Below are 415,017 nucleotides of genomic sequence, written 5' to 3' on the forward strand. Positions count from 1 at the left end.
CAGGAAGTAGAGAACAAAATTTATATTGATTTGTTTTGTCAGGGAATCATTTTTTGAAACTTCTACTGTATGTCTTAAATCACTCCTTTCTGTTACATTTAAAACCCAGCAAGGTTACAATGGCCCCGTAAGCTTTACTAATTTGACATTCAGAAATGTGAAGCCCTGTCGCTACAGCTGTTTCACTATATTTCAATTTCCAGTTGCACTACAGCTGACTATTCTTAAATTCTTAGATGAAATTTGTTAAAGTATTTTTTGAAACTTGTGTCTGTACTAATTAATTTCTGTGATTTTTCTTTACCAAGCTCACTTTTGGCATACATCATTTCAGGAAAAGAAAAAAGCCCTGCTCCTCTGATTTTGGAAAAGGAAACATACATCCATTGCACAGCAAAAGCGTAGATACTTTTGAACAAAATTTAATTGCATACAATATTACACACTTCAGAAACCTGTATGGTTACCCCCTTAGAAACTTTTATGGGACTTCTGTAACATAAATACATGCAAAATACAAGGATATAGAACTTCCCATTCCATTTTCCTACCAGGAAAACTGTGCATGTATGGCAACCAGCTAAAGGAACTCTCCTTCTTGTAAGCCATTTCTGTGTCAGAATCAGTGTTTCAAGTATCCTTGATATGATTCTTAAGATAACTGCTAGCCAAATTCTGCGTGTTGCTCTGTTGCTATACAAGCAGCTGCCAGATGGTAATACAGAGAAAATGCATTTAATGTCACTTGCCTAACTGGAAACCAGATGGCATAGCAGAAGTTGAAACAAGATGTTTGCCAGCTCGTTCTAGCTTCCAGCTGTGGTCCCATGCTGCACCATGGCCACGTGGACAATGGCCTTTTCACTGTCACCATGATGTCCATATCATATTTCAGGCAAAACTGTGTGCTCATTCAGAAAGGTGAGTTGACAGCTTTCTCTGGTCCCTTCTCCCCAAAAGATGCACTGAAGAGAATGAGGAACGTGTGTGCAAAAGTCAGTGGGTCAGCAAATTCTTTGCTGTCTGCTATAATGAAGCGCGTGAACTGGACACCTGGAGATCTTCTTGCAAGGGCCTGAAAGTCATTGAAAGCAGCTTGGATGGATGTTCTGGTTTTGTAACTCAACTTCTCAGAATTGTTGTTGGTTTGCCTGGTGGATTCAGTAGGATATTTTGCTCTGAACAAGACAGTGTCTCATGCTTCTTCAGCCAGTGGAAGAGTATCTGGCTTTTCAGGCTTGGGAGTAGTAGCAACACTTTCTGGAGCATTCCAGGTTACCCACAAACCATCTTTTCAAATAATAAAACTTTCCTGGCTGAGATACAGCTAAGGTGTGTAGTCTTTGCTGTGTGAGAAAAGTAAACAGTCTGTCTAATGAAATGCTCAAGCTACAGCAGATGCTGCTTCCATGTCTTCCTCATGAGAAGTTACGGGATAGAGTAACAACACTGGTTATTCTATTTGGGAGAAGATAATCATTTATAACTCAGACTGCTACAGGGCTATAAAGCAGGGTGAATCAGGTGTCCCAATGCAGAACAACTACAAATAACTCTATCATTAATAAAAGCCTCTGAGAAGTTTTCATTATACTTGGAAATCAGTCAAATGTTATTTATTCTCGCCATCAAAGATTCGCTCTTTGTTATTCACTGTAATTTATATTGATTCCATTCTTGATGGTTGGTTATGCCTATATCTTTGCTCATTCTTTCTTATCAAGTTTGTTCCCCATGTACTTTGATCACATTTAACCATTCCTGTAATGAACAAGAGGACTGAGATCCTTTAGTCCTTCCCATTAATTGTTCCTTCTTGATCCCTCTTGAAGTAATTCTCCAAGCCCTTTTAAAGCTTGCAGCAGTTGTGTTCAATTGGGGATACATGTTTTAGTGAGGTGGTCAAGACTAAGGAAAAATTTATAGGGACTGCAGAGGGAGATGAGACTGAAGTAGAGAAGGGAACTGCTTAGCACTTTGCTATGTGATGCTTCCTTCCCAACTGATTTCCATGGAAAACGCATGGTTGTGCTCCTCGATAAACATAATGCAGAAGCATATTGCCTACAGGCAGCCCTGCCGCGGTGACAGAACTCCTATGAAGAAGGAATTCGCCCCTGAGGAGACCGAAGCAGGCTTTTCTCCCATTGAAGGAAACAGGGCACTTCCCAGTCAGAAAGTTCCCAGCAATAAGCCGGTAGGAGGCACCAGAGAAACCGAGGTGACTCCCGCCCCGCAGCGGTGCTCCTGAGCCGCCCAAAGAAGCACGGCGCGAGCAGCCCCGCCTCGCGCTCAGCCCGCGCGCCCCGCCGGGGAACGAGGGCGGGAAACCGAAGGGGCAGCGAACGCCACCTCGAGTCACGCCGCCTCCTCTCGCGAGAGCCGCGCCGCCCTGGCAACGGCGGGCCGCTGCGGCCATGGAGGAGGAAGAGGAGGCGGCGGCGGCGGGTTCTGAGGCGTCGGTCTACCTGCAGAGTATCCTTCCGCCCCGCCGCGGGGTGCTCCCCACGCCTGAGGCGGGCGGGCTGCGGGGTTCTCCGTCCCCTCGGTCCCCCTGTGCCCTCAGCTGAGGACCCGGGGCGGGAGCTTACCTCGTGGAGCTGGGAGGAAGGAACGAAGAAAAATGTTACAGGATAGCGCTGGAAAGGGTGAACGTGCGGTCGTTGCTGTGTTGAGGCACCCTGACCGAGCCTCGGGGTAACGTTACCCCCCCCGTAGGGCTAAAAAGTTCAAATTCTTTACTGGAAGCCTCTTGTTGCCTTCTATGTGTTAGTATTGGTGGTGAAACACTACAGAGCTGCCGGTTCCACACAGTGCTGGGGGTCAGATAATCCTTATTTCGTCAGGCACTGCCAGTACCTTACTAGAGTTAGGGTGTAAGCCCATTAAAAAAGAAAAGAAAGTGGAAGATTGGCTTTCGAGCTTGTGGTTATCTTGTTGAAAACAGCACACCTGTCCCCAAGCGGTGCGGTGAGCTGAACAGTGTTGTGTCAGTGTGTGTTTATACCAATCCAACAGCAACACAGTGTTTGTTGGAGGAACATTATAGTTTTAAAGCTGTTAAAACGGTGTTCTGTGGTGTAATTGTATGCCTGGCTATCAGTATTTTTCATTTAAAGGTTTAGTCTGCGCACTGTTGTTTGCATTGATGCAAGGAAACAGCTTCTCCTTGTTTTCTTCTGAAAATGTTTTACTTGTGAAGGTGTGCTGCAGGTAGAGCTGCATTGAAAGATCTGATAATTGTGGAAAGAAGCAGTCAAAGGTGGGAGTTTGAGCTGAAGAACCACCTGCAGCCCATGCAAAAGATAGCCTTAGAGAAAATAGTCTAAAAAGACTAGTAAACATGGTGTGGATAAGTTGAGATGTCAGAAATGTGGTTTAAGTGTCCTTTATTGAAACTAATGTTGATAAATACTGTACTATGAAGTGATGAAGGAAGGGGCTTGGGAATTCCAAAGAAGTGTTCAGATGTTTAGTTTTTAACACATCTGCATATTCATGTATATGGAAATAATCACAGAGTTCATTCAGAAATGTACTCAGGTGGTCACACTATGTGATGTGACCATTCTGTAAAGTGAGTATGTCTGGTTAGTGATGGAGTATCTTAATAAAAAAGGGAAGTCTTAGAATATTACCCTAACATGCCAGTATTGATGTGTCTTTGTCTCAGATTCCCATCTGTTGCTGTCCCTGTTTTTTAGAACAATAACGGAAAGCTGTTCCTTGCTTTTGCTGTGCATTTGTGCCTTGCTGTCATTCTCATTTTCTTATGTAATTAGCAGTTCAGATGGGTATTTCTCTCTGCGTTGAATTGTACAGAGTGCAGGAATTGGGATTTGTTTCACTGCCATGTGGTCAGACCCTGCTCCTTAGTGTTCCCGTTGTTCTGGGGAGCTGGCAGACAGCTGCAGTCCACCCTTATGCCCCAGTCCCTGGCTGTTATCCTGAAATGCAGCTCCTGAAAGTCTTGCCGAAAAATAAACTATTACCATCTCAGTTCTCTTACATCATCCTGGTGGGTGCACACGTATCCTGGAACACTGTGCTGAGAAAAAGTGCATTAATTGAACTGTATGCTTTATTTGATCTGCCATTGAAGTCAAAATTCATAATCCAGATTACTTGTGTAATGGAGAACAGATGTAGACCTGCTGAAGCTAATCACTGGAGGGTGGGGCTCCTGTTATTTTTATTTGCTTTTTTTTTTTTTATGAGATTGCATAGTTCAGGTGCTAGAATTTAAATTTGAGAATCGTTCAAGTTAGAGAATGAAGTTTTTACAGAGGAAGAAACCTGAGGTGCAGAGAGGCTGTGACTTGCATTTGAGTCCTGTGTTCCACATCTGCGGTAATTAGAGAAGGAAATATGAGGGCAAGTTAAACAGGTGTTTGCCTTTACATACCTAAGCCTAGTTAGGAAGTTTTGAAGAAGCATTCATGCCAGCTTCCTATTTATGTATACAGTTTTTGTAGAAAGCATGTGGTGAAATTGTGCAGTTTTAGATACACAGATGTGCTTTGACTTGATTACTGAAAGTTAGACCTTTATTCATGCAGAGATTTCACTTTTGTTTGTTTGTTTGTTCAGAAAGGAAAATGATGCCTTTCTAACTGTTGGGCTTGGGAAGATTCATAAGACTCACATCTTTACAAACCAAAGGTGGTTATTCTTTCAGGGATAAGGCATGTGAGTCTTCTGGATGGTTACAGTTCAGCTGATAGCTTGCATGCTGTGATGCTGGGATCTTGAATCCAGATGGTAGTTTTGTATATGTTGTACTGCACAAACTGTAGCAAAAAGCTGTATTGTTCTCTTTTTTTTGTTTGTTTTGTTTGTTTTAGTTGAAGACTTCAGATTAGGGAAGTGATACTAAGCTAGAAAATCATGGCTTTTTTCCCCATTTTTATTTTCTTTTGTAAAAAGAAGTTACCACTTAAAATGATTGTGTGTGAAGCAGTGAATTGCTAACTGTTCTTTAGAAGTTAATTTCTAGTTTATTTACGTGGGTCATTTCTAGGCTAACTGATTTCCTAGGGAAACAGCAGTGCATCTTACAGAAAACATTTTGGTTATACTTCCCAGAGCTGCCAGGCTGGTGGATGAGCTGTTTATTTTAGTTTTGTTTCACGCCATTTGTTATTTTAATGAAAAGTCTGACTCTGAAGCATTTGGGGGAACTGTAAATAACTTGCAGTGGATTTTTACCATTTCAGAGTTCACTTCTCTTTGTACTGTGGATGTGCTGTGGTTATTATTTAAGGCGCTTGCATTGGCTTTGGTGAAGTGTTCAGTGCTTGATCTCAGATGTTCAATTTTGAGCTCATCTCCATTTGGTGTGGTTAAGAGCAGGGGTGAAGATGCTCATCACAGCTGGTTGTCCTTTCGTGTGCTTGCATCAAACGTTTCAGCCTTAACAAAACCTGCAGAAATTACTATCACAGACTACGCTAAGGACGATTATCAGTACGAAGAGGTAACTTGCTAAATTGATTATCTTACATGATATCTGTAGCATTCGTGTTTGATTCCTTTGTTTCGCTTCAACATAAAAGTAGCTTGGGAGGAGTAGTGAACCTTCTTTTCTGAAGTGTGATGATTAGTGGTCAAGAGAAGATTTGGTATGAGCTTTTGTTACGTCTTTTTTTTCAAAATTAAGTATTTAAAAAAAAAACAAAAAAAACCGGGTATATCCATTTCAGCTTATTGTTAATGAACGGAATCATAGACTCATATAATTGTTTGAACTAGAGGGAACCCTTAAAGGCAATCTAGTCCAACTGCCCTGCAGTGAACAGGGAAACTTACAGCTAGGTCAGGATGCTCAGAGCCCATTTCAGCCTGACCTTCAATGACTCCAAGGATAGAAAACAAAATGTGAACATGCAAAATATTTTTAATGGGAATGAGATTGTTTTCAGTAGTGGTTAGGGAGGTAGAAACAGTTGGGCTTGGGAAGATTCATAAAACATTGATACTGGTGCTCTAAATCCTTTCATTTAGGTGTCAGCAGATGATGAATTTAGTCTTCAGGAAGGTGACGAAGATCTGTCTGAGGCTCTGCAGGCTGTTCAAAAGCAAGCTGAAGATGCTCACATCTTAGTAAGAACTTGATGACAAATCAGTAAGACTGTGTTTTAGCTGGTTTTACTGGGTTAACAAGTACACATCATCACTTCATTGAATTATGAGATATTTTGTGGAGAAGATTACACTTTTTAGAAGTTACTAGGACTAAATGTGTCACGATGGAAAAAAATAACTTGAGTTACCTGCGTGCCATCTTCCTTTAACTTTCATTCATTTTATAGCTGTAAACAAAGTCATCCTTCAAATACATAATTTGTTTCAAAACATTAGTAAAATCAATGAGGTTTGGTTTTATTATGTGAGTAGAATGAATGAGAATGTGATCCCCCATGGAGGGGAGCAACTGCTTGTACTTAACACCCACAGAAATGTGTACCTGAACGCTTTGCTGAAGAAGGTTGTTTCTATATTAAAAATAAAGAAGATACTGCCATGTTGTGTTAAATTAGAAAATTATCGTAGAATCATAGAATGGCTTGGGTAGAAAAGGACCACAATGCTCATCTAGTTTCAACCTCCTGTTATGTGCAGGGTCACCAACCAACAGACCAGGCAGCCCAGAGCCTCATCCAGCCTGGCCTTGAATCCTTGAATGCCTTTCGCGTACAGCATTAGTTTTGAGTGCCTCTTATGTTTACAGTTGGATTTCAAAACAGTCATGTGATAGTTTGGAGTTGCACACTGGGATCATTAAATTGCATTTTCCTAACAACAGTCTGCCTGAATTTATTGAGTTATTGCAATCTAATGGAGAAGTGCTTTTCCCTGTCTTATAGCCTCCTCATCAGTAAGCTATTATCTTACTAATATTTTGCCTTTGCAAAACAAACTAAGTTCAAATTCTGAATGATTCTTACTATCAGAATGGAGGAAAAATCTGTATTTTCTTTTGCCTCAGTCAGTTCTGCGTTTGAGATGAAACTTTGAGTAAAACCTAGCAATATCAAAGTCTTGATGTGTTTTGAAGTTGGGTATGACTGACAGTTAAGGGAAGGACTTCAGAAGCTTTTAAAACTGATAGTTAACCCAACACCAGATAATGCTCTTCAGGGATAACTGCAGCTGTACCTATTTCAATGTGAGAACTGGTATTCAAATAAAAAGAGAAACCAGGAGTAATATCTTCTTATTTGACTGTGGAATAAGGAACTAATATTTTACCTCTCTTGATTGAATTTTAAGAGAATGAAACAGTATCTGTCCCATTTACTCCAACTGAAGATACTGTGAGCTTTACTTGAATCAAAAGAAAATGTGGTTAAATTCAAATTCTTCTTGATTTTATACTTAAACTAGCAGGTGTCTGCCTTGGATCATTTTTTGAAGGATTCAATTTTTCCATTATTTTGGAATTGAAATCATTATTTCCACCTCTAGACAGACAGACATGGAAGCAAGAATGAATATACTTGTTAGTGCCTGGATGGTTTTCAAAGGAATGTGCATCCTCAGAGAGCTTCACTGCAGTAGTTGTACGTGATTCTTGCGTACAGTTGCTGTCTATAGTAACCTGTATGCCTAATTCCTTATTAAAGGTTGCAGTTCAGTGCTTCGTGCAAATGTTTTCTTAAAAGAGAAATTTTACAGAGAAAGCATGGATCAAGTGAGCATCCAGAAATATTCTAGCAGTTTGCCAAATGCAGGCACTCAACTTAGAAACTGTGGGTATTTGTAGTTACTGCAGATACTTTTACACTCTGTAAGAAAAAGGTCAAGCGTAACCAGGAAAGCCTAATTCTTATTTTCAGACTTCCTTCTGAAGTAATTAGCACTAATTACTAAATGAAGGAGAGCAAACATAAGCAAATGAGATGATGCATTTAACCATTTTTTCAAAACTTTAAAATATTGGTATGTATGTATTAAAGCTATGTCTCTGTAGGGGATATTGAGGTGGTTTGATTTTTTTTTTTCCCCCTCTCCTGAGTTTGTGCCTGGGTGCAGTGGAGCTGTTAGCCTTTGGAGGAGTTTGGGGCTCCCTTGCCTGGAAATTGCCATTTGCAACACATCTTCGTGTTTGGATCCTCAGAGAGAAATGAGGCAGATGGAGCCCTCATCATCTCTGAATGCTGTTTCCCCCCCAGTCGGAGGCAGCTGATAGAAAACAGAGTCGTGCAGGCCAAGACATGATTTGCATAGTAGTGATTGTACTTACTGTTTCTGTTCCATTTGTCCTTTTCTGTCACAACTCAAGATTCATTTTTTTTTTCTGTTCTCCTTGCTTTAAGACATTATAAAGTTATATCAAGTGTTTTGAAAAATGAGTATCAGAATATTTTGCATATTAAAGGATGTTTTCAGCTGGTAGAGACCCTAAGAAAAGGTTACGGAACTTCTAGAAAATCACACAGATGAAAGAAAGCAGAGTGAATTGCTTTCTTTAGTAGATAGAGCTTTTGCACTTGCATTCCGAGACCTTTATTTTTTAGTATCCCAGATGGTAACCTGGAGCCACATTGCCATCATAAACCTTCTGTTTTGCTGTGTAGGTTTGATTATTTTATTTGATCTTGTTAAAAATCTTTGAATCTTTTTTTTTTTTTTTTTTTGGTTCTTGCTTTTCCAATCCGAATTTTACAGAAATGTTCCAGCCTGTTTTCAAGGGAAATGATTTACCTTAAGTTAATTTTTCTTTGCTGAGCAAAAAATCCTCCAAGTATTGTGGAAATGTATAGGGTTAAGTGCTTGGTGACTAATTTCTTGGTCATGTGTGCAATCCTTATGCTCAGAGTCTTTTGAGGATTTTAATTCAAAGAGAAGTATTAAGTTGAGAACAAATAATTTTGAGGATTCAGACTGTTCAGTCAAAGTAATGTTTTTGTCTGTGTGGCTGCTGTTGGGGGTCTGTTCACACCCCATATATTTATTGCTTCTTCCCCATTTCTAAAGAGGTAAATATACACGAAAAATCAGTGCTTGCCATTCTAGGGATCTAAAGAAAGTGGTTAGCCTAATATTGCTCCTGAGGGCTGCAATAGAACTAGGACTTTCCCTCTGCGTTCCTGAAGCTCTCTTCCAAAAGTGTACAAATAGGCTGCATTCATTTTTCCCTATGCTGTTCTCAGCTCAGGTCCTGAAATGATTCTCAGTGCTAGTAGCTAGGTAATAAATTCTCCTCTGCACAGATGAAATGGATTCCTCTCATATTTCCATTTATTAAAGGAATCAAGCTGTGTTATTTCTTCCAAGATTGGCTTTATAGATGTGCTTGGGAAACTACAAGGAATGGCATTAAACATAGACGTCAGACTTAGAATAAAGAAAGAAAAGCAAGAACGAGAGTGCAACTGTCTGCAGATGTGCACTTTGTTTCACATATTGCCACAATTAGAAAGTAGACCTATCTGATATACTGTATTTCCAGTAATGAATATATACTAAATATCGTGTTGTACTTGGCATATTGTAGTATCCTACTATTGCCTTGATCTTGCCCATCCACTTTTTCTGTCTGTTAGGCAGGTTGCTTGAGTTGGATGCTTTGTTTCATACAAAATGGCAGTGAGATCATCCAGCGTAGAGAATGCCACACGTTTTTATTTTATAAAGAGAAATGCTTTTATCTCCAGGTAATTTATGCAGTCATGTTGATGGAGCACCTCCTCCCCTCCTCCTTCTCTGACCTTGCTGGCTGCAGGGCTGTGTCTTTCCCATCTCTCTCTCCTTTCTCCAGCTGCTGTTGTGCAGCAGTTTTTCCCTTCCTGAAGTCTGCTCTCCTCAGAGCTGAGTTCTGGCCAACGGTGAGTTCCTCTGGGAGCAGCTGGAGCTGGGTCTGACATGTCATGGGGCACTGCTGGGTCCTGCTCTCAGGGCTGCACTCAGTCTTAGTAGCTTGTGTTGACCAAGTGCATTATAATGTTTTGCCCAATGTAAAGTTCCCCAAATGCATTTATGTATGTCAGGTAACGGCCAGGTTGCAGCAGTCTCCTTCACCTGATAATCTTTAAATAGCTATGGGAGAGGAAGTTTCAGGCTATTTTATTTTACTTTCATAACTCCTCGTGTCTTGAAACCCCTCTGGATGAGCTATGCACTGAGTTGGCTGAATGCAGTTAGGTGAAGTAAAGAAATTGATATTACAACAGTAAGGTCTGAAAAGCATTTTTCCTCTCATAAAATCTCGGTTTTGTTTTGATTCAGCTTTTGGCAACTGTCCTTGACCTATGAGTTGACCTTATCTTAGTAGCTGTTTATATTGATGGTGTCACTGGAGGCTGGATATGAAGCCTCGGTGTACCATCTGCCTTCTGCTAACACTTGTAGGGATGTTGTCTGACACTTCACTGTCTGCATATGGATGTTGAGAGGAAAAGGAAAGACTGGTTTTTGTGGGGTTTCCAAAGATGTCTCATTATGGAGATGCAGCTCTTTCATTTTTTCCATTATATGCATCATTATATAAAAAACAAGTAAGCCACTTTACTGTCATCTACCAAAGAATGCAGATGTCCAAGGTGGAGCACATTGGTTTCCTCATGGGTAGCTTTGAAGGTTGCCAAAGGGAGATGAGAACTAACATTTCCTCTCTGCTCAGTGACAGAGAAATATCCATTAGTTCTACTAGTTTCAGACCCTTATCAGTTTATGCCAGGTTCAGAGTACTTGCTTAAATCAGGTAATTTTTTACTTAGTTCCTATAACCTTCCATAGATCTTGGTACTAGAAGATATTACATCAGTGATTGCAGATGTGATAAGCAAAGAGAAGGGAGGCATTCAACTGTACTCCAATAGATCTGTGACTTTAGATGACTTCAGAAATAGTGATAACTAGATTTCTCTTGTAGGTTTAATAAAAAATATCGTGTTCTAATTTCAGGCTTCCAAATCAGTTCTGACTTCAGAGAAATCAGTGTCTGAAATACCTGAAGCGATGGATGACTTCTTCTGCAATTTTCTGGCTGGTCTGGGTATGTCCAGAACCCTTGACTGCTTCCAAACTGAATGGTAAGACATTTTAAATAACGAGCTAATAGGATACAGTAGGAATAATAGGAAGGGAAGTTCAGGATTCAGATATTTCAGGCTGCATTTCCAGAAAACTTTCAGAATGAGTCCCAAATATGCAGCATTCTACTGAACAAATAAATGTGTTAGATGAGAACTATTGTTTTTAGGACAGGTTTTCCCAAAAGCTGAATCCAGGGAGCTGCTGAACAGGTACCTTTGAAGGTGTCTCTGCATTTCACCTAACTCCAGGTGTTTGCAAGCCTGCGGTGATCAGGGCCTTGGGCCTCTTTTGTGACCAGTGAAGAGAAATGCCTCGTTTGTGGGTATTGTTTAAATATACTCACATCTCCATTGACTACCAAAGAAGACTAGAAACCAGCTGCAATCCAGAAATTGTTGATTGATGAAATAAGTCCTGTGCAAAATGACCAGCATTTCATTTCAGTGGTGCTGAGAAATACCGTGCTTCTGCTATTTTCTTCCTTTCCAAAACCTGGGTGCTCACTTAAACACTGAATGCTTTGTAGTGTATCATAGTACTACGTCTGTTTTACTTGTTTTGCATGAATTTGGGCGTTTGTCATAGACCTTGTATTTTGAAGTAGAATAAGCACAGTCTTTGACACTTTGTATGACTTAGTAAGTCAGTCGAAATTGTGTGGTAGTTGGCTTGCTTCTGTTTATTAATTTCAGTGTGACTTAAATGGTCCTTAGGGAAGGAGCACTGTGGTTCTGTACTTGTTTCAGCACTAGGACTGATACGAGGAGCGTAATGGGAAAATGTTTAGCAATTTTTATGGGCAAAGATAATTAATAGTAGATGGATAGAAATAGTGACCTTTTTGTGAAACTACAGCTTCCTTTGAAGCATTTACTGTCTGAATTTATATCGGTGGCAAAACTCGAATTGCTTTTTAACAGAGCAAGAGCAGGTTTTAGCAGGCTCTGTCTTGTAAATCCTTAGGTGTACATGCAATTTTTGTTCCTCTGTGAGTAGTATGTTTAATTTCAGTAGCATTACAAGTAAGCTCAATGTGTCAGGATATAGTCCTGCTGTATAGCAACTAGCTGCATTAATACCTTATTTCAAAACCTTATTTCCTGTTGGTTTGAGAGAGATAATTTACAATATTAATGAAAGTGAGAGCAGATTAGTGTACTCAGGTTCCTCATTATGTATTGGGACGGCTCTCTTGGTCTCACGCTGTGGTGATCAAGTACTAATGGAATTTCAAATGAGAAATTAATTAACGTAGAGAAAATTTATCAAAAGGGCTGCTTTGAAATAATTGTCTGTCTAAGATCTAAAGGTCACTTAAATTGAAGCAAATGATCTGTTTATTTCAGAGTTTGAAAAAACATTTTGGTATGCTGTCCAGCACGTAAGTATATAAATAAAACAATCGTGACCATATAAGAGGTTATGATTGTTTTAGTTTAAGGCAAACTCATTATTTTTTTTAATGTCTTGAAAAAATTCATAGCATTCTCAGTCATTTTCTTCACATAAGTATTTTTTACACATTTTTTTCCAATTAGAGTTAACATTAAACTACATATTCTAAAACTAATTTAAACTTTCGGTTCCTTTGATAGACAAGAATTTATAGTGCTTTTGTTGCTCATGAAATACACTGGATTGACAGCTCTGCAATATGAAGTGCATGAGCTGATCAGCTGTGAATTGATGTATCTGACAGTCTGCAGCTCCTAATCCCAGAGAGCTCACTGCTGCTGGCTGCCTGGTACCAGTCTGATGAGCAGATGAGGCATTTGCTGCTCACACACAGCATGGAGCTATCACTGCCTTTAGTTAGTAAACTCATTTGACGGGTTATCTCCAAGTGTTTTAGAGACCTAGAGATGGTGGTTTCACTTGGGAATAAAATGAGCCCTGCAGGCAAATTACAGAAATAAGATGTGAAAATTCTTTTCTTTTTAATGTGGTTAAAGTTGTGAATAAACTTATATGATCATACGAGGTGAAAAACTGTCTGATTCTTTTGTATACCTTGAAAAGTTTGTCTGGGTCATGTATAACAGAGCATTTGAAGCAAAGCTGCCATGTCCTCCCTGAGTGTAAGGGCAGATTCATTTAAAACCTTTTTTGGTAGAGGAAAATGGGTATAGGTTGTGATCCTCCACGCCATAACTCCCTGAAGACAGTGGAAGCAATCTTGTTTCAGACAGACCTAAGTTTCTTCTGTTTCTTCTGTTGTGGGTCCTCCTTTGCCTCAAAGTCGTTCCATTAATGCACATTGTGCCTCAGGCTCATAAACCCTGAGAGAAATGGTGGCTTATTAGTTCCAGAACAGCATCACACTAAAACAGGCTCATTTTTTTTTCAATTAGAGCTGGCGAAGAATACTCAAATAGCTTCAAGTGTGCTTGCAAAACTGAAGCGGGGGTTATGCATATTGTCTTGCTCTTGGTGCTAGGCATCATGCCGAGTGTCTGTCTACGAAGATGAGAATAAAAATCAGTTGTTCCCAGCTTTTCCTTTATTCCCATTCTTGAGGTCATTCAGAAGAATCAATTCCGGTTCTCAACTTGTGCTTGTGATGATTGAAACATGTCTGTATAGAAACGTCAGCTTGGATTTATAGGGCACTTGCAACTGCAGTAAGTGAATACACTTTGCATATTTTGGATCAGGAGCAAATAAAAGTATTTCCTGATACTGTTTGTATACACTAGTTATACATTCAGTTTGTAACTTCTCACTTAATCACAGAAGCATAAATTTATATTTATTTGTCTCTTGCTGCAGGAGATGGAAGCTTAGATCCTCTTTGTCTTAATCTAGTTTTGCACAAGTCACTTGCCCACAGAGCAAGCATAACATGATAATATGAATTTTCTACTTATATGCCACAATAATAGATTGGAAGAATACACCAGGGCTTTGTTTTTTGTGCTCATTTCTTTCTTAGCCTTCTGTTGAAACTGTTGAAGAGGTTATCAATTAAAATGATAATTTTCTGTAAGAAATTCTTGTAAAAGCTGAAACTTGAAATTATAGTTCCTGAATGCATCTCTAGGTGAGTTATCCCTTGATAAAAGATTATCCTCAGCTGTCTATCAGTTAGTTTAATTGCATGGCCTGTCTGCAACCTGATTGCTTTAGAACTCTTAGGAGCTTGAATTCAGTGTAATTGATAAAGTAGTAATGTATTATTGTAAGTCAGTCTGCTCTGGGCTTTGATCATAAGATCATAGTTGGCCATCTGTTCCTGCAGGTTCCAAATTCTTAGTTAATTGTAAGTGGTGATTTGAGAATTAGAACTCATTTGTTCTGAAAACCTTAAAAAAAAAAAAAAGCTTGTGTGTGCACAGAAATGATTTCATTTTGCATCACAGTTCCTTGCTGTAATGGAATGAAGTGAGAGCAACAACTACTTGGCCATCAGCTAGGCATGCAGGAGCTGTTTGAGCTTTATAGGACTGGCTTGATGAAATGAAGCCTTGCGATGTTCTGTGTTTTTCTATTCCACTTCTACTGTGTGCCCAAAAACCTTTGTTTTTGGGAGGGCTCTTAGATGAGAGTGAGTTTGTCAGCATTAATTGTATTCCGTTAAGATTATCTTTCAGAGATTTTAGCTCTTCTAGAGGCTGACTTCATCCATTATCCATGTCTGACGCGTCCTCCTGTAGAAAGTTGGTATTTTTTGTGAAGTGCAGTTGGGGCATTCAGTGAAGAAATTTTCCATAGATTTATGATCATTGGCATTGAGAAGTGCCCTTCAGTATTTTTGGTAGGAATTATATCTGCACATCAGTCAGTAATCATAAAATAAATGAGCTTCCTTCTTGACATTAGAAGTCTGTTGCTACTGTAATTTGCTTAAGAAAACAAAGTGAAGAAGCAATGAGTTCTGCTTTGGACACATTCAGCTTAATCTTTCAAAATCCTAATGTCTTTTGGTGTCAAATGTGAATGACAGCTTAATTTGTAGGAATGAGCATTTCTACAGCTACCCATAGAATTCAGATAAGCAGCTGACTATAGGAAGTCATTTGGATGCAGGAGTTTCTAACATTCCCCTGGATTTTTTTTTTTAAAAGATCTCAGATAACAGTTGCTTACTAAGTAAGAGTCCCCTATTCTGTAGAACTTGTTTCTGCAGCATGGTTTCTTGACCTAGGAATGCTGCACTTACTGACTGCTGCATTTCCTCTGGAATAATGTTTCTGTCATTTCTTTTTGTGGGTTTCTTCCAGCTGCAGTCAAGATGAGCAGGGATAAAGCTCGTACGCTTGGTTTTCATCTGATAAGAACTACTTAAGAGTTCTGCTGAACTTATGTGGAACTGATATCATGGCTGCACAGTGTCTTTATCTTCAGTGTGTCTGTAGAAGTTTGTACCAGCTGAAGGTCTTGCCCTTCCTTCTTTCAGGATAGAGGCAAAGGAAGAAATGAAGATTTTGTACTTACATGAACTGGATTCCAGAAGAATCTCTGCAGCGTGTGCATGCATAGAAATATCATAGAAATATCTTATAATTGTACATATGTGCGTGAACCTTGCTATGCTTTGGAATGCTTGGACAGATCCTCATAGCTTCCAGTCATTCCTGGAATAAGCGTGGTTCTGCAGAACATTTTTTGTGATGACATTTACCTTTTTGCTGAATCCTTTGTAACATTACTGTTTTCTTTTTTTGTATAGAAGGTACTTAGATACTTTCAGTTGCTCCTCATTTAAATGTCTTTAAAGTAAGACTAAAATTAATAGCATCAAAGCTTGTCTTTTTATTGCCTCTTAGATTCATCTTAGCTTGTTCTGTTGATGTCCTTCCAAAAGATGAACATTACTAGAAGGTACCAATCTGTGACTGAATGGCTTGAGTCCCACTGGTGTGGGATAGCGCTGTCACTAATTGCTGATGATTATAAAAGAGGTGAATGCCTTCAGTTAGGAAATACCTGCCTTTGTAATTTCGATAAATGCTGACATGAGAGGCGAAACACCAGTGAACTGAGAAATAGGAAACGTGGAATAAAATCTCCTTCCATCTTCTCCTAGGTACGAACTCGTAGAGAGAGGTGTGTTCACAGCCAAAGACGTTGGGTTTGTGCCAACTGTGTATACCTGCAACCAGCAGCTCAAGGCTGAGAATATGCGTTTGAAGGAAGATTTGGACAACTTTAAACGTGCTGCTAAGTATGTCATTTGGCTTAACGAAGCTTTGATACGCAGTAGGAAATGACCAGATAAAGTAAACCCAAGTGCTTAATGGAAAGAATAAATTTGCGTTCATTATGCTGGCTGCACATATTTATACTTTTATGTGACAATTGCAATTAAAGCTTAATTCTTTTTTCCTGTGTTCTTTTGGAAACAAAAATCTTGATTTTATTTTGTCTTTACTGGGCTATATAACGTAATTTTCAAGATGCAGTGATCGGAATAAATTAATACAAAGAATCAAGAGGTTATAATTTGTAGAAGAAGGACGTAAATTATCATGTGTATTATGTAGTAATATATCGTACTATATATTAGAACTACTACAAAATGTCAGCATAGAAAAGAACTATTTACTTTCTTCTTAAAAAGAAGGCAAGAAATCAATCACTTTGGTCTTAGCAGTATGTCAGTATAAATACCCTTCATTGATTACATTTATGTGTAAATTGCAGTTGGTGATATTCCAAGTCATTTGTACTAAAGATATAAGAGAGTTAAAATATTTAGCCTGTGTAGTGGAGATGCAGTCTTTTCTGAAGAAAGGTCAATCTGCACGTGTTCTTTAGGAATTAACCTTAAGAGATAACATCACACTTTGCTTTGATTTTTCCTACTGCTTAATTTCAAAACATGGGCCTGTAGAAACCACGTAAGCAACAGTCATGAGTAAGACAATCAGGCAAACAAAGTAACTCTCCATCTTTCTGGTTTTTGTCTAGATTGGTCAAGATATTTGTTTTCATTAACATCTATATGAACAACAGCTACTTAGATCTTAAATAGTCATTATCACCAGCAGTGATTATAATCAAATTATTTTCCAGTGATAATGATTTGTTACCTTTTAATTGGAAAAATTAGTTGACTGTCGTCTAATAGCTAAGTGAACGGCTTTAGATAGAGTCAAACAGCACACCATCAATTAGTCTGTTAGATGGGCCATATGTAAAACACTCCTTTATTTTCATCTGCAATTTGTTTGGACATTGGTTTTGAGTGCTGAGTGTCTCCTATGTACGTTGGAAGGCAAGGAGCCCTCACATGCGCAGTAGAAGACAGCAATACAAAGCCTAGCCCTTCTGAAATGCATTATTGTTAGTAGTTCTTTTTTTCATAGGACTTAAGCTAGCAGTGGGCATTCACTGTTAAATGCTGCACTTACTCCATGTGTATCATATGAAAACAGTGGTACAGTTACTCCTCCTTTCTGCAGTGGTAGGGAGAACTTTCATAGTCTTCCTGCTGGTATCACGGTTGAATGTAAGTAACCGTGGAACAGCTGGTAACAGTGGGACCTATTTCATTTGTCAACATTTTTTATATGAAATGCTTTTCTTTTCATTGGTATAGTTCATTTCACTTATTTGTTTTGAATATTCTGTGAATTGAAACAGTACTGTTTCTGGAATAAAGAGGGAAACAGAGAGGTTTTGCTTTGCTGGTAGTGAATCAGTGTTTCCTTGTCTTTAGGCTAAACCTTGGCTGTGACACCTGGCTCTATCTCCTTTTATTGAGGTGTTTAATGAGATTGTTCTTGTTTGTCCATTCAATAACCAGAGTCAGTACCTTTGCTATGATAAAGTTAGTATTTGTCAGGAGTCAAAATTACCTAGAGGACAACTTGGATTTTCAAGTATTGTGAGACAGAATTCACCAACTTGCACTTGCATCGGGGATGCCTGGGAAGAAATGCTGATTTGACTGGTTAGAAAATAATGATGTCTTAGCAAAATATGAGTCTTTCTTTGATATGTGGATCTCTCAGAAAGCTTTCATGGTTAGAATGCAGTGCTGTGAAGTGTATTTGAAGATAGCTTTTAATCACGTTCAGTATTTCTGAGCTTGCTACTCTTGACAACCTTCAGCTAAAAAGGGGCAGTGTTTGGGACTAAAAGCAGTATTGGGGCCCAGGTTAAAGGCTGTAAAAGCAGTTGCCTTCTGTAATAATGGTGTTTAACAACTGGTGGAAGGGTGTTAAGAAGGAAAATGTAATTTGGAGTATATTAATGTAGTATTTACGTGATTGCATGACAAGCAGCAAGCAAATAGAGTGGATTTCAGTCTGTTGGTTGTGTTTCACTGTGACTTTTCATTGTTTATAGGGAAAATGACAACTGACCTCACTGACTGGATGCAGCAAGTGTACATGTCTAACAGATTGTCCAATATCTGAAATTGTCTTGAAATATAACAAAATCCCTCAGATGTATATATTAAAAGAAATAAATCAGCCATTCCCTTAAAGCTTAGATATTCTAGTAATGTTGAAATAAATTACTACAAACAGGTGTATTCTGGTAGGAATAGGTTTGTTGTGGAACAATAGTTAAAACATACTGAAGTCTACTCCGTTTAGTTTCATCTTGAAGGCCACAGCTGATCTCTGATCCTTTGATAAGGGATGCTATCTGCTATAATATTTCTCTAATAGTAGCCTAGATATTCTTCCTAATACACGAGAAACACTTGAAAACATTATCTGTAGAAATTGTTGACTCTCAAAGTAAACTAGTTTAATTCATTTTCTTCAGTGATGATTTGTCATTCAAGAATTTAATGTTATAGTAACACCCTTTGGTTGTGAGCTGAATAATGAATTATAACTTCATAACCATGTTAAACTCTGGCTCTCTAATTTTAAGTGCCTTGATATTTTCCTGTGACCAGATCCTTTCCTTCTGTGTTTAAATATATAGGTAGATAATGTGATGAGAAATCAATTGTGAAATTGCATTAATCACATGGACTGCTGTGATAGAAATTCTTTAAACTTTTAGGAATTTATTTAGTAGAAGGAATGAAAATTGCTTAGGATCTCTGTCAGAGCATTTTATAAGTACACAAATACCAATTAGGAAATTAAAATATTTGCAGGTAGCTTTCTGCCTTGATTTTTGGAAACATGCTCACAAGTTACAGGCAGTATAATGGTTAAAAATAAAGCACTCTAGGAAAATGCATTGATTATTGCTATTCCTGCGCTCACCAGCAATAAAATCAGTCGATTTCTACCTCACTGCCAAAATTTTCACAATCCTGCACTTGTTTATTCATTTACACCATGAAAAAATACAGAAGGTTCACATTTTTTGTGTCATGCACCATATTTAAACTCATCTGTTTAATTACGTGGTAATTTTAATGTTCTTGATGCTAGATAGGTTAAATAAAAGCAGGAGGGTATACACTTACTAACATTCTCTTTATTTTGATTAATATTCCTAAGGCTACAGCTTTCAGCATCCTGGAGAATTGGCTTCCACATGAGTTTTGTTGGAACAAGGCACGAAACTTACCTTTGGAAATCCCTACTTGGTTTTATTGAGCTCTGCCCTCTTCTGCCATTTTTTATCAAACTACTTGAGAAGAGTTTAAGTGGATAGGCGTGCAGTCTCTGATGTGTATCTTAACCAAGCCATCTGCTTAGCTTAGAAGAAATGGGTTTTGTATTCCAGGTCTTATGGCAAGTCAGATTTTATGTGAGTTGTGTTACGATGGAGGCGTTTCGCAGAACTGTACTGAAATCAGTGATGATTCATTTACCTCTCAATTTGTTTGCCATCCTCATGAGTTTCAGCAGAATCATTCGTCTGTACTTTATATCCATCCCTATGTCAGTGTTCCAAGTTACTCTGTTTCACAACTTTAGCGTGTGTGTGTACACAAAGCTATGTATGTGCCTGCAGCTTTATGGAGTCTTTTTCTAGTGGTTTCTGCAGGGGAATTCCTGCCTGTTTGCATTTCTTTGTCAGCTTTGAGTGCTATACACTGTCATTAAATTCACTGTGCTTTTCTTCAGGTCTTTTTGACTGTTGCTGCTACAAGCAGTGTTTCACCTATAAATATGATAGTTTGTATCAGTAGTAAATAAAGCAAATGTGCATGTATAGTGAATATATATTATTTGTACTATAAAATACAAGGCATTTTATATGAGATACTTACAGGTCCTGTTTCTGGACCTGTAATTTTTGCATGCACTCTTGTCATAGTGGTTTTCCTAACAATTCCACTCCTCAGTTGAGGATGAAATGAGCTTTATTTTTGCAAAGAGCAAATATCTGATTTCTGTGCAAAGTAATTTCAAGCTTCCTTTGTAATTTAATAATGCATGTACTAATCTTTCCTACCAAATACACATAAGTAAGAGCGAGGAGAATCCTTATATTGTAAATATGCAGAGGGGTATTTTAAGTTTACAGAGGAAAGTGTCTGTGTCCCCTGGCTGTATGTAGAATATGCTTAAGAAAAAACAGGTTATTGGTATGTTTGCGATTAATTTTGGAATTGATCCTTTCCTGCCTGCTGTGATGTACAGAGGATAACGCCTGGGAATAGGCTGCGTGCTATTGGGTAGAGCCTAGAACTTTTCTTCCAGAAACACTCTAAACACATGTATTTGTAGGGTGCTGGGGTACTTTTCCATCTCTCTGTGTCTTTCTGATACGTCCTGCTAACTCTGAGGTTTATAATGCCAGAATCCTATGGATTCCACCTAAAGGAACGGAGGAAAGGTAAGGAGGTGAAGTGTCTCCATGGTTTTGTATGCCACTAAGCAACAGAAAACCTTAAAGTGTATTTTTTTTTTTTTTTTTAACCACAGGGCATACTAGGAAGTCTCACACTTGGATACAGTACATATGCGCTTATCTGAATATGTATTCTATGTGAATTGAGCACACAGTAGGAGGAAGCTAATACATTTCTCATGTATTTTCTGTTTACGTGCAGCAAAGCAAAAGAGGCTTTCCTAAAAATGCAGAAAGAACGTGATTTCCATAGGATGCACCATAAGCGAGTGGTCCAGGAGAAAAACAGGCTTATATGTGACATTAAAAGGTAAAAATCAAAAGGGTTTTTTTATTTAGGTAAAACTAAGATCTTCAGTAGTTACCTGGTGTGTGGGAACTGTTAGGTCATGGCCTGAACCAGTGATTGAGCATCTGGTGAAGAGGCATGGCTTGCCCCGGGAGCACAAGTGTGAGCATTCACTTGCATGACCGAAAGTGCGGACCCAGAGACTGCCCCTCTGTAACCTCATTTAAGGGCTGGTAGCTGACAGGGGAACATCTCTGTTAGGAGATGACTTCTCACCAAAAACTCCCAGAGAGCACTCACCTTTGAAATGAGGTAAGCTGTTCTTTTCTTAGTACTGGCTTATGACTGATGCCTTTCACAGGTTGGCCTCCCACCAGGTTTTAGGACATTTCCTACTTCTCTTCACCTGATACACCTGGAAATAAGATAATATAGAGGCATTTAAAATGCTGAAGTAAAGCTGGCTATGTGAAACTTACTGTGATGCTTTGATTGCAAATAAGCCCAAACTGGGCTGTTGGTATTGAGTTAAACTAATTCATTTTAGAAAATTTAATTTCATAATTCTGTCATTCAGAAAACATAATAGAATTCAGTTTACTATTGTGTCTCTTTCCCTCAACAAGTAGATCTTGTATGTTGTCCATATGAAAATCGTTGGGCCAGCTGGAAGAGTTGAGTCTAGAATCTTTTTTGCACATTTATGCACATTTATTTTACAAATAAAATTGTAGAGTGCTTTATACCCTTTATAGCTCCAAACATTTCCTAGAATTCTGGCCTGTCACTATTGTTATCAATGCGTGCAACAGAAGCTATGATTTCTATGCATTTAACTTTCACATTTATATGTATTAATGCAGGAGAACACTGTTCACTGACTCTGTATGTCAGCATTTTGCAGAATGCAGTCTTTTTGAAGCTGTTAGTGTCACGCGTTGCACTGATCAGTTTCTCTTGAGAGATTATATATCTGACTTTAATTTGGTCTGAGGAATTAAAGTGGTTAAATATTCTAAATATAATGTTCACTGCAGTTAACAAATCGTCACCATATTACCCATTTTGCCTGGATTAGGATCTTAGTCAGTAGTTTGGGGAAGTTATGGAGGCGGAAATCTCCGATTTAACTCATCTTTGAGGAAGCATTTGTCTCTTCTTGTTCACAGGCTGAAGGCACATTATGCTTCATACGAACCAGTGCTGAAGCAACTGACTGAGAAATACCAGTCTGCGCTGAGGCAGAAGATGTTAACTAGTTTGGAGAGAGACAGAGCAGTTGGGCAGGTAAAATGATGGCAACCACTACTTGCGAAGCTGTACCAAGAGCTTTTGGTAAATAATTTGATAAATAGAATATTTATGGTAGAACAACAATGATAGCTTGAAGCAGGATATTTTAGTGAGTATCATTTTATTTGGTAATATGTTAATATTGAAAATATGTGAATCTTAGTGCTCTAGGTAGTAGTTCTCATTTGTTGCCAATGCTTGAAGAGCAGTGCTAAGTAATGTGCAGCTGCTGCACATTCATTCCTTGTCAACAGAGTGAGGAGAGGTGTGTTGTTACTACAGATTCATGTGTTTCCATCTATGCTTTTAGAAATCTCTTAATTTTACTACTATTTATTTATTTTTCTCCTAGTTGTGACCAGGAGTTACAACTATCTAAATGTATTTTTTCCTAACTAGTAGGTACCAGAGATCTTGTGACAGGAATACTGGAGTACTGTTTTGCTTCTGTGATCTTATTTGATGTATAGGTTGGTATACACGGCATTCCATTCCATTAGCACAAAGTACTATAAGCACAGATAGGATGGGCAAAGAACAGAAAATTATCTTTGCTGTGTTTCGCTAATAGCTTGTTTGCTTTGAAGGAAAAAAAACTCTGAAAATGCATTGCATTTCAACAGTAGCATTGGCTGTACGTGGGTGACATGAAAGGAATTCAGCATGCTGACGCTCTCTTCTAATAGTCCTCATCTCTCATTTCCTCCTTTCCTCTGCCTCCTGTTTTGCTCAGGTCACCTGGGGGCTTACTTTAAAAGTGTTCAATAAATAAAAGAAGATGTGTTAAAGAAAAAGAAAGGTTACTGTCCAAATGTAGTTATTCTGACTCAGGAATACAAAACATAAAATAGTTCCAGTGCAATGGAATCTCAGAAATGTAAAGAGCTATCCTGTATGAACTGTAAGATTTCTGGAGCGATGGTGTTTTTGGAACAACACCTTATTTTGTGGCATTTTTTGTGGTAAAGTTGCATGTCATATTGTACCATGAAATTAAAGCGCTAGCAGTGGTTAAAAGCTGCTAGTGGGGTTTGGTCCCAAATATTACACGTGGCTTTAAGAAAATTATAAAAATACTTTGAGAAACTGTGGATGGCTTGTCTTTCATCACAGTGTTGCATTGGGCGTTTCCAAAATCTAGAATTAGATTTAATGTTTTTAATTCACAGAAAATAAAAACAAATGCATATAGCTTAAGCAGATATCAATGATGCATGTTATGAACACAACAAAATCAGAGTTGGTATAACCTCTTCTTGTTCTCTCCTCTGCTCTACTTTAGGTTGCAGGTTTACAAGCTATATTACATAATTTAGAGTCTGGATGTGCAATTCAGATTCCTGCAAAAGAAGGTAAAATATTCCTAACAACAAACTCACACTGGTTACGAGCTTTTTCATGTTGTGGTGCATTACAAAATCTGGTATAACAGTAAATTAAAAATACTAACATTGTAAACAGTTTTATCAGCTGTCTTGGTGACAGAGCAGCAATTTTATTATGTGAATATTTTTTCTGGCTGAGGACAGTGGGGCTGCTCACGACAACATGAATGTGATTAACTGTGGAAGGACTTAATATTAGGAATCTATATTGTCTGATTTTGTTATTTTATCTACTAATACTCTTCTTTTTATGAGTGGGTTTGTTTTTTTTTTTAGTTCCCTGAAGAAGGTATATGTGGTGCAATGGGAACATTTTGAAAATACTAGTGTATCTAGTGTATATCTTCAGCTGTATAACATGGCTTCAAACAACTTCCCTGTTGCTTTGAATAAATGTATAATTATTAAATTTTCCCAACTCTATCACAAAAAAATTTTTGGCACTTTATTGTCCTCTGGCTTGCTAGGAAGTGAAGTCTGTACTGCCACATATTTGTGAGCACCTCTTCCGCTCATAATTTTGTACCTGCTTCCAATTTCAGTTGAATTTGATGGAGAGAGAGAGAAGTCTGAAAGAAAGCAGGTTTAAAAAAGACTCATGAAAGTAGATGAGATGATAAAGAGAAGCAGTAAGCTCTACTCTGACAACAGAGCATTCATAGGAGAAGGGTGTTTTGCACCTAGCTTCTGTCATGAGCAGTACTTCAGATTTGACATTAGAGAACTCAGAACTTCTCAATCATGTAGGTATTACGTACCATGCAGCTTTCCAATGAATCATTTCCTGCAATTAAGACTTAAAGAAGTCCCTTGAAGCACACCCAAATAACTCTTCTGTTTAGATAAAGAGCATACCCATTTTTATTTCTGTATGGACCTGGAAGGGTTCTGTAGACTTACTGGTATAAACTAAGCTATAATTTTTATTTTATATAGAAGCAAATAGCTACTAAATTAAAAAAAAAAAAAGTAGAAGTTCTGTAATTATAGATTTCATCTATGAAAACAGTAGAACACTGTTATCTTCCTGTTTTTTGGATTCGGATGCCTTTTTTGTATGAATTAATATTGTGTTTCTCAGCAAGGTGCATTTTGGGCCCCCAGAATTTCTATCTGTGGCTGTGCGTGTGGGATGTGCTCTCCCCTCATCTTTAAATCTTGTTACAACTGAAGATACAAACCTGTGTCCCACTGGAGTGAGCTGAACTCATTTTCATTCCACTTCAGACAGTGAGACAGAGAATGGGCTTTTTGTTTTGTTAGTTCAGGAGGAGGGCATATAGCATTCAGCTTTTCATTGTACTCCAGTTTGCAAATATATATTATGGATTCTTCCTCATGCTAGTATTTTGCATTATAGATGCTCTGTCTGTCCCTTTCCCACTACACATGCTTTCATTTGTTATCTGAGTGAATCCAAAAACTGCTCTCCGGCTGCTCACAGTTCTTGTTTGTTCTTCAGAAATCTTGAGAGCACTTAATAATACCAGAAAGTGACAAGCAGGGGAGCACTTTATAAATGAAGAAATAAAAAAAAATAAAGCATTTGGTCTCCAGCACAAATTATTAAGCTCATCAGCCACCCACATGCTTATACAAGCTTTAATTTTCCTCATACCCTGTGTATTGCAAATTAAGCAGTATTTCAGTTTGTTTCTTGCCAACACTTTGCCCTCTAATATTACGTAATTCTTACTGCACTCTGTAGGTCACGCTCATGTCTCAGTGGGTGATATTCTCTGATTCAGATACTTTCTGTAGCCTCTTGAATTCTTATTCATGTGATGGTGCAGTTGAAACCTTGAGCAGCAGCAGTGCATGCATACTGGTGAGGTGTTTGCTGCGTTTTTCTCTAAATTTAAGTTCTTAATTCAGAAGGAACCGGTGCTGTTGGACTGGCAAGTCTCTGCTGTAAAGAGGTGTATGGCTGCATTATTTTTTCCAGTTCCCATCTCTTGAGGACTTTGATACTTTGTACATTGGTACATTTTAGTTAGAAGTCAGTGAGCACTCAGATTGGCAAGTTTGCCAAGGTGAGATGCCTTCTCTGGCCAGCTGTCTGCTTTCATTGCAGCACGGAGCTTGGAGGTGTGAGGATGGCTGTTTGCCTGGCTGCAGGAGGTTGCCTATCACTGCTGCTGCTTTTCTCCCACACAGTAGCTTGGCAGAGCAACACCTGGAACAAGGACTTTGGCTGGAGGACATTGAGGGTGGCTAGTACCCAGGTTGGGAGCTGCTTGGAAGTTAGAAGTTTTGAATAGCAGCAGTGAGGTCCAGCACAACCAATCCATTGTGGGTTGTTTGCTTTCAGCGTGAACTGTGCAGAGTATAATTGAGAACGAAGGGAAGCTTCTCAGAGCTTGCATTATAAATGTATATCTGACAGCTAGGTAGAAGAGAAAGTAAGGGAATTTAATGTTAAATTTGGGACGACTATTCTGGGTATTTTACTTAGGCATTTGATGTAGTTACCTTTAGCCTGATGCTTTTCAAATATTGGAATGAGCTAGCATTTATGATACGGGGCATGTAATTTAATTTACTTACTAGATGTTCTTTTGTTTGTTTTTGTCCTGCTGCCAGTCAGACTGCTATTTAGCTTTGCAAATAGTGCTTGTACCCAAATCTTCAAGAGTTGGTCATCTTCAGGTGTTGTTTAAATGCTTACCAGTTTAAGGCTTTGTTTTCTGTTCACTCACCATGTTTAGAGTTGACAGGAAGAACTGTTAACAGTTACAGAGAAATTAATTTGTGCTTAGGATTAGAACTTGGCCATTCGGTAGGATCTTTCTACGTGCACTCAAAAGTCAGTTCTGAAAGATAAATTGGTGTACTTTGATTTTACGTTTTGAGTTAATTTTTAAAAAGGATTGAATGTTATTTTGCAAGAACATTTGCGTTAAAGCTGGTCAGAAAAATGGTGCCATGATCATACATAGAGAAATCTAATTATGAAAGAGAATTCTCAGGTTTTTTTATTTTATTTTTATTATTATTTTTTAGGATATTGATAGATATTAACAGATCAAGACATAATGTTAAGTAGTTCTATAAGACAAAAAAAACCAACGCTTTTGCCTGAAAGAACTAAACTATTTTAGTAATGGTTTACTTATAAACCTGGCTGCGTGCTATTCTAACAACTGGTTCTCTGAACATCTTGTAGAGCTGTTAGTTGCTCAGTGTGTATCTTGAATTTTCTGAAAACAGGAACTGCTTATTTATTACCCAATTATATTCAAAAGTTGAACTCAGTAAAGTTCTTTAGTCATGGTTGAACTGCCTCATTGCTAAGCCTGATAACTGTTCTTTTCCTTTCTTCGATCTGCTGTAATTGCTCTTAGAAGGTCATGTAAAAAGAAATTTAAAAGCCACCAGCTAAAGTAGTTAAACCTAGTTGTCCCAATCCTAGCTGCGGTGCAATCTGAATACAAGATCTATAAACACAAGCTGTTCACATCTTAATGCAATCCTAATGGTTCTTTGCCGTTTGGCTTCTTGTTGTTGAATGGCTAAACCCTTCAACTCTCATAACTCTATGTTCATTTACAAGTATGTGCATTTCAAAGGCCCCACAGGTAGCAGTTGCTGAGTGAGGAGGAAGCGTTTGCTTAGAAAACTGTTTTGCATCATACAGTTTCTCAGACAGAAAGTTATTTAAGGTGTCTGTGGTGGTGGATTTAACTTCTGAAACAATGAGAATAGAGAGATTTTGTCAGGCCAGGTATGGCTGTTTGTATGAATTAATTTTACTTTGTTTTGATATATAGGAAAGTTTTGTGCTTTTAAAATCCATTATTTTTGTCTCAAGAGAATCATAGAATGGCCTGGGTTGAAAAGGACCTCAAAGATAATCTAGTTTCAACCCCCCTGCTGTGAGCAGGGTCGCCAGCCACTAATAACACTAGAGAGGGTTTTCTCATGTCTTCTCTCCTCTATAAAGACAAAGAGTCCATTTTGTGCTCAAGGTTTTACTCACATTTTCTTGAACATCAGCAAACATTTAGACATGTGGTGTTAGCTTCAATTATTTCAACCTGGATTTTAGCTGTGTAATCTGTTTCTGGAGCATTGTAACTGTCCAAATCCTGCTGGAATTGTACATTTTCCCGTTGTGTGTACATACTGCAGACTGTTGTAACTAGACACAGGGATAGAAATGGACTGTACTCAGATGCATGGGAGCTGCCACTGCTGAGGGTGTTGAAGAATACTATTGTTTTTGCCGGATACTGGCAGTTTGCTATGTAGTGGTACATATGAGCCATATCTTTCCTCGTATTCCCTTCCACCTATTCTGACAATTTACAGCTATTTTAACTGCTTAGGATTTCTGTGCTGTTGTCAATGTGTAAGTAATTGCTTGTTTGGAAGGTGTATTGTGAGAAAGGGCAAAGAAGTAAAAAGGAATGTAAGCTGTAAATCAGAGTAATGCGTTTGTGGTAGATATAAGGTAGGATGCAGTGAGATGATGAATTGCATCCATTTTATTGTGACTCTGTCCTGTACTGAAAGATTCAAAATTATTGCAATGTTTTGAGGGTGAAATCTGAGCTAGCTATTATTTAAACTGAAATAGGTCCCACCAAAGCAATTAGTGGATTGTTAGTTATATGCCTTCTTGGAATACTTAAAGTGTATGTTGCAGTAACCTTGGATATCTTTCTATTTAAAGCAGTGTTTCTGCTGAAACTTTTTATGTCTAGTTAATATCAAGAGACATTTTCCAGGAAAGCGAAAAATCCTGATGACACTTATCTTGGGTTTTGTTTTATAGCTGGCCATGAATGTGAAAGGAAGAAGGGTTTGGAAGGTTCCACTCAGAAAGCTCTTCAGGAGGCAAGGCAGCAAAAAATGCTTGATGCTGATCCGGTTAAAGATTCAGAGAAGAAGAGATATCCAAAGGTATGCACCTTTCTTCTTAGTTGCTCAGTATCTAAGCTGACCTATGCTAGAAATGATGAGTAAGATTCATCAAGGTGAAAGATGTTGTCCAACGTGGCTGAAAGCGGTCTGTTCTGTAGTGACAGATGTTTCATGAACGTAAATAGGTCAGTAGGTATCAAATTCTTATCTTTTAATGTGACTTTCTATTGGGAGTAATTTTTCAGGGAATGATAGAACCTCTTATGAGCTGAGGCCAACAAACTACTTTTCAAAAGCCTGATGCAGTCACCCCACGAAGAGCAGTGCCTACTAATGCATATTGTTCTGTTATGTGTCTTCTGTAATTTCGGAGAAATCTCGATGTATTCCATAGGACTTCACAAGCATTTCAACTTGTTTCAACTGGTTTCTAAGTGGTACTAGATCTAGGGTACTAAAAGGAAGAAAAATAAGGTGAATTATTAATTGTCAGTGGTATTTTCTTAACTTGAGTGTACCAAGATGTGCTGCTGTTTTATTTTGCAGGTTGTACAAAAATGAATTCCCAGGAGAATTTTTCTAGTTGTTGGAACGTTTGTTTTCTTTACTTGGTTTATTTATTTCTTTATTCATTTTAAAGTTACGTTTGGGGGCTCTGTGATAGTAAAGATCGAGGTAAACATTCTAAAATGTGGAATTTTTAGGCTCTTAGAAATGTTGCTCTGGCTTATTTTTCTCGTTTGGGAACCACTGTTAGGGTTGATATGTTTCTGTAGAAAGCACAACACTATTTCTGTTCAGGTTGTTGTAGTGAAAACCAACTTGAGTCTTTCATTTCTCCACAAAGATATGTCTCTAGTTTTTTGTACATTTTATCTGTTGGTTTTTTTAATTTAAGAGCATTTATTTTGTTTGATACCAGTAGTGTAATTCTGCTTCTGCTATCAATTTATTTCTTTCTTCATCCCTTTTCAATGTCTCCAAGTTTTTTATACTTAGTCTTGCTTGTAAAACACTTCCTTCTCATGGAAATAACTCCATCTCTACTGTTTGCCCACCTATTACTCGTTGAGTATTACTGAGTCACCTGCCAGTCCCTTTCACCTTCTGTGTTCTTCATCCAGTGCTTAGAAGTGTTCATCTTAGACTCTTACCTCCTTCTTTCATTTTGACTTGTGAACAGATGAATATTTCTTGGCTTACAGAATCCCATTTTTGTTCTTGCTCCTACTGAAGTCATCACTACTTTTATAGTAAATTTTAGTGGAGTTATGTTTCGTCCCCAGAATATATAAACTCTACTCAGGTAGTCTGCCTGTCTGGCTTGCTCTTGTTCTTGAAATTCATGAGCACTGTTAGTTGACTGGTTCTGGCAAGCATCTGCGCTTCTGCAGATCTTATGTTCCCAAATGACTCCTAACAGAGGCCCAGATGTCTTTATTTAATCAATGGATTAAAAACCTGGAGCAAGTCCAGAAATAAGACATCAGAAAATAGGGGCGTGTTTGAATGTGCTGGATTTTTGTCGTGACTGATGGATTTTAGATTTTAGGTATGAGGTTAACGACAGATTGGTTCTGAGAATTAAATCATATGTGGGTTGTTTTTTTTCCCACTTCACATAAACATCAGAGGAAATGATGAGTCTGTAGGAGGCAAGAGAGTAAGTTAAAATTGCTTAAAACAAACGTGCTCTCACAACTTTGTCCTGTAGCGTGCATTTATTGAATTTTAGTACTAATCTAATAACTTTAAAAATAGCGTATTTGTGCTAAACATTTTGGCTTGCAAATTGCTTGTTCCCATGGGAAGGATTAGGTGTAAATGAGCACCCTGCCCTTTTCAGATCAATTTATGTAACGTTTGGAATAGACTTGCATGTGCTGCCTCATCTCCTTTGGTCCATATCAAAAGATCGGGTCAATTTGTCTCTTAAGTGACTAAGCTTCTTTCATATAATGCTCCATTTCAATGAGGCTGTGTCTTTATTAAAGAATACACTATAAATAATAATTATGTTCTCATTTGTAGTGATGACAATAGCTCTCTGAATGTATTTTGGGAGGTGGAAACTGCTTACACATATTTAAATTAAGGCTGCACTTGCTTTATACCACAAATAAAGGAAGGAGTATAGTTAAAAGCAAATACACTGTCATGAAGTTATATCCTTGAGCCAAAATTATAAATGTTTGTGTTAGCTGTACAGCTATGGAGATTAAAATAATTTAAAGTCTTTTCTGTGTCTTGTAGCTAAATAGTGATGTAAGAAATGCCTCTGCTTACTTCTAAGTAGATGCAAATATGACTCATAGCTGAGGTAGAACATTGACTCGAAGGACAGGCGTATATTGTGTTACTGTAATATGCTGTATTAGCTGACATGTAATTTAAAACCTAATGTCCCTTGGAGATGAAATTTATCCTTGAAGTAGGGAAAAAACAACTGAAAGTTTTTTTGAGAGACTGTATTCTCTTGATTTTGAAATCTTGTTTTACAAGACTCAAATAATCCAGTAGCAGGCAATTAGGCTGAACTGATTACTTATCCAGTTCTTAAAAAGCCAGTATCGATAGCATCAATATTATTAGATTATTAATTTGCTCAGAGTACTGCTTTAAACGTTTAAGTAAATTAAAATGTACTTACAGATCATTAAAATTAAGGAAGCTTTAATAATTTGACTTCGACTATTCACTAGAAATTTAATTTTTCAGTATTATATTATTCTTACTAATTTTTGTCAGGTTCCTCACAGACTATATTCTCTGTTTGATTTCTGTTAGTTATACTAGTAGGGCAATTGCAGCTTCTCTATATCAAGTTGATTCAATTTCCACATATAATGTATTACAACGCAGTTTCATTTTCTGGAATTTTATTTGGTATAAAACTTTATCAAAAGGTGCACGAGACGTTTCCAGTGACCGAGATGTTATCTGTCTCTGTGGAATGGATTTGAAAATTATAGTGAATGGCACATTAAAGAAATTACAGAAGTGAAATCCAGTGATCATAAGTAACTGCTAACTTTTGTAATTCATAAAGCTTGGAGTCCAAATAGCACATGCTTACATGTGTGAAACCCAGTTTTCTCCTCATTTGTGTGTAAGATAGCATATGAAATTTAGAACCCCACAGAAGCTTCTGTGAAACAGAAGAGAAGCTGAAATAAATGATGTCTTCATCAGATTGTTGAGCTTGACTATAAGTTATATGTGAATATGTAAGCCATATTGGAGCAGAATTGAAGAAATAGGAAGGGTAGTAAATGAAATAGGAAATTGTTCTGGGTTTGCAGTAAAATTAGCAAGAAGGTACTGATTTGATTTTCAGTAGAGAGAAGAAAAGTGACAGAAAAGTTAGGTGTTCTTATTTCTATGGTCCTTCACTGGGATGGATTTCCAGTCAGATCCCTAAGAAAATTGATACCAGATAGAATTACGAAAGGTTTCATTCAAGAGTATGAGAAAGAAAATATATGCATATGTATTTTGCATATCAGATGAGGAACTAAGTAAAAAGAAATTATAGACTGGTAATTAAAGTTGAAACTCCCAGAGAATTCTGGATTGAAAAAGTCAAAATGTCTGCACATATGGAAGAAACAAGAGAAGCTGTGGATAGAGGAGAAGCAGTAAATGTTGTTACTTTACGTCTTATTGTTTATTGTAAGTGCTTCTATGTTTTTAATCAAGCTTTGGTTACTGTCTCTCAGGTCATTCTTACAAGAATCCATGGAAATTTGACCTGATGAAAAGTTTCTTAATGGAAGACAGATTGAAATAATACAGAGATGTATTGAGTAGGTATTTGCAGGGATATGTTTTCATTAATGACGTGGGAATTGAAACAAAATACTCTGACTAAATTTGCAAACCAGTTTATTCTGTTTGGGCTTGATTGGAACAGTAAGTGCAGCTGAGGACAGGAGTACAATTCAAAACTTGACCCATTGGAGAATTTATGGGGGAAAAAAAAAAGGCAGTGTAAGAAAAGGTTCAGAACTCTACCTTTACAAAAACAGTCAACTGTACAAACATGGATCAAGATGAAAACAAGCAGTTGATTAAATACTGTTTTCTTTAGAATGGAATCTAGCATTTGTTGTATAAAACAAAATTAGCATAAATCAACAGTGACATATTGCAAAATAGCTTAATGCTGTACTGCAGTGTAAACCAGAAATGTTGTAGAGAATGTGCAATAACCCTCTTGCTTTGTTCACTTGGCATGTAGCTTTGAGTGCACAGTCATGTTCAGCTGGCTCGCAGTTCTCCATTGTGGGAGAGATGTTGCACCTACATTAGAGCAGCAAGAATGATTAGAAGTCTGTGGAACTCAGTTGTGAAAGAAGGGGTGAAAGTTGCGTTGTTTACAGAGGGGGGAAAAAAAGACTTGTAATATTTAAAATATTTAAAATGAATTCTGAAAAAAAAAAAAAGAAGGAAATAATGTGATGGAATAAGAAGTAATAAGGTCAAACTCCTGTAAGAAATAAGAGAACTTCAGATTGCATATTAAAATTCATAATAGTAAGTATGTTGCAGTTCTGGATCAGATTGCCTAGGGAGCTCCTGTCAGCGGAACAGGACAGACGGGTTTGTCTGAGGAATAACATTGGTGTAGTTGGGAAAAGAGGATGCACTGACCAACCAGCAGAGGATTTTCTTCCCTGCCATTATTAGATTTACCAAAAAATTGTACTTTGGCAGAAAATACCTCCACCTTGCTCTAAAGAAGCAGACTCCTTTTGACTTCGTATGACAAATAGTGATATCAAAATCACCTTCTACCATTAGTTAGACTCAATGGCAGAGAATAGGGGAGTTCTACAATTCAGTGTCTGCAGATGGGAAGGCAGTCAGATGATATGCCAGCTGTAAACGTTTTTTTGAGAACCAGTGTACATGACTGTGACTCCAGAAGTAGAGCATGAACAGCACCTTGTCCAAAGGACTGTCATCAGGTATGGAGTGGGAGCTGGGGGTTGCTGTGGTGGTAGTGGGTATGAAGAAGCCAAGTATAATCATATTTAGAGTATTATACCTCTTCTACTTAAGAAATTACTGTTCTGTGACTCAGATATTAAGAATATGATCCACTGAGTGTAAGCCAAAAATGTTCTTTAGTTGATTTAATTTGTTATCTGTTTATTAGATAACACACTGGGTTTTTTTAAGCTCCTACAATAAACTTGAAAATAGTTTAAAAAAAAAAAAAAACAACAACAAAAACCCCTTCTTTTTAGCTGAAATCTGTGCTTTTAAATGTGATGCTAGCTTTAAATTTAGGTTGTGCCTAAATATTTTTCTAAATGTGTCAAACCTACATAGGGGAAAAAATGTGTAAGATCTTAAAAAATATATATAAAGAAAAACACCTGCAAGAAAACTTAAAGACAACACAGATACAGTTTTCCATCCGTCATTGCAGCTTTCTGAAGACACTGAAAGTCATGCATTTCTAAAAATAATTACATTTCTTTAAACTATTGGCCCTTGATGAAATTACCTTGCAGAGTTATCCAAAGGGTTTCTTTCTGCTGAAAAACACTGCTTATTCTGAGTCATTACATAATGCTAAGCATAATAAAATAACAGGCCTCTGAGACTGAAAACAATACAGAAGAATTTTGGAAAGTAAGATTTATTTGATCTAATTGTAGATAGGCTTTACATATTCATATATTTTTTCTGTGTAGTTGAACACAAATGCTGTGACTGATTTCAGAATAAGAGCACACCTATTGGGAAGCTGTGAATCTCATCCTTGCTCTAAAGCACGTTGCTCCAAAAGTAATGGCTCCTATCTGTTTCCATGGACACTGCAACAGATAAAAAGAGCAATACGTTGTCACTACTTGGTAAATTCTCAGCTACAAAACAATTTTTCACCACAGTCACCAGCACTGACTGCATTTTCACCAGTGCTGAACAAGGGGCTGCATGTCATGCTTGTGAAAATCTGTACCAGTGGAGGTGACCTACTGTTCCACAACTCTGTGATGGTGTCATTGCTAGAAACACTGCCCATGCAGTGCATCTTTCATTGGATGGAAGTCATAAGACACCAGATCTAGTGGGTATGACAGGCCAGCCCAGCCAAGATTGGCTGTGTGCTCCCCAGATTTCAGACTGTTCTGGGGCCTGGCGTTACCGTAGCACAGGAGAAAAGTTGTCTTCTCTGGCCTGACTGTGGAAGTTTGAGCCTTCAGCTTAGTCTGTGCCGTGATGAAGCAGTTGTAGTTGATGGTTTGTCCAGGTTCCAGGAAATGTGGAAGAGTCATCCCTTTTCTATCCCAAAGGATAGTGTGCATTACTTTACCGATTGAAGGTGTTGCCTTGAACGTTTCATTCAATGGGGAATTCACACGTTGCCACTCTGTGGACTTCTATTTTGATGTTGGCTCATAGTGGTGACACCATGTCTCATAACCAGTAATTATGTGATTCGGGAAACTGTCACCTTCTGGCTCACATTGATTCAATAGGTCCTGACAAACACGTGGTGTTTTCTTCTCCTGTGTGAGCATTTGTGGAACCCACCTGGCGCAAACTTTGTGATGTTGCAATGTTGCCAACATTCTTTTCGATGCATTGAAGCTTCCATGTCAGGCAGCGTTCTGTTAGCCTGCCTCTCTGCTGCCATCTGTCACACGGCAGCAGAAGGTGATGGGATGTTGGTGGAAGGCTCTAGCTCTACTGCCTTACCACCAACATCCACCTCTGATGTCAACATCGTAAAATAGGAGACGTTGCTTTTGGAGCTGCCTGCATGTTTTGCTGTTGTGTCAATATGCCAGTGCTTCAGTTTCCAACAAAGTGACTTGTTGAAATTATGCTGAATAAAAGCAGCAGCAACAAAAACCAGAGACAGATTGATAAATCAGTTAAGTGTAAAAAATAGCTTTGCTGTCGCTGTGTTCCTCAGGACAGCCCTGTCAGTTGGGAAGAGAATTGTTGTACTTAGTATTTCCTTATCCTGCAGGATTTCCCGCAGTGTGCTCTCATTTGCTTTGTGCTTTATGGCAGGCTTTGGCTTTGTATGATTTAAGAGAGAACTTGACAGCACAACAAGAGCCCCCATACAAAGCGCACGCAGCGGGTGACAGAATTATGCTTGTTCAACTGTCAGTATTGTCAGCATTGTTAGGCCTTTGAGATGGTAGTCAAGTAATTTCATTAAGTGTGGAATAATGCTTTGTTTTCCATTTAGTTAAAGCGTCAAAACCTTAACAATTCTCTCAGCAATTGCTTGGGGAATTTTGGTGAGGAAAGGACGAGAATGCTTCTGGTTCCTCCTCAAAGGAATGTACCATGCTCACAGCACGCTTTCTTAAACATGCTCAGGTGGAATGTCATTCAACAAGCTGCTGCCAGTGCATTTCTTTGTAACTCTGCAGTTGTAGTGCTTTTTTAAAGTGTTGAACTTTTTCTGTGGCACGTATTCATTAAAGGAAGTAGGAACTACTAGTATGAGAACCACACAGGACTTATGGTATTGCATCTTTCAGGTACCTGGGCCATGATTCTATTGCTACAGAGCTGAAAAATATACATTTTTACTAAGGGATTTTTTTCCATGCGAGAGAGGAAGAATGGAACTCCACAGAAGTCTATTTCCAATTATAATTCTTTTGTTACTGAAGATTTGTTTTACCGTAAAAAAAATCTACAATGCAAAAGGTGGAAAGAGCTATTTAATAATTTTGGCAACCTTATGTGCATCATTTTAATTTCTAACATAGCAAAACAACGATCTGATTTGTTATTTTTAGATATTAATAAAATGCACGTAATGGACCAATTACAATTAATTGTAGTTGATATACAGTTGTAAGTCAAAATGTTCAGAATGCTAACGGCACTTGATGTGGAGGGAATAATAATCATCACTAGTTTTAAAGAAGTATTCTTCCAGAAGAGCCATTTGTAATATAAAATTTAGTGGTTAACTTAGACTGCTGTTCAGGGATACACTTGAAAGCCAGAGCAGTATGTGAGCTACTGCATGATATATTCTCCAAAAGAAAAAAAAAAAGTTTCATGTCGATTAAGTGAGACCAAAGCTAACAATACTAATTGTTTTCTGTTTTTCCATTTTAATTTGGTTCTGTTTAAATTATTCATCCATGAAACTGGATCCCTTTCAAATTACAGAAATGTGACTGAAATACGAAATAAGCACTCAGACTTTAAAATCTTGAAGGAAGGGCTCAGGTGCTACCTAACTGTGGTATTTATTTTTTAAATTAACTATTTTATACCAAGTTATGGATTTGGGTATTTCAGTCTTTTTCCAATATTTAAACAAAGCCTTTGCATATGTAAACATCACTAAGGAAAATGAAATTCAGCGTTAGTGTTTAGTCTTCATGGTAACAAATCTCTCTACCACTCTGCAAGTGCTGTGGCAGGAACATGTGCTGCTCATCATGTTCAGGGCTGTTTGTTTTCTATGCTCAAATAATGCTTGACTTCTGGGAGTAGAAAATAGTTTTAATTGTTTTTGTTGAATGCTGTGGATATGCAATGAAATAAAACATTAAAGCCGTATTCCAAACAGCTTATGAATTAATAATCAGACTGTTTCCCCAGAAAAGTTCCCAAAGAAAATGTTTTTCTTTGGAGCGTCACATTATTAGGAAGGTGGTAATAATGGTCACAGGGCTTTTCATAATTGGATTTCCAATTCAAATGTGAGCCTGAAAAGTTTGGTCATGACTAAGACAAGTTGTTTCAGTATAAGCATGGTTTTGCAGATTTTCTTATCTCTTATATACTGTAACCGAAGTGAGCCAGTAAGGAGACTGAGGTTCAACAGGGTACTGAAAACTTATTTCTTCAGTCTTGAGGAGAGACATCAGTGGGACAGCAGAAAGCCAAGCATTGGCCTTGCCCTGTTTAAGAAAGGCCCATTGAGGCTGCTGCTGTTCACCTCTATTTGTACTTCCCTCGTGCTTGTCCTTGAATTCAGCTCATGCTCTATTAAGTAGCATTCTGAACAGCTGTAAGATGGTAACACCTTCACTACCTGCAGGTAACGGTTGTGTTCTCCTGAGGAATGATCCCTTGGTGAAGGATTCCTCCTGGAATCCTCCCTATACAATGTGTATAGGGGTGAGATGGAAGTCATTTACAGGGGGCTGTGAGACAGTGAGACAGGGGACAGTGAGAGTGGATTAAGTCTTCTGTGCCTAAAGGCAATCACTCATATGAAGTACAGCTGCTAGCCAACATACTTTCTACACGAGACCACAGTTTAGTTATTTGCAATGGAATGGGAAAATACGTATTGGGATTTAAACAAGAGCAGTCTGATTTTTTCCATGGAGGTTTTGACCATCTCTTGCAGCTTTGTCTGTGGGAGAAGCACCAAGTCTTTTCTTGTTTCCTCTGAGTCCTCCTTTCTTCTCACTAGCAGTTACAGGTGACTCTTTTTCTTCTTGTAAATGCTCTAAGTACTTAAGCTAAGGTACTAAGTTTAAAAAAATAAATAATTATAAAAGCTTGTAATGCTACTATAGAATATTGTTGCTCAGAACACCAACCAAACCTTGCTGACTTGATACAAGTATTACACAATCTCATCTGGCAGATTATCTTGTTACTCTCTTCTGCTTTGTGGTACTTTCCTGTATTTATTATGTTTGCGGAGTTTTTATTTGGTGTATACAGTTCAGATAATACGTTACACACTGTAGATCATCTGCAGCAGATCAGCCAGTCAGACATTTATTACACATCCAAAGAAGCTTTTATTGTTTCAGGAATGCTTCACTCATGCTAGAAAGCAAACAAGCATAACAAACCTACAAAATGGATTCTGTAGCACCAGTAAAGAAATTGTTCTCTTGAAGTAATGCGGCAAAAATTGAGACTGTCTGCTGTGATTTAAACATCAATAGCAATTTCCACAAGTTTCCATAGGTTAAAAGGTACAGAAAGAAGAAAAAGAAAAAAACACTACACTGTTTTAAAAAGTCCAGTCACGTGCAACAGTACAGTTTGTTCAACTAAGACTTCTTTGTATACATTTCCACACTTGTGATGTATATTGATAGTAGTATTTTTAAGTTTAGCTATGATACTGAGCTTTTGCAGCAATTTAGTAACAATGCATATGCCATGTCTCATGTTCATTTATGCATTTTTCATGTCCATAATGTAAGAAAATGGCTATAAAAAGATGTTCTCAGTAGTAAAGAAATTTTCCAGGCTTCCCTCTTTGGCAGATGAAATACTTAGAAACAGAGCAGCACAGTGATCCTTAAGTTCCTTTCCAATCCATGCTAGTCTCTCATTCTGTGATAGGCACCACTAGTGTTTCAGCGTGGATCACAGCATTGTCTTTGGTTTTGCATTAATCTAAATACAAAAAACAGTTAGAAACTATACATACTTAGAAACTAAGTATGAGTGTAGTGGCAATGCTAGGTCACAGCCTGAAGCAGTGATTGAGCACCTGGTGGGAAGGCAGGGCCAACTCAGGAGAGCTCAGGTGCATGCAATGTACTGAGTGATTGGAAGGACTGGAGCCAGGATCCACCCTTTCCCAGCCCTCATTTAAGGCTTGGCAGTGGTGGTGAGAGGATCTTGCTGGAGATTCCTACCTACCTGAGGCCTTCTGAAGGTAAGCAAATTTTCTTTCTTTATTTCTGCATCCACAGTTGCTGCATTTGGGCTTGTTCTCATGTGCTGCAGCTTAGCACGTTGCTGCCCCGTTATTATTGCTGTACCTTCCATCACATTATAGCATTACATAGGAGATATATTTACATTTATAGATTTTCCCTTGGAGAAAAACAATGTCGTTTCAAGTGTTTTGTTCTTGTAATTTGTAATATTTAGTTGTTAAGAGATTGCTTTTGTCCAAACTTGATAAGAATTTGAAAGAGATGTTTTCTGGAGTTCAACATTAGGGGCTCTGTTAGTTTCTTATTTTACTTCTAACGTTCTTTGCTGTTGGCTAAACTTCTCTGGATCTGATCTTTGTTTCCATTTTGTTTTACAAACTAATCAGTTCACAGGCAATTTTTACCTGCCACCAATCCTCTGAACTACCTGAACATGTAGGCTTTGACCTCAAAAATCCACCCAGGCTAAAATGGTTTTGGAATTAACAAGGAAGAGAAGCTGAAAGGGCTTTGCTGAAACTTGTTTATTTTTAGTGTTTCGTTTGTTTGTTTTGAAATGGAAAGCAGCCTGTTATGTACTAATTAATGTACTTCACAAATGTGTGAACATAAAAACAATGAGGGGGGGGAAGGCTGATGATATTTGGGTGAGGTTTAAAGTTAATTGGATACATCCCACATCTTGCTGGATAGCTACTCTGTTCTTCCCTGAAAGACAACCAAACGAACTTCTAAAATGCCTGTGTAAATCCTTAATCTCAATATGAAGTTAACCTAATTCTGGTCTGAGAACAATAGCAAAGCGGTCTTCACAATCTGTGTGTGGTTTCATTCAGGATACGAGCACAGAGAGCTGCTATCCACCATCTGGTATTCTGCATGACTCAACAGCCTCTGCCAGTAAATCAGGCTGAGCATGCCATAGCTGTGCTTGGGAGCTTGGAACACACCAGCACCTGTGTGGGACACTGTTCTCACTTGGCTGTATCAGCTTCTATGCCGTACCTTAGGTGGTCTTAAAGTCTATCTTTTGAAACAATTATTTTGCTTCTTTGGAGGAAGAAGCTTTTCTTTAACAATTTATGAATGTGAGGAAAGCTTTTAAATTGGAATCTTTGGAATTATGGAAATTGTCCCTAATATTTCAAATCCTGTTTTTATTACTTTATAAAATCTCGTAATAATTGAATTCATTCATCATGAATTTCATGTCAGAAGTTATCCTATAATGAAAGGAATGAGAAGAAGGAAGCTAAGTATAAGAATGAAGCGAAGTGTAATCTTTTTTTTTTTTCTGTTTCCAGGCAAATGTATTTGAATATCACATTACTGTGTCATTGGATTGTTTTGTTTGATATATTAGTGACACAGCTGTGCTGATCTTAGTTACTTTAGAGCTCTGTTTTGGTGAGTCTGCCTCAAATCTAATTTGGTTACTAGCTATGCAAGTAAAATATACCTGAATTTAATAATGAGAGGTAGACCTGATTTATATCCTCTTAATGTGCTTTAGCCATGCATTCAACCACACAGACCATTTACCAGAGGGTTTTAAGGCTTTCTGTTTTTCTTCTTAAAGTAGCACCTATGCGTTTAGCAGCAATTAGTATCTTAAGTTCTGTGAAAGTGTTAAAGTTCCTGTTGCTGAATCCAGTAGGAGTAGGCGCCAAAGTAGTTCTTAAGCTTTCAGGATTGTGTGCTAACTGGCTTAGTATTATTGTCTAATATCTTTTCTGAACATGCTGAAGAGTTAAATATCCAACTTCTGTTTGAAGTCATTAATTTTGTAATGTATTGCAAAGGCTGATTGATCTGGGTAGCTAGTACCTTAATGATCGGTTAAACAGATCTAATGCCTCGTTCCCTCTGACAAGATTCCAGTTTTATGCCGGTTTCCTTTTCTCTTTTTGTCTTTTGTTGTTTGCAGGAAGTAATTTGTTTTTGTGGTGGTTGCTGTTTTCTGGAGTTGGGTCAACAGGATCACCCTGAGATCAAAAAAAAGTCAGTGCAAGGGAAGGTGAAGCTGAATGAGTATGTGTGAGGGCAAAGCATCATCTCTGTGGCTGTTAGCTGTTAGAACTGTAATAATAGATGTGAAATCTCATTTTTGTTTCTGTTCTCTGTATGGTAGGTGACGATGTCTGAGGGGGAGTTCAAATTCATGATGGTTTCTTAGAGAATCCTGAAAGCCTTTGTTCATCTGAGACAGAAATCTGTTGAAGCTGTCGAGGAACATTGAGGCTAATTGAGGCAATGGTGGGAGGCAATCCAGATATAGAGGGCTTTGTACCAGTTGTTTTTTTTTAATGTAACTTTCATTTAATCGTTGTATTTAGAAGGTCTGTCTGGTCCCACTCTAATGCAGTAAGGCATACTTAGTTCAGGACTTCTTGCTTTTAGACAGCTGGGATTCTGAAGACTTATTGCTGTGTAAATCATTTTATTTTACCTAGCTATCAAACTGTGTACGTAACAGCTACATATACCTTATTTATCAGAACCAAAACATCCCACGAGCAGAGCAGTTTATTGAGATCATCTGTTCTGTGGCTCCTCAGTAGACATTCAGAGTACATCTCCGGACTGTTGCTTTGGCTGCTGCCGTATTTTTTTTTCCTGAGGTCTATTCAGATAATTCAGTGCAGTTTTATCCCCATATCTTTAAACAGTGCTATAGCTTTACATTCTTGAGCCTTAAATTAAAAAGAAGAAACGTGAAATTCATCAAGTGTTACTCCTTTGAGTTTCTGTGATAAGAATTTCTTTGCTTTGCTTTTCACAATCTCCTTAGATTCTGAGTCAGAAAAGGACATCTTTGTACTCGTCAACTTGATAGAAGCCTCCAAAAAATGTGATTAAGGCAACATTAGAGTTACAGGCACATCGAAAATGCAAGTCTGTATTAGCACTGAAACCTTGGATGAAAAATTTCTGTGCAGCTTAATTTAGACAAATGAAAATGAGGAGTTAGGATCCTTATTCTCAACCGTGATTGTGTAATTAGCTTTAATTGTACTTTTGCAATGCAGTGGTTCTCCTTTTTCTCATGAAACATGGGGTTGTATGCCATAAATGCTTTTTCCCCATAATTGTTATTACTGTGTGTGGTAGACATTGAAGACGGTACTGAAAACGTTTAGGACTTGATTTGAGCTTCCACTTTGCTAGCAAGGAGGAAATGACCTGAGTTGAAAGGGAAGAGCATCACAGAATGTCTTAAAGGAGCCTTAAAGAAGTGATGCATCCAGCTCTCAGTAGGAGACTTGGAACTGAAGACCAGAAGTGTTTTAGGCTAGCTGCTCTTTCTGGATAGTTTATTAATAAGTGAATGTAACATGTGGTTGGTTGGTTGTTTGTTTTTAGTATTAAAGTGTCATAGTTTAGATATTTTTGTTCTGAATAAATACACTTTGCTTTGAGAAGTGTTTAGTCTTGAGGTGCTCTTGAAAGAACACAACCACAATGTCATTATCTTTCATTGAAATTCATCATCTACATGCATTTGACTGACTTTTTTCCAATCCAGAAAAAGGGAGGTGTATATAGAAATTGAGATGTGGAAGTGAAGTTTGTTACTTTTTAGTGAGTGATGATAAATGTTGCCAAGCTGCAGTTCTAAATGCATCCTGTGTTTTTCTCCATGCCACGAAAAGTTAGTCCTTTAGTAGGACTAACTAAAATCATCAGTGCTATTCCATTAAATTTCTGAGCCTGATCTGGGGACAGGATTGCCTTTAATTAGGGGCTAGAAATGTGAGACTTGTCTGAATTTCCTTCTGGGCAAATCTGTGGGTTCCAGAGGTACAGTGTGACTGAAACATTACAAGCCTTTTATCTCATTTCCAGCAGTGGTAGTTATCACATTGAAAAGATATTTTAAAATTGTTAAATGCCTTTAGTAACTGCAGTTACTTTGAGTAGAAATTGTGGGGTTTTTCTTTCTTATATTTTTAATGTGAAAGCTCTTGCCAAATATTGCTTCTAGTGTCTGCAGATTGAAGGCAGAAGCACAGCAAAGACATGAATGATTTAAGGTGTTGGTGTGACAGCCAGGGGTGGAAATGAGAGATAAAAGAATGAAACAACAGGTGAGGAAGACGAGGCAGCTCTGTGGGTAAGACGACTGGATCTTTGGAGGGTTGGAAATAAAAAGGCAATTTGCAACGTAATACAAAAACGTGTGTAAGCATGGAGAAGCAAAGAGGAGGACAGTTGGTCAGGTGGTTGTGAATCTTGTGAAGCAGATGAAAAGTGAGTTGTAATGATGCCACATTTGCTTGAATACCAACAAGTGGGAGTTTGCAATCACGCATTTCTGATTGGGAATGATTAACTGAAGATGAGTGCTAAGGGAAGTAGGTTTTATGTCCAAGATCCAGAAGGCTTTTTTCTGAAAAAATATTTAGATGAGCCTTTTCTCCTTACAATATTATTTTCACTGTAGGAATGCTTTGAAATACACGCCAATTGCAGTAGTACTTAAAAATGGGAAGGATGACAGTGCAGGTCTTTTTTGTTACATAACTGAAATAATCATTCTGGATTGTTTTCCACGTACCATTTAGGTATTCAAGAAAACATGGGAACTGGAAAAAAGAATAACAGAGTGAAAAGCTGTTAAGAATGTGGCAGGTGACTGTGAACTTGAAGTAAACAGAGTGAGACTCAGCTACAGCTTTTAGATGAGTTAAAAAGTAAGCAGCTGGAAGATTGGTTTAGAATTTCAAAGTACAAAAGTAGAATGAAAAAGCTATGGGTGAATTTGTACGTGGAAAGGCATAGGGGACCTCTTACTTCCTGAGATCAGTGGAGACTGAGACAGGACTTGTGACACAAGTAGAATAATAGCAATGGAATATTGTCCTGCTGCGTTTACTGTATCGAGGAATATCTTAAAGTGGTTTACTATGCTAAAGCTTTTGCTGAAGACATAAAAGGATGCCAACAAGATGAGGCAGAAGATAGGCATTTACATAAACAGAAGTTATTTCATAATAGCTGTGAGAGTGAAGTTGAGATTTAGAATTGATTCATTATATTTTTATGGTTTACTGTGGGTAAGGGAGAGATGAGTCCACTCAGGCTAGAGAGTGGCTAGAAATAATTTTACCATCTATGAATCAGGGCCTGGGGGAATTATAGAGAATGGGGTTTGAACTGCTGTAGGTTTTCACAAACTGGGGAAGTTGCAAGAAAAAAGCCTTTGCTAGGGGCTGAAACGAAGGGGGGGGGGGCAGAAAACAATAGTTTAAGATATTAAGAATAGTCAAACAACAAGAGAACCCCTCAAAATAAGAGGATACTTGACTAGAAAGATGGACAGTATGCCCTGTTCATGCAGTATCAGGTAATGATTATTTACAAAATATATTGGGAAGGAAATGAAATACAATCATTTGTGATTGAACAAGATGTTGTGGAGTAGGTATTTTTTTTGTGAGGCTTTGATTTAGTTTTGATAGGAGAAAGGAAGTAATTAAAAATGTGTGCATATATATATCAACAAATAGAGAAGCAAAGCAAAGAAGTGGCTGGTTGACCCTATTATTAAGTGGAAATCTGAACAAAATCTTTCAGGCTGTTTTGCTGACGCCTCTGTGAGTGCTGAGTGTGCACAGCATTGCTTTAGGAGAGAAGAGGGAGCAAAAGTTCTATAGCTCATTTGAAATTTTAGTGTTGATTGTTGGTGTTGCGGCTCAAAAGTGTATCAGCACAGGCGTTACTCAGACTGCTTGCTTCCTATGTAGGTGTTCTGCATATGCAGTGTGAATGTCTAAGTCCTTGCAAGTACCATCTCTCCTATATTGAATGATTGCTAGAGTAGTCGTGGGTTTTGCTTGTGCTTCTTTGTTTCTAAACTATTCAGAGTTCCCCTTTATTTGTATTGTTAATGGTTATTTTGTGAGTTTTGTTTTAATCATAAATACATACTCGAAACACAGTACGTTGCTCAGCAGTAGCAAGTATCTTCACTGATAGCTAGTTGGCTGCATTGGTAGCCTGAAAGGAATTCTCTAGACGTCTCAAAGATGGTTAGAAAGCCAGATAGAATTTCTGGGGACCCTAGGAAAAGTTCTTCTCTTCACAACTGTGAGCAGAAATTGCAGGAGTTTTTAGGTATTTTTAAAATCTTGCAAGTGAACTATGCTGATACTGCGTGGTTCCTGTGGTTAGATTTGGATTCAGATAAAAGAAATGACAAGAATTACTAGGTTTTGCATGTGTCTTTTTAGGGGGGACAATGGTGTCATTGTCCTAAGTGTTTTAACTCTCCCGAGAGTAATATTTTAAGCAACTGCCTCATTTGGCTTGGGCACCACAGCTACAGATATCTTTATAGTACCCACATAGTTCCACTGTGAATAGGAACAGTTTCAGCAGCAGGTTTTTTTTAGTGTTTCAACCTTTATTTTGGTGTTCTATCTCACATGCTATTAAAGTTGGATTCAAAATCTATTTTGTCTGAGACTTTGCATGAATCTTAGGAGATGTATGAATACATCAGATGTTCACCTCTGAAAACTTTTTGGGAAGGTGCTTTTCAATGGTCTTTCCAACTAAAATGTTGAGAAGGTATGTAGAGACACTTAGCTACTTCTTGATGCAGTAAATCTCTGCAATTCCAAGATGAGAATTTCATTTATTCTTCTCTTCATTTTATTTTCCTCCGAACTAGTTCTGCATGTTACTGACTTCTGTATGCTTGGAGGCGGAATTCCTTGACATACCTGTCTGGTTTTCCTTCTGATTTCATCCAGATTGTCCTTTTAGTCTTTCTAAAACTTTTAGTCCACGTTTTAATTTTAGAAATGTCAGTGAATGACAACAGGCTGGCTCAACCTGTGGCCAGGCAGTTTATTATTTTCCTGGGTGGCTTTGTGAGTTACCTTTCTCTCCATCATAAATTTCTGGCACTATCTAAATATTAGACTCAAAACCTTGGCCAGTCAATTCTGTGGGGTTTTACCACTTTCATCTCATAAAAGCTGACAGCAGTGTTACTCTGAGCCCACAGAGATACACTGACACATAGCACTCATAAAAATTAATAAAGCTAATGCCCCTGTTCTTCGTACCTGCGGTGTAACTACTGATGAGCTGAATGAAGTGTGGCATCTCCAATAAAGGCTTTGGAACTGTTGAGGCAGTACTGCAGTGCCTAGGGTAATAGTGAAATGATAAGCTGCTTTGGTTCACTCGCTGGGCAAGCTGCTGTGGAGGTTTAGTTTCAGCTATTTCTTCTGACTTAATTAGAGGGGATGGACTTGCAAGCTGCTGTGTATGAGGGGGAAGTTCTGAAGTGAAAAGGGAGACTAAAAAAAGACAAATGGAATCTAGTTTCTTTTCAGAACTGAGTTGTTTTTGAAGGGCTAATGGTAACAAAAGCAATACAAAGTGTTACTTGCATTCTATCCAAGGAGATGCTGTTTTAAATACAAAATAAGAACAGATCTATTGGGTGAACCATACCTGGTTTGGGAGTAAAACTCATTTTAGGTTCCACGTGCTGTCTGTCCCAGCTGACATACACTAACTATCTTTCTGTTGATAGTACGTGGACTGGTTTTCAAGCATTGAACAACATCTGGCAGTTTTGGTATCTCATGCAACACTTCAGTATTTACTTTGCAATTTAGGAGTCAGGTTCTGTTCATCTCCTTCTGTACTAAACAATTGTATCCTTTTGATTCTGCTAGAAGCTTGTGGATGCTTTTGAAACTGTGTTTTAGCTATAATCGAGATTTTCGTGAAATGAAAAACTTGATTAACATAGAGAACTAGAGAAATATACATATAATTACTACTAATGTTAATAAAAATCATCCTATGATTGTAAAAAGGAGACTTATCCACATTGAGCAATTGTTACTCAAATTCAGCCCTAAAAATTGCTGCTAGTAAGACGAGGAATGACTTGAATCCTTAAAGAATCATCGGGTATTGTCAGGGTACCTTTCAGAGAATGTTGTCGTTGTATGCTATTTTTTTTTTTTTTGTATGTGTGACAATCTCAAAAATATGAAACAGACAGCATTTAGAATTACTGATGAAGTTTATAGATGATATAGCGGAGAGGGCTTAATTCATAGAGAGGGCAGCTAAGTAAGGCAGGGGAATCTGCAACAGACTTAAACTACACAAATAAAAATGTTTTTTTTAACTACGTCAATGGGTAATGTTATCTAGAAACATCTGTGCAGAACAGACTGTGCTATAGGACGAGAGTCATGCAAAAAATGAATATTTCAGATAGTTGAGCAAGAAGTCCCTATGCAGTGCTCTGCAAAGAAGTGATGCATTCTAACAGGTCCAGCATGAATGCTGGGGAGCTTCTAACAGGTCTAGCTAGGAATGCTGGGGAAAGCCAGGGAAATTGTGTTATTATGGTGGTATGATTAGGGTGAGGAATATGAGGCTAGTCAAAATTTGACAAATACATCCCACTGTGTAATCTGCTTAGTTTCAATTAAGGAGCATTTCCATCATTGGCAGTGACCGCCTGCAAAGGGAGCAGAAAATGGTCCTATTAGGAATATGTACTTTAGACAAAAGTAGAATATGATTCAGTAGATGGAAATAGATTCTGAAGAAATTTTGGGTTGGAAATGAAGTGTTGCTTTTGAGTGTACTTAAGCATTTCGCAATCATACTGTAGTTGCAGTAACTTATTCCATTTTGGCAGATGCTCTGCCAATTTCTAAGTAATAGCTGATTGTCCTACTAAGCTATATCTTACTCAGCTGTTAATTCAAGAAAGTGCAACGGCCTGAATTTTATGGTGTCCATTCTGGCTTCATAATGTATCTTGATGAATTTATAAGGAATGATTTCCTTCCACCTCAGGGTAGTTTTTTGGCAGTTTCCTATTTCACCGTCCTGTTTGTGAAGTCGGTCTGTGTACCTCATTGCCTGGTCTGTACCATCCACTTTCTGCAATGCTGAAAATATTTATGCTGAGTTACAGCGAAGATTAGTCAGCTTTATCTCATTTTGGTGTGGTATGTATGGCTAATGCATATTGTGGTCGAATAACCAACATTTTGTTAGAGAGAATTCATTATTCTCCAGCACTGGCATGTAGAGTGCTTTGTGTCTACGCTTCAGAAGCCATGGCAAAGTACTTGTTTTCATTATTAATCATTATATGGAGGTTGGAATAACAATTACTACCTGTCCTGGAGCTGAGTTGGCATGATAAAATGCTAAGGGGAGTAATATGGATAGTGTCTGTACGGGGCAATTGCAAATAAATCAGTAAGTAATGGACCTAGAATGTGGTTTACTACTATGTTGTATACGTAGTAGTTGATATAGGAACATTTGTAAATCCTTTGTGCTTTTATATAAGCAGTTACTGAGATGATCACAGCTAGTGCTTCTCTACACATGAAAAATTAATGTATATTAGATACTGAGAAGGCAAATGCAATTTTTGAGGCTTCTGACAATGCCTTAAAAGCGGAATGCTAATTCCAGGAAAATGGAAGCTTTTCTGTGGAGATTTGGGAAGTTAGTGAAGGAAAAAGAACGGTGAACTTAAAAACTTGTACGACTCTTTAGCACTGGTGTTGGATGATAGCAATGTCGGGAGAGAACCTTTAGGAGAAGACATCTTCTCCAAAATAAGATTGTGTCAAACTAAGGAATATGCTTTTCCTCAATATTTCGCATTGCATGTCACCATCAAAAATCATTTTGATAGTTGGAAAAAATGATCTTGTTCATTATGATTCTGATCTTTTTTTGACTGAACTTCGTGTTGGCTGCAAAGCTTGTGTTGGGAAATTATTTTCAATGAACTTGAACAATTAGAAATCAGTTTGGCATGCCAGCTTAAAGCATGACGTGACTATGTGCGTGGCAGTCTTCTGATTTCATTTTTTCTCTTTATCAGTGCTTATGTCCAGCAGCAAGAATGTTTTCAAAGAAGATTTTTTCCATTTTTCCAAATATGGAAACAATTAACATTGATAAATTCACATTCTTTCTCTTCACGTCTTCCACGCTGCAATGCATATACATGTGTGTAAAAATTGTATGTACATATAGTATACAATAATGCATTAGTCCCACTGTTTATTATAACAAATAAACCTATTTTTCTTAACTGCCTGAATGTAGCCTTGCCGTATTTAAAGTAGTAATGTCTGTCTGTGTAAATCTCTCATCTTCTCAGCCTACTGTGCAATTACAGTGTTATATTTGTAAGGTGCATTGGGATTCTGTAGATGTGGAAGTAGACCTCATATTGTCAGGAATTCAAAGGTCCTGTTTATTTCTCAGGAGAGAAAGAAAAAACCCGGAACTGTGCACGCTCAGAATGAACTTTTCAAAATGAAATATTTGAATGGAAGAAATATTGGGAACTCCACAGAAGGAGTGATACTGACACATAAAGAGTTAACTTTTTAGGTAGTTTAGTAAGTCTTAAATTGTGCCAAAAGCTGAAAAGGACCGAGCTGCCATAGCACTTCTGCTACAAGTAGATGCGATGTGAGCTAAATTTTAGGAACCTTAAAGGCACCTAGTTTAATTAAAATGATCATAAAAACAAAATATATGCCAGATTTTCATTTAATTGTCCCTTGCAGGTAGTTTGTGGAGGTGGCAGCTACTCGGTAATGGTGTACTGTAAGTGTATTTGTTGCTCAGTGTATTTAAGAGGTTCTGGAATGAAAGGAGAGGTGTTTCTACGGAGAGAAGATGGTAAGGCAGATGAAGTCCTTGTCTGTGTTAGATTGTCAGTAGTTTTTCCATGGTTATGGAACCAGAGCATATTGGCAGCATATTTGTGGTAGGCTTCCTTACTGTCTCACTGGAGTCAGCATCTCTTAAATATGCCAGCAAGGGGACAGGTGTGCATCAGTTGTCCGGAGACCCCTAGGCTAAGACCTTTGTCGGGCTGCAGCTGCCAAGCTCAAGGACAGGTCCTTGAGTTTGCTGTGTTAGCCAGACCCTGCAACATGCTCTTGTGATGACAACAGGATTGAGTAAAGAGGTAGAAGAAGGCCCATGCAGCTTCACACCTTCCCAGGCATTGGCATGAATACATTTTTTGCTTTCACAACGAAACTGCACTGTGCTACAAGGATGGGTTTAGATGAAATAGAATTCTACTAAACACGACGGGAAGCTGGTTTTTATAGGTACCTTTTCTTTTTCAGTTTGGCTTCAGATTATCAGTACAAATATTTTATGGTAACTTACTGCATAACGTGAGCTGAATTTAAGAGTGTCTTTATTCACTCTGTAAACACATTCTCTTAGACTGGATTCCCAGCCAGTGGGTGGTAAGCTGGCTGTCACTGCCTCTGATGCCCAGGGTTCTTCAGCCAGTTTGAGTATTGGAATGGGATGAATACAGCATAAGGCATAGGTATGATATAGCTTGTGATTTAATAAAAATGGCACTGTGCTGTCTGTCACACCCTATGATCCATACGTCTGTTGATTCGCATGGCTGTTGCAAGGAACTAAATAGAAATTGTACAACTTATCTTAAGAAAGCATCTGAAGTTGTTTATCAGCTCTGCTATAGCATACTTCTGTAGGAGAGAGCATTGATATTAATTGCTGTGAACAGTTTTTAATATCTGTATAAAATGGCAATGCTGCAACGTATTTGAAATGTGCCAGGAAACTGAAGTAATTTGATCTCTATCATATAATCAAAATTACCTCTTTAACATGCCTAATTGAACTGTATAGCACATTCTGCATGTACTGCAGTAATTTAAAATATCACTGAAGCTTAATTGCATTGTAAGCAAAAATTTAAGTCTAAAAATAAAATTATAATTGGTAGAAGTTTGTGTGTTTTATTGCACCATTGTTTATTTTACCATTGGTTGTAAATACAGTAGCTTTTTCAAGTACAGGCCATTTAAAGGAGGTGATAGGGAGGGTAACGTCTTTAGGAATAACATATGGTTGTTTGTGACCTGCAAAATTGCAATGAAAATCCAGGCACCAAATACATGCATGGTATCATTATAAGTTATTGCAGTGTTCTCATGAACCTTCCATCACTTCTCCATGGCAAATGGTTGGGTTGAGCTCTGTAACAGCATCTTGACTTGTTCATTTGAAATTACGGTGTTTGTTTATGGTGTATGGACATAAATAATAATATTTTATACCTTGTAAAGAATTGATTATCTGTATGTTAGACAGGACTTTTGGTTATTTTTGGAAAACAAACAGGAATATATTTTATCATTATAACATGATGCTATAAGACAAGACTCAGGTCAGTGCATTCAGAATAGCTTCCAGTTTTGAATTTGTTCTTCCATGGGTGCTAACTTTTATATTCTTAATACCTGTTAATACTACTGTTAATGGTAGTCAGAGTAGATTTTTGAAGCCCGGATATGTGGGTACTGTTACAGCTTTTGTAATTTAGAGTAGCAATATTGCTTAATTTTAAATTAAAGAATTAAAATTAATAGTATGTGTTAAATCATACTTTCCCCAACCTCCTCCCAATCAAGGAGTAATAATTGAATGGTTGGATGATCACTGCATTATTTTGAGACTAAGTGAACTCGCCACTCGAACCATTAGCAGCTTTTCACTGTGGCTCCTGCCTCGTCTTATTCACTCACAGGAGGCTGTTGTTGTGTTGGTACCCCATAGGTAAGCAAAAGATGCTTTGTGAGATGGTAGAAGGAATGGAAAAAGCTGCAAGCAGCATTGCTGCATGGCATAAATGTCCTCCCCTTTGGGAGGACAGATCTTCAGTGAGCAGTTGATTTTGATATCCATGCAGCTCAGTGGGTTTCACAGGCATATCCCTTAGGTTTGCTGTACGTTGATAGGAATGTGTGATCTCCTTGAGTGTTGTGAATGCCTTGGAGAGATTCCTTCCTAAAGCAAAATATTCTGAATCACCCTAGCATGGCTGTTGTGCCCATCTGCTTTGTTCCTATGTGAACGCTTAGATGAATGTGTCTGTCTGGTGTACAAATCACATTGCAGTTCCCATGTGAATGATGTGTTTTTCCTTGAGAGCATCATCCACAGTGATGTTGCTTTAAACTGAGAGAAGTGATTAACTGAGGAGCTGAGAAGTTTTTAAGCTTTACCAGAAGCTGAAATGTTGCTGTTGGTTTATTTCTGTGGGGTTTGGCAGTGAAGAGTAAGGCTTTTTCTTCCAATACCTTTACTTTCTGAAATAGTGGCAATAACAGTTAAGCTGTAGTACTAAAAATTTGAAGAAAAATGTTACTTTTCAGTGATGGAGTATTTCGTAATTGTTAGCTTCCTCTTATTCTTCAAATCTCTCAGATAATTAATAATTGAGAAATGTGGCTTTAATAGCTGCAATAGAAGAAACCAAATATTAGTGCGGTGCAGTAGCTTTCTGTCTTTAAGTTTATCCCCTTTATGGCAGACAATTTCTGTAAGTTTCAGTGGCTGCTAATAAGAGCTTTAGTAAAAATTAAAAAAAAAAAAAAAAAGCATTGAGTGCAGCTGTATTTACAGTGCTGCTGCTTTCCAGTTTCTTTATTGCACAGGCAGTGGCAGTGGAAGGCTTGTTTTGTCACACCATTGAAAATGCCATCCTCAGGAGCAGCTTCGGGTTTAAATTTACTGCTAGCACCACTTCACAAACTCTGAAGAGTTACATGAAGACAGCAGCCTTGTATATAACATCAGAACAGTTCTAAAGCAGCTCTTGTAATTAATCTGACTTTACAGCCTATTACATCCTAACTTCATGTTTGCTTTTAAAAAAAAAAAAAAAAACAACACACACACAAAAACCCCACCAAAAAGATGAGCTGTCAGTTATATACTGAACAAAGGGGATTTATGTTGCCACAGCCTCTGTAGGTGATTTTTTGTTTTTTATTAGCAAGCTAGGCAAGATGTAGTATGCAGTAAAAGTTTTACTGTGCTCTCCTGCTACTGCTTTCAACTTCTTTTCTTTGTATTTCAGATGTTTGTGATATAATTGTAGTCATGATTAATATAGTAAAATGAGGTATAAACTTGTAGTACACTCAGTATGGACATTGGCACTTTCTGAATTGAGTTGTTTCAGAGTAAACTATCAGGCAACACAGAGTACTGAATATTTTGCTGGTGGCATTCTGCTCGTTGGGTGCACGAAGTATCTTCAGAATTGTGTTACAATCTGCTAGATGTGCTATTCCTTCAGTTACAGAAAACATGAGTAAGATGGAATAATTCTGGTTGACGGTATTTTATATAAATTTTCTGTTAGTACTGCAGCAAAGCAATTAATACTAATTCAGTAGATACCTGCTTAACATTTCAGTCTTTTTGAATGAAACTGAAAATTGCACTAAAGCAAAGAACTCGGAACAGAGTGGAGTATATGAGTTTTCATTGCAGGAAAGACTAATAGGCACTGTTTTGAATCATTCAAAAGAACTTCAAACCTAGAAATAAGTTTATGTCCTGTGCCATCATAATAGTGGTTTATATTCACATCCTTCACTGTGAGTTGTCTGATTCTTGTAATAATTCTAACTACAGGAGGATGAAATAGATTGGAAATCTTGTGTTATTATTATTTGCTTTATTCTTTGCAGTTTTTTTTTTTTTTGATATCTCAAAGACTTAGATTCATTCATTCATTGTGAGCAATTAATGTTCCCTTGTTTATAAATTTCTATCTTAAAATTTCTTCTCTTTTATATCTATTGTTTGAATACGTGGGTTCTTGGTAATTCTTAGCCTGTGGAAATTGAAGCTGTGCTAATTTGGTCAAGAGTTGAGATGTAGTGTAAAACTGAAGCCCTGTTTTAGAAACTGTATTTGTAATTTTGAGTGGGGCTGTTGATTTCTGTGAGACTGCTTTGGCATTTAAGAACTAAGATATGGAAAACAAAATGTAGTGAAATTTGGATTCTATAAAATAAGATAACCTCCATAATGTAGGAAGAACTTTTTTTTTTTCCCAAGAGACTCGAGCAAACAATTCTTAAATTTTTGTCATCTCTTTGTAACTTTGAGTAAGAAGGTAATTTAACTGGTGTATAAATGCAGCTAGCATTGATTAGCACAGAACTTGACCAAGAACAAAAGGGCACAGATATCCCTAATTTGGAGAGCAAAAATAGAAGACTTCCTTGAATTTATTTAGCCAGTAACATGTCAGGGTATTTTACTGAGATGTAGACCAATGCAATAGCTACATCCTAAGAATAATAACATTTTTCTTACTTAGATTTTGTTTCTGAACAAAATAGTTTTTGTTTGAAGTTGTGTGTGGATGTGCTGGGAGGTGTGCTGATAATTGTGCCTGTGTGTGTGTAGATTCAGTCTGAGAAAGAGCTTTGTCATTTTCAACTCAGAACAGCTACTGATGCTATAGAGCTGATTTTTGGCAGAAGAGAGATTGCTGCTGCTCTTCCCTCACCAGAGGACTTGGATCCATCAAATGACTGGCAAGTAATCCTTGCCTCAGTTGAACTTCTTGTTTGTCTTCGGAATTAAAGGACCAAAACTTGATTTCTTAGCTGGCAATTGCATAGTGAAGCTAGTTTGTGTAGACTTCAATTTCTCACATCTGTATGGTGAAACCTAGAACTATCTTATGATGATCAAAACAAGGCAAGCTGTTTAGATAAACCTATTTGGATGTTTTTTTTGGTTTTTTTTTTTTTTTTTTTTTTTGGTATTATAGTAGGCTACATTTATTCTCGCTTTGTGATAAGTTCCACTTTTCTTATTGTCTTTTGTTTTGACAAAGGAGAATCTTTTGCATCTTCCTTAAGAAAAATGAAAGCTGCAGACTTGCTCAGAAAAACCTTGTTTTCAGAAGCAAAAAGATGTAGTCTTCACTTAAAAATTCAAGAGAAGAAAGGAGCTTTAAGGGTGAATTGTCTGAATTGCATAATGATTCCCATCAAGGCAAGATTTGTACCTTATCAGGGAGAGCTAATGGTCTGAGACTCCTGAGACAAAGCTTGGTTTGTAAGCTCCTGTAGAGAATTTCAGCTTGGTTTGCAATAAATCACTATCTTCTCACATACTCCAAGTTTAGGTTCTTACCTGGCAGGAAAAAAAAAAAGAGGATATTCTGCTATTGGGATTTGTTTTTGTGTATCAATCTGTGAGGTATCAAAGCAGGGAATGCTTCTTCAAGTTCATGTAACTCTGGTTTCTGTGGAGCTCTCCAGGTAAATCATGTGTACTGGATCCATCATTACGTGGGGGTATGGATGTGTTTGCATTATTGCCTTTGCTGAGGATCTACCATTCGGATGCCTTCCCTCTGCCTTCAGGACAAAAGTAGTTGATGGTGCTTACTCTTTCCTGTTAGTATTTTTGACAGCCATGGAAATACTACGTGTAAATGAAGTGGATGTCGTGGCTGCTTTTTATCAGTGGCTAGCAGTCTGTTTCACCTGTAACTTTGTTATCTAAAGGTGGTGCAGGTTCTAATTGTCAGTCTGGGCAGGTACAACCATTTGCTTCTGCTGTTGTCAGTGACTGAGCATTCAGAATTATAGTTCACAGAGATTCTTTCTAGCACACTATTTTGAATGTCGTGTTCCTTGCCTTTCATGAAGTAACAGGATGTTTAATTTCTCAGGCAAGAAATGCATTACTTTCCCTTTTGTGGTGATGTAAGAGAACACCTTAATAGCTTTTCATGTTGCTACATTCATGTTTTTGTAGTGCTACTGTCTATTTCATAGCAGATACAAGAGTGAACAAAAGCCAATGCGTAGCAGCAACAATCTCAGTATGTTTTTATTGGCTTCCACTGCTGTGTTCTGGGGAGCACTTGAATCAGTGCTTCACCTGGCCATGGCAAGTGATCCCGTGGTTCATGGATTATCTCTACAACTGAGTCTGAATCTCATGTTCTAGTAAAATAAAAGATCATCACAGCACAGGAGGTCAAAACTACAGTTTCAGAAATAAATGCAGAGGGCTTTATTGCTTTGTAGATGAGGAAAATTAGGGTAAATACTTTATTGACTTGTTTTCTGTGAAGAATGAAAGAAATGCTAATATTTCATATTATCCTCTTTTTAACTGTATTTGTGAATTTTGCAGCAGTAATTCACGGCAGTATTTCCTGAAGCAGTATCTATTTTTTTTCTACTGAAAAAAGTAAGACTTTTTCAGTCACTTTTATTCAGAATACCTTAGTTTTGACTTTCATAGTATCAGTTTGCTCTGAAATGAATAAATCTGATTGTTAACTAATTTTTAGTCTGAGTTGCTGAAAGGGAGTGAAATAGCTAAGTTGTTCTCAGCTTTCTTAATGTTGTTATTCTGGTTGTGCAAATTTGTAGTTCTTGAAGGGTAGCGTTTCTGAAACAACAAGCACATACAGCTTCTTAGATTTGCACAAAGGCAGTGGCACAGGTTTGGGGTATCCTGATTTTTAGTTAATCCTCTTCACTTGTTAGCCTTTGTATAGTAAGTACTGTAGACTCAACTACTCCCAAATTTGGACAGTGTTTGGGACTGGCTTCAGAGACCTGCAGGAATATTATGCCTGAAATGTAAGCAGAACTTGACTTGTATTTCTGTAAAAACATAATTTTAGCCACAAATGTATTATTTTCTTCTGGAATGGCAATTCAAGATTAAAGTGGTTTTGGAAGCTTTATGTATTTTTTTCTAATTTTGAATGTTTCTGTTTTTCTTATCCCTACCTTGTTTAATTTTTCTTTCCCCAGTTGTCATTATACACGACATATAAAGAAATCTTATTTCTGTTATCCTACTTAAGTTTCAAATAGAATCTTGATTATTTTGGTACTAATTGGAGGTTGGTTTTCCTTAAAGTATTTGCATTGTTGCTTTTAAAAGCATACAATCCACTCTCACAGGAAGAACTCAGAAGTGGATATGTACCTTCATTTGACTAAGCAATGTACAAATAGTGTGTGTAAACATTTAAAATTGTGCTCTGTCTAAATCCTCTGAGATCCCAGTGCTTTTCAGAGTATGTTTGCAATTCTTTCTTGGCTACTCTTTGTTACTTAGAACGTCTTTTAAAAACAAGTGCAAGTATAGGAAACTACATTTAGATGGCTAATCTGTGTGAAGTGGGTGGTTCGGGGTGTGAGTGTTCAGTTAACACCTCAGTACAAGATACAGGTGCTTTGTTGATGTCTGAGTTAAGACAAGAAGGATGGTTTTGGTCATCTACTCTGCAGAATCTCCCTTGTTTCTGCCTTGCTTTTCACTCAGAAGAAAAGTGAGACCAACACCCTGAGTTTCTCACCGTTGGCAGTCCATGCCATTCTGCAGAAATGGAACCTATTGTTCTGGGAATGGAATAGCTGAGCATCATTAAGGCTACCTGAAGCTAAAGTTGAACATACCTGTAGAACCTTACCCCAAAATAGCACAGAAAATAATAGAGAAGTTTTCACGTGACCAAAATTAAGTATGTAGCTTCTTAGCTTTGCTGGGAAAACATAAATGTGGTTTAGGTGGGATGAAACTTACATCAATGTTTGTGATCAAGTATGTGAGGCGCTGAGCATTTAAAGCTTTTGTCACACTCAGTCTTTTTTAATAGTCGAGCTTGAAAAAGCAATACAAAACAAACAAACACCACTGGATTTTAGACAGATTTTATTGAGCTTATTTGTAAGATTGAAGCCGTGGGCTGCTGAAAAATACCTTCTGGTCTCATCTGTAATAGTTACACTGGCACTGATTAGTAATGGCATTAGTTAACATTAATAGTAATTCTGATATTCATTTAAAGAGTTTGATTCAGGGTTATAGCATCCTTACAGGACGCGTAGTGTACAAAGCTTCTGAAGTGAGAAACAGAATGGTATTCTCTTGATAGTCTGTAATTTTGAAAATCACATGCGTGCTTATTCCTTTAAATTAAGCGTTGCCATCAAGTACAAACAACAACAAAAAAGTGGATATCCTACTGTGTGTGCACCTTTTCAGATTAAAATGTGTAGATTTTGTCCCGTTCTTAATCTTTGTTGTGGGCATTTTAAATAATACAATAACTTTATTCTTTTTAAGTTTCTACCAGCAGGATGTCCTGAAAATGCTGCAAACAGCAAGGATTACAAGTTGTTAGAAAACTGTAGCCTTTGTAAGTCATCTTGGAATGACTGGTGGATTTCTTAAATGTATTGTGTGCTGTTATCCTCCTTACGGTCTTTAATGACAATCTATTTTTAATAAATCTGTTTAGTTGGGTTAATTGGAGTTGGTAATAAATTTACTGTGATCCTAAAAAATACGCACTGATTGAAAGTCAACCTGTAAGGATTAAGGGTATGTTTATATGTAACTTGTTTTATTGGCTTTGCAGTTGCAAGAAAAGTGTATTTTGAAGAATATAGAAGATCTGTCTTCTGCTCAGTTCTGGAGTAATAGATTTTTTTTTTTTTTTCTTTTCGTGTGAAGAATTCATTCAAGTTACTTAAAAGCACATGGTTAAGCTGATGCTCAAATGCAGTAAAAGACTTCATATTCAGATAATGATTGATACATAGTAGCTAGTTTTGAAAAAGATTCTCTGTCACAATGTAATATCAGTTCTCTTTTGCAGGGATGTTATGAGTTTCAAATACTGCTGTATGCAGTTTACCTGCCTGAAGTCCTGAATGGTTATTTCAAGCTGTTTGTACTTGACAAATGTAGATGTCCAGCCATCTCATGTCTGTTTCTTTGACTTGGCTGTCAGAAAGAAGGGCTGTTCATTCTTTCTCAATCCCTATTACCTGGCAGAGCCAGTCATGACACCAGCTTTTTTAGTATTCCCTTTAAAATATTCTCTTTAGTGTTCAGTTTCTAGTATTCTTATGTCTGCTACAAATAGGTCTGAAGGATGTGGGTCTTTGTATAAATCCAGTCCTATAGTGTATCTTAAACATGTTATCCAAGTATCTTTGCTGTGCCATCCACTGCAATCAGCATCTGATTTTTTTTTTTACCTTCTGTTACCTATTGATGAAAATGTTTTATGTACTGTTTGTCACTATTACGAAATGAAATAAGTACGTATGCTGTACTCTTTGGATGTCTTGTGGGGGAAATTAGCTTCAGGTTTCATTCTAAATTCATATCTAATGTATAATTAGTTTCATTTGAATAAAAAAAAATCTTCACTTGAAGCCACAGATTTCTAGGACAGAGACCTCCTTGCACAGCCTATATGATAGATCTTTTTCTGTATTTTATGATGACTGAACAAGAACTTTGAAGAGCAGACTTGGCTTCAGGTCTGTAATGGGATCTTATAAGGGCCAGATTCAGTGCAGGTGCTGTCTCACTGTGTTGCTGCTTTGGAGAGGCCATTAAAAGGCTGGACTTTACTCTTTCCATATCTGCTTAGGAGATACATGTAATGTAAAGTGAAAGAAATATAAATTGAGTAATTTGGAAAATGAGAGGGAAGTTCATCCATTGTAAGTTAGTTGAAGGAGCTTTCTAGCTGTCGAAACGAAAGTCAACTAAAAGTTAACTGTTGATCATGAGGTGGTACAGTGCAGGATAGATAGAGCACTGCATCTTACATTGGTAGTTTTGGACTCGCTAAACTTTTTTCTGTTTAAGGAAAAATAATTTAATTGAAGTCTGATTGGTATTAACTTTTGACTGCCTACCACCAAATACTTCATGAACGCAGAGATGATGAATTGCACAGAAATGATTTTCTTAGATGGATTTTTGTGTTCTTTTAGTATGATGTACTTATGATAAAAACATCAGCCAAGATTGTTACTTAAACTTGCATCATTACAGACTCAGTTGTGAGTTCAAATTCCAGCGGAATTTTATTTGCCACTTAAAACTTTATCTCAGAACATCCAATCTGCAGAGCTGCATCTTTCCCATAGCTGCTACTCTGAAATACTTTTTTTGGAGTATTGGTGGGAGGAGTTTTGCTAGTATGAACAATGAACTTCTATGTTCTTATAACAAATGTAAGTTCACTGTTTATATTTGGTTACAAATTATGATTAATATTGACAGTTGATCTCTTCCTACAGCAATGTTGTATTAATGTAACTGTCTAGACATTAATTCCTAGCAATATAATTTTATAAGAACAAATTAATAAATCTCATAAAACGCAATGGTTCACTGCAGGCACCAGTCTTCCAGATATGCCTGTATTCATCTTTAACAATATATATCAGGATAAAGTCAGGACAACAGTGATTTAATAATTGATAAAAATTGAGCAGAGGGGAAAAATTGTACTTTTAAAATTCAAGTAGTACATTGCATGAACTCCTGCAACTTTTCTGAAAATTAAATATCTATTTTTTTCCTTTAGGATTCGGAGTTCCCTGCTGACACTCAAGTGGACTCATACCTTGCTCATGCCAAAGAGTACAGTCGACTCCTGAAACATGGAGCGTATAAACTGGAAAAAACTTTAAAACTGCACGTCTCAGCAGTGAGCTGGTAGGAGCCATTAACAGTACATTTATTTTATTGTTAAGTACATGTTGAGTCTTATTTTTTCAACAGATCATTCAGAAGCTTTAATTTAACATAAATTTTGAATTTTGAGAAACCAACTGCCCCAGTCAGGGGAAGATTCTCTGAAGAATATGAAAGTGGAGAAAATGTTGATGAAATTTAGTGGGAGCGTAAATACAGGAAAACATTTGAGAGAACTGTTTACAGATTGAGATTCATCTTTGTAAGAAAGGTGGGATTCAGTTAGCAGATGTAAAAGCAGAGAACGCAGATGTCTGTATAGTCTAGTTCCAGAATGCTGAACTAAAATGCTGAGTATTTTTGCTATTTGTATTTGGTTACAGCTTATTCCCTTGGGTCAAAAATCAGAATAGTTTAAATTTAAATTAGAATGTGCAATAGCCTGTAAGCAATGACATTTCAGGGCTTGCTAGCTACAGGCAGAGGAAAAAAAAAAAAAAAGTTAGCACTAGTGTGATGGTTCCAAATAGTCTAGTTAATGATTTTAAAAAAGAGATTAAAATCATCATTATTTTTATCTTTCAAGTAATTTCATGTAGCATGGTACTTTTCTTACTGCACTCCAGCTGCTAAGGATGCCCCTGTTTTAAAAAAACAACAACAACAAAAACAATCCCCCAAAACAACAGTATTCCTGGAGTTAATTTTTGTTGCTTAATTTCCTGTTGTATGTAAGAAACATAATCCAATTTAGCTATGCTTTAAAAGCTTAAAAGTGCGGGCAATTCTCGTGCAGGGTAAAAGCTTGGCAGTTGACTGACTTGTGCAAATGTCAGTGTTGTGAAGGAATAAGATTATTTCATTATTTAAGCAGTACAGAATAGCAGAGCCAAGTAAAGCAATGGTTTTTGGGATAGGTGAGCATCAGGTAAATCTTGTCTGTGAAATGGGAAACAATCTTTATATGTTTAATAACTGTAGTGCAAAGCTCGCAGACTTTTAGTTGGCTGCCCATATTTCATACTGCTTTATTTTAGCTTGACAGGGTTCCTCCTTAGTCTCTCAAATACTTGATTCTGGCTTTCCATCTGGCTAATTCCTAACCTCAAATGCTTAAGGTAATATTTTGAATAATTTTCTCCTCTATTGTATAGTCATATGAGGCCAACTGGGAAAGAAATCAGCATCGCTACTTTGATGAGACTGTACCAAATCTGCCTGAAATGTTATTGAGTTAGTAGGCTTATCAAAAAGCAGTTAGTGCAACAATGGTGTACTGGTCGGGGGAAAAAAACCCAGACTGACAGAGAAGGAAAGCCTTCCACTCTTGCAGGATTTTCAGTGAGTCAGGTGGAATAAAGATTAAAACATAGTCTTTCCAGTTGTTTTATCCCAAGACTTATGCAAGAGGCACCAGTGTAATAGTTTCCATGTTAATATTTGTCAAAAGTTTCCTTTTACCTACAGTAGAAAGTGAGATTTATTATAAACTACTTTTAAATTGTATTGCAAATTACTTGTATTAAAATACGTAGTGTGTAATTTTGAGTAGCGATTGCTCCAAAGCTCATCAAGGAAGGACACTTCTACCTAAATTTTGCAGTTACTGTGTACTTGAACAGGTGAGTGTAATGTGTGTTCATGTAAGAATATTCTTTGCATCTCTTATCTGTTTTGAATGATATCTTCTATATGTTGCTGAAAGAATTATTCTAGATGTTTATATCCAGTGTTTCTAGTTACTGCTAGAAGAGATGGTTGTATGTACTAGAAATTCTGAGTACTTTCCACAGTTAGTAAATGGATATCATACCTCGAGGATACAATACCACTAATTTACTAGTTAAAAATAATTTGGATGTCTTTAGACTTATTTGGAAACTCTTTAACAACTTGCTTCAAGAAACAGCAACTAAATTAGAAAGGAAAAAAAAAAACAAGACGACAATTTAGGAGCATTTATTTAATTTCACATACTGACAATATGATATTGAGCTTCATCAGAAGGCAGTGCTTTAAGGAAAGTGAGGGCTGAATAGAGCTCTAAAATAATTTGAATTGCTTCTCTGAAAACATAATGTAAAAGCAGAAAAAGCAAAGAAGAATGTTAAAATGTTCTTGCAAAAATGTAAGCATTATAAACACAGACTGTAACTGAATCTCTCATTTGCTTAGAAATCTCTTAATGAACATAATGGATTGCAGTTTCTACATGTTTAACTATGAAAAAACAACATTCGAGACTCCAAGCTGTTTTAATTAAAAAGCTTTTCTTGTCTGTATATCATTACTTTAATTCAATCTTTGTGACTGGACAGACTTTTTTTTCTTGTTTTGCTAATGCTGAACATGGTATTGTGGATTGTATCAGTGGGTCATTTTTGACAGTGTCTCCTCTGGAGTATTTTTAACACCCTTCACTGTTTGAGGAGTCAAGCACTCAGCGTTCCTGTGTGTTTCAAGAAAACAGACCTTTATGTTGAAGGAAAGGACACTTCTAGTACTCCACTGGCAGCAAATGGTTAAGGATTTAAATGGGGGAGAGAGGTTGCAAATACTTGAGTTTTGGGAAAAGTTTCAAATGGACCCCATACCTTATTACATGCTATGGAATCTTGAGGCGTACAGCTAGTGCACACAGAGCTTTAGTGATTGCTTTTAGTTTGATGGAGCAGCTATTTGGTCCTGGTACTGACTTTCCTCAGAAGTCCCAGCTGTTACGAAATGCATAAATCGTGGGGTTTTTTTCTGGGAAAATGACTTGGATTAAATTATCTGTATGGGGAATTAAATGAAAACGGTGTGTTTGAAGAAAAAATACTCAACTTCCACTAAACTGAAAGTAATGATGACTGTCTTTTTACAGACAGAAGATAGAGAAACCAATAGCTACTGAATGAGAACTGTTTCTTGTAGTTGATAGGATAAATAGAAGACATCCTGTTGACTTAGGAAGAGACCAGATTTGCTTTTTGGATTTAGGTTTTTCTTACCAGAAGCAATGTCTAATAAAGATAGAACAGAATCTGTTTTGTGTATGTATTAATAGAAAATACAGCTCCAGCAAATCCAAATTCAGACTTTTTACATGCCTTAAAGCTGATGCTTTAAGACCTTCATTTAGCATCTTCCCTTGGGTAGGGAAAAAAAATCTCTTGGGAAATCATGTTGGCTTTTTGCCAAACGGAATGTTTCCTACTTCTCAAATCTTCACACAGACACTCTTCTGCATTAAGCTCACATTTCTCTAGTGTCCTTGCAAGTATCCTAGTAAATCTTACTATGCAAGAAAGGCTGTAAGATCTATAATGCATAAATGATCTTCTAAATCTTCTTGCTTACTGTCCATTTTCTCTTTATTTGCCGTCTGCCTCCCAAGGGGTTTGGATGTCTTAACAAGAAAGATACTTCTGTGTCACTCTGTGTGGTACGTCTGTCACAGTTTACTTTGTCTTTACTTGGAAGAAGAGAGATGCCTGTACAAATATTATTTAGTGCATTTTTAGTGATTAGTACGGTGTCAGAAAATAGAAAAATAGCATGTATTATGTTGGACAGATGCTTATCTGAAGTGCAGCTGAAAAAACAGCAGTATTGGCATGAGTTTGAGATCAGTGCAATGCTGTACTTTGCATGTAATTTAATATGTTTTGTAGTTAGAAAAAAAACTCCTGTTTCTCTTTTTTTGTTTGTTCAAATCTTACATCAGCAAATGGATGTTGTGAAAATATTGGATATTTGGTATTTACTTTTGACCTTTTTTAATACCTTTAACTCAAGCAGAATGACAAGTGAAGGCTCCATTGCCTTTTCTTTCTTTTTTGTTAAATTTTTAAGACGCCTTCTCCTTTCCCATCTCCTTCCTGCCCATGCATTACGTACATAGATTGCAGCTCTCCACTCAAAGCTTATTTGATGTGGCAATTGTTCTAAAAATGCCTTTTTATTGTAGGTAAAACTCAAAGCGTATGACCTAATAACTTCAGTGTATGCCTGTACAAATGGAAAATGTATATTCTTGTTTACAAGTAACTTAATGTTCCCACGTCTTTTATTCCTGTTCAGTATATTGTAAAGGAAAAAGATAGAACATCAAAACCATTCTGCTTGGGCACAGTAAAATACAAAACTGGAGATAAGTATGAAGAAAAGCAAATGCAAAATGTTTGGTGATTATCTAGGCTTTCCTGATGGACCCAGTAAAAGATAAGTTTTCTATAGGGGCTAATTCATCATTATATCTTATTATGCTAGTTTTCCTCATTTTTTTTTTTTTATCAGTGGATTCCAGATGAGATTATTAAAACTTATCTCCTTGGGAACCATGCAAATTGACTTGCAGCATAAAATGTGTAGGTGATTTTATGAGGCTTATTCAAAAATTGAAATTGAAGTTAGTCTTGTAGTGCCTCGTGCATGGTTACAGAGGTGAGATTGAACAAAACTGCATACCTCTGTATCCTTTCCCTTTTAACTTCTCTACTACTTTTTTCCTCCTTTGTGTAAATACCTATGCATTGGTACACAGATGTACTTACGCATACAGAGGAATGACCTTTGCTGAAAGGATACTTAGTGTTAACATGAGGAATTTCCTCTTGAACTTCATCTGAAGTTTGCTGTAGAATACAGTGGTGCAGGTTGGTGTTTTTTTCTTTAGAGTTTCAATCTGATGGAGAGAGTATTCTGCAGTCGTTTATAGAACTATGCCACTCGTTTCAGTCAGTGTCCTGCTTTAAGTCTCTTTTAGGCACTCCGTTTTTCAATTTCATTTCCAGACAAAGATGGAAGAAGCAGGCTGTTAACATTTGTTGGGTATGAGCGAGGTAATGGAAGTAGTATAGATCAGTTTGTAAGCAAACGACTTGACAGTTTTTCTTCTACTACCTGTCCCAATTGGAGAGAGTTCCATATTAACATTTCAAGATGTCCTTCTCCTTGATTTTCTTCTTTGTGATGCCTTATGCTTCTGATGTTGGGTAGCTTGATTGGGTAGCTTTGTTGAGACTGCTGCCTGTCAGACTGATGAATGTTGTCTCCCTTTTTCCTGTATTCCAACCATTTGTTTCCATCTCTGTGTTTTTGTACAGCTGGTGAAGTAATGTCATTTTCTTCTGTGTCTGTGTGATGCCAGGCAAGGTACGACGTCCATCTGCCAAGGGGTGATCAGTCATATGAATCGTATTGCGTCCTGAGAGCTCACAAGCTAGAAAAAGGGAGTTCAGAATTCATGGGGTGGAATTACTTATCAAAGAGGGAAAATTTAGGAAGCTGACTCCCCAGAGCATTACGGAGTGATTTTTTTTAAAATTACATTTTTCCATTAACAGCATTGGTTAATTGCGCCGTCACGTGCTGATTTCTTGCATGAGTTGACACAGAGAACTGGAGATTTGCCTTAGCAGCGTTAGTTGCTGCTTAATTTTCCTATGGAAATTATACCTGATTTTAGAGGTACCTGCTGTACAGTGCTAGCTGGTGCAGGTGTTTAGCTTAAGCACAGCGGGCTTTGAAGTCTTGGCCCATGATAACTATGGGGTGTGTCTTGGGTTCCTCACCTTGCCATGTCAGCAATTCAGAACTTAACCTTCTTTTTCTGTTCAGTTTGCTTAGTATCTTATTATTTCTTACAGTATATGCTTCATATTTACGACCCACAACTCTATAAATTTAAATATTGTCTTTTCTTTCCCCAAGTGTGAATTTCAGAGCTTAATTTCTGATGACTAAGAGTTAGCTCTAGAATGGAATTTTTCTTACCAAACTGGTCTGGTGGTATATCTTTTTCTGGGACTGACTGTCTCAGCATGTAATCTCTTTCATGTTAACACATGAAAAATATTTCTATAATTTGGCTGAGACAAAAAAAAAAAAGCACCTATCTGAAAGTAACTTCAGGAAAAAAGACACTTTTCAGGCCTTAGACATACTGCTGAAACAAATCTGCATCCATGTAAGTAGTCTGTAATGTTGAACCTTTTAATGATGTTATGCAAGTTTACTTTTTTATTAGAACTGCAGGTATCTTTTTTTCTGTTACTGTTCTCCAAAACCAAAGCTTTAATTATTCTTTCAATTCAGACATAAAAGATTTTTATCAAAGATGAGGAAAGCGAGTCTCACCTTCATACAAATTGCTCAGTCTCCTGCTTCCTAGCTCTAATTTGTATTATATGGAATGTGAGGTAGGTAGAAATCTGGGTGCATGGTTGTGTGCAGGAGGTGATGATCAGTGGCACAAGGTCTAGCTGAAGGCCAGTCACTGGTGGTGTGCCCTAGGGGGGCATCTTTGTTAATGACTTGGCTGGTGGGGCGGGGGCACTCTCAGCAATTTGCAGGTGGCACAGAAGCAGGCATAGCAGCTGACACCCTGGGGACCGGGGCAGTCTGGAGAGCAGACAGCAGGAACTTCTTTGAGTTTCACTAAAGGAATTATCTGTGAAGCTGATGAGAAGATATGCAGATGTTTCCACTGAAAATAAATGGAAATGTTGTCCTCCTGCCAAAGAACATGAGAACTCCAAAGTCACAAGATGTGGTGGGTACACCTATCAACGTCCCCACTTACGGTGGTCTGGGGGGAATATGATGTGTCTGCCTTATTGCCCCCACTGCCTCTCTGTCCCAGTGGACTGATGTCAGGCACGGACTGACAACAAGGTCCTTTCTCAATGAGTCCAAGTGCCATCCAACTGGTGGCTTCCTGAGCTGTGCTGACAGTGAGCTGCAGCTGCTCACAAACTCAGCTGCAAGTACCAGGATGGACACCCAAAAGCTGAATGATGGAATGCCAGGTGGCAGAGAGCTGTGCAGGCTTAATCTCTTGCAGGTTTAATTTAGTTCTTTTGCTCGGTGATGACAAAGAAGGCATATCTGTGTATGCACTCACGTGACTGCCTGCCCTGTTATCTCCACGGTAGTGTTCTGTGTGGCCGTATTATCCTCGTGGGGAATAATTCCTGCAAGATTACGTACGGAGAAGATCCTGAAATTGAATTTGTCTTTTGAGACACAGCTCAATGCTCTAGCTTTCAATTTCAGAGTATCACTGTTTTCTATAGAAATTAAGCTCTTAATTTTTTTCTGCATTTAGACCCCATCGCAACAGAGAGATTATTTCACGGACTTCAATCTGTTCATTATCATACAATGCCCCTGTAAGAGCTTTAATGCAGCTTATGAGGAAGAAGTACTTGTAGGAATATGTCAGATGTAGTTTAGCTCCTTGTAATGCAGTTTGGTAAGGGAAAAACTGAATAATTAGCAACCACAGGGCGGATCACACTTGAATAAGCTGTACGAGGGCTTGGTGTAGCACTGGAGGGAAAGCTGGCAGCAGCCCTCCATCCCAGCATCATCCCACCTAACATCAGTAATAGGAGGACAGGTATGTGTTTCCCTTAGCTCTGCATTTGCCTCTTCGAGTCACCTGGTGAAAGTTCCTTCCTGTCCCTCTCTGTAAGTTTTCTGGCTGCCACAGTTGTGAGAAGTTTGTTTCTCGTTAGCTTTGCCTGCAGCTTTGACCACATTGATGGCTCCTGTGGGAAGGCCTCTACCATCACTTTAATGGCCAGCTTGAAACCATAACAGTAGTAATTTGAAGTTGTATTGTGCTCTTTTATGACATACCATGAAATGAGCTGGGTAGCTCTGTAATTTTGTTAGCAAACAAGCACCTTTATCAGAAAATAGGACGTTTTCAGGGAAGGTCAGTGGAGGGAAAGTGTATTTTTATTAGTTACCTTCATAGTTTTTGAAGCAGACTTGGCAGAAAATCCTGAAAGTACTTGATTATAAAGGCATGACTGTAAAAAGATTGTCTTAACTTTATGAAGGTTCCTCTATATTCTCTGTAGACTGGAAACTATCATGCCTGGTAACTGTCAGCAATTCTAAATTTTGGTTATCATCTTTTTATTCCCTTACTTATTAGTAATCTGTGGACAAGAATGGGGTTGAATAGATGGGGTCAACTGTTTTCTGATCTTCAGGAAACAGCCAGCCTATGCTGTGCTGCTTGAAAATAACTTTTATGAATTTCTTTTTATGATGTGTAAACAAGATGTTGAGATGCTAGTGAAAGGAGATACTTTAATGAGCATGAAAAATAATTTGTGTGACAGAATCCACATTGTGGAAATGTTTTTTTAGAAAAAAAGTACTCAATTTATTTTAGAATATAGAAACGTTGAAGTCCAGGATTTCCAAAAGGTGAGTACTATCTGTCTTTACACTTCAGTGTCTGAGGAGATTCTGATACCTGTCTGCAAAACAAAACAAAACAAAAACAAACAAACAAAAACACACACACACACACACACACACACCCACACACACAAAAAAAACCCTCAATGTCGAGCACTGACATTTTTTTGAAACTTGAAAATTCATTTACATTTTTATAATGCTTTCAGCATCCATTCAGAACTATTCTTTATCAAGAAATGTGGAGGGAGCAGTTACTTAAGAGCTTTTGTTTTGATTCCAGGCTTCAGTTTTAATTTTTCTGGTATTTGACAGTGTATTTCCACATACGAGGAAGGTAACATGTATCTTTGGAAAATGTATTTTTTTAACACTAGTTTTTAGGTAATTGTGTTAAGACTTCATGAATATTTGAGGCAGAAACATAGATTAAAAAGAAGCCAAAAAGATGTAAAGTTTGTTTCCTGGGAAAGGAAGGAGTATTGCTGAATGGCATTTCTGAGAACTGGATTGTTGTATGCAGAATATATTGTGATATTGTGGAAATGGAAGGGGAATGTAATGAGGAGGAGTATCTCTAACAATGCTGAACTAATGGAGTCATTGCAAGAATGGTATGCAGTGTTCCCTCAGGGCATTCACGTGATTTGTGCTTAACATTTAAGATGCATCATATGTTTTGTTTTTTTTTTCCAAATACTGTACTTTATGGAGTAATATTCAAATGTTATAAAATGGTTGGGATTATTCTACATAGCCACACAATTCTAGGATTTTGTCCAGGGCAGTGGAGATGAAAAAGCATATGTGGTCTTAGCCAATTTTGTATGCCCCTCATCAAGATCAGAATGCATGAAGTTCTGTGTTTAAAATAATGGGGGATTGCCTTTTCTTTATGCTTGCTGGCTGTGCCTGCCTAAAAGATGAGGACAGCACTGCCTTGGGGCTGCAAAGCTATCTGAGCTGCCCAGAAAAAGCACCTCCAACCTTAAAATTTCAGTATCTTGGGCTCTGCAGTCTTCATCAGGTGCTGTTTCTCTTGAACTTGCATATACACTATGTTATTACAGAGCTGTACTTTCAAGACAATATTATAATCAAATGAAATTTAAGGCATCTTGCTGTGGAAATGTCTGGTATGATTGCCAATTGCTGACTTCTTAACTTCTTTATTGAGCAAATAATGGGAATTATTGCACGCTTCCACTACTGTCCCATTTGCAAGTATGCCTGTGAGTTCTCACATTCAATCTTTCTTTATGTAATGGCATGCATATCGACTGTGCTCACAAAATAAATATTGTTTCTTTTTCTTTGCTGCGGATGTTTTTGTTTTAATTCCATTGTAATTTCTGTATGGCAAATTCTGAAAATATCAATATTTGATATGCTGTGAGCTGTGCAGCTGTTGATAAGGTTAATAGGAAAAGTGGGAGTTGAACTCAGTTTGAAAGATGAAGTTTCAAGTTCATCTTTCAACATTTTTTTTTAGTGGTACAAGGGGGGAGTAAATTCCCTTGGGCTTAATTTGAAATGCTGAAATCAACTTACAAATGTTCATTTCACCTGTTGGCTTGTTCTCTACATGATGTCTTCCTCGTTTATCTCATTCTAATTTTCATTAACATAACGGCTCTGAGGAGACCTTATTGCAGCCTTCCCATACCTGAATGTACCTACAGGAAAGCTGGAGAGGGACTTTTTATGAGGGCAGGTATTGACAGGATGAGGGGACGTGGCTTTGAACTGAAAGAGGGGGGATTTAGACCAGGCATCAAGAAATTCTTTACTGTGGAGATGGTGAGACACTGGAACAGGCTGCCCGGTGAGGCTGTGGATGCCCCCTTCCTGGAAGTATTCAAGGCCAGGCTGGAATGGGGCTGTGAGCAACCTGGTCTAGTGGGAGGTGTCCCTGCCTACAGCAGGGAGTTGGAACTAGATGGTCTTAATGTGCCTTCTAACCCAAACCATTCTATGTTTGTGTGATTCTTTCAGAGCTGTCTCCTTGGAGAATTTCCAGCATTGCATTATAAAATGTCCAAATACAGTTGGTCAGAAAACCAAGTAGTGCAGAATTCTTTAAATTTGGAGTGCTTCACCAAAATTTGCCTCTTAAAAATAGTATTTTTCAGGAGGTTGCCACCTCCTGACTCAGTGCCAATTTCTACAGGAGTATTTTAGGCTGATAGTTTGGATGCATCTTGATAGAGGTAACAGAGCTCAGAGTTAGGATACTGCTACCAGAAGTTCGGTGACACACTTAAAAACTTGTTTGTGAAGGAGTAATAGGCTGTGTGCTGTTTCTAATGGATGCTTTTGTTTTTTTATTATCTTTTTTTTCAGCTCAGGATGTGCTCTAGTACTTAAAAGCAAGCGAAAGACTCATGAATGTGATGAGTTACATTTATGAATTCGTTTACAGAATGGGATTTAATTGCTGCTATTATAGCTAATTATGACTGGCATAAAACTAGGTAATTTTTTGGGCATCATCATCAGATTACATCGGTTCATGTTTCTTGCCAACACTAGTTTCTGTCTGGATCTGCTTAGGAGTAAGGAATCCCCGTTTAGGGCTTTGGGAGCTCCAAAGTGCAGCTGACCTATGGCAGTAATGATTTTCTAATACTTTCTAATACTAATGCTGACATTTTCAGGAATTATGCACATCTTCAGGGCCAGACTTCTTATATTACTTGTGCACAAAGTCTAATTCAGACCCATCTCTCAGAAACTCTGTATGCAGGTGAGTAAACAAGTGAACATATTTCAGATGAGAGCAACTCCCACGTAGAGATTTGAACAAAATGACAAGATTGCCTTGGGGAAATCTGGCATATTCAAGAAATGTGATCCTAGTTGTAAATGTTGATAAAATCTGAAAACGTGTGGAGCTTTTAATTCAGTCTTAAATTTAGTTAATGATGTAGTTCAAGATTTTGCAGTCAACAGTATAGGACAGATCTTCTGCAGAGTTAAACAGATCATAAACTCTTTCTCTTGAATCAATTAAGAGAACGTCTTGATTTTCATTTTACATTAATTGATGCTGGATGCTGTAAGAACAGTAGACAGATTTCCTGCTATCTCCTTTTTTCATTTTACAGCAAATCAACTCTACAAGTCTAACATACAATAAAAAAAGATGGAGACTTCAGTTTCCAGTGTGGTGGACATGGACACCTGCATTTGAGAAACAAAAATGTCACGCAGGTGAAAGTCTAAGGCTGTGATTATCCTTCTTTAGTTGTGTTTGTAGCCATGAAAGTTAATAGGTGATTATCAGGGTGATTGCCAGACTGAGCTTCTGTGCTGGTGAGAAGTGTTTGTTTTTCCATCAAAATAAATCCATCTCTCTTTAGTGACGTGCTTTAAACAGAAACTGTGCAGAACATGTGTGCTTTATTACAATTTATAGAACACGGTTGTGTGTGTGGCTGCAGGTAGTGTTCTTGGTCTGCTTTTTAATGTTTAGATTATAAAACGGAGTTCAGAAATGGGTTGCTATTAATGTTTTGCATTAATTTCTTCAGTTGAAAAGAACAGTTTTGTACTTTGTCTCATGAAGGAAAGTATCTTAGATGTGTTTTTAGCTGATACATGTATTCCTTTTTAATTTCTGTCTCTGAGTGCATGACAAGTTATTCCATGTCCTAGATGTAGCAAATGAAGGTGAGAGTGCTCCATGAAATTCGAGTCGGAAACCTTTTTGATATTACTGTGGTAGACACCTGGGCAGCCTAGATGGCCTCTTCTCCTCCTGGAAGAGCTGGCTTCCAGCAAAAGCTCCTTCCTTCCTCATACACAGCAACAGGAGATTTTTCTCCCAGCGGTGATACCAGGTGGAAAGCTTTTCACTCATGAACTCAAGTAAGCCTTAGTGTTTTGTTTCTTTCCCCACTGCTCAAGCATCCAGCCCGAACGTTCCAGTAGGAGTATTTTATCTTCTTGAGAAATAATTTTCTTTGATAGCTGACAGCTGATTATTTTCTAGCTACAGAGTTTGAGTTAGGACTTGATCTTTTGCTGCTGAGTGGACTTTCCCTCTTTGTTTTCATCAGTAGTGTAACTGGGGTGTTCTGTTCAGTGTGTTGCTTTTGTTACATCCATGCCCTTGTTGCTAGTGTTGTCGTCATGTTGCTTGGTTTTGAGAGCACTGCATTGCTATTAAGAGGTGCTTTACAGTCGTTATGCCGTTGCACCTGTTGTTTGAATGTGCTTCTGAGCTACAAAACCTAATTCTGTCTAAACAACTGTAATGAGCTTTTAGGACCTCTTTAAGGCAGTTGGTAAAATTTTACAGGGATCAGTAGGTGCCAAATACCACAGTGTTCTCCTGAAGTGTTATTTTAAACACTTTAAAAAATGCCTTTTTGTAGTAATATATATGCATTTTTGTACAGCTGGCAACTAGAAGCTGGGGGAACACTTGAAAGATTGTAGAGCTGCCATCAACCAGAAAGCCAGTAGTCCTTGTTTCACCCAACCAAGCATTTCTGGCGAAATTTCAAGCATTTTTAAAAAACTAATTAATGCAGCCTCCTTCATCCTTAATTACATCCATGTACAGCGTTGGCTGTGGTGTCACTGGCTGTCTTCAGAGGGAGTTAGGGAACAAGGAAACAACTTCTTTGTTATGAACAGTGCTTGAATGGATCTCTTCCCTATCAGAAGGCAAGACAGCACAGGGAGAGGACAAACAAGACAACAGTAAATGAAGAAAGATTGATGGCCGCTGAGATCAGTGAGAGCTTTTTATCTAAAAATAACTTCCTGGGGCTTCTGAATCGTTGGGAAAAATATTTCAAAGGAATATGTAGTTTTCAGCACTATCCTGATGTACTGACAGTTAAACATGCGTGGAACTTGGTTTGCCTCAGAAAACAAAGCAGTAACTGTGACTTAATGGTTTCTGGACGGGCTCTTTTAACTTCCTATGTAATGATGTACAGATTTACAGCATGGAAATGTCATTCAACTCCATTTTGTTGCCTATTTTTATAGCACAGAGCAAAACAGCTGTATATTCTAGGTATTTAAATTATTTTGCCTTGCGTGCTGTATGCTGGTGTAACAGTGCACTTTTATACACATAGCAAACCGTGTACCTTATGTTTGCTGTATGGCAGGGTTCTCAAATGTGCTTTTCAGGTATCTGTGAGACAGTCTGCACTGTATGTGTTATTTCTAATTCCATTCTTCAAGTTTAAGAGGGTATTTACTCGAAGGATCAATCCAAAGACGTGTTCAAATGCAGACCAAAAAGTATTATTAATACTTTCCTTAAAGGGAGTGAAGTCAAGGCAGAGCTCAAGAAGTAAAATACTTGAAAGCATAGTTTTTAACTCATCTTTTTTTCCTTAAAGACATGTTTTGTCTTTGACAGGTTGTAAAGAAGGGTGGCTTACTCTTAGTGCCTGCACTTTGTAATGAGGGAAACGTTGTGTGACCTTGTTGTGGGGAGCCTGAGACAAAGGTGGAACTGGGTTAGGCACGGTCATGCTTGGGTAGGTAACCTGGGGAATGATTTTGGAAGAGCCATCTGAACTAAACTGTAGGTGCTAAGTATTTAAAATTCATCTCTAATCCCTGGATATTGTTTTCAACCTATTCTTAAAATGAATGCTGCTTGTCCTTATTTATATCCTCTTTCTTTTAGGATTTGTTCTTGCCATACTTTTGTATCATTTCTTGAACTCTCCGTCCTTGTCAGTTTTCAGGTGCATCATGGTGTGATGTTTAGTCTGTGTTTATGATAGGCCTGGACTTGATATGCAAGTCATTTTATGAATGTATTTCTGTTGTGACTGAGCTGACAAGGAAATGGTGCATTTAAAAAAAAAAATCTTTATTAATTTGTTCTGTCATAGGAAGTAAACTACTTACTGTATACCTTTATTTTTGGTAAGAAGTAAAACACAGACAGACAGAGCAGCTCTGGTAGCTACTGAAATTCATGTTCAGGCAAATTAGTTTTGGGTCTACATTTTTCTTCTTGGACAGATGAAGGGAAATGATTTGTGAAAAACAGGAGAATGGGAGCACAAAGTCTGTTGGAATGGACGTACCTTTGTAACTTTACTGTATAGTAGCAGTTATAACTTACGTTAGAACCTGAGCTCTGCAAGGCTAATTATGTAAAACTGTGTTCATAGATCATAGTAAATTTCCCTAGCATTTAAACAAATTTTAAATATAGTACTTGTGTAAGCTTTTTCAAAATCTTATGGGAATTGTTTAATGTTGAACTGTGGCTGTTGGTGTTTTAATGAGCTGGCAGTATATGCGGAGCAATTTGGCTGTATTTTAGTTTTTGTAGATTACTTGGATCTGCTAATTAATACGGCCCTTTGAGACCCTTTTGTGAAGATTAATGGGTTCCCAGAAGAAAAACATTCTAAATGCTAGAGATCTGCAAGACTTTTGAGACTAGCATTATTTTAAATTATGCCAAACTTTACTAGATTAAACATTATCTGTTGATGGAAGAGGGACTGAAATTCACAAGAGGCACGGTAAAGATAAAACACCCATTTATACTCATTCTGTTTTCCCTTTCTGCAGAAAGCATGAGAGTTAAAAATTCTCAGATAACGTTAAGGTCTAGAAGAATTTTAAGGGAGGGAAACAGTTCTAAACAATCCTAAAGGGAACAACTCCCACAGGAAGAAAATCACTTGGAGTATCATCCACCCCCACTGCATACACATCTGGTAGTCTTTGTAACTGGAACCTAAGCTGACTGATTAAACCTGAGTGATATTGGAGGTATCCTGAGCAAGAAAATGGGACTTGGCTAGCTTGGGAAAATCCTTAGGAAATTTGGGAGTCTAGACTACTTCAACTTTGAAATAGAAGCAGCACCTTTGCAGGAAGATGACCACTTCATACCATAACACAAATTACTTTCCTTTTGTCAGTTGCAAGCTAAGCAGTCTTCCAGTTCCAAAGTTGCTTTTAAGTAGACTGAGTTGTTGATACAATCCTTAAGTTTCTGTCTTCTTAAAGTCTGTGTTCTTTGTTTTTGCTCTTTTCTTTCAGAGTCTTCTGTATCAGTCCTCCTGGTCTTCTGCTTTGTGTTTCAGTTTGAACCTTTTAGCTGAATCTTCTTTGTGGCAGTTGCAAAGGTGGTTTGTACTTTGATTCAGGTTTTCAAAAGAATATGTTTTAAGCACTTTAGAATGGAGCTTGATAAAACACTGATCTATATAGTGCTTTTAAAAGAAGCATATAGGAGAAAAGTTGACATATATTCTTGCACATGTGTTGGTCTCCCATTTTTCACTACTCAGTGAAGATGTGCAGACACCCTCATTAATGAGTGTCCTTTTTGAAGAATTAAGTTAATCTTTGGAAAGACAATGGAAAGCAGCTTCATCAGCCTTGGAAAGAAATGTCTGTCTTGAAGTTGTTCTATATTCCTTTTATATTCATACTGAATGCCTATAAAAATGTATGTTCTGAGGTGTGTTTTTCACATGGGTGGTTTTTGTGGTGTGTCTCAGGGAATTTTTTTTGCAAATCATCTGGCTTCTGGCCTGATTACAAGTTCCTTGTGAATCATGTTCGTAGTAGAAATTAGGTGGAGGTTGAGGGAAAACTGATTTTTCTCTTTGCCCTTCTACAGATTATTTTTCCATCGCTTGAAACCTCTTCATGACTCTTTCTGCTTCTCCATCTGCCCTTTCTGGAGGAAGCTGCAGTTCTTGAGGAATGAATGGAAGAAACTTGAACAGTTTAATTTTACATACTCTTTATCACTATGTGCTTTCCTCTCCTGATGAGGCCAGGCCAGGTCTGAGATATGCTTTTGCAGAGAACAAGGATCACAGATGAATACAGCTGTAAGAACTATCACTGTTAGGAACAGGGTGTGGTTTTTGGGCTTTTTGAGCTCCTCAGCATTCATTTCATACTGCTCTTTGTTGTCATTTTTTGCCTTTGAAAATTTTTCTTTTATATACTTAGGGGCACACATGGATGGATGCTTATCAGTTTGAAAGCCATAATTTTTAGATAAAAGATAGACCTTTGAGCTGTGCTACATCTGCTGAAATGAAGTAATGTGAAACTCTTTCCTGAGGTGCTATCAGTGAGTTCCATACTCCTTTAATTTAGAACTATGATTTAGCTTTTATCACCAAATCTGGAATTAACTTTGTGTTGACTTAGATTTTATGTGACCCACCTTGTACCATCAACAGAAACTTTCTGTGGTGAGAAGTATGTCGTAAAAATGAGTTCTATTTTAAACTTGATTTTAAAACGTTAATTTGCAGTGAAAGCCTCAGTTTCCAAGCCTTCTGGAAGTCGTAGATACCTGCTGCTTACTGAGCAATTTGCTCTTTTCCTGGAAAGACTGATGGACAGTTTTTACCCCGAGTGTGAAATATTCAATCAGGGAGTATGTTTTTACTGTGTCAAAAGACATCTGCTTTAATACAGTTCTCATTCCGTGCTGTTACAAGCCTCATAGTGTGTTTTATACTTCTTACTGCATTTGAAAGTAATGGAGTAGTGGTAGGTGATTGGGTGATAATTGAAAGCACTTTCATTATAAAAATTGGATGTTCAAGGATTTTAGAAACCTCTGTGAATTAAATGGCACAAAAGGTGTAGAGGAGCTGAGAAATCTCAACATCTTATCCTATGAAAATGAAAAAGCTTACAAAAATCATGTGATAAGGCATCTGTTATCAAGATAGATTAAGCTATATAGATAATTCTACTGTTTTTTTTTTTTTTTTTTTCCTCCTAAAGATTTATGCTTGTTTTCTCTTGGTATCTTGACAGTATAACAGTATTGGTGTGGAGGGGAAGAGTATTTGGTAAAGGCATTAAAATGGTTATTAAATTAGCCAGAACTCTCATATTGCTATCTTTAAAAATATGACTGCACCAGAGTCTTTTATCTGGAGACTTGTTCGTGCAGGTAGGAGGCACTGGTTGGTTTTGAAATGGGGACACCAGCTTTAAAAAGCCAAGTAGTCTGTTCTGTCATTAAGTAGCGTGAGCAGGGAACATGCAGTCCTAAATCAGTTGTTCTCCCATTTAAAATCAATCAAGTCTTTCAATACCAGATTGTATTTGTAGTGAGCTGAATTCACACCATGCTAGTGTCGGTGGTTCTAATAATGAGATGAAAGTTTCATGGAACTGGCCTGTTTTTTGCTTTTTCTTGTCGTTGTAACTCTTAGTTTGATTGTGAGAATCCTTTTATCTAATGTAAGAAAGCAACAACAACGAAAAGCTCAAATCTAATAACAGGTGCTACAAAAAACAGTTCGAAGCTTGGATTTTTTTTTTCTCACTTGCTTTTAATATCTATTCTTTTAGTTCTGATTTTGTGGTTTAGGAGTCAGCCTTCTGGCAGCAATTCAGTTTATTTGGGCTAAGGGTCCTTCATGCTGTTTGAAATTCAAATCTGTGTTCTCTGTTTCACAAAGAAGTTTTCATGCTTTGACTTTTGACTTTTATGGCTTTTACTTTTTCCTTTTGATTCCTTTGAGTTTTATGTATTCCTTTTTTCCACTCATGAGTAAATATTTCTTGTTCTCTTATGAATGCATGCTGAATTTTTGCTTCCTTTTGTTTTGTTCTTAACTTTATTGGTTGGAGGTTTTTAAGTCTTGTAAGGTTAGTTCACTTTATTGACATGCCTCTTAAAGGCCACTGAATATAAACTACAGCAGTCATCCTTAGCATTGCAGAGGAAATCTTGTGAATTAGTTTGGAGTAGATTGCCAGAATGTTGGTGTATTGTTAACCTTGTGACTTTGCTGAGAGCAATCCAGTCCTCACAAACTAGCTCACAATGCTGCTATCTCAGGCTTCATTTGACTTGAAGAAAATACCATATCGTATGATTGTCATGTACTAATAAGTCAATGTGTGAAAACTTCTTGTTTCATTTAATGTTTTTTTTTTTTTCTTCTTTGAAAGGCTCAGCCTTAATAGAACTTGGACGAAGGTACTGTAGCACTTGGCAGCATGGTCTTTAATTAACTATTTTTTATGTTACTGTTGTTTAAATAGCTTGTTAATATGAAATAATGCAACATGATTGTTGTTACTCGTTTAAACAAATGAAGGAGCTTAACGTTTAATCTCTTATAAATCTGCCTTCATGGTCATATAGGCCTTTTATACAGCAGTCACGAGAGTAAACAGGAAGAATGTGACTATTGCATTTCATTAAATGGTATCTGGAATTCTTTCTCACTGAAAGAGTCTCTAATTCATGTTAAAACTGAGGATGGGCTTTCAGCAGTGCCATGCTTTCACATAACAAGGTAATGCCTTTCTGCTTAGCCAAAAACCAAAAATTCTATGACAAATGATGGAACTGCAGTCTTTTATATGCTGCACTATTGTCAGTATTTTATTCTCGTGTGCTGACATCTCTTGCATGCTACAATAACCTCAGTCAGCAGGAAATGCACAAAGTAAATAATTGCAGTTTCTCCATTAGCATAGTATAGTTTTGTACGTTACAAGCTGAATAAAATGCGAAGAGTTAATTGAGTTACAGGCAAAAGCCCCAGAGCAATAATTATTCAGAGATATTAAGTTAGCAAGTAATTGCATTAAAATAAAGTTGCAGTCCTGATTTAATTCACAATATGTTTCATATTGCTCAAGTATTGGATTGCTCTATTTCTTTTATTCTTGGGAAATAGAGCTTGATTAGAAGACCTACTACTCAGCGGCACAGCTAATGTTGAGTTAGCTATCATCTTTTCATCATCAATTTGATTTTATACACTGGTAGTGAGGTAGTACCTTACTACCACACTGTACGTAGGGCAGAATGCTGCTTGGACAAGAATGTAGCAGTCTCCCAAGGAGTGGGAGATGGCAGGACTGTGTTCACTTTCTGTACTCACTTCTGCAGGAGAGGCTGAAGCCATCTGTTGCTCTGTGAAAAGATGAGTGCTATCCTGCTTGCCTCTGAGCTGTAGTTCTCTGCTGAGGGAGGCATAAAGAGGCATGTAAGGGCAGAAGCAATGCAATCTTACAGCTACTCCAAAGCAGGCATAAAGTCCCTGCCAGTGCTTTCTGCCATGGTGCTGCATAAACGGCAGGACTGGAAGCAAGCTGTAGAGTGAATCATCTCTCCTATCCCATCTGGTGTAACACTGCGCTCAATAGAGGGCAGTCAAGCATCCTTTCTGCTCATACTGCAGTGCTCCTGTGTGACAAAATCTGTTTCGGTCATATGGGATCAGTGTGTCGTCATTAGAAGCTTTTAAGTTGAATTAGTGTTTCATATCTTGTCTTTGCTGAACTTCCTAATAAGTTAAGCATAATATAGAATAAATTGAAAGGGAAATAAACTTATGTATGATAAATATTTCTGTTGACAGAATTCATGCTTACTACTTTGATTTCCTGGAGGAAAGGAGATTTTTGGAATGATGTATGGGACTGTATGTGTCTGTTTATCTGTCGTTGCACTTGTTTGAGGAATCAGTGGCGGTGTAAAATTGAGATTAAGGAGAAGAGAGATCGTGTAAAGTGCAAAAAATGAACAAGATTGCTCTGTGATCCCACTTGTATTTGATGCTAGAGAATCTGTGTGAGTTAGAGATATTATGAACATTAGAAAAATTGGAAGGATCTAAAGGAAGTTTTTGTTCCGTGATGAAATGGATACCGTAGAGCACAGTGCTTTGTAAATCCCTTTGCTCCTGAAATTCCTTACATCTTCATATGGGCCATATTCATACTGAAATGTTTCAAAGCTCCATCTGTATTTTTTTTGAATACTGGAATTTCTACAGGTTTTCTTTCAGATGGAAAACTTTAAAGAAATGAAACAATTTACTACAGTTCAGCAAGTAATGGTGGCCTATTCTAAAGAACTTGAGCAGTTTCTGACCTTTTGCTTCTGTAGGCATCTATTGATATATTTTGATGAAAAGCATGTCGTGTTCATTTTTCTGGATTTCTGACACAGTGCTCACTTGGCCTTATCGAGATTGTTTTTCAAAAATCAGATAGTTCTTGTAAGCACACTGGAATTGTGCACCACTTGAGTCAATAACACCTCACTAAAGTTTAACTTATGTTGAAAATTTCCTTATGGCTCCCTGTAGTGTATCTCATCTCTAGGATCAAGAACTAAGCACTCACAGGCTTGAAATCAGCAGTATGTTTTGGACGGCTGTGTTTTAGATGGCTTTTTCAAACCTTTGGTGATTTCATCTGTGAATGGGCAAATAAGGAGTGAGAAACTCTGCGTGTCCAGTACCATTTCTTATACGTTCAAATAACCTGATGTACAGCTACTTCAGGGACTGTAACTACAATTTTCTGAAGCTTGCTTTTTATGTCTCAATTGCTGAAATTGATAAGTGTGAGATTTACGTGCATTTACTTCGAGAAACTGGTGTGATTTTCTTTCCATGGCTCCTCACTCTGTAACTAATACCTAAATTTCATTCAGTACAGGAAGAACTGCAGAAGCAGTTCTTCTGATGGCTTTGGTTCGTGTTATTGTGCTATAATAGAGGTAAGTATAATATCCATGCCACTCATATGTTGTTTAATAAAATGGAATTCAATTATCTTCACAGTTTATTTTCCAGCTGCTAAGTGTAATTATTTTTGCCTGCTTTGAGGGAATTTGAACTATTTGACTAAGGTTTGAACAGGGGGGAAAAAATCCCCAAAACCTATTCTTTCTTTGAGTTGTTAGCTACTTAACAGTCTTCTGCTAGCAATGAGCCAGGCAAACAACGTGTATGCACTAAAAAAAGGGATTCTGTAAAGAGATGTGGTGCAAAACATCTCCTAGGATTGTCAGCGTGTCAGGGCTTCCCCATTGCAAGGGACAACAGGAGCAGCAGGCTGACAGCCCCTGCACGTGACAGGACCAGTACACCGTAGGTGCTATTGCCCTATTTCTTTGATCAGTATTGCCTTGTGTGTTTGGTGGAATGGACACAGTATATAAAAACCATTAAAAAGGCCTTCTGTGGGATTAAAAGAGCTGACTGCGGTTTCAGCTGCTGCATGAGATGAATGATGAAAACGAGTCCAAGTCTGCTTTACATTCAAAGGCTTAAAGGAATAATAACCAAACCACATCTGCTAAGGTCACATGAAAGATGAGATTTCTGGTTTTGAAGAATCTAAACTGTGGAAAGTGCATGGGATGTAATTACAGTGAATGATAAAGCCATATAAGAATTGAAAGGTCCAGAGATTAAATGTTCTGACCGAAAAGATGCCAATTAAAGAAGGAAGAGGAGAATGTGAACATCTTTAGCAACACATATTAATCAGTAGTAACTCTATACAAGTCAGTGCTCTTAGTCCAGACCCTATTCTCTATCTGAAGTGTTTCAGGATCTCTGGAGGATAGAGGTGGCAAGGCCAGATGTATTGTAAAAGTTAATATGAAGCAAAGAGATGATTGGTTAACAAAACATCTATTATTAAGCTGATTTTGTTCTCAGGTGGAACCTGGTTTTCTGAGGAGGTCAGGGAGTAAGCTTTCTTTTCTTATAGAATTCACTTTTTATATCATTGGTGATGTTCAGAAGTGTTTGCTTGTTTAGCATGTCTACATTTATAGTTGGTTTCTATGGATTCTTTTAAAGGCGGCCTTTCTTTTTGCTTTACAGGTTCAGGTTATCTCATCTATCAGATACTGAAACTTGAAGTTGCCTTTTTAGTATCTGGAAGATGGAGATGAATTGGACGCAATGTTATGCTGCTTGTTACAACTGTATCAGTCAGGTGATAAAACTTATCAGAGAGGAATGTGATCTGAAAGACTGGTTTTCTTCAATGAGAGGGAGGAACAACTCTGGGAATTGGAGTCGATGATCCTGAAGAGTCCCTTCCAACTCAGGGTACTCTATAAACAAAGCCTGAGGAGTGTCTCTGGCCTGATGTGAAAGCCAAAGGCAGTAGAAGCTTTCTGTGGAGACAGTTTTGCTTTTTTTATAGAGTTGCAATTCAGTTACATTTGCTGAAATGTTTAGTTTTACTATTTTGTTTCTTTAATGCTTCTGTGTGTAGTTAAAACGTTATCCAGAGGTTTTGTGTACAGGCTCCTATTGTCATTCTAAAGTAACACTATGTTTGTTTTTTTTTTTATAAGTAGGCTTTTGTCAGGATGGTTTGTTTTTGTTGTTATTGACAAGACAGTTTCAATATTGCAATAATTGGCATTGCAGCAATTTAATGTTTTGCCTTTGTACATTTCAGGCTGTTGATGTTGTAGTGAAAGGACTCTGGGCTGGGTTTGCAGAAGCCCTGAGTCAGCATGCGTGTAAATCCAGAGCTTTGGATTTTGTCCTAGGGTATGAATCAAGCAGTGAGAGATCACGTGTGTATTGTACTTACAGAGAAACAAGTGTCTATTTCTGAAGTGCCGCATCTTTTGATATAGTTGTGTCCCTCACCTCAGCATGGTTATAGGAAAATTAAGGATGTGATGTGTGGAGATGAGCTGGAAAATACAAGACCACTTGGATCAGCGTGCTGTTGCTCTTGGTACTGTGTGAGCTGCAGCACTGGAGCTGTTTGTGGGCACCCAGCTGTCCTGCTTCCTTCCAGTTCCACTGTTGCTACAGAACTGTGGGATGAGAGTATCTGAGTCTATTGGTGTGCTCGTAATGGTTTGCTGCTAATGGCTGTAGGGGACAGGTATGTATTTTATTCCCGAATAAATTAAGTGACATTGTCTTTAATGTCTTTTCAATGTCTTTAAAATGACAGTCTGTAGAAGAGAAGAATAAAGACTGTTAAATGGAAAAATGGACCATTCTATCTATTAAGGCAAGATTTATGTGTGGCACTTCTCAGCGAGCCCAGTGCCTGCACTTCAACCCACAGCACCATCTGAGCTGTGCTTTGTGACAGCAGGAGCGTGCAGAGCTGTGTGTACACGTACTTCTCTGCAGGAGGGCTCCTGCTGGTCTTGAACACAGCATCTGGTCACTGAGGGAGTTTTTTTCCAGCAGATAGTGACATCTGGCAATGGGCCACCGTATGCCTCAGAAAAAGCAATCACTTTACAGATGGAAGTTGTCTTCTTAGTATCTCACATAGTACCCAGGGACTGCATTTTTGCTAAGTACAGTGCTGTATCAATAACAAATGTAGTCCATAAAAATCACACTGGGTTTGCTACTCTAAGTTACTGCTGTAAGCCAAGCCTCTCATCTCGTGGAAATGTGCTGACATTTTCAGCAGTGTGGTTGAGGTCAGCACTGAGTTCTCCTATGAAGGAAAGAAACTTCATAATTAATATTTTCAAGACGTAATGGGCTATTGAATTGTGTTTCTGTTCTGTGAAATAGTCTGCAGGACATTGTGTAAAGCTCTGGCTGTTTCCCGGGTTGTGCAAATGTAGTTTGTTTGTGAATTGACAGTATTACCTGACACTACCAACTGCAAACGAAGACTTGTTGAAGTAGTGAATTGTTGCTTCAAAACAAACTCGTATGACGTATTCAACCCTGTGTTGAAGGTGCCAGTGCACTGAATTGAATTTCATAACTCTGTGATAATTATGGGCAAATTACCATTCTTGGGAGTAATTTCTGAGGGTAATGGCCTTAACTTAGTACAGAACATCTAGATTATTTTCTGTTGACAGAAAGTGAATTGGGATCTGAATTTTGTGCAGCTTCTGAGTACCGATGTGTGCCACAGAACAGGGTTGTCTATTGCCATGAAAGCACCCTGGTGTACATGTGGGCAGCAGTGGGTGTCCGTGGGTGCTCTTGTTCTTCCCGGCTGTCAAGAGTGCAAATGCAGCTTGACTGAGCTGAGATGGGTTTCTCTTTTGTTGGAGTGACAATTACTGTAACAATAGCAATGGCTGTAACTGTTATAGTCGCACAAATCTGCTCAAGCAGTTTCAACAGCTGCTTTATGTAAATTGTGTTGTAAAACTTTACAGTTAAAATCGTTTTCATTGCTTATTATTCTCTGTAGGGATTTAGATGCTTTTTCATCAGAAGAACAATGGGAATGTAGAGGACAGTTCTCTTTAGAAACTAGGCTCAGATTTTATTGTTATTATTATTTTCTTTACAGTGGTATTGCTGCACTTCTTTCTCCTTAACTTTCACCAGTGCTTTTCTGATCTTAGAAATGGTACCAGGGAGTTCAGTTTTGAATACCCGCAGCCAGTTAAAGCCTATTCCAAAGTCAAGTGTTTTACTTGCCGGCACTAATGGTAGACCCTACAAAATAGTTCTGGTTTAAAAACTTGTATCTTGGTCCTGCTTTAAATATCATCTAAAGCTGCTATATCCCCTTTTCTGTGGCTTTTCCTTTTTGACTGAAGTGATGATGTATGACTTCAAGTCTGAAACGGCATTACTGCATTTGCAAACTTTTTAAAATGAAGGTGGTGCCTTTATTTTCCTTCTTATCATGATTCCATCTGATAATTGCCACAAATGAAATTGCTAATTTCAGAGTACATTCCTATAACCAGCGCGTGGCACAGCAAATACTGCGCCTGCAGGAGTGCAGGAAATGCAGTGCTTGCCTTCTCACAGGTTGGCTGGCGAGCTCCGGGTGGTTTATTCATCAACTGTAGATCCTGACAGAGTGAGTTTGTAGCGCCTCTGTGCTGGGAAACCTGCTTGTATGCTGATCCTGTAGGACTGTTTCACGTACAGCAGCAGCCCCACCACCGCCTCATTTCTTGAATATCTGTTAGCAGAGTATTTTTTTCACTTTCAAAACCTCAAGTTTGAGGTCTAAAGGTAGAAGAAAATGTAATTTGGGTGTGAGAGGCAGGGGGCAGAGATAACTTGATTCATGCCTGAAACATTTTTTGCCATGTTATAGGGAAACTTCTGAATTTGCCGTCATGTTCAGAAGCAAGCACATTTTTTGTCTTACCATTAGTTTTCATTGTGTGTACAGTTTGATGGCATTGGAGCTGAGCGACATTTTACGTCCTTGTTCATTTTATTTCTTTTATACTGTTGAATGAAGTTATTTCCAACTGGTCCTTGCAAGAATATCTGAGCAGAGAACAGCTTTTGCGTATCTACACACAGAGATAAGAAGTATGAACAATGATGTACTCTTAAAATTAACATTGTAACGTATGCTACAGTTGTGCATTTGGCTTGTCACATTAGTCACACCTATTATGAATCTTTTCATTGTTGGAGAAGGTATAGTTTTCTTCAATTAAAGAAAAACACTCTTAAAGTTTCAAATTTAAAAAAAAAAAAAGTGACAACATGAAAGTAACAGATCAGTTTACCTTAGTAGCTATTAGTAGTTATGTGGTGCTAGATATTTTAGAAGCATCATATTCTGATGTAGCAGGCATGTGGGGACAGTAGCAGGGCAGCAAACGTTCAAGCATGATGTTGTAGTGTTAACAAAGCAAGTACAAGTTGCAGTCAGGACTGGTGCACTCATCTTTAGTGCTGATTTGCTGTTAGCCTTGTTTCTGTTATTCTAAGAATCAGCCTAATTTGTATTTGATAGGATTCTGTATTTTCTGGCTTTTACCTTTAACTTGAGTATTTCCTTTTAACAAAGCAAGTAGCCACAAGCAAACCATATAAGCTAGCTTTTCCTGTTGAAAGTACATTATATTAATATGAGATGTACGGAGAATTTGAAGGAGAAGTATCGATGTGAAAATGAAGTTGTTCATTTTGCAAGTGATAGTTTTGTCTCCAGAAACAATTTAGGAAAATCAGATGGAAGTTGAGGAATGTTAGTGACACACTGGCAATTACAACTCCCATAGGTTGCATGTATTTGGGGGTAATGTAAGACTACAAACCACTGTTCAGGGAGTTGATGATAATTCATCTGGGTGTCAAAGTCTGTTTTCTCCTGTGCTTCTAGAATGTTTTCTGTATCTGTCTCTAAGTAGGTATTTGTGTGTGTTCTGTTTCTTTTCATGCAATTTTTTTCCTTAATGGAATGGGAATGTTTTAATGATGTGATACCAGTGTGGAGTTATGTTGTATTCTGAACTGGTGTGCATTTCAAGATGTATGCATAAGAATGTAGGAAATTAGTTCAGAAGTGACTTCTGTAAGTTCTGAATGGACTCTTAAACATCCCTGCACCTTTTTTGGTTTTCTCCTAAGTGATGCTTCAGTAATTGGATTAAATAATAAAATATATGTACTTTTTTTTTAAAAAAAGCTATATTTGGAAGTTTGATGGAGGGTTGATTGCAGGAGCTTTCCTGTACGACATCCTTCTTCTGCAAGGATGCTGTTCTGATTATAATTTCATTCAGTTTGGAATAGTGAAATCACAATCTGAGATAAGTAAAACATGCTTTAATAACTCAGTACTTAAAGAGGAATTTTCGTGTAACTTGGGTTTCCACTAATCAACAGCTGAAGGGCCACGTTGGCTGGAAGTGTGCTTGTTGCTGTCAATTCTTGAAATTAAACTGCACAAAACAGGAATAAAACTGTGTTTTTGTTTAACTTTTATCTGCATATGTGTGCAATTGTGAGATTAGCAAGTCATCTGTAGAATATATAATTTCTTAATGAGAACGTTTTAGTAACTTCGTGTTCAGTCATGTTATAGACCTTGGATCTCTTCATGTTTTTATTAATTGCTGCCTTTGAAAATCCATTCATTCAGTTCTGCAATCATTAAAACTGTTAAGCGAAGTATATTTGTGATTGTGAATAGAAATTTCCCTAATGAAGTCGTTTAATGTAAAGAATGAGCAATGGTAGTGAGTTTCAGATAATGTCCTTTTATGATCCCGCAGCTTTGCTGCTTTCAGTTGTGAAATGGGTCAGAAGAAAAGGAGCAATTCAGTCTCTTAGGAAATTTGTTTTAAATCATGAACTTGATGTACTTTATGAAATAAAGAGTTTAAAATAAGTACCACATTGAATGCATCAGAATGGCACGCAAGTGATTTAAAAGATGTTCAGTTATTTCATTTCCTCTTTTTATCCTTTAATAGACCATTTACGTGTCTTCCACTGCTTATTATCAAAAGGATGTCTTCCACATGGTAATATAATGCTTGTTTAACAGGAAATTGAATGTAACCCATCAGAATGTAGACCTATGCTAACGTTGATTAACTATGCTATTTGGGTAGTTGGAAAGCTTTTCATGTTATTTTTGCCAAGATGTGCTGTCCTTATCCAACATTCATGAAGACTAGAAATATGAAAATTCAGAAACATGAAGAGACAGCATTGTGGTAATGCTTTCTATCTTTCCTTTACCTACAGGATCACTGGTCACAAGGCTTGTTTTCTGAAGTCTTATTGTTATTCAAGGAGTAATAAGAAGAGAAAAATAAACTGAGGGCAAACAGCATGGGTATAAGAGAGCTCCAGTGATTCCTATTTGAACAAAAAATTCCATTGTGAGAATGACTGAATTTGGAGGCTAGTAAGGAGAAATATGTCAAAGTCTGCATTTGTAGAAGCCTGAGTAATGCAGATGAAGTAGTGAGATTGTTACCTTTCAGTCTGTGGAGTTTCAGTGCAGGGCACTCCTTTTTTTTGGAGGCTTGTTGGGAGCGCTCCAGCAATTCTCTGAGGAGATGATACATATCCCTTATTTACTGTCTAGCAAATCTTCATGCATATATCTCAATTTAATTGTTATAGAGTATATATTTTCTAGTACTAATAAACAGAGGGCCATGTGTGATAACCAGTTAAGCATTTCATGCATTACAGCTGTGTTCAGAAGAGTAATATTTATCATCAAATGTATGAACTTTCCAATGTAACAACTGAGGAAGTGTGGCTTGGAAGGATTTATATTTTTTTTGATTTCTAGATTGATATATTTCATTTTAAGGTGCTTAAAAGTGAATAGGCTGTTATAAGAAGGCACGGAGAAATAACAGAAGAGCAGACATACACGCAGTGAAACTAATAATGCTTACCCGTGTAAGAAAATAACCATGTTTATAATCTTCCATTTCATCACTTTATAGATGCACTTACTGCTCTCAAAGGCCTTCTGTAGTGGCCAGTCCGATGTTACTGAATTACAAGAATAATGTAGGCTGGAAGGGACCATCAGGGACTGTCTGGACCAACCTGTTTTAGAAGATCTAGTTTTATAGTTAGATCAGATTTCTCAGGCTCCACTTTTACAAAATGCTTATAAAAGGACATGAAAATGGGCTCTGACATTCCAAAATCACTTCCAGTGAGGAGAAACGTAGCTAGCTGTATTGCCTACTGATTTTTTTAAAGTTCCATATTATGTTTGCCATTGAATACAAATTAAAAATCTGAAGAATGGCACTAGATGTAGTTATGTACCTTCCTGTTGGGTGAATGCTTGTACAAAATGAAAATAGTTGGTGATTGTGAAGTGCAAATAGTGTAGTACTTAATGCTAGTGAAATTAGAAATCCATTAAGACAATAGTTTTTACATTTCAAGTATTAGTTTCTTTCTCCAGTACTAGATGCCAGTGCAGTTCTCTTCTCTTACTCTTCAAAGCTAAGACTATGGCAGCTGTTCAGCACCGCATGCTTGGATACCCTCATCTTTGCTGTCTAAAGCAGCTGTTTTATTATGAGCTGAAGCTAACAATGTTAGCTATTCACCTTTCTGCTGTGGAAATAAGTTGGAAATTTTTTTTTAAAATCCTTATAGCTGACATCAGTGCCGAAAGTTGCACTGTCCAAAGTGCATCGTAGCTTATTCATAAGTGGAAAAGGGATGGAACAGTTGCTGTGGCTGACCACTGCTCTCAACTGCAGTATGATGCCTTGTGTGGCATATCACATAAACTGACTGAGAATGGAAATATTCTTTTGAGATGTAAACTCTAGACCTTCATTAGATGACTTTCCTGAAAGTCCAGGCTCTTGACATTTACTGACTGACAGGTGCGTGGTGCAAGGCTTCTAGCAAAGATGTTCATGTAGCTCATATGAGTGTTCCTATGGGGCTTTCAGAAAGTAGAGTGAAACCAAAATGAGGAAGTTGTCAACTGTGGAGCGTGCACAGAGACCTTTCATTTTTCTGTACTCCACCTGTAGTTTAAATTGTTGAACTCAATGATTAAGCATTTCAGTATGTTTAACTCATCTATGATGAGGTATTTTAAGGCTTTCTTGGAGTATCCTCTGAAGAACTTTCAGTCAGGGCGGATCAGGATTCTGTGTTTGAAGATCCTCTGCTCAGCAAGGCCGTGGTGGTAAGCAATACAAAGGATGAAAGGCCTTCTCATAGCTTTAAAATCTGTAAGGAAATAAAGTGACGGTTGATGACTTGGTCACACAAGTTGCGTTGACCAGTTGTTTCTCTGTCAGTAAATAATTTGAGATCTGGAGTGCGCAGTTAAAAGTGGTAGCAATCTGGTAGTACAAAATAAAGGCTGGACTGAAGTCATTGCAAGTTCATAAGGGATGTAATCGTGCTGGCAGTAAGAGAAAAACGTGCAAATGAGAAGGAAGGAATAATGCTCCAGGAACCTATTGAAGCTTCATTACTTTCCATTAATTAAGAGAAAATTGGATTTAATGTTTGTAGGAATGGGCTAGGATAATTCTAGCACTTTTTACAGAGTAAAAAGTTCACGACCCAAGGAATAACTTTCATTTCTTTAGTCTTTTCCTAAATCTGTGCTGAAAAAAAAAGTGCAGAGATTAGAAATCAGGAGCAGCTTATAGAGAAATACTGCTCTTGTGCTGAGCAAGTCCGGGGTTTCTTTGAAGTATCTGTTAGTATGCTTCAAAAGTAGGGCAGGCCGGCCATTTTAAAGTGGTAATTGAGTATGGGTACAGCAGTAATTAAGACTCTTTAATGAAATTCAGGGATTAATTCAATTTATGCCTGTCTGAATTGCTGGTGTAGGTGTTTATAGGAAGTAGGAAGCTCTAAGCGTATAGGAAAGATTCGTAGAGGTAATAACATTGCGTTCTGAAATGAGAAGATTTATAATGTGAATTATTAATAATTTAAGAACAGTTCAGTCACACATAGCTTTTCCCTGCATCTCTTTTGCTAAAGAGATATTTATAGTTTCAGACAAAGCAGAGGTGGGCAGAAAGCGGCCAGGAGGAACAAATCATCCATGAAATAAGGTGTGGGATGTGAGGTGTGGATCAAGCATGTCATTCGTGGCTCTTTTTTGTCTACAGCTGGTCAGCTAAGTTCTCTACTTGGAATTTTTTTTGAGAGGGATAATTAATACCTTTCACATACTTATTCACAAATCTTTAAGTGTTTCTAGTTTGGTTTTTTTTTTTTGAAATATTAATGTTATGATTTCAAGATAGATATCTTAGCGGCGCCCACTGATGTCTTGGAGTGCCATCACTTTTTAAAGAGCATCACTGGAGCATTTTGCACTGTTGATTGTCCTAGTATATTCCTCAAGTACTGGAATGTGTCTTAGCTGCCTTGGCTGGGTTTTCATGCTGTTAAGTTGAAAGAGAGTTAGTGGGGAAGTGAGTGTCTTTGGGTAATCAAGCAGGAGGGCAGAAAGGTTCCCTAAATATGTGCAATATGGGGGTAGCACTTTTATTTCTGTATACTTTTGAGAAATGTGTTGTATAAAATGAGTTCTGTTAACGAAGTGCCTCATTACTGATAATGGGATATGAGCCTTCTTTGTATTAGAAAGTGTGCGACTAGTTTGAAAATACAGATTTGTAATTTAATATCTTTGTGCTTAGTAGAAGCAAGCTTACAGTTAATCTTCAGTGGTTTTCAGAAGCAATGTTTTATTTAAAATTGAGGAGGAAAATGATGGATTGAGTACCTTAAAGTGAGAGGTTAAAAAAATACCTACTTCCTTCCAGCCTTTGTTCCCATCTGCAGCCTTTTTAGGCAAAGCAGCCATGCAATTAATTGAAGCTTACTAGGAGCCTGTAATGAAAAGTCTAACATCGTGTAGCTGTTTTTATTAATAATATCATTGTCTTTTGTCAACTTTAATAGCAGTTGGGTTTATCCAGCTGGAAAAAGTTAGACAAAGACAGATAGACAGGCAAGTCTGTTTACTGTCAATTGACTTAAAAAGAAATGCAGCTTTGCTTTTTAAATGTATCAAACCTGACATTTTTATCCTCTTTTTGGGTTTATTTCAAGTACTTTGTATGTGGATGCTGTCAGAAGTTTGAATAATGGAAGAAAAAAGGTAGGACAGTGGTTGTGACTTAATGGCAGCTACTTTGTTTCTCGGTCTAAAGATAAATACGTTAATTCTGATTTCAATTTTTGCTTCATTATTTGGTACAAGGTTTAGGTGAGCATTGTATTTTGGATTAACCATTCTATAAGGTAGACATTTCTGACAGAACTTTGAGCTCCATACCATTAGTGTGTTAGTATGTTTTTAACCTCATAGCTGTGAGGTGCTCAATAATGTTGACATATGCATCTCCCTTATGTTGACATTGCATCCCTTGACAATCTAAACTTCCTAGTGAAGCTGGAGTTACTATTGGATGAGGAATGCTGGTGGAGCAAAGCCAATCAGTCCTTATTGTGCCACAAGCAGGCATTGTTATTGAAATTCCTAGCTACCTTGATTTTCCTCATGTTCAAATTGTACTGTAAGTTATCCTAACGTTAATTATTCGGTAGTATGATATCGAAACCCTACTCTGCAATCACCCTGGTGAGTTTCATCAGCGTGGTTTTGTGCTTCATTAAATAGCAATTGCTTGGAAGTAAATGATCATCGAGTGTCAGTCTCCACAAGATGCATTGGTTTGCTATTCAGTGCCAGATTAGAAAGTGAATGGAAATTATTTTAATTTCTTCTTCCTTGTGGTTTCTAGCAGACTAAGTCAAATGATTGCAGTTCATTAGTAGCGTGCAGTTATCTGAAAAGTAACAAGGGAGTGATAGCTTTATTGATGACTGCAGTGTGGTGGCTAGTACAGCTGTGCTCATGGGAACAGTAATAAACAGTAATATGGTTCTGTTATCAGGTGTTTACCATTTCACTTAAGAGATGTGTATGTGAAGGATGGGGGAGCACACAGTGCTCTTCTCCATTTGGTGGTGATGGTGATGATCCCTGCCCCCTAGAGGTGAGCAATTTTGGCTGTTCAGGGCAAGAAGGGATTGTTGAAAGAAGAAACGTGCCTTCTCTAAGGGCATATCTGCTGTAAATCTCGGCTTCTTAGCTCCATTTCCCAGTAGCAGCTGTGAGTACACAGGACGTAAAAATCACAATGGTGTCCTTGGGTGAAAATCAGTGATAATAGAACAGTAATGGAGATCTGGAGGTAGACACACTGATGGACCTGAATTATTTTAAGGTTGAGCTATGAAATCTGTATGAGGAGAAGAATTAACTGAAGTGTAGTTCAGGATGGGGTCTGGTTGGTAGCATCCAGAATGGCACATCCCTGTGATTGGTGGATTTTAACTCCTTGCTGAAGGAGGTGCTCCTTGCACATTATCTCTTTTCAGATTAATCTTTGCTGCTTTTCAGGAAAACTAGGTTAAATAAAAAAAAAAAAGTAGCATCTTCTTTTGGAAATATATTGTACCAAAAATACTTAGATCATTAATTTGGTAAAGATACCTATTTCCAGGAGGAGAGATGAAAAGTTGAAGGTGATATTTGGCATCCCTTAGACTTTGCAAAACCGTTTTTTTAGCAATAGGCATTATTGCTAACTGGAAATCGTGCCATAGTTGTTTTTACAGTGTTATTTACTCTTCTGAGAATTGAAATGGCTCCTCCTATACTAGGTGCAAAGCAAAGGTAGCTGTTCAGGGCATTTGTCTCCTACTAGAATTTGGACTGCCGTGCGTCACTGAAGCTTGCTGATTGTAAAGCTTTTCATATTTAGTGGGTAGAAGGGTTTAGAAGCAGAGCACAGCACGGTGCTGCTAGGTGTTCCTCCAAGCCTTTCAGTAGCATCTTCCAGGCATGTTTGCTTTTCTAGGTTGGTTCCACCCCATGATAACAGCTGTTGTGCTCTTCTGTCCATTCAGATGTGGGTTGATCTGCAGGCAGGAGTTTCTAACCACTGCACATACAGCATGTCTGACATCCATGTTACTTTTTCCTCTTGTTGTACTGGAGATACGATACGTGTTTATGGAATAAACATGAAGCAAACCTAGGTTATGTAGCATACAATTCAGCACTAATTAAGATGGTTTTGAGGAATTTTTGAGTTGAATAGCAAGCAATTAGAAGACTTATTAGTCTCTTGCCTGCTGGGCTGATGTTTTGTGCACTTACGGGGTTAAGTTCCCTTATCAACATTCTGTAGATCTACAGAGCCTGAATGGAATCATTGCCTTAACTTGTTAGATTTATACTTAAGCAAAAAAAGACTTAAAATGAATGTGACTTTTCTTACGAGTGCCATTCTGCTTCCACTACGTGTAAATTCAGTCTTCTGCAGCTTTTCTGTGTCCCACAGTTTACTTGACTTGTGTGTGTAGTTCTTGTCTCTGTGGAGCTCTGACAGCTGTTGCTGTGTTATCTCTTTGTAGGGGAAATTCTCAGCTCAAAATATGCAAATGATCACTATCAAATATCACTTTCCGAAAGGGCACAGTGGCAACTGGCAACATTTTATTCTTGCTCACTTAATAGTTTCCAAACATGTCGTAATAACAAAATTAATGCTTATTATAATATGTCAATTGAAATGACACTGGCTGGGAAAAAATAGAGGCTGCCAGATACTGACTTCACTGGAATATATAAAATGCTGAGTGGTATGTTTTAGTATGTATACTGAGTGGAATACCAAACAAATGAAAACTGTAAGTGGAGGCGTGCAGTGGGGATTTAATCTGAAAGAGCTGATGAAGCTTTTCACAATAAGGTTTCTTATTATTTTCTTTTTTTTAACGATTTTTAAACAATTTCATAGTTTTAGGGTTGCACTATGGGAGGAATGTCTCAGTTCCAAAAGCTTGTGGGACTAATTATGCTTTTATCTTGACACTGATTTGTTTGATTTGTCTTATTTGCTTATGTTGCCTCTACTAGATGCAAGTTGAATTTCAAAGGAAGATAGCAATGACCAAACTTATTTACAATGACTATACCATGCTTTTTCTTAAAAATTAAGGAGGTGTACTGAACTTGATAGCTGCAGGCTACCTAAGGTAAGTGATTTACCACGTGAAAAAACAAAGGAGAAAGCAGTTGTGATTCCTTTTATTTTAGAGTACCTGGAAAAACTTATGACCAAAGTTTCTTTGTGTGTTGCCTCTCTGCACGAGCTTGCTTTGGGCAGTTGTGAAATGCAAGCTATTGGATTGACTTCAGAATGTGTGCTGTGTGTGGCTGATGTCCAGTTTTAAGACCACACCATACACAGAAGCTAAGCACGTGGTGGCTGTGGTTGTTGGCTAGAGTTGTTTGCATATTCTGCACCAGTGTTTTACACGATTGAGTCATCCTATGGCTCTGAAGTTCAATCTTTGTGCATCTCAGGAACTTTCAAATATGATTTTGTTTGTGAGACTGGACTGAGGAAATTAATTGCTCGGATGGTGTTAGTAAAAAGTACTGGAAAAAACAACTTTGAAGACGTTAAATTTGTCTATTCTCTAAAGTGCCACTAAGTTTCTAAATGTGACCTAATAACAATAACTTGCTTGCTTTATAGCATAAGGCCACTCCTTAGCTGCTCACTAATTGAGCAGTGACCATCCTAATGTGCCGTGTGGTCACACTGAAAATTATCATAATATGCATAAAGCTTGTGTCATGGGCATATTTAGCTTCTGATGCTCCATTGATGCACTTCAGGAATTTCAGTTCAGGATTGAGTTCATTTTCTTGCTTTTCTTTGCACTGTGGAATATAGATCTCATTCTGTTTCTCAATTTCACAGCACATTGAAGGTATTATAAATGAGAGTTAAAATGCTAGCTGAGAACTGTGTATTAGTTCACACAAGCATGTTTTGTGTCAGCAGCTTTCCGATTTAAATGGGTAAATATATAGATAATAGGGTTTTCTATTAATCATTCTTTTGTTTTTTCCTTAAACTGACTTTTTTGTGACTATATAGTATCAAGATAAAATGTCTCAAATGTAAAAAAGCTCTTGCTACTGTTGTTGATAACCAAGACCACATCCTAGCTGTCCATTAACATGTCATTCTCTGAACCATACCAGAGTACAGTAATGACAGCACCGTATTCCTGTAGCTATGCTTTGATGTCTTGACTCTCGCTGTGCCTAATGTACATTTCTAAAGCTCACTTTCTGAAATTTGAAATAAAAAAAATAATCGGAGTTTGGGAGCAGATCTTATAATTATATGAGCATACACCCCTATTTTGGGTGTTTCTGTTTAGATGACTAATGCACTCAATAGCCAGCCATATAAGAATGAAATGACTGCGTGCCAGACATCTTTCTAGGTGGGTTTGTCTGTAGAAAAATGCAACTGCTCTAACAGTAAAAACTTGAGTGGATGACAGATTGCTCATCTGTAACCAAGAGGAACCAGTGTGTATTTGGAGCTAGCATAAGAGAGCATTTGAAGGTGGTCATAGTAGAGCTGCTTGAAGAATGCAGTGGTTATGTTGATCTTGCTCTTAATTCTTCTGCAGCTTTGCAACCTGATTTTATCATGTCTTTCCAATCTCCTTATTGCAGGAGGGAAATGATCTAGAAGTCTGCTTTGTAAATGGAAACTTAACTGCTGTACTGTAACAAAATATTGTGGGAAAGGATCTGTGTGTGTTTAGATAACGTGAAAGGATGGTGCAATATTGTAATGACAGTTTACAAGATTTCTGTGATACAAATAGTCTAAGAACTTAGTTTATGATATCTCCAAAATGAGTAAAGTCTGACTTTGGGGGGGACTGTCACTCTGGTAATAGTCTGTATTTCAATAAGTAGGAATCAGTGCTTATGTAGAATTTATAATACAGTCTTGTGTTTTAGGCAAAAATCCAAACTTTTTCACAGGGTCCTGACACCAGAGTTTCTTAAATGAAGTAGTCTGCTTCTTAATGAAGAATGTCGGATGGGGCTTTTAATGCCTTTTGTCAGGTGAGGTCTTGGGCACTTTCTTGTGACTCTCTTGTTGTGTAGTGTGCCACTTGTTTGTGCCATCATCACAGCTCCCTTTGTGCTTTCACTGCCACAGCAAATGGGTATCTAAAGTGGTTGGTCCTTCAAAATACCCTTGGTAAAACACACAGTGTGAAGGCAGAGAGTGATACTCTGTACATGGAATTCTTTTTGTTGTTTATTTATTGACAAAGTTACAGAAATTCACAGCTCTCAGTGCTGTTTAGACCCAGGGGCATGCTTCAGGATCAGTGTGGCTGGCAGGTTTGTGCTGTAGGTTTGGACTGTGGTATTTGTGTAGTGTGGTAACACAGCAATGTTACCCGTTGCTATTGCACAAACATTGTGGCTATGAATGTGTATATCTACAGAACCTTACCAAAACACCATGCTAAGCAGAAAGATCCATGCCTGTTGTTTGAATAAACTGATTTAACTTTAAGAGTCCCTACATAACATGCTTCCAAATTATGTGAAGGGCACGGTGAAAGGTTCAGAGGTGTACAGCAAAGTGATTGCTGTAATTGTAGCTACTGATCCATGGCAATCGTAGATGTCCTTTGCTGATATTTCCTTTACATTCACAGCTCTGACTGGGTGATGCATCAACCGTCTGCATCTTCTGTTGTCCAATGAATAGGATTTATTTTTTTTCCCCCATAGCTTTGACAAACTGTTAACAGAATTAATTTGTATGGCAAAAGTAAAAAGAGCTTTTGTTTTGTTTGTCTTCTGATGAAGCACTTCACCAGCTTTTTTATGCACTTTTCAGCTACGTCTTTATACAACCCCTTCAGCAAACAAGTAAAAATACTTGGCAACTGGTTTTTGCCTAACTGCATTAACAAATACTTAGAGGAGACAATTACTGCGTGCCTGTTAGTACTCTATAATTTGAAACCATCAGTTTCATGCTTTAGTATTTCTGATACCTTGAAGTAAACACTGAAAACTTCACAGAAATCTGTCAGTGATTGATCATATAGACTCAACTAACGCGTGCTAATAAAACAGGTTGATGACATCATTACCATTCTTTTGCCAGAATTTTTTCATATTTAGTTCTCAAATCAACAGGGAAACCACAGGACAAAAATAAAGTCCTTCAGTTTCTAAAGGTTGCTTTTGTCCTCCTTGAAATGCCTTGTATAAACAGGTGTTTAGTGCATTCAGAGAACAGTCCAGAAACTGGTGATACTGAGCCTGTAGCAGCAGCAGTAATGCAAGTGAGGCTGAATTGCATGAAGGTTAACTAACAGAACCTTGCAGATACTTGAAATCTATTATTTTCCAAAACTTTAGTGAAATCCTAAAAAAATACCGGTTCCCTTCTTGTTAGCCAGGTGATTTAGGAGAGTTTTGGCTTTTCAGGAAGTGTGAGGGAGAGCAGTAAGTGCTAACCTCTAGTATATGGAACTACAGCAAGTCCCTGCTCAGAAATAGCACTCTAAGGGTTTATAGACAATTGTTTTCTTCGTGGAGCAGAGCAGGAACTTCAGTGTAAGTTCTTGGTTGTGTTGTAGAAATCTTTGTAATAACAAAAGAAAACAAAAACCAGTAGGATATTCACTGTCCAAAATTACTCTTTTTTTTCTCTTAAACAGATTAGACTTCAAGTCCATTCTCACCTTTTGAGTAGACTTTCTTAAACAAGCTGTTGAATCAAATTTAGTTGTCTACTTGGAAGTAGAGTTTAGGAATCCAGTACTTAAAGCAAGTTTCTCAGGAATGGTAGTGACATACTAATTAATATGCTTACAAGTATGACACAAAAGCATTTCGGGAGATGTTTGTCAACAGGCTTTGTAGATCTAGTGCAATTCTATTTTCTGCCATATGTAATTAAGAGTCAAAATGTATTTGCGTGTTCAACTTTCTCATCTCCATTAAATTGTTAAATGGAGCATTACCGAAACAACAAAATCTGATGTCAAATCTTTGAAAGAGTGTCAAGATCTGAGTTTAATCTACATGGTAGACTTAGCTTGAACAAAGAAAAACCTTTTGTTACTCTTAGTCTTAAGTAAATTGTTGATTTGTAGATATACCCTTACGCATATAAGCGATGCTCTCGCCAAAAAAAACTAAGATTTGGCCTTCCTGATTAACGTTGGTTGTGTGCTCCGTTGAATGTGGGAAGGCTGCATAAATCATGGATGTCTTCCCCAGAAGGAATTCAGATACGTAATTTTATTGCGTTTTTATTACTAAGCACATCACAGTATTATACTGTTTAATGAAATGTGACAGGCTTTGCTGTAACAAGTATAATGAATACAACAGCTTTTTTGCCTTTAACAAGATAAGGTACTAACATTTTATTTTCAGGATATAAAGTAATTGTTTAGACTGGAGACAGTTATAGGAATTCAACGTAAGTTATGTATGTTTCTGCAGCAGACATCTGTTACCTTTATTGTGTTTTCCTTGATAGATGCTCACAATGATAGCTTCTGACTTCCCTCCCCCCAAAAAATTCCCACTTAGAATATGATCCATTCTGAAGATGGGTGTGGAAGTTGGGAATAAGATTTTTGGTGATTTTGAATGACTGTTTTCTTTCCAGGTGTTGAGGGGAAAATACTTCTGGTTTCTTCAACCAGCAAAGCAGTTTTCCCTTTGCTTGAGATTTTAAACAATGTTTATTTAATATTGCATTCTTAATAATATGAATTAAATATCAGGAGAAATCAATGCTTTGAAACCTTAGGTAATAAAATACGTTCCACTTAAAAGATGTACCATAACTGCTTAGTAATTCAGTGATCTTAATGTCACTGTTTTTATTTTTTAATTTGAATAATATAGTCTGTGCAGCTAAGAATTTTATCAGCCTGGACTTTTTATTTCATGAGGTCCTTGTCCAAAATTCAGCCTTCTGTCTCTACATCATTGTGCGCTTGTTAATGACAGGTGTTGGTACTGGGACAGTTAGTATTGTGAAATACTGAAGGGATGTTGAGGATCCCATCCTTTATTTTGAACGGGTAGTGCAAAGCTGAACAGCCATAATGCTGTTACTGTTCTGTAATAATCTGGTCATACTAAACTTCTGGAATGGTATTTACATTACAAAATTACTTTTCCTACTGCTTTTAAAGCTTGGGACTGAATGGAGCTTTCTGCCAAGGGCGCTATCTGTGAAGGTAGTACGTTTACCAACAGCTTGCCCTACCCACACGATGCTTTTACTGCTTGATGAGATCACTCTTTTTCTTTTCCTATGGTGAAATACATTCTTTAAATAAAGAAACAAAAATGCTTATGCTGATGCTTAGACTAGGGGTAGGTTCTCTTTAAAGCGTTAGCGCAAGGCCAAAATCTGTCTTATTTTTCAGTCGTCTTCTCTGTCCACCCAGGATCATAAATTTTAATGCCTTTTTCATTGTTACAAAACTCAAATCTCTTTTCAGGGAGAAAAAGTTTTTGGTTAAAAATAAATGTTCAGTGATGGGAATGCTATTCTTTCAATTTTAATTCATAGCTATGACTGAGCAGAGAACCGAACTGACCTTCTGGGTAGCATTTAGAAGCTCTTTGAGCTTGTGATCTTTTTCTCTAGTGTGTGTCCAGACACATGCAGGATGAAATAAAAGCAGCTCTGTCACCTTTCCCATAATCCAGTTAAAGGAAGTCAAGTTAATAGGTGTTTTCTTGAAGTATGTGTGACCAGTGACACTTGGCATCTTCACTGGTGGTTTCTGGTGATACTGTGTAGTTCACCTGATTAAATTCTAGCCCTTGTAAGTGTATGGGTTATTAATTCATTGCAATTTCCTTGCCTCTTTCTGAGGATCTTTGTGAAGGAAGCCATGGGATTAGTTATTTCTATATGGCTAATCTAAGTAACTTTGTAGATGATCGAAAAGTATGATCTCTTCCTACCATATTTTACACTTCATTTAATTTTGTATCTTTTCTTTGGCCTCGTGTGCAGCAAGGATGGAGAGTACTTGAGCCATAGTTGTATCATTTTGAGAGGCTTTGGTAGCAGTGCTCCTCACCAGAGGATGTTCATCAGCTGCAACATTACCAACATACAGTGTAAATAGAACTGTTATGACTTTATTACTAACATCTCAAATGACGTTCTGTTTCAGTAATTTTCTGTAGGGAGTAATTGGCACGAAGATGCCTTATTTCCCAGTACAACTTAAAAAAAAAAAAAAAAAAGTGAGTTATTAGGCTGGAAAGCCTCTAGGCACAAGAAATTATCATTGCTGCCTGAATTCAGCTATTGTATGTGCAAGGTCTCACTCCAAAGTTTCTTTGGTGTGTAGGGTTGGTTGTTGGTTTTTTTTTTTTTTTTTTTTTTTCAGTCTGAAGGGTCTTGGTGTTTTGAGGTTTCCTTTATGTGTAGCACAGAGTGCTAAAGGAGTCAATAAAATAACTTCTAGATGGCAGAAAGAGCAGAGTTGCTAGAGAACTTCACTCTTCCTATTGCATTTCATGCTTCATTTCTTCTTCTCCTTCATATGAAGCCTAACATCTACTGGGTAGGAAAGAATGCAGAATAGGAAACTTCTTCCCTTTCTTAACGTCTTAACATGTTACTGTTCTTACTTGTAATTTTAAAATAGCACATACGATGGAGAGCTATGATGTGAGTTAAGAAAACGCTTGAGAACAGCTTTTCTTTAATGGGAGTTGTTTGCTACAAAGCAATTCTCTGTACCGGTGAAACATGTCTCTGTCCTTTAGAAGGTTGCAGGTGTTCTGTGAACTGCTTGCTTAATTGTAGCATGTCCAAATACTACAGTTCTGTTCTATACACAGGTCTCTTGTTTCTGCTCTCTTCATTGAGAGGTACTGTTTAATAAGAATAATCAGAATGCCGTGTTTTCTTAAAGTACTAATATTTATGCTAAAATTAGTATTTTAAACCAAAGGACTACCCGTGTGTTTTTAAATACTAATGTGCTCTTGTGAGAAAGATTAATTTCTCTCTTGAGGTCAAAATATGATTTGTAAATCTCTGCAGCTCTCCTGTTGGGCTGCTGAGACTGAGACCTACACTGTGCTGCATGTTACGATTCCAACCTTGGTATCAAAATGGTGGGTATTTTTCCAAGTCAGAGCAATTTGCACCCTTTGGTGTGAGACAATATGGAAACCTCACAGTACTGATGTCTTACAGCTGATTTGATTGGTAAGCTGTATGGTTTACTTATGAAGTAATCATCTTTCCTCCTAACTGGATATCACCTTTATTTTCTTTGTTGAGGAAGGCAGTTTGGTCGTTGAGTTTTGGATTTTTCTATTTCTTTAGGTGGTTTTGGTACTGATATTTTTTTATTCAATAAAACATTTGGAATTGCCCAAAACATTCTTAATTGCAACTGCATGACAGTACCTTATGTTTTGCATTACTGCATGTCTATGATAAAAACAAGTCCTACAGCAAGAGTTACAAATTTTGTTTATTATGAAACTTAGTATAGATCTCTACAGAACATGTAAGTAATCAAAACCTATGGACTGAACTGCTCTCTGTGTGAGTAATAAGATAGACGCGCAGGGCTTTGGCTTCATTTGCTTATGAAAGTTGGAAGGCATTTCCCTACCTGGAGAGAGACTCATACCAAGGAGTCCACAGAGCTGGGATTGTTGCCTTTATAATCAAAATACATTTATTTTAAATGTTGACTGTAATATGTCTAGGGAGAAGTGCATAGCTAGCAGGAGAGGCTTAAAAATAGGGTTGTCAAACTTCTAATGTGTCCTTACTTTCAAGCTTTCAACATCTGACCCAAGTATGCTGCGAATCAAATGAAAATGAAATCATAGCGGAGTAACTATTGTCTCACATCCTGATGTACTGCAGGGAAACAAAGCAAAAGAGGAATAACATTTCTTTTTATTGCTGGAAAGTCAGCACTCGAAAGGCAGTGCTTCTGGTTTACTGCAAGTAGTGGAGGCTGGAAGAATATTTCTGTAGACAAATTCAATACGTTGAGACGTCGAAGTGTAATGAGATTTGAGATAAAGTTCTTAGATTTTTATTGATGAAATACTTAGCTTGCTAAAGGAATACAGTATTATCATGGGATGTTTGCACTGCTATGTAAAACAGTCTGAATATTTGAAAGTACATTTTCTAAGAAAAAATGTTTTGTTTGACAGATTGTCTTTCTTACTATGCAGGGAAAGCAGAAATTAGGCTTCAGCTTCTGTAGTAGTTATTACATTGGAAGCATTGTTCACCAAGCTGTCTTCTAGATTTTCATGGAAATTATAGCTAATTGCCCAATTCCACATGCTTTACAGTGACTATCAAAATATTACTTGTGAACTACAGAACTTGCTGTCCCAAAGGGGAACTTAGGAGAGAGAACACTTAATAGTGAATGAAAAGATCGCAGCAAATATTTTGCAGTTCAGAAGCTGAAAGAGAACTTAGATTTGATCCAGATGATGATAACAAGTATGTCAAAATCTTAAGCTTATTTATCTTTTGAAGATGGCTCATAAATAAATGCTCATAAATTCTCTTAATCATCTGGGGCTTGGTATCTTACTCATTTAGCTGGAGGAGTGGCAAGAAGATGTTAAGTATTTTGAGTAGCCATTTTATCTGACTAAGATCGATTGCATTAATAGAGGTGATCAAAATTGGTATTTATTTCTTGTATGTAAGTTCATGTGTTCTTTGCCTTGTTGATCTGTGGAGATGCAAAGAGGGAAGGAACTCTGCCCTCAGAGTTGATAAGACTGAGGAGTCATAAGGTCAGTAGGTGTTTTTAAATCTTTATTTTGATTGTCAGATACACTGAAATAGAGGCTCCTATGGTGCTTGTGACAGCAGCTTGCAATCTTTTTGCTCATTAACTGATGCTCCCAAGATACGAAAGTTTTTAGGCAATCCCTGATGATGAAAGCTGTCAGTCCTAGTCTAAACGCAAATGTAAGATTTATCAATATGAGATTCTTACTTCCAAAATACTGCAGAAGAAAACTTTTAAGCTTTATCTTAATTCATTGAAAGTTAGCTATAGACTACGAAACAGTTTGCACAGACATCTTTAAAAAAAGACAGTGGATGTGGATTAAAATCAGGCTCAGGGACCTGGCCAGAAGAAAAAATGCAAGATATTTCTATTTAAATCTGAGAGGGAAAAAAAAAACAAACCACGTTGAAGTTAGTCAAGCACTGTGATGGTTTGCCCAAAGGGACTGTGGTGTCCCCGTGGGCATTTTTGATGCTCAGAATCAAAATGGTCCTGAGCAACCTGGTCTAGCTGTCCCTGCTTTGGGCAGAGTTTGGACCAAGTGATCTCCATGGCTCCCTTCCAGCCTCAGTTATTAGGCACTTCTCTGAACCCAAGAGCCACTTGAACTCGAGCCCAAAACTTCCATTATTTTTAAATCCAGAAATACTTGTTTGAAATCTTTATTTAAATTTGAAGGTAAGCTTGAGGCTGTATTTCATAACTTGATGATTTCAGTTCAGGCTTTTGATTGTTTTCCATCAAAATGCATTACATTAATGCATCAGAGTACATTAATGCATTAATAAAGATGTTGTTAATTCTCCCATACAGTAATTGATACCGACTACAAGTCTTAAACATACTAATTTGACACTATGTTTTTGCTGTGGAACACACTCATGTTTTAAATCCTCAAACCAAGCGGAAAAAATTAATTAATACATGGAAAGTTTGCAAGCTTAACTAACTTGGTAATTTTTTCTGAATATGAAATAATTAAAACTGAGAAATCTTTCAGTGCCTAGAAACAGGATTCTTAAAATTCTTTAAGGAAAAGCATTCACCATGAAATACCCAAATTGTAATTCTCCCTTGGAATGTCTGAAAGTGATTTTATTTTTTTCCCCATTGTGAGTATAGAGCAGATCAAAAGCTTTTGTACTGTGAGGGTGACGGAGCACTGGAACGAGTTGCCCACGGTGGTTGTGGTGTCTCCTTCTCTGGCGATATTCAGAGCCCACCTGGTCACTTTGCTTTGCAACCAACTGTAGAGCACCTGCTCTAGCAGATGGGCTGTGTGTCAAGACTCCATATTTCATGTGTGGTGATAAGCAGGAGGGAAAAAGCTAAAAGCTAATCGTGCAGAATTAGGCAGTCCCAAATGTAGCAGTCAAATGTGTAAGTCTCTGTTAGAGTTAAGGCTAAATAGGGCTTACAGGATGCATCTCTTCTGCATGAACAGTTGTTGAAAGTCCATTATTTAGTCTGTGTGTTTCATGAGGGTGCTCATGTGAATGCTTTTCAATGTGTTGAAAAAAATGTCATGAGGATTTGCTCAAGTTGCTGGTACAAGTCTCTGACTGGCACTAAAGTTACTGTCGTGTTGGTGTTGCTTTATGTTTATGATGAGAAGAAAGGCTTGACAGCAAGTGCTAAATTGTTCAATTTGTTGGTTTCTGCTTTTGAAAAACCAATGACATGCAAGCTTAAGAAATTTTATAACTGTCCCTTGGAAATAACGTCTCATTAACTGTATATGGTATAACCTTATAAAGCATTCACGCTTTTGAGAGTAAGCTGTCTAGTAGTTCTCAGTGATTGCCATAGCCTTAACTTGCAAAGAAAACTGATTTCTTTGCGTTCAGTAATAGGAGATAAAATGAACTTGGATTCAATGTCAGTTGTATAACTTACTTCTCTTCAAAATTTGAGTGGATGCCATGGAGTTATTTCCATGTATACTAAGGACACGGTGGTGGGGAATCTCCAATGCTTGAATGTTCATACAAATGTCTATATGCTGATTGCGTGTTTTTCAAATGGAGGTCAAGATTACTGACTGGAGCAGTATTGGGAAGTACTACTACAGCAAATCTCTGTACTTTGTTGCATATGCAAGTGAAATTAACACTGTGTTCAGAAGTTACTGACCAATTTAAAATAAAAGTTAGTTTATTTTAAAAACTGCAACAGAAACAGCACAGAAGAGTAAAAAGCCCACACTCTGCCTTTAATTCTTAGACAAGGAGTCTGTTGTAGTTAGCTGCTGCCTGCCACGTGCACTGCTTGTGCCTACAGTTAGACACCCAATTTCAAAAATACCTCTGAGGTAGGTATTCATGACTTTGAGAATACAAATGCATCTCATGCAGAGTTGGTTAGTTGGTTAGTTAATAGCTGGGATTGTTGCAGGAGCATTCCGCCTTACCTGCTGCATCCCACGTGCGTTAGGAACAACTGACGTTATCATACTGCACTAAAAAAAGACAGGCATGGTAAACACTTTAAGAAAATCCCTGCAGTGGTGGTCGTTAGATTCTTGAAAGCAGTTGGAGCACAGCCAGAAAATTGGCACAATCACATTAATTGCTTATTCCAGCAACTTGGGAGCTTTAAGTGCCTGTGAACAAGTGATCGGTATTTCGTGCGAACACAAATATTCACGTGGTGAATTTTTATTTACTGCACATACTTATCTCAAAGTAATGGAAGAAAGCTAATTTAAGTTCAGCCTGGAAGTGTTAGGTTTGTACTCCTGTCCTGGTGATATGATGAGCTCAACCAGTGATGTACATACACATCAAATGGAAGAGTTCTACATTTGTATAGCTCTGTTTGCCTAAGACTTTAGTATTCTTTACAGTACATCAAATCTGCAATTCCACTGTAGAATATGCTCCCCTCAGAAAGCATAAACTGAGCCAGAAAGTCCCCAATCCCAAGGAAATATCAACTCTACCTTTTGGAAAAGAAATTATTTCAGAGTGCCATGTGTTTTCTTTTTCCTGCAAGCACTGCTGTCTAGAAGGCAGATTACTGGAGAGAAACATGAGCTCCAGTCCTTGCTCTTCTTGGTAACTGAATGCTGAGGTTTGTGGAAGGGAGTATCTGATCTCATCTGTCCAGAGTGAGTCAAGAATGCATTGCTCAGCAAAGAGAGGAGAGCAGTGTTTCTAGCACTTGTGTTTTTTAGACATTTTGCAGCCTTTGCTTGAAATGGTGATCAGATTCAAAATGGCCTCTTTTATGATATGCAACAGCAAGGTAGAGGAAGGAGCAAATCCAAGAGAAGAAGTGGAAAGGGAGGTAAAAACCTTCTCAACCATTAAGCTCATGAACATGTAATTCAGATCTTTGCATGTAGATGATAGATAGATGCTTCAGTGGTGGAAACCTTCTTAATATGTTTTGCAAGATAATAGCAATCCTTAGAAAGTGTTTCTTCCAAGGATACACGAGGTAGTTTGCATTCTGTTGGTAATTTTACACAGCTTTATATTACTTGTTTTATTGGCGTAATATACAGAAAAATTCAGGAATGTAGAAATGTTCCATCCCACTATTGGGATGCAGTGTTTAATACTTTCAAGGTACTTCTTAACAGTTCATTCCTGTTTTAAGATAGGAATTTGTTTTGCTCAAATTCATTTTTAGAATCAAGAATAATCATGTAATCGTTTAGGTTGGAATTCTAAAAACTTTCATGCCTATTTAATCACTCATCTTCCAGTTTTCAGGTTAAAATTCAATAATTAGAGAGAGAGATGCCGAGTATAACTTCTACAGTATTGTTGTGTTTTGCTTCTATAATTTAATCTGATAAGTAATGTTGGAAACATCCTTGTCTCCTTCAGTTTCCAGTTTATCAAGCTATGTAAGTCAATTTCTTTGTTTCCTCTTGTTCATTTTTAGCATTGGATATCTGTTCTAATTCAAATTCTGCACTTAAGCAACCAGAATTTTACATAAAAGATTTAACATCTCTTTTGAAGAGAGATGTCCTATTATAATATGAAACTTTTCCTTCTCACCTGGGAAGCATTTCTAGGCTTTATTTTCACAGATGGGATGAACCAGCCTTGTAGCTCACTGCTTCTGAAAAAATGAAGGCCCTGCTACTATCCTGCTTTTCTTTCCATTTGTCCTGGTTGTGTGAGGCTTTTTTAATGCCTTAGCCCAGGGTGAGGAAACGCTTCAGGAAACACTCACTTAATGTGAAGATGATCAAGCACTGGAATGGGTTGCTCAAAGAGATTGTGGGGTTTCCAATCTCAGAGGTCTTGAAAAGCCGTCTGGATATCATGCTGGGCAGGCAGTAGGCCCTGGGCAGCCCAGGGTGTTGGATGAGATAGGCTTAGAGGCCCCTTCCAACCTCAACCATCCTGTGTGTTCGGTGGTATGTGTCAAAAGTAAAATAAAAATAACACTGCTTGAGCATGAGAAATAGTCCGAAGGTGGACTTGAGACATCCGCGTGAGGGTATTAGTGATCTGGAGTTGGTGAAGGAAGAATGAGGATCATGGAAAATAAGATTCTGGCTTAGAGCGAGTCATGATTTTGGTTCAGCTGTTAATGAAATTGTGTCCAAAGACTGTGACAACTTTTTTCATGATTGCATTACAGCACTTTCCTCATAGTATAAGAAAATATATCCATCGCTTTAAGATGTGTCTCCAGAATGCAGCAGAAATTACTGTAGGTAGCTGCATGATCTTTTATTTGTGATACTGAACATCCTACCTCTTTGACTTTTATTATCAGTTATGCCAACATTAGTGCACTCTCATCCTCTTGTCACAGTGCTTCATATTGCAGTGCTGCTGTTTAACGTTTGCTTTAAGGAAGCATTAAATAACACTTGCCCCCTAACTGATCTTTGAGGGAAGGGAGTAGCCTTCATCAAGATGAGCAGTTCCTTTTTTCATATTTCTTTTTCCTGCAGAAGCTGCTAATGAAATATTCAACTGAAATTCAGATTAACCAGCTTTGCACCAGTTACCTTGCTAAATTAGATCGATAACATTGTGCTTAGTGAAACTGTTTTCTTTCAAACGCTTCTGTATTTTAATTACTGTTTTCTCTAAGGAATGTTTTTAAGCTTTACATGCTTTTGAGATCACGTTGACTTTTGAAGTGGCCCAGCTGCTTTATTTCTCTGCCCTAAGTACAGCTTCAGGCTGTGTTTGTTCTGTTATTGTAAGTTGCTCTTTTCCAGTCAAGCAGCACCAAGGTTAGTGTTATTTAAAATCCTAGCTAATGGACTTACCTTTTCTTTTCCAGCTCTTTTATTATTCTGGAGTGAAGACAAATCTGCTGAACAGTTTTTTCCTTGTCTTTGTTTCTTCTAATGCGTCACACTCCACTCTGAGAATTTATATAGCTGCAGCTCGAGGAAGGAAGAAAAAAAGAAGAAATATTCTTACAATGATCCTTTTTTTTTTTTTTTTTCATTTTAACGATGGATGAGTTGTACAATTCAGTAGCTGTGTTCTCTCATCCAGTTTCTTGGAAATTTCTGACTAGCAAACATTGGTCTAAGTTTCCTATCAAATGTGGCATTCAGGAGCACACTGCAGTTGAATACAATCATAATATAACCATGTTTAATTGTATTCCTTAAACAGGAGTCAATCGAAATTGGGCAGAATACCTTTCCTCCTGTTTAAATGAAAAGTGAATGGAGATGTTGCTGCGATGGAATGGGTGGTCCAGCTGGTTACTGGGTTCCTGCGAACGTGATAGATAGTGATCAGCACTTGGGAGAACTTTAATCAGTAGTTATACTAAGGACCTGAGAAATTGCTTGAGTGGTTTGAGTTGTTAGTTTAATATTTCTAGCTTGCTAGGCCCTGTTTTTTCTATATATCTTAGAAGTATATGTGGCCTCTAGTATTATAAATTTATAATACCATAAACTGTCCTGCCAGTATGAGTGTGTACAGGTTTAAGCTGCTGATGCCAAATTTGTTGTAGCAATTTTCCAGTATTAAGTACCTTAAACTAGGGAGAAAAAATGCATTATTATAATTTTCCTTTTTAAAAGTAGGATATTTATTTGGTGATCAAATGAGAATATTTATCCAGGTCTCTGTAAAACTGAAAATACGAAAGTGTGTAATGCACTGTTTTACAGGACTCTTCTTGTGCACTGCCTAGCTCACACACACGTTGTTTATTATAGTTGTTGGATTTTTTTGCTAAAAGAGAGCTAACAAAATGAGCAGTAAGAAAGGGTAGAAGAGAAGCTGGGAGCCAGATGCTACTGCAGGCTATCAACTGAATTTTTATTACTGTAATGTAATTCAGAGAAGATGAAATTTTTATTGAATCTTTCATCTCACTGCTTACAGTAGAAAACGTTCATAAGGAGTGTGTCCAGGTGGAGCTCAGCATTAGCTGATATCTATGCCCAGCATGTTGTTTCAGGGCAAACTGAGACAGTAAAGGCTCAAGTTCTGCAGGACTCCACTGGCATCGACTCACTGAAAGTGCCTGCATTCAGTGCTATAAGTAGGTGCAAAACTAATGGGGCCTCTCTAAGGACAAGTCATGCATTAAAAATATGTATATACATGTGAGACAGTACATTTGGTGGAAGGAGTTTTAACCTGTTTAGTTAAAACATGACCTGGTCAGAACTTCCCTCCAGTTACTGGAGCTATGTGGTTAGGTAATGTGTGATGGTTAGACTGAATGATCTTAAAAGTCTTTTCTAACATTGGTGTTTCTATCATTCTGTGATTGTTTGTTTTCTGTTTCTCTCTCTCATGATTGTTTCTCTTTTTCCGTGATGTTTTTTGGCAGGTGCTTAAATCTCACTCTCTGAAGTAGACGATATGCTCTTAATAAAGAAAAAAGTGTATTCAAGAGAAAACAAGGGAAGAACCCATATAGCATTATATCTTTGAGCCATGTTTTTACAAACTTGAGTAGTTCACTTGTGAGGACTAAAATGGTAGATGGTAGAAAAAAGTTAGGGATGTTCTCAGAAAGTTTCTCCTCAAGAAGAGGATTCCTCCTGCAGGATGGGAACTGGGGATCAGGTTGCAGTCTGATGTGTACTTTAAGCCAGCATAACTCATCTGCATCTTCCCCCCCTTCGTAGAATTTTTATTTAACCTTGTGCTTCGCTAAACTGATGACTCTTCCAGTGAGGTGTCCACTGGGACATCTTAAAAAATATGTTCACTCATAGCTCCTTGGAATGGGTAGGAGTTGAAATCTTAGAGCTGTATTTAATTGCAGAAGTGATTGTATAGCTCAGATTGTTAATGCTTAAATGATTACATGTACTTTCACTTTATAGTTGTCTAATTTTTCCAGCTGGATCATGACAAATTACCACAGAAATAACCAATAATTATCTGATCTATAAGGGGAGAAATCATTTGATCTTTTTCCAGTTATTACTGAGTAATTAAATGATAAATTATCCACATGTACACTGATCTACATATTAAAAAAAAAAAAACAGTACCCAAGATTGCAAGGTTCTCTTAATTTAGCACAATATAAGTGAACTGTGGACTGATGTAAAAAAAATTCTAACATAGGCACAGTGAAAAATGTGCAGTGTTAGAAAAGGGAGGAGCAGAGAGATTAATTTCTGTGCGTTATAGTTGCCAACCAGATTTGCAATTTCGGTGCAAAAATAAGCTTGACTATTGAAGGCATGTGTGAACAACTTCAAATTTATTAGCTACGTGAATTAGCTACACGTAGCTATGTGTATAAGAACACTTGTTTCTTAAAGAAATCATAGTTTGGATTAGGGAACTGTGATATTCCTACATGCAGTGCTTTTAGTCTGTTTCCTTCATTTCTAAAGCAATGAACATTTTTCTTAAATGAATCTATGATCTTTCACTAATAAAAGAAATATTTAAATTTAATTTTGTTTTTTTGAACCTATGTGAGCAGGCTAAAGCTTAGCAGCAGGGGCTTCAACACAAAACTTGATTTCAATTTAATTCTAATTGTTCTATTTAGCCAGCATCCAGTTCCTCCTGTAAAAAAAAAAAACAAAAAAAAAAAAAACAAAAAAAAAAAACAAAAAAAAAAAACAAAAACAACAAAACACCTTGATTCATGTAGATCCTTGACTGCTACTGCTGGCTGATAGTGCTCTAAATGGAGTTTTGATATCTTTTTTTGACAAGTTTGACAGTTGAAATGAAGTCCAGAAAGACTCGTTTTGATTGTCCAGAGGTACTATTGTCAGGTAAGCAAGAAAAAATGAAATTGAAGTAAATAACCATATTTTGCTGGGGTCTATACTACATAAATCTTCTTGTTTTGATGTTTTTGAACTGTATTATTACATTAGAAGTCTTCCTAAGCCAAACATTTATGCATTTCCTTTAGAGTGTTTGTCAAAGTTGACCTTTCTGATGTGGTGGAAAAAGAAAAATCCAACATAGCTCTGCATAAAAACTAAGCACAAATTGAGTTTTTCAAGTTAAAGCAGAACTTTGGTGTAGGAGAAAAACAGACTGTTTCCTACTGTGATCTCTGAAAGGCAGAATCCTAGCTCAAGTGCTGTATGTATGATAGCATGGAAATGTTGCTGTAATCTAGTTTTAATGAAGCATTGCTCAAATATCTTGGTGTATAAGTCAGTTCTCGCAGTATGCTTTGGTTCCCTATACAATAACACCATTACTGACTCAACACCAGAAGTAGGCATAAAAATTGAACTACACTGTAGGATGGCTCCTCTCCTACAGTTTGCTGTTTCTGATGGTCATTCTCTAAGAGTCTGAAAATAATAGAAGCACTGAGAACATTGCGATGACTTGCGTATTTAATGGGCTTCGCATCCGAGCCTCCCAGCAAGAGGCTTTTTCATAAAACTGTGTTTTTTCTATGGATGATACTTCCTGCTGATGACTTCTAGTACTTGCAGTAGTTTTTAATTTTTTTTCCCCAGTTTTTAAGTGCTGAAAATAACCTGAGATTCATTAATGATACGTTAGGGATTTGCTTTGGCACTTCAGTTTTTATTCAAGTCTTGTTCACTTGTATCTTCTAAAATACTGAAAATGTTGAACTTAAGAAATCCTTTCACTTCCATGTTAATGGAGATAAAACAGAAAAGTTATTATGCTGTCTTTCCAATGGTAAAGTATAAGTTTGGTGGAAAAACAACAATCAGCAAGGCAGTGTTTAGGTTGCCTTGGGGAGTGTGAGATTTCTTCAGGGGGAATGTTGGTACTCAAAAGCTCTTTTCCCTTTATCTAAACAAATGATACCCTTTCAAGGTAGTTTTTTCAAAGTGTGAAATTAAGTATAGTGAAAAATCCACTTCCTTTTAATGTTGGTATGGGAGTTGAGCCACAGTGCTGCTATTTCTCTAATATAACGAGATGATTACTAGCTATGGAAAGACCTTGTTAAACTAAAATCACTGAGTAATGTAGCCTCACTTTTGATAATTGGAGAGATCACTTGGAAGAATTACTCTATAATCAATTAATCTTTTCACTAGTAAATGGAGATGCATAAAAGTTGAAACATTTAAATGCTGATCAAACCATTGAGGAGGCGCTGCACTTGTAGGATAGCAGTAGCTTCAGAAAAACCTTATTCGTTCTACCTGTCCTTTCTCAACTGGCAGCAATTCCTTTCAGAAGGGCTGGCTTCTCTTGTGTTCCTGATGAGAAAAGCTGTTCTTACCTTCTTCCAGAAAGGCAGAATACTGTGGGTGTTGGGTTCCTGATCTAGCTTCCTCTGCTTCTATTCAGGCATCGCAGACCGTCTTGTCAAGGCTCTGTCTGCTCTGACAGTTCTCTTGTTGGCAATATTTGTCTCATTTTATCAGCTTCAATAACCATATTCACTTTTAAATTAGATACATCTATAGCACAGAGCGATTTTGAAGCAAGTCAACTTCATGAATCAGAATTAAGGTGATATTGAGTGTAAACAATGTACCTAACACAGAATTTTTAGAAGGACACACCTAGCCATCATCAATCCAGTAGTGACATGCTCCATTGAGCATTGACAGGCAAAGAGCTAGATGGCTGCTCATGTAATGCTGTGCTAAAGTAAGTTAATAGCTTACAAAATTGCTACATTAGTAGAAGAAATTGAGAAGCAGATCACTTCTTCACCACTTTTTTCTTTTGGGTAAGGGCATTTGAGGAAAGAAAACAGCTCACGAGTAATGATTCTACAATTAAAAATGTGAATTGGAGGTTGAAATGACAGATCTATTTCCAGTCTAGGAATTGTGATGATAATTTAGTTTTATCTACTGTAACCATAAATGAAAGAATACTAGATAAACAAGTAATGATGATTGCTGTCTGTTAGAATGATACAGGGTGCAGGGGAAAGGCAGTGAAAAGGGCTGGTAATTGTGGCTCTCTAGAAGAGAGCATGCTTTTGTCTCAGGGAAGCAGCCCTTCTGCTGTACTTGTAAGTGGATTATAACTTTGTCCTGAGGAAGCTTCTAGGCAGAAATAGTAGGGACACATGGAAAAAATCCACTTTCTTTCCTCAGACGCCTTTGTCTGAAGGATTCTGTAGCATCCTTCTCACTGGTTGCCTGGATGCTCAGAACTTCTCTGGGAAAGTATGTGATACTCTCTGAAGTTTGGAAACTCCACTTACGTAGCTAAGTAAATGCAGTTGGAGACAGTTCAGAAACAGGATTTCAGTGACATTGAATACCATGACCCAGACACCAAGTAATTGGCCGTATTGCCACAATCATCATCTTAGCTAAGGTAGTTCGTTTTCAGCTTAACTGTCCCAGAAATATTTCTATGGATTTTCAGATGAAGTCGTTGAATGTATTAAAATTTGTAGGTTCCTGTAGCCTGTGGCTGTGAGATATTTTACAGCTATGATGTGCAGAGTCAATACTGTTTTGTGTTAAGTCTTTAATCAGTTTAACCAGGTTTTGAAATAAAGACCTACACTTTTTTTTTTTTTTTAGATCATTCATATGGGAATAAAAATGGGAGTCAGCTGCAATTTCTGGGCTTTAAAACTGGGTTAGTGAGACTTAAATATCCAGGCTCCCTAAAGAATTTTGTAAGGACATCAGAAGGGAAATGGATACTCGATTCTGTTAGGAGCAAGATCAAGGGAATAGAGTGCTTCCAGTGGCAGTAACCAGGAGAACTTCAAACTCAGTGCATACAGAGCGACTTGATGTAACTTAGGCTAGAAGAGTTGGCAGAATTGTTCTCCATTCTGGCTCTACACATGGATAACAGAGTCTATTATGGTAGTTTTTAGTACAGTATTTTTTGCTAGCTTTCCTTAGAAATAATAATCATATGAATAATGGCTGTTTAATTGCCTACTTTTCTTGGCAGCTGATTCAACAGAATACTTAGTGGTGTAATGTAATCATGTAAGTTTGTCATACTTACTTTACAGGTGCTAAAGAAACCTGTCTTTTTTTTTTTTATCAACAGCACCAATTGGCATATGGTTGTCTGCACTTGAATGTATGTAAAACTCTTCAGAGATGGGGAAAAAATGATATATTCCTAAGCATAGGGAGTGGCTCAAGATTTGAGCCTGTCATATCAGTTATTTGCCAGTAGTGGAGTTTAGACATCTTAGTAGCTAAATAAGCAAAGGCCTGTGATGGTGATATTCCTGAAGGGCTTAGCAAAAATAAGTGTTACTAAAATTGACTCTAAATTATTTTTGTAGATTTAGTGTCTATCTCCATTTTTACTTCTACTACTGATAGGAGGTGGCTGTTTTTATTAATATGCTATTGCCTTTGGGAAACCAATACACGTTAAATTCTATTAAAAGTAACTCAAGGGCTCACCCACGCGTGCAGTAATTATGGTTGTGAGCATCCAAGGAAAATGAGTGTGTAATATCTTAATTAAAGCAGGATAATACAATTTTAGTTACAGATCATATGTTAATTTTTTATTTTCATGTAATTAATATTAGTATAGTTATTTTGTTAGTATATTGCTTTATTAATGTATGCTTGGGATGAGAAAATGTTCAAAATCTGAAAGTCTAATCAATTAAAAACATTCCATATGGCAGACTGCTTATTTGACTGTCACTTAGATACTTGCCCAAGAAAAAAATTGACACGCATGAGAGTGAATAAAGAGTTTCTGTAGTGCACTGCGTAACCTTGGTTTCATCTTTCTCATTAACTTCCATGGTATACTGAAGTTTGTTTTCTGAGTCTCTGGTTTGTTTTTCTCTGGTAAATTCCAGTTCATGTACATGTTAATGTTATCTCAGAGCCAACCTGTGTTCTGAATCTTAATGATACTCCACTGCTTTTGCAGTAAAATAACTGACTTGCACAGGGTGGAGTTATACCAAGTATGTTTAGAAGGCTGTGCAGTCACTCTGTAGAAATGAGCAGCAATTTTCGTGTATTTTGATGTGTGGTTTAGATCATCGAATCCAAATCCTGTTTCCATACTGGACTTCCCAAATCCCAAACCCTATGTCTGTGAGCATTGCTCAAACTCTTCTTGAACTCTGTCAGCTCAGGGCTGTGCCTGCTGCCCTGGGAGACTGTTCTGTGCCCACTGCCCTCTGGTGCACAGCCTTTTCTTAACATCCACCCTGACCCTCTCCTGATGCAGTTCTGTGCTGTTGCTTTGGGACCGAGCCAAGACTTTTATCTCCTGTTGTTTATTCCTTATGCTGTGTGTAGTAGTGAGAAACATTTCAAATGCGCTTCATTGTACCCAGCACCTTCTGGAGAGAACTGAAGGAACTCACTAGCATACAGTCCCTCAGATTTTGGTATGTGGTCTTGTATTTCAACTGGTGAGCCTGGTGTTATCCCTTCCCCACTTCAAATCATATGCACCCTTCCTCTGCCCTCTGTGGCAACTTTCAGGCCGTAAGCCCTGCATCCCCAATGCAGTGATGTTTTGGTCATCGTGGGACACTGTTACTGCTGTGGTTTTCTACTGTCCTAAGCTACCTCACTGCCTTCTGTTCCTTCTGATGCCTTCTGCATCAGCCCTATAAATAGAGGAATCTGCAGCCAGAACACCAGCTGCGAAGCAGCCTGAGACTCAACAGAGGCTTCTGTTAAAGAGGGGCATTACTGGAGTGTCTCACCGTCTGTGGGACAGATTGAGGGACTTTCTCAGGTGGAAGAGGATGGATTCTCCTCCAGCAAAAAAAAAACCTCTGGCTTTGCAGGAGTAGCAGCAACGTTAAGCTGATGGATTTTCCTATCTTAGATAGCAATGTCAAGCCGATGGAAGTGGATCTGCCTCCAGAAGAAGAATCAGTGAAAATGAATCCATCTCCATTCAGGCCAGGCAGGCACCATAACATTGTGGTTTCCTGGAGACATCACCCCATCCATCAGCATTGCACCAGGGGCTTGCAGTTTTTATCTAGGAAAGGCCAGCTCATCTCTGAGCATGTGACCAACATCCAGGAGTTCCTGAGCACCAACTGCTGCTCCTTATGACCCATTCTCCCCTATACCTCACGCTTATCCTTCCCCAAGGCCTCTCATCTCTTCTTCCCTGAGCTCTGAGAAAAAGGTCAGGACAGGGACTGGTGCCCACTGAGTTGCTGTGTGGATGGTCCTGAGCTTCCCGCTGTCTCCAGGCGGTGTCAGAGGAGCTACAGAGGTAGCTGTTCCTTGGGAGAAGCAGAAGACTTCAGTTTGTACAGGAAGAAGGGCTGAAGTTCAACATGAAGGTCTATTCCAGTTGCTTCTTCATGATTTAATTCAAGATTGGACAATGAAAAGTTTAAAAGAACAATACAAAATAATTTAAAAAGAAAATTAAATTAGTAATACCACAGAGTATCTCCTCTTTTTTTTGATACCTTGTTGGATGCAGGAAGACTCCTGTGTCTCTCACCTTTTCCCCAGTATGGGAGTGATTTTATCTTGCGAGTTCAGTGCCCAGTCCAGGTCTCAGAGCTGGGTATAGGCCTGAGCACACAGCATCCCAGTGGTGACCACATTGTGTGCATTTAGAGGAACCAGCAGCATGAGGTTTAGCTCAGGATAAGTGTCTGAGTGCTGTGCATTTCCTTGGGTAACCTGCCGTGAATTTCTGCTTTACATGTCTGCTGATTTCTGAGCTGCCAAAGCAAAATTACTGGTTGTTGCAATCAAGTTTAAGACTAGCCCCAGCACTTTCATTTAAAGTTGTGATCACAGCGATCTTATTTATAGGATCCGAGCTCCTAGTGTTGTGTGTGCTACCTGGTGTGGAAAGGTATGGTATTGGGCATTATTTTTTGTGTCCTGGTTGATTATTGTGATGCTGTTGATCTTCTTCTGAACTTCAGTACAGTGGTATTTAAGTGCAACCGATGGCATAAAATTCTCACCAAGTGTGAAAGAGTAGAGACCATGCACTCTGTTAGCAAGACAAGGCAAGTCTCAACTGTGCATGCTACCTCCATCTGCTGATGCTGTCCCTCCCCAGTGCTCTGTTCCTGCTGGCTGCCAACTGCTGCTCCTGCTGCTTCCATTTTCCACCTTGGTGTTATACGCTCATCGCAGTGAGCCATCTTGCTTATGGCTCTCTTAATATGCCATAAACATTTGCAATACTTGAAGCTCCTATATCTCCTAGGTTCTCCATCTTCACTCTTATCAGCGTTCCATTTGGGAGCTGACGATGCTTGTTTCACTTCCCTCGTATTGGTCAGATTTTTTAGTTTTTGGTAAGCTAATAAGAGGTTTTGGCATAGAAATTACTATAAAGGAGCTACAGTTACATAGTCTGGAGTCCCTAGCTCTTTGTCAGCCCAAGGTGTGCTTGAATTCCCTTTGTTTTGCACGAAGGAAGCAGCTGCACTTTGCATTGAGTTTGAGGTGTTTGGAAGAAGTATCCGGATCAGGGCACCTCCACTCTAATCCTGTCGAGCTTTTGGTGGAGTAACAGAGATGCAGGGACCTTTGCACTGGAGTCTCCTTTCCCAGAGAGAAGCCATCACAGCAGTCAGTACATGCCAATGTATGTATGTACCCTAGCCTGTAAATGTGTCAGAAATCTTAATGCTAAGCATTCGAAGCAAATCAGAGCTGACAGCAGTAAGGCCCCTGGTAAATCAAGCTAGATGAGAACCCTGAGTTTGGGATAGCATGTGCAGCTCTAGCTGTCAATTACCTGTTCAGGGGAGATTTCTGCCAGTTTCACAGGCTCTTGCATTCTGTATCAGCACATGCATAATCTGTCTTTGATTCAGTGGATACTTCTTGCAGTAATTACTGGAACTCGAGATGTACACAAGATATTAATCAGGAAAATGCAGGTATTGAATTTTGCTGAATTAAGGTAATCTGTTAATTGATTGAAGATGATTCACTGCAATTTGTGGTGCTGAACTCTGTATACACTTCACAATATTTCACTGTTTCAATAATTTATGGACGTGCTATTTTATCTTGTATGAGAAATCGAGTAAAATGACCTTAGAAGGTTATTTTCTCGATTGTTTTTAATATATAAGGGGAAAAAAAAAAAGCAGAAAAAAATTATCTGAAGTACTGCCACACTATTGAAGTAATTTAGAACTTCAATAATGTTTTCAGACATTTGTACTGTAAACAGGATTTAGACAGATATAGTCTGCATAAGGAGATTTTGGCTTTTTACTACTTGGAATATTAATAGAACCTCTCTGAGTCCATTCCTGAATTTGAATAATGAATGAGCTATTTTCTTAGCTGTGTCTCACACACATACCCTCAAGTAACGTCTTATATACTTAAAAGCCTGAAACATTTTCTTGTTATTTCTTAATGTCACAGTAGTTATGTTTTATGCGCCCATATCCACACTTACACTGGCATGTATTAATACTTAGGAAACGTGTGGAAGGGAATGGTTACTGCATAGAAGGTGGGAACGCCATGTTCTTTGTTATTCCTTTAAATGTGGTAGTGGTGCCAAATATAACTGCAACAGAAACATCTACTGCTTCTGTTCCCAGAACTGCCTTGAGAAACAGATCCTGTGTTCTGTGCAGAACTGCATTTCTGGGGTAAAGCTGTGGTGCAAACCTACGTTTTAGATTGCTGTAATCTTATTGCCTGTGCTGGCCATAAGTCTGAATGTTCTCTGTGCTAAACATAAAAGAATAGAAAAACTTGTGAAATCAAATGAAATGCCTTTCAGACCAAGGTGGAGGTCTGAAGTGAGATAAGACTCTTTGGAAGAGGTACTGATAATTGATTTTCCCATCTGTGAAAATTGTGTTTTGGCTTTATTCCTTTTCTCTCCTGAATTATATTTAAAATTATTGTTTTTATTAGTGCTTGTCTAGCTATTGCTAGTTTATGTTATGTTATTTCCCATACACGAATTGCATTGTGCGATTAAATTATTGGTCAGAATTAGGTTCCCTTATGGTGTTCCTGAGGGACTCCGATGGCAAAGAATCCATACTGAGAGTTTCAAGGGTAATCCAAGTCACCCATTTTTCTGGTAGCAGAGCAAATAAGTGGTAGGGCCCGGACTGGGAGTGGAAATAAATAAATAAATAAATGGAGTTAAAATGATCTCTGCTGTGATAATAAAGCTGTTCCAGTTACAGCATCGTAGGGGTTGGAAGAGACCTCTGGAGCTCATCTAGTTCAGTCTCTTGCTAAAGCAGGTTCCTATAGCGGGTGGCACAGGAAAGTTCCCTGATGGCTTTTGAGTGTCTCCAGAGAAGGAGTGTCTATAACATCTCTGGGCAGCTTGTTCCAGTAATTGGTTAACTCAGAACTTTTCTGCAGCTGCTTCATTTATAATATGGGGAAACAAGGACCCCAAGTTTACTGGTCTCAGACAGTTACATACACTTCTGTGTGTGTGTGTTTAGGTTGTTATTTATTTTCTTTTTGGGTTGTAATGCAAAGTACCTGGCTTGTGTACAGGAAGAGAGTATTAGTTTTAATCTGATTTATGTTACAGTATAAGAAACGCTGCTTATCTCTGCTTATTCATGGGATTATATATTCTCTATTCTGAAATGCCAAGGGAATGGTAACTTTGACATAGGTATAATTAACATGAATGCCAAACAGCTGTTGCAGTGGAGCTTTAGAGGCTGTGGCCTGGCTGCCAGGGCATTCCCTTGGTGTCACACTCATAACGTTAATTGATAGCTGAGAACAGAGCTCTGCCAGGGCAGTCTCTGTGTCACAGGCCTAGAGTAAAGACACAGACCTAGAGTAGATCTTATCCATCAATACACATTTGAGTAACTGTTAATTAAATCTGATTTGACTTTGCTTACTAATCTGCTTCCAGGATCCATCAATACATTCTTCATCTTTCAAATATGAGTGTTTCTTTTTGCTCAGAAAAAGGGTCTGCACCGATACAGTATTTAAAATGGCTTGTGTTGTGCAGATGGAAGAGAATATGCTTCCATATTCCAAAGGGTTTCCAGCATTATTTCAGATCCGAAATAATGAGTTAGGAGTAATATCAAGAGAGAAGAGTAGGAAAGAATTTAAAATAAGTTACGAATAATATGCACCTATGTATCTTCTTGGTGCAGTTGGTATGCTTTTTAACTGTTATTGTTTGGGGAAATGAAAGCCTGACTGTGTCAAACTGGGAGCATTGCATAATAAATTTTAAGAAGCAGAACTCTGATTTTCCTTTTTTTTTTTTTTTTTTTTTTTTTCCCTGTTAAGATTTAAGGAGAGTGTATTTAGGTAACACATAATAAGCAGCCCTTAATGAGGCTGTGGGTTTGATGTTGATGTAAATCAGCGTATGTATGTTGAAGTCAGTGTGAACTATTCCCATTCACGATAGCAGGGAGTCTCCTTTTCATGGCCTTCGTGGGTCTGATTGAGCCTGTCATGAGTCTGTAGGGAAAAGAATCATTTTGAAGAGGTGCGGTTGTTCAGCTTGCATGATTTTTCTTTGGTTTTCCTGTGAAGCTGGGTGTCAGTGTCAATGTGAAGCCTTCATGAGCATTACAGTGCCCACTTTTGTCCCTCTCAAAAACCACACCTCTCAATCCCTGTGTGATTTACCCTTCATTTTACTGAGAGGGTGTATTCATGACGTTTAAAGCTGCAGTACAGAAAATGCTCAAGTTGGAAACAAGTTTAAACAATCAGTTATTGCTCAACAACGTGTGTCTAGAGAAGTAGATTACTACATAGAAGAGAGACCTGTGGCCCATTTTATTGCTACATATTCATTCGTAGTGATGAGTTTGTCCGTGCTGGCTGTGGTTTCCCACTCAATTATGATGCAGGAGACTTCAGAAGGCTTTGTGCTATGGCTGCTCCTAAATCAGGATCTGTTGTGTTGACCTGGATTACAAAGGCAAGAAGGAATTCCAGACACAAGCTATTTGCTACTGGGATAAAATATAATAAGTATAATAAGAGGTTGGTGGCATAAAGACAACTTGAATTCAGGGCTGCTGGCAGTTTGTGCTAAGGGCCATTCTCTAGCAGGCTGCTGCAGCCTTGCTCTTGAGAGTAACACATAGTCCTCTTGCTGCTGGGAAAAGTCAGATCTCCGTGCAACTGAAATGGTCAGATGGATGCACCCCACAGTTCTGGAAAATACTGCCTTCTCTGCAATCAAACATGGATGTTGGGTGGGGGTGTTCAGTACCATTTTCTTAAGACAAATTGTTTTGAGCCCTTCCGTAGGGTTAAATCTTTGACATCTTCGTATTGGTTTTAACCACTCCAATTGTGTTAAGAAGATCTGTCTTCTGATAAAAGCTGGTGAGCTACTGTGGTGCCTTAGAGGTGGCAAGGTATTGTACTGTATTATGGAATTTCAGCCAAGCAGTGTGGGAAATGCAATTGCAGTAGCAAGGAAGGGCACTGCCACCCCTCTTTCTGTGTCCTCTGGCAAGGGCTGATCAAAACAACAGATAAATCTGATTTGTTCTTACGTTTAGGGTGCCCCTTCCTCCTATATTCTTTTTCTTGGTTTTGGGATGGTGGCAATTTATTCTTCTTCATCAGCTTTTGAATGCAATTTTGTGTCTTCTAAGATCACTTAAATAAAAGGATGAAGGGGTGCTGCCAAAGTCTTGCCAGCGGGTTGTGTCCAAGCATCAGCTCCCTGAATCCAGACACCATTGAAGTGTTTAGTTTTTTTTCAAGTGGGAAGCTTTTGCTCAGCTCAGTTCATGTCAGAAGCCAAAGCTGGGTTAACTGAGCTCGGAGTCGAACTACTTAAAGTAGTATTTAGCTCATGGTATTTTAGAAGAAAGCATATCATGTAATACAGAAATGTTTTTCTCTTTAGTTCAGTTTCTGTGACAAATCATGTGCAACCGAGAGTTGGTATCCCTTAAATGTTTGTGTTAATCATATTCCCAAGTAGTTCTAAACTTGATTCTTCTAAGTTAATCCAGTACTAATGTATTAATATAATTTGAATGGTGAAATCACCACATTCAATATCTATAAAATAGAGAAAAAAATAGGAAACCATTCACCTGAGAAAAGTATTTATTACCCTGTTCCCATTTTCTTCTCAATAGCTACCTATGCTTAGCTCAAATTACTGTCTGTGTAAAAGAACCGTCATGTTCTTTCCCTAAGTGCTATTTTACCTTGAGAACCTGTCGTAACTCACGTAAGTGAGTTTGTGATATAAAGAAAGATAACAACTGTTGGTGGTTTTTTTTTGTAGGTAAAATGGCATTTTAAAATGGTACTAGTTTGTTTTCATTGTGTTTTGTAAGAAAAAGTAGCAGAGAGATTTTCAAATTGGAGTAATTTCATTAAGAAATATTCAGTAATCAATTTTTGAGCTTTGGGCTACACTCCGTGTCTGCATTTTTACCCTCTTGAAGTATCCAGCATTTTCAAGAGGTGGTAAACTGTGACAGTTGCTAGGAAATCTCCTCTCAGGTGTGACATGGGTCTCTGTGCATGGGGAAGCCTCTGTATCACATTTGGAAACTTTTCAGTGTATCTTACCATTGTATCATATGGCTTTTGCCATTTTGTTTTCCAGAAGCATACTCTTTTCTTTTTCTTTTTTTTACTTTTATCTTGTTTTACTTCCTCAGTAGTTACAATCTTATGTTTTCTCTATTTTCATATTTCACCAAGGCCATTTTCAAACCAGTTGCCTAAGGCGACGTTTAAGTATGTTTGTCCCAGTGTGAGGAGTAAGGAACAGAACATGCAAACTGCAGTGTATAAATTAATAGCCCCCCCCTTTAGCACATCTTCCCAGGAAATGTGTCTGGTACACAGCTATGAGCCCTTTAAATGACTTTGTGTCTTCAGCTTTGTTAGTGGTTGAGATCATATAAGGCACAAACGTAAGCCTAATTGAGAAGATAACAAATAGCAATCAAGTTGGATTTTTCATTGCTTTTTAGCCCCGATTTTGCTTTTGCTGGGTTCTGAACTTTGGGAATCTGTTCTGAAACGTTCAGCTGAATAGCCGCAGGGATGTGGCTCAAAGAGATCATTGTCTCTATTGGAGTGCAAGCATATGAAGTTAATATGCAGTGCACTGTCTCATCTACGTGCAAATTATAGCTCCCATCCAGTCCTGTTCTCCAGCTGAGTCTCAAGTGTTGACTTTTCCAGGAAGGATATCTATTTCTTTTTTTTTTTTTTTTTTTTTTTTTGGATGTTAAAATCATACTGAGAGGTTTGTCACTTCAGGCTGCCTATGTGAGCAACACAAATCTATTTATTTGTGAAGTTGAGCAAATAAGTGCGGCATGTGAATTTTAACTCTGACACGAGGATGTCTTACATGGTGCCTGGAAGTTTGGTAAGTGTTGCTAATTTTTAAAAAGATTTCTGAAGCTGTGGTGTGTAATTATGTGTGTATGCATCAACACCACATTAAAGGTTGCCAAGACATGCAGCGTTTGTAACTTGTTCAAACACAAGAGATGGTGATGTTGTAGTAGTAATAAAATATCCTATGTATTGCATCAGGATTCAGTACAAGAACAACCACCACCATCAAATATGTAATTGAAACTGCCTGATTATTCAGAACCATAGATGGGCTACCTGTGTGTTTTTTTTTGTTGGTCAGATTTCTTAAATTATTTAAATCTACTGTACTTCTGTACAGTATCATGGGTAACAAAGCACCTAACAATCCTGTTGTGATTGTTTCCAATTGAGATTTTAAGGTGAATGTTCTAGGTTTAAAATATTTGGTATATTCTTGAAATAATTAGAATTTTCCATCATGAACTTGGCTTTGGCTGATGTAATGTGATCTCGATTTTTCCCTTTTGCTGAATTTTGCATTAAGTGTAATGTGTGCTTCTACAATTCCTCATCATATTCTTCCCAATTCAGACCGTGAACTCCTGGAGGCAGATACATTTATATTTTCTTCATGTTTGGGGCAAAGTGGGCTGTAAGAATTGAATAAATACATAGAACAATGCTTATTAATAATCTTAGTTCTTTATAACTGAAATAAATGTAGCACTTTTTTTTCGTAGACAAAGATTAATGAGGGAACACGTGTACAGTGCTTTCAGTATGTAAAGTAGTATGTAAGTGCCAAGTATAACTATCACTTTGAGTTTGTTAGGAGAAAGGGAGGTATTTATCAACAACTATAGCTGTGTGAAGATGAGACGTCATACAATCAGTGTTCTTTATATTTGGCACGTTGTCTTTATAGCAGTTTGGTAGCTATACAGCAAAGGTGTGCAAGGACATGGTGCACAAATAAAACACTTGCAGGAGTGCTGGTTGTTTGGAGGCATATTCTACAGGACGGGGTTTTAGCAGGAGTGAAAACGGGAAGCCAACATCTGAAGATCTTGTACAGGAGTTCCCACCTTCATTTGTGCCACCAGTGCATGCTCTGATCATTTCAGTAGAGTTATATCTTTGGGATGGAATAGTATTCATTTTGTATCAATAAGGAATGGAAAAAAGTGATTGTAATTATTAAACAGCTTGAGAGTAGGCCTCTGAATCAGCTGTAGGTCTGGAACAGAAGAGCGATGTTTGCTCTTCAGTTTTATACTCCTTTCTTTTACGTATGCAGAAGGAAGATAATGGCATCCTGCACTGACATCAAAATGAAAAAAGTTATTCTGGGATGCCTTATTTAGTGTGTGATATAATCTGGAGGGAAAAAAAGCCTTTGTAAGTTGGTACTGAATTGAAAGGTTGCAGCACAGTTCATTCATGTCTGCAGATGTTGGTGTAGCTCCACAGTGTATAGATAGGAGCCTTACTTAGGCTGTAGGAAGGGATTACCTTAAAGGTGCCAGAGCTCTCAGGTGTGGAGAAGATCCATTGCAGCAGTGAGGTAGTTTTTCACTATAAGCCAGCATAAATGTTTCTTGTTCGTTGTTTGATAGTTTGTTGTTTTTGTGGTTTATGTGTATGTACTTTGCTGAGTGCAGTCTGTATGAGCTAGAAGTGTCTTTTTTGTTAAAAATATGCTACAGTAGTCTTATCATGATGAGAAAATGCCTGTTTCCTGTTTGGTTTTTTTTTCTGATGACTTTGCCCTTGGCTATTCAAGTCTAAACCACACTTACAGTGGAGCTTATTGGGCAGCTTTACGGTGCTCTATAACTTTCCATGGTAGACTGTTCTTTCCTTTTGCACGGATGATGTATTTTTCTTTTCAAGAGTTCTGTGATTCATCTTTGCTAGCATGTTAACTGAGCTTCAAACCTCATACCTGGTCTCCTTTCCTTTCTCTTTGATTCAAGGGTATCTTCCATGCACGGAATATTACAGCAAATATCTTTATCCTGGAAGAGAATAATCGGTATCTTCATGTAGAACTGTTCTCTGAAAAAAATTAACTTCAGTTCTGAATTTTGGCAGGTGAGTTTATAGGAAAGTTACTTCCCAAGTAGTAGCTTTCTGCAGGATTGCACTTGGGAATATAGTGTTTCATTTCTTTTTCGATAGCCTTTCATTATTATACCGATCAATTTAACCTACATTTTGATGCCTTAATGTGTCTTAATGCACTCAGTTCGAAGGCTAGGAATCATGAAGACACTTAATGGCACTTTGTTAAACAGCCAAATTATTAGAAGTGAACCATGATTGGGCAGAGTCAGTTTTGTAGGAGCAAGGCTTCATGTTCAGCTCTTGAGTAAAGTTACTGATTGCCTGTCACAGGAGATGTGTTTTGTGATGCTGGTTTGCCACAAAACCATGGCATCCATAGATGAACCTACTATTTTCCAGCTTACAGCCTTGTTACTGAGAAGATGTTGCAAACAAAGAAGAAACCTTAGGAGACCAAATTGCCTTGTGGCACCGGGCCTCTAAGAACCGCTGCTGAAAGGTCGTACGCAAGCACAGGCTGGGGAAAAAGGGAAGCAGTTTTCAGAAAAGAAATTGTACAGCAATAATCTGGTTTACTCTTCTGTGAAGCTGTGATGGGACAAGAACAGGTGCAGTGGTTCTGTATTGGCTTAAGACATCACTGTGTGTATTTTTAGTCCCTTGATCTCACCAGCCTCAGAGATAAGCTATTTTCTCAGTGCCCTTACTTGCTTTTATTTCTGGAAGAAAACGTTTGAAGACTAACTTTGTTCAGAGTCCCACAGAACAAGTATAGCAGATTGGCTATTTGAGGAAAGTTCAAAATTATTAATGTAGCAAAAAACTTCTGAAAACTGTTCTCTATCCAGATTCTTCTCCCTGCAAATGTGAGCATCTGAAAGAAAGCAGGTAGTGCAAGTTCTGCAAGAAGAATCTGCTCTCACTACAGATTAGCTCATCTAAGGACAAAATGGATGGTCACCTCATGTCACCTTTCTAGAGCTGACCAATTCCTTTTGGGCTAGTACGGGCAGCTACGTGAATTTACAAAGAGGAGAAACAACTCTTACTTAACACATGGTTTGGTTAGGTGGCCCCAACCTCAATGTTATAACATTGAATTTCAAATATATATATTTTTGAAAAGTGCTATCATAGAATCATTTGAGTTGGAAGGGACCCTCAAAGATCATCTAGTCCAACTCCCCTGCAGTGAACAGGGACACCTACGGCTCCATCAGGTGCTCAGAGCTCCATCCAGCCTGACCTCGAGTGTTTCAAGTGTTACTGTGCCAGTATCTCACCACTCATTGTAAAAATCTGCTTCTTTATATCCAATCTAAATCTTCTCTCATTTAGCTTGAAACCATTTCCCCTTGTCCTGTCACAACAGACCCTGCTAAAGAGTCTGTCACCTTCTTTCTTATAGCCCCCCCCGGAGGTACTGAAAAGCTGCTCTCAGATCACCTTGTAGCATTCTTTCTCCATGCTGAACAGCCCCAGCTCTCTCAGCCTGTCCTTGTAGGAGAGGTATTCCATCCCTGGGATGATTTTTATGGCCCTCCTCTGGATGCAGTCCCACAGGTCTATGTGTCTCCTGTACTGACGACTCCACATCTGGATTCAGTACTTCAGATGAGGCTTCACCAGCACTAAGTAGAGGGGCAAGATCACCTCCCCTGCTGGCCACACTGCTTTTGATGCAGCTGAGAATACAGTTGACTTTTGGCTGCAAGAGCACACTGCTGGCTTATGCCCAGCTGCCATCCACCTGTAGCCATATCAAAGCTAATCAATCCAGTCTATCCAAGTCCCTCTGTAGTGCCCTTCTCCCCTCAGGCAGATCAATGCTCCCTCCCAGCTTGGTGTCATCTGCAAACTTACTGAGGCTGCATCTCACCAGGATGCATTGGCTTACGGATGTTCAGGTTCCTCGGGTGATGGCAAATCTTATCTTCACTTACAATGAAGGGGCATTGCTCCCCCACTTCCCACCTTCTGAACCATCTGCTTAAAGGCTGCGTGTTGTGTACTTCATTATGTTTCTTAAAGGAGAATGGCATAAATGGAATTATAAGAATTATAAGAATTCTTCTCCTGAATTTCAGGCAAGTGGTTGCTGGAGCTGACAGCAGAGTTCTGTGAGCATGTTAGGGGGTCATAAGCAGGTGTTGTTGCTAGAATGAGCAAACTTTCCCTCATTTTTCAGGTCTTTACTCCAGCCTCCTTGCCATCCTCAGGTTTGCAGTGGCATGGAGTTTTAGCTGGCTGTGCTGTGAACTGAATCAGAAGGCTGATACAGATTAAAATTAACCCAGCAAAATGAAAGGCAGTTATTTTTAACACAGACAAGTTCGCTGACCTGATTCATTTTATAGGTTCTTATGCCAGCACAAGGAGATGACAAGGAAAGAAAAAAGCAAAAAATGGAGCTGCAGTGTTTTTTCTAAGTGCTGTCTGATTGTGTCTTAAGGCGTGTGTAGAAACACAGTTGGAGAACATCCTAAAAGCTATGAGTTATGCTCAGGGTAACCCATTCATCTGTCAGGTGCATATCTCCATTAGATCTGGTAGGATTTTCTTTTGCTGTTGTATTTTAATGCCAGTACGAGTTTCTCTTTATCAAATACACATTTATTTGCATCAGTATTACATTTTTCAAATGTTTTATCTTGCTTTGTGGAACTCAGAATACGTAATAGATACATACATACACACACTCAGAGTTTACTTGATGTTACTGTAGTGAATATAGATGCTTTAAAACTAATTTTTACCTCTTGGTACTCAGAGCAATACTGAAAAGTAAATTAACTGTACATACAGTGCAGGGTCTCTCTCCTTATTCAAAATAATGTATTGAATGGAATTCTGTTTGACTTAGTTGAAATTTCATAGGCTGAATATGAATAAAAGCTGAGGACCTCAGGATGTAGCCTGTGCAAAGACTTTCGTATCCTTTCTTAGGCAGGAATCATGGCCAATGTAAAGTAGACTAATCTGTGCCTGTTATTTGGCATGAGACCACAAAGGGTTGTAGTCGCAAGTAGGTGCAAATTAACATGGCAGCTCTCACACTGGACTCATACTGTGTTAATGCAAGGCTTCAAACTAGGTAATATCAAATCTGAATTGCAAGTATGTTATTTAGGGCTCCACAGTTGGAGCTGTTGTTCATGCTGATTACAGCTGTGCGTGGGGTTCTTGGCTAGCCAGGCTTCCTTGTTTTCCATGCTTGATTTCTAATGACATACAGGCGGGGCAGATACTCGTTAGTTAGGGCAGACTGGCACCAAATAGACATGTGGCTCGTTTGTAACGACCAGCTGAGAAAGGAGCCTCCTGAGGATCAGAGGGGCCTTAATGGTTGTTCTTGGGCTGGGATTGTGGTTACGGAGCATTTGAACTGGATGTGGCTAATAACCTGTACGAAGATTGGTTGTGTTTGTCTGCTTTCACATTATGCGCACATTTTTCAGTGATTTAATCAAGTTGGCGATGCCATGAAAGCACTAATTTTATTCATGTAATCATCTTTTCGCTATGATACCTGGTAAGACTTTCAGTGGTACTGCTGCTCTCTTAAGCCTAATGCTCCACACAAGCAGGAAAACATTTCCCTTTTTAAAATCTTGCGTTCAGAGTGCAAAATTAGTTTCCAAATTTTGCTTGCCTGGACTTTGTATATGAGCCCAGATCCTCAATGTTATTAAGCCAGTATGATTTTATCTATATGCAGCAATGTACTTAGTTTAAAAGAGAGTTTATAAATTGAGTCTTTCAAAATGAGACGTGGTAGGTAGGAAAGATACCAACACATTAAACATTAGCAGAAGCTATTTGAATATTGTGCTTTTCATGCGTGGGTTTATGTTTTCATGCCATTGTTGATTTCTCTTTATTTTTAAATTTTCCAAGCTGTTTCAGTGTTACTATCTGTGTGCTTACTCCTTTGGTCTCTGCCTGTTCTACTCTTTGCTCAAAGGAAAAGGGTGTGGTATAGTATAACTAAAGAGAGCAGATGTTGAAAACAGTGCAGGGGAAGCTCTCTTTGGAGGACATAGGTCATTTCTGTATACATTTAAGTGTGTGGAACAGCGTTGTACGTGCATTGCTCACAATAATTCAGTTCCATTTCATAGGCATTTTTGCATAACGTATTCAGGTAATCTGTATGCTGAGTAAATATATTAACAATTTTCATCATTGACATAATCTCCTTGCAACCTAATTGATTTCAAAAGCGTTGCAAAACCAAGTTCTTGTTCATTTTTTTAATCACTTAAACTATGCAGACTTTGCTTAGACTTTAAAAGATTATTAATGAGTTTCGCAATAATTTGCATGATCATTGAAAGGTGTCTCAGTTCTGTATTGACATTATGTTACAGTGATCTTTCAGCGGAATATGTAAAGTTAATTTAATGCTTGTCAGGGTTTCTGGTAGGCATAGAGATTTCAGTAGCTGGAAGTGCCAAGCTGCTTGGAGTAGCATCTCGTACCCATTGACACGATTTGCTTACTTGAATCCCATTTCTTAAAAACAAGAGACAAGATGACCTCGTTTTAATGTAAGAATATATTTGTCACTATATTTCTCTGAAAGCTGTACAAACTTCCAGAGTATGTTATCTTAATTCCAGCTGTCAGCTGACTTGCTTTTTACAGTGTCTGATTTCCACTTTGGGTCTGTACAGCCTTAGCGTGCTCTTTTGTGTTGAGAGTGCAGTGGAAATTTTAGGATATGGTTGGTTGGAGTCCATTTTACTGTGTCATATTAGGACAGAGGTGTTCCATAATAGCCAGGTGTAGGAGCTTGTGTGCTGGAAGTGCTTGACCTTTCTACCAGTGGTCCTGGGTAACTGACACCTGCTAACTTGTGGGTGCTTGGTGGGCATCGTGACACAGCTGTTAATGATGCCAGCTTGCAATCTTTTCTTTCTATGTGCTGAGCAGAAAGTCACCCTCATCTCTCAGACCTCTTAAGCATTTTATTTTTTTTTTAGGAAACTTTGTGCTGCTTGCTGAAAAAGGCATCCAGGTAAGGGATAATGTAGTTGAAGTGATTGTGATTAAATGCATTACGCTGCAGCTTTTCAACAATGAATTTGTACAGGGTCACAGTTATTTAGGCCAGGATAAACCTGCCAGTCAAGAAAGTACTTTCAACTCATATTCTGATATCTGTAGACCATAATTTTAAAATCAACACCCCTGCTGGCTCGTGAGAAATAAACCACAGGCTACATTTTTCTTTTTATTTTTAAACATAGAAGTTAACACACTTTTACATGATCGTAACTGACTTGCACTTTTCATATCTGTGTAGCTGTTCACACAGCTGTAGAAGAGAAAGCAACATTCACCCAGACGTGAGATACGTATCAAAGGTTTTCTAATTACTGTGGACAGCTAAACCACGATGTGAGGATTTTATCCTATGAACATTTGGCCTCTCATGTTTTGAGTCCTCCCTTGTGTAAAGCATTGTACAGAGCTGGCAGTTCCTCAGGGTCTGAACTTGATCTTAATGAGAGAAGAAGCAGTAACACTCGAAATGAAGGGTTCGTATCAGTCATGGCTGCAAAATGCACAGATGCTCTTTTTCAAGAGCACAATAATAAAACTGTTTTTCTTTTATCAAATACAGAGAAAAAAAGCCTGCCTGCTGTAGTTTCTTTTTAATACAATGTTATCAATAGCTGAAGTCATCTATTTTGCTATATGGGCTATTTAGAAGATGGCTTATCCTGATACACACCTCTGTAAAGATATTTTTGACATGCTTATGAACTATACAGGAGACTGTGTGATGTATCAGTTATCTATTACACCTGTATTAATTGCTCAGGAGAAATACCTTGCTGCTTAAGATGTATAAAAAACTTCTTAAACATCGAGAGGTCTGTTTCTTGAGTAGACTAGTGTAGGTCTGTGTTCTGGAAGACGTAGCATAAGGACACTGTACGAGGGAAGAGTGCAATTAATCTTGTCCCTCGTAAACCAGTGATGTGGGGATATCCTTAGCAGAACTGATAGTGTTGTTGAGCTTTTGCTTGGAAAACTGATTGTTTCATGTAATCAGCAGATAGAAGGACTATGTTCTGGTATCTTAAAAACCAGCAAACCCGGTGTGGGAGAAATGTTAAGTCAGGGTTTGAAGTGGTGATGGAGCACCTGATGAAGGGCTGTGGGGGCACACTCAAATTGTTTGCACCTGTGCTCCCCAGCTGGCCAGAAGGGGTGGACCCAGGGGGAAGCTCATATAAGGGCCAGCCATGGAAGGAAGGGCTTCTCTTGGAGCTGGGGCTTCCTGAGGAGGGGTGCTGCATGGCCACAGAGCTCCCTTCACCTGCTGGGTGAGTTCAGCTCTTTCTGCATATGACTATGGGCCTAGCTGTGAATACTTTGGTAGCACCAAGAACCTGTCAGAAGCAATTTTGCTTCTTCGTAAGCACAACAGGAGCAGTTTAGAGTTGTTGTTGCTGAAGCATTGTTAGGTTCCTTCTGAAGGGAGTCTCTGATAATCTTGGAATTCCAGTTTCTTTTAAGAATGCAGCTGCCTCAAAAGGGAGGCTGTTCTATGCCCCGAGACCCATGTTCAAGTTCTGCTAAATATTTGGCAGTTGGAAGGTCATGTTGATAAATGATTTTGGAAATAGTTTGCCTTGGGTCAGTGGAGGTGTACCATATAAATTATGGTACAAGCTGCTGTTAATCTTAGAGTGGCTGTTATCTTTGTGAAATTCTGTTGTAATTTTCATAAATACACCTTTTTATACATGAGGGCAGTGGAAAAGATGGATCTCCCCTGTTTGGATCTTACTTAGAGTTAAACCATTGGTGTGATCAGCAACACAGGAATTTCATTCTATGTTCCTCCATCTTCCTTAAATTAAACTCCACTAGTTTGCATCAGAAGTTGTGATTTGTGCAGTGGCATCATTAACGGGCATCTTGGAGTTAAGGCTGAGAGTGAAGTCATCTGTGAAGGATATCAATATTTCAGGGTTTTAGATTGAACTCTTCTTTCTGAGAAGATATCCAGAGTAACTGTGAGTCTGTAGACTGCAGCTCTGGTGTGTGTCATCAGGTACAGGAACTTGGTGGGCAAATCAGGAAAAGGCAACTGAGAACCAATGAGATTTTTCTGGCTTTCATCAATACTTTGTTTAATCAGTGCTTCTTAAATTGAATGTATAGATTTGGAGAACTTGGAAAGTATTTTTTTCTAAAAAGTTGTATCAACAGATGTGAGTATTCATTTCTGAAGGAGAGATTTTTTTTTTTTTTCTTTCAGTGCTCAACTCTTGGAAGTGTAGCATAGCTCATCATAATTCCTCACAGTAGCTGCGTTGGTAGCACTAGGGAAATTGCTTGTTATGCACACAGTGTTCATCTTGGTGCTGCCTCTGCCTTCTCTCTGTTTTGTCTTTTAATAATCTTAAGCTGTGAGCTCTTGAGGCAGAGATTTTATTGTTTGTGCAGCAACTTAGAACCAGGAGTACCTGGTGCTAATTGGGACTGCCATAAGTAAACAAAAACGGCAGCAATTTGAATTAATTTTTCTTCACATTTAAGCAGAAATTGATTTATAAATACCTTCTTTATCCTAGGTAGCAGCTTCTTTCCTTTTGTGCTTGCTCTCCATGAGAAAGCTTTAATAACGCCTAACTTGAAAGAATTAGGTGGCTGTTTCACAGTCAGGAATCAAGGCAAACTGCAACACCAAATAAATCTAAGCTGCTTGGTTACTCTGACACATTGTATGTTCAAACTGGCATACACAAAAGAAATCCTTCTGGACAGACTAGTTGGTAAGCAGCGGTTTAGATAATGTAAATACAGGTATTAGCCTCTGTTGTAGCACTAAAATTTGTAGCACTTCTGGCTTTAGGAACCAGTGATCCTGGAAACTTTTGATGCATCTTCCCTAATATTTTTTTGATAATAATTTTGCTGGCTCTCCATGTGTATTTTCATTGGGTTTGTAAGGGAAGTAAGGGAAGCACAATACGCATTTTCTTCACATCTGAGAACAGTACCTGTCAAGGCAAATGGATAGGCTTTTACACCCCGTGTATGCAGAGTTCTTGAAGCTGTCCAAAGAGGTTTAACAGTGAGATTAACCAGTAACATTTTGAAAAATGATGCCTTATCTCTCTCCTTATATGACAGCCTTTGCTGCTGCTCTTCATTCCACTATTATGCCATGTTATTTATCCTAAACATATTGAGATCTAACAACTGCTTATGAACTGTGAAGCTGGCAGTAGGAGCATCAAAAGGATGAAATGTGTGTCTGCATTGGATGCCTCCTTCCTTCAGACCAAGAGTTGAGGATCGAGCTTTTGCTTTAACTTTGTGTTTTAATCCAGAGATAATAAAAGAGCAGGGAGGTTGCCACTATTCAGTTGTAGAATGATGGATAGCTTGAAACACTGCTTTGAGTCCTTCAAAAATCAAAAACACAGCTCTTTTTTTTTTTGTTACATATAGATCATACCTTTTGATATTAAAAAATATATATATATTCAAATGACCAAATTATATTATTACTGTCTTCTCAGTTCCATGCAATGGCAGATCTCTAATAACTATATTGACCCCAATCTGCTGAAATAAATGTTATCGTGCTTCATTATAGTTATAAATAATAATGATCTGTGTTTCAAGTGGAGTTCGTACTAAAGGCTTCTGTGCTGTCTGGAGACTTGACTCAATAAATAAGGTCTAGGCAGTCTTAGGATATGGCATACCTAGGAGTTCTTAGGGGGATTTGTAGGATTGGATAACCTAATTAGCTTAATTAACCAGGATAAAGGAATTTACAGCCTAGCTTGTGTTCCTTTGTGGTTCTTTCTACTACATAGATAATATGGGAGTATGATTTCTGAGACATTTTGGAGTATCCTATCTTTCTTTCTGGTTCATACGCAGTGCTGGGTCTTTTTCTGTAACATACCAGGATAACGTTTCCTGTACTTCTGTAGTGAAAACTTCATCTTTATTTAACCAGCTTCCCTGCTAATTGCTGTTGATTTTGATACCAAGTATGAAGTTGGCAAAAAAAACAGAATCTTGTTACTTAAAGGAAAGATCCAATATGCAGTGCTCTTAGCAGAGTTCTACAGAAACAAGAAAATTCCCCTTATTGTAAGAAATAAATTCAAGTCTGTGGTTATGTGAGCAGACAGTCATGGACTTTCTGAAAGAGAATTCACATAATGCATCATTCAGAAGCTCATCATCTTCCTGCTTTTTTGATGAGGAGTGAGTAATAATACAACTGTCAGCCTGAGAATAACGTTTTAGTTTTCTTCTGTGATCAGAACTCAACATAAATCACATGAATTTGTGCTTGCAAATTATCTCACTTGCACACCTTTTCTCACCTGATCGTGAGGTTTAACTACTCACCATTAGAGTATTCTGATGCTTCTCTTAGCTTGATTTGGTCTCTGTAGAAAAAAGGGAAGCTGTTCTTTGAGAAAACAGCTCCTCTAAAAAGAGTGTCCTGAATTAAACTGAAGTTCCACTTTGAGTCTCTGAAGTTTTTAGGGAGAGGAACCAGGTTGTGCCTGGTTGAGTAACTGTTCCTGCAGCAAACCTGTGTTTGTTGTGCCTCAGAAATTGTATGGTATAGTTCTCTACCTCTGAAAATTTGTTTTTTATTTTGTCTCTTCCTACATACTCTTAGAAATGACAGTGCTGCCTTCATTCTCATTCTTGGCCCACTGAAATGGAACCTTCACAGAAAAAAAAGCCCAACAAACTAGTGAGGTTTGCCTCTTCCACTTGGGAAGGTATATATCCTTCTTGAAATTAATGCTTTCAGAATGTGCGTATTTTAAGCCCAGGTGCCATTCAAATACTATGATGTGTATTACGAAGGTAAAAATTCAGTTTCTTATTTGCTATTGTGTTTTCCTTGCTGCAGGGTGAAGGGGTGGCTAAAAAATTAACCATGGCAAAATGTGTGTAGCCATTGGAGAGGTCTGCCTAGCACAGATGTTTCTAAGCAAATCGTTAACACCTGCAGTCTTGATTTAATTGGAAACTGCTGAAAATAGTAACTTGCAGAAAGAGGTGAGAGTTATGCTTGGGTAACTGTTGTGTTCTATAGCAATTCCAAATAACATGCAATTATCTTTGCTTAACTTTTGGGCACGTGGCCTTAGTGGAGCTAAACCTACATTTAACACATGTAGCTGGTTGTCTCCAGGAACGTGTCAATCGATAATGTTTGAATGCTTTCTCAGTGAGAAGAAGTAGATTATTTTTCTGCCCTCCTGTTTTGTTCTTCCCATCTTTGCCATCCTTCCCTTCTCTCTCTTCTCCCTCCTTTCTCTGATAAAAATATCATTTGCCAGAAACTTGTTTGAAGAAAGCGATACGTAAAAAGAAAATACTGCATTAGAAGACCTTTCTGGCTAGGAATATCAAAAGTATGACTGTTTTCACTTAATGTCCTGAAGAAGACTAGAGTAAGCACCAGTGCTGGACATCCCTAAGTAAAATATAAACTTCCATTTTTTTTTTTCCTCTCCTAGAATAAATCTCTTTAAACGTGACTACAGTGTTTAGCTTTATGCATATCTGTAGCTCCTTTTATACTAAAGATAGGACCGAGAGAATGCCTTCTTCATGTTTGTATATATTCTTTTAATTTTCTAATTCACTAGTAGTCCAGGTGCACAGATTTTAAGTTGTACCTTTCAGTTTAATTTACAGGCTGCATTTCTTTACATGGTCTCTTAATGTTGAATTTCATCTCATATTTTGAACAGTGTGGGTTTTATGTTGAGGAATACAGCCATTAGCATTGTGGAAGCTGCTTATGTTTTAGTTTCAAGTCAGATTTAGAGCTGGTATAATGAAGAACTTGTTGGATTGCACTGAAATCAAGATTATTATCATCAGTGAATGGAGGAATGTTTCTCGTAGACTTGTACTAAATTCTGTACAAGCAGAGAGACTTACAACCTCAAGTGACTTACTGCTTGTTTTTGCCCTTTGAACAGTTATTTCCATTCCTTATTTGAGAAATGGAGGTGGCATCACTGATATGTTTGCTTGCTGAGAGGGCTTACTACAGACCTTTTTCTTAGGTCTTACACACCATCCATTCACCTCTCGTGAGTGAGGATGAGGAGTTGAGCTGATTGATTTTAGGTGAAGTAGGGAAAAAATGTTGTCTTTTGGGCCAGACTGTAACGTGTAGAAACACATCTTGCATGTATGAGAGTGAAGAGCTGAAGATGAGAAGGTGGGTGAAGTTGGTCCTGCAGGAATAGATGCTACTCATTTTGTGGCCACTCTCTGACAGTTTTTTTTGTCATTACTTCAGTGGTTTTGAGCATGGTGGTTGGTTCTTGCTTAGAAATTTCCTGAAATTAGTGCTCACTTCTGCTCTGAGTCTAGCTGATTTTGTCGTGCTAAGTCCCATCTTAGTTTACTTGACTCCTCCTGCTAAACACTTGTGGTTTTTACTTGCTGGTTGTAGATCATGGGTGGGATTTTGCTGGCTGAATGAGTAGTTCTGCATTCCAGTTTATTTAAGCTGCTGCTTAATGTATAATGACATGATTTTGTTTTGACAGATGAATGGTGTTTCTGTAGATCTGCAGTGACATTGCTCCAGTTTGACTTTGCGCTGTCAGCTTGGTACATTTATCCTGACACTGTTGTATTTCATCTTGATACCGTATTCTTGATTTGACATTGCAATGCCACCTCCATAAATTTGTATTGACGTTCTTAACTCATTTTCTTGGTATTTTTCAAAGTGAATGAAAGCCTGACACAGTTAGAATTGGGAGCAATATAAAGGCAAAATTGTGGAGATGTATCACAGAGAAATGAAAAGGGCAGAGATGGTACTTGGCAGGGAGAAGCCAGTTGTCTGAGATGCATGGGTGGTGCTTACGGACTGCAGTGTGACTTTCTGGGACTGAGGGGGACTGAGTGAGAAATAAATGTATTCCATTGTCATGTCAGCCTAGTTTAAAATTTTTTCAGCTCCTTTGCAATAATTCCAAATGGATTTCAAATATCTTGCCGCAGATCACGCTCTGTTCAGAATACTCACACAGATCAGAATCACGTTATCATTGCCTCAGTGCTGCATGGTCACTGTTACGGGAACAATCGCTTCCCCTTGATATCGTTATTGATTTAGAGCTTCACATCAATACTTAGGTTTCACCATGTGACATCTGAGCAGGCTGACAATATCAACCCTTCCTCTCTTTGGCTTCTTAGGGCTGTTTATTACTGCTGTTCAGATAAGAGAGAAAGCTACGTGGTGTTTTGTGTGTGTGTAAAAGCCATAACTGCAATTTTTGTGGGGATATTTACTATAGGATTATATGCCCAACAGTCTACATACTCACTCTACCACTCTGCTCAGTGCACCCTGGCTCCATGATGATTGCAGTGGGTATAGACCTGTAGGAGCCTGCCAATGGAGAAGCTGCAGAAGGCTGTTGGAGCATCTAGTTTGACTTGTGTGTTTTGAGATTTTGTGTGTGGTTTATCAAGTGCCTTCAGTCACAGTGCTGGTGGCTGAACAGGATGTGTATATGCTGTTTTATCATCATCTGTATGTTCAAATAATAGAGTTTTTATCTTGGGATTAGGCTTTTCTTTAATATAAGCATATTGTCGTGCAGTTTTTGTCTCACTGAGGTTATACAGAAATTTCATGGGTTCAGAAACACTTACTGAATTTAATAAGAAAATAATGTTTTAATTATGTATATATTGTTCAGTGCCATCTGTGCTCTGTACTTAATATGGAAGTTGTTCAAAATCTTCAGTGAGATATGGGAAATAATGACTGTGATGTGGAACCATTATCGACCTTAAAACCGTGTAGTTAAAATCAATCTTCTTTTTTCATACTAAAACACTATTTTTTTCTTAATACTATGCCTAGGAATTTTTTCAGACATCTTGCCAAGTTATTTTTTTCCTCAAAATGAGCATTTTTCATCAAAATAATGTGAAAATAGAGGGTTAGTCAATGACATTCTTATATCTCTCTCCATTTTGCCATCATCATAAAATTGTGAATCCTACTCCAGATGATTAGTAAATAAGATGAAGTAATTTAGCTGAGGGAATTGTCCAGATACAGTGCATGAACTGTAATTGTGGTATTAATGTCAAATAGAGTTTAGTCATTTTCTCTTTTGTTCTGCTCTTGAGCATGAAGTGCTTTTCCTTCTGAAGTGAGTAAGAGCTGTGTGTATGCAAATAACTGGAATGTGGGCCTTGATGTCCCTGCCAACTAAATGTATCTGTGGCCCGTGAGCTGGGTTTGTGAGCTCCCTTTTCCCTTTCTTTTTCTGAAAAGATTCCTTAACCTGAAGGTCATAATCCATGAGCTGTCCTTCCAGATCATGAATGACAAGGCTGTTGCTGGAGGACAAGGTTTGACTTGATACAGGAAGGAACTTTTCCATCCTTAAGACAGCTGAGCAGTGGAAGAAGCTTTCTGGAGAGGCTGTCAGTCTCGGTCCCTCTAAAAAGTATTCAAGGTCTGGATGGATGAAGTCTTGAGCAGTGAGAGTGCAGGCACAGTGATGCCACAGGTGAAAGATGTTAGATCTCGCAGCAAGACCTTCACATTTGGATAAGCATTTGTTATGTGTATTCTTAAAACCCTTGAATTTTTTTTTATTTTTTTTTTTAGGTGAAATAGAAACAACAAAATCACAGAGCAGTCCACGTTTCATAAGAATTTCCTTGTCATGACTACATAGCTTACTGAAATTACAGAAGAGGTGCTGGGAGGGGGCAAAGAGAGGGAGTAGAGCCAAATGGCTCAATTATGTCATCATCTGCAAAGTGAAAGGAATGTGCTTGCAGTGTTTGTCAGAGTCTGTGAGATATTACAATAAATTATAAGTGAGGAAAGGTCAGAAGGTTCTCTGGAATAGTGTTTACTTTGCACTTTAATATTTAGTGTGGCTCCTACAGTGTGGATTTAAAACTGTGCCAGAATGCTTTTTCAGTGTTTTATGGCTGGAGTTCAGCATCTTTCAGTGTGGTGGGCAATGTGATGAACCGACATGAATGTTGTTTTCTTTATTTTTCTCATTTCATTCAAACTTAAAATTAACAGCTTCTGCTTGCTATTCCAATATGCTTACAACAACTATTAATAATGGGTGTTTTTCTTTTCCACTGATCTGTCTCTGTTTCAGGGAGATGAATAGTTCAATTGTCTGGCTCAACTCCTCGTCACTCTTATTTAGTTTCAGGGCAACATGTGTTGGTGTTATACCTAAATGCATACATAAAAATTAACACTCAAGTGGTATTCTGTTCTTCTTGCCTCCAGGTGGGATTGTGGTTTTTGAACTGGTAGGTAGTGCTCTACCAGTGGCTCAATGCCTCAAAATGCCAGTTTTACTAAAGCCCCTGGAATAGGTTCTTAATTACCTTGAGTTCCAGCTCCAATTAGGCTGAACTTGGAAGAAATTACTGGCTTGCTGCAAATATCTTTGGAACAAAAGAGAGCTTATTTTCCAGCAGGCATCTAAGCAAATTGGTCACGGTTAAGCTGGGTTACAGCTAGGCTAGGTTTGAAGAGGAATGTTTAAAATATCCCACAAACTTCTGGATGACTGCAAATTGAGTTCGCCATTAGAGGGTTGTTGTAATCATTGTTTACTGCAGGACTGCAGGAGAGCTTGGCGTGCAAGATATTAGTCTGGAGGAAGTGATACTGTCAGATCTATGGGGAACCGTATGGATATGTCCATTGGCAATCTGCCAGGCGTGTCCATAGATTGCTCTAAATGGCTTTTCTACTGCAGGACTGCTATTGGAAATCTCCAGATGCAGCACAGCTGCTGCACTGAACTTACCTGCCTAATCATAAAGTGCGGATCTCAAAGAGCTCTGTTTGTACAGGTAACTAAGCCAGGAAGCACACAGTGCTTTGTGTTTCCATTTTTTTCCACTTAAATGGTAGTTTGTATTTAAAAATCTTTTTTTTCAACCCCTACTGTTTGCAGTAAGATGGTATCTGAAATTGCCTGGCTTTTATGCTGTACTTAAACCAGAAGACATCTGTAGTAACTGTTTGGTAACGATTGCAAGACTTTGACTGCAAAGCTGCTTAAAATGTATGAAGAATAATACCGTTAACTTCTAAAAAGAGAAAAGGGGAGAAGAAGAAAGCACGAAGTGGAAAGATTAGTTGATTAAAATACAAGTTCATGAAAACATAACACAGTCCTGTCATAGGAAGAATTGTACGTGTGAGAAATGTTGTATTATTTTACTGACATTGATTGGTAATGCCATAGATTCTAATTCTGTAATCACACTTACACAAACACGCCTTCCTCTTCAAGCCATTGGTGTAATTTTTGTCTTTGCACATCAGTTTGCCAGCAGCCCTGTCTAAGGAATGTATTACAGCATCAACTTCTGTGCATTAATCAATAATCCATTTTAAAAAATCCTTGATGGACTCTGGTTTAGCTTCCCAAATATGTCAGTAATTTATGGTTAAATGGAGCGTCGGTGTTTTAATAAAACTGTTCCCAGACCATTTAAATTAGGAAAGACAGAATGATTTCTTTATAAAGCCCATGATAGCTTTCAACTAGAATAATTTGGGTGTCATGGGATTTATTCATTTTGTAGCTTCCCCATGATTTCTGTGCATTTCTTAAATCTGTAATGTGTGTTTGGGAAGGAGAGGGAAAGGATCAGTTTTCTACTGGATACGTGGTAAGAAATGGAAATAATTTGATATAAAGAGGCATAATTACTTAATACCCAGATGATAATGAAATTATCCCTTTTTCGTTATGGTACATCATAATTTCCCCTCCAGATTTTTAATATGAAGGGAATTTCTTTGTGACTTGTCAAAATGAAATTTGATTATTGTTTGCTACAGACTCAGTTAAATCTTGCAAGTCCTGTTTTAATACAAATAAGATGAAGCTTTTACATATTTACACGTGGAACAACGTGTCTGTTTTTCTGGTACCACAATCAATAGTCTTTCCCAGTAGTCTGTACTAATCAGCAAAACAATGATACGGTCACACACGCTTTCTTTTAATTTGTCAACCAAACTCTTGATTTTTATTTTTTCCCAGCAAATTGTTACATTTTTACTTCATTCCCATGGTGTAGTCTTTTATAGTTTAATAGTTGTATGGGTTCTCAGCAGTTTGAGTGAGGAGTCCACGGATGGTGGATCAGGATGCTGCAGAGAAACCAGATGCAGCTTGAAGTCGATCAAACATTTTCAAGTTGGAAACAAATACCTAGGAGCTGCAGAGCACAGCCTGCTCATTTGCAGCAGCACCTTGCTAATCCTCTCACACTATAATCACCAGACAGAAAACGTGCCTTTCTCTTCCTGCTGTTCAGCAGCAGGATGTTGTGCTGAGGTCTCCTATTCCAGTTGACTATTGCCTTTATGGAGTGTTCCGTATTACGTTCAGTGTAGAATTATCTTGCAGCTCAAATGTTGTGAAACAAATTACGGTGGTCAAAATGAATGAACAAATAAATGAGCCAGATTAACTAGCATGTGCCAGTTGTTTTCTGCTGCTCTAGTGATGCAAAACAACTGTAAATACAGTGCAAACAACCACAAATACTGCAATTATTCTCCTATTTGTTCATGTGCATTAATACACTCTCTCTCTATAGCTAAGTGATTTAAACTACTACACTGAATGCAGCTGATGAGGTTCATTTATGCCAGTGTAGATCTGCAGCTCCTGGGTTTTGATGAAAGTTTCTGTACTGAGCTGTTCATCGCTTCTTTTGTGTTTGTGCAACTTGCAGTAGAGAAGATCAGTATGTATTCCAGTGTGAAATGAGAGAAGAATTTGAAAGGTTTTGTGGTGTTCTGTTTGTGTTTTTTTTTTTTTAAAGTCTGTTGGTCTAGTATACCAACCCTGTGTTTCAGCTTATGTAAGATATTCCAAGCTGCTAATTTATTTTTGAAAATATAATGGTAAGAGCAATATTTGCTCCCAGGTAAGAAATATGAGAACTCATTTCTCTCATTCTAACACCAGTGTGAATTTTCTTACTGACTCCAGAATGAATCAAACATTTTCATGGACTCAGTTGTTGCTAATTGTATGGGTTCCAGTTAATAGTTACAAGCAATCCATTATTTGACATTTTGCTTGTTTTTAAAGTTTATTGGATATCCCATTGGTGGAAGGGAATTCCAGAAGTGCACTGATGAATGCATTGCAGTAGTCTTCAGCTCCTTCTCGCTGAATAGCATCTTATTTAAAAAGAAGGGTAATTGATTTTGATGAGGCTGTTCTTTAAGGAAGCTTGTAGTTAACTTGGGAAAATCACAGGTCTAATGTGACTGAAGGGTTTTACTAACCGTTCACAGCAGACATTAAGAGAACACATGAAGGACTTTTAACGTTAGGGCTTTCTCATTTGTAATGCTACATTCCCTTTCTAGGTTTCATTGGAAGTGCTGTTGTAATAAAGCTTGCTTAGATAACAAAAAAATGATCTCTAGAGGTCCCTTCCAACCCCTACAAATCTGTGATTCTGTGACTTGAAAACACCTGTCACGTAAATGCTCATTATAATCTGTAGAATGCTTTTGTGACTAATGGTAGACTTTGTACCGAAGAAGTTGTCTAATTTTGCATTCAGAGAGCAGAAATGGGATTTGAGCACAGGAAGGCAAATGAAAGACTCAAAGGATGATGAGTTAGGAGATTGAGCTGGATATTGGCTGATGTAAACTGCAGAGCTTTCCTAATTTTAGCAGATGTACCATGACTAACACATGAGTTCTCACATATTCCGTGAGACAGGATTCTTTAGATGAGTCACAACGATAACGTCATCTTGCCTCTTGTATTCTGATGAAATGAGAGCCACGCTGACACGAGTATTGTAATTAGTGGCTGCTTCAGGCTGTCCTTGGGCTCTTTGCTTTCCTGATGTAGCACACAGCATTTCCTGATGTGCTGAGCATCACCGTGGGCTACAGATAAAAACCGTGATATGAATGTTCAGAGGGTATGTGGGATATCTTCAGAGGGCCAACTTATTTTTTGGTTCCACGATGAGTCCTTAATCCCTCATCTTAATTTCCTTGTTAGTTTAGCCTTTGCTTCATCCTTCCTTGTTTAACTTCACAATTTGGATCATTTCTTAAGCAGACTAAATTCTCTTTCAGTTTCATCTGTTTGCTCTAATAGACATTTTTTATCTTCCTGATTCAATTATTTTTGCATAATTATTTCTCTTCATAATTCATAATGAATAGAGTGTCTTTTTAAGACCCACTGATCTTTTTTCAGTTCTTACTTCCTTCTTCCTTACCACATCTGTTACAATTAATTTTGTAGTCAATACCTTTAACTCCAGTTTCTCTTACTTTCCTACTACTGTATAATTCATCTCAAATGTAGTCCTAACTTATACTGTATAGCTGCTTTTGGTGCTATTGGTCTGATGACGTTATATATTTTTTGTACAGGTAAGTTTGCATTCTTAACCTACAGGCTTCCTAATTCCTTAATTTCAGTTGTTATTCTTCCTTCCTTTGTAGCCTTTGCCTCTTGCTTTCTTCTATATTCATCTGCTTCTCTTCATAATGCTGATTGCTCATTTTCCCCCTCCCCCACCCCCATCTTCCCCCCCGGCCATAATTTCTATTCGTTTCCTTGCTGTGCAATTCTCTGCTTTTGCACTCAGCTTCTTGGACATCATCTTTTCTTTTGTAGATGTTTTCATTGTTCTTTACTTTGTAGGAATGTTGTGTTGCTTTTGACTTTGTTCTCTCTGTGAGTCTTATCACTGGATGACCTCTTCTTTTCAGACATGGTCAGATACTGGTTTTATGCAGATAATTTGCAAATCTGTTTGTCAGCCTGTGGTTTGTTTGCCGCTGTTCAGGCATGCTTTTCATCTGGCATCTTCAGTGTTTCTGGCTTGACAGCTTGCTGATAACAAAGGTAGAGCAGAGCTCTGTATCTCCCCTTCCGAGGCTCTCTTGTGTCCCTCGCTTTTTATCCCACACTCATCGTATTACCAACACCCCCAGTCAGCTGTTTCTTATCTAGACACATGCAGTTATGAATTCTTCTGCTCTGGTTTTATCATCGCCGTTATCTCTTCCATCATCTAGACTGTGTCCTCAGTGTCATTTTCTTAACACTTCAAATTTCTATTGGGTTCTCTCTAGCTCTTACCGTTTTCCTCTTCTTCAGCTGCAGGAAAAAAGTCATCCTCTATTTTCAAAAGTTACGTTTTCATTATTTTAATTACTTTCCTTACCATTGCTCATTTTAGCCTGCCTGGTTTTAACCGCTCCTGCTGGGATCGTTCTAACCTGATACAGCTCAGCTCGTTGGAGTACATTTTCTGCATTTGTTCCACATTGTCACTGAATAGCTTCAAGCTTTCTTCAGCTGTGAAGCTTTTGAGACATCTTAGGTAGCTAGCACTCTGCCTCCATTTCCTGTAATTCTCTAGAATGTTTTCCTAACTGTTCTGTTGTATTTCTTTCTTTGTGCTTTCATGCTTTCTGAAACGCCCTTGTTTTCTCCCTTCACGTTTAATTTCTTAATCTTGTGGCTTTAAGACTTTTTCACACATCCTTGCATAAATATCTCTTGTTTGCCATCTGTGCAAGTATTTGTCTAATCTCTTTAATAAGATAAGGCCAAGAACTTAGTTTTTACTGTCGTCTTTTATTGCAAGTTTTTGTACTATTAAGACATGAGACATTTAAACTGCTATCAGTAATACTTTGTAGGCTTTCTTTTCTCTACAAATACGCTTTATTGAGTTTTATGCATACTTGTTTAGCTGGAGATGACATTGTACTGCATACCAAATTCAGTTGCTGGAATGAAATTGCACAGATTTCTGTGCGTGGAAAGCAGTGGCAAACTTGTGTATGTACACCTTCCACTGAAGGATCATGACCATTCTGTTGTCTGCTCAACTGGTGACACCAGTGAGGAACAAGACAGCTGATAGAAGTCTGAGCTGACGCTGTGTGATATGCATGTCCACAGTCAAGGAGTGTAACTCCATGGTAGAGAATCTAAATGAATTATTTTTGTGTTCTCTGAAGGCTTCAGGGGCAGCACACTTCCATACTTCCATTTGCACACAGGCATCGTGGTGAAAATGTGAGAGAGCTTTTTTGTTTTTATCTGTGGGAGTTGAATGGTGTCATTTTTTTCACTCTAGGATTTCCATAAAGCAGTAACAGCCAGCCTGCAGGTACTATTCCAGGCTATGTGGCTTCTTCACATTTCTTTTAAGTAACAAGATCTTATTAATGAAATTAACATTGATTATCTTACTTCCTTTGTCTGACATAGTCTGCGTATCACGGTAAGTAGTCTTAGTCCTTCTTCATGATTTGCTAATGCTGAAGGTTGACCATTTTTACTTAATAATCTATAAAGCCCACTGTCTGAAAGATATACATTTCATGTGTTATAATAGACTTCAATTTTTTCTTGCTGAACGTTTAATTCTGATAGTGCATTGTATATTTCTAAGGAGGAAGAATTCAGAAACTGGTAAAGTGATGCATTATAGTTATATCTATTAAAAAAAGTTGTTGTAGAGTAGAAGCTTGCACACATTTTTTCATAGTTGAAATGAGAATAAGCAAATTTGCATTAAGCAGCGGCTGAACTAGCAGCACAGCTACTTTGAATTCAGAAGGAGAAAGAGAAAGCAGATATTCATATCTAAGTGTTAGGGTAAGAACATTTCTAGGTGGAATGCTGAGATTAATGGAGCTATGACAAGTCACAGCAGCTCATATATTTGTGCTTATAGTTTGTTTTCCTATATCACTCAGCTAAAGGATTTAAGGTTGTAAGCTGGATAGCAATTCTACTTCAATTTTGTGAACGTGATTTCATAGAATCTATTACTATGAGCCTGAAAATGGCTTTTCATTTTCATTATTGCTATATTTTAGGCTTAGTTCTACTCTTGTATGTCTAAGTGATATTACTTGTTTCCTTGGAAAGAAAAAAAAAGACTGTAATGACTCCTGAATGACTCGAGGCCATTAAAATGTTTATGATAATGATCTGCATCATTCCATTGGTGGGTCTGGGAAATAGATCACTGGCTTCGCTGATCTACAGTACGGTTTTCTTAAAGTTGTAAGTATAGAATCATAGAATGGCTTAAGTTTGGAGGGACTGTCACGATAAACTGCAGTTCCACCCCCCTGCCATGGGCAGAATTGTCCCCTACCTGCTCAGGCTGGCCAGGACCTCACAGAACCTGGCCTTGGGCACCTCCAGAGATGGGGCACCTACAGCTTCTCTAGGCAGCTGTGCCAAAGCCTTAGTAACGTATGGAAGGGGCTTACCTTGTTGATTGAACTGAGAGATGAATAGAGAAGCAATCTAATTAATATCTGAGGGATATGAATTACAAACATCATAGCTTCTAATCTTTCATGTTATAAATTGCTAACAATTCCGTAATTCTAAGGAAACTTCTTGGTTAAAGACTGCATTGACTGGAGGCGCTGAATCACTTAATGCTTTTTTTTTTTCCCCAGCAAATAATTCCAAGCGTGTGAATTTAGACTTAATTTCACTTTTAGGCTTGCATTCAACTCTGATCCTCATGGCAAGGTTCTTTTTCATAACAGAAGAAATGCTTTTTAATCATTTTTTATTTATTAGCAGCAAACCTATAGTACTAAATCCTAAGTTTCCTTGTAAAAGTAAATGAAGCAGCTGTTCTCTCTTTTTATAAGTGAATGAAGAAACAAGCCCTGTGTCCATTTTCTTACATTAAGTTGTAAGAGTCAGAGTTAATTCAATTTCCTCAGGAGCACTAAGATCCTTTAAAAAATAACACCCAAGTGTAGTTTTAAAAGGCAGGGGAGGGAAGCAAAAATGGGCATGCATCATATTAGCTACTGCTTCTGTTTTCCTTTTCTTCTGAGGCTAATAACTGTCAGATTGATGTAAAACTTAGTTCTAGTTAAATTACAGCATCTAGATTTACATATAGTAAATATCCTATAAGGTGGTGAAATAATATCCCATTGCAGAGCAGGTGAAACTTGTTTCATTTTCGTCAGATGGTTTTCATGCAAACTTTGTCAGGAGTTTTCTTCAATCTTGAAGAAAAAAACCCATAAACAAGGTTTTAAAAAAAATAAAAAGAGGTTTGAAAGTGAGAACAGAAAACATCTTCATCTTCTCCATTATGGTATCTGAAGAATATGAAAATGACTTACAGGAAGAATGCATTGCTGTAAATATCAGTAGTAAGATGTGGGATTTTTTGCTCTTGGTTCCTTTTCTCAAACGAAGTATGGGACGTGCAAGAATTGAAAGAAATTGCAACTTGTTCCTCTTTGTTATATGTGAAAATGAAAACTTTCCTGGCTTTGCAATTGCTCTACTGGCCTTTATTCACTTAAGTGGTTAATAGGGTAGCCCATTTTGACATCAAAATAAAGTAATTTTCAAGTGCTTGAATCTCTTTTTATTCTGTGAACTTTGTGAATCATTATTAAATGAGCTATAAGCTCAATTGCTCGCTATGTCATTTAAAAATTGAATGTGTGGAGAAGAGTTTCTTTCTGCTACCTAATCAAAACCTATCCTCTTTCAGATTAAAGCTGTTACTCCTTGTCCATCACTGCAGTCTCTGGTATAGTATCCCTCCCCAGCCTTCACATAGGCCCAATATCCAGAGTCTTAGACTGATTTGGGTCGGAAGGGACCTTAAGGATCATTTTGTCTGAAAACACACATTTAATTCTGCATGTTTGATTTTAGAGCTTCTTGAGTGAAAAATAATTTTGAGTTAAATGCCAGATTTCCTAGTGAAATATTCATTTGGCATCAAGCAGAACTCTCCCTGCCCAAATCTAGTCATCTGGGGAAGGAAAAAAACACAACACCTTCAGAGAGAGCTTTTAAAATCATGTTCTTGATAAATTTTAAGAAAAGTATGTCATAATTTTATGTTTCTCCCTAAGGGTGCAGTTGCATTACTCTGCTTTTGCTTTTACAAAAATGTCTATTGCAAGACACCTCAAAAAATTACAAGCTCATCAGCTGTGCCTGGCATTACCCCATCATGATGGCCAGGCTGCTCTTTGCTTGTTTTCCTTTCCATTTTTTATACAAGCCTCTGGTTTTTATGAGTATGAATGGCTTAAAAATTACGCCACCCAGTAACCCGGGACTACTGGGAAGAAGCCATGGCCCAGTTGATAGCAAAAGTAAAGGTCCTTCAGTAAAATAAGGTATCTTTGAAGTGACTATCTTGTTAGCTTCTCACTTAGCACATCAAAGCAAGCAAAGAATGCCTTTATTTCTTTCAAATCCAAATGCAAATTATGACTTGCGATTGTGGAAGGCCTCACTTCAAAACCTTGCTCATATCCTAGCTGATTTTGATGGTGAATGTTTTGTCATTGGTAATATAAGAATAGCTTTCCATTTTTAATGGAAATGGTGTCCTTTGGTGATCACGCTGCAGCAAATTGCATATGGAAATTGATTTCTCACTGGATCTTCTTTTAAGGTTTACATTATCACCACAGAATAGAAAAAAAAAAAGTCTCTTTCTTAGTCATAACACCAAGGCTGCAGAGTGTGGCAGACAATATTATGCTAAAATGATCTATTTCTGCTGTTTTTCTCTAAGATATCTTTAGAGGTCCCAGTGATGCTTAAAATGATTGTATGATAAATTGTTGTATCTTAGTTAAATAGTATTTAGAGACCCTATTCCCTGAGCTTCCCTGATCTGTGTTGTCAGGTATACATTTGTTTTATTGCTGTGTTTTCAGTTTTTTTTGTTTCTCTTTTCTCACACTATTCCTGCTGGCATGCAAGTCTGCTGCTTTAGCATAGCTTGCTGGGCAAAAGGCAAAAAAGAACAATTTGTTTTGCTACTTCTGTTTGTTGGAGTGACTGGACTGTAGCCTCATTCATACATGCAACATTCTTGTGAATGGAAAACTAAAACTTCATCAGATTCCTTGGAAGTGCAAAGGAATGCTTTGCTCTCGGAAAGTAGCATTATCTGTCCCCAGATGATGGGTGGCTTGATGAGGCGAGTAGAGCAAGGAAACTGGAATGGTGCCCGACTGCTCTAAAGGATGGCCTCATTTTTTGGCCCTGTAGTCCATTGCTGCCTTATGGATGGTCACAGTAACTGCATAGTAAGCCCTTTCTTTCTATGAAACAGATGAGTTTCTGCTCTTTGCTATGATATGGCATATATAACACATTCCAGTGCATCTTTGCATCTGAAGAAATGGAGAAAATGTAGTAGCTGCAGATCCAAGTCCTTCCGAACCCTCCTACCACGAGGGGGAGCATCATTTCTGGGAGCAGCCTTCTTAATACTGAATATGTCAGTGCCATTGAAGATGAAGCTTGTTGCAGGGAGGCAGGCAGAGAGAAAAGGCAGATACATTTCCTAAAGTTGCAGAAAGCAAAAGCATTGAAGGAACTGTGAAAAACAAAGAAAACCTCCAGCATGCATTAACAGTGGGGGAATAGTCAGCCTGTTACCTGGAAAACGAGGGATCAGTAATGGCAGACTCAGGAAATAAGGCATTTTGTATCCATCCTTTGTAGATGGAAGTTGGTATGGCGGACGGAAGGTTCTTTTAGGCGAAGAACTTCTCAACGAACAAGGTTGTATTTACAGGGGTAGAAGGATCCCTTGGTTGTTAAGTGTGGGGCCCAGCTCAGCCTACCACAGCTGGTCATCACAGAGGGGAGCTACCTGCTGGAAGGGAAGGTTGAAAGGGTAGAGGCTGTGAGGATCACTGAAGTGCTTCTCCCTTCAGCTGTGTTCTCTATAAGTCTTGGGACATGTTTGTAGGAGCTTGTATGGGTATTGGTAACTTTTAGGAATCTTTCAGACATTTTAAGACTTAGTGCAGGCCCATTGGAAACTGGTGAGCACCAAGGTGGGATACAGCCTGTTAGTTTACCTATCAGCTCAGCTATTGGTGTCCAACTCTGACAGTCATGAATGAATGGCTGTTGTATACAGGGGCCTACCCAGCTGCAAGTTTCTTACATCAGGGTGACTAGTCATATTCTAAAGCAGTAATTTTCAGAGCTGGTAGCTAAAACGATTCTGGTCATTTATCTGTCATCATGGGAATTTTGACTGAGTTGAAGTAATTTTTGGTATGATCTGCTGTGAAATGCACAAGTAGGTAGGAAACACTTGATTTATGTTTTTTTTTCCATCTCTTGGCAACATGGAAGCTCTGGTTTACAGAAATGAGTGTAATTTCTTTGTCAAAGATCTAAAATGTTAAAAAAAAATATATTATTTTTTAGTATTCTTTACTAAGGAGTGAATGTGTTCTACTTTACATTTAAATACTACAGTAAGCAATCCTAATACTAGGCCAACAGAAAAGCAAACAGAATCTTAACAGAGATGAATACCATCTTTAATACAATGTCTGCTCTTTTCCCCCCATGTTTTTGGGTGTGCTTCTGATCTGTTTTGCTTAGTGAAGGTATTCCATGGTATAGTGTCTTATAAAAAGTCATTACCTTTCTCTCGAGTTCAATCCTAATACTATTCCATCCAGATATTGTGACAGTAATTCAGCCAGCTGGTGATATTCCTCTCTTTTATGCTAAGAACATGAACTGATAATAGCGTGGAACTTCAGCAGCAAACTGTAGTATATAGGAAATTACAAGATAAAGTTGGGCCACAGGATGGTAATTTTGTTCTCTTTGTGGTGTTTATTGCGTTATTTGGCTTGGATCCTGAAATGGAAAGACCAAAAAATAGTGAAGTAAAAAATCCAGATTTTTATGTGCTATCTTAGAATTTTTGCCTGAATACCCTTCCAGCTGTCTCTTCTGACTTCTCATGAAGGTGTGCTTACTGAGTCTCTTAATTAGTGGGATAAGCTATTTTAATATATTTTTTCTATTAATGTGTGTTTGATGAAGGACTAGGGGTGGCAAAGTAGGCAGTATTGTGCAGCACACAAATTGCAAAGAAGTTGAGGGACCTGGTCACATTGTTTTCCACGATAAGAGGGAAGAACTGCTTTTGAGTAACTAGAGACAGTCAAGAGGAATTGCGGATACTTTGAGAGTTGCTTTTCTTCTAATGCTTAAAGATATGTAGTTGCTGGATAGACATTACAGTGGTGAGATCTTTTTTTTTGAGTGCACTTGTGTGGCTGTGCAGTGTTTGTTAACCGTTCCAGAGTTTGTGCTGGCTGTTGGTGAGCCAAAAGCAACTGACTGCCTGATTCACTTGGAGTATGTACATCCTCAGATTTGTTTGGTGTTTTTTGGATAGTTTGGTTCTTCTGAAGCACTGGAGAAATGCATGAAGTCAGAGCTTCAATCGTGTTTGGTAACATTGATTGAGAAGGAAGTCGTTATATCAGGTTCAAGTTGATAGAGCACTTTACCTAGTTGTATGTTCATTTAAAAAAAAAAATAAAAATACAAAAACATCACTAGATCTTTGTTTTTTTTTAGTATAGGAAAAAGCAATGTGTGGGTTCCTATAGCAGAACATGCTATAAATGAAAGCTCGTGCTATTCATATAGCACTATGCACTTAGGCTATATGTGCTAATATGTGTATTTGTTCTAGATATGCTTGGTTTTTTATTTCTGTTTCTCAAATGCTTAATCACCTGTATTATTCTTGACTGTGGGAATTCCTTAGGAGGAAAGCAGAAGTCCCCAGGCTGTAAGAAGCAGTACTGTGCAGTTTCCTCTTGCAGCCTACCTGCCTGCTGTTTGTTGTGGGATTGGGTTCTCTGGGAAGCCTTCTGTCTTGGGGTCGAACTGGATCAACTGCTGTTTAATAAATTCCATGTTATGTCATTCTGTCTCACTGCCTGGATCATACACAGAGTCCTTCACTCAGTTCAGACCCCACAATCACTGACCTCTTTAGAAAATACCTTCCCTTGCTGTTTGCGAGCTGATGAACTGCCACTTGATAGTTCAGCCACTTCTAGCCCGTGTCTCCCATGCAAATTAAGTCTGGGTTGCTCTGTCCTTCTTTCTTTTTACTAGTCTGCAACTTTCTTATCCTTAGAGAACTGTGTGATGTGATGAGATAAACCAGTTTGTATTTTTGAGAGATGCTGCAGTTCACAGGAGGCTACTCGTAACTGCAGGAAACTCAAGCTGCTGCATCAGTTGCTCTGGCAGCTCAGTTTTTAGGGGCTCAATCTGTACTGGTAAGCAGTGGGAACCAGTAAGGATGGATTTGGAATTTCTGATTTCAGTACGTGAATCAGTGGGTGTTGTACCAGGTTGTTTTCTGGTTGTTTTTTTTCCCTTGTTTGCAGCAAGGCAAATAATAGGGAAATGTGGTGCATTTTTTGTTTGTTCATCTTTGCTTTTGTGATGTGGCCTTTTCTTCTGATCTCCATGTGTGGTTTTTCCATTTAGACAGACTCTTCTATTTGAGGGTACTGTTTGTGCAAATTATTTGTTAATAATTTAATTTAATTTTAACTTTTATAAATACTTCTCTGTGATCGCAATTTCCAGTGGCGTTAGTATAATGTTTCAGAAGCCATAGGGGAAAAGCTGTTTTCCTTCTAAAGCTGAAGAACCTAAAATGTGACTTTGAAACTAATGATTATATGTTGGTTTCAAATTAGGAGCTGCATTGCTCGATGCTCTGCAAGATTCCTGCAAGGACAGACGTGTATGGCTAACAAGAAGATTAAAGGAGTTAAAGGGATCTTCTGTTCTAAGTTCAGAAAATGGATGTAGAAAATAACAGCCTTTAAAAGATAGAAACTCAAATGTTCATTTAAATCAGCAGACCTTGGAGAAATCCTGTCTTCCAGAAGTAATGAGAAGGGTCCTTTTAACACTAAATCAAAAAGGTTGTTGAGCTATAAAGGAAACCACAGCAGCTGCAACCATTTGGTGATTTCTAAAGGATATCAGTGAAGGTCAGCATATAACAGGTTTTGTCTGGTCTTGCCTAAAGATTTTTGTCACTCAGGGTTTGGGATTACTTTGTCTTGTTAAGAATACAAATAGTTTACATTTTCATTGTACCTCTAAACGTATCAGAGTAGAAACAGATTTTTCTGGAACTTACTGAAACAGACAAAATGTTCTACATAGAGAAGAATAACAACAAAAAATCCATGAGCAAAAATGTATCTGCACACACAAGTGTTTCTTGGCCCAGATTCTGGGGCCCAAAGGGGTTGATAGAAACTGAGAAACAAGGGAAGTACAAAAGAACTGAGCTTTTAAGCACTTTCAAATGGATGATGTAGGAGGTTTAACTGTCTCCTCCCAACCTGAGAAGAGGTCAAATGCTTGGGGTAGGTTCCTTCTACTGATTCATTCTGCTGAGCTTCATTGTAGCCTGTATAGTGGGGAAAGGTCCATGGCAGATACTGCATACAATCTGTTTTTGGAGAGCACTGTAATTATACTTCTCTATAAAAGAATAGGAAAAACATAATTGAGGAGCAGATTTGCTTGTTTTTGTGTCTGTATCAAGACTGTAAAATACGTATATTGAGATGTATTTACAATTAAAAAAAAAAAAAACAAACCAGGCTCAGACTGAAACTGCAGTGCAGAAGCAGAGAAGCGTCACAGAATATACAAGGGTTATATAGGTGTGTGCTTGGGTATGTGTGTGTAACTTTAGGATGCACGCCATGTAAAGCTCTGCTCACCTGAATGACTGCGTTACAGATGATGCCTGTTAAAGGCTTTCATTAAAGTTGAATTTTCCCATTCTCTTCTGGAGCATTTCTTTCAGTTGCAGGTATTGAACAAGGTCCATTTGCTGCAATGTGTGGTAATTTGTATTCTTCAGAGCGACCGATAAAGCGTTCCTTCAGCATGAAAGCAGAAAAAAACACCTTTCAGAGCTGTAGAGTGATATTGGAGTTTCTATAATTCAATCAAAGAGAGCCAACTTTCCGTTTCTGCGAAAGCCAAGGACTTTTTCAAGAACTGAGTTGCTCTCCCTGTGGAATTTTGGTAGTTACTTGCACCCTGCAAATTAGGAGAAAGAGGACAGTAGCATTTTTACTACTGTGTTACTGCTATGCTAGTAGTTGTCACTATTGCCTGTGTTTGAGCAAATAATGGCTGATTAATAAGGGCTGATATTGGCAGGTTCTGTGAGTATCATTTCCTTTATTTGTGTCGGGAAGCAAGTGGATTTCTTAAAAAGCTTACCCTAAATTTTGCCTGCTGCTTTATGCTCATTTGCAGTCTGGATTTGCTAGCTGGCGAATTTGTGACAGCTAAATGACAATCAATTTGTTGTCCTTTAAGTCTCTTTGTGGCTGAAGTAATACAGCAGAATTTGGTCTTGATTTTGTATATATGTGTGTGTGTAAATGCATGTGCACGACTTGGGTGCACAGATTGCAAACTCGGAGTGTTAATTTATTTAGTGATCTATACAGTGTTGATGATATTGGGACCCAAAGTTGGATTCTTGATACAGTATTGTATCAAGTGTCATTGCTAGAGTGGATTACCAATGCTCTCTTTGATTTTAACTGAGAAAGGTGAGTGGAAGTAAATTTAAGATAGATTTCAAGTTAATTTCAGAATATGTTGTAGGGAGGGTACAAAGATTTCATGTTTAGCAGCAGACTGTTGTTAGTATTACTGAAAACAGAAAGGAATGGAATCCGGAATTCTGCTGTGTAAATTTTTAGGAGATGACAGTTCATATTGAGTGTTTATTTCAATTAGTCTACTGAAAATTTGGCAGCTGTCATTCTTAAGAAAACTATGAAGTTCTTTCAACATAAGAGGCTCTGATCCCTCCCGTGAACTGAAATACAATAGAAAACTCGATTGTTGCCTGTGAGAATTTTTTGTTTGACATCCTTTGGAAATGAAGGATCTTGGCTCTGCCAGGTAAGAGCAAGAGCTGAGTGGATTATTAATTGTGAAGATTTTTACAATTTCCTCACCTTTATTTACCTTCTGTAGGTGAGCGTTACTTCGTTCTTTGATGAAGCAACATATTTTTCAGGTTTGAGAAGGCTAACATTAGGCTTCTACTCATTTACTTGGATCGCGTTAGTTTTAACTTGTGTTTTTGTATTTACCTGCTTCCTCTGATTTGTTACTGGTGTAAGTGTGGGCTGCAGTGATGCTTTAAGGAGGACATAGCATGTTTGGGATTGGAAGAAGTACTTTCCACAAGACAGTCTGCTTTTCTTAACCTCCCTTTAAAAACTTCAAGAACTTCCCTCAGCCATCTCTGCAGGTTTTCCCATAAAACTCTGCCTTTTGGTTGCTCCACCAGTTCTGCTCAACACGAGGCTTCCAAGAGCTATCCCTCTCTTTTTTTCTAGCACTCTTGTCATCTCTGTGTGAAACAAGACAAGCAGCAGCTTACCCACATGAAAAAGACCTTCCTCTTCTCAGCCTGGTAACAACAGAAGTGGAATCTTTACAATGGTACTTTTCATATCCAAACTCAAAGGCAGACTGGCATCCAGTTCCATTTTAATATTCGGAGAATGAAGGGTCACTTAGGATGAGTCCATCCCTGTGAAATAGGGATGTATTTGTACTGCTTTAGTTAAAAACCTAAACAAACCTAGAGAGACTTCAGGATGGATTGTGAATTTTTAGTTGTAATTATCATGCTTGGCTAAGGAACTCAAAGCCAGTATTCATAGCAAAATTGACCTAATAGACTTGATGTGGGGAGTAGGCTGAAGTGGTAAAGCAGGGCCAGAGAAAGCCTGATTTTATAGCAGGTGTTCCTTTTCTTTTTTAATTACATGGCTTCCAGTGTTGTTAATACTGTATATATTATTGACAGATGAGTAGTGTCAGCTATGATAAAGTTAATCATGCTGGCGTTAAGGAATATCCATAAACGATGGTGATTTTAAAGGATATCTTTAGCCTTAATCATTTAGACCTAAAAACCACTTGGATAAAGAGGAGATTGGATCTGGGTATTTTTTTAGCTAGGCACAAAAAGCTTCTTGGCTATTCCATGCTACTAAACCCTATTCAGGAGCAGAACAGGAGCGTTCTGCATTTCTATAAAGACTTAAAAAAGAGCTGTGGAGTCAGGTTTATCAAGAGGAGATTTATTAACTGTGTAAGCACAAAGCTTATTCAGATTGTTGCAGATTTAGGGAAAGCCGTGTTTACGGTGGAAGATTTAGAGGCTTAGTACAAATATTAGCATAAGTATTATTAAGGTAATAGTATGACATTTGTGCTTACGTTTTGTGTGAAAAGCGGATGGGTTTTAAGGAAAATAAACAAGAAAGCTCTTTGCTCCTGCTACTGTTTGCCCTCTCCTATTAGTTTTCTTACTCATAATTCACAAAATACTGAAGCTAGTTTAGATAAACATAATAGTTTCTCTTTGAAGCTGATGATTAATGCTGGGTTTGAAGTGGCGACAGCAGGGAGAGGATTTGAAGGCTGTGATTTTGTAAATCAAACTGCTGAAGGTATTGACGGGTGGCTGCACCAGAAACGCTCCCCTCAGGACCAGTCACCTCTAAAAACATGCCCTCTAGGAAGTTAATATTGCTGAAAGCGACAAAGAATTAACTAAAAAGGTAATTAATTAGCTTATAAGGGGATGATGATAATTTAATGAAAAGCATAAATTTATTTCAAGTCTTCAGAGAAGAAGAGAAAAAGTTGGGAACTGAATCGACCCCATGATGTTCTGTGTGTGAATGAGCAGAGACTGCTGCCTCTGAGTGCAAGTAGTTCCTGCTGCAAGCTGATGAAGTGCTGTGAGCATCTCTACATGGGGATTAGTTAGAAGTAGTAAATAGAGGGCTTTTCCTGGTCCTCTGTATCAATAACTGATTAATGTTGATGTTGTTAGTAGCAATATTGAGATACTGCTGCACCATTTAATTAAATCCAGACGGTTGCAGTGTAAAATTTAAAATTGTTTCAGCGGTGTCTTAGTGAGAAAATTATACCCCTTTGTTATTCTGGGGCTTGTAACATACCATAATTCTGCTGCCAAATGGTTATGTGCTATTTTATGACAGTTCAGCTCTAAGCTAAAGTATTTTTCTGCCTAGGCTTTTGGAAAGAGATTGCATTCAGAAGTCCTCTTTGAATTGACATGCAACATTGTGAATGCTTGAGCCTCTGAGACACATTCTGTGTGGCTGTTGTTGCGTCATGGCAAATGTAATGCTGATTTCTCTGGGCTTTTTCATTGCTAATTTCTACTCTAGGAAGGCTATATTTAAGTAATCTACTCTTTTTCTTATTAGCTTATTGATAGTCAGAATATGTAACATCTTAACAAACCTTCAAAAGTTTTGCTTTTAAATTATCTTTTGTGCCCTGTGGATATATGAGGAAGAATTGTCAGTTAAATTGCTTACTTGCGAAGTCAATTTGGGATAACAAGATTTAAACATGAAGTTTAAATCTTACACTCTAAGGGAGGAGGTGTGAACCCCCTGAAGGACTTTTCTAAAAGCTGCCTTTATTTCAGGGCAACGTGGCTGAGCCCTGGAACATGCTGAACTTCCTTAACCTGCTGCACTGAACTCAAGGAGGTTTCCAGAACTAGAAATGTTATGGTGATTGTTTTATGGGTGGAGAAACTGGAGCTCCCAGAGTGTGAGTGATGGTCATTCCATGGAAGCCGTGTCCCCCAGTACTGACTCTGCATGCCTTTCTTGAGTAACCCAAGGACTTAGTGGGAAGATGGTCAGTTCTTATTGTGAGACCCATTTGGCCTCTCTTTGCTAGATCTGCTGCTGCGATTATAGTTCATTACATCGCTCTTATAAGACTGAACTACAGAGCAACTATCAACTTCTTTTGTGCACTAAGGAAGAGCAGGTTCAGCTGCTGGAGCATTGTGCACCTCTGTCCCCAGTGGCTCATGCACTGTGAGGTGTAAGTGTGGAGCTCAAGGCGCTTTTCACTCTGTGATACTTGTGTGTCATGCTGCTTGTACGTAGCATAATGCTTGCATTTTTAATTTAAGACATTTCTATTTTGTTTTTATAAAAGCCCCCACTGTCATCTATTTAAACTGTTATTAACTAGCAGATAATTGCATCTAACAAGATGTTTAGGAGTCACAGGGGAGGAAAAACAAGAGTCCAATTTTAACATGATTGACTGCAGAACTTAAATATTCACTAAAGCATCTTACTTTCTGTCTTGACTTTACTGTGTGTTGGACTAGGACTTAAGTACAGGTAGTCATTAGTGTAACCTTTGGCTGCTTTGTCTTTGCCCCTTTCCTTGGATTGTATTGAGCTGCAACACACAACCTAGCGTTTCTGTAGGTAATAAAATAATCTTACTGAGCCTGTCCCTTCTCAGTTATGTATTTTTTTTTTTTCTTTTGACTGAAATTTCCTATGAGTTATTATCCCTAGGATTTAACTAATCAGTTTAAAACATCTGTATTCTTCCACTTAGATCTTTTTGCTGCCCGCATCATGGAAATGCAGTACCTTGGAACTGGGTTCAGACACATTTTTCTCTTGTCATCCACACTGCCAGAACGTAAGGGATATTTCAGGTGTTTTAATAACCACGTTAGAAGATAGAGTAGTTGGGCTTAGAAATCACAGTACGTGGCTTTACTTTTACCACTCAAGAGTTCTCCTTCTTGTATAGGTATTTCGAAGTGCACTGTTTATTTTAGTCTACTCAAATGCAGATAAAGAACTTACAGCCATCAGAAAGTAATCATTTGGTCTCATTATATATAAGATAAACTTGTTCGGCCCTCTTTACTGTTGAATTACTCTTCCAAATATACTTCCACCCTTGGTATTTCTTGTTTCTTTTCCCCACAGAAGAAGGCTTGCTAATGTTTGCAGTGGTTAGGAGTCTTCATTGGTCAAATTTGTACCAATTAAAGCCACTTCCTTCTTGGCTCCTCTTCACCTCGTTCATGCTCAGCCCATTTGTTGTCCAGAGAAAACCTCGTTGACAGGTGTTCTCCCACTCTTTAGGGGTGTTTCACTTGTCCTTCTGTTGATGTCAGCCTTTCTTCTATCAGCGCTTTAGCTTTCCACTCTTCTTTTTACCTATCAGTAGAGATAGAACTCTGTTGTTTTCATTGCATCTATCTGTGTCTTTGACAACCTCTCTTTTCCTCTGTAAAACCCTTACTATAGCATCGTATCTATTTCTGGCTTTGAACGTGATGGGATTATCCAGGTGAGCAGGAAGATTTGTGCTAATAAATACTGGTAAGGACAAAATCATCATCTGTACAGATCAGATTCTTAAAGGATTAGGTTTTAATTCAACATTTAAAACAATCAGAACTCTCCAGTCCTCAATCAGAGGCGACTGGAGTGAAGTTCTGATGGCAGTGAAGATATAGGAGGTGTTTGTGCTTGGTTGTCTGCTGGGCCAGAGTTTCATACCCAGAGTATGTGACCAAAAAATGCCATAGAATAACAGCAAGGGACTTGAGTGTTCAGTACATCAGTTTTCTTCTTCCTGAATTGACTTGCTTTCTTGAAAATGCAGAATGCTGACTTTTTTCAATAGTTCCATCGCCTTTTGTAAACTGTATTCATTCATTCTGTCTTAAAATACCTTTCTCTTATAGATTCTCTTTATGGACCATGCAGAAAGGAAATACAAATTAAAATACCTTTGTTTTCTGCATCAGTAGAAATGATTTTCTGTTACAACATTTGGTTTTCCATGAAATGGGAATTGGACTCTGAGAATTTTCATTATAATCAGTGTAAAAATTTTCTACTTTACTCTGCTAGTACTATGTTTCAAAATAGAATATTCACCTCATTTCATTCTTTCCTAAATGTTGGTTAAGTTACATACTATTTTTAGTATGCCAGAAGAAAGGTGAGGATTAAGACTGATCATAGGGCTTCAATGGATCTGTTTACACTGCAAATAGAGTGTCCTATTCAGAACATCCTGAGGTCCTTCTCCTTGGATGTACATCCAGACTGATCACCAATCCTGCCTGCGTGTCAGAAGATGACATTTACCATCTCTATTCATGTGGTTGTTTCATTTTAGCTCTAAGAGGACATGGGTGACCAGGGATGTATCTCCCTGCTGTGTCCATCTCCAGTGCTTCTGGTGCTTCAGGTTTCAGGCACGACTTGTCTTCCTGGAATCATGGGCTCACTGAAGTTGAAACAGGCTTTTGGAGGTTGTGTGGTATAGTGCAGCATTCAGAAGATGTCTGCCTAGATGAGTCCAGTCAGGGACTTCATCCTATCTGTAAGCATAAATGTTTTGCAGCCTCTTTGGTTTCCTCTTCACTCTTTAATCACCATCATCGTAGGACTTTTTCACTACAATCTAATCTGATTTTTTTTGCAATTGCTTACGCGTCACATCTCATCCTATCACTGTGCTCGCTTGAAATGTTTGGGTCTGTCTTCTCCACATCCAGACCATGTGGAGTGCAACAAGATTCTCTGCCCTTGATCCATTGCAGGGAATCATCTTCTTGTAAACTTAACTGTCATGCGTGTACTGAGAACGTTTCTTCTGCAGTTTTGCACTTGAAAAACAAATCGAGTGAATCAATAGAAATATATCAGTTTCTGGCTGTGTCATCTGTGCTTAAGAAATGGAAATAAGGCCGTTTAGAATTTCAGAGCCAAAAAGCACTCAAAATACATTTGAAGATACCTGTTTTACTATTTAATTTTAGCTATCTACTAGAAATCATTCTCACTGTAGGTGGAGATGTCAAAATAAAAAAAGTAAGAAATACATAACAGTAGTATCTCAACATATAACTCATCTGGCAATGTGATGTGTTGACTCACTTGTTTTATCCCAGGGTTTGAAAGAATGAAACTGTGTGCTGTCTAGCTGTAACATGACATCATGTACTGTTGAGCTTCTAAAACAGCAAACACTGCGTGAGCTTCCTGATTTACTGCCAGTGATATTCTCAGCCTATTGTGCTATGAACGAACCGCCCCAAATCTTACTTCTCGTGTCTTCCTGATCTTACTTCTGTGCCTGTTCCCATTTGTTCTTCTCTGAAAGCCTTGTGTCCCCCGCTTGGGTTCTGCTGTAACACTTCCAGACGCTGTCTGAAGCATTTGTTACTTCAACAGTTCTCTGATTAAGGCAGGAGAGAGTGTTTCAGTAAGCCTGCTAGACCATTCAGATAGCTTCAGAAATGGGGTTTGGTTTCATGTCTTCAATCTATCCAACACAATACAGTGGGATATATTGTCCATTGTTTCATACTGCTCAGATATTTAAAGTTATTTACGTGTGCACGTATATAAGAGAAACTGTTGAGAAATTCCATTAACATCTTCTGAAATGCAGTTTGCTCCCTGTTAACCTAGGGGAAGAAATAAATGGAAATATATTAAATTAAGCTCAAAAATAAGTTTTCTGGAAATTAAGCAGTTGAGTTATTTATAAATTTATTGAATGTTTAGAACAGCAGCCCAAAGCTCTGGGCACTGTGGAATAGCTAGAAAACACCAATTTCTTTGTTAAATATTCAACATCCAACTCATAATTGAATTCTTTGTAAGTTTACATCTTAACAGGAAATTGATTATACTGATTGTGTGTTCCCTCCTGCCACAGATCTTTGCGTGAAGCCTGATGCTAGAAACCCCTGAGCACTGGTCAGAAAAAATCCGACTCTAATTTGTGTGAAATATGAGGTTGCTATCTATTCATACCTCTCCAACATACCAGAAATAGTGTGACACAGCAGCTTCCTTGCCCTGCAGATTTCTGCTGTCACTGTGCTGAGCAGTCACAAAGCCCTCTGCATCCTGTGAGTTATGCAGTCATCTTCCCCATCCTCATCCCAGGGCAGGTTATATGCAGTCTTACAGCTCCCTTCAAGTAGGGTGTGTTTGTGTGTCTGGTTCTCAGTAGGAACTTGTAGAGTACTGTCAGCAGTCACGTATCAGATGTCACTAAGAGAAGCTGAAAATGCACCAAACAGACCTATGAAAGGCTGGGAACCACCACCATATGTATGCACTTTCCAAACACATCGTTCCTTGTTATAGTTATATTTCTTTCTCTTTCTTCCTGACACAAACATTTCAAATTTAAGTCATCTTTTCTTTAAAATGATGTGACTGATGACCTAAGCTATAAATTATATTGTAAAACTGATCTTTTGTATTGTTGGAGGATGTGTGAAGTATGGAGCTAATGCAAAAGGAGAACTGGTGCTTAGGGTTCTGTAATCTGCTGGTGTTGGGGGACTAAACTGAACTACATCGCTGCACTTTAAGGAGTGACTTGCTTGAATTCATCCAGAGCTGCTATAGAACAAAGCATTTCTCATGTGTGTGAGCGTACATATAAGCAACATGGTATTTTATCAGAACGATTAGCTGTATTGCTGTGTCAGAGTACAGGAGGGGGGGACCTAAAGTGTCTTATTCTGAGGTTGTCTGCCCCTGCAGTCATTTATCGCATTGCTGTGAAACATGATTCCCTCTTGCCAATTTTTTCCTGTTAGGCCCAACTCTTTCTCAATTCTTCCTTGTAACAAAAGCTGTCACAGTTTTGTTTATTTGAAAAAATGCCCTTTTCACATTTCTTATCTTACAGAGGCTTTCTGCAAGCATCTGCCACAGTGTGTCCTTTATGCATTGATTGCAGATAGATTTCGTTCTGTGCTTGAACTGTACTTTGCCTTCTCCCCCCATCACTACGTGCACATCGCAGCTACATCTTCTGCATCAGAGTCATTGGGAAAAGGCTGTTTCACAACTTGGGCTGTCATCTCTTGTGGTCTGCTTTAAAAAAAAAAAAAAAATTGTCTAAAGGTGTATCTCACCTTTCTTAACAATGCTTAACATTTAGGATACTGGAAAAATGCAGAAAATATGATCCATGAAGTACAATGGCAGTATTTATTCAGATGGAATTTGTTATGCTGAAAATTCTTATGTAAAGCAAGCAAGCCCCCTCAACCATTTGACAATTTGAATGCAGACAGAAATAGAGACCTCACTTGCAAAAATGGGTTAGTAACTTTTTTGCTCTCCCTAGGTACCAATCTAAGGTAAAAAAGCCTAAGTATTTTATTTATTTATTTATTTATTTATTTGAGGAGGAAACAAAATGAGTTTGGAAGTTGGTTTGTGTTAGATATGTCTTCTTCTTTCTGTGGAAGCATAGCCCTTCAGGGAGCAAAAGAAAATGAGCACTGGTAGAGAACAGTTACTAAGCTATAGGTATTTCAACAGGAATTCGAAGAGCTGAATGCATTTGGATCTGAATAGCAGTGCTGCATCTCTGATCAGCTCCTTTCTCACCTCTCTGCTCTTCCAGGCTACGAACTGGTAGGTGAGCAATGTGTGTTGCGTGCTCATCTGCTCTCTGACTGCTTCTGAAAGGTGTGGGAGTAGTTCTCAGTTCTGTGAGTAAATTCTGCCATCTGGTGATTGCTGATGTGGTGATTACAGAGCCTGGGGTTATTGCTTTGAAGGAGTTGGGCCCTTGGAAAGGACTATGGTCTCTTTGCTTGTTCTCCTTTTTCTACTGATGGGCCCTTCATTGCACATCATATTGCATTTAATGATTTTATTTTGGGCATGCTTTAGTCAGCAGCGTCACCTCATATTGTAGCTTCAACACCTGTGAAAATAGAAGCCTTGGGGTGAGCCCTGCTGGTCTGTTACAACTGGTTCTGTGTTCCCAGTGTATATTTATTTTATATTTTTATTTATATAAATGCATATATATTATGTTTGTGTACTGCAGCAGAGTGGCTCACAGCCTTTGAGTCTTATAGGCAAAACTTGCTGCGTCTGCCTCTTCCTTTCCATCTCCTGTTCTTCTTTGGTTCTACACACACATTAGCATAAGCTGTGATAGTCAGAGGTGAGCACAAAGAAAGCCTGGTACTGGCTGACTTCTGCACTGCCTGGGGTGTGCTCAGTGTGTTCATTTGTGGTGTTTCTTTTTTGGGAAAGATGTAAGGAGGAGGACACTTAGGAAAGTTGAAATGTCATTTGTCTAACCTCAGGACACCTCTTTCATCTATCAAGGCAAGGAATGGATGTTTAATTAACTGTCAAGGACAGCTGAACCGAGTGGCAAAACTGATCTTGTCTTTTGGTGGGTTGCTCGTGTCCATAGGCTGTGATTGCCACACGACTTACTGCTGTCGTTGGCCTCAGCTCCAAGCTCCACCATGGCAGGCAGTGGGCAAAGGTTCCAGGCCTGTGCACTTGGTGCCGTGGATGATTTAATAGCTGCTTTGGATGAATGCGTCTCGAGTGGTGGTTGTTTCTATGGTGTAAACAGTCCTTTTTTTTTTTTTTTTTTAAGGATATTTGGTAGGTATATTGCAGGTAGCAAAGAAAAGGAAAGAAGTTTCCAGTATGTCTTTTAAGTCAAATGTAATCATAAAATTTAGTAAGATCTAAAAACCTTAGCAAAAACAAAACAAAAACTTGAGAGAATACTATTTTGAAAGAAATCTGTTTGAAAAAATACGGGGATAAGGGGAGGAACTGAACATCATGTCCCCAATTTGTTTGCAACGTGTGGTGTGTGATAAGCAGCAACGTAACCAGTGAAGTCTATGGCTTGAACACACTGACCAAGTGGGATTGTGGCACTGTCCTGATGAGTTGTCTGTTCAAAATGTCACAAATTAAATTTTTGATTTGCTGCTAACGCATGCAGAAATTGTAAAATGGATCTTCTTGCAAACAAAAGAAAGAAAATGGCATTTAGAATGGGAAGTCCCTAAGGGAAAAGCTATCTGTGCTGTGCTGTTTAGAGGGATGTGTCTCAGCAGGGTTTCCAGTTTTCAGTATTATAATGACTCTCTCAAGGTTCTCAAGGCTTCTAAACTAGGTCAGTGCATAGACTGGGGGGAAGGAGGGAAACAGGCAGGATGGTATTGCTGTCTGTGGCTAAGAGTCCTGGTGAAAAATGTGTGTGAATTACATACGTGCATTGTAGGTATGAAGAAAAATTTTAATTCTCAGGTGGTTTGGCAAGAATGAGAGATAATGGTCTTGAGTTGTACCAGGGAAGGTTCAGGTTGGATGTAATGAAATACTTCTCTGTAAGAGTGATAGTGCAGTGGCACAGCTGCCCAAGGTGTGGAGGGTAACTGTCCCTGGAGGTGTTCCAGAGCAGTGGAGATGTGGCACGGAGGGATGTGGTCAGTGGCCATGGTTGTGTGGGGTGGTGTTGGGCTGGGTGAATTTAGAGGTGTCTTCCAACTTTAATGCTTCTGTGATCTGGAAAACAGCAAGGCAAATTCACTCACCCGGTCAGTGTAAAATGAAACAATTAGGTGTATGGAGAAGTGTGTACCAGCAGAACAGAGCTGGGGTGTGGTGTGGGTTTTTGAACTATCAGCTGATGTTTGGCCAAGTGGAGCAGGAAGGTTATCTGCTGGAGAGCAGAGAGAAGCTGCACAATGGCTGCAGACAGTAATACAATAAATAAATTCTGCATTTTTTCCCCTCTCGGTGCAGAGAGGCTTGCGTTGATGGTGGACATGCATTTGAAGGGAAGGCCTTCACTAAGTTTTTAGGGTAGCACAGTTTTATGAGTTTGAATAAGCAGAGAAAAGGGAAGCAGAGGGTAGCTGCAGCTGTGCAAACGACAGTTTGCTTTGCTTTGGTGCAGCTGCACGGGCATCTGGGGAGAAGCCCATCAGTCCCAAGCAGTGGCTTCTGAAGAATTCCCCAAATCATTTTGGTTGTATGATATCCCTACAGGAGGCTATCATAAAAAATGTTATATATGTGTAAGCTTGTCTCACTTCCTTTGGAAAAAGAGCATTGAGTTGTGAGTAACAAGACATAGGAACAGGAAAAAAGAGAGCTTTCCTGTTGTGATGCTGCAAAGTGGATGGCAGCTTGCAGCATGCCATGCATGCAGATGGAGATCTGCAGCTCCAAGCTGCTGCAGGAGAACTTGCAGGGGATGGTGGCTGTAGGAATGGGGGTCATTACTTCGGATGTTGCCTGAGCTGCTGCTGCAGTCTGTGTACTTCTGGTGGATTTCTGCATTTCTTTCGCTTGTGGTTGGTTAATTAATAGTGTGCATTAGTTATAGTGAGGGAGTTTATGGAGGAGTGTATTAGTGCTTCATTTACATTAAAGAACAACATGATTGATGTGCTAATTACATGGATACTTGTTCTCAGTATTCTATGTAAGTATATCCAAATATAAAGGCCAGCTGCAATTGCAAGCTCTGGTAATGTGTATACAGCAATGGGGCAAAGCATTATTTCTCAGGTTCATCAAATAAATTTTTCATGGTATACAGCTCAGGCAAGAAGTGGAGCCTTCAGGTTGGACATGAGGGAGCTGGGAATTGAGACCTGTAAGTGCACAGTATTGTGCTGATACCTCTGCACAGGTGATAGAAGGGCATGGGGCAGTAGTTAAGTTTAAGGATGTAATTAATCCTTCTGACACCAAAATAAATTGCTGTTGTTTGTTGTTAACTCTGCTTTGTGGAGTGAATTTTGTACATAAAGTTTTGCGTGCAGCTTAAATGTTGGGCTTCGTTAGCATCACAACTTGCAGCATCATACAGGATCAAATGGTGTTTTAAAATACCAGCAATGCTCTACTTTTGTATCCCTTCAATAAACCTTGTTCTTCTGAATTTACTCATTTTGAGCCCTTGAATTAGTACAGAGAGCCCAAATTCCTCTTCAACTCGTGTGTGGGAGTAGGTTTTAAATAGAGCATTATAAAGCTGTGCTTTTATACACCCGTGTACACTCAAATGTGTGATTTATTTACTATTTTTAAGGGAGATTTTAGGTGTGGTTTAACAGGCTGTAGTATTTTGGCACAGCTGCCTTCAGTGTTCCCTTACTTGTAAAGCCTTAACTGTTTAAGTACGTTTATTTGTACAGGTTTGCAAAGGTAAAATAAACTAGGCCAGATACTTTAGAAGCTTTAAAAACAGTTTAAAGTAGATGTTTCTATAAATCCTGGTTTTATTACTTTGCAGTTACTTTGTGAAATTAGGATGTGGGGCATTGTTTCCTGCTGCTGGTGGCACACAGCTGATCAGTGGCATTTACAGAGGAAGCACATGAAGGAGCTGTTTGCATAGCACTACCTGCTGAAATACTAAGTCAGCCCAAATTCCCATGAACTTCAGTAGTGTTTTTTTCCTCTAAGCGATTGTGTGTACAAGTCTCACTGACTGAATAGAGCATTTCTGTTATGACATTAATTTTGAGGGTCTGGCAGCAGGAATTTGAGCATGAACACTGCAGGACTACATGTTATATGCTAAGTAATGCCATATGTTGGTATGTAAACAGCTCAGCATTTGCAAGGACCTGAGAGAAAACTGTCCCAAGCCAAGCATGATGATTCAGTCCTGGAAGCCTGCCTCTTGCTCACCACGTATGTGCTGTGGAGAAAACTGGGAACTGTCTTAGGAGCAGCCGTATCTCAGGACAGATGCACGTGGAAGCCTGTGATACAAGGCAGATGTCCTGTTGTTCTGTAGGTATAGCTCTGTACCTACTCTGTTTTCAAAGCACAGCAGGCATTTTGAAGGTGTATGTCTGGAATAGCTAAGTTCCTTTGAATGATTTTGGTGAGCTGGGGAAGAAGCAGCTCAGCGTCTCTGTTGGCATTACCAACTTCCTCTCTATGAAAACAGTGCCAAACCAAAAAGCCATGCAGGAAGGAGCTCTGTGCCTGTCACCTTTACTTGATGTGCTGAAGTTGAGCATTGGCACAGCTTGCTTGCTGACTGACACTTCACTTCCATCTCTCTGTAGCTGTTGTAAGGGATTTTTTTGTCTGCTCAAGATAGAGAGTTCAAGCTTTTTGCCTGCAGATTGCTTCCCTTTGTACTCCACATGGTAGGGAAAATCATGAGGCTGCTCTTAGATGACCACAGCTTTATACGTAGTGGTTTCAGTAATTTCATCAGCTACTTTTACTTTTGATGCTTTTACCCAGTGAGCATTATTTAAAAAAATGAAAAGAGAAGTTATGCTTTTTTCCAACCTTCCAAAAAATTTAGGGGATTTTTCATTAGAAAATGAAACAATATTAAATTCAAACTGACTTGAAGTTTTCTGCCAAATTAAAGCGATTAATGGTAATATAGTTTGTATTAATTCCTGAGTAACTGATGGTTTAAGTTCTTGTTTATGTGTTACAGTAGAGCAGAACTTGTAATCTTTAATCTACTATAAAATGCTTACATAAGAAGCATTATTTAGTGCTTTCAGAGTCTCAACATCTTTCTGTTATGTATAAAACTAAACTTAATCCAAGATGTGCCTCATTAGTTTTCTCACTACACAGAGTATAAGATTTGCCAGCATTGGTCTTTAAATAGTATTTTGCTCTTCTACAATTACCATACTGATGATTTTTTCCCCTGTGACAAATAGATTATGGAGTTGTGTTGTTTCTCTCTGCTTCCTAGCAATTCTTAAATAACACTCAGCTTGCCATAGGGCGTGTGCATCAGTCTGCAATGTATGCTGATGAAAAGTAAGGGGTAGCCTATGGATATTGTGATTAGTATGTGTGATAGAGCTAGATTCGTGTACTTGGTCAGCTGCTTAGGAATTGTGTAAGGCTGATAAAGAGCTTTGTTTAGATTGCTGGTTTTTATTTAGTACAAAGCAATCCGTTTTAGTCTACGAGATTTTCTGATATCTTGAGTTCAGAGGAACTGGGGTCTGCCCTTCAGAAAACTTGCATGTTCATTCTGGAAATGTTAATATAGATGTCACTCATAGCTACTGCTGAGAATATAGTCTCATCAATGATGGAACAGGCAATCAATGGTATCTTACTATTTCACTCAGAAGGACTCTCTAGAGCAGCTGCTGGCAACACTTCTCATGTAGCGTCCCAATTCCTGTTCTCTGAATAACCCAGTATCTTGGTAAAATATGCAGTAATGCAGATGTGCCTTATTGCTGATAGGAACCTGTTCTTTGAGATTGAGCTTCATACCTTTGCTTCATCAGCAGCAGGTCTTGTTACTATGTACATGATTTTTTTTCTAAATGGTGCCCAAGATGCAGTGTCCTATTGCTTCCAGATTCTTCTGCATGGTTATTTTTTTTTATAGGAAAAAATTATTATGCCACCTGTTCTATAAGTCTCATGTCAAGAGTAAGTAGAAACCTCTCCTCATTCATAGTCCTATGGCATCTTAATGATACACTACTCTTTATATGTAGAAAACGTAGTGTTTTTGGTGGTTTTTTTTTTTGTTTTTTTTTTGTTTTTGTAGTGTTCAGATTCTAATGGATCCTTAGCAATCTGCAGGCTACTGTTTGCTAACCAAAGTTCAGGAATCTATTTTTCTCTTGTAAACACGTGTTTTATTGTACATGCATCGCCTAATGTGGCGATGGCAAAATAGAAATGAGGCTTTCTTAGCTCTTTTATCACTTGGATGGAGGATGCTAAAGACTTGGAAAAAAAAAAGTCATAAAATTCTATAAACTGATTTGTAAATAGACTTTCTTTCCACTGATGACTTAGTCTCCCAGCAATACATCAGGCAACTTTCTTCCTCTTTTTCGTGCTCCAGAAGCAGGGCTGTGTTGAATACTTTAGAAGTACTTATCTGTTTCTTTTTGTTAATGAGCACTGACGGTGGTCGTCTTTTGAGACTGGTCTTTATCCTTCATTATAGCTCAGTTTGAAATGAATCAAAAGCCATTTGGAAGCAGGATAAATGCTGACCCTTAAGGTAAGTATTGCTATAAAATTGCAGTTGTTGAAAGTAAGCAATCATTTCAGTCGCTGGTATGTTTTTACCCTTCCAGCACAGTATATAAACACTGTCTTTGCAGGATTCTCACTTTTGGATGTTAACCTTAGACAGCTGCAGCTAGCATAATAGTTACGAAGAGGGCTAGAAAGCGTCCTTGATCCTTTATGCTGCTGTGCTAAAGGAGGTTGTTTCTAGCAGGCTAGCTGCTGGGCTGGCTTCCTGACACAGCAGAAGATTTAGTTTCTTAGGGCTGTCCTAAGATTTTAGAACTACTACTGAATGTGCAGCCGGGTCTGCAAATGGTAGTGGAATGCTAAGAAAGGTGGAAAGTTGTAATTGGTATCCCATCACTTGAATTTGACTTGAGAAAAGGCATTTTTCTAAATATGCTTGACTTGAAGGTTTGTTTTATTTTATAGATGTTGGTCTTGAAAAGAATCACAATTTGAGCAATGAGAAGATACCTTTTAGAGAACTTTGCTAAGGAGGCAATAGCCTGCAACTGGACTGTAGTGCTTCCATATATATGAGAGACTGCCAGCAGTAATTTGTAACTGTGTGCACATTTGTATGGACTTTGAAGTCTTCCATCAACCTTTTTTTGATGAATCTTAAAATTTAAAAATTACAGGGTCTAATAGGTAGTTTGGTACTTCTCAGAAGATATAGAGAACTTTGTGGCAATTGAGAGACTCGTGAGGATTATTATTCTATGTGAGATCATCATCAAATGAAGTATTACCAGGTATTTGTCAAAATTCTGTACAAGTTCTGTAGTCATTACAACAACGCTGAGATACCAATGGTATAAATGCAAATTGATACAAAGGTAGGAAAGCAGGGCTGCCTCTTGCCACATCTGGGAGGGGAAGCATGGCATTGTGTAAACAGTTGGGAATTTCTAGCCTGTGTTGTTGATAGTTGCCTAAGTGAAATGCTGGAGTCCAGCTCGAGTAATGTTCTAATTGGTCTGCTGCTTGCAAATGTGGGCAATAAATGTGACTGCAAAGGGTGTTCTGGGCTATGGTGACCATGAGCTAAATGAATACAGGATCCTGAAGAAGGCTGGAAAGGTGAGCAACAGTGTTAGGGCTCTGGACTTCGTGGAATTATACCTGGGCTTGCCTAGGACACTGCTTGGCTGCATCTCTTGTGACACTGCCATCACAGAGAGCTGGCTGATTTTTAAGCATTACTCACTGCTCAGGAGCAAACCGTTCCTTTGTGCACGGTACTGCAGCAGGAGGTTTCTCTGGCTAAGCAGGGAGCTGCTTAATTAACTGGCATGTGAGAGGGCAGGATATGGGAAGTAGGAGAAGTAGAAGCTTTGACAGGCAACATAGAAGCATTTCCTGAGGGGTCAGTGACAAAATCAAGAAATCCAGCCTCACCTGGATTTGCCTTCCAAAAGGCAATCCAGTGATAGATAATAGTCTGCTCCAGAGGCCACTACATACCGTCTTGGCTTAGGAGGGAGAGGAATAAGCCAGCAGTGGGAGGGTTACAGAATAGAATCATAGAACCACCAAGGTTGGAAAAGATCTCCGAAATCCAGTCTAATTATCCACCTATCACCAATATTTCTCCACTAAACCACATCCCACAGTATAGCATTTACATGCCTCTTGAACACTTCTAGGATGGTGACTCCAGTCCCTCCCTGGGCAGCCTGTTCCAGTGCATTCTCACTCATGTGGAGAAGAAATTTTTCCTAATATCCAACCTGAACCTCCTCTGGTGCCACTTGAGCCCATTCCCTCTTGTTCTATTGCTAGTTACCAAAGTGGATAGAAGATAGTTAAACGTGTGATGTCCTACATCATTATAATTGTTACTCTGCTTGCACGGCATGTATTTTCAAAGGTTTTGCTCAGTAGGATGTCTTGTCTTTTTTTTTTTTTTTTCAAGCAGTGGTGCATAATTTTATAGCAAACCCATAAGCTGCAAACAGAAGAATAATTTGATTCTCCTAAACATAATATTTTTTTTGTTCAAGTCTTCCTAAACATCTCAGGCATTCTTAACTTCACTTTGTACTTAGTCTGTAAAAATTAATCCATAGAATTTTTAAGGAATTATCTAGTACAATCCATCAGTCATTAAGTCTATAGTTCTTGGAGGTGGGTATTCTCTCTTTGGTAGAGTAAACTGCATGTTATGTGCAGCTGGAGAATAAAGCTGGCCAGATATTCATTTCAGTTCCCCCAAAGAAGATTATTAACTATTATAACAGTTTAGTAAGGCAAATGTTGGCATGTCTTGCAGTTAAGGTCTTTAAATATTTATTGTGTGTGTTTCCACCAGGTAAGCTTCAGTACAAACCAGTGGTATGGAATGGGTGCAAGAACTTCTTGGCTGAACTCCAGTGTTTGTTTCATTCTGAGAATTTCCTTGGGAAATCAGTTCTGTTCAGTGTTTTCATTAGCAGTGAGAGTGATGGAATACAGAATAGCTTATAAAATATGCAGATGACACCAAGTTAAGAGAGGATGCAAATAACTTTCTTTATCAGATGAGAATTCAACATAAACTTGACAAATTGGCGAGGTTTCATCAGCAAGATGAAATTCAATAAATGCATGCAATATGCTGAGGAAAAATAATTCAAATGCACAAATGTAAAATGGAATGTGTGTTGAGAGAAAACAGGAAGCTTAGACTTCAGTGTCCTATTTATGCAAGTTAGGGAAAGGTACTTGTGGAATGTGTGAAGAGGGATGTGGTTTCTACCATGTTAGGTTTAACAAAGCCTCTGCTGACATATTGTGTCCGTGTTTGATCTTGACTTTTAAGAAAGTTTAGTGAATTGGATGAGTTAGGGAATTGAGTTTAAGATGTTAGTAACAACCATCTGATAAATGAGATTTTAAGGAAATAGAAACTGTTCTCTGTATTCCTGAGAGAAGTATTAAGGAAATCAGTGTAATTTACATTCAGAGAAATGAGCATTCAAAAAAAAACTTTAAGTGAATCTTTCTCCTCCTCCAAACACCTAGACATGTCATATAGAACATTGTTTGAAGGGAGAACTTACACAAGTGTTTGTTGGGTGAGTCTACACAATCCATCCCAGGTACAAACTGGAGTCTGTCAGCCTATATTTCTGTAATTCTGTGCAGGATTCTAGAGTAGAACAAATAGCTTGGAAAACGTCTCTCTTGAAACATCATGGAACAAGTCGAGTGGCCTGCTTTGTTGGGAAAACTGTGCAGCTAATGTGAGGGGCTCAGCGGCTCTTTTGGGGTTTGCAGCCTCCATTTTAGGGACTAGAGAGTTGTGATCTCTTCTGAGCCCAGAATCCATTTCTTTCTCATGCATATATGTCTGATTACAAAGATTGTCAGCAATAAGAGCATGATTTTTGTGTATCAGTGTTGTTTCTTGGTGCTGGATGCAACTGGAATCCTAACTGAAGAAACTATTTACTTACGCAGCTTTCTCTCCATGAGTTTCCATTAATTCTGTTGCTGAAAGCATTTTTCTGCATTACCGTACTGAAACAGAGCACAGAGCATACCCTTCTCTGCTTTGAAAGTTTGTGTGAAGGAAACACGGGAGGAAAGTGACCTTGAAAAGTTAATGCATTTGTTTCTTATTGATTTAGAAAAGTGAGTTGACACTTTAATGCCCTAATTGCAAATTATATTTATAAATATTTTCTTTAGCAACCTTGATAATTTAATAGAAGTTACCAACTGGTAAGTTTCAAGTAGTATCATTCTAAACTCTTATATACCACAACACTGCTCCTAATCATCTGTGAAAAAGCTGCCATGCAACAGGAGCCTGGGAATTGCTAACAGTAATGATGAAAACTAATTCAAACCAGGCCACAGATAGGAGCTTTTGAGAAAGCAATCTGCATCTTTTCAAGTTGGTCAAGCTAAAATTGCCTTTTAGAAAAGCAGTTTGTCTTTCATTACAAGGGAAGACAAGCTATTATCTCAGTACCCCACAAGCACAGGTCAAAAACAGGCAACAATTACCTATTGAGTAGGGAAAGGTTTATGCAAGTTGCTTGCATTGCCTTTCTCTTTGCCTTGTGTGTATGAAATGGTTCATTGTCACAGGTTTGGTGTTCAAAAAAATAAATAAATAAATAAATAAATATATATATATATAGGTTCTTGGGAAAGGTTGGCCTATGATCTGGCCTGAGTTCGGAGTTGTCATGTGAGGTGAAATCTCTTTCAGAGCTAGATTTAAGACTGTGCAGGCCTGGGGGGGAATCTGATTTCAGTGCTATTTTGAATGCTTTAATTTTATGCTGCTGACAGTAGCAGCCATGGTTTAAATCATTCTGGGGTGGGAGGGGGGGGAGGGATAGTTCTCATTCCCCAGTGGAGTCACTGGGGGAAGACGTGAATATTTCAACATTTTTTATTGCTTCTAGTTTTTTGTTGCTGCTCTTTCTTTTGGCTTAAATACTTCTTGCAGTGCAACAGGTACCTGGTAAGTTGACTCAGCTTGGAAAATTGATTCAGATGCGCATGAAATGAGAACTTATGAACTCAGAGTGACTCATGGATTAGTTTGTTGTTGTTCTGTTGTGTTTTTTTTTTTTAACATTTAGACTCATAGAATATCTCCAAACTATGTGATCTCTGTCCGTTGTTCTATGCCCAACTTTGTCATCATCTGAATGGTAGGACAATGGAAATAAAGAAAAACAAAACTAAGATCAGGACAACAATGATAAACTGGAGTCTGAAAATAAACAGTAGCTTTCTCTTAGTAACGTTGCCTGGATTGCCCACTGCTTTGATTTAAGGCAATTTAGATATGCTGTTTCTCTAGTGTGTAACAGCTGACATTGTAGGCAAAGTGACTTTTTGGGCCAGCAGTAATTATCAACAACCTTGTAAACAAAAGGAGGAAATGAATAAACAAAGATTCTCTAAGAATTGATTTAGATTCATGCCTGTTGTTATTTACAAGCATCCTAGATAAAAGGCTTAATGTTGAGTTGCTGAGGTTTGCAGTACATGAGTATATAACAATATGGACAATTTATCATATAGGTTCTAGGAAAATTCTCTTTCTGTGATGTGATTAAGGGCTCTATCTTGAGAGGGATTATGTATGTTTTTAAGCTAATATGCTGTGAAATGATCAGGACTCCTGGCAGTGCATAATTCAAGAATGTGCATATACCTAACCTAAATAAAACACATGCAAATCAACATGATAGTTTTGAATTTTTCTAAGATGTGATGTAGGGCTAAGCTTAGCTGTTAAGAAGATAATGATTTTAGAGTGGCCCAGCATGTCCGTAATCAAATCTAATGCAGTAAAACCTAGGTAGGTTACAAATACTCAGAAAGCTATTACAAATTAGTGGGTTTTGATAATAGCAAACACAGTGGATAAAGCGATCAAGCACGGAGCATCACAAAATAGGCTCTACTGACTCATCACTACAAATATGTTTATATCTGTGAGTGATAATGATGCATTTAGAACAATTATTTGTGGAGGCTTTGTATGCTGTGTAGTGTTCGCTTTTTGAAGTTCTTTTTTTGTTAAGAAAAAGGGTGAATTCATGTTTTTCCACAAGAATAAATATGTTTGCAGCTAAGATTGAAGATGTTTTTTGTGTAATAGTGAGAATAAGTACATTAGATAGCATTTTAAATTATTAAGTCTTATGGCCTTTTAGAAATGCGGGTTGAAGTTTCTGTATGACTGTTTTCTAATCACTGTCTCAAGGCTTGCTAGTCAAGCAAGACAGATGAAACGAGGAACAGTAAGGTCCCAGCAACGGCTATTGCTCCCAATTCCTGTGTCATGGGTGTTTTGGAAGCAGACCAGACTTCTACCAGACAGGACTGAGATTTTTAAACATGACTCTGAATGAGATCAGTCACAGACTGCATTTACATAAATGAATCAAAAGATACAAGCTCTGTGCTGTGGGTGCTTTCTCCTACTTACATTCTCTTTATAGTTTGTTTTTCATCCTTTTTTTTCCTTTTCAGTTCTTTTCTCTTTTGAAGGCTTTCTTCCCTGTTCCCTTTTGTTACAAAGAGACATTTTAGGACCTCAAACAGAAACGCAAAGCTTTTCAGTTATGCTATCCTTGCATAATAAGCCCCTGAATTAAATGTCAGGGTTACAATTGTTGCTCAAGTACACTGGCAGGTGAGACCAAATAACTCGAGCCAAGATGAAAAGGTGGTAGAAATAACTGTACTAGTGAGATGTGGTTCAAAGAAAACAAATGAGGGCAAAGTGTAATGGGCTTAATGGCTAATGAGGCTTCTGTGGTGTGTTTGCTGGGTGATGTGGCTGAGGGCCAGACCGCATCCAGCTTCTTGCTTGCTCAGCAGGGCAGGAGGAGGAGGTAGGCTGAGAAACTAACAAGATGGAGACCTTCCCCTGATGCAGCATAGGCTCTGCAAAGACTGCCATTCCTGTCAGGAAAATCCTTCTGGCAGAGGCTCTGCATGTGCTGGGTGGCAGGGAGAGCTTGGATAAACTTTACACTGGGGACCAAATTTTGACAGGAAATTGAGCACGAGAGCCATTTTGGTATATCCTGTCGTCTTTGCTGCTGTTGTGGAGATAAAGAGGAAAAAAAAAAGTGTACTGAAAGGTGTTTGAGAAAGGAGCTGACTGAGTACTCGGTCCTGTTGCTCCCTCTGCACAGTGCTCGTGATGGGAAAAAAATAGAGTCCATCCTGACTGCCTGTGGACTTTCAAGCTATCCTCAGATAATAACCAGCCTTTCTAATGATGTAAAACTCCTGTTTGGTGTCTTACTCTGTACTGGCCCTAACGTTAGAGATCAAAGCTGCAGAGGGGTGATGGCACGGACCCTCCTCACACCGTAGACCGTGTGTAGGGCCTAACTGAAGCGCCTTGGATTTCTGGCCTCCATTTCCCTGCGAACACAGGAGGTAAAAAACTGCAATGCAGGTACATGGTGCAGCCTGCACATCTTAATTTCATAACGGATTGGTTTGCTTCTCTAGGGTCTCAGCACTAGGTAGGTGCCAGCAAAATTGGGGGCTGGAATAAAATTTCAGCTTTTAAAAACTCTTTAGATTTTTAGGCCCTGTTCCAGCAATGTAATTAGATGTATGCGTGTGAAGAGGATCCCTGATTTCAGTGAAACAGTTCCTAAAATTTAAGCACACGTCGTTCTGCTTTGAGGCCTTAATGAAGAGCCATCCTCTTGAATTAGGTGCCTGTGATATTCTTGCCTTCAAAGCCTGCTCTGCTTTTCCATTCCAGCATGCCTGGAGAACTTAATGGTAGAGGTAGAGAGATCTGTGTTTCCCCAAGTTTCCATTATAAGGCTGGGTTTTGAGCTATTGTTAATTTCACCAGAGTGTTGCTCCTCAGACAGAAATTTTCTGTGTTAATTTTAGAGCTCTGGACTCCTGCTGCTCCTGCAGTCTCCTGAGATCTTGTACGTTAGAATTGCTGAATATCCATTAATTTTTTTTGTGACCTACTCTAGCCCCTGAAATTATTTTTGAAAAAGTAGTTGATTTTTTCTTATACCTTAGTGTCCTGCATCTGTGAAATTAGGGTTAACTGCAGTTATTTGTGAGAAGTGGGTTGAGGTGGTGCTTTTATTAAGTTGATGATTGCCCCTCAGGTATGAGCGCTGCGTCGCGCATTGGATGAGGTGGGTCTCTGGAGGAGCATTGCTACTGTAGGACTTGGAGGTACCTCAGGCATCAACCAGTCTGGTCTGCCTGGGTAATAGATGCAAGGTGTTCTGAGAACTTTAAGACTAGCCTAATGATGGCAGGTAGCTGTTGGTTCCAGTGCTGCAGCAATCTTACTGCCAGAAACCTTTCCTTATCATCAAACTGACACCTCCCTGCCCTGGTGCAGTATAGTCAGTGTTGGTGTTAAAACAAACAGACAGCTTTAACACTTTTTAACCAGCAGATTGATTTTGTACATACGGAGTGATCAAGTGCAGAACGTATTGAGACTAAGAGTGTTTTGCATCTTGAAGATAGCATATTTTTATGTATTACTCAAAATAAATTAGAATAATCGATGATTGTTTTGAAAGCAAATTACTGGGAGTACTATATATCTTCCATGGCAAGTGCTGAAGAAATGAGAATGGCTTATAATGCCAAAATGAGTTGTGTAAACATGGGTACATATACACTCAACAGCAGCGAATCTTTGAGTTTCTTTTTCTTGACTGAGTCTTTTCTGATCCCACTTCCATCCCAGAGGAGGAGAAAACCGATGTTTCTATCACGCGTGTTCCATTATTGATTTTCATTGCAATCTGCCCAAAGTCACCTGTGCTGGAAATAATTAGAGCCTGTGAACAGAGATGAAGCAAAAATCTATAGTGTGCTGCATTGCCAGAGATGAAGACAAGGATGCCTAATTAACATTGCGTATAGAACTCTCTTTGGATGAATGGGCTTCCCTTTCTCAGAAGCAGTGCAACAGTGGTTATGTCACACACTTGCTGTTAATTAAATAGTGTGCACTATGTCCCTACAAAATTGGCATGGAGGAAAAAAACATTGGACAGCAACTTTTATAAGAGTACTGCAATTAAATGTCTGTGAAATATGTTCTTGTGGGCTTTGTTGTGATGACCAGATGTTTTCTTCTGTGTGAAATACACTTGATGGATTGTCTTTAAGCTCTCCAGAAATTTCTTATCACAGGATAAGTTCAGACTTCTCAAAAGTTGGACTGGAAATGTGTTGGGAGGGTTGAGGGAAGGAGAAGTGTTCCTAGGAGATGAGGCAGGGTGCCTGGCAGCACAGCTCACACTGATGGGCAGCTGCAGCCGAGCCAGGAGTGAAGTCTGTTTAGAAAGCAAGGGAGTTGTGTCAACTTTCCTTTGAATCTACAGTGAGAGAGTAAGTTGTATAATGCATCTACAAAAGCAACTATTTAGGAAGATTTTAAGAGAAAGAACTGATACACAGTCTTAATAAGCATGCACTCAACTAACACAAAATATCGTAAGGGAAGAATTAGAGACTGAGAGATGGAGGTTTTTCTATCTGAATTATCTGAAATAGATTACGAGAAAAACGTCAGCTAATCAATGTGATGCCTATATGCACTACTGTGTGCATGCCAATAAAGATTCTATTTAATGCAACCTGTCTTGATGTTTCAGAACATGACGAAAGAGCAGATGTATTCCTGATGGATTCATCTTTTATAGGTATCCCACTAATTCTTCTGGAAAGTGGGTTCCTCTTTTTGCATAGCACACGTCGTAGTGCTACGTGCCTGCATGTATTCCAGAAAACGTTGTTGTATCAGCATTTTTCTCCCTGATAGTGGGGGAATTCTGGGAGAGTTGTTCTCACCCAGTAATTTGCAAGCCACTGGCATGCCTTCTCAAGATTTTAATTTCTCTTCTTTTATCTCTCTTTCCTCCTTGCCCTCCTACGTATCTGTTATGGCCAATCTAAATGATAGAGTTGCTCTCTGTGCATCTCTGGAGAATTAAAATAACATCATTCCCTCCTTCTCTTTTCTCCCTGCAAATGCAAAGGAAGTTACTCTTATTTAGGTCAAGACAAAAAAAAGAAAACACTTTTCCTCTCTCAGAAATTAGAGAATGAGTAAAACCCAAATATCTTGATCTAACAGATGAATCCAAGTGTTGAATCGGTAGGAATCTTCCTAGATTATGCCTTAAACTGCAGGAACAGATGTGCTAGTTGACATAAGTGTGTTTTTGGCATTGGTTTGACAGAGGGAATCGTGTTTCCCCATATAGTAGAATCTGCAGTTCTGGTTTAGGAATTTTATGAAATAATGGCAGTGCAGGAGGAAGATCCTATTTTACAAAAGATATTTTTATGATAGCGTAATTGTGTGCCTTTTATGACCTCTCTTCTCTTCCCATTTAGCTGCTTGGCATCTTCTCTCTCTATTCTGGTTCTGTTTTATAAGCATTTATCTCTGAAAACTGTCAGCTCTGGTGCACAATTGAAATAGGTGCACGCACAGGTTGTGATTCCTTTCTCCCTCATTGCATTTTAATTCTGAACTCCAGATTAAGTCTATTTAAATAATACTGGGACTACATTCAGCTCCTAGACACTTTTTGATGTTCAACAAATGGTAAAGCATAACAATAATTTAAATCAAATAACCAAATCTGTATGAAATATGCACTTGTTACCTTTCCAAGAGATTTATTTTCTTCTGTAGATCCATTTTGGGCTGTGCTACATTTGCCAAATCAAAAATAAACCAAGTTTGCAGTATAGGAACGTAATAAGTATGTGATTTCCATTATGTCCCAGTGTGCTGTATAATACAAAATGGAAAACACGTTTACATGATTTGAGTATAGAGTTGAAATAGATTTTCTGACCGTAGCCTAATCCCAATGAATTGGTGCTAAAGTGATGGCAGAGCCAGTAGCTACTGGACTGCAATTTTAGCTATTTCTCAGTGCTAGAAGACTTCAGACCTATGGGGACAGTGGAGAAAACAGTCCTTTTGTCCTTACTCCCTTCAACTGTCAGCAGGAGGCTGACAAGCCAGTACTTCTGAAATTATTTTGAGTGGGAAATAAAGATTCACACTGGTTGTGCTTGTTTGTGTTATCCTGTTGGGTTTTTCTAAGAACAATCAAAGTGCTTAGAAACATACATTCGAGTGTTTTAATGCACTGGAACTTCAAGAGGGTGTGGAAACAACTCTGGTTTCACAGATGTCGGTCATGTTCTGCTCTTATCATCAGTAGAAGCAGAAACTTATCTGTATAGCAAGTATTTTAAATTCTGATTGCGATAGAGAGCATCACACTGTTTATTTAGTCCAGAAACAGTCATGTTTAGATGTTGCTGAAATGATACTGATACAGAATATGACCTGCCTTTTTTTTTTTTTTTTTTTTTTTCCCAGCTTGGCCGCACATCCCCTGAAAGACATGGTAGTCACTGGCAGTGATGACCACCTCTGGAAAATGTGGACTTTTCCTGATGGGGACATCATCGTGGTGGGTGAAGGTCACACTGATTGGGTTTCAGGCTGCTGCTTCCATCCAAGGTTAGTGCAAACAGTCCCCTGAACAAGTACTAATCTCTTCTGGGGAGTGCTTGTTTGCTCTTTCTTTGCTCACTGGCCTGCTTTGATGACTTTCTATTCTCAGCGTAACCCTGCGCTCTCTGCTGAATTTCCAAACATGTAGATAAGTGTTCCTCTGGCTTTTGCTGTGTTGACTTAACATTGATTGCTTTTAGTATTTTGTACGTCTTAAACTTTGTCCACGTGCCAGTGCACGTAACAAGGAGTAATGAGCTTTTAGATCAAGTTGACCGCATATTCTTTGTGTTCATGCACTGTAACAAACACGGCTCCATTATTAAAAATACAGAAAATTTGTTTTCTTGTATTATTTGTCACGTGACTAGATGAGTTCTAGTTTACCTGGAGAATAAGAGCATGAGCTTTTCTCCTTTTTCTTTATACAGATTTGAAGCCGAATTAGTAGACAAATGTGAACATGGAAAATGAGAAACAAATACTTAGGTTACAGTGGTCCCAGAAATGAGCCAGAAGTTTAGTATATTTCTTGATTGTTCTAATGAAAATAGTGCTTTTATACTGTAAGAATTTTTTTTTTTTTTAAGGCTGAGTCTCTGTATATTGATTTTGCTTCACATTTTTGAGGCTGCAATTGTGATAGAGCCTGTTACTGTTAATGAAGGTCTGTTAGGGTACTCACCTCTGGTTTGCTTATAAAAGGAGCATTACTAAGCTTCTAACCTCCTATTTTTGTTGTATTTATTACTCTGTATCAGTTCTTTCCTTCATGAGAACTTCATAATGCCTCACAATTTTTGATATTGTTGTGAGTTAAATGTGTGTGCAGTCCTGCAAGCACTCTAAAATCCCACTTTTCAAAACCTCAGGAAGCTGGAATAATGTTTCCTGGGGCAGATTTTAAGCCCTTCTGCTTTGCTTTTGCAACTTTTCCTCCTGTAAAACATAGCCCTTTTCATTAGACACTCCTGCTTGACAATATTCTGTTTCGTGTATATATCCTTAGAAACAGTTTCATAGATTTGAAAGGAAAAAGTGGTATGTGACTTCAAAATCCCGTATAGTTGAGATGGGAAGAGGAGAGACAGTAAGTCTCAGCTTCTTACATCAATATTGTAGGAAAAAATTTTCCATTATTGGGTGACAGGTTGCACCAAGTTTGTGAGCATGCTGGACATCCTAAGCCTAACTTTTAGCTGAACAGAATGCTGCCTTGCTTCTTACCAGTTATGAATATAAAACTCATCGTAGGGAAAGAAAGGGAAATACAATTAGAAGAGCATGTTATCATTTATAAAGCTGCTGGGCATGCTAATCAGATTTCGATAATGCATTGTTACCATGACACCCGCTGACTCAAAGACTCAAAACTGTTTTCTCATTAGTCTTTGACCAGAATACAGTCCTTTCAATAGACTTTCCTATTTCTCATTCAATTATTGAAATTAAAATGAGTTGAGGTACATCATTATTCACTTGCAGTATAAATTGACTCCTGCTGAATGCTCTGGAGTGATTCAAAAGCAGTGCTTCTACAATATTGTCTTATGTTACTGGAGAAAATATATAATGTGACAGAAGGCATTTAATCATACTTTTTTTTTTTTTTCCTCCTCCTGTATATCAGGTATTCCAGAAATGAAAATAGTGAAGTAGAAATGGAAAGTTCTCAGAAAAGTTTTCTGGAATCAAATATAGATAGCCTAGTTTTATTTCTATTTTAAATATTCAGTAGGACGTTCATCCAGAAGTTGAAAAGAAAAATATTTTTGTCTGGGATGTTTAATTGTGATGTGAAATATGGGTTAAATTCCTTCACTTCTACATCTTCTTTGTTGTCCTCTAATTTTTATTTTCTGAATCTATAAAATCAGGTTTAGATCAGTCTCTGCCTCTAGACTGAAAGATGATCTGTATGTAGTGGGTAGATGAGAGCATGTGATGTGCTGGACCTCCTATCTATATGGTGCATTGTTACATTGTGCCTGATGCTCTTCCATCTGTAAAAAGAATCTGTTCCCTGTAAGTTCTCGCTGCACAGTGGTGGCTCCCAGGGCACTGGAACAGGAGCAGACCAGCTCCGTGTGTGCAAAGACAGCACGACATCAGTTGTGATGCTCTCTGCAGATTTGAGTGCAGAATTTTGCCTTGAGCTTTTTAAATAAAAGTAAAACTTCAAACAGGTCCTGTCATCAGCAGACTACAGCAGCTGGATGGAGGGAGGAGAACAGTGCTTTCTCTTTGAAGGTTGGATGGCAACTGGTCAAACTTCAAAAACAAACACTCTTTCGACTCCAGCCTGGCTGAATGGTACTCTGTAGATGAATTAGCTGTTGCAAGTGCCTGTCACTGCTGTAAACTATCACAGGAATTATATTATTTTTACAGGAATATTTTTCTTTTTATGTTTGTGAAGGAGAGGGAGCCTGAATGACTGTTGTCACAGCCATCCACGTGAACTTGTTGTTAGCTGAAGAGCTGTGCAGTCTGCTTACAGACACCAGCTGGACTGAGTTGTAGGTAAAAGCTGCATCTCCTGAGAGTTTCCAACAAACAGGTTGAGGATGTTTTTGCTATACCTTCAAGAACTTTAGTCTGACTGCACTAAGATATTTCAGAGCATGTACTGGATTTATCTTCATCACTACCATTCCTGAATGACTGAAAGATGAAGCTTTGTGGCGTAGCAGAGGTGTGTTAATGTCCTAAAAAGTTCTGGTGAACTGTAAAACACCATATTTGTGCTAAGTACATGTCTGTCTGTAGTAATGTGTAGTATCCTTAATGTATTTATAAATATTCAACAGGTCAACTCTTGTGAAATGCTTGTAACCCTTTTCATGCAAGCATTCACCTTACGGAATACAGTGAATTTCTATTTACAAACCTTTGAATTGGAGGGGAAAAAAAAAAGCACCAACTGTAGGTTCTGAAAGCTATTTAAAACTTGCACTGAAAATTGTCAAATTGTCAGCTCCTCGTAGCCTCCTGTTCACCTGAGGCAGAGGCCAAATTGCTTGTATCTTTTCAGTTGCTATTTGAACTCAAGGAGCTGCTGAGCAAAGAAATCAAAGCTGTGGTTGGTTTGTTTATTATAACAAAAAAATGCCACGAGAGTTACCTTGAGCTGCATGGATTTTCTGTGAGTTCTGTTGCTGTTGGAAAACTGCAGGTGGGAATTGTCTCCTCGGTAATTAGGGGAGGGAAAAAAGATAGGGTAAGTGCATCAAGCATTTTACAAATAAAGGTAGTTATGATCAATACTGCAGAAAAAGGAGATGATGAGGTCTGAGCAAGAGAAAGATGAGATGCTGAGCCAAAAGAACAATCCATGTTCTCCTAGAACAGAAGCAGCTTTAGATTGTCTGTCAAAGCTAAAGGAGGTGATACTACATCAACAAAAATCTGAGCGTGGATAGGAAAGTGCCATGCAAAGACAAGATGCAGGAAGAATTAGCATAATATCTTAAGAAGGTGGATGTGAGGCCTTGAATAAAGTGGAGAGAGGAATTAATGTTTGCAGCTGGGCTTGAATTCTCCAGAAGATTTAGGGGATTCTGCAGAACATCAGAGGAGGCTATTGACAGCAGAGATTTTGGTGTTCCTGATGTGATTGAGAGGTTAGTGATGATCAGCAATGAAATGTCTTAATATTTGGTCTGCAGAAGTGCTGGCCTATAAAACCATGGTGTCTTCCAACTGTGTAAAGCTAAGCAGCACAAAGTTGCTACCAACCATTGGCCAGTGTAGAAGCAGCCAAAAACTGCTTGCTTTAGTTTTGCCGTGGCTCCAGGGGAAGCTTAAGGCATAGGATATAATATGGAAAACACAGTTGGATGCTTGGAATAATCATTTTCCACCCTGAAATGTGTGGTGCTATGAGTACCTGAGTACTTGATGGTGGCTTCCCAAGTCCAAAATGCTACTGGAGATCCTGAATGAGAGAAAGATAATGATGTATTCTCAGTTCTGAAGAGCAGTGAATGATAAATGTGTAACTCTGGAAGTAGACTGTTAAGAGTGGAACCCATTTCCTCGTAGCACAGAAACTTTTAAGGTTAAAAAAAAAACAGAAAAAAATCCCTAAGCAGAATTGAAAAGTCAGAATAAACTGAGAAACTGAAATTAGGTAATTATTACTCAGTTAAGTCCTTGGTTTTATTTTAACATGATTTAAAATTTTTATTGTTTCATCAGTTGGACTTAAAAAATAATAATAAAAAAAAACAACAAAAAAAAAACCTATCCAGGTATGATCTGTAGTGTGAAAAGAAAGCACTGACCATAAAGCCATGCGGTAATCCAGGAATGGAGGAAGGGCATGGAGAACCTTCTGATGGAGCTGTGGGGGAGAGAGGCTGGGTTGAGCAGGGGAGGCATTCGTGGGAAGAAGGAGGGAGCAGGATTTCAAGACAGCTGTGATCTGTTGTTCAGCAGTAACAGGCAGAATCTGACACTGCCCTCTGCTCGCTGAGTCCCAGAAGGCTTGTGCTTGGAGAAGGAGGGAGATGCTGAGGAGCAAAAACAAGACTTGACAGCTTGGCAGGTATATGTACAATTTCAGCATCTCACAATGGACACACTTGTGTAGCTTGAGAGGTGGAGTGCTTTGATTATCAAGGTGAATTGCAAATAGGGAGCGTTCCTCTTTTTTCATCCCTTACCTCTGCAGCTCCTGACTCCCTACAGACCAAACTGGTGAGGAGGGCTCTATTACTGGTAAATACTGATGCGTTGATCCATGCCAGCCCTCCTGACAGTAATAATGCTCTCATATATCAGCGCTCGGTGAAGAAACAGCTTCAGGGTTTGAAGAGGGAGAGACAGATGACCTGACACTAAAACAAATGGCTGGCTTCTGTTCGGTTATGTATTGCAACTAATATTTTTTTTTAAATAATGCTGTATGTGACACAGAAGCCTCAACAAATGGAAGGATTTGACTCATTGAGCGTAGGTAGGTTCTTTAGTAGCATCAAAACAACTGAGATGGTTTCAGAGAGGTCATTGATAGGAGCTCTGTATTCAGAAACTCAGAGGTGGCTGTGAATAAATGGTCCATGAATGATGATCTTTAGAAGACTTCTGCTAATTTTTCAGTCATAAACATTGAGTACCACACTTTGCAGAGAACCAGGCTGAGACTTAAAAGCCGCTAAATCTGCTCTGAGAATTAACATAAGAAAGAGCTGTAAGACTCATGTTAATCACAAAAGTCTCCATTGGCTATCAGTGAAATAGAATTTTTCTGATTTGTGCCATGACATAGATGCTTTAAAGCCCTATTCAGGATTTCCTACAGAAACAGATGTTTTCTATTTATCCTTTTATTACTGTTAATAGCTATTAAAGAAATGCAAGATAGACCTGCACTTTTTCCTTAGGACTTTTGAACAGTATTTCTGTCGTAAAGGCATAATGATTTAATTTCTTTGATTCTCCTGTAGTTGAACAAAGCCTTCAGTTACCGGGTTACATATTCAGTTTGACAATGGATAGAAAGTTCTTCTGAGGGGTGTGATTAATTTTCAGTCACCTAGCAGGCTGTAACGCATCGCTTTTAGCAGACTGCACATCTGGTACAAAGTCTCATCAAACTGAACTCATACAGGAAACTCCCTTTGTTTATTCTGCAGGAAAAAGACTATTTAAGAAGTCTTTTAGTCAGTTCCCCAGCCTACAGCGTTAACCGTGGATTTGGTGTTTTCATAAAAGTATGATAACATTTTAATTTCAAAAATAGTTTGGTCTATTTCAAAAGTCTTTGGCAAGCTTCAAGCTTCTTATACAAGGAAACAGTCTTTGCATAATGTCATTCTCTCTCAAGCCAACAAAGCCTACTATTTTTACTTCACAAGCATGCTTGAGTGGGTGGGCATTACATTTCCTTTGGGATTCTCAATCTCATTATTTTTTATCAATAAAAAGCCTCTGCTGGACAAAGGAATAAATCACATATAAATGAAATATGAGAGATTACACGAGAAGCCCAGCTTCTGCTTAGACTAATCCAATATCTTTGGCCAAACATCTCAATGTCAGAGGCTTTATAAGTATTCTACAGGATCAGTCTGGCAAAAAGAAATCGATAACCAGGTAATGGATTTGATTAAAATTTTTCCCCTTCTACCCACTCTCACAAGCCAAATGTTTCTACCCATACTAATCTGTTCTGGCATGTGCAACTGCTGGTTATTCTCTGTGGCTTTCTGGGATGTGTATCTATAATAAGCTTTATATCATTTCAGAGTGACGTGTTAACTATTGGTGAGTATGAGCTTTAAGAAAAAGCGATATATGTATCTTGTTTTATTTTCCTTTAGAGATCAATTCTGCAATGTGCCTTTGGAAAATATGGGATGGCAATAATTGTAACTTTGCTACACGTTTAGATGCTGTTTTGTTGTGCAGAATTGGCCTTTTTTCTGCTGCTCCTGCCATGCTGAGGAGCATTTTCTTATGTGACCCAGATACCAAACAGATGTCCAAACTTCTAGATGTTTTTGTTGTTGTCAAGTCATCCTTATCCACCTTACCTTCTATCTTCTGCCTTTGTGATGGTTGTACCAGCAGACTGTGGGCCATCTGTGTTATTTGACTTCAGAGTCATTTGTAATTAGACTGGTAGCATTTTGCAGGGATTGTTGCATCTACGTTTAAAGAAGTACAGTTTCCCATATCAGTAGGAAGAAAAAAGCAAGTTGCTATTGTGTAAATTTTGAATTTTGAGGCTCAGGTGCTTCAGTTGTGGAGATTTGCTGGGAGTGTGCCCTACTTTTCTCTTTCTAAATAAATTCTTCACTTACCAGAACTGTCCTTTAAAAGCTATTCAAAGCTAGAAATACTTTGCAGTACGAAATACAAAATGCAACATGTTTCTTTTATATCAGGAGCCTTAAAAGTCTGTCATTACATTGATTTCTTTAAAAAGCAAACGATCTGTGCTACCATAGTGTGGTTACTGAGTGGGCTTCATTTTTCACCCAGAACGACCGTGCTTTATTGGAAAACCATCTTTGGCATCTCTTCTTGGTTGGTGGAAATATTGACCACTCCAAGTTAGTGATTCGCTAATAATATCTCCATTACAGTAATTCAACAAGCAGCAGCAGCAGAGAGAGATGCTGATGACAGGCCAAGAGAGGAAGCTGGCTGACAGAAGGAGCAGTCTTCCTACTGAGCAGTCCAAATGTATATTTCAAATAATGACAGGAGGAAAACTCATCATAATAAAATGCTGCCATTTGATGAAGCCACTTTGTGGTTACCTTCACAGGTGGCTTTACATACTTGTTAGAATTTAAAAGTCAGTCGCTGGAAACATCTGGAAATCTTTGTGTAGAACTAATGAACAGAGGGCTTAAGGTAAACTGCCATCCTGTTCCGAAGAGCAGTAATTTCCCATCAGTACCATTTGGTTGAATGTCTTGTTAGATATTTCTGCTGATTTGCAGGTATGGCTCAGACTTGTAAAAGCTGTGGTACAATGGGAGCTGTTTCAAATGCCCGCAGTCTGGTTGTTGTGTGTTGTTTGCAGTAGGCTTTAGGGCTTTTCTGCATCTGAAGTGAAGTCAGGTCTTCTGCATTTTAGAAACTTATGATAAGATGCTGATGCCAATTGCTTTATATCTCTTTTCTACGTTTCTTGTGTTATTGTAAAGGAGTTGTTGTTGTAAATGTTGTGGAAAGCGTAGCTGGTTTATTCATCTATTTGTATGTTTTGTCTGCTACATGTTCCTTCCCTTTTTTATGTGCATACAGAGAGGCATAACTTTTTTTCTCCTGTTTCTTGAGGGAAGGAGAAAGGAATGTGGCTTCTGAAACGTAAATTCCCTTTCACAGGATGTTTATGTGAGCCTCCAAGCAAGCTACCAACGTAGGTTTGTCCCTTGTTCCCTAGAGCTAGTGCTGTCCTAATGGCAGTTCGTTGTCAGCGGAAGAGAGTGGCTAAGCAAGAACAGACAGCTAACGTGTCTGTAAGATGCTAACAAAAAAAAGTTGGAGGCAATCTTGCTTCAAAAGCGTATCATAAAGACTTACAGAACATCTTGGGAATGGCTCAGAGCAGCACCCCTATGGCAACCCCCAAGCAGCTCAGTGCGCAAGCAGCCCTCAGGCCAAAGCCATGCCACAAAACCCCATCTCTCCCACCAGGGGCTGAGTGCAGGGTCACAGCCACAAGTACCAGCAGCTTGGAAAATGAATGCTAGGATAACATTAAGCTTTTGTTTTTGGAGCTTTCTGCTAAAACTGTTTGGTTTTTTGTCTGTGTGTGTACCTAGGGGTTTGAGGAAGGATTACATCTCCCTCACAAAGTAAATAATGAGTAAAGGCAAGGGATATTTAATTATATAATGTATTTTATTGGATGATATTTCTCTACTTTTCTGAGTAGTAAATATTTAACTACCGATGTTTTTTTCTTTGATGTCTGGCCAGTCTTACATGCATGAATTCTCTTAAATAATAAAACTCAATCCTTGGCTGTGTTTTTCAAACATTTTTCCATGACAAAATGAGATAGGACTCAAAAGGGTTGATGTTGTCACTTTGGTTTTGTCTTGGAAATAATTTTAATGATGGTAGTAGTGGATTTGAATTTGGTCAAATCAAACAGTTCAATTCAAACTCAGGAATTCTTTGGGATTTCTTACAGGGCTTCTGTGGTTTATTTTCTCTAATCTCTTCCCTCTGTGTTTGCATCTTCTTTCTTTTTTCTCAGATAATATAATGCAGTTGTTACTCATGAGTTCGTTGTTTCTCCATCACAAAAAGAAAGCATCTCCTTAAAGCCTCCTTTTTAAGGACCTAAGTCTTCATACCTGTAACACGTGACCTTAAACACGTTTGAACTCTTACTGGTACAAAAAAGATAGCTGGTCTTTATATAGCATTATTTACCTTATCTTGGTAATGTCACTTAAATTCCTAGCTTGTCTATAAGGTAAATAATTTTCAAATGTACTGAATGCTTTGCTTACGTAGAAATGGTCTTATTTTTAAACAACTGTTTTGCATGTTACATTCTTCGATTATGTGAATTTTAGACCTGCAAATAGCTGTTGGTTCCATTGGGATAATCAAGCCAATCTCATCCTATTGGTTGAAAAGGCACTGTGATGCTCTTCTTCAGTTTCCCGAAACAGATATCAAGGTAGATCTCTTTACAACAGAAGTTTTAGTAGTCAATCTCTAATATTTTGGTTTAAATGTTTAGATGCTTAGGAAGTAAGAGAACTTTCTCAGCTATATGGATAGTCAGATCTGGTGTAGAAATTGAATAGAACTTATTTGGAAAAGTTCTCTTCGTATGATGAACTCTTTGTTAGAAAGAAAAAAGAGGAAAATGCAGTTGAAATCTCTTATAGAGTACTTGTAAAGTGGTATATTTCTAAATGTATTAGTTCAGCTTCAGTGGAGCCATGAATATGCTCTATGAACATTCAGTTGAAATTTGATGGCTCTTCATGCCATTTGTGCACTCTTTGTACACCTCACCTTGGCTTTTAGTTTCAGCTGTTCCTAGTATAGCTGCTGCCCATGAGTCACCAGAGGTAACATTGTTTTGCAGATATTCAAGTCATTTGCTTTGGTTTTGAGAAAAAAATACTGTTCACTCAGAAGAGACTGGGCCTTGGGTAGTTCAGGTTTTCTTCTAGCTTCGTTGGTGCTTGAGAGTTTGGAGTTAAAATACAGAAAGCTTACTGATTCCTCACTTGGGTTGGTTGCAGTGCTGTCAATCTAATCCTGTGGTTCTGCTAAATGTCTTACTCCAGCTCTTTCCAGGGTTGTTATACACATCAAAACATCACTTATAATAGAATGTTTTGTGTTATGTTTCTTTGTTTGCAATTATAATCTTGATGTCTTGAACATTCCTGTTTCATTATTGTTTTCTTCTGTGCAATAAAGGCAATTGCTTTGTCCCTGAAGTCTGCTGCAAGGGTTTCTAGTGGAGTAGGTAAGAAGATATCTATGTTTATGTTAAAATGTGCATTTCCTAATGTGTAGCAGTTAAAATAAGAAACATTAGTGCTAGAGTTGACTGGAGAAAGGCAATTCAATTGTGAGGCAGCGTGGAAGATATCTGAGTTGAAAATAAACCCAAAATATTTGAATGGTTGTTTTTTTTTTTTTAATTGAATCATATGGAAGCATCCCTTTCAAGATAGGAGGCTTAGGTTTCATGTAAGTATTCACACTGGTATTAATTTTTATTTGGAGTTGAAGGTTTCTGGTATTTTTGTTTCCTTTTGCTTGCTTTGTTTTGTTTTTAATAATACGGTAGACTTGTTTCATTAATCTTCTGGCCAGAAAATTAAAATTTGATATTTTAGTTCATATATAGAAAATTAACCCTTGCAGGGATTTCATTATGCTTTCTTAGTTCTTGATATTGTTTCCTTCCACTGTATGGTGGCAACAGTTCCTAGTGTTTTCCTTTAGTATTTAATGTTTTCTTAGTAAAGCATATATAATTTATTTCCCAACCCTTGGGCAGTGTGTTTTGAAATTAACCCGTGGAGATTTTGGATTTCCTGCCATGAATCTTGTTTCCAGGCTTGGAACTTGCATTATTGCTTCCAATTATGAATGAATTCAAAATGGTTTTAAGTATGCAATAAGATTGGATATTTGAAATGAGGAAAATTTGTCTTGGGCAAAGACCAGATAGAGGAGTTGTGTGGCTGTCATTTGTTGCATATGTTTTTTCTCTCAGCCTTTTTCATTTCAGTGCTTTAGATAATTTCAGTTACAAAGCAGTTGCAGTGGCATGAGTAGCAGGCAGTGTTGACCATCTGTGAAATAAGAACCAGGATTTCCTTGATCACTATGGACATGGATGTGGAAGCCTGTTCTCTGCTTGTAATTGTATTCTTTGTTTTTGGGTAGTGAATATATAAAAAGAATGGGGAACAGGAAGGAAGAGGGCCACAGTGTGTGTCCATGTCTGGGATCAGCTTTAAAAGGAGCTGGTTTGGAGTTCTGGTATTGGGTTGTTTTTTTTTTGTTGTTTGTTTCTCATTCATTCAGATATTAGACTGCATGACCTCACATAAAGGTGTTGTTGTAAAGGATGGAATTTGGTACACCCAGCATTGTGTTAATATTCAGCATTTCAACTCCTCCTTCATTCCTTCATTCTCGCGCTTTAATTTGTTATTGATTACTGCCTCCACTAGCTAATCCCTTGCCTTTGGGTATATTCCTGTCAGCAGGGCATGGCTCTGAGATCTGATATTGCCCACAGTATAAGCACCAGTGGGCTGTTATGTGTGCTTCCTTGAGCTTTTGCTATCGAGAGTTCATTGCACAGCATGAGTTGGTCTTCCAGGTTCCTGGGAAATGTTCACATGTCAGTGCAGAACTTCTCACAGACTTGGGAAATCTTTATGCACTCTCTGAACTCTCTATGCATATAGATATGCAGCTTAAAAATGATGCTTTGTAGAAACATGCAAATGAGATTGATGACTGTGGTTCATTACTGCCCATTGATTGGAATTAGGCATGACTGGACAGCCATTTGGGACTCATAATGGATTGGAAATGGCTGATCCACAACTATGCCTTACAGAGGAACTGTGGCACAAGTTTATCATTGTTAATGTGGCTCATAAATCTGCTCTGTACGCGGGATTCATGTATCTGAACTCCTTCCAAGCCACACTTTTGCCTCCATCAACAGGCCTTCATTAGAATTTGAGATCTTGGAGTCTTTCCAATAGATGAAGAAAGACGTGCTGAATGAGTTGGGTGTTGATATTAAGCATTGCACGCTATTAACATGCTGTTTAATGTATTTTATGGCTATTGATTGGCACTGTGCATGTTTTTATGTGTTTTAAATACGCTAATTTATTTTTAAAACATAAATATAGGAAGCGTTCAACTGATGTTGATGCTGATGAGGGAAAACATTGGTATAGAACAGATAACAGTTATGGGAAAGCATGTTAGTTATTGGCATTATCCTAAAGCAAGATGGCACAGCTGTATGGCCAGAATCTGAATCTACCTTCACTGTATGCAGCATTTGCAATTTTTGTCTCATTGGCCAAGCTAGTATGAGCAATAGGATGCTGAAGTTCTCTTATGTTATGGCGTGTGGAATTGTGCTATGGGATACCAGATGTGAAAACTTTATCCATGAAAATTTTAACCATTATAAAGATAATTATTCATTGGGCTCCAGGTCTTGCACAGAGCCCTGCATTGTCCAGTGCCTGCTATTTGTGCATTTCACTACCTCTAATTTCCAAGTATTGTAGCTAGTTTTATTTTTTTGCTTTTATTCCTTACCTGGCATGCTTCCAAAGCCTCCTAAAAGGCAATTTTGTATGGACTAAAACTACCTTCTACCAGGTGCCTAAGTTATTTTAAAATCTCATTTAACTGTTCTTAATTACGTGACGTTGAAAGACAGCTAGCTCATTTTTTATACTTTAAAAAGACTAGCCTGCAGTGAATGGTAACACACTCCATATTTCTGCAGAGGGACCAAGCTAATCTTAGCAAGCTAATGGATTGCAATGGAGCAGGTCTGACTGCGGGCCGTGTAGATTATAACCTGAGCTTGGAACAATGTGCTACCATGTGGATGTGACAAAATATCATCATAGTGACCCTGGGTGCAGAACTGTAGGCTGTGTTTAGAGCAGGCCAAAGCCCTGAAATAAAGGACTAATTGCACGTTGTGACAGCCAAGATGGTCAGAGCAGTGGGAAGCACCAGGTGAAATGCTATTTCTGTGTATGATTGGATATGCTGACTTCTGCCATCAGAACTCAGTTCAGAAGGGGAAAATGCTTTAAAATTTGAAGAACTGGTTGGGATGTGCTTACAGTCAACTTAAAGTCATTCTGTAGAATTCGTATATACCACACTGGGAATCTTTTTTTTGATAGTAGGAGCATGTTATATTGAAAGCATTGCAGCCATGAAATTGCAGCTCAAGGAAGTTTTAATAAAAAAGATGAACTTTTGTCAAATAAATAAAAATGACTTTTCATGATGCTGTGTCTGCTGTAGGGTCTGGCAAGGAGACCCACACCTGAGGAATGCTTTACTTCTTTCCCTTTGTTATCACACCCAGCTGTCAGCCAAGTGGGATGGCAGGGAATGCAGTTATCCTGTCATGGGTCAATCTGAGGAGACGAGCATGTGCTCAAAGGATCTCGCAATTCAGTAAGGTAGAATGAAAAATCACCTTGAGTTTGCTTTTGGCATGCTATGCACTGACAAAACTTTCTGCTGATTTCCAGCTGGTAGCTTGGGGTGGCAGACTTTTGCAGAATGACGGCACAAAAAGCCACACACCTACGTGCCATCCACCCTCTGCTGGTTACTGCCCCCAATTCCTGACTTTGAACTTTCTCATTGGTTTATAAAATGCCAGTTTGTGATTGATTTTTGCATCTTGGAAAGTTCTGTTTCAGCTTTGGTGATAAACGATGTAAGTAAAGAAAAAAAATCTCATGTTTCTATTTCTAGAGAAAGCCTTTGCTTTCAGTATAAATGACGTTTTGTGAGTATTAAGATTAAGAGGCTTAAGATTATTATGAACAATGTAACATTGCAATTAAGGTATGGCTTGGACAAGCATAGCCTATGAGGATAATGGAAGGAACTGCCAAAAAGAGCCATAGGGATCAAAAAACCTGGGGGTTTTAATAAGAAATGTCACTTGAAATAATTAACATTGCTCAGAGTTTCAGAAATAAAAATAACTAAAAAAAGTGAATTATATCTTAAGCCTGTATTCTCAAGGATGCAACTTCTGTTGGAATCAGGCTCTGTGCTGCTGGTGTTTTATTTATATGCAGGCTAAGAACTCGAGCATGGTTGCACATGCCATGAAATGCAAATCGTTGGGGTGGGATGATGGTCTGGAGCACGGAGTACCAGGGAGTGCATGGGCATGGGTAGGAACTGGAAGGGTGTTTGTCAAGTTTTGTCCTAGCACCCTCCTGGTGCTATCCTGCTCCCCTCTCATATCAAGATTTTCTGAGCCAGATGCTGTTCCCATGTGACTTCTGATGTATTTCTCTTTCAGGGCTTTGTGCTGTCTTCCTTTGTACCTACAGAAAGTTTTAGCCACATTGTCCTGTTCCACATTGTCCAGGCAGGTCTCCCACCTGGTGTGGAAAAAATCACCTGTATTTTTTTTTAAGGGAATCTTCTCAATAATCTGTTGACCTCAACTTTTTTTTTTTAATCCATCCAGATTTTTCCATCTCTCCTTGGTTACAAGCCTATGAGAGACCAGCGTAGTAGGACAAAAGAGAAGAGTAATGATGACTGCAACTTGATCTCATGCTTGGCATTTGCATCCCTTGTGTTGCATTTAGTATCAAATGGAAAAGTGAGATACTGCTTTCTTGGGATAGTGGTAGGTCTGTGCTTTCCTCATGTAACTATCTGCCTCGTAGTTTTTAGCCTTGTTTCCAAGGAAAATGCAGCTTACAAGGACGTGCCCCCTATACCTTCTATGTGCATCTCTGCACCAGTTCCTGACGCAGTCTCCCATGCTCTCTAGTAGCTTCTAACCTGCAGGCTAATTCTGACAAAGCTTGAAGTCTAAAAGATCAATCAATTCCCAGTATTTATATTTAATCAGCAGCTAAGGTGGTGGTGCTAAGAGGCAAAATACACTTCCACAGATATTCAGGCTTCGTTAGTTCTGGTTTTCATGGACCAACTCATTTTTTTTCTAGTAAGAGTTGCGAAGGAAGCAGCTGTGCACTAGATGCTTCTTTCTTCTCTAGCTTAGCATGTAATGTCAGCAAAATTCAAGTAATTTTTAACACTGTTTACAGTTCTGCCCTTGGGTTTTGCTGTGCTTAGGGTTTACCTGCTTTGGTACTGCAAATAGTCCAGTGGCTTTTAGAGTTTTGCTTTAGAATAATTGCACAAACAGAAGTAAATAAGAAACACAATTTTTCCAATTGCTTAAGATTGATTTTAAAATGTTTTTCAATTGCCATGGTGAAAGGCCATGAATCTCATAGTGCTTTAGATGGCATGTTTAAAATTATCTGATGAGCTGCTGATGTTGATATGCTGTTGAGTTCCAGTCAGAGGCTTCGTGCTGCTGCGGCTCTTCTAGGACACAACCTGAACACAAGTGCTGTCTTACTGTGTTGTTTTGAGAACCAGTATTTGCCTGCACTGCGCATAAGGCTTTGCTCACCTCCTTTTGATTTAGGCTGGAACTGTCTCAAGAAAGGAACTGCATTTTACTTTGTCTGCAGAGCTCCAGTTGCGTCCACACCACTACATGAATAATACATACAAATGCTGGCACCACAGATGTGCTGTGTTCACTTAATGCAGCATAGAATAATAGTAATAAAATTGTTATCTGCAGTACCTGTCCCTGGCATCTGCTGAAGCTCGTATGCCTGAGATTGACCCTGAGGATGAGATACGGTGGGCAGAAAAGTCTACCTTGCTGTTATTTACCAAGTAAACTGTAGAGGAAGCAAATGTAACCTTTGTGCACCAGGATTTGGGATAAAGCAGACCAGATATACTCAGTGGTTGTGAAAAACTGTCACTGGCTGAAAGAGAAAAGTCTCAGGCTGTTGGATATTGCTTTTTTTTTTTTTTTTTGCTGATACAACGCAGTCCGTGTACATTTTGAAGGATGGGCCTGTGTGCTGCTTGGCAGCCAGTGTAGAGAAGCAGAGGAGCCTGCTGGCTCCACCATTTTCAGAGGGAGCCTCAGTAACCCTGCTGGAGCGGCTCAAGGTTCAGCTCTGCCTGCAGAGTCCATTATCCCAGAGCATAGGAGTGAAGCACTTCTGCTGATACGCTGGTCTTTCTGTAGGGCTGCATCATCAGCGTACTAATTGCTTGTGTTTTTCTGGTATTTTATGAAGGTAATCAGTCACCTGAAGTATCCTACAATAACTTTCTGGAGCAGTGGGCTTATGGCATCAATTGGGAATCCATGAAAAATTCCCTGGGGAAGTAGAACTGTGCCTATTTACTATTAGGAAAAAAGATCCCATCCATAGAAACAGTTCAGAGATTACAGATGTCATAGACTCTCCATTGTAAGCTGACCAAAAAAGGATAGGATTTCTTGCTTGTTATTCTCTCCTGATATGTTGTCTGTCTCCTTGATTTTTTGGTAAAAAAGAATTAAAACTTTACTGTCCTCTCATCTATTTTTATATATACATATATATATACACATACATATACATATACATACATATACATGCTCCACAGAATTAATTCGAGCTTTCTCTGTTAGTGATGAATTTTAAATTCAAATAGAGATGTATACAGCTGCTGGTAAATTTAAGGCTGAGCATATAGTGTTGCATTTCCATATGTTATTGTATTAAAAAAATTTGTTTTCAAATCAGTCCTTCGGTAAACGATTGTGTAGATATTAGAGACTGACATGCTAAATCATTAAAAAAAATCTACTTTTCTTAACGTTCTTGTTTTTCTTCAGATAACCTTATATCACGTGTACAGAGTGATGGTGCGCTTTAGAGGGGGATGTTGAGGAGCTTGTGGTGCCTGCCTGGGCTGCTGGGGTCCCTCTGCTTCTGAGCACGTCTGTCCCTTAGCTGCTATCAGTCTGTTCCTCCTAACTTCTCCACAGGCTGCGCTTTTGTTTCTGTGTCTCTGCTTTGCTCTCCTTTGATCTGCAAGGAGTGCTAAACCTCATTTGTAACTCCTTCCCCTGCCACAGATTGCCAAATTGAATCCATTTGAACTACCTTCCTGCTCATATCTGTTTCCTGAAAGATTTTCATCACTGCCCGGACAGTATCTTCTTAAAATTCAGCCCAAGGAACGAGTTCTTCATGTGGTATTTTGGGGATTATATATTAAAAAATGCATAAGCAATAAATCTTCTTTTGTGATTCACAACAGTGGCAGTGCCTGCTACCCTCTGAATCAATTATAGATTTCATCAGTCCCACTTTATACCTGCTTCAGAATTTGTTTTAAAATAGTTCTGATTTCCTAAATGTATAAAGGGTACAATGATTTGTCATTTTGCTAATTTCATGTCTCCACAAGTGAGATGTAGCTTGAGTTATTAAAATGACGACTGCTCCATTAATGAAAACACATTTATTCCTTGACAAAATCAGGGTCTCCTCCTGCAGCCCTCGCTCAGGCTTTAAGCCTATATGCTTTGTCAAAATCTTTGTATTGATGATGGTGAGATAACTGCGAAGAAATTAGTCTGAATACCCAAGGTTGATGGATTTCTGGCCTTTAACTAACTTTTCCATAAATAAAATAGGAGACCTCCAGTATTACTTATATCACTTAAGGTGCATTAACTTTTTGAATGTTTTAAAAGGCCGTGGGATGAACGTAGATCAGTCCATCTAACCTTTATATTGGGAGGACTGGTAGAAATGATATTAAGGGCAACATTTCAGGATAGCTCAATGCATTTGTTATACTGAAGCACTGGGAAATTTCAACACAATTTAGGAAATCGTCTCAAATCTATGAAAGTTCTCTGCAGGGCTCACTGAACGAGGGAGATCTCATCAATTCAGTCTGCCCGGGTTTTCAGTAGATTCTTAAGGTCATTCAACAGAAACTCTCAAAAAAGCATAACTGCCATGAATAAAAAAGGAAAAATCTCTTGTGAGCTTAAAAACTGGTGAAAGAATGGGAATGAAATGTCATGTTCTGAATGGAGAAATTACCTGTGTCCCTCAGAGATCCGTGCTGGGACTGAAGTTATGAGGATGATCTTGGACGCTGGAAGAGAAAAAGGTGGAAAAGTTTGCTGATCAGCATAATGATGGCAGTAAAAATGAAGGATCAGTGTGAAGAAATGCAGAAGAAGAATTCAGTTTGGAAAAGTTGACTATGAAGTAACAAATGAAATTCCATGCAGATGAATGTGAAGTAGCGCATATGAGGAAACTAAATAGTAATTTCTCTAAACTAGTGATTGGTATTCAGGAAATTTTTTCTTTTCTGCAGATTTCTGTGCAGTGGTACTAAAAATACTAATTGAATGAACAGAACAAGGAACGAAACTGAAAGCACTGCTGTGCTGCTGGGTACCTCCACCGGGTACCTGTTTCTTCAGTGCTTTTTTCATCTCAAAAGATGTGGAGAAGAGTGGCAAATATGGTCAAAGATATGGGATGACTTCAGTGTGAGGGATGAGTCCGCAGGCTGAGTCTCCAGCTTGGCTGGTAAAATAATGTGGTAGGGAACCTGTAGTATCATTATTGGCTTGGAAGAGGGTTTGTGTGTAATCAGTGTTTACTTTGCATCGTAATAGGTTCCAATAGAATTAGAAGCATCAGATGAAGGTATTTAGGACAGGAAAATAATTAGAAATTCCAAATTGCGTTTTGGAACACATTAACACAAGAGATTGTGGGTTCTGGAGGCGTGCATATGTTCAAAAATAGGTAGTCATGAGAAAAGCAGCCTATGGACAGTTGTTAAGCACAGTATACAGTGTCAGTCTCAAAGAAATCCTGAGACAGAGACTTTGGGAGGGTATTAAACTACTCTACGCGTTCTTTCTTACCATTTTCCCAGTAAGAACCCTCTCCTATTTGTGATCGAATGCAAGTTGCTGAACCAGGTGAGCTTTGAGTCTGACACGCTGTGTCCATGCTTAGATGCATTGGAACTATACTCATATCTGAAGTCAATAGATAGTGAGTGCATGAGATTATCAAAAATGTTACAATTAAATGATAATTTATATATAGAAAACAATATGGATTTGGGAAATAAAAAAAAAAAAATATTCTTCCCTGAAGCTATTTTATTCTCCTTTGAAAGTGATTTCCTGGGTTTCAGTTCTGTTATCAATAAGCTCGTAAATAGGCTGCACAAGATAGGAATGTCATTTCTGGAACCTGTATTTGCTTTCTCATGGGAAATAATTACTTCATGTCTTTTCTTCTTTCTTTATATTTAATATCTGACTACTTAGTCTATGATGTATCAGAAAAGATGGATGTTTTTTAAAAAATATCATGTTTTAATGTAAAATCTACTGTTGTTTACTTAACTAGTCTTTCTTTTTCCTTCTAACAGTGGCACTCAGTTGATCACTTCGAGTGGGGATACAACAGTACGGATATGGGACCTCTCAAAAGGGGAATGCGTTCTGACTTTCAAAGGACATGCCCAAGCTGTATGGGACTGCTCGTGGCATTCGTGTGGTGATTTTGTGGCTTCTGCCTCTAAGGACAGCACAAGTAAAATATGGGATGTCAACAGGTATGGAATTACTGGAGATTCTTTATTATCTGTTTGATAGCTGTAATTAATAATCAGTGTTTTATGCTTCAGCCCAGTCAGAGAGAGAGACATTTAACGCTAACTTGTGGACTTCCCTTTAGGAACACGAGTAGATTAAAGGGAGTGTTGCAAGAAAAACAACATTGATGACATTTATTAGAGAAGGCTGTTCAAATTAGCTGAGAAGGACTTAAATTAAGATAGTGCCACAAAGAGTGTTTTCTTTTATTTGGCATCTGCTATTCTGCAGTCGTTTTTATTGTTGGTATTCATTTTTGTTTGTTTGCTTTTAAGGTCATAGTTTTATGAAACTTCAGTATATAAAGTAAATAAATAACAGAACAAAAATACAAATGAGTTTTCCATTTCATATTTTTAACTTAAAATTCAAGTGTGCTGTAGATTCATAAGTTGGACAAGTAGAAATTTATTTTATTCATTATTTAAATTTTGGCAAGGTGACTCCTGGTTAATAAATAACTATACCTCTTCATTTTCTTTATTGCTCTGGCAAATGCATTTTATGAAGGTACTTAGAGAAATACAAGTACATTTTTGCTTACCAATTAATCATTAGTTCCTCATCTATCTTCAGTTGTATTTGAGGTGATATATTTTGAATAATGTACACCTTAAAGGAATGGAATGGGATATTGTTTGGGGCTGATACTTCTACACTCATGGATAACTTAGAAATAGCATTATTGAAACCACTCTACTATGTTAAGTCTGATTTTCAGCAACTGAATGTTGCCTGTCCACAGAATTCTTCAGTCGTGTTTGTGTTTGTACCGCTATACTGGCCAAGTGGCCACAAATGAGTTGAGATTATTGAGAATTTTCTCATTTAGTCAAGTTTTTTGAGAACGAATTAGAACTCTGCTATTATTAGATTTTCAGTCTTCTCTTCAAGTCATGAATTGTGAAAGCTTTAAGTAAGAAAACCCTTTTCTTCTTTACGACATTACCAATGTATGCATCCTTTCACTATTTGCTTATTTTTAGAAGCAGGTGAGTTATTTTGACTGAGCTGGGAGCAGAAACTAAAACAAGCTCAGAACAAACACCCAAGTTTTATAAAGCCATAGCTAAAAAGATTGGCAAAGTTCAAGGAAGTGGGATTTACAGCAGAAATCACCAATCAGTTCTGGCAACAGATGGTGCTTCCACCCTCACTATCAGTTATAGAAATTAATGGTCAGCGTTCTTCTCAGGTGTGAAAATGCCTGGAATCTGTTGCGTTGGTCATTGCCTCTTTTCTTAACCTGCTGTAGCATTTTGGTACTTAGATTATCCTTTATGACATGTGCATAACTTTTAAGAAATAATACTAAGAATAGTATTAATTTTATGTCGAAATGGTTTTGAATTTGCATAAGGGAGGTTTTATTTAGATGTCCTGAAGTATCTTCTCTGCCGAGGAAGCTTTTGTAGTCAGAGGTATCAAAGCAAATCTTCATTGCCAACCCATGCCTCCCACTCGCACTCATTAACAACTCTCATTTCTACCTTCAGTGTATTTGAAGAGCATTTCACATTTGAAAATAAGAGAGTAAGGAGTGCAGCCATGATGTGGAAGGTTTATATATCAGCTTATAATTATTGAGACCTTAAGTTGTGCCAAACTGTCTGTGGCTAAAGGGAGCAGGGTCCATCGTGATGTGGTGATTTCAAGCTTGAGACAGCCTGACTGAAGACGTAATTCTGCAGAACAGTCAGCTGCCAATGAAGCTTATGCCTAAGTTGACTGAATTCAAGTGAAAAATAAGCTCAAACAGAATATATGGCAATTCATGTATTTATTTACTGAGTGGGATGGGGGTGGTGAGAAGAGAGTTACTTGCTTGTTAAGCAGCCTGGTCTTTTTCAGTTTGGATTGTTGATTTATTGATACTTGTATACAGAAATGCTATACAAAGGAACTTGCAATTTATTTTTGCTTGCAGTACTAATTGCCTGCAAATTGGATGAGGTTTGGCAAAACTAATCCTAGGTGTTGTCCAGAGTGCCCCCTGTAAATTTATGTGCTTGGAGTCCTGCGATAAAAGGAAGGCAGCTGTGCCTTCTATGTACCATGTCAGTCTATAACCTCCTTCAGATGCTTTTTATGGTCTGAGTGTGTGCAACAAAGCAGGAAGGTGGAGCAGGCTTGCCACAGAGGTTTGCAATGCTTGGGGAAAGAAATCCTCCCAGAATGTCTTATCTCCTCATCTTCTTTAGAATTCTGCTCCAGATGTCTGCCAGCTCTCACAAAGCTGTCTCTGAGCAGTGGCCAGAGCACAAGATAACATACTTGCAATAGGATGATGATCAGTGATCACTGTTACTCTGCTTAATCTTGTGATTAATTCTTTCTATGAATAAGGAATCCACATTTTATAAACAAGTGCTTTCTTTCATCCTTAATGTGTATCTGGATGTATGCCTGCCTTCAATTTAAGTATTCCTGGAAAGCATCATATTGGGGAGCAGGGGAAGTGAGATGAATATCAAAGTTGTCAACTATCACCTCTCTAAAAAGGAAATGTAAATACATCCTTAAGATACAATTGTATACAATTCCGTAAACATTGGTAGTTGTCTTTTTGTTTCCAGGTTTCATGAAACTGCTCTTGTATGTCAGGAACATATTTATTTATTTATTAGAAATCTATAAAGATAACTTTTAAGATTCCTACAACAGCTTTCTGTGGTTCAAAACTTGGTATCCTTAAAGTGGAGAGTTTTTTTGTCTTCTTAGGACCAAAACCAAGTGCAATTTGCACAGTCATCAAATCCATTATTGGAATCCAAAGAGTACAGGGCCTAATACCTTTTAAGCAGGAAAAGGGGAAAAGGCTGTCAGCCATTTTATTATATTATTGTTTGCCAGTGATTAGAAAATTGAGTGCACTTAAATGCTTAGTTTTTACTTTACTAGGAGGTGAAACTATTGCTGAATTAATTCTTTAATAGATATTTTTCTTGAGCCTTTTTTGTTCTGGGAAGGTTGGAAAACTGTCATATATTGAGTCACGAATAACATTCCTGCCAGGAGGATAACATGAGGTAGCTTTGCAGTTAAGTGTTCTCCTCCTTGACAGCTTACATGCCCTTTATTTAAAGGTCTGTTCTGATTTTACAAAAACAGAACAGAAAACATTAACAAACACAAACCCAAGCACCTCTCACCTGCCCTGAAGAGACATGCACATGCAAAGATGTAAACATATCCAAGGTATGGCAGAGCTTGAGGGTGTTGGAGGGACTCTGCGTTCTCCTAGGGGAGTTGGCTGCTTTCAGAGGAAATGCCAATAACAATGCCATAATGCCTATAGAAGAGACGAGTACCATATCTAGCATGGTTTGAAAATAAAAAGCAAAGCAGCAAAACCCAGGTATGTGTCCTATCTTCAAGATTATCCCATCTCCTTCATGATTTATAGGAAGCAACTTGAACAGAAGTGAGGGAGAGAAAGAAGGGAATAGGCTTGTAACTTACAAATTGATTTTATTCATCAGTGTAGCTTAGACTGAAAATACATAGCCAGCCATGTTAATAGCTCAGCAAACAGTTCTAGGATTGTTTTCTCAGACCATAAATTCAGAACTGTCAAAGTCATTTTGGTAGGATTAATTTCAATTATCCAACTGTAAATATAGTCAGAGATTCACAGCCTGATCTCTGACGTGCAAATCAAACTGAACTTCGTATATCTTATGTAAACACAGGTGGTTATTTAGTTTTGTAAACATATGCTATTAAATGCAAAAAATGTTATTTATGTTTTTAAACTTGAGAAATTATTTGCACCAAGGCCAGAACATTCAGAATTAATATGAAAGCTTTTTTTTCCTCCACTATATCCATTGTATAGTGATTGGTACAGTTCTGCATTTTTCTCTGCTTCCTTCCACTAGTGCAAAACACAGTGGAATTAGGCCATGGAGTAATGTAATTCTGTGCTGCCCTGCAGCAGACCTCCAGGTGAATAAAGCTCTCGGAACGAGACCCATTGCTGCTTTCTGTTGGCTGTTTTTATGTTTACCACTTATTTTTCACTTCCTCTTAACAGAATAAATTGTGGCTAAGTCCCTGTTATTTCTCCCATGTTCAAAATTTTATTTAAATGTATAAAAAATACATTAACGTTGATGTTCAGTCATGAGTAGTCTTGTACATTTATTCAGGTGAAAAACCTAAATATGTATACACACACACACACATATATATATATAGCATGATCACTTTTAATTATCCTGTACAACTGCTGATAGATTACCTTGTTCTTAAGGTATTCTTAAGTTCTTTTTACTTTTTTCCAAATATCCACCAAAATGATTGTTGACAACTTGTGCTTTTCTGTCCCAAAATCAGGAATTTTTCTGTCTTTATGAAGCATGAGATACCTGAGACAAATCAATTTCTGCTATATTTACATCATTCATTCATTCCTAAGCCTATGTGCAGAGTCTCACTTCTGGTGTCCCATCTCCACTTGTTCGTTGCTGATTTTAGTTTTACTTTTTCCTAATAAGAAGCATTTTAACTTGGGGAAATTCAGAAGGTAGTGTGCGTTTAAAAGAAATTAAACAGGGGTGGATTGTTTAATTAGAAGCCCCTAATCAACTACAGCTTCACTTAGAATGATACCATGAAATGATGGTACTGTACTCTCATTATTAACACAGTCTGACAGAGTGGAGTGCAAGGCACATTTAAATGGATTTTAAAGTGCTATGATAGTGTCTTTCTGTTCACTTTGCTTTGGTCTCAGTAAAGAAGTTAACGTTCCTTGGCTTACCAAGTTGGCCAAACTGGTTGCTTTCTGCCATCAAAGCAATGTGGAGTCACCGATGTTAGCCATCTTTCTTGGGCATCTTCTACATTCACATCTTTCTGTTTTCTTCCTTTTCTCTTATTCAAGGGACAGCTTTTAAATGAAATATTTATCAATAGATTTGTAGCTATTTTTCACAACACCCAACACATCTGCATTAGGACTCTATAAAGATTATAAAGCCACTAAGAGTTGAAAATGGATTCCCACTTGGTCATTTCGAACAGGAACAAGGACATAACCAGTTGTCATGAAGATTTTCTTTCCTGCGTGACTGTTACCTGCCTCAGATTTCAGTGGGAGAGGCACCAAGAGCTGCTGGCCCGATACCATGTTTAATTGATTCCAGTAAATGTGAAGCTAATCTATTTTCAGAAAGGACAGATGTCCTCCAGGAAATTGGAAGGCAGGCAGAGAAAAACTCAGAGGATCTCTGGAAGGGCCATCTTTGGGTAGTTTGTAATGTGTGTACTGACAGCCTATCAGGAAGTGCTTGCCATCTTGATAAAGGAGAATTCCCTTTGGAATCCTCTGAGGAGCACTACAGAGACAACCTGCTGTTAATCCCTCAAATACAAAAGAGGCCCATGCCTAAATCTCCAAATTTACAATTGTGTAAGAGTTCCATGACACATTTTTCATGACCAAAGGAAATCTAAAACCTGGTTTTTATGATTCCCAGAGAGCCCATTTTAAAATATCAATTTAAAGATGGTGAATTATCAGATAAAAAAATATATATATTTATATATATATATATATATATTTCCAAAGCATAGTTGTTGAGTTAAGGAGAAAATATGGTTTAATCTTCATAATACTGTAAAAGATTAATCTTGAAGTACAGAACCAAATTAAGAAGTGTAGCCTGAACTCTGTATCATAAACTTACTTGAACTTGTACAGTTAGTGCAGAACATCAGGCTTTGGTAATGAGAAATGTTTACTATAGCTGTGTATTTGCAGGTCTAGGTAATGAAACAAGTCATGCCTACTTCTTCCAGAATGGCTCAGCTGGGTTAGTGATGCAGTTATTTACATTTGGTAAGGAAAAGGGTGCATTGCTTTACTGAAAGCTGGATAGTGAGTTATTGCTGAAGCGAGCATTATATACTATGCTGTGGCACAGAGGTTGGGACTAGATCATCTTAAAACTCCCTTCCAACCCAAACCTTTCTGTGATTAAAAAGTGACATCCCATCCCGTAGTAACAAAACAAAGAAACAGTTGTTTGATTTGAAGAAGATACTAATAAAGCAATGTTAAATGCTGTGGCAGTTGTGTGGTTTCTGCTGCTACAAGTCTAGATAAATCAGTGGCATCTGTTGACATGGGTTTTTACTGTGTCTGTGATAATTTAGGTTGTATATGAGAAGCATACTTGAATTTCATAGTAACTAGAATGATAAGATTTTGTTGGGATTTTTTAATATCAAAAAACTTTTGTCTGTCTTTGTAATTCAAAAAACTTTTAATATCAAAAAACTTTTTTCTGTCTTTGTAATTCTTCATGTGTATTTTACCTCGACCATTTTCTTGTACTATCTCAGCATCCAGTATGGCTTGGCAAACTCATTCAGGAGTCAATTTTTGTTTTTTATATTCCAGTTCCCTCTATCAGCCTAGAGATGCACAGGTTTCAGTGATGTGTAGCTGGCTGATGGATTCTTCTTGGAAAGCAGTATGCTTTGTTGGAACTACTAAAACACTGTGATCTCCTGCAAGTTGGATACTTTTCCTACTTGGTTTACCTCTGTTGTCAAAATGCCTACTAGATTCACTGACAGCTGTGGTTCAAGAGCAGGATGCAATACGTAAGCTTCCTTCCATCAGAGCCTAACCAAACAGGCTGGCAGGTCCAGAAACTGTAGTCTGCTCGATCCTACTGTAGGAGGCTCAGTTATTTTCTCTCTTAGACAATGTGCAAGTTGAATTCGTTGTCTTATTCCCAAGCATGCAGGTGGTATAATTATGGCTCCTGTTAAATAATGTTCTGTTGTTGACAGGGTGTTTCCTCTGTCCTACATTCAAATGTGCAGAAACAGCACCTAGATATCCAGCACATTTTAAGGATTAATATCGTTTTTCACTACATATCCTTGCTCGTTATCTTATTTTTTTCCCCTCTACTTTGTGTTATGTTCCCTCATTTCTGGCAGTCTTTTCTTCATCTGACCTGTTTTCCTACAAATACTGTCTTAGAGTATCTCAACCAAAACAAAAAAACTGTACCAACAGAGAGCGATTCATACCACAGTGAAAGCTGTCAGCTGTTATTACAGAATTTATTGAAGACAACAGTTCATTAAAGTGAAGTATTTCAATCATCACAACCATATCCTGTCAGTACCAGTTAGTGCAAATATTACATGTAGAGCTTGTGATGCGTGGTGGAGAGCTGTTTCCTAAAGTCACAGTGTGCTGCAATATTGCCAGTTTTCTTGCTTACATCTCCAGTGAAGTAACAAGAGCAGGAGTATGTCTTAGTATGAGAACAATACTTGGATAGGCAGCTCCACCTGAATGCTAGCCTCCTGTCAGCTCTGTATGCCTTCTAGTTTGAAACTGGCTGAACTGGGCAATAGATGTCACAATGAAGGTCTGCTCTAATGGATGTCTTTATGCAAATATATTTCTTGCTTGAATTTTTGTCTTCTAGTTTCATGCAGTCCACAGAAGGAGGTGTGTGTGAAATTTTGTTCCTATTTTTTTTTTTTTAAGAATTCAGGCTTTGTACAAACTCTTGTGTTGTCAGATTTCTCCCCCTAAAAGCTGTAGCTCTAATTGTCCTACCATGTATGCCCTGTTAAAGCAAACTCTTTCATTAGCTGTTCATCTTTCATTAGCTTTGGCCGAAATATGAACACAGCCCTTATCTCACACCCTAGACAATGACTCCTTATGTACAAAAAAAGTTCTCCTGAGTCTTTTATTGAAGTTGAAAGACACTGAGTTGTCTTTTTATCTTCTTATGGTGTGAATTATATATGGTTTTCAACCCAGTAATGGATTGTTTTATCAGTCATGCTTTTCAAAAGTCTCAGGGCGACTTCTGACCTGAACCTTAAATCTCTATGCTAGGTAGAACAATACATAATAAAATGTACTTTGGTACCATATGCAGATTTTTCTTCGAGACACATCTCAGGATCATGATATCCACAAGACAGAAAAGATTAAGCATATGAACTATTTACATAGCCAGTCTCAAGTGAGGAAACAAAAACATAGCCATAGAGCAGTATCATGCAAAAATCTCATTTTAGGCCAGTCAATATTTTTCACATCTAGGAAGCGTTTCGTCATCTGAAATGCAATATTTATGCATATGTTTACTGAACTCAGAGACTGCAAAGGCATGTATATCTATTAGAAACCTACTTAAATATACATTTGAATTATCCACATGATGCAAAAATCACTGAGTTCCTTTGTATTTTAGGATATCTTTCAAAAAACCTATTTCTGTCACCAAAACAGAAATTCTAGGTTATAGTTTTAATAGTGAGAGCGTAGTGAAACGGACAGAAATGGTGGATTATTTAATACACAGGTAGTGTGTGTGTTACTCTTGCATAGAGGGCATGCCAGTAAAGCTGCACAGTGCAAACATAGCTGGAGTTCTACTGGGATCTCCTCTGAAGCAGTACTTCTAATCTTGAAAAAAGTAGTATGCATGATGTTCTGCTGTTTAAAAGACAGTTTCTATAGCTTTCCAACTCAAAGTTTATTTCACAGTAATATAGGTCTGAGCTAGCTGTGTTTGGAAGGTTAAGATGAAGGTGATGGCTTGAGGATGCGATATGCAACAACAGTAGGTGGGAAGTTAGCAGCCAGCACTGTGACTTGGTGAAAACCAAATTCCATGTGTGAACCTTTCCTGTAAATCTTACCAGGTTATCGCTCATGCCTTGGCAGTACTTGGAATACATATTTAGAGTCTACAACAGTAGCATCAGCTAAGCTTTGATATCTACGACTAAAGATCTTAGTAGTCTCTTGCTGGAGATGCATTTCCAGAAGGAGGAGAATGTGTCACAGCTTGCAGAAATACAGTGCTAGTATTAAAATCACTTAGCAAATGGCCTAGATGGCCTTCTGGTACCAGAACTCAAGATCCCAGTCACTGAGCTTCTCTCCAGTGTGCTTTTTAGCTGAACTAATGTGAGGTGCTACTTGGTGTTCCTATATGTGTGAGGTGATGTCAACATAATAAAATAGGAGGCAGTACTTTCAGAGCTGCACTCATTTATTCAGACCTGCTGGAGGAGGAAAGTGAACCAGTTCAATTCTTCTGCGTGCGAGTTTCAAGCTAATCTTTCTTTCCAGCTATTTGCCAGAAGGAAGCAGCCCTTTCCAGCTGTATTTGGAAGAGGGAAGCTATAGTACAAAAATGTGCTCTGAAGAAGAAGGTGGCAAATCAGATGGAGGAGGGGTAGCCTTGGGAATGCAGCCCTTCACGCTCTGTGTTTGAGTAGCTTCCCCACTGAAAACTCAGGGCTGCTCCCAAGGCTTGCTACAGTGATGATGAGAATGAGCTGAAGGAAAATGCCAGCACCTGTAGCTTCAATGAGGAGGCCAGGAGTTTTATTCCTCGCTCTGGCAGCTGCCTGTTAGAGAACCCAGAGTGATATTGTTTTTGTTGTGGCTCTGTGTTGAAGAGCACAGCAAATCCATTATTCATAATATCTTCCCAAGTTCACAACGGCACCGAATAGCACTGCGAATCTCCTTAAAGCTGCCACCCACTCAAATCCATTTTATTTGGACAAATAAAGAAACTCTGCACTGCGAAAACCAATTTGAAAATGCACTGAAATTCATTTTCTTCACTTAAATATTTAAGTGCTTATATTTATTGTATTTCAGCCGTGTTGTACTGTTTTCAAAAAGGGTTTTCTCATTTAATAGATCTGAAGTAGCTTCAGTCATATTTAAAATTGTAGAAGAAAATAAACTAACAACCGACAAGGGCAGCGCTGTTTTTTGTGCTGTGAATCTGTGCTCTGTAGGTTAAACCCATGCATTAATATTGTGAGTAACTGCATATTAATTTACAATACCACAGTCCTGGCCCAGGCTTTTAGTTCTCTGCAGTGTTACAACTTTTTAAAATAAATATACAGCAGCATTTTGTATGTAAAAGGTGAAGGACTTAAGTTCACAGTTTGCAGTGTAACAGCAAATAAAAAGGGGCCTTTAATGTTCACCAGTTGGTGCATTTTTGATTTTGATACTGCAGATTTTTCTCTGGCTTTTTTATAAAGACCGTTTCTTTTGTATGTCATACAATAGTACGACAGCTTCAGGTAGAAGCATTCATGGTGTGCAGATAGCTTTGTGCCCAACGCAGTGGTGTGTGAAGCTCAGTGAGCACAGCTGGCCCAAGTCCCCTTAGCTGTGTACTGAAAACCGTGCTGTTCCTGCACTGCTGGCTTGCTTCTTCCTTATCTGGGTTGGGATTGGGGCGTAGAGATGTCTAATCTCATATAAAAATAAGGAGCTGTGGAAATTAGGAACTGCTGGTATTGCTTTATCTGTCCTATGTGGAGCATTATCACTCTAAGACTGGACCAGTGAAAGGGTTCTAAGGTAAATTAATGGAGTTTTTGTGCTCTTTGCTTGCTTCAGAGGGGTGATATTTAAATTAAACCACTTTTCATAAATGCTGCTGCATCCTTGTGATTGTTGATTTATTCTCAGTAGATTTATTCTGCTGCTCTCCTGTATAGGTCTTGTTTCATTCATTCCCTTTTGTCGGTACTTAATTTTTTTTTTTGGAAGGGAGGCAAATAATTTGTTTTAGAAACAATAAGATCCCGTAGCATCCGTCATGCAGCTTCCAATTGACTCTTAGCAAACAGATGCCCTGAGAGAGTTGCTTGCTGTCCTCTAGGAAGACAAGCCTTTCCCTTGTCAGCTTCTGCCTGGTTGTGACAAAGTCACATAGTCGAGTTCTCACCTAAGCAGATGTTGGTGAGGTGGGCTCCCTTCATTTTGCATGTACTAAGAATTGGATCTTTAAAAGTGCCTGCAGGATTGATGGAAAAATCTGTTGGAGTGGATACGTAGTGCCTGCTGAAAATCCCATTAAGCACCTAATTGATTATTTAGGCACCCAAAAGCTAAAAAAAATCTGAGACTTAGCTTTGTCAGAGAATTTTCAGAGTCTTATCCAAAATACATAAAGTTGCAGAGAAATACGGTATGATAGATTTCTACAGGATGAACTCAGAGTAAGCGTAAACAAGTTATTTTAAACTTCAGTGCTATAGGACTAGCATTTTTTAAAATGTCTCTTTATATACTGTAGCAGACTTCAATCCAGCAAAAAGTAATTATTTGTTATTACTTTTGTCAGTGATTTTTTTCAGAAGAAATAGATTAGATCAAACCCACCACAGGATATCAGGATGCAACAGAAAATACACATTTTAATTTGGCATAATAAAATTATCTGGTCTTCTGTTGTAAAGATAATTCAAAACAGAAAATGACCTGAATGAGATGCCTCAGAAGTCTTTTTTCAGCAGGTTAGGACTGGGAGCAATGATCAGTATTTCTCCCTTCACTTTGTGTAGTAAAGGTACAATGAGTTTATTTCTTCAGAGCACTTATTTCAGGGACTTGGAAACATAGATGTGACAAAGTCTCCAAAACACTTGAAATGCACCAGAACAGAGAGCTGAGTATTGAGTGTAGATGACTCATCTTCTCCCTGGTATTTTCCTTGAGCCGTGGAGGCCCAAAACCGTACAGCAACCTGTCTGCATAGAACAGATCCAACGTAAGCATAAATGCACACACAAAAAGTAAAATTGCTTGGCAGTGATCTATCAAAGTATATTCAAAGTTATTATCTTTGAATACTCAAATGAACCGGTAGAGACACTTGGGGTTAGCCAGAAAAGGCAGAAGCTTTACCCGTAAAGTTTTTCTCGAAGGGGAAAGCAAAAGGAACAAAAAATGGCAGCATCCATACTGATGCAGAAGCAGGGCATGGGCTGAATGCTGATGTCAGCTGGAATGGTAATTGTGGATAACCCACTGCTGCCGGGGAGCGAGCCTCTGCTTGTTCTCCTGCAGAATTGCTGAGCAGAAAACATGCTCACAGTAGTTCTGCAGTGTTTAATGTCGGCTTAAATGGTTTAGATCTATTTTATTATTACTGAGATTGTGCTTATCTGATTATCTGGTAGCCAAATGCCTTGAGGGAATAGGAGATAATTGTTTAATAAAATAAGGCTATGGTTTTCAATAAGTGATTTCTGGTGCTCCCATCTTTAACTGTCCAACAAAAAAATCCCTTAAGGAAGCGTGATTTGCAGAAAGTGCTGAGCACTTAAAGGTGGAGTCAGAATATTACATAAGCAATTGCAGCGTACCTTTCTTAACCTGAGTTTGTTTGCTGTCTACAATTCTGTAATACTTTTATACCTTCCGAATAGTACTGGGCATCTCAGAGGTAGAGAAGATTGTGTTCTAGTTTCTGTTCTAAGGACTGAGGTGGCATTTTGTTCAATAAGTATGAAATATAAGAGCTGACCTTGGAGGGGACCACTTCAGACCACATCATCAGTCTACAGAAACTTCATTTCAGCTGGCTGCATTTATTTTCTGCATGTAGGCAGACTGCGCAAGAAAGTTAGAAAGATACAACCATGATCAGAAAGCTTAATACGCGTGTGTTGAATTTCCTTAGGCAGAGGGAAGAACTGAACCTGGATTTTGAAATTGGCTTGAGAAATCTAAGGTGTGCTCCTGCATCAGGATAGGAGTAGTTAGCAGCGTGGTTTTAGTAGAGTCCATGTCCCATAATTATCTGATACTGATGCTACGGAAGTGCTTCCTAAGCTGAATTCCTCAGAGTAGTATGAACAAATTTATTTCTCATTTCTGACGTTGTTCAGGGGTGAGAGAGGTCAAACATTTCTGATGTTCCCAAGCAAGAGCAAGGCTCTATGAAGGAACAAGATGGTCCTTGAAAACAGCTTAAGATCTATATTTCAGCTATAAATGTTTATATCTTATTCCTGTCCCAGACTTTGTCTTAAAGACATTTTTGTTGACCTGGTTCTCACCTTGGGTAAACGTGCCTCTTTAGAGACACAAGATAACTGAAAGGTAAAGCATATGAAAGTGCTGAAAAATTTGGATCAAATGTAACGTGCTTCTGTTCAAGGGAAAATAGCTGACATAACTCATCAGAGTTGATTTGGAGCCCAGTTGCAATGTAAAGTGAGGTTGTGCAGCAGCTGTTGCCATCATCTGAAAGATGTTTGGTGCTGCCAGCAATCAAGTTTTGACTAGTGGGATAGAAAGGAAATCCTGACAAGGTACGGACTTCAACTGGCCTGCGTAATGAAAAGCAATGAAGAATGTGTTACAATCTGATACAAAAACATAAATGCTGTATAAAACTTTTCACCTGGCCTTTCTTCTTGAACTAACTGGAGTTGGTTTTCTGCTGCATGTGGAAGTACGAGTGGTTGAGTTCTGACCATTCCTTGTGGAGCTCTCAGTTGAGATAGCTATGGAAATACTGGTTTCTGTTGGGTAAATTTGTCAGAGTGATGTATCTTCTGGTTCTAGTTCAGTTAAATGCTTAAGAAAATGCTTGCATTTAAAGATGTAGTTATTTCCAGATTGTGTCTGTAAAGGATTCCTCTGCATCACCATTGCTTCGGAAATCAGACTGATCTTGTGAGTGCTATTCTTCTGGTAATTACACTTATTTTGGGTACACAACGTGATTATGTATGTTTAATTATATTGATTTAAAATGGTACCATAAACGGGAAAAGAACAGAAGCACTGTAAAGCATTCTCAAGTAGAAATCTTATGCCTTACAGTTTTATCTTTCCTGTAAAAAAAATAATAAAAATTCACTCAAACTCTTTTTCTGTGTGCAGAAAATAACACAACATCTCTTACTTCCAACCCAGGGCACTCAATGATTTCTACGCAACACTTGTTCAAAGAAATGTAAGACGTTAAGAAATTAAATCTTCATTATGGTAGTGAGCAGACTTTATTCGTATTCCAAGCCACTGACAAGGACAACATGATGGGCACGGACTATTAGTTTTTCACACTTTCTGTAGAAAACCAAAGTCGAGTGGTGTTATTTCTGTAATTCATACGTTTCAATCATGTGAAACATGCACAGCTACTGTCATTGATAGTTACTATTCTTAGTGTTTGTCAAACCACATCTTGGCTTGGGGTAATGTTTGAATCACACACAGAACATAATGCAATTGTATTTCTTTTCTGTAGCTGTCTGCTGCCTAGTTCCAACCAAATGCAGTACTGTGGAAGTCTCTTGTTCTGTAGTACCTGAACAAAGGCAGCATGCTCCATACTCAATGGTAGAAAAATCAGGGTTCTTATTCTATCTCAGGGTAGCATCAGGTGCTAAAATCTGTGTTGAGTGCTACAGCAACCAGTGTGTCCTTAAAACTTCATCCTTTTTTTTCTCAGTGAGTATTTTTTCAGTGCTGTGTCTTAGTAGGCTGAGCAGTATCTCACCAGTAGTGGGTTTCCACACACTGAATAAATACCTGGCGTCAACTAAAACACATATAGCCAAGATCTTCTATAAATCTTCCAGGAAACACATACGAATTATATCTGGTTTCTTTTCCAGTTACACATGTTCTGTTACATAAGTTACAGGGAACTGAGATAAATAAACATTTTAATCCCAAAGGTAAGGCACAGTTTTGCAACCTCTTTTTCCTGCATTGTACAACAGTATTTCAAGGACTGTGATTATTTGGCTGTTACCCAATTTCACTGCAGAACAAAAATAAAACTGGAGAGTTGCTTTCTGCTGCTTAATTAGAAATTTATTAGGGAAGTTTTGACCAAATGTCCCTCACTATTAGACCTTGCTGAATCTGAAGTTCAAGTAATTAGATTTTATTTATTATAATGCATTGTCCTCTTTTTTTGTTCTGTATGTTCTTTCCTATTTTTTCTGTTTTCATTTACGTTTGGCTTTCCTGTTCTGGGCATTATTTGCCAGAGAGGCTCTTCCAACTATCAGAAATAGGACGAAGTAATTTTTAGAACATCAAAATATGTAAGGAGGCAAGGTCTCTGGAGATGAAATAAATCTCCAACACAACAAAAGAGCTCTCCTGTTCTATTTGGATGTTGCTGCTGGCTGAGCAGCTTGTTAACAGCACTTGGACCATACCTGGCAGCAGGGCTGTGCCCCTCTTGTTCAAGTGGCATCATGAAGCCACAGAAGCCCATTGTAGGTGCTGAGAAGGAAAGAGGTCTACAGACAAGCTTGAGTGAACTATGTTGGACTTGGTTTTCCTGCTCTAGGTAGATTTGAACACTTACAAGGTTGAACCCCCAAAATATCTCTGCTAGTGGGCACTCATAAGGCAAAATACAAGTCTAAGTAGCAGCCACACTCAGCTGTTGCCCTTCAGTTTCCTCTTAGAGCTTTGCTGGAAGTGAGGGCTTGCAGCATAATTAAGTCAATCTCATCTGGACTGTGGGCATATCTGGTCATGCACTTGGAGAGGTGCCCTACATCTGTAGGTGTAGTGTAGAGCCAGGAGAAGAGGACTGCCTCCACATCCTGCATGCAGCAGTGTGGTGTCTGTTCACCTGGTGAATCACTGCAGGCTTATCACTGCTTCCAGCAGCAGCAGTAGTGCTGGTGGATGAATGAGTCCTCACAAACTGACCTTGAAAGAAAGCTGCTGTGTCACCATCCCTGGAGGTGCTCAAAAAACGTTTTAGGTCTTCTACTGAGGGAGGTGGACTGGATGTTTTTCGAGAGCTTTTCCAACCATGGTGATTCTGTGATTCAGTTCATCTCCTGGGGAAAGCACAGGGAGGTGAACAGGGCCAAATTTCAGTGGAGAAATCTGTACTCTGAAATATAAGCTTCTGCAGCCCCTCAAAGCTTGCCAAGCAGGACAGAGATCTCAGTGGTTACTCATGTCTTTTTAATTAAAATAAGCAGGTTTTGATCAGTTTCAGAACTTTCATGTTTCAAGATCAGGTAGGTAACAGTTAAACCGTCACTTGTAAGTTCTCCTGTTTCCTCACAAGATCTAAGAAAAGGATTTAATGGTATTTCTGTGCAGAAATAACTGTGGCTCTGAGCAGCCTGATCTGGTGTTTGGCGACATGCTTATGGCAGGGGGGTTGAATCTTTAGATATCTTTAGATAATCTTTATGGTCCTTTTCAATCCAGGCCATTCTATGATTGTTTTAATGCAGACTTGTAAACGTGTAGAGTCAGATGAGTACTTTTTGTTTATATATCTAGAAAATGTTAGTAAAACATACATATTGTGTTTGAGGTTCATTCTTCTATGGCTAAGCCTTCCTAGTTGCTAAATCTTTCCTTTCCTTTTGGCAGGAGAATAAGGAAAAGGAAGGAAAAGGGACAGAATTGCACCCTTAAACTTATCAGTTCAGTCCGTACCGCTGCAGGGCTTGGTCTTCTTTTGCACGCCCAATTTACTGTGCACTAGACCACAAGTGTGAGCTGTCAGGGTCCTGCAGTGATGAACCTGGAAATGGTCCCACTCCTAACACCGGCAGCAAGCAGGACTGCAGGCTGTACTCATGGGCTTCAGATGGCCCTACCGATCCTGCACAGCACACCCTGACCTTGGTGGTGGCCATCCTGCTTCTGCTCACTACCTATTTATAAACCCTTACAGTGAATGTTGTCTGAGAACAGTAATGAAAAATGATTTCAGATAATTTAGTAAGTCAGAGATGGCTCTGCAAAATGGTCCTTGCCAGAGAAGCACTGCCTCACAGCTTCTTCCAAGACAGGGCGTTCCTTGTTGTTTTGCACGGTGCTTAGGTTGTGAAGATTAACATCTTCCATGAGTGCTAACTGATAAGGATTACAGTAGAAAGATTGAATTTATATACTTTTTATATTTTTCTAAATATTTTAAGTATTAGAAGGACTGTGTATCTTCTCCCACAAACAGTAGTAGCATGTGCTTCAGCATTTGGTTTTCCAGGTGTCAGATGTTAGTTTGAAAGAGGGCACAAATGAATATTCTGGATTTGAGGAGAGCTTCATTTTACTGAAGATGAATAATAATTGAACGAAGTGTCTCGTATTGACAGTATCACACCAACATATATCTTTTTAGAGACAAATGTGCTTTGCAGAGAAACTGTCCTCACATGTCAACGTCTTAGAAAATGTGTTGCGTTTAGTGAAATAATGGGTCAAGAAAAAAATCATTGTCATAAATGATGGTAGGTACTTTTTACTGAAATACTGGTAGTTTTACATTCTTGACATGAATAATTGGATGTGTCATGTGTGAAGCTACCTAGAAATAAAATAGAGGTCATAAAATGTAAAGACATGATAGGATGCATTTATAACAGCATAAAACAAACTGGCATTTTAATGTCTTAAGCCAGCCCGTTTGCTATACTTGCCCATTGATCTTGGCTGGAAAAGTTCTATGACTAATTTAAGCACATTTTAGAGATAAAGCCATATAATGGGAAATTGATAGGATTTGTTTTTGTTAAAGGTATTCTCCTTTTAACTGCTACAATCCTATAACACGATCAGAGCTGATCTTGTGTGACCTTACACAGCCTCCCCAGAAATGTTCTGTCCGCGTTCTTGCAAGTGACTTTCCAGTGTAATTTACTTTGACATTTTGCTTGATAGGGATTGCAGGTCACATAGTAGGATATTACTCAACAGGCATGAAAAAGGGTTTAGTTTAGTGCTTGTTCAATGGATTTGAGAGGGTAGCTGCTGGAGAAGATGGCACAGTTGGAGAGGGTTTGTGTGCTTAGTGCCTTCCTTCAGAAGGCATGTAAAAAGATGGTTGCTAGAGGGCCTGACTCCAAAGTACATGCTGTAATCTCATTAATTTCAATTGGTTTATGGATGCTCTTAATTACCATGCTTGAAATGAGATTTAATATGGTTCTGCAGTAGAACAACTATGACTAACTAACTAATCATTGAAACAGCATCATCCTACCATGTTTCTTTCCAGTGAGAGCTCAGTGTAGAAACCACTTCATTAAAAAATAAAATAACATTGTGACAGATAGTGTCCTGTTTACATAGGATTGCTAGTAACCATGAGTGTTTCTTTAAAAAAAAAATAAAATTCAATTGGTAAAAGAGTTGGCAATATGTTGCTCTCGTTTGTTTGAATCTTTAGAAATGAGTATGGAGCACCACAGGCTCTTCATTGCTTTGTGCCCATATAGTCTGTAGCAATAAATACGTCCAGGCAGTCGTAAAATGTTCCTATCACGTAGTACCTGCTTGTTCTTAACTCTGTGCGGATGCAAAAGTGCAGTGTAAGAGATATCTAACTGCTATCTGTATTTTCTTTTCAGTTACTCTGCAGATGGAACAGCTAACTAGTGTATAGTTTGGCTGCTTTTGTGTTTTAGTGTAGGTAATGCTCAGTTAAGCCTTATGGAAGTGGCAACATCACATATCTTGTTTTCAATGCAGTTTTACCAAAAGACCTTTTGAATTTGAATGGGCCGTTCTTGGATGTGATTCTCCAAGGAGAAGTCTCTTAGAAATCGAGCAAGAAAATTTCTACCATTGCTGTTAAGCTAGTGATCTAGATAAGGGTTACACTAATTTCAGTGTTGACATTAATGGTGTACGTGTGCTTCTTATGACTGTAACAACCTGCACATGTTGGTTTGGACCTCTTAGGAAACAGTGAAACCCAATGAGGGCGGAACAGAGCTGCTGATTTGTTGAAGGGCATCATTACTGATTGTAAGGCAAGGAAAATAGACCCAGTAGAGAAAAAGAAAATGCTGAGGATAATTACTCACAAGTCAAGAAAATGTTGGTGTTTTACACTGCAAAAATACTAAAAATGCAGGATCTGTGAACACGTTCACAATGCAACCTGCAAAATACTGAACGACGGGGCAGTATTTGTACTGTGACATAATTCAGGGTCATTCAGGATCTTTGTCTCTGGATTTATGCACCAAGAGAATTACAAACTCCTATGAACCAATTGTTCATAGACAAGTGTCCCTCTTTTCCAAACTAATGTTTTCAGAGAGAACAAAGCTTATATCTGTAAGGCTGTGTATTCATAAATAGGAAAAAAAGCAATAGTTAATGCATGTTGCTACAGATTTATTCTAATATAGATAAACTTAAGCCATTGGATAGAAATATGAGCTCTTGTGAAAACAGGATGATGGTCTAGCCTTCATATCAAGTTTTTTAGGGAAAAAGAATACCTAAATAAAATATTCTCCTCTTCTCCAAAAGATAGCTTGTATACAAGACAGTCTTGCTGAAATTATATCTCAGCTGGAAGGAAAGATGAGTTTATTTTATATAGCAGTTGGAGATTTTTAGAAATATCAGTCAGCCAGTTCCCAGAGTGGTAAATTAAATCTTGAGAGCCAGAGCTCGCTCATCAGTACGCAACAGTATGGAAGTGGTAAGGAGAGAGACTGACAACTGCATCAGGTCTGATTGTGCATGTTCTTGATGGAAAAGTACAAATCATTTCCTTCCCTTCTGCTCCTGTCATGGTCCATCACTTTAGTCCATTTTCACCTTCTGAATGGGCCCTCCTGCTTTGGCACCTAATTAATCTCTTGCAAGTCTGTTCTTGCAGCCTGTCTGCCTGGGGTGGCCCATATCTTAAGGCACTGACTCAGGGACAGCATTGCCTTGATTTCCATTCCTTCCCACCTTTTCCCAGCTTTCTTTCATCCCCAAGTACCCCAAGCAGGTGAAGGTGTGATTCTCCCTCTGCCTTTGGAGAGGGCACACACACTTGTGCTACAGGCAGGTAGTGGAGCACTGTCGCACTGTGCTCTGTAAAGCTGTTCAAAACGGGTAGGTGCCCACAAAAGCACATGGCATGATTGTGGTTCTAAATGTTCAGCAACTCAAAACTCCCTTCAGTGTAACAGGCAAACAGAAAATCACTGACCCCTTTTGAAAAATACCATTCCTCTACACAAATAAAACTATATGAGCAGAGATGAAAAGGACACAGTGTGTGGTGTAAAACATTGCTACGAGGCTGTGAAACAAAAAGTTATTCTATTGAAATGATTTTATTGTCATTTATCAAGCAATCATGAATATCAGATACAGTGTGCACCGAGTGCTAACAGCTGTGATAATTTATCAATAGTTTAAAATGAGGCCTGGTGATAAAATAACACACGTAGTCTATATAATAGATAACACTGAAGAGTATAATCTATTATCTATAACAGAAAAACATAGATTCTGTAAAATGATACATGTAAAATCTTATATTCCTTTCAAATATATTTCTTGGATAATATTTCTGCTCAGATGTAACTTATCTCCCTTCTGCTATCTCTTCTGTGGGGACAAGGTTGGTGTTTGGCTCAGCACAGCATTTCAGTCTGGGAAATGGAAAGACAGTACAATAGGCTGAGAACTCAGATCAGTGGTTTGGGAGAGTGTCCATCAAAACCCTTGAGCTCTGCTGGCCTGTGTCTGATCTTCAGAGCTGTTGATACAAAACCTGCAAGAGCTGCGAGAGTCTTCTGGCAACATGCAGGCAGGAGGGAAAAAAAATCACATCTTTAATTCCCTCTGCTGACAGCTTCCTTAATAAATATTGTAAGAAATTCTCAGTTAAGAGCCACCCAGTAATCTAATTTGCAAGCCTCAATGATATATTCAGCAGCCAGCTCGGGAGGTGCATTTCTACTGTCAGAATCACATGAGCAGGGAATAAAATTCTGAGCTGTCACTGAGAGCTGTAGTAATTTATGGTGGGTTGTTGGCTTTTATTTTTTCCAACTGTATTTTAAGCCAGCTCAACAAAGATGATAGAGCTGCTACTGATTTGATCTTGATTATGTTTTTCCATAGCATACTCTCCTCCTTGTACATTCTCACAGGTTTTAATGTCACAAACACTGCTAAGTGATGGTGAGCTAATGAAGTCACAGATGAATCCCATATCATGGGTGACTTGTATACAGCCACAGTGGTTAGAGAACGCCAGTTCATTTCAGTCCCCCTCACATCCTGTGTAGAATCTAAGCCTTTGTCTTTCCTTCTGGTGTGAATAATCCCAGATCTGTTTGTTGCTTTCTGCATTGTCGCAGTGCATCACTCTTGGGATCTTCCTTCTCCTCTCCTGGACTCCATTTTAGACATTATTCTGTTCTGCTGTCCTTACAAAGTCCAGAACAGAAGCCGAAAACCTTGTATAACATCATCGCTCTGTAGCCATCTCCAGCCTGTTTTGTGCAGTGCTCTTGTTGTTGTCTCTCTAGTAACTGCAACAGGAAGAGTTTCCAGTGTAGTTTTCCATCTGCATCAGATTCATACCCTGAACTGAGAAGAACTAGTAGCATTTTCTCAGAAATTAACCCATTAAAAGATAAGAAAACCAAACAAATGGAGAAGAAAGCTGAACAGAAACCTGTGGGTTATTACTTCATCGCTGATCAGCAGGGAGAGGGCTGCATAGAAACTAGGAAAAATACGTAAAGTCTGTTATTAACTCATCTCTTGTTATCCTGAATGCCAAGTGATATATTTCTGTTGTTTTTTACAGTGAGAGATGCAGATATACCATGCGTGGCCATAAAGAATCAGTCAGTAGCATTGAATTTCTTCCATTCTCCAACACTGTTCTCACAAGCTCTGCTGACAAGACTTTATCTCTCTGGGATGCCAGAACGGTAAGCAATCTTCTTCCTGGTCTTTCTGGAATTCAAGCAAATTAATGATGTGGATAGGAGAAGAAAAATGAAAGCCAATTTAAAATCAAAAGAGGAGGTAAGGGTGATATGGCAATGGAATATTCATTAACGTAACTTATTATTCTTGGACCAAAAATATCACCTTTTAGCATTTCAACAAATGGACAAATGGACGTGCATCTGAATAACTGAATAAACAGGTAGACTTCGTGTGAGTGATGGTTTGGATTAGGATGCAGCACAGTTCAGTCTTCCAGTCAGTAGGTACAACAGCGTCAGTTCAGTTTTGTCTGGCTTCTTTTTTAAGTCTGGCGTGTGCTTTAAGGAAATGGGGAGAGATATTATAGGAGAAATATAAGATGCAATAACTTGGAAGTCTGAAATATTTTTCTTCATTTAGAAGGAATTCCCCTCAGAACTCACTGCTGATTTCTCATGCAATATGTATGGTTTTTCTCCTGAACATATTGCTGTAGGCAGTGTCAGAAACTGCATCTGTTCCTTTATTCTTCTATACCTCCATTCTTTGGTATATGTATAGATGGATTTAGTACCTTGCAGGGAGTAATTGTCCCTGGTGCTTTGCAGACCGAATATGTAAATCCTGTTCAGGTCGAATACAAGTACAGGGTAAGAGGCATTTTCTTCTCTTTCATCAGAAAGTTCAATACTTATTGCTGCTGTTGTGGTATTTCTTACTGAGCAACTCTTGAAATTCTCCACTTACCACTTCTGTTGGTCATGTGGTCACTTGGCATTTTGTGAACATTGCTAAACATGGAATTGCCCACAACAGAGAAGGCTGTGTTGATGGAAGAGATTTGAGAGGAAAGAAGCAAGAAGCTAATGCTATGTATTAATAGATATTGCCATCAGAGTTCTACAAACACAGCATGAGAAAAACTGACATGAAGATGACAGTAGAATATTTGAGATGCTCATTATGCAATTTCTATTTATGGATCATAGAAACAGACCGAATAGAAGGTCGTTTAATAACAGTCCTGGGCATAAAGCACAACTAGTTGGAATGAAGCCAGTCAAGACTCATTATTATTAAATACCTTGGCTTGTAAGAATATTTGATATCTGAACATGAATAATTCAATCAGAGAAAACATTGAAATACAGACAGAAGTGAAAAACTCATTGGAAAACAAGGTTTCTGCTTTGTTTTGTCTTTAGTAAATCCTGCATGGAACTTCACTGTGCAAATGTCTCAGTAATCTACTGTCTATAGCAAATCAACATTACGAAAGAAAAATTCTTTTAACTATTAACTTAAGAAAAATTATTTTAACTATTAACTTAAGAAAAAAGCCCTTCACCAGTGCTGCTTTTCAACAATGAGTAGTTTGGGGAAGGTAGGAGAGGCCTTTTGCAAAACGAAAACTCTGTGTATGGCGTTCTGCTCCGTGTTTATTCAGTTCAATTATTTCCCCATTTGGTGGGAAATGTTTCCAGTTTCAGAGATGTGCCCACACTGAAGCATCACTCTGGGTGGTGAAATCTCTGTGAAGAAGATGCTATCTCCCTAAATACTGAATGATAGTTAATGTTCCCTCCAGAAAGATGATGAATGATTTTCTCCCATTAATCAGAATATTTTCTCACCTCTGTAAGATCAATTAGCATTAAGGAGTACATTTAAGATAATTTTAATGAAACATGAAAATCGTACTCCGGTTTGTTTTCTCATAAATTAGATTCATATTATTAATCACATCTTGCTCTTCAATCATTAACTTCAGTCAGCTCTTTATTATTAAAGATAATGGATGCAGAGAACTGTAAGTCAGGGCTGTGTAAGTTGAATGGACAATGAGCTCTGGATTTGGGGTAGAATGGAACATAAATCTTTGTAATTACTAAGCTGGGGCTATAATGCAGCCTTCAGACTTCGGAAATATGTGACTGCTTTTTTATTTTTTTTCCTAGATAACATAGGGTCAGATCTAATGGTTAAAATAAATTTACAGCACAATGACTGTAATTTTAAAACTAAGTTATATATTGCCTATAGGGAAATGAGAACACAGAACTCACAGTATTTAGATGATTATAGCTCTTTCCAAGCATTCTGGGCAGAGAAATGGAGTCAGTGTTGGATTTAGATAGGAATCGTCCTCAAACTGCACCAGACTCCCACTGGATTGTATGCATGAGGCTGAGGCTGCAATTCATGGTAGGGATTTGTTGCCAGTAGAGCTGATGGCACTTGTGCCAAGATACGCTGTGGATTTTATTTCTCTTTATGCCAGTTTCGTAGAAAGACGATCACGTTCTGGCTTCTAACCAAAATATTTTCTTGCTGACACATCACAGTGAACATCTCTGCTCATGAATTGCAAAGTGCATCCACTGATAAATGTGAGAGGTGCAAATGAACATGAGACCCCAAGAGTACGAGTTCACCTGCTTGCGTTAATTCTTCTGGTGATAAGCAGCCTGCCACTCATCTGCATTGCCCGCATTCTGATGAGGGATTTTTTGGGGCTGGTCGGATTTGGCAGGATAACATTTGAGCCAAGCTGAGTCTTTGCTCTTTTTCAGTCAGATAAAATACCTAGTGTTTATACACTTAAATAATTGAAGAGAATAAAAAAAAAAAGACTTCAATTTTTCATTCTACATTTTTGAAACTTATTGATTTAGTAACTATCTCACCTGCTTTCTGCTTTTTGAAATGTCAGGTTCTACAGCTGGATATCTCATTTATGAAGTTGGGCACCAATTGTGGTATAGAAGTCAACATTCAGCAGCAGTACCCTAAGGAGTGTGTCCTACCAGGATTTAGGAGGATTTCTGTGTGTTCTTAACTGGACAGTGCTCTCTCTTTCTATTTCATAGAATCATAGAATGGCCTGGGTTGAAAAGGACCACAGTGATCATCTGGTTTCAGCCCCCCTGCTATGTGCAGGGTTGTCAACCACCAGACCTGGCTGCCCAGAGCCACATCCAGCCTGGCCTTGAATGCCTCCAGTGATCAGGCATCCACCACCTTCTTTGTTGGTGTGAGATTGAGTATCAGTTTTGGTTTCTACAGATATTCAATTGGTTGTAGTGAAATAATTTAATTGTCCAGGAAGTAATTCTGTCTTTATAATTTCCTTTCCAACGAAGCCTAGCAATTTAAGGTAAGCTCTATTTTTCTCCCTTCCTTCTGCAGAAGGCTGGTGGTAATAATACAAATGAAATAATCCCATCTCCACCCCACTATCAGGCTGAGCTCCCTGACACCCAAACAGGAGGGTACTGGGCATCTCAGCTTTTTGCCATCTGCTTCAGAACTGATTTAAATAGGGGTAAGGCAGCTCTGCAGTGACCAGGTGTAAGTTCCAGCTCTGTACATCAAGTTTTATCATGGGCTGTAATTTGTGGACTGAACAGCATGATCACAAGTTAAAAGCTCCGAGGTAGTGTGTTCTTTGATGAATAATGCAGGCACTGATCTCTGAAGAAAAAGGGGAAGACAGGATGAGGTTGTCCCAAATGCTGTCTGAAATAATTCCCAGTAATGATCATTAGCTCTCATTGAGCTAGAAGCTAGCTGCAGCCAGAATGCTCTCATTCTTGCATAAAGACCCTGTCCCAAGGCAAGGGAGGGGAGCAAGAACCCAGGCAGAGCTTCATCCTGAGCTGGAGTCTCTTCATGGACACGAATTAATTGGTTCTCTCTCAGCCACTAGAAGAGGTTTATGAGCGTGGTAAGGCTTTGTATGGTGGGATGTGCCAAATGTTAGGGTCAACACGGTGGGTGCTCAGCTCAGCTGCCTGGCACCCACTTTGCAGGGTCCTCTGTACCCACTGCCCTTCTGCAATGAGGATTTAGCTGCTTATGTGTTTTGTATGGATGCAGAATAATTGCAGGGATGCTGAGCTAAGCTCCAGTCTCGCAGTCTTCTCCTTCAGGGTGCAGCCCATGTAATGCCTGAGGCACAGGGCAGCCCTGCTGCATTGTGCCTGAACGCTGCTCAGCTCTGACTTGCTTAGCATTCAGTGGAATTCTTCCAAATCGATATTTTCCTTGGATAACCTTCATTTGTTCTTCTCATGAAATATGAACTATCTTTTAGACCACTTATTTTTCAGTGTTTATTTTGTCCGAATTCAGTAATCTCTGAATTGGGAATTCCCTAAAATAACCTGTTCTCTTTTTCCACTGAAGTATGAGTTATCTTTTAGACTAGTTGGTTTTCAACATGGGTTTTGTCAGAATCTTTTCTTCAGTGGTTTGACTATATGTGAGAACACGCAGATCTTTGTAGGGAGCTGCCTGTGTTTGTGCCTGTGTGTATGTTCATTTCACCTCCTGGAGTGGGCATTCACTGGACAAATTCAGGTAAGTTGTCTGAGTTTAAGGATCAGATACAGAGCAGCCAAGGGAGGATATTTTGAAATCCATTCTGGTTCTCTTCACATGTTTTGGCCAAGTCCAGTTGATTTATTGCCAAGTAAACACCTTAGGCACAAAATTAACAGTCAGAAGACCCTCATGGTATTGGGTTTGTCAGTTTTATTTGAACCCTTTTGAACTCCAGAGGAATGAATTTGAGAGCTGGGTGGATATTACAGGATAGGTCATCTAAAAAATCATTGAGAGACAGTTTATGGTTCGAGTCAATCCTCTGCAAAAGTGGGTTAAAGATTGAACTTGTCACATTTGAAGATGAAGACCTCTTCCATGAGAACTTTGGAGCTCTTAGTGTAATTGAATTACTTTGTTGTGCACAAGGGGATGTGCATGATTAAGTCCAGTTCCTGGCATGAAGCGTAACAAATTTGGTGTTCCTGATTTGATTCTACGCGTTTGTAAATAATGCCTTCATATTTCAGAACTCCGTGTCTTAAAATGAAAAGAAATTCCCCAGTCACTGTAAAATATGGAATCAAGATCAAACAGGTGTGAAGAGAGCCTATTTGCTCCAAGTAATATCATGGAAATGTAGAACCTGAAGAGATTTCTGTGGTAGCTGTTTGGGAAGCCTTCACAGAGGCTTAGTGCTTGTTTGTTCAAAACAAAAAGTGCCGCAGAGGAAAAGTGTCTTGATTTCTTTTTAATCTTGAAAAAATAATAGGAAAACAACTTGGTTACGGTCACTGTCATTTTAAAAAATGCTACTTTCTGACTTTCCTCCAAAACAACTTCCGTGGGAAAAGGCAAATTAGAACCAAGTATCTCAAATTTTGAGCATATAACTCTGCAGTTTGGATCACTTGACCCAGATGGAAACAGGAATGTGTTCTGTGTTTGTTTTGTTGTACATTTGTTTTGGTTTGGTTTTTTTTATTCCTCAGAGGCAGAAGAACGATTAGCCTTCCAAATGTATTTGGCTGTTGTAGTAAGAACACCCCTCAGAATGGAGCTGGGACTCTGTCTGTCCAATTTTGCTTTCCATTACTGACTTGTCCCTCCTTTTTCTGCCTTCCTGATTTTGCTCCCACATCAAGCCATGAAATCCAAAGTTTAACAAAGTGTATAATCGGTTGATCTCATGGGCTTCTTCCCCTGTTAAACTAGGTTTAAATTAGGCTCTAAACATTTTAGATCAGACAAGTTACCTTGTTTTGCAAAGCTCCAGGTGAATTAGCAGCTCTTAAGAGGTTATAATTACAGTTTCATTAAGCTGTTCCTGCTCATTGACATGCCTGCTCCTGTCCGTTGGACTGCAGGTCCTCTTGCCAGCTGGAAGGCAGCCCCATTTAACACCTTGTCTTTCTGTGCAATGTAGAGAAGCCGCATTCCTGCTTCATTTCAAAGAGAAGCCTTTGAGAAGACAAGTGAGTTCTGTGAGTTTAAGATTAATACCCAGCTTGCCTCCCAATTTGTGGGGAATCTGTAAATGGCTTTATCTTGGCACTGATGTGGTTATTTAGTTTGATTAAAGTAACACCTTTTCATCATGATATTCACAGTCAGGAAAGCTACTATAGAGGAGGGAGCAGCAGGGTCCTTTGCAGGACCTCTGGGCATCTCAGAAGGCATCTCAGCTCCTCTCTCATCCCACAGCCTCCCCACTGGTCCTCTGGTCCCTTTCTATAGGGGTACGTGACACTGCATCCCCGCTGCTGTGCTCACAGTGCTGGTATCGCTCGGCTGCTCTCAGCCTGCAGGCGAGGAGATGGGATGGAGGAGGGTACTCGTTTGCTGCTGATTGAATCAGATCTCATCGCTTGTAAAATTAGAGTGGATCAATTTTCAGTCGCCGCTGGTTATCTTGGAATATTAGTAGTAATTAGAAAGCTATAAATAGATAAATGTAAAATATGTTAAGTTCTAACCAGGGGGAAAGTGTTGCTATAGATTTCAGTAAACACTTTGCTGCGGTGGCTCCTGGCATGCAGAGCAGGGAGCGGGCTCTGCTGGAGCATGTGGTGCGATGGCATTTGGCTGCATCACCCATTATTCAGAAATGAAGTGAGAGAAGCAGAATGTGTTCCTGTCTGGGCAGCAAATAGATTGACCTGGATCTGAACTTCTTACCGACTGCCTGTGTATGTCTATAATGCGTGCACATGATGTATTGCAGGGCGTATGAATTTAATTTTTATGTCGCCAATGTCACTTTGAAACAAAACGGGAATAAAGTTCTACAAAGGCTTTGGGAAAGGCCTGACTGCAGAATAACGTTTGCATTGACTTCTTGGTCCTTAAACTCTAATTAAATTATTGATTATGAAGCTGGCTGCTTTCTTAATAGTTCCTAATGTAACAATTAAAGCAAAGTAAGTAATTAAAAATGAAAAGATCGGTCTGCAAGTACAATCTTCAAAAGGTCATTTTCAACTTAATCGTTTTTTGTTTTTTTTTTTTTGAAAGAGGCAAGAGTAAAGCAAATGAATCATTAGTAAAATAGCAATTTAGTGCGTGTGTATGTGTAGTAATGTTATTACCAGATTACCACTGGCCACACAGTGCCTCAATTAATTAAAAATATTAGCTAAATTTACTTAGGAGGTATTATATTAATGCCTCTCTTCCCAGATCAGACTCCATTGGGTGAAATGCTAAGGCGATCTATGGCCACAGTTTGGTCCTGCTCCAAACAGTGACCAAGGCAGAAACCAGCAGTTCTGGCCAAAGAGAATGACAAATTTCATTGGGACCATTCTTACGTTTTTTAGCATCGCAAGCAGTGTTTGGTACTGTGCAAACCGTTTATTAGCAACATTTTTATAAGCAGGAGAGGGAAGGAGACGTTTTTAGAGGTAGTTGAATTGGCCCACAGGTGTCAATAGAATGCGAAACGTAGCAAAAGGGGGGCACAAAAGTGTTTGCCAGAAAATTTTCAAAGCTCCAGTTAACACTGTCAGAGGGGAGTGGTGATGCTGATGGACTTAAGAACAGGTAAAGTTACAAATTTACAAGAGAAAAACAGTCAATAGTAAGCAAATTAGGCAGCCAGGCGTTGCTTACCTTCCCCTGAAGGAAGAACTCCTGTGTTCTGTGCTGGCTGCGTTCTGTGGGCTTTTCAGACAGTGCTCATAATGTTATATGAAGTAAAATCAGCTTTTGCACTGTCACTGAAATTTAACTATCATGTCCTGATGGGCCAGGGCTCAAAAGACATTTGAGCTGAAAGCTCTATTACAAATACTTTACCCTCTGCCACAGGTCTTTCAGTATGAAACACTTAGCTTACATATCCCTGCAAAAGTAGCTAATTGGTGTGGTAGTACCAAGCTCTGAAGAATGGCTGTTTCTGGCACCTGCTGACAAACATAGGCCAGTATCACTGTGCTGATTGCGCATGGAAACTGACTGGAAACTAAGCCACACTTTGAAGTGTGCATGTGGAAGTCTGCTGAGCAGACGGCTGCTGTGGATCACAGGTATTCCCATCCCCAGGGTAATTCATTAAACTGTGGGAGACAGAATCCAGATAAGCATGTACATCAAAGAAATATGTGTGCCAGGGGCATCTAGGAGGTGCCTGATACCAGTGGCTTTATAGACATTTGGGAAGCTGGCCCTCTGTGTGTAGTCACTGTGCACAGCAGCTGCATGCCTTTCTCTAGAGAGGAATTGTCGTGCTTGCTTCAGTTAGCTTGTGCTTCAGCACAGTTGCTCAGAACCCAATCCCATTCTTGACAAGGCAGTAGGGGGAAAATTTACTGTTGCATTCAGATTGTATGAGAAAGGTAAATCTGTTAGTTTTTTAAGTTAAAGGCATTGCATATGAAATGGTCTTTCTACTTTCCACAATTAACTGTGGAATTTTCTTTCCACACGTAGCTGAGAAGAGCAGATTATAGGCATGAACTTCTTATGGAAAGCTTTCCTAGCGCATTAGCATCTTCTCCTATCTGCCTGCATCTACTATGTTATGCTGAAGAAAAAAAGTGCGTAGTTTGTTATGCTTCCTTCTGTCCAGATTGCCCAAGAGCTGCTGATGTGAGTCCAGAGGGGAGAGGCCATAAGGATGTTCAGACATCTGGATCAGGGCTTCTGTGCAGACAGACTGAGAGCTGGCCTTGTTCAGCTGGCCTTCCAGTGCCAAAAGCTTACGTGAGAGATGGGGAAGGATTCTTTCTTAGGGAGTGTAGTGACAACAGGGGGTGATGGCTTTAAACTAGAAGTGGATAGATTTAGACATCAGGAAGAAATTCTACATGGCGAGGATTGTGGGGCACTGGCACAGGCTCCCCAGAGAAGCTGTGGAGCCCCATCCCTGGTGGCGTTCAAGAACGGGTTGGATAGGACTTTGGGCAACCAGGGAGGTGTACCTCTGCCTGTGGCAGGATGGATAAGATGATCTTTAAGTGCTCCTTCCAACCCAAATAATTCTGTGATCTCTCACGTTGAAGTAAAATGTCCTCTCATATTTGTCTACTCCGAATATGTGATAATGGGCTTTTATTTGTAAATTCAAAGACTACACTGAACTTTCAACTCCAGTATGAGCTGTTGTAATCAGAATAACCCACTGTACCATCCCAGACAGCTCTGCACGCTTAAACTTAAGAAACTTGATGACCTGGTAACTTCACGTAACTTCTCAAAAAGATTTATTAAAAAAGAAAAAACATCAAACCTTTGAAATCACTTTTCTGTCTTTTAACATAAATATTGTGACTTATGTAATATCAATAAATAGCTTTCCAGGTTGGTAAATAGTAAATCAAAGTGTTGGTGTATGCCCTGCCTGGAATCTGTCTGTGGCTTTATACAGATCAGTGCCATTTAACCAGTGCAGACTGTATACAGACTTACTCCTCTTCTGGTTCTCCACAATCTCAGTGGGTGGCTTCTTTAGACTTCCTGTTCACACATCATTGCTGTAATAGAAAAAGAGATACTATCTGGGAAAAAGCATGAATTGTAAAACAGGCAGGCGTTTGGGAATGACTTCTGCTGTGTTATTTATTGAAAAATAGGATTTCAGAGCTTGCAGCTTATTGGCTAAAAAGATGTTTTCTTGCTGTTTCAATCAAAATGAAGTAGTCAGTTTAAGACCAAGTGTCATCCTGACAGAATGGTTGAGGGTCCTGGTTTTGCAGACTGTCTAAATGGTTTGGGTAGTATGCTTGCATTAATGAATCGTGAAAGTTTGCAGTGGTAATTTGTACCTCAAATGTTTTGTCTCTGATAGAAATGTTGTAGTATATTTTCAGTGTACAGAGGCCAGCAAGCAGACAGAGGTTAAAGCAGTGCTATGCTCTGATACCCCCAAGGCCACAGCACTCAGAACTGTTATTCACATTTCATGGTCAAAGTCCAACATGCGACTCTTTGATTATAATTGAATTTCAGCTTCCATATTTGAAAGCACAGTGACCAGCTGAGGTGATTTTATGTTAAAAAGCAGTATGGTTTGTCTAATATGAAACTGATATGAAATCTGGGGGATACTTCTTCCTCACGTGACCAGGAATTTGCTTATGCGTTGTAGACATATTACTTCATCTCTTTTCTGTCTCCCCTTTCTCCCTTTCTTGCTCACCTAGACTGTAGGTGAAGAATCACATTAAAAGGTAGGAGTATTGCTGTTGTACAGCGTGCTGTCCTACTAATCCAAAGATAATTCAGCTGAAGTCCAAAAGTGCAAACAGATTCAATTTTGTCTTTCTGGAGTCATTTTCTCCATTCCTGTCTTTTGGGTTATTCTGTAGAAAGGATTAAATTGATGCAAATGAGATAGGCTTGGTTGGTACAGTGGTAGTGAAGAAAAAAGTGCAGGTTTTCCTGCAAGGAAGTATCAAGTGCTGTACAGTACTAATGTGGACATAGGGGAGGCATTAGGATGGGCTGTGGGAGTGCAGCAGTAGTGATGCAGCACCTCATTTGCGTTGTACAGTTGTACTTAAAATTGCTCCAGTGAGCTGGGTTTCGTAGAATCATTTGAGTTAGAAGGGACCCATAAAGGTCATCTTTTCCTACTCCCCTGCAGTGAACAGGGATATCTGCAGCTCAGAGCCTGGTCCCCTTCTTTAGTTTGAAACCATTTCCCCTTATCCTGTCACAGCAGACCCAGCCTGCAGAAATAGAGCTGCACATTCTCTTGTTGTCCTGCAGATGAGGTGATGGGATGGCGTGGTAATTGGGAAACTGTCAGCCAGTCGTGACTTGTGTGCGGTGCCGGTACCCTGAGAACCCCGACTGTCCCTACTTGACAGTGATGAGTATGGCTGCACTAATTACATACCGTAACTTATGTGTAGCAGTTAAGAGATCTATCTCCATCACCATGCCGGGCTGGACTTCACTCACAACAGGATGGCGTTCCAATCAGTGGTGTGAATTACTGTGTCAGTCTAGCCAGCAGCCAGGTTCTCTTGCAGTGTAGTAGTTGCCCTCATTTGTAGGCTTCTTGTCAGCATGGTGGGAGCACTTAGAATTTCATCTCTGTTTTCTTCTCCTGTGTTTGCTGTTGTCTCCTTTTTTCCTTACAGCAATTAGGCATACTTCAAGGATGCACATCTATCAAAGCAGTTGGGATGCAGTTTCTCATCCTACTGTAAGTCCCCAGTCACACACTGTCCCTTGCCAAATCCAATTGTGAGCACACTAATCCCATCACAAATGCTGCGTTTGGGTGCTTTGTGTCCTGCTCTTCTGGCAGTCTGGGCTCCATCAACTTCAATTCAGCCTCAGAGCCCATCTTAATTGTGATGCAGGTGATTTCTGAGCCATGGCAGAAAAACAAGCTTCAGCAGCAGCAGCATCATTGTCTCTCAAGTTCAGATTTCTGGCAACAGTTTGCTGCAGTATAGTTTAAATTAATTGTTTCAGGACCTAAAGCCTCCTGGCACAAAGACAGGAGGAATGAGGTGCTGCCAGAAAGGTACCACCAGTCGATCCCTTGAGAACTGGCCAGTCCTGCATTGCTCAGTGTGGTTTTCAGGATGGAAAGCATTGACTGGTAAACACTGTTTTTTCAGTTTATTTGGCTTTCCGTTTTCTCTAAAAATAAGTACATAATTACTGCATTCCTGTTCTTCCCCTCTTGTGGCTTAAGCCCAGCTTCTCTGCCTCCAAGTGCATTTCAGGCCAGCATTTTGCAAATGATAGTATTTTACATGCCAGTCCTTTACTCAGCTGATTGTTTCTTTCCCCTCTCTCTTCTAAAAAAGAGAAGCAACGATCTTTCAAAAGTAGACATTTATCACACGCAGATTGGAAACAGTGGGACAAAGCTGATATGCAGAAAGCAGAATTTAGCAATGCGACAAAGCCTTCGGACATAATCTTCTCCTGTTGGTGATTAGAATAAATATCAATGGTCTGATTTTTCCACTGGGAACAAGCTCAGGATGAGGTTGGAGGTGCTCAGTAACATGTGCTGATACAGCTGGGCCACAGTCCCACTTTTTATTTAAATCCTTTCTATTTTATATGAGGTTTGGGCAAAAGCAGTGAAGGGTCAGAGGTGGAGTCAGACCAGTGGGACCTGATGCCGAGCCCACCATCTCTCCAGAGGTGCATTGAGAGTGGGGGTGGAGCCCTGGAAAATTAAGGCCGGGGCTTGGTGCTTTTTGGAGAAGCAGGTGGCATATGCTGTTTCAGAGGCTGTGCTTTGGGAGGCATGTGACCTCTTGGCAGATACCCTTGTGCTAACTTTACTTGTCAGATATTTTTGTGTTCGTCCTTATAATCAAGGTGATTGTGGACTTATTTTTTTTTAATATTTTCCTTCTTTGTTCAGCAGAAATTATCATGCAGTCACACCATTTACATTCTAATGCTGATGGTAACCATGCTAGGCATAGAATCATAGAATCACCAAGATTGGAAAAGACATCCAAGATAATCCAGTCCAACCATCCACTTACCACCAGTATTTTCCACTAAACCATGTTCCTCAGTACAGTATCTAAACATTTTCTGAACACTTTCAGGGAGTGTCAGCATAGACTTCTTTCGTGGTAATTTGCTCTCTGAAACATTAATTAATAGTCAAGTGTAAATAGTTAAGCCTGAAATGTTGAAGATGTTATTATTGGATGCTGCAGAGTAACTAACGAAATAAGTTAGTAATGCTGAATAGCATCATCATCAAAATCACTTTCTTGATTTTGGTGGTGACGTCTCTTTGATTTAGGTGTGCACATTTGAAAGGTTCAGTAATGTAAGACTCAGATCAATGAAGCGTTACCTGCTGGTCCCAATCAACGTTAGCAATCGGATTGTGTTTTCTAATTAGCATGTAAGGAAACGGATAATAAAGCTTTTTCCTAAAAATCTGTATTGCCAATTTCCATACCTCTATTCCAAATTTTCTCATTTTTAACCTGCCAAAGTAAAATAAATGTCTGTTGAGGATATGGAAAAGGTAATTACTTTCCTTATCCTTTAACTTCCTCTTAATTAACTTTTAATGTATGCTGTTACTCAGGGAGCATCCCTTAATACTAAATGTGTCTAAAACAGAAAAGACAGATATTTAAATGATTTAAATAAACATCTGCTTAACATGGAGGCATGAAGATTACAGAATCAGAAAAACAGTGGCTTACTGCCAGGAGAAAAACCAAAGTTGTTTCCTTTTCTATAAATCTCCTTCTAAGCTTACAAGCAATGATCAAGCTTTCAGGTACAGGTAGCATGGATTGCAAATATGGTCTAATAATATAAGCTTTCTGAGCATTAACAAATTAGGAGAGATTTTTGAAGGAGGACATGGTATTTCTGCTAGAAAAAAAAAAAATCATCTTTTTATTGTTTTTAAAGCAGACTTCCTTTTCTTTAAGAATAAAACGGAGGAAGAGTGGCAGCTTCTATCCATAGTTTCTGCCTTCCTAACTATATAATGCTTATCCATAGTGTTATTAAATAATTCTGCTTAGATAAATTGGTTCTGTCTTTAGCAATTTAGAACAATCTTCTGTTCAGTAAGAACGTATTATAATAATTTCCTGCTTTTTATTTTTCAGCAGTATTCAATTGTCAGGAATAGCATAATAAGAAGAAATATTTTGTCAAAATGGCTTGATTTCCAATAGTTGAATCAATAGAGTAAATGCAATTATGGTTGTATATAACTTCCCAAATAATGAAAGTGATTAAGGGCTTGCCACAGACCTAAACACAGAGTATCTCTTGACATTGTTTGCAAACAATCTGGTCGAAGAGAATTTTGTCCCAAAATGGTGATTCTTCTGAATCCCTCTATCATCCCTCAATGGGCTGCTCTCATGCTGAAAGGCTGGATCCCAAGGATGATGACAGTAATTGGTGCTGTCAAAACATCCGAAGTGGAAACTTGCATCTTTTCCCTGTTTGAATTCTTTGTGCAAAATGAGTCTTGCTGACTTTGTTTTTTTCCCACTTCTTGACTTCAGTGTAACACTGTGCAGCCAGAGTTATATCCAAATGGAATACACTTGAGTAAAAAGCAGATCCTCCAAAGTCTTACTGTGCTCCTCCAGAGTTTGAGCGAGATGAGAAGGCACACAATGTTGAAGAGGCTGTAGTGAGATGGGGATCAGCCTCTTCTCCCAGGTAACAGCGATAGGATGAGAGGTAATGGCCTTTAGGTTGTGCCAGGAGAGGTTCAGGTTGGGTACTAGGAACCATTTCTTCTCCGAAAGAGTGGGGAGTTACTGTAACAGGCTGCCCAGGGAAGTGGCACCATTTCTGGAGGTGTTCCAGAAGTCTGGAGATGTGATACTTAGGGGTATGGCTAGTGGATATAGTGGGGCTGGGTTGACAGTTGGTACGTGATCCTAGTGATCTTTTTCAATCTTAATGATTCTCTGACTTCTTTGCTATGTCACACCATGAGCACAGCTGCCTCAAACCCAGCCTCATGCTCTTCCTTACAGAGGTGGTGTCGTAGCTCACAGGTGTGCTTTCAGCTTGTGCTTGTATGTGGGAATCCACAGAGGGTGTTTCACATGTGGGAAACGCTTCTGAAATATATTTACCAAATGCATGTCAGTTGATGCTTTTAAACTGGTCTGTTTCTTGATCAGGTGTATTGTGTAAAAAGTCTTTATTTCTCTCCAATAAATGTATTGTTAGTATTTAGCTCATTTGTTCTGGTTGTTAGCAAAGGACATGAGCTAAAACATGGAAGAAAACAGAGATGGGAATGAAACCAGGCCACCATGCTGGGTGTTAAGGGCTGGTCTCTGAAATGGCAGCATTTCCCACTTCTTCTGCCTGTCTGGAGCTCCACTCGTGATCTCCCTTTACAAAATTGCTGCACTGATGCGAAACATCACATACAGCAGCTATGGCTTCAGCTCAGCAGCGTGGCTGTGCCCTGACATACAGGGAGCTTCTTGGGATGCTTTGCTTTGTGGCTGGAGGGTTACAACCTTCCTTTGCTCTCTATTACCTTCTCTGCACACTGTGTGGGTCCTATAATACTATACCTGATATCCTGGCATGAGTAAAAGGAATCAAAATGATAAATGGGACAGCTTCAGGACTACAAAAATCGGGTAGACTTTGCTCCGTTCTTTGTCACTGTCACCATCCCCGTTTGTGAGAGGAGGGATCTGGATGTGGAAAACAGAGGAGACAACAGCATGGAGTAGAAAGATCATGTTTTACTTCCATATCAGGTAACTGTGGATGGAGTAGGTTAGCAGAGAGACAGATGATAGCAGGACGGAATCAAATATAAATGAAATATGTGTCAAGAGAGTTGGAAGTAAAAGCAGTGGAAGAAGAGAAAGAAGAGGTGTCAGGAGGAATGGGGGACATAAAAGAGCTTAAGGGAAGGAAACAGCAAACCAAAAATTGGAACGTATTATATATTTTTGTTATTTTTTTTTCTGCTTGGAAGCTTCTACCTAATAAAAGGCTCTATAATAATGATGGATTTGTAAGCTCCAGTGTCATTGCCCTCGCTTTCCCTCAAAGCCATCTGGAGGCTGTCTGTAGCCAGCCCGTTGAAAAGTATGAATTGCAGCGAAGAAATTCTGCCGGGCAGAAAGAGGGATTGGTAATCAATTCCCTTCCTACTAGGCAAGGCTGCTCCACTCCCATCACATTTGCTGTCTGCAGAAAGCCAGCACAGACGGTACCGGGGGAGGAGCGCAATGATAGCGGGGATTACAAATCAGTCCTTCCCCTTGTGGCTGCAGCTTACTGTTGACTAACAACACCCATCTTTTGTTTGATAATTTAGTTAGTTTTGAGGATGAATGAGAAACTGGGAGGCTTTTTGAGTTTCAGTGCTGATGTTCATGTGAAGGGTTCACGAGCTGCCCAGGCCATGCGTTTGAGGGGAGCTGGTGGCTCTCCCAGCTTACATCTTCCCATATTTTTCTTTTTTGCATATCTGAGGAGCTGGGCAGACACACCACGTCTGCTCAGAAGTATGAACAGAGCAGGCCGGGACTTGCTTATGATGAGGAATGGCGGTGCTGGATGCGAGGAGGAGTGATGCTATCCTCAACTAAGTTGTAGGAGAAGAAAAAACAGTCCCAAAGTGAAAACCCAAAGCTGAACAGGTCTGGGGCAGAGTGTCAGAGCACTGGCAGCATGCAAGTACCATGTGCTCAGCTGTGAGCTCTTCCTTCCTCGTTTGAGAGCAATATGCTAGGAGAAGACCTGCAGCACCCAATGATGAGGAGGCCAAAATATGGGGTAGGAGCACTGTCCTCGCATCCTCCTTAGAGCATTCTGAGGTGGGATGAAGGCGTTTAGCAAATAGCATGGAGCTGCATTGCTCCATCGTGTGTAGAAGGGTGCTGGGGGAAGCTCGTCCCTGCGCTCCTGCTGGGGATACAGAGGGAATAAATAAAATGTAAAAGAGGAATTACTAAAACTGTCCCTTGATAACTAAATGGTTGATCATAAATTGGAGTGTCTATGCAAATGAAGTAAATAATTAAAAACTCCAAGAACAGCACTGACTAGGTGGTTGATGGCTGGCAATTATAAAAGCTGAATTTTTAATATGCATACATCTAAGGAGCCAGTAAAAATTAGCTCCTAGACTAATGGACTTGCCTTTCTTCCAAGGCAGAATTTTAATGAGAGCATTATTTATAGCAGAGCCCAAGAACGAGCATTTTCTTGCTTAGTCTCGTTTCTTTTTTGCTGACACTTTATTCATTAACCTCTGAACTTCTTTAGAGAAGAATAGTGCCCTACACAGTGGGAGGGCAAAGGTCATTCTGACCCCCCCGAATTAGTCACAGGTCATATGTGTTAGGAGAGTTGCTTCTGCTAACAAATAATATTTATAAAACCCTACTGGTGATATGTCCTCATTTCACGCTGCTTTCTGAGTCATTTATTTGCAGTTCAGTTCACTGAAGAGAAAATGTGCATAATGTGATATCTCATTGTGCTTCTTTTGCCACCCTATTTGGTGGATACACATCTGTCTTGGAGCTCGGGGGCTGCTTGGCCACATATTATTAGAATCACATAATCACCAAGTTTGGAAAAGACCTCCAAGATCACCCAGTCCAGCTGTCCACCCGCCACCAATATTTCCCCACTAAACCACGTGCCTCAGTACAACATCTAGGATGCCTATCTTAAAAAAGACAATGTCTTCTGAGAAGAAAACTTTCAGTTGTATTTCTGTATTACTAAACAAAACCATGCTTTTGAAGATGTTGAGCTGCAACAATTATAAGCTGAGAGTCATGTGGATTGCTCAGTGTGTCTGAGAAATGGAGCATAGTTTTGCCTAGCGGTTTTTGAACGCAGCATCAGGATGCTTCCCGTGGCTTTTCAGGCCTGTATTCCAGCACGCTTCCTTTCCTTCACATTGTGAAATGGGCTCGTTCCATTCTCATTGGAGAGTAAGGCTTCGGCAGCACAAAGTGCTGTTTAAGTAGGAGCTTTTATTCATGGCTGTTCTCATAGCAATCTTCTTGCATCTTGGCCCCTCGATGATTGAACGCTGAGAGGATCGCTCTGTAAGAAGTGGCATTTAATTTGGTAGGTGCCTGAATGTTGTTATGGGACAGGATTGTTGATGTGCGTGTCTACTGCAGATAATTCTTTTTCCAAATTAATTTTTAAAACTCTCTGGTTTTTGACAGTAATATCCACTCTCTGAGATATCTCTCCGTATCCTAGGATGTTATCAGATTTGTGTTTGACTCAGGTACTCTTTCATCTTCCTGAGTATACATGGGCAGCACTCAGAGATAGAAGCGAGTTTGGAGATGTTAACTTTCCATCACTGGAGCTGCCGGCAAGATTTTGGGGCCAAAGTTTCAGCAGGATACAAAAATAAATGGGCATTTGTATACAAAATGAGAGTGTACAATGAGAACATGAAATGATATCCATGGACAGCGTGAGTGTTCATTCTGTAGGCTGGACTTGCAGAAGTAGGCAGTTTCTTGTGCTGCTGGGTTGGCACAGTGTCAACCCCTCTACGCCTCATCAGCCACCATCACAGGTTGTGCTATTTCCAGCCTTTCCTGCTCTTGGGTTTGCAGAGTTCTCCTGAAGATACCCTTCTTTCACCTGTTTTACAAAGTGCCACTGAAATTCAAGCTTGCATAGGCTCTTTGAAGACCCTGACCATTTTGTCTAATGAAAGCTAAGCTGGAAAATGCTACCACCTATCATTACAGTTACCAATGATCTTCAGATATCTAAGCTTTGTTGGTGCTCTCTCGTTTGTGGGTGGTTAGCTCAGATTGTTGTGGCTGTGCTCCAAATGCAACTTTCTCTATGAAGTCCTTCCATCCACAGGGTGGTCGGGGCATCAGGTGAAAGCCACTTCAATCCCATTTGAAGTGGGAGTATTTCAAGTTGTGTGTGAAGTTTCCTTTATATTTTTTTTGTTCTGAAAGACTCATTACCTGTTGTAACTACACATCCCTTGGGTTGTTGTTTTTCTTTCTTAGGACTTCATTTACTTAGAAATACCTAATATGCCACAGTAAAGTAGAAGCAGGAAGCTTTTCTTCTATCCTCAGCCAGCACAAGGCTTCACAGCTTCACAGGAGAGCAGCTGTGTTGGGAAATTACTCTTACAAGGGCTGTATTGTAGCTGTCCCTCTGCCACTGCTTCCCAAGAGCATTCATGGGTGCTTTGAGTCTTTAAACCAAAACACAGCCTCTTGTTTTCTCCCGTGCTGCTTTGTATTCCTCCCCACCGCTCCTCCCATTGCACTGCTGGAGGCTGTGTTCTCTTGTTTGCTTCAGTCTGGAATTTCCAGGGGCTTTGCTATAATGCTGTGGCTTCTCCGTGCAGGAGAGCTGCCATTCCCATAGAGTGGGAGACAGGAAGACAAGAAGTCCCAGTATCAGCTCCTGGCAGATATCAGCTCCCAGTATCAGACTGGCAATGTGTTACAAACTGATCTGTTCAATCACTGTGCTGAACAAGGGCAGATTTTCATCAAAAGAAGATCCCGGAGGGGTTATATACTTTGAAGGAAAATGCATTAATTAAAGCACTCTGAAAAATAGTAGATGAAGAAAAGCGTATCATTTCAGCTAGATATTATGCTACGCTGAGTGCTTTTTTGACCTTCATCTCCAAATGGTAAATGGAAGGGCTGCTTTGAAAGCTTTTGTGTGTGCTGGTGGCACAACTCGATTGTTTCCTCTGCTGTTCCTCCTAGGAATAAAAAAAAAAAAAAGCAGGAAAAATATGATACTGTTACTATATTTGTAGCTGAAGCTGTTTAGAGCCCAGGCAGACTAACATTAACAAATGATGATAATTAGGCTTGATTTGCATATTAAAATGGTCTTAATTAAACACTGATTCTGTAAACGTTTAAAGGCTGTAATCGATCTTTTGCAGGCTCTCGTGGTTATTTATATGATCTAATAAAGGCGAGAGGCTTTGTTAATGAGACCTCTATTTCCTAACTTGTATGTGTCAATGAGATTATTTCACCGACAATTACAGAGCAGACTGCCTTTAATAACTCACAAAAACCGAAGGCTGCAATCCTTTTGTCTGGGGCTCCATCCCTGGTACTGCTCTCAGGTTGCATACATGCAAACCTGTTGGCTGCATGTATATTTATATATATATTTTTCTGAGACAGGGACCCCCCTCACAGCCCTTCTGGGGCAAAAATTCTGGGAAATATGTTCTGTGGGGAGATTTTTGTCAGTGGAAAACGAAGCTTGCAGTGTCCTGAGCTGCTAAATAATGGATCTATCATTTATAGAGTGTTAAGCTGTGTCACGATACTTGTGGTCTCAGATATCATCCCTGGGCTGCAATAGGTTGAACTCTGTAAGAACTTGAATTTAACATGTAATCATACTGTAATTTCAGAAGATATCTTTGGAAAGACTCCCAGGTGTGTAACTTTGCCTATCTGCTGTCTTTTACCACAACATGAGCATCTTGGGAAAACACTGCTAAACCAGATGAGGAGCTTTTGTTTATCAGATGTTCAATGTTCTTCGTTTTATCTCCCCAGTAGACCTTTTAGCACCAGACAAAAACATTCTGGGAAAAGTGTTCCTACTAGTTTGGATTTCTTTTTATTTTTTTCCCCCACATTTTAATATTTGTCTCTCCCTCTTCTTGTACATGAAGGTTATATCAAGCGAGGCATTCATTTATAACTTATTTTGACATCAGCTTTGTCACAGCATATTCCAAGTAAAGATTTTCTGCCTTCAGCCCTCTGCACATGACTCTTTAAAGGTGACAGAAGTGGTTGCATGCTCTGTCATCCTTGTACGTTCAGTCACCAGCTCTTGTATTAAAAAAAGCATCTATTTGTATTGTATAAGTTATTAAGTTCATTAGGAAACGTTAGTAGGCTTAGCAATGCTAAACCAATTGAATGTATTTTTAATAGTAAAACTTAGTCTTAAAATAATTCTTCTGTTGAAGGATTAATGGGCTGTATTGAACAGTGGGACTTGCAAAATCAGTGGTTTGCCTAATTCCTCTCCCTCAAGATTGAATGCAGGTTTCCAGTGGGAGCAGTGCTATGGTACAGGAGCAGTACTGGTAATGCTTATACTGAGACACAGCGATGTGCTTTAGTGGGACTGCTCTTTGTGATGGGAGTCAGAAGGATGTGTGTATGTGCACATTTACAGGCTGAGCATAAACGTATTTGTTGGTGTAGGTCATTTCATATACAGCGAAACACTGTCGCTGGGGAAACCTTTTATCTAGAAAAGGCATTGCCAAGTGCTGGTGTTCACACCAAAAACAGTTTTGTCACTTACTGCAGCAGGGCCCAGAACTTTCATCTTGATAATTCATCTTGATAGTGTGAGACAATGGCAGAAAGTATGATGCCTTTTTGTGTCATATCTGTATTTCACCTCAAGGGGAGATTGAAATCATGAAAGGCCCACAATGACATGAAGCTTACAAGTTTGAGTCAAAATTTGGCTTTCCAAAACAAAACCTTTATATCATTTCAATGAGTTATTTTTCCAGTGAATAACTTCCTCAGTTGGTTCTCTGCTCTGGCATCTGTCTCTCAGGTCAGCAGTGCTGTTGTTCCCGAGGTGGCAGCAGTTGGGAACTGCATCGTGGTGAGAAAGGGCTGTTTGTTTCCTTTCTGTTCAGATCTGAGTTGCTTTGCAGAGGCGCCTACATTTGGGAGCTAATCTACCCCGTTCGGTCCATGAGTGGAAAACATGGAGGTCAGAGAAAAGCCTGACTTGCAGAGTACTATTCAGCAATTGCAGCTTACTGAAGAAGCACTGTAGACATGTTCTGTTAAATTTGCCCTTTTCTCTGTTTCTTGTTTTGGTGTTTTTCTCTGAGTTAAGTTTGGTTGAGTTGTGTTTGATGCGTAATGAGTGCCAGAAGAAAATCTGCAGTATGAATGCAAGTAGTTTACAAATTCCTTTGTATCAGTGAAAATAATTGCTCTCCAAGTGACTTAGACAAGTGATAACTTTGATCCTGTTGACTCAGTCTGGATTTACACTGACTGTGATATGAATATCTTCTGCAGCCTTGCTTTTCCTTCTCTGTTTTTGGGACCACCTCATTTATCTTACTTAATAACCTCGGTTGCGTATGTACTTGCTTTTTCTTCTGTGCTGTCTTTTTCAGTTAAAAACACTCAGTTTTTTTTTTCTTTTGTGTGAAAAAATAACCGATGCTCTGGTGTGAAGTCACATCGGGCAGCAGTTTGGCACTTGGACCAAAATGAGAGCCCTAAAGTCCTTCACACAGATGCTCAACGTTTCATCCTCAGATAAGATCAGAAAATAGTGTCTTGTATTGCTCTCTTTGATGGCTGTTGTGTACAGTGTTTTTCAGCAGCAAATAGGAGGACCAGGTGAAGAACCAGTTCTTGAACTGGGACACTGCAGTCAGCCATAGGAGAGCTGGGTTCTGGTGCAGGAGCTGTGCAAAGCTGTCCTCAGCTGTATGTGCATGGACAACTTCCAGCCTCTCTGTAGCCCTCCTGCAGCCCAGACAGCGCTTACTTCTGAACAGAGGACAAATGAAATCTTGCTAAGCAGGAAACCTAAATTTCAAGCCCTCTGCCTTTATAACTGAGAAGCAAGAAAGGTTTCCCATGTAGCCCACTCTCTGTTTCTTATATATAAATTAACTTATATATTCACTGTTCTCCTTTCATGTCATTTCATTTTCACAGCCAGCAAAAAGTTCTTTTATATTTCTTTTCTGTGCTTTCACTGCACTCTGAACTTAACTAGTTACGTTCCACCATCACCTTCTGCCAGTTTACAATTCATCTTTTTGATCCTTTTTTAGGTTAAAACAGCAGAGCTCATAATATTTAGTATGAGACAGTCCTGCTGGGTTTCTGACATTCCCGTGTTACTCTCCTGAAAACATTTGCTGTTTTCTGAGGTATTGGAATACAGAGTTAATTTCATGTAAAATATAGTTAAGGAAAAAAAAAAAATGAATCTAGTAGTTGTGGCAAGGACAAAGGCCTTGTCCTGCTCTGTGAAATCAGCAGTTTGTGAATGTCAGTGTTCAGGACACCCCTGGCCACCGCTGCTCCTGCAGTGATGCTGGGCAGGTGCAATGCCATCACCGAATTTGGCTCTTCTGGAGGTGACAGTGTGATGTATGGCCACCTGCCTTATGAATCCTTATTAAGATGCTGCAGCTTCTGTGACTGAAGCCACCTGCCAATATCAACTTGGGAAATAATATACAGGTCTGCTTTTAGTGAAAGAATTTCAATACCTTTCAGTTTTTTTTTTTCTTTTTTTCCCCTATTTATTTTCTTCTAAGGGAATAATGGGGCCAGGAAAGAGCTTTCTCCTTCTCCATCTCTGGATGCTGTCATGACTGTGCAGTGGAGCCTTGCCCACTTGTGGTCTCTCTAAGCAGAGATGGCTTTTCTCTCTTCACAGAAGCAGGTACAGGAGGGCATCTCCTTGCTAGGAAACCTTTTTCCTTCCTTCTATAGTTAGAAGGTGAACTTCTCCTGCAGGAGTTCAGTGAGGAGAGAATCCCACATGGCCATGTCTATTTAAATACTGCCTGTGGTTACGGGTTTCGGCAGAGTGCAGAACAAAAATGCAAGTGTCAGTAGAAGACAAAAAGATAATTCGCTTTCATCTCAAGAACAAAGCTGAACAGAGAAGCCTTTTTCAACTTTTTTAATTCATGAAACATTTATCTTAGAGTCAGGTTATGTTATGCTGGCAAGAATCCCACCTGTCAGCATTTCCACTATAAGCCCCTGTTTCTAGTGTTTTTAGGGAAAAGTCTTAAAGGTTCCCTTTGAACAGGTTTAGCATACAAGGTCTTGGCCTAGAAACATGCTTTTCTTTCCAATTAAGCAGAATTAATATGGCTGCATGCTTGGTGCAGAGGACGCATTCAGACTGCATTCAGGTGAAAGATGGGATGCAGAAATGTGAGAATTCAGGAGCCTCTCAAAAAGATTTACTTTTTCTGTATTTTAACAGCCAGTATTGCTAACAGAAGAAGAGGGAAGATGCACTGTGAGGAAGAGCCCAGCATTAGGGTTAGCTGGCTGAGCTCCTGGAGTGTTACCAAGCAGTTTTCTCATGTTTTTATGATTCCCCAAATGAAAGCTGTTCTGTAAGTGCATGCATTTTAAAGAGATTCAAAATTCTCTTGTGTTTCTTTAGGAAGATATACTGAATTACTGGGGGGGGAAAAAAAGTGGGGCTGTCTGTGAGAGAGGGAGATCAGCATAAGAATAGCAAGTAGCTCTGCAGCTGAAGTATTTAGACTTCGATGTGCACACCTGCACCTGCAAATCCTTCTGTAGTAAAGCACACAAATTGTAGTTGCAGGTTAATTTTTTTCCCTCACATACTGGATTACAGGATGTCTGAGTAATCCACTGGCTTTTCCCTTACTCTGACATCAAGAAAGAGTCTTCTCTGCATGATTTCCCCCCCTAGGCTCTATTTTGAGCTGGGAGAACAGAAGCAAACCTTGTGCTGAAGGTCCCGCGTTTGAGGTAATAGAGTAAAACCTGCAGTGACAGCTGGTAAAATTGCTCTGCTTGTTTGTTCACTGCTTACTGTACACATACCGTGTGCCACGTGCTCCTAGAAGTCCTTGGCAGAAGTGCTGAGGGTGGATGATACCTTTTTACATTGCACTCCAGGTAGGGCAGGATGGGGCAGATGGAGAGGAGAGCAGAGCTCGCTGCTGGCAGGGGCACACACATGGACGTCACAGAGTGCAGGAGAGTGCTGAAGTCAGCCATGGCAGTGCTGAGTGAGATAAAGGGACTGACAGAAATAAGCCATTGTGTGCAAGTGGAGGGGGCAGATGGTTTTGGACTCTTTTCTTCAATTTTCTCTCCTTGGAAAGTAAACTTCTGATGAGTTTTCTCTCCTTAGAAATTAAACTTGCAATAGGTTATGTTCTAATAAGGAGATCCAAATCCTTTCTAGAGTTCTCAGCACACCTACTTCAAGGCAACAATGCAGAAAAATCCCCTACAAAGCATGGAATGCCTTCAGAATTCTTATTTCTACTGAGGACATCATGCATTCACTGGAGAGCCTGCTGGTGCCTCACTGACACAAAGTGTAGGTAAACCAGGCACCGATCTGTGCAAAGACTGTGTAGACAGACCACGCATGAAAAGGGCAAGGAATGAACTAGGATTCATCCTTTTCATTTTACGGTGAAGTGTAAAATGGAGGTCCTTGGCTATATTCAGCAAGAGAGACTGAGAGAACCTTCCCTGATGAGTCAATAGCCAGAGCATGTGGTATGCTTAGGTCTTGTGGAATGAGCTTCCTAAGCTTCACATTGTTTGACTTCCTAAACAACTTTTAGCTATATAAGATGAGAAGTTTAATTCAAGGCGTTGTTGTTCCATTCACCCTCTCCCCTTATGGATTAATACCTTTCTTGAGAAACTGCTTAGTTGGATTTTTTTGTGGTGAAGAATGTGTGGTGACCAGTTCTACTGTTCAGGTCCTCATGGTTTGAACACTTTGTAAGTTAAGTCTGTCTAATGAAAATATTTCTTTAACTTCTAACTGAACCAAAGAATTACAAATAAGTCTTTCATCTGAGCACTATCTAGATAAACCACATGCTCAGATGTTCTTTTCTAAAAGCTTGTATCATATCAAGCTAATAATTACCTCTTTAATGTATTGCATTATACTCTGTTTAATCTAATGGATTTGTTATCGTGATTTTTGCAAAGTAAGTTTTTTCTTGTCAGATTTTCACATCTAGTAAAGCATTCAAAATCCAAGAAAACAGCAGAGTTTAAAAAACACAAGCAGTTCTTCAGTAATGCTCAACAGGTTTGGGGTGAGTTTTGTTTTCTCCCAAAGTTCTTAACGTATGGTTTGTTAAGTTTTGTGGTTGGTTGCTTGCTTTGTTAAACTAAGTATAAATAAAGTAAGTATATATGGTAAAATAAGTATAGGAGTAGTAAACTGTTGCATTGGATGAGTTAATGGTTCACCTTAATTCTGCAGATGCAAACAAGTTGCGGAATATAAATTGTAATTGTCTCCTGCCTCTGTTGTCTTGCCCTACTATTTGTGTATTTGTATGGACACAGGAGGGTGGATTTGAAGCAGAATTTCTCTATTGATTCAGAATTCTTAGGCTTTTATCCTTTGAAAGTAAGAACAAAAAATCATTTGAATTTAGGTTCCTTGCTTAATCACTTTGGCCGCAGGATTACTGCTCACAGATCCACGATGCCAAAGGTCAGTCTGCTTTTTTGGTACAATGCTGGACCGCATTGAAAAAATAGAAATGTTTTTGTTCTCTATCTGAAGTCCCTTAGATCACTCCATCCAAGGCAAGACAATTAATATCCGTGTTCAGTGGAAGCCGAGAGGTTGACGTGCTGCACAAAATAATGCCATGGTATTTCTAACTGCTGATTCTAATGTTAATTTCTGGGTTTCAAAATGGAAAATTACACGTGTTTGTGCATGGCTGAATAGTCATCTAAAAAAAAATGCAGAACCCTTCATATTTTGTTTTCTTTGAATGTTGCTATTATCTCTGTATTTTCTGCAGAGGAAGAATGTATGGTTATTAATGTAATTGGGCAGTAGCTTAAGGAGTGAATAGAACGGAGATTTCTTCCATTAATATTTCAATCAAGACCCGATGACTCAGTTAATAATAATGCATTCTCCATAATTTACTGCCCTTTACAACAGCTCGGGTGTCAGATTCAAGGAGACTGGATAGACATTGGAGGTTAAATGTGGGCAAAATGAGTCCTTGTGCAGCTGCAGAGACCTGCTCCAACATTTTGGCATTTCTCCTGCTCTCAGGGGTAATGGTCCCATAAGACTCGAAGGTAGCTGCAATGGAATGCCATTCTCCCTAACTGGCACCACCTCCCCAGTATAAATATTAAGACTAGCTCCTCCTTTTTCCTTTGCTCTTTGCTTCACAATGTGTTTCCTAGGCGAGTCTTGAACCTGGAAGAAGTGCAGTTCAATGGTAAGCAGGGGGAGACTCAGATTTCCAGGTGTTGGTAAAGGAGACACTAGCTGTGCCTCCAATAAAAGTAAAGTGGTGCTTTGGAAATTAAGTTTCAGCAATAGCATTGAAAAAACACTTTACAGAACTGTTCCCTTTGTGTAGCTTTTGTTATTATTATTACTATTATTAAAACTCCTTTCGGACTGAGTTGACTGACGGAAGGGAAAACAAGAAGTTCCCATTCATTGTGTGGCACAGCATCCATGTGCTTTTTCATCTCTTTTTTTTGTGATGGCATGCTTTTCTGTCCTCGTGGAAAGGCTACTGTGCGTATATTGGTATTTTAGAGTGTCTGACGATAAATACTGTGCCCTGCTGAGCAACACACTTATTGTACAGGCATTACTTTTTACACACAAAACACGTGCTGATGTTTGGGCTGTTACTGTGGACTGAGTGCATTGATATTGCTGCTGATTTTATCTACTGGAAATTTGCTCTTGCTTTCCTTCTCCACGTGTGCTTCATTATAGTTGTCTCCAATTGTGTTAACTTTATCAAGTTTAATTTATCTGTAGTATCTTGGGAATTTTGTGCGATCACATTTCCATTCCAGCAGTGAATTTATAATTGGGTAGTAATTATTCAAATTTTCTTTTTATCAGGATAATTTGGCTTGGTTTTATTATTTAAAGCCTCTTAAATAAGCGACCCTGGGGGTTCTGTTAGGGGTTTTTTGACCTGTAATTCTGTCAAAAACTGTGAAGAATCAAAGAATTGCACTCTGACAACCTTTTTGTGCTGGAAGTTGATGTGCTTGCTCTTTTGAAGGTACTGGGTTGCTTCAGCAGTCCAGAGCCTTTCTTGTTGTCTTGTTCTTTGTTAGTTTCTGTTGTGAGATGTGCATGAGGATAACACTGATCTCCTGGCTTGATCTCACCAGTGGATGTGGCCTTGAAGAGGAGACTAGTTAAGAAATGGAAGTGAAAAACATGGAAACATACAAAATGGGGGAGTAGCCTGCCGCCTGCTGTTTTTATTGAATTACAGAATGGCCTGGATTGCAAAGGACCACAAGGCCCATCTAGTTCCAACCCCCTGCTCTGTGCAAGGTCACCAACCACCAGACCAGGCTGCCCAGAGCCACATCCAGCCTGGCCTTGAATGAAGGTTTTGGTACTGTGCTTTATCCCAATGCCATATAAATGCAACTGGCAAGAGTCACCTTGACCTCCAACTTTTGGCCACGTGCAGGAGGTCATTCAATTCCAGACTTGTCAAGCTCCTGCTTACAGTCAATGAAGTTTTCTTCTCCCAGTACTTGAGGTTGAGGAGAGTTTTCCTATCTCACTGTTGTACAGCTGCCTTCCAATTTCCAAGTGTAGTTTATCTGCAGGTAATGACTACCTCTGTGCTCCCGTGTCCGTGCTGCTCTCCACCTTCACTAACTCTTTTCCCTCTTTGCTCTTAGTGCTGATACATTTACAGCAGCCATCAAATACCTTTTAACTATAGTTTTGTCGACTGAATTCCTCCAGCTGTAATGTGAACTACAGGATATTACTAGGTTGTGTCCCTCTAGAATTACGTGGCACTGAAATCTCATTACTTCCTTTCATGGAAGGGCTTGCTGCAAACAGTAAGAATATACTGGTTAAACATGTTCATAAACACGAAGGAGGCTTTCTCAATGAAAAAGAGTCTTCAAATACAGTAGGAGTGCGGTTTGATTTTTGTTTGGTGTTTGTAGCTTTGTTTTGGTTGTTGGGTTTCGCTTCTGATGGTATTTTTGTTGCTGTTACCCATTAAACCAGTGATATTTTAAACCAGAAGTGCACCATTTTGCTATCTCTGTCACAAAGACTTCTTTTTAGCATGAGATATTGTGGTTGGATGCCTGCTGCATTGGGAGAACAAGTCAGGTATCAGTGATGACATCTGACATATGTTCCTGCAGTATGTAGGTCACTTACAGCCTAATGTGGAAGATGACAAAAGATAATTAATTTTGATTTCATGCTTGTGATTCCTTAAGGAAGACTTTAATGGTGTGTGTGGAGTATCAAGAAACACGTACTGAATCACAGCCTAAGAGCAGGGCTCAGTCTTTTGGAAGCAGTGATTACGCTTTCTAATTCAAACCCTCCTGCTTGGTAGATGTAATTTTTTTTCATGATATTTGAATGCACCTTTTCTGGAAGCAATTACATGAAGTAAGGAGATAGATAAATCCTTATTAATTGTGAGAAATGTATTGCTCTTCTAGCAACTGGACTCTGTTTTTAGCACGCAGAATGCCTTCTGTTGCACCCAGCCATAAAATCAATGTCTTTGCATTTATGAGAATGTAGACTAATTGATAGCACTATAACTTATTTGCTTTCTTTATGTTGAATTCTTAGGGTCTCCGTGTTTGTACGTTCTATGGTCACCTGCACTCCTGCAATCATGCTACATTCAGCCTGGAGGTAAGTTTGTGCACTGATGTTTATTTATTTATTTATTTTAAATTGTTATCACCACATTCCTTACTCTGGTAAATAATACTGCATACTATGCTGAAGAAGATAGCCCTGCAGCTAAACTCAACTTCTGTAGCACTTTGTTGCAGCACACACCTCCCAGCCAGGGCAGAGTCCCAGAGACTGCTAAATGAAGCTGCTCTTCCTTGTGCCTAGCTCTATGTTCCTTTCATCACTGCATAATCCAAGCCATTCTTGTTTGTCATTGTCATTTAGTTACTTTACTTAAATGAAGTTTGCTGTTGGTTTTTTTTTCTTGAATGGTTAATTTTATACTTGTTGTCAAAAGTGGGTTGTTTTGGGTGGGATTGGTGACAGGCTGTGATCAAAATGCCTACAAACTTTGTAAGGTGAGTTGTTTTTTCAGGAATGTTTCTTAGAAGTCATCTGAAATATTCAGAAAGCAAGGCATTTGCAGTTTATAGCTCCTCTGGCTCTCTTGCCCATACTGCTCTTAAAACCAGTGTGGAAATGATGAAGCATATGCTGCTTTCTGCCACCACTTGAACTCTTCTCTCTAAGGAACTGGCTTTTTTGTCATCTTTCCTGAAAAGCACCTCATCAGCATTCCTTTTCCCTGTGCTCTCACTGCTAGTGTTTTATTACAAGCATAGCAAGGTACCAGTTTTCAGCTGGAGGAGATCCTGAATATTCTCTTGTGCAGTATCCACTTGTGCTGTACCATCCACTTATGGCAACCATATGTGTTTTTCAAGCAAACCCTAGGGGTAGATGCAGCACCAAGTGTGAGATAAACTTATTTCAAGGAGGTAAATAGGGATTCCCAAGGTGTCTTAATTGCTTTTCTGCCACATGTATGTATGTTTGACAGGCACGGCCTGCCTCTCAGTATTTTGAAACATGATAGTATAGTAAGAATAGTATTTAACACTAGGAATTGTGAGGGAAAGCTTCATTGTGCCTGGCAGTAATATAGCACTGTCTCTAACCTGAGTATTTACAAAGAGCCTCGTGCTTTAATGTGGCTTGTAATGATTAGCAGGAAGCTGGAAGGGTGTGTGCTGATAATCTTCCAGCTAAGCATGTTATTTTGGTAAAGAATATTATAGTTGGCATTAAACTCTAGACTAAAGTCATTGGTTGACATTCTCAATGATTGAATTAGTAAAAATGGAAACATCCGGAGCTGCATTCATTAAATTGAGTGAGGAATATAATTTCAGGAGCTGTAATTGCAGTTACACAAATTAACCCCGTATATACAGAAAAACTACTGAAAAGACTGAGTGATTGGTCCTGAGTTGCACAACTTACAGTTGTGACACTGGTTGGCTGGCAAAGAATGTTCTGTATTTCAACCTCATGAAGCACCAAGGAACTGTTTTCTTCTCCTCTCTCGGTTGCCCACCAAGAAAATGAAAATATTCCACCCTAAGTAAGCTGAATAAGGCCCTTGACAAAGTTTTTGTTAAAACATGCATGGTTTTTGAGGGTAAAAGCTTTTATTGAAACACTAACATTCTTAACCATACTTTTATCAAAAAGATTTTGGAGATTGACCATGAAGCATTGAAACAAAGGTGCAGCATCACTTCCAGAGTGGTTAGCAGAAAATCCCCTAGATAGACCTGGCCAAAGCTTTGCAGTCAGGCAAGGATTTGTTGGAAAAATCTTATTTCTTAAGCCTGGAATGGCAAAATTGAAGGCTGACTTCTGGCAGAATGCTGCCTGGGTATTGTTTGTTTGTTTGTTTAATATCTTAGCAGCACAGGACCCAAAGCAGCTCCCGTGCTGTGTTAGAAGTCCTCTCTGCGGGGTGGGATTCTGAAGGTGTAGTGCTGTAATGGTGAAACAGCCTGAAGCTTCACATCCTTACTGGGATATAAGTCTGTTTAAGTAGGCTTCTAAGTCACTTCAGTGGGCTTGTGATAGCTGTGGCTGAGGCTGCTGTGTGCCAAAGGAGTTCTGAAGGACCGTGAAATGCTCATTACACAGTGTGCTGTACACAGAATGCAGGAACAAAGAGCACATTTTCCAGTTAGATCAGAGAGCTATCCAGGCAGAGTATCCAAAAACAGAGGGATATTTTAGGAGAATACTGTATGAGGAAAAAGTAAAAATGAATAATGCCATTATAGAGATTGAACAAATTCTCATTAAACTGCCTGAAATGTAAGTTATTTACTATACCATACATCTGCAAACTGTATTTAACAGTTGGGCACGAGCTCTGCTTGAGTGCCTCTGCTCGAACGGATGCTCTGCTCTGCCTTCTGATGCTGAGATTGGATTAGGAATTAAAAGGCAGGCTGCTTCTGTGCCTGTCAAAAGTTTGGGAAAATGGAAGCAAAATCCGCACAGTTGCTTTTGAATTGATGTAGAAAATGGTATCTTTCTTTAATTTTACAGTCGCTTTTACTCTCACACAGAGAAAATTGTTTCAGGTATTTCTTTTTCACTAGAAGCTAAGCTTTTTGGTGGAAACGTGCATGTGTGGTGGGAAGGATGTATTTTTTAGAGGCCACTGTAGGTGTTCAACTTCTCTTCAAAGTCTCTGAGTGCACTAAAAGATGTATGTATCTTATATGTATGAATGTATCTTGCATGGGAAACCAAAGATGCCCTCTTTAGAGATGCCCAACTGAGACTGCACTGTAGAGGTAATTTCCCTGATTTTGGAACATTACAGGGATTTTCACACAGAGGGTGATGTCACACTGGAACAGGTTGCCCAAGGAGGCTGTGGATGCCCCATCCCTGGAGGCATTCAAGGCCAGGCTGGATGTGGCTCTGGGCAGCCTGGTCTGGTGGTTGGCGACCCTGCACACAGCAGGGGGTTGGAACTAGATGAGCATTGTGATCCTTTTCAACCCAGGCCATTCTAGGACCTATGACTATGATTTCAGACGACCCCATGTAATTAATGGGTTCCATAAGACTGCCTAAATGCAGGCTAGGAATGGGCAGAAAGTGCTGGAGGAGCTTCAGTCCTGCATCCAGAGGCTGCAGTGGGGACATCTATATCAGCCCTGGCCATCTTCTCTCGTGCCCATTATGGAGGTTATTAATATGTATCTGTGTAACTCAAGCAAAGATGAAAATTCAAGCCACTGGTGTTTTTGTATTTGTACAAGATTTTAATCGGGGGTAAAAAAGGGGGAACAGGGGAAAGCAATGCAGCTTCATCTAATAGATTCCTCAAAGAAGTGGTGACTTGTTCTTGAATGTTGTCCAGCCTTTTCTACTGTATAATAGAAAAATCTAAGCATGGCTTAAAGAGCACTGGAAATCAAACTTTTGCACATACTTCGCACAGCATTTTCCCAGCTTGGCAAATCACCATATGCTAATGAAATACAAAGAATATAGATGCTCGGTTGGATCATTACAATTTCAAACTAGAACAAAATTTGCTCCCTTATGTGTGTATACGTATGCACTCATGGTGAGATAAGGGTATGATTATTGTGCTCCTCTGTTTGTATCTATCTGCTATATTGTGTTTGTGTGATGCTTACAGGTTAAGAAATCATTACAGAGGTTACCAAGGTTCCATACAACAAAACAAATGTTGAAGTTACAGGTTGTATTAGGAAAACCTACGAGACTATAAAAATATGCTTGATAGCAACTGCCCGATTTTACCTCCTCAAGCCAAAATGCAAAGAGCATTTATCTCATTCTGCCATTGATTTACTGAAGGACAAATAATGTCAGACAGTTTTTAAACAAAAACAAAATTTCAATTTTGTTTACCTCTTCAGCAGTCCAGTTTGATGTCAGCTACCATTTAGCTGGGCCAATAATACTGATATCTGATGTCAGTTCTTATTCATTACTGCACCAAAATGATGCAAAAGTCAGATCTTTGTGATGTTTCTGTGGATGGCCACATAAGGCCAGGGACGTCTGACTGCATCTCACAGACACAAACAAGAAAAGAACAGAATGCAAAATCAAAAAATATCTGCTCTTATTGTTATTTATGTATTCAAAGTGTTCGCTTCTTTGCATAAACTCAAAGCCAGTTACTTACAAAGGTTACCTAGTAATATCAAACGTGTTCAATTATACATGCAAAAGGGCTAATGGGTTCTTCCTCTAGTTTATTTCTGTCTCCATGCATAAGGAATATAATTACAGAACTGAATTACATTTTAAATACAGATTTTGGTATCATTAGTTAACCATTTTCAGCCCATTGAAAGTTGTGAGAAGTGAAACAAAGCGAACAGGAAGAAGAAATCTGTTCTGTCTCTGTGTCATAGCAGGGAACAAAATCTGCATCAAAATGCTCAATTTTTTTGTTGGCAAAAAGCTCTTTCTGCTAATAGTGGAACTAAGAAAACTGTCCTAAAATACACTTCCAATCCATTCTCTGAAATATTCATGTTGCTCCCTATTTTTGGAAGTGATTTTCCTGGAATCCATTCTTCCTTTGGCCAGGCATTCCATTTAATCACTTCCCATCATCCCTGGTGCAGTTGCTGTTGGCAGATCCCTCCAGCTAGCAAGTAGTACGTGCCTGTGGTACCCACTGTCTGTAGACCAGAGAAAATCTGCAAAGCACTCCAGAAGGCTCAGGTAGGTCCATCTTTAGCAGGATCGGTGTAATATTCTTCCTCTCTGCCTCTGATATCAGAGTCTTAATATAGAAGGCTGGATAAACAAACAAGAATATCTCTACCGAATAGCTGGGAAGTTACAAAAATGTCCCCAGTTCTTTCTCTAAGGAAGCAGCAGTATGTGTGCTCTTATCTGACCGTGCTCCATGGCGCTGTGTCCCTGTATCCCAGAAAACAGAGGCAGTCTGCTAACGAAGGAGCTGCACTCCTCGGTGAATCAGTGACAGAGCAATCCTCATTCTGGTGCACAGAGCAGATGATGCTGCCCCAGAGACCTTTACTGCCAGGGTTATAATGCACCAATTCTTTCTGCCATGACTCTTGGCCTCATTCCTCCTGCTGCAGGGTTGATGCCTTCCTTCATTTGCCACGAGGCTGGCTTTGCTTTTAAACCCAGGAGCCCCTTTTGGTGCTCCTTGTTGTCCCTGCACTGGTACCTGCAATAGGTCACAAAGCATCCTGTAACATTCAACAAAGCAAACCCATAGAAGTTTTGACAGGGAGAGACTTGCTTTCATTCTGCCCTCCTTCTGGTGGGATCTGCAAAAGTATTTCCAACCTGCCAGGAAGGGCAAGATTTCTAGTCATGGTCACTGGGACTTCTGCATTCCTGCAGGTACCCCGTGTAGGGACGGGGCAGACAGCAGGCAGGAAGGGCTTTGCTGCTCAGTCTGCCATGAAATTCATTTGCACCGTGGCTAATGCTCATCTGGCTTGTTATTATTTGAGCAAGACAATCCATCCGTTAATTTTGCACACCATTGCTAGGTAAGATTTTCTTACAGAGTCTAATATTGGTAGGACAAGGGGGAATGGCTTTAAACTAAAGGAGGGGAGATTTAGGCTAGATGTTAGGAGGAAATTCTTTACTCAGAGGGCAGCGATGCCCTGGCACTGCTGCCCAGAGAAGCTGTGGGTGCCCCATCCCTGGAGGTGCCCAAGGCCAGGTTGGATGGGCCCTGGGCAGCTGAGCTGGTGGGGGCAAACCAGTCCATGGCAGGGGGTTGGAACTGGGTGGCCCTTAAGGTCCCTTCCAACCCAAACCATTCTGTGATTCTATATAAATACACATTTACTCAAACTTCTGACTGGACTTACAGGATACTGCAAAATATTCTGGAATGTTTTAGGTCTGGATGTTTTAAAAGCTGAATATTTTATTCTAGTCTGTTGCCACTTCTTAAATCAGTGATGGCTTGTGCTTTTGGATGCTTCCTTTTTGGAGTCTCCTAGGCTTTGTGGTTGGGTTGCAGCATACATGCTGTGATGCACAGACAATTGGATTGCAGACAACTCTGATGTCTAAAGCAGGAAGTGTGGCATCATATTTAAATGGCATTGACTTAATTTGATTCTGAGCAACTTAAAAAAGCAAAAGCAAAAATGAAAAACATGCTGTATGCCTTAGGTGAGATTTAGTCCTTGAAAAGATCCTCAGGAGGAACAGCTAATGAATTGACCATGCAGGAGTTTCTCTTGCTTTCAGACTTCACATTTACAAATACAAATATACTGTTATGTCCACTTGCTCGTAAGTGTAATTGAAAGAAAAAGAGATTATCTCCCTTAATGTGATTTTGCTCGCAGAATTCGGTGTTGTGCAGTGAATGTGACCCCGTGTGTATACAATCCCAGAAGCAAAGGCTGCTTAGCATGCAGAACTGCGAGCAGTGTGGGAGATCTGCCCTTCTTTCTTCCAGGAGAAGAATTAATTTGTGTATCCTAAGTTGCAACTGCAGGAATCAGAACTGTTAAAAATGGCATCTCCTGGCCTAGGCCCAGCACGGCCAACCTCCCTGTGCCAGATTTATGCTGTGGATTCTGGGCCCCAGCCTAATTCATTTTTCATTTTAACAGCTGTTCTTTAAACATGTCGTTTTACAATACAAACAAAATCAGAATACCAGGATCCAGCCAGGCTTTTTAAAATTCGATTTCCCACCTGAATTACAGTCAAACTCACCTTCGTATATGATGTTTCACAGGAAATGCTGTTTTAAAATACATGAGGAGGCAGGCTGGTGTCCCTGTGCCTTATCGTGTAACTCCCTCGTGTGACAGTAATTTTCTTTGTAAATCGTGAGAGTTAAGCTGTTGTTACCACTGACTTGGATAGAAGTGACAGCAAGTGCTTAGGGCTCAGTTATGAGGCTGCCTGCCCTGCATCTGCTCACATGCAGCCCCCTGGTTTTGCTGTGGGTGGGCTCCCACTGTATTAGCACCCTACTCTGGTAGGAGGGCTGTTGTCGGTATAGTTTTGCATTGCTATGCACAGAGAGGTGCGAGTTCTTCCAACATAAAGCACGTTTGCACTATGTTAATTCCTCAGAATTAAGCAGAATATGGTTTGGAGAAATGAGTGTTTGCATTCAGTAGGAGGGTCTTGAGCCACTTAGCTCTTAGCATCAAGTTGGGCCAGAAGGTGCTTGGAGCAGCACTGGGCAGCTGGCGGTGCAGTGCATGGCTTCGTTCCATAGCAGGGCTGGGCTTAACTGCATTTAGGCAAGAATGAAAGGAGGGCCAAAATTTGAAAGACCTCTTTGTTCTGAAGATGTGATTAATCTGTAGTTGAATAAATTTCTCTGTTAGGAGGTACTTGAATAATGATTTAATCTGAAAATAATTGAGAATGCAGAGCTGAAATCTAGCGGGGAGAGGAATGCAGATCATTCTATTTTGATATTTTGCTGATTGTTTTTTTGAGGAAGACCTTCAACCAACGGGATGAAATTTGTTGAACTGGTCATTCTTTTGGCTTGGAATGCTTTGAAACCAGGAGAAACATTCTATTCATGTGCTCATAGGAGTACAGAGTTGGGCAGACATCCATGAATACATTCATAAAGTGTTGATATTTCTTCTTTGTGCATTTGGATTCCCTTATGCCCAAAGACATCACAGTCAAGTATCAAGTTGAACTTTTTCACTTTTCACATTCCTTTGATATTTTCTGTTCTAAAAAGCACCTTAGTTTATTCGTATGTATTTTTTCCCACTCAGATGTTGTATTTTGTAAAATGACTTGCAGCTTACAGTTTCAACAATAGGTCTGTTGGCACTAACAGTAATTTATGTATTTATGAGAGCACGTAGCATACCTATATATTCACATTACTGCAGTGAATACTACCCCGTTTTTGAAAATTAACTGATTTATATTTGAACGACAACAAAATCCCAGTAGAAGAACATGGCACGCCTTCAGAATTGCGATGCATATTGCTTTCAGGAGTGTCTAATCAGGTAATGATGTCACCCAGCTTCAGTTCAGTCATGTTGGCTCTCAGAAGAGCGAGAAAAGCCAGTAATGGAAATTATCATTCATCTCCTCCTCTCACTGCTCAGTTCCCAGAATTCAAAGGCCCTTCTTTGATGGTTAAAAAGGAAAAACAAAATTGATTATTTTAAACCTTTCTGTAAAAGATATTGCTCTCTTTGCAGTGCTGTTTCAAGTGCAATGTCAACGATGGCTAGCAGTAACTCTGCAGGGAGTGCAGTGATCTTGGGCTTCATATGTAAATTTATGCAAAGGGCTTCTGCAAGCCTGGCATGTGTTGCTCTCCTCAAACACCACAAAGCACTTCACACTACTTGATGTGGCAAAGAGAAGAGTGATTCCCTCTGTTTCACACAGCAAGAGGAAAGCCTGCAGAGTGCATGTAAACAAGCGAGAGACCCATGATCCATCATTATTCTTAAAGGTGGTAGAAATGGAGATTCTGCTGCAGTGAAACTCTGCCGTCATCTTTGATTATTTTCAATGGAACTCCTTCTTTGTTGAACAGAAGGAATGTTCTTTATGGGTCTCTGCATGCTCTGAAAGGATAAAGTTAATAATCTAGAAATAATGGCACTTGAGGACACATTCTTCACCTTGTCACAAAATCATCGCTGAGAAAAAGGGAATGAGATAAACATTTCTACTGTGATATCTTTAAGCTCCTTAGTGTGCTGTGGCCCACATACCTGTTCATTTATCAGCACACACATCTCATCCACCTTTTTTCCCACTCCCAACATATTTGTTTCTCCACTTTCCAATAACAACACGCTTAGGTCACTGCTCACACGGAGCAAACACACCGGTGTGCCTCTCCTGTAAGAGATCTCCCTCCTGCTCCCAAGGGCTGCCTGGTTGTTCACATGCTGTGTTGTTTGCACTGGCAGCACTCATCCTTTGGTCAGAGAGCTCTCCTTGGAGCCCCTGAAGGTCAGGAGAGCCAGCAAAAGGATCTGTGCCAGGATCAGAACCATCTCTGCTCCCACTGACAGAAAACACCAGTTGTGCTGAGAGATAGTGATCTCCCTCGAGTTAGTGGGGTAGGTGCTGAGACTGCCTTGCAAGTGAGCTTGAGAGAGAGCTTGTAGCAAATTCTTGTAGTTATGAATCCATAATGGTTTTAAATAATAGATATTGTCTTTTATCAAATGCTTGCAGAGCATGTAGAGCCATTTTTGTGGGGGAGATTGCTCTTGCCCCAGAGCATGCACAGTCAGTGCACTCAAAAATTGCACATCGGGCCATAATATTAAGAGAAAAACAGCCCAGTAAATTATTGCAGCAAGTTGTAGAAGTTTTAACTTCTTGGTCAGCTGCACGGTGCAAAATGAGGGGTTGTCCATTGGCAACTGCAAATAAAGCTGGAAGAACCAACTGTGAAGCTCTGAGAAGACTCTTTCTGCATCTGTGTTGACTCTCCTCTCTTCCCGAAGAGCTTCTCTTGTCAACTGATGGCTATTAGATTAAGAAAAATCTTAGGAGAGTACCAGACCGTAGTTGCCTAAGCTCTAGATGTTTATTGTCTGTAGCTGCCTTGAGACGTATACGGTTACTTTGATCGTGATGTAAACTCAAAACTGTAAAGGAAAAATCAGATGGGAAGGTATGGCACTGCCTGTAACCTCCACTCTTGATGAAAATAACTATTAATACTGCCGCACTCTCAAAGTGGTAATGTAGTTCTGTAGTTTTACCAAGCTAAAAAACTCTGTGTCTTTCTAAGAAGATGCTATTTTCATTTGAAAGCAGAGTGATTTAAACCTGATGCTTCAAAAAGCATCAGGTGATTGATTAGTCATCAGTCTAATAATGGAACACATCTGCATTTTTTTCTCCATCTGTGTGATATTTTGCATAATTCATTTGGCTTCATAGGACATTAGAGTCTTTTTCCCTGTTAAAGCTGCAGCACATTCATCCACCCCTGCTTGGATTCCTTTGGGGTTCCCAAGCCCTGGCTCTCTGCAGCTCAGAAAGCCTGGATCCAGCCCATGAGATGGGATAGCTCAGGCACTGTTGGCTGCTTGTGCCCCATCATACCTTCTTCTGACTGCTGCTAGCTTTTGTATTAGATCAAGGCATAAGGTTAACAGCTCTCACCAGGTTTCTGATGTGCTTCATGCTGTAAATGTGGGAGGTAATGATTCCTCCTCTTAAAAAATAAGTTAATGCATATAAAATGGCGGTAGAGTTAAGTGACTTGGGATGTGTCCCGCAGGGTGCATGTTAGAAATGTGTATTTCCTCACTCTGTCTCAGTCTGAGGCAGCTGAGGCTGTTCATCATACATCTTCTGGGGCTTCATGGCAGGCAGTTTCCAGCTGCAGCTCCTCAGGCACAGAACAGACCCTAGCAATGCTGCATCACGAGGCCAGGGAGGTAGGTGATGGGAGATGGGGTCTGTGCAGGGAGCTGTGAATGCAGTATCATTACCTGATGCTCTGCAAGCAAAAGAAGTTCTCAAACTGACAGAGCGAGCTCCTTCACTCATTGTTTCACCTAAAATATTCACAGAGGGCCATGAAACAACTGCTGACCTTCCTTCAGAACAAAACTTGCATGAGAATACTGCTGGGAGGAGTTTATTGCAGTCTAAATTAGATAAAGCTGTCTGCTACAGTTCATGTGTTACTGATATATGGTAATCTTCAGGAAATTAAATTAACTTGTACCTGATGATTAATTCCACTGTTAATCATTATTAATATTCAGTAGGAAAAAAAAAAAGTATTTCAAAAAAAGGAAAACAAGATTTAAAAATCTTAATGGAAATGATTTAAATCTGAATTTCTCATCAGCAGATATCATCATGAGGTTACAAGTAATTATTTTACAATGGTTTTTAAGTGACTTTTGAGATTGGGATTGTGTTGCATGTACCCATTGTAGGGGGAATCTCCCATAATATAGAGATGAGTATTTGGAGGGCAGAGAAGGCAAAGAGTCAGGAGGTAGAACTGTAAAGGCAAAGTCCAATGGAGCCTGGAACCAGCCTCTCAATTCAAACTAATTGAATCCTTGTTAAAATTTTTGATTACTTGAGCATGCATACTCACAAAAGTACCAGCTTAATTGTATAGACTAGGAAGAAGTCTCTCCAGTTTCATGAATCATTCTACATGTTCCTTGATTAGAGAATATAATATGTAGGTCACGCCAAAAGAGATGGAAACAACAACTGATACAAGGAGCGTGATAACGCTATATGAGCAAATTCTCAGCTACAGAACACTATTTTTCAACACAGTCACTGCCATTAGCTATGCATTTTTGCAAGCAATGAACAAAAGCCTGCATGCTGCGCCCACAATAATCTGCACCAGCACAGATGATCCACTGTCACTGCTGCTGAAACTCACCATCCACCACCTCACCGTGCTCACATCCACTGCTTGTTCTCCAGAAACATGCAGTAAGTGTCAGTGACTGTCAGTGAGTGCTGTTCTTTCCACATGAGGAATTCAACTTAGGAAGCATTACTTTCGGAGCAGCCATCATACAACTGAACTTTGGTGATGCAGTATAAAATGTGATCTTAATGAAAATCATACAATATAAAGCTCATTTTGCACATCTTCTTCTCCTTGGATCTCATTGTACCCTACTTCTAAATGCAGGAACATTAGTTGAGCCCTAATAGTCCAACTTGATGTTTTGTATAATGTATTATTGAAAAACCATCATAAAAAAGATGTTATTGTGGCAAGAAGCAAAAAGAACTCAAAGAGCAATGCAAGTCATTCTTGTATGAATAACTGGAACAGTAGCTGCTAAAGGAACAAGAAAGCCAAAAGCTCATACAAGAATTCGTAATGATTCCACTTTAAAGCTTTTGAAAATGGCCCATGGCCAGAAGCAAATGAGTTCATTTAACATGTGATTTATTCCTTTCTTCATCTCCGAATGGCATGTAGCTTCAAACAGTCCTTAAGTTTGATTACATTCACAGTTTATTTGTTCCTATTGAGAAGTTGTTATCCCGCATCTTCAGCTCTCTTGATTTAGAAAAGGTGTGTAATGGGGATGAAGGCAAGTGAAGAAGTGAAATGTAATAGCTGACTCATTAACAAAATCCTTTTGGTATGCTTTTGGTGTAGGAGCTGTGTAGATATCAATAATAATTAAAGCATTGGATGATAGGGTTGTGGGCAGAGTATTCTGGGGCACAGAAAATGCCTGTTATCGTACGTTGTGTATTGCCACCAGAGTCCTGTATGTTAGCATGTGTTACAGGTTGCCATCAGAACCCTGTATTTTCTCAATTCTTTTTGCAGATGAGGTCTGCTCCTTTTCATGCATGTTTGGGCACGATATCCTACTGCGTGTTGCATTGATGCACAGTGTGTTTATACAGGCATCTGGGAGGAAATGGATAAAAAGCCTGCAGAGTTTTCTCAGTAGGAGCTGGTTGTTCTTGTTTCTGGGATGGACTGCAAAGCCTTTGGAGCAGGACCATCTTTTGTAGCTTGTCTGCACAGCACCAAGCACAGCACCTGTTCCCACACCAGGTTTGTCCAGCCCTGCTTCGTTCACCGGGATCTGTGAGGATCCTGCAAGTCGATCCTTTCTGGCATGGCCACACATTGCAGCCTGTAGAGAACTCAAGTAATGGTTTTGGGCCTTCACTGTATCTGATACGTGGTGCCTACCAGCAACTTGTCGTATAACAGAGATGGATAAGATAAATGTGGTAGTGAATAGGATGAGAAGATTAAAAGAGGATAGGGAATGGACAGGGAAAAATGGAGGGTGATGCTTTTCCACTGAAAATGTGCTTTGTTGAGATCCAGATCAAACCGTGTCACGATTCAGAGTGTAGCTGTTGTGTTGTTTTTTGTTTTGTTTTGTTTTGTTTCATGGATGGCTTGCTTGACCTCATCATTTGCATGGGCTGAACTTAAACTTCTGCTACTGTTGAAATGTAAGCATTGGGCAAGTATGGTTGAACAGATAGTAAAGCAAATAACTCCTCCATCATGCTCAGCAGCACCACGCTTACTGAGGTGTGTTGCAGAAAGGGTAACTATGCTTTTTTGCAAAGCAGTGAGTGCTGAGAGCCTATGTGTTTCCAGCTAAATTCTGGCAAATGACTGCTTTGTTTCTGTGTGTTACTCCATGTTGTTCCCTGTAACAAGCCAGAATGGAGTTCTGACAGCTTAGAACCCTACAAATGGACTTAAAGATTTCATTAAACTTACACTATGATAGTTTTTTGCAGAGTGTTCCTTTCTGCTTGAGAAGGCAACGGATATTTTCTGATCATAATTCCTCTTTGCTAGATGGCCCCACACGTTTTCTTGCATGTGTTACTTACATCAAAGAAATAAATATTAGCCAAATATGACAAAGCCACGGATGTGGCACCTGACCAGTGTTTTCCCTGAGTCTCAGTTCTGTATCATTGTAATTCTCCTGCAAAACGCTGTCTGTTAATCTATTCTCAAACCATTGCACAAATTGGAAAAAAACATTGACTTTAATAACTCTGAATACACACCAGCTGAGCTGCTTTGGGGATTTGCTATTTCGAATCTTTATACTGGAGGTTTAAATAAGAAGTAAATCCTGTGTCTCTGTGAGAGTTATAATCACAAGCCATATTCTTGGAGGACACTAGTATCAAAATGACCTCTGTTCTCTCTTTTACTTAAGGTTTCTAATAAACTGTTTTCTTTGGTAGTGCTGGTCTTCAAGTTAATGTAGCGATCAAGAGGCTCTGTTAACCAAACATATTAACTTATTTCTACTTAAATAAATAAGTTTCAGTGCCTGGCATCTGGAGATATCCAGCCCTGCGTCATTTGCATTCTTCTTTGCCAAAGTATCTAATTAATGCCTTGGTTTTGTTTCCAACAGAGCAACACGATTGCTTCCTGTGATTCCTGTGGTGTGCTGAAGCTGTGGGACGTGCGGCAGGCGGTCCCCATCCTGTCTGTGGATACAGGTCCCCGTTCCGCCAACCAGGTTGCCTTCAATCACTCTGGTAGGGATGCCTTCACAACTTTATTTGACTTAAGGCATGTTTTGTTTTGAAATGTCTCTGAAGTTCTGAAGCCAGACAGCATATGAGAAGCAGCATAGGCGTGTTCATTTGAAAGACAAGACGCCCTTTAATACCAACTGGCGATGAATGCACTCATTTTCTGTGGACTAGATTAGCAATCTGGACTAATGGTCCGTTTGTATAAAAGGAAAAATGTACAGTAAAAAGAAATGCAATTACAAAATTATTAAGTAAAATACAGAAGTGATCACTGGGAATAGAAAACTTAATGGGATCACTTCTGTTCCAGTGCTGTTTATTCCTCAATACTGTTTGTTCTTTTGCTAATTCTGTAGTTGCATTTCATAACCAACTTTACTAAGTCCTCTTATAATCACCTCAGAACTTCATTTTGTTGACAGAATTGCTTACTGTGCACAAAGTAACCAGGTATTTTTCATCACCAGCCATGCGTTACTGTGTCAGCAGTATTGCAAATGAAGGTGCATTTTCATTTGAAGAGGGGCTATTGGAAAACTGTTGTTTTTTGTTGTTATAAAAAGTATATTAATTCTCTATTCCAAAGCGTGGACAAGCATTTATATTGCAGCACAAAATTTCCTCCTAGCTCAGAAAGTCATTGTTACACAAAAGAAGGGATGATATGATAACGTATAAATATTGCTTATTGAGTACTGAATGGATACATATTGCTTATTGCTTATTTTAAAATGTGTGCATTTGCATTGTATGTTAAATGCGTGCAATCTGATATTTCAGTGGTGTATGAGAGAGAATTAAGGAATCATTTCGAGAAAGACTAATAACACATTTTGGCATCGTGACCCACATACTGTGGAATACGTAATATCAATATCTGAGCCACTTGGCAGAAAACTTTGCCATCAAACTCTATAGTATTTATGTAGCATTTTCACAGATCTCTCTACTGTACCATTAAATAAGGTATTTTCATTTCCAAGGATAAAATATATTGACACTGTCCATTTTGACAGCTTCCTAAAGACAAATTAAACCACTGTTCTATTTATGTGTGTAATTTGGAACAAGAGCACATTTTTTTCTTGAGGAGGATTAGAAGAAGATTTCATGTCTAGAGCATAATGCTGGGTCATTTGCAAAGGAATCACATAGCTGAAAAATGCAGCAGCAGTACTTCTAGCCAGATGGGAGCTTTCCAGTAGAAAGGTTATTGGCTTCAGGTAATCTAAATGGGCAAAATTTCCCATCATTTGGATAAAATCCAGAATTTTCTCTGCAGGAGTAACCACAAAACAGAGATATCAAATTGAGATGGATGATCAAAATGAGACATAATGTAAAAGGACACAAATATACCTACCTAAAGATATGAAGATATCTGGCTAAGAGAGACCAATACAACGCCTGTGTTTTGAGCTGCCCTTTCTGCTCAGAACATAGAAGTTGTAATGGTCTTTTCATGACTTCTCCATGGACATGGGGTGAGCAGACTGGCACTGCCCACACGCACACCCATTACAGGCAGCACCCATCTGCAGAACAGACCTTGTTGGCAGATACCTGTTTGTTATGGAACAGCTTTCAGTTTGCTTGGCAAGTGCTGTGGCTGGCAGGAATGCATTCTCAGCGCTACATCTGGGTGGCATAGTGCAGTGTCTTTTAGCAAAGCTGTGTGGGGCCATTTTGGTTACTGCTAGAACTGCAGCGTGGGACTCAGACCCGGAGCTCATGGATGTGGAGCTTATGCTGTCATAATTATTTTCTGGCTTAGACTCAAGCTAACTAAACCAAAGTTACTCTGAGTGATCCAGAGATGGCTTTTGATGCAGCGAGTGAGTGGTGTGTGATGTGTTTGTTGCAACGCAGAGAACTTGATAAAATGATCCAGCCAGTTCCCACATTGTCTTTTTAATAATATACTCATCTATATGTGGACTTGGTCAAACTATTCAGTCACTTGAGCAGGCTTAGCAAGAAGTAATAACTACGCTGAAATAAGTCAAACAGCCAGAATACACCAGAAGTCCACCCAGATGATGATGGGAGAATATATCCCATGTTTAACTAGCAACCTGATGGACATTGGCAGAACTGTCTCATTTGAGACCTCTGTCTGTGGAGAAGCTTGGGTGGATGTTTCTGACCTTATCAAAGTGTGGCTTAATTACTGGCTGTATGCCTCCATCTCTCCTGGTGATATACTGCCTAGTGTAAAATACTTGACTGCATTAATAGTCATACGCAGGAAACAAATTGTTCAGCTTCCTGCAGGTGGATTTAATTACTAGATTAGAGAGCCATGGTTGAACAGATTTTTTTTCCTGCCCAGTAATTATTTAAATTATGGTTAATAATGATAGAAGAGCTTTATGAAATCTTTGTCTGTGTCAGCAAATGATATTGAGGTCAGAGATAGTAAGGCCTAACTTACGGGAGATTTTATTTGTTTTTCCTTTGTATTGTTTTTAAGTAACTATAATCGCAAATGTAATGTAGATGGGGACATCTTAACCTGTTATTTTAAAGTGGAAATGCCTTTCCTCAGTGTTAGATTCACTGCATGGGATTTGCTCAACAAAGAAATAGCACTAAGAACGAGTATGAAAATTATTGAGATTTACCCATTGGCCTTTCAGCAGATGGGTCTTGCTAACTCTCATGACCTGAATGCTGCTCAGAGCACAAATGTTTGTCCGTGAAGCCGTTTTCTTTATCAGAGCCACACTCGTATCTTAAATAAGTTAATGAAGAAAAAGTTGGGTATAAGTGTTTCTACTCTAGATTGCCTTCTCTGTTCCTCATGCTGTTGTGACTTAGTCTGATCAGGGTTGCTGAGGTTTTGAAATTCCTTTAGACTAAGTTAAGGTGAAATGGACCCAAATGATCAGTTGAATGTTTATCTGTATCCCACTTCAATACTTATCACAAGATGTGGAGTATATCTATGTACCTATACCTTACTAGCAGTGATTACACGCCTTGTGTTATGTTGAAATATAACTTGAAAAGGGAAATAGAGAGAAGAGATGGAGAAGAAAAGAGAGATTAGATAGGCAGGGAAAGAAAATCCAGATCACCACTGTTGGCTTGAGCGTCTTATCTGATCTGGTGATATTCAGGTGGTGGATGCACAGCTGGCCATGGAGTTATGAGCCTTTTTATTTATTGCAAAAAGGGAATGTTTCACTTACATACCTGTAGTTTTCATGAATTAGCATCATAGAATCATAGAACGGTTTGAGTCAGAAGGGACCCTTAAAGGTCATCTAGCCCACAGGATTCACCTGCGCCCAGTGTTTGAGCCTTTCTAGATCTCTTTGGATGATATCCCGTCCTTTGGGCATGCTGGGGGCACCCAGCTCTCACTTGCTGAGAGTGCACTCCATCAGTGTTACTGATGAAGGTGTTGAAGAGCACTGGAGGGACACCACTTGCTGCTGAACTTTGCACTGGACAGCCTTACTCTCAGTGCTAAAGAGGTGTGAAATATCTCAGAGGGCAGTATGTACTTATTTTTTTATGAAAGGAGAGCGTATTGAAAGAATGTAAGAGTTGCAAATTAATATTAAAACGATGAAATGCAAGAGTCAGCATTATCTTGTGATAATGGGAGTGGTTTATTTTAGAAGATAGGAGCTCTGGGGTGCAGAAGACACATAGTGTTAGGAAGTTAACTCAAGCTTGATCTTGAACTGCCAAGGGGTTCTTCTAGGCTGGAAGAAACTGTCCCTTGCTGGGAAGCTGCATGGTAAGTTTTGCCATTTGCTGCTGGCTGCACAGGGGGCTGGGCCCACACCTCCTCTCCCCAGTCTCTTGAGGGGACTGCATGTACCTGCAGTGATCCAGATATTAAGAAAACTGGAGCAGGACAATTGTGTCGTTTCTGAAGCTTCTTTTTTATATCTGTCACCCTCTTGCTTACAGTTAAAGTTGCACTTGATGGGAGAAGAATTCACCACAGTAATCATTTTAGTAACAATCTGCTTTTGTCCATATAGTGCGATTATGTGCTGAAATTAACGTTATTTTCCCTGTGACCCCCATTTCTCACTAAAAACCTTTTTTCATTACAATGCTTTATTGCTTTGTGTTCTTTAATCTCTAGGGCAGATTACTTGATAGCAGCAATTGATTGCTTAGGGTGCTCTCTCCCTTGTGGTTCAATGCTTTAGTCCCTCCTCGTTCTCAGTGTTCATACATGCTGTTGTAGTCTAAACGGTCTCAAATCAGTTAATTTAAGTTATTGACAATTAACACAAACTTGTAATGACTGATTTGGGAATTGAAATATGAAGAATTAACCAAGCACTGAAGTAAGTGCTTGTTCCATTCTCAGTTTAGGTGAATCCATGTCTCTCCTCCCACGTTCCTGGCCTCAGCTCACCCTTCTGGGCATCACTTCATGCACCACGTGTGCACTCATAACATACCCGTGGATGTGCTGATGAAGCACTCCTGAAATTAATTGGGTGCATTTGTGTGAATTAATTGGGTGTCATAAGGTGCTTGGGCACACGTGTGAAGTGGTGGGGCAGTCGTGCAGAAGAGGATTGGCCACTCATGCAGGGGTCCATTGGGTGCTCATGCATGAGCTGATGGGAAGAATGCAAGTTTATGCTGCCATCCAGAGAGCTCAGCATGGACTGAAATAGGTCTAGGTATAACTGTTTGCACTTGTTCTGGCACTGATGTTTTCAAGCATAGCTCAGACAGCTCCCGATTGGAGTTGTTTATCACTTTGGGCTTGTCGTAGTTCCACATACTAGGGCAGCAGGGTGATGAAGCCCTATTACAGATCACATATTTGCAATTCCCTTGAAACATTCACTTTTTACTTATAAAACTAAGAGTAGTTCCTACCTGTTTTACTTTTTTTCCTCTTAGTTCTTTTCCTTTCCTGCCTTCCTACATTGCAAGCAATGGAGGGTCTCTATTTTTCTTCCTTTCCCCTCACTCTTTCAAAATACACCAAACTTGAATTCCACTTTAGAAAACTTTCTATATAAGAGGAAACATTATTCAACAATCGGACACAGAGAACAGGATAAGGAAAATGAAAGACTTTAAAAGAGGACTGTGATGCATATTTTCGTCGGTATCTGAATGTGCATGACTACTTTAGGCTTGATATACAAGAAGTAAACTTTCAGGTCCACCATTTGTTGTCCAAGCTGGTTGTATAAAAATAAGGTATTTTCAGAAATTGTAGCTCAGAGAGAAGTGGTAGTGGACTGGCTCAGGTGAGAGGCTCTTAGTGCTTTGTCCATGAGCTGAAATCCCAGGTCTTGCAGTAGGCAAACGCTGTTACCCCAGTTGTGTGCTGGTAGGCAGTACAGCAGTATTGACGTTGGGTAGCCTGCCCAGTTGGAATGAGAGATCTGCAGGATCCACCAGTGGTCTCCATGGAGAAAGTTCTGCCTTGGCCTGGTGGTGGGGTCAGCTCAGCAACTCACCTGGGTCAGCCCTCTTCCTTTGAGGGATGCGTAGGACATCTGCTGACCACCTACAGTCATCGTAAAGGGACGCACCACAGTGCTGCGTTCATTATTTGCTGATAATCCCTGATCTTGTCTTTCTCTCTTCTTCCTCCAGTTCTGCAGTGTTTCCTTTCTTGTTTTCAGCATTTGTTTTCCTGGCTGTAAAATTCTTTACTTTGGAGGCAGAGGGTGGTGTGAATCTCATGTAAATATGAGCTGATTGGCAGATGGTTTTGTAGCCTCATTTCACGGGGGTGTGGAACTATCACTGCTCTGCTTTCTGACTGCTCCACCTTCACAAAAGAGAAGAAGTTGGCAATTAATTTTTCCCTTCTGTTGATCAGAAGAAGAGCTGCGCCATACAATATTTCTGTTGTGTCATAACCATTTTTCAATAAGAGCAAACTCCACAATATTTAAATGTTAGGAGGTTCTTCTTAAAATATATGACTTTATCGCCAGTACACACATAATTTAAGATGTATGAAATATTTGTCCTTTGGAAAGAGAAGGGAGGTGGCTTGGAAGCCCCGTTTTGCATTTTCTCTTCAGTTGCAGGGTAGCATTTTGTCTTCGCCTGTGTTTTCTTTGCTGAGCTAATGAGGGTGGGGACTGTGTAGGGCTGCAGGCAATTGCTTTGAGCTTTGAGCACTTTGAAGAGATTAGCCCCATTGATATTCCCTTCATCTTTGTTAGAGAGGAATGCATCTTTCCCTCGAGTGCAAGAAGATGGACAGCTATTTAATAGAGCCAGCCTTTTTCAAGTAGCTACTGTAGTATTGAATATTCCCATCTCACTTGCGTGCGTAGACCCAGCAGAACAACAGTGTTCTGAAAGCCAGGACTGTGCCTCATTAGAGCAATATAGTGACCCTTTTGGGATTTGTTGGGGGACCCCAGGTTGAACGGATTATTATCTGACTGGTGAAATGTTATTCTTCAAGGAGGAGCGACAGTTTCAGCTGTTCAGGCAGTCAGCCAAAACATGGTGATGAGCAAATTGTTTGTTCCAGTAGTAAATGAAGGGAACGTCCACATGATTTTTGCCATCCTTGTATTAAACTAACAGAAGCTGAAAGTAATTGGAGGTTTATGCATCCCAAGTGGGACATAGCTGATCAAAAATTTGATTCTCCAGCAGCTACCCACAAACTGAATTAAAAGGGTTTTCAACAGGTTGTTTTTTTATAATCCCACTTAAACTAGACGCAAGTTTTAAAATATGAATGTATTCAGCATCTCATTTCTAGCATTTACTGCTTTTATGACTTTATTAGGCCCGTGTATTCTCTTTTATATTTATTGTTTATATTACTTCCAGCTTACAGAGTGCTACAATTAGCAAATTCCCACTTCGAACATATTTACAGTGATTGAATGAGAACTTGTTTCTTTCACTCAAATCACACAGCTCCATATCAAGCCTGGCTTAGATACAAGAGCTTCATCTCCTGATTAGCTTATTCCTGCAGACATTCAGGTTAAGGGCTCCTGAAGGTCATCCTGGCCTCACAGCTATCCAGGTCTTGTGTTTTGAGTGAAGCATCCCTATTATATCTAAAGAAGTGAATCAATACTGAATTCATTATTCATATCTGTAATAAAAAGCAAGGATTTTTGAAATAAGATACTATATTGATCTAGTATTTGTGTGGGCTTTTTGTATGTTCAACAGACAAGAAAGAACAGTGATGGCATTCTCTGCCAAGGACTGGATGGATCGGGTAATATGTAAGGGAACAGCCATTTGCACCTTCATCACTTTCATCAATAACCAAGGGTCATTAGTTAGCTGGTAACTTTGGGGATTGATCCGGAATTATGCAGAGTGTAGTATTTATGCTTATAAAAAAGATGCAATTGGACATTCTGATTTAAGGGAAGCAAATACTAATGCAGGAGACAGAGTCCGTTCAGATTGGATGGTGGGGAGAAAAATAAACAGTAATTTAGGTAGTTTGATCAGTTTAGCCACCATTCCTGTTCTTTCTAGAAGCAAATGGTCTATTTTTTGTTGAATATTTTAAAGCTAAATGTCAGGTGTTTTCATATAAAATGATCTTTATAACAAAAAAGAAGCAAGATTTAGCTTTCCACTTTTTTTTTTTTTTTGAAAAGCTGCTAGTCTACGTTGAATTTGAAAAACCTACTTACAGTTACTTAGAAACTACATTTTTATCAAGCTTGCTGTTGGTTTATTTTTTTATTTTTTTTTTTTTCAGTACACCTTTTAGAAGATAACTGAACTCCAAAGTAGAGTTATTCACCTTTGATTTAGTTAACAGGTAACCCACTATTGATGCCTGTATAGTAATTACAAAAAAAAATTCTGATTCCTTGGAATAGCTCTTCCACTTGCTAGATGAAATACACTTACAAACTGGCTCTTCTCATAGCTTTGAAAGTGGCATTTCCTCTCAAGCAAAAGATCATCTTTAAATTATGTATGCTGTCTATAGCTTTTTTTGTTTTCACGTTATTGACAAATTGTCAGAGGAGCTAAAATGCCTAATCATCAATTGCAAGTGATCCATGAGGTTATGCAAAATAAATTGATTAACAATATAATCTCCATCTAGATGTCCTGAGAGTACTTGCTGTTTTTTATGAACTGGACTGCATGCCCAGGTGGAAAAGAGTGAGTCAGACTAAGTCAGGGTATCAGCAGTTATGCCATTGCCACTAACACTAACTAGCTTCCAGCCTCTTTTTTTTTTTTGGAGGCCTGTAGGCCAGCAAAACAAACTGCTGGCTTGAAACATTTGTCCCTCTGCTCCTCTCAACAAGACACAGATTGTAAATTCAATCCAACAAATAGGAATCTAGCAGAGTGACTTTCTAATCTGACGGATCCCCTCAAACCAGTGAGCCAACTGTGTTGGAAGTTCTTCAGGAGCAAACATAGATTTACGCTAGTCTACACACATTGTCTATCAGATGGGCTTTTCAAGGGCTTCTGAGGACTTGGGACAAGGGGCAAGAATTGTAGCTTTCTTCCACAGCTGAAAGTGGGATGGATTTCCTTCTCTGTGGAATCTTGAGTTTTACGTGGCCTAACTGTTGTCTTTGTCCATGAAGGAAAAAGGACTTGGGCATCTGCAGTTCTTCAGATGGAACGAATTTAAGGCTTGGGGTAAAACTTCATTTAAATTATGCTTATGCAAAACTATTCCTTAAAGAGAATTGCAATGTTTGGATTAGATAACTGACCTAGGGGGGAGAGACTGCAAAGTTTGCACACTCAATTTTTTTAGATGGATTTCATTCCAAAGCCTTCCACAAGTGGGTGCACGAGCAAATGCCTGGTCATTAACAGAAAGAAGTTGTTGTGTCAAGATTTTTGGGTGACAAAACAAAGTATTTAATTCCCTTTCTTCTTCTGCGGCAAAATGCTGTGTGTGATGGTGACTGGGAAAATAAGGACAAAAAGAAACTCTATGACCAGCATCCAAAGCCTGGCCTGGACAGTGGAACTGTTTGGTTTGGTGTTCCTCTTGGTTTAACTTCATTTCTCTGTCTCTCAACTTGCAGAAATGCATTTTGTGTAGAGCTGTTTCTCCCTGAGTATCACAGGCTGTTGGGGAGTAGGGGAATATCTACTCAGGTGTTGTTTTTCCCCTCTGAAATTGATTGAAGGAAAGGAAACACCTGATTGAATCTCTTAATCCTTCCTAGAGGAACAGGACCTGTATGATCGCTGCAAGACACAGTGAAGTCTCGGTTTTAAATAGATGCTTAATGAGGTTTCCTGGTTTTGTTCTCAAAGAAGTATCCACAGTGATGAAAAGATCTCTGTGCTGAGTGACAAAGGGCAGCACACAGTATTACTGACTTGGTGTGATTAAAGATACGTTTGTTCATCAGAGGCATTCTGAGTTTCCCCGAATCAGGTTACATCTGCTGTTCTCTCACTTAATCCCACGGTGCCTTGGCAAGTCATTGAAATGTGCTGTTGTCTTGAAAAACACAAGTAATGTTCCACTAACAGAGAACTTCAATATTCACCTTCCCTCCCTTAAAAAAAAATACCTATATTATTATGCCGAGTAACACAAGTCCCAGTGTAGATGTCACGTTCTTCTGGTTGTTCCTGTACTGATGTTGTCAGGTCACCCTTCCTCCTGTGCTTCCCAGCTCCGTCAAAGACTGAAGCAGATTTCTGAGCTGTGGTTTTCCATATAAAAGCTCTGGTCACTCTTCACTGTAGTGTGACATTTCTCCATGCATCAACTAAATATCTTCCCTATTGTATAAGTGAATTTATTAGAACTGTGAAGAAATCCACCTCACCAGCTGACAGTTTCCAAGCTCCTTTTGGAAGCTGATATAATGTTTGCTGCCATACATTCCTCTGACGCACATGCAGCAGGTTTCCTGCCTCAGTAACTGCTTCTACTGGTTTTGTATATTTAAGGTTTTATGGAGGGCCTCTTTGAACACTCGATGATTCTGGCAAGCATTTAGTCATCTTATTTGAAGCTTTATGACTTCTGCTCCATGTTAAGAGCAACAGCAAAACAGCCTGAGCAGGTTTATCACAGCAGCCATCTCTCTGCATAGTTCTGCTTCCTGGCATGGCTGAAGTTGGTTGCGTCTGGTTGAAATAACAAACAAGTGGCTTTCTAGTCTGTCATAGAGGAGAGGGATGTAGGCTTTTTGGTACAAGGACCACCTCACAAGGGTGACTTCACCTTTGAATGGATAATTATTTGTGGTAAAGATGTGTGCAAGTGCTTCCTTCAACCAGAGGCATCTGTCTACAACATAGAGAGTGCTTTGGCTTCTTAGCTGGATGTGCATCTGTAGTTGGATGCTAACATCAGGAGCTAACACTATCCTTGGAGTACAAGTGTAGCTGCATTTGAGAATTGGAATGTGCATCCTGTAGCAAAACAATTTATAACATAGTCTATCAAATTCATTTCCTTCCCTGTCTTCCCTGCCAGAACTGCAGTAGCAGTTCGTAGCAGCCTTTTAATAAGGGTAATCCCTTTCTGCATTCCTAACCAGAGTCACAGCTGTCTGCTTAAAACACTCTAATATTCGGTTATGTGTATTTGGCTGAAGAGGTCTTTCCTTGTATCAGTAGAAGCAGCCCTCTCTATTTTATGTCCAGCATTTCCTTTTTTCCTTTGTTTTTTTTTTTTTTTTTAATTGTGCATTCTTTTTCCTTCTATTTTGTATAGAATGACATTTGGAATCTCTCTGATAGTATGCATAATGGGCATTTTTAGTAGGGACTGTAATTAATGATTAATATTTTAGCTGTATTCGCAAGTTAAGTTTGAGCACTGGCAAAGCAGAGAGATGCCTAGAGTCATGGGCTGATGGAGCAGCAGAACTGAGAACTTCATTTAGGCAGATAAACCCTGAGTCACACACGGGGACAGCAAATCCATGCCAGCACTGCCCTCATGCAGGCTGTGGCCAAGAGGGCTCTTCCATGTCCTCTCCGAGCAGCCTGGGCCAGCACTGAGCTGCCTGGCTCTTAGAGCACACAGCCTTCCTCTCACAGCTTCTGCAGCTGATGTGAAGTGTTACTGGGATCTGCCTTGTGATGTTGGTATCGTGATTGATCTAATGTTCTCGTAATGTTTAATTATGAATTAATTACAACATTTATTATCTATTTTTTTTTTCTTAATGTGTTTGCGTAAATTAATAGACAACTCTAGTTCTTGATAGGACTGCAGGAACAGTAACACAAAATGAGGGGAAATAAGCCTTGAGTACAGTGAGTGCTGCTTTTCTGTTGTCGGTGCAGAACACAAGGAGACAGGAATAGAAGTCTGTGAGAACAGATCACACTTCCATTATTAAACATTTCCTTCGTCAGAGCTGCCCAGGAATGCTCTCCTAGAGTGACATCCAAAGCCTTGGCTGGTCAGTAGACCTGAAGTTTGGAGAGAAGGTTGATGGTGTTGACTGGAAGCACTGAACATCCCCCTGGCATCGGGAGCCTCGTGCAGCAGGTCCTCTGCAGACAGCCAGGGTTTGGATGACCAGGGCTTGGAGGACCATCTCTCAGTGCTGGTCCTTTGCAGGGAGAGCAGTGCAGCCTCAGACCTCAATGAAGGATTTCTTCTTGAGCTCTGGGTGGCTGTTGTTGTAGTCCAGCCTCAGCCAGCTGCTGGCTGCAGGCTCTCTGCTGGCTGTCCAGGACATTTGTCAGTGAGACCTGGTGGGGACTCGGCTACGAAAGCAACATCTGGGTTGCTTTGCCTGTTAGGAATTCATCAGGTTAAACATCTCAGCTTTGTGATGTTTTTTCAAAGACCTTCACTGGAAGCTGTATCCTCCTGGCTTAAATTTCCTCTGCCTGCATGCTGCCGGCTTGGGGGCTCTTGGGGTTGCTTGTTTCAAACTTTTATGCTATCTAGGGACGCTTTCATGTATTTTATAATAAATCCTTTTTATTCATAGTTCATTTATTTTCAGTTAGCATTTTCCTTCTACTGCTATGAGAGCTCTTCTGTTCTTAGATTTGATGTTCACTCCTGTGATTTGTCCTGATGTTTTCTGCAATTATAAGTTTTAGTAGTGTTGAGGTGAACGTCTAAATGATTCAGTGGAATGGATCCAAAGTGACATAAACAGGGCTGCTCAATAGATGAGAGCCCAATCATATCCATTAACACAGAGCTGACATTCACCTTATGTACGAGCGTAAGCAGATTACAGTCCTTTGGCTCTGATTTGCTCTTCACTTATGTATTTACAATCAGTTTGGGCTTTAGAGAGTGATGCACTGAGGGTTAGACGAAGGTTTTATTACCAGAAATTACCCCGTTAGATGGTTTGTGGGTAACGATGTGGCAGAGGGACCATTATGATCCTGTCACTGTAAAATGGTAGATAGCACAGCTCTACCTGCTGTGTTGTACATACTGCTCTTTGTATACATGCATTGGGGGTATGCTGAGCTGCATTTCTCTGCGGTGTCCTCGTTCTGTTCTTATAATTGATGGGGAGAGGAGAGAACCTTGGTATAGCCTGGCCATCTTCATGGAAGCAAAACATCTAATGGTGCATCAGCTTAAGAGGAGGAACACCTGAGTGTTCGTTATACAGGACATACAGTGTAGCCCAGTGGCAATGGATACAAGCATTGCTTCATGACAGTGGATTAAGGCATTGCCCTTCCTCATGTATATCAGACCAGCAAAATTAAAAACACATTTGTATGCTTAATGATTTGAAGGCAGCAAGCACACCCCATCCTATCTAATACCTCGTATGTAATCTGCTTTGGTGTTTCTAAGCAAAACAAATATTTCCTAAGGAGTTATCATGAACAGATGGACTAACATTTGTAAAACAGACAGTTCCCTTTTGAAGAGTTTGTTTGAATAAAATGGATTGTTTCCATTGAGATTTAAACTACAGTTTGCTTTAATTATTTTTATATTTGGCCATTATATTGTGAGCATATGAAATGGGCAAAATGCTGAGAATAATTAGGCAGAGTGGTCCTGAATACGCTGGTGAATCTGAAAAACCATATATAAAAGAAAGCAGCTATCTGTGGAGCTGCCAGTTCTACTTACATAAGCCCATCTGTTTACATCTTCTCCTGTTCCCTGAAGAAGAATACATCTTATGTGAAGAATTCCCACCAGGTTCCTTAGACATTTTATCATTCAAAGATGTTCTTCCTGTTTGTTCTCTCTCTTTCCTTTATAAGAAAAGATAGAATTAATATTTTCACTGCTGTCTCTTAGAACATTTACAAGACAAATGCTTGACAGCATATAAAATTACATGAATTTCTTCTCTTCTGATTCTGTAATGAATAAAAATGTTTGCAAACCACTTATATACACCTTTGACTCACAGTGGCTTATAGTCATTTCTTCTCTTAGCTCCCCATCCTCCTCCTTTATTCTCATCTGAAGCTTTCCAACCATCTCTTGTGAAACCTAAAACATAGCTTATTTTATATCTAACTGACATTGTGGAAAGGTTATCAAAGTGTAAATTCCTGGCATAAACTGTAGGAGCACAACAAATGTAAAACAAAATGGCGTCAAATTAAAAAGGAAAAAATTCAATTAGTCCCCTCAAAGAAATCTTGATTTTGAATTTTGAATTTTGAAGGTTCTTCTTCTTGCCAGCTTCCATGGAACTGAAAGAAGTTCATTCATCTCACTTCTGACAGTTCCCAATTGTTTCTGGTGTCTCAGGTGCTTGGAAGGCTTTCCTGCAGCCTCTGCTCTCTACAGGTGGGTCATTCCATTCTGACCACCAAAATATGCTTTATATTTTGAATTTACAGCAACTAAAGGCAGGGAACACAGTGCAGTGCTCTTCCCACGTTGTACTCACAGGGCACTATTTTGGAAAAAATCATTTCGTGTTGCTGGGTCGTTGGCATAGATCTCATGTGCAGAACGTGGGTTCAGCATCCTTTCCTAGCTTCAAACAGTGATACTCCTCAGCTTGTTCTAGCAGTGATTTCTCATGTACTTCCATACATCATTGCTCATGCCGGGGCTTCTGCATCACTTGTGGGGAATTATTTTTTACCTCTCTCTCCTAAACAGGAGCTATCTGTATAACTAAGGAAATTATTCCATGGATACTTTAGAGATGGGCGGTTTCCTCTTCATGTAAGATGGCTATGTGTCAGGTATGGGATACGTTTTCACCATGATGTCTTTTTGTGAGAGCTGGGGTAGGATGGAGCATGCACAAGACCCACTGTTCAACGTTTTTGTGCTTTTGGTACTTGTGTGGAAGATGAGACACTCCTCCCAGGCCTGCTAGACCGATTGATCTTGAACTGAAAACCTTTGGGATTTGGGGTGTTAGCACATTTTTTCCCTGAAGGGCAAAAAAAGATTAGGCAGGAGGAGATGAGATTTTTAAGACCAGTGAGGTTATAGACATTTGTCTCTGTACTTTCTGCTTTGCCTAGGGGCTCTTCCGTACAGAGGAGACAGCAAACGATGCTGATTAATGCTGGATTTCTCCGTGCTGGCAGCAGCATGCTAAAGGCTTTGCTGGTGCCTGATGGAGCTGGCCTTGATTCCTCTGCTGCACTCGTGCACCTTTTCATGGAGTTCTTTATGGCTGTACATAAGGTGTATCATATAAATGTGTTTCTGTTTTGTATCAGAGTGTGTGCAGATGGATGTCTGAAGTGAATTTACAGAAAGGAACAGTGAATAGACTACTCTGGGCTTTCTCCTCAGTAATCTGCAAGAACTGAATTACCATCAGAGTCTTTGTAGTGGAGCTGTCGTACAGCTATGGCTTGCTTTTTTAGCTGTCATTTGCTTTTTTGTTTTTTTTTACTACCATTTCTTTGCTGTGTTGACTTTTGCTTTGATAGGTATTTTTTTTTTTATAAACAATGTTAATCTTTTTTTTTTTTTGCTTTGCTTATTCTAACAGTGGCTTTTCTAGGTAGATTTTCAGTGTATATATATATACTGAATATACTGTGTGTGTATATATATATATTTAATCTTTTTGGAACCTGACTGTACTTTTCTCTGACTGTTTAGCTGTAGCAAAATATTCCTCCTGACCTATCCAGCAATTCCAGCAGTCCAAAGCAGGGGTTAAAGGAAAGGTTCATATTTGAGAGTAGATCACAGCTAAAGAAATCCAGACCGCTGTTGGGCTCCCTTTGAGGCCTTTGAAGATGCAGCCTAAAACTCTTTTCTAACTACTTGGCTCTGTCAGCTACGAGGGGGTCATCATCTACTATTTCCAAATGGTTAGCAGATAAAGTCTTACGGGCTTGGAGCAAGCCCAATTGTATGGTGAGTCAATTTATGGAAAAGTATCTCTTGTATCAGTAGTTAAAATTTTATTACAGATGGCTCAGATACTGAGCTTGATTTATTCTTTATATCTCGGTTAGTGACATGAGTGAATTGTCTACAGAAAGGCCACGTTGTAGTTATTACAAAATAAAGGGCAAGTAGCAAAGGTAGCTGCTTCTTCGTGGCCCATATCTCTTCTCAATTTTCAGCAGCACGGAGAATGTGGAAATAAAACCAGACTTTTTGGGGGCTTTTGCTGCAACTCTGCCACCTTCGATTATACCGAAGGAAGTGCTTGAAAGTAGCTGTTTTAAATGTCTGTTATACATTCCAAGACGTTTTTTCACCTGCTGATAGTGTATGACCTAATTTCATCCTTGTCTAAAACTGTCAGGTGTTACTTTAAGTCATGCAAGGCAAAGAGAAGGAAATCTTAATGATTTTAGTTTGGTTATATATTATATATATTATCACACTTGTTTAGAACTGAGAATTCCTTGCGCTTCTGGAAGCTGAAAGCCTGTCATTTTCTGTGAGGCACTCAACTATTTGCACTGCATCTACCTCAAGGAAAAAAAAATAAAAAAAAATCCTTAAAATCAAATATAAAAACTCCTATATTCACCATCATTTTTTCTCTCTTTCCGAGAGGAAAATTCTGATCTATGCAGAATCCTTTGTAGAACACATACCCTATTTTAAACAAAGCCTAAGGATGTACTGGGATTATAAAATTAGACAGAAAATATTACGCTTCATTTGTTTTCATGGTCTGCATAATGCAAGCCATAATTTAGGTATATATTTTTGAAGGACTGTCTTGATTTAAAAGTTATAAGGAACAGTGAAAAAATCATAGCTGAGCAAATTCTCATCTTCCATACTTAAATTCTTTCACATGTCTGAAGCAAGATGAAATCTGTAGAATATCACTGAATAAGAACTGGCTATACCATCCCTCTTGCATACACGTTGCATAAGTGAGAAGTAGTGCAGAAATAATTTGCTGAAGTCTTCTCCAGTTTCTCTTGACATTTGATAGAGTTCTCTTGACTTTTGGATCGCTAAGCTGGGGATCCTTGGATCAAATCCATTCTCTATCTTGACCTTTGAAAAATATCTGTGCTTTAAAGTTTGTAATATCAGATGTTGCAGGGGAAGGATGAAAAAAACCCACGGGGTGATTATTATGAAGCAGTCTGCCCAGTGTGTAAGCTGCTTCTCACACCCAGCTACCTGCGAGTGAGTCATGAGCTGAAGCGTGAAGGTGTGCAAGTGATGCAATTTTTCAACCTCTTGTATTTTTAGATAGAAATAAAATGATTGAATGGCAGAATGTGACATTAGTGCCCGTATCAGTTAATAAAATAAATGTGATGCTATTATTCGTGGTATTTTAAGAATAAAAATCATTGTCAGCGTATGCATAAAATAGACACGAATAATGGCAGAGCCTATTAGGCTCCAACTTCAGAAATATCCAGCAATTATGCAACTTAAATTAGCAATCTTAACTTACCCATATATTTACATATTAATGGTCCTCAGTGATAATTGTAATTGTCTCTCATCATTGCTTCCTGTGACCGTCATTTTTCAAATAAGAAATATGAAATTCTATTAAGTAACTTTAATAGTTGAAAATTAATTAAAGGCAATATATCATCAATTAGCGAGCCCTTAACAGGCTTTACTATTTTCACCCAGTGCTTACTTGAAGGAAAGTAAGAGTTAGTTATCTTCTGTATGTCTGAATGAGGGGATATCTTCTTATGCACATGCGGCAGAAGTAAAAAGTGAAGTCCGTTGGGTTTCCTAGCCTTGATCTGGTTCACCCCTACACCGTCCCTTCCCAGACGGTCCTCCTGTTGCCTTCCCCTTGGTGCAAAAGGACAGACCCGTGGCTGCACTGCCCTTCAGATCGAGATCACATGGCCAATGGGTCTTCTGTCATCGCATCGACAAATGCAGCTAATGTAGAATAATAATGGGCAAAGTTGCTTCCAAGTGCTGATGACTGAAATACATTTTATACAGTGTGCAGCTCTCCGAAGGAAAAAAAAATTACAAAAGCCATTAAAAGCTAAATGCCTCTTATTTGTCATGTCAGTGAGGCTATCAGCATCTGTTACAGGACATTTATGATTTTTTGGTCTGCAAATGTTACCGTTGTCCATAAAAGTGAGAAAGATTTTTCTTATTTCCTTAAATGCCAGCCAGGTAAATAATGTTTCTTTTTTTTTTTTTTTTCCCTTTCCCTTGGAAAGCCACAGTTTAAGGTAAAATGCACACATGTCAAAAAGCACTCAGAGGTGTGAAGTCATTAATATTACAAATGGTAGAGTTGTCAATAATAACACACAACATAAAGACAGTTTGAAGAAAGCAGGTGTGCTATTTTCCCCTTTCTGTATGAACTTCCCCTGGTTATCTGTGTAAATGCTATACTGTTTTCCTCTTGGCTGTGTGATGTGTGGGGTTGGTTGAGCTGTACGCATAACCTGGCCGAAGCTTCCAGTTCTCCTATCTGCAGACTTGAAAGATAAGCTGTGAAACAGAACAGCCTGGGATCTGGAGCCAGTAACGGGCTACACCAGTAAGATTTCAGGGTGTAATTAGTTTTGGTATGAGAGTTAGCTTCTCCATAGCTTGATTACAAAGATGGGAGCTGAGGGTGCTGTGCTGTCCTGCTCAGTAAGGGTGTAAAAGCCAGCTGTGCCCACGTGCTGCTCCACAACCGTTGTCCTTCTGAACTGTTCTGTTTCTCTCTGCTATTTGCAGGACTTGGTTTTTCCTCTAATGGATGCTAATTAATTCCAGTTCCATCGTCCTTTGGAAACTCTCCGAATCCCGGTTATCTCTAAGATTTAAACTGGCTGTAATCAACGGATTGATTGGGGGAAAGAATATCGGGCAGCGAGATTAGCACAACGTAATGAGCCAACATATCGCTGCTGCCACCATGAATGATGACAATGAGCGGAGAATATATTAAAGGGAGCTGAGACTCCCATTGGTTGGACCAAGTTAGACCAAGCAACATCTCCACAATTACACCCACTGCATAGGAAGTCGGTGAAAACCAGAGGCAAGCTGTGGAAGTTTGCTATTGATGTTTATCTTCACATGCTGATCTGGCAGTTGAGATGAATTACAGTTACATGTTGAAGTAGCTCTGAGATACTCAACTATAGCAGAAGAGTGGCGTAACTGTCAGTGCGAAGCTTCATTCGTAGGGACTTAAAGGCAATTAACCTGGATGCCCCATCTCTGGACACATTCAAGGCCAGGCTGGATGTGGCTCTGGGCAGCCTGGTCTGGGGATTGGTGATCCTGCACATAGTAAGGGGTTGGAACCAGATGATCATTGTGGTCCTTTTCAACCCAGGCCATTGTATGATTCTGTGATATAATGAACCTGACTTAACTGAGTTTTCTGGAAGGAAATAAACAGCAAACTTCAGAATGAGAGTTTCTGATTTTTTTTAATTTTTTTGCTTTTGCTCTTTATATTGCTTATTCACCATAGGAAGTATTTGCACATTGAAGATAGCTGTAAAACATTAAATTAGGCAAATAAGCCTTCTACGTAGGAAAAAATTGAAAGTAAATTTAGCTTACCAAGTCCCATTTGAATTTATTTTCCTATCTGAAAGTGGTTTAATGGTCACGATCAGTAATGAAATTTTTGTAGTTTAGCTAGCTCCGTTCTTACAACTGGCATGAGCTCAATTCTTGCAGAAAATAGAGCTCTTCCTTCAGGTGTGAGGTGTGAAACCGTAGAATCATCATAGACTGACTTGGGTTGGAAGGGACCTTAAAGCCCACGCAGTCCCAACCCCCAGGGCCCATCCAACCTGGCCACGAGCACCTCCAGAGATGGGACATCCGCAGCTTCTCCGTGCCAGCGCCTCACCACCTTAAATTAAACTAAGAGGACACAGCTGGGGCTTTGAGCCAAGAGGGGCTTTTTTTTTTTCTTTTTAGGGCTGCACAGTGCATAGCTCGGTGTTCTGCTGCAGGAGGTGCAAGCAGGTCACGCTTGTGCAAAATCACTGTTGCTTGAGGACAGCAGGGCAGAAGCACTGGAATGAGGTTTGTCCTGAGCTGGCAGAGGGGGGTCTATGCGTCCTGGTGATGAGTTGGTTGATGGAAGCAGTGCAGAAGAGCTGCAGATCCTGGTGTAGCAGAAACGTTATGACAGAGCCTTCAGCAGCACTGTCCTGGCCCTTGTCCATGTGGCCATGGAGACTGCAACATCTTGTTCCCAAGGGCAGTGCTTCTCTAAAGGAAAGTGAAAATTGGTATTCTGCTGTAGGTATTAAAGCAATGTATCTATGCAGTGTTTTCTCCCCTTGTCTCTGCAGTATTTTCTCCAGCTCTGTCTTTGGCAGGTGCTTTTGGTCCCAGTGCCTCGTGTGGATCTTTGGAGCACTGCCTTTGGAGGACGCTGTTTCTTTAGCAAAGGGTGCCCTGCAGCAGGCAGCTGGAAAAGGAACACACAGCAGGGAGGCCAGAGCTGCTGCCTTACTCCTGAGTGCAGTGAGCAGAAGCAGGGCCTGTAACAGAGAGGGAGGAGAGAGATGTGGCACTGTTTATTGACTTCTGTGAGCAATATAGGATCCGAAAGTGATTTTTTGGGAAGGGGAACAAATTGATTGTGAGGGAGTGGATAATTGATGCTGGAAGAAGGGAATTTGCATGTACAGCCGTCGCATGCACAAATAAAACATGTTTGCTAGCAGCAGCAGACAGACATTTTGGGTATGCAAATGCAGATTTGCATATATGTGTGAGAGTGTTGTGCATGCAGTAAATCTCTGCATATACTTTGCAGGTTCATTTTGTGTCTCTGCTAATGCAGAGCTATGCTGAGCACAGAGGGAGAGAGGATCTGCACGGTGCTAAAACAAGGAACATACTGTTATTATGTTGAGGCCACACATTACAAGCAGGAAATGCAAAGTTATGATTACTATTAAAAGAGACCCAGGCATGTTAATTTATGGAAATGAGCAGTTTCAGACGTCGAAGGAACTATGCTCTGCACTGACATAAAGTTCTGTTATAAAATTATCATTAAGGCGTTTTCTTGTTTGTGGCCCCAAATTAAGTTTAATCTCTAAAGCTGCTTCTTCTCCGTATGCTGCCACTTCAAGGAAGAAAACGAGGTATTCAGTCTGCATTTATGGCCTCACAGGGGGGGCATGAACCAGAACTGTGGTATTGGTGGCCTGAGTGTCTGCCTTTTTGCTATTGGATTATTCAGCTCATAATGTGGGGCAGCACTTGGTACAGAGATGTGAAGCAGAGGGACACTTTCTTTTTTCTTTTGTGTTTCATTACTGTATTCACGTTTAGATGGAAAATACTCAGTGCAATATATTTAGGTGTTTGGATACGTAAGAAATCTAGAACTGAGGGCAGAAAGGGTGAAACTGAACTGCGTGACTATTTTCTCCCTTTGTTTGCTCAGAAAATACAGCTTTTCAATTAAAATACTTAATTTCCTGTTGGGGAATCCCTTTAATCCCCTACACAACTTTTAGTGTCTTTTTTTCTTAAAGCAAAAAGCAATTTTCCACGCAGCCCCAGTGCTGAAGTGATGAGTGCTGAAAGCCACAAAGGCGCACGCTGGCTGTTCTTCAGCTTCCACTGACACCTCTTCCTGGAAATACAACAAAAGTGCTCCCTTATTTCTTTTTTTTTTTAACCATTAAGAAAGAAACACAGACACATTTTTGCTCTTACTTCTCTCTCTGTGACACAGTTGTCACAACTTTGACTGGCAAAATGACTTACTCGGCATTAGCAGTAATAAAAACACATCACTTGTGTGTTCCTGTGCAAGGTAACGTTGGAAGGAGCTGAGAAGAAAGCTGCAGTCTTGCTTGCAGGATGCTAAGCCTGTACTGGATAAGAAGCCTCTACAACTTTTATTAGAGCAAACAGAGTATGTTTAGCACTCTGGTGAAATAAGAATAACGCCTTTGAAATAACAAGTGCAGGATGTCAATTGATTTAATGGACGATAAGAGGTGACGCTTGCAATTGGGAGACTTTAGAAATCCAATTATTTCTATTAATACACTCACATTAAAGAGCCATATTTCAGTGCTGTCCCATGCCTCGCTTGTCTTGCTGCCTGTTATCAAACTCAAGCCTTTAAAATCTCCTGTTTGCATTTTAATTGGCTTTGGGAATAAGCGGGAAGAAAATAACAGAAATAAGTGGCAAAATAAAAGTGATGCTTTTCAAAATCTGGGATCATGTAACAGCGCTTTTCTCACTAATATCAGCCCCCCTTCCTGATACACTGATGGCTGGGACATCTGGATCCTTCTCATCTGTCATTAGAAGGAGGGGGCTAGAGCCTCCCTCCCTCCCCTGCTCCTGTGTAATGACATGCAAAGCTTTTCAGCCTTGCAGCCCCTGGCTCAGCAGAGATCAAGTTTCTGCAGTGGCGTGGAGTGCAGAAAAGTCTGCTTTTTTGTTTCCCTTTTTTTTCTTTCCTCCACCACATACCTTTACAGAGCATAAGAGACATAGCAGTGAATCCTGTAATCCTGTCTGTTGAATCCTGCTGTAGGCTTGGCTGAATCTCCTGCTACGTGGTGTTCCAAAACTTGGTGTTGCTGAGCTGGGTGCAGTTTGTTGGTATGCTCACTGCATTGCCTGAAGTTAGCAAATGTGACCTTAGTTAGACCTTCACAGAAAAGGTAAATCTGCCAAGTGTTGCTGCAGCCCAGCAGGAAATTCTTCACTCAGAGGGCGGTGAGGTCCTGGCAGTGCTGCCCAGTGCTGTGGGTGCACCATCCCTGGGGATGCTCATTGCCATAGATGGGGCCCCGGGCATCCTGAGCTGCTGGGGGCAACAAGCCCATGTGGGTTGGGACTGGAGGGGCTTTAAGGTCCCCAAGCCATTCTGTGATCCTGCACCCAAAATGAGGGACTGAGTAGCAGCCCCAGGAGTGGTGTGTAGCTGTAGAAGACAGATGTGTATTGTGACAGGGGGATCCTGCACACTGAGTTCTCCATGTGCTCCTTTCCCTGCGGGGAAGAAGTCTCACACAAATCGACAGAGCAAATTCACTCCAGTTCCAAAGGTGAAGCTCTCACGCCGACTGAGCTGCAGCCTTTCAGCAGCCCCAGCCCCTGCAGATGGCGAGACAGGTTAGTTATTTGGCTCTGAACCTCAGAAGCCTCCCAGCAGTTTAAATGTGGGTATGAATGGTTATTGTTTTATTCAGAAGTTCCCACTCATGTGGCCTACTGTAAGGCTGGATTAAATTATTAATTTCTGGAGATCCTAATGGAAAGAGGGGAAGGGAATATTATTCAAAGAGCTCATTTGGAAACCAAAATGCCATTAGGGCATGCAGGTTTCCAATTTGGACTGAGCAAAGAATGATACATCAGCTGTTCATTTTTAATTCCCTGCCACACTGTGCTCTTAAGGCCTGAGTGGGATGCTCTCTGGCTGCAAGTGGAGGGAATAGATTTATTTTGTGCTGAAAATAATGAACTTGCTGGTGTTCTTGTGTTTGGTTGAACGCGGGGCTTTTGCATCAACATTACATGATGTGACACGTGGTCCTCGAGTGCTTTCCCAGACAAGGCCAGGGTGTGTAATCCTAACCATGCCTGACAAGGGAGTGCTTGGAAACACTTTTCCATTATATGCTAGTGCAACATCTCCTGAAAGTCGATCCAGGCCCAGGCAGAGGCATAAAAAAAACCCCAACCACTCCAATTTTAAATAGAATTCAGGATGAGTTTGGAATGTTGCTGTTAATGTGAGCTCCAGAGGAAGAATTTGTTTCATTTTATTTATTCTTATGGTGCTGCTTTAATATCAGAGAGCAGTAACGCTTGAAATCGTCTAAACAATTTTCTGGTTAGCGCTTGAATCTATCAAGAGGAAACTGTCTATCTTAAATGAGCATAAAGATCATTAATGTATTTTCCTAAGGAAGCCAAAATCTGAGTTTTATGTAAATTGCTTTAAAAGTTTAAGTAAACTTCAGAAGATCATACGGCTTAGGCTTAATAAGCATTGTGTAATGTAATTTTTAAAATGTGTGGGTTACAGAAGTTCAGCAACAAGATCTGATCTGCTGTGTTTTATTGAGCTGATGTATAAAGTGGACTTAATTGCTTTTAAGTTTTAAGTGGATGTAACTCAGTCTGTCCCTGACAAATGCCTCAAGCTGTGCTCTTTGTGTTGTGGGAGGAAAGGGGAAGTCCCTCAAAACTCACTGCCCACCTGTATCCCAGCATCCCAGACTGTGATGCTGAGCATCCCTGTGTTCTGTGCTGTGCTGAGTGCTGTGCCTGGCTGATGTGTTCCTATCAGTGCCCTGCAAAAGGAGAATGAAGAGTGGAAGTGCTGCCCATCCCCTGTGGGATTCAGGTCCTCCAGCAGTCACTGTGAGGGCCCATTAGATGGATGCAGTGCTGTGCTGGGCTGCTCTCTCTCACTTTCCACCAATTACAGTAGCTGGCAGAAAAAAAAGGAAGAGAAGTAAGCTGTAATAAATGGGAAAAAGTGAGCAAAATCTTGGCATTTCCTAAGATTTAAGACATGGTCACAGTAAATCTTAAAACTTAATAAGAACCTGACCTTAACACAAGAATAACACTAGAAACAGTCTCAGAAGACAAATAATGTGTGACTTCTCACTGATGAGAAGTGCTGACTCTTCATGTAATTCACCTGGAGATACTGGTGAATCTTAATCTGTGGAATATACCCAAACACACTTCTGAAATGCTCTGTTAACCATGTTACCATGTATTTAAATCAGAATGTATTTGAAGCCTTGCAAATTCTTTCATAACTATCATTTTATATGCTGCAAATGTGTACCTTAGTGGAAAGGAAAGTGGAAAATCATCTCAAAAACTGGGAATAAGACTGTGCATCCTCAAGTTTGTATAACAGCCCTGACGGCAGATTTCCATTCAGGTGTTTATCAATATGGATAGATTTTGTTCTGTAAGCAGACTTTTCCTTCCCACGCTTGGCAAGCATTAGCCATCTCTGTACTGAATGTAGGGGTCTGTGCTTTATTTTGTTGAGTTGTTTCTTCTTTACTAGCACGTCTGCAGGTTAGACTTCTATATGGAAGGCTGCAGCACTGCTGTAGTGGCGGCAAAACAGGTTCAGTCAGGTTGTTCTGTTGCTGTGCCCCTTCCTTGTGGGTCTCTCCTATGCGTTGTTACTGGTGCGGTTTGTCCCAGATGGGAGCCTGCCTCCTGCTGGCAACGCCTCCAGATGTTTAAAAAGACACAAGCATTTGAATTCCTATGGAATATGCGCTGTGTTGTGCAATAGTTTGTAATCTTAGTGGCTCTCCTACTGATCTGACCACTTTCTTAGAAAACAGAACATGGTTTTAATGCAGTTATACCCTTCTTATTATGAGCTGAAGTGATAGCCATTCTTCCTGCTTCTTTAAAAATGCAGAATTGTGCTTTTTTTGCTTGTTTTCGAGATTTAGGTACTTCAGAACATCAGGCGATATGGCAAATGTGGTTTGTTTTTGTAAAAAGAAAGGGGGGTTCATGCTAAAAGCACACTTGTTTACACTTGAGGAAGCAGTTGCCAAATGGGGCGTGTTATTCACTGGCCTCCGTTCAGGGACTGAGTTCCCTGCAGTCCATCTCACAGGCTGCTGTGTGCACTCTCACAAGGATGGTCACCGTGTCTCCTTTCAGCTTCCTTTTCATGCATAAGAATTGCACGCTGTGAAGCGCTTCGCATCTGCCCACCTCCTGCTCCACGTTGGGGCATTTTTAAGCCCTCTTAGCCTGCCCTTGCTCTGGGAATGGCCACGTGAAGAAGTGAGTTCACTCATTAACTCCCGCAGAGCTGAGTGGCAGTTGTTTGTGTTGGAGAGCAGCAGATCGTAGAGCTGAGCTGCAGCAGGAATTTCTGTATTAGCTCTGAAGAAATCTGACAGGTGGGATTAAAGCTGGAACATACACGGCCTAAGAGCCATTGCCTGATTCTGGTGGGCTCAGAGATGCATCCCTAGAAGCTGTCGGTGTGGGATTACTGTAGAGGTGGAAGCGGCACGGTCCAAGTAAGCAATACAGAGAAAGACATGCAAAGAAATGCATGCAGGGAACTTGTTCCGGGTTATATGGCAACATCTGGCTTGTTTCCAACTACTTTGTCCTTGCAAGGCCCTATCTGGAATACTGTGTCCAGTTCTGGGGCCCTAGCACAGGAGGGTTGCGGAGCTGTTGGAGTGGGTCCAGAGGAGGGCCCACAAAGATGGTCAGAGGGCTGGATGTGAAGAAAGGCTGAGGGAGTTGGGTTTGTTCAGTCTGGAGAAGAGAAGGCTCTGGGGAGACCTCATTGTGACCTTCCAGTACTTAAAGGGGCCTTGCAAGGAAGAAGGGGACCAACTTTTTACTTGATCTAATAGCAGTGGGACAAGGGGGATTTGCTTTAAACTAAAAGAGGGGAAATTCAACTTAGATGTTGGGAAGAAATTCCGTACTCAGAGGACGGTAAGGAGCTGGAACAGGCTGCCCAATAAAGTTGTGGGTACCCCATTCTTGGAGGTGCTCAAGGCCATGTTGGATGGGGCCCTGGGCAGCCGGAGCTGGTGGGGGCAGCAGTGGCGATGACAGGGGTTGGTAGTAAGTGTTCTTTACGTTCCCCTCCAACCCAAGCCGTGCTGTGATTCTCTGACCAGTAGCAGGCAGCAGGCAGGCTGGGTGTCACCCTCCCCGGTGCCAGGGGCCTGGGGGCATGAAATCACATTCCTCTTTTTATTGCACGAGATACATTTTCAGGCCAGATAGCAAAACGGAAGATTTTTGGATACATTTTTGTTTCTGACTTCTTTTTTTTTTTGCAGTGTATTCCACGGCGCCCTATTTTTAGAAGTGATGCATAGTGCCTGCACGCATTATAGCAACTGGGCTCTCCAAGCCTTCATGGAATTGCTCTTTATAGGTTGCTCAAACTCAGCAAGCAGTGGCAAGCAGAGTGAAATGTTTCCCTGCACTAAGCTCTCTGCAGCTCCTTTTTGCAACAATAGGACACGTAATTGTAATGTAAATTATTCCAGTCTGCATAGTAGCACGTAGAAAAATGTTTCCAGATTCTCATGTTAGATATTGAGCTATCAGAGAAGGATCTTCTTGCTTTCTAAGAGTTTAGGAAGCAGGAGGAGCACAAATGAGAGATGGTGCTGAGGCTTTTTGCCAGCAGAAAACCTATCAGTGGTAGTGGTGAGGGTTTGGAGTGGACTCAGGCATAACTTTCCCTCATCAGCACTGAGTGCAGTAGTTCTGTTGCCTTGAATGAAATACCCCTTCTTTCCTTAAGCCTTTGAGGTGCGGACTACCTCGTATCAGTGAATTTCTAATGAAAGTTGCCTAACTATTGCTGAAAACCAGAGCGGTGGAAAGTTCTGCCCCAGCATTTGGCAGCTCTGAGGACAAAGATCCTTGCGGTGACGTTGATCTTGCCTTGAGATGGCAGAAGGAGTAATGACCTCTTCAGCATCCCTCCAGCCCTGATTTCTGAGATGCTGAAACGCCTGCTGGATGTCTGGGAGCCACGGGAAAGACATCTTGAGCAGTCCCAGACCTCGGGCTGGAAGGCTGCTGCGTTGCATTAACACTGACTGGCCCCAAACAAGTTCCACGTCCAACAGACGCCCGTAAGTCATTACAACAGATGGACTCCTCTCTGCTCATTTGCTGGCTCTTGAAGAAATGGCAAATGAGGCCATCAGAATGTTCTTTCTGATGTTACAGCAGAAGCAAAGGGCAGTGTCTTGGGATGGTTGCACGACTGCCCTGTGGGTGCTGCTGCTTTGCCCTGTCATGAGACGAGACAGAGAGGTTAGATTTTGTTCCTTTATGTAGCTCAGAAACAGTTTTTGCCGCTCTACGTGTGCCAGCTCAAATAAATGAATACTTACTGGCAAATATCCAGCGAGATTTACGCCATGATTCACTCTTAAATCACACGCAGCTTTCTACCTTTTCTCCTTGGCACTGCAGCTTTATTTTTTCAAGCAATCGGTGAAGCTGATGGCTGCATCGTGTCATGGCCGTGGGGAACGCTCTGCCAAACAGAACCACCATTGCAGGAGGGGGGTCCTTGAGGCTTGTCAGCCCCTCTGAAATCTGGAGATCATGCCTGGTGGGCTCCCTTTCTTTTCAGTCACATCATAGCGGCCGTATGGAGCACAGGAAATGTGGCTGAGCAAAAAGTTAATGTTTTGACAGTGTAAAAGATGGATGGAGTAAAGGCATTACTCAGCATTTTGAAGATTTACCTTGCTTAAATGCTGCCTTGCTCTCCAAGGCTTCTGATTTATGAAAGAGGAGCTTGGAGTGTTTTAGTGTAATTCTAAGGAATAGCCTCTCAGAAGTCAGGAAATACAATAAGACGAGACGGTTTTAATAATTCTGTCTCCGGCAGTGATTGCTCTTGGCCCAATCGCAAATAAAACAAACCAACAAAAAATTGATAAATGGAGAGACAACAGCAGTTATTATGTATTATTATTAAATGTTTTTTTCACGTCATTCTTTTTACGTCTGCTGCGTAACGTTTCGTGGTGGCATGGGATAACCCTCTCTGCTGAGCAGAATGCAGAGCAGTCTGAGGGCAGCTTACACCAAGCACTCACTGTGCAAAGTCAGATGGAAAATCCACTCTGTTACGTGGCTGCATTCCGAAGCGAGACGCTGGGTTGGTGTGTGGCAGAATATGCAGTGCTTCTACTGCTGTCAGGAGAAAAAGAGTTGTTTTGGAAATGGCATTAATATGTAATTATTTGACATAATGTGGGATCGTAAACGTGGTCGTTTCTTGTAATGCATGCTTGGATTTTATGAAGGTTTTAAAAATCTTTCACTCAGAATGGTGAGGGGAGTCAGATGAAAGCAACTGCCAAAGTGCTCAGAACTAAGTAGAACATTTTGCCTCGTTTTGCTGAGAGATTGCAGGGGTTTCCAAAGAGTTCTATCTGCAGTGCTATTAGAGGCAAAGTGGTGCAGCCCAGCAGGATGGGATGTGGACTACATTCCCTTTTTGTCTCTGGCTGTCTTGGTCTCTGAGATCTGCAAGTTCGGATCAAGGCTTGGCAGAGGAAATGAAGCTCCATCTGTTTTACTGAGCTAGTTTTGGCCATTAGGATCAGAGAACGCAGAAGTAAAAGACAGCTCTCCTGGGTGAGCTTGTTTACTTCTCTGTAATTGCAGGCAAACACGTCAGATAATCCTTCTTTATAAAATTGGCCTTAAAAATTATTAGCTTTTAAAAGACAGTTTCAGAACCTTACTCTCCAGAGAGCTAAAAACTTCATTCCAAGTTCCAGCCCAAATTAAGTGTACCCTTTCTCCTCCTATGTATATTGGCCCTTCTCTCCTTGCTGGTATTTAAACTTCAGCAGAATTTGACTGAGCAGTCATATCCTCTGTCGGTCTTTGTCTTGTCTCAGGGATAGATAACTCAGTCTTTATAATGCCTTCTCAGATGATCAGCCCTTCAGTTCCCACACAGGGCCCTTTCCTGTACCAGGCTGAATGTATCTTTTCTGAACACCTGGAGCTGGAATTTGTGCAGGGCATTATAAATGAGCTTTTACTTGTGCCATACGATAGCACTGATGTACCCCATCTCCTGCCTCAGTGTGATAGCAGATGGGTGCATCACATTGACGTATATGGCTGTGTCACCCGGAGGGAGCATGCTGCCCTGTGATTGCTCCATATATCTCCTGCGCCCTCAGTTTGTAGGGGAAATTGGTATTTATCTCCAGCACAAGATCTTGCTCTTCTTAGTATCACAATTCATTTCGTTTTCGTTGCTCCTGTCCTTAATGTCAGTCAGCAATTCGTGTATGTGATTGCTGTGCCTGTCACTATGGCCACTGCCATCTAAGTTCGTGCCATTACTGTTTAATTAGTTTGATTCTTTGTGCCAAGATAACTGATGAAAATGCTAAATGCAGTGAGTCCGTGGGCCAGTCATGGAGGCTTTGCATTAACAACCTTGTTCCCATTTGACAGTTTCTCTTTGAGCACATCTTATTTTGTCACCTTCAGTGAGGATCCTGACCATACTACCATGCATATACCAGGGCAGATTTTTAAGCTGTGATGTGTCCAGATGGAAGAGTTACTGTGGGACCTACTTACATATTACAATTACTTAATCTTACTTCAGCGAGAGGATATAGTTAAATGTGCAAATTTTATTTTCTTTTTCCCTCTCTTCAAAACTTGGTGATAATCAAATGTCTTTTTCCTATAGCTTTTGAAATCCAATAAATCAAGAAATACTCCTGGGCTTAGGGCTTGTTTATATTTTGTAGTTTCCTACTCAGCATTGTGTTTAACCATTCTTGGTTTATCTCCTGAGGTTCATTTCAAAATCTGTAGCTGTCGAAAATAGCTTTGTTTGATTCCAGCTGTATAAGTATCATGCTTGTACTCTCTTCTACTCTCACTCTCTCATGTACTGTTTTTCCCCACATACTGATTTTTATCCAGAAATATTAGGAAGCCTAACTTATTTTGGCTTTGAAAAGCCTTTTCCAATTTCGTTACCAGGTTTTATGATCCAGTCTGATATCTCTGCAGTGACCTGGGGGTGGGGGACTGAAGTTTTGATCAAGCTGCCATGTTTCTTTTCATTTACATGTTCTCTTTACAAGATAAGGTTGCCCATGAGCCCATGGCACAGAGGAATACATGCAAACTGATCAAGCTCGGGGGCTGCCTTATATCCTAGTCTGAGCTCCTTTTTGGAGCATCACAAGTCCTCTGCGAGTGCATAGAGGGAACATTTGCTATCAGTGCTTGCATCAGATAAAGGAACTTGGCTTTTTGTCCCCTCCCACCCCTGCAGAAAGATGGGGAAGGTGCTTACCTCTGAGGTGATTTTGGGAAGACTTGAAATATCCCAGCTAATGGTCTGTTGCTGACTCATAGTCTCAGCCTCTTCTGTTGAGTTTTAATTGGGTTTTCTGTATGTTAAGGCTGTTCTTCTTGCCTGCAGTAAGTCCTTCTTAAAACCCGAACAAAATTATGGTTCTCCAGCATTAATTAATGAACTTCCATTAGCAGCCCCGCTAAAAATGCTGATTGGGAGTCTATGATTGCATTTAGTCAGGAATTTTAAAATAATACCTTTTTGTTTGACCAATGTAAGCTTTATTAATACGACTACAGTGATTGCTGCATAGGCTCAATAAATCTCGGCTGCACAGACTATGTAGCATATATGTTCTGGACTGTTTGTGTCTGTTCAGCTGACCTTGTCATTTGTTATTCTCAGTGCCAGCTAGTGCTTTTTCTGTTTCAATGAACATTGTGTTTTTAACGTGAAATGCCACTGTGTTTTTTCTTTGGCAAGAGAATGTCAGTGTGTGTAAGTAAGAGCTGTTCAGAGCTCTTGCTAGCAATCGGGGTATTAATCATTACTATGCTTTGCTGCTCACTATGAAATCCTCTCTTTAAAAACAAATCTTTATAGTAGGATTGAGCATGTAGGTTCAAAAGATTCACGTTGTGACTTAGAACTTGTATTTCAGGTCAATGAAACCCACAGAACTAGCTGATATTCATGCACTTAGAAGGCTGACATCTGTCCTCTGTGAGTTAGGTTGTTCCCTTTTTCTTTTAAAAGACAAAAAAAGAGGCAGCTACTTGTTCATTTGTTTGTGTGCTGAGCTCCTGGAGTGGTCAGTATGCACCTGCCATGGTGGCTCAAGGCAATATCTTGGAGCAGCTTCTCCAAGGACACCAACAGCCATCTTTGATACATCAGTCTGAACACAGCTCCACTTCTCTATAGTTTCTCAGAAGCTCAGCAGCTCCCAGGCAATACTGAGCACTTCCTTTCCTTGTTGTATCTGTCTTTGTCCCAGTTCTTAACCACGCTGTGCTGTGTTGCTGTATGACCCCATGCAGCCCGGTGTGGGTGTAGGCTGGGGTGGATGTTCAGTCTGTGTCCACCATTAGCACCTCTGCCGGTCGTGTTGGGTATTAAAGTAGGAAAAGTTTTCTGTGTCACTCCTCAGTCTCCAAGTGGACTGAATCACTGTTTAAGAAGGCCCTTCTAAGCAATTCAGTGAGCAGATCTGTGTGAGTTACACCAGAAAGACGCTGGATCACGTTTTTGCCTTCACGTATCTAGTGATTGTCATAGTACGTGTTACATATGGTATTGCCCTGTATGGTCTGTGATATTTGTGTGATCCACTCTATGGAATATATGGGATACTTATGATGGCAGTAATTCTGTATTATGATTTGGTCTTTCTCATTACCTATTTATGAGCTATTCAGAGTACAGTAACACTTCTAATAGACTTCTCTGCCATCCGTCTTTCTTACATCTTTATTCTTCCTTAGATCCCTTTTGGTACAAAAGCATGATAAAAAAGTAAATCTTCATTATTTCTATTGAAGAAGTCCTCATTCCTTGACTTCTCCTTTTCTTTGGGTGTTGATTAATATTCACGTCTTTGCCCAAAGCCTTCTTTTTCAGGTCAGTAATTCACTGTTGGTACTGTTTATGTCCTCTGCAGTTTCTGGGTATAGATGTTTCTCTCATTTGAGAAAACAGATGAAACCATATTACACTTTCAATATGTGTAAGGTCAAACATTAAAAATTCCTTCTCTCCGCTCACTGGAGATGAGATAGTTGGAGCATTTCTTTGTTCTGCTTCATACAGTCTTGTAAATCTCCCTCTGAAGGGCACTCTTATAAATCAGTAAATAACCACCAAATTTGCAAAGTGTCTACCAGCACAGGTTGCAGAGCTGAACCACAGAGGCTCTCTCCTTAGCACGCATTGCTCAGGGAGGCATTTTGTAGGTGACAAGTCTCTTTCCAGAGCAAGTGGCTGCCATTTCTTGCCCTTCCCTGCTCTGCAGGTATTGTGGACATTGTGATGTGATGGAGTTTCATCCTGTGCCTCCCACTAACACCAAGCCCATGTGCAAACTGAGGTGGTACTGCTAGGGGAGAAGAAGTCACATTTCAGAGCTTTTCTCCTTTATCATTCTTACAAATGAGTAGGACAATAATTTAGAGAATGTTTCAGTTCCTTGGTGCACTGAATACTTTGCTTCTATCCAACTGTCCTCACCATGAAAACGTACAACTCAGAGTTGCGAAGTCATGCCTTGTGAGTATTCAGGCTGCTTTAGAACATGCTTGTAGTTTATTTTCAGCTGTTTCTTTAAGCATGCTCCTTACACTGTAGTTTCTGCCTGTGTAAAATGCTCAATAGTGTCAGGAGGTTTCACTGCTGCATTTTAAAAAATACCTTAAAGTCTGCCTCCCACCAGCAGTCTTCATAAGCTGACAGCCTGCTCACACTTCTCCAACTTTCAAACCCCGTGGATCAGCAGAAGGAATTATCAGTAACGCTGCCTTTCCCTCAGATTGGCAGAACCGATGCACCGCTGTGCCTCTTGAAATTTGTCCGTCTTCAGAAGATTTATGTAGGAATTAAGTACTACATTGACCCTGTGCATTCATGGAAGTGGATTTCCACCAGTAAGAATTTTTTTTTCTCTGCGAATAAAGGTTAAAACATCAGAATTTAACTTACTGTCCTTGAGAAGGAGCGTAATGGTTCTGCCTACACAGTGTCCTACAGCATGCCGTGTTCCTTACACTAGGGCAAATGGATGTAAAATACCATCACTCTGCTTTGACAGCGTTTTGTTTCCCCTTGCAGCAGCACTTGATAATCTGACAGCAGAGAATGGGGACCTTTTAATTTTAATGAAAAACTGACCCAAGTTCTTACTCATGGAGTTACTCATCATGGTAATTTATGGGTCACATCCTACCCACACAGAAAACTGGGATGCTTGATAGAGCAAGAAAAACTGACTTTGCATCCTTGAGTACTTCAGAGGACTTATTGTGATAAATGGGTTTAATTAATTTAAATATAGTTAGAGGGTCAAATGAAGTATTATTTTACAGTGGTACCAGAAGAAACTGTAGAGATCTGTGATCTCTTCATTTGTCGTGTCTTCTGATGTACTGGCACACAGTGGAGCATGCAGAAAGGATCTGGCCATCACAAACCTACTTAAAACACATTTATTTCAGAATGACTGGCTTTGTATTGCTTCTTGTGTATTGGTGTAACAGCTCTGTGCTGGCTTCTATTCGGTAGGTCTCCATTAGAATTACATAGCTAATGTGACATGAAATTGCAGTGGTCCACTAGCAAGTTGGAGACCTTAGCATAGTACTTGTATAGGAAGTACATTAAAAAAACCTGTTAACAGTTGTATCACACAGCTGACTGACGACCCAGAACTGTGTGCTACTCTGCTATATAAACTAACATTCCCTCCAGACATCCCTCTGGGTGTCATTCTGTTGAAACAGAGTGGAATTTAACACAAATTTCATGTTTCCATAAGCTTTGTAGCACAGATTGCTCAGTGTAAGCTGGCATATCGTTATTTTACAGCTGACCTCAACTGTTCTTTGAAATAGCTGTTATCAAAATGAATTGACCATGTTCCATTTCTGGTGGCCCCTTGTTCTTCCCACTGACTCCTGGATCATGATGGGCTCTGGAACGAGCAATTTTCAATCTTGAATGGGGTATTGTGGTCACCAGAGGTCTCGCATCCCTTCCAGCTCTGCTGATGTCCCCAGAGGGTCAGCGAGGTGGATTTGTGCTGTTGACTCTTGATCCATTCAAGATGAATGGGAAATCTTGTGCGAGTGGAGCAATGTAGCTATACAGGTATCATCTGGAAGACTGCGGTCCTTTCTTTGTGTCTTCTATACTGTTAATACTGTCTGATAGTGATGGAACAAGGGGGAATGGCTTTAAACTGAAAGAGGAAAGATTGAGATTCGATCTTAGGAATAAATTATTTATTCTGAGGGTGCTGAAGCAATAGAACAGGCTGCCTACCACAGGTGCCCCATCCCTGGAGGTGCTTAAGGCCAGGTTGGATGGGGCCCTGGGCAGCCTGAGCTGGTGGGGGCAGCCCTTCCCATAGCAGAGGGTTGAAGCCTGATGATCTCTCCAACCTAAGTCCTTCTATGGTTCTGTGAAGGAATTAGCTAATTGAGAAAAAGAAGGTGATATAAAGCTTATGGAACAAATGGTCCACCAGTCAATTAGCATTAAAATCCAAAACTAATTATGATTTTTTTTTTCTAAACTGTTCTTCACCTTCTTTCTTTCAGTGCATTTCAGTTTTAATTCGTATCCACTGCATAAATATTCTAACATGACACAAAAAGTCTGTCTTAGATATACCTGCTTGCTTGATGGCTGGGATGTTTCATTTCCCTTCCTTTTAATACCTCTGGTGGCTGAAAAGACACAACACCATCCTGTAAGTAAGAGTAGACAGGAGTGAAGTCAGCCAGGAGCTTGAAGGATTTCTCAGTCCAGTTTTTGATGGAAGTCCTAATGCTAGTGTGATACAACCAGCTACTGAGAACACAGTGAGGGAGAAAGGATTCCTTGAAAATATTTACTGATATATCCTGAAGAATCTCTTAGGATGACATGAAGACATGAAGCAGCACCAAGGACATTTCAGTAGCTTCTTTTATTAAATGAAAGTAATTTAGCAAAAAAAAAAAAATCTCCCAAAATGTCTCCACGAGACAAATTTAATGTATGTAAAAATTGCATGAAATTCAGAACTTTAATTTACTATTAATTAACTCCCAAACACAACTAAGTACATTTAATTGGTGCTGTGGCTGGAAGTTTACTTGCAAAATTGTAACTAATGAACGGAATGTTTTTGATAAGGGGTGGCATATAGTTTCTCACATTTTCATTATAGATCTGCAAAACTGTGATGGGGGATGACCATGCATCTGATTTCCGGGTTATTCTCTCTGTTCACCGAAGAATGTAATTTACTTATTTAAATTGTAAATACTGAAAGCAGTTTGTGCCCAAAGAAAGTTTTTAAGATGAAATAACAATCGCTCTTCACTTGTGCAACTAACTTAGGGATGTTGCAGTATTTGTCTCTATTATTTGTCCCTATTGTCTACTCAGTGCAGGACAGCGGGTCTGCAGGGTATCATCTTTACAGGATGTGCTCTTGGAGCTGACTTCTGTCACTTGTCTGTCCAGATGTAGCAGCTATTGGAGATGTGCAATTTTTACTACTGTCATCTAGGGGAAGGAGAAGAAATAGGTCCATTTCTGTCTCCCACCCCCAGTGCTATGTGAATCAGAGTTTCCAGTTGTGTTAGTGTCCTCATGCTCTTGATGCGCCGTGAACAGCAACTGCTTGATCCTGGATTGCTCAGAGACAGCCATTCAAGAACATATTGATATTTTCATCTGAAGTGCTTGGACGTCTTGGACACTGATGAAAAGCCTGCCAGCATATTTGGCTATCTTTAAGTTCAGGCTGTGTTTTAGGGAGAGATCAAAGAGACAGAAGTTAAGGGAGTCTGAAGAGTGATGCTGAGGGGCACATGCTGAGTGGAGCTGCCTGAGATCTGCCTAATGATCATGAGTCCACCTCCTTTTGAAACATTCAACGTGACTTTTGTGCCTTCTGGATTTAGGGTAGATGTTCTTGTGGCCGTCTGTATAACTTGCCTTAATTGCCATTTCATTACCAGCCTGAAGGAAAAATGTGCAGAAACTTGGAATTTGTGTAAAATGTGCATTTAATTTGAAAAACAATGTTTGTAATCCAGTTTGTAACAACTCACATGAAATCCAGTGTTCGCAGGAGCAAAGAAGTATGGAAGAAACCACATGGTATAGTAAACTTCTTTAAATTAATCTAGTTTTCTTCATCTTTTGGTGGGAAACAGATTTTTGAAGTTACACACAGTTACATTGCGTAATCCCTTCAAAAGGAATATAAAATAAGCAAAGTAATGTTTTTCGTTTGAGGTACCTTCTCTTAATCTACTAAGGATATTGATGTGCCAATTCATAGCTTGATATAGTAAGCTATGTATTAAGCTATATATATAGTAAGTTCACAGATGAGCATTCTTTTTAATTAACATACAGTTGAGCGTATGTATTTAAAAGCTGTGGATGGCTTTGTCTTACATCTTATTGCAGGTGAGGGAAATCCTATGGTTTGAGTAAATGGGAACGAATGAATGGTGGAGAATTCTCAGAATCTGGTGGTGAGGGCTGCCTACAGTTTTGGCATACTGCCATTTTCAAACATTTGGCATGGCTTGAAAGACAGGGACATGAAATAGGTACTAGTGAGTCAAAACTAGGTAGCAACACTTTTATCAATGACATTTGCAGTCATTTCCCCTCAAAGCACAGGGAGTCACTACAGGTAATCCAGTAAAGGTAAATGCAGTGTGGGAAATGCCAGGCTCTTAACTGCTTATGCCCCACGCACCTGTAGCAGCATGGCACCAGCTGCTTCACTTGGAATAGGTAACAAGAGCAGGAATGCAGAAATAAGTGGTGGTTCAAGTTGCGAAGAAATGCCTTATGTCCTTTAGCTGGTTCTGTATCTAGGTGAATGCATTCATGCAATGCATTATTATCTCTGGATGTGTGAGAGAGCAGTAAAGGATGGCTTGTTTTAATGATGGTGGCTGTATTTCCAAGCTGTGCTTGCTTTAAATCCTTGTGAGGCTTCACATGGTTGCTGATCAGGTTGTGCTACCTCAAAGAAAACAATAGTTCAGGCTTAAACATTTCCATTTCAGCAAAGTAAGCATTACCACCAACATTTTGGTTTATATGGTTGCCTATGGGCAAATGCTCCTATCTCTGCTGTTCAGCAGCCTCTGCTCCGTGACTCCTGCTTTGCATTTGTCCGTGCATTATTGCCCTGCAGGTCTGGTGCCCTTTCCTTCATTCAGTGGGAAACTGTGAAAATCAGTACGAAGCTCAAGGAACTTGGATGTTGTGCTGGTGGCCACATGAGCACCAGGATAGACTTTGGGAATTTTGAAGCCTGTGGCTTTACCCAGTACCCTGGAACAACGTCCTTGGCATCTATCCTGCCACTCTCAGTGGGCTTACCCTTGACTTTAAGGACTTGCAAAGAAGGGCATCAGAATTTGTCTTCCAATAAGCAGAAAACACTCCCAAACTCAGGTATCTAGGGCATCTTTTTTTATTCAGCTTTTAAGCATTTATTTTTAGATGACATGGCTCCACTTGATAGGAGAGTGTGAATTTAAATGTTGTAAAGCAATATAAATGGCCATTAAGTTAGGAAGCACAGTGTGACCTTTTTTGAAATATTGTGCCAAACATTGTGTTTGCTTTGTGAGCTAAGTGGAACTTCTGGAAGGCTGCTGCTGCTGAAAGGCATTGGCTGGGTCTCTGGGGAGGGAGCACATTATTACAAGATGAATCTGGGGATCTGACAGAAATAACAAAACAAAGCTGTAAAACTGGGTAAGATTTTAACAGGAAGAAATTCAGGTTGATTGCAGTGACTTTTGTATGCCTTATTTTTCCAGAATGCAACGGATGCCTTTTTTCTAACGTAACTTTCCAGCTTTAAAGGCGTGCTAGCAAATCCTGAGGGATGCTACAAAGAGGGGCTGTGAGAGAGCATTTGTGCAAACCTGCCAAATATTTGTGCACCTTCATTATTCATGTTTTGGCTATGATTATTCAATGTTAGAGCATTAAATGTTAGAGCAGCAATTAAGAGCCCCACCCAGTGCTGTTGTCCCAGGATGCTTCACAGTTGCCTGATTTTGTAAGGGACATCAGCATCAGAAAACAAGATGGGATCAGTTATTAGCCATGGCTGCTGTTTTATTTAGAACAGAAAGGAAGCATTCAAAGCAGAACTGCAGTCCAACTCCAGTCACTTAGCTTACAAACTCCTTCACCTCTTCCCTATCTCTCCTCTTTGGTTTACATTTCAAGGTAGGCAGTAGGGCTGCTCTGGAAGGGAAACAGCAGAGAGCTCAGCACAGTGTCCTTTATAGGTACAGAAGACAAGTACATGGTTTGCAAATCAGCCCCAAACTGGCTTTGAATCCTGGCTTTGTGCTTGATGTGTCACAGATAGATGGAGCAGTTTATGTGCTTCCATTGTGGCCATTTGGAGCAAACCTCAGTAAGATTTGTGAGCACAGGGCGAGTATTTGCCAGTTGTCCCAAAAAGCTGTGTCAGTAGCCATCCGGGAGCAGGTAGATCAAGGATATAACTATTTTCAGTTTGCAGGAATATTATGTGATTCAAGCCTGTGGATCTCAGCTGGAGTGATGCGTCTCCCTCGGGAGGCATCCCAGCTATAAAAGTTAGGCACATTCGGTATTGCAGGAAAACTGCAGAGTGAACAAATTCAGCCTTCGATTTGAAGACCTTTTATAACACCTTTTTTCCTCACCACTTCATAGAAGGTACAAAACCTTATATTTTTCAAGTGCGTCTGGCATCAGAATTAGCTTTTCCCCTTTAGTGGGCTCAGCACTGCCGTGTGTCTCGACAAGCTTTTCAGTTCATGCATATATAATCCCTGCACTGCAAATGCAATGTGGGCTTATTTGCATCTGCTCCTGTTGCGTGAAACTCGCGGACCAGCGGTCGGATTTTAAATCTTCCTTTTTTTCCTCGTTTTCCCGCATGCTCTTTTTGCTCTGCCTGGGTTTGAAGGAAGTCGAAATTGCAGGTTGAAGTAAGTCCAAGGGCTTACCTTTGTACAGCATAGCTTAAATCTTCAAAACGCCGCTTCTTGAATGAAATGGTGGAGGAGGATAATTACGCATCTACCGCGTAAGACCATGCTGAATTATTTTAGAAAGGTGATAATGCTTCTTGTCTGAACTGGGAGGCAGAGCTGGTTAAGCTTTGCCAGACAACCAGACAGCTAACAAGCCTTTCGCATTAGCAGGCAGTCACAGCATCAGGTAACCTTCTTGTATTACACAATCAGCCTTCCTGGTGCTCACATAACAATACCGGGTTATACGAACGTTTGTCCCGTGTTGGAGACAAGAGGAATAACAAGTAACTGATGTAGAGCTGTCCCAGTCACAACACAGACTCAACCACCAGTGATGGTGAGATCCCAGAGCAGCAAGTACAGTGCTAATGGCTTTGCTACATAACTGAGGCACTGGTTGTGATGGAACCTGGATGTTTCCTGGAGGCAGCAGTGCAACCCCACTGGGCTGGGGACGTGTCCTGCCCGCGCCGTGCCATGGCAGCTTTGAGGTTTGCAAACTAATGATGTTTTTGGCGCAGTTCTAGCTGTAGACCAAATCCTTGCTAGTGATGAGTTCTGAAGTGCAATTTTAATAATGACATTCTTCACTTACATGATGTAGCACTTTTCCAAGCACTTAGGAATTATTACTGAAGTCTCAAAATACATCCTTAGGGCAAGTTTAGTTCCAGCAGTTACTCAAGTCGAGAAATGTAAGCACAGGGGTTTCAATAACTTGCCAAATGTTGCAGAAGTGTTTGTGGTGCAGCTGAATGGGATTCTCAGACCCCTGCTGCCTGCGCAGGGTCCGTGCCACACTGAACCGCCATCCGTGGTCATTGTCCTTCCTTGACTTTTTTAATGAAACCAATCTCCTAAAGACTGGTTTTTGCTTCTCTTCTCTTTGTGTTTTATCTATTAAAATACATTTCTTCAGGTACCGTTTAAGTTGTAAAGGCCATTTGTTGCAGAAACGTATTTCCTAATTGCACGTTTCCAGTTAAGACTGCTCCTAGCTCTGGTAATGAGAGCGCATCAATCATCTGTCAAACCATGGCAGAATTCTGAATTATGAAACACGTTGCATATAAGCAGACCGCAAGTACTTATTTGGGAAAAATAAAAAGAATAATTATGTGCATCGCCTTAAACAGTTGGACCCGTGTCCTCAGGTGATGTAAATCACCATAGCAACATTGAATTCGGTGAATCTCACTTTTGTGCAAATGAGATCTATTCTGTTCTTCGTTCTCTCTTCACCCCTTGAAGACTTCAGCAGTTGTTCCTATCTTCCATGTCCTTTCTCTCATCCCCCAAACTTCTTCTCCCCCTTTGTTATGTCCTGGATCATTCCCACCAAACTCTCCCTCCCAGGCCCTCTCATCATTAGCAGGAGCTACCTCATAACTACAGGTGATGCTCCTTTCAAAACCAGCTGCCTTTGCTGCCAGGGGCCTTCCAGTAGCATCCCCACCTTCTGCTGCTCATTCCTTTCAACTCTTGTAGCACTCTTTTAGTTTGTGTTCCCTTGTCCTCCCTTTTGGCTCTCTACACACTTTAGAGAGTACTCTCAGCATGATTTCTTGTTTCTGGTGGTTTGTCCTCTTTTCAGCCTGGATGCTTAAGGAAATAAAGCTTATATAATTAGTCCATCTGTCAAGACCTCCCTGTGTTTGTCAGTCCTCCGTTAATATCCTATTTGCTAATTGCAGCTAAACCAGAAGAAGGGGCAGCTAAGGAGGAGGCACCAAGTCCCCAGAGTTTCCTGAAAAGAAGTGCCTGGGGAGGCATAAGAGGACAAGGACCGTGAGTGCTGCACGGAGGAGCAGAGTTCAGCCCTTGTGCGTGGTATGTGGCATAAGCTGGCTGCCCAAAAATACCCACTCTGCAGCTCAGTGCTGCTTCTCATCTGCTCTGGACAAGGGAGGGAACAGGGCAATTATGGCAAGGGTTGTTCTGTTAGATTTTCCTCTGGGTTTCCTCCCCTTCCTTTCCCTTTCTCCACATGGTTTTGCCTCTCAGGTTTTCCTCTTTACTTCTTTTTTTCTGTTTTTCCCTTCCGTGTCCACATCCCCCCCTTCATGAATTCCTTTTCTCCTAAGGAATGCCTCAGCAGTGATTTCAGCCTTGCCTTTCCTCCTGCACTCCCCCACATCCTCTCGTTACTGCTAATTGTGCTCCCTTCCTGGTCTGACACCGCTTCCCGAGAGGAAGGAGAACTGCCGTAATGATTGGTGGCAGCAATGTCTTAACCATCTTCTTAGAGCACAAACACTGTCACAGTGTTTGAAAAGCTACATTAATTGAACATAGATTTGTTCAGGCTGCTTATTGAATGGATTTCCCTTGTGCCTGGCTTGTGTTACAGCTTATTTTAGCTATAGACTGAATCTGAACAATAGTCATTACTCTGGCCAACATCTGTCTCCCCAGATGCCATCCCCCTCTTGATCTGGAGACAGAAGACCTTGCTATGCACCAGTGTTGTCATTCAAGCAATCATGAACACCAGCAATCGTATACAGAGTCCAATGCTGGGTTATCTAACCGTGGGATGGGATGAAAGGGTTTTCTTGATCTAAATATTTACTTCAAATTTCTTTTACATGGAGGTTCTTCTGCTGCTTACATAGCACTGTGGGGATGTGGGTTAATGTGGGTTATGCCAGGGTTGGGGTCAGGACTGCTAAAGGGATAGGAAAGGAGGAGATGTCCCACCAAACCATCAGCCCCTTTTCCACATCTTAGACTGCTCCCCAGTGATTTATGGGGTTCCATTGTTACCAGTGGTTCCATTGGTAACAGCAGTCAGGATGTGGCTGTTTGCTCACCCACGGGCAGCGGGGACATTGAGATGCATGCCAATGCATGAATCGCCCCACTCAGTCGTAACCCCCAGAAACTGAAATCACGTTTCTGCAAATGGGATTTCAGCCTCACCAGCCTGACACCTCCTACTGTGCTAGTGATTCCTTGCAGTACCAAGGAATGGTAGACACCACCATTCAGTGTGGTGGAAAAGCACTGCTGGTGGCAGTCAGTGCTTGCATATATGGGTTTGTTACTTGAATACTGGTACAGTGGTGATCACAGGTGCCCAACTGTGTCTGCATTGTGATTTGCACCCTCAGGGGCTGTGCACGGGTCAGGGCTCCCTGAAGTAGTGCTTGAGCTGGGGCACAGGTGCAGTGGCCCCGTACACGTAAGCCAGTATATTTGCATTTCATCTCTCTGAATCAGCGCAAATCCTCTAACTACCCTCTTCAGTAAGTTCCTAATTACCAGCAATTTATGTCTTTACCTATTTATTGCAGCTTGCAAAGTTTGCGGTAAATTTGGCTTGTGATCGTGTCTGTGCGTGTGCGGAACAGTTAAATCATTTATGTTCTGAGAACTTTAAAGAAACATATGCCTTAAAATCAGCCAAGTACTTACTGCTTTTGCATACACGGTGAAGTCTGTTACGTTTTATTGCATTACGCTGCTAAATAACCTTGGTTGTTATTCTTCAAGGTCTCGGTGTGTTGAGCTATTAACAGCTATGGAATGTATCTAAACTGCATTATAGCTGCATAACTACAAGCTAAGGGGTAATCGAAGATCTGTGAGGCTTAACGTAAGCATATGGACAGCTCTCTGCTACCGGTATAAGGAAAAAAACAGCACTTAATTTGGAATTTTTAGGCAGAATACCCTAAGGATGCTTTTACCTAAGTGATTTTCAACTTAAACAATGCAAATAGAAACAGAAACATGGGGGAATAAGGAGGGAGAAGTTACTGCGCTGTAAAAGGGAGAAGGGGCATATGAATATTTGATGTGTGTGTATATGTAAAATTAGTACAGAGATAAACAATTTGATGAGTAATGATGCATATATTTAATTCATAGTTTTATGCATTTTTTAAAGAAAACGTAAGAAGATGAAAGCTTGAGCCTAATTAAAACAGTAAAGGAAGCATTCAGGCTGGTTTATTCTCTGTTAAACATGAAACACGTGTGACAACTCCTGAAAACATCAGTTCCTGAGAGGGAGGGACCAGAAGAATCCATCAGATGTAACAGTGAACTTATTGGAACTCTGGCTTGGCTCAGGACAGCGGGCTTTCACACAGTGTGCAGGATTTGTGGCAATACGATATATTGAAGCTTTCAGCCCATACTGCTGGACATGCCTTCCATCATCAGGGTAGCAGCAGTGCAGCACTGCAGTACCGTTCTTTATGGCTTTGTATGGATGTTCTAACTTTGCTATTATTAAGACCAAGAAATGATTAATGTAAAGAGAAAAGTGGCACTGTGCGGTGAGGAGAAAAAAAAAAAAGAACATTTTTCTTCCTAGAGCCACTGTCAAGCAACTTTTGTTGCAGAGTTGCAGAGTCACAGAAATCCAAATCCTGGTTTCACAGTGCCTCAGTGGAGAATGCAGAGCTGAAGTTTTAATTTCCAGCCCAGCTGTGGCTGATTTGCATCCAGCAGAGGCCAGGGCAGAGCAGAGCTGAGTTGAAGTCACCTCCAAGAGGGCAGTACAGCAGCCCCTTCTCCAGTGTAACAGCAATAGGACAGGAGGGAATGCCTTAAGTTGCACCAGGAGTGACTCAGGTAGGATGTTAGGCTCCTTCTCAGAAGGAGCAGTGCTGCAGTGGCACAGCTGCCCAGGGTGTGCTGGGGTCACCATCCCTGCAGATGTTCCTGGACTGTGGGGATGTGGCACTGAGGGCTGTGGGCATGGTGAGGTGGGTTGAGGTTGCACTTGGGGATCTTAGTGGTCCTTTTTAACCTGAATGCCTCTATGATTCCATAATAGATGGAAGAATTACTGGCAGAGGTTATCTTGCTAGAATCAAGACAGATCTTTGCTGTAATACGTTTACCAGTGACTTCTCCGTTGTGATTTACCAAGAAGCTGTGTTACTGCTTTTTATTTTAAAAAGTCACCTGTTTGCAGGAATGAAATTCGAGGAAGCCATGTGTGGAGGGTACTGTTGTTAGTGTGTTACGTCTTGTGCTTCTTCAAGACGCCTTCAGTGATTTCTCTGCTGGTGAGAAATGCATTGGTCTTGAAGTGCAGCGGGGCAGGGATAGGTGCTAGGAAGGCAGAGGAGCTCTGTGGTGCAGACCCAAGGTGGTAGGCTGGGCTTCCTCATTGAGACATGGGTGACAAATGCCTTGCCTATAAACACACACTGCAAAAGTTGAATATTGTTTTGTGCTTGAACTTCTCAGATTCAAATTTAAAACATCCCTGTTTTTTTATTTTTTAATAAATTAGCATATCTCAGGCTGTTAGGCCAATGAGCACAGCACTTTGTATGCCGACTGTGGTGTTAATTCCCTAAGGCCTTCACGCCGTGCTGACCTGAAAGATTCCTTCCTTCCCATTCCCCTTCAGTTCTCTGTCTTGGAAATGGTGAAAACCAAACCCAGCCAGCATGCGGGAGAGCACGGAGAGCTCCGAAGTGCTGGGTTTCAGTCCATGAATTAACACGGCTCTGGGAGAAGGGGACTCTATCTTTTCTCTGAAGCACTCAGCTCACTATTTGTGTGCCATAAAATAAGCAGTAATAACAGTAAGCCATGTCTGACCATTCGGAGGAGTGAATCCAGCGTGCCTTCAAGCTGCTCACACTCAGTAAATGGGATCATATAGTGCACATCATCTGCATTTAGTGTGACTGCCTGCTACGGAGAATATTGATTATTTTTCCATATTATAATTCTGAGTTGGTGTCTTCATTTCCTTCCTAGCAGAGAATCACTCCCTTGGCCCAATGTCTTTCTCAGCAAAGAGAAACCTGTGAATAGTGCTGGTGTGAGTTGTCGTGGTGCTTTGTGCAGGGACAGCCGTGCTTGTACATCCAATGGAGCAGCACCAACAGGTATTCCTGCAGGTGTGCTCCTGTCAGAGTGCTGGGCCGCTGCTTCACTGCTCTCACACTGCTTGTCATACATCCTGACCAAACAGGTCACATAGTACAGCCACTACTTAGTAATAAACAACTCTTTTTTCAGCAAAATGAAGCCTGAAAATGCTCTACCTTTGTATCACTGGACAGTATTCATGTTGCATAAAAATTCAGGAGTTTTTCGCTTGTTACATGGGGGACTTGGCTATTTTAAGAACTTTAAATTTGGTTCCAGGGAAAAGTGAAGATATACCAGCTTTTGAGAGAGATGAAGGACCAGGCTGGTTTTCTGCCTTTCATCTCACTGTATTGTGTAACACCAATTGGACAGAGAAACGCTCTAATGCAGAGAGCAAGCTTTACTTCAGGCTGATGGGCTCACGTGGTCACAGAATGGATGAAAATTCATGAAAGATGTGGAGGTGAGCCTGCTGCAGCCTTGGGATGCTTTGTTAGGATGCTAACAGTGCTGCTCTGTTCCTGTAGGTTTAGGGAGGGAAGTATCTGTGCTGTATTATCAGCTGTGGTTTAGCATTGCTGCAGTCCAGCTACTATCTCAGTGTTTCCTTGGGTTTGGATGGTAATGTTTCTCTTTACCCTTTGCATACTATACTGCAGTTTTGTTTTGTTTTGTTTTGCTGTCCTGCAGACATAGGTAAATTTGTTTTGTTGGTACTTTTTAAATTATTCACATGCAACCTAGCCACTCGAGCTCAAATAGAATGGAAAGCTTTTTTCCAAAGCAGCGATGCATTAGAAGCATGCTGGCAGCATTTTATATTGCTCCAACACTTTGTGTTTAATGAGGAGAACGTTTTAAGTGCACACATGCCATTGTGGCAGAGAGGATGAGAATATTTGAGTAGACTCTGTTCACATTTATGATCGTTCTAGTCCTGTCCTTTCTGTTTAAGCAGCAATTTAAGTTAACATACAAATAAAAATATAATACCTAGAGCTTTTAGTGGAGTAAACACACACACAAATTATCAGAGAGAAGAAAACAAATTCCATAAAATGGAATGAATATTAAGCTTAGCTGCAGTTTACTAAAATGCGCGCTCATTAAAACCAATTGTTACTATGGACAATTCCTGTTGATTTAGGAGCTTTAAAGTTCGCCAGGGAGTTCATCTAACTTCCAGAACCAGTAGCAGACATTTTTCTGTGCCATTTTCCTTGGAGAGTTGACATTTGAGTAACTAAAGGGTGGCTGCTGTTGTGTAACACATGAAGTGGTATATGATTTTTTGAGCATGCTGAGCATTCAGTGTACAGGTCCTACCTGTGTAAATCCAGGGTCTACAGATCCAATCTTTGGATCCATATCCAAAGGAATTCCAGTCATGGACTTCTTCTTGAATGACGGGAAGCAAACAATGGCACAAACTGATAGGGATGACAACTTTTACTCTCTTTGTCTTCTTCTCCTTTTTCATAGAATCATAGAATGGCTTGGCTTGGAAGAGACCTCAAGGATCATCAGGTTCCAACCTCCCTGCCATCGACAAGGTTGCTTGCTGCTAGATCAAGTTAATAGATCAGATTGCCCAGGGCCCCATCCAACCTTGTAGTCCACACTTCCAGGGATTGGGAGCATAATGGGAAGAATCAAGGCATTCTCAGGGGCTGAAGGAATGCAGAAATGATAAATTGATTTAAAAAACTAAAGTCTACTGCTCTCGCAGGTCAGCTGCTTCAAACAAGTGCGTCCTCAGTGGGAAGACAAAAAGTCCCTACTGCTTAATACCAGCTGTGAATCTGACCTCTATTACTTTTGTATGATTTTGCCTTTTTTTTTTCCATTAAAGATTTTTCTTGTTTTCTTTCAGTTTCCAGGAAACTGCCCACGAGCGTATTTTTAATGAATCTTCTGTAATTTCCTACCGAGGCAGTACTCGCAGTGATAAATACCTACAGACTAGTTTTCCTTTGTGAAAGCAGTTCTGAATTGTTTAAATTGTTTAACATAGTGACTGAAAAAGTATTGTGAAGACAGGCCTCTTCTTCATCCAGAGATCGTGCTGGTGGGCACAGCATCTTCCCTTTCCAGGCCACCCTCCACTAACATATTTTATCTCTGAAAATTTTCCTTCTCTTCTATTGGCTGCTCTTCAATGTGGTCTCGTTTGCCTTTTTTCCTTGTTGGCTGCACAAAGCCATTTTCTGCCTGTAAATTCAGGAGAGGCTTGCTTTGTCTTAAATGAATGTCATGTAATGAATCTTGGGCCAAGCATTTAAGCCACGGTATTGCTGGACTTTGCCTTTCTGAGTTTCTTGTTAAAATGACACATCATTCCTTTTTGTTTGGATGATTCAGTAAGTAATTTCCTCGCATATTTCTTTCCGGAAATGTTCAGTTCTATTCCCTTTCTCCAGTATTTTGCCTTTCCAGTCCTCATTAGTCACTCTGTTAATAGGCGTTGTTTTAGCCGAGTGCCACATCACTCCAAAAGAGCACTTTCTCTTGTCTTCTTTACCTTTTAACTTATGCTGCAGCTCTCTCAGAGTCCAAAAATCTGAAACCAGATCTTTCATTCTTGATAGCCTGTTTAGAAATAAATCTCTCTTTTCTGAGACAGAAAAGGGAATTTGGAATTGAAACTGCAGGTAGGCAAAAGATGCTGCTGGCAATTGCAGCCTGCGCATTCAGATACAAAGCATTTAAACTTTTTTAGGGTGGAAATGATTTTCACAGTAATCAGACTGAACACTCAAATGAAAAAAAAAAATAATAAAAGCTCAGCCTTTTTATATTGGTCCTATGAAATACAGTGTGATCACATCCGTACCTCTAGAAGGGAAATGAGTGTGATTAATGAAGCAAATCATACTTTTTAATGTGCATGATAAAACTGTTACTCCAAAGAGAAAACAATATCTTTAGCAATTCAAAATAATGTTATTTGCACCTTTTTTAATCTGCTTTTTCTTTTCATTGCCTTCAGATTCTCGTAGGCTGGCATTTATTGCCAAGACATTACTATTTCAAGTCTTTCCTCTTCTATTTGCCTTTCCATCTTCTGTACGTATAATGTCTGCGTCCATTCCCTCTTCCTCCCAAGATGAAACACTTTTTATATCGTGTGTTTTTCTAAGTCTTTCTACAGATAAATTAACCACACAAGGGAACTTTGCAGCAGTCTGTCCCGTTGCTGCTCTGTGGAAGCTAATAGGAGTGTGCGAAGAGTAAAATACATCTAAATGTTAGATCCATTAACTTACTGACCTTTAAAAAGGTTGAATGGCAAAACGAATACTAGTATGCCTAGTAATTTCAGTCATTGAAAGCTAACTAAACATTCATGTAAGTGAGAACTTAATGAAATGCTCAGCAGACGTGTGCAATATGTTCCAAATTCCACTAAAATTACTGGAAAACCACTGATTTCAGCCACGTTGGGAAAGAGTCTCATATACTCATTACTTTATTAAAGCCAACTGACTTTTCTTGCAGTCTATTATTCCACAGTCAATTTACATCCTAAAACATAGAGATTTTGTAGCATAATTCTCGTGTAGTTATTACAGAGTTTTCTTCATCAAACATGAGATTGCATACCCTTACAGACAGCAGTTTGAGGGTTTTTTCATAGAATCCTAGAATGGCCTGGGTTGAAAAGGACCACAATGATCATCGAGTTCTAGCCCCCTGCTATGTGCAGGGTCACCAACCAGCAGACCAGGCTGCCCAGAGCCACATCCAGCCTGGCCTTGAATGCTTGCAGGGATGGGGCATCCACAACCTCCTTGGGCAACATGTTCCAGTGCCTCATCACTCTCTGAGTGAAAAACTTCCTCCTAATATCCAACCTAAACCTCCCCTGTCTCAGTTTAAGACTATTTCCCCTTGTCCTATCACTATCCACTCTCATAAACAGCCGTTGCCCCCCGTTTATATGCTCCCTCCAATTTCTGGAAGGCCACAATGAGGTCTGCTCAGAGCCTTCTCTTCTCCAAGCTAAACAATCCCTGTTTCCTCCGCCTTTCTTCATAGGAGAGGTGCTCCAGCCCTCTGATCATGATTTGCCCCCTCCTAATTGTACTGAAGGGCTGCTTGAGGGCTTCCCATTTTAAATAGTTAGAAACCTTTTAATTTTTAGGTTACATTTATTTGTAAGTGGTCATTTTGTATGGAATTATCTTCCTGGATGTTTTTCTTTTGCTCCATGCTTACTCTTACATATACATTATCAGATGGGGCCTAGCCTTGCTCAGACTTCATTTTTTATTTGCTGCATTGCATTTTTCTTTGCTTCCTGCATCTTCTCCTTCCTAGCTGCCCTGCTTCAGACTAAGCTGTCAAACTGCACTGTACACAATATTCCAGATGAAGTAGCCTGAGGAACTTGCAAAATGATGTCAGTGCTGCTTCAACTGCATTGTGTATCCCCATTTATCCCTTGATCAGCTGCATCTTTATCAGGCCTGGCAAGCTGATTGTGTTGCTGTGAGATCATCGACGAGCCGTAAACCAACCTATAGACCTTCCCTGCTTTTTGCAGACAATTTCCTCCAAATTCAAGGTTGGTTGTGTCCCCTGAGGAGAAGAAAGCAACATATCCTTTAGCAGGGAGTTGCAGTGGTTCATTTTGTATGGAGCTCCTGCATCACAGGTCCTGCAGTCAGTTTTGCTGGTGTGAATGTGGCTGGGTGAGGTACCAAGAGGTGTGCAGTGGCTCCTACACCTTTCTCTTAGACACTGTTACTCATTTGGAACTTGTTTTTTTTTGCATTGGGAGTTTGTTTTAAATACGCAGTAAATCTTTGTGTTACAAGCCATCGAAGCTTCTTAATCCAAGCAAGATAATGTGCTTTTTTAATTATTTTGATTTCTTGAGAAACCTAATTCCACTTGGACATGTTGTCCAAATCTGTCATTAACAAGCATCTGTAATCCTACCGATGCTCAGTGTTAGGATGACAACTTTTCAATACCAGATAGCTGCAGGTACCAGGGACTGTCGTTACCAGGCGCCTGTGATGTGCTTGTATCAATACATAAGGAGCACTGGATCTGATTGTGCTACTTTCACTCTGAGAGTAGACTCATTGATTTAAGAGAGGCTTTTTGTAAAGGAAAGCTCTTAATTCAGTGAGAAAAGTAACCGAAGTCTGGCCCTTTATATGTGCCTGCTTTGGTAGGAGTTGTTTTGAATCATTAGGATACATTTTTTCACACCCAGGCTGAATCACAGTTTTCACAGCCACTCTGTTTAGATTTAATTTTGAATCAGAATTTTCTTATTCTTTTTTTCTATTGCATGTGCAAATTGGAATGATAAAAAAAAAAAGCTTCTCTGGTGTGTGTCCTTGATGAAGTGGCATTCCTGGGTCATTCCAGAAGCAGGTCAAAATCTGTATAGTTTGCCCACATTGAGAACATCAATGCAGACTTTTCAGACCCATCTGATGAAAGTATGTTCCTCACTTGTATTCACCACACTCTTTTATCAAAGCTCTTCTACTTATTTAGTATTGTTATAACTCTGTTATTTTCATGCTGGCTGTGAGGACAGTTTCTCAAGCTTTTGCTCCGCCAGGTTTGGCTGTTATATTGAATTGGATCAGATGGTTTTGTAGCATGCAAAAGATCAGTCATTTAAGACAGAATAGGTTACTGATTGCAAGAGAAGTTTTTCCTTTGAACCACATATCTTGTGAGAAAGACTAGTACTAATGATGTATGTTTATCTATGTGACTCTTTCACTTTTGAACTAAAACAGCTTCTTCAAAATTTACTAACTAAACATCAGTGCTTCAAAATAACAGTCTAAATTTTTTTTTCCTAATTGCTTTTCAAGTTACACTTTTATTGCCTAAATACATGCTTAAACAAAGACAGTAGCTTGCAAATACTAGGCGAGTACCTTGCTTGGGTTAGCAAGAAGTTAAACTATTCCATTGCCCAGTTCTGATTTGTACAGTTTGTTCACCTGTCTGTGAAAGGCTCCATCTCAGCTGACTGCAGGCATCTAGAAGCTGTTCTCTTAGTGGTCTCTGGAGAGAGTTATTTTCAGAATGGTGATTCAGCTCATCCAAAAATAGTTTAAATAACTCAGCAGTGTCATCTGAACAGAGAACCTGTAGATGATTAAAGTTGAGCAAGGCGTACCTTGCCTTTGGCGTGTGATCCTGTAGCAGTTTTCTTAGATGCTTGTGAAGATGAAGGATTTGTTGAAAATGACAAGGATCGAGACCACAGTCTACTTCTTCCATGTTCTGAAGTGATCGATGTACATCTTAAACGATACTCATGTTACAAAGCTTCAACGTGAGCTTCTCCTTCCGCGGCTGATTTGGATGGTGGCAGTAGAGCAGAAGAAAAGCCTCGGGATCTTGTCCCTTCTCAGAGCACCCTTCCACCCTGACCTGGTCCTGCTTGCTGGCCTTGCTGCAGGGCACTGCACAGGGAAATGCACAGCAGCACCAGCTTCAGCAAAAACCTTGCATTTGGCACCCCGCTGATGCTCACCAGGTTCCCACTGCAAGGAGGGCAGGGGCTGGAGGGCAGGCTTGACGACGAGATAACTGGAGGGGAGGGAAATAGCTTCTAATACCTGCTAAGGGAAAAAAAAGGAGCTGAAACAGGTAAACGATAAGCAGGAATAAAATGAGACAGTGAGTGCTTAGCAGAAAGGAGTGATGAGAGCTCTTAGCAGTGCCGAGGTTCTGGAAGAAAGAACGGCTTGGAGAGTGGACTTGGGAGAATGAGCTCTCATCTCATTGTCATCACCCAAGCGCACACTCTGCAGCACTTCTCATTACAATGTGTGTCTTCCCTAATCTACTCCAGCGTGTCTAATTCGTGTCAGGGGAGCCAGCTGTTTTCACCCCTTGCAGCGTGAGGCTGGTGCTGTCTGCAGCCCGTACCTTGGATCAGCCAGTCTGCCTTCATTCGTAGAGCTCAGCTTTCCCTCTGATAGCAGCAGTGTTCTTCAGCTGATTCAGATCCACATCCAGATAGTTTGTTTTCAGATCCTGGGACTGCTTTAAAACATTATCTTAATACTACCTTCTATTGGTGGTTGAGTGAACCTAGTTTTAACTCAATATACTTATGATCTCAATCCCAGAAGATTTATTCTCCCTTTTTATTTTTTTTAATAAGTGCACCTTTTGTAATAAATGCACAGTCAAAAGAAAGTGTGCTTATCCTCTGAACAAAGCAAGCTTTGATTTCATGCTTTAGCAAATCAGTCAGACTTTATCACTGTCACTGGTTGGTGCTTTACAAACAACCTGTAGCAGGCCATTTTTATTTTTTTTTTCCTTAGGAAAGCTTTGGAATGCTTAACTGCCTTACAAAATACCAAGTTTCCATTGATCAAAGCAAAAAAGAGGCAAATCCATTTGTATCAGTGAGAGATGGACTTATGATACTATATTTGGGTCCCTTTAAGGTAAATAATCTCTATAGAAGATCTCTCTGATTTCAGTTTTAACCGGATTTCCAATATGAATTTTTCGCAGAAGTCTCAGGATAAGAGAAGAGTCCAAGTGCTAAATACAAACATTTATGTATTCCCCCAACTCACAGTGTCTGTGTTGGATAGTCGTGGCCTTCAGGGATAAAATAATGACACCAGCAGATCTCATCTGACTTGGTGGTGGAAGGCCTGCAATCCTAACCAGCTGGCATTAACACACATAACGTAACTTGGAGTTATTGCTCCCCGAAGGTTATATGTAAGAGTTAGCACTGTGTCTGTCTGGCTTTTTTTATCTGTGCTGGTGTTGCCAGGAGGGATGTAATGGGGGGAAATGGGCACAGGTGGCACTAAGTGTGTGATTACATGTACTTGGATTACTGTGGCATATGGGATCTTAAAAGGTTGACTTTGCTAAATCATCTTAAGAAAATAGTAACATGATAACGGCATACGTAAGGTCTTAATATTCCTTCCTACCTTAATAGCTAAAAGATGATAAGCTTAGCAAATAAGATGTGATCCAAAGCCACTCAGAGCTGCCCGAAAACGAGCTGTGCACAGCGGTGGAATTTGCACCTGGGAGGATCTGAGCAGTGGTGAATGGACAAAATGAGAACTTCAAATAGCTCACTGTTTCTCCAAGAATCCGCTTCCATCCCCTTTCAAGTGCTGACTTTTTCCCAAAAGTGCATTTAAAGAGTGTGGAGGGCCAGGCAGGGAAGAGAGCGAGCTCACAACAGAAAGCTTTCTCGTAAATGCAGAATGTACCCAGAGGATATTAGAATACTTTTGAGTAAACTGCATGATTGTACCCTGGCTGAAAAACACAAGAGCCCGTAATTATGCTGCGTTGTATTTATTCACTGGTGAATTCTTTTAGCTCTTTTTCTCCCTATAGGATATTCGTTATTTACAGGTCGTGTGTTTTGGGTGTAGTTCATTTTTAATACCATACATAATTTTGTTTTGGAGCCAAGATATTTATTAGAACACTATAGCATATAAAAGCCACCTTTTTGCCTTTGTGCAGCTAAAATAAATAACATATATAATACATATCCATCTCACTGCTGAATATATTAAGACACGTTTGCAGTACTGTACTTTTCAACATCCAGTCTGTGATTTAACTCTGCTCTGTACCATTTTTTTATTAAATCAGACAAGTTGGTGATCTATTTTGCAGCGGGGAGGGATGTAAGCAGTCCCCTGTACTCTTCATTCTCTGCACACCCTCCGTTCCTTAAGATATTTATTGAAATGGTTGGTGAGGTGCAACAAGCCAGACATAATATTCCCCTTGCCTTTGTGTGACTACAATGTAATGAAGAATTAATAACAGATTCCTAAAGAATATTAATCATACTTTCACAAGCCAGTAGGGAACAATTTAAGTGCAAGAAAATTAATGTAACGGTCCAACTCATAGGCTCATGCAGAAATTCAGAAAGAATGGGCCTTGCCTAAGGAGCTTGCTTTCAGCTGTGATGCGGTAAGGCATTAGCACAGCATGGCATTCAGCCCGTGGAGCTTCTGCCATTCCAAGCAGACCATGGCCTTGGGCAGGGTCTGGCCATCTCTTCCACCTTCTGCCTTCAGTAGGGTCTGGCCATCTCTTCTGCCTTCATAGGATCTGGCCATCTCTTCCACTTTCTGCCTTTGGTAGGGTCTGGCCATCTCTCCCACCTGCTGCCTTTTCTACCCCGATACTCACCAGAAGGCCTTTTCTTAGGATAGAGAAGAGACCTACATGGAAAACATTTTTTCCTTCTTGTAAGGATATTCCCAGCTGAGACGAAAGGTGATTTGGCAATCTTCATTAATTAATATGCAGGTGGGAAATTTTGTGATCAATGCAAATTTGTGTCTTTGGTGTTTTCAAAATACGCAATTGCAAACTCCATTCTTTTTTATTTTATATTTAACCTTTTTGGAACCAAATGTTCAATTGAATTTCAAAATGAAAAGTTGTTTTAAAGAAACCTCGAGATAACCATCCCTTGAGATGTTTCATCCCAGGAAAGTCAAAATGAGACATTCTAGATCTTCCCCAGCTTTTTCCCAAGGTCTGGAGTTTCTCTGTTCGTGGGAGCAGTTTCAGTTTTGACAAATTAGTGTTTTCCATGGAGAAAAAAATAACTCTGTCAGAGACAGCCTGACTAACCAGAGGGCAGAGTTCCCACAGAAGCTTTTTCCGTACCATGTTTTTTTGACATGATACATCTGTGATAACCCTGAGGTGGTTCTGCCTTCCATTTTTGCAAAACGCAGGGTCAGAAGCTGACCTCACCACACATCTTTAATGAAAAATTATAGCACTCCGAGTGTAACCTGTAGAAGAATTAATTTTTCAGTCTCGTAAAACATTACGCAAAGGGGAATTGTGTTAGAAGAATCCTATTAATTAGATACAGTGTTAAAATGAAAATGGCTTTATGAAGGAGAGCACAGTGTTTCACTTGCAGGCTTGTTTCTTGTAATCAGGAAAAACATACTTCATCATGAAGAGCTGTACATTTTTCCCATGCTCTCTGTTGAGGAACTTTAGTAAAATAAGACTAAATCTTAAGCACAGAAATGACTGACTCATGGGAAGGAGGAGTAGGAGGAGCTTCTTGTGAGTGGGATAATTATCTGGGGGGAAATCTCCCTGTGCTAGTACAGTTTGTTGCTGTCTTTGCTGGTATGTTGAATAGCGAAGACTCCAGTGAAGCGGTCGTGAAAAATTATCAGAGGTCTCCAGGTCAATCTCTTGTTATTCCCTGTGAATTTTTCATTCATCTCCAACACAGAATATGTTCAGTAGCTGGGCACTGCTTTTGCATGATGGAATGCTTCATGTTGCGTTGGCAAACTGTGGTTCTGGCACCACTGATGCTTTGGGCAGGAGGAATGCTGGCTGCAGCAGGTCAGAGTGGGAGCTGATGCAGTCACTGAGGGCCAGCCTTTCTCCTCCTCCAGCACACCCTGCTTTACCATCCTGCTGTTGTTTTGGCTGTGGTAGCCAGCAGCCCTGTCTTTGCACTTAGTCATGGGCCACCACGCAAGGACAGGAGGTATTCAGCCTCTCTGATAAACTGTAAGTGCTCATAACTGAATGGAGCCCTGAGGGTGTACTGTGGCTCAGAGGAGTGGTGTGGGAAGGCCTGCATCAAGCCAGCTGAACCTGCTTAGTGAGTGTGCTTGGTTATTTTATACCTGTCTTTTAGCAGGATAAGAACTCTTATCCTAGGGCATTGTTACCACAGGTGATTCAGCATCCCCAGTCAGAGGTGGGAAAAGTGGCCCCTGCACACTTAGAGGCAAAATGCATTTTCCCCAAAGAACTGAGGAAGTCTACGCTGCATACCCCAATCAGAGCATTCACTACACATGTAATTTAGGTACTCTGTATATGCTCATCTCATCCATCTGCGATGGTGGAAACACAGAAATAATACAGCTTCCAGACTCCAAAATCTTTAGGATAGCTCTGACCCTTGGTTGCATGTAGAGACGAGGACATGTGGCTATTATACCCTGTAGTCTTCTTCCTTGATTCACCTATCTAGACAGACATGATTTGAGACTCCAGAGATTGCATGGTAGATGGAGTAGGCTCTCTTGGACCTTTTTGCCCTTGCTTTAGGGCATGAACATCAGTGACAGGAAGAGTTCAAATCTCTCTTCTGAATCTGCATGCTGGATATGGATTTTAGATCTTTCAAGTAAAGGAGGAATGACTTTGCATCTTACAAGTAGCAATCAACATACACAGTGACTAAATTCAAGCTCTGATGCAAATGCTACGCAAAGTCCCAATCAGCTCCTAGCAGAATTTCGTAAGGACACACAAGGAACACTGTGATTAAAACAGTGGTCTACTGAGCCTACTTTCTAGCTGCTTCTTATTGTATTAATTCAAAGTTTTTTCGTATTGGAAAATTAAGTAGCAGGTGTAGTTTTAATGAGCTGTAGCAGACTGGGTTTAGTGGTGTGGTAAATAGATTGTGATATTCATTTCCAATTAAAGTTCTTTTGCAAAGATCAATGAAGCACATTCTCATAAATTGAATCACAGTAAACTAATAAACAAATTTCTTTCAGTCTGCTGATGGCAAATTCTTATTTCCTTAACATGTTGGATCGCATCATGGTATTAATTATATGATGCACGAGCAACAAAGAAGCAATCATTTCTTCATCAATTTTATATTTATTTTTACCTCGGAATTAGCTTTACGCATCATTACATACCTATTGGGAAGGAACATTAAGCTTTAAAAAAAAAAAAAATTTCAATTGAATATTTCTAATGCTTGACTTCTGTCTGTCATCCATAAAGACTAAAGAAATCTTGTTTAAAAATGTGCTGCGTTATTTGTTCTGCTGATTACAAGACCCACTAATGTCCTGAATGCAAAGCATGTCTACAGAAAGTTTGCAGTCAGCCAAATATGATCTTCAGGCTTAAATGTGGTCATTGTAAAAGTACAGGCTATCCGAAAATCCAGCATTTATTTTCCTTATGAGACCAGAGCAGGAGATATGAAGGAAAGATTTAGGTCACATAAAAGGGACAATAAAGTTGCCAGTGGCCTTGTGTAGCTCACTCACGCATCACCTTCTCTGTGCTGCCCTAGTCCTTGGGCTCCAGTGTTCCTCCTGTCTAAGAGGTGAACTGTAAAGCACAATCGCAGTCATTTTCTTGCTCTTCACTCCTCTGGCAGATAGCTGCTATTCTCTGGTGATAACATATTTTCAGTTCTTCTTAGTGATCTTTTTACAAAAGCTTCCATGAAAGTGATTATTCTGTTTCAGTCGTAGTGTTGAGTTTACAGGGGGTAGGGAAAGAAAGAGCAGAAATGCGACTGTAGCTGCAAATCCCTGGTGTGGAGCAAAGGAGAGATCTGCAAGTGCCCCAAAATCTGTTCTGTCTTAAAGCTGTGGACGTCTCTACTTAGCGTGGAAATAGCTGGGTCACAGTGGGGCATCAGGGGTTGCTCAAGGTGGTGGATTCACAAACACTGCCAGTAGAAGTGTGCTTCTGTTGCAGCTGTGCATCTTAATGTGTTGGTAAGTTTTAAGAGAGAATATGAATTAGTTGTGGTCCTTCAAGACACGGAGTGGTCAAGAAAAATGCTGGTGTTTTCAGATATTAGCTGAAGATATTTTAGCTGCTGAGAAGCGTCTTTTCTCCGCATGCTTTCAATCTGAGCTATTCTATTAAGCTAATAAGTTTGAGAAGGAAACAAGAACATCCCAGACTTGAGATGGGAGGGAAATTAATCTGCAGCTTAACAGACTGAGAAATACTTATTGTAGTGCAAAATAAGGTCTGCAATGTGATGAATTGCTTGTGTTGTGTGGAACAAGATGCAAGACCAGAGAAAGTTTAAAGTTTTCCTGAGAGAGCTGAGTTGGATTGGTTTCATTAGCCAGGGCCCCTCCTTTTCAGAGAGCAGTGGTGTTTGTATAGCTGTTAACTGCAGCAAATTTGAAGGCAAATGGGTCTTTTGTTTGCTGGATTGTGTGTTCTCTTACATTAAATCATGTATGTACCTAAAGCCCAACAAATGAGGGATTTGTGTAACATACACACTTGTGTGCGTAATCAGCTCTGATGTGCATGGGAGTACAAATCTGCTTGCTTTGTTCTAGGACCTGAATAGATCTCCTAACAGCTTCTCTATAACAGACCAACAGGAAGAATCTTGCCTGCTCTGAAGTAGATGATGACATTCCTACCCACTGAAGGGGAGATGGTTTACTGCTTAGGTATCAAGGGAGAGTGTGAGACAGATTTCTACATTAATATGCTTTTTCCTCTCTGATGTTGCAAATACATGGAGATACATGGTGGTAAAAATATTGTTTATTTGCGGGTACTGGAAATACTAATTTGTCTTTGTGCATGAAATGAGTATTTTGGATTCATATAACGTTAGCAGAGGACACCAATCTCTACTGCACGAGAGCACTTGTGCTGGTAGAGCACCGCATGTCTGAAAGTAGGGTACCTCTTGGTAAATCTTTCTTACTATGATCTGTATCACCAGGACGACAAGTTTCCTTACTTGCTCCCAGCCCTCCTCAAACCATTCTTCACAGTCTTCTTCATTACATTCACATATTTCAGTGTTTGAAAGTTCAGTATTTTATCTCTGGTCTGAATTAGTGTGGCCAACAAGCCACAAATGAGTAAAATGGAGATGGAGATGTTGCATGTGCAATTACTATGCCATACTACACTACACTACATTATACTATTTGTTTCCCTGCTTAAAATCCACTTCTTCAGAGAGTTTTTTCTTTTCACGTTTTGCTCATCTAACATGGCCTCTGCAAGTATAGAGTCATCTTTTATAGCTCTAGAAAGCTTGATGTCAAAGTATTTTTAATTATTAAACGTAGTTCAAGGTATCTGATAAACTAGGGAATAGCTGCTGCTGAAATGGAAATGACATCTGGAGATTTGTTTGTGGGTTTAAGCTTATCTATTCAGGTGAGTGATTTGAGTGATTCCACCTTACAGAGAGCACGAGGACTTCGATCACCAGGTAATGATGTGGTTAACAGAAGATTGGATTTCCTGCAAGAAGCAATTACCTTGATTGATAAGAAAATTTGAGAAAATTCGTTCAAGACTTAATGAGATTGACAAGGTCACGGTTGAGCCAGGCATCCACCTTGAATAGATAAGGTTATATGTTTAGAAGAAGTAATCCAAAGACAATAAGCTCCTCAAAGAATGGATCATTTTTATCTGCACTGAGATGATGAATGAAAACATTAGACTTGTACTTGTGACAGAAAGTCTGGGGTGTGAAGATCAGAAGAGATTCTTCACAAAGTCATTTATAGCAGTAGTATTGTTGCTGTCCCATTTTTTTCATACCATTAGAAGGAATGTAAAAATGACTTTTAGAATCTTTGTGGCCTCAAAAATCATCCCTGGGCTTTATCTTACAACTCTGGTCTGTCAAGTAAACTGGAGGTTGTAAGGGAACAGGTATCGCTCCCGATTACATGCACACCTCCTGCTATCCCGAGTGCAGACCCATACAGCTGTTGCCGAAGCCAAAAATGCTTTTTAGATTCATGAATCCTGCAGTGCTTCTTAGCTTATGCTCAAAAAAAGAAAACCATATTGCCGAGATAATTAAATAAGACATTAAAAGGGGATAGAGATAGATGAACAAAGGATTTGATGTATAGTTTCAAACATGCTAGGAGTCATTATGGAAAATACATTTAGATATGTAATTTCTTTCTTGAAGCGATGCAGTGGATTTTGTTGCTTTGCTTTCTGTTGCAAGTGGGAGGAAACGTATCTGGCCAGTAGAAATGGTAATTGATGCTTTTTAGTGTGCTTTAAATGCAGGTCCTCAGGAGACACCAGACAGAAACTAAAACCTATGCTTCAGTTCCTGTGTACATTGTACTCTTCTGCCTACTTGATAAGCTGTCACTATTGGAACCAGCTAATTCAGGAATTTCTGCCCATATCTCATCCTAACACCTGGCTCATTTTAACTGTTTTTAGTATGGCGCGTAGTGATCCAAGCACACCTTGGCTTTCTAAATGCATGTGACTTCCTCCTTGTAAGCTGCCTGGGATAGAAACTTCCGAAAGAGCCAAAAAACTTGTTGTGTTTTTATTGCACATGCAAGGTCCTTGCAGGTAGTGTACCAAAAGAAGGCCCTTCTAATTTACTTTTGAAGAGTTGCATCATTCTACGTTGGAAAAGTACATTCACAGGGACTTATGTTTGCTTATGTCATATATTTTAAAGAGTTTGCAGGCAGTAGGGATAAGCACACAAAAGGGAAAGTAATTGCAAATAGTGGAGGAAACTGTGGATATATTCAGTGTGTAATCTTTTATGGCTGTGGATGCTTCACTGTATACTGCATTTAGTTTTCCTTTACAGATAACACCACAATGAATGTAAGGGAGATAAATATGTTCATTTTTTTCCATCGAGTTTGTAAATGCATCCACAGAAACCTGCAGCTCCTGATCCACAGCAGGAAGGCTCATCCCGCTTTCACTGAGCCAGTGTCAAGTAACTGCCCTTAATTCTCTATCCATTTCACTGCTTTTACAAATACGCAGAGTAAAAAGTATTCTTTGCTCACCACAGCATGGTTTCTAAATCATTGCTACAAAACCCCGTTACGCTTTTACCGAACATTTTTGATTCCATCTCTAATAAATTACATGGAAGTCCCCTAAGAAGCCCAACCCCATCTTTGATGAGGCGCTGGTTCTATTTTCAGGTTTCACCAAATAATGTATTTAAACTACTCATGCTTTATAGAATTTGTTTATATTGTTATCCTCACCCCTGCATGGAAACGCCCTTGAAATGGTAATAGATCATCCTCTTCTTAGTTCGAAGGGTTCCTACTTAATATTATTAGGAAGATTAAATTATAAGTAGTTCTGCAGTCAACGGACAAGATTCTAACCTAATTTAACAGCTTTAATGCCAGGACATAAGACATAATGAAGACAGAACATTTAAAATGATGTGAAATTGGTTCTTGTGATGTAAATAACTCCTATTTAACATTTGCCTCTTGATTTTATGTTTCTAATGGAAATGTTTTTTTCAAACAGTAAGAATGAAAGGGTGTCCTCGGGGACAGATAAGTTACTTTGGCAGAAGGACTTTTTCAAAAGGAAGTTGACTGAGGGCAGTGTGTTGAATCGCAAAGGCACTGTGCTCACAAGACAGCTGGCAAGGCTTCCTAATGCATGCTGAAACTTCTTCCATGCCTTCGTGGCCCTAGGATTTCTCTTTTTGTTCAGGTTATGACTCTTGCCACCATTTTTCTTCCTTACCTGTTTGTGGGAATTGTACTCACTTCTTATGCCTACATTCCTGTTCTAGTCAGTGTGGCTGCAAAATCCAGCAATTTTTTTCCTCTTTCCTCTATACAAAACCTCCCTAATTACAGATTGTTACTGAAACCTTCACTGCAATGGCTGTGTTTCCTCAGTAATGAGCATGGGGCTTAACTATGAACAAATTACAAGATCCTGAAGGCTTAATGTGACGAGATTTCCAACTTATTCTGGCGGAGCTTGAAAAAACTGGGATTCCCTTAGCACGTTTTCCTGCATTGCCAAGATGATGTGGATAATTATGTGTTCTGTATTTTGCTGGATGTCTACGGCAGGTGTGAGGGGCTTATCTATCCCATACATAATGTCATTTCTTCTCCCATTCCTGTGCATCTATTCAGAAGTTCCGTTCCGAACCTCAAACCTTACTGAGATATCATGTGTCAACAACTTTCATCCCTTAAGATTTGATTTTTCAACCTCAGCCAGCTTAAAATATGTCTTATAGTAGAAATGGAGGATATTCTAGTCCTCTGAGCCCTCTTGGCTCTTCTGTTATGACTGTGGCTTCTTGTTATTTTTACTGTTACTAGTCTTTTATGTTGAAGTTGCCTAGGACTTTAGGAAAGCAGCTCCATCTAACTGGGTCTGGTGCATAACCACCCAGCACTTTCCTTCTGATGTTGTTGGGAGGTCTGTTACAGAGGTTATACATTTTTATGCAATGAAGTGTTGCAGCTCCTGATGCATTCATTAGAGAAAGCATCTGGATAAAAATTCAGTCAAGAGCAAGTCAAATTGTCTTCCGTTACTGATAGAAAAATTGCAAATCTCCCTGAGCTGGAGATCTGCTAGTTGCCCAACCCATCAGTCTTGGATCAATGCCATGTTGAATCTTCACACTACAAGAAAAGCTTCACTGCCTCCCTAGGGTTGGAAGACAGTTATTTTGTATTATTGCTCTTCTTATATGGCCTTTCCTCTGCAAAAGAGCAAAATGGGCCAAGTTGGTGATTGATGTGAAGTCATCACATCTCCAGAACTTTGTCACCCAGTCATTCAGCTCCATGTGATGCTAATTTAGAGAAGGCAAAAATCAAAGAGAGAGGTTGTATGCCAATGAGTGGATGCATTGATAAGAGAGAAAGAATGGCAGGCTGTCAGGGAATTAATTAATAAGAGAACCAGAGAAGTAATAAATCATTTGTCATTCTGTTCCAGATCTATGTAAGTACTGTAAAACACATGCTTACCTTTGCCCATATGAATAGCTTCTTGGAAGACCTTCCTTCATTGGAAGCTAATGGAAAATATTCATATACTGAAAATTCACGTACCTTTAATTGAGTTTTAATGAAGTGTCTCCTCTATCTACATACATCCCGTGTATCCTTCTAAACTCTTTTGTCTTTATCCTTTCTGTCTGGAAATCATACATTGAAAAGGTCATTTGTGTTTCTTGCTTTGTGAAGAAGAGGAGAGCTTCTATGACTGTAATGAAAACAGTAGTACAGAATAATGTTCCCCTTCCCAGGGAGAAGTGAATTTAATTAGCATGAGTCCTCCCTCTCCTGGAGGGAAGAGAGAAATAGCTCCCGGGCTTTTTCAAGAGAAAAAAAAGCAATCAGAGATCTGTAAATAACCTTACCCAGTGTGTTGTAGGACAAAACATTTTAATAAAACAGAAGGAAATTGCTTTGGGATGGGAGTTGTTCATTCTGACAGACTAGACCAGCAGAGAGAAACAAGATGTTTTCCTCATGTGTTCATGTATGTTAAAGAGTTCTCTGACAAAAACTCTTTCTCCCTCTTGGCAAAGTGTTGCCAGCACAGATCAGTGGGAAAAAGCATCACTTTAAGCTGGGCAGAGCTCCTTCCTCCTCCTAACCACTAGCTCTCAGGTGCTATGTTAAGTCTGGCATCCAGCTAGCATAGTCTGTTTAGCTTTACCTGGTTTGGGGGGAGGCACAGTAGGGGTTAGTAAATCTGTGTTTCTGTTGCTTGTTTAACCTTTAAAATCAGAACATTATAGGTTCTGAGGGATTTGAAATGAAGCTGCCATTCAGATTATGACAGGTTCAACTTGACTTTGCTTTACAAGGATTTAAAATCAAAAGGGTTTTTACTTCTGAAGTCATCCAGTGCCCTTTTTAGCTTAAACCCCAGGGATAATTTTTCGTTGCTCCTGATAGAAACTCTTTTGGCGCTATCAGCCTCGCTAAGTTAGCATTCATCCCCTGTGCTCAGTGCTTTCTTTACTACCAAGAAGTATTGCAGTCCAGGTTAACCTTTTAGGGGGTTTGCCACAATGCACCCTCAGAGCAATTGAGTGGGCATCAAACTCTTCTTCCAAATGCAGTGCAACGGGCTGCGAGTTTCTAGTGCCTGACTTTAGATGATGCTATACAGTTCTTACTAAAACCATTTGGAGGCAAAGCCTTTGATAGTCTACTTTAATTGTAATTGTTGCAAAACATTCTGGGGAAATTACTGTCTTCTCTTTCTTCCACTGCTCCTAGGAGTTGTTTTTGTAAAGCCAAAATCAAAATTCAATTAAATACAGAAATCTGTAGGAACGTGCAGATTGTGGTGGCAAATCAGGGCGATGGTCCACCTGGAGCTGCTCACTTGTCTTGCCTTTGACAGTAGCCAAGACCAGAAGCTGCAGAAAATGATGTAATACCCCTATGAATGGAGAATTTAGAGTTGATATGGTGTGGGGAAGATTTCTGGCCAGCAGGTAGCAACCTTCTTTGAACAGCAACCATCCTTTCATTTAATATTTGAATGAATGGGCGCGTGGATGGATGGATGGATGGATGGATGGATGGATGGATGGATGGATGGAAAGGGTGATTCCTATCTACCTGCAAGTAATAGGAGTCCTAGATTGTCCTCCAAAACCTTCCTGTTTTCTTAGTGCAGCTCTTGAATTTCAAACATAATATCTAAAAGAGAATTTGGATTGTATTTTCAAAGTCTTCTTTAAGAGAAATATTCAGTACCTGACTGAGGTTTATTCTGGTTCCTCAATGAATATACATGTAGGATGCCTGGGCAGGTTTGTGTAGAATCTTGTCTGTGTTTCAAATGCACAAGTTAATGGGAATTCTGCATGCAAAAGGACCGTGAGATGAGAACGGTGAGCAGATCTGCCTTGCGGTGATTTCTTTCCAAGTATTCTGCAGCCAGCTTTATTCTCAAAGGTACCTTATGTAAACGAGTGAGAATATGCACTGGTTTGATCTCCTTTATTTCTGATGCTTGTAAGGATCATGTTGTGGCAAAGCAGTAGCTTGACAGCAGCATTTCACCTTTTTTGTCTCATGAGGAAACCCTTAGCTTTCTGTTTTGTGCCTGTGAGGTTCCAGGTGAGCGCTGAGACAGGAATAAAAGAGAGAGATTGATTCTCTGCCTTATTACACCAGTGCTATGCTGGGCTACACTGCTGAAAATCCATAGCACAGTGATAGGAGAGCTGAGCACACCCGGGGTGGACATGGGCTGGGCTGACATCCCTGCATTGCTGAGAGCCTGAGACAAGGCTTTGAGTACAGAGTGGGACATCCTTAAAACACAGATCCATCCACTAGAATGGGCACAGCATGAGCACTGTTAAACTAATGCAGCTCTAGAATAAATAGAAATATTATCCTTTTTTTTTTTTTTTTTTAACCATAATATTAATCCAGTAGGATGATTGCCTAAATAAAAGCTGAGCTTTGTTGGGTTAAATTATGTTCTAGCTTGGCAATATTAAAATTTAAATAAATGACTCTCCTAAATTGGGTCTTAATAGAAATCTCTGGATGCTTTTAATTATTTCTTTATTCCAGTTCTTCCCCTGCCATGACTTGTTTTTGTTTGTCAGTAATTACATGTGATTAAAATAACATGGTAGGCAAATGCAGTAGAAGAGTCATAGGCTGAGCTTCTGTAAGGCAACTTGGTTAGCTGGGCAGTCCTTCCTCCCTACCCCCACCTTGGTCATTTTGTGCTCTTTCCAGGGCATCTCAGGATAGAATCTTTATTGCCTGCTTTTATTTTTTCTGAGTGTTACCACCATAAATGTTCTTTGAAAATTAATTAGAATAATGTAATTAAATACAGGGTCCGTTGTTTTGAGAGCAGTCTGCAATAACTGATGAAAGGATTTCCTGCACTGTCACTAATTCACTTTTGTGTACAGTAATTGACCTTACAGTGATGTTTTTAGCCTTCCCTCATAAACAAAGAGTAGAAAATATTTGTATTTATTTTATTTATTTCAGAAGGCTAAAAAAGAAAAAAAATCTGGCCAATTTTCTTCATCTTTACTTTCAAAACCCTTCATTTCTTTCATTTAAGAAAGGTTGGACGTCATCTATTCCTGTTCCAGTGAGTTTCTTTAATGCTAGCTCTGAGAGCAGCCAAAGCAGGTGCAAATCCAGCCATCACTTTGCAATGTTGTGCCTGAAGGTTTCTGTAAAGACACAATTTTTAGCATGATTAGACCCTCAGTACAAACATTATGAAGCTTAATACATTTTGTGTGTTTAGCAGACTGTAAATTAGAGGACTGAGCAACTTTTCTATTCAGAGGCAGATTCTAATTTCGTTTTAGAATGGAGAGAGAAAGTGTGTTCATTATGTTGGATAAATTGGAGCCCTAACTAGCCTGCCAGCAAAGCCACCTCTGCTGGCACCTGACCTGTCACTGAAATTCAGTCCTCTCCATGCTTGCCTCTCCCATTGTGCTTGCAGAAACGCTTGGAGCAGTCATCAACCTCTGTGCCAGTTGGGTTCTATAGATTTATCAAGAAATCCAAGTCATGTTGCAGCTTGCTCTTGGGGTTTTCTGATCAGTTTTCAAGTTGAGTCTTTGAAATGTCTGGATGGCTGCTGCAGGAAATGTGGGACTGTTCTCTTAGCTCCAACTTGGATGACTTACATATTCTTCTGGGGGAAAAAAAAAAAAGAAAAAAAAAAGAACAAATGAATGGCAAAAATAAAGAAAATTAATGAAAGCATTAACCCCAGCGGAGTCTAAACTGCAATTCTAGCAAAAGCTTTAGTAGACAAGCCCAAGCAGTGAAGGCTGAGGGGAGAGCAGCCCGACTGTCTCCTAGCACATCCATTTGCGGTTACGCAGACGTCAGGTTTCCTGGACAAACACTAAATTGAAATGAAGAGGGGCTGTAGCCTGGTACAGAGGGCCACAATTCTGTATCGAGAGCATTCTTAAGAGCCACCAAGGAACACACATCTGATCTTCAGAAAAATCTGCCTTTTCGTTAAGTAATAGTCAGGAGAGCTAACTTTGGTACAGATCACTAACTGCCTGCAGATCACTATCTTCCGCCCATCACAGATGGCAGGAGACACACATGGGACCATTAATAACAGAAGCTGTCAGCAGTTCTCGTAATGGTACAACTACACTTCCTCCTCTAAACACAAAATAACACGACTATTGCTCAGTGCTAGGGACATCGTCATCCTTCATCTCTGTTTGTCTTACTTTGCAGGGAGCTGGTCAGGAAACTGGCAGTACTTCTGGCTGCTACCAACTACCAGCTGCCTTCTCAACTTCCAGTACAGTGCAAAGGCAGCATTTGTTTTTCCTCTGACCAGTTGGTTCTTCTGAAATATATAGAAACTATGTCTCTGCACTCAGTCAGTTGGATCCGACATTTCTCAGTTTTTCTCCAAAGATGCTCCTGGGTCTGCTTGGTTCAATGCAGCTGTGTGTTTGAGGGCCTCTTAGTGTTTGAGGGTCTGTAGTTGGTGCTGGCAGTTGTTCTGATGCTGTATTGGCTCTGAAACGTTGTAACCTCAGATTTTAGCCATTTTAACACCTTTCTAGACTTTCCTGTACTTCACTTGCCAGATGCCAAACCTGAGCTCAGCCCTGGATAAATCCCTGATGTAACGGTGGTCCCATGGCTTGCTCACAGACTTCTCCTGCAGTTTCTGATTCTCCATCACGTTCCCTATGCCCAGTTGGGGAAGTTGGCTTCCTAGGTAAGTCTTATTATTTCCTTGAACACACAGAGGTCAGTGAAAACACTGAAGTGCTTGGAATATTTATCCTTTTAGTTTACATGAGTCATTGTCAAGGATATCTGTCTTTTGCTTGCTCAGATGCTTGACCCTCTGTGGGGTCCTTAGAAATACCAGCAAGTGAAGCTTCCTACCATCATCAAGTCAGAAATAGTGCTTTTCTCCCTGAACTGATGCTTGTCTTTAGTTTTCTTCAACAACAGGGCATTAATTTACATATTCCTCTCTACTTACAGCTCAAAAACAATAGAGAGGGTATTGGCGGGGAGAAGAACATCAATAATGATTCTTGCTTCTTATTTTTAAGTTGAATCTGCTGGCATTGTTTCATTTTGTTTCCTTTTGCCTCAATTTGTTTTTATAGCACATTTATTTTTCCTGTTGACACAACGGTTTCCTGATTCATGCTCCTTAATCCTTCATCGTTTCCCTCTTGTTTATATCCATCTCCACTTTCACTTTTTTCTTATTATTTTACCCTAGTTAAATTTGATAACTTTTCCCCATCCTTTCCAAGATACCAGCCGCTCTCTTTGCCGCCTCCCAATAATAGAAGCGCGCTGCCTCTGACACTAAGGAGATAACCCCTTTGTGCGTGTCCCTTCCTCGCTAAGCGATACAGACAACTCTCAAGCAATGACAAAAGCCAGCTAAGCAGTGATGAAATACAAACATTTTCTGGCATGCTGAGAAAGCCTGCCTGGAGCAGAGGCCGGGCCGCTGTGATTGATTTGCCGGTGGGATCCGCAGGGAGGGATGGAGCTGTCCAAGTGGTAAGAGTCTTTACGAGCAGAGCAGATGACAGACTTAAGACAAGCCCTAAGGAGTGTGTCTTTGAAATTTAATAACATAAGAAGAAAAATATTCCACACTTCACTAGCAAATCTAATGCTACACACTAAAAGCATTATGAAGCTTTTTTTCTCCTTTTTTTTTTTTTTTTTCCCTTCTTTTTTTAGTAAAAGACAGAGGGACATTTTAGGAAAGTTGATTAAGAATGTGGTTTCCACGCTGCTTCATTTTAGAAAGTCATATTGATGGCTGATGTACGTTTTCCTGCACTTTATAACTTCTGAAGTGTATTAATTTTCCTTGCTGGGGAAAATGTCATTCAAGAAGATTTGGGGAGGAGGAAGGGGGCCTGACATCCTTATTATGCTGTCACATAAAGACTGCTTCTTCAGACTCTTCAAGGTCTGTGTCTCTGGAAGAGTGACAGACTAATAGGTTCTATTCTTAAATTCAAAGTATCGTTGATAGCACACCATGCAATTTATCTTTAAAATAAAAAAAAAAAAAGTGAAAAAAAATTCTGCTGATACATAGTTGCAGAAAGTCGCTGGGAGATAGCTGAATAAAATTGAATTTCTCCTATCTTGCAAAAATATAAACACAGAGTATTGACATGCTCGGCTCTGAGTGCCTGTATCTTCACAGTGTAGGACCAGATGTAATTACCTACATACTGTGAATTTCATTCCCATCACAGAATCTTGAGGCAGGAATATCGAATGCTCCCAAGCCTGTAAGCAGCCATGGCATTTCCAATGGGAATAATGACTTTTGATGACACGATCCATTGTGGCGTGAAATAAGTTCACGTCGTTACACATATCTGGGAGAAGCACAAACAGGGTTTAATAACGTAGAGATAAATGAAACACAAAACATGTATTTATTCTCCATCAGGCCCTCAAGATCAGAAATCTGGAGCTTGGCAGTAGTGGGAGCAGAGAGAGATGACTCTTGGGACTCGTTGTATTTTGCTTCTGATGCCATGATTTTAAAACCCGGCTGTGGATTTTCAGCTGTGAGTAGGCAGTAAATGATGCTAGACGTGCATTTTAGAGAGTTATAGATAAACTGTGTAAGCATATGAGAAGCAAAAGCTTTGATAGTACGAGGAATTTACCTAAACAATTCAGGTAGTCGGTGAATTACCTGCTCCTGCTAAACGAATAACTTTTACTTGAAACCATTCCGGTTGGCCCCAGACTGTGCAAACTAGGCAATATAAATGCAGCTGGTAGAGTTCATGCACATACAAATGAGATGAGTAAAAATGAATCTCCGTTCTTTAAGCAAATCAGGTGCGTTCACAACATTGTCTTTGTTTTGCTCCATCGTGAAATTGCAGAATAGATGGGAAGGAAATGAGAATGCTGAATTGTGAAGCGATGGCAAGAACGTACGGGCAGACAGCTTCATGCTTCATCTTGGGATATCACGGCACTTACTTGGCAAGCAGTTTTTCCTAACTCCTTCCTGCTGCTGTCTAGCTACTTTTCTAATGGCTGCTATCAATCAGCCAATTCCATTTCACATTGCAACTCTGGAAATCAGTGGGAACCAGCCATCATTGCTGGAGGAACACCCCCCCATGGCACTGTCCCCCAGGGGAGATCTCATCTGATTGTTGCGTAGGATCCTTTCTTTCTCTATGACACTGCTCTGTGGTTGGTCTTTGTTCCCTCAACCAAATCCTTAATGCCTCCTCTTCTCTGGAAGCAATTGAAGCAGTTTATGCCTCTTGATTGATATTACACACTTAAAAATAATTTACCCTTCAGATACAACCAGGTTAATCTGAAATTGTTTCAGGTTTCTACACTTTCCTTTACTATTAAGTCACAGCGAGTTGAGGTGTAAGAGGCAATCCTTATGCATCAAGAAATCCCTCCTCAGACTTCATTCCTTTTGATTGTTCTCGTGCTTAAAACCTAAGGCAAGCTTTAGAACAACAACTAGAGGTTTTGTGTCTGGATTTTGAGGCGGTGACATGGAATTTTGGGGAGGGAAAAATACCAGTAAGCAATGCAAAGCCAGGAAGACCACATTCTGTTTTCAGACCAGCAAAGCTGGAGGAGCTGAACTGAGATAGAGGTGGCAAATTGCAGCTGGTGTGGATTTATAGCTTGTTCTGAGAGCCAAGGAGTGGATTACGCTCCTCCATTTGCCAGCTTTTCATCTCTGCTGTGTATAACGGTGCTCCTTTTCATTTCATAATTAATCCAAATAGAGTAAGGTAACTAATGAAAATAAGATTGAAATACAGTTGTGTGGAAGACAAATGGGTCTACAAATGGCATGTACAGGCAATGGATGATGCTAACTGTTTGTAATATGCCTGTGCCTTTCAGAGGAATTAAAGTCTTACCCCATGAATCCTACTGAGGCAATCTGTGTGATGAGAACTGATCCGTGTAGCACAAAGAGAATTTCAAAAGCAGGTTTACCGGCTTGATTTAATGTTCTCAGAAAGAGATTCAGGTCCTAATCCTGAGTTTACCATTGATTTCTTTTGTTCATTCAAATCTAATGCTAAACACTTTGCGCTGACTTCAGTATTTGCATTGCTGGTCTTCAGGTGCTACGGAAAAATGTGATTTTAATTTTGGGACAATCTCTCTTTAGTATCCACAACAATCCGTGGTCTTCTTGTCTTTTTTTTTTTTTTTTTTTTCTAATTTAATTTTGAGTTTAAAAGCTGCTGTTTAAAGCTGTGAAACAGTAATTCCAGATTTCCTGAAAAGCATCAGCATCCAGGCAGGGAGAAACCTACAGAAGCTTTGGTGATGTTGTGCGTAGGGCAGCTTCATCACCAATGCTCTTTCTACTTCCTGCAGCTCAGCTTCTGAATCAAACTAAAAGCAGTTGTTCAGTCATCTCCATGTGAGTGTGTAGTAGTTAAGTCCTGGATTGGTTCTGTCTCCACATCGTGCAACTGGTTCTTAGTAAATGCACTTTTACCATGATTGCTTTTTAATAGAGCAGATCAGAAGATTAATTTAAACTGTATTTATAATAACAAAAGAATTCCATGAATTCTGCGTTAATCCATAGATTGTGAGAGTTAAATGATTTTCTCGTGCTACTTATTACAATTACTTGATGTCTTTAGGACCTTGGATTTCATCAGTGATTCAAGCATGGATTGTTACGGTGCAAAAATAAACTCCTCAGCATAAAACTTACTACGTGAATGAGGTGGTGAGAGCTAGACAAGGCAATTCATGGGCAATGTCATGGAAGGAGTGTGGCTGGAAGGAGGTGGAGCTGAAGCTCGGGCTCTTGTTCTGTTTGTGCTATGAAGTGCAAGGGAGTCTGGTGAAGGCTCACTCCTGAGCTTGAAGCAGAGCAGAGCATGCTTGGATAGAGTTTTCATGGTGAGTTTTCTCAAGGAATATTTCATCTGAGCTCTGCTTTAAGTGCTTCTCTTGATGTTGCAAGCAGAAATGGGAATAAAGAAACAAAATCTTTATATCAAGCATATTAGGCCAGATTTCACTGCTAGCAGAATTGGCATCCACTAATGCGTTTATATCTGAAGTTAAAGTCTTGGCCCTTAGCCTCTGAGCAGCAGTTTATGACCATTCTGGATACAGTTCAGAGCTATGCTAAGTGGTTCCATTTGAAAGACATTTTTCAATTACAAAAAAAAAACAATTTTGGGAAAAGGTTCTGTTTAAAAGTGCCTGTTGAAATTCCATTTATGCATGCTGGCCTTTCTTCTTCCGTTAGGTTGCTAAAGCTCTTGTGAAAAAAACCTAGCTCCCTAACAAGCCTATTAGCACTGTACAAGGAATGGCAGAGAGAAATATGAATAAACCTTGGATGCATTTGTCTGGGATTTAGAGTTTATATATAAAAGTGGCGGCTGTTTTTCTCCTTGCCATTGCTGCAATTAAAACGTCAACCCTGAGTGTCTTTCCAGGAAGTGTAGAACCAAACTTGAAAGCCGTTGAAACACTTGAACTCAGACTAAAAGGACAAAGACAACATTAAAAGTTTCGTATTGAAACGCTTTATTTCCAGAAACGTTAAACAAATAAATAGGTAAATAGGTAAATAAAGGAACATGAGAAATAAGAAGGTTCCTTACTGAAAAATTCTTTTTTCAGACACATGTACGTATGGGCTACAAACTAGGAACAAGTAAGGGGGTGCTGCGTGCAGTGGGTCCAGCACTACGGGGCCGTGCCGTGGCTGGCATCTGCCTGGTGCTGGTTGCAGCTGCACGTTGGGCAGTGCGGGGCTGCGCGGGGCTGCCGGTGTGCTGGCATCATCGTGGCCGCTGCCCTCATGGCCATTGCAAAGCAGAAGCTAAGGAAAGGCAGGGCGTCCCAGGCAGCCTGCAGCTGTGGTGTTGCACGCGGTGCCTGGGAGAGCTCCTGCCGAGGAGAGCCGGGTGTGAAAGTGGGGAGCACGAAGGGCAGAGCAGCGTGCGGTGGAGGAGCACGGGCAGCACCCAGCATCGGGCTGCTGCTCGCAGGCAGCGTGGAGCAGGGCAGGGCCTGGCACTGCTGTGGCGCTGGTGCTCTGTGAGCAGAGCCTGCCAAGGCCCCGGGGCTGTCTGTCTTGGGGAGCTTGGCCGGCAGGGGCCCCACGCTTGCTGCTGCCTGCGTGCCTTGTGGTTCTGCTGCCTGCAGGCTCCTCTCTGGCCCAGCAGCTGCTGCCTGCGTGGACTGGGATCCTGGGCTGCTCTTCTGGGGGCTCTCATTCAGAGCCTCCTGCAGGCCCGGGCTAGGGGCAGCCTCAGCTCTTCTCTTCCGGGCCGCTCTTAGCTTGCAGTGCTCCAACAGCCCCGGGTCATCTCTCCTGAAGAGTGGGCAGGAGTAGAGGAGTAACTGCAAAAGGTAAAGGAGAAGAGTTAGGTGGTGTCAGTGTGGAGCTGAGGGACAGCAAGATAGAGGAACTCGGTGCTAATGGCTGAGGGCAAGTGTGGGTATGGACAAGGCTTATGGGTGTCTTAATTTCAGCTGAGATGCAGTTGTATTCTTCAGAGTGCTGGTCTGATGCTCTCGTTTGCTTCTGGGAGGTAAACACTGTTAACAGCCCTCCGATGTCTGTAGTTGCTACTAAGCAGTGCTGTACAAAGCCAGGGCCAGTGGGAAAAGCAAATGAACGACTGTGTTTTGCTGAGCCAGGTATCCCCACACCAATGGGTCCCTTCAGTCCTACAGCTCAGGCTGACTGAGACAAGGTATTGTGTGAGTTTGTTGTGAGGGCCGTTCGTGTGGGGACCAATGGATGCCCTTACCTTCCTCTGGGCAGCAGTGGCTTCTTCCTCAGCCAGAAACTCAGGAAGGGACGGAGATCTTTCCAGGTCCCGTGGCACTTTGGTGAAGCCGTAGCGGTTGAGCTGGCGAACAAAGCTCTTCATGCCTGTACAGCCAAATGCTCTCACAGGCGCTTCCTTGGCCAGGACTTCCACCATGAACAGTTGTTCCTCGATCACGAGGCAGTTTCCTCCGTGGCCCCACCAGATGCTCTTCACTTGGTCACTTTCGGCCAGCACCCAGAGTTTCTGTGGGAAGCTGAGGGCTGAGAAGACACTGGCTTGGCCAGCGCCTTCCTCAGAGGGACTCAGAGGGAAACCGTTGGTTTCCTCTTCATTGGGAAACGTTTGTGAGTCCTTTCCTTCCACGGTTGGTGTTTCAGCAGCATGGCCAGCTGGTGCTTGGTCGTGAGCTGCCGAATCAGTGGAAGCGGAGCCCGAGGTCTCAAACAGCTCCTCCAGATCAGCAGCAGAAGCTGTTTCCGCAGCTGATGCCTCCATTTCAGTGTCTCTTGTCTGATTTGAACCAAAGAGTGAGTGTGCACCCACTTGTGCAGCGAGCCAGTGTCCGCCCTGCCTGCTGGCACGGGGAATGTGGCGGCACTGCCTGGGGGTTCCGGTGGGAGATGCTTAGGTGTCACCATGACACCCTTGTGTGGGCACTGTGACATGAGCGTGCGGTGCCGAAGGCAGGGCTGGAGCCGCCGATGTCACTGCACAGCACTTTTGCTGGTCCTGCCCTGAGCCACAGATGTTTGAACTTGAGTCGTGAGGCAAATGCACTGTGTTGGAAGGAGACCAGCCCTCATCGAGGCCTTGCTGCCCCTTCCCTGTCTTCTCCCCCAGGTTGCTCCCTGCTGGCCTCCTGGGTGTCCCCCTACTTCTGCTGATGGGGCTGAAATCCCTTTCCCAAGCACTGGTACCCTAATAAAACAGCCATTTCCTCCCAGTTTGTGTCCACCTCTTGCCAGTGCAGCATGATTTCCGTAGCACAGCTTGTGCAAGGGAGTAGCTGTGTGCCCAAGCGGTGCTCTGCAGTGTCAGAAGCGGTGCAGAGGCTGCTCTGTAGGTCCAGCATGGAGAAAGACACAAAATACACTGTGCTGATGGCGTAAACAGGATGTGTGCAACTGCTCTTTGGTTCCTTTGCTTTTCTTTGGTATTTTAGAGGCAGAGAAAGTGAGCCAAGGAAATCAGGGATCTTCTCTGAGCCTTTTAACTCTCACTCCTCTGTACAGGATCAAGCGCCTTCTCTGTAAAGGCAAGGCGTGATGTAGAAGTAGTGTCTGGATGCAGGGCTGTAGTGCATCTATGTTTGAGGAAAGTGCTAAGCTGGAGGAGCTGTTGAGCCCCTCAAAGGCAGAGAAGCCTTGCAGAGGTTTTGGCCAATGGGAGGGCTGTGCAGGCAGCAAGCATGTGAAGTTTTCCAAAAAAACACATGTTGAGTTATGCCTGTGGGACAGCCCTGGCCCTGTGTTCATACAGGAGGGCAGGCAGCTGGAGAGCATCCCCAGGAAAAGGTTTGGCATTTTGGTAATGGCAACTTGGATCAGCCCTGTGCCCTGTTCTCAAACCCAGGAGGGGTGCAGAGCTCTTGGAGAGGGGCCACCATGATGATCCAAGGGCTAGGGCTCTGCTCCCGTAAAGGTAGGCTGAATGAACTGGGTTTGTTTCAGCATGGAGAAAAGAAGGTTGTGGGGACGCCTCATTGTGGTGTCCCTGTATTGAAGTGGAGATTGGAAAGAGGAGGGTTATGAACTTTATGCAAGAGTTGCTAGTGATAGGACAGAGAGAAAGGTTTTAAACTTAAGGAGAGATTTATATTAGATCTCAGGGGCATGTTTTTTGCTGAGGGAGAGGTGAGGTAGTGGGACAGGCTGCCTTGAGAGTCCAGGTTGGATGGAGCCCTGGGCAATGTGATCTAGAACTTGATCTAGAACTGACTGTATGACTTTATAAAAGGACATAATAAACGGAAAGGTTAACGATTCAAACGTTTTATTTCCAGAAGAACTAAATAAATAAACAGATAAACACATAAAGAAGGGCAAATTACTATTGAGAAGGGCCTGGGGGTTCCAGTGGGAGATGCTCAGGTGTCACCATGATGCCCTTGTGTGGGCACTGTGACATGAGCGTGCGGTGCCCGAGGCAGGGCTGGAGACCCCCGAGCCGATGTCACTTGTTGCCAGGGATATCCCACTGGTCACAGGGGTGTTCTGTGAGCCTTTTAAATCACATCCATCTGTACAGGATGAAGCACCTTCTTTATAAAGGCAAGGTTTTATGTAGAAGTGGTGTCTGGATGCAGTAGTGGAGTGCATGCCAAGTTTGCGGACATCACTAACCTGAAGAGATCTTGAGCCATTCCATTTCAAGGAGACTTTTCAGAGGTCTTTGTGTGAACTTGTTTAATGGGTGGTGTCCCAGCCTATAGCAGGGGAGTTGGAATTTGATGGTCTTGTAGGTCCCTTCCAACTCAAACCATACTGTGATTCTCTGATCTATGATTTAGTCTTGTCCAATGGAATGGTTGTGGAAGCTGCAACAATATGAAGTTTACCAAGAGCCTGTGCTGAGTTGTGCCTGTTGTGCAGTCCTGGCTCTATGTACTGACAAGGGAATGGGTGGCAAAAGAGCTGCTCCAGGATAGGGATCCGGGGGCTCTGGTGATGGCACGTTTTTTGGTGTCAGTTCTTTGCCCCAGAGCCAGAAGGGCCAACCGTACCCTGGGGTGCATCCTTCCCATCTCAGGATATTCTTGTATTCTATGATTCTCTTTTTGAAGCTGTTACTTGATCATTTGGACTGCAGGGGCTGAGCCAAAGTCATTCAGACCTCTGGTGGCTTCTCAGGCTATGGATGAATATTCCATAAAGAATTAGAAATAGTTGGGCTTTAAATAAAAGCAGTAATGTGGCGATCCATGGCAACAAATGAAACACAATTCCTGTATTTCTAGCATTTAATGGATAAGATATGCCATAAAACTATCAGAAGTGTGAACCTTTCTTAAAACCTTGGCAGGGAGCTGCGTCTGAAGCACTATAAATCTGTAAAATCTGTAATGTATCATACAATCTGCTTTTTTTTTTTTTCTTTTTTTTTCCCCTAGTAATTGAACATGGTATTACAGGATATTTTGCATATACCTGATACTGTAAGAACTGTATTAGCTTCGGATCCCTTTTCAACACTCTGCAGCTACGTTCCATTACCTCGCCATAGATTGTTATTGGATGCTATCCAGTGCTCCAGTATTAGTGTCATAAATGCCTCCGTGACATACGACATTTGTTACACTCGACAGCAGCATTCATTACTGCAAGCAGCAGCAGCCAGGCCGTGTTTCCTCCCATTATTTAGCCATCAGTGGACGAGAGGTGAGCCCTTTGGCAGCAGGAGGAGCGGGCAGCCCAGGGTAGTGACACTGTGTGTTATCTCCGATGGCTCAGTCGATACCTCGTGCTCACATGTAGCCAGGAGATCTGTTGACTCACAGCAGTAAACGCCTTTGTTATTATTTATGACTTTTTTAATAATGCCTCGAGGCTCTGCTGGGCAGGCTGTAAGAATCCTGTCCCAGCCAGCCCGAGGAGATAAGCTGCACAAAGCAGGGCTATCGCTTTGCATCGCAGTCAGGGAGCAGTGCATAGAAAAATGAAGTGCTGGATACTGCAAGGCTCTTGCTGAAGCTGTCACCAGGTCTGTCCTCTGCTTCGATGCCATGTCTCACTGCTGCACTTGCTGGTGGATTTGTGCCTATGAAAGTTAGTAGGTTCTTGCAGCAAATGTCCTTTGGCAATCCAAGTGCTAAAGGCTTAGATTGTTTTTCATTCTTCTCCGTGAATCAGAACCCTCCAGGCATCAATACAGATTCTGAGAAGCTAGGCAAGTATTTAGCAGTGGTTTCTACCAGCTTACTGATTCAGGCCACCTGCAGGTAGGTGCTTTGCGTAGAGCATGCTCCTGTTTCTTGCAGACCTGCTGATTGTATGGTGTCTGTGGGCCCCAAATCTCCTTTACCAACTTTTTTATTTCTGTTGTATGCAAAGTGTGATGCTGTAACAGAATACATTCAGAAAGACCTAACCTAGTGTAGTTATGGGTCTGGGCACTAGCTCATTCTGCTGCACTGGGGGACGAGAACAAAGAATCATAGAATGGCCTGGGTTGCAAAGGACCATAATGATCATCTAGTTTAACCCCCTGCTATGTGCAGGGTCACCAGCCAGCAGACCAGGCTGCCCAGATCCACATCCAACCTGGCCTTGAATGCCTCCAGGGACAGAGAATGCAGAATTTCCACCTTTGCAGTGAGTGTCATCAGTGCCTCAGGCCATTGCTTGGTTTGGGCTCCTGTTCTTCTCTCTTGGTTTCATATTGGATCAAAGAAGTTGCACACTGCAGAAAACAGTGCTGCCCATCACAGGAGACCAACAGACAAACGGTCCAGGTGCAGAGAGATCAGTGTTAAGCATACACTATTTCACCTACACCTGTCACTGAATGAGGCTTACACCTACTGCAAAAAGAGTCACGAAAAGAAAGTTTTAGAAAGTAAACTAGATGAGCTTTGTGGAATGTAAAGAATTCATTTGACTAATGCAACTCTGCCCTAGGTTACTGCCAGCAGCGTTTTCTAGCATGGGGCTCCAAGGGCACAAAAGCCAGAATTTCATAGCAGTGTAAGGCTAATGATTAAAGTGTGTGTGCTGGCAGTCACGGGAGCAGCACCGGAGGAGGAAGCACACGCCTTTCTCTTTGGCGTTCTGACAACCTGATATTAAAGACCTGCAAGTGTCAGAAGACGGAGGAAATCAGCTGGCCCTTCTGACAGATTGTACAGCGTAGTGTCTGTGCTGTCAAGGCAGTGAATATGACAAAGCTGAGAAATGACAGTAATAGGAATGTTTAGGAAAGGGAACAAGCCTAATAGAGATGCCGCTGTTGACAATAACATGCTTATGTTAGAAGTCAATTCTTTGAGCTTTTGTAGTCAGTGAAGAATTTATTGAACTTGTTTTTCTACGTCTGGTTTTTCTTTTTGTTTTCGTATCCTTACTGTGTGTCTGGTTTTACTATCACGGTAAAATACTGCTTAGTTGAAATATGGAAAAAAGAAGCTCGTTGCTCCGTAATGCTCTGTTTCACTTGAATTATCAGGGTAGCACAGGCAGCATCTGAGGGCTCCATTGTACTGATACTGAGCAAACACTGGGAAAGAGAGGATTAAAAATCACATTATTTTAATTCAGAAAAGCTTAGAAAGAGATGAAAATAAACCAACTTATGAGGTGGGGGAGCTGAAGTCGGAGAAGCCTAAGGATGGTGTTGGATCCACCTATCTGGCTACCTGCAAGTGAAGTAAGTTGTTCAGACTGGCCATGGGGCTAGCTGTGGAGCCTACAGAGCATGGATGAGCTACCAGGGAAACTTCAGGCTAAGTGAGAGGCATTTGGGGAGGGGAAGCATCTTTGTGGACAAAACATCATCCTCCAAGCTTGAAATAGTAGTGATAACAACAACGAGCTTTAAGGAAAAAAAAAACTGAAGTGTTTCCTGATCTTATTTGATTTTTATTTTTTTTTTATTTTGATTATTTTGAAAAAAGGAAATGTTAATTACAGTCCTTTTCCATAAGCTTGGACATATAGTGGACACGAGTCCATTGTCTTGGAGCTATTAGGATTACAAAGCACTGACTATGCATAGGATCTGCTTTGTTACCAAATGCTGCTTAGATTATGGATTGTCGCCACAGCGTGAAAATTGCACCAGTTCATTAAGAGTTGGGTTTAATAGTGGTCATTGCCTATATTAGTGTGACTTTCAGCAGCTTTTACGTGCCTCGGGGTGCCTACAAGTGCCAAGACACAATCAGCAGCTCTGGCATACTTCAGTCTGCCATCAAAGCATTTCAGGAATTTCTTTCTACTTCTTTCTCAAATTTTCTTGAGCTGCCCATTTGCAGGTTTCAAGCAGGATTTAAATCTCTCCCCCTGCCTCAGCTGTCTGCAGATAAGATATATCGAGTCCCTCCATGGCGGTGCACAGTCACTTGTGATAGATGTCTGAGATCAGTGAGTGAGTTTCTTTGAAAATTAAGTTTTTCTCACTGGATTCTGCTCACCTGGAGCCCATGGGAACGAACTGCTCTCCGTTTCTGCTGTGGGATGGCAAAGGTAGATGAGATGAATCCCACCCTGTATCAAAAAGCTATTATGCATCTGGTCATTCCTCTTGAGTTAATGGGAAGAATGCTGCACAAGCTATCCAGGGGAAAAATAAATCATTGCTCACATCCAGGTCTCCTCTTCCATAACATAACCCCATCCATCTCATCGTTTGGGAAAGGAAGGAGAACCAAAGAGGCTTTAACTGAATGGCTGCAGGCACCTGAAAATAGAGAGTGGGGAAAGAGAAAGAATAGAAAATTAATAGCAGGTTATCTAATATTCTCTGAATGCCTTTAAAGCAGTGTTACCATTAGTCAGAGCTCGGTTCCTGCATGTTTGGAATTCCTGTCTTTGGACATTTCTCAGCTCCGCTGAACACTTAAAAATGAGACATATATTGATGCCCAAAATGCATGCATTGCAGTCAAGTAGGAAGTTCAGAGGAAAGCATGTTTTCACACTAAAATCTATATTCAGGGATCTCACTTGTAGCAGAAACCAGAATAAATTTCAATTTGTGGTGACAGCAGTTTTGCTGTAACTTAATTTTTCTGAGTTAACCCATCAGTAAGTTTTATATTTTAAATGAAATTTTTTATTTAAAGTAAGAGCGATGGTATTTTTCTTCTCAGACTCTTGAAACAGCAAGAAACCAGCTAACGTGCTACAGAGGTAACATTACATGCAGTACAGTCGTGGATGTGCTGCTTCTGATGTAGACATTCAAGAGAAGAAACATTTCTGGACAGAAGATGAAGATTCTCTTACCCTTTCATTCTTAATATGTTATTTTTTAATATCTTCTGAATGTATCCAAGAGTTCCTTGAATTCTTCCAGACAGATTTTGACATCTTGAAGACTCTGCTCCTAAAGTTTCTGCCTTTTCTATTTTGTTGTAAAACTATTTTGAAAATCTCAAATGCCACCAAAGGGCCGAATAAAATCAAATAGAAACAAGCTCAAGTCCAGCTGAAAGGGAGCTTTACAGTAATGGTCCAGGTCTAGCAATCCTTACAAAAAGCTTAAAGTTCTTTTATATGAAGGATTTTCTTCTATCAGATAAACGCTTTCTTTGCTATAAGTGACTTTCTGGTGATTTTTTGATTGAAAAAGGATTTGTCAAGTTCTGAGATCATTTAAGCTCTGGAAATAATGCCCCTTCATCTCAGTCACATTTTTCTCCCAGTAAAAAGTTAAGAGAAGTCCCCAATGCCTGCTGGCCAACCATCTCTCCACAGCCCTGCTCTTTGAAGGGAAATGCGGGCAGCCGTATCCTGCTGCACACTTACATCTCATCCAGGACAGATCTCTGCACACATACTTCTGTCGACACACTGCACAGGTAGTTTGGGTTTTTCTGTCTTCCAAAGAAATCACCTTCCACCTTTGCCAACTTACACTGGGCAATTTGACTAAGGAACTTCTCAGCACTTTCTTTTATTTCCTTTAAATACTGGGGTCTAAGAAACCTGCATTATATGCCTCTGCCCAATCTATAAAGCTGCCTTTCTTTTTATCGGGCCTAATTATTGCCAAATAATAGTGAATTTGTTCATTACAAAACCAGGTACTATACCTCACTTTTGTCATGATGGATCTGTTTTCAGTTCCCTGATCCTACCGTTATCTAAGCAGATGATTACTGCGTTTGAATGACTTCACCTGCATGAGATGAGTCACAAGTTTAAGTGAATTCTGAGATTTTTTTCTCTAACATGCTTTGCCAAATCTCTGCCTATTTAAATATCTCAGAGAAGGGAGAAAAGTCATTACACTAAAGAATAGCAAAATGTTTTTGTTTTGATATCAATATATGAAAACCCTATATCAGCAGATTGTTGGACCTCTTCTCTCTTTCCCAGCTTGCCTTTTTGTCTCCATTATTAGGAATATTAAAGTGAATTACAGCCTGCTCAGGATTGTTCTTCTGTCCTCTCCCAAGAAAGATCCAAATTAACACACTGGGGAGGCAAAGGGAGGAGGAGGTTGTCATCATTTTCAGGAGGGGAATATTGAGGAGGATTTATTCCCAATTGGAAGGTTGGAAGACTTGGAACAACGTTTAAAAAACTGCATTCCTAAGCAGAACGTGGTGTGCATTTGGAAGACGAGGAATAATTGATGTATTTGTTGAAAGCTGTTTATAGAACAAGAAAAACCAAGTAGAACATCTATCGTATGGTGAAGTTGGTTGCTTGGTAAATAACATTCCACATGGTGTGACAGTAATGAAGAGTTTTATCTACAGCCGCTGCAATCATGGTTTGCAGCATCTGTTAAACATTTTATTTACTCTTATTTAGACAAGCATGCTAACATTTGCATGAAGAATCTTACACTGTAGCATTTGGAAACCTTCCCATCTGCCTTTCTCTCCACCCTTCCAAGGGTTCTGCAAAGTTAATACTTTGTCTTCGCCCCAAGTCAGACTGTGTGCCAGCTCATGAGCTGCTGCAGAGCCTCTCTGTGATTTCTTTCTGCTCCCCAGGTGAGCATCCCAGCATCCCAGTGGGTGTTCTGCCACAGCACAGGGAGGTCAGAAGGCTGCTGTGGTGCTGTGCTGTGTCCAGTTTGGGCAGAGGTTCCATTGGCTGGGGATGCTCTGGGTGTGCTGCGTGTTCCTGATCTCACTGAGCATGGGGAGCAGTCATCATCAGTCTGAGTACCTCTGCATGGTGCTGTGCATAGACCTGACTACAGACTCAGTCATCTGCTGCTGCCAGGATGCCCATAAAACATTTTGCTATGGCAAGGCAGCAGTATCATGGCTAATTAAGCTCATAATTGCCTGTAGCCTTGTCCTCCCTGATCTATTTTCTGCATTTGTTGTTGTGGTTGTTGTTTTGTTTTTTAAATTAAGCTTTAGACTGCAGACTGTTTGAGGCAGGGACTGGGGTGTTGTATCTTTTACAGGCAGCAGGAAGGTGCCCTGACTCTCAGAGACCCCCTGGGCTGGGTGACTGTCATGTCAGTGCACGTGGCTGCTGCTCTATTGATGACTAAAGGTCCTCAAGCAGAGGGAGTGTGTAATCCAGCAGGGCTGAGTGCTAATATTATAATAATATCTAATATTATCCTGAGCAAAGATTCCTTGAAGAAAATTAAGGAATTAGTAGCCTTCGGTGAGCATGGTTTCAGCAAAACCCTTCTTTGTATCGACTAACAATCATGTGCCTTTTCTGGGCTGGAGTTGAGAAGTTCTGAGTAATGACGCTAGTTGAACCATTAATGGAAGTCCTTAAGTCGTTTCTTGATACTTTCCATTTTGGGGCATCTTTCTTTTCAAAACAAAAACCAGAACCAAAACCAGATGCTGCTCTGTGCACATAGGAGAAATCAATGAATGGGATCAATATTCCCTCCACAGGTAATAAATGCTGAGAAGCATTTCTGTCTATCTAAATTGATCCTAGAGAATTCTTTAAATTGGTTCTGATGTGTATAAAAATCATTTCCCTATTGATCAAAGCTTTTCTTTCTTTCATTCTTTGATACATTATTTCATCTCTGCCGTCAGTAATGGTCCCAGGCTTCTCTATGTAGTTATGTTAAACAGAATGTCTTAAATCCATGCAAGATCATAATTTTAATGACTCAAGAAATAACTGGGCTTGCGTCTTTGAAGATGAATGCTTTGCTTACGGTTAGGCAGCCTAAGTATTTTTAAATTGGTGAAGTCACTACGTCTGAATTATCTATGATAAAACCTAAAAATAGTGGCCATGATTGCATTGGAAGCAATTGCCCAAATCCCGCATCCCTTACTCTGGGTGTCACTGCTGCTGCTACACGCAGGTGATTTCTCTCCCTTTCTCTTTCCTTGTTCTGCTCTGCATCTGAACAAGAGCATCCCACTGTTGAGTAACCCAGCTGCAGTGGTGTTAAGGTGAAATCCTAAGACTTTGGCCAACAGCATTTATTGATTGAAGAGCCTGCCTGCAACTTGACCTTCTTTTTCTGCTTTCCCAACCCAGAGGTCTCCCTGAGCGCTGTCTCCCACAAAGCACTACTGAATTGTCTTGGCTAGGTTTCATTCAAAATTCATTTTACAAAGAGGACAGTAATTGTGGCTGTGATTTCTATTAGGACCTTATGGAATATAAATTGTCAGGCTGTCTTTTGACAAGTGCAGGTCTTGTTCCCTCTACCCCAGGTAATTTGGTTCTATCAACCCAGCAAATTAATCTTGTCTGGTTTTGTGTTCTGAAGAAACGCAGTCACCAATTCCATTGCTTCAATGTACCAGCCCTATTTTAAATTTAGCTCCCAGTTCAAATTAGAAGATGGTTTTGTATTGTGTCTACATATGTGGCTTTAGCTTTGATAGTATTTATGTAGCAACATAGGTGCTAATGGATTTTAAGGTCCAGTTCTGTTCTGAGAACAATGTTAAGATGTGTCTTTAGTACCAGGAATAAAAGGGCACGGGTGACTTTGATTGCTTTTATGAGGCACAAATATTTTTCCAGCCCAAAGAGCAGAACTGCCTTAGGAATTCATCAATGCCCAAAGCAAAGGGCACTGCCAGCCTGGAGGTGGCAGCCTGGCCAGGCAATGTGTGGTGCTGGGAACTGAGCCTGTTCTCTGGGAGGTGCCGGGGCTGGAGATGTGCAGCAGGAGCTTGCTGTAATGCTGGAAACAAAAGGAGCCGAGAGGCACTGGCCTCTTGGGAAATGTAGTTGCATCCCAGAAGGTATGTCCAGAAATACCACGTCCCATCTGCTGGCAGCTTCATGGGCTGCATCACAGCTTCCAGGTGGGGTGGGATTCATAGAAACGTAGAACAGATTGGGTTGGAACCAAAACAGACGGGTTTGTCCACGCCATGTGGGTGACAGTTTGGACTATTAAACCCTGTAGGTGGCTCAGCAATTGATTCCTCTGTGGGTCCCTAAAAGGGAGACATAGCAGCGTCCTGGGCTTGACTGCAGTGCAAGTGTACAAAGAGAGAAAAGATGAACAAATACTTTTTAGCACACAAATATTTTTGCTGGGTAAGTCACTATCCCTTTCAGCGACTGCTTGCACAGTTGTTTATGCCTTCCGGTGCTTCTGCTGCTTTTCTCTCTACCTTTTCTATCTCAGTGCATGCTTTTTGGAGCAAATGACCAGATGGTCAGAGCTTATGTTATTCTAAGGACGTAATAGGGGTACATCAGAAAAATTAGTACCTCTGTTCTAGCAACGGGCAACAACAGATTAGATGTAATTACTACAAGGGCTGCTACCGTAGGGTCTCTTTGGCATGGCGATGTGCTCTGTCATCACTCCTGCTGCCAGGTGGAGGAGGAGGAAGGAGCTCAGGGCTGGAGCTTGGGTATAGCTCCCCATGTTGCTGGTCTGTGGATGTACCAGCAGATCTGCAGCGGCTTTGCATGAGCTGGACGTCTTTGCAACCTTGAGTTTGAGATCTGGAGGTGCTCTGCATCTTCTAATCAGAAACTGTTCATTTTGATGCAGTTCTGTATTACCTGCTGAGCACAGTGGATTTGCACAGACCTGCCCCACCTGACAATTTACCCCCAAGGTGTATGAAGGAACAGTTATCTCCAGGCTTTTGTCTTGCTCTGAGTGTTATATCAAAGTGCCTTTGTTAGTGCATGAGGAAGCGTCCTTCATCAAAACAGGGCTTCGCATGACAATTACGTAATAGATTTTGTTTGGCTTCCTAATTGGAGAATGTCTTGAAAGAGCAATAAAACACAATTTGTTCCCAAAAAGAAATATCTCCTTTTGGAAGGAAAGAGGGAGTAAATTTACATTATAATGAGCAAAGTGTTATAGGTGCGTAGATCAGCGGTGACAATGGGTGTCAGAACATGATCTCATTTGGTGCATTCCTCTCCCCTCTCTGCCTGTATTTGCAGTGCATCCTTCTGCTACAGAGCAAGGAGTTGCTGTGCTCATAGCCAGCAGCAGCAGTGCATCACAGGGTGGTAGGCACGAAATGTATGGGAGATGAGACACTACTCCTCACCAGGGCTGCTCTGTTCACCCAAGCCCTTTCCCTGGCATGGGGAGATGTGATATTTGCTGTTGCACCTCACAAGCTACTGGCAAGCTGCAATTGTCCAAGCCTTCCTTTTATTTTTGTCTCCCTCCTGTCCTTCTCTGTTTCTAACAAGCACTTCGTTATGGCTTTGAGGAGGCTGAAAGTGACATTAACCCCCTGCCCAGCTGTTGCGGTGTCAGGGCTCCAGGCAAAATGGCATTTATTTGGCTCCTGGAGAAGTCATCCCAGTGACTGCCTGGAGAGCCTGGCTGCAAGTGAAATCCATATGCAGTGCTTCTGTCAGCAAAGACTTCCTGGAAGAGAGTTTGTAATAAATATTCACATCTGCTGCTTTGGACACTCTAATCCATCCTACAGATCTTTGCTGTGTCAGGCTTTGTTCTAGATGAGGAAACTGGGTAGTTGTAAAGGTTTGCAAATAGGGCATATTTATCATGGTTAGCTCTACCTTCCATTTGCTTTTCCTGCACTCCATGACTACACTAAGCGTAATGACTGGTTAAGTATTCTCAAAGCATTTGTGAGCAGCTTTAGACTTGTGTTTCCTTTGAGAGATGGAGAAGTGGCATTGGTTTGCTTCCCAGGTTGTCAAGTGAGCCAATGTGACGATCATTGTTGTGAATTAGGCTGAGTGGAAGGACAATGTGTTTCCTGGATGAACAGCACGTTGTATGGTCACAGCCAACACCATGGCTTGCATGGGATTCATGCTGGGAGGACAGATTCTTCCCGATTAACTTCTGATGAGTGATAGGTTCTCACTGGCTTTTTGGTGAATTCCTTACATGACTAAAATGGCCCAAATCTCTCCCGTTTTTCATAACCTTCCCCCAAATGATGGCCTTAGTGTCCAATTGACTTTGTCAGTGTCAATATTAGTTATTCCTCTGCTGGTGATTCCTTTGCTTTCAGAAGGAAAATACTGATCCATGAAAAGAGTTGTAATCATTTGAAGGGTATATTGAACATGCTCCCAACAGAACAAGGCATTTGGCCAAGGTCATGACTGGATCTCGTTGCTGGGAGGACCACATCAGCTCTGAAATGAATGTGTCAATCCTTTCTTTTTTTTCTTTGATTTTTTGTTTTATTTATTTATATTTATTTTTTCTGTATGTGGCACTCATGACTATTACAGTTAGTTTCCAAAAGGAGGGAGCCTGTATCTGTCAGCAGGGTAAATAAATGTGCTAAACACGTTGCTTTCCACCTGGTACCCATGCTGGTATTAAAGTAGGAGGAGAACTGACTTTCTGCATCATTGGGAGTGATGAAAGCTGGGTCTGTCTGGTTTGTCAATAAGTACACGGAAACTGGAGAGTCTTTAGAACCTTTTTGACTTAGCTTTAGTTCCGTCGTAAGGCTTTTCCATAAGGCTCAGAGGGAGCGGGGCATTCGGTTCAGTTGGATGCAATTTGGCTGAGAACTGCCCTTTCCTTTAGAACAGCGCTGTCCAAGAAAAGCAACGTAACGGCGTGATTCTGATACCTCCAGCTATCAGCGGAGTACCTGCTTCTCTGCTGCTCAGCCTGCATGTCAGAATCTGGCCCTAAATAATTGCACCCGAGTGGAATAGCTGTGCCCTTAATGAGTAGCATACCCAGGTCTCCAGATTCACTTAATCACTCTGAATCCAATCTCATTATCATTGATCTACTCAACTTTCCCATCATTTATCTCAGCAAACGGGAGCACGCAAGACGTGGTTCATCTTTACACCACCAGCTCCAAACTCCCAGCACCTCTGCCCTTGCCAAACCCGCTAACTTTGCTCTCTGTTTCCATTCCAGGTCGCACCGTGGCCGTGGCGAGCAGTGATGGGGCTGTGAAGATTGTGCAGCCAGAGCTGGACCAGCTCCATAGCCTGCGGGGCCAGGGTGAGACAGAAGTGCAGAGCGTGGCCTTCCATCGCCCGGTGGAGCAGCTGCTCTCGGGGGCTGCCAACGGCACTGTCTGTGTCTGGATCTAAGGATGAGCCTCAAGGTGTTTCGTGGAAAGAACAGCGTAGCAGCGATGGTGAAGCGTTTCCATAGTTAATGTTTTCAGGGGGCATAGTTGCTCGAGAGGAATGTTACCCTGTGTTTTAACCCAATAAAAGCCCCGCTTTGGCTTTCTTTACGCTGTTTTCCCCAGCATCCAGCATCCCTCATTCGGTCGCTCGGGCAGAAATAGCTTTACAATGACGCCTAATGACAGAGCAGCCAAATTGCAGGGAGATCGGTTGTGAGCGTATCGCAGCGGAGCCACCAGCGCACGGCTCCCCAGTTCCAGCCTGCGGGAAGACGGGAAGTTTTAATAATGCAGCAAGGTGGGATTTTGGATGCAGCAACCTCTCGGGCCGCCGCCGGGGCAGGAAGGAGGCCGAGTTGGGGAGCGCAGCACTGACAGCAGTGGGATCACCGCAGGGCTGCGTGCCTCTCCCCGCAGCTGGATTCCTCTTATTTTTTTTTCCCCATTCCCTCTTTTTATTTATTTATTTAATTATTTATTTATTTTATTTCCCACCCACCCTCAAAAATAAATTTTTTTTTCTTTTTTTTTTCTTTTTTTTTTTTTTTCTTTTTTTGAAAAATTAATTATTATTATTATCACTAATAGGGGGTGGGGCAGCCATGCCCATCCCCAGGGCTGGGGAGTCCCCGCAGGGGAGCGGGGCCCGCCGGGCGCTGGGCTCCTCCACCCTCCCTCTGCCTGCCCACCGCCTTGCCAGCCCCCGCGCCCCGCTTCTCCCCCCTCCTTCCCCGGCTGTGGCAAATCCTGCACTGCAAGATATCCGCTGGGCATAGGGAGGGGATCTCTCTGTTGTTTTTTTTTTCCTTCTTCCTCCCCGCTCCTCCGTCTCCCTACCCTCCACTTGAGACCTGAGGAAATCCAGCCCAAGTTCTCCACGATGACTGCGCTGCTGGCATCGGGGTTTCTCCACGGCATCCCTGCCTCCGGAGCGCCGCACCGCTGCTCGCTCTGAATCCTCGGCGCCGGGTGAAAGCTTAATTCTCATGCCGTGGTTGCTGGGCTGCTGCTTTCCTGCGTTTTGCGATGGGAGGTGGAGGAGAAGGGATTGTCCGTGAGTCAACGCTGAAAATGTGATTAGGAGGAACTGCTTTCACTAATTTTTGTCTAACCTTTTAGTCCATGTTGGCCTGTGACCCCTCGCAGCTTTCAGACCGAGCCTGATTAGGTAAGTGTGAATTATTCACTAGGGGCGAGGGAAGGTGGATGGAAGCGTTTTACTCAGGCACTTAGCGATGGTCCTGGCCCCTCTCCCGATGAGAAATGATGAGAAAGTTGGGCTGTAAACTAATTGAGAGCAGAGCGGCGCTTGTTTACTTGTTGCAGTCTGTCGGTGCGAGCTGCCTGCAGTCTATCTGATCTCTGCCTGGCAGTTGCTGTGGGACAGCTCGGATGGCCACGGGCTATAGAAAACACTGTGCTCTTATTTATGAGCTTCAGAGAACTTTTGTTTTTTGATTTGGAGAGCTTCCTCCTCCAACTTCAGCACCCTCTCTTCATTGTTTCATGTTTCCCCAGACGTGAATTACTTCATTTTTTCCTGCTATGTTGTGTTTGTTTATCTGTTTGTTTGTTTGTTTGTTTTCCTAAATATCCACCAATCTGCAGTATTGCAGCCTACCTGTAGCATTTGGGTGGGCATCCACTTTGAAGCCAGCTAAAGCAGCATGAACCTCCCAAACCCCAAACAGCACATTACAATAGGTGCTGCTGGCAGGTGTAAGAGGGTGCCCGGTCCTTGTGCTGGGAATGTAGCTAGCACTTCAATTAAGAAGATATCTTTTGAATTTGATAAAGCTTGTGTAATATCCGGTGTCTCCCTCTGTTGTGGCTTTGGAAAAACTGCTTTGTCAACAGGATCCCTCAACTGCTTCTCCAGGAGTAAAGCTTGCTGCCACTACTGCTTTCCTTCAGCTAAGGAGAATGAATTGCTCAACATCTGCAGCTCGTCTAAAATCCCAGTGCTGAAGGAATACCCTCTGGGGGTGGAGGGGGGCATGTTTGGCTGTGTAGGTGATGCACATTGTGCGCTGTGCGTCTGCCTGCCCGCAGACAAGCCGTGCTTGGTGAGTGCTTCCCGTCCTCAACACAAAGCTAACATCTTATCTCACGGAAAAGTTTGCTGCGGCACTTTGCCGGTCCTCCCTGGAGGGGTCAGAACCCACGGCACAGCTGCTGCTCGCAGGGCCGGGTGGTGATGTGGCACAGCAGGCAACCAATCGCACACCCAGGGATGCACGGAGCCTCACTCTGAGCTCAGCCCTGGGGCAAGGCAAAGCTTCTTTCTGCCTCTGTGGAGCAGAGCACGGCGAGGTCGGGCTGTGCTGCGGCGCTCCCGAAGTTTTAGTGAGGTTCCAGCCACGATTCAGCAGCTCTGCACACCACAGAGGCATTTAGCATCCTGCTCTCAGCATTTCTCCCAGCGAAGCACCGGAATGCTGAATTCTGGAGGAGAATCGCATCGTATGTTCAGTCAGGATCATACAGACCTGCTGCTGGCAGACCAGGCAGCCCCTCTTCCTGCTCCTAAATGCTGCATGTGAAACTCTGCTGCTCCACCTCTCATGCACCACGTAAAAATCCAGCTCCATCTTCTATGCTGGATGCAGATCTGCCTGCAGAGTGTGCTTCCCTTGTTCTTCAGCCCCCCTCTATTTGATGAAGAGGGCTGTGTGCCACACAGAGGGACGATGGCCACAGCAGCAGGTTTAGGCCATGCTTAAGCTGGGGTTCAAATCCCTCCGGGCTGTCCATGTCCATGCAACTCCAGGCGGCTGCTGTAACTTCTGGTGCAACAGAAAACTCTGCACAAGAGAGAAATAAAAATGAGGTGATTCTCTGAGCCATCATTTGTATAGAGATGTTTTGTGGGCATACGCTTACAGAAGTGTGTCTAATTTATGTATTTCATGTGCTTTATTCTCATTACACATAACTCAGGAGAGGCTTATTCCAAATGAAGCAGTGATAGCTATCTGCACAGTTTGAAAGCACTGATTTATTCTCTCATGCTAGTTGAAGGTATAGCCCTTATTAGTTGATGTTCCTTAATACTTTGAATTCTCACTTAAAAATGTTTGCTTTCAGACCACGACACTGGTCTCCTTATGGAAGCAGCTGTTTCTATCCGGCCCTGAGATCCCATGGAGAAGCTGAGGAGGGGGATGGCTCTTCACATCCATGAAGCCTGGATACTGCTGTTTGTAATCCCTGGCTTGGTCACACCAGCTGCCATCAACCACGAAGACTACCCCGCCGATGAAGGGGACCAGACCTCCAGCAATGACAATCTGATCTTTGATGACTACCGAGGGAAGGGTTGTGTGGATGACAGTGGCTTTGTGTACAAACTGGGAGAACGCTTTTTCCCGGGGCATTCCAACTGTCCCTGCGTTTGTACTGAGGATGGACCTGTTTGCGATCAACCCGAATGCCCTAAAATCCACCCAAAGTGTACAAAAGTGGAACACAATGGATGCTGTCCAGAATGCAAGGAAGTGAAAAACTTTTGTGAATATCATGGAAAAAATTACAAAATATTGGAGGAATTTAAGGTATGGAACAATTTTTTTTTCCCAAGTTTTTATATTAGTGTGATAGAAGGCTTGCTGGGGACTCTCAAAGGCACTCAGTATTTGCTTGCTGCTGATAGCAAAGATCTTTTCAGCTGTGATGGAAGTCAGGCTAATGCAAAAGGTGCCACCTTCCTCCTCGCATGCACTCAGATCAGCCAGAAGTCCCCAAGCAAAATGCTGATCCTCTTAAGCTGTGATGCTGGACAACTTCCCTGGTTGCTCATAGCATGAACTGGCCTACCAGGAGAGTCCGTAGAAGTAGTGGTAAATCAATGCTAGATGCTCTTTAATAACCCCTTTTCCAATTTGGATAACAGAATATGATGACATGGTACTGAGAATTGTTGCTCATAACTGTATGAGAATGCAGGTAGGTTGCAGGCTGTGTGAAGTGTTCTCATTGCAACTGTGGTAAGGCTGTTCAGAATGGCAAAATATTAATTTATAGTAAGATGACCATCTGAAGTACTGAGAAGCAGGGGGCTCAGTTATAACAGTAGAGTTCCTGTTAGAAAAGTTGTGAAGAAACCCTTTGGGAATGCGTTGTGAAAATAAGACCAGATTTCAAAAGCCATTACCCTTTACACAACCTGCACCTCTTATTCTTAGAAGTTTGATTACATGTTTTCAATTCTACTGAGGAAAACAGCATGTCACAATGAAGAATGGGGTCAGTAAAAGCAACAGGTATACACAAGTTTATTCTCTCTGGTCACATGGCATTAAAATTCATACCTCCTTAATTAACAGCAGCCTATAACTCTTTGTGGTTGTATGCCCAATCTCATTATACACTTGCCAGTGTGTTTTCTTCTCTGACAATGAAAATGCTTCCATATAAATCTCAGTATTGCACAAGTTCTTGTAGCATAGATTGCAATTCTCTTCTTCTCGGCTATTTTTTGTCATTTTAAGTGAAGGTAATATTTAGTTTCTTTCTTATATCATGCGTAATTTACACTCATCTTTTCCTATCCATCTGCAGCTGGAATGTGCAGATGGATAGGAAAAGACTTGTTTAAGTCTTGTTTAAGGCTCTGGATTGTCTTGGCCATGCAACATGGCAAAACAGATATATGAGGATCATATCCTCAAGGGCCATTCTGCTCATCTTGTTCTCTGCTTTGCAGAGGAGCATGAAGATGCTGATCTTGTGAGCTGCTTAAATCACAATTTCTTCTTTCCTACAAAGGCTGTCCCAGTTTCATCCCACAAACATTGTTCTCCAGTGGTCTCACATTCCACCGCACTGTCATTCTGGCATATGATTGGAAAAGTTGCAAGGTGTTGTTTTGGAGGGATTTTAGGAAAGAAGTAATCCCACCTGCTAAAGGATTAAAAGGTAGAGAAGTGGAATTTATGGAGGAAGGCTGTTTGTTGTGTTCAACAACTGCAAGGTATCATGTGGGAGAAAAGCTCCAGTATCCTCAGAAAAAGGCAAAGTAGGTGGTAACCCATGCAGTCTGGGACTAATGTGGGATCCTTCAGTTTTGGCTCCATTCATGGTCAAGCTCTTGATCTCAACCTGTGTTTTACAGAGAACCCGATGCTTTGTGCAACAGGGCAGAAGCTGATTTTGAGGGGAATCTATGTGTTTACTAGAGTAAATAACTCTTGCTCCTCTTAGAGATTCAGGCAGTGGAAAATCAGTGTGCGCTTCCAGGGGTGTTTTGGGGAAAAAGAAATATGGAAAAAAGAACAAAGAGCTTCCAAGATTCAGAAAATTGCTGCTCTGAAGGAAAATGCTGACTTTGTTGAAGCATTGGGTTATTTTGCTCTTTGCTTCAACGGAACCAAGATTTTATCAGACAACTCTCTAGAAGAAATCCTGAGCAGTCCATAACTTTTATAGGCTCTGAACTCTGCTCTTCTCTCATCCTGCTGGATTTATAGGGTCTGCAAACTTTCTGAAGTCCATTCCTCACATACTGACCTCTGTCTTTGCCAAGGAAGAGAAGCTTTTTCCAGTCATTCCAACTCAAAACCAAACTGCTTTCAATGGAAGTGGAGTCAGTGGTGTCATAGAATCACCAAGGTTGGAAAAGCCCTCTAAGATCATCCAATCCAACCATCCACATACCTCCAGTATTTCCCACTAAGCCATGTCTCTTAGTACAACATCTAAACGTGTCTTGAGCACCTCCAGGGGCAGTGACTCCACCACTCCCTGGGCAGCCCATTAGAGCTTTCATTTGGAAACCTTTTGCAAGTGTCTTTCAGCATGTGTGTCTGCATACAAACATTCGTACTTGCTCTATTACTTCGCCAGGGCTGACTCATCATGTAGAAATTTCAGCTGCTTGATCTCTGCACAAATTAGGATTATTATTTTCTCAAGGAAATTGGTTTTCACTGGGAAATCAGATTTGGTGAGAGGTTTCCATTTGGAAGAATTTTCCCATCTTGTTTTTGGGTTTCTATTTAGGCTTAGGATGAAAAATCCGAATGCAATTTAATCTTTTTATTTTCTTACCACTGACAGGAGCTGTGACTATCTCAGGGTAAAGAAGTACTTCTAAAGACCCGTTTCTTAAAGAATTAGGTTGTTTGTGGTTTTTTTCCTAGTGGGCTGATTTTGTACCTCTAATCTTTCTGACTCACAGCAGTCGTAAGCACAAAATATAAACACGACAACAAGCCATCCAGCTGAGACAGCTGTCCAAATGTTTATGCTTGTGCCCCTAAATCATTAACACGTACCGATGAAATGCTAAACTGAAGTTCAGTTGTAAATCTAAACCCATTAGGAGTCTCTCTGCATGCTTTGTAAAACCTCGTGTCTCTTGCAGATGGTTTAGTAACCCCATGTAGGATCTTCATAGCCCTGTGATGGGTCCTAGGAGATCTCTGAGGGCTTTGGGCTCCAGCTGCCTGGATGGAGCCTGCCCGTCCCCTCTGTTTGCCTGGGACTCATCCATGCCCCCAGCCGAGGCTGCAGGCAAAAGGGAGGGCTGATTGCTTTTATGATGATCTCTTTCCCAACCTCATTTTTCACTTCTCTCCTTGTTGGCCTCAAATCTGCTCTCTTAGGTCTCCTGCAGTCCTTCCCGGAGCAATCATGGGGTGATGGCAGTCTAGGGGTCAATGTGAAGGATGCTGCAAGTCTCGGGCACTGTGTCTGTTTTCCCCAGAGGAAACTGGTGGTCACTCATGGGGTCACTTTGCAGCCTGCTTGAGTTTTGATTTCCATCCTGCAGGTTAAGGTCCAAGTCCCAAGAGCTCTGCACTTGCTTGCAGCTAGTTTGCCAGCCCTCCCCTTTCTTCCAGAGAGAAAAAACAAGCAAATAGCAAACCTGAGAGCAGTCTTGGCTATTGGAAGTGCACATGGCTGGGTGTTAAATGAATCTTCCCAGACAGCAGCTTATGTAAAGTAAAGGAGACAGCGTCCCGCCAGCATGATGAATGTTCTCTGGCAGCTGATGGAGAAATCGTGCAAATGTCAGTGAGACAACAGCTTTCCTAAGTGCTGATTAGTTTTTGCTCAGCTGCATAACTTACTGCCAAAAAAGCGTGTGCCTACCCGGATTAATAAATGCAATTTATGGCCTGGGTGAAGGTTCATTTGTAACCACAGCCTTTGGGAAATTCTTAGTTTGCCCATTTGCAAAGTCTGTAATCACATCCTAATCTCCTACACCCTCATATCCAGCCTAATCCTCTGGAGACGTCTGTGAATACATGGCTGAGTGCCACTGCTGGGAAGCGGGCGATGAGTTCACAGGAGATGACAAGCTGACATCTTGAAGCATTCTCTTAATTTTGGGCCATGCAGGTACGAACCTGCTGCTGGTGACATGGCTTACTGTAGCATGGTGCTATCCTCAAAGTCACCAGCAGAAGTCTTGTAGCCACAGCTAGTAGAATTTCTCCATTTGCCTTCAGGTCAGTTATCCTTTGGGTGGGGAAGGAAGAGCTCTGGGCATCCCAGCTTTGCCAGCTTGGTAATATTTCCATCTGGAGAACAACGGCTCCCTTCAACCTGCAGTTGTGAACTTGGGCTTGGAAGCAGCTCTGAAGATCAGGGACATTTATTGAGTGCTTCTTCTTCTTTCTGCCAAACACAAAACTGCAGTTTCTTGCAACCATTGGCTTTGGCAGTGCTTAACTTCTGCTACTGCGTCTCTGCTGCTGGTCCTTCCCAGGCTGCACCTTCTTGTTATCTCCCCCCTTCACTGTTTCCCTCCTAGCCCATCCTTGCTCAAAAAGCCCATATGTGATCCCTGAATGGCTTTGCCTTGCATCAAGCACAGGTGTGGAGGGGTGAGAGCCCATTGCCCAAGGGCAGGCCATCTCACTGTGTAGGGAAAAAAGGGAAAGGGCAAATTTTAGCTTTGTTCTAGGACAAAATCTCTGCTGACTTGAAAAGAGCCAGGGCTTCACTCCTGGAGTTCTCCTTTATTTTTCTTTCTCATGTTTCCTTCCAATGTATCTTTGTCTGCAAATCACCCGTAATCCTCCAGCCAGGCTCCTGTATCTTGCTGACTTGATGTCTTCTTGAGCAGCACTTTGCACAGTAGGGATTGCAGCTCTCGCTGGGATCGTCGGGTTGTAATCAGAATCCAAAATAAATGAGGGACTCTATAAGCATGGCATTCTTGTATACTAATTCTCAGCTCATTATGAAAAGCTCTGCTTTGGAATAGCAGCACCTCCCTCTCCTTTGTTAATGCTCTTTTAAAAAATGTTTTATTAATGCAATTATATTAATAGAACTTAATGAAATAATACCTTTTCATCAAAAGGCATTAGCAGAGTCAAGAGTTGATTTAGCTGCCATCCCAGCATCTCTCAGTCCTGAAATACAGTGTGTGCATTCTGCCATAACATAAAGGCAGGCCATGAAGACCAAAGTGATTCCCCAGCCACTAATCACAACAGCGTGATAGAGCAGAGATGCAACAACTTCTGTCTGAGAAAACTTCCAAAAGTACCACGAAAATAAATCAAAGTAGGGAGAAAGGGAAGATTCTTGATGGAGCTTTTTGCTCTTGTCCACAAGTTCATTTTCCTGGTGCGTCTTGGAAAGTGCTCAAATTACGGTGAGCTCATAACTGCAAGAAGGAGCATTAGTAAAACCTGTTGGTAGTAGGTAAGCAGTGATCCAAATCAATAGTGGTTTCTAGATCTTCGCTCATAAATTGCAAGACACCAATTACTAACGCAAGCCAGCACGAGGCCCATATTTTAATATTAGCATTTTTCTCTCTGAGATATATGCAGCAGTTTTGTTTTTCTTTTCCTATTATGATTCAAAGAAATGGGGCATATTTTCCCTTCTTGTGTGTTCTGCAATTTCACGTATGGCTAGAAAATCATAATACAAAAGAAATTTCAATAACGTGCCTGTGCTTTAATAAAAGGAGCCATGAACAATGCCAGCTCATAAGATAGCATAGAGCCATTGAAATCAGACAGGGGAAACAGAACATCAGTCAGATGGAAAAGTATGATTTATTATCTCCCTCCTGGCAAAATTACAGTGACAATGTCTATGCAAAGGAATTTGAAATTACTGACTTACTGTATTTCTGTCATAATTTCTACCAAGAAAACATACAAAAATAGATAGGCATGCTGGAGATTGATCTGTAGTGAAAGCTATTTTTTAAATTATATCATGTACTTAGCTACTGATTCTATAGCATATATATTATGTTACACACAAGTATATTTTTATAGTAGGTGAAAGGTGATGGGTTGCATTGCTACAAAAAGGCCGTTGTTTTCCCCAGATGTCAGGGATATGTGATGGCCCCAGAAACTCAGAGCTTAGTGGCACTAGGTGCACCACAAGTATATTTTCCCCTGTTTTGAAATAGACAAGACCCAAAGCAGCATGATAGAGAATCACCAGGAATATTTTTACTCTCTGTCATCCCTCGGTGCAGTGCAGAATTTGGCCTATGCGAGCAAACCTAAAGGGTGGTATTTTTCCAGTAAATACGACACAGGAATGAACATGTACCCGACGTTTGTATGGCCAAAGCTGTGGCTGTGCTTTCAGATATTTGCTCCAGGAAACGGCCCATTGCTTCTGCCTGCAGCCAGATGAGAGAGATGGCCAGAAAGCTGGAAATATCTGTCTGCATGGCCAGAGAAAGGGTAGAATCTAGTCTAAAGTTTTGAAGATGGTGCTTGGGAAGGCCAATGAAAGACACGGTTGTTCCTTGGCTTGCCCAAGCTGTGTTCCTCTCTGTCACCTGAACTCTCTGTAGGAGTGATGAGCATGAGGTCCTCCAGTTGTCAGCTTCTTACTAAGAGGTGTTTCTCATAGAAATGTTCCCAGATGATGGGCAAAAGGTTTAGACAATCATATCCTGCCAGAGCAAGGGGAAGCACAGGTGTGTGGCTTTTGCTGCTGGAACGTGCTTTGTGCAGAATTGCACTGATTAAAAATAATGCTTAATTAAATAATTACCCTAGTTATTGTTTTTAAAACTGTAATTAAATAAGTCAGCTAATGACAGCGCTCAGACTCACTGCAAAATAAAAATTCACGTGGATCCCACTGGGATGTTCAGTCCCATCAGAGCCTCTTCTGTGGACTTTACTTGTTGCTGATGTAGCCTCATTCACATTGCCAGCTGCCAGAAAGTCACAAGTTGGACTGGACCATCAAAAGAGTCAGATAATGGAGAATGAGAGACAAAACCAGGAGCAAGTCAGCATTTGATACAATCTGTTTGCCCTTTCCCTGCTCTCTGCACACAATGAAAACTGTGCCACTGTCAAAGCCTGGAACAAAGAAAACCAAAAGCTCAGCAAACCCAAGCAGACATGTACAGGGCTGGCGTAGACCCATGGTGTGGACACAAGGCTTCAGCCTCTGAGCTGTCAGCAACATAAAGTGAAAAAAACAGCTCAGCTTGGGACCTCTGTTTGGACATACGCTTGGCTTCAGCCAGCATCTCTTTTCTTGGAAATAGAAAAAGGAGGTAAAGCATCAGAGCGTGTTAACAGAGATGTGTAAGGAACCCTTTCCTGCAGCACTTGCACCAGAGCAAACCCTGAGCTTGTGGAGGTGAGCAAGAACAAAGCAGTCAGCAAGAAGCTGCTGATCTTGCCTCCTTCTCCCATCTTCTGGCATGGATGAAGAAGGAAGCAGCAGATTGAGCTGTAGGGAAACGTAACATGGAAAGGATCAGCTTCCCAAACAGGTCTTTGGTTCACTTCTCCTTACTCCAAGAGAATTTCTCCTTGACGTGGCTCCTTTGTGGGTGTGAGGTGAGAGCAGACAGGGAGGAATGGAGAGCAGAAAGCTTCCAGCTGGGCCCGGTTTCCTCCCAATTTACAAGGAGCTTAACAAATGTGAAGAGCACACTGACATTTTGCCTTTGTCCAAATGGGGCTGTACATCCCACGTTTGAGCCACAGTCCTATCTGTCATATCCATTATCTTTTGAAAGAAGTCCTTTTCTCTGTGCATGTCTGAACTGAAAAAGTATCATAATCAAGTCATAAAATTCATCTCAAAAGCAGTGCAGACCTTGGTTCCCTCTGCCCCGGGGTCTGCAACCATTGTCAGGAATAAAATGAGACATATATCAAAAAAAAGAGAGCAGAAGTGCAGAGTCATGTTGTTATGCTCTCAGTGGAAAAAAGCAACCAGGAGACTGCAGATGTGCAGCACCCATGGAAAAAGGGCCAGTGCTTGGCTCAAGGTTGTTTCTCTCTCATCAGCTGATAACGGAGTGGTTCTCCAGACCCAGGAGACTCGTGAACCCATTGGGTTGTATGACACATAGCAAAGACATGAGCGCAAAGCCCAGCCACTGGGCTGCTGGAGAGACAGCGGTAGCTGTGAATAGATGAGTATCAGTTAGGAACAGCGACAACAGAGCTTTGGTTGACAGGCTAGAGATTCTCTGGGCAAAGAAAATTAGGCAGGTCATCTTCAACCTCCTTGTGCTGTGACTGCATTGAGTGTAGGGTGGAGTGACCATCTATATAAAATGTTTTCTGTAACGCGTTTGCACCTCTTGTCTTTTGCACTGAGTGAGAAATGTCACTGCATTCCAGTCTTCTATTGAAGGCTCCCTTAGAAAAACAGAATCTCCTCTCAGCATCGGCTTCTTGGAATCCAGCTCCTTGTTTTAGCCCATCTGCAGCATGGTGCAAACATTTTTCAAGTTTTTTTTTCAAGCACATCTCATTTGTATTGCCAGTTCTCCATGTGAGTAGGATACAGCTCCAGTATTTCGCTGCAAGTAAATTATCTAATGACTTAGTACTTTTTTCCTGTTGCAAAATCATTTGCAACCCGATGATGTTTTCTGTCATTGTACTCATCTATAATCACTCACCAGATTGTTTATTTGAGCAACTTTCCACCAACGGGAAATCCATTGCACTTGCTGTAGTGTAGCTGATACTCCGTCTCTGCCAAGTTGGATGGATGTGTTTGGTTGTTTTTTTTAAGTGACAAAAATGATTGCAGTTTTTGCCCCATGCACATTATTGTATCAGCGCACACGTACACATGCACAGAGCCATTTACCAGACTTCTAACACAATTTAGACAGTGGCTCGTGTGCTGTTTGTAGTAAGGGCAGAAGGAGCAGTGCTGGAATCTGTCTCGCCTTCAGATGGGACTCACTGCACTCTGCAGTTTGACATCTGCCCAATTTCTCAGTTGTAAGCATGCTCTGAACTTTCCTGCCATCTTCTGCTAATCTGCCTGAGATCACAGGTAATTTCAATAATAATGAAAGTGATTCTAATTTCAACTCCAGGAGTATCTTCAATGAACGCTGTCCCAGTTTCTCTTTATTCATCTCCCCTGGTTTATGACTTCCCACCTCAGCTGTAATGTGGAAACCATTTCCACCTCCGATTTTATTCATCGGGTTCTTTGTCACTTTCTTCCCTTACTTGCTTCCTGCCAATAAATTCACAGCCTGAAACTAGCTACAAAAATCATCTCCATCAGAATTGCTATTGTCCTTCGTGTCATTAAAAGTTACAGCTGCTCTTAAGATGTAAGTGCCCAATTTGACAGACTTCACTTTGCATTGCTCTGCTTCCCCTGCTGTTCTATCAGCACGGAGCAGGATGCCATCAGTAGAGCCCATTTGGGGAGGGAGGGGGTGCAATTGCTGTATGAACACCGGTGCAAACTTTCTCAGAATCTAAAAGATGGAGAGATTGGTGGTGGTGAAGATGGTCTTTGGAGTTCCTCCCATGGGTCTCAGTGCTCCAAAGGAATGGAAGATATTTAGTCCTTGCCAGGGAGGTGCAGCGCAGGTGGATACCACTAGTGGATCAAAGTACTGACAAATGTATGCAAAAGTGCCAGGTTGGATCCATTGCATTCAAAACCACCTTGACGTCATCAGAAATGGAGATGGTGGCAGCTCCTACCCTTTTAAGGCATTTGCACTTCTTTTTCTAGCACACTCTTGCAGGGAACAAAGCATAGCAGCTCTATGTTCAGTGAAACTGCCATGACCAGCGGTTTTGCCTTGGCAGCATAATCTAAAAAAGGCACATACTTACATACCATGTCCTTTTCAGTAAGGTTAACAAGCTTGATGAAGGTTCCCAGTGATACCCAGTCTTGGTGCCTTCTTGGTACTTGCTGTGATGTGATGGATCCTTGAGTTACCATGGGGCTCAGAAAGAAATTCCACTGGGTTTACTTCTGTTCTGTGCCATTTCTTACTCCAGTCAACCAAGCGTATTTCCCACTTATTCTGTGCACTCTGTACCCATTTAACTGTGAAGAACATCAGAGGGCTCAATTGCAGGTCTGTTGAATTAAGTGGAAATACTTAGTCTCCTACCAACTTGAACAGCCCCGTGTGATGATCAGTATGTGTCTATTGTAACATGGTTAGATGGGAGTAAACACTCATACGAAGCCTTTCTATTTCCTTCCTCAGAGCAAAGATCAAGTATTTGTGATATAATAGGCGTGGAGTTTGTATTACTCTGTAGCTGTTTGGCAGTAGCTATGTGTGATCGATGAAGGGCTGTTGTGCGATAGGCAGAGAGTGCAAGGACACTGTGAATTTTTTTATCCATTTTCTTTTCTCCACCTCTCCCTAGAGTCTGGGAAGTATTCGTGTTTTAGGTTGAAGAACTGCTTCATCTTGCGATCTGTCTGGCTAAAGCCCTCCAGTGTAGAGCTCTCAGAGGTATGAAGTTTGTGGTTGTATGAAACCTAAAGGCTAGGGAAGGACCTAGTCCTGTAAGGAAGGGAACCCCTTGTCATTGTGAGGAGTAGCTGGGTGATGTTAGCAAGCATCATTCTGGCACGTGTGCTGGCATTTGCTCCTAGAGTAGGTGAAAATGTTGGGAAGCAAGACTAAAGTTTAGGAGATATGGTATCCACGCTAATGTGGCTTCCTGATTTCCCCTGCTCAGAGTGTAACCTGTTTCTCGTTCTGTTTCCTTTGCTGCCTTTTCCATTTGTTTGTTTGTATCATCTATCAAGTTTATAATTATGTGCTCACACACATAAAATCTTTATTAGCCATGCATATTCTCTATTCTCTCTTTTAATTTTCCTTCCCTCTTTCTTTGTTAATGAGCCTAGTGGATTGCAGATGTTTCCCATTTGACAACACCTGAGACTCAGGTTCTCCAGCCGTGCTATTGGATTGAGCACTCCTCCCTCCTGCAGCCCCAGCCAGACCTGGGGTTACAGCCTTCCTTGAGATCAGTAGTCCAGCAACTGAAATGGAAATTGGGCCATGAGGTGTGGCTTGTAAACATCCTTGTGCTTCTTTGATCTTCTTAAAGTGACTGTTGGAGAAGAGGTCAAGCAGGGTTAATGAGAAGGTATTTGGGGCTCTGTTTCCCATTTTCTCTGTTCTCAGAAGCCATGGGATGGTGGCCAAATGTTGGTCACATCCACCTACAACCATCTTAGCTTGACTTGGCCCCTGCACGGACAATAGCATCAAGAAGGGTATTTCTTCACCAGTTCTCCCAAAAGTTAGTGCTCCCACCCCTGACATAAGTGAAAAGTGTGTAAAAAGGCTTTGAGGTGCTTTGCACCAGTTTTCCCAAGTCAAAATACAGTACTGGCATCTTTGACAAAAACAACCACTTTGATCCTCTGGTTTTAATGGCAAGTCCATTTCTCAGAACACACATTGAAAAGTAAGGAGCCATGCAGTTCTGTCTGTTGTGACTGTGAATGTCCTTTTGTTTTGGACAATGGTGAGAAGAATGTTTCTGCACCAGTATGTCTTGAAATCCTTCCCTAGCAGCCTTCTTAGAGATTGTTTTGCCTCGAACAGGTGGAGTGTATAAATCATCTTCTAGCCCAAGCCTTTTATGATACTTTAATCTTAGCACTGTTTTCCAGACCATCATCTCATGGGACACGATAAAGTACATTCACTGTCCATTGGGAATGTGCCACAGCCTCTGATTTGTGTCCTTTCTCTATCATACTTTAGAAACCTTCTGTAGTTTTTCAACCTTGTTTTTCAGTGAGGATGGGTGCGTCTTCTCAGGAACTGGTGTTGACTAGTGGATGAACTTCAGCAGATACAAAAGGATAAACCAACTATCTTCCATAGGTGATAGATCTTTAAATCCAGAATCTGGAACTTGTGAAGATTGGCAGAGCTGCGTGGTAGATCCTGTGAAATGATCCTGAGGCACACCCAGTGGGAGAAGGTGCTGTGATGTTCATAAAGGAAGTGGGTGGGAAGGCTGGAGTCTATCTATGGAGGCGAGCCACAGTTCAGGGACACCAGTAAGTGAAAGAGAGTGCTCAGAGGGAGATCCCGGAGGCAAGACCATGTCGTTTGACCTTGGTAAGGTGGGAAAAAGGAGGTGGCTGAGAAAGTCCTGCCATTCATGCCAGAGCAGCCTTTTTGTTTGCTGGCTGCCTGCTCCTTGCACTGCCGAGGCATGCTTTTATTCTGATAATTGTATGCGGTTCTTCCCTCCTGAAAAGCTGCTTTCAGTGTCAAGCAGCATCATGGTTTATTACAGTGTCATTTTCAAGTTACACCGACAACACAATAGCAAAAGATGTGCATGTCATGTCTCATTTACTCAGTAGCACGGTCGTTCAGGGGCATCTTCTGCATCTGCTGATCCTCTTCAAGCAATAGATTGAGCTGCAGTCCTGAAAGTGCACCACATTATTTCTTAAAATTGCAGCTACTGGAATAGTGGAGGTGGGGGCAAGCCCTAAAGAATACATCACTGAAAGCCTCCACGAATCATAAGATCTACTTCTAGTGCTCCATATAATTAGCGATTAAAATGAGTAAAAACAAAGCAGCAATTTTCTTATTGATCCCTCAGCAAATAGTTCTGTCTATTTTCTTCTGCATTGTTTCTTCTTATTAAATAGCCTTGAATAAGAAATGTCAGTCAAATGAATTTAGATTCCTGGTGCTTCAGACAGAAATCAAAGCAGGATTGAATGAGGAAAGATAATTAGAGAGAGGAATTCCACCTCCACAGACTTCTTCCCTTGCTCAAGGAGTGCTGATTTTATCTAAATTGCCAAAGCCGTGAGCAAATAAGAGGTGATGGGAATTATAGACTGCAGATGCTGAGACAAAGCAAGGGAGGCTTTAATTAGTGCGTTTTAAGGTAGAAATGAATTTCCAGGGAATAAATTATTTGACGGGAGACATATGGAGCTTCTTAGAGGTGAAGTGAAAAGCTTTTTACCTGCCAGAACCAGGGCTCACGGGGTTGTGCCTGTCTTGTAGACGTGAGTGATGCATCACTGAGGTTTGAAGCACATGGGCATGATGCCTTTTTTTGTTTGCATCCACTTGCTTGTTTTGGATGCGGAGTAAATCCCACTGCTGCAGATTCCCAGTGATGCAAAGCAGGATTTGTTCCATCACTCACATTTACTAGCTGAAGTGGATCTACCATTGCTGAGGAGCTGGGAGTTAGATGTTGAACCCCCAGGTATCAAAAGGAAGTTATTTTCCTTTCAGGTTCCTTTGGCATCCTTTCTTAGCTCTGTTGCCACTGTCTCATCACACTTGCAGACACGTAATGGTACTGGGAGCTTTGCACACTGACCTTTCTGTTTTTCAACAGATTTTCACAGCTTCTCTTAAAGTGAGACAGTGACAACTCTACCATTTGGAGGCATATAGATTCCTGTTTGAATTGATGGAGCTTAAACAAAGCCATTTAGCTGGGTGCTTTAATCCCAAATTCACTGACTTCAGCAGTTATTCAGGCTCTTAATTATTCACTCACTATGCTCAGTGCAAAGCACTTTCTCACCAACCTTGTTGAAACAGGCAGAAGCGGGGCCAGGGCCAGGTCTGATGGTTGTGTTATAGGAGTGCTTACAGACCCTCGATTCAGGTGCTGCACAAACACAGAATTGAATGTTTTTGCCTCTCCAACACCATTCTCTTGTGCTCTGAGAACCGGAAGCCAAACCCATAGAGGGTCTGGTGGACAGAAGGGCCAGCCCCACAGCATCTTACTGACAGCCTGGAGTTTGCTGCCTGTGGTGGCCTACGTGAGATAATGAGTGTGACCTGGAAGATCAGCGTGTCCTTCTGGATCCATTTGTTTCTGGGAAGAGCCACCATTTGTGGTCTTCCAAAGACCCTGTATAACAAACAGAGCAGCGCTGTATGTCACATGGGCACGTAGAGGCCACTCCATCTCACCTGATGGCCTTTGCTTGGTCTTCCTAATGAAGAAAATTGAAGTCTGACAAAAGATAAGAAAACATGCACCTTCTCTAAGAAAAACATCACACTCACTGCTTTTTCTGATGTTCTGGTTGCCTATTTCAGATATTGCTATTTTTTCCTACAGATTGATTTGTATTATCCATGATAAACCAATGCAGTCAAGAGATATTAAACGTTAATGTGTTTATCTTATGGCAAGATAGAAATGTTGCAAACTTTTGAGCTACGGGAAGAAATGGGCTAATTTGAGATTTGTTCCTAGCCCTCGCCATGCGAATGGTGTCGCTGCGAGCCCAGCAATGAAGTTCACTGTGTTGTAGCAGACTGCGCAGTTCCCGAGTGTGTCAACCCGGTCTATGAACCAGAGCAGTGTTGTCCGGTCTGCAAAAATGGTAAGAAAGTACTGTATTGGCTTTAACAGAGATATAAAGGAAACATTTCATTAAATGTCATTACCAATGCATCGCCAGGAGGTTTGCTTCCATTGGCACAGACTGGCACTGGGGCTGTGAGTTCTCCTTGTGTGTGGGTGTCAGATACGAGACAGCTGCTCTGAAAATTAAGGCTCCCCTTCCTGTGTTTTCTCATTGACTTTGGTGTGATTGCTGGCTTAAGTAAGGCTTTTTAGGATTGAGTCATGATGTTGGTGATGGTCATTTCATGCCATTGCTTTATTTTTTTCTCATGATTAGTCTCACGTGACATCAAGTATCCAAGGAAAGAGCAGAATCTTTGTCCCTGCATAAAGTGCCAGTGATTATTACTTAAGGCTCTGGGGAAAACTCACTGAGATCAATGACAGAACTCCCTCTGGGTCTGCTAAAACTCTGGCCAGCCCAGTAACACTGTAAGTTGTGTGCTGGAGTCTCTGTGTGTAGCATTGGCCCTCACTGTCTTGCTGAAACAGTTTCATGAATTGGTCTTGGATTTGGCAATACTTCCAAGAAAGGCTTTGGAATGGCTGAAAGTACCTCTTTGGAAAATAAATCTGCTTCCAAGAAGGTCTCTCTGGTCCCATTCCACAGCCCTTAGACATATACATTTCTGCAAAAGCACCTTTCTCCTAATGCAGATATGAAGACAAATCGAGAGGTGAGCTGGCTTCACATAAACCCTTTCATGGCTTTCTTAACATGTAAGTGTCTGCATCAGCTCGTCTTCTCATCTTTAGAATTTGCTATCCTTATGTATTACCCCCTACACTCATCACTGCTGTAGAATGAAAGAGTAACGGTTGCTTTTGGATCACAAATGAAAATGTTTTCAGAGAAATAACATTTTCAGCACATTTTCTGGTCTTCTAAGATAGAGAAAAAGCAAAATACTGGAAATCCAAAGTATTCCTACCTAAAGAATTGGAAAAATTCTGAGCAGTTTGGAAAAGGTTTTCGCTTAGAATTTTATGTTGCTATTGAAAAGCAGAAAAACATCCATAGGAAATGTCATTAGTTTGTCATCAACAAACTTTGGAGAGAAGGTGTTATAGCCAGCTCTATCTAACATCTTGGGGTATGGCCCATCTTGGCAGGGTGTGAGGTTTCCAGCACTGGAAGAAGACTGTCGAGAAGTACCCTGCACTGGGAGTTGCAGTGGCCATCCCTGTATCTGTCACCAGACAAGCATTTACAGGGAGGCTCATTTAAACCCAAATGAACAGCGTTAGTGTGTGTCTGATCACCTCTGTGTTCCCTTTGCATACAGGGTTCCATGCTGGTTCACATCCCACAGATCCAAGCTGTGAGCATTGCTCAGGCTTCTCACGAGTACATGCCGAAAGGTGTCTTCATAGAAGTCCAGGAGCTGCTGCATTTCCCTACCAACCCTTCCCCACCGTGACCATTTCCCCCAGTAAATGAAGAACTCCACGGTACAGGGCAGTGGTTGGACCCTCAGCTAGATGCCAAGGGATTCATTGTTGGGGCTTTGTCCATGGATTTCTTGAGTTTCTCTACTCCTCCCTTCCTTCTCCTGTTGAAGACACAGATAGAAAGCTCCCTGAAACCTGGTTTAGGCAGGGAAGTATTTCTTAACACCGTCTTAAAAGCAGCCTACGTACGCACCTTGGGTGTCTCTGGGGCCAGGGAGGCCAGGGCTTGCAGTGAGTGAAGGCGATGTGCTGGTGTGGTCATCCTTTGGGGCGTATCTGCATGGAGGTGCTGTGGACTTTATCCTTCAGAAGCAGAATGAAATAATTCACAAAGAGACAGAAATGAGGTGGTGCCAAAATAGTCTCTGTTGTCCCGTGTTGCTCTTCTTGGATGTGGCTTCAAAAGCAGAGCCCACTCTTCACCTCCCTCTTAACATTTTGGTAACTTCATATGAAAGAATAACAGAGACGGCTGCGTCTCTTCCCCTCTGAAACCCTCTGACAAATCCTAATGAATGAGGATCACAACACTTTAAGCTGTCTGCTCATCTTGAGACCACAATTTTATCTTTCGGCTCTCCACTGCAGCCAGTCAATTAAAGTTCGGTTTCACAAATGCATGAAGATAACACAAGCTGACAGTCCTACTTAAATGACCAAGCTCCCTTTTTCTTTAATGTCTTTTTTTCCCCCCCTTCCATCTAGTAGCTTTTGCTTCCTACCAAAGCAGTGAAGACATTACAGTGCCATGTCTCGGTGTGATGAAAAGGTTTTAGCTCAGCCTCAGTGTCTGCGGTCATCCTTTTAGACTGGCAAAGAGAAGAGCTCAAGGGATATAGCTGTTGGGGGGGAAGAAAAAGTTAATCCCCGGAACCACACGTAGTGCAAATCCTCATTTCAGAAGCTGATCCTTAAAATTTTTGGTGTTTGGGGTTAAAACAGAGCCCTGCATCATTTGCTGCGCTCTGCTAGCAGCGTGGTCTGCCTGCTTGCTTAGCTGTTGCTGCCATTAAGTGGAGAATAATTTCCTCTTGATACGTTCAGATAGATTTTTGTGCCTTTCTTAATTATGTCTTGCCAAGGGCAAAAGTGCTGCGAAGCAGCGAGGTTAATGCAAAAGTCTGTTGATGTGAACGTACCTGACCCGAAGATTCATAAAAAGCCAATATCAATTTCCCTCCCTCCGCCATCGTTTAAGAGCAGTCTGAAAAGCGGATTTATCCCTTATTGTCAAAAGAAATACCGAACTGTTGTCTCTTGCCTCGCTGAGCTCGGTGCAGCTCGCGCAAAGCCGGCTCTGCTTGACGAGGGACCCGGAGCAGAGTTCAGCAGGAGGTGATTTTCGGGGCTCCCGTGTCCCCGTTTGTCAGAGCGTATCGTGAGGGCGATGGCTCCAGGTGCTGCGCAGCATTTCTGTCGCAGAGATGAAAGGTCACTGGCTTTCACGTTTCCTGGTAGTGACAGACCGCAGAATTATGGCCTCGAGACGTTATTTCGAGGCGCTGTGGCTGCTCCAGACAGAAGTGTGTCAGCTGTTGTTAACTCTCTCCTCTACAGGATCAAAACCCTGCCTCTCACTGCTAACTCCCAGCTCAGGGCTGCCATGGGCTGCGTCATCTCTCCTGTCCACAAGCAGTCCTTCAGCTCATGCCACAGCCTTTCCAAGCAGAAATCTCCCCCACAGTCCCCATCCTCCTGCACCTAGGGCCCAGGTGTTATTCTTACTCCTCTGACCCCACACTCTTTGTTTCCAAACCTCCACTTCTTCCTCCCCATAAGTCAGCTCTCATTATGATGGCACGTGGTTGTTAAGTCCTAAGTGAGTTTGTAAGGACGAGGGTGGATAGTGATAGGACTAGGGGGAACGTTCTTAAACTGAGACAGGGAAGGTTTAGGTTGGATATTAAGAGGAAGTTTTTCACCCAGAGGGCGGTGAGGCAGTGGAACAGGTTGCCCAAGGAGGTTGTGGATGCCCCATCCCTGCAGGCATTCAAGGCCAGGCTGGATGTGGCTCTGGGCAGCCTGGTCTGCTGGTTGGCGACCCTGCACATAGCAGGAGGTTGGAACTAGATGAGCATTGTAGTCCTTTTCAACCCAGGCCATTCTATGATTCTATGATTCTATGATAGGAGGGATCCCTACTTTATCATCGCTCATCTCTTCCCCCCCTGCACTTTGCAAAGCCATGGGCCATTGGCACATCCTTCCACCTTTTGCTGCTCTGCAGAAGCAAAAAGCAGTGTGAAATAAAAATCAAATGTGGTTTCAAATGAAGCTCACAGTGCATGAGGAAGGGCTGGAGGAGAGCAGAGGGCGGCAGGATTCCCAGGGGCCCACCCAGCTCCCTGTTTCACAAATTGCTCCTTCAGAAACGTATCCGAAAATAATCTCGGCTTTCGCAAAAGTTTGTCACTGGGGGGGATTCTGTGGCACAGCTGTGTCAGGGAAATTAACTTAAAAACTCCAATAAGAACTACAATAGAATTGTTAACTCCTTTCCCCTCTCTGAAGTGTGAAATTCTTTTCAGAGCATTTCAAAAGCGCCTTCGCCCATTTACACGTACATTAACGAAATTGCTAAAATATTAGGCTTTGCCTTGGCACTTTCATTTACTTGAGGGATGAACAGAATAAGCGCTGTATGTTTCTATTTGGGGGGTCTGGCTTTTGCTCTTAATTCAATTTTTGATGCCACCAACCCTAGACCAAAGCATTGGTTACGGAATAAGACAGATGAAAGCTAAATACGTCCTGGTCAGCGTGCTTACTCTAGTGTGGGCTTCTGGAGTCATTCCTGATGAAATACTGGGCAGCACGAAGATATTTCCTAGATAATCTGACACCCAGTCTTTAATTAAAGCTTTAAATTATTGCAGTTGATGCAGATTTCAAAGTAAAGAGGCTGATCCTGCCCTCCACATACAAGTAAAAGATTGCTTTGACCTTCAGCAGATTTTACCTTGGTGAAGTAGCATATATTCAGGTGAAGCTGTTACAGATATTTATTATAATGTGCTATAAATATTAATAATTCCATTCGAGCATCTTTGTATTTAAGGGTATGAGCACAAAACCAAGTAAATAATAATTTATTTACGTGCACATAAAGCCACAGTTTACCTAAGCTTCTCTCTTAATTTACTGAGAACGTAAACTTGCTGCTCATTATTTCTCAGTTGGAGTTAATTTGAAATAACCATTCTGCAGCCCAGCCTGTTCCTTCTGTCACACCGTGTGTTTTGCCCAGAAAATCCCTGAGGATCGTCCCAGCCCATCAGAGCTGAGGGCAGCCTTTCCTGTAACAAACATGCCTTACGTTTGTTCCAGAGTGGATTTTGCATGCTGCTTTGTAGAACAACACCCAGGGGCTGACCTCTGGGGCTGTCTTTTCCTAGTAAGCAGTCTGTGGAAATGCCTTTTTTTTTCCTAAGCAGGTGTTTTTTTGGCATCCCCAGGAACCAGAGGGGTGCCCAGTTGGCTCCATGTGCCTTCAGATGACAACCAGGGGAGATGGTGTGGGGACATGGACAGGCAGCCCCAGGCCAGGCTACTCCCAGCCTGCCATCCACCAGGAGAAAGCATGTTCATTAAACCTATCCTACTTCCATAAATTAGACAGCTTTCACTTGGATGGGGAGACCTCGCAGCAAAACCTTGTTGCCTAGATATTGCCCATTTAGTCACTGGCCATAGCTGTTCCTTCTGAAGCAGCAGAGAACCCAAGCAGCTCCTAGGTACTGTGCAGGAGCAATGCAGGGTGTTAATTTTGCAAAGCCATTTGGGATTTAGGGGGAGAAGAGGCTCCATATGAATGTAAATCAGTTATTGTATTTTAAGTGAAAGCAGTGGATTAATGGTGCAAGTTGTTAACCAGTACTGACAGAAGGAACATCCCCACGTGGTCTTCATTGTTCTGAATTATCAGATATCTTGAATGTGCCAAGATTTTAATATCATATAACCCATTGCCTGGATATTACGTTACCTGTGCTTTATTGCATAAATAGAACTTGTTATTTATCTGCAAGATGTGGATCGCTGAATCTCCAGGTGATTGTTTTGGAAAGCATCTGCTTCTTACATGGTCATTGACAAAAAAATCCATGAGATGAGGAGAAAAGTTATTGAAAGTGTGAGGAAAGAATGAAGGTCTGGGGTAGAGGATGTTTTGTCTGCCATTTGATTATATGCAACTGTTGCTGAATAAAGACAACACAGAAAATGTGGCAAGACGACATGAGAAGACTTCATATACATTTGCTTTATGGAAAACAGTGGTTTGGAGCCATGGGGAAATTCCTTTAGGAGAAAAAAAAAAAAAAACTAAATAAAATTCCTCTTCTAATTTATTTCAGGAAGTCCTGAAATGGCCAGATTTTAAGGTTGCAGTTAAAAACCCTTCAGTCAAAGTCTATGCAATATGCTGATTGCTTGTGCAGATGCAAGCTGAGCGTGGCCGGCCAAGACGAAGACGTATCCCCACACTGGACCTTGTTGGACTCCACAACTCCATCCATAGGTGCTGGAGAATGAAGCTGGTAGAGCAGCGTGGCCGTGTCACGCTTTTGCTCGTGGTGGATAAAATATCTGTGGAAGCCAGATGGATTTTTGAGCACTCAGTTGACCCCATCGCCACCAGCAACCCATCCCGATGGCACGTGAGGGGCCAGAGGAGGGATTTACCCTTCTTCAAGCAGCATTTGCCCAGCACATGGGGACGGGGGAATGCTTCGCAGCCTTATGTGCAGATGTAGAGCCTCCATCCTGAATCAGGAGTCTTCCATTTTGGACACCAACACGAGTCAGGAGTCTTTTTCCATTTTTGCAGAACTTGTAGAAGCTGCCTTACCATTGTGACGGCAAAGCCCGTCAAGGCTTCATGCCTAGCTATGAAAATCAATGCTTTTGAAGCTTGAACACGGAAGAAAATTCCTGCCACTACAAAGGATGCTTTTTTGATTGTTTGTCAGCTAATGTTCTTTGTGTTTACCAGCAGGAATGTAAGCTGTGGTGCCCTGTTAGCTCAATTAAAGGAGCGATTTGATTAGCAACTGAGGAAGAAAGGGATTGATTTGAAAGCTGGTAAAAGATCAAGACTGAAAACAAGGCAGTGTATTTGGGCTAGGCCATGATTGACCTGACAAAATACTTCAATGCTTACTTTACTGTTCCTTTAAAAAGGAGTTATTTCACTGAAATTGATTTTCAGTGGTGTTTGTTCACCTCCATTACTTCGGGCCAAGTGTTTAAAGGCAGATAGGTGCCAAATTTTCTGATGAGAGTGAAGTGCAGAGGTATCCATGCAGCCCTCGGTTGGTTTTGAAAGTCTCACACAGTTGGATTTTCCAGCTTAAATATACTCAGGACTGTGACCTGCACCCTGTGGACACAGCTGTTGGAAGTCATCTAGAATTGGTGAAGAGCTTTGGATAAACCTTCTAAAACTTGCCATCGAGCGGAGTTGGGTTGAGTATGGTTACTTCCTGAAGCGTAGAAGGAGATGGCAGGAGCTGAAAGCTATCCTGAATTTGTACTCAGGACCCTAAACATGTTCCCATGCCTCCACTTCAAGCAGAGCTTGGAATGAATGTCTTTCAACACCCTAAATGGCAGGAGGGTGAGAAGCTGTTTGCTGGATGAGACTTGCTCCACAGCTCTTGTGAAACAGGCTCAGATCATGGAGGAGTGGGAAATGTGTTACACGTGGCCTGCGTTGTTCTTCAAACGGAGATGGTTGTGAAGAAGCATCTGCTTACTGGGGGTGACCCCTTGGGAAAACGTTGCTGAGATTTGTGTTTACAAGTCTACGGCGGCAGTGGTTCAAGATCCACTATCGTCATAGTGGTATTTTGTAGAGGAGTGGTGGGTTGGTTGGGATTTTTTGGAGAAGAAGGTCCTAGGCTGAGGTTGGGAAGCTGTTGCAGAGCCCAAGCAGACTAAACAGTATTGGAATCCAAGCAGGCGTGGTTACTGCTGTTCCCCACCTAATTGAATTCTGAGTGTTACGCAGAAGACTAAAAATGACATTTTTATCCAATTACATTGCTGTAAACCATGCGAGAGAAACCCACAGCCAGATCCCGGGTCTGTGGTACTCAGTGTAACCCCAGCAGAGGGGCTGACTCATATTTACTCCTGCTGAGGTTCTGACCTGCAGTAGCTAATTTCTCTGGGTGACTCACAGGCAAACTGCAGAAGACTGGGGTGCTTTGCATGGTCAGGCTTTCCAAAAGGATTACAGATGGTTTTGCTTTTGCTGCTCTGAAAGGTTGGGCTTATTAGGCATATCTGTATGAGAAGAGAGGCATGACACTGTCTTCATGTATTTCTAATTTAATGAATGTTTAATGCTTCTTTTATTGGAGCCAACATATATGTAGAGTAGGGGACTTTAACAAGGGGTTGACTTATGTCAAATAGTTGATGTTTGACCTGCTCCTTTTACATGAAATGCAGACTTTACAAAGCAAAGAGACTGTAATGAAAATATGAATTAAAGATTAGAGCTGAGCAAGTCCAAGAAAACTTAGAATTCAAAAAGGCACTTGGAAGTTTTCTTCTCCTGCTTCCCTCTCCTTCCCTCCACTTTCTCAGCTGTCTCCATTCTCTCTGCTCCATTGGTAGGGTCTCACATCTCAGCTGCTGGTCCCTGTTGCCCAAAGATGTCCTTCTGCCTGTGAACATCAGCATCCATTTCCTTCCAACCCCTTGTACTCATACTCCTCCTCTCTTTGTGCTCTTGCTTTGCACCGGGGTGTTCACCCTTTCAGTGCAGGTGTGAGAGCTCAGTGCTGCAGCACAGGTTGGAAAGAGCTTGGCTGGTTGAGGGTAATTACTTGGTGGTTTTTTTTCTGTTTGTATTTAGAAAACCCTTGTGCTGTGTTGATCAGAATTTATACCTAAGGTTGAAGAGCTTAGGCTTAGTCATCAGCAAATAAAAGCCCAGAGGAAGAGAGAATCTTGCTTTATTTGCTTCAGCTGGTTTTGTTGATGTGGTGTGGTTCCTCCTGCCCCGCTAATAGAACAAAATAAGGGATGGATGGGCAATGAGTTCACCCACCAGACCCTCATCTTCAGCACTATGTGTGGGGGCCCCCTTGGTTTATTCTTTCTAGATAAACTCTGGTATGTACTCATCTCATTGGTACCCGGGAGTTGCCACAAGGAGTTCAGTGCGTAGCTTGAAGATATGGTACAATCCCACAGCTGATGTAAACGGATGCATCTCATTTTGCATAAAATAAGCCATGTTTTCCTCCCTACTGGGAGGAAATGTTGAAAATGTTTTGTGGCAGCAGTTTTGTTCTAGTAGAGAAGCTCAGAGCTCTAAGAATAAATGAAGCAGGAGCTGATGTACCAAAGCCAGAAGCCCCAGTGTCACATGCAGGGTTGTATTGTGAGATGGGTCTGCATGAGGGTGCACACACGCAGTTCTCCAAGATGCTTCCATGCTCGGGCTTTCTTTGCTGCATCTTGTAGAGAGTATAAGAGGAGGAAGGGAATGTGCTGGCCAAAAAGTGCTGACTCACGGCACCATGCCTGGGAAAAAGGCCAATTATAGCAAACTTGCTGTTCTTACTCTTAAAAAGGTCGGGGGAAAAAACTTGGAATGATCAGCTGCCACCATTTTAATGCTTCCAGAATGAACCAACTCTAATCTTGGAAGAATGACTATCCATCTAGATCTTTATTTTATCGTAGAATCACAGAATGGTTTGGGTTGGAAAAGACCCTTAACGGCCACCGAGTCCAACTGCCCTGCAGTGAGCCCATCCCTCGATGGGGGAGGGATTTCAGATAAGGAGGACAGAGGTGCAGGGACTTTTTGATGATGATGGATTATTTCAGATAACCTGCTCTCTTAAAAAAAAAAAGAAAGAAAAAGAAAAAAAGAATAGCAGAGATCTCAAAACTCCGATTGTGATGTGAAAACATTCTTCCTGATGGGCTCTCGTCCTCACTAAGGTAAGCACTGAGAACCAGAGTAGGACTGGAGCATCCCTGGGTGGTGGCCCATGCTCAAGGTTAGCTCCATATGGACCACTGTCCAAATGCTTGGGGCATGCTGGGGGAGGCAGATGGAGGAGCCCTTGTTCAGTACTGCATTGGTTCTCCTGTGCATCATTAGTGTTTGTCTGGGCTGCTCTCTGCCTTGTGAAACCCAGCATCATGCTCTCATGCCACCCCTCTCAGCGCTTGGCACATCCAGAAAAGGCTGCAAAGGCAGGAGAGGATCCCACACCGGCTCCTCTGCCTGCATCTAAGGAATCACCAGCCATCAAGCACAGCTTGATTGGTGCAGTGCTCCAATTTCCTAAGGGCCAAGGAACCATTCTAGAAGAGCCTCACCGTGTGATCTCTGACTCACCAAGCCACCTCTGACATCCCAGGAGCTCCTTTGCATGTGGATTACTCACCTACATGGCTTTGTGGCAGTGTCCTGATGCATCATCCCTCCTCTACAGCTGGCAGTGTGAGCAATAGCCCCTCCCACACCTGCCATGGTGTCCCAGCTCCAGGCAGGGGCTGTTGGCAATTAGGGATGGGATTGATCTGGTTCTGGCTGACATGCTGCAGGAGGTGTCTGCAAGGCACTTCTGTCCTCCCTGTGCTGCAAGATTTTTTGGTTGCTTTTCAATCTGCATCAAATGAAAAAAATACATATAGAAGCATATTACAAGAATTGTCAAGCAGTAATTATTAAGGACTTGGAAAACTCTGATTAGGAATGGAAACCTGTCCACCTTAACAATAATTAATTTGCTGCGTTTTGCACCAGAAACTCATCTTTTCACAGCTCCCCCCAGAGAGCCAAATTGGGTTTTGGCTGTGAGTTTTTGACAAGGTCTGCCCCAGATCTCCCAGGGCTGAGAAGCATAGAGCTGAGCTTGGATCTCTCAGTGCTCCCCAGGGCCTTATCTTGAGTACTTTCCCCCATACCTGAAGGATTTTGCTGGCCAAACTCTTGCTTGGGTTCCTCAAGTGGATCAACCAGAGAAACAAAGGTGATTCCTTTTCCTCCCTGGCACGGCTGCCCAGGGGGTGCTGGGGGTCACCGTCCCTGCTGGTGTTCAGGAACCATGGAGATGCGGCACCAAGGGATGCAGTTCCATGGGCATGATGGGGTGAGTTGGGATTGGACTTGGAGGGTCTGAAAGGTCTTTTCCAACCTCAGTGATTCAGTGATTCCGTGATTCTATGAAAGTCACCATCAATATTCCCACTGCTGACAAAGACAGGCAGCTCATGCATTAACATTTTACCTCTTGTGGATGTTCTTGAGTGTCTTGTGGCAGTATAAACCCGTTTACCTGCCACCCCAGTGTCAGCCTATCAGTATGCTCTCACAAGACCTGTCCCGATTATGCTCCATAAAGATAAGAATTCTACAGAAGGAAAGCATCCTCCATTGAAATCAACAGAATTTGGCTTCACAGGGGAGACAGATGCAGACAGGAGTCGGGGGGATAAAGAGACACTGTTTGCTGAGTTTCCCCAGGACTGGCTGTAGCAGCACGTAGTTTTGCTGCCTGATGGCTCACTTGCAGTGCAGTGGTTAAAGCCCCATTCTGCAACATTTGTGCCCAGCTCTGCCAACCTGCTGTGTGTGAGGGGCTCAGCCCGGCTGCCCCGCGGCACCAGCCAGCTCCCAGCCAGCCAAGCAGCACCACCACCAGCAGTGAAGTGCTCACAGCCTCCTTTTCTCACTCGCTGCCATCGTCAGTGGATTTTAATTAAGGGAGAAGGAAATGTGTTGCTTTTCGGCCGCGGGGGCGCAGGGAGGAATTGGCGGTGGCGTAAATAGGGAGCAGGGAGAGAGGAGAAAGGGAAGGGGTGGGCTGTGAGGGCGGACGGCTGAACTGGTTCTATTTGGATGGTGGCGTGCCTCCTTTCCCCCTGTTTGTTCCAGTGAATACAAAAAAATCACAAGATAAAGCTCCCTGTGCAGGCGGTGCGTCCCAGCTGCAGGAGGGAGGGGGGCTGTCTTCAAAACAAATATTTTGCTGGCTTTATTCAGAGATTAAAGCCCTTTCTGAGGCAGCAGCGTTGTTTATTGCTGCCCTCTGAACGCTGACTTTCTTACTGAGATCGCTGCGGAGGAATAAAGAGAAAATTAAAAAAAATAAATAAATGGAAAAAGAACACGAAGCCAAACAAATAGACCAACTCCTGGCACTGGCAAGTTTTCATCTTCCAAGGTCAGCTGTGATTTCATTCGGAAAGTGCTTTGCTCTTTTTAGCAGCCTTGGCGATGGCAGCCGTACGTACAAAGGACCATCTGGAAACCTGCTCCCAACTTCAGCAGGCAGCGCGTCGCTTCGCCTCCAGACCCTGTTTGCTTGCTGGCTCCCTTTAGCTCCCATGCGTAGCCCCGATGAAGTATGCACAGATTCTTCGAGCTTCCCCAGCAGTTCCTACCTTTCTTTGGTCTAGCAATCCTTCATCTGATCTAGATTTGGGGGATTTTTTTTCCCCCTTATGTTACTTCCTGCCGTTGTTGAGCTCAGCTTTTGCTTCGTGCATTGAGGAGTACAAGAGCATGTTTCATTTTCCAGATTAGAAAATGCTCAAAGGTATAATCAGGTCCTTCCACAGTATTTAATTATCCATAATTAAAGGCATCTACACAAAGCACCGGATTTTCAAAGACTATTCTTGTGTTACATTGCTAATGAATTAAGTAATTAATTGGCATTGAAAAAATACAATAGGAAGCATCAATCTTTTAAAGCGAGGCATTTTTAGGCATTTTGTAAAATCATTAAATTGTATCAGGTCAGTAGCTGTTCTAACATCTAAATCCCACTTCTGGTTTTAAATAAGAGGAATGCAAGGGAAGACAAGGCGGGGAAGGCTTGCTAATAGTCATTCCCAGTTGCTGCTTCGCACTGCAAAATAACCATCCTGTCCTGTCAGGCTGGAATAATCTCACATGGCATCTGCTTGAGTATAAAAGCCCTCACAGATTGTGGTAATGCATTTGTAGTGGCACCCAGAATTATTAGCAGAGGAAAGTACAATCCTTTTCCATTTGATGATTTAGTTAAATGCAACCATTCACATGCTCTACTCATCTTATTTTTATTAGCAACCTGACTCTTTGCGTGGCACCATTAGGAAGCATTGTGCAAAAGACATGGATACCATTAAATTCAGGCAGCATAATGGGCCCTCAGAAAAGCAAAACCAAGGGTCAAGAGCATGGTGGCTTGAAGCGTGGAGGCATTCTTTTACCAGCTGAACCATTCCCACCAAATATCCACGTTTCGATGGCGCTGCGTTTTTCACATGGGAGATGAAGGCGGCCTCACAGATTACTGAACCCTTTTCACCTCTCTCATACCAACAAGCAACCACTGCTAAACCTATAAATACTGCAATGTGTGCAGTAGTGCTACCGTCTGCCTGAGCTGACCACTCTGCTTTGCTTATCTGATGTTGAGTTGAGTTGGTTTTCTTATTTTTTTGTTTCAGTAGGTTGCGCATTTACATGTACAACTCGGCAATCCCGCTTCCTCTATTCCTCCTGTTCCACGTTTTAGAAGGCTTGTTTTGTGTGAAATTAGCACAGTCACAGTTTTCCACCTCATTTTATGACTGATACAGAAAAAAAAAAAAAAAAAAAAGCCATAAAACATCATGCACAGCTGTAGTGACCAAGTTAGATTCAATTCTGGCTTTATATTGATTTGACATGCAGCCAGCTCTCCCCCGTACATCATCCCTGATTGCAGTTAAGGATGAAATACTGTTTTAATTCTTACACCAAATGTGGCTTTTTTTTTCCACGGAAAAAAAAAAAAAAAAGGCATAAAAATGTTAAAATGGGCTATAAAACCATTAAATTTTCACACAGAGCACAACCAAGAGGTGAATGAGTTGGCTAAAAACCTCAGAAGGCCCAGAGAGAACATCCCGGATGTTCTTCTCTTGCCATTAACCTTCACCTTGGAATGGAATGCTCGGGTGGAGAGCAAGGACCCGGCCCTCAGGGATCAATGGCTGTTTTGCCATCTGTGCCTATAGATGAGGGTTTCCCATTGCCTCTTAGCTGAAATTCCCAAGGATGGAGCCGTGGAAGGTTATAATGGGGAGCCCCCAACACTGTTGCAGAAGCAGGAAGAACGGTGCAGGATTGCAGTGGTGCTTTTCTTAATGGATTTGTTTTGATTGAATCCATTTTATGCCAGCTCTCCTCCCCAAAAGAGCTGATTTGCCATTAAAAAAATTAATGTACCTTCAGAAGGGCTGGAGTTCATTTGGGGAAATATCTATTTAGACAGGTTTTTAAAAGCCTATTACTTACCTGAAAGGTTAGAATGACCTAAGAGCAGCTTTCATTGCCTGCCGTTAGAATTTACCTATGTTTTAGACAACCACAGTATTCCCCCAAAGCCTTATGCTGTGTTCAAAGAGATTTTTAGGAGTCGAGTCCTTTTTCTTTAGATGTTGTACTGAGGGTCGTGGTTTAGTGGGACAGTAATCCATGGTAGGTGGACTGGATGATTTTGGAAGTCTTTTCCAACCTTGGTGAATCTATGATTCTGTGATTCTTTAGCCAGGTAAATGGTGGAGCCTTAGTCCATAGGTGTTTGTTCTGTCTCAGTACCTTATTCAGTACTGAACATACCTGACTTGGAAAGCTACCCTCTCAATTGGGCTTCTTGAGTGATGGCCCCTCATTGGCCCACACCGCTCCAATCCATTCCATAGGGCGTCACTGTCCCTAAACAGACTGCCTTTAAATTGCACCCATCGATCTTCGCTGCACCAAAACACTCCTGCTCCACTACTCCAGTATTTAGTGAGGCCTGAAGTTATGTCTCTGCATCAAATTAAGACACTGCACCATCAATAAGGAGGAATAATGTGGCGCATTCCCAACTGGATGTCTCCTGTCCTGCATGTGTTTGCTGCTCCTGATTAAGACTGATAACGAGCTATTGGTAATGATCTTAGCATGGTGCAAAGCAGGAAGGATTAAATCAGTCAGTGCCAGTGGCTTAGCCAAAGTTTCTCCTTGGCCTGAATGTAGCTTTTCAGCTCGGCCTCACCTCAGTGCACTCCTCTGAATGATGTAGTGCTTTGTGAGAGTGAGCAACGTGGATTTAGATGAGAGAAGGAGGCTGCATAATTCTAATGCAGAGATTAAATAACTCTCAGGCATCTGCAGGCACCCAGCAATGTGAGTTGTGGCTGGGAAAATCTCTCATGTAAATAGGCAGCACGGGGGGAGAAGGGGCATTAGCGTGGCTTTAGGAGGGGTGGAATGTGCAGGAAAGAGGGACAAGAATTGATGAGCAGCTTTGGAGGAGATGCATTCTCTGGGGCAAGACTGAAAGCTGGTGGGTGGCTCTGCTTATGGCAGGGAGGGTGTTCCCAAAGATGAGGCAGCATCCAGCTGCTGACAGATGTTCTTGGGGTGATGGCTATGTCTGCATTGCTCTGTTGGCCTATGGGGCAATAGTCTTGGATTATAGGGGATCCCAGGGAGGTTCTTGCCTGGTGTGTTTGTTGGGAACATGCTGGATGGATAGGGCTCTGTCTTACCCTGGTGGACATGGAAGTCACCTCCAGGAGCCACGTGTCCCCAGCACTGCTTCCTGTACACCCTCAGACTTCAAGGATGCTTTGCATTAGGGCGTTCTTCAGCTTTGGCCTCTTTCTAACACAAAAGTGAAGTCCCAGGGCTGTTATCTCCTTGTGGTATTTTCAGCCCAGCCTGCGGTGCATCACCAACTTTAATTTTAATTAAGGCAAACCTCAGCATCATCAGCTGACTTGCTTATGTCTCACCTCTGGCTTCACCCGCTGTCTTCTCCTCCCCCGTGGCGAGAGGGGCATTCACTCTTGATGTGAGGCAGCAAAAACAAGACTTCTTCCCTCCTCGACTCATTAATTAAAGCCACAAATTGAGCTCTTTTCTTGCAATCTGAAGTGATCGCATAAATAGCACTGACAGAACAAAATTAACATCTGAAAAAATCCTGCAGGGTCAGCACGTTGGGGGTAGGGGGAGCATTAAAAGCAAGATGCTGTTCTGCTCACCCCCAGCACAGAGCTCAGCCTGGACATGGAAGAAGTCACAAAGTGTAGGCGGCGCAAGACCTCTACTTTCTACAGCCAAGTCTGGAAGGTAAAGGGAGGAACTGATCTGCGTGGGGTGGCTGCTCCTTCTCAAGACCATGTAGAGCCCTGCAGACGTGCCGGGGGAAGAGCTGGGTTTAGCCATGTGGACCTGGACCGTTTCAACCCAAGGAGTGGAATGTGGACCATCTCAGCCCCAAGGAGTGCGAAGGCACAGTGGGAATGCCATAAATCAGTGCCAGGGAAAAGCGAGAGGTCTGGGAGAAGGTCCTGGTCTCCTCCCAGGTCTTCATCTCCGCCACCACCCACGCCATCACAACCGTTGCTCCTCATCATCTTCTCAGAAATTAGCAAAACTCCAGAGTGCATCTGCATGTAGAGTGCCAGGATCCCTTGTGATTAATGGTTTTTTTGTGTGTGTTTTGCATCCTCCTGTGCTGGAGGTGTCTGCAGGAAGCCTCATGCAGGGCTTGCCCTTGTTCTTGGGCACAGTTCTCGCCTGGTCCTTGCTTTGCACATGGTTGTATTGGCTGAGACATGATGGGAACACTCTGGAAATGCTGCATTGTGGTCACGTTGAGATCTCTGTATCATGGAGACATGCAAAAATATTTGCCCCCACCCTGAGAGGGCACTTGAAATGGCCCCTACTGCTCATCACAAACTGCCAGCAGTTAATCCCTTTGCCTCAGTGCATTTGTGGTTGCGTTCCAAAAGCAAATTCATCAGGACTCATTCATCTGAATGATTGTCCGTGGGGATGCTTGCAGACTGTGTCCATTCTGAAATAACATGGGAAGAAGGGGAGAGTAACTCCCTCCATCGGGAACCCACGGTGCCTGCTGACTGTCCTGGCAGGAACATGGGGATGTGTAATGAGGAGAGCTCTGCTCCTTGCTGAAAGGGGAAGGAGCACCGTCAGGAGCTGCAGTGAAGGCAGCAGGCTTAGTTTTGTGCAAGGTACTCTTTAGGGCAAACCCAAATATCACAGCTGGCCTGAAGTGATTCACTTAACATTTTCCTTCCTTCTTATGGCTTGTCTGCACATGCAAAGCTAAATCCAGAGCTGCTGCAAGCCCAGTAAAATGCACAGCACGGGCAGCATCCGCACAACACCATGCTGGAGAGCTTCAAACCCTGACCCAGCCAGCCTGTGGAATCCCAGCTGGACACTTCCCTGTACAAGCTGCTGTCGCAGGAGTTTGGCCTTGAGCATTTGCAGAGGTCTCTTCCAACCTCCCTTCCAGGAGGTGAGTTCAGTGGCACGACGTGTGCCATCACCCCAGTATCCAGTCTGAGACATAAGAGTTGCAAAACTCACTGTCACTGTTCCCATAAACCAAAACAGCCCTGTTTTTTTTTCTCTTTGTGCTACATCTCTCCCATCAAAACAACGCCTGAACTCTTCTGTGCTATATCACCATAAAAATCTTGACAGCTGTTCTAGCAAACAGCCTGGAGTGCCATGGTCTTTTATGAGTATTAATTATGTTAAGCAAAGCAGATCTCACAATTACATTGTCTGTGGGAGCAGCAAACTTCTACCATCCGTCTCCCTGAGCAAAGAGGTGAAGGGCTGTTTGCTGCCCTGCTTTCAAAGTGGTGGGGGCTGCAGCTGCTGTTAGGGAGAACATCTCTGGGATGACAGCCCAGAGAAGCTCCTTGTTCCTCCTGCTGTTACCACAAATAACTTTCTTGATGTGCTTGACGTGTCATCAAGTGCTCCTGAGCGGCCTCTTCTTTTGAATAATAATAAAGAACCACATTGCTGGTCTAGTCTGGCTGTGATATGTGCTACCAACAGTTTTGGAAAGCCAGGATCTACATGTGGATCCAAGTTGGGAGAGGTTAGATGGGGAAAAAATGGGGTGGCTGGCAGCCATTGTGCTGGGAAGGAGGTTTTGGGGTCGTTGATTAAAATAAAGGGAGGGTAGAAATGTTGCTTTTTGGTTTGGGGAATGGGAGGGCTTGCTGTGATGTACAGAAGGAAAGAGTTTGGTGACCGTTGGTGGCAATTTTGAGATCATCCACCGCTGCCTCCTCTTGCTCTGACTTAGCCAAGATGCTGTGACAGGACCTTTCTGGATCAGTAGGTCAAGAGGTCAGAGGTGCAAGTTACTAATGTTTTATCATCATTATGCAGAGACAACCTGTGTCCTCGGCTGAGACAGGCAGATACAACCCCAAAGCAAGTGATCTGGGGAGCTCAGAGGTGATGCTTTCAATGCATCCTCCTCATCAGCCTCCCCTTTGTATCACAGCCATTACTGAATCCTGGGCTGGCTGCTGGAAGGCTGGAGGACTTCACCCACACCGAGTTGACTGTTGGCACTGTAGATCTGCCGTGGTTATGCAGCAGGAGAGAGATCTGTGATTGTTGGATCAGCGTTGGATGCTCAAATGATGTGATTAACAGGCAGCTGCGGGGCAGCAACAGAGGAAATGATCTTCCTCATTCCTTGTCACCCTGATTTTCAGAGGAAGTGTTTTGTTTAAATGTAGGGTTTTTTCTCCGGGAGAGCAGAGCAGGCTGTTGTTTGGAGCCTGCCCATCCTCACATCCCTGACACTGGCAGGTGACCAGAGTGTCCCATCAAAGAGGTGCAGGCACATACTGCAGCTTTAAATACAGCCAGCTGCAATTATTGGCCTTTCCGTTGCATTTGACCCAGACTTTTAGCAGCAGAAAATGAGCCTACCTGATGGAGGAGCCTGCTCGGATGTCATAACACAGCAGCATCCATCAGGCTTCGTGAAGCAGAGAATTAACATCTGTTGGAACTGCAGCAGCAGCACAGCCAGACACCCTGAAGACATGGGGAGAAATGACAGTTTTGAGGGGTTGCTGGAAAACAACGCAGCTGAGTGCACAGCTATTGCAAAGGAGTCTTCCTGCAAGACCAAAACAGGGTTAGGTCCCTCCTTGCACTTCCCAGATCAAATAAGGAGGGGTAATTGCAGTGGAAAATGGGATGCTTAATTGATACCATTGAGCACTGTGCTTATCAGCAGATAACATGCAAAGCTGGGGTCTTGAGAACAATAAAATATATTTGATCCCCTGGTATTGATGGCATTGGGGATGAGTGAGGAAGCCTCGTGTGGCTTGGGACGAGGCCTGAGTGTGGCCAGCAGAGGCTGACCTGCCTGCAGCTGTGATACAAGGTTTACCAAGAAATGCCAAATTCTAGTGTAGGCATTATCAGGGACTTACTCCTCGGGCTATTGTACTGGCTTTGTTAACTGGAACGTGAAGGAGCTGATGTAAAACAGAACAGGCATTTATTAAAGGGGGGAGGTCACTTAAACATAGTCAAAATTCAGGCAACGCCACTCACCACTCATCTTTCAAGTGCATCCCATGCACTAGGAGAACAGATTAAAAATCATGGCCAGCCAAGGAGTGACATTTTGGAGCAATAATTTAAGCCACCGGGCACTCCAGTGTGTTCTTGCTTCCTTGATACTTTGTGTGTGACACAGATTTGCTGGCTTTGATGTTAATTCATGAAATCATAGAATCACAGAAGGTTGGTTGGTTTAAGAGGGTCTTCAAAGCCCACCGCCCCAACCCTGCGATGGGTAGGGATACCTCCCACAGATGAGGCTGCCCACAGCCCCATCCAGCCTGGCCTTGGGCACTGCCAGATACGGGGCAGCCAGAGCTTCTCTGGGCAGCCTGTTCAGTCTTATCTGGGAGATGAGTTGCTTTGGTGAACTCGATGCCATAAATCACCTGTGGCTTCCAGCACTGGGGCTCAGGATGCAGGATGAGTTTCTCTGGCCCTGTCCATCAGCGTGGGATCACCAGGTGACAGCAGCAATGCTTGTCCTCGCGGTCTTGAAGCCAAACCTTGGGATAAAGAGGCACTAAATGAATACGCAGCAAAAAAGGGAGATAAACCAACTTCATTAAATTAAATATTAAAATAAGAATAATGAGGAATGTGTATTCATTTCTACGATGTGCCTGTGTTCCCACAGGTCCCAACTGCTTCGCAGGAACCACCATCATCCCCGCGGGCATCGAGGTGAAGGTGGACGACTGCAACATCTGCCACTGCCACAACGGGGACTGGTGGAAGCCGGCGCAGTGCTCCAAGCGCGAGTGCCAGGGCAAGCAGGCTCTGTAGCTGCAGAACCACTCACTGCCACTGCGAGCACGGCTCCAACGCGTCCCAGCTCCTCCAGCTGCTGCAGGGTCACCACCGAGGCCACCAGGCACTCCTGGCGGGACAGGGTTTCCCTCCCTGCCCACTTGCTTTCGGCCCCACGTACCCAGCACCTAGGTAGCTGCTCCGCTTTCGTGATTATCGGCGCTCAGTAGGGATTCCGTGGTGAGATGTGGAAGGGGAAAAGAAGAGAAAATGCAACGTCCTGCGCAAGCTCTTTGACTGGCGATGGCTGCGAGGCGCCGCTTCGCTCACCGCTCTCACTTCCGACGGCGCGGATCGCGGTTTTCCACAGTCATTTCTTTTGCTGTTGTGATTTATTTATGATAACTTTTTTAAGCCGAAGCTGGGACGGTCGGGGCAATACAGCTATGAGCGAAGCAGCGGGCGGTCTCTGTGGTGTCTGTGAGGGGGCACTAAGGACAGGAGGGGGCATGGGCCAGCAGCAGGGATGGGGCCGAACTCAAGCTGGGTCTGTGCTGACCTTCCCCACCGCGTGGGGACAGCGATGCTGAGGATGCCAACATGGGCACCGTGAGCTCGTGGCCGTGTCCTCGCGAGGACATCAAGAGCGCGGCGTCTTACCCAGGTCGGAGAGCAGTGGTGTTTCCCCACAGCTCCTTTGCTGGGGGCCGGTTGCTCTCCCTCTGATTCACTAGTACTGTGCCAGTCACCGCTCACACTTAGTTTGCTGCTTTTTGCCCGTTGCCATTAGGACGAGGGTGGTTGTTTCGGTCAGCCTTCAGCCCGGCACCTGCTCTTTGCAGTGACGATGGCAAATCCAACCAGCACATGCCTCGAGGCGGTCTCGGTTGGTGCACAGCTGCCTTTGTATTTTCATTTCTTCCCCATTTTGTGCTTCAGCAGAGGGCAGATCCTTAGCTGGGGTGGGACGAGCGCAGGTGCAACCGCTGCTGTGCTTGGGCTGAGGATGTTCTCCCTGCTGGCACCACAAACAAAGCCATTGTCACCTTGGTTTGTCAGCTGCTCTCTGCCAATGACCATCTATCCCTTTTCAAAGTTTTCAAACAATAGCGTGCCTGAAACTAGTGAGGGAAAAGCAAACAAAAAAAAGCCTATTCTGTAAAAAAAAAAAAAAAAAAAAAAAAAAAAAAAGGGTTCTAGAAACAATATTTGATGTGTAAAAAAATATATTATTAAAAAAAAAATTATTTTGTTAAATATAAAGTGTGTGAACCAGCAAAAAAGCCCTCTATATCTGTGGTGTATTTTCCTCTACTGATTTCCCTGCCCCAGTTCCCCACTTTGCCATCACATCGCCTGCAGCTCCAAGGTCCTCCCCTCAACCTCCACGTGCTTTCTTCCCTTTACTGGTGCCATTTGATATTCAGCCCCACGTCCCACATGAGGGAATTTGCTTTCCGTTCACAAACTCCTTTTGCTACCTCCAGATGCATCATTATTTACACTGATTAGTAGTTACTCTAATTAATTACAGCTTAATTACTGTAGTTAATGTTTGTACAGTGCTTGGAACAAGTACGGTGCTATACGTGCCGTATATTATTATTTTCTCCATTATTAATTAAACACCATCAACATTCCACGCCGTGCTTCTCCATTATTTTCTGAGAGGCAGGGCAGCACCCGTATTCCTGCCCAGAAGGACCTCACCCAGCTCCCCATGGGAAGGCCATGCTATTTGTGCTCCAGCTATGGCAAGACGGATCACTGATCTCACTAAAGACTCATCAGTGGGCACGTAGGTGCTTGGAGCAACACCCAAAATCTTCATCACTGGTACAGCCAGTCTGAAGCCTGACAGAACATATCCAGAATGGAAATCCCATCCAGCTCTCTGCTTTACACTTTTTTTCTTTTTTTTTTTTAACACATAACCTCCTTATTTCCAAAGAATTCCAGCCTCATCTCAGTCTTTCTGCTTTTTTTTTTTTTTTTTTCTTTGCGTTTTAGTTCATTTCTCCCTTTAATTAATCACAGCTCTGGGCCAGCCAGACCCATTAACTACTATTCTCATTTAGACCTTTCAGAGATGTGGTTGCAGATGCAATTTAATTTGTTGACCCATGATCGATAGCAATTAATGCCATCTCCTTAATCTTGTTGGAAGGCTCATCTTGGGCTTCCAGAGGCTGCTGTCTCAAGGGAAAGGTGTCTCAAACATATGTTATTAGATGGAGGAGCACATCTTTCTCCAGTCCTTCCTATTCCCCGAAGGCTGATGCTCAGGGATAGGTTTCAAAGCACCCAGTTTCAATAGAACTGTGCTCAGAGCTGCACACGTTCAATAGGGATGCATGACGGGGGCTGTCAAGGTGGTATATCTCCAAAGCCCAGCATGTGCCTGCTTGTTTTTAAGGACATCTGTCACTATGGCAGTGTTGGGTTCTAAAGACAGAGGTGAGTGGGTGGGTGGGTGGGTGGATGGATGGATGGGTGGGTGGAAGGGTGGAAGGGTGGAAGGAGGAATGGGTGGGTGAGTGGGTGGATGGATGGACGGATGGATGGATGGACGGACGGACGAACGGATGGATGGATGGGGGGGTGGATGGATGTGTGGATGGATGGATGGATGGATGGATGGATGGATGGATGGATGGATGGATGGATGGAAGGGTGGATGGAAGGGTGGATGGAGGGATGGATGGATGAAGAGATGGTCAATGATGACCAAATAATATCTCTGCTCCATAACAGCTGAACTGGCCATAGTTAGGGTGGATGAATTACACTGGGGAAATAAAAGATGGATTCATGAGAGAGCAGAGCAGAGAACTAGGTGAATTAAGGGGAAGGAAGGTGGTAAGGGGTAGAGAAGAGCATGGACTTGGTGGAGGAGAAAGCTGACAAAGGTGGTGTAAACGGGTTGGAAATATGAAGGGCATAGAGGACAGAGTTAGAAATGATACAGTCTAATAGACATGAATAGAAAAAGGAGAATAAATCTCTTGAAAGGAAAAAGAGAAGAGTGGGGTCTTAGTGGTGATACTTTCAGCATGATAAGTAGACTTACGGAAGGAAAAGAGGGATTGTGAGAATACTTCCCTTGGGAAAAACTGAGGGGGCAGTGGCAGGGAAACCCCAGCTGCAGCGAAATAAGATTAATTCCTCCACACCCCGGCGGAAGCAGTCTTATCTCTACATCACTTGCATGTTATCACCAGGCACAAGTCCTTCTCCATAGCTGAGACATCCAAAACCAAGCTAAACCTGGGCTTTGGGCACCTTCCATCCAGCTCCACACAGTACCAGGATGCTGAGCATCAATAGTCCAGCCGCATGCAACGGCCGCAGCAGCACATGACTTGAGTCCTATTTGACACAACCCTCCCCGTCCCAGATGTCCCAGCTGCAGGGAAGCTGTGGCCACTGCAGCAGCAGTCATGGCTCTGCAAAATGCAAAGCCAAAGAGCAAGACCTCAGCCTCCAGCACAGCAGGAGCCATCACGTGCTTCCCTTCAGCAGTTGCTGAAGCGAAAAGAAGGCCTGCGTGAATGTATAGCGAATGAATGCCTTTTATATAACAAAATTATATGTTTTTGCAACAGCAAGTCAGTATAGAAAATGACAAATTTATCAAAAATAGACCTAGCATTATAGCGTAGAAGGTTAGCTCTTAAAACACAGGGAACAGAGCAATAGCATATTGAAAGGAAGAGCCTGCACTCATATATTAAACTTACCATACATATACTTATATTTGCAGATGCACTTCCTACATTTTCTGAAGGGATTGGCCAGTGGGGAGCATCTAAAAGAACATCTAAATGAATTCTGCTTCCAAATGTTCCTGCCTGCTGACACTGAAATGGGGAGAATACACACTAGTTCTGATATCCCATAAAGTAGCCCAGGGGTCCATAATAATTCACATGAAAATGATTTTTGGCCTTACTGTGCTTTATGTGCATAACCAATGCAAGGCACATGAAAATAACCCATTGCCAGCACGCTTCTGGACACAAGATGTGTAAGCCCAGGAAGAGAAGTAATTAGGCACTCGGAAACTGGAAGGAAAGGCAAATCCAGCAAGTCCAGCTCCTCTGGGATAGTGCAGAAAGAGCTGGTGCTCTCCTCACCAAGGCCAGGGTGGGCTACCTATGTGCACAAGAGACCTCAGCCTCTGGACATACAGCCAGCTTGGTGCCATCAATGTTCGTTCAACAAGGGAAGGGCAGAGCCTCTTCTTTGAGGGAGCTCATGCCCTCTGATCACACTGGTTCCCCTGGAGCAATGCTAAGTCACAGCTTGAAGCAGCGATTGAGCACCTGGTGGGAAGGCAGGGCCAACCCAAGGGAGCTCAGGTGCATGCAATGTACCTGAATGATTGGAAGGGGTGGAACCAGGATCCACCCCTTCCCAGACCTCATTTAAGGGTTGGCAGTGGAGGTGAGGGTATCTCACTGGTGATCTCTGCGTACCTGAAGCCTTCTGAAGGTAAGTAACTTTTCTTACTTTTTTTTTTTTCTTCTCTTGTGTCTACAACTGCTGCATTTGGGCTTGTCCTCGTTTGCTGCAGCCTAGGACTTTGTCACACTGCTATTATTGCTCTTTCCATCACATTATAGCATTACACTTAGCAAGCTATAGCATTACAGTTAGCAAGCCAGGCAGATACTCATTTACAATGGATTATCTTTAGAAATATAAATAAAAATTATGCATTGGATGGTCACTGGGACCCCAAATATACCAAAAGAGGAACTCCCAGGGGAAATCCTGTGTTCCCCACGGCTATGTGCCATATGGATTATTGAGGATAGGAGGTAGTAAGGGACAGTGGTTTCTTCATTAAACCCTCTTCAAAAATGGCTTTTTTTTAATATATTAGCACAAAAAATTTTTGACAGCTAAGGAAAGAGTAGTAGGAAAAATCCTATGGTAGGAAAGCATCTACCATAGCATGGCTGCTACTACTAACTATCAATGCATATTATTCCTTGGAGGAAGAATTGAAAGCTGGAAGTGAGCTTTTAAAGGCCCGTATTAGACAAATGAAAGTAAAATTCCATCTTTAGCAGAGCAAACTGCCTTCCCTTTAATTGGATTTTCCCCTCTGAAATTAAGACCCGTATCATTAGAAGGGGAAAGGAACTTAGATAAGCAGGATCATTGGATCCTACTTGAATCTAAGGATAGAGAAAGCCAAGCAGACTAAAACCTAACTATACTGACAAATACTGACCTATGGACCTCAATGGAAGAACTCCAAAATTATGTCAGAGAACTAGGAGTGAAGGAGGCCACTCAAGAATGTTTTTGGCAGGAATGAGGGTCCTCCTAGTACAACAAGCTTCTCCCCAGCAGTATATGGCGTGCTGGTGTCCATACTGAATCCCTTAGTGGCCTCAGAGGCCGTCATCTAACAAGCCACCCAATTGGTGGCTGATTTAGGAGAGACAGCACCTTTGGATCAGGTGCAAAATCTAAATGTTGGAAGGGGCAGAGGTCCTCCCTGTTACTAAAACCAGGAGACCTGCCCCATGGACTCCCCAGTGGGACCCATAAGCATATCTTGAAAACAGATCTTTAATGACTTAATCCAAGCTGGGGTTCAATTTGCAAAAATTCATCACCAGCCCAATCGTGTCCTCCTCCAGCTATGGAAGCTATTGAAGAAAAATCAGAAGCTTCAAAACATCCCCAAAAAAGCAGGGATGAGAATTATTGAAAAAAATACTAATATGAACATGGAATCTGGAAGATTTCCTTGTTCCTGATAAAAGGAAAAAACCTCCTCAAGTGACCCAGGCTGCTATTGCCCCAGTCCTGGAGTATGTCATGGGTATAGATATACTATGGTCTGACTTTCCAGATGACAGTAAGAGAGTTTGGACTGAGAGACAGATGTATTAGTATCTGGACTGTGCAGGTGATGTTAAGAGGTGTTATGGTTTTATGCTTTTTGCCATGCAAAACATGAATCTATTTGCTTGCCAAATCTGTGCTGGATTACTAATACGAAATAGAATAGATTTCTGGAGTGCAAGAGGAAATCTCTAGAATGGTGCAGGAACCAGGAAAAATAGGGATTGTAAGACCTGCACATCTCATACTGTCCCCATAAGGACACTACAGAAGTCAGATAGCACATGGTGAGTGACAGTGGATTGCAAAGAATTAAATATAGTCACACTGCCCATTCATGCAGCTGTACCCAAATTTGCATCTGTATTGGACACACTTAATAGGGATATAAGAAACCTACCATCATGTCCTGGACATGGAGTATGCATTCTTCAGTATTCACATTCATGAAGACTTGCAAGATCAGTTTACACTTACATGGGCAGGCAGTGGACCTTTCAGATCCTGCTGGAAGGGTATGTCCATTCACCAACCTACTGCCTTAACTTAGTGCTGTGTGATTGGAACAATCCTAATAACATCAAACTGTACTGCTATATTGATGATCTCATATTGACATCTGACACCCCTATTGTTGTTTCAGGTAGGCAGCAATGATACAGGAAGAACTTCGTTAAAGACTTGAAAAAAGGACTTCGGAGCCTTGGAGTGACAGGTAAAGGGTTCGAGAGCACAGGTTGTGTTCTCCTTATCCCTCCAGTTATAGGGCATGATGAGGGACTAAATATGATGGGCCAACAACCTGGCTCCAAGCCTGGTGTGCTCAGCAGGGGTTTGGGTTTTTTGACCTCTGCTCTGTTTGCATGAGACCAGGCCTGCTGGCAACTGGTAGGAGTAGCTTCTCCCACCAGTGGAAAGGAGTCTTAAGATGGGAGTTGGGAAGGTTCATTGATAGAGATTGAAACTAGGTACAAAGGGGGGGTGAGGGTGTAACTGGGGTCTCTAAAACAGAGCCTGTATGTAATGTTCCAGTGCTTGTAGGAGAGGGATTTGCTAGTAAAATCCCACAGTCTTGTGTCTTGGTGAGGGAGGAGGATGATTCACACTTCTGTTGAAGGAACACGAGGGTTTGTGGCTGTGGAAGCACCTGAGTATGGTCATGAGGGTACTAGGGCTACTGCTACTCAAAAGTAGGCCATCTCTGGTGCCTTTACACTACTGTGGGTAATAAAAGGAGGAGTCAGAGGCCATTGTGTGGTTGGGAAGCTATGATATAATTGTCGTCACAGAAATGTGGTGGAATGACTCGCACAGCTGGAGTGATGTTTGGATGTAGTGCTTGGGGGACATGATTTAGTGGAGGGTTGTTTTTATAGTTAGGGTAGTATGGTTAGGTTGTGGTTGGACTCGATCTTTAAGATCTTTTCCAATGTGAGTGATTCTATGAGTCATGATTTTATGACGCATTAGGAATGGAAGTAGATTCATTGACTACTTATTTACAAGAAAAAGGGTGGGCTGTAAACCCACTGAAGGTGCAAGGACCAGGCTTGTCAGTGAAATTGCTGGGTGTAGTTTGGTCAGGAAAGACCAGAGTACTGCCCAGTGAAGTAATGGTCAAGATTCAGGTGTTCCCAGTCCCTACAGTGCAAAGGCAGCTACAAGAATTTTGGAGTATAGTGGGATACTGGCATTCCTTTATACCTGACTTAGCACAGCTGCTGAGGTCTTTGTATTGACTCAGGTCAAAAATGGGACTGAGAGAGAACAAACAAGAGCCGTGTGTATATCCGTGTATATCCACACGGATATATATATATAAAATTAAGAAACCCAGTGATGGTATCCTGAATATCTGCACAGCTAGCTGGGCTGTGTACATGGGGCTCACTCTTTGGATTGCAAAGTGGGCCACGCAGGAATGGACTATGCCCAAGATTGGTCCGATGTAAAGAGATATGTGATTAGACACATGCAATGTGGTTAAACACAGGGCTGTACGTGTCTACCATATTTCTGGTCTACCAGCCCCTACAGTTACCAGGAAATGATGAAGCTGGCACACTGGCTCAAGTTTAATGCACTGAGGAGTCACCATCTGAGAACATCGCCTGCTGGTTATATCAGAAGCTGTGGCATGCTGGACAAAAGACAATGTGGGCAGCTGCTAAAGCATGGGGACTGCCCATACAACTGTCTGATACCATCCAGACATGCTGAGACTGCAGTGCTTGCTCTAGGATGAGACCAAGACCACAACTGGAAACAACTGGCCCATCTGTAATGGGCACATAGCTTGCAGATATCGTGGTCAACACTCCAGTTTTCATTGCAAAAAGGGTCCTTAATCATGTCCCTGTGTCAAAGCAGGACCCTTTGGTACCTGACATAAGCATGCAGCCTAATATATTGGTCCAAAGGGTGTGGTACAGATAGCTGGGACGCTCCCCAGTCCAAGCTGAAGTGTTGACCCAGGGCAGGAACACAGCCTGTATCTCACTGTGAAGGGTGGACTACCGCTACTGTAGTGAAAATGCTGAGCCAGACAATACTTTCTTGGCTGCCTCTAGAAGCTGGCAAAGCACAGGCAGAGCAGCACCAAGAGAAGTCAGCTTGCACCTTCCAGCATCAACTCTCACACAGACCTTCTGATCTAGAAGAACTGAGGCTGGAAGGGAACTTCTGGATGTCACCTGGTCCAACTCTGCTCCAGGAGGATGAAGAGAGTGCTGGAGCTATTAGACTTACTGCAATGGGACAGAGTAGGATTTCTGTAATAATTATTGCCACGATTAACAATGTGAGGCATCTGGCACTGGAAAGGACACAGTCAAGATAATTTTGCTCATTATGGCACACTTATAAAGTCTTTCATGCTGTTTTTCTGCTTATAGTGGCACGCCATAAAAGCCTGAAAAGAAGCAGTTGAGCCGTGCCCCCATCCCATTAGCTACAGGGGTTAGCCAGACACCCAGGTGGATTTTTCATTCAAGTATTCCAGCAATACCTTGGTTGTGCATTTGGAAAAACAGCCAAACAACTAACCATAACATCTGGAAAGTAAAACTCTAAGGAAGTAGGCAAACAGTAGGGTTTGCCAGGCTTTATTTGCCGCTACGGGGATGGTTTGGACCTGCCTTTGGTTGATGTGGATCCTGCCTTGGAGGTTTTCAGAAGTGGCTGTGAAGGTGAGTTGTTGAACTGATGAAAAATGTCCAATCATTTCAGATTAATATGTAGGAAAACAAGATATTTGCTCACTTATTACTGAGCTGTCTTGATGAGTGCAACATCTGCCTTGCACTAGCAGCTTTTGGCATTTCCTGGGTCTGGCTGTGTTCCTGCAAATTAGCTGTAAAAATAGCTGTATTTGCTATTGCGTTTTCATTTATCAAAGTATAAAATCTTTGTTAAGGTTTTTCTTTTGAGGGATCAGCAAATAGCTTCCCAGGAAACCCCATTTTGGACATTTTGAAACAGTCGTACTGTGTCTTCCTCCTGGTCACCCATATGGATGGATGAGTGCTCTGCCAGGGGAAGAGGGAAGAAGGGGATACACAGAATGTGAGGAACTCGTTATCTTTCAAATAATCCACAATAATGTGGTTGTTTTTTTTTTTTTAACTGAAATGTCACTTGTATGTGATGGGAAACAAAGGTGATGACTGAATACAGGAATCAATCATCCTGGACAAACCTCGCATTCTGGCTAGGGCAGGATTGTAAGGGAGATACTGATGTACTTAAAGGGGATATTAGAAGGTGATTTGGGGTTAAATACCAATTAAAATATTATTGATTATGGGAAAAACCTCACTGTATATGTTTATGAAAACACATGCAATAATGATGAAAACAGAAAATGAAAGTTATGGCTGTATACTTAAGATGCGGAACTGACTGCCTTTCAATAACGAAAATAAGATTAAATTAATTATAAAAGGAAATTAACTAATCATCCAGAGGAGTATAGTCTTAAAAAAGACTTGTAGTTGCCAATGGAAAATATATGCTGAGTTCCATAGAGGAGAAACAATACATTCTGTCTCTCTCTGCAGGCCTCTTACCAGCTCACATAATGTACAAACAGCCTGTTTTTATCCAGCCAGCTCTTTCTCCCAAAGTTACTGATTTATTTTTTCATTAGCATCTAGCTTCAGATGCTTTTTCCTTATCATTTCTTTGGTGTTGTCATTGCTTGGAATGCATTTCAGAGTTAATGTGACGTTACTTAAGTCTGTTGTGCGTGTATTTATCAGGTTACATGATTCAGTGAAATAGGGAAAAAGCAGTGAGAATAACCAGCTTACCTGAAGTGCTTTCCACGAGAGTCCAGCCAGTCTGTCCAGCCTGGATGCATCTCCCTTTGCAAGTGACAGCAGGGCAGCTTAGGCCACTAATGGCCTCCAAATCAGGTAGCTGAAAAGAGAAATCCGAGGAGCCTGACTGCACTGCAGCACACCTCTGGGATTTTGTTTTCTGTGAATGAAGGTGATTTATGTACTCTGCAAGATGAAAAATTTGCTGGACATCGCGTTTGTCAGGTTAGTTGGCTGTGAAGCTGCAGGTAAAATGTTGCTGACCTGCTGCAGGGCCAGCCCCGAGCCCCACGGCTGTGTCAGACAGCAGAGCCCTCATGAGCACTTCCAGACAATTTCATTTCCACAGGGCTGCCTGAAGTAACACTGAATCATTGTGGGGAATAGAGAAATAGAGATACTACAAATACAGAATTTAATGTCAATTTAAAAGTTAGCCTCTTTAAATTTCAAGGAATGACACCCATAAGATGCATTTAACCAGCCATGGCAACTGGCACCCCTTGAGTCTTTTGCTATGGTTACCACTGCTTGCTGTAGGATGTGCTTTGCTTTATGTGAGGCTCAAGTGTCCGCTGTCCTTCCGTTTGGATCCGGACTATTACTGCCTACAAACTGTTCTAGTCAGTATCCTTTTGAATCAAAGCCACGTGCTTAAATGGCCTGTAAAGACCAATCGTCCCTTGACTACAACTGGATACGCTGTTTCTGCAAAAACGTTCCAGCAGCTATCAGTGGCCAAGCAGAACATAACTAAGCAGTGAACAGGACGCAGACTTAACTCATGTTCTGCAAAAGGGAGAGGGTAGAGCTGAAATTATAAAAGCATCACCAGCAGAGAAATGCTCCATTCATACGTAGGTCACACTTGAATATGAAATAATCTCTTCTCTTTGCAGTATTGCTAAGTCAAATACAACCTAAGTAGAAATGCATATGTGACTGTAGTCATGTTAGTCACTGTCCTCCTTCAACGGTGATGGAAAACATGATTTTATTCACTTGTACAGTAATCATGAACAGTGGAATACTACGTGCATTACAGTCATCAATTTGGACAATACAAGACGGAAAGCAATCATCACTAACAACGTACAGCACGTGGTGCATATTGCCTGCTCTCATTCTCTAACTGGGGTGCTGAACGCATGAAGAAGGCGGTTCTAGACAAAAGTGAAACCTGTCCTCACTGGACACCACTGCTTTACATATTAAATAAAATACAAAATATTTGTATTATATATAATAAATTTATTATACTATTTAATAATTTATTATATTACATATCTATCCCTCCCTTGGCTGACACCTATATTCAGAAAGGATCCTGCTCTGGGAGATGCGAATGCTAAATACGAGTGAAAAAAAATCAGAAAACAGAAATCACCATCTCTACAAAAATACCGTATTGAGTACCTGGCAAAACTGTAACCCCCTGTAAGCACGTGTAAACGCTCTTCCACAAGTTAACACGCGTTTGCACGCCCTTACACGTGTTTGCATGCTCTTGCACGCTCCTACATGTGTTTGCACGCTCTTACACGCCTTTGCACAGTGTTGCACACTCTTACACAGTGTAGCACATGTGTAAGAGCGTGCAACCGGTGTGCAAGAGCATGCAACGGCGTGCAACAGGGTGTAAGAGCGTGCAACAGTGTGCAACGGTGTGTAAGAGCGTGCAACAGTGTGTAAGAGCATGCAACAATGTCCGAGAGCGTGCAACAGTGTGCAACGGCGTGTAAGAGCGTGCAACAGTGTGTAAGAGCGTGCAACAGTGTGCAACGGCGTGTAAGAGTGTGCAACCGTGTGTAAGAGTGTGCAACGGCGTGCAACGGTGTGTAAGATGGTGCAACGGTGTGTAAGAGCGTGTAAGAGCGTGCAACGGTGTGTAAGAGCGTGCAACGGTGTGTAACGGTGTGTAAGAGCGTGCAACGGCGTGCAACAGTGTGTAAGGGCGTGCAACAGTGTGCAACAGCGTGTAACGATGTGCAATGGTGTGTAAGAGCGTGCAACGGTGTGTAACGGCGTGTAAGAGCATGCAACGGTGTGTAAGAGCGTGCAACGGTGTGTAACGGTGTGTAAGAGCGTGCAACGGTGTGTAGAGGCGTGCAACAGTGTGCAACAGCGTGTAAGATGGTGCAATGGTGTGTAAGAGCGTGCAACAGCGTGTAAGAGCGTGCAACGGTGTGTAACGGCGTGCAACAGTGTGCAACAGCGTGTAAGAGCGTGCAACGGTGTGCAACAGCGTGTAAGATGGTGCAACAGTGTGTAACAGTGTGTAAGAGCGTGCAACGGTGTGCAACAGCGTGTATGATGGTGCAACGGTGTGCAACAGCGTGTAAGAGCATGTAAGAGCGTGCAACGGTGTGTAAGAGCGTGCAACAGCGTGTAAGAGCATGCAACGGTGTGTAAGAGTGTGTAGCACGTGTGTAAGAGCGTGCAACAGTGTGTAAGATGGTGCAACAGTGTGTAAGGGCGTGCAACAGTGTGCAACAGCGTGTAAGATGGTGCAACAGCGTGTAAGATGGTGCAACGGCGTGCAACGGTGTGCAACAGCGTGTAACAGTGTGTAAGGGCGTGCAACGGTGTGCAACAGCGTGTAAGATGGTGCAACAGTGTGTAACGGTGTGCAAGAGCGTGCAACGGTGTGTAAGAGCGTGCAACAGTGTGTAAGGGCGTGCAACAGTGTGCAACAGCGTGCAACGGTGTGTAAGAGCGTGCAACAGTGTGTAAGAGCGTGCAACAGTGTGCAACAGCGTGTAAGATGGTGCAACAGTGTGTAAGAGCGTGCAACGGTGTGTAAGAGCGTGCAACGGTGTGTAAGAGCGTGCAACAGTGTGCAGCAGCGTGTAAGATGGTGCAACAGTGTGTAAGAGCGTGCAACGGTGTGTAAGAGCGTGCAACAGTGTGTAAGATGGTGCAACAGTGTGTAAGAGCGTGCAACGGTGTGTAAGAGCGTGCAACAGTGTGCAACAGCGTGTAAGATGGTGCAACAGTGTGCAACAGTGTGTAAGAGCGTGCAACAGTGTGTAAGGGCGTGCAACGGTGTGCAGCAGCGTGTAGCACATGTGTAAGAGCGTGCAACAGCGTGTAAGATGGTGCAACAGTGTGTAAGAGCGTGCAACAGTGTGCAACAGCGTGTAAGAGCGTGCAACAGTGTGTAAGAGCGTGCAACGACGTGCAACGGTGTGCAGCAGCGTGTAAGATGGTGCAACAGTGTGTAAGAGCGTGCAACGGTGTGTAAGAGCGTGCAACGGCGTGTAAGATGGTGCAACAGCGTGTAAGAGCGTGCAACGGCGTGTAACGGTGTGTAAGAGTGTGCAACGGTGTGTAACAGCGTGTAAAAGAGTGCAACAGTGTGTAAGAGCGTGCGTGTAAGAGCGTGCAACAGCGTGCAACGGTGTGTAAGAGCGTGCAACGGTGTGTAAGAGCGTGCAACGGCGTGCAAGAGCGTGCAACAGTGTGTAAGAGCGTGTAAGAGCATGCAACGGCGTGCAAGAGCGTGCAACGGCGTGCAAGAGCTCCATTTAATGCAGATAGAACATGCCTGGAATTGAGAGGATGATAAAGGTTTTTCATTTGAGAAAAACTCAAATGTAAAATTCTGCACACTCCTGGCTGGTGTCAGTACTTCTGACATAGCAACTGTAAGCAAAAGGGGTGTGCAGGGACCCATTGGAGCTGCAGATGGCTTTAAAGTTCCCCTAACTTCCCCTGGATTTAAGGTTATTCTCTTGGCTTGCTGCAGTCCTCTGCACTTGGGTTAATTGCATCTCCAAACAAACAGTAGCGTTACCCATCCCTGCTCCTCCAGCATTAAAAGAAACCAAATGGTGATGTACCTGGAACATAAAGCATGTTGTGATGTGAAGCCCCATAGGATGATTTAGCCTCATGGTTTTCCTGAAAACTCCGAGTGCCACTGTTTTTGTGCAGTTCCCTTTAATGGACAGAGTAGGGACATCGGACATGCTTTAATTCCCATGAGGTGAAGATAGCAAGATATATAGAAGATATCCTCTCCTGCGAAGATCTAGGCTCACCATCTCTCCAACTGGATCATTCACAGTCCCACCTCTCACCAAAACCGTTAGTGGCAACCTGAGCTCCATCCATAAAGTGCATTACAGACAAAGACCACCTAGTCCAAAATCATACACTGCCAGTGAAAGTGATACCTTGTAGTGGAACTACAGGAATTTTCTGCTGTGAATCTGTGTTAAAGGCAGAAACAAGACGCTGAATGAGAACTGAGATCTTAAGTGCAGCAATTTAGGTGGATATGACTGAGTTTCCAACCACTGATGTCAACACAAGTCCTTGGAGACAGTTAACCCAACAAGAAATGTTTCACCAGCCAGGTTTGCAAGAAATCCATGCACACTACAGTTTTGTTTTGCCATTTCATCAGATACATTTCATATGTTGCCCAACAAGTGACATTTTACATTAGTTTTTGAGAACATAGTACATTGCAAACACTGTTACCTTCACATGCAGGGGCAGTGGGTGATCATTCTCAAGCCTTGTGCTAGGGAAACCTTCAAGTGTCAGAGCCTTCCCGTTACAACTGAAGAGAAAAGAGAAACTGAGTAGATTAGAAAACACAAAAATAAAGGACAAAAACCAGCTGACTCACATTCCTTTCAAACAAGCACATCATTAGGATAAAGCACAGCAAGAAATGGGCTGATGATGTTATATTAAATTAGCGTGTGGTCTCAAATACCTAAAGAGAAGCAGCAGGTATAACAGTTACATAACTACCAAGGCAATTGTATTATGAACTTTAGTGGGTTTTTTTATTAACAAATTTTTCACTCTTCCCCTGCTGCGGAAACTCTACGTGAATAAGAGTGAGTGTGTGCTTACATGCAAAATGAGATCTTTATTACTTATTCTGAAACAGGTCATTTGCAGCAACAGTTGGTATTAATAAAGTTTGAGGATAGCCATTGGCAGAGAGCTGTGTTTCATCTTGCTACTTTCAAGGGCTAACTTTGGGAAGGAAAATGAAATGTTAACTAACAAGCCATTTCCAAGAGAAATAGTCCCACTGTACATCAAACTAATAAAGGAACAGTCATGCAACACAAGGAAATTCCTCCTTCTCTGGGTATCTGGCTGCAAATCATATTTACGCCATTCCCCTGTGTACAGACTGCTCAGTCTCAGGGTGCAGTTGAAGACTTCAGTCAGTTTTGTTCATGAATTTATGCAGGCTCCTTACCACTTACCTACTGCTTCTCATCTCCACCCTTCTCATTAATGAATTAGGAAGTATTCATTTACATTTAAGTGCCAGATAACACTTTTTTCTTTCATGGATCACTTAATCAAAGGTGGGCTTGTAGCGTTCAGTTATAAGTAAGTGGAAATACAGAAACAGAGACCAGCCACATTTCCAGGTCGTTCTTTAAGTACTCAGCATGAGACACTTTAAACATAATTCTTAGGAAAAAGAAACAACCTAAAGAAGCATCAGTTTCCAGAAGAGGCCCAGCCTTCAGTTACTCTCATTAGCAATGTTTTACAAGTTTGTTTGTTTGTTTTTTCCTGGTAACTCAAAGTGTCTGTATTGATTGAAGAGGAAAATAATTCTTCTGAATGCTTGACTTGAAGTGACTTCTCCAGTGAGTGCTGGGTGAGTCTGCAATGATGCACAGGGCTAGCTGTGGTCCTTCCACTAACCATCTTGGGAACAAACCAAAAGCATGAGTATCTTCCAGTCACAGGTATGCTCACCACCTCTTTTGCCTTAGCTTCTGTGGTAGTAGATTAAACTTTCAGGGTAAACAGCTTTATTTTATGGGTTCATTATTAAAAAAAACAGTCATTATCACTGAAACAGTAATGATTCTGAGAGCTTAGCAGTTCCGAAAAGTCATGTTTTCAAGACTGATGTCCTGAACTGATACAGATAAAACCAAAGGAGCTCTTTTGGTTTGATAAAACCAAAGGCTCGGGCCCAGATAAGGCAGGACTCCAGGTGATCCAGTCTCCTGTCCTCAATGCCAGCACTGAATGTACCACTTCAACATGGGATGGGAGAAGATGCACAACAGTGGAACAGAGCTGATTCCACCAGAACAGACTGTCTTCTTATAAGGCAAGCCCTTCAATGGGCCTTCCCAAGACACAAATCAAGGCGTGTGTCATTTTTCTAAATGAAATGTTGCTACAATAACAGATCTCAAGTGTCCCCTGAAGGCGCACTGATCGATACTTATAATCACTTAATAAACACATAAGAAATGGCACAGTACGGGCCTGCATAATCTATGTGCAACGATCCTCGGTGACAAAGTGTAAGTGACCAAATCCCTTTCCAGGTCTAATGATATTTTGCTCCAGAAAGCCAGTGATATATCTTGTATGGAAAAAAATAAAGCACTCATGCATAAAATTAATACAGTAAGCTCTGAAGTCATAAAGCCTTCAGTCTGTGATATATGAGATGGGAAAACTGCTAACTCGTAATTCAAGTTCTCCCACTGTCTTATTCCCCATAGGTCCCCAGGTCATCTAGGCATTGCATGATCAAATTGGGCCATTTCAGCTGCGTATGGATGATTAACAGACCAGTTGGGAAGCCCCTCAGGGTCATGGGCAAAAAAAGTTCTGCAAAGACAGACTTCTCTTTATAGAGGTGAAATTTGTGTCTTCTTTTAGAGCAAATCTTTGCCCATCGTGCCTCACTCCTCTAGAAGAGCCTGCGATGTTCTGCAGGGGCAAGACCACAGCTGTACCTGTGCAGCATTGCAGACTCACCCAGCACTCATTGGAGAGCCCTGCAGGACCTCCTGCACCATCTGAGTTTTCTGCACCAGCATGTACAGTACTCAGGGAAAATAAAGATATGGTCTTAGCATCAAATACTGCTATTGTCTTTTGTCAGATTACCTCCAAACACATACATGGCACACCTTTCCATTGCTGACTGTAGTGATTCAGGGATCAGAAATCCAACCCACAGATAATATTTCAAGATCTTTCTTATGAGAAAACGCAGGCACAGCTTGTTCCAACTGGGGATTGCACACAGGAGCATACTCCAGACTCCATCCATCTGCAATCCACCCCTTGTTTTAACCACAAAAATAATTATGCTTTGTATGTGAGATGATCAAAGTGTTTAAAAAAAAAAAAAAGAAAAGAAAATCAAGCTGCAGGTCCTCAATTGGGAATGCTGCCAAGCTATCGAATCAATAGGTTGTTAGATACTTGAAGTGTGGGGGGTATGTGAAAGCCATCAAGTGATTTCTCAGTTAATAATTACCATTACAATGGGAATAGGAAGATAGAGATCAGAAATGGTAGAATGTGAATGGTTTCTCATTAAGTGAAATTAGAATACACAAGATCATTTTTTTCCTTTCTGCCTTGATTCTGTACCATTTTGCACCTGTAGACCAAGAGCTGCTTGTGCGCCCAGCTTTGCCTACCAAGGTTTCACAGAATCACCAGGGTTGGAAAAGACCTACGAGATCATCCAGTCCAACCATCCACTATTGCCAATAGTTCTCACTAAACCATGTCCCTCAACACAATGCCCAAACGTTCCTTGAACAGAAGCAGCAGACTTAACATCTTTATCGATGACCCGGATGAGAGCCTTGAGTGCAAACTCAGTAAGTTTGCGGATGACACCAAGTTGGGAAGAAGTATCGATCTACCTGGAGGTACGAAGACCCCACAGAGGGATCCAGATGGGCTGGATCACTAGGCTGAAGTTCAACAACACCAAGTGCCAGGTTTGCCCAGGGAGGTGGTGGAGTTATAGTTGTTGGATGCATCCCAGAAACATTTGGATGCGGTACTGAATGACATGGTTTAGTGGGAAATATTAGTGATAGGTGGACAGTGGGACTGGATGCTCTTGGAGATCTTTTCTAACCTTGGTGGTTCTGCTAAGTTCATCACGTAGTTGACCACAGTGGGGCTCCGATAAGACCAGAGCAGGTTTTCTCCATGGACTACACGTTTTAATGCAGAAACATGCACTCAGCCTGAACAGCAACGAGGTATCTGGAAATAACAGTGGGAAGGAGCAGGATGAGAGTGGGGGTGTGGCTCTCCAGTCAGGTGTCTCCAAAGGTGAGGAGTCTCAGCCCATGCTGACCAAGTGCTAAACGTAAGGACGTTGAAATATAATGAGCATGAAAATATCATGACTCAGATTCCTAGCTTTCAAAAAGCTTGCACAGCTAAAATGTGAGTTTTCAGTTAAAGAACATAGCAAGTTCTGCAAATCATAACATCAGGAGGCAAAACAGGCAGCCAACCCTCCCTCCCACTTGCTACTTGTGGTCATTAGGGTAATAGACAGGAAAAGCCTGACCTTGTCTAAAGAGCAGGTCAGGGAAAGCAATGAGATACAGATGGGGTTCAACTTTGCTCCAATTAGCAGGAAATGAATTGCTACTTTGAGGGGGGGGAAGGGAGAAAACCATTTGCTGAAGATTCAGAGGCAGTCTAGTTTTCAAAGCTAGCTCAGCTGTCCACTCAACAGCTGGAATTACTTTGATGTTGTCCTTAGCCTAATAGCTGGGAGCATGTGGGTGAAAGCACAGCTTCATTCAAAACATTCGAGAGTCAGAGTAAGTAGCCCTCTCAATGATAAATGTAAAAGCTGGTCTCAAAGCCCCCAGCTCTGCTTGTGAGGAAAAGGAGGATTGCAAGGCTGGAAAAAGCTTGGAAGGTATCACTCAGCATCTGCAACCCCTGCAGTGCTCAAACAGGACAATATTAATAGTCCCATAGCTTTGCACATACAGAATTTCAATTGTTTCCAGACTCCTTCCAGACCTAATGTATTTACTGAAATTGGTTGCCTTCTATCAGCACATAAAAAAAAGAGGGGGAAAGAAAGGACTAATGGATGTGCATTAACCTTTTGGTACTAGATTTCCCGACACTCTCTACTAATGCAAAATCCATTAGAAGGAAATGCTTGGGAACCATGGTGTGAAAATGCTGTAATGCAGGGGACAGCTGTAAAAACCTGCAGCAGGCACACCAGGAACGGGGATCCATGCAAAGGTGGCTGCAAGTGCAAAACGATTAAAAAAAAAAAAAAAAAAACAACTCCTGGATTTGCTTTGGGCAGAGAAACACTGCCAAAAAAAAAAAAAAAAAAAGGCCAGTGGAGGGGAAAATTTGGAAGGTGACCTCTGCAGCAGACTCTTCTGCAGTAGAATTTGGTTGCTTGCCCCTAAGGTAGAGATTTCAAGAGCCTCCTTTGTTGCTACTGCATTTTTTCTTGCCATAGGATTGGAGAACTATAAAATCATAGAACATTCTGGGTTAGGAGGAATCCCTAAGAACCACTGAGTCTAACCCTGGCTCTATACAGCACCACCCATACACAACCCTTACGGCTGAGCAGTGTCCCAACACTCCCTGAGCTCCAGCAGCTTGAGGTTGTGCTCAACGCCCTGATGAACTGCCACGAGAGCCTGGAAATTGCCACCTGGAGAAATAACTCCTGAGATGTCCAAGCAGATACAATTTGTCTCATCGTTTTTTTTAAATAGCTAGGGGGCCCAGGCTTGCCCCAAAGATGAAATACCAGGAGCTGTGCAAAGTACAGTGACAGTGGGGTTCCAGACAGAAACCAGTCCCAAATATTCTTATGTGAAGATACCTTCACTTAAGTGCTTTTCTTTAAAGGATGCGAAAGGGAGAAAATGAAGCCAGGAGAAGTGGATACTCATTTAATACTCAATCATTTAATATTCAAAGACAGTTTCAGTAGTTACCTTAATGTTCTCTTATTAAGTGTGGGAATATGCAACACATCCCAAGGGCTGGTTATAACCTCTTTCCATGCTGCACTCAAACATGTTTTGCCACCATGGTTAAATATATTAACATGTACAAAGATTTATCACCCATAAGGCACAGAAGAAAACACTTCAGCTTCCTCACCAGTCACAGCTACCAGCCAACCTCCTAAAACACACGATATACCCCAGCCCCAATTCATTTACCGCTTAAAGCCATCAGCAGGAACCTGCAACAGCCAGGGCAAGAGCTTGGACCTGGATAACACTAACTGGGATGCTGGAGCTCCCAGTTCTCCATTCACTGCTCCAGGTCACTATTTGCCATCTAGGAAAATGAAATCTCAGGTCTTTCTCTGACTTGCACTCTGATTTTTTTTTTTTTTTTTTTTGGCAACTGTGAAATCCTTGAAGGAACGCCTTACAGGCCGCCCAGAGAAGCTGTGAACACTCCATCCCTGGAGGTGTTCAAGACCAGGTTGGTGGAGCCCTGGGCAACCTGGTCTAGTACCAAACCTGGAGGTTGGTGGCCCTGCCTGCAGCAGGAGGGTTGGAACTTGATGGTCACAGAATCACAGAATGGCCAGGTTGGAAAGGGATCATGAATCTCCAACCCCCCTGCCACAGGCAGGGCCACCAACCTCCACATTTAATACCAGACCAGGCTGCATAGGGCCCCATCCAGCCTGGCCTTGAACACCTCCAGGAATGGGGTCCCTTCCAACCCAAGCCATTCCATGATAAAGGGTAGGCATGAATTACGTATAGACCACCACCATGAAAACATGAGCTTCTGCACACCAACCCAACAGCTTCCTGGCCTTGAGGCTTTCTCCAGCTGCCAAACAGCCTCACATCTGGGCTGGGCACAAGCTAAGCAGTGTTATCTTCCACCTAAGTACCTCCTTGCTGTCTTGAGCATTGCCTGCTTAAACACAGAGCTTGTTCTCCTCCTGCCTCACAGGGGTGCATGATTTTGCCTCTGCAAGATCCCAGCATGCAGTTCGCACAAAGGTGAGCAAAGACTTCACACCTTTGTGAAGACTTTTCTCTCCTCCTCTGCTCCTACTGTCACTTTTTCCACACACATGCATAGGAAAGTTTCCACCTCCAAGTTACAGATCACCATAGAGCAACCCAGAGACTGCTCCAAAGCTGGCACTACTACCTCACTGGCATTCACCAGGGATGGCTCTTCCTTCTGACTTGTGGCTCTTACAGACATTGCCCTTGGAGTGGCATGTACCATTCTCACATCATCTTAACAAGGAGCTGCTGCACCTGGTTGCTTACTCCTTTGAGCAAGAGTCTGTGGGCTTCCACCCCAAAACCCTAATGCCCAAGTTTGGGAACGTGAATGCCCAATTCGGCTATGGCACTTGCTGCTGTACAGACCACAGGAGCTGCTAACTCGGCAGCTGGCTTCTCAGGCTGTCATTATTGAGCCAAGGGCCATTTCATCAGCTTTTATGAAAACACAAACCAATTGCCCACGCAAACTCTTAAAAGAGCTCATACAAAAGATATCATGGGAAAAAAAAAAAAAAAAAGACACAAACCAAGACTATTATCCCAGGATGTTTTCACTAACTCATTCAACAGGTACACAGCAAGCAAAACAGCAGGACCACAAAACTCCTACTGTAAGTGAGGAGGAGCATCTGCCTCCAATTTTTCAGTGAAACAAACCCATGAAGCTTAATTTAATAAAAACCTCCTGCTACAAGCACAAATAAAATCCTTCAAGGTTGGCTGAGTTTAAAGCCAGAAGCTGGCACCTCTTCAGAAGCATGTCAGGGGAGGAAGCTTCCTGCTCTGACACAGCTGTGAGGAGCAGGACTGGAGCTCTGCAGCAGGGCCAGGCATTCAGAGAGCAGACAGAGCTGATGGGCAATTCCTATATCGTTTGCATGTGGGATATGGGCACTGTGCTGCTGCACAGCACAAAATAAATATGAGGGGAAAGGTCCAGCACCGTGGGCTTACTGAATTAAACATTATTTCAGCTAACGCAATCAATATGGTATTGATCGCATTATCCATATTAATATTTAATTCAATTAAAAGGCCCCCAATTTATTGTTCTGTACTTTGTTTTGTTTTTAAGTGTTCTTCCAGATCCTTCATGATGAAAAAAAAAAAAAAAAAAAGCTGAGCTCACACAGCTACTGCAACCAAACGGTTATGTCCCTGCTGTACCCATCAGGACAAAATCTCTGCTTCTCCAACCCATGGTGGGAAGATACCAGCACTGCACCTTGCCACAGCACCACACAGTACTGCAAAACTTCCTCTCCTTCTGATTACATACCAAGCGTTCCTATGCTTCTAAGGACTATTTAACACAAGTCAAACAAGTCTGAAGAGGCAGAACATGCCATGCTGCTATTAAAGACACCTGAATCTTCCTTTGTTCCTTAAGAGACGCTACTCAACCAATAAGATCGGAAGGTTTTTATTAAATTAAGCTTCATGGGTCCCCTTCTGGCCAGCTGGGAAGCATAGGTGCAAACACTTTGCCTGTGCTCCCCAGGCCAGCCACAGCCCTTCACCAGGTGCTCCATCACCACGTCAAGCCCTAGCAGTTCCCCTATAAGGCCAAACGGGTTAATCTCAGTTAATCAGACAACAAATTCATCCTATTTACAAGAGCAAAAATAAGTCACCCTCCAGCTCCAAAGTAACATAAAGAGGAGAAACAAAAAGCTTTTCTCTGCTGCATTCCGTAGACCAGTCCACCCTCAATTGGCAGCACAGAAAGCCCAGGCAGAGGGACCAGGGACATTCACACATTTTCCCCAGATAATGCACCTAGTTTCACATGACTGTAGTTTGAAAGCTTCTCTCTTTGTTCTGAGCAGAATATTTGAAGGAGTTTTGTTGTACAAAGAGCTGGTTTGCTGGAAAACTGAAGGATACAATAGAGCATCCAAATCAAATTTGATATGAAGACACCAGATCAGTGCAGGAATACTACGAATGATAGCACGACCCTACTGGAATTCTTTTTTCTCCTGTTCTTGCTCCTGTGAGCCTCACCCAGGCTGACCACAGGTTTGGGCCCTTCCTATGTTTGTTCTTCATATGAGGAGTGCTAAGATAAGACAGATAACAAGAACTTCCAAAGCATGCCAACTCTGCTTTTGAGATTAGAAGTACCAGTGATCTTTAGTATTACTTGTTATTTCCCCAAAACACTTGTGAGACAACGCAACGTCCAGCTCCCCAACACCCTAAGTTCTTACAAGCCACTCACTTCTTCCTCCAAAATCACTTCTCAAATAACAAATGAATATTCAATCTTAGGGATGCCGATAACCATAGATAGGAAAAAAGGCTGACTCACCCAGGTTCTCTGGATGTAGAACACTCTTCCTCAGGAAGCAGCCTTCAGCCAGCAGATGTTCTTCCTTCGGAGGCTAGCCTTTAAATGAGCCCAGGGAGGGCTGTGGTCAGGTGGGAGTGAAGCACAAGTGAATTACTTGCACCTGTGCTCTCTGGGCCAGCCACCCACTTCACCAGGTGCTGCTCATCAGTTCAGGTTGCAACAGAAAGGTTCCCCTACACCCACCAGACACTCATTTTTAAGAAAATTCATCTCTTTCCCTCAAACGTGTATAATTGAGAGGCAGGGAAGATATTTTAGATATAATAAAACAAGTAACCAGATGTATAAACGTGCACTGGTATGAGCTATATATGATTATATTCTCTACCCAAGACACCAATGCAAGGAAGCATCTCAGTATTGTCAGGTACGTTTCATTCAATACACAGAACCATTCTTAAAAAAAGAACAATAATAATGAAAAAACATATTGGCCTGACCTCATATTTTTCCTTAGACCACAGCCACGCAGTAAGGTCATGCAATATTGATTAAACATTACTTTCGATTATCAACAATAGCCTGATGCCACTGAACTGCAGACATTACTGCTGAAGGTGTTATCAGGTGTCCCAGATGAAGCAATTTGTAATGAAATACAGAGATAAATTTCAAGGGCAGTGGCCTGAATGTCATTAGCCTGAGATTTACAGCATTTTTTTGAGGTAAAAACATACAATTTGTTTATAACATCTATAATCTAGAATGCAAGTATTGGATTTTTACCTCTTCCACAGAGCCAATAATCACACATTAAGCATATGCATTTTCTCAGGATACTAAACAGGTGCTAGAACCAAATTTGTTAGCCACCTTTAATGTGTTTGCTGATGATCTCCCTACTCCGTGCCATGCCAAAATATCACAGCACCCCAAAGGGAGCACAGCTGTCTGGCCTCTGCTCTGCTGACACCATATGAAATACCTTTTGTTTTGAGCCTGCCTCCTACTTACTTTAAAGCACCCTCACTTGAAGGCAGTGAAAAACGACCCCTGCACACTCTTTGCTCCATGACTCATGGTTTTATAACCTTGTTTTTGTGAGCCAAAACCCAGCCATTGGCTCGAGGAGCTTGATTTATCCTTACTACAAGACTTTTTTCAAACGTGCTTTAATCAAGTGCTATACCTCCGCTTATGATTAGCAGCACTGAATTAATCAGTCTGCAGCACTGAACTTTAGGCTTTGTTTTTTATGCTTACCAATTGCCTCAGCAGTGTTCTACAACTGCTTCAATTCTGGCATCAAAATCTCCTTCTTCCAGTGCTGCAGGACTGCCCATAAGTTGATTCAGGCCCAAACTCCCTTTCCCAGAAGCATAGACCAATAGGTCGGAGTTAACATCGAGTGTACTTCAATTAGGAAGGCAAAACTTGCTGCTTTGATAGTAACTCTTCTTGTTAACATTATCTGATTCAAAGGAATCAAATTAAACGTGAGCAAATTTGTGACAAGTTGAGTATGGCTTTAAAAAAAAAAAAAAAGGCAAATTTCAAGCACAGCTTCCTTTCAGCTGCCAGGGAACAACAGCTCTGTAAATCTATT

At 40.5% G+C, this 415,017-nt stretch overlaps 3 protein-coding genes across 7 annotated transcripts; 2 read left to right on the top strand and 1 right to left on the bottom strand.

Annotated features, from left to right (window-relative positions):
• The first annotated feature begins 2,345 nt into the window (after positions 1-2,345).
• Positions 2,346-352,950, top strand: SPAG16 (sperm associated antigen 16). 3 transcript variants are annotated; one of them, XM_085227603.1, is made up of 17 exons: positions 2,346-2,475; positions 5,430-5,476; positions 6,004-6,102; positions 10,909-11,036; positions 16,067-16,204; positions 20,963-21,070; positions 22,219-22,336; positions 23,625-23,694; positions 28,505-28,632; positions 60,499-60,629; positions 181,844-181,987; positions 201,044-201,229; positions 222,656-222,782; positions 251,470-251,535; positions 265,311-265,437; positions 306,079-306,214; positions 352,623-352,759. In XM_085227603.1, the coding sequence occupies exons 1-16, from the start codon at positions 2,418-2,420 to the stop codon at positions 306,174-306,176; spliced, it is 1,773 nt and encodes a 590-aa protein (XP_085083729.1). In that variant the 5' UTR covers positions 2,346-2,417; the 3' UTR covers positions 306,177-306,214; positions 352,623-352,759. The 3 variants fall into 3 exon arrangements, with proteins under 3 accessions (XP_085083729.1, XP_031410136.2, XP_085083730.1); XM_031554276.2 differs by lacking the exon at positions 306,079-306,214 and having other exon boundaries at positions 352,623-352,950; XM_085227604.1 differs by lacking the exons at positions 2,346-2,475; positions 5,430-5,476; positions 306,079-306,214 and having other exon boundaries at positions 6,007-6,124; positions 352,623-352,950.
• Positions 337,549-339,140, bottom strand: LOC109368447 (uncharacterized). The gene is made up of 2 exons (XM_019616894.2): positions 338,622-339,140; positions 337,549-338,208 (listed from the first exon to the last, which is right to left on the bottom strand). Exons 1-2 carry the CDS (start codon positions 339,138-339,140, stop codon positions 337,549-337,551), a joined length of 1,179 nt encoding a protein of 392 aa, XP_019472439.2.
• Positions 352,951-353,542: 592 nt separating the features above from the next.
• On the top strand, positions 353,543-391,756 carry VWC2L (von Willebrand factor C domain containing 2 like). Of its 3 annotated transcripts, none has more exons than XM_010713297.3 (4): positions 353,543-355,672; positions 355,930-356,396; positions 370,326-370,455; positions 390,002-391,756. In XM_010713297.3, the coding sequence occupies exons 2-4, from the start codon at positions 355,986-355,988 to the stop codon at positions 390,148-390,150; spliced, it is 690 nt and encodes a 229-aa protein (XP_010711599.1). In that variant the 5' UTR covers positions 353,543-355,672; positions 355,930-355,985; the 3' UTR covers positions 390,151-391,756. The 3 variants fall into 3 exon arrangements, with proteins under 3 accessions (XP_010711599.1, XP_010711598.1, XP_085083731.1); XM_010713296.4 differs by having other exon boundaries at positions 353,543-354,010; XM_085227605.1 differs by lacking the exon at positions 390,002-391,756 and adding an exon at positions 376,286-378,888 and having other exon boundaries at positions 353,543-356,396.
• Positions 391,757-415,017: the final 23,261 nt, after the last annotated feature.

Source organism: Meleagris gallopavo, chromosome 7 (genome assembly GCF_905368555.1).
Source record: "Meleagris gallopavo chromosome 7, MGAL_WU_HG_1.1, whole genome shotgun sequence".
NCBI classification, from domain to species: Eukaryota; Metazoa; Chordata; class Aves; order Galliformes; family Phasianidae; genus Meleagris; species Meleagris gallopavo.

Bases quoted from the DNA above. Each gene is read 5' to 3' on its own strand.
- VWC2L (XM_010713297.3), top strand. From the start codon at position 355,986: ATGGAGAAGCTGAGGAGGGGGATGGCTCTTCACATCCATGAAGCCTGG. The intron at 356,397-370,325 runs GTATGGAACAAT...ATTTGTTCCTAG, and splicing joins AAATATTGGAGGAATTTAAG to CCCTCGCCATGCGAATGGTG. The intron at 370,456-390,001 runs GTAAGAAAGTAC...GTGTTCCCACAG, and splicing joins TTGTCCGGTCTGCAAAAATG to GTCCCAACTGCTTCGCAGGA.
- LOC109368447 (XM_019616894.2), bottom strand. From the start codon at position 339,140: ATGGAGGCATCAGCTGCGGAAACAGCTTCTGCTGCTGATCTGGAGGAG. The intron at 338,209-338,621 runs GTAAGGGCATCC...TACCTTTTGCAG, and splicing joins CCACTGCTGCCCAGAGGAAG to TTACTCCTCTACTCCTGCCC.
- SPAG16 (XM_031554276.2), top strand. From the start codon at position 2,418: ATGGAGGAGGAAGAGGAGGCGGCGGCGGCGGGTTCTGAGGCGTCGGTC. The intron at 21,071-22,218 runs GTAAAAATCAAA...TCTTGTTCACAG, and splicing joins CTTATATGTGACATTAAAAG to GCTGAAGGCACATTATGCTT. The intron at 251,536-265,310 runs GTAAGTTTGTGC...TGTTTCCAACAG, and splicing joins ATGCTACATTCAGCCTGGAG to AGCAACACGATTGCTTCCTG.